Source organism: Homo sapiens, chromosome X (assembly GCF_000001405.40).
Source record: "Homo sapiens chromosome X, GRCh38.p14 Primary Assembly".
In the NCBI taxonomy this organism is placed as follows: Eukaryota; Metazoa; Chordata; class Mammalia; order Primates; family Hominidae; genus Homo; species Homo sapiens.
In genome coordinates, this window is record NC_000023.11 from 133,518,285 (window position 1) to 134,095,000 (window position 576,716).

At 40.0% G+C, this 576,716-nt stretch overlaps 1 protein-coding gene, 1 long non-coding RNA gene, 1 other non-coding gene and 3 pseudogenes across 7 annotated transcripts, besides 15 other annotated features; 3 read left to right on the forward strand and 3 right to left on the reverse strand.

Annotated features, from left to right (window-relative positions):
• Positions 13,439 to 13,542, reverse strand: RNU6-203P (RNA, U6 small nuclear 203, pseudogene; annotated as a pseudogene).
• GPC3 (glypican 3) lies at positions 17,461 to 467,310 on the reverse strand. 5 transcript variants are annotated; one of them, NM_001164617.2, is made up of 9 exons: positions 466,991 to 467,310; positions 434,766 to 434,927; positions 235,198 to 235,892; positions 185,921 to 185,989; positions 181,611 to 181,744; positions 174,085 to 174,210; positions 143,446 to 143,566; positions 78,156 to 78,315; positions 17,461 to 18,009 (listed from the first exon to the last, which is right to left on the reverse strand). In NM_001164617.2, the coding sequence occupies exons 1-9, from the start codon at positions 467,163 to 467,165 to the stop codon at positions 17,840 to 17,842; spliced, it is 1,812 nt and encodes a 603-aa protein (NP_001158089.1). In that variant the 5' UTR covers positions 467,166 to 467,310; the 3' UTR covers positions 17,461 to 17,839. The 5 variants fall into 5 exon arrangements, with proteins under 5 accessions (NP_001158089.1, NP_001158090.1, NP_004475.1 ...); NM_001164618.2 differs by lacking the exon at positions 185,921 to 185,989 and having other exon boundaries at positions 434,814 to 434,927; NM_004484.4 differs by lacking the exon at positions 185,921 to 185,989.
• Positions 36,770 to 37,566: an enhancer, noted in NCBI's record as "H3K27ac hESC enhancer chrX:132689082-132689878 (GRCh37/hg19 assembly coordinates)". NCBI's record gives its function as "activates a minimal SCP1, AML or CMV promoter by ChIP-STARR-seq in primed H9 embryonic stem cells {active_cell/tissue: H9 hESC(primed)}" and the evidence as "EXISTENCE:reporter gene assay evidence [ECO:0000049][PMID:30033119]".
• Positions 60,650 to 61,151: an enhancer, noted in NCBI's record as "NANOG hESC enhancer chrX:132712962-132713463 (GRCh37/hg19 assembly coordinates)". NCBI's record gives its function as "activates a minimal SCP1, AML or CMV promoter by ChIP-STARR-seq in primed H9 embryonic stem cells {active_cell/tissue: H9 hESC(primed)}" and the evidence as "EXISTENCE:reporter gene assay evidence [ECO:0000049][PMID:30033119]".
• Positions 131,142 to 131,833: an enhancer, noted in NCBI's record as "OCT4-NANOG hESC enhancer chrX:132783454-132784145 (GRCh37/hg19 assembly coordinates)". NCBI's record gives its function as "activates a minimal SCP1, AML or CMV promoter by ChIP-STARR-seq in naive and primed H9 embryonic stem cells {active_cell/tissue: H9 hESC(naive and primed)}" and the evidence as "EXISTENCE:reporter gene assay evidence [ECO:0000049][PMID:30033119]".
• RPS24P19 (ribosomal protein S24 pseudogene 19) lies at positions 152,648 to 153,169 on the forward strand (annotated as a pseudogene).
• Positions 156,577 to 157,190: an enhancer, noted in NCBI's record as "OCT4-NANOG-H3K27ac hESC enhancer chrX:132808889-132809502 (GRCh37/hg19 assembly coordinates)". NCBI's record gives its function as "activates a minimal SCP1, AML or CMV promoter by ChIP-STARR-seq in naive H9 embryonic stem cells {active_cell/tissue: H9 hESC(naive)}" and the evidence as "EXISTENCE:reporter gene assay evidence [ECO:0000049][PMID:30033119]".
• Positions 167,491 to 168,148: an enhancer, noted in NCBI's record as "OCT4-NANOG hESC enhancer chrX:132819803-132820460 (GRCh37/hg19 assembly coordinates)". NCBI's record gives its function as "activates a minimal SCP1, AML or CMV promoter by ChIP-STARR-seq in primed H9 embryonic stem cells {active_cell/tissue: H9 hESC(primed)}" and the evidence as "EXISTENCE:reporter gene assay evidence [ECO:0000049][PMID:30033119]".
• Positions 244,436 to 245,469, forward strand: RPSAP63 (ribosomal protein SA pseudogene 63; annotated as a pseudogene).
• Positions 265,188 to 265,237: an enhancer, noted in NCBI's record as "active region_29973". NCBI's record gives its function as "activates an Ori minimal core promoter by ATAC-STARR-seq in GM12878 lymphoblastoid cells {active_cell/tissue: GM12878}" and the evidence as "EXISTENCE:reporter gene assay evidence [ECO:0000049][PMID:35858748]".
• Positions 265,248 to 265,307: an enhancer, noted in NCBI's record as "active region_29974". NCBI's record gives its function as "activates an Ori minimal core promoter by ATAC-STARR-seq in GM12878 lymphoblastoid cells {active_cell/tissue: GM12878}" and the evidence as "EXISTENCE:reporter gene assay evidence [ECO:0000049][PMID:35858748]".
• Positions 347,340 to 348,182: an enhancer, noted in NCBI's record as "NANOG hESC enhancer chrX:132999651-133000493 (GRCh37/hg19 assembly coordinates)". NCBI's record gives its function as "activates a minimal SCP1, AML or CMV promoter by ChIP-STARR-seq in naive and primed H9 embryonic stem cells {active_cell/tissue: H9 hESC(naive and primed)}" and the evidence as "EXISTENCE:reporter gene assay evidence [ECO:0000049][PMID:30033119]".
• GPC3-AS1 (GPC3 antisense RNA 1) lies at positions 379,159 to 379,637 on the forward strand. Its single transcript, NR_148713.1, has one exon.
• Positions 404,929 to 404,978: an enhancer, noted in NCBI's record as "active region_29975". NCBI's record gives its function as "activates an Ori minimal core promoter by ATAC-STARR-seq in GM12878 lymphoblastoid cells {active_cell/tissue: GM12878}" and the evidence as "EXISTENCE:reporter gene assay evidence [ECO:0000049][PMID:35858748]".
• Positions 405,039 to 405,088: an enhancer, noted in NCBI's record as "active region_29976". NCBI's record gives its function as "activates an Ori minimal core promoter by ATAC-STARR-seq in GM12878 lymphoblastoid cells {active_cell/tissue: GM12878}" and the evidence as "EXISTENCE:reporter gene assay evidence [ECO:0000049][PMID:35858748]".
• Positions 443,858 to 458,428, reverse strand: LOC124905220 (uncharacterized). The gene is made up of 2 exons (XR_007068339.1): positions 451,792 to 458,428; positions 443,858 to 450,003 (listed from the first exon to the last, which is right to left on the reverse strand). It is a non-coding gene; the product is annotated as an uncharacterized LOC124905220 (long non-coding RNA).
• Positions 462,833 to 463,345: an enhancer, noted in NCBI's record as "OCT4-NANOG hESC enhancer chrX:133115144-133115656 (GRCh37/hg19 assembly coordinates)". NCBI's record gives its function as "activates a minimal SCP1, AML or CMV promoter by ChIP-STARR-seq in naive H9 embryonic stem cells {active_cell/tissue: H9 hESC(naive)}" and the evidence as "EXISTENCE:reporter gene assay evidence [ECO:0000049][PMID:30033119]".
• Positions 466,461 to 467,015: an enhancer, noted in NCBI's record as "H3K27ac-H3K4me1 hESC enhancer chrX:133118772-133119326 (GRCh37/hg19 assembly coordinates)". NCBI's record gives its function as "activates a minimal SCP1, AML or CMV promoter by ChIP-STARR-seq in naive H9 embryonic stem cells {active_cell/tissue: H9 hESC(naive)}" and the evidence as "EXISTENCE:reporter gene assay evidence [ECO:0000049][PMID:30033119]".
• Positions 467,016 to 467,570: an enhancer, noted in NCBI's record as "H3K27ac-H3K4me1 hESC enhancer chrX:133119327-133119881 (GRCh37/hg19 assembly coordinates)". NCBI's record gives its function as "activates a minimal SCP1, AML or CMV promoter by ChIP-STARR-seq in naive H9 embryonic stem cells {active_cell/tissue: H9 hESC(naive)}" and the evidence as "EXISTENCE:reporter gene assay evidence [ECO:0000049][PMID:30033119]".
• Positions 494,824 to 495,024: a silencer, noted in NCBI's record as "peak7430 fragment used in MPRA reporter construct". NCBI's record gives its function as "represses an SCP1 promoter by STARR-seq MPRAs in K562 erythroleukemia cells {active_cell/tissue: K562}" and the evidence as "EXISTENCE:reporter gene assay evidence [ECO:0000049][PMID:32103011]".
• Positions 508,462 to 508,675: a silencer, noted in NCBI's record as "fragment chrX:133160773-133160986 (GRCh37/hg19 assembly coordinates)". NCBI's record gives its function as "represses an EF-1alpha promoter that drives an FKBP-Casp9 reporter gene in an ReSE screen in HepG2 liver carcinoma cells {active_cell/tissue: HepG2}" and the evidence as "EXISTENCE:reporter gene assay evidence [ECO:0000049][PMID:32094911]".

A 576,716-nucleotide genomic window follows, 5' to 3' on the forward strand; every position in this document is an offset into this window, starting at 1 on the left:
TCTTGTACAAAAAAATCAACTGACTCAAGGAGCAGGGGTTCATTTCTGGACTCAGTTCTGTTTGATTGATCTATATGTCAATGCAATGCCAATACCATGCTATCTTGATCTTGATTACTCTTGCTTTGTAGTTAAGTTTTAAAATGGGAAGATGCGATTCCTCCAACTTTGTTCTTCTTTCAATATTGTTTGAGCTATTATATGTCCTTTGCATTACCATATGAATTTTAGGATCGGCTTGTCAATTTCTGCAAAGGAAACCAGCTGGGATTTTGATAGAAATTGTGTTGAATCTGCAGATAAATTTGGAGAGCATTACCATCTTTACCCCTTCAGGCTTTTTGAAAAGCAGCAGGCTCTGCTAACTTCCCCATCAGTGCCAGGTATCTAAGGTGGCAGGTGCTATAATATCCAGATAAGCCAATTACTTGTCCATTACTTTAATTTCACATTACTCCTAGATTGCACTGTTCAGTACAGAGGCCACTGGCCATGTGTGACTGCTGAGCACTTGAAATCTGGCTAGTCCAAACTGAGATTATGCATTGAAAGACACACTGATTTCAGGCCGGGCGCAGTGGCTCACACCTGTAATCCCAGCACTTTGGGAGGCCAAGGTGGGCAGATCACCTGAGGTTGGGAGTTCGAGACCAGCCTGACCAACATGGAGAAATCCCGTGTCTATTAAAAATATAAAATTAGCCGGGCGTGGTAGCACATGTCTGTAATTCCAGCTACTCAGGAGGCTGAGGCAGGAGAATCATTTGAACCTGGGAGGCAGAGGTTGCAGTGAGCAAAGATCATGCCATTGCACTCCAGCCTGGGCAACAAGAGCAAAACTCCATCTCAAAAAGATAAAAAAAATAAAAAAAAATAAAGACACACCGGATTTCAAAGATTTGACACAAAAATATAAATGGAAAATATCTCAATAATTTAACCATATGTTGAAATGATAATATTTTAGATATGCTGGTTTAAGTAAAATATATTTACAAATTATTTTACCTATTTCTTTTTACTTTTACTTTTTTTTTTGAGACAAGGTCTTCCTCTGTTGCCCAGACTGGATGGAGTACAGTGGCATGATCATAGCTCACTGCAGCCTCAACCTTCTGGGCTCAAGTGATCCTCCCACCTCAGCCTCCTGAGTAGCTGAGACTCACAGGCATGTGCCATAATGCCTGGCTAATTTTTTTTTCTTTTTTTTTATAGAAAGAGGGTTTCATTATGTTGCCCAAACTGGTCTTGAACTCCTGGACTCAAGTGATCCTCTTGCTTTGGTCTCCCAAATGTTGGAATTACAGGAGTGAACCTGGCACTTTTTTTTTTAAGTGGCTACTAGAACATTCAAAATATCTATGTGGTTTATATTATATTTCTGTTGGTCATCACTGGTCTAGGGATTCTTAACATGGAGTCAACCTAGAAGGCAATGGTATAAGATTTAGGATGTCCTGGAATCCACTGAACATTTGGCAAAATATTTGTGTGTGTGTGTGTGTATGTGTGTAAGTTATCTATTACTGTGTAACAAATTACACCAAAATGTAGCAGCTTAAAAATATTTATTATCACATGGATCTGTGGGTCAGGAATGTGGGTGTCACTTAACAGGTGCCTCAGGTCAGGGTGTCTCACTGGTTGCAATCAAGTGTTGGCTAGGGCTGCATTTATCTCAGGGCTTGATTGAAGGTAGTTCTGCCTTTACACTCACTCACATGGCTATTGATAAGTTTCAGTTTCTTGCTAGCTAATAGACAGAGACATACTTTTTTTGCTATGTGAGCTTCTCCACAGTGCAGCACACAACATGGCAGCTAACTACACTCAACAGTGAGTGAGCAAGAGAGCAGGGAGAGTGAGCAAGATGGAAGCCAGTCTTTTATTTTATTTTTATTTATTTATTTATTTTTTTATTTGAGATGGAGTCTCCCTCTGTTGCCCAGGCTGGAGTGCAGTGGCACGGTCTCGGCTCACCGCAACCTCTGTCTCCTGGGTTCAAGGCATTCTCCTGCTTCAGCCTCCCAAGTAGCTGGGACTACAGATGCATGCCACCATGCCCAGCTAATTTTTTTTAATTTTTTGTAGAGATGGGGTTTCACCATGTTGCCCAGGCTGGTCTCAAACTCCTGGGCTCAATAAATCCACCCCACCCACCTTGGCCTTCCAAAGTTCTGGACTTACAGGTGTGAGCCATTGTGCCCAGCCAGTCTTTTTTTTTTTTAAATTGTGGGACACACATAAGGAAGCCAGAGTCTTTTTGTAAACCAATCTCATTACTTTTGCTGCATCCCATTCATTAGAAACAAGTCACTAGGTCCAGTTTACATTTAAGGGGAAGGGATTACACGAGGATGTGAATGCCAAAGGACCATTGCAAGCCATCATAGAGGCTGCTGACCACAGTGTATGTGTGCATTTTTTTCTAGAGAGACCTAAGCTTTCATCTGATTCTCAGAGAAGTCTATCTCTCAACCAAAAAAAAAAACCAAAAAAACCAAAAAAAAAACCAAAAACTTTTAGAACTGGTTTGGGGGGAATTAAAATGGAGGTTTTGACTAAGGGAGAGATTTCCTTGCCAAATTTCAGTGCTATATACAATATCTAATCACTTGGTATCAACTTAAAAAAAACATGGGAAGGGGTCCATAAAGATAAAAACTCCATGTATACATTTTTTTTTTTTTTGAGACAGAGTCTCGCTCTGTTGCCCAAGCTGGTATGGAGTGACACAGCCTCAGCTCACTGCAACCTCCGCCTCCTGGGTTCAAGTGATCTTCTGCCTCAGTCTCCCAAGTAGCTGGGATTACAGGCATGCACCAGCATGCTCAGCTAATTTTTTTTTTTTTTTTTTTTAATTTTTAGTGGAGACAGGGTTTTACCATGTTGGCCAGACTGGTCTCGGACTCCTGACCTCAGGTGATCCGCCCACCTTGTCAATATATACTTGAGTGAAATAATCACAAGATTTCTCCCTGTAATCTCTCAGGCATGGTTCTCTATACTTGAGGAGCCACCAGGGCCTTGGGAGAAGGTGTACTGAGGCCCAGGTTAGACCAAGTCTTTGTGATCCCACCCCTTGGTATTGCTGGAGTTACAGTTTGCATTCCTACTGTAGGGAGTGTGTGAGTTTCTCCTCATTCATACTTCCCTGCCATTGTCAACCTTTCTCACCAGTTCTAAGAACTAAGTGTGTGAACTTCTCCTAGAGCTGAGACTTCCAGAGAAGGGGCTTGGCCAGGCCTAAGTAATAGGTATGGATAAAAGGCAATGCCCAGCCTCCTTATGTTACCAGCAAGTAACATAAGTAGGAAAAGTGAAAAGAATAATATATTAGGCCAGATATGCTGTTATTCTTGGAAAACGGTTTCTGGAATCGGTGGCTGAATTCTGCCTCCCTATAATGAAGGGCTGAGCAGATTTGTGAGAGGCAGATCTCTGGATAATTGCATTGCTCAGCTCCCGGGGGAGAGGCCTGTGTGTAAGTTACTGCAGAAGGAAATGACCATGGCCCTTGTGCAAATGTGTTTTTTCTTCTACATCGCCCTTGAAGTAACTCTCCATGTGTTTCTGTAAGGAAAATTCATGTCTTGTAGGACTCATAGGAAATGCCTATTCTAACAGGCTCACCAGCAACTGCTCTAGCACCTGGTGCCCAGGCAATTTAGATTCTACCTGGTATTATTGGTCTGATTCTTGTTGCAAACACTCGTGACAGAAGTTAGCGATAAGAACCCGGGGACTCTGAGATGGAGAAAGTTCTAGATTCTGGCCTGGCAGATGCTGTCTTATTTCTCATCCCACTCAGGAGCTGGAAACTAAGAGAGCCTTGGGTTGGAAGCAGGAGGCACCAGGCTCTAGAACCATCCCAATGTCCCTCATTTACCTTGGGGCCTTACTTGCATCATCTGCTGGCTGAGGGGCTAGGCTAGTTGACCTCAAGGGTCTGCCTGCCTGCTCTGTCCCTGGGTGATTTCTGTCTCTTCCTGGTTGCAGCACGGAGAGTAGGACATGTGGAGAACGTGGAAACCCACCTCTGGGCCTTGTGCTGGCTGTAGCAGGGAGCTCTGCAGTGCCCTTGTTTGAAAGGCATAAGCTTAGCTGCTGCCAGGCCCTTCCCAGTCTCCTGCTGGAACACAGCACTGGAACTGGACCTCAGGCACCATCCTACCCTGCCCCTGGCAACCCCAAATCCTACACCTCCATCATCCAAATCAGCCACCCTGATTAACAATAGAAACGCAGCCAGGTGTGGTGGCTCACACCTGTAATATCAGCACTTAGGGAGTCCAAGGCGGGTGGATCACTCGAGTCCACCCTGGGCAACATGGCGAGACCCCTGTGTCTACAAAAAAAAATACAAAAAATTAGCTGGGCATGGTGGCACACACCTATAGTTCCAGCTACTCGGGAGGCTAAGGTGGGGGATCACATGAGCCTGGGTAGTCAGGGCTGCAGTGAGCCATGATTGTGCTGCTGCACTGCAGCCTGGGCGACAGAGTGAGACTCTGTCTCAAAAAAAAAAAAAAAAAAAAAAAAAAAAAAAGAAAAGAAAAAAAGAAAGAAAGAAAAACTGTGGAGGTTTTAGGCAAGAAATCAACACTCCCTGAGAGCTCAAACAAGGGCCATCAAATTCACATCCCCTTGAAAATCAGCACCTAGGAGTGAGTATGCCCTTATTCGTGTAACCAATCCTTTCCCCCCACTCTCTCTCCCCAATCTCAGTTGTTATAATAATGTTGAGTGGGTTTGGAATTATTACAAATAAAAAATGCCAGAAGATTTTTGGATAAGAAAAACTAAGCTCTGCAGCTTCCGGAGAACTCTTCAAGAGGAAGAATGTGGAAGGCACTTGAAACCAGTCCTGGCTGGCTGCCTTCTCTGAAGTCTACGGTTTCATGTGGACTCACAGGAACATTACGGATGGCACCTCTGAGACACTCAGCAACTGAGGAAGTTGGATTCAGCTGCTGTGACTTGCAATTCAGGACTTAAGGCCAAAAGCCAAATGAGAATCTCAGAAAACTGAGCCCCATGTGCTTGCTGGCTTCCATCTCACCTGGGAATACGAACTTCTGGAAGCATCCAGGCCAGATCGTATGAGAAGGCCTGTGACTCACTGTGCTTCAGAGCACACACCAGCCTGGAAGGTATTTTCTCAAGCAACAGGAGCAAGGCCTGTGGCTCACAGACTAGGTGGGGGAGTCGTGGATCAACACAGCCAAGCCCAGGTGCAAGGAGAAAGGAATCACTGCAAAGCTTCTCTATATAAGCAGCAGGCTCCTACTGGGAGCGGGTGTTGGATGTGGGTACGTGAGCGGGCAGGCTTCCTGCCTCACTGCTGGAGAAAGTCATTCTGTAACTGAAGCTCTTGTCAGGATGAATTGAGTGGACGGGCCTGGCAAGCTCTTGGAGAACATGAAGACCTTTTTCCTTAGGTCTGTGGCCGGCTCATAGCACAGGCTTCAGCTGTTCTAGTCAACTCTTGGGAGGCCTAAGCCTTCCTCATAGTGTGGCTATATAGAACCTGATCTCCTGTTAGACACTCGTTCTGCTCCCAGTGTCCCACTGAGCTGTAACCGATACTCATCTCTAAATCATTGATGGCTTTGCTATGAGCACACTCTTGCAAACCTAGATTCTGCCTAGCAGTTGAGTGGCGACTTCAGTGGGATTTCAGTATCTCCTGGGGATGACCTGTAATGGATGGCCATCCCATGGGGCCTTACCTCCTGCCCTAGCTAAGGGATGAAGCAACAATGACCAATAAGAGAGATGTTGGAAGATATCTGAGATAGACCCTTAAGCCCCAAAATACAAAAGATAGGGGGCTGGAGTCCCATTGCATTGTTAGGCAAAATCAGACCACTGGTGAGGCTTTAAAAATGCCATTTCAAGAGAAATTATTAATAATCAGTAGATGAGGCAAGACAGATTAATAGCAAGTTTCTGGCCTGGGCAAGGTACCTCATACCTGTAATCCCAGCATTCTGGGAGGCCAAAGAGGGTGGATTGCTTGAGGCCAGGAGTTCGAGACCAGCACAGGTAACATAGGGAGATCCCATCTCTACAAAAAAAAAAAAAAAAAAAAAAAATCTGGGTGTGGTAGTGCACGCCTGTAGCCCCAGCTACTCAAGAAGCTGAGGTGGGAGGATTGCTTGAGCCCAGGAGGTTGAGGCTGAGATTGCACCACTGCACTCCAGCTGCGTGACAGAGTGAGACCCTGTCTAAAGAAAAAGGCCAGGCGCGGTGGCTCACACCTGTAATCCCAGCACTTTAGGGGCCAAGGCAGGTGGATCGCTTGGAGGTCAGGAGTTCGAGACCAGCCTGGCCAACATGGGAAACCCTGTCTCTACTAAAAATACAAAAATTAGCCAGTCACAGTGGCTCATGCCTGTAATCCCAGCACTTTGGGAGGCCGAGGTGGGTGGATAATTTGATGCCAGGAGTTTAGACCAGCCTGGCCGACATGGCAAAACCATGTCTCTACTAAAAATACAAAAAAAATTAGCTGGGCATGGTGGCGTGTGCCTGTAATCCCACTACTTGGGAGGCTGAGGCATGAGAATCGCTTGAACCCAGGAGGCAGAGGTTGCTGTGAGCCGAGATCATGCCACTGCACTCCAGCCTGGGCGACAGAGTGAGACCCTGTCTCAAAAAAACAAACAAACAAATACACAAAAACCAAAACAAAACAAAAAAACCCTCCTATTCATTTCTCCATGTGAGCCTCAGAACCAGCCTGGAGCAGGCAGTACAGGACTTAATGTAATTGATAGTGTTCTTAGTGATACCGGGGCTGACCCGATGCTGGAGAGAATGTTGACAAAAACTTCCCCACTTTTCTAGAGTTTTACCAAAACTCACATAGGGCAGCCATGCTGGGGAACCATAGATTTCATATTATCAACTGCTATAGGACTAAATGAGAGTCTGAAATCACAGGAAATGAGACCATCAACATTAGAACTAACCCTTTGATGCAACAGAAAATCCCAAAGTTTAAAAGCGACTTAAAGAACTAAGGAGACGGTAAACTTACCCCTGAGAAGGAGAATTTGTGGCAATCAGTTTGGGATAGATTCTAATTTGTTGGGAGCCCTAAGCTGTGTTTGAAATATTCATGATATTAGGAAGACGACCACTAACTACAGGCTTCTCTGGACTAAAATAATGGTAACGTAGTAAACTTTTTATAATCCAACAGATTTGGCAAACTAAATATACTGTTTTCTTTTTTTTTTTTTTTTCCTTTTGAGACAAGATCTCGCTTTGTTACCCAGGCTAGAGTGCAGTGGCATGAACATAGCTCACTGCAGCCTTGACCTTTGGGGCTCAAGTGATCCTCCCACCTTGGTCTCCCAAAATGCTGGGATTACAGGCATGAGCCACTGTGCCTGGCCTATGCTGTTTTCCTTTTTATATATACATACATTGCTTATTGATTTTCATAGAATTCAAGTATGGTAAAATATGCAGAACAAAAACATACTGGAGGTGGGTGTAGTGGCATGTGCCTGTAGTCCCAGCTACTTAGGAGGCTGAGGTGGGAGATTCACTTAAGCATGGGAGGTTGAGGCTGCAGTGAGCCATGCGCTCCAGCCTGGGTGACAGAGTGAGACCCTGTCTCAAACAAACAAACAAACAAACAAGAACAAAAACAAAACACACACACTGGGAAAGCATCTAATCTTTCTTGGATGATTTAGGACTTTGATTGCTCTAAATAGAAAGTTAAGGAGGAAATTGATTCGGAAGTTTAGACAGCATGTGGCCACTTGAAAACAACTCAGTTTTTGCCGCAGTTCCTAGACAACATTTTTGCCCTGTTGGGTTTTTGCAACTGTAGCCATAAACAAGTTCTAGAAAATTGGGAGAGAATAAGGCTTTCTCGTTGGTAACATGGCAGAAAACAATATGATATCATTCTAAGTGAAATGAGCCCTAGGTTACTAATGAATGCTCCATCAGTAGCAATTGAAGCAGGTCACAGTTGAGGGATACGATTACATTTCACATTTGGCCAGTGCTTAGTGGCCTCATTGCTGTATAAGTGTGAAGGTCTGTGGTCCTGGTTGTCTGAGAGAAAGTGAGTAGTTTCTACTCCATCTGCCAGGGCTTTGGACACTCAAATTGATGTTCCTTCCATAAACATCTTCTGTGGTGTGACCAAGTGTAAGAGGTGGAGCTGAGCACTGTGGGGGATGCCAGGCTAAATGGTCCCATTGACTGCAAGCCTAAGGCAGACACTCTTATTTGGAATTCCCTATCCTCTAGAAGTTTCTCCTGTCACAGTTATGGATGGTGTCTGGAAAGCTCTGAGGACAGGATACACCTCTTCAGATTTTCCAGAAGGGCAAAACATTGTTACTACTGGCAATGTATTGTAATGGTAAAAATAAATGTAATTAGCCATGGTAATTGTGAAACACAAGTCATGCTTCTATTTATTCTGTGATAGTAAACAAATTCAAAACCGGCTGGGCATGGCGGCTCAGGCCTGTAATTTCAGCACTTTGGGAGGCCAAGGCAGGAGGATTGCTTGAGGCCAGGAGTTTGAGACCAGCCTGGGCAACATAATGAGACCCCACCTCTACAAAAAATAAAAAATTAGCCAGGTGTGGTGGCATGTGCCTATAGTTCCAGCTGCTTGGGAGGCTGAGGTGGGAGGATCCCTGAGCCTGGGAAGTCAAAGCTGCAGTGAGTCGTGATCGCACCACTGCACTCCAGCCAGGGCAACACAGTGAGATCCTGTCTCTAAAAAAACAAAAAATTTGCATCAAGATAGCACAGAAAGTGCACTGCAATTAAATCCAAGAAATCCATGCCCTGCTCTCTCCTCATACTTTTTCTTTTGCTATGCCTTTGCTCATTCAGGGTAAAGGAAAATCTACAGGTTCTTGATTGTGGAAACCTGTAAGCAACCAGTCTCTAGGATCCATGCAAAAAGCTCCTTTTCATTTCAAAATAGGCTGCATTTAGTGCCCTGGCTAACACAAAAATGTGGGCAACAAATTCATCCCAAGTACCAAAGATTATTGTGGGACGGGGAGTATTTTCAGAGACAGAACATTTCCTACCTCCTCAATTAGTGAATTCAGTCTATTCTGTGGTCGTGTTCATGAACATTTAGGTGTGGGGGCTGGGTGGGGAGGAGTGGCCTCTCAGCCTTCCCTGAGAGAACAGCACAGAAGGGGTTACCTAATTCCACTGTGGGAGTTTTATCTGCCTCCTGGATGGTTCAGTGTAGGTCTACGTCTAGACTGATTACAAAAGCACCAACAAAACAAAATAAATACCTAACATCTTACAGAAAAGGCATGAAACAAAACAGTATGAGTGGGGAGAACAATGCCTCTGTTGTGACAGGAAGTCTTCGTGAGGATGATGGAATTCCTGCACCCCAGGTTTTAATTTGTAAAAGCAACATTAAACGTCTCAAAGCAGGCCCTGGCTTGAACACATTAATTTTGAAGGCAATGTGTTTGGTTAGATAAGGGATTTTTTTTTTTCACTGCCACTAGGTCAAAATGAAGATCAGTATAACTAACTCCGTCTGCATGGGCACAGATTTCAGAAAACAGCCTTTACTCTCATTCACCAATATAACCATTTGTTAATTCTGCTCCTTCCAAGTGACAAGGTGTGTGCAATGTGATTGAAAAGGCTCTGGTTGGCTCAGTCCTGACTTGCACTCACTGTGCTGTGTGACCTTAAACAAATCTCTTAACCTTTCTGAGCCTCAATTTCTACATATGTAAAATGAGGGGGTTGGGGTTGCTAATGTATCTTTGTGAGGTGAAGACTCTAACAAAGCAAAATAAATGTAACAATCCCATTGCCTAATGGTGCTGACGACCGGACCGGGGACTTTCACCCAAAAAGAAAGCTGTAACATCATATCCAAAGTAGTTTTTAAATATGTCATTCTAAACTGAAGCTGCAGTTGAGTGATGGCTTGCTCTAGAATTCTAAGTCGAATCACCTCTCAAACTCTAAGGTCAGTGTATAACTAGGTGGCAACTATGTCACATAATTGAAGGTACATTTGTTAAGCCAGTAGTTTCAAATGGCCTGAGGCAGAACATTTTGAATGCTTGTTCATTCCCTCAATGTTCATCCCCTCAAATATCTATTGAACACCTACTATGTACCAGGCTCTGCAGACAAGATGTTTCTCCTGGAATCCTATGCCCTCTCCTCCCTTCCCACCCCTGACTTTCCCCTTTCCCTTTCTTTGCTTTTGGTTTTGTTTGTGACCCGTGGTGCAAAGGATTGAGTGAAAGCTACTGCTCAGTTCATGGTAGGCACCATAGTTGGTCCAGATAAGGCCCTTCTCTTGGTTTGTTTCATTCATTCATTTATTCTATTTTATTCCCAAAGCTCACTGCCATTTCCCTCCCTGCAAAGGTACCCATTCTAATGCTGTAAATGTATACCTTTTAGTATGTCTGTATTTTTGTAAAATATGTATTGTCTCCTGTATATATATATATACACACATATATACACATATATATGCATATATACGCATATATATGCGTATATATACATATATACGCATATACACGCGTATATATACATATATACACATATACACATGTATATATATACACATATACACGTGTATATATACATATATACGTGTATATATATACATATATACATATATACGTGTATATATATACATATATATACATATATACATATATACACGTATATACGTATATATATACATATATACATATATACGTGTATATATATACATATATACATATATACACGTATATACGTATATATATACATATATACATATATACGTGTATATATATACATATATACACGTATATACGTGTATATATATACATATATACATATATACACGTATATACGTGTATATATATACGTATATACGTGTATATATACACGTATACATATATACATGTGTATATATATATACATATACTTATATGTATATATATATATACTTGTTTTTTTTTTGAGACAGTCTCAATCTGTTGCCTAGGCTGGAGTGCAGTGGTATGATCCCAGCTCACTACAACCTCCCCCTTCTGGGTTCAAGTGACTCTCCTGCCTCAGCTTCCCAAGTAGCTGGGACTCCAAGTAGCTGGGACTACACCATGCCTGGCTAATTTTTGTAGTTTTAGTAGAGACAGGGTTTCACTATGTTGGCCAGGCTGGTCTCGAATTCCTGACCTCAGGTGATCTACCTGCTTCAGCCTCCCAAAGTGCTGGGATTACAGGTGTGAGCCGCAGTGCCCAGCCTGTGCATATATTTTAATTAATTCAAATGGTGAGATGCTATATAGCCCATGGAGTTTCTTGCCTTTTTTCTTTTTTACCCATACTAGGGTTTTAAGATCCATCCATGCTGCTGGGGGTACATATGGTCTGTTGCTTTTCACTGCTGCATGATACTCCATGGTGTGCATCCTCACGTTGTACCTCTCCTCTCTCCCAGGGAGGTACCTGGTATCCTGCAGTGCTTCACCATGGCAAGTATTCCAACAGTAACCTGCCTTGTGCATGGCCCACTATGGACCTGTGTCATATTGTTCTGCCTAAAGCACTCTTCTCCCTTAGTCTTTGTTTGTTATTTGTTTGTATTTTTGAGATGGAGTCTCGCTCTGTTGCCCAGGCTGGAGTCCAGTGGCGTGATCTTGGCTCACTGCAACCTCCACTTTCTGGGTTCAAGCGATTCTCCTGCCTCAGCCTCCTGAGTAGCTGGGATTACAGGTGTGCACCTCCATGCCCAGCTAATTTTTGTAGTTTTAGTAGAGATGGGGTTTTCACCATGTTTCCCAGGCTGGTCTAGAACTCCTGGCCTCAAGTGATCTTCCTGCCTCAGCCTCCCAAAATGCTGGAATTACAGTCGCGTGCTACTACGCCCGGCTAATGTTTGTATTTTTAGTAGAGACGGGTTTTGCCATGTTGGCCAGGCTGGTCTCAAACTCCTGACCTCAAGTGATCTGCTTGCCTTGTCTTCCCAAAGTGCTGGGATTACAGGCATGAGCCACCATGCCCAGCCCTATGCTTTATTTTTCTATGTTTTTAATGTGAATCTTTCAAACTCAATACATTAATTTCTAAATATATAAAAGTGAATAAAAAGCTATGACCTTATTTGGTTGTTTCCTTGGCAAACCTAGAAGACCTTCTACATCCAAACTAGTACTGTGACTTTCCAAGAGGCCCCCTTAGAAGGGAATCATTGCACCAGGGACAGTGTCCTCAAATTTTCTGGAACTTTTCTTTGGAAAAAAAGAGAAACTTCCATAGTCCATAGCACATTTTTTGGAATCTTCTTGGGGTGAGGGAGGGAAGGGGCTTTGTTTCTTGAAGGCAGATTTGATTTTTGGAAACAGCTAAAAGCTACTTGGCAGCAAGTGTAGTGAATGAGGTGGGTGATCAAACTGAAAAATATTCTTTTTGCTTCCAAACAAGGTGTGACTATAAAGAAATGAGGCTGATTTTCTTGTATGGCACATAAACTAGCTCAACAGCAATTCCAAAAGAGGACTTCCAAAAATGCTGTGGCCTTGGCAAGAAAAAATATTTCTCCACCCCAGTATACACACACACACACACACACACACACACACACACACACACACACACACAGTGTATGGCATCTGGCTCAATCCATAGACAAGGGAAACCAAAAGCCTTTGGAACGTATTTAGAAAACCAATTGTGCAAGTATGGGATGGAAGACACCTGGCTGGGCAGCCATTCTTGAAAAAACCTATCACAGTTGCAGTTAGCCAGAACATGGAATTATCATGCACTAAAGAGTGTGATGTGGCTGCTCAGCAAGTGTCTGAATCCTAGGACTGCTCTGGCAGAGGTCCTGGACTTCTGCGGGAACAGAGACACCCATCGGCCACACTGTTGTTCAGGCTCTCCCTGCCATGGGCTCAGCTATGGGCCTGACAGGACAAGAGGACCACTGGCCCACTGGAGCCCGGCTCACGAAGGAGCTTGTCAGCGCTGTCCAATGTGTTTGGAAAAGCAGACAACCCAGAGGAGGCAAGTGTCAGTGACTGAAAATTATTGCGAAAAGGGAGCTATGTGAAAACTAGTGCCATCTTAGTCTCTTTTTTTTTGTTTGTATAAATTTAAGGGACACAAGTGCAGTTTTGATTCATGGATGTATTGCATAGTGGTGAAGTCTGGGCTTTCAGTGTAACCATCACCCAAATAGTGTACATTGTACCCATTAAGTAATTTCTTACCCCTTACTCCCTCCCATCCTCTCACCTTTCCCAGTCTCCAGTGTTTATTATTCCACTCTCAATGTTCATGTGTACACGTTATTTAGCTCCCACTTATAAGTGAGGACATGCAGTATTTAACTTTCTATCTCTGAGTTGTTTTACTTAAGAGAATAGCCTCTAGTTCCATCAATGTTGCTAAAAATATGGAATGCTTCACAAATTTGCATGTCATTCATGCACAGGGCCCATGCTAATCTCTGTATCATTCCGATTTTAGTATGTGTGCTGCCCAAGTGAGCACGGCTATCTGAATCTCAGGATGCTCTTTATGGCAGAGCCAGAACCATAGGAGGAAATAATAGGAAGGCAGATTTAGGCTCACCCTAATAAAGACTGATTCATATTATAGAATTGTATGCTCATGCACATTCTGCACATGTATCCCAGGACTTAAAGTATAATAAAAAATAAATTAAAAATATATATATTTCTCAATAAAGCATTGGTTGTAAATACTGCAACAGTATGCAACTGCAAAAAAAAAGAATTGTATGTTCAATACAATCTCATGTGTGCGAATATACATATACAGAGAGGGGGTGAAAGACTGGAAAAATATAAATTTTTTTTTTTTTGAGACAGAGTCTCGCTCTGTCGCCCAGGCTGGAGTGCAGTGGCACAATCTTGGCTCACTGCAAGCTCCGCCTCCCAGGTTCACACTATTCTCCTGCCTCAGCCTCCCGAGTAGCTTGGACTACAGGTGCCCGCCACCACACCCGGCTAATTTTTTTTGTATGGAAAAATATAAATATTTAATAGTGGATTTCTATGTGGTATGGAATTATGGGGCAAACATCATTTTCTAAACTTTACATAATTATGTGTTGTTAGATTTTTTATTACCTGTATTTCATTTGTAATAACTCTTTTCCTTTAAGAAATGGATTTGCTAAAAATTCGAGGTATCCAACAACCAAACAGGCTACTTTGTGACCTAGTGAGAGCCCTGCCTTAGGAGGTAATCAAACAAACATTGTGGGATGAACTATCAGGTCCCTTCCAGTCTAGGGACTCAGTATCTGTTATTTTAGGAATTAACCTTACTCAAGTACCAGAGTTGAGTTGGTGGAAGTTCACTCATGCATCCAATGAGGAAGAGGCCTTCCAACACAATGGGGCAACTTCCCAGCTCCCAGGTCTCTTCTAAGAAAAAATAGTCAACATAATTCAAGTGTAGGAAGTTTAAATCAAAGGGTAGAATCAGGCCAGGTGCGGTGGCTCACACCTGTAATCCCAGCTTAAATCCAATAGGATATGGTGGAGTTTCCATGTTTTATACATGTGTATGATTATCCCAGCACCTTGGGAAGCCAAGGCAGGTGGATCACTTGAGGTCAGGAGTTTGAGACCAGCCTGGGTAACATGGTGAAATCCCATCTTTACAAAAAGATAGAAAAATCAGCCAAGCCTAGTGATGTGTGCCTATAGTCCCAGCTACTCGGGAGTCTGAGGCAGGAGAATTGCTGGAACCAAGGAGGTGGAGGCTGCAGTGAGCTGAGATTGTGCCATCATACTCCAGCCTGGGTGACGGAGACTCTGTTTAAAAAAAAAAATAAAATGGTAGAATCAACACGTCAAAGATGAAAAGCCACTAACTAGCCATGAAACTTGATTCTGAACTAGAGCAATAATAAAAAAATACATAGAGAGATAGGAAAAGACAGAGGCAAAAAGCTAAAAGAGGCCATTGATGATACATAGTTGATGCCAGTAGGATATGGTGGATTTTCCATGTTTTAAACATGTGTATGGTTACCCAGTTGTTTAATCCCATCTACATAGCTGAAGCCAGCAGGTCTTGGACGTGACAGGGGAGTTATCTTCTGGTCCTCCTCGCTCAGGCTGGATGGCCCATAGCTGCAGACAGAGTACCAGGACAGCAGAAACACAGGGTGCCTGGGGTCATGTTCTGGAAACTGAAGCAAGTCAAATATGACCTTAGGCTGGAAAAGTTCTGAGAGGCATTGGAGGGACAGCACATTCATGCCACCAGCTGGGCAGAGGGACCGGCATTTACTGCCTTTTGGGTTGAATGGTGCCACAAAATCTGAGTAACAAAGAGGTTAGAAACCTTGTCCTCATTCTCCATTTGACAATAGGGAAACTGAGGTCTAGAGAGAGGAAGTGGATGAGAAGGGTGTGCGAAAACTGACAATCTCTTTTGCCTCCCAGAGAGGAGAAATGGACTTTAAGACAGTCCTCTCCTGCTTGCAGGAGCAAAGCTTGGTCTCTGAGCCACAAATTATTTTTTGCCACATCAAATAACATTTCCATGGAATGTCAGAGACAGTTATTAGATGATAACTGGGCTTTAAATCCTTCTTCTGGGTTGGTGTTACTATATTAGACTCTGAGTCCAAGCAGCAAATCTTTGCAATGTGTAGGTTTCATAAACCAAAGCCCAAAGTTTCTTACAAACCCCATTCAAATGCACAAAGAATGATGGTTTAAAAACAAAGACAACTGGCTTCTTTCTCTTTCAGGTCTTACCCACCATTACAAATCATTGAGATCACATTAACACATACAACTGATTGATTGTAGTCTTAACTTCGATAAAACTAACCAAAGGAAACGCTAAACCAAATATTTCCAATTTGTGTTTGTGAGCATTTCTGCAAAGGATGAAGATGGATATTGGAAAATTGTGCTCTGCAGGGGACAGAAGTATGTTGGTGACAGCAGGAGAAGGAGTGCAATAACTTGTGAGAAATTACACATTCTGCTTCCCACATGGTGACCCCCTGCCATGGGACCGAAATCGGAGATCCTGACTAGGACCACCTCGTAGAATCAAAGGGGACTTCCCCGTCCATTCCTTGACCTTTGCTCACACCCCTTCAGTGCATCTCACCCTCTCTTTCTTATATTTATCAGGTGGAAGTTGAGTCCTCCCCCTTTAGAAAGAATCAATGTCTCTATTGACCTGACCTGGCAACAGGGCAATGTGCTAAGCATTATACACATTACAAAAATGGCAGGGTGGTTATTCCTGGGATCCCTCGGCAGCAGAATGTCTGAGTATCACCTAACATAAGTGCCATTATTATTGCAATGTCGTATGTGTAAAAACAGATTTTTTTTTTTTTTGAGACAGCGTCTCACTCTGTCATCCAGGCTGGAGTGCAATGGCATGATCTCAGCTCACTGCAACCTCTGCCTCCCAGGTTCAAGCGATTCTCCTGCTTCAGCCTCCTGAGTAGCTGGGATTACAGGCACCCGCCACCACACCTGGCTAAATTTTTTGTATTTTTAGTACAGACGGGGTTTTGCCATGTTGGCCAGGCTGGTCTCAAACTCCTGACCTCAAATGATCCACCCGCCTCAGCCTCCCAAAGTGTTGGGCTTACAGGTGTGAGCCACCACACCCTGCAAAAAACAGATTTTGAGTAATAATACTGGGCCTATGGTTGATGATGAAAAGCCAGTGTTGTAATTACTACTGGTGTCAGACCTTCAGTTCCATGAGAGCAGGGCTCAGTTCTGTTTTGTTTTCCACTGTCTCCAGCATCTGGTACAGTACCTGAAACCCAACAGGTATGCAAAATCTACTCGTTGAATAAATGAATGTTGAAGAAGCTCACCTGAGGCCAAGAGTGAGAGTTGCTCCCTATAAATCATGGGTTTGCTGATGACACCTTCTGCAACCTGACCCAAAGCAACGGCTGCCCATGCCATGTGGCAGCCCCTGTGGAGAGAGGCAACAGCAAGCCTGAGACAGCAGCAAAGAAGCTGGGGAGTGATTTCTTTGCACTGTTTGGGCTCACCTGTCTTGATTTGGGAGAAGGGAGAAGATGAATGGTGTAACTGTACCTGATTTACATAGAGGATTCCTATTTGGGCAAAGCATTTTTGGCAAAGTAAAAGTTGTAAAGAGAGACCAGACCAGGTAACTCTTTTGAGATACTTCGGTTTCATAGACAAGATACTCCAACCCAAGGTTTCGAAATGAAGATTGTGGATTGCGAGGGAGTGGCTCTTTCTTATTGGTTCTTGGAGTCAGGATTGATTTCCACCCAGAAGGAAGGCAGGGAGGTGGGTTTCAAGGAACCTGTTGGGGCCTGATAAGAATATGTTGGATAGAAAGTTTAGTGAGAAGGAAAAAAAAAGCATTGCGCAGTCACCATAGACGACGGTTTGCAAAAAAAGGGCCAATACATTTTTATTTGAGCAATTTATTTTTTTTCAAAGAAATCCATGCAAAGAGAGAACGATAGAAAGGGAGGGAGTGAGAGAGAAAGACATGGTAACCATGTTCTAGCAGCCAAACATAGGAGAATAATTTGGCACAACTTGATGGTTTTTTTTCTTTCTTTGCAAAAGGACAATCTATATGCTACCACTAAAATGTATCTTCCTCCAAAAGATACCATTTGATTTTCGAAAACATAACACATGGTTAGTCCTCTACTTCATGGCTGGAGGAGGTATACAGGATAACAAAAAAAAAAAAATAGAAAAAAATAAGAAAGTGGTTCCCTTTATCGAGGAAGACCACAGGGTGCTGTAGGGCAGCACATGTGCTGGGCACCAGGCAGTCAGTGCACCAGGAAGAAGAAGCACACCACCGAGATGGCCATGCTGGTGAGAAGCTTCAGCGGGGAATGAACGTTCCCGAGGTTGTGAAAGGTGCTTATCTCGTTGTCCTTCGGAGTTGCCTGCTGACTGTTTCCAGGCGCATCATCCACATCCAGATCATAGGCCAGTTCTGTCAATCAAAAGAGAAGGATTTGAAATGCAAGTCTACCCATAGCCTCAGTATAACACTATGCACAGCTCGAGCATGTGTCTGGACCACTGGAAAGCCTCAGCTTTGATTCCCTTTTTTATGGGGGAGAAAAAGGCCACTGTGAGATGGGAAAAAGAAGGATATGTGGGGGTGGGGGTGGGGAGAGGGGAGGCAGTGGAAGGAGCCAGCCAGAAGTGCTCCTTCCAGAGATCACAGCAAGCAGGAGTGGGGAGCGAACAGGCTGCACCCCACTCCCCTTTGGCTGCATCCACATTGTAGGGTGCATGCTAGCCCTTTGCAACATCTCCTCCCAGGCAAGGTTTTGCTTGAAGGGCATTTTCACCAGATCTTATGGGTATCAAAACGTAAGATGCCATATAGGTGACTATACCATGTGGTTGTGTTCTTGTGTGTATGTGTGCTGGTGGGGAGGGGGTGCTGTGGGTTCCCAGTGTACGTTTCTTAGGCCCTGCACCTTATATACATTTCCTTGTCCTGGGAGCTTTTCCTTAATTAGGGTTGAGGATAGGTAGTTTGCTGTTGAAAGTTGTTTTATTTTCCCAAATAATTCTCCTTTTATCTATAAGGTCTTTTCATTTCCCCCTAAAAAGAATCCTCGCAAAAAAGCAAAATTGATCAAAGCATAGATTTAAACTGATACCAAGTGAATGGGTGTAAGGAGAGGCTAATGGGCAAGAGCCTTTCATTCTTTGACTGCCTAGCATTTATGATATATGTTCATGATTCTGAAAAGAAATCAGGGTGTTATTTAGCTTGTCCTAAAGCAAAGGTGGCCCCAGAAGGCAAATCTAAGGAAGACAGTGGTTTATCAGGAAATTCAAGATGGCTGACCCTGGCCAAGGGCTCATTATCTTTCAGATTTGCTTTTCCAGATTTAGAGATCAAATCTACTCTCTTGGCTCTTCTAGACTCCGTTGCCAATGTTGCTATTTCAATATCTTGTGAAGGTGATATGATGTGAGCAACTTCACCAGCCAACTGTCTGGTAGCCAAGGGAGCTAGAAAGATCCTTTGGGACACTGAGATGCCCGGCAACAGGCACAGAGGAAATGACTGGGATTCTACAGAGGGAAGGAAGGAAGAGGAAGGAAGAGCTTCTCTTACAGGGGATGAAACACTCAATAAGTCACAGGAAGAAAGCGTGGGGACTCAGCTGGTCCAGTACAGAGCAGGGCCCAGGACCAAGGCTCTGCTAAGGCTAGCACTGGTTAGGGCAGGCAGCAAGGTCAAAGTGATCAAAGCCAGGGAGTCTAATTTCACAGACTAAGATACCAATTTCCAAAAGGTCTATTGCAATCTATATTGCCACCAGCAATGATGAGAGAAACAATTTTACGGCACCTCCATTGAAAAAAGATATTTTTTGCTAATATAAGGCGACATCTCAACGTTTCTTTAATTTGCAGGGATTTGATTACTAGTGCAGACAAACTTTTCCTATGTTTTAGTTTACTAATTATATTTCTCAATGTGTAGTAGTTTATACCTTTTGCCTTTTTATCTAGTGGGTATTGATATTTTTCCTATTCATTTTAATAATATATATTTTGTTGAACTTTTGCCTATATTTTATACAAATATTTTCTCCATTTTGTTATTAACTATAACTATTTTCATGGCTGTAGAAAGAAATAATGTCCTAAGGTTTAAGATATATGAATCTGGTTACATTTTACTCATTTAAAAGCAGAGAGTTTTTCTTCCTGAGTACTCGTAATAATTCAAATCAAATTTTCCAGGAAACTCTCTTACCCAGGGAGAAGCAATTGAGCAGACTACAATCTAGATTCCCTGCCTTCCAAAATAAATACCTACAAACAAAATAAAAAGAGAAAAAGAACAAAGAGCAATGCTCTACTTGGAAATTAGACCTCTTTCTTTGAAAGGTGAACTATGCAGGGTGCACAGAGAAGGCCGAGGTCAGCTGTCAGTCGGCAAGGATAGCACAGGCTTAGGTCATGATCGGGTTTCACCAAAGTGGAGAGCACATATGGCTAGATCTGTTGAAAGCCCAGCCTTGGTTCTCACAGCAACTTCTCAACTTAAATAAAGAGGAGTATTTTTAGGGTTGACCTGAATGCGAGCACTCTCAGCATTGCTTTCAGATTCCTTTTCTGGATAGTGCCCCTTGCCCAACATCAAGATGAAACAATATCTATTAATGTCACTACTCAGCTCCTACACTGTTTCTTTCTTCAAATCATCTGCTAACTTTCAACAGTTTTGTTTACTGTAGTAGTTACGGCAAACCCAGAAGTTTTGTTAAATCCAGTTGTGTCTAATTTTTTTTTTTTTTTGCCAGTAAAGACCTCTTCTGATTTTGTTTGTTTTTTGTTTTGTTTTGTTTTTTTGAGACAGGGTCTTTCTGTGTCGCCCAGGCTGCAGTATAGTGGTGCGATCATGGCTCAATGCAGCCTCGATTTCCAGGGCTCAAGCAATCCTCCCACATTGGCCTCCCAAGTAGCTGGGGCCATGGCAAAACCCCGTCTCCAGAAAAAAAAAATACAAATAATAGTCAGGCATGTGCCACCCTGCCTGGCTATTATTTGTATTTTTTTTTTTTTTTCTAGAGACGGGGTTTTGCCATGTTGCCCAGGCTGGTCTCAAACTCCTGAGCTCAAGCGATCTGACCACCTCGGCCTCCCAAAATTCTGGAATTACAAGTGTGAGCCACTGTGCCTGGCCCTCTTTTGCTATTTCTATCTCTTGGGCCCTGTATTTTTTAATTATAGTAATGACCCCCAACTACTGAGTCCTCACTGTAGGCCAGGCACTGTGTTAAACTATTTCCGTACATTATTTCATTGAATTTAACCATCTCCACGATGTTATAAGGTAGGTATTATAATTCCCATTTTACTGGAGAGGAAGCTCAAGCTCAGGTTAATTATTTTGCCCATATTTACACAGCTGGTATGGGGTAGAAGAGCTATTTGAGTCCAGGTCTGACTCTAAACCTCAAATGAAGCTACACTGCCTCTTGAAAAATTCTATATACCAAATAAACTACAGTAATTAAGTAGTAATGGATTCTTCTTGAAAACAAACTCCATTAGTGAAATACACAGTGCCAAAGAGAACTTCCAAACAGCATGAGAGCAAAGTCACTGTTTGCACATAAAATTGACCACATACTTGATTAAGTAGCCTTGTTAAACTTTTTGAAATCCTGAAAAGAGCTCTGGGTTGGAAATGGGAATTATCATATCAGTTCTATTTCCCTGAAGAAATCAACAATGATGGCCAAAGCCATTAGATACCCCAACCACAAAGGTGGCCAAGTCTTCTACCTCCAAAAGGCCCCCAGGAATATTCAGAACGCTATCTCCCTGTGTTCCATAAGCTATGGCTGCAGGTTTCCTGAGGCTCTTCATTCAGCAGTAGCAAAAGTTTATCAACCAATTCCATAGCCAGGCACCTGTGGCTTATAATTGGTGGGAATCCCAGCAAAGCCACTGTACGCTTGGGCCACCATCATGAAGATTAGAGATAAAGGGAATAGCTTAGCACAATAATGAAGCATTATGGAGACAGAGGAAATAGGATTTTTGGTGAAAGATAAATACAGACATTTCTGGACAGGGGAAATGTAATCCAATTTAATTCAACAAACAAAACTAGCCTATGATGTCTCAAGCATCACAGTTGAGGGTTAGAGAAAGACTTACTGTCTGCCTTCATGAGCCCCCTCACTGGCAAGGGAAATTGATCAAGAGACAATTCAACTAGCTACGTGGCAGAAAGTAGAAAGGGCTCAGTTAAAGGCACAAGCAAAACACCTCGGGGATAGAAGAGAAAGAGATAAAAATTCCAAATAGAAAGATCTGGGAAGACTTCTTAAAACAATTGGGATATCCCACTACTGGGTATCTACCCAAAGGAAAAGAAGTCATTCTATGAAAAAGACACATGAACACGCATGGTTATAGCAGCTCAATTTGCAATTGCAAAAATATGGATCCAGCCTAAGTGCCCATCAACCAACAAGTGGATAAAGAAAATGTGGTATACATACACCATGTAACACTACTCAGCCATAAAAATGAATGAAATAATGTCTTTTGCAGCAACTTGGATGGAGCCGGAGGCCATTATTCTAAGGGAAGTAACTCAGGAATGGAAAACCAAATATCGTATGTTTTCACTTATAAGTGGGAACTAAGCTATGAGGACACAAAGGCATAAGAATGACATAATAGACACTGGGGACTCAGGGGACAGAGTGGGAGTGAGGTGAGGGATAAAAGACTACATATTGGGTACAGTGTATACTGCTTGGACGATAGGTGCACTAAAATCTGAAAATTCACCACTAAAGAACTCATCCATGTAACTAAATAACATCTGTACCCAAAAACTATTGAAATAAAAATAAAAAATAATAAAATTAAGAATAATTGGGACATAATCTACACCATGAAGGATGGACAGAATTATGGCAGGGGCTGAATGAATGGTTATTCCAGGCAGAGGGTACAGCCTGACCAAAATCACCAAGCTCAGAGAATGTCTATGAGGCATATTCAGAAGCAGCAAGTAGCCTCCATGGTAGGAGGAGCCACAGAATGGACATTGTTGTGGTGTGTGTGTGTGTGTGTGTGTGTGTGTGTGTGTGTGTGTGCGCGCACTGTGGGGGAAGAGGTGGTGGGAGATGAAAGGTAAGGCGGAGGGACAAGTAAGAGCCAAATCATGGTGGATTAGGAAAGTAAAACTATTCTGTGAGCAACAGGGAGCCACTGAAGGTTTTGAAGTAAACAAACAACACAATCTGATTTGTGTTTTTTAGAAAGATGATTGTTAACACTGTGGAAGACAGCTCTAAGAGGGAGAGACTTGTCAGACATCTTGTGTTGAAATAAACAAGAAGCCTGTGGGAATAGTATCTGGGGAATCAGCCAGTAGCAAAGTTAAAAAAACAAAAACAAAAAAAAAACCCTACAAAGTGGCTAAATCTACATCAAACCAGAAACTTCTCAGTTTGCTACAAACCAGATGTATTATGAGAATCACCACAAACCATTCTCTTTTCAATCATTCATATCTTTATGTTTATCAGTGATTTTCCAGAATGTATTTTTGCTGTATTAGGTACATATTATAAAATGCACATAAATTGTTTCTATCTTGATCATCAGTGAGAACCTTTTGGGCCAGCAAGGAGATTTTCATGCTAAATCCAAAAATCTGTTTCTATTTGTAATCAGTTTAACTATGCCCAAAGGGTAGACTCAACATCTGTACTAATTACACATTCAGCCCCTGACTCTCATTTCGCCTTCATGTCCTTTGTGTTGTAGACTAGATAATTCTTTTTTAAAATAATTGTCAGTCATTAAGGTCTGCATTTTTTTGTGTGTTGAAAAGTTTTTCTGTATTGAGAAAAGCAATAAATAGAGAGCCCTCCATCTTTGGTTATTCAGCGTCTCCTAGCAGAGTCCCTAGGAGGCTGGTCTTAAATTCCTGGCCTCAAGTGATCCTGTGCATCCTGGCAGTCTGGAGCCCTGGGTTCCAAGCCTAGTTTAGCTACTGACTTATTATCTCACCTTAGACAAGTCATTTCCTTCTTTTCTGGGCCTCAGTTGCCCCATCTGGTAAATCAAAGTGTTGAACTGGATGACCTCTAAGTTTCCTTCTAGTTTTATTTCTCTCTGATTCCAAGGCTCTTGCAGCCCACTGAGGGACATAGCCTGCTGCAGGCTGTAATCAGTCTTCCACTTACAGCAGCCAAGGTGGCTGTCCCTGACAGGGCCTCCATAAGCAAGTCAGGTCAATCAGTTGCTTCCCTTGGGATGTTTCTCTGGTGATATTCATCAGCTACCAAATTCTGAATTCTCTTTTTTTCTTGAGCTGTTTTTTAATCTTGGATGAGAGATCCTGGCTATAAACACATCCATGCTGGATTGTTTCTGTTTTGCTTTTAAACTCTGGCATAACAACTTCCATTGGAGGCAGTACACACAGAGCTTTGGGGGAGAAGTTGCTGGACCTGGGGTGCATCAAGCAGGCATGGATAGGCATGCACAGGGGGATCTGGGAGCCAGGAAGACAAGCCTTTGGGCCCTTACAAAGCTAATGGAGTCTTGAGCACATAATAGGAAGCAAATGCTCACCCTCTGAGGGTGTGGGCTTCAAGGAGGATGATGCATTGCTATGAGGGCTTCACCCATACCAACAGGAAGACTTCACAGGGCAGACTGAAAGAAGTGCTGCTATCAAAATGCCAGGAGAGAAAACGCTACTGCTGAGCCAAGCATGGGGGTTTCTTACTTGCCAAGCTTGCATCAGCAGATGGCTTCAATCTGGCCCTAATATAGCAACAGAGCAATACTGCTATCTCTGTGTTTTGCATTTGCTGTGTACAGTTGGCCTCCAAGACATGCATACGTGAAACCTCAGGACATTGCTTGGCAACCCCCAGAGGCTGAAGCTGGGGGAAATCTCTGGAGAAATCACATTCATTGCAATACTGCTCACTCTGCTGGCTGTTCCCACAGGAGCCACTGGGCTCTGCCATTCGCTCTTGAATCCAAAACAGACCCTGGTTTCCTTGTTCTCCCTTCAGCACAACCCTCTTTCCTGCCACCTCAATACCTCCTCTTTTGTCAACTTTTAGATGTGAAATGACTAGACTTTAAAGCAGAAGAAAATGACTTTTCAAATGACCCTTGGGTCTCTGGGAGTCTAGATTTTCTTCTTCATAGATCAGATGAGGAGGACAAGAAATACTTGAGACCTCTGGTTTTTAACTGGTCTAATGGGACTTCTTTTGGGAATGGGCTCATTTAACAATCTGCCTTTTTTTTTAGACAGTCTCGCCGTGTCACCCAGGCTGGAGTGCAGTGGCGTGATCTTGGCTCACTGCAACCTCCACCTCCAGAGTTCAAGTGATTCTTGTGCCTCAGCCTCCTGAGTAGCTGGGATTACAAATACATACCACCACTCCTGGATTATTTTTGTATATTTCATAGAGACAGGGTTTCACCATGCTGTCCAGGCTGGTCTCGAACTCCTGAGCTCAAGCGATCTGCCCGCCTTGGCCTCCCAAAGTGCGTGGATTACAGGTGTGAGCCACCACACCTGGCCCACAATCTGCCTTTCTGACAAACAAATGAATTGCTAATTTTGCCCACTAAATGACAGTAACACCTGGGAATAATCCAATGGCCTCTCCTAGAAGAGGGTTTGGGCAATGAGATGTCCTCTTCATTTCTTATGGCTCATTCCAGCTTGCAAACATCTTTAGTTACAACAATAGGATGTTGAAAGAATATAATGAATTTTTCCCATTAGCTGAGGCATGGCCTCTCTTATTGTAGGCCTCTGTTTCTCAATCTGGAGTATGTGTATCTTCAGATTACACTGCAGTGGGTTGTAGGTACATGAAGCCATCACATGCTTCTTCCTAGGGAATTGGGGGAAAGCACACTTTTTTATACTAAAATATGCAAGGCTAATGATGGAGCAGAAATGTATTAGTTGCAAGCTCACTGAAGTCATCAGACATTTCCTGTTTAGCAGGTTATGTCTCAAATCCTCAGGAGTAGGGATTCACTCACCCTTCTCTGACGTAGTGGGGGGATTTAGGTAGAAAAATCTTAAAAACACTGTTAGAGGTTGGGTACGGTGGCTTACACCTTGTAATCCCAGGATTCTGGTAGGCCAAGGGGGATGGGTCACTTCAGCCCAGGAGTTTGAAACCAGCCTTGGCAACATGGTGAAACCTTGTTTCTACAAAAAACAGAAAAGTTAGCTGGGCATGGTGGCGTGTGCTTGTAGTTCCAGCTACTTGGGAGGCTGACGTGGGATGATTGCTTGAGTTCAGGAGGTTGAGGCTGCAGTGAGCTGTGATTGTGCCACTGCACTACACCCTGGGTGATAGAGTAAGACCCTGTTACAAACAAACAAACAAAAAACAATCCCAGCACTGTTAGGCAACTTGGGTCACCTGGGCTTTGTCAACTACCACGCTGGACCTTCTGACTCACAAATTCCTGATGAGTGACTTAATGTAGTCTTTTCTATGGCAACTTCCTTGTTACGAGGGAAACATCACAGTGATTGTCCTTAACTAGGGCTCAGACTGCTTCCTTTTTCTAACACAAATGTTTCCAGGGGTTTTCAACCACCAGCTATGCTTCACTATTATGTGTAGCCATTAAGAAAGAAATAAAAAAGTCATATGGGCCACCACTTACTTACATACTTACTATTTATAGAGATGGGGTCTCACTCTGTTTCCCAGTGCAGTGGCATAGTCATGGCTCACAGCAGCCTTGAATACCTGGACTCAAGCAATCCTGCCACCTCAGCCTCCCAAGTAGCTGGGACCACAGGTGTGTGCCACCACGTCTGGCTAATTTTTTTATTTTTATTTTTTGTAGAGACAGGGTCTTGCTCTGTTGCCCAGGCTGGTCTTAAACTCCTGGCCTCAAATTATCCTCCTTCCTCAGCCTCCAAAGTGCTAGGATTACAGGCGTGAGCCACTGTGCCCGGCCTACCATAGTTATTTAGGCACATCATGAGTCAAACCATATTCCCAGGAACAGAACAACCCCATCCTGGAAGCACTGACAGTATGTGTGGGTAATGTGGGTGGTGGCTCTCCTCCACCAGCCCCAGCATTCTCACCACCTTCCCCAGCAGTGTCATGACCACTCCTCTGATGTCTACAGGTCCTTCTTGCCTGAGGCTGCCTAACAGCTCCACAGAGATCGAAGCTCATCAGAGCCTTTACTTCCCACAGGAAAGGTTATCTCATTCCCATGGGAAATGATGGGCCTAACAGTCAGTAGAAGAAGAGGAGCTGAGGACAGAGACACTGTACAGCAAGGGCCAGGGAAGAAGATCAAGATAACTGATCTAGAGAAGACAAGGGATGGGAAACACTTTAAAGAGGGGTGGGTTAACACGGTCAAATGTTGTGTAGGGGTCAAGAAAAGTAAAGACTGAAAAGAAGCCACTGTAGATGTTAAATAGAAGGTTATGGGTGATTTTTGGAAGATGTTTCAGTAGGATTGTTGGGTAAGAAACCAGATGTGGCCATGGTGCCTGCCTGTAGTCCCAGCTACTTGGGTTGCTGAGGTGGGAGGCCAGGAGTTCAAGACTGTAGTGCACTATGATTACACCTATGAATAGCCACTGTATTCCAGTCTGGGCAACACAGCAAGACCCATCTGTTAAAAAAAGACAGTGATTAGTGAGTTAAGGAGAGAGGGGGAGCTAATGTGGATTCTCTGAGAAGTCTGAGAGTGAGTGAAATGAGGCATTTGCCACCCTGACTGTGCCTGGGGTGCATGGCAGTGCTGTTAGTGCCACAACACCTCACCAGTCTGTACAACCAAGTTTTGTTAGACGGTGCCTCTAGAATTCCAAAGCAAAATGGCCTTTTAAAATACTATATTCTTGCTGTCATTGATGCATAAACAACCTGTAACCAGATACTCAAACAGATACTTGTATGCCAATGTTCATTGCATTGTATTCCTAATAGCTGAAAGGTGGAAAGAACCTAAGTGTCCATCAACAGATGAATGGAGACACAAAATGTGGTACGTCCATTCAATGGACTATTAGCCAAAAAAAAAAAGGAATGATGTACTGATAAATGGCACCACATGAATGAACCTTGAGCGAGACTCTGTCTCATAAATAAACAAACAAGCAAACAAACGGGGATGTCAATTTCTAAAGGTTGACAAACACTGATAGGACTTTAACTACTTCTAATATGTTGGTGGCCCTAAATTCTCCACAAGGTAGTCATTTCTCTAACTTATCTCCTCTTGCTGTTAGTTTTTAGTTGCACCACACACATATTGAAATTAGCCTGCATTCTAGAATAACACAGAAACTTATGCTGGAATTCTTCAGCTTGTCCAATTTTCAGCCCTTACAAGTTCTGAGACATTAAGGTTATTATTACTTAAATGTTCCTCACTTTCTTTTGTGTCATTCCAGGTCAGCCAAAAGAATTATTTTCCATAATGATATGTATACACCTCTTCTACCTAGCTAAAGAACAACTTAATATACACATTAAGAAGGATGTGGAATAGCCAAGATTAAAAAAAAAAAACTTAAAAAAAAACCATTATAGTAAGTGAAAGAAGCCAGTCACAAAATGCCATATAGTATATAATTCCATTTATATGAAATGTCCAGCATAAACAAATAGAGAGAGAGAGAAAGTAGATTAGTGATTGCCAGTGGCTGGGGGTAGGGGAAGGGTGAGTTACAGCTTAAAAGTTACAGAGTTTCTTTTTGGGATGATGAAATATTTTGGAAATAGTGGTGATGGTTGCACAACATTGTAAATGAAATTAACACCACTGAATTGTATACTTTAAAATGGTTCAAATGTGAAGAAAGGGGAACCCTTGTACACTGTTGGTAGAGATGTAAACAACCACTATGGAGAACAGTTTGGAGGTTCCTCAAAAAACAAAAAATAAAACAACCATATGATCCAGCAATCCTACTGCTAGGTATATACTCAAAAGAAAGGGAATCAGTATATCGAAGAGATATCTGTACTTCCAGGTTTGTTGTAGTACTATTCACAATAGCCCAGCTTTGGAATTAACCTAAGTGTGCATCAATAGATGAATGGATAAAGAAAATGTGGTATGTATACACAGTGGAGTACTATTCAGCTATAAAAAAGAATGAGATCCTATCATTTGCAACAACGTGGATGGAATTGGAGGCCATTATGTTGAGTGAAATAAGCCAGGCACAGAAAGACAAAAATTGCATGTTCTCACTCATATGTGGGAGCTAAAAAATAGATCTCATGAAGGTAGATTGGTGGTTACCAGAGGCTGGGAAGGGGAGAAGCAGGAGGGATGAAGGAGAAAAAAAGAATACAAATGTATTTATTACCACTGAACTGCACACTCAAAATTAATAAAGATAGCAAAGTATATATGTATATTTTACCTCAATAAAAAATAAAAATTGGTTAAAATAGCAAAGTTTACATTCTATATATTTTGCCATAATTTAAAGAAAAAAAAACTTACACTAGAAACCAAGAGATAACAGCATCTGGGGATGCTCCCTAGTTCCTAAGGGGAGTGCACCACTACTCTGGTATCTTACCTTGTAGAGGGGTCTGTGTGTGAATATACCTGATACCAAAGCATCCATGCCAAATGGTACTCGTCTGTGCTTTGAAAGTCAAGTTAAGTTGTGCAAAAGAATGAAGATGAATGGATATTTGAGTGCTACCCTGGAATAGCAGATATAGATAGCTCTTCAACTGGGAATGGGGAAGAGGGTAATTTTCACCAAGAATTTTAATCTGAGGCTGCATTATTATTATTATTATTATCATCATCATCATCATTATTTTGAGACAGGGTCTGGCTCTGTTGCCCAGGCTGGAATGCAGTGGTGTGATCGTAGCTCACTGCAACCTCTGTCTCCCAGGCTCAAGCCATCCTCCTTCCTCAGCCTATAGGACTAAGATGCACATCACCACACCAGGCTAATTTTTGTATTTTTAGTACAGACATGGTTTCACCATGTTGTCCGGGCTGGTCTTGAACTCCTGAGCTCAAGCCATATGCTTGCCTCAGCCTCCCAAAGTGCTGCGATTACAGGTGTGAGCCACCACTCCCAGGCATGAGGCTGCATTTTTTTAAGAGACACTTTTATACATTCTCAGGAAACTTACATTTGCTTTTGTAACTCATACAAAGGCTGCTACGCTGAAACTGTTAAAAAAAAAGTAAATGAAAGCATACACTCTGTCCTTATAACATTTTCAAAAGTTATTTAATCATTTAGATTCACAGAGCTCTGTTTGCAATATACATTTCAGGCATGATGCAGCTACAGAGGTATGCATCATTGGGCTTTGAGCACATAGAAGAAAAACACAAAATGTCACTTATTGTAGCCAAATCCAATTGCTGGTGAGGGGTTATGGGAGTGAGGGAGTGGCCTTGCAGTCCCTTGGAGCCCAAGTATATCAGGGCTTCATCAGTGTATCAGGGTTTTAGATATACTTGGATGGGAAAACCCCAAATCAGGTAACCTTACATTTTTAATCAGCCACAATGGATCTTACAAAATAAATAAATAAATCAATAAATAAATGGACCTGAGAACTAAAATGCATGCAATGTCCTGGCAATGCCCAACAGCCAAGAAAGGTACTCATACAATAGCCAAGGGGTCAAAATGGCTCAAGGCCCTGAAAACACCCTATCCAGTAATCAACAGCAGGCAGGTATCCTTATACATGAAAGATGAATAGCCTCCCTAAGTTATTCCATTTGGATTTGTTCTTTAAATACTTTCTGAGTATGAAATCTCTCCCTCATTGATATAGTTTGGCTGTGTCCCTACCCAAATCTCATCTTGAATTCCCAAGGGTTGTGGGAAGGACCCGGTGGGAGGTAATTGAATCACGGGGGCAGGTCTTTCCTGTGCTCTTCTTGTGATAATGAATAAGTCTCATGAGATCTGATGGTTTTAAAAATGGGAGTCTCCCTGCACAAGCTCTCTTTTTGCCTGCCGCCATCCACATAAGATGTGACTTGCTCCTCCTTGCCTTCCATCATTATTGTGAGGCCTCCCCAGTCATGTGGAACTGTAAGTCCATTAAGTCTCTTTTCTTTTTGTAAATTGCCCAGGCTCAGGCATGTCTTTATCAGCAGCATAAAAATGGACTAATACACTCATCATCAATGGGATTTGGAGAATTGAGACTCATTTTCCCTCAATTTACTCGGAAGCACACACTGTCATCCTGGCTCCATCCTCCTCTCTTCCCACCTTTGGACCTGCATGTCAGCGAGTGCCCATTCTCACATTCACACAGGTGCCATCTCTTTTGATGCTGTCCATTTCTCCTCTTTCCTTCAGCTTCCCCACCACCGCCACCCACAGTCCTCAATGCCTTAGCCACATAAGAGCCATTCCTCTCCAGGGGCCCATTGCCATCCAGGAAGAAAGAATGTTCCATTCTGTGATAGCTGGAACCAGAGAAAACTCTTTTCCTGAAACATATGTTGGAACACATTTCTCTCTTCCTCAAAATCCTTTGATGGCTCCCTACTGCATGTGGGATAGAGTCCTAATTCCTGAGCATGGCATTCATGAGCCTCCCCAGCTCATCTTTTCTTGCTTTCCAGTTTCAACTGCCCATATATTTCTCCAAGTGCCATATGCTGCAGTCATACCATCCCATTCACCATTTGCTGAAAATGCCAAGCACTCTGGAGTTCCCATGTCTTTCTTCATGCTATTCCCTTAGCCTGGAATGGCCTCTCTCTCTCTCTCCCTCCCTCCCCCCTCTTTATCTCTCTCTCTCTTCTTCTCCCCTTCTCCCTCTCTTCTTTCTCTCCCTCCATCCTTCCCCCCTCTCCTGTCTCTCCTTCCCTCTCTCTCTCTTTACCATCCTCCCTCTCTCTCTCTTTACCTTCCTCCCTCTCTCTCCCTCCCTCCCTGTCCTTCTTTTTCTCCTTCCCTCCCTCTCTCTCCCTCCCTCCCTGTCCTTCTTTTTCTCCTTCCCTCCCTCTCTCTCTTCCTGTCTTCCCTCCCTCCTTCTCTCTTTCTATCCTTTTCTCTCTCTCTCCCTTTCTCTTTCTCTTTCTCTCCTTCCTCCCCCCTCTGTCTTTCTGTCTCCCACCTACCCTCTCTTTTCTATCCACAATTGTATCTTTCTGTTTGTTTGTTTTGTTTTTTTTTAGACAGAGTTTCACTCTTGTTGCCCAGGCTGGAGTGCAATGGTGTGATCTCGGCTCATTGCAACCTCTGCCTCCCGGGTTCAAGAGATTCTCCTGCCTCAGCCTCCCAAGTAGCTGGGATTACAGGCATGCACCACCATGCCAGGCTAATTTTGTATTTTGAGTAGAGATGGGGTTTCACCATGTTGGCCAGGCTGGTCTCGAACTCTTGACCTCAGGTGATCTGCCTGTCTCGGCCTCCTAAAGTGCTGGGATTACAGGAGTGAGCCACTGTGACCGGCCCCACAATTGTATCTTTCAAGCCTCAACTTACATGATAGCCTCTTCCAGGAAGCCTTCCCTTCTCACTTCAAGCCAAATAAATCACTTCTCTCTCTGAGTATTAATTGAATTGAACCTCTATTACAGTACTAATTTCCATCTGCCTCACAGTAGAGTTAGTCATTTCTATGTTCCTCTCCTCAACTAGACTGTGCTTCATTGAAGAAAGAAATTCACCTTATTCCCCTCTGTCACTCCCACACAGTGCTTGGCTAACACAAACACCTAAAAACATCAGTCATTCAGTTGAATGACTGAGTGAATGCAGGAAACAATGGCTGCATGAATGAACACACATCTCCACCCTACTGAGAATGTGCAGGTGAAGGGCTGCCTCCTTACAAGACACCCTTCCCAAGGAGTTGATCTCTACTAACTGATGATTTCCTTAGGAGAAGGAGCCACCACTGATCCATGAAGTCAAGAAAAAGGCAGGGCCAATGGTGGGTGGCTCAGGAAGCAAATGGCAGGGCTCAAGCCCTGACCTCTAGATTCCAAGGTACTTCTGAGCAATACTCAGTCCTCATTACCCACAGCATCAGTTTACCACACTCAGTGTGGATGGAATCCACAAAGATTATGTTCTTATTCCCTTTTGCTGCCTGGAACTTGATGCTTTGCTATGTGAGCAGCTGACACATGCTGGCAATCTGTGTGCCATGCTGGGCAGGAAACAGGGTTTTTGATGAGTAGGTTCTATTCATTTCTTACTTGGAACCTTCATGATTGTGTTCCCATACCTTTGACCCCTGTCCCAGCCTCACAATCTGCCCCCCCCCACCCCACCCTTCGCCCTTGGCCACACCCTGCCCTTTCCATCACCACTGATTCTCAAGTGCAGGGACTGCTGGTGATTGAAGTTTCAGTGCCTGTCTCTGTGACATCAAAACACAGGCTCGTTAATGAAGTCCCTCGCTTGGCTGTAATAGTACAAAGCAGTAAGACTTCAATCCCTGCAGTCACACATGCCGGCACCCCTTTTCCCTTGCAGAGGGCTGCAGGATGCTTGCCAGGAAAATACAATTATGTGCTGGCACAGGAATAAATGTAATTCTTTAACCTAAAAGTTCTGTGTTTTCATTCCCCCTCCTTTCCATTTCTCTATTCACTTCTTTTTCTCTTTCCATTGCTCTTTAAACTAATTTCCTGTGTCCAATTATTCCCTTCTCTTCTGTCTAGTCCTTGTTCTAGTAAACATTTTCTCCTGTCTCCATAATGCTCTTTTCCACAGCTGTAGGCAAAGGGCAACGTTGGAATCCTCTGATAGGTTTTGAATCTTAAAAATGATTTTCTGTTCCTCCCCACTTTGATTTAAACCTCTAGTCTGGGTTCCATTCCTTTTAGAAGAGATTCCAGTATCTCCTTCTTTAATTTTCCACCAGTTTCCATTCCCTTACTGTTCTCCTCTCAGCACTTCTGCCTGTCACCTCAGTTTCCCTCCTGTGCCCCTCTAGCTCCACAGACCTATTTATCTGATAATGCCTGCCTGTTTCCTGACCCCAGCACCTGCCTGCACCCTCTTTGTCATTCCTCTTCTCTCTTTCTTCATCTTAGATTCTTCTTGCCCCATAGCCATGCCATTTTAGTTAATGCTGATTCATGGCTTTGTCTTTCCCCTAAGGGGAAAATGATTTGGATTTAAAAGAAATTAAGAACTTTCTAATAACACAATCTGAAAACTGGACTTGAAAGATAAAGAACTTTCTAATAATAAGTGCAATCTGGAAATTGCATAGGCTGGCCCTAGGCAGTGAGATCTATCTCTGGGAGGCAGTCTATGAGAGTTTGGACAGCCATTAGGTAGAGATGTCGGTGAAGGGATGCAAACATGGAATGAGGGGGTGAAGGTAAATAGCTTCTGATGACCCTTGCTAGCCCTAAGAGTCTAAGATTTCATTCAGGTCTTGAGAGGTCTCATGGCAGGGAAGAAGGGTGAAAGCATAAGGGTTAAAGTGACCTTTGCTTTGACACAGACACTGGAGAGAAATCTAAAGAGACTGCTTTGCATCCTTTTCAAAGAAAGGGACCAGCGTCTTTTGGAGACCATGACTCACTTAGGGAGGAGGGCTTTAAATCAGTCAAGGAGTTATTGACCAAGACATAATTGTAGGGAAATAACCACGGACCTGCCTGGAGTGGGGAGAAAAAACCACATAATCTATCCAGCTTATTAAACTAGAGGTTAATCTCAGGGATAGTGTGAATACATATCAAGCAATACGAAATGCGCCTATACGGTAAAGATGGTCATATGAGGATACTGCCTATGGAGAAGATGGAGCAACCAACTCAGCAATTGTTTACATTGAATTTTTCTCCCTCCCAATAGGAAACTAATTCGCAGTTAGTAGATATTTTGCTCAATGCAATCACACAATGGCATCACTCAGGATCCAGAGGAAGAAAAGAAGAGGCATCAGGTGAAGAAAATTCAATTTGGGAACATGATTAGGACATAAGTTGGAAGGAACCAACAGGAAGGCAACTGAGGAGAAAAAGCTGGATGATCCTCATACAAATAGCTCTGTGGGCATTAGAACAAAGCAAGCAAGTGCAAAAGGAGGCCAGGAAAAGTAAAAAGATGCTAAGTGGCTCAAACTCACGGCTATAAAGATGTGAAAGGGAAAAAGGAAAATTCTACTACAAAGAGTGGCAGCCAGATCACTAAGCAGGACTATAATAAGCAGCAGGAAGATATTGAACCAAAATAAAAAGAAGATGCAATTGGCAAGAAACGAACACTTTAATTAAGTAGGGCCATTGACAGCCCTGGTTCCTTACAACTAAGAAGGGGCAGAAGTTTTCCATTTTGTTTTTACCTAACTATAGAATACATCACATGTGCCCATTAACCAAGACAAATACATCGTGTGATTGGCCAAGTCGAATTAAGAAGGAAAATGGCTGAGAAGGACAGGCATCATAGAAGTGTCAGAAAATGAATGATGAGATTTCAGTATGAAATCTCACTTTCTGTAGGGCCAATAAGGAATCCATGTTTAAACACATTAAAATGCAATCAACAACAACAACTAAAACAGGTATAAATTGAGGCTTTATAGCCTGGCATCCTACTTTTTTTCTAGAAATATGTGCTAAAAATACGAAATGATAAAAATAAGTAAAACAACTAATCTGCAATTATCCAGAGGAGGACAGGACATAGGTTGATAGTATCAGCTTGGTGAAAAGCAAATCAGACAATAAGCTAAATATTGATATTGCAATATAGGAGTGTTGAGGTGTAGCATCAGTAATCTCATAGACTCCCTGTCATTTTATTTCACAGGGCTTTTCCCAAACCATTTAGGAAGAGATCAGACTAGAAGTGCCCCTTGGAATAATATTTTGCCCTAAACTAAATTTCAATGGATTCTTTTTTTCCATTTATATTTTTGACAACTTTATTAAGGCATAATTTAAAACAAAATTCATAAAATTCACCCATTTCAAGTACATTTCAAGCACAGAATTCAATAATTTTTAAATTTACTGAGGTGTGCAACTATCACTATAATCCAATTTTAGATCATTTTCATTAGCCCAATAAGATCCCTCATGCTAGTTTACAGTTAATTCCTCAATGGATTCTTTTCAGGGTTTCCATCCTGAGCTCTCTACAGCATTCAATACTACAGACTATCCTCTTTCTCTCTCTCTCTCTCTCTTTTTTTTTTTTGAGATGGAGTCTTACTGTGTCGCCAGGCTGGAGTGCAGTGGCACAATCTCGGCTCACTGCAACCTCCACCTCCCAGGTTTAAGTGATTCTCCTGCCTCAGCCCCCTGAGTAGCTGGGACTACAGGTGCGCACCACCATGCCCAGCTAATTTTTGTATTTTTAGTAGAGACGGGGTTTCACCATGTTGGCCAGGATGGTCTCAATCTCTTGACCTCGGGATCCACTCACCTTGGCCTCCCAAAGTGCTAGGATTACAGGTGTGAGCCACTGTATCTGGCAATTTTTTTTTTTTTTTTTTAGAGATGGGGTCTCACTCTGTTGCCCAGGCTGGAGTGCAGTGATGCAATCATGGCTCATTGCAGCTGTTAGATACAGTGAGTTCTAGATTTCTCGTCAAAGAATTAGTATGTCAGTATGTTCAGTTCTTTGTCCTGCATTTTAAAGTTTAACTTCCTTGTAGTTTCAGTAAACAACCTTTTCCACCAGTTTTAATCAGTAGTTCACATCTGTTCCCCTGGTCACCTGCTCCATCCTGACTCACCCTGGTCACCTGCTTTGACCTGAGTCACCCCTGGTCACCTGCTTTGACCTAAGTCACCTTTAGTTACCTGTTTCTAACCGTCCTCCCCACCAAACTACTCACCCTGCTGCTCTGGCTCATACCCCTGCTCTCTTTAAAATAGCCAATTGGAATTAGCTTAGACTGTGTGGTCCAACCCTAGCCAGTAGGGGAACGACACAGCAGTAGGGGCTACCAGCGTCAGGAATAAGAACCCCTTCCCTTCCCTTGTTCAGGTGTGCTCTTGCCATTACTCCATTCATGAGTTGCACCCTTCTATAGAAGTAAAAATTGCCTTGCTGAGAAAATTAAATTTATGTTTGAGTGCTATTTCTTTGTGGCACTGAGGAACAAGCATTTTGTTTCTAACACAGCCTTGACCTCCTGGGCTCATATGATCCTCCTGCCTCAGCCTCTGGAGTAGCTGTATCTACAGGGACATGCCACTACACCCAGGTATTTTTTCTTTCTTTTTTTGAGAAAGAGTCTTACTCTATCACCCAGGTGGAGTGCAGTGATGCAAACATAGCTCACTGCAGCCTTGAACACCTGTGCTCAAGCAATCCTCCCACCTCAGCTTCCAAGTAGCTGGAACTATGGGCGCATGCCACCTGGCCAGGCTGGCCACTCTCTGTCTTGAAACTTGGTTCCCCCTTACACCACTTCCTTCTGGATGCTCCTCCTACTTCTCTGATCATTCTCAGATTCCTTTGCAGGCTCTTTTGCCTCTGCTCATTTCTTAAAGATGGATATTCTCTCATCTCTTCCTTGGCCTTCCACTCTTCTCATCTTACAAATCTTCCTAAATGCTCTCATCCATGTCCCTGATTCTGTTTATCGCTGAGGATTCTCAAATCTATCTCTAGCTCAGACATCTTTCTGAAGATCTAACTGCCCACTGGCCATTTCTACTTGGATGTCTCTCAGGCATTTCAGACTCAACATGCCACTGAAGGCTGGGTGTGGTGGCTCAAGCCTGTAATCCCAGCACTTTGGGAGGCCAAGGTGGGTGGATCCCTTGAGGCCAGAAGTTCAAGACCAGCCAGGCCAACATGGTGAAACCCTGTCTCTAATAAAAATACAAAAATTAGCCAGGTGTGGTGGCATGCACCTGTAGTCCTAGCTACTTGGGAGGCTGAGGCAGGAGAATCGCTTGAACCTGAGAGGCAGAGACTGCAGTGAGCCGAGATTGTGCCACTGCACTCCAGCCTGGGTGACAAGGCGAGACTCCATCTCAAAAAAAAAAATAAAAAAAAAAAGCCACTGAAATGATGAATGCAGCAATGCAGCATTTCTATTTCTATTCCCTTAACTGCCCCTCCTCCCAGGTTCCCCTTTTTCAGTAAATGCTTCTACTGTTGCCCAATCCAGAAACCTGCCAGCCACCCCCAGATTCCTCCTCCTTTTTCATCCTCCAGCTGTAATTAATTACCCCATCCTGTAAATTCTGTTTCCTTGATATTTTGTGAACTCTTCTTTCAATTACCATTGTTTGCTACGGCTTAGATTATGTTCTTATAATTTCTCACCTGGACTATTGTGACAGCTCCCCTGTTTTGTCCCCTCTCAAATCATCCTCCCTGAACTCTTGATAGAGTTCTTTTATTTTGTTAATTTTAAAACTACTCAACATGTGAATACATTCTTGAAGCTAAAGATTCAAACAATGCCTAAGTATATAGAGTAACAAAAGAGAGCCCCCTTTCACCTCCCCCTCCTAGCACTATCCAAGAGTAATTACTGGATTTTCCATGAATATGCATACATAGGCTCAGACTGTAATGTAATGTCTTAGAAATCTCTGCCTGTTCATACATGTGGAACTACCTCTTTCTTTCTCATTACTGCAAGGAATTTCATAGTATTAATATAACACAATTAACCATTTTCCCACTGATGGGCATTTAGGTTGTTTCTCATTTCTCCCTGTATAAACAATGCTGTAGTGAATATCCTAGAACATACCACCTTTGGGTACATGGTGATTCCTACATGCCAAGGTCCTGGCATGTAGGAATGGAGGCTGTATGGGGGACAAGTTACAAGACAGAAGGTGGTACAGATTGGTTGGAGAAAAATATTTTGAGAGAAGGGAGAGTAATGTTTTTTTTTCTTAAAAATGATGTCAAAAAGATTATGTAGAGGAGGTTATCAGGGAAATATGACATTAAAGTTTTTGGGGGGGTGGGGGGAGGGGGGAGGGATAACATTAGGAGATATACCTAATGTAAATGACGAGTTAATGGGTGCAGCACACCAACATGGCTCATGTATACATATGTAACAAACCTGCACGTTGTACACATGTACCCTAGAACTTAAAGTATAATTTAAAAAAAAAATAAAGATTTTTTTTTGAAATATCATCTTATAATGCTATCACCCTAATGCAACTGCTATTAAAAAGTATTCATTTAAGGGGCCGGGCATGGTGGCTCATGCCTGTAATCCCAGCACTTTGGGAGGCCGAGGCAGGCGGATCATGAGGTCAGGAGATCGAGACCATCCTGGCTAACACAGTGAAACCCCGTCTCTACTAAAAATACAAAAAAATTAGCCGGGCATGGTGGCGGGCGCCTGTAGTCCCAGCTACTGGGGAGGCTGAGGCAGGAGAATGGCGTGAACCTGGGAGGTGGAGCTTGCAGTGAGCCGAGATCACGCCACTGCACTCCAGCCTGGGTGACAGAGCAAGACTCCGTCTCAAAAACATAAAAAATAAAAATAAATAAATAAATAAAAAATATTTATTTGAAACAAACAGCATTTTCAACATCTGATGAATCTGGCTGGGCACAACTGCTACAGAAGATGACCTGGGAGTCACAGTGACTCACCACAGAATATGACTTGGCAATAGAGTGCTTTCATTAAAAAACAAAAACAAAAACAAACACAACACAAAACAAAACAAACCCCAGCATGACACGAGGCTATATCAGTTGGATTATGGAGCAAATCCTAGTATGTGAGCTACCACTATGGTGCTTGGTTGAACCCATTTACAATATTTCATTTTTATTTTCACAGTTTTAAGATGTTGAGAATACTTCTTTGAGAAAATAACCCAAATGATTTAAGAGGGTGGAGAATACATCTTTTGAGGAAGTGCTAAAGGAAATATAATTGTCTGGTGACCTTGGATTCACTTCCCAAAGTGGTGACATTTTGGACCTGAGACCCACTTGACCGAGAGTTTTTAATGCCAGCAGTAAATTCATTGCTCAGCCTGCAGATCCACAACTGCATAAGAAGCAGGCAACAATATAAAGAGAAAATCAAAATGAGCAAACTGTAATTAGGTATGCAATGTCACCAGAGAATGCAATTTACTAAAGGGATTACCATGATTAAAGATGCATTCCCCTTAAATAAAGATTTTTTTTTTCTCGATTGATTTCTCCCAAGTGGTTCTCCCTATGCCATGCAGAAATCCGGTCGGACAGCAATTTCTGGTTGTCTTTTTAATTTCTTTGCCAAGAGATTAGAGAAAGTAAGTTGAGCCTCTGAAGTCACTATAATTTCCTCACAAATGGAAGAAATATTTACAGAGGGCTATGGAGACAGATTATAGCTTAGGTCACCCAGGGGAGAAATGTGAAGCCCCCTTTTGACTAACAACAAGGTAAGTAACCTGCAAATCTTTCTTTTTTTCCTCAGTATGAAGCCTAAGACCAAGTTTAGGAGGCTCCCTTTTCAATTTGGGCTTTTTTTTTTTTTCTTTGTCTCATTTTTCTCATGCTTTGGCCAGGCAGCATTTAGAGGGTGCAGGGCCCTGAGAACAGACTCAGACAGCATCCTTCGCCTTCCAGGCTCTCTCACCTACCTTCTTTATCTCACTACTTTTTCTTTTCCTTTCTCTATAGCTTCTTTCTCTAAAATCTCTTCTAACCCTTACGATTTGCTTTTTGGAGTATCTTTTTGGGGAAAGATAGGGTTGAAAACGTATCAAATTCTGGATGCTGATCTTTGTCGCCATTACCTGAGGCCTGATGAAAACAGTTTGGTTTAAATGTGTCATCGGCCAGGTGCGGTGGCTCACGCCTGTAATCCCAGCACTTTGGGAGGCCTAGGTGGATGGATCACGAGGTCAGGAGTTCAAGACCAGCCTGGCCAAGATGGTGAAACCCTGTCTCTACTAAAAATACAAAAATTAGCCCGGCATGGTAGCAGGGCCTGCAATCCCAGCTACTCAGGAGGCTGAGGCAGGAGAATCGCTTGAATCCGGGAGGTGGAGGTTGCAGTGAGCCAAAGATCACACCACTGCACTCCAGCCTGGGCAACAGAGCAAGACTCTGTCTCAAAAATAAGTAAGTAAATAAATAAATAAATAAATAAATAAATAAATAAATAAAAATAAATGTGTCCTCATGAATAAGCCCTTAAAGTGGACGAGTGGTGGGTGTGGCAGCCACAGGTGAAAGGAAGGGTTTATATTGAGTATGTTTAGTATAATGTAATTAATTCATTAATTTATGTAACATTTCTTTCTTTCTTTCTTTCTTTTTTTTTCTTTTGAGACAAAATCTCGCTCTGTCATCCAGGCTGGAGTGCAGTAGTATGATCTCAGCTCACTGCAACCTCCGCCTCACAGGCGTGAGCCACCATGTCCAGCCAATTTATGTAACATTTCTTGAGTGCTGAGAACATTTATGGATGTCTGAGGAACCAGCGGGCCAGGCATTGGGGACAGGAGAACCCATGGAGCCTGCCCTCAAGGGGCTCTCCATCTAGCAGGAGATTGACACATGGCATAGGTGTTAGGAGGGCAGCGATGAACATAAATTGGGTACCTGTTGTTTGCTAGACACTGTGCCAGGTGCCATAGTGGGTACGGAGTTGAGGAAAACTCAGGAAATCTCAAGGAACTCTCTATCTTGTGGGGAAGATGGGGCAAGTACCAAAACCCCCCGTAGGCCAAGGTAGAATGTGATGAGTGCCACAAGAGAGGCATGAACAGAGTGCCATGGGGATTCTGAGCAGGGGCAGAGCCTGTGGAGTGTTCTGAGAAGAGAAACCTGGGAAAGACTGATCCACAGACCTTTCCTGCTGTGTCTATAAGCAGAGAAGACTTGATTATTTAGTATCAAACTTGTATAATACTAAATACTTGTACTCACTTCTCAAATGAGATAAGATATGTAAATAATACTTGTAAACTTTAACGTGCTCCTCAAGCGTAAGATGTTATTTTTTATTTGAGAAAGCCATTAACATTTCTGGAGAAACACTGCTCTGGAACCTAAGAAAATCTCTCATGCATTTCACATCATCTACCCGCCCACCCTTTGATGTCCTTCCTTTCTCTCTGTCTCTCTATGTCTCTGCTCCTGTCTCTTTCTCTCTCTCATCTCTCTTTTTCTCTCTCTAATCTTTATTGTTTGATGAGCCAAAGTATTCAGGGAAGAATCTGTGCTTTGGTCTTAGTCACTGACGGACAGGAATCCCAGGTCAATAACCCAGGGCCGGATGTTCGGAAGGTGTGGATTGCCGTCAGTGTCCTGTCACCCAAGGTTCACTGTGAATTCACTCAGGGTGATTTCCAATGGACCGCCTCACCCATATTCTGTGTATCAGAGCATAGGCACGGTGGGGTGTAGCTGCTCTTCAAATGAAACCCTAAACCCTTTCAAACACTCGGCAATCTTTCTACTTTCTCAGCTTGTGAGGCTCTGAAGATTTCCCTGTGTACATTTTTCCAGCATGATGTGAGATGCCAGTTATTCAAGAGAGACTTAGGACAATGTCTTTAAAAAAAGGAGTTCCCTTTCCCCCTGGAGTTTTTGCCATTAACTGTTTGTAAGTTTATTTGCACATTTTACGAACTGAAGAGCAAATGTATTCCTACTATTAAAAAGTGCCTATTTTGGCCGGGCATGGTGGCTCACGCCTGTAATCCCAACACTTTGGGAGGCCGAGGTGGGTGGATCACCTGAGGTCAGGAGATCGAGACAAACTTGGTCAACATGGCAAAACCCCGTCTGTACTAAAAATACAAAAATTAGCTGGGCGTGATGGCCCATGCCTGTAGTCCCATCTACTTGGGAGGCTGAGGCAGGAGAATTGCTTGAACTGGGGAGGTGGAGATTGCAGTGAGCTGAGATCATGCCACTGCACTCCAAACTGGGCGACACAGTGAGACTCTGTCTCAAAAAAAAAAAAAGTCCCTATTTCTTCATATATTGAAACATCACATTGTACTCCACAAATACATGCAATTATTATTTACCAATTAAAAATAAAAATTAAAAAATCTTGGATGGGTTTCTTTGCCTGTCCCAATTATTGAAATGAACACAATTAAAAGCCAGACAGAGATCATCAAAGAGGTCAGATGCAATGAGGTAAGGGAGTGACATATCCTCTGTCTCATATTCTCTCTCATTCCTGCTTAAAGAAAGAAAAGCAAAAGGCCTGTCTTACTGAGGAAGTAAAGACATATACCTCTTTTCAAAGCGTTTCTGACAGAGAAAGAGGTGCTACCATGCTGCCCATCATCAACCTCCAACTTGCTTCACTACCTTCCCCCTCCATCACTTATTTTAAAATACCAACTCACCTTAGCTGAGAAGCACATTGGTACTGTAGTGATGGGAAGGTTTTATCCAAAAGATTGGTAAACAGAAGCTATCAGCTTGAATTACTGAAATTAGCAAGGCTAATGCAATGTCACTATTCAAAACAGTGCCAATTTGGAATTTCTTAATGGCCTCAGGAGAGGGAGTCTTTATACATCCTACAATCTCTCTTCATTCTTACCTAAATTCCTTCTCATAGATGTTGTGAATGGCCTGTTTTGTAGCCAACACAAACTTTGTCCACTAAAATAATGTAAGGAACTCAGAATGAAAAGAGATTAGCTGTTCCTGGCTCCTGTTATTTTAAAGCAGAAATAACTTTGGCTTTTACTGATTCATAGACAAAGCTTGAAATGCAAAGCATGCCCAACTCCAGATTCAGCATGAAAAGGACCTTAAAATATGCCCAAGTGCAAGTAATGGACTTATTAAAGGGAAGAAAAGAGGCACTTTTCACACACTCTGAAGCTCTTTAGTCCTGTCATATCAGTAATCTTGCTTAAGAATTTCATCCTATTTACATTTCTTCTCCTTTTAAATATCCTCAGGATTCATATGGCATCAAATATTGAAGCTTGTAAGACATTAATTTCTTTATGTTAATTATGAAGAAGGCATGTGAAGTGCACAAGTGATAGAATTTGGAGCACTTGCAATGATGTCAATAGGAATTAAAAAATCAGTTCTGTAGTTTTAGTTGAACACCTGATAATTTACCCACACAGATATTTTATGACACAAACTTCAAGTATCTTCTTTGGACAATTTCTGGCATTGTTCCAGAATGAATGCATTTTCCATTAGGAAATTTAGTTTATATTCGATGACAAAAGCATGAACTGCACCATTTGGGTGATTATGAAAACATTTATAAAATCAAAATAACATAGAAGGCTTTCAAGCCACAGTACATAAAGCACACAGTTCTAAAATATGTACATGCACAGACATACAGGCATTCTGTTTTAACTTTGAGAGAATTTTAAAAAGCGAAAATAGTGCCTGAAAAATGTTTGGGTACCTTGGAATATTTATGTGAAATCAAAAAGGCGAAGGAGTCACGAGCAGTTTTCCAAGCAGCATTAAAGTAAGGAGGCAGCCTGGTCCAGTTCCCCTTAGAGGTATCAGGTTCTCATCCTGATTTTCCTGCTGATTTTTCCCAAGATTAAGAATAAATGACCTGGCTGGGCACAGTGGCACACAACTGTAATCCCAGCACTTTGGGAGGCTGAGACAGGTGGATTGCTTGAGCTCAGGAGTTTGAGACCAGCCTGACCAACATAGTGAGACCCTGTCTCTACCAAAAGTACAAAAATTAGCCAGGCACAGTGGTGGGCGCCTGTAATCCCAGCTACTCGGGTGGCTGAGGTACGAGAATTGCTTGACCCCAGGAGATGGAGGTTGCAGTGAGCTGAGATCGTGCTACTGCACTTCAGCCTGGGCGAAAGAGTGAGAATCGGTGTCAAAAGAAAAAAAAAAGAATAAATGACTTAATGTCTGCACCTCAGTCTCCATCTGCGATGTAGTTAATATAGTAAAGTAGGACTTAGATGAAATTTGCTATGGGCAGGTCCATTCTGAGTAGATACTAGTCTGTTTCCACAGGAGTCATTAGAAAGGGGGATCACCACCATAGAACCATTATGGGAGTGTTAGGATCTGGAGGGACCGCATGAGAGATTGAGTAGCTCCGGTCAACTACTAGCCATGTGACCACAGTCCTTCAAATCTGAGCCTTTTGTTGCTAATCTGCAAAATAGGGACAATATCACTGCCTTCACAGGATGGTAGAAGAAATTATATTAGATATTATAAATGTCCCAGTTTGTGGATCAAAGAGAGGGAAATGGTCAGGAACAGGGAGAGATAAAAAGGACAACTAAACTATGTTGTTGTCCCTGAAGAGGGGTAGGGGAGTATTCTGCAAGGCTGGGTTTGGAGGTATTTAAAATAATTCTTTTAAGGAACCAATAAATGAAGCTGGGCTACATGATACCAAAACACTTGAGGGGAAAAAAAAGGCAAGCTGACTATCCAATGCTATGAATTGAATACAAAAGAGCTGGATTTTGTTTGTTTTAGAGAAGGGATCTCTCTCTGCCACCCAGGCTGGAGTGTAGTGGCGTTGATCATGGCTCACTGACACCTCAAACCCCTGGGCTCAGGCGATCTTCCTGAGTAGCTGGGACTAGGCCTTAGAGCTGTTTTGTTGAATTCAACTTTCTATTTTAGAAAGGCAGTTCAACTGACTTGTGTCAAGATAGTTATACTGAGCTTTTAATATACATACTTGTACTTAGTGATAAAAACATTAGAAACAATCAGATTTATACATTTTGCTCAAAAGAGAAAATAAAAGATTATAGATAATAGCTAAATCTAAAGATATTAACTATTTTCTTGCATTAAGTTCCAGCAACTATTTTGCAATGCCAGATCCTAGATTTTCAGATATAAATCAACTTGTTGCTCCTCATAGCTTTATTACTGATGAAAAACAAGCCAGCACATGGAGCATTTCTGAGATAACAAAATTCCAATACTTGCTTTTTCAGACTACTTGGCTCTTCATTTTCTGAAAAGGTTTTCCCAAATTTTAATCCTCCATAACCAGGACCCCAGTCCCAGGTATTAATGAATGTTTTATTTAACCAAGCTAAGCCCTATTTCCCATTTCCAGTTGTGAGAAGGGGTGGGGCCCTAGCCAACTATTTCATAAGGCTGTATTTCCCACTCCCAGCCTTCGCCTAGAAGTATTTTGGAAAGAGTGTGCTGGAGAGCTTAGGCCAACTCCAAATTATGAAATCATAACCAAGCAGAGGAGTTAGGGAACTGAAAGGGGTCCTAGGATCAAGTCTGGGATTCAGGCACAAACTAGAGTGATACGCCACTGTTAGTTTGGTCTGGGCCTATTTACCAGTCTTTAACTCTGCCACCAGCCCATTGGTCTTTTAAGAGAGAGGAGAGATGGATGCACAGAAGTGATATGGATCTGTACCCACCAAGAAGCATTGTTATGCTTCTATCTGGGACAAAAATTGAGAATCAGGACTAGTGTGTTTTTGTTCCCCTCTTGATGTCATTTTCATTATAGTCCTTCCATATCCTCAGAAGAGATTTGTTGACTTCATGCTGTCTTATAGCTGATCAGGGCAACCTTCTTGGGCTGGCAGCGTTGTGTCAGTACCCAGTCCTCCCAACATGTTCCTTTCCCTCATCAAAATTTGAGGCTTGAACCCCATTTCTGCATGGCCCTGTGCTTTGTTTAAACGACAATGGGTGGTCATGAGCAAGTCAGAGACTCTCATCCCTTTCTAGTGATGCACCCTGTGTACACACACTCTAGGAGTATGATATAGATCAGTGAGAGAGGTGGGTGGTGTGGTGGTAAAAGTTCTAGACTTGGAACCAGTAAACACAGCCATCAACTTTGGCTCTACTGCATACCAATTTTGATTTGGGGTAAGTTATATAACTTCCCTGGGCCCTAGTTTCCTCACCTATAAAACAAAATTGCTGTAAGGATATGTGAAAGCATTGGCATGGTGTCTGGCACACAGTAGGTGCTGATTAAGTGTAAGCATTCCATGAAAAGGTGAACAGGGATGGAAAATTCCTGACCTCCATCGGCCCTCATGATATAAAATGACTTCCAAAATCTTATGCACTTTAACTGTGCATGCCAATGGACCAAACCTACAGAAACTTTAACTCTTACATAGATTTTAATCTCTCTAAAGTAACAATTTACAAATTCTTCTTTCTCTCAAGGATCTTTCTGGCACAATCAATAGAAATATGCTAGTAATAAAAATCACAAGAAGAATGGAAGATGAACAATCAATAGATCCACTATGAAAATATCAGGCAGCTGCTCTTCTTTCAACTGGTTCAAAGTTGCTAAGTCTTCATGCTGGTGTCTCCTTTTTAAACAAATATGTTTCTGCAGATGGTTTATATCCTTTCCATTAAACTGTGGGATTTCACATGTATGGGAGGTGCTAGGCAAAGATGCAGAAACTGTTGCATCTTTAATACCCCAGCATAGTAGAGTCTGGCTTTTTCAACGCCCACTGCCCCATCCCTCCTCAACAGCTGCTCTCTCCTGACCCCCGCAATAGCCCAGAAGGAATGAATAAAAGCATACCTTGGGAGCAGTTGTCACTTCTCTGCTCAAAAGTCACCAATGCCTCACAACTGTTCACAGAATTCAGCCCAAACTCTTTGGTTCTTCTGTGTCTTCCTTTCTCCTACAGAGCAGGTGCTGTATATATAGCCTCTTTATTCTCACTGTGCCTAACACTGTGCTAGGCATGAAGGAGATGCTCAGTAAATATCTGTGAGTTGAACTGAAATAACTGGCTGCATTGAATTCTTGCTCTCTCTCTCTCTCATCACCTTCTTTTCATTCCTCGTGCCTTCCCAAGTTAATGGTGATGAAAGTAGGTTCCTGTGCCATCAACAAGACCACTTTTATTATATGCATGCAACTGACTAAGGAGGAACTTGGGAAACTTCAAAGGTCCTCATGAACAATGGTTAAAGGGCTCATCCCCAAAGGACTTTTGTAACTGTGGAACCCTTAATAGAGTTATGCTTTTTGGTAGAACTGGGCTATGAAATAATTGGAAGTAAGAAGGAAAAAGAATTCCTGGGATGCCACAGGGCAGAATAGGGAGAGTTTGAGGAAGAGACAGACCTCAATTCAAATCCAAGCTCTACCACTTGCCAGCAGTAAGACTTCACTTCTTTAAGCCCTAATTTTATCATCTCCAAAGTTGTAAAAATTACCTCCCCAACAAAGTTGCCAAGAGAATTAAATGACAGTGTTTATGTAAAGTTTTTCATATAAGGCTTGGTATTTAATGGGACCCCAATAAGTATTTGTTGATCAAATTGGAAGAGTGACTTTAATTTTTCTAAATAAAGCAGTCAGGTCCATGAACAGATTGGCCATGGAACTTCCTTTTAAGCACAATTGAGCTTTACACATAGAACTTGTCAGGTTCCAACATGATATCACCATAATGTGCACTGCTGGCCCATTAGATACCTCCAAAGACTGCCATATGTTTGGATGATATTGCCGATTCCAGCAAGATGGCTAGACCATTTGTCTGGAGAACAGGAGCCAGGGGAGGGAGTGATGGATTCAGACATGCAGCTCAGGAAATATCATCTACCTCCAGACTCCAGTAGGGTGGTCCTACTCTGGAGAGGACATGTAAGGCTTGACCTATATTGCAGGCACTTCTGTTCATAGCATGAGACATTAGGGCTTGTTTGGCTTTTCTTTTCTTTTTTTAAATAAAAGTTCTATTCACATGGTGGTGATAGAGAAGTCAAATGAACTGGCATTAATACTTGCCTCTCCACCCTTCCAAAATCTTTAGCTGTACTGTTACCAAGCCTGAAAAACCTACAAAGATCACATAGAGTATCACATTGAACATAACATACATGTATACCTGCAGGTGTTCTATGCAAATAAAATATTCACCAATTGGTTTGAATTGGGGAAGGTGAGCAGAATCCAGGATAAAGTATGGCCCCAGGTATCTTCCTCCTACAGACAGGACCTCATCCCCTCAGCTTTATCCTACTTTTCATCACCAGATACACAGAGCCCAAGGAGACTAATACTAATGGGCCCTGTCATTTAGCTCAAGCCTGGCTTCTAGGCTAGAGAAAGAGATTTGTTCAAAGTGATGAGCAATTAACAAAAACAAAAGCCTTAACATCTGTCCAGACATCAACAGATCTCAAGTAGATAGGGAAGATTAAATAAAAATTTAAAAGGAATCTTTCCCTTTCCCTCTACCAGCTTCCAAACTTCATTGACCCTCAAGCAGGAATTGCCGTAAGAGTCAGAAGGCAGAGGAAAGGCTGATGAGTATTTCTCCAATGTTCCTCCCACACTGATGCCAGGAGGAAGCTCTAAAAAAGGCATTCTTGTAGACAAGTACTTTCCATTCATTCAAATACTTATAGGGTGCCTCCTGAGTAACAGACCATGGGTTGAATGCTGAGTTTCCCAGGTGAGCCCTGTCTTGCTCCCATCCTAGGGTGTTCAAGGTTAAGGAAGATGTATATCTATGACATAGTGTTGCATATCCAATCTGTCTCACCCACTAGGCCCTTACCATGGCTCTAAGAAAACAGCAACAACAACACAGAGTAATGTCCCACACGTTTTAAAATTATGGCTAAATTTCTGAATGTGGTCAAATCACACCCCATGAACAGCATCCTCTGGTTCTGATAGAATATTAAAGAGCTGCATATTTTCCTATGAAGGACAAAACTCATATCCCCCTTGGCAGTGAAACCAATGGCCTGTGGCAGAGCCCTTTTAGTAGGCTGCTTTTCTTCCATTTGAGTTCTCTGATCCAGGTTTGAATTTATCCTTGCCTTAGCTCCTGAAAATGTGGTCAAAATCTATCGACCAGTCCCTCTTGGCACTCAAGACATTTTTCCTTTACCCTAGGAGTATTTTTCTTAAGGAAATATAGAAATGCCGTTTGATTGAAAGTCAACTTGGAATTCAATATACTCCAGGTATCTGCCAAAAAGAGAATGGAGAGAGGCCCAAATCCAACAAATAAAAACTAAGGCCCACTTATAACACATGCTTTCCTCTTGACTTTACCAGAGGGGCAGTTTAGGAGAAAACAAAGAATTTCTCATTATATACACATAAAATATTTAATGATCTTTTGAATGTACCAAAACCTTTATGATACCTTTCAAAGACACTTTGAAAAAAGAGGAAGTCATATTTTGGCCAAGGATAAACAAACAAACTACCAAACTAGCTGAACTTGGCTGAAAACTTAACAATGCAAAATCTGAATGGATTCAAGTCCTCAGCAAAGGATGAGCTCCAGACTCTACAAAGGAGAGCGAAATCCTCAGGGAATAATCAGAGAGCTGGAATGAAGCACCAAGCACAAAATTTGCATTGCTTGACCTGACTTTTAATTTAGAAACAGAGAAGGACAGCTCCATTTTGTAGGCTGACAAGGGAGCCATTGGAAGGCAAGTGACAGACACAAAAGATCACCTCCTAAATAGCTGGAAAACACTTTGCACATCTCCACCACATTCCCATTACTAAAGGGGTACCTATTTACTCCACAAACATTCACATAGTACCACCCTGGGCCAAGTGCAATGCTAAGTGCTGAGAGTACAAAGTTGAACAAGATGTCGTCTCTGTCCTCAAGGACAGCTACAATTGAGAGCTGTGTAGGTTCTTAGCATACCTAATCTCATTTAATTCTTACAAGAATACTATGAGACAGGTATCATTGTCTCCATTGTACAAATTTAAGGTCTCAGATTCGGAGAAGAATTTTGCCCAAAGCCACACAATTCATAAGTGGCTATGCTGTTATCTATTGTGTTACAGTGTCTCAACAAGGTACAGAGAAAGAGAGGAAGTTTAGAGGAGACAGTAATCACCTCTGGATTAGGTAGGAGTGTTTTAGGATCAGAAAAGACATTATGGAGGAAGGAGCATTTAAACTGAGGCTGGAAAGCATGGGTAGCATTTGGATATATAGAGACTGAGAGGAGGAGTAAGTGGAAGGAGAGGCAAAAGTATTCTAGATAGAAAAAAATGGTATATAGAGAGGCACAGAGGCATGGAAAAATGGAAAATGCTCAGGAAATAGTTCAGCTGGACTATGTGAGAAGAAGCAAGAGATTAGACTAAAGGCCGGGCAAGGTGACTTACACCTGTAATCCTAGCACTTTGAGAGGTGGAGGCAGGTGGATTGCTTGAGCCCAGGAGTTCGAGACCAGCCTGGGCAACATGGCGAAACCCTGTATCTACAAAAAATAAAAACCTTAGCATGGGCGTGGTGGCGATGCCTGTAGTCCCAGCTACTTGGTGGGGCTGGAGCAAGAGGATCACTTGAACCCAGGAGGTTGAGGCTGCAGCGAACCATGATCACGCCACTGCACGCCAGCCTGGGGGACAAAGTGAGACCTTGTCTCACAAAATAAAAAGATTAAACTGAAAAGGCAGACGAAGATGAACTTGCAGAGGGCCATGAATATGTGAATCAAAAATGAAAAAATGAATGAACAAGCCTGAAGCAGTTGCACACTGCAGATGAGCTTTCCACTTTGGAGCCATAATCCTTTAGAAGCTGCTATGTCCCTGCCCTCTTTTTGTCTCCAGCCAAATGCCAGGAAGATTTCAAGACCAACTATGGGACACTGAGGGCAGGGGGTGGGTCTGTGTGTGACTGATTTGGAAACCATGGTCCCAGTTCCTGGAAGCTGGGGACAAGAGCTGCTTTTCCTTAGAGGAAGTCCACTGCTATGAACCCTGTTTATCATTACTGTCCCTGAGAGCTTTAACTGAAGTAAAGACACAACTTCAATTAAAACAGCCCTGAAGCATCATTCCATAAATTCTTCTCTAACCAGACAGGCTTTATATTTTTCTGAGCAAAACTAACATTTGGAAATTAAATGTTATATTTCAAATCACTCTATGCTGGATGGACGTTGGTATCTATTTTACAGTTAAATGTGAGACACATGTGGCCACAGGCATCTATCCATGTAGTGTCCCTATAAATACAAACCGTAAGCTCTTAAGAGCAATTTCCATCTTGCATAATGAGTATTAGCAAATGGAAGTTATTTCTAGATTATACAAATTTTGGTTATGCTAGAAACATCAGCCTTAATACATCTATATAGAAAAAGAATGGGTTTTTTTTTTTTTGAGATGGAGTCTTGCTCTGTCACCCAGGCTGGAGTGCAGTGGCGTGATCTTGGCTCACTGCAACCTCCACCTCCTGGGTTCATGCCATTCTCCTGACTCAGCCTCCCGAGTAGCTGGGACTACAGGCACCGACCACCATGCCTGGCTAATTTTAAATATTTTTAGTAGAGACGGGGTTTCACCGTGTTAGTCAGGATGGTCTCGATCTCCTGACCTCGTGATCCATCCGCCTTGGCCTCCCAAAGTGCTGGGATTACAGGCTTGAGCCACCGCGCCCGGCCTGTTTGTTTGCTTTTGTTTTTGTGTTTTGAAACAGAGTTTCATTCTTGTTGCCCAGGCTGGAGTGCAATGGCGTGATCTCGGGTCACCGCAACCTCCGCCTCTTAGGTTCAAGCGAGTCTCCTGCCTTGGCCTCCCGAGTAGCTGAGATTACAGGCATGTGCCACCATGCCCGCCTAATTTTGTATTTTTAGCAGAGACGGGGTTTCTCCATGTTGGTCAGGCTGGTCTCAAACTCCCGACCTCAGGTGATCCGCCTGCCTCGGCCTCCCAAAGTGCTGGGATTACAGGCATGAGCCACTGTGCCCAGCAGAAAAAGAATGTTTTAAAGCAGAGGTATAAACAAATATGAGATGAAATGGGCACATCTGTGGACGACTCATTCTAAGTTGAACAAAATAATTCCATGAAAGGCATCCATTCTTTAACCTCCCAGCAGAATTAGACCCCTTTGAGTCTGGGCTTCCTTCTTTTCTCAGCATGAGACCCACTGCCTTCACTAGCTTGATTTACTGAAGTAGAATTAGATACACAGTCTAGGTCCAAGAGCCTGGTCTTTGGCCCCATGACCAAATGCTTAAAGTGATTCACCATTCCATGTTGGTTCTTGGCCATCTTTATATTGTTATAGCCAGTGTACCCAATTTTATTACTCAGAGACAGGATATTCTGTGGTTGGATTTTAAGAGTGCTCATATAAGCACTCAAAAAAAAATCTCACAGGAGAAATGGTTCTCCTGTGTTTCAATCTTAAACCTACCTACTGTGAAAGTCTGTGATTTTATTATCGCACAGCTTTATAAACTTATACATATGTGTATGGCATAAGTATCATGAGAATTTAGAAGCATAAAAAGAGATCAAAATTTTTCTTTTTGTCTTTAAACTCACATCTTGGTTGATCATAATATTTTTATTTCTTTGATGTTTATTTGTATTACCTTATAAATCTACAAGTGAGAACGGTTTCTCTGACAAAAGGCAATATTGAACACCATTTAAAATAGGAAATTAGTTCCAGAATGTATTTTTTGAGGCATGGCCAGCTTTCAAAAATGGCATAAATGATACCAACATACAGTTAAGCATCACATTTACTTCAGCCAACCACTCACACTCAGCCATTGTGCTCTGCGCATTTAGGTTGGCTACTTTTTTTGGGGTGTCCTGATAGCCATTTTCTTTTTTTTTTGAGATGGATTCTCGCTCTGTCGCCCAGGCTGGAGTGCAGTGGCGCGATCTCGGCTCACTGCAAGCTCCGCCTCTGGGGTTCACGCCATTCTCCTGCCTCAGCCTCCTGAGTAGCTGGGACTACAGGCACCCACCACCACGCCCAGCCTGATAGCCATTTTCTAATAGCTAATCTGATTAGGTTACCAAAGAGGCTTAGAACACTAGTCAGATGGGCTTTTTGTATTTAACATATCCGGTCCCTATGGCTTCAGTGACAGTCTAACAAACCACCCTGTTCTGATATTTAAATGCCCCTCATCCGTGCTGGCTTACATCAGTGGCCTGAGCTTGGGAGGGGTGGCAGAAAGATTGAAAACTATAGGTCACTTCAGATAAGCCACAAAATAAAAAATCTCCTTGTGGATAATTAAGTGCTGCCTCTATGGTTCTAAAGGACAGTGGAATTGGAATGTCAAGAGGAGGACTTTCTGTAGTTCTGTTCTTAATCCTGAGATCTGAATGGTGATTATGAATCACATGTTCTTTTCTGAAGGACATGGGGGAAGGGATTATTGACTGAATCTTGTTTTAAAATATGAAATATAAGCTGAAAAAGTACTTTATTATAGCTTCATATTAATCCTGTAGATAAAATTAACCGGTTTATAGCAGAATACACATTCTTCTCAAGTGCACATGGAACATTCCCCAATATAGACCTTAAACTAAGCCATAAAACAAGCCTCAATAAATTAAAAATGATGGAAATCATGTCGAGTCTATTCTTCAGTCACAATGGAGGGAAATTAGACATCAATAAAGAAAACTATTTGAGAAGTTCACTAATATGTGGAAATTACAGAATACAATCCTACATAAATATCAGTCAAAGAAGAAATCACAAGGAAAATTAGAAAATACTTTGATATAAGTGAAAATGAACATACAACATACCAAGGCTTTTGGAATGCAGGGAAGTAGTCCTCAGAGGAAAATTTATGGCTATGATCACCTACATTAAACAAGAAGGAAGATTTCAAATCAATAACTCAAGCAAACTAAACCCAAAACAACCAGAAGGAAGAAAATAATAAGGATTAGAGGTAAAGATAATAAAATAGAGAACAGAAAAACAGCAGGGAAAATCAACAAAACTAAAAGTTTGTTATTTGAAAAGATCTACAAAATTGACCAACCTATAGCAAGACTGCATAAGAAAAAAATGAAATTACAAGAAGACCTAAATTACTAAAAACAGAGATAAAAAAGGGACATTACAACTAACTGTAAAGAAATAAAGAAGGATTATAAGGGAATATTATAAATAACTGTAAACCAAAAATTAGATAACCTGGATGAAATAGACAAATTTCCTAGAATTACATGAACTACCAAAACTGACTTAAGAAGAAATAGGAAATCTGAATATACAAAGCCCAGGCCCAGATGGCTTCAGTCCATCAAATGCTGAAAGAAGAATCAACAACAATCATTCACAACTCTTCCTGAAATAGAAGAGGAAGAAATACTTTTTACTTACTTGATGGGGCCAGCATTACTGTGATACCAAAGCTAGGCAGAGATATCACAAGAAAAGAAAACTACAGACCAATATATATTATAAATATAAACACAAACGTTCTCAACAAAATATGAACAAAGCAAATCCAGCAACAGGTTGAAAAGGTTATGTATCATGACCAAGCGGGATTTATCCCAGGAATGCAAGGTTGGTTTAACATACAAAATGTGAACAATGTATATACCATATTAATAGAATAAAGAAAAAAAAATCCTACATGATTATCTTGATAGAAATAGAAAAAGCATTTGACAAAATTCAGCATCCTTTCATGATGAAAACACTTAAACTAGAAATAGAAGGAAACTCCCTCAGCCCAATACAGGGCATCTATAAAAACCTCAGAGCTATTAATAATTTACTTAAGAGTGAGTGAATGAAAGCATTCCCTTTAAGATCATGAGCAAGACAAAGATATCAGTTCTTGCCTATTCTGTTCAACATGGTACTGAAGGTTCTAGCCAGTGTAAGCAGGCCAGCAAAACAAATCAAAGGCATCCAGATTGGAAAGGAAGAAGTAGAACTGTCTTTATTTGAAGACAACATGATCCTGCATGTAGAAAAACCTAAAGAAATCACAAAGTCTATTAGAACTAATAAATGAATCCATTGAGGTAGTAGGATAGAAGATCAGTATACAAAAATCAATTGTATACAAAAATCAAATATATATAGACTTGCAATAAACTCTGAAAATTAAATTAGAAAAGTGATTCCACTTACAACAGTATCAAAAAGAATAAAATACATAGGAATAAGTTTAACAAAAAAGTAGAAAACCTATACTCTGAATAATACAAAACATTGTTAAAGGAAATTAAACAAGAATTAAATAAATGTGGATGGAAATGTGTTTTGTTCCCACCTTTTAGCTATGATAAATAAGGCTGCTTGTTTTGTTCCTACTCTTTGTTCCCACTTTTTGGCTATAAACAAGTAGCCTTATCTATAATAGCCAAAAAGTGGGAAGAAAACACATTTCCATCAACTGATGAATAGTTAAGTAAAATAATACAGCCATACAATGGAATGTTATTAAGCAAAACCCCACAATGAACTACTGATACATATTTCAACATGGGTCCATCTTGAAAATGTTATGCTAAGTGAAAGAAGTCACAAAGGACTACATATAGTATGATTCCATTTATATGAAATTTCAAGAATAGGCAAACCCAAAGAGACAGAAAGTAGATTAGTGCTTATCTAGAGTTGAGGGGGTTAGGAGGGTTGGAGAGTGGTGGCTGAGGGGTAAAAGGTTTTTCTGGGGGTGGTGAACATGTTCTAAAATTGATTGTGGTAATCACTGCACAATTCTGTGAATGTACTAAAAACCACTGAATTCTACATTTAAAAATGGTTGAATTGTATGGTTATGTGAATTATATCCCAATGAAGCTATTGAGAAAAAAAGAGAGAGAGAGAGAGACCAGTTCACCAACCCACATTTAAAATGATATTTTATAGAAAGCCATATTAATATAAGCAACATTCTATATAAAGGGGAGATTATAAATTCTCATTGGCCACATGATATTGACCAAAGATAACGACTGGTTCAAAGTTATTTCAGTCTTTCTGGTTATTTCCTACTAGACATCTTTATGAACAAAATTATATTTTTCAGCTAAGGTTGTAGGTTTTTCAAACTGATATCTTCTTTATGGAACATCTCCAATCTTTGTCTTGCCAGCAAAGCTGACTGTGAATTATGTGATTATGTCTGGGCCTAAGGAGAAGAGGAGTATTTAACTAGATCAGATCTGTTTATATTTTTACAAAAGTTCCAGAAGACCAAATGAATTTAGTCATATCGCATCCCACACACTCCATCTGCATTCTTATCTTTACTGTCTTTGCTGGGAGAATGAAATGTAATGAGGCTTAAGGGTTGGCCAGCGGAGCACAATGGCATGGTTAGAATGAACAGTTTGGGTCCCTTTCTGCTGCATGCTGGTCACTACTCTTTAGCTGACCTCAACATTGGCTGAAGCACTTCCTGTGGGTCTCAGCTGGGTGCTGACTGAAGGCTTACAAGGCATAGACAGGAGTACCAAGAAGCAGCAGAAAGGGAAGTGGTAGAGCAGAGGCTACTATTAATATTTCATGGCCTTTGGAGCCAAAAAGGCATGGGTTTGAATTTTGGCTGGACCATTTATTAGTTGTGTGACCTTAAACCATTTACTTAATCTTTTTACTTAATCTCTCTGAGCTTTATATCCCTTATCTATAAAATGGGAGTTATATTACCAATGTTCCATAGGGCCTTGTAGAGATTAACTGTGGTAACACTCACTTAGACCAACGTCAGCATAGAGAAAACAATTAGCAGTAAGTGCTATTATGTTTCTGACTATTATTATTATCATTATTTTAATCAGCAATAATCATGTGTGGATAAACCTCATTGGCTACAATACTGCTACTATGTGAAGATTATTATTACAGCCAGAATGAGATTCACTCCAACATTCATTTTGACTTCCCATAACATGCAATTCTCTAACATACCAAAGACCTACTAAAAGCCAGGCTTCCTCATGAGTATGCATTTTCAAATTTAGGGATGAGCGGAAGGGATACTGAATAATTCTAAATGTGTTATTTTAGCTGGGGCACTGGACCGAAGAACAGCACATGGGGCCTCTAGCCTGGCTGCTTGCTCAGTCTCTCAGTACCAAGATTATGCAAGTTTCCAAAGCTACCTTCAGAATAAGCTGTCCAAACCAACTGCTGCCCCAGCAAATGATAGTCTAGGATATACTGAGGCCGGATGGTCATGGGGCACAAGAATGTACTGTGGATCAATAATTATAGCTCTCAAGTACAGCACAGAGGAGTAGACCTAGATCTCCTAAGCACATATAGTGACTTACTTGAATACCACATGCTCTTCAATCCCTCCTTTTCGGGTCCAGGCTCAGGCACCCAGAAGAACTATGATTCATGGGAGAGATATGGGGAAATGTATATAAAGAGAGGGAGAAAAATCTTCTGGGAATCCAGACTAGTCCCACCCAACTGAGTGGAGCAATGTACTTTCAGCTCCTCTCTATAGCACTTAACCCTAAAAGGCTACAGAGGCGCAGAACTCTTCTTGCTCAGGCTATTCTGATTCTGAGCATCAACTCCATGGAAAAAGTCAGAGGCTATTTACTAACACAAGAGGATTGTTGTCATCATCATCAACAAATACTTTTCAGCTATGTGTGCTGGGTCATACAGCATGGTGGAGAGGGAAATGAATTTGACATCAGAAAGATCTGGGCTCCAATCCTAGCTCTGTTTTTTTGTTTGTTTGTTTGTTTGTTTTTTCCTGAGATGGAGTCTCACTGTGTCACCTAGGCTGGAGTGCAGTGCTGCGATATTGGCTCACTGCAACCTCCTCCTCCTGGGTTCAAGTGATTCTCGTGCCTCATCCTCCTGAGTAGCTGGGATTACAGGCGTGTGTCACCACACTTAATTTTTGTATTTTTAGCAGAGACGGGGTTTCACCATGTTGGCCAGGCTGGTCTCGAGCTCCTGACCTCAAGTGATCCACCCGCCTCAGCCTCCCAAAGTTCTGAAATTACAGGCATGAGCTGCTGTGCCCAGCCCAATCCTAGCTCTTAATATCAATTGACTTTGGGCAAGTTATTTAATTTAACTCTCTGAAACTCAGTTTTCTCCTCTCTAAGAGCTAATATTAAAGTCTACCTTACAGGGTTGTAATGAAGATTTAATCAGATGATGAATTTCAAAGTTATTAGTAAATAACAATCTGCTAGTTGGTTATTGTTATTGTTATGTATAGAATGGTGGAGATAAGGGCTTCAGAAGAGAACGAGATGTCATGGATAGCTGAAGCCATCAAGAATATGTTTTGTGGAGGAGGAGGGTCTTGAAGTATTGGCAGGCTTCAGGACAGAAGAATTGAAGACATCACAAGCAGATGTAATGGCCTGAGTTGGGGTAAAGACATGTTTATGGGAATGGCATGTTCAGGCAAAAATTGCACATTTGTAGTTTATTTATAGCTGTTCCAGAGGACACTATGGGATAATTAGCAAATCCATGGTCTCATGATCTGAGTTCAGGGTTAACAGCAAATATGGCGGACAGGTCTGAAAACCTCAGCTGTTCAGTCCTCAGCTCACCTTGACTCTAACGTTGAGCTACATGTTCAGGCCATGGGGCATGGACATTCATCCCCTCCTGGCTAAAGTACCTGACTCTTGGTAGTGCTCACACTGCAATACTGACACAGCCCAGATAGCAAGAGAGTCAGACATGAAGCTAAGATGAAAATGGCAACACGTCTATTAGTCATTGAAATAGCCTGTTCCTTAAAGTAATTAAGCTCCTATAATACTCAAATAAACACGGCATGAGAAAGCGCTTTGCAAAGCATGAAGTTATTAAACAAATTGCATAAATATATACATTTACATACACATACATACCCATAGATGTATATAGTCTAATTATTAAAACAAGAAAGGGTTAATCGTTAGAAAAAACAGCACAATCTAATGTGATGTATTCTCTTAAAATTCAATACCCTTCCTAACCTTGCCCTTTTAATATTCAGGGTGGAGTGGGTGGAAGTGTTTTTATTACAGCATTCATCAAATGAGGTGCTCTGGGGGAGTCTGGGAAACTAGCCACCCCTCAAACTATCTCCCTTTTAATTTTAAGAATGCTGGATGTATTTTATATTTGAAGATGCATTTGGAAATCATTTAGGTCATCATTTGGACAGGCTTGTTTTAATTCCTATTCCTACTGATGTTTGCCCCTGTGAGTAGAACAGATGTGGTAAGGGCAGGAAGGATTTATACACATCGGGCTTCTTCCAAGAACGATAAATCCTTTGGTTTCCAAAACATTAAAGATGAACTGATAAACCCTAGCATGGGTGCCTAGTGACCTGGCTGGCTCTATCCATAGTCCTCCAAATGACTCAGGTGTGGGTTTTCAGCTTTTATCATTCTAACACTCTCCCTTAGTGCCCTTGATTGTGTTAGCTCTTCAGTATTCTATACCCCTCTGTGTATCTTCTTCTTCTTCTACAAAACAAATAATAATGGTACCCACACCACAGCGTTGCTGGGAGGATATAATGAGTTTATCCACACAAAATGCTTAAAACTGTGCCGGGCACATAGTAAGCACTCAAAAAATATGAGCTATTATTATTGTGCCAACCCTATCATTACCTCCTCCATGCTTTCTCTCTGAATGGCACTGGCATCTGCCCATTTGCCCAAGGTGGAAACAGTGACCTCATCCTCAACAACTCTTTCTCCCTCACTCTGCCACATCTAAATAGACAGGTCTTGCTGATTCTTCTTCTTAAATCTGCATCTTCATCCACTCCCCCAGAGAGTTTTCCAAAATGCAATTCTGACCATGTCAGCCTTCTCCCTTCACTTGCACTCACTTGCCGCCCTCAAACTCCCAACATGCTTACAACCTTTCTCTGGCTGGGCATGGTGGCTCATGCCTGTAATCCCAGCACTTTGGGAGACTGAGGTGGGTGGATCGTTTGAGCCCAGGAGTTTAAGACCAGCCTGGGCAACATGGCAAAATCTCATCTCTACAAATAAAAAAAATTAACCAGGCACATGCCTGTAGTCCCAGCTACTCAGGAGGCTGAGGTGAGAGAATTGCTTGAGCACCAGAGTTTGAGGCTGAAGTGAGCCGTGATTGTGCCACTGCACTCCAGCCTAGGTGACAGAGGGAGACCCTGTCTCAAAACAAAAAACAAAACAAAACAAAACAGAACAAAACACCAAACCAAACCAAAGGTTTGAAGGCAGCAAACCAGAATGCTGCCTTCAAGCCTTCAATCTTTTGGTGGTGTTTCCCTGTAGTGCTATGTTCAGAAGGATTAGGATGTCACATCTGGGCTCAGTGGAGTGGGGTGCTGTGATTATGAATGTCTGCTATGGAGAGGGATGGGGGTTGGGGAGGCTAATGGCCCATATGTTGTGAATTTATAGACCCTGCTACAGGATCAAGACCAAGCTCCTTAACAAGGCAGAGAAGGCCCTCATGATGTGACCCCTAACAAATCTTCCAGCCTCACCTCTTGCTTCTCTGTACTCTAGTCACACCAAAGTGCATGTCATTTTCAGAACCACCGTGCTCTTTCTCATCTCCAAGTCATTGCTCATACTATCCTGCCAGCCTACAATTTTCTTCCCTTTCCACCTGACCCCTACACATTGTTTCAGACTCAGCTCAGTTTCTGACGACCCAAGGCTGGGTGTGAAGCTTTACCTTTGTGTTTCCACAACTCCCTGTACATACTGCAATCAGTGCTTTAACCGCTTTACATTACAATGATCCAGTTAGGTGTCTGTGCCCTTCCCATTGCCCACCACCCCCCAAGACCCCCAACTACACTAGGAACTTCTATGGGCAGGTACTTTGCTTATTCATTTTTGTATGGCCAGGGCCATGCAACAAACACTTACTGAGCACCAATTAGGTCCCAGGCACTGGGAATTACCTGACCATCATGTTGGTAAATGCTTGAAGCATATTGACGGAGCACTCTGCCTAGGGCTAGGTGTCACTGAGGAAGGAGATGCATCTGAACTGAATTTTTCATTTTTATTTTTATTTTTTTGAGACATTCTCACCCTGTTGTCCAGGCTGGCTGGAGTGCAGTGGCACAATCATAGCTCACTGCACCCTTAACCTCCTGGGCTCAAGCGATCCTCTCACCTTGACCTCTGGAGTAGCTGGGACTACAGGCTCACACTACCACACCCAGCTAATTTTTTGTAGAGACAGGGTTTCACCATGTTGCCCAGGCTGGTCTCAAACTCCTGGGCTCAAGTGATCCTCCCACCTCGCCCTCCCACAGTGCCAGGATTACAGAAGCAAGCCACGACGCCCAGCCTGAACTGAGTTTTAAAGGTACAAAAGGGGAAACAAGTACGGGTTAACAGGTCAGCATGTGCAGAATATTAACAGCCACTATTTATGGGAACCTACCAAGGCATGGGCACTGGGCTAAGTGCTTTATGTATATTACAGATACAAGACTTTACAAAGGCCCAGGCACGCCTGAAGGAACAGAATAGCAAGTTTGGCAACAGTGAAAACTTTAAGGTAGTTGGAGCATAGGATGGAGTAGGGGTTAGTGAGAGAAAAGATTGGAGATGTAGGTTGGGGCCAGATTAGGAAAGGCTGAGCTAAGGGATTTGGTTTCACTACTCCTCATTTATGCCTAGAATTTAGGGACAGCAAGGAGAATGCCCTTATGACTCCAAGCTGGCTATTGGTGAGAAGACTACAACCTCTCCTCGAAGGAAGGCAGACTAACTTTCATTCCTTAAGTTGAACATGTTTCTAAACCCCTTGGAGGCACTGACCTTTAGCTGCTTTAGGCTAAATACAACTTGTGTATTTAGGTTTAGAAAGCCCCAGAGCTGAAAGAAATGTGCATGATTTCCTCAGATACTGCCCAAATCATTATTGTTGTTCTCCCAAAATATCCATCTTCTTTGTTCCAACTATCATTCCATATGAAGTGGTGTGTGGGGAGAAGGAAAGCTAGAACAAGAAAAACTAAATGGAGAGACATTCATGGCTCCATGCTCTAAAAATGCCTGAATCAAAAAGATATCAGTTCAGAAAGGTGCTATCTCTGCATGTGGACTAAAAATGATAAAGAATTTATGAACCCACAGGCATGAAATCCCTGGGTTCCTTTTCATTATCAATTTAGTCTTCTAGTGCTATGTGTCACAGACAGGTTCTGACATCTGCAGAAGCAGAGCACAGATGTTCTTACTGAACTGCTGCATATTTGTATAGAAAATCTCCAGTGATCCGACCACATTTTGGGAGAATCTCACTTCTTAGTCCTCTAGCAGTTGGTACTGTATGTGAGTATGAGTAATAATGTTGCCTCCCTGCACAAACAAGAAAGAAATGTTGAACAGGAGAGTGGGAGTGTGTTCCAAATTTAGCTTTCCTCCCAACCTCTGCCCATATGGTCGGTGGTTCAAAAAATGATTACTGAGCCAACAAAATGTAACCTGATATTAGGAGTTCCACTCGAACTCTATGAAGCCAAGGCTAATACCGGCACACGGTATACATTTGTCTTAATGCCATCTTCTACAGCGAGGCTGAACTCTAAAAGTGGTCCTCACCTGGGTGCTCCAGTGAATTGACCTGCAGGAATACCATTGAGGTTTGGGATGGGACTGATGAGATTTCCATCGGTTAGCAGAGGGATTTCAGAGGGAGCCCCCGAACCTCAACAGGGAATAAGAAGTTTTGAGGAAAAAAGTTTATGGATCTTACAGATCCAAGTTAAGAAAGTTTCCAAGTTTGGGATTCCTAGAAGTCAGTATCACTGAAAATGAGGGGCTCTTTAATTTGCCAGCATAACTTTGGAAGACAGAAATTTTCTCTCACTCATGGTAGCAAGAGCTATTGATTTAAACTTAGAAACTTTAAGGATAAACAAAGGAAAATAAATCCTCTAAATATATTGTCTTACCCAGTGGTGAGCTGGTAAATATTTAACAACTGGCTCTCAAAAAAAGGAAGTATGCATGTCAGCTTATTTTTAATTTTATTGGAATAAAGGATGTGCAGCACCTTACAATTTACAGATAAAAATATAAAATACTCTTCATTATAAATTTTATTTAGCCAATTAGTTCTCACAGAATGCTTTCATTGACTTTTGTTCAAGCTCTTGCAACTGGAGCCAAACTAGAGTTATGATCGATGAGCAAGTGTAGTTCCTACATGAATACTGGTTGATATATTGGAATACACTAAGAGGTGACACAAAAGTGAAATAACACTATTATTATTAGTGTTCCACTCCAATGGAGTCAGAACTTCACTCCATCAGTGATAGGAGCAACTTCTTTACTGAATTGGATAATAGTTTTCAAATACTGGAAGAATATTTCTTCAATTTTTTTGTGCTATTCACAATGTAATGGCTACAGAGACAACATGATTTTAAGTTTATTCTGTGCTATTAACATTTTCTCCTATCACTTTCTTAAGTCTAGAGTCTAGACAATCAACAAAACAATAAATCAAGCCCTGATTTGTAGTTTCTTCCTGATTTCTGTGGTGTAAGTATTTCTATCCTGGCCAGCTTTAAGCTACCAATGTGACCACACTGAACACAGAATTGCAAGAGTATATATTATTTCCACCACACATACACACACAATAGACATATGACCCTAAGAGTAGAGATAATTATAAAATGCAATAAAATAATTAGGATGTGATGAGTCTTCAGTGTTATTTTTGTTTGGTAGAATTTATTTCATTGTAAATTTATATAATTTAATTTTTTGTAATGGCCATGTTTAACAACTGACTCACAGGAATTCTGAAAATTTAACAATTGGCTCTCGTGAGCCAGTGCAAGCCAGCTCTAGTACACCACTGCCCTCACTCTATTTAGACTGCTTTTGAGTGTTTCCCACCATGAGATCCAAGGTGAGGAGGAATACAAGGCAGAGACACACAGAGCAGGCTACACCTCCCTACTCAATGTGTGGGCTACTGCTCTGCTATTTATTGCTAATCTGCAAGAAGATAAGTACAGACATTGAAAATAAGCACTTTGAAACTTTTATAGCAATCTGACAGAGATTTTTAGGTCTGTTGAATCTCATAATTAAAACGTGTGGCTTGTATTTTATAGGGTTTTTTTTGGTCATTTTCTTTTTCTGGTAATTTAGTTTTATTGTCTACAAAGATATTGGTCCATGACAGATTTGGGAGGAATGAAACAAACAAACAAACAAACTCTGGGTCCTTCATCATAGATAACTTGAGATGCACTGGTCTATTCTGTGTGGGCAGAATCAGAAGGGAGAGAGTGGTGCAGGGGATGAGTGTGAACTGGACAACCTTAATATTGACAATACAGCAATCAGCACTAACTGCTTGTAGCCGGGGGGAGGGCTCTGTCCTGGGTTTGCTTTTCTAACATGGGGCAGGACGGCCACAAGCCTGGAGATAATTGGGGAGAAATGAGAACTGGATTCTTGTAGTGGCAAAACAAATCTGGAGGCTGTGAATGACAGAAGATGTTGAAAAGAATTGCTCCCTGGAAAAGTCTCTGCCATTCGTAAGGATCCGTTTTCTTAGGAAAATAGTTGCAGAAAATCATAATTGGTGACATGTGCTCATAGACAAACAACCACAGAGATTCTCTTCTCCACTCCTCTTTCTTTCCCCCAGCCTGAAAAATGGCCTCATTGGTTTGCTCCACCATATTGATTCTCTTTTGTTCTATTTACATGTTTACATCATAAAAATTTAGCCCCTCAGAGCTATTCAGGACCCTGGAAGTCAAAAGTCCATCATGATGTAGGTATCTATCCACTCTCTGACACCTAAGCCCCATCCAGCCAATATTTCTTACTCTCTTTTTTTATTATTTTTATTTTTTTGAGATGCAGTCTCACTTGGTTGCCCAGGCTGGAATGAAGTGGTGCGATCTCAGCTCACTACAACCTCCACCTCCTGGGTTCAAGCAATTCTCCCACCTCAGCCTCCTGAGTAGCTGGGTTTACAGGTGTGTGCCACCATGCCTGGCTAATTTTTGTATTTTTAGTAGAGACGGGATGTTGCCATGTTAGCCAGGCTGGTCTCAAACTCCTGGCCTCAAGTGATCTGCCTGCCTCGGCCTCCCAAAGTGGTGGGACTACACATGTGAGCCACTGCACTTGGCCTGATATGCTTATTTATTCTCTAGTCAAATACCTTCAAAGTCAGGAAGCTGATTGTTTCTCAGGGCAATCCATTCAATTGAGGAATAGCTCAAAGAGATAGTTCATCTTTCTGTTAGCCAAAATATGTCTCCTTGTAAATGTCATGCATTGGCTCCAGATCTACTCTCCTCTTCCATATGCAAGACTTCTTACTATTAGAAGACAACATTCATATCTTCCTAATCCTTCTCTCATGTAGACTGAACACTGTTACTTCTTTTCACCATCCTCCCACTGTCCCTGTGTGCAGAATCTTCCCCATCTGTCTGTCTCTTCTCAAGATGCACAGGAGGCTACAAACACCCTATGTTTCACATGCCGTGCCTTCCCCCACTCAGCTGAGTCCTTACTCCTGTGTTGACTGGAACAGGAATCTCAGATCTCTTTGCTCACAAATACGGCTGCTAAAAGTTGAGGATACTTTGAGGAAGCTAGTTTAAGATGCAATGAAGGTGAAGCACACTGTTGCCCTATTGAATATGGGACCAAAGGAAGCAAATGTGAAAAGTAAATATTACAAATCCATAACTGAATATTTACTAAATACGTACTGAGAGTCACTGAGCAGCATGGAGGGAAGGAGAATAGGTGATTGAGAACTGTGAAGTGTATACACAGGATGAAAAATACTTGCTTTCGACCCTCCAAGGAGTTCACTGTTATTTGGAGAACGACTCTTCTCTGAAGCTCATCCTGAATGTGCTCATGAGATTTCCTCCTGCTCTAACCTAGACTGTCCTCGGAAACCTGAATTTGTAGAATAGCCTCTACTCCATTTTTGTTTTTTCTTTTTAAAACAGATTCTCACTCTGTCACCCAGGCCGAAGTGCAGTGGCACGATCTCAGCTCACTGCAACCTCCACCTTCCAGGTTCAAGCGATTCTCATGCCTCACCCTCCCGAGTAGCTGGGATGACAGGTGCGCACCACCATGCCCGTATAATTTTTGGATTTTTGGCAGAGACGGGGTTTCACCATGTTGCTCAGGCTAGTCTTGAACTCCTATGCTCAAGTAATCCATCCACCTTGGCCTCCCAAGCTGCTGGGATTATAGGTGTGAGCCACTGTGCCTGGCCTTCTACTCCATTTTTATTTACTTGGTAATTATATTACTGCTTCAGTCCACCAATGAGCTACAAATTAAAAGATTCTGTCTGTGCTGGTGCTCGTGTTCTCACCTTAAAAGCTTATTTACCATCAGACATTCACATTAGGATTATAAAAAGCCAAAAAAAAAAAAAAAACAAAAAAACAAAAAACAGACTAAAAGGCACTTTTTAAAAAACTCAGCAAGTATATTTGGAAATGATAAGAATCATTAAACATCTTTTAGGCAGGTGTGTACACAGGCAAGATCTATAACAAGGTTTCCCTTCAGAAAAATTAACCACACAAAAACTTGCCAGTAACTTCGTTCCTACCAGTGCGAATGGGAAATGTCCTTGTACCCGACAGACAAATAAAGAGGGGAGGTGATGGCTGCATCTTTGTTCTTTTTGCCGTGCTAGAAAAACCTAAAGGACTGCACTGTCTGAATTGGAGAGATTTGACAGCACATGCGTGCACATGTGCACAGTTTAAGGGGCCTTATGGAAAGTCAACAATTGGAGGGCATTGGATGGCTCCACATCCCTCCCCTTCTCCGAGCAGGACCTCAGCCCTCACTTTATTCCCGATCTCTACCTGCAGCCACTAGGACTATCCACACTAGATCTTTTCAGCTTCTGTCTCACTCTGCACGCTCACGATTCCTTGTTTCTGATTTGAACCCCCTAGGAGATCATTGTTTATCATGGAAACTTTGGACAACAGCACAGGTTTAATCAGACATCTCCACATTTCTCTCTTTCTGCTATGCTATTTCTTCTTGCAGGGGAGCACTTTCCTTTTGCTGGCATGTAAGTCTGCACTCCCAGATCCCTCGGGGATGTTATCCTACAGGGACTGCTTCACTTCTGTTTGGCAACCCAGCGAGAGGCTTCAGGCTTGCCACTTTCCTGCTAGATCCTTCTCTACTTTCCCACCAGCTGAATGCTGAACCTCTCCATCCCTTTCCTTTCTACCAATACTTGGCTAAATTACCACATTTTAGTTGAGGCTGTCATAAAACTGGCCAACATGGCTTCTGTCCAGAGAAAATCAATTGCACCACTTAGTCAAATTCATCTGTTCAACAGTTTCCTCTTAATTTGAAGATTGATTAGAAAATATAATACAATGGCACTAAATTGCTCACAATATCCCTAATACTTACTCAATTCTTAGAGTTATGTGTAAGGCCTACCAGCAAGTACAACTTTTACAGCATTACTCCTGATAAAAGCCTTATAGCCTAATGGCTCAGATGGGAAAGTATCACAGCGCAGCACACCTAGAAAAGCAAATCTCAGAATATCTCCTTCCAAATAATAAGAAACAAACTCCCTAAGGTATCCTGAGTTATGATAACTTTACGGGAAGTTTTAACCTTTGCTCATTCTCATCTATCACCAGATTACCTATAGTAATTCCCTAGCCAACATTAAAGCATGGGGAAGGCCTCTTTCTTGGTATACCTACTCAATTGGCAGGTAATACCACTGCTAAAGCTCACATCTAAGTCCCCTTTGTGAGCCCTGGGAGCTTCGCAAAGCTCTAGGGTGAGCTGGGATTGGCTGTCTTGTCAATTGATTAGCGAGAACCACCTGGTCTATATCTGTGTGAAAAGTGTTATTATGGTGAGCTTTGCTTCCTTCAGCTTTCCTATGACATTTGATCTCTAAAAGAAAAGACCAAAACATGAAAGCAGATTGCTTGTAGCTCAGAGCGAGATAGAATGGAAAAAATCAGGGGCCCTTTCTTGACCCTTCCCAACTCGTTGTCCACCCATGCCCTTACCGCCCCACTAGCACCAAAGAAAACAAAACATAACTAGCTGTGATTCTTTCAAGATGTAAGTGACTACTATTGTTGTGACTATGTGGTTATTTGTACAACTCAGCCGACATATTTGTCATTGTTCAAATACCTTCTCACTTCAAACCACCCTGGGCTAAAAACAAGTTAATGAGTAATTAAAAATGCCACCTTTGGGAATGGGGATGATGGAGAACATCTTTTTTTTCAGAGATTCCTTCTTTTTTTATTTTTAACTGACATGTAATAATTGTATATATTTACGGGGTACATAGTGATGTTTTGATTCATATAATATATACTGATCAGATCAGGGTCATTAGCACATCCATCATCTCAAACACTTATCATTTCTTTGTGCTGGGAACATTCAATATCCTCCTTCTGGCTATTTGAAACTATATATTATTGTTAACTATAGTCATCCTACAGTGGTTCTAGAACACCAGAACTTATTCCTCTTATCTAGCTGCAATTTTGTATCCTTTGACATGTCTCTCCCTACCCCACCTCTGTTCTACTTTTTACTTCTATGAGATCAACTTTTTTTAGTTTTCATATACGAATGAGAACATGTGGTGTTTAACTTTTTGTTACCAGCTTATTTCAATTAACACAATGTCCTCCAGTTCCATTCACGTTACCTGGAATGACAGGATTGGCAACAGTTAAACTGGAATGACAGGATTTCCTTTTTTTTTACTCCACGGCGTACATATACACCATATTTTCTTTATGCATTCATCTGTTGTTGGAAACCAAGGTTGAGTCCATATTTTGGCCATTGTGAATAGTGTTGCACTAAACATGGGGGTGCAGATGTCTCTTCAATATATTGGTTTCCTTTCCTTTGAGTAAATGCCCAGTAGTGAGATTGCTGGATCATATGGTAGTTCTATTTGTAGTTTTTTGAGGAATCTCCACACTGTTCTTTATAGTAGCTGTACTAGTGTATATTGCCACCAACAGTGTATAAGAGTAGCACATTTATAATGAAAATTATTGGCTTGGACATTTGAAAATTATTGGCTTGGACATTTGGAACTTAGTTTAGTTTTATTCACCAAAAGCCTTTAGCTAAAATTATAATTTAAGTTATAACACTAAACAATATTAATAATATTATCCTAAATGGATATGATGCTTTAAAGTTTATAAAGTATGTTACATCCATTATCTCATGTGTTTCATTCAGCAACTTATGAGGTGGGTAGGTCAGGAAATATTTTATCACCATTTTTGCAAGTGAGGAAACTGTGGCTCAGAGGAACTGACTGACTTTGTCCAAGGTCACAACATTGGGAAGTGGCAGACACAGAACTGGGACCCAGTTTGTTTGACTCTGTAGAAGTGACGCCCTTCCCTTTAGATCTCAAACTTCAACAGTCTAAGGGTAAGAAGGTGTCTCATTTGCCCAACAGATGGGATCTCCCTCCCAGTGGATGACGTGGGGTCGCTTGCACTGAGGTCACATGTTGGAGGGGCTGATATCCCAAGAAATGAGTTTGGAGGCAGTCACTACAAGATCTTGCCTGAGAGTTCCAGGGGTGGCTTACTTAGCAGGAAGCAATCTACAACTTACGTGACAAAGATCTGAATGGTGCATTTCCAAAGAGCACAAAGGAAGGGGAATTGGGATACTCACACTATAAAATACATTTTGGTAAAACTGCCATAATTTATTCCTGGACTTGTTACCAACAGGGTAGTATAAATAGATATATTACTGTATCTAATGTATTCCGAGTTCTGCATAGGACCTAACAACTTTCCCATTTAAAAAAACAAAAAACAAACAAACAAACAAAAAAACCCAGGACATTTCATTTCCCTACAAGCTTTCTACTCACTTTTCAGCAGGCAACATGATTTGTTCTAAATCATTAATATTTTGCAGTTGTCACTCATGATAAAAGGCCTATCATAAATTTCCAATGACCCTTTTCACCAGACCACTCTATTAATGAATTTATTAATGCAAAATGACTACCAGCCTACGTTTATGAAGGTTTGACTTGACACTTTAGAAGAACACTTAAGCCATTGAGGTGTCCTTCACCTTTCCTATGTGTGCAGGCTTATTAGGAGTAGAAGTGTAAGATTACACTTGATCCAGTAAAAATAAATAAATAAATAAATAAAAATAAAGATCATTGGCTTATGAAAATATTTCCTAATTGCTGTTTTACTTGAGATCGTCGTTATTTTGTGTTCAGATTATAAAGTAACTATAAAAAGGGAATATATGCTACAGACAGCTAAAATAATAAGTTATAATCCAATGATACTAAATAATACTAATAATATTACCCTAAATGGGGCTCACAGCTGTGAAATCTTAAAGGCTTCCTCCACAGTACTGCTGGGACGAAGTGACTAGCCAGGGGCAGACCACTGCTTTCCCCCATAGCACTTGGAGATGACAACAGAAGAATGGCAAAAGGGACCAGTCACCCCATGTCAAGCAACAAGTGGCAGGTTTTCTCTTTGCAGTCCCCACACTGACATCTGAGAGACTGAAAGTTTCCTGAAGGCAAGCATTTCTATGAGAAATATCTGTGTACCAAGGGCAATAAACAGCCATTTGCTTTTAGTATTGATGATATTGTTTGGCTGTATCCCCACCCAAATCTCATCTAGAATTGTAGCTCCCATAACTGCCACGTGTTGTGAGAGGGACCCTGCGGGAGGTAATTGAATCATGGTGGCAGTTTCCCCCATACCGTTCTTGTGGTAGTGAATAAGTCTCATGAGATCTGATGGTTTTATTTATGTATTTACTTATTTTATTTTTTTGAGATGGAGTCTCACTCTTGTTGTCCAGGCTGGAGTGCAATGGTGCAATCTCGGCTCACTGCAACCTCCGCCTCCCAGGTTCAAGCCATTCTCCTCCCTCAGCCTCCCGAGGAGCTGGGATTACAGGCATGCACCACCACACCTGGCTAATTTTGTATTTTTAGTAGAGGCGGGGTTTCTCCATGTTGGTCAGGCTGGTCTTGAACTCCCGACTTCAGGTTATCTGCCCACCTTGGCTTCCCAAAGTGCTGGTGTGCCTTTGCTCTCCCTTCATCTTCTGCCATGGTTGTGAGTCCTCCCCAGCCATGTGGAACCGTGAGTCCATTAAACCTGTTTCCTTTATAAATTACCCCATCTCTCATATGTCTTTATCAGCAGCACGAGAACAGACTAATACAATCGGTTTAAGCCCTAAGCCCAAGATGTTTTCTGCTCCTGTGCTAGTTTGCTGTATCTCCACTTTTTAGAAACAGAAGCAGGCTGAGAGAGATGAAGTATCCCACTGCTATGGTTTGATGAATGTTTGTGCCCCATCCAAAATTCATGTTGAAACTTAATGCCCCCGGCAATGCAACAGTATGAAGAGGTGGGGCTTTTAGGAGGTGATTAGGCCATGAGAGCTCTGCCCTCATGGAGGGAATTAGTCCCTTATAAAAGGGCTGGAGAGAACTAGATAGGCTCCTTTCTGCCTTTCCATCTCTTCTGCCATGTGAGGACACAGCATCTGTCCCTTTTTTGCCCTTTTGCCTTCCCCCAGGTGAGGACACAGCATTTGTTCCGTCTGCAACATGAGGATGCAGGAAGAAGGCATTCACCAGACACCAAATGCTGGCACCTTCATCTCGGACTTCCCAGCCACCAGAACTGTAAGTATAACTTACTAGAATGTATAAATTGTTCAGTCTAAGGTATTTTGTTATAGCAGTGCAAATGGACTAGGACACGCACCAAAAGGGAAATACATTACCCTTGGTTCTGAGAAGTGCGAGGAACAGGCGAAGATGTAACCATGGGTAAGACATCATGTAATGGTCATCCCACCAACAATTAAATTCAACAATCAGAAAGAAGAAGACTCTAAGGATTCTATGTAAAATTTATAAATAAGAAATAAGGAAAAAGAGAATACTTAGGGAACTTTGAGGTGAATAATTTTATAAATGAATATACCCCAGAAAGCCTGGAAACTACTAAAACCTTCTTATTATTAGGTTGGCGCAAAATTAATTGTGGTTTTTGCCATTACTTTTAATAGCATCCTAATGCAAAAATGTGTTGAAGACCACATGTGGGGAGCCCTTGGTAAGAAGCCCAGCTTGCCAGATTGGTGGAAAAGTCAAAGGGGTTAGAATGGGGAAAATGAGATCTTTTCTATATAGAACTATAGCTCAAGAGAAGAGAACAGAGAACCTGCAAGGTCAGATGAAAACTTACAAGAAGATGTCCTCAAAAGACTCTGATAAGCACCTTGCCAGGGATCAAAGCCAAAGAAATGAACATAATCACAGACTGCTGGCACTGGAATGCCCTGCAAGACTTGTGTGTACACTCCCTCTATTTCACAAATGGAGAAACTGACTTTTCAAAAGTGGAAGGGGCTCGCTTTAGGACATACGGGAGAAGCAAAGCCAGGAACAGAACCTGCGTGTCCTGCACTTCATTCAGTGCCTCAAAAGAAGGGAAGAAGTAAGCCAGGGAAGCCAGCCGATAGAGCTACTTGCTGGTCATGTCGCAAAAGGTCTGTTCAGGGACAAAAGGGAGATACAAGAGAGTCTTAACATATTCCGAGCCATGCTCTTTATTCCCAAGTTGTATTTTGGAGGAGGCAATTTGGAGGGCTAAATGAAATGGTGGTGAACGTGCATGGTGTTCCAAGTCTAGCTGACTAAATAAATGGATGCTGATGAATCATCAGGACCAGATGGCATCTATCCAAATTTTAGGTAAAATTGTATAACAGCTGACCAAAGCATATAGCCTGTCATTCCAAATAGCTATTATGCCAAATAGCTATTGTACCATGAGCCTGGCAGATTGGCAATGAGTCTCCTCTCCATGAGAAGCATTTTTAAAGGGGGGCCCAAGGAACTTCAGGCTGGTAGGATCACTGAATATGTTAGGCAAGTGTAATGTATTGGGGGCTAGGCATCATTTTTCCTCTCAATTAAATTAACCACCATTTATCTAATGTTTTACAGTTTATAAAGAACTTAGTGTTAATCATGCCTAACAAATTGACTAGAATTCTTTTACACGATAAATGTGTATGTGGACAAAGGGAAACCATGGATGTAATCTATTTAGATTTTGAAAAGGCCCTTGACAAGATCCCATGCCAAACACTGTTTTAACAAGTTAAGTCACCATGGAATTGTGGAGCAGTGCCTTGAAATGGATAAGGAAGTGGCTTATAGTCAGGAAAGCACAAGTAGGAATAAGCATAGACTTTTCTGGAGAAGTATGAACAGCGGTATGTCTCAGGGATCAGTGCTGGGACCAGGCAACATTTTGGTAAGTTGTCTGGGCAACTTTAGATGACCACAACTTTTCCAGGTAGCAAAATGCAAAGCTGACTTTGATCTTTTTATAGTTGTGTTGATGATCAGAGAAAAAAGAGTCAGAGTAGGCTTGTTCAAGGAGTGGCCTCTGAAACCAGACTTCTTGGCTCTGAATCCTGACTCTGCCCTTTGTGAATGTGACTTTAAGCAAGCCACTCCACCTCCTCCTGCATAATTTTCTTTTTTATTATACTTTAAGTTCTAGGGTACATGTGCACAACGTGCAGGTTTGTTACATATGTATACATGTGCCATGTTGGTGTGCTGCACCCGTTAACTGGTCATTTACATTAGGTATATCTCCTAATGCTATCCCTCCCCCCTCCCCCCTCCCCCCACCCCAGGACAGGCCCCTGTGTGTGATATTCCCCGCCCTGTGTCCAAGTGTTCTCGTTGTTCAATTCCCACTATGAGTGAGAACACCTCCAGTATAAATTTTCTCATCTGTAAAGTGAGAATAGTAATGACCCCTACCTCATAGTGGTATTGTGAAAATGATATGAGACAATGCATGCCAAGCTCTGGCACAGTGTTTAGAGCATAATAAGTGTCCAATGAACATTAGCTTCTCTTATTTTTACTTTTCATGTTTATTCAACATTCTTCTAATAGGTTGCCAGGCTCTGAGTGGTCACTTTATGTCCTATGGAACCTGGGAGCCATTGTAGACTGTTTCATGAAAGCACTGGCAGAATTCATTTTAGTAATGAATTCAGAGGACAGAGGTAACTATGGACTGAGATGGCTATGAAAGATTTCATGGAGAGAAAGTAACAATTATGGAACACCTAGCATATGCTAGATACTTGCCTAGATGTTTTATAAATGTTCCCCCTCGATTTAATAGTCCTATAAAGTTGGGGTTATGATCCCCATTTAATGGATGACAGAATGGAGACATAGAGGGGAGGCTAAGAAACTTGTCCCAGATCATGCTTGCTCATAAGTAGAGCAAGAATTTAAATAAACATTTGTCCTACCCCAAGACCTATTTTCTTTTCACTGCATCACACTTGAATTGCACCTTGAAGGATGGGTAAAATTTAAGATGAAAGAAAAAAAGGTCAATCTCTATAGAAATAAAATGGGCAGGCCGGGCACTGGGGGCTCATGCCTGTAATCCCAGCACTTTGGGAGGCCGAGGCAGGCGGGGATCACACGAGGTCAGGAGTTCGAGACCAGCCTGGCCAACATGGCAAAACCCTGTCTCTACTAAAAATACAAAAATTAGCTGGGCGTGGTTGTGTGCACCTGTAATCCCAGCTACTCAGGAGGCTGAGGCAGGGAGAATCACTTGAACCCGGGAGACAGAGGTTTCAGTGAGCCAAGATTGTGTCACTGCACTCACTCCAGCCTGGGCAACACAGTGAGACTGTCTCAAAAAAAAAAAAAAAAAAAAAAGTAAAAAAAAAAAAAAAAAGAAATAAACATAGGCAGTGGTGGGAAAACAGAAACAAGAACAGTATGTTTATGGGGTTCATGGAGCATGAATATGGCTGTTCTCACCAAAGTGGAGGGTGCTTACGGGGGCTAGTGGTGGGAAATGAAGCCAGAAGGGTAGTTGAGGCTAGACCAGAAGACCCTCAGAACTCTACTAAGGAGTCTTAGCTTTATCCTCAAGGCATGAAGACAGCTGAGCTGCGGAGAAAGTATGAAATGCCTTCAAAAGATTAACCAGGTAGCTATGCAAGATGAATTTGATGGAATCTTCTGCCTGGGTCTCAAATTCTTTGTCCTCTAATCTACTAGCCTAAGGCTCTCAATACTCCTGCCTGAGCCTAGAAGCCTGGAGACCACCTACGATGTGTCTGCAATAGTATGTGCAGGAGGGTGTGAAGGGGGGAATAGAAAGGAAGGATTGGGCTGGGCGTAGTGACTCACGCCTGTAATCCCAGCACTGTGGGAGGCTGAGGTGGGTGGATCACCTGAGGTCAGGGGTTTGAGACCAGCCTGGCCAACATGGATAAACCCCGTCTCTACCAAAAATACAAAAAACTAGTTGGGCATAGTGGTGCACACCTGTAGTCCCAGCTACTTGGGAGGTTGAGGCAGGAAAATTGCTTGAACCTGGGAGGTGGAGGTTGCAGTGAGCTGAGACTGCGCCACTGCACTCCAGCCTGGGCAACAAGAGCCAAACTCCATCTCAAAAAAAACAAAAACAAAAAACAAAAAAGTATTAACAGAAGCAGAATAAATTACAAAGAAAGAATCGACAGGGATTGGGGGCCTAATTGCATTTAAGGGCAAGAGAGAAGAAGCAAAGATGGCTTTAGGTTTAAGCCTCAGTGATCAGGAGAATGATGGTCAGTTGATAAATCTGACTTGTGACACATCACGCTGGGGGTGGTGGTGGTGAAGTCAGAAATGATTAATAAGCAGCTGGAGATGTGGGATGGTAGGAGAGCAGTTGAGACTCGTGGTAATGACTTTATGTAAGTTATTTCCCACAGTGTTATAATAGTTAAAGAATGTTCATTGTAGGATTATCCACAACAGCCAAGAGGTGGAAGCAATCTACATGTCCACTGATGGATGAATGGATAAAAAAGTGTGGTACATACATACAATGGAATATTACTCAGTCTTAAAAAGAAGGAAATCTTGTCACATGCTACAACATGGATGAACCTTGAGAAAATTATGCTAAGTGAAATAAACCAGTCACAGAAGGACAAATAGTGCATGATTCCATCATATATGAGGTGTCTAAAGTAGTCACAGAAGCAGAAAGTAAAATGGTGGTTGCTAAGGGCTGGGGGAGGGAAAAATAAGGAGTTGCTGTTCAATGGACATAGAGTTTTAGGCACACAAGATGAAAATGTTCTAGAGATCTGTTGCACAACAATGTGCATATAATTAACAGTATTGTACTGTACACTTAAAAGTTTAAGAGGGCAGATTCCATGTTAGTTTTTTTTTTTACCCTAATAAAAAATAAATAAATCATAAAAAAAAGTTGAGGCCAGCCATGGTGGCTCACACCTATAATCCCAGCACTTTGGGAAGTTGAGGTGAGAGGATCACTTGAGCCCAAGAGTTTGAGGCTGCAGTGAGGTGTGAAAGCGCCATTGCACTCCAGCCTAGGGGACAGAGAGAGACCCTATCTCAAAAAGGAAGAAAAAGTCAAAAGAGGGAGAGTAGATAAGATCTGCATTCTTTCTGGAGAAGAGAGAAAAGACAGAGGCTTAAGAAGGGACATCCGGATAATAGCCAGTTTCAGGTAGGATTAGGAAGAAGAACTAAGAAGGAAAGAGGCTGCCAGAGAAATAGGAACATTTAGCATCTCAGAGGCCATGGGTGATAGGGTTTTAAGGAGAAGGCTGTGCACCACAGAGGAAAGAGAATGGCAGTGGAAGTCTCAAGACCCGAGGTAGATTTCTAGTTCTTCCATATAGAGCAATCTCATTTCTTCTCTGAGCCCTGGTTTTAATTACCTGTAAAATCAAAGAACACCTATCCACATGAAAGTACTCTAAACTGTGATATGGAATACAAATTTAAGGAATTTTTGTTGTTGTTTTGCCTCCTTGACCCCAGCAGTACTATATTACTTTTTTCTATTGCTCTTGTTGTTTAGTTATTATTATTTTTTTTACTGAGACAGACTCTGGCTCTGTCTCCCAGGCTGGAGCACAGTGGCAGAATCTCAGCTCACTACAACCACTGCCTCCTGGACTGAAGCAATCCTCCCAAGTAGCTGGGACAATAGGCGTACCACCACACCCTGCTAATTTTTGTATTTTTGTAGAGACAGGATTTCATCATGTTGCCCAGGCTGGTCTGGAACTCCTGGGCTCAGGTGATTCTCCCACCTCAGCCTCCTAAATTGCTGCGATTACAAGCATGAACAACCGTGCCCTACCACTCTTGTCTTTATGTAGGTCTTCAGTCATATGCCATAGCCTATCTATGTTAGACTGCTTGTGAGAAAACAAAATAGACATAACGTCCTAAGAAAAGAAGGTCAGCTAATGGCTCTTCCTTTGAAAGTTATCTCACCAGTGGTTTTCAGAAGACTTCCAAGGTTGCATTTCTTTTTTTTGTTTGTTTGTTTTTAACTTTTGTTTTAAGTTCAGGGGTACATGTCTAGGTTTGTTATATAGGTAAACTTGTGTCATGGGGGTTTATGGTACAGGTTATTTCATCCCAAATTTGCATTTCTTATTATGCATTTCTTTTTATAAATGAGAAGAACCAAGGAAAACTCCAATGAGAAACAGAGCCAACTGATTAGGTCAGTTCATTTTAGATAATGAAAAACAGGAAGTTACCCTTTTAATCTACCAAAGGTTGGAAATGGTGGGAGGAAAAGAAGGAGGCTACCTGAGAACTTCACTTTCTAGAGCTTGTATAGTCTTTCCTTGAAGAGTTGATGAGATTGTGTGTTGCAGGGAATGTAAGGGAATTGCAGACAGCGGGTTCAATTTATTTTTAATTCCTGAGCATCACCATTTTTAGATTACATTTGGGTCAGCACTAATCAGTTACCTGCAAGGAAGCGGAGCTGATTCTTCACTTTTATCATTCCATCACCAGAGCCTCCAATGCACTCATCTTCATCATCACCGCAGTCTCCACTTTCAAACCCTTCCTCATCCAGGTTTTTATCCAGAACTCTACCTTTGGGCATAGACATGGTTCTCAGGAGCTGAAAGAAAACAACCAGGAATGCATCAGCTCTTCATATTTCTCAGGTGGGTCTGCACAGTGTGTTATTAACAGGAGGCATTAAAAATGTTCAATGAATTACACAGAAGCTGTAAAAAATCACTTTCAAATTTACGTAGGTGTAAACTGCTTATACTCTTTAGAGTTTCAGACTTCTGAACCTTTCCATAGCATTTGATGTGATGGTCTACTCCTTGACTCTACTTACATCATGCAGTAGCCAGAGTGTATATTGCATTAGATCTTCTCATACCATGGTATTTAAGCTCCTGAAAGTCTCCATGATACAATTCACTGATGAGGAACTTAAGACATGATAAGGCAAAGCTAAGAGGACACCAAGACCAGAAAAGATCCCTATGGAAGCCCCCAATAATCAAATTTACAGTCACTAAATTAAAACCACAAAATGCTTCCTACCAAATGAGGAGAATAGCAGTGCCATTTTATACACATGTACAATGACTACTTACAATCAATCATCATTATATATGCCTTGATCACTAGAAAAATTGTTCATTATTCTCCTCTCCCGCAATTCCAATAAGATGCTTTTAAATTTATTTTGCTTTATTGTAGATAATATGCACACTAAGAGACATGTTTGTTTCACTCTGCGGTGTCTGGCTTTTCAGTCACATGGCCAATGCATTACGAATTTCACGGGACTCCCGCCTTTCAAAAGCCTCTCCACTGACCCAGAGACCCAGCACACCGCACGAAGGGTCCCTGAGGGCCGTTGTCAGATTCCATCTTATTTTTCCTTGCCATCTCTCTCCAAGGCTTCATTCTCATATTCTGTTTTTGTCCTGGCTTCTTCCCCATCACCCATTTCTCATCCTAAATCTTAGATCCAACCCCTACTTTTAAAAGACAGCCAACAAAAGATTCTGGATATACAGAAACTGAGATCTTTGTGATTGTGGAAGAGGTATCCAGAAAGAAAAATTGCTGCAAACACAAGCTGGGGTTTCTGCGGTTTCCATCGTCCCTATGTTTATGTCATGGCTAAGTATACTTTTATGTTCTCCACCTGTGATTTAGCTGCCACCCTGAGATCTACTTGGAAAGAGCTACATACTACAGAGAAATGTGATTCTGCAGGTGGTTTTTACGTTTTTATTTTTATTTTTTAGCAAAGAAAGGAAAGTCCCAAAGAGATTTTTGTTTTTGTTTTTGTTTTTTTTCCTGGCCAACAACCTCTAATGGTATTGGAGAAGCCAATCTACCAACTGTCTCCCACTCCAGCACCACGTTCACCCTGCCACTTCCGCTGCTGCTCATCATACACAACTACATTTATATTATATATAAATACAGGCTAAGATGAGCTAGATTAGTGGTTCTCAAACTTCTTGGTCTCAGGACTCCTTTATACTTGCTGAGAACCATAGAGTTTATATAAGTTATTTTTGTTTATACAAGTTATATCTATCAACATTTGCCATCTTAGAAATTATAACTGAGAAATTTTAAAAATATTTATTTGATAGCTTCTATAAACATAACAAGAATGAACCCATGATGTGACATAAACATTTCTTTTTTTTTGACACAGGGTCTGGATCCATCACCCAGGTGGGGGTGCAGTGGCATGATCATGGCTCACTGCAGCCTCAACCTCGCAGGCTCAAGCAATCCTCCCACCTCAGCTTCCTAAGTAGCTGGGACTACAGGTGTGTGACACCATCCCCAGCTAATTTTTTTTTTTTTTTTTACTTTTTGTAGAGGCAAGGTCTCACTATGTTGCCCAGGCTAAAACACAAACATTTTTGAATGACAAACATATTTTCCCAGACATAAGATAATTCATAGGAAGAGTGGCACTATTTAACAGTTTTATAAATCTCTTTGATGTCCAGCTTAATATAAGACAGCTGGATTATCAAATCTGCTTCTCCACTCAATCTGCTGTGATATATGGTTTTGGTTGAAACATTTGCAGTTAATCCAACCTCCCACAGATATGTCATGGGAAAAGAGAGAAGTATTTTAGCAGACTTTTCAGATAATTGTGGAGATTTTTCTTTGATACTACATTAAAAACTCAACAAGTAGTTAGTTGCAGTGTGGAATATGAAACTATATAAATAAATATATCATATCCTGTTACATTTACATCCATTGGTATGTTTTGAACTTTGAACACGCATTTTACTCATTTTGTATCATCATCCATGGGTCATCTGGAAAATACTGGCTCACTGAGCAATGCAGGTCTTCCCAATGTCAACACCTTTCATTATGTGATATAAAAAATCACATTTGTTAATATTATCTCCAATCTCATCTGAAAAGTCTTTAAGTTTTGGGAAGCTCTCAAGCTCACAGTGGCAGATAAAAGTTTAAAACAATTTTTGGTTTTCTATTGAAAGCCTGAATTTTATTATTGGCAATAAATACTGCCAGTTGTTTTCCCTGAACTGACAGGCTCTCTTTGTTCCTTTCCAAGAAAATGTCTAGCAAGTATTTAAGTCTGCATAACTATAGTTTGTCAGTCATTCTCTCAAGTAAAAATGAAACAGGAAGCTCACAGCTCAAATTTCTCACAAGTGCTTTTTCTTGAGATGCACATTGACATGGTTTACTGTGTAAATACTTTCAGTGTACTTCCCATTTTATAACACGGAATCTTTTAAAAGTGCAAGAGATGAGGTTTAATAAAATTAGTAACTTTTTACAGACTCAGCAATGATATCCTTAAGTAAAACTGCCCTTTATTTTTCTGCAAGTACACACCAGTGATGAATACAATGACTACTAGTACATTTTGGTGCTATTGGCTTAATTCATCCTGTGGTGTCTTGATTCATACTGTGGCATCGAAGAGTTGTACTTGCCACTGCTTTTGAACCATTGTGCAAATATCAACACAGGGGAAAAGACAAATAACATCTTAGTACTGTTGTGCAAGTAGTTTTAACCTTGTGGATCCCTGGATTTCTTGGATTCCCAGGATCCATAAACCATTCTTTGAGAACTGCTAATCTAGCCTATAACATCACTTCAGTTTCACCAAAACCCCCAATGCCCTCCTTTATCATTATGTCTTATGAGAAATTTGCTTTCGATATAAGCATTTTTATGTTAATTTTCAAGAATGCATCTTTTGTGTACATCATGGAATACCTGAATGATAATTTTTCACATAAGTAGAATTATGTTTAGATATAGATTAGTGAACTTGCTATTTCTCAAGCACACCTTGCATCTGTCCCTTTCATTAACACCTTCAGTACACATTCATTGAGAATGTACTATGAGCTGTTCTTCATTTGTGTCTGTTCAAAGTCCTCCATACTTTCAAGCCAAGTTCTAACGCCATGTCATTAATAAAGCTTTCCTGGTAGACAGTCATTATAGCTCTCCCTCTCCCTCTTCTACCACTGTTCCCTTTATCTGTACCTCCTAAATGCCACTTTCTGTATGCAATCCGGTATTTGAACATATGACTTCTCTCCACCACCATCCTGTGAGCTGCCCAGGGGTTTAATCTTATATATCTTTGAACCCCAGAGCATTTAAGGCAGTGTCTAGCACATAGTAGGCACTCAATATATGTGCTATTGAACTGAAGCAAAATGAAGTGTTATGGTATCTTTAATTCTTTAAAAGCTATTTCCACAACCTTATGAAAAAGGAGAAAGTCAAGGCCCAGATTAATTATAGAAGAAGAATTTGTGAATGAGTAGCTAAACATTTTTGGAGGACCTTGGCTAAGACACATAGCTAATCTTTGAGAGACTGTTTCCAACCTGTGTGCAATGTCCCCACTATTCTTGAGTAGCTCAGTTTAAAACAAAGTGCAATTAAACAAAAACCCTTTAAAACTTTGCCAGTGAAGTTACTTCTTTAGGTATTAAATCACTCCCATTCTGGTGACAAATTCAGCATGGAAGAAGGATTATAGTAGACTTTTAAGCCATTTTACACAGACAGCCACTGATAAACCTAACCCTCACACATTAACAAAACAAACCCAAACCTAGAAATCTATTGTTAATGCGAAAATCTTAAAGAAGAGACTGAAGCTCCAGAGTGTTGAAAGAAGGGTAATGGGTCAGAGAGGAGGAATTGCCAGCAAGGAGTGGATTTAGGCAGCCTGGAATTTGGCCCAGAAATCCAATTGCTTAATTACAATTCACAATATTGACCTTTCTGTTCCCTCTCTCAGTCTTTCAGACTGAACACTAACTTTATGAAAAGAAAATTATGAGGGACTTACACACAAAAGCAGGTAACTTTAGGGGCCTAATGCTTTTGATTAACTGTTTGCCATTTTCAAAGGACACTGTCCTGTTAGCTTTTTAAAAGCCAAGGCACACAATAATGATTATCAATGTAAACGATCATATTAAAACCTACGTCTGAGTATTTCATTCCACTATCCCCATAGACATTCTGTTAACCTGACACTTCTGCTGTGCATTACTTTGAATACAGAGGATACCTTAGTGGAAGTGCACAAGGCCCTTCACATTCCAGCTTTTTCTACAGCCACTACTGTCTGTGCAACTCTGTTTTAGCCACTGAGACTATCACAGTTGCCTAAGCATACAATCAACTTTCTTTTAGAATCTAATATTTTAAATATGCAAGTATCAAATATAGAAACGTGAAAGGAAAAGAAACAAGGAAGAAAACCCCTAATTCCCAAACTTTAATAAACAATGTTTGTGTTTTCAAAGGTCAGCACTTTTTAATGCTTGTTTTTAAATTGAACTTGCATTTGGGAAGCAGATTGACTTGAGTTCGAACGCTACTTTTTCCACTTATTAAAACTGTATTTTCAGACAAGCTGCTTAATCTCCCTAAACCTCAGTGTCCTCATCTATAAAATGAGAGAAATAACGCCTGCCTCACAGAATTGTTGTAATAAGTAAATATGATAAATGTCATACTTTAAATGGGATGATGCATCTATCCATTAAGGGATCTATCAACATTTACTTAACCATTTTTCTAATATTGAATATTTGCATTGTTTCCTGTTATTTTGCTTTTATAAACAAAAATGTAATCATCAGGAACATTCACATAACTCTTTCCATATTTTGGATTATTTCCTTAGTAAAGATACTGGGTCAAAGGGTATGTACATACTTACACACTGTGGGAGTGATTCTCTAAATTCCATAAAAATCACCAGGATGCTTATTAAAAAATTAGCCTCGCTAAACTCTTATACATGTTGATAGGAATGTAAATTAGCACAAGCACTATGGAAAATAATATGGAGGTTTCTCAAAAAACTAGAAATAGAACTACCCTATGGTCCAGTAATCCCACTACTGGGTAGTTATTCAAAGGAAAAGAAATGAGTATATTGAAGAGATATCAGCACCCCCATGTTTATTGCAGCACTATTCACAATAGCCAAGATTTGGAATCAACCTATAATGTCTATCAACAGATGAATGGATGAAGAAAATGTGGTATATATACACAATGGAATAATATTTGGCCACAATAAATAATGAAATCCTGTTATTTGAGGCCATATGGATGAGCCTGGAGGACATTATGTTAAGTGAAATAAGTCAGGCATAGAAAGATAAATACCCCACATTCTCGCTCATATGTAGGAGCTAAAAAAAAGTTGAGCCCATAGAAGTAGAGAATAGTGGTTACTAGAGTCTGGGAAGGGGAGGATAGGGAGATATTAGCCAATAGATACAAAATTACAGCTAGATAGGAGGAATTAGTTCTAGTGTTCTATACCAGGGTCCCCATACTGCAGGAGGTGAGTAGCAGGTGAGCACCTGGGATCCTCCTTCTATCAGATCAGTGGCAGCATTAGATTCTCATAGGAATGGGAGCCCTATTATGAACTACACATGCAAAGGATCTAGGTGGCCCTCCTTATGAGAATCTAATGCCTGATGATCCGAGGTGGAACAGTTTCATTCTGAAACCATCACATCCCTGGTCCGTGGCAAAATTGTCTTCTACAAAACTGGTCCCTGGTGCCAAAAAGGTTGGGGACCACTGTTCTATACTACTGTAGGATGAATATGGTTAATAATAATTTATTGTATATTTTCTAAAAGCTAGAAGAGAGGATCTGAATGTCCACAACACAAATAATAAATGTTTGAGGTGATGGATATGCTAATTACCCTGATTTAATCACTACACATTGTATACACGTATTGAACTATCACTCTGTGTCCCATAAATATGTACAATTATGTGTCAACCAAAAATAAAAGGAAAAATAAAGAATTAAACATTTTTTAAGTTGAAAGGTATTTTATAGGAAAAACAAAAATATCTAAGATAATGCATGTTGTAGAAGTAATATTTAAATAACAAGTAATTCAATGTGTAGCCATAATTCCCCCAAACACCTAACAGAAACATAAGTTTTTTCGTGTACAAACAGTCTTGATGGCTTACATTTTTGTGTTGATATTGAGCTCTTGGCAATCATTCAATCATTCCTTTCCCAATTATATCCAGGTCAGCAATTTTGACAAAATAAATACAAATTGTGATTTCGAAAAAAATAAAAAGGCAAAAGTTAAAAAAAAAAAAAAAAGACACGCTCCCTGGCCCAATTCACTCACTGAGTTTCTGATTTGGTGAATCTGGGATGGGGCACACAGATCTGCATCTATTTTTTTTGAGCCGGGGTCTCACTATGTTGCCTAGGCTGGTCTCGAACTCCTGGGCTCAAGCAATCCTCTTGCCTCAGCTTCCTGAGTAGCTGGTACTACAGACACACGCCTAACTAGATCTGTCCCCCTCATCTTACTGTGAGTGAACCGCAGACCACTCCTTACTCTTTCAGAAAGGCTGCTCCAATGTTACTCTGCTTCCCAGAATCCCACTGAAACCATCTTTTGACAAGAGCCACCAGAGCACCATGCATGTTGGAATCCTTAGTAAACGCTCTTCAAACCATGTGTTTAAAAGTAAATATAATATGATGATTTCCTTTTCAGTTAGGTATGGATATCTTGACCTTTTGTCTTTGTAGTTACGGAAAATACCCTTGTATAAAGGTGATTGACTTCATTTGATTAGACAGGGAAACATTTAAAGTTAGCCTTGGAACAGGTACTCAGGGTTGTGTGATAAAAGGAAACAAAAAGCCTGGAATAATTACTTAAGAAAATTGGAAACACAATGAAAGGGAAAAAAGGGCTTTCTGAAGTACAGCAATTTCATATTTTTAAAGCCATAACCAATATAACAAAAGGGTATGGCAGCATGGGACAATGAGATTTGGCTGAAGCTCTTTTTGTGCTTGGTCCATGGGAGATCAAAGGACATATTTATTGTTCGGAGAGGGATCAAATATGTTGAAATTAGACCAGTGAGAGCAGCAAGTCTTGATCTGTCTATATGGTATAAATAATATGCCTCTTGGAATTGTCTTGATTGCAAAGATATGAAGCTTATCAGCCACACACTGTGCTGGGGTTTAACATATGTTCTCTCACATAATCCTCAATACTCTCCACCAGTTTGTATAACAGGGAAGACTGCCATCCCCATTTCTCACGTTAAGGGAAGACATTGAAGCTCAGTAACCTTACCAAGTTACTGAGTAAGTAATAGAGATCTCATTAACAGTAACATATTTGCCCCCCAGGTCCAGAACTCTTCAAAAGAAACATGTGTCTTAGGTAAAGACATCAACGAATGGGGCCTTCATTGTACATTTTTGCCATCTTTACTGCCTTTAGCTCAGATAATTTCCATTTCAATTCCATTTTCTCAGATGCTGGGCATTAACTATAACTTGATGGGAAAGCTTTTCACTATTGGGTGGGAGGACCAGAAGGGGGAGATAAGCACTGGGCATTGAACAACATTGGATGCTTTCTGCTTGCTTTCCCCAGGCTTGTCATCTACTGTGTTTTAAATAACCAAACTATCTCATCATGAACAGGTTTGTTTTGAAAAGCTTCAGACAGCTGGTTAGTACAGAATGAAAAATTCCATTACTGCTGCTACATGGCTAAGAGTTTGCTTGACTTTAAGCTCTTTAGCATTTAAAAAAAATAAAGGGATAAGTAACAAAATAGATACTGCAAATACGGGACTTGGTACATATTTTAAGGATTTAGCTGGTTTTATCTCTTTTGGCTACTCACATACTTTCTGTAGGCATTTTTTAATATCTGGAATCCAGGTTACATTTTAAAGCTATTAAGCTGGGCTTATAAAACTGATTTTGAACTATTTGGATGCTCAGCTTTATACAACCTGCAAAATGTGCTTTGGGGTCCTGGCTTTCCGTATCCACAGCAATGTAAACACATGCTTTACCGTTTGTATTTGAGTAGCATAAGCTAATGGAAAACAAATGTGGTGACTCCAATGAAGCCCAGCTTTTTTGGAATGCCATTATTATTTATACGTTGTGCACATCCACAAGGCCTAGCACGTGACCTGTGTTTTGCGTGCACACTCTCTTTGAACGAATGCACCAAACCACAGCCACAACTAATTGGAAACAATTGCAACTCCACACATTTGAGATAAAGCCAGAACCCAAATGTATAGGCCTAGAATTAATGGCTATATATGCACTTCACACGTGGGGGGGGGGCAATAAAGTATAGCAGTTAAGGGCATGAGCTTTGGAATCTGACCAGCATGGATGTGAATCCCTACTCAGCCTACTTACTAGCTGTGTGACTTTGGGCAAGTCACTTAAACTCTCTGAGTTTCACTTGCCTCACCTGTAAAATGGGGGATAATACTATTTATTATCTTCACAGGGCTGTTGAAATATTAAATAAAATAGCACCATTCACCTTTCATATAGTTCCATGTATTCTTCTTTTCTAGAACTTTCCACTGTTTGTAATTCTATATTCCCTGTTGCATCCCCACTAGACTAACAGAAGGGATAAAAGTGTGTTCGGTTCCCAGTGCCTAGCACAGTGTTTGGTACAAAGTAATGAACAGTAAATATTAAATGGATGAATGAACAAATAAATAGAATAATGCATGTAAAGTGCTTAGCACATTGCCTGGAAAGGTAATAAGTTATTGGACATGTTAACTCTTCTGCTCAGAATAACAATGATGATCTTGAAGAGGAAAAGAGGAGGAAGAGGGGTAGTAGTAGCAGCCATAGCAGCAGACATAAGAGCTTGTTACAAATACCTCCTAAGGCAAAAAAAAGTAATACTCCATGGCCACACACTGAAGCACTAGAAAGAAGCCTGGGTGGAATTTTTGTGGGTCTGGGAAAACCCTTCTGGATGCTCCCAGTAAGATAAGAGTCTGTGTACCAAGGATACACACAGAGATGTTTAATGACAAAGAAGAGAGACCTGCTAGAGGCTGTGCTTCCATATGGTATCAGCAAAGCTACCCACACCCACATATGTTCTTGCCTGGGCCTTGCTTCCACATCTGCCTCTGATCCACAGAACACACTTTCTCTACCACTTCCAGCTTTCCCAATTCTTACTTTATGGTTTGTGAATGCAGCAGTGAAACTTATGAAAATATGTCCCCCTGTTAAATGGACAGGAAACAAACAAACAATCAAAACACCAGGATGTGAAGAAGCCGACCCAGGATGGAATTAAATCCATTTCAGTGGGGCTCCTTCCCCAGTAGTAGAAATGGTTCTCTGTAGTTCTAAGAAACTGTCCGCTACCTCAAAGTGGAAAATTTCCAATAATATTACCAATAGCTTAGAAGTGTATAGGGTTTGATTCTTTTCCAAGAGGAGGCATAGCATGGTGGTTAAAGGTTCATACTCTGGAGTCAGAAAACTTGGATTCAAATTGACTCTATCCTTTACTAGCCTTGTTACTATAAATAAGCTATTATTTTATTTATTTTTTTTGAAACAGGGTCTTGCTCTGTTGCCCAGGCTGGAGTGTGGTGGAGTGATCACAGCTTACTGCAGCCTTGACCTCTTGGGCTAAAGCAATCCTCCTGCCTCAGCCTTCTGAGTAGCTAGGACTACAGGTGCATGCCACCATGCCTGAATACTTTTGAATTTTTTTTTGTAGAGACAGGGTCTCCCTATATTGCCCAGGCTGGTTTTGAACTCCTGGGCTCAAGTGATCCTCTCACCTTGGCCTCACAAAGTGCTTGGATTACAGGTGTGAGTCACTGTGCCCAGCCAACAAGTTATTCTTTAACCTCACTGAGTTCCATGTTTCTTCTCTATGAGTATAATAATACTTGTATCCATCTCCCACATTGTGTAATTATGGGGATTAAATGAGGTAATTTGTGTAAAGCACTGAGCTTAGTATCTGGTACACAGCATTCACAAAATATTAATATTATACATGAAAAACTATATATTTATAAAATCTGAATTTCCAAACAGGATAAATTCAGAATTTTTGGTATAGGTTAACATTCAGTTATGACCTGGGTAAGGCTAAATCTGGAGAACATGGTAAGCCCTCAATAAATCTTCATTATTGAGTCACAACTATTAGCATTTTATGATTTTTATAATTAAAAGCTGCTGTATCTGTTCTCTTAGTTGATCTATATGGGACCCCTGTGAGGCAGCAGGGCAGGTATTATTAGCCTCATTTTACAAATGAGGAAATGAGAGTCGAGAGAGATGTGGGGCAACATGTCCATTTTCAGCCTGAAAACTTTCCTCAGGGTAGCTAGTATAAAGTTGTTAGGATTTGGAATGGGGCCAGGAAGGAGGGGTTTTGAACTCCAGTATTAATCTGGAAAGGGCATAGCTCTGGGACTAGCACAATGCCTGACACATAGTGGGTGCTCAGGACATGTTTGGTAACTGAAAGAATGAATGAACCAATGGGTTAAGAAATTAGTAAGTAGCTTATTCACTGATTTTTTTTTTCTTTCTTTCTTTTTAATAGAGATGGGGGTCTCGCTATGTTGCCCAGGCTGGTCTGGGACTCCTGGGCTCAAGCAATCCTCCTGCCTTGACCTTACAAAGTTCTGGAATTACAGGCATGAGCCACTGTGCCAGCCCTATTCATTGACTTGATTTTTTTCCAACCTCTGTCCCTTTGACCAGTCTGATATGCCATTGCTGTTTTCCTGGTATGGTAATAGCTGATTCCTGCCAGGGAGCCCTGATTCCACAGCTAGATAGCAAGACAGCTGAACAGACGGACTGAGTGATTGACTACCAGCATTTACTTTATTGGGCTACCCTGAAAGACAGGTACCATCTTTCCCCACAGATGAGGGAGACTCTTCCCATGAGGGAGGAGGGCAAAGTCAAAGAGGAAGGCAGTCATTCGATCTTTTTAAGCAAAGGAAGCAGCTAACCCAAAGGGATGTGGCCAAGCAAAGCACCAAGTGGCTAAACAAGGTTACTGGACCCACCCAGGGAGCCTCTGCCAATTCCCAGATAAGTACTCTCTTTGCTAGATTAGCCTGCCTGTGTGTGTTAATTCTGGGCTCTGTAATGCCCTCCTTGAGGGTCTCCAGCCTTACTAGAGTAAAGCTCAGTTTAAGGGGCCAAAAGCCCCACACAGTCCAGTCACAGTTATAAAGGCTGGACCTGAGATTGGCCTAGGCCCAAAAAGCTTAGCCAGATCAGGCTGATTTGCCAGCTGTGGCAGCAAAGTGCAAACACAGCAAGGCACCCTTGCGGGCCACCAAGTTCAAATTCTCCCTGAAGGTCTCTGAGCCTTGCTACCCGCTTTGTGGAAGATTGGTGACATTTTTGTCCCTAAACCAGTTTTTGTGGAAAGCCACAAGGACAAAATATAACTTTTTTTCCTGGAAGAAAAACCTGCTTCAAAGACATCTATGGAACCCCACAGCCCTGCTCCATTTCCAAAGAAATCACCTCAGTTAGATGAGGGCCACTGACAGAGGGCAAGGGTCCTGGGGTGAGAGTGTACCAGGATATTACATATTTCTTCAGGGAACTGAGGTTGCACAGACATGATCTGAACATTTACTATTGTCCAAATGCATAAATGTGATTCATTCCAAATAGACATCTTGTGGTTATACTTTTGGGAAATGAGAATTCTTGCCTCTAAAAATAACATCTGTGTATGAACCACAGCAGCCATGTCATCAAGCATTGGGCTTGAAGAGTCAACCTCAATGACTGGGGGACATCGGTTCACTATTCTTCCAGAAGGCCTCTAGTCCACTGAGGATTAATGAGATGCCTCTAGTTTCTGACAAAACTTCCTTCCTTTAAAGACTAGGTCTAGATCAGGGTTTATAAATAGGTTTTCGGTGAGAGCAGTTTTCCTGTTCTGGTATACTATTTGAAGAATATGAATTTTTAAATATGTTTCAGATAATTGAGACTGGGACTTGAAAAACTCTATTTTGAGCTTCTAGTTTCCTTGGAGGTCAGAGATTTTCAAGCCTTTCTCTTCCCAAATTTTAGGTCACTGAATCCTAAGGGGGAAATGGGCTGTCTCTCAGGAAACAAGAATAAAATCATTGCAATATTCCTATCTAATCATACACCTTTACAGGCTGAAGCAACAGCAGCAAAGGAATGGTGCCCTTGTATAATTTTTAGCTTCACTCCTTAAGTAAACATTAACTTAAGAAATGCTCAGGTCATTCTTTTAAATATAAAAAACTGGGACATATCCTAAAACAGTGCTTTGTTTGGCAAATACAGCATTAAAGATGCTAAAATGATTGGGTCTCTCTGAATTCAGCATGTATAGCTTTTGTAACATGTTGGTCACAGAAGACCACTAGACTCTTATGCGGGCCATTGGCAAGCCAAGTTATATTCTGCAGCTACCAAATGATTAAGTACTTCCTTGTTGTAGTGTAGTTCTCTTTTCTGTACCTCAAGTGGTTTGACTGGCATGGCCAAACAGTAGATGAAGGAATGTGAAATTGAACAGAACTGCTGGTATTTTCGAATAGGAAAGGAATTTGAGCCCTGCTTTTGGTAATTATTTAGGACATTGGTTGAAAGGATACCACTGAACACCGTAGTTCAACTTAAGCTTAGCCATTCGCAATTTGAATATATTTACTACCTTGTTGGCATCCCATATTAGGTTAGACGGTCTTTTAACAAAATTCATAGTCATTTAACATCTACATATTATTGATATTGGTGAAGATTCTCTCAATTTTAGCTTAGTTAATTCTACTATATCCTTACATGTTTTTTCCACAGTTGTAAAATTTTCTGTTGGGTTGACTGTACAGGCTTACAAAATAATTTCTACTTAATATTGGCCTAAACTAACCTTCACAGAATAATTGCTACTTGGCATTTGCCTAAACTAACATTCACATCGACCTTTCATCCCCTAAAACACTAGCTGATTTAGTGTATCTATATACTTGCCTTGGGGTAGCATAGCTTGGGTTAATTTCACTTCTCTGAAATAAGTATACAGTTGGAACTTAGTTCAGATACAATCATTTCCATGCTCATCTGGGTGTCTCTCATCATTGCCTCTTATTCTTGAATTCCAAACCTCATCAAGCATTCCCAAGACAGCCCTCTTGTTTTTCCTAAGAAGGTTATTAGAATTTAACCACAAGGTCTGGGAAGAGCATCATGTAACCAAGTCCAGCTAATTTGTACTCAGTGTTGGGCGGTGCTTGAACTCTTCCTATTTTGGCTAGGTATAGTTTGGTAGAGATTCTGGTGAATTATTTTCTCTGTTGGCCCTCTTTGGTGGATAGGGTGTGCACATTTTGCTTGCTCCTGGGACTGAAGTGTTTGGCTGGGTTTCTTACTTGGAATCCTTCCCTATCCCACAAAATTGTTTGGTGATGATGGTGGTGATAGAGTGGTAGGAACAGCAGAAGGTAAGTGTGGGAAGGGAAAAGGACAGCTTATAACAGGCTATAGTCAACACACTTACTGTTCCACCTTTCTCTTCACTGAGCTCAGTAGGTAACAATGTCCTGATTAGTTCTAACGTGGGCTTCTCCATCATCCTCTGAGATTCCTTGTAGTCATATTCAATTAACATTTTGTTAAATAAATAGCTGTTACCCTCCCCCATAACATTTAACCCCCTTTTGATATACCAGGTAATATACACACAGTCTTAATATCATGTTCGTTCAACATAATTCTTCTGGATACAGCTATGGTAATTTCCGTCTTTGAAGAAATCAACTTGAATGCCCTAGCTAGATGCAACAGGAGAGGGGATGGCTGGGAAATGGGGCACTTGCCTCTCAGAGGATGGCATCTAGTATGAGAAATGGAGATATTAGATGTATTGAGCACCCAGAAGTGCTCAGCATTATATTCAACACCTTACAAGGGAATTAGAAAAGAGTTGGGAAGAAAGTTACAGACTGGAATGGTAAGTGAGTTAGAAAGGACCTGAGAGAGCACATGGTAAAATCCCCCTCTCACCTCCCCCCAACCCCGACTTTACAGGGGAAGACAGAAAGTCTACGAAGACAATAGATAGTAAAGCCTTTCAACCACACCAGTGCTATAAATAATGCTAGATTGCTGCCTAATCTTGGGGATAACACAGGAGAATCAGTTGAGGGCAGGTAAAGTGAAAAAGAAGCAAAAGAATGTGAGAGCTGTAAAATGAGTTTAAGTTCCAGTAGGGGAAAATGAGGTTCTTCTTCCTGAATCCTTAGCCAAACCTTGCCAAATAACAGGCTAGGGGGAGAGCAACACAGCCCCTGGGTGTGGGTGGGGTGTGGGTGGGGGTGTGGTGGGGGGTGGAGCATGAAGCAGCCAATTTCCAGGTTGGTGTGAGTAAGTGGTAGTTACAGAACATAGAGCCTACCCTCATATAGTCCACAAGGAGTTCCTTTCTGCAAGGTGTGGAAATGTAGTGGAATAAAACCAGCTCAGTGCAAGAAGAGGAAAAGGCTTGGTTCCTACACTCAAATCATCAATTCCTACAACCTTTCAAAGTTCTCATTCTGATCCACTCCTGATTAAGTGGATAAATCAAATGCCTTTTATTATTTTCTCCTATTCATTTCTTTCTATCTATTCCCAAATAATTCCAGTTGAAAGCATCTTAGGCTTAATCATACTAAAATCATTGCATTTGCATTCAATTACACAGAATTCCATTTTGTTTCCCAGTCTCTTATACACATTTAAGCATTTGATCAAGTTTGTTAATATAAATGGTAAACTCCTAAATTATCATGCCTTTCAACTAAATCAAAACTTCAAATATGTTGCTGCCCCAGAGATGAAATCTGGTGGGATGATTATAATTTATACATCTTTAAATAGCAACTATATTTAAGGACTACCATGACATTTCAGATGGTCGACATCTTGTGTTTTCATGTTTCTGGAGAGAGGCAGGAACATATACAGTGCAATCATCACTGAAGTTGTATGTAGTGATACCACAAGTTTGAACTAAATTCTAGCATTACCATCTGTGAGCTGGCAATGAAGAGACCTTTTGCCATAAATGCACCACTCACAACATCAGAGACAGAGTGCACAACAAATTCACATGCTTAGGCACTCACACTTAAGCTGATACCTTAATTAATGCAAAGGAAATACATAACTTCCCTAACAAGTAATATAAAACATGGAGGGCCATGGGAATTTGGAGGAGGTTGCTGCTGCTGCTAATCAAGTACTTCTTCTTCCCAAAACATGGCCTTGCCCCACCCCATCCCAGCTTGACTTCTGTTTCTAGGTATGCCCGCCAGGAATAAGATTTATTTTCCATCAACTCAACTGGGAAAACAGTTCCTTTATTTTTGGCATTAAAACATTCGCTCCTTTATGTAGGTCAAAACTTTACCCTTAGAAATATTATCTTGCTTTTAGAGAAGCACACTCATTCACTGTATTGCTTTGTAAAATTTCACTTTCTAGCCCTATGGTAAATAATTATCAAAGTCTGCTATTTCTCGCACCCCTCTCTCCCTCTCTCTCCGTCCTTGTAATTTACAGCACTTCTCACCACTCAGTCTAGCTGACAGGGAAACAAAGAAACAGTACCTTCAATTGGACAAGGTTGGTCTTCTCTATTTGCTTCTCCTCAGATGACCCAGTCTTTTAAAATGGCCCTTGAATGCTCAATGTCTGCCTATTCACTCATCTAACTGGGGAACCTCTTCCATGCTTCAGGTCCTCCACTCTGGCAAAATCTGTGTCAATCACTTAGGATCTTGTTCTTGGTGGTTTAAGTTTTCCATATTTGTCAAATCAAGATAATATCACCTACCTTATATGAACTGTATGAGGAAATAATTTAGCACAGTGCCTGGGCACACAATAGACTGAGAATAAATGTCAGATTCCTTTGTCTGTTAATAGAAAATAATAATGATTTCAGATATGACTTCCCCTTTGGTAAACTGTGCATTTAAACATGGCCTTCTGGGAAGAATGGCTCATCCCAAAGGAATGATTGGCAGTGGAAATTATAGAGACTGGGGAACACCGGTGAAACAGATATTTTGGTGTAGGTGGGATGTTTCTGGATATCCTTGCATTCACTCCACACTGACAGTTGTCTAGTTCTCCTATCTTCAAACTTTAACTCAAATTCCCTGTATTATAAGAAAAAGGCTTTGGTACCTTAAAAATCAAAATATCATGAGAAAAAAAAGCAACTGAAATAAGAGAACATGTAAAATAAACCTGAATACAAATGAACTTCTCCCAAATGAAGAATACTCTTAGGAGCCAGAAGTAAATCTAAGTATTTATGGCTTTTGGTGAATGTGGTTGCTCTTCTATGTAATTTGCTTCACAAAAAGAATTTAATAAGAATGTTCCAAGAGCTTTTACAACAATTTTAAACCTATTTTTGTAACAATCTGGAATAATATCAAGCCCAAAGAATGAAAGAAACCAAACTGAGCTTGTACATAAAACAACATAGTGGAATTATGAATGGCAGCAGGCTAAATGTAAAAGACAGAGGGATACATAAAATATACAGTATTATGGAAAGAGGCTTGTCATAGGAGTTTCAGTTTTCTCATCTGTAGAACAGTAATAAAAATAATCTCTGCCCTGGAAAAAGCATAGGGCTGCTTTTAGGATCAAATGTAATAAACTTAAATAAGTATTTTGGAAACTATAAAATGTAAGAGAGTGGTTTTTGTAAATACAATAGACCCACAAGTATAAAATAATTTCCAAGCATCCATGTTACTTCCTCATGAACAAATGGAGATTTAAAAAATTGAACCAAAAGAAAATATGGCTCATACACAGGGGAAAAAAGCAGCCAATAGAAACTGCCCCTGAGGAAGCACAGACATTGGACTTATTAGACAAAAACTTTAAATCAGCTATTTAAAACACATTCAAAGGACTAAAAGAAATCATGTCTAAAGAATTAAAGAAGTGTTTTATAATGATGTCCCATGACATACACAATACTAACAGAGATAAAAATTATATAAAACACCAAAATAGAAATTCTGGAGTTGAAAAGTAAAATAACAAATGAAAGTTCACTAGAAGGACTCAACAGCAAATTTGAGCAGGCAGAATAAAAAATCAGGGAATATGAAGCTTCATCAATTGAGACAATTCGGTATGAGGAAAAGAAAAAAAGAAGGAACAAAAATGAACAAATCTGCAGAGTCATGTGGGATACCATCAAGCATATCAACATATACATAATGGATATCCCAGAAGCAGGAGAGAGAAATAGGAAGAAAGAATATTTAAAGACATAATGGCTGAAAACTTCCTAAGTTTCATGAAAAACATAAATTTATGTGTCTAAGAAATTTAACAAACATCAACTAGGATAAACTCAAAGAGATCCACACCTATGTATGTCAATCAAACTGTTGAAGTCAGACAATGAAAAAATCATGAAAGCAGTGAAAGAAGAGATTCATCATGTACAAGTAATCTTCAATAAGATTAACAACTAATTTCTCATCAGAAAGCATGAAAGCCAGAAGGCAGTGAGATGACATTCAAAACACTGAAAGAAAAAAAAAAAACTGTCATCTAATAATTCTATAACCAGCAAACGTGTCCTTCAAAACTAAAGGGGAAATTAAAAGAAACAGAAACAGAAGCTGAGAGAGTTTGCTATTAGTAGACATACCCTAGGAGAAATGTTAAAAAGAGTCTTTCAGGCAGATGTAAAAGGACACTAGACAGTAACCCACACTGTAGGAAGAAATAAAGTATATTAGGAAAGGTAACTACATAGGTAAATAATAAGTACTAGAGTATAAATTAATGAAATTTAAAAATAGAGACAATTCATAAAACCCAAAGTTGCTTTTTGAAAAGATTAAAAATATTGATATGCCATTAGTTAGACTACCCAGAAACAGAGAGAAGACTCAAATTACTACAATCAAGAATGAAAGAGGGAACACTACCACTGATCTTACAGAGCTATAGAGGGTTATACTGGAATACTATAGACATCACATGCCAGCAAATTAGATAGCTTAGACGAAATAGACAAATTCCTACAAAGACACAAACTACTAAAACTGACTCAAGAAAAAACAGAAAATCTGAATAGATCTATAACAAGTAAAATAATGAATTAGTAATCAAAAACTTCCTGCAAAGAAATGCCCAGGAACAGATGGCTTCACTGGTAAATACTACCAAATGGTAAACTATAATTAACACCAATCCTCCACAAAATTTTCAAAAAATGGAAGAGAAAGGAAGAATTTCCAACTCATTCTATGAAGTCAGTGCTACCCTAACACTAAAACCAGGCAAAGACATTACAAGTAAAGAAAACTACAGATCAAAGTGTTGTGTAAATATAGACACAAAGATCCTTTAAAAATACTAGCAATCTGAATCCAGCAACATATACAAAGGATTATACACCATAACCAAGTAGCATTTAATACAGGAATTCAAGGTTGGTTGAGTATATGAAAATCAATCAATGTATACAATATATTCATAGAAATATATTATATAAATCATTATATTAATATAACTTAAGAATAGCTGGAAACCATCATTCTCAGCAAACTAACACAGGAAAGAAAACCAAACACCACATGTTCTCACTCATAAGTGGGAGCTGAACAATGAGAGCACATGGACGCAGGGAGGGGAACATCACACACTGGGGCCTGTCGGTGGGTGAGGGGCTAGGAGAGGGATAGCATTAGGAGAAATACCTAATGTAGATGACAGTTTGATGGGTGCAGCAAACCACCATGGCAGGTGTATACCTATGTAACAAACCCGCACGTTGTGAACATGTATCCTAGAACTTCAGGTATAATACAAAAAAAAAGAAAGAAAATGCAATCCAAAAAAAAAAGAAAGGTGAAAAACCACATGATTATCACAATAGATGCAGAAAAAGCATTTGACAAAATCCAACAGCCTTTTGTGATTTAAAAAAACTCAACAAACTAGTAATAAAAGGGAACTTTCTCAACCTGAGAAGCAATATCTATCTAAAACTCACAACTATCAGTATACTTAAAGGAGAAAAACTGAAAGTTTTCTCTTTAAGATGAGAAAAAAGAAAACTATGTCTGTTCTTACCACTTTTATTTGACATTGTACTGGAGGTTATAGCCAGGCAATTAGGCAATAAAAGTCCCCAGATTAGAAAGGAAAAAGTAAAATCATATTGACAAGTAACACGACTTTGTACATAGATAATTTTAAGTTATTCAGAAAAAACTATCAGCTAATCAGTTCAGCGAGATTGTAGAATACACGATTGATATAATAAATTAATTGTATAGACTAACAATGAACACTCTAAAAATGAAATTAATCAAGTAATTCTATGTACAATTACATCCAAAAAAATTAACACTTAGAGCCTAACAAAAGAAGTGTGAGACTTATACACTGAAAACTACAAAACATCACAACAAGAAATTTAAAAAGAACTAAGTAAATAAAAAGACGCCCTATATCCATGGATTAGAAGCCTCAGTAGTATGATGGAAACACTCTTCAAATTGATCTACAGATTCAATACAATTTCTATCAAAATTCCAGCTGCCTTATTTTTTTAAATGGACAAGATAATCCTAAAATTCATATGAAAGTACTGAGAATAGCCAAAACAATTTTGAAAAAACAGAACAATGTCAGAGGCCTCACAATTCCATATTTTAAAACTTACTGTAAATGTACTGTACTTAGTTCAGGGAGGTCTTGGAATAATGACAGATCAGTGGAATATAATTGAGAGTACAGAAATTGATTTTTTTTTTTTTTTTTTGAGATGGAGTCTCACTCTGTCGCCCAGGCTGGAGTGCAGTGGCGCAATCTCGGCTCACTGCAAGCTCTGTCTCCCAGGTTCACGCCATTCTCCTGCCTCAGCCTCCCGAGTAGCTGGGACTACAGGTGCCCGCCACCTCGCCCAGCTAATTTTTTGTATTTTTTAGTAGAGATGGGGTTTCACCGGGTTAGCCAGGATGGTCTCGATCTCCTGACCTCGTGATCCACCCACCTCAGCCTCCCAAAGTACTGGGATTACAGGCGTGAGCCACCGCGCCTAGCCTAGAAATTGATTTTTGACAGAGTGCCAAGAATTCAATGGGGGAAAGAATGCTCTTTTTTAAAAAATAAAAATATTTGATTTATTAATAACGAACTTAAAGTATCTCTCTTAAATGGGCCAAGAAGCAATTCTATGACAAAAGTGAACCCTACAATATAGATATTCCCAGAAGACAATTTTCCAGGACATCCAGCCAAACAATTTTCACCCAGTCACAAAGGTCATTTTCATTGAAGCCTACAGCCATTTCTTTTTCTAATTCTATTGTCTCATTTCCTTCTAAACATGATTTTAATTAAGCATATACCTGTCAAAGACTTATCTTTGCAAAAGACATGGGAATAGCAGTCAGGAAGAGGACTTTGAAGCCCAGTCACTCTACAGATCCAAAGTTTAATGGCTGTGTGCCCTTGTAACTTAGCCTCTTTGCATCTGTTTCCTTGTCTGCAATGGTATTAGGTTGGTACAAAAGTAATTGTGGGATATTTACCTTATAAGGGTGTTGATGATTAAATACATGAGTGAATAACTTAAAATGTATAGAACAGTGCCAAGCATGTACTAAATGCTCAAAAGAGTTTGAGCTATTATCATTCCGGCTTTTTCATCAAACCAAATAGTATCTTCCTAAGCAACCTAGGGATTACAATGACAAACCTAGTCAAAGGTAAATCAAAGGATTAAATATGTTCAGGAATATAGAGATCAATTTGTGAATACAGAGTAAAGATACTATAATCAATCCCTAGTTATTATTTTTCACAATGGTTTCTGAAATATGGTACCTAGTTATCATTATTATTTTTATAGCTACAGGGGTCTCGCTATGTTGCCCAGGCTGGTCTCCAACTCCTGTGCTCAAGCAATCCTCCTACCTCAGCCTCCCAAAGTGCTAAGATTACAGGTGTGAGCCACTGTGCCCAGCCCCTAGTTTTTAAAATGATTTCATTTATGTGTGTGAACCGAAACATTTTGAAAATACTAAAAATTACTATCAATATTTGTCTTACTCATTCTTCAGATTATCCTTTAGATTTTCAGTAGTGCCACATAATTTTATAACTAAATTTTATTATAGCTGAACACTTCAAAGAGTTGTAGTTTTGAAATAAATAAATTTTGCTATGATTAGAAAAAATCTATTCAGAAAGTACAATACACATGAATTTATGGCACTTGTCCAAATATTACCAGCAAACAAATTATTGTGTAAAGTTGTTTCTTACATATAGGGTCTAATATGCAAAGAAAAATGGAATTTGTATTCAAAACAAATAGAAGCAACACTGGCTCCTATATACTAAAAATATAAGACAGATTTTTTTCTTAAACCGTCTGGATACAAATGAATGAATAAATGAATGCTCTTTTCATTCATAATGAAAGAAATTCAAAATGAAATTCAAAATTCATAATGAAATAAATTCAAAATGAAAGAATGCTCTTGTCAACAAATGGTGGTGGGAGACCTGGATATCACATGCAAAAGAGTACATTTGGATCCCTATCTAATACCATATACAAAAATAAATTCAAAATAGACCAAGGGTTAAATTAGCCAGGTGTGGTAGCGGTCACCTGTAATCCCAGCTACTCGGGAGGCTGAGGCAGGAGAATCACTTGAACCCAGGAGGTGGAGGTTGCAGTGAGCCAAAATCATGCCACTGCATTCCAGCCTGGGTCACAGAGAAAGACACTGTATCAAAAAAAAAAAAAAAAAAATAGACCAAAGGTTAAAATGTAAGAGCAAAAATGACAGAACTTTGAGAAGAAAACATAGGGTTTTGTGAACTTGGGTTAAGCAAAAGCATATTTAATGGCCAAAGAAAAAATAGATAAATTGGATTTCATCAAAATTTAAAACTTTTATGAATCAAAAGATACCATCAAAAAGTGGAATGATGACCCACAGAATGGGAGAAAGTTTTTGCAAACCATATATCTGAAGAGTCTTGTATCCAGAATATCTAAAGAACTCTTACAAGTCAAAAATAAAAAGGCAAATACCCAATTTAAAAAAAAATGGACAAAGGATCTGAATAAACATTTCTCCAAAGAAGATATAGAAATTGCCAATGAAAAGATGCTTAACATCATAAGCCATAAATGAAATGAAATCAAAACCACAATGAGATACTATTTCACAACCACTTAGATGGCTGTAATAATAATTTTAAAAATGGAAAATAACAGGTGTTAGGATATGGAGAAAACAGAATCCTCATACAATGCTGGTGGGAATGTAAAATGGTGGATTCATTGCAGAAAACAGTTTGGTGGTTCTTCAATCAGATAAACATAAAATTACATATAATCCAGCAATTCTGCTCCTAGGTATATGCCCCAAATAACTGAAAGCAGGAACTCAAACAGATACTCGTACACCAATGTTTGTGGTATCATTATTCACAATAGCCAAAAGGTGGAAACAGCCAAAATGTCCAACAACAGATGCATGGATAAACATAATATATTGTTTCTATACAATGAAATACTATTCAGCCATAAAAAGGAATGAGTACTGATACATGCTACATTGTGGATGAACCTTGAAAACATTATGCTAAGAAAGCCAGACATAAAAAAAACTATATATGATATGATGCCATTTATATGAACTATCAGAATAGGTTAATCCATAGAAATATGAAGTAGATTAGGGGTTGCCAGGGGTCAGGGGTAAGGGGCATAATGGAGTTTCTTTTTGAGATGATTCAAATATTCTGGAGTTAGAGGTGATGGTTGCAGAACTTGGTCAATATACTAATAACCACTGAATTGTACATTTTAAAAGGGTGAATTTTATAGTATGTGTATTTTACTCAATAAAAAAAAGACAACAAAAAGGGCACTAACCAATTAGGAAGAATTTGCAACCCCAAATTCAGAACCAAACTTCCTATTGTCTGGTGTTAAGAAGGTGATTGAAAAATTCTACTCTTGCCGGGCATGGTAGCTCATGCCTGTAATCCCAGCACTTTGGGAGGCTGAGGTGGGCGGATCATGATGTCAGGAGATCAAGACCATCCTGGCTAACACGGTGAAACCCCATCTCTACTAAAAATATGAAAAATTAGTTGGGTGAGGTGGCGGGAACCTGTAATCCCAGCTACTTGGGAGGCTGAGGCAGGAGAATCACTTGAACCCAGGAGGTGGAGGTTGCAGTGACCCAAGATCACACCACTGCACTTCAGCCTGGGAGACAGAGCAAGACTCTGTCTCAAAAAAAAAAAAAAAAAAAAATTCTACTCTTTATAGGTATGACTTGGTATCCCCTCCTGTGAAAAGATATTTCCTTGGGATAATTCTAAGAAGGAACCTTTATTTTATTTTTCTACTTCAACTTGCCTGAGAACTATGATGCCAGCACATCAATTATCTTATTACACCAAAAATCTCAGGGGTCTCAATCTTGCAAAAGGATTTTTCACAGATTTGCTTTCAGTATTCATTTAGCCCATGGAAAGTGAGATATACAAGGAGAAGAGCCATCAAGAATGTAAACCAAAAATAAAATTCTAAGGCCCCTCAACCATCTGAATGGACCACTCCTTGCTCAGCCCAGGGTGTCCCAAAGTTAACCTGGAAAAACTAGTTCAGGCCATGATGGGAAAGGGAGCCAGATATGCCTCATTATACCCTCCTCCCACCCTTTTGGAATTACTGATAGAGCAGACTCTATAATCTGACAGGAAACACTTGCAATCTATTCTCTCCGAAGCCTGCTACCTGGAGGCTTCATCTGCACAATAAAACCTTGGTCTCCACAATTCCTTATTGTAACCCAGGTATTCCTTTCTATTGATTATAAGTGCTTCAACCAATTGCCAATCAAAAAATCTTTGAAACCATCTATGACCTGGAAGCCTACATTTCCGGTTTTCCTACCTTTCCGGACCAAACCAATGTACATCTTACATGTATTAATTGATACATATCTCCCTAAAATACATAAAACCAAGTTGTGGCCCAACCACCTTGGGTACACATTCTCAGGATCCCCTGAGGGCTGTGTCATGGGCCATTGGTCACTCATATTTGGCTCAGAATACATCTCTTCAAATATTTTACAGGGTTTGACTCTTTTCCTCAACAAGAAGCAGCAGTATAACTAGTTCTGTATGATAAGGGCCTATAGAGTTTTAGCACAAGAAGAAGCACTGGGAAAAAAAAAGAGTTCAGGGGAGAGGTTCCAAGATGGCCGAATAGGAACAGCTCCAGTCTACAGCTCCCAGCATGAGTGATGCTGAAGACAGGTGATTTCTGCATTTCCAACTGAGGTACCGGGTTCATCTCACTGGGGCTTTTCGGACAGTGGTTGCAGTCCACGGAGCGTGAGCCGAAGCAGGGCAGGGCATCACCTCACCCGGGAAGTGCAAGGGGTTGGGGAATTCCCTTTCCTAGCCAAAGGAAGCTGTGACAGACGGTATCTGGAAAATCGGGACACTCCCACCCTAATAGTGTGCTTTTCCAATGGTCTTAGCAAATGGCACACCAGGAGATTATATCCCGCGCCTGGCTTGGAGGGTCCCACGCCCACGGAGCCTTGCTCACTGCTAGCACAGCAGTCTGAGATCGAACTGCAAGGTGGCAATGAGGCTGGGGGAGGGGCGTCTGCCATTGCTGAGGCTTGACTAGGTAAACAAAGCGGCCAGGAAGCTCAAACTGGGTGGAGTCCACTGCAGCTCAAGAAGGCCTGCCTGCCTCTGCAGACTCCACCTCTGGGGGCAGGGCATAGCTGAACAAAAGGCAGCAGAAAGTTCTGCAGAGTTAAACGTTCCTGTCTGACAGCTTTGAAGAGAGTAGTGGTCCTCCCAGCATGGAGTTTGAGATCTGAGAACAGACAGACTGCCTCCTCTACTGGGTGCCTGATCCCCAAGTAGCCTAACTGGGAGGCACCTCCCAGAAGGGGCCAACTGACACCACGTACGGCCAGGTGCCCCTCTGAGATGAAGCTTCCAGAGGAACTATCAGGCAGCAACATTTGCCATTCTGCAACATTTGCTGTTCTGCAGCCTCTGCTGGTGATACCCAGGCAAACAGGGTCTGGAGTGGACCTCCAGCAAACTCCAACAGACCTGCAGCTGAGGTTTCTGACTGTTAGAAGGAAAACTCACAAACAGAAAGGACATCCACACCAAAACCCCATCTGTATGTCACCATCATCAAACACCAAAGGTAGATAAAACCACAAAGATGGGGAGAAACCAGAGCAGAAAAGCTGAAAATTCTAAAAATCGGAGCACCTCCTCTCCTCCAAAGGAATGCAGCTCCTCACCAGCAACAGAACAAAGCTGGAAGGAGAATGACTTTGACGATTTGAGAGAAGAAGGCTTCAGATGATCGGTAATAACAAACTTCTCTGAGCTAAAGGAGGATATTCAAGCCCATCGCAAAGAAGCTGAAAACCTTGAAAAAAGATTAGATGAATGGCTAAGTAGAATAAACAGTGTAGAGAAGCACTTAAATGGAGTGAGTGCTTCTCTGATGGAGAAGAAAACCATGGCACAAGAACTACGTGATGCATGCACAAGCTTTAGTAGCCGATTCGATCAACTGGAAGAAAGGGTATCAGTGACTGAAGATCAAATGAATGAAATGAAGCGAGAAGTTTAGAGAAAAAAGAGTAAAAAGAAATGAACAAAGCCTCCAAGAAATATGGGACTATGTGAAAAGACCAAATCTACGTCTGACTGGTGTACCTGAAAGTGACAGGGAGAATGGAACCAAGTTGGAAAACACTCTGCAGGATATTATTCAGGAGAACTTCCCCAACCTAGCAAGGCAGGCCAACATTCAAATTCAGGAAATACAGAGAACGCCACAAAGACACTCCTCGAGAAGAGCAACTCCAAGAAACATAATTCACCAAAGTTGAAATGAAGGAAAAAATGTTAAGGGCAGCCAGAGAGAAAGGTCGGGTTACCCACAAAGGGAAGCCCATCAGACTAACAGCTGATCTCTCGGCAAAAACTCTACAAGCCAGAAGAGAGTGGGGGCCAATATTCAACATTCTTAAAGAAAAGAATTTTTAACCCAGAATTTCATATCCAGCCAAACTAAGCTTCATCAGTGAATGAGAAATAAAATCCTTTACAGGAAAGCAAATGCTGAGAGATTTTTGTCACCACCAGGCCTGCCTTACAAGAGCTCCTGAAGGAAGCACTAAACATGGAAAGGAACAACTGGTACCAGACACTGCAAAAACATGCCAAATTATAAAGACAATCAAGGCTAGGAAGCAACTGCATCAACTAACGAGCAAAATAACCAGATAACATCATATGACAGGATTAAATTCACACATAACAATATTAACCTTAAAGGTAAATGAGCTAAATGCTCCAATTAAAAGACGCAGACTGGCAAATTGGATAAAGAGTCAAGACCCATCAGTGTGCTGTATTCAGGAGACCCATCTCACGTGCAGAGACACACATAGGCTCAAAATAAAGGGATGGAGGAAGATCTACCAAGCAAATGGAAAACAAAAAAAGGCAGGGGTTGCAATCCTAATCTCTGATAAAACAGACTTTAAACCAACAAAGATCAAAAGAGACAAAGAAGGCCATTACATAATGCCAAGGGATCAATTCAACAAGAAGAGCTAACTATCCTAAATATATATGCACTCAATACAGGAGCACCTAGATTCATAAAGCAAGTCCTTAGAGACCTACAAAGAGACTTAGACTTCCACACAATAATAATGGGAGACTTTAACACCCCACTGCCAACATTAGATGGATCAACAAGACAAAAAGTTAACAAGGATATCCAGGAATTGAACTCAGCTCTGCACCAAGCGGACCTAATAGACATCTACAGAACTCTCCACCCTAAATCAACAGAATATACATTCTTCTCAGCACCACACCACACCTATTCCAAAATTGACCACATAGTTGGAAGTAAAGCACTCCTCAGCAAATATAAAAGAACAGAAATTTTAACAAACTGTCTCTCAGACCACAGGGAATCAAACTAGAACTGAGGATTAAGAGACTCACTCAAAACTGCTCAACTACATGGAAACTGAACAACCTGCTCCTGAATGACTACTGGGTACATAACGAAATGAAGGCAGAAATAAAGATGTTCTTTGAAACCAATGAGAACAAAGACACAACATACCAGAATCTCTGGGACATATTTAAAGCAGTGTGTAGAGGGAAATTTATAGCACTAAATGCCCACAAGAGAAAGCAGGAAAGATCTAAAATTGACACCCTAACATCACAATTAAAAGAACTAGAGAAGCAAGGGCAAACACATTCAAAAGCTAGCAGAAGGCAAGAAATAACTAAGATCAGAGCAGAACTGAAGGAGATCGAGACACAAAAAACCCTTCAAAAAATCAATGAATCCAAGGTGCTGGTTTTTTGAAAAGATCAACAGAATTGACAGACCACTAGCAAGACTAATAAAGAAGAAAAGAGAGAAGAATCAAATAGACACAATAAAGAATGATAAAGGGGATAACATCACCAATCCCACAGAAATACAAACTACCATCAGAGGATACTATAAACACCTCTATGCAAATAAACTAGAAAATCTAGAAGAAATGGAAAAATTCCTGGACACATACACCCTCCCAAGACTAAACCAGGAAGAAGTTGAATCCCTGAATAGACCAATAACAGTCTCTGAAATTGAGGCAATAATTAATAGCCTACCAACCAAAAAAAAGTCCAGGACCAGAGGGATTCACAGCTGAATTCTACCAGAGGTACAAAGAGGAGCTGGTACCATTCCTTCTGAAACTATTCCAATCAACAGAAAAAGAGGGAATCCTCCCTAACTCATTTTATGAGGCCAGTAGTCTCCTGATACCAAAGCCTGGCAGTGACACAACAAAAAAAAAAAGAGAATTTTAGACCAATATCCCTGATGAACATTGATGCAAAAATCCTCACTAAAATACTGGCAAACCAAATCCAGCAGCACATCAAAAAACTTATCCACCACGATCAAGTTGGCTTCATCCTTGGGATGCAAGGCTGGTTCAACATATGCAAATCAATAAATGTAATCCATCATATAAACAGAAACAAAGACAAAAACCACATGATTATCTCAATAGACGCAGAAAAGGCCTTTGATAAAATTCAACAACGCTTCATGCTAAAAACTCTCAATAAACTAGGTACTGATGGGACGTATCTCAAAATAATAAGAGCTATTGATGGCAAACCCACAGCCAATATCATACTGAATGGGGAAAAACTGGAAGCATTTCCTTTGAAAACTGGCACAAGACAGAGATGCCCTCTCTCACCACTCCTATTCAACATAGTGTTAGAAGTTCTGGCCAGGGCAATCAGGCAGGAGAAAGAAGTAAAGGATATTCAATTAGGAAAAGAGGAAGTCAAATTGCCCCTGTTTGCAGATGACATGATTGTATATTTACAAAACCCCATCGTCTCAGCCCAAAATCTCCTTAAGCTGATAAGCAACTTCAGCGAAGTCTCAGGATACAAACTCAATGTGCAAAAATCACAAGCATTCTTATACACCAATAACAGACAAACAGAGAGCCAAATCATGAGTGAACTCCCATTCACAATTGCTACAAAGAGAATAAAATACCTAGGAATCCAACTTCCAAGGGATGTGAAGGACCTCTTCAAGGAGAACTACAAATCACTGCTCAATGAAATAAGAGGACACAAACAAATGGAAGAACATTCCATGCTCATGGATAAGAAGAATCAATATTGTGAAAATGGCCATACTGCCCAAGGTAATTTATAGATTCAATGCCATCCCCATCAAGCTACCAATGACTTTCTTCACAGAATTGGAAAAAACTACTTTAAAGTTCATATGGAACCAAAAAAGAGCCTGCATTGCCAAGACAATCCTAAGCCAAAAGAACAAAGCTGGAGGCATCACGCTACCTGACTTCAAACTATACTACAAGGCTACAGTAACCAAAACAGCATGGTACTGGTACCAAAACAGAGATATAGACCAATGGAATAGAACAGAGCCCTTAGAAATAATATCACACATCTACAACCATCTGATCTTTGACATACCTGACAAAAACAAGAAATGGGGAAAGGATTCCCTATTTAATAAGTGGTGCTGGGAAAACTTGCTAGACATATGTAGAAAGCTGAAACTGGATCCCTTCCTTACACCTTATACAAAAATTAATTCAAGATGGATTAAAGACTTAAATGTTAGACCTAAAATCATAAAAACCCTAGAAGAAAACCTAGGCAATACCATTCAGGACATAGGCATGGGCAAGGACTTTATGACTAAAACACCAAAAGCAATGGCAACAAAAGCCAAAATTGACAAATGGGATGTAATTAAACTAAAGAGCTTCTGCATAACAAAAGAAACTATCATCAGAGTGAACAGAAACCTACAGAATGGGAGAAAATTTTTACAATCTACCCATCTCTCAAGGGGTAATATCCAGAATCTACAAGGAACTTAAACAAATTTACAAGAAAAAAATCAAACAACCCCATCAAAAAGTGGGCAAAGGATATGAACAGACACTTCTCAAAAGAAGACAGTTATGCAGCCAACACACACATGAAAAAATGCTCATCATCACTGGCCATCAGAGAAATACAAATCAAAACCACAATGCGATACCATCTCACACCAGTTAGAATGGCGATCATTAAAATGTTAGGAAACAACAGGTGCTGGAGAGGATGTGGACAAATAGGAACACTTTTACACTGTTGGTGGGACTGTATACTAGATCAACCATTGTGGAAGACAGTGTGGCGATTCCTCAAGGATCTAGAAGTAGAATTATCATTTGACCCAGCCATCCCATTACTGGGTATATACCCAAAGGATTATAAATCATGCTGCTATAAAGACACATGCACACGTATGTTTATTGTGGCACTATTCACAATAGCAAAGACTTGGAACCAACCCAAATGTCCAACAATGATAGACTGGATTAAGAAAATGTGGCACATATACACCATGTAATACTATGCAGCTGTAAAAAAGGATGAGTTCATGTCCTTTGTAGGGACATGGATGAAGCTGAAACCATCATTCTGAGCAAACTATCACAAGGAGAGAAAACCAAACACCACATGTTCTCACTCAAAGGTGGGAATTTAACAATGAAAACAACTGGACACAGGGTGGGGAACATCACACACTGAGGCCTGTCGCAGGGTGGGGGGAGGGGGGAGGGATAGCATTAGGAGATATACCTAATGTAAATGACGAGTCAATGGGTGCAGCACACCAACATGGCACATGTATACATATGTAACAAACCTGCACGCTGTGCACATGTACCCTAAAACTTAAAAGTATAAAAAAAAAGAGTTCAGTAAATAGTTCTTATTTGGCTAAAATCTTAGGTTCAAAAGTCAAAAGTATTCTTAAACCATGAATAAAATATTGAAAGTTTATAGTTTCCTGGGGGAGTAAAATTCATTCCTACCGTTAATATTAACAGGGACTGTGTGAATGACTGGATACCAAGCCAGAAACATGGCATAGGAGGTTGTTATATTTCTGAAATTTCCATCATATTCCCAGCTTCATCAAATATAACCATCAAATGCTTTCAGAACATAGCTACACTCTTTCCTCTAAACTAATGTTGCTGGCTTTCTATCTGATAAGTACAAATTCAACAAAGGCCAACTTCTAAAACTGGCTAAGTGAATTTAAAGGCTTATATGTTTTGATCCGCAGGTATCTTAGGACAGCATATGCAATGTTTTGAGGCTTATTGTTACAAAAAGAGAAAAAGTACAAATTCCAAATCCATTCCAAATCCACAAAGGAAACAAATGATTCTGTGGGCAGTCTCTATGGGGAAATCTGCCTCCCTAGGCTCTGAGTAAACGCAGAGCCCTATGGGCTAAGGCTATAGGAATATAATGTTTACTGCCAAGTACTGCATTTACCAAGTCATTAATTCTCTTTACAAAGAGCCGCTTACAAGACTCCCTGTTTGCACTATTGTTTGACATCAGTAGATGAGGATCCTGGAGTCTAGAACAGAGGGAAAATATGTCTTAAGAAGTATGACTTTTTGTGTCGATGGTTTAAGCATTTTAACAATCTTTAAATCCACTCTTCTATTTGTTGTTGTTCTTTATAACCCCTCCATTCAGAGGTCGTTGTTTAGCTATCCTAAAAAAACTAGACTCCAGCTATCTCAATATTTGCATTCACAAACCAATGAGGTTGTTTACTTAGTTGTGGCTTCTCCCAAGCAACATCAAAAACAGTGTGTCCTGACATTAATTATTCTAATGTGGTAAGAATCCCTGTAGAGAACCATGAAATAAACTACTAGTTGACATCAGAATTGTTATCCTAATTGGTTGATGGATTTGAAGCTGCTTAATGACATGTGGCCTTGGCCGGGAGTGGTGGCTCACACCTGTAATCCCAGCACTTTGGGAGGCTGAGGCGGGCAGATCACCTGAGGTCAGGGGTTCAAGACCAGCCTGGCCAACATGAGGAAACCCTGTCTCTACTAAACATACAAAAATTAGCCAGGCATGGTGGCACACGCCTGTAACCCCAGCTACTCAGGAGGCTGAGTTGGGAGAATCACTTGAACCCGGGAGGTGGAGGTTGCAGTGAGCTGAGATTGCACCACTGCACTCCAGCCTGGGCAACAGAGCAAGACTCTGTCTCAAAAAAAAAAAAAAAGATATGTGGCCTCAAATACATAACACACCAATATGTTAATTAGCAAGTGATTATAAACATTACTAAAGAGCCCTCTTTTTAAAAAATTTTACGCAACCAACATTTTATCTCCATTATACTCTAGCTGACCTTTGCTATCAACTATTTCCTGCTTGCAACTTACAAATAGGGTATGGCATACAGAGTACCTATGAAGCCATATAATTCACAGTAAAAATTCTCTTCAGAATCTGCTATGGATGTCCACGCGAATCAAGGCCACCAAGTAATTCTGGTGGATGTATTTGACCTAACTGCTATATATTTACACATAAAACAAAATGTTACATTACACTTGTAATATACATTCTTACATGCTGTGAACACTGATTCATTTCAGGTTTTAAATTTCATGCTCAGCTTACAAATTGTATTACCTATGAGAAATCACATTCTGGCATTCAAATAAAACCGTTATTATTTGCTTGTCCAATACATTATAAACCAATTTGACCTGTAGTCATAGATATATTGGGCCTCCATGGATCATCTTCTAATGAAGTAACTATATTAGAAAGAGCACTAGACAAGCAGTCAGGTTTTCTCAGCTCTGTCACTCTTTGAGTATTGGGGGAAATCGCTCCACCTCTCTGCTCCTTGGTTTCCCCATATGTCCAAAAAAGGAGTTGGACTACATGAGCTCTAAGTCTTTCCCAGCTCTGACAGTCTATGATTCTTTTTTGTTTGTTTGTTTGTTTGTTTTTGAGACAAAGTCTCGCTTTGTTGCCCAGGCTGGAGTGCAGTGGCACGATCTCAGCTCACCACAACCTCCACCCCCCAGGTTCAAGCGATTCTCCTGCCTCGGCCTCCCAAGTAGCTGGGACTACGGGCACGCATCACCATGCCCGGCTAATTTTTGTATTTTTAGTAGAGACAGGGTTTCACTACGTTGGCCAGGGTGGTCTAGAACTCCTGACCTCGTGATCTGCCTGCCTCGGCCTCCCAAAGTGCTGGGATTACAGGTGTGAGCCACCACACCTGGCCTCAGTCTATGATTCTTTGAGATTGCTAAGGAAAGGGAAAGGGGAAATTATTTTGGAATGAACCTTTGTGAAAAAGAGTTGGCCGGGCGCAGTGGCTCATGCTTGTATTCCCAGCACTTTGGGAGGCCAAGGCGGGCAGATCACCTGTGGTCAGGAGTTCGAGACCAGCATGACCAACATGGATAAACCCTGCCTCTACTAAAAATACAAAATTAGTCAGGCATGGTGGTGCATGCCTGTAATCCCAGCTACTTGGGAGGCTGAGGCAGGAGAATCGCTTGAACTCAGGAGGTGGAGGTTGTGGTGAGCCGAGATCGTGCCATTGCACTCCAGCCTGGGCAACAAGAGTGAAACTCCATCTCAAAAATAAAAAAGAAAAAAGAAAAAAAGGAAAAGGAAAAGAAAAAGAATAAAGAAAGAGTTGAGTTACTTGGGGTTTGTGTTTTGTGTGTGTGTGTTTGTGGTAATGTAAGGAAACCTGATCCTAATTTCAGGTTCAACACAGTAAGGAATAATTGCTAATCAAATGTTAATAAAATGCTTACAGGCTTCAGGTCTGGAAAAGTCATTTTAAACACTTAGAAAAACAATCAGGAATGTCAGCTGTTTTTTCACCTGCTCCTAGAGGAAATGCTTGGCTTTTAACCATGACATCCTCCTTTAACTCAACTACAGTACATTTAAATCTACTAGCAAACTCTCGTTTTGAATTACACATGAAGATATTCAACCTAGAGAATTATCTTTCCCTTGACCTGAATTCTGTCCATCCAGAGTTTCCAGTACAGCATTAAAGTTCTTGCTTGGAAATGGCTGCTGTCTGTACTGGAATGACTGGATGCCTTAATGAAATTACGAAACTCTATAATCAGACACTGAAGATTGTTGCCTCCTAAGAGTAGTTTCTAAATTTGAAGGCTTCCTCTCAATTGCCAAAATGCTGGGCTGACCTTCCAGGCAGGCCGAATATTTGGCTGTCGACAAGCAGAGATCTGAGAGGTGCTGGGTGGCCTTGTGCCCCAGACCTTTTCCTTCTTAGGTATTTACAAGACTTGACATTCTATCTCTAGAGACACATTCCTTTGGAATAAACATTAATCACCCCAGGTGTCTCCTTGAAATCAAATGTCTCTTAGAGAGGTAAGACCTTAAATCACCAACATTTTGTAGTAATATTTCCTAAAGTGTGTTCCTTAATATATTTTGCTAGTCCCATAATATATTGGAAAAAGAGACCCATGGTCAGATAAGTTGGGAAAACACATTACACTGTATCTCCTCATGCAGAGTCACAATACACATTAGTATATTAAAGGTTCTGAGAAGTCTTGCTATAAACAAACTACATTAATTTTGTTTGGTCCACTGTTTCCTTACTTGAGCACATGGAACACATTTTTTAAAACATTACTTGTAGTAAAACACACAAAAATATACCATATTAACCATTTTTCAGTGTACAGTTCAGTAGTGTTAAATATATTTGCATTACTGTACAACCAATCTCCAGAACATTTTCATCTTGCAAAATTAAAACTCTGTACCTGTTAAACAACTGCCTATTTCCTTCTCCCCATAGTCCCTGGCAACCACCAACTCTGCTTCCTATTTCTATGAGTTTGACTACTCTAGATATCTTATATAAGTGAAGTCAAACAATATTTGTCCTTTTGTGGTGCTTATTTAACTTAGCATGATGTCTTTAAGGTTCATCCATGTTGTAGAATGTGACAGGATTCCCTTCTTTTTAAGGCTGAATAATATTCCATTGTATGTATATACCAAATTTTTTCTTATCCATTCATCTGTTGATAAACACTTGGGCTGCTATTATGCCAATAACTTTTGGCTATTATGAATAATGCTGCTATGAACATGAGTGTTCAAATATCTCTTGCAGACCTTGCTCTCAATTGTTTTGAATATTAAATACACCCAGAAGTGGGATTGCTGGATCATATGATAATTCTATTTTTAATTTTTTGAGGAACCACCATACTGTTTTTCATAGCAGCTACACCATTTTACTTTCCCACCAACAGTGCACAAGGGTTCTAATTTCTCCACATCCTCCCCAACACTTGTTATTTTCTGTTGTTGTTTTTTTTTATAGTAGCCATTCTAATTGGGTATGACGTGATAACTCATTGTGGTTTTAACTTACATTTACCAATTGTTCAATGATGATGAGCATTTTTCATGTGCTTGCTGAAGGAGCACGTATTAAAAAAAAAACAAACTCAAACCAACAAAAGTTCTGTGGAACACAGTTTAGGACATACTGCCAGAATGAATGAATGTGTGTGTGTGCATGCATGCTGTATTTGAGTATGTGATAATGATTTTTTTCAGGATACAGGAATTTTGGGTTATTTTTAAAACAGTTAACATTTACCACTTTAAAAATTTTTTAAAAAATTTTTTTGAGACAGTGTCTCCCTCTGTTGCCCAGGCTGGAATGCAGTGGTGCAATCTCAGCTCACTGCAACCTCTGACTCCTGGGTTCAACTGATTCTCATGTCTCAGCCTCCCAAGTAGCTAGGATTATAGATGTGTACTACCATGTCTGGCTAGTTTTTGTATTTTTAGTAAAAACGGGGTTTCGCCATGTTGGCCAGGTTGGTCTCAAACTCCTGACCTAATGTGATCCTTCTGCCTCGGTCTCCCAATGTGCTGGGATTACAGGTGTGAGCCAGCATACCCCACCAACACTTGTTACTTTAAAAGCAACACAACATATGTGCTCAAAGAGTGGTTATCTCTGTGTAGTAGGATTAGGGGTAGATTAACTTATTTTTACTTATATATAATTTCTAAATTTCTCCAATGAACATATGTAATTTTAAAAGTTTAAGATAGATGATGATGGATGAATGGATAGCTAAATAGATAGATAGTCCAACACTATGCTAGTTGCTTTGGCCACAGCACGTAGCTTCCAGTGATCTCTTCCTTTTCGTAATTCTTACTGTTTTTGTGCCCAAATTAGCAGTTGCTTAGGTTCTGCCTTATACTATTTTCTAATTGTTCTTTCTGTGTGAACATGCAGTGCTCCATAACTTGTAAGCTTTACAGGGGAAGGGACTGTGCTTTACATTTCTCTTATATGCCCCAGTAATAATAACCATATTTTCAACTCAACCAAAGCATACCATCTAACAAAGGATGTGTATATGTCTCTGTGTGTGTGTGTCTGTGTGTGTGCACGCATGCTGTATTTGAGTATGTGAGGCAGTATGTGAATTTTCATATGCATATTAAATACTGAAATTATCATGCATGTTCAATGATTTATGAGGCCAAACAGATAAAAAGCTTTAAAATGTGCCCCTGAGTGATACAGAACTGTTACTCACACACTCCCCACACCAATAAAACTTTCTTAAAACCTTAGGGAGCACTGAATATAATATATTTTAATGTCATTTCTCCAGTAATAAATATATTAGTATTCTCATTTCTATGTTTAATAATTTTAAAACAATATTTTGACCTATGCCTTAGCATTTTGTCAATTAAACATTATTTAGTTGGTTTTATGTAAACTGATTTGTACCTAAAATAATCTCCAATCAGAATATGCCATCTCATCTATTAGATTTCCTTCTCTCAACAGATGTTCTGAGTCCTCATTGTTTCCAGATTACAATCAGTTTGCTCATAACACAGAGATCCAGACATCTGGGCCAAGGGAAAATGGGCAAAGCCATTTACTCAGGTATGGGAGGAAACACTTCCTCAAAGTTTACCCAGCAGCCATTCCCACATGTGATATCCTGAAGGTGCTGGTCTGGGCTTTGCCAGAGTTCTGATACATGAAAATAAAGTGGACCTTAAGTGTGATTGCCTGCTATAGTGGAAAGAGTAGAGGATTTGGAGACCTGGGGTCAAGAGTCGGCTCTACCAATTTACCAACTGATGATCCTGGTATAAGTCACTTATCCAATCAGTCTCATCTGTAAAGAGCAGATCATAAAAGCATGTACCTCATGAAACAACTACAGAGAGTCAATGAGATAATACATATGAAAGCACTTTGTAATATCTCACCCAAAGCAGTTTAAGGTAACTTTACCTCTGCTCTAGAGGAGAGAAACTCTATTCCTACTCCATACAGAAATTCTGTTTAGTTCAATGAATTGCTATGGACCATGTCAGCCCTTTACTTGCTCAAAACAGTACAAACAAAACTCCCAAAGCCAACTACAAAAATAAACAAAGACTGATGAATACTTAGGAGGGGAGAATGCAAAAAATCTCCTGGCATAGTCATATTCTTTCCACTTTTTTCTCTCCATTGAAACTATAAAATATCCATTAAAAACTATTTGAATAGATATTTCATGAAAGAATATGTACCAGTGGATAATAGGCTTATGAAAAGATACTTAATATCATCACTTGCTAGGGAAATGCAAATTAAAACCACAATGAGATACCACTACACACCCACCAGAAAGTCTATAATCAACGAATGACAATACCATATGTAGAATAGGATATGGATAAAAAGAACCCTCATGCATTGTTAATGGGAATGTAAAATGGTACAGCCATTTTGCAAAAATAGTTTAGCAGTTTCTGAAAAAGTTAAACATATATTTATTATATGACCAAGCCATTACACTCTTAGGTATCTACCTCAAAGAAGTGCAAATATTACATCTACACAAAGATTTGTATGTGTATGTTCACAGCGGCATTATTCATACATTCCAAATCAGAAAACAATCCAAATGTCCATCAACTGGTGAATGAATATTCTTAACAAAATGTATACCTGTACAATGGAATGCTACTCAGCAACAAAAAAGAACAAAGTACAGACACATGCTACAGCACAGATTAACCTGAAAAACAATATGCTAAATGAAAGAAGCCTGACACAAAAGATTACATCTTGTAGAATTCCATTTACATGAAATATTCAGAAAAGGCAAATCTATAAGGACAGAAAGTAGATTAGTGGTTGCCTGGGGCTGGGGTGGGAATGAGAAGTGACGGAAAACAGGCCTATGGGGCAACTTGTTGGGGTGATGGAAATGTTCCAAATTGGGTTGGGGTGATGGTTGCACAATTGTATAAATTCAGGAAAACATTTTGCATTGTACATTTACAATAGGTAAATTTTATGAGATGTAAATTATACCTCAATAAAGTAACCAAAAATGTCTTTGCAAGATGGAGAGATTATGCTAGTCTGTGTGCCAAGTGAGGAACTCAAGCTTGGATTAAAATACCTGCCCTTGGAGTAAAAACCCAGTAGAAAGCTAGCTATCTTTCAGCCAGCAGTACCTTACCAGACTCCTCCCCTGTCCTAGCATTCAACCACCTATAATCATGCCGTCGGCCAGGAAACACATTAACTCCATGAAGTTCAAGTTGACACTTTTTAAAATGAAATTCCTGCTCTTCTGAAATCTCTCTTTTTCATCCCACAGCCAATATTTAATAATAATAAATCTCTATGAGAGGATCCTATCCAATGAGTAAACTCCTTGCTCTGTAGAAATTAGTCATTTCTAAGGTATACTAACTCTTTTACCTATGCAAAATACTTTTATCCAACAACACGAAAATGACAAGAAAGTGAAAATGGACCAGAAGGAGAGCACTTATTTGAGTTATGCTGTGAGGCCTGGAGGTCTCTGGGACACAGCCAAGGCCAGTAGCAGTTTAAAAGAGTGACAACTTAAAGCACCTCCATCTACAGTAGAAAGCAATCATGTGACAAAGTAGGGAAGTCTATTTTAGAAATGTTAAACTGTATTTTAAAAAACAGTTTAACATTTTGAAATTTTGGTCCTAACCTTCAGGTGTCAAAAAACAACTGAGCTTTCCAGAATCTCCAGGAATTCTAGTCATTCAGTGTTTAAAATATACCTAAGAAAGTATGCCAGACTCACACTCCATTCATCAAACCACAACCAACACACTCATCTAGTTATGGTGTGCTGAACAGACAAAGGATTTAAGGTCAGAAAACCTGGATTCCCATCTATTTTGTTTCTTCTACTTGCCAGAAGTGAGACCTTATGCAGATCCCTGAACCTCACAAATCCTTAGTTTCCTATGCTGTGAAATCAGGATAAGAGTTATACCTATCTCACATGGTTATGGGAATTCAGTGTGTGTACATAAAAAAAAAAAAAACACTTCATAAATTGCAAAGGCCCATTCAAATAGAGGCTGTCTACTTTCCAGAAAACTCCAAAATTCTTTATATGTTATTCTGAACTATAAGCCCACTCACTTAAATTACTTTTAAAAAACATTCTGTTTTCATTTCCCTATCTCTAATGGGCCCTGTTGAGCCCTGGAATACCTGGGCTTGCATATATGGTCATTGCTTACTCTGCCGTACACACTAACAATTATTCCGAACAGTGTTTAGATCTGTTTCTTACACTTACACTTCCTGGTTCACAAAAGAAAAAAAACATTGTCAATCCAACATTTCTACAGCACACTTCTCCCAAAGGATTTCCACATGCATTCTCCACTCGGTGAAATGCGATTGCTATTTAATAGCACATAGCAACACTATAGAACAGTCTAAGACAGGATGCGAGAGAGCCAATATTGTACATAGCTGAAAGGACAAGGGAAGCCAGTGTCAACAGATGCGATTACCAGATGTGAACTTTGGCCAAGGAGATCAGGGCAAACTCTCCTTTAAGAAGTGCCACAGGGGCTAGGCACAATGGCTCACACCTGTAATCCCAACGCTTTGGGAGGCCAAGGCAGGTGGATCACCTGAGGTCAGGAGTTCGAGACCAGCCTGGCCAACATGGCGAAACCCTGTCTCTACTAAAAATACAAAAATTAGCTGGACATGGTGGCATGCACATGTAGTCCCAGGTATTCGGGAGACTGAGGCAGGAGAATCGCTTGAACCCAGGAGGCAGAGGTTGCAGTGAGCCAAGATCACGCCACTGCACTCCAGCCTGGGCAACAGAGCGAGACTCTGTCTCAAAGTAAATAAATAAATAAATAGCCACAGTATCTTTCACACCTAAAAGTCATTGCAACCTTGGCATCACATCTTATTCAAAATGGAATCATTTGGAGCCCCAAACCTCTGCTGTTGCACTGATCTTGTTTTGTGGTAGGGGAGGGTGATTTGCATGGCTTCTCACTAGCAGATCTCCCCTCACTATTCAGATGGCAGGCTCTCTGAAAAACTTACTTCTAAATAAGAACTTAGCATTATTTGGGGGTGATTTAAAGGGATGATAGCTGCAATGGATATGAACACAAGCCACAATTTAACACTTCTTCCCCATGCAGCTGCCTTCCCACCACCCCTGCCCAACACGCTGGGAAAAGCAATTGTTCTCCAGTCCCACGCAAACTTGGAATGAGCCAATTGTCCTTATTTTGTTCTCACTTTGACATTTATTTCCTTTCCAATACAAGACAGGTGCACTGGTCCTTGTAGTATAGGGTGATGAAAATCAAGTGGGAAGAATGATGCTTTAAAAGGCAGCAGATGTGCGGCGTGGTGGCTCACGCCTGTAATCCTAGAACTTTGGGAGGCTGAGGCAGGCGGATCACTTCAGGTCAGGAGTTTGGTACCAGCCTGGCCAACATGGTGAAACCCTGTCTCTACTAAAAATACAAAAATTAGCCGGAAATCGCTTGAACCCGGAAGGTGGAGGTTGCAGTGAGCCAAGATCGTGCCACTGCACTCCAGCCTGGGCAACAGAGTGAGACTCCATCTCAAAAAAAAAAATAAAAAATAAAAAATAATTTTAAAAAAGGCAGCAGATGCCTTAGCCAACCAGATTCAAAGGGAGAGCTAGGAAGTTCACTTGTGGGAAATTAGACTCTTTTCCAGGACTTCTCCTATAAAGTCATTCATGGGGACTTGCATAATGTTGTCCAGAAGAAAATTCTATTGGGGACAACATTAATTCACCAAAGATTCTCTTTTGTATTATTTATTTGTTAAAATAAAATTTTTTTAGAGATAGGTTTCTCTCTGTCACCCAGGCTAGAGTGCAGTGGCTTGATCACGGCTCACTGCAGCCTTGACCTCCTTGGCTGAAGCGATCTTCCCACTTCAGCCTCTCGAGTAGCTGGGAACACAGATGCATGCCACCAAGCCTGGCTAAGTTTCTTATTTTTGGTAGAGACAGGGTTTCGGTATGTTGCCCAGGCTGGTCCCAAACTCCTGGGCTCAACTGATCCTCCCGCCTCAGCCTCCCAGACTGCTGGGATTACAGGTGTGAGCCACCGTGCCTGGTCACATTATCTTTTAAATCTATGAAATTCTTAGAGGCAAAATCATGATGTGTAAATACCTGGCCCTCAAAATGAGTCATTACTAAATATTTTAATTAAATCTATTTTCAATGCAGCACAAAGTGTCAGGTACCTATGTGTTCATAATGAGAAGGGTTTTCGTCCTTTAGGGAATCTATGTATGGGTCAGAAAAACTTCCCTTTCTCACACTTTACAAAAGCAAAGAATGAATTTGGCTTGCCTGCTTATTCCATTCTGTACTATGAGGTGTTACTTTCAAAATGTGAACACGTCCTTTATTCATGATAAAACAAGAGAAAAACCGATTACCTGGAATTTATGACCAGTTAATTTTCTTATTCTCAAGCCTAAAAATGAATTGCTTGTTCCCTCGCCTGCCAGTCTTTTCTCCTCTGTCCCCTTCCTTCCCAAACACTAGTGCTGATGAATGAAGTCTGTTTGTGGTTTGTGTCAGTATTTGTCTAGGAAGGGAGTGACACATGAGTTGGAGCGGGGGCCAAGCAACTTGGACCAACTCCAGGTTGGCCTCAAAAATGACAAGTTACCAATAATGTATTGTGCTCTCCTGCATCCACTCTTGGCTGGTGCCCATGTACACTGCATCATACAATACGTAGGTCGTTCTGTTTTCCAATGTAGATGTATATGAATGCCTTGCCTCAAATTTAGTTGTGGATCCCCAAAGAACAGATGCTGAGTTCTAATATTGTTCCTCAAGGCATGTGGTTCACAGGGAATGATACTTTTTAGACTTTTAAATCAGGGGTGTACAATCTTTTGGCTTCCCTGGGCCACACTGGAAGAAGAATTGTCTTGGGCCACACATAAAATACACTAACACTAACAATAGCTGATGAGCTAAAAAAAAAAAAAAAGAAAAAAATCGCAAAGAAATCTCATAATGTTTTAAGAAAGTTTACAAATTTATGTTGGGCCGCATTCAAAGCTGTCCTGGGACACATGAGTCCCGTGGGCCGTGGGTTGGACAAGCTTGTTTTAAGTAAAAATTCTGTTGTCTAGACTTTTCCCTCAGGCTCCTAATTCAAATTTATAACTGCCCACTGTATACTTCCACTTCATTATCCCAACCTCATCTCCCAGAATTCACCGCACACATCTCGCTAATCAACATTCTCTAAATATGCCACACAGTTTCACACCTCTGTGCTTTGTCCACGCTGTTCTCTTAGCCTTGAGTGATCCCCCCTCTGTTGAAATTCTGATTATCTTCCAGGAACCATCTCATATGTAATTTCTTCCATAAATTCTTCCCCAATTCCTGCAGGTGAATCTAATCATTTCATCTGTGCTCACAAAACATTTTGTTTGGACTTGTCTTAAAATCTCAATCACATTCTGCCTTGTATTGTAATTATTTGTGTCTGTATCTGTCTCTTCTATGAGGCCAAAGGCTTTTTGAGGGTGGTACTGTGTCTGATTCATCTTTGTGTCTCTCCCAGAGCCTACCCAAGTACCTGACACTCAGTGACTGAATAAACAATAAACATTTAGAGTAAGAACTCAAATACTATGTGTTGATCTATTGAACTGTGGGTATGTCCTCTACCTGTTAATCAAGGAGCCTGGCATAGTCCATAAACCAAATACAGAACACAGAATGTCTGTGTCAGAACAGCTCCAAACATTTTTAAATGTCAAATTTTGGGAAATTTGTTTAAATTATTTTGCTTGCATGAAAACTTTGTAGGCCTGGCAGTTAATAGGAAAAAAAAAAATCAAATCACTGACTTACCTCCAAAAGTTTTAGCCACGGAACATTTTGCAGACCATTAAGAATGAGGGCTTCTGTTTAGGCAGTACTGGTTAATTTCTAACATAGAAAGTTACTGCTGGTCACAGTGTTAGTGGATAGATTATTTTTTGCTGTTCTCAATACTGTCATGCCCTGAACAAACACTCCTTTTTGGAGAGTGTGCCTTTCTGAGGGTTCCAGTAACTTCTACTGGGAGTGCAAATGGAATCTGACACCGGCCCCCAACTCCTGCCAGTCTATCATGAGCCAGATTTCAGTTTCCCAGCAGGGTGCACTTGCCCCTGCCACTAGAAGCTGGAAATAAATTGCCTAAAGTTCTTCTGTAAAAAATATTTGGGGAAGGCACCTTGGAACATACTCCATTGATTCTAACTAAACATGTTTGCCAATATTTCCTGTCTTAGGCACAGTAAATCAGTGAGATGCTAGGTGTTGATATGTGGTGGTTTCTTTGTTCCTTTCTAAATCCTAGACATCTTGGAATCTACACTATTGATATTCCAACATGCAAGTTATTATCATGACTAACACAGACAGAATTACCTGCTGCTACATTCCAGGTATGTTTATGTATTTCCCTGTCTAACCTGCTTCCTCCCTCCAGCTGTCTCAGTGTGGAGGAAAGGGAGGCTTTTCCCCCTCCCCTGCATTTTCTCTAACAACTGTGATGTCAAATGCAATTATTTGTGGAGGAATCTGCTGTATGCGTGGATGAAAGAGACACATGCAAATCCTCAACAAGAAAGGGAAATACCAGCTATAGGGAACTATGTCCCAAAAGCACGCCGCTCTGGCAGCCTCTGCCGAAGGCCCCCTGTGCAGATATTAACAAGCTGAACACAATATGACTTTAGGAATGCAAAAGAAAAAACTGTTTAACATTTGAAAAATCTCCTCCTCAATCTGAGGTCAACCCAGCTAATAAAAAAGCTTCAAAAACTTCTGAAAAACCATGAATAAGCCCCAGATGCTCCTGTTCTCAGCTGAACTTTCCAAGTTATTTCATACCCTCTATTTTTCACACGTAGAACTATTTCAACCTCTTGTGCCGTCCTATCGCTTTCCAAAGAAAATTGCCTCCAGCCAAATTCCTTCTCCCACCCACAGTAACTAATTGTCCATACTGTTATTCATCCCCTTTTCTGAAGAAGAATTAAATTGGCAAGACCCCTTAGTGCAAGGGTGGGGACCTTTTTTTCTATCAAGGGCCACTGACCCACAGAGGAAAAAAAATCAGTTGGGGCCACACACAAGTAAGAAGCTGCTTGATTTAGTTTAGCTTTTTTTTTTTGCTTGTGTTTGTGGAAGAAATAGAAAACATTCACCTTGTTTTCTTTAAGAAAAATAAGGACAGGGAAAGGAAAACTCCATTGAATAGGTGTAGTAAATTTTAAAAAAATTCCAGGTGTATGCTATACCAAGTTTGGGGAATGAGGAGGTTAAAAAAAAAGATGTCCAGGCCAGGTGTGGTGGCTCACGCCTGTAATCTCAGCACTTTGGGAGGCCGAGGCAGGCGCATCACTTGAGTTCAGGAGTTTGAGACCAGCCTGGCCAACATGGCGAAACCCCGTGTCTACTAAAAATACAGAAATTAGCCAGGTGTGGTGACGCGCGCCTGTAATCCCAGCTACTCGAGAGGCTGAGGTGGGAGAATTGCTTGAACCCGGGAGGCAGAGTTTGCAGTGAGCCGAGATGGTGCCACTGCACTCCAGCCTGGGTGACAGAGCAAGACTGTCTCAAAGAAAAAAAAAACGTCAGGAAAGAGGAGACAGAGAGATTAGAAAAAGAAAACAAAAGGTAGAGAATAGAAAGAGAGAGGCCAGGGGATGGTGAGAGAGAAAAGGAGAAAAACTAGATACTGGGACACAGGAAAAGATGGACAAACACAGAGGAAGGTCTGGCACACTCCCTAGTTCATGTGTTAGTTGCAGTAAACAGCTTGTCCCACGCCTGGTGCTTCCTGGACCGTGGGCATTAGAGTAAGTGATCACTGCCCTTTGAAATCCTTATTAGCTTTCTAGCAGTTTAGGAAAAATTCTTTCTGTGCTGAGAAACAGCTGGCCTGCTTTGATTTTCAAACTTCAAAGCTATTTTTTGAAATAAAGGTTATTTTCTCAAGAACGTCTAAAGGTTTTACATGTGTGTAAAGAAATGACTGAAAGTCTCTGACGTTGCAAAGCTGTCAGATGGCCTTATCTTTGGTCTTTGAGAGATTAGAGCTGTCTTATTCTATAGAGCCTGCATGCTACATTTGGAATCAGCGTTTGTTTCACTGATTTGAGGGATTTCCCACTGCACCCCCACCCACCCTGCCCCACAATCAAACCTAGTTTGGGGTTCCATTAGATCCTAGTACAATGTAAAACGGAGGCCACATATACATCTCTAAGGTAAGGAAAAACAGACCAGCATTCACAGCTCTTTAATGATCACTCTTCTCCCATTGAAAGCTGAACTTGTGAATGTCTGCACCTAGCAACCCACTAAGAAAGAAGTTGCTTTCAAGCTGCGGTAACTGTTTTTAGCACTACCATATATGTGCTACTGTACCTTATTCCCAGAATATTTGGGGTTATGTTCTGCTGGTGGCACATTAAAGAAGACAAAATAGAACAGGAAAATGTCCAGAGAAGGTGAAATAAAACAATGAAGAATGGAGAACAAAGCAAAGCTATATAGGGACAAACTAAAATCACTAGCTTCTCGAGTCTGAAAATATGACGACTGAAGGGGAAAAGAAAATAAATGCATACAGGCCAGGCGCAGTGGCTCATGCCTGTAATCCCAGCACTTTGGGAGGCTGAGGTGGGCGGATCACCTGAGGTCGGGAGTTCAAGACCAACCTGACCAACATGGAGAAACCCCGTCTCTACTAAAAATACAAAAATCAGCTGGGCGTGGTGGCGCATGCCTGTAATCCCAGCTACTCGGGAGGCTGAGGCAGGAGAATCGCTTGAACCTAGGAGGCAGAGGTTGCGGTGAGCTGAGATCGCACCATTGCACTCCAGCCTGGGCAACAAGAGTGAAACTACGTCTCAAAAAAAAAAAAAAAAAAAAAGAAAGAAAGAAAGGAAAAGAAAAAGAAAAAGAAAGAAAAGAAGTGCATACAATGTGATAGGTAGAGTAACCACAATTTAAGTTCTAGAATACTGGAGTTTGAGGGGTATCCCCTTGAACTTGAAAGAGATGGTTTGGGGTTAGATAAAGGGAGGCCCTACTTTGCATATCAAATACTAAGGAATTTATTTCCCTAAGGAGTTGGACTGGCCAAAAATAGAAATAGATTCTAAAATGTTTGGGCCCATTTGTGAATGACAGAATCATACTGGGTTATTCTGAGAAGTTCAGATGCATGGGGGCTACCTCTCACTGTGCACACATCTCTGAGTGTGCCTGTCAGCTAGAATCCTGGATGGTGTAGATCATGGGGGCTGTCCCTGGGACCATGTCTCTAAAAGGTCCTTGGTGCTGCCCTCAGAATTAAGGGGATGACTTCTAGGCTATAAGGCTTGGAACACTGGGTCAGTATGCACTGGTCAGGAGGTCACCAGGCCACCAGACCAAGTGATACTGCTGTTGCCTCCTCACAGAAGCTAGGCTGCTTCTGAGACAGCCAGTAGAGATGAATACAGCTCAGTTGGGGACCAAGGAGGAAGAGCTTTGCTTTGGTCCAGCGTGGTTTCAGTCTTACATCTGTCTTTATCTATTTCAAAAAGTTTATTTAAGTGAAAATTGATTTATTTTTTCTGATTTAAAAAAATAATTTTTAAAAAGTATTTGGGCAGAGTACAGAGAGGTATAAAAAAAGAAATGAAAATTACTGTAATACTACTAATGTTTTGATATAATTCTTACAGACTTTATTCCACATACATATATACACATTAATTTTTTAAAAAATTGGATTGTACTTTACTACTGTCTCATAGTCTGCGTTGTTTTTTACTTAGCAATATATGATAGGTATCTTTCTATGCACAACTGTGTTTTAAAAAATATTTTTAAATGTCTACAGATTACTCCATTGTATGGAAACAGCATAGTTCCCATAATAAATCTGCTGTTGATGGACATTTGGATTGCTTTTGTTTTTATGTTTTTTTTTTTTTTGAGACGGGGTTTTGCTCTTTCGCCCAGGCTGGAGTGCAGTGGCGCGATCTTGGCTCAGTGCAACCTCTGCCTTCCGGTTTCAAGCGATTCTTGTGCCTCAACCTCCCGAGTAGCTGGGATTACAGGTGCCCACCACCATGCCCAGCTAATTTTTGTATTTTTAGTAGAGACGGGGTTTCGCTATGTTGGCCAGGCTGGTCTCGAACTCCTGACCTCGTGATCTGCCCGCCTCAGCCTCCCAAAGTGCTGGGATTACAGACGTGAGCCACCGAGCCCGGCCTTATTTTTTTGTTATTCATAAACAATGCTACTGAAATATCCTTATACATACATCTTTGTAGATTGTCATGTTCTTTCCTTGGGAGAAATTGTTAGAGGTGGAGCTGCTAGTTTCTGGCTACTTCAAGTGACCTCCTTGACAATGAGACTGTGCTAATGGCTCTCATTTCTTCAACAGAATAAAAAAGAAATCATAAATTTTAGAGTAATAGGACGTGGGTTCAAGTCCAAGTTTAACCTTTTAGTTACTCACAATCTGACTGCCATTTTCCTCATCTGTAAAAGAGAATATTAATGGTAGCTAACTATAATTAACAGTGGATATTATTAATCAGAGGATAGTGGTGAAAAATGTGATAATGTAAATAAAACATTTACATGTATGAGCCTATAGATTTATTGTTTTTTCTGATTTAAAAAATAATTTTAAAAAGCATTTGGGCAGAGTGCAGAGAGATATAAAAAGGAAATGAAAATTACTGTAATACTGCTAATGTTTTGATATAATTCTTACAGACTTTATTCCACATACATATATATGCATTAATTTTTAAAATATATATGTGAAATAAATGTGATAATGTAAATAAAACATTTATATTTATGGGTCTCAAAAGTGTTAAAACACTTAAATGCTGCAGGGATTCTTTCTTCTCTCTTTTTTTTTGTTTTTTGAGACAGAGTCTCAATTTGTCACCCAGGCTGGAGTGCAGTGGCACGATCTTGGCTCACTGCAACCTCCGCCTCCCAGGTTCAAGTGATTCTCGTGCCTCAGCCTCCCAGGTAGCTGGGATTATAGGCGCCTGCCACCATGCCCAGCAAATTTCTGTATTTTTAGTAGAGATGAGGTTTTGCCATGTTGCCCAAGCTGGTCTCGAACTTCTGACCTCAAGTGATCCACCCGCCTTGGCCTCCTAAAATGCTGGGATTACAGGTGTGAGCCACCACACCTAGCTGGATTCTTATTTTCTTATTAACATTTTTATGTTGTTAAGAATTAGGCAGCTTTAGAGTGGGTCTCATCTCCTAGATGTCCCCCACACAGACAGGGCCCCCAAAACTCTCTGAGATCTTGCCATCATCCAGAATAATATTTCTAACTTCTCGGACCGGATTCAACTGCTTTGAGGGGCAGGCGGGCCTCTCAGTCTAGCAGATGTCTGCTGTCACATACCTAAATGGCATTTGGCTCCCCATAGCATTCACCTGGCGATTGTTTGCCGTTGTCTACCATACTGGGGAGGAAAGCTTATCATGTTCTCTTCCTTGTTGGACCCTCTATAAATACACCCAGATTGCGTGGGCCTGAATTGAACACTCTGGCGAGAAACCAACTTTCTCAGGAAGAAGGAGATCAGTTGCATTACAACATAACTTGCAATTCCTTTCCAAACTTCTGGTGCTTTCGCTTTGAAAAAAAATAAAAGCTGCTGCTGTTCATCATTGCTAGCCAAAAGCATTTATAGATTATGGACTGTTTTTTTTTCATCTAGAAGGGAGCACATAGCAAACATGGTGTTCTTTATTAGAGGTTGTGAGACATCCAGACAAGGACTAACACTCAGCGAGTCCCAGATAAATGCTACTTGGTCTTGATCACTGTCTTTCTCCAGGTCATTTCTTCTATTACTTTCCCTTTAAGACAGAGTCACTAAGACCATAGAAAATAAATCAACCTATAAGAGGAATTCTTAAATTATGTGGAAGATGAGAGTGGGTGGATAGGAAGAAAAAAAAGTGAGGAATTGTGGGGAGAGAAGTACCTCTCCCTCAGAGAAGGTGGCATGGCATAAGTGGGAGTCAGGGAAATATGGGACTTATAAAAGGAAGGCAACATGTCTTTTTGTGGCAGAGAAAAAAGTTACACAAAAAAAATTGTTTCTGGATCAACAAAAGAAAATATATAAAGCAAAATATAAATAGAAGTTGAAGACTATAGTACTATAAGAAAACAAAGACAAAAAAAAAAAAAAAAAGATTGTGAGTCCCTAGAAGCCAAGGGCAGTGACTATCTCATTGATTTTTCTAGTTCCTGTGCCCAGCACAGGACTGATGGTGAAGCAAAGCAGGTCTGGACTAGGGCAACGACATGGGGACAGAAAAGGATCTTAGACAGAATTGTACAAAGAATGACCTGAAAGCACTGGTAATCGGCTACATAGAAGAGAGTTCAGGCCTAGTGATGTCAGCAGAGAAGTGAGTAGGACATAGTAGGTCCAGGGAATATACTGAAAGTAGAGAGGATCACAGACCCATCTGTCCTTCCTTACAGAAATGATTCTCTTAGGGAAAGCACGAGAAAGCTATGCAATAGGGGGAGGTATGCCAAAGATTTTGATCACTTCATTCACTTTTATATCCTGCAAATAAGGAAGTTTCCCAATATCTAGCTATCTATACTCGAGGCATGAATCACCACAGGACTACACTACCCAGGGAGACTGGAGTCTAAATAGAAATACGCACATGAATTGCTGTTTTGGCTCAGCTCTTCAGGCCTCAACAAGCTGAGCTTGGAGTTGAAAGGAGGCAGCCAAGAAAATGAAAGTTGCTATTACTCAGGCTTTGACAGACAAAGTAGGTTTCCCATCTTTGCTCAATACTATATTTTATAGCAACTGAATAGGCAGAGTAGGTGGGGAGTAGGCCAGAGCCTGGGGGCTCTGTCTAAAATAATTCCACTGTATGATAGCCACAGCATAGCCCCCAAGTGAAGGTCAGAAAAGGGCGACTGAACAGGAAGAGAGTTCATGGATTTTCCAGGTTCTTCGCAAGTTGAGGACCTTCTGAACTGATGTAATGAAGACTTATGGGGAAGCTGTGGTATTATTCCACTGCATTTCTCAATAAAATAGAGGAAGGGCTATTCCAGATGACTTCTTGAAGAAATAAAATATTCTGTACATACTTGAAAAGCAAAACCCCAAGGTAACATTTTGTAACTTTTTTGATGGCGAAAAGAATCCCCCTACTTTCTTGCCTTCTCTCTGTACCTGCCACTACATTTTCTCCCTGAAATTCATATCTTTTCCATGTGCAAAATATATTCACCCTGTCCACACAGCTCTAAACTGAGGATAAAGAGGAACAGAGTTTTTTACTTATTTATGCAATAAATAGTTATCAGCCACTTATTCTATACCAGGCATTGTTCAAAGAGCTGAAGATACGGTGGTGAGTGGGACAGGCAAGGTTAGCCTAACCGAGACATCCGCTCTGTCTTCTCAGCATCTGCTCTGACCAGCAAGGGCACAGGGGTGCTAAGGTGGAGAGAAGAGGCACTGTCGAGTACAAGGCAGAGCGTCTTGGTGAAATGTCAGGTCAGCTCCTTGTCAGCACATGCTTGAGTAAAATGAACAAGCGAGGTCTTATATATAACATGTGTAAAGTTCTTGGAGACTGTTCTAGTGAAACAGCACCAGCTATAAGGAGCTGCCATAATTAGAAAGACATAGGAGTTGATAACAAACAGGAAAATGTGTTCTGAGAAGGTATGGAGAAGGCGAACAGTCACTGCTTCCCTCTGGGGCCCCCACTCTTCTTTGTGAGGCTGTCACGAAACACAGTAGTCTCTCCAACACATCTAAGCACCCACAGTGGCAGCTGAAGAAAAACACTATAATCTCTCTCGATCTTTCTCACAGTTTTGGTAATTTTTGAGACTTCAGTGAATGGATGGCACTCAACATTCAACAGCCAAGGAGCTACATTTAATTGGAATTCTGACTAAAAAAAAGTGTGTAACAAATTGATTAAAAGTAATAGTTAACACATTCATCAGGGAATCTAAATACCTCATTGTGAGAACTTCTACTAAAGGTTCAATAAGGGACAAATCTCTGCAGGTACTAGAAATTTCTTTTCATTTTCTACTGTGGGACCTGGAGAAGCTACTGGTCTACTGTGGGAGGGCCGCACCCTACTACCTTCTGCGGAGACCCAAACCACTGCCTGCTCCAGCCTCTCCTATGTCCTGGCTAATGGCCAAAAGATGATTAAGTCAACTTTAGGGACAAAGCGGTTCTCATCTCCTAAACCAAGCTTGTCCAACCCGCAGCCCACGGGCTGCATACGGCTCAGGACAGCAGTGAATGAAGCCCAATGCAAATTTGTGAACTTTCTTAAAATACTATGAGGTTTTTTTTTTTTTTTTGGCAATTTTTATTTGTAGCTCATCAGTTATCGTTAGTGTTAGTGTATTTTATGTGTGGCCCAAGACAATTCTTCCTCTTCCAATATAGCCCAGGGAAGCCAAAAGATTGGATACCCCTTCCATTTTCCCATCAGGCAGTGGAAAGGAAGGGTAATGAATTTGAATAACAAACTTTCCTTCTTTGCCTTGTAAATGCTATCACTTAACTGGACTCCTTGCCTCCAATTTCTGATCTTTAAAACATCCTTCACGCTGCTGGCAGAGTTAACATTACTGATGTTAACTGATCTGACCATGTCACTCTCATGCTTCAAGCCCTTCATGGGCTCTGCACTGCCACAGAGTAAAGCTCAGATTCCTTAGTATGCTATTCATGGCCCTCCCAAATTTTTTACCACCTTTTCCATCTCATCTTTCACTGTCCACGTCCTCTTCCAATCTGGCTTGTGGCCTCAGCTCCCCAGCCACATAATGCTATCGATGTACTTTCATGTCTTTGAGCCACTGCTCATGCCATATTCCTCTGCCAGGAAGATCCTTCCTTCCAATCTCGATCTGTCAAAATTCTCCTCATCTTTCAAAGGCTGGCTTAAAGGCTACCTCCTATTTTTAAAGTCTTGTCTAATTCCCTCGGTAAGAATTAATCCTTCTCTTCTCCAGGCTAGCATAGTACTTGGTTTATATTTCTTTTATGACACACTGTGCCTTGGAGTATAGTAAGGTAGGCATGTTTTCATCACCCTCATTGAAAGTGCTTAAGTTATCTCTGTACCTTTGTCTGCAGCCCCTATGCTCAGTGCTTGGCACAGAGAGCTGCTTGCTCAATATTGAATAAATGAATGCAAATGGTGATGATATATGCATATGTGATGAGTGTGTAGGTGGGGGGGATTCTCTATGTCCTTATCAACAGACCCCATCAAATCCAGCACTACATAAAAAATGGGCATTCAATAAATAACTCCTAATAAATGACGAGGATATATATATATGTGTGTGTGTGTGTGTGTGTGTGTGTATTTTACTTTTTATTTTGCCTTGTGAATTTCATTTTGAAAAGGAGCCATAGAAGTAATCATGCTTTAAGTGACTTCCAAGAACAACAAACAAGAACAAAGACCATTAGACCAAGTAAAAGCTCAGATCTGAGTTCCATCTCAGTATATTATAATGAAACCTGCAGTTTTAACAATAATTTGGACCATGGGTTATCAGATTGCAATTACTGATCAATCAATTTGTCACACAACAGCTCGGGGAATGACATAACTGAAAAAAGAAATTGGCAATACGAAAATTGCTCCCCATGGGGATACCCTTATCCTATATTTGTGTCTGGCAAACAAAGGCGGCAGCACCACTGGGTTCTGGTCTGGAGATCTTTCAGCTCTGACTGCCTTCGAGCATCCATATGCAGCTATAACAAACTGCCTCTAGCTTGGCTTAATCTTTTGTATTAGCTCATTAATGAGTCTGGATTCCTTCCCCATTTTCCATGGTATCCCAGGCAGGCACAAAGGCTCAGGCAGCAGGGGGCAGCTTTCCTTTTGCCTGACAACAAGTGGTCACTGGTCCCAGTCTGTGGCTAACAAATTCCATAGTTCTTTGAAGGTAGAGCCCATGGTGTAGGTCTGCCCTAGGCTCTGCAATGCAAAAAAGAGCTTTGGGAATTTGGGCCTAGGCAGTGTCACTTGTAACTGTGACATCACCCCAACAGCTGAGAGTGATGGTGTCTCAAGAAAGCTCAGTAGCCACAAGCCCTGTGAATTCTTTCTGCTCTGTTGGCATGTGAAATACACACACACTCACAAACATATTATATGCTGCTCAAAATCATTCTAAATACCTCCTGTGAGACATCGGCCAATAAGGATATCATGTCAACCGGGTTTTAAATATAGGAACCTCTCACCATCTTCAACCAGAGAGCAAAATGCAAAAGGAATGCAGATTAACTTGCCCTGATCTTTATAGCTCTGAAGTCTCTCCACTTGATACCATCCTTCCATGAAAGGTCCTGGTGGGGCTGAAGATTAAAATGGGACTTCTGGATCATGTGGTAAAATCTCTAAGCTGTACTCCAAGGGCAGCCTGCCTATTTATAGAGCCTCTACTTCAGGGCAGAGTTCAAACTTGGGAAAATCTGAAGAACTTGATTTAAACACACCCACACACCCACCCACACACACACACACACACACACACACACACATATAAAAAATCGTCTTCATTTTCCATTCAGTCACTTTGAGCCAAACTAATCTTTAAATAGTTCAAAAATCTGTTGAAGGTTGGCTAGATATATTTTTCCAAGAATCTTTAGAATTTAGATTATTATATTTAGAATTTTTAAATCATTTAAACAACACTCCAAACTGGAAACGTTGTAGTCTCTCCATTTCAGAAATTGATAAACTGAGGCACAGAGACTCAAGTCACTTAAAAGGTCACTCTTGACTTGCCCTTATGCTAACTCTTCATATTGTAATAATATGAAGAAAAACAGTATCTAGAATGTATTGAGTGCCTACCACATATATTATCCCTAATATTTGTCTTAACTTTTCAAGATAGATGATAGTATACCCATTTCACAGATTAGGAAGCATGAGTATAGGAAAGTTAAGTAATTTGCCCTAAAGCCAAGTTACTACAAAATGACAAATCTGAGAATTAAAAATAGATCTATTTGGCTCTAAAGCCTTTGTTCTTTCCCCCAAACTAAATAATCCAGTGTTTTGGCTCTCAGATGTCTCACTGAGACTCTCAGTCACATACCAGTGATGCTTTACAACTAAAACAGGTAGTATTGGTGTAACAAAAACTCATGTGGAGCAGTGAACATCACAATCCCAAAACAGTCCTTTTTAACCTTTAAACAGGGTGGAGAGTATTTTTCTTTTTTCTTTTTTTCTTTTTTTTTTGAGACAGAGTCTCGCTCTGTCGCCCAGGCTGGAGTGCAGTGGCGCGATCTCGGCTCACTGCAAGCGGTGGAGAGTACTTTTCTAGTCACTTCCATGTCTCTCCCTCTCCCACCTCAACATACATGTAAATACGTATCCCTCTCTTCCCACCAAAAATGGCAACAACATCAAGAGAGTTGCCAAATTATCACAATATTTGGGGGATATTGTTTTGGGTCAGTGAAGGTTTCATAGCTGTTTCCATCATAACTAAAAACTAACATGTGTGCTAAGTTGGATTTCCCCTATCATGCTTAGGCACTCATGTTTGTGAATCTACATGTAATACTTCACATTTATCCCCATGGGGATATTACTCTGCTAGTTTTCTCCTGTCATTGCAGCCTACTGAGATATTTTTGCATCCCAATTGTGTTATCTATGTATTCACTAACCCCCACCTAGCATCATGCAGTCACTAAATATTAGAAGTATGCCTTCTCTATCTTCAGTTAAGTCACTAGCAAAAACTTTAGGCAATAAGGGGCTAAGCACAAAGTTAATAACCAAAGGCCTCACTCTGGGCTGATATTGATACATTTCATATATGATAATTAATTAGCTACACATTTATCCAAGTAGATGATCAGTTAGCCAATGTTTCTCCTTACTTATTTTAAAACAAATCATAGGAATCTCTGTCAAACACCTTGCTGAAATCTAGACCCAGCATGTCTATGCCATTCCTCTGATCAATAAGGCATGTGCATGTACGCACATATAAGGGGAAATGGCCTGATTAGTTCTGAGTAAGTCCACAGTGGCTACTTGTAACCACCATGGTTGCTTCCAAGAGCTCATGCTCTCCAAGAATCTAATCTAGAATTTCATTAAGATGTGACACCAGACTTTCTGGTTTGTGGCTTCCAGAATCCAATTTCCATCCCTTATTGAAGGTGATGGTAAACAATTGTGCCAGTCTTCAGTCTTTTGGCTCTTCACCAATTCTTTGTGATGCTTCAAAGTTTAATAACAGTGATACCATGATAATAACCATAAGAATCCTCAGTGGCCTTGAATGTAACTAACCTGAACTTGGACCTCATTTTTGTGACATACCAGAAGAGTAATTCTCTTAGCTTTTATTTGGTTTCGTCAGCTGCTTGCCCATAATACAGAACAGATATTACTCTCAGAAGTGATGACTTAGCAAAATAGGGACTATGAAAAAAATATCTAGATCAACTTATTAAACAAGGAAAAGAAGACCATACTTAAGAAATTATCCAATAAGATCCAGTGCATATAAATAATAATGTCATCTTTATTTTGGATATTAATTAGAACTCTGTTGGAGACACTCCACTTAACAGTTGCTACATAAAATCACTGTGCTCACTATCTAAGGAAAGCACATAGTTAGGAGTAAAGAATTAATCTCATTATTACCATTTTACCTTAACTATATACCAACACTGAGCCCATACAGAATTTGGAAACATTTTTTGCTATGTGTCAAATAAATCTACAGTTGAACACTAGATCTCAAATAGCCATGGGATTAAAGGACTAAGACCAAACATTTGTTTGGGCCAATTAACACAAGACTGCACCATATAGACAAGCTAGTTCAAGACAAAAGAGCTCAGCTCAGCACTTTGTTTTCATCGGATTTTGTTAGAATCCTAATGACATGGGCAAAGAAAACTCATATATGTTGGTCATCAGCTTCAAAGAAGCCACTTCTGGTTCACTAGTACTAGAGCATGGGCCTTTAGCTATCACTTCAATAATGTTACCACCAAGCCATTCACATTCTCCCATTTGGTCTCCATTCTGACCCACAGTTCATTTTAGAAAGTGGCTGATGGGGACTGGAGGGCATGCTGTGACTTCCTTGTGTATTATAGATATTTAGTACCTTCATTGACCACTCAAATTACGAAATGGCTCACGTGGGATTAAGCCTTTAATGTTAGCTTTAAGGGCATCTAAGATTTCTGTTATTTTTGCAGTTGGACCCCTTTAAGTGAAATCTTACTTAGAAGACCAATATGTGAAGAAGATTTTTAAAAACGGAGCTGCTCTGGTTAAAATAGGAATGGGGGACTTAGAACAACCTCCACAGCACCTCTCCCACATTCCCTATGGAACACAATCTGAATACACTGCCCTAAACAACTGAGCTATCTGGCACATAAGCCCACTGACTAATATGATGCTAATTTTGTCATTCTGGAAGGAGGAAGGAGGCACGAGATAAATTATTATAAGATGTCCAGGAAGGTGGAGGAGTTGAGATCCAGGGGATGAGACTGAAAGGATGACTGACCCTGAATGAGAACAGGAGCCTGAGTCAGACTCTGTGAGTGGGTAAAAGGCCATGAGCAACAGGTCTTGCTGATTCTGCCTTCCTTTGGTTCAGTGATCCCAGCAGAGACCTCCCCACCCGGTGCAACAACTGCCCAATGAGTTGAATGAGGCAGTTGGGCACTAAGGTATACTTGTTAGGCCCAAACTTAGTTAATATCCAAAATAAGTGATAAATAATTAGCAAGTTCATGATTCCTACTGTGCAGCCATTTGTTCCAAAGATGAACTTCATAACTATGGGCTTCTGCCATGATTTGGAGTACTTACTGTATAAGAAAATGTGTCTGTGTATTTGCAAGCATGTTTGCATCAAGAGCCTTTGGAAGCAGAGCAAATGGCACTATAGAATATTAACCTGTTCATTTCCCAGTCCCAGTGTTGTCATTTACTGGTAGTATGACTTTGGACAAGTCATTTCCCTCTCCTGGCTTTAACATCCTCTGTAAAATCAAAGGGTTAGACCCTATGATCCTGCACTTATATAATTCTGCCCTTTAGCACAGACACTGGTTAATATTGAATGCGAAAAGTACCTTAAATGAAATCTAAATTCAGAAATAAGGGCAGCAAAGGTTAAGTCCTTTGAATTGACTGATCAGTCAATTAATTATATATATATTGAGGGTCTACTTTGTATATGCTATTGTGTTAGGTGCCATGGGATACAAAGAATTAAATGTGTGATTCCACACTTAGGGAGTTTACAGTCTAGAAGCATGATACATATTCATAAATATATCTGGGTTAATTTCTGAAATAGTATTTGAATACACACACACATACATACACACAGACTGATATACCTCATATAGCAAATATTTGTAACTGCAAACGTTTTAGGGAATGAGCATTTGTAACTGTTTATTAAAAAATATCAGCCAGGCACGGTGGCTCACACCTGTAATCCCAGCACTTTGGGAGGCCGAGGCAGGCGGATCACCTGAGGTTAGGAGTTCGAGACCAGCCTGGCCAACATGGTGAAACCCTGTCTCTACTAAAAATACAAAAATTAGCTGGGCGCAGTGGTGGGTACCTGTAATCCCAGCTACTCGGGAGGCTGAGGCAGGAGAATTGCTTGAACCCGGGAGGTGGAGGTTGCAGTGAGCCAAGATCACGCCACTGCACTCCAGCCTGAGCGACTGAGTGAGACTCCGTCTCAAAAAACAAAAAACAAAAAACAAAAAACGATGCTGCATTTGGCCAGTGGGTAAATGTAAATACAATAGGAGACCCTATGAATTTCATAGAAAATTTAGAAATGTATTTCTAAACTTCATAAACCTGGTAGTCTATATTGTTTGACAGAATTCTCTTTTCATATGTAGAACTTGTCTTTCCATTGCTAACATGTCCAGTTAAAAATATCCTATGAAAGAATACAATAATGTAATCAGAAAAGTTCATGTATTTCCCTCCATTGCTCAATCAAGATGACCACAACACTAATACCAACAACATTTTGGCTCACCATTTCTGACTCATCTTCCATTTTTGAGTAATTTAATTTAATATGCAAGGACTAAAATACATGACCTAATTTAAGTACCTTTAATCCTGTGTATTCTAAATATAGCAAATAGTTCATTTTCAAGAAATTTAGTATGAAATACTTGGGAATTCTTCTTGGTGCAGTGTTATTAAACTGTATATAGTAATTAAGATATTAAAAACACATGCTCCCCAAAGCCACCAGACATTGTGATTATTTTTCAGGCTATTAGGCAAAGTGACAGAAGATTTTTTAATGATAAATCCGTTTTGGAATATATCAGAGAATTCCCTTTTACTTCATGAAATAATGTTTAACTCCACAGAGTCTAAGTCTGGTATTTAAGGACTAACTCACATTGTCCTTTTGTGACTCAGAAGTCATTCATTGGCTTTTGCTAACATGTCTTGTAGGTACTCTGTCCTTCACACACCCACACACACACACACACACACACACACACCCACACACACACACACACACACATTCTGGCTCCGTATGGAAATAAATGGCAATTACTAGAGTTCTGCCATGTCACTTGTGAACAAGTAAGACAGACACTGGGACATAATTCCATTTGGGAAGGTCTTTTATTTAAAGTTGACTTTCAAAAGGTTTCTCCTTTTATTTAGAAATTTTAGCTCAATATTGGCTTTTCTAGCAACCACTGCACTAGGCCAGTGTTTTACAACTCTCACTGGTGTTATTGTGAGAAGACTATGAAAACAAGTTACTTGGAGTGTTTTCCATCATGTCTGAGATTCATTTCAAACATTTTATTAAAATCACATGCTAAGGAATGTCCTGAGTGCTCCTTTGGCACTTAACAGCTTTACTAATTAACTTATTAAAAAATTTTAACTTTCTATTTCAAAAGTTAGTTTCTTCATTGCACTAGAGTCTGCCAGGCATCTTAAAAATAATTTTCTGGTGTTTACAGAGGGGGATGGAAGTGGAGACATTTCAGCATCTGTTCTAGATTTTTTAATTATCTTTGACCATTTAACATCATTCTATGAAGTAGGGCTCACTAACAGAAAGTTCTTCTGCTATTTATAACTCAAACTCATGCCACAAAGTTCCTCTGTTTCCATACAATGTGGTGGTTAGTTTTCCAAGAATCTCACCAACTGAGATTTTGTAAACAATGTGCTTAATCTTTCATTGCTGCTGATTTTAGAGCTTTGGCCATAGAAATTACCATATTTGGCACTTGAAAATTATCAGACCACAAATTAAGGAGTTTTTGTTATTTGTATTCTGCACATCTTTTCTATATAGATCTTCCTAATAGGTGTGCCATGTCTTGGTACAAGTAAAGGAAAGTGCACAGAGAATGAAATCAGTAGCTCTGGATTCTAGGTCTAGCTCTACCACTTACTGTATGGAACTCAGTAGACTTCTAATGCCCACAGTTTCTTCATCTGGGAAATGTAAGTAATAATGCCTGCCTTGCTTTCCTCTCTGAGTGGTTATAAAGATCACGTTATCTAATGGATAGGAAAGAGCTTTGCAAACTGAATTGTGCTATGTAAACATATGGCAGAATTATCATTCATATGGAATCACATGGTTAACATGATTCGAAAACAGGTCACCTATCTGGCCCTGGAGGAGGGAAACTTAGGGGTGATAAATGCAAAACTGTTTCTATAGTTTAATGTTTTCATAGCCTAATGAGAACAAGGCAGAACAGAAGAATTGGGTGGGGGGAAGGGCAAGTTTAAGTTCCATCTGCCCAGGCTGGAAGACTGGTGGGAAGGGAACAACCTTTGAAAAGATGAGAGGTTACAAAGTGGAAAGGGGTGACCTGGGAACAGGGTGTTTTAAAAAGAGTGGCAGAGCAGAGAATAAAGTCACAAGACTTGTTCACAAGAGGGTGCTGGGTTAAAGCCTGACCTTGAGCCACAAATCATGGAATCACACGGCTGGAAGGAATCTTAAGAGGCCATCTCGTCCACTCCCCCACCATTCAGCAGGACATTTCAACGATCCCAAACAGATGAGACTTTATCTAACTTTGAATGAAAAGCTCTGACACCAAGTGGGCAGGTATTGACTACTCTGGCTTCAACTGTTTACAACGGGCAGGAAAACAATTTCTGGTATTTCGTTTGAACCTGAACTGAAATGGGGAAACAATAAATGGATAGATTTTTCCTTGGGAACAATAAGTCCTGTAGCAGTTTAGGGACTACTAAATTAGCACTAACTACATAACTACTCTTAAAGAGAGAGAAAAAGTTAACAACAAAACTAGGTTAGGGGATAAATGGCCCATAGTATTATATGAGTAACGATGTGTTGTGATCGTTTTTGGTAATTGTGGAGTCTTCTCTCCATGCAGGAGCCTGGAGCAGAATGATACTAACAAAAACAAAACTTAGTTGTTGTTGTTTTAAAGCAACATGGCCTAGCAAATTCCAGGACTGACACTGAGGACATAAAAGAGTTCAATTCTTTTCCTAACACAAGAAAATAAGTCCTCACACAAATTAGAAACTGAAAAGGAAATAAAAAGGTCCTCATTTCTGATCGTGGGAATGTTACACATGAACTCTGCCTTGGAAGGAGGAGGGGAGAACATTCCACACCTGTAGGCCTTCCCAGGAAAGGGGCCTGAGCCTGGCTCTGAACCCATCCCCTCAAGGTTATACCATGGGACTATCAATATGAAAATAATGTTACTTTATTCCCTTAGTGGGTATATTCTTTCCAGCGCTATCAACAGTAACCATAACCTGCAAGGAGGCAGCTGAGAATTCCCAGGAAACAAAGTGAAAAGCTATTTTGGGATGTGCTCATAAATGGCCTAGCTATAGTTCATCTGGATGGACGCACATGGGGCATACATGCAGAGAGAGAGAGAGAGAGAGAGAGAGAGAGAGAGAGAGGAGAAGTATTTCTGTATTTATAAATATGTATGTTGGAGCATGCTATTGTAGTTTTAATAGATGCAGCACCGAGCAAGGGGCTTAGGAAAATAACATCACATTCTCAGATTCACCACTCAATTACATGTGAACTTAGAAAGTTAACTTGATTCTTCCTCCCTATCACCAAATCTTTAGGCCGATTTAGTCAGGCATTCAGTGAATCCAGATGTTTGGCAGTGTATAGGAAACATCTGGATGATTGATTGAGTTTTAAACTGAACTCACTGGATCTTTTGGCAGTATGTCTATACAGCCATTAATGGCTTTCTGCCTCAGTTTCTCTAACTATAAAAAGGACAAACATTATTTATCCCTTACCTTCTGAAAAACAGTGAAAATGAGATAAGGTTTAAGAGTAATAATGAGTTCTTGAAAAGATTCTGTCACAGTTTTATACCTTATATAATTCCAAGTTGGATTTTTTTCCTAAGCAGTTAGACTTTAGAACATGACATCACTTTGAAATATGGGTAAATGCTATACAAAGAGAACACATTATCATTATCATCATCATCGACATCATCATCATCATCATGACTTTCTTCTTTATGACTTCCCTGAAGTGTCTCACTTTCAGATCGAATCATGGCCAAAATATAAATTTTATTTAAGGACTGAAAAAATGTGTTTTGGCTATATAAAGCAACACAGATGAGAAAAAAAATCAATGTGGGTGTTTGGAGTCCAACCAATTTTAACAGCTCAACTGAAACAGGTAAAACTGGTTTATCAATGAGAATTAATTGGCTGCTCAATGGTATTTGTATAGAAACTGAAAATGTTCATGCACATATTCATGGCCAGAGGTAGGAAAAAGGAATTGTAATAGCGACTTTTCTCACTCTATGTACATCTCCCTACCTGTCAGCTGGTTTCAGCTTTTGTGGCTGAAAGTTAGAGGAGAGGAAAAGAAGGAGACAATATGGGAGAGAAAGAAGAGATGCATCAAAGGGATCTACAAACATACAAAACTGGGGGAGAAGAATTAGACTCGCAGAAAGTACTGGAACTCCCTTTCAAACTCAAGTCCTGCCTATAGAGAAAATCCTAAACACAGTCCTCACAACTAACTGCCATATATTAAGTGCCTGTCATGCACATGCAATTACATATATCTATGTGTACATATTATATATATGTATATGATAGATATACACTGGAGTTTTTGATATCTTTACCATAATACAGATGAGAGAACTAAAGCTCAGAGAGGTTAACTGATTTACCCAAAGTTATGCGCCTAGCAAAATCTATAACTGAATTCAGATCCATTTGGATACAAAGCCCAAATTCTTTCTACTGTGCCCAAAGCCTTTGCTGAAAGGACTTGCTATAAATATTTTTTAGTGACTGCCTGATCATATAGAAGCCCATGTCTGATGCAGCTTTCCCATTTTCTAGGGTGGGGTCCGCCCACAGGTCTTCACTCGATCTTTCTTATGACTGCCCCTCCCTTGCTTGTCTTTACCTACTCAAACCCTACTCATTGCTTATGGCAGATCTTAACACTTGCCCCTCTCTGCAATCTTCCCACTAGCCTAATCATACCACCCAAAACCGATGAGCAGCACTCCTCTTCAGACTCTGCATCACAGGCTGCCCTTTATCTTTATTTAACCACTTCTTATGCTTATGCTTCCTCCCTCAAGGAGGCTGTGAGGACAGAGGACTAGACTTCCTTTGAATCCCCAAAGTCCCTGGCACCTGGCTGAGTACATAGTAGGTAATCCTTAAGGTCTGTTGACACAAGGGACCTGTTGACAATATTCCTCATTTAGAATTAGGGACACAGTGATGGAAACTGAGATTTTGGCCTCACCAGTGTTGGGGTCTAACCAGTTGAACATAGCCACCTAGACACATTTTGGTTTGAGATAATTTGTACCACTGTCCCCAAGTGAAGCATATCATGCCCTCAACTCAGCAGTAAGTGTTTTACATCGTTTGTGCTCTGATCCCCTCAGAGATGCATTTTGAAATCATCACACTATATCTAGCAAGGCTTGATAGAACTTAGTGAAGTTGTACTTTCACACACAAAAATGGCTCAGTTAGGTAGACACTGCCATTACCATGTGCTCAGCAGCACTAACAGCTATTTATTAAGTGCTCACTGAGTACAGAGCACCTTATCAGGCACCAGAGGAGTTTATACCCAAGCATGTTGTCAATACTTTCACAATGCCAATTGCAGTGAAAAATATACTACTCTTAGAAAGCCCTTCTAAGTATTTTCTAGGACCCACAAAAATTTCACTGCTAAAATCCATATTTTAAAAACTCATACCAATGTCTTTGTATTAAAACCTCTGTTCTTGCATAAGGATTTCAGTTTCATTAAGTTCTTCCTAAACTACAAATAGAAGTCAGTGATGCCACAGTCCTCCCACCCATGGATCATGGGGCAGGAACACTGTCACTCTGGTATATGCCTTTTTGGTGGCATTTTTATTGTGGCCACAAAGCAATCATAAGCAGATGGTACAACTAACTTCTATTTGTGTCTTGTTACTAAACTTCTTATGAGAGGAAAAACTATGTGTACAGGTCAAGGGAATCTGTGGGTGTCTCTGTGCATGGCAGTGAGTCAGAAGCTGGCAAGGATGCAGTGAAATTGGACCTCTCCTGTCTTGCTGGTGGCAGTGAAAACTGATACATTCTCATTGAAAAGCAAATTTGGACACATGCATTTTAATTGCTCATATCCTTTGACCCAATAACTTTAGCATGTTAAGAAAATAAGCTAAGATCAGGATAAAGCACTATGTATGAGGAGGTACCTTTATTTATGATGGCAAAAAATTTGAAGCAACCTGTATATCCAGCAAAAGCATGCTGATTAATTATGATGAATACTCAACAGAATATTATGCAGCCATGACAAATAATTAATATAAAGATTTGTGGGGACCAGGCATGGTGGCTCACACCTGTAGTCCTAGCACTTTGCGGGGCTGATGCAGGAGGATTGCTTGAGCCCAGGAGTTTGAGACCAGCCTGGGCAACATAGTGAGACCTCATCTCTACAAAAAAATTAAACATTAGCCAGGTATGGTGGTGCATGCCTATAGTACCAGCTACTCGGGAGGCTGAGACACGAGAATATCTTGAGCCCAGGAGGTCAAGACTGCAGTAAGCCATGACTGTGCCACTGACCTCCAGCCTGGGCAACAGAGCAAGACCATGTCTCAAAACAATACAAAACAAAACAACAATAACAAAAAGATTTGTGACAACATGGAAAAGAAAAGTGTTTCCAAGATAGTGTTAATTTTCAGAACTACAAATCACTTGTGGATTTCTAATTATGGAAAAAGTCTGTGTGAGTGTGCCTTTCTGGACAAATATTAGAAGAGAACATGTAAAAATGAAAACAGTTGGGATAAAATAGTGGGATTGTGAGAAATATTTTTCCCTCTATTTTCCAAGCTACCCCTCAAATTGCAATATTGTCTTTATAATTTAAAAGTGGGGTGAAAAATAAGGCCAGAAGTCCTTTCTAGCAGACAGACTATTTGAAGAAATAATAGCGTCTTTCCTAAAAGCCCAAGAATATAGTTTGAACAGTGGAAGCTGGCTATATCTCTCTTTCTCTCTCTCTCTCTCTCTCTCTCTCTCTCTCTCTCTCTCTCTCTCTCTCTCTCTCTCTCTCTCTCCCCCCCCCCTCTCTCTCCCCCTCTCTCTCTCCCCCTCCTCCTCTCTCTCGGTTATTTCTACTTTTTATTATTATTATTTTTTATATTCCACATACCTGGTTAATGTGCTTCAGTTTGTCAATAATTTGACTGACCACTGGCTCAGGGCCCTTCATTTTCAGCTCATGGAGATTGAACTGGTTTTTCATTCCATTCCTTGCTGCCTTTTGGCTGTATCTGTAAAGGTGAAGGTAAAGAAAAGGTTTGTCAAAGAAAGTCCCAAACAAAGGAAAAGCTGACTGTATTTGGCATCAACAGTCAGACTGACCACAAGCTCATGAGACGACCTCATGGTGCAAAAGTAGACCACTCCACATAGTGTCTATTTACAGTAAAAAAAAATTCGTTCAACAATCAACAAATATATACAACATGCTTTTTTTCCCCTAGATGTTGGGAATACAACAATGAACAAGACAGACAAGGTCTGTGTGCCCTTATTGTGCTCTCAGTCCAGTGGGGAGTCTAGAAGAGTAAGGGCCAATGACCAGGCAGAGTGATTAGAGCTGTGCTAGGGGAGGTTCAAGGTCATGACAGTGAAGCACACAGAATGAACCTTCACTGTGTGTGAGCCTTCTACTCATTTGAAGGAGAAAGATTCTTCCATGTTCTTTACCTCTTCCTTCTCCTCTTCTTCCTCCTCCCACCATTTCCTGTAGGCTCTGGAGCTGGGTATCTATTCAGGAGACTTTCTCAAATCACTTTCACCATAAATTATACCTGTCAGCTTCCCTCTGCGTTCTCCATGAGAGGAGAGAACACCAGCCCAAGGGAAGATTTTAATGTGCTCCTGTAGGATAAACCATAGGCTTTACTCCAGAATTGAAGTTTCAAGGTAGCAATGGACATCCTCACCATCATGAGAAGGGTAACTATTTAAAGTACTAGGCAATTCTGCCTTCCAGTGTGGGGTTTTGCCAACTTCAACTGGGACAGTGATTCACAAATGAGGTGGTTTCCTTGTTGGTTCCAGACCTCTACATAGAAGTATTCCTCATTTTGCGAAACAAAGCAAACAAGAAACAGATTTCATTTATTCCTTTTGCTTTCATCATGTGGAAATACCAGAACACCATTGCCAAAGAGAGAAAAAGGTTTTGAGCTCTTTTTTACTTGCTCCTGATCCTGATAATGGAATGCTTTCTTAAAGAAATGAAAAGATTCCCAGGGCTTTTGCTCTCTCATTATATACTTTTTTTTTTCAATTACAATAGGGTAGCCAGGGTTATAAGGGCAAAATTGATATCTGTAACTCATATTTTTAATTACAAAATAATAATGTTCATTGTAAACAATTTAAGAAGTACAAAAATAAACAAGGCATAAAGTAAAAGTTGCCCCATCAATCTGTCTTTCCAAGAGTGGACCATGGTCAACAGTTTGATATACATGTAGAGGTTTTCACCTACATATACTAATAGGTAATTTTAACCAAAATTGGAATGATACTACTCATACTGATTTGCAACTTTGTATCACTTAATATACATACTTTGGACTGGACTTGTAATCCCAGCACTTTGGTAGGCCAAGGCAGGAGGATTACTTGAGCCCAGGAGTTTGAGAACAGCCTGGGCAACATGGTGAAACCCCATCTCTACAAAAAATACAAAAAATTAGCTGGGCGTTTTAGTAGAGACGGGGTTTCGCCATGTTGGCCAGGCTGGTCTTGAACTCCTGACCTCAGGTGATCCGTCCACCTCGGCCTCCCAAAGTGCTGGGATTACAGGTGTGAGCCACCGAGCCTGGCCAATTTTCCGTAGAGGCAGGGTCTCCCTGTGTTGCCCAGACTGGTCTCAAACACCTGGGCTCAAGTGATCCTCCTGCCTCAGCATCCCAAAGTGCTGAGATTACGGGCATGAGCCACGGTGCCCAGCACTTTTTTCTTTTGAACTATGACTCTCACATGATTTTCACTTCCACAGGTGGGGGTCCTCTGAGATAGTTTGTGTGTTATCTCCACAGGGTGATAGGCTGTGCTCTGGAAGTATGTTTAGGACTTGAATTTCAATTTTCAGTCACTCTCACTGGGTTCCCAAACCAGCCTAGTTTGGGACAAGAGATTATGAAACACTCCTTAGAAACACTAACTCATCTCAACTAAAATAGGGAGTGAATGAACCTGGCATACTAAAGTGTTAATAACGACAAACTGAAAAATATAAAATAACCACAAAATAATGAGGCAATCTCGATGGAATGGGCACATGTACTTGTGTGCCTCATTTTATGCAATGTAGGTATTTCAAAGAAGTTGTGTGTGAAATGAATTTCTGTGATCTGAATACTCTAAACAGGCCAAAGAAGCCTTGTTATTTAAAGAAATTCTGTAAGCAAATCTTTTTAACTGAAAAAATAAGGAAACTCCTGTTTCAGAAATCATTTAGTATATTTTGCTTAAAGTGAGGCACACTTGTATTAAACTAAGGAAAAAAAATCAGTGAATCGGGTTCTACTGTTTACATTATGTATAATTTCCAATGAGATAAGATAATGAAAAGTGAAGATGCCTAAACTGATTTGTGTTTAATTCGGCACATAGCTCAATCTACCAACAAAGAGTTTTCATTTGGCATTTGCAAACAGATTATCATTTAGATAGTACCACCAAAGCAGCTTCAATGTTGCAACTTGAACATCTTTAAAGAGACCAAAATTTTATTTTAGGAATCAATTAGCTATCCACTTAAGGTAGGCATTAAGCATTTCTAATTCTAATTAATTGATTCTAAATGATCATTTTTTAAAGCACAATCAAACTGTTTTGGTCCTATAAAAAATATGGTGGTTAATTGCGGCTTTAAAAAGCTGGACTACATTTTAATGTTCAAAAGTAGATTCAATATTTTGTAAAATGATAGTAATGACCAAAAAAATGAAACTACATTTATGGTTTAGTGCTTCTGTAATCTTGTTTATATCACCAGATACAAGTCACAACTGTCAAAAACAGCTACCAGCTGCCAAATTGTTGGATGTTATGCTTGAGAAATGAGGGAAAGGAACACTTTTTGTATTTTTCTGGCTTTTGTCTCTGATAAGAAAGTGGAAACTTTGACAAAAATATTGAGTTGCAGTATTTTAATACAAAAAAACAGAACTGCTTAAAATAAAACAATTAAGAAACCGAACCACTCAAAAAAAAAAAAAAAAATAGCCGGGCGTGGTGGTGCACACCTTTGGATGCTGCAGTGTTGAGCCCGGGAGGTCAAGGCTGCAGTGAGCTGTGCTCTAGCCTGGGTGACAGAGTGAGACCCTGTCTCAAAACAAAAATTAAAACTAAATAAATACTTTGGACATATTTTCATGTTAGAACACATGGAAATGCCTTGTTCTTATTCCTCTGTATGGCTCAGTAGCAACTTCTTTATCCAATGCCTTACTGATTAACAGTAATTTGTAATATTTTGTTAATATAAACAATGCTGCAGAGAACATCCTTGTATACTGATTTTCACACACTGGCATTTATATCTATAAAGGATAAATTTATAGATTTTGAGTCAATTTATATTTCTAATCCCAAGTTATGAAGTACAAAGAATAATTAACATTACCATATTTTTGTACAGCACTTTACAAAGCAGTTTCATATCACTCAGCTCATTTGAGCTTCTCAACCACACTGTGAAGTTGAGAGGTAGATAGGGCATTAGCTCTTTATTACTGAAAATTAGATAGGGCATTATTTCTTTATTACTAAAAATTTCACAACTTCAGAACATACTAATCTCATTCTATTAGATGTCCCCGTCCATGATACAATATATCTGCCAATATTAAGGACATACTTAGAAAAACATGCATGCTAACAGAGGAGGTCAGGAAATCTAGTTCTGACATTCATAATTAAAAGTCATCCTCTGAGAAGGAAAATATTTTGTAGCAAAGATGCTGAAGAGCACATTTGATTGCATTTCTTCTAAAATGATAGCTTAACACATTCAGATTATTTAACTTTAAAAGTTAACTCATGAATACACAGATCACCAATCATCAAATACCAATTGCCTTTGGGGGCTGTGTTAAAGAGACATAAAGGAACATTCTTTATCTGGTGGGTATCAGCTCACTACTAGCCTCCTCTTTTATGTTCATATAATGCGGTCTGTTTAAATATCATTCATCTTCTGATGATACTACCAACTCCATCTTCTCTTCTTTAACTCCTACTGATGCCTGAAGCAGAGACCCTATTTGCAGATAAAGAGGTAAGGCTCATTATAAATCTTCTGAAATGAACTTCAGGAATGTGTCCCTAGAGACATATCCTTGGTCTTTTTCATATCAAAGCTTGCCAACCACTTTTATGTCCACTTCTATAAAACAAGCGTCTTCCCAAAGCTTCTTATCCTCATTGGAATAGTGTAAAGACATCTGCCAACTTAGCGATTTTGCCCCGTACTCCAGCTTCCAAAACCATTATAAATATTAAATCAAATTAATCCCACAGCTGATCCTTTGTGGTCCTACTGTATTATTTTCTGTCATTCAGAAAAGTGCCCCTTTAGCTATGTATTTTTTTAAATTTCTTATCTCGCAGCCATGGATAAAGTGCCAGGACTAAACACTGCTCCCTGATCCCACAGTGACTCCATTTTTAAAAGACAGTTTTGGGTTTAGAAGCTTGCCAAACTTTTTGAAAGTTGAAATAGCATCTACTGTTCTGCTCTATCCATGTGCTATTTAAATCCTCAAAGGACTCTAGCAAATTAAGCATGGTTTCTGGTTACAGAAGTGTTGGGAATAGCTGCCCTGTGGCTTAGGCCTAAAGCTTGCCATTTTTGCATCTACTTCACAAGGCAGTAACCAAAAGTCCTGGTCCAACTGATGCCTATAGTTGCTTAAGTTTAGTGGCACTATTTAAAAACTCTGTGTTCTTGCACTATCCTTTAGGTATCTTGATACCTCTCCCACAGCTCTCAATACTTTTTTCTGTTTCTCATGTCTCTATCCTTTGCTCCTTAGCCAGACAAAATATTGAACCAAATTTTAAAAGTAATCAGTGTTAGAATGAAATACTATGAGCACATTAATAGGGCAAAGTAGATCTGTATGTGTTGATATGGAATCAAGTACGAGATACATTATAACAGATACAAATAGCAGCATCTGCAGTGAAAATGGGTCTACATTTGCATTACTCTTATATACTCTATACATGTTCAAATATGCCCAGAAAAATTTTAGATGGATATATAAGAAAAGGATAAGAGCAGTCACTTTCAGTGAGTGAGAATAGGGAGATGCTAGTGAAATCTTATTTTTTTATATCCTTCTATATTTTAAAATATTTTTTACCATGACCATTTTTAATCTTTATAATAGTTTAATATATAACGAATGAGATTTTATATAGCAGTTAATTAAAATGTTTTTCCAGCTTTCTTGAGGTAGAATCGATAAAAGTTAAATACATGTACACTTCCGATGTGATGTTTTGATATATGTACTCATTGTTAAACGATTATGCCAAACCAGCTAATTAACCTATTCATCACCTCACATAATTATCTTTATTTTTGTGGTGAGAACATTTAAGAACTACTCTTTTAGTGAATCTGAAATATACAATATAGTATTCTTTAATATAGTCACCATATTATACATTATATTCCTAGGCATTAGTTGTTTTAAAGGCAAAAGAGAACAAAACAAAAGAAAAACAAAAAGTGGGCCTGACTCAGATGCACATCTCAGGGCCTCTGGGAAATCCTTCCTGTTAATAAGAGTTATGTTGGCAATCACCAATGTCCTTCCTTAAAGGTGCTTTCTTATGACAGAACACATATTTGGGGCAATGTTCACAATGTCACCCTTGAGTTCCTTCAAACCTTAGGTGGTTGACATCAGGTCACCAAGTCAACTTTGTTAGGTTAAATATAGCCCATATTGGCTGGGTGTGGTGGCTCATGCCTATAATCCCAGTACTTTTGGGAGGTCAAGGTGGGCAGATCGTCTGAGTCCAGGAGTTTGAGACCCGCCTGGGCAACATGGTGAAGCCTCATCTCCACAAAAGACACAAAAATGAGCCAGGCATGTTGCCGTGTGCATGTAGTCCCAGTCCCAGCTACCCAGGAGGCTCAGGTGGGAAGATCACTTAAGCCTGGGAGGTGGGGGTTGCAGTGAGCCGAGATCACACCACTGCACTCCAGCCTGGATGACAGAGTGAAACCTTCTCTCTCTTGCTCTCTCTCTCTATATATGTATATGTATATATATTTTCTTTTCTTTTTTTTTCTTTTTGAGATGGAGTCTCGCTCTGTTGCCCAGGCTGGAGTGCAATGGTGCGATCTCGGCTCACTGCAACCTCCGCCTCCTGGGTTCACGTCATTCTCCTGCCTCAGCCTCCCGAGTAGCTGGGAGTACAGGCGCCCTGCCACCACACCTGGCTAATTTTTCGTATTTTTAGTAGAGACGGGGTTTTCACCCTGTTAGCCAGAATGGTCTTGATCTCCTGACTTCATGATCCGCCCGCCCACCTCGGCCTCCCAAAATGCTGGGATTATAGGCATGAGCCACCATGCCCGGCCCTATTTTCTACTCTTCAATGAGGTAACTCCGACCTGCCTATTTCAAAAAGATAGTATATTAGTGAGGATGTGAACATGAATGTAAATTATCAGTTGTACCCTCCCTCAAAACAGAGGCAAAGAACATATTCAAGTTCTCACTACCTTTTCCTGTAGATGCCTGAAGTCCTCACCTGATGAGAATTGAGGGCCTCCCTGAACCACCCTGAGTCATGCTGACCTCACTGCTCTCGCATTGAAATGTACTGTGGGCACTGCCCTGAGTTGCTAGTGCTCCTTTTATGTATATTCCATTTGCCACCCCATGTACTCTGTGAGGTCTTTGAAGGCAGAGGCTTGGTTAGTTTTTTTTTTTTTTAAATCACCCAAAGCACCTCATGGTACTTATACTAGCTGTCAGTTACTGAGTGCTTTCTCTGTGCCAGATACTGTTCGAAGCACTGAAGAAAAAGAAAACATGAACTTAATCCTCCTGACTACCCTATTGGCAGCCTGTTTTTGCTGCTGCTGAGGCACAGAGAAGGTAGGTCACTTGCCTAAAGTCACACAGCTTGTCTGCAGCAGAGCTGGAGTGTGAACTTTGAGAATCCATCTCCAGCTGTGTGGGTTCCATCTCCAGCTGTGTGGGTTCTTAACCACTATGCTGGTCTTGCTTTCTTAGAGAGAAATGATGTTGACTAAATATTTGACATTTCCTCACCACCCTGCTACATTGCTTCCTTGTAGGAAACAATGGATGAGCTGCTTATATTGGTCTACAAGGCTCCCAGCAGCATCGCCACAAAGCTCTCTTGGCCTACTCAGCAAGATTCTTGGACTTGCCCTTTAAGAGCCCCTGGAGAGAGCCCTGTGTATAGGGTTTCTTCTCTTACACAGAGATACGACAGTATGGCTATTTAATAGCCATACTTTGGGAGGCCAGGGTGGGCAGGTCAAAGCCATTCAGTGACATACTTGTGTTCTTGGGAGACAAGGTGTTGAAGTTAGAGAAATAAATAATCCACCACCACCACCATCCATGCCACTAGACACATACGAAAGACTATTTGAAGATTTCAACTGTCTAAGGACAATAGGAAAACAAATGCAGCATAACAATGTCTTAGTGCATCCCCTGCCTTTGTCATCTTGGCTACAGCAAGGCAACATGTGTGATGTGCCCCTGGGGAATTTCATGTAACATGTGTGCTCTGAGCTTCAAGCCCAGAGGGAAGTCAATCGATGAAGGGTGCCTCTGCAGCTTTGCATTAATTCATTAATTCAGCATTTCATTTCCTCAGGCTAGCTCTGTGCCACTGGAGCACGTGGTTCACGACAGGCCTTGAATGAGGATGAGCCAGCGTGGCCCCAATTCTTCTTATCCACAGACTGCCCAGAGGATGTCAGGAATGGGGACACTGTTGGCCATGGGGGATTGTAACAATGGGTTAGCTACTTAGTAATACTCATCTGTAATTAAATTGTCCTCCTCTGCAAAATGCTGCTTCTCTACTGAGGCTTTGACATGGTTCTGGCAATGAATACTAGCAAGTGGAGGAGGAAAAATAAACTGAGAGATGTTCCTACCTCCCAAATCTAATGTTTTCTTAACTGGACATGCTATGTTGGATGTTAGAAGTGTTACCTTACATGCGGCGTCTTCTTCTTTATCCAGTTTGGTAACTGTTTAGCACAAAGATGACTGTCATAATACTAAGAAAATCCTATTTGTGAAGTGAAAAGGGGGACATGCTTCTGTTCAGGCAGATTGGTTAGGGATTGCGGAGGGGGTTGGGGAGAGCAGGGAAAAACCTGCGCAAAAGCCATAAACAGAAAAGGAACCTCATTAAAACAGGACATCTGGGCATGCTTGTCTTGGGACAGTTGAAGCAAAGAGAGCACTTGTAGAAGAGGAATAGAGTCAAACAAGCGTAAAATAGGCGATCTTTTCTTCTCATTTCTGTTCTGGCTGAGGCAGCAATGTTGTAGTGGAGGGAAATCAACAAATTCAAATGTAGATCATTTGAAATGGAAGCACTCTCAGCGATCATCTGGTCCAATCCACTCACTGTGTAGAGGAAGAATCTGATACCCAGACAGGGACATTTGTAACAACACATAGGGTTAGTATCACAAGTCCCACATTTAGAAGAAATGCCTTTCTTTAAAAGGTCTCTCAAACAGATCTTGCTGATTTTTGACACTTGCTAGTACTGATTTAGGACAAGGGAACTGCTAGAAAATTCACTTTCCTTCTTCCCTTAAGTATCAGAATGGTTCCAAGTGCTTGAGAGCCAATCAGAAGGACTAGGTCCCCACCAAAAAAAATTTGATTTCACAAAAGTTTAATATGCTGCCCAGCTATGTATGGCTAAAAATGTTAGAGATCTCACATTCTCAGAGCGCCATCTTATGGACACGATTCAGTATTGCATGTAATCCCTAACTCAGTGATTTATCTGTTTCCTTGGAACGCATTCTGGCCACAACAATCACTGTGGGAAAAACTGGATAATTTAAAGAGCATAAATAGCTTTAAAGACAAACCAGAAAACAGGGTAGAAAAACCATCCTATTAAGAGGCCTAAGAAAACGTCCTTTTCTTTATCCATGATACAGTGTTAATTTACATAAATGCACAGTAAAATAAAGCAAAGGTGAAAAGAGCTGAGATTTGTAAATGTGCTTAATAAAGACAGAAACAATTAGCTTCTTCTTTATTTATGCACATATCTAAATAAAAATGTCTTTCTCCTCCCTGGCTGTCTGAGGATAGACAGCCATCATGAACGACACGGTAACTATCCAAACTACAAAGTTCATGACCAACCGACTACTTCAGGGGAAACAAATGGTCATTGATGTCCTTGACCCCAGGAAGGCAACAGTGCCTAAGACAGAAATTTAGAGTGCCTAAGACAGGAAAAACTAGCCAAAATGTACAAGACCACACCAGATGTCATCTTTGTATTTGGATTCAGAACTCATTTTGGTGGTGGCAAGACAACTGGCTTTGGCATGATTTATGATTCCCTGGATTATGCAAAGAAAAATGAACCCAAACATAGACTTGCAAGACATGGCCTGTATGAGAAGAAAAAGACCTCAAGAAAGCAACGAAAGGAATGCAAGAACCCAATAAAGAAAGTCAGGGGGACCGCAAAGGCCAATGTTGGTGCTGGCAAAAAGTCGAAGAAGTAAAGGGCTGCAATATGTTATCTGCGGCCATTGTGGATTTTTCATGAGAGGATTTATAAACTAAAAACTTTCATGTGAAAAAAATGTCTTTCATAATTGTTTGCATAGCAGTACTACTTCAGAGCCAATGTTAAGCTACGAGGGTGCTAGAAACAGATATATCCACTTTACTCCAAGAAGTACCTGTGTTCTCCAACAACAGCCTTTCAGAAATTACAAGTAGATTTCAGTAGAGAGGAAGCAAAATCTAGGAAAGAAACCCAGGGCATGTAAATCTGTTTCTCTTTCTTTTTCTTTTCTTTTTTTATTATACTTTAAGTGTGCAGGTTTGTTACATATGTATACATGTGCCATATTGGTTTGCTGCACCCATTAACTTGTCATTTACATTAGGTATTTCTCCTAATGCTATCCTTCCCCCATTCCCCCATCCCACGCCAGGCCCCGGTGTGTGATGTTCCCTGCCCTGTGTCCAAGTGTTCTCATTGTTCAATTCCCACCTATGAGTGAGAACATGCGGTGTTTGGTGATATAAACCTATTTCTATATTTCCGTTAGTAGCCATTAGCTATATGAGGGAATAACTGCATTAGAATCTGTTTACAGTGCAGTCTCCAACCTTACTTTGAGGAGGGACTAAAAGATTTGTCTTGGTACATAATCAGGAAGCCACTGAAACCCAGAGAAGCAAAGAATATTTTTCAGATGGTGAGGAAAGAGTGAGAGGTTAGTATTACCCACTACAAGGAGAAGAGTCTGTGGCTGTAGGGAACAGTCCCCCAGCAGAAAGGGGAAGGTAATGAGAAAATGCTTGAGATGAGGTCACCTGAATGTTAGTCTGAAGAAACCAACTTTGCAGAAGAGGCTAGAGATAAAGAGAGAGAAAAGTAAATAAGCACAGCAAAAGTGATTCTTGTGAGAATCGCAAGCTAGGCAGAGCCCAAAGTGTAAGCAAGCTGGTGAGAACTAAACATGGCGGTCAGGACACTAGGCCAGAGCAGTGTCTCTCTGATGGCTGTCCTTGAGGGGAACACACAAATGAGGAGAGGACTCCAACTGTGTTTAAAAACAGAGAAAGAAAAAGGTGTAATTCAAAGCTCAGTAATCGGGGGTGGGGAATAACAGAACAAGGAGTGTGGTAGAGACTTCTTATTCAATCACCCCAAACTCGTTTACCAAGTCCTTCTAGTCCAGAGAACTAGGACCAGACATTTTCTTGTCCTACTCAAGCTAAACCAAAAGGACACGATCTTTACCTGGTGTGTTTGTTTGTTTGTTTGTTTTTGAGACGGAGTCTTGCTCTGTCGCCCAGGCTGGAGTGCAGTGGCGCGATCTCCGCTCACTGCAAGCTCTGCCTCCTGGGTTCACGCCATTCTCCTGCCTCAGCCTCCCGAGTAGCTGGGACTACAGGCGCCCGCCACCATGCCTGGCTAATTTTTTGTATTTTTAGTAGAGACGGGGTTTCACCGGGTTAGCCAGGATGGTCTCGATCTCCTGACCTCGTGATCCGCCTGCCTCGGCCTCCCAAAGTGCTAGGATTATAGGCGTGAGCCACTGCACCCGACTGTTTGTTTTTAAGATGGAGTCTTGCTCTGTTGCCCAGGCTGGAGTGCAATGGCGCAATCTCGGCTCCCTGCAACCTCTGCCTCCTGGGTTCAAGCAATTCTCTGCCTCAGCCTCCCAAGTAGCTGGGATTACAGGCGCACACCACCATGCCTGGCTAATTTTTGTATTTTTAGTAGAGACGGGGTTTCACCATCTTGGCTAGGCTGGTCTTGAACTCCGACCTCGTGATCCACCTGCCTCGGCCTCCCAAAGTGCTGGGATTACAGGCGTGAGCCACTGCACCCAGCCTCTTTACCTATTTTTAAGTTAGATTTTAATTGATGAAAATATCAGGGTTAGAAAGGACCTTCAAAGTCATTCAGCCCAATGTTCTCCTCTTACAGAGGGGCAAACTGAGGCCCAGAGGCCAAATAACAGCAACTAAAGTTATTATTGGCATCACTGCTAGTGAGACAGGAATGAAGCTGTTACCTCCCCCAAATAGAATAGCAAAGAACAAGGGGGCAAGGAACTAGTCACATACCTCAACAACATGAGGGCATTGTGTGAAGGTAACTGACGTTCAAAATAATGATCAATAATTGTTGTAAGAGATTAAGTTCGGTTTGGCAGTCATAGTTTACTGAGGCAGCAAGTACATAATACATTTTAGGGAGGAAGAGTCACGTGGTGGAAAGAGCACTGGCCTTGGAGTCAGAGACATGGGTTCAAAGCTGGTGCCCCCACCTGCTGTGTGACTTTTGATAAATAGTGAAACCTTGCCGAACTTGAGTTTCCTCATCTATAAAATAGGAATAATGCCACCTGCACTGTTTTGAGAATTATTTGATATAATGAATGTTAGCAAATTGAGATAACGTGCTTAAGACAATGCCAGGCACATAGAAAGTTCTATATGAGGGCTGCTGTTATTATTTTTATCACGTGAAAGCACCAAACACAGCATCTCAAATGCAGTAGATGTTCAATAAAGGTTATTTGAAAAGAATCCCCTGCTAGGCATGGTGGCTCACACCTGTAATTCCAGCACTTTGGGAGGCAGAGGTGGGCGGATTGCTTGAGCCCAGGAGTTCGAGACCAGCCTGGGCAACATAGGGAGACCTCATCTCTACAAAACTTAAAAACAAATTAGCCAGGCATGGTGGTGCATGCCTGTGGTCCCAGCTACTTGGGAGGTTGAGGCAAGAGGAGCACTTGAGCCCAGGAGGTTGAGACTGCAGTTAGTTATGATGGTGTCACTGTACTCCAGCCTGGGTGGAGTACAGGAGAACCAGTCTCTAAAAAAAATAAAAAAGAGCTTCCTGAGAGAGAAGAAATAAACCTTGCAATGAATAGCCAAGGGAAGCTTCAAATCCCTTCATCCCCACATTGAGAACTTAAGAAGTGGAAGAGTCTCAGTTCTCTTATTTTGGTCCTCGGTAAAGTATGGGTCAAGGCATGAGTAGGAATGGCTTATCATCAGGGAAAATGGGCAAGGGAAAAAGCACTGGAACTTTCTTTGCCATCGCGATTGAGCAATGATGTGTGAATGGCTGGCTCTGAGCATTTAAGCCTAGCTGAGAGGAACTTTTTAGCAGAGGTGCCCTCCCAAACCTTCCAGGAGACAGGGCATCATCTGAGGGGGAAATGACCAGAAAGGGCTTCAAACGGCTCAAAATTAATTTTAGTTCACAGAAGAACTAATCATTCACCTGTGGCCCAGGGCAACCCTCCAAAGTTTCCTGAGTGACCAGCTTTGGGTGTCAGAAGCCTGTTCCCCTCCCTCCTTCTCCCACAGTTCATATTCCTCCTCTCAGTGATAGAAAATATTCTGCTTCCACTTTGGATACTGTCACAAGTAATGAATTAGATGACTCTTGAAAATGCCCACACGCTTTTTCAAATCTCTCTGCTCAGAACACTGCTTTGTTTGTCTCCAGTCGCTGCAGGGCCCACAACAAACATCCATTCTTTAATGTGGTGATCTTCAAAATGAAGAACAGGACTCTCAAAGTCCACCTAAACAATCACTCTTAACTGACTCCAGACACGTTTGGGAGAGAGGCAAGTCTGAAACAGGAAAAAGTGTGCCTGGTGGATTTTTCTCTTGTGTGGCATCTCTAGAATATGTAGTAAACAGAGGGAGGAAAGGCTCCTCAGTGTTCTTTTGGATGTCTGGCTGAACTGTGGTTAATAAATTGCCAAAGATCAGCCTCAAAGAACAAACTGTTTTCATGCAAATAGGTGCTACTGATACACTTGAAAAGAAAGCTAAACATTCCTGCCACTGTTTTCCGTCAGCTCCTCTGGCCTTAGTCACAGTCACTTCCAGGCCTCAAACCTTCAACCTGCAGAATTAGCCCTACCCAGATCCTGAGCCAGTAGTGACAAGGGCAGGAAGGTGTTAGTTTAACTGACTCACTTGTCAGGCCCCAGGCTCTGGAATTCGTTTTGTTCCTCCAAGCCAGTATTTCATGTTTTTTTGAGTGAGCCCCGGGTGTTCAGGTATGACTTCCTCTTGCCAGCTGTGTTTTCCTGAGCAAAACTCTGTCCTGGGGCTCTTGTCTGTATTCATTTCTAGGCCCACTCCCTTACCCAGTACCTGGCACCCAGTACCCACTCAATAAATGTCTACTGAACTGACCTGAGATAAAAGGCCCCATCCAATGCTCAGTTTGTGTGATGGAGACTCTAAGCTACTCTGCCTAACCCTTGTCAACCTGTTGCCCCTGGGGCCTTTCCCCCAAATCTGCAGCCACTGACTGAGGACCTATGTTACACTGGGCCCTTCGAGGTAAACCTGTCAATGTGTCCCACCTGCCAGATCACACCATTTTAGAAACCAGTGGCAACCTAGAGAACAGCAGAGTTCCTTTTCTATGCTCCACTGAGTGTCATCATCTATTCTACACTTACCTATTAAGCATCTACATAGCCCTGTTCTCAGCCACAGAACTTTAGTTGTTGGAGGTCCTGAATTTTCCAATGTTCTGGCCTACTAATTCCGGTCTGGACTTCACGAACCAGCATTTAGTTTCTGCCTTGGCAAATCTGGTCTTCAGAAAAGGAAACATCCAACTGATGACTGTGTTGGATTCCCACTGCAAACCGGTGATTGAGAGTGTGTAGCCATATTGCTTCATGAGCCATCTATACAGCCACACCATCCTACATCACAAAATCCAGAGTGCTGGTGCAGGGGGGCTGCCGTGGTTGCTGGAAGGGAGAAGGGACTACCAAGAATAAGGTAGCTAAGTGTTAGATTTGTCCAAGAACACTGGCTGGTCTTGTCTGCAGAGAGTAGAACTGCTCTTTCTATAGTCTTCCTAAACTCATGTCCAGAGATCTAGGACCAAGGCTGCAGCAAGAACCCTGAAGCAGCAGAAAGAAACACACTCAGCAAGTCTTTGCCTGGTGGAAGTGCATGGCCATGGTGGGCATGGGCAGAGACACTGGCACAGGGGAAAGAGCCTACCTTTGCCAGTGTCCATATGCAGGACAGCTCTGCACTCGACAGGCCCAAGCCTTACCCTGCCACTCTCAAGTTGCCAGCAATAACATAACATGAAAGAATAACAAAGGGGGAGAAAAGGTGAGCTGAAGTGTAAACTACACCCACTCCAACTGCCCTGGTAGCTGCAGGTGCCCTCCACTGCTCAACTCTTTGCACCTGCTCTCCTGCTGGAACAAGTGGCCTATTGTGTGAGGCTGTACACATGGAGGTGCTAAGCAAACAAGAAATGACTCTTCTGATCATAAAGTAGATGGGATTCCAGGAAAACTTTACTAAGCCAAATAAAAGTGATTGTAAAGCACTTGGTAAAATATAAACTGCTGCATAAATACTTAATAAAAGCTCACAGCCATGCACACAAGGACAACTAGGTCAAAATTTACCCAAGCCCTCTAGCCTGGAGGGTCTTGGAAAGGGTGGAAATTGTCTCTCTCCCTCTGGTTTTCTTAGCCACTTTGTATTCCTTTGCTCTTAACCTGCCCTTCAGCCCTTGGCACTCCCCCAATGTCTCTCTCCTGTCACTTATATATCTCTGTGGTTAGAGGGCTTCTAATTTTCATTCTGGACAGTTGTGTCAAATATTATTGGGAGCAACAGACATTGAATTCCATTTTCTTTTTCCTGCTCAGAAGCCCCATTGGAGTTATGCAGTGCTATGGGGGAAACATTTTCTTTAAGGTTTAATTATGTGAGTTGTACCCCAAACTCTCCAACATTAGAAATCGAGAACAACTCTGACATCTCAAACAGCCAACCTACCTGCTCCCCTGTAGCTCCAATAATACCTGGAGGAGTAAAATGAAGAGCTCACTGCTGTCGTCAGGAGAATGATTATACCCTGGGGTTCCTTTCGAATCACTTTCACTTTGGTCTACTTGGGAAGGCATCAAATTCAAAGTCATTAAGGTAGCTTTATGGTGTTCCCTTTCCTTTCATATTCCCTCCCCCATCAAATATCTTTGTTATAGGATCTCATAGCCTGTTATAGGTGGAAAGTGCTTTAGAGGTGATTTTGTCAAATTCCTTTATTTTATAAGTAAAAGAAAAAACAGAAGTGCAGTGACTTGTCCAAGGTCATGCAACAAGTTCACAGTAGAGCTAGGACTCAGGCTGGAGTCTCAGCCTAGGGCAAAGGTTTTTTGTTTGTTTGTTTGCATGGACTCCAAAGCGCCACAGGGGATGCACAGGCAATGGCTTTATTATCAGAGGCATGTGAGTAGAGGAGATTAAATGGAGAGCTAGCCTCAGAGGCAGGTGAGTGCCATTTTCTAGCAAGGGGCTGAAATATCTCTAAGAACTCCTTCTTCCAGGGGATGGCGCCTTATAGACTTGAGAGGACATGAGAGCAGAGAAGCATGGTATGAGAGGCAGGAAATGTACTTCTACTCTCAAGGAGCAAGACTGGGCAGGGAACAAGGAAAGGACAGGGTATAGCAGTACAGACCAGAGAAAAGCTGCACAGAACACTCATTCCAGGTCTGCTGGATGACAGATTAAAGCAAGCTGACGTCAGGATTTCCACCAAGAATAGGAAGAAGGTGAGAAGGCTTTAAACCTTGCAGGAGAGAAGTCAGGCATTTGACAGGCAGGACAGTACTGTGGGTAAGGGATGGATTGGATGGGTTTGAAGCCCATCTTGCTGTGGCCTTTGGTAATTTACTCAATGTCATCAGTAGAATCAGTAAAATGTAGGTAATAATACTGTCTGCTTCAAAAGGCTGTTGTTGAGAATTAGTCAATGCATACAAACTGCCTAGCATATTGTGTGGCACTTGGGAAGCTCCATAGAATGGTTAGTTATTACTATTATTAGCCACTTTACTGTCTCAGTCCTGCTTTCTGAAGTCCCACTGTACCCTTAGAATTTGAGAGAGCAAAGGGAAGAGGGCAATGATCAAAATGCATCAGGGAGGAAAAGGTAAGAGGAGTTAAAAAGTGAAGGCAGAGAAACCAACAGAATGGGTGAGCTGCAGCTCTCCCAGCTCTCCTCCACCCCTTCAATGTAAACCCCCACGACTGCATCTTTTCCCTATATTTAGTAGCTGTAAGAGTCATAGGTACCAATAGGTAACCAACCACTCCAGTTTGCTGGGACTGAGGGGTTTCCTAGGACTTGGGACCTTCTGTGCTAAACCTGGAAAGTCCTAGGCAACCTGGAAAAAGTTGATCACTGTAGGGGCCAGAGGGTATTTGCTGTTCGAGATTACTATTTGTTATAACCAGAGAGCAGGGCACTGCTGCTAGATGCTATCCACTGGGGTTTGAAAAAGCTGGGTTATCCAGAAGCCATGTATAGGAATTTGTAATGGTACTTTCTTCATGCCTATAAATGAAAAAAATAGGGGTTTCTTAAATAGATAAGCTTCTCCAGGGGAACATTAGCCAATTTGAGGAGGATGGTCTTTAGCAGGATAGCCACACAGCAATAGCCTCATTATCAATGATTCTTATTTGTATGCTTCGATTCTCTGACACAGGCTGTCTTTCTCCAAATTCAATTCCCAGCATTGTTATTATATGTGTTTGAAAGTAATAAAACTGCATTTACTTTAAAATGATCTGTCACTCAGACTTTTCATTAATTTAAACTGATGCTACCAATCTCTCAAAGTATTTCCTTATCGAGGGCCAACTGGTTTAATTCAGCACCACGGGCTGACTTGTTTAAAAATAAAATTCATGGGGATAGGTGGATTTGCTTAAAATTTTTTTTAAGTGACATTCCTCAAGTCCTTGAGAGATGTACAGAGAGAGATACTCAGGAAGCTACTAAAGGATCCATGTTTGTAAAGAGAGCCCAGTAATGCTGTGTTGATTACCCAATGTTCCATTTATTCAGGGTAAAACTTCCCCTTACATCTGATCTACTCTTCTACACTAACATCTAGTAAATGGAGGGTAATTTATAATTTTCAAAAACATCTCATATGCGTTTTCTTATTGGAGGCTCACAGCAACCCTTTGAGGTAGGCAGGGGAGGTATTAATTTCACAAAAGGAGAAAACAAAATAGAGTTTAAGTAATCTGCTTAATGGTACAGTGATACCATGGGAAGCTAGGCCTAGTACTAAGGTCTGTTACCCACAACTATGTTTGTTGGTTCATCCTACGAATTCAATAAACATGTATAGAGAGTTTACTCTATGGCAGGCACAGCTAAGCAATGAGGTTCTATAGATGGAAGACACAGTACTACTATTTATTTTTTATTTTATTTTATTTTATTTTTTGAGACAGGGGATCACTATGTCACCCAGGTTAGAGTGCAGTGGTGCGATCATAGCTCACTGCAGCCTCGACCTCTCGGGTTCAAGCAATCTTCCCGCCTCACCCTCTCGGATAATTGAAACTAGAGGCACATGCCACCACGCCCGGCTAATTTTTTGTATTTTTGGTAGAGACGGGGTTTCGACATGTTGCCCAGACTGGTCTCCAATTCCTGAGCTCAGGCAATCCACCCACCTTGGCCTCCCAAAGTGCTGGGATTACAGGCATGAGCCACTGTGCCCGGCCCACAGTACCAGTCACGAAGGAGCTACTAGAAGATTACAGACAGACATGTAAAAGCTCTCAATATAGTGTCGCTGGGGACATGCTAGAGAGAAGATAAGGTGCCAGCAAGCCTTAACCCAGACAAAGGTGTGGACAGGAGGATCCAGGGTCCTCAGAAGAGATAATGTTAAGGATAAGTAGGGGTAAGCTAGCCAATGGCTCTTTTTCTAGCCCATTCTAAGATGGTCCTTGTCTTAGTGCTCCCTAATAGTATTTGGAAATTAGCTTTTCAGCATGAGTTCTTACATAGTGCAATCCTCTATGCATCCCTCCAACCCCAACTGCTGTATCCCTACCCCAGGTGGGAACACCTTACTCTGGCTCCTGCTGAACAAGTACTCATCCCAGCTCTAGGCCCGAAGCTGTGATTAGAAGCAAAGAGAACAATGACAAAATGGGCCAACAAGTGGCTCAAACCAAGAAAAAGTTCATTTGGGTAGTTTTTAAGATCCATCTGACCATGTGGATCACTAAGATCTCAGCGGGCAAAAAATAGGAAGCTCCTGTGACACTGGAGTTACAAATTAAAACAAATTTCTTTTCCAGGGAAATGAAACTACATTCTAAATGAGACAAACCCATGGATCAAAGCCATACTCACGTAAAAGAATAAAATTCATTGGCTTGAGAAATTGGGAAATCATGACTGATTTTAATGATCTTTCTCCTTTTCTACAAAGGCTAACTCAAGGGTGACAGAAAGGACTTTAGAGCACTGAACAACTATTTTTGACCTGCAACTAGACTCATCATGGTTTTTAATGTAATTTAGGAAGATTGCCCGAGTTAATCTCTATAAAGCAGTCATAGGAGAAATGGTTTAAGATGTCTTTGCTGTGAAACAAGATGCTGAAGGTAAGAAGGCCAGCCTAGCGCACACCCTTAGATGCAAATAACTCTCACTTGATCCCCAGTGGACTCAAATGCCCACCATTTGAACCAACCATGACCAAGGATTGGGATTTTGATGTTTTTGCAGAAAAAAGAGGAAATAACATAAAAATGAGAGGGGGGTAGGTGTTCCTGAAAAGTTAAGAATGGGTTATTGAAGGGAGCCAATATCAGGCCTAACTCCATCTATCTCCCAGTAAAGATCTTCAAGGGCTTTTTTATAGGTTTTTTTGAAGAACAGCAATAATAGCTACCATTTTTGAGAGACTAACTGTGTTCCAGGCACTATACTCTGCACTTCGCAATCTCCTGGAATCTTTTCAACAATCTGTTAAGGGAGAAACTATTAACTCCATTTTACGTGTGGGGAAGCTGAGGATCAGAGAAGAAAAGGAGCTAATAGGTAATGGAAAAGGCATTCAAACCCAGGCTTTGCTGACTCTAAGGTTGTAAGTTTAAACACTCTACTACACTGCCTTAGGTTGCCACATAACTCTGTGTGCTTTTTGTTAATCCCTCAACTGTTTGGCTACATTTCTATCAGTAAAAAATCATCGGAGAAACTCAAACAAGATTTTGTACTTGCTGAAGTATAGGAAGAAAGAGCAAAAAAATAGGAGAGCTAAATTTCTTTCAAAGAAGTCACCAAGAGCTTGTACCCTAGGGAAAGAACTGTGCCAGTAGCAGCAAAGAAAGTGGCACCTGCCAGCCATTTCCTGTGGCCTGTGGAACAGAAAAACCACCACCACAATCCAACGATCACAGCCACAACAATGACAACTGCCAGAGGTGTTCTAAGAGCAGGGCCGCTAGCAGGAAGCTCCCAAGAAAGAGGCTTCCCTAACATACCTTTCCCTGTGCTTCACACTCCAAGTCCCAAGAGTCCACTTTCACTGATGCTCAGTGATTGACTATCAGAAAGAAACTTCCTGAGTCAGAGAAATTGGACAAAAATGTTTCAGGCGGGTGTTACTGTTTGTAGAGGTCAGAGGTGTTCTGATGAAGTGACACTGATAACACTAAAAGAAATTTACCAGGGAAACGTCAGGACACCTATCACACTCAGCAGCCTTGTTTCAATCAGTATTCAACTTACATGCTCTCTGAGGGGTGAATATAAAGTCATGACAGATTTCAAACTTGTATAAATCTACCAGAATGTATGCAGCCCAAACGTTGTTGCAACAATTATGCTGACATCACTCAAAACACTTCTTGCTGGGCGTGGTGGTACATGCCCATAATCTCGGCTACCTAGGAGCCTGAGGCAGGAGGATCGCTTAAACCCAGGAGTTCCAGACCAGCCTGAGCAACACAGCGAGACCCAGTCTCTACAGAAAAATTCCTGGAACTCCTCTTTGGAAACCCCATTTAAAGCCAATATAAATGTTAGAAGAAGGAAACAGCCCTATTATTTTATCCTCTCACTCCAAATGAACCCCAAATGGTATGAGCCTGCTTGATCAGCCACCTCATTTAGCAGTTTCGTTCCCAAAGACTCACATTATTTCCCAAAAAAAATCCAGTTTACCTTTATGGGAAGAAACATGGCCCACACCTCTTCACCTTTACTCTGGACATTTACATGGGCTGCTCAACCATGGTATAATAGTAATGACAACATCAACACCAGCTATCAATTATTTAAGTGCCTATGTGCCAGAACTTATCTTCACAACAGCCCTGCAGAGTAGGTATCATTACTCCCATCTTATAAATAAGGTAACAGAATGTCATATTAAATGTCCTGCCCAAAGCACACAGCTGGTGTCTGAACTAGGATTAAAATATCCATCTGGGGCCGGGCGCGGTGGCTCACGCCTGTAATCCCAGCACTTTAGGAAGCCAAGGAGGGCAGATCACTTGAGGTCAGGAGTTCGAGACCAGCCTGACCAACATGGTGAAACCCTGTCTCTACTAAAAATACAAAAATTGGCCAGGCATGGTGGCACGTGCCTATAATCCCAGCTACTTGGGAGGCTGAGGCAGGAGAATCGCTTGAATCCGGGAGGCTGAGGTTGTGGTGAGTCAAAATTGTGCCACTGCACTCCAGCCTGGGTGACAGAGCTAGACTCTGACTCAAAAAAAAAAAAAAAAAAATCCATCTGGATCATTCTAAAGACTGCACTCTTCCCAGTATGTATTAATCACCTAGTGTATGTTTCCTAACGTTTCAGGGTCTTCTCACTGAAGACCTCAGCCTGCACCACCGATAATCAACTGGTTGAGAATCAACAACTTGTAGACGGCAGGGATCAGCCATAAACCCACAAGGCTTTTTCCAAAAAGGAGGTAGAAAAATTATTTGGAAGACTGGCAGCATCAGTGGAGTCCATCTGTCACTTACCAAGGCACTACCTTTGAAGGAGGCAATAATAGTTAAGGGGCAGAGAAGCTCTAGTATGTTAATTTACCCATTTCTTAAAAGCAGATATGTTTCTTCCTGGTTCCATCTCCTAAGCCTTCCAGGCTAAAATAGAAGATTTCTGATTCATGGAGCAGTGATAGTAAAAGGAGACAGGCCTTATCCAACCATCAGAATCACATTTCCAAGAGGAAATTAGGAGGTGATGTTTATTTGTTGAGGGTGTGGATATGCTGGGACCTGCTTTGGAGGCCCCCAAATGCTCTTTGTATCACAAAATGATCCAACTGAGCTCAACAGAGGCTAGAATTGTATACTAATAGGACACAATCTGCTTAAAGTAATAAGCTATCCAGTATTCAACAGGTTGTCTATAGACATATCAATGTTGAGCCATGAAAATGTCTCTTCCTGCTACTTAAGACATGACAGTCAACCAAGTCTAACACATCCTGAATGGAGCACACTGTATTAAGCCATCCGTCAGCAGCATAAGCTGTGTTTTTCTCACTCAATTCTGAAGGTAAAGCTACTGTATATGACACCATAATCTTAAGGGATAAATGTTACTGTATTGCCACGAGAGTATGTCCTGATAAATATCTGTCATTAAAGACTACATCTAAGATAAATCGCTGCTGAAAAATATGCCAATCTAAGTCCATAGAGAGATTATTACATGGGGGTACTCTCCAAACTGATCTGTTCTGCCTTACCAGGATTTAAAAAAATTCTTAGCTGCCATAAATATTTCATGCTATACCAAATTAAGTCACTTTCTGCATAATCCATTTCTCCTTCAAAGGCTTTCCAAGAGCAATCTTGACTTATCTAAGGCAAGGTAGAATATGTAAACTGCCATACTAGCAAAGCATCATTATACTTCAGTATGTTCATTCTTGGGCACACACTCAGGCTAACATAGCAGTTCCCCAAATCGGAAAAAATGAAGTGTCATGTTTCTGCTCCTGGGAAAACTAAAGTAGAAATGAAATCCAAAAATGTCTTAGGGGGACCAGGAACTGTGGAGATAGATAGTGATAAATCAAATACCAAAGCCCTATTTGTCCCTCTGTCCCTCCCACCAGCCTTTCATAAGCAGAGCCTCCTCCAATATAGGGGCAAAGGAAGAACTAGCTATGAGAAGAGAGAGCTGGGAAGTTGAAGACTATACCTCAGTTTCTAACCCTCAAATCACCACAACAGTGGCTGAGAAGAGCTACTGAGTCTCACCTTCAGCATGACTTTAGTCTGACTTATGCCTGAATCAATGGACTTTCGGACCTGACTCAATGCTACTGAATATTATTTCCATTGTCCATTGTTTATGTTTTTCTGTACCCTCTTCCTCTTGGCTCTGTATTTTATTTATTTATTTCCCCATTGATGTTTGCATTGGCTATTCTATATTTAAAATTGTATGCATACTGCCTTGGGCACTTTGGAGAAAAGCCACCCTATAAATTAAAAAACAACAACAACAACAACAAATAATAACTTATTTTAGCACGAGAGCATGGAAGCGATGTATAGCAACTGCTGCGTACCACTGGCCTGTTCTGACATGACTAGAATGAGATGTGCATGTTTTATATGTATGTGTGAGTATATATGCACTTTGGCATATAGGTCTTTTTTTTTTTTTACTTAATCTCTTTACTACTAGATTGAAGATTCTGAAGGTCTTTCCTTGTTTCCATGTAAACCAGTGAAAGACTTTTTCGTGTTAGAAATTTTTAGGTACAACATACACTACTTGGGTGATAGATGCACTAAAATCTCAGAATTCACCACTATATAATTGATCCATGTAACAAAAACCCACTTGTACTCCAAAAGCTATAGAAATAAAAACTAAAGAAAAGAAAGAACTGTGCCCCCAACCAAATTTCTCAAAATATACCGTGTTCTTAAAATAATTGCATTATAAAAGCAGAATCAACTATTCTCCCTTGCCTTTCCTAGATCATAGGGGAAAAAAGAAGCTATTTCGGTCATTTAATTGTTTGTATGATTTTACACATCTCATGAATTGGGTGTTCATGGTTCTCTCATATTCACTTCAACTTGCTGACATGCCACAGTCTATCCTTCCAACCCAGCAGAAGAGAGAGAAAAATGTTTCCTTACTGTACTTTTCTGAAACATCCAGAAGGTTTTGAGACAACGGACAAAACTCTGAGAATTAACATAATTGCTTTGCATATTCCCACTTCTGCCTTCTCAATTAAGCAGAGAAATCCTGAAGAGGCATTAGAAACATTGGAAGACTTGTCTGGTTAATGGAAATAAGAGAATTCAAAGTGTGTGTGTGTGTGTATATATATATATATAAAATTTCTCAGGTGAAATGAGAGGTAAGATTGCATAAGATAAAGAGGAGGCAGATTCACCACAATTTTCCCCTGCAGATCTTAGGGAGTTTATTTAGTAAGGCCAGCTGCCCCATGTGACAGTCTCAGAGTCATCATGAGAGAATTAAAGATGAACATGCATTCATAACATAGTTTTTTTTTTTTTTTTTTAAGAGATGGGGTCTTGCTGTGTGCCCAGGCAGGACTGAAACTCCTGGGCTCAAATAGTCCTCCTGCCTTAGCCTTCTGAGTAGCTGGGACAACAAGCACGTGTCACCACGCCCAGCTCCAATTCATAATGAACAGAAGTGGCTATGTAGAAACTGTCAGCCAGAAAACAGCAATATCCTGGAGCTGACATCTGGAGCTAGGCCCATCTGGCCCAGCAACATGATAAAGGGGTAGCATTAGCAGCTCCAGCTGAATCACAAAGGGAACTAAGGCATCGTGCCACAAAGTAAAGCAGTTGTCTATGCAGAGTTGATAAGCCTCAAAGTCACTAGGGAAATATAAACCCCTATGGGAGGTGTGCTAATTGTAGGAGAGGCCAGCTGACTACAAACAGAAGGCTGAGACAAAGACTCAGGGGAGAATCATTGCAAAGGATTACAGAGATGAGGTCTGGTGATAGGCTAGCATTTAGATGGTGCTCAAGGATGATGGGGATGGGAGGCCTATAGGTTTGGCTGACCTGTCTTCAAGGATAAGGGTGAGCTAAGCTGAATGCAGAGGTAGTGAGAGAGATCTGACAGAGAAGTAGTTGCTCAGAGTTTATATAAAAATGAATAAAAACTGATGAATGGATAAACAAAATATGTTATATACCTACAATGAAATATTATTTGGCCATAAAATGATAAAGTACTGATATGTGCTACAACTTGGATAAACCTTAAGAACATAATGCTAAGTGAATGATTCCATTTATATGAAACCCTTAGAATAAGTAAATCTGTTGTGACAGAAAGCAGATTGTTGCTTGCCAGGGGCTGGAGGAAAGGGGAAATGGGGAGTGCCCATTAATGTACAACAAGGTTTCCTTTTGGAGTGATGAAATGTCTTGGAACTAGAGAGAGATGGTGGTTGTACAACATTGTGAATGGACTAAATGCCACTGAATCGTATACCCTAAAATGGTAATTTTGTCATGCAAATTTTACCTCAACACACACACACACACACACACACACACACACACACTTGCGCCTGCACACACACACACAATACACATGGATGGGGCCTCTGTTGTGATACCTCTAAGAGGAGCTCTCCCTGGACTGCTGGGGAAGAGATGGGGTTGATTTTCTTTTTTTGTTTGTTTGTTTGTTTGTTTTGGAGACGGATGGACTCTCGCTTTGTCACCCAGGCTGGAGTGCAGTGGTGCGATCTCGGCTCACTGCAAGCTCTGCCTCCTGGGTTCACGCCATTCTCCTACCTCAGCCTCCCAAGTAGCTGGGATTACGGGCACCTGCCACCATGGCCGGCTAATTTTTTTTTTTTTTTTTTTTTTTGTATTTTTAGTAGAGACGAGGTTTCACCGTGTTAGCCAGGATGGTCTCGATCTCCTGACCTCGTGATCCGCCTGCCTCGGCCTCCCAAAGTGCTGGGATTACAGGCGTGAGCCACCGTGCCCGGCAGAGATGGCTTGATTTTCTTTCCTCATCCTTCTCTAGGTTGTGAACTCCTTAGCAGGCGCAGGAGCTGGATTCTACTTATCAAGGTATGCCCTATTATATATTAAGTGCTCAATCTGTGTGGAATGAGCCTGAATTATCAGAGTTTTTTTTTTTTTTTTTTTTTTTTTTGAGATGGAATCTTACTCTGTCGCCCAGGCTGGAGTGCAGTGGCATGATCTCAGCTCACTGCAACCTCTGCCTCCTGGGTTCTCAGCTCACTGCAACCTCCACCTCCTGGAAAGTGATTCTCCTACCTCAGCCTCCCAAGTAGCTGGGACTACGGGTACCTGCCACGACACCCGGATAATTTTTTTAAAAAATATTTTTAGTAGAGATGGGGTTTCACTATATTGGCCAGGCTGGTCTCGAACTCCTGAACTTGTGATCTGCCTGCCTCGGCCTCCCAGAGTGCTGGGATTACAGGCGTGAGCCACCACGCCTGGCCTATCAGATATTAAATGTAAAGACAAAATACGTTTATTTTTTTTCTCACAAACTAGGGGTTTTTGAACATATATAGTTTAAACAGTTCCTGTGTTATACTAATTTAAACAAGTGTCAAACTCTGTTTACTAATTTATAGATTCTAAACTAATTTATAGAAACTAAAACTAATTTATAGTTGCTCTGTTATACTAATTTATAAAGTATCAAACTATCCAGAAAATGAATGAAAATTCAGTCAATTATCCAGATATTTGGCCTAGCAAAAAGGGTGTTTGAGAATGATTTACAAAAATGTTCACTGTTCATTTGGGTGTTATCAGGGCAAAGACATTTACTTATTGTGAAGCCCAGTGTTAACTCAGCAATCTGGGTTCCTTTATCTTTCTCTTGGTCTCAAGGACTCTCTAATTGAAATTCTCTGTAGTTTGACAAAGGCAGAAGCTGGAGGATCTTTCTGCCTTTGGCAATTTTAGGAAATCTTTGCCTGTAGGATATGCTAGTGGCTCACATAAAAGAGGATATCTCACATGGGCCCAGTTTGCTAATTTGAAGGTTTCTCAGCTAAGTCCTGGTAGACAAACCAATGTTTATCTCAAGCCCAGATAGGGTGGTGGTGGGAAGCTGAGAAGGAAGAATGATAGGCTTATGTGGTACTCTCTAAGACTGGATCGGTGAAAACATTCTCTTCATTCATATTTCAATTGATTGCATTCATAAGAGATAAAAAAGGAAAGGATGGAAAATATGACCTTATTCAGAGAGATAAGGAATTAACTCTTTAAAAGTTGAGTGATCGATACATCCATAGTAGGCTACAAACAGCTCTAATAACCCAACTGACATGAATATTGCTCAGTATTTCCCTCAACATCAATATTTTCCTTTTGATCAAGTGTCTCCACTGACAAGTCTCATTCCCTATCAGGATCCTTGATTTTCATAATTTTTCTTGACTAAAAGTAAAATTTTTCACAGGCACACAAACTTGACCTAGAAAGATAACAAAGTTACAACCCACTGGACAATAGGAAGTGGTAACTGTTACTTAAGACTAAATTAAATGAGAAATTTATTGAAAAGCTCTAGAAAGAGGTTTTCACTATAGATGAGACACGAGTGCAAAGCTAATCTTTATAAATGGTACAAATAGAAGCCATACATGTCTTCAGGCTAAAGAACTTCATATTATTAAAGGTATATTCCTGAGTAATTTTTAAAAAAATTTAGTTTGACATTATTCCCTAGTTTGATCATTGCATTAGGTCAGTAATACAAGTACAAGTTAATTATAACCTGAGGTTACTAACCAAGAAGGAGTCACTTCCTGGATTACACTACCCTTATTCTCTCTGAAAATATGTTTATTTTCTTCCTCCCTTCCTTGCCTTCATCCTTCCTTCCTTCTTACCTCCCTTCTTTCCTTTCTTTCTTTCCTGGATAGTATATATTAACAATAAAAGTCGTTTTGAAAATAAAGATTTTTCAGAAATCAGAAATATAAATAGGAGTTTGGAATATTAGCTTTTCTCCATACTACAATATTTATTTTATTATTTTGTTCAATACCCTAAGGCTTAAAGCTAGCAAATGAAACAAAAATATTTCAGTTACCATAGTTCTTTTAATGATATAAAAGTACATTTGGCTAACTTTTGGACTCATTCAAATTTAGCAGGCTTCGGAATCCACCATTTGATAGAAGAGAAATTTCTTGGTTCCAGGGCATCATTCTTCACCAAAGTGTACCAAACATGAAGTAGTCAGTATGAGCAAAATTCAATAAAAATTCCACTAATTCAAAATACATAGGCCTAGGAATAAATTATTTTACAATTAACTAAAACTGGATCGATCTGATTTTTCACCATAAACAATAGAAGATAAATCCAGCAGGGTTATAATATTTGCTTCAAACAATCACAATGAAGAAACAAATATTAGTGCTTGATATTGGATAAGTGCTCAAATATTTGTTAGAATGAATACGTGAATGAATGAACACATCAGTAAATAAATATATTTGTAAAGTAAAATTTCCTTTTTAATAAGAAACCATGGTTAGAAGATAAGCTGCTTAAAACAAATATTCAGGAGTTGTTCATTTTTCGCTAAAGTAACATAACACTGGACAAGGCACTGGAATGGTTTGTCATCAAGTTTATGTAAGAAGCACATATTTGACCTGTGGATATATTCTTTTTCAAATAGTTATTGTTTGTATCAGTTTTAAAGCATCAGCTTTTTATAAAGCCAAATACCAACTGTTTTTTTCTGAAAATTAAAAAAAAATGTTCATGATTCTTCTTAGTACCTGATGAGCTTTTAGGATGACAAATATACATTATTTCTCCAGTGCATGGAGCCATTAATCCTTCCAGGCTGATTTACATTTGCCAGAGAGAAGTGTATCTCCATACAATTTCAGTGCCTCATTCAGGGTGGCACGCAACCTTATTCTCATTGTCCCATGTCAGTAAAATAGCATAGATGAGGAACAAGCTATTTTCTGACATGTCTTTTGTTTTGTGTTGGAAAGAGGAGGAGTGAAGGGGAAAGGGGGAAAAATAGAGAAGTAATATAAATTGAGCTTCCAGCATGTGCCAGTTTGCTAGGGGCTTTTCATTTATGACCTCTCCTAACAGTTACAACAATCCTGTGAGATGCCCTTCCCTTACAGAGGAGGAGGACCTTAAGACTTTTTAGGTTAAGTGACTCACCCAAGGCCACAGTTAGTAGCAGAACTGAGAGGCAAATCCAAATTCATCTGGCTCCAAAGCCTTCCTCTTTGCACTCCATTATACTGTTAATAAATTCCATTCAGCATTCCATGTCCTGGTATTGGGTCCCACTAGAATGTAAGCTCTTCAAAGCAGCTAACTTGCCTTTTTCGCCCTTGCACCCCTACCTAGCACCTAGCTTGGTGCCTAACACATAATATCTCAAAACATAAATGTTGAAGGTATGAATGAGTGAATAAATTAATAAGAAAAAAATACAGATTGTCAGACCTGGAGGGGCTCTAATCCAACCACCTCCTTTTTTAGATGGGGGAAACCAAGGCCTAGAGAGATTAAGTCACTTGCCTTTGGTTAAACAACTAATTAGTGAAAGATTCAGACTCGATTTTGGGTCTCTTCTGTATTCTCCTCTATAACATGCTACTTGTACAAACATTTTCTAAAGCATGTTCATCAACTCTTTGTGGTTTCCTAAGCATTCTGTCCTCTTGATTTAATTTTTTAATCGCAAGCTATTCCTCCCACATGGAAAGCAATGGAGATTAGGAATACCACTAGCGCACCAGAATGAAAGCTCTGCGAGGACAGGAAATTATGTCTGTTTTGTTCATTTCAACAGGCTTGGCACTTAGAAGGTGCTCAGTAAATACCTGCTGAATAAATGAATATAATGAATATATATGATTTCCTTTTCAGTGATGAGCAAATTCTTCACACATAATGATAGCATAGATTATATTAACAAATACTCGGCTGGGTGGAGTGGCTCACACCTGTAATTTCAGCACTTTGGGAGGCCGAGGCAGGTGGATCACCCAAGATCAGGAGTTTGAGACCAGCCTGGCCAACATGGTGAAACCCCATCTATACTAAAAATACAAAAGTTAGCCAGGCATGATGGCAGGTGCCTGTAATCACAGCTACTCGGGAGGCTGAGGTGGGAGAATCACTTGATCCTGGGAGGCGGAGGTTGCAGTGAGCCAAGATCGCACCATTGTACTCCAGCCTGGGCGACAAAGTGAGACTCTGTCTCAAAAAAAAAAACAAACAAAAAAACAAAACAAGCAAACAAACAAAACCCACAAATGCTCCATAAAATATTTCAGTAAAATTGCTCAGTGAAATGGTATTCCTCTTTCCCTCCCTTTTCTTCCTTTCTCTATCTTCATCTGTATAATGGGGGAAAATAACAGTATTCATTTCATAGGATTTTTATAAAGATAAATAATACATACAAAGCACTTAGCATGGTACTTAATATACAATTAACTCTCAATAAATGATAGCTTTCAAGATGAATGTGATTTCTTCAAATCAAATAAATAAGGACCCACATAATGAGGAGATGGAAGAATCGAAGACAAAAGAAAGTTGTTTTATGCTTTAAACTCTGTAAAATTGCCTTCAGACACAGTTCTCTATGTGTTTCAAACTTTGCAACTTCTAGGAGGGCTATAAATTATAGACATCATCTGGAATGTCATAGATGTTTTCTCTTTTTCTTGGAGAGTCTTGCTCTGTCACCCAGGCTGGAGTGCAGTGATGCGATCTCAGCTCATTGCAACCTCCACCTCCCAGGTTCAAATGATCCTTCTGCCTCAGCCTCCCCAGTAGCTGGGACTACAGGCTTGCGCCATCATGCCTGGCTAACTTTTGTATTTTTAGTAGAGTTGGGGTTTCACTGTGTTAGGCTGGTCTCGAACTCCTGACCTCAGGTGATCTGCCCACCTCAGCCTCCCAAACTGCTGGGATTACAGGCATGAGCCACCGCATCCAGCCTCATAGATTTCTCTAGAATTTTTCTGGTGCAATTAATGGAGATAGAAGACATAATTAACTTTTATATAAACATATGACAATTATTCCTCAAATATTGCTATATGTAACTTTCAAAAAAGATCACCTCTCCACGAGTTCTTGTCCATTCCAGCAAAGGGTGTCGTTTTCCGCCACAGGGCTATGGCTGCAGATGTAGCCAGGCAAAGCACTATAGAAGCTGATGAAAGACTTCAACTTCTGAATTAGTTCCCTAAAAGAAAAACAAAACATCTGTGCATAAGAGGCAAGTAAACTCAGTATGAGAAAAGTTTAATTTCCTTATCAGCATGACAGAAAGGCTCTGCCAGGCTGATTAGAGCAATAAATGACTTTTAAAGACATTCTTGGCTACAAGGCCACAGTTTAGTTTTTTTTTAAAAATCAATAAAATGATATTAGAAAAAAAGTTGACTGCCATATAAGGTGCTGTTTCTATCAGAAGGATGATTTAATTCCAACATTCATTTTCTAAGACGTTCCACTTCCATTTTTCTTATTCAGAATGCTGTTACCTACATTTTCAAAGGTGCTGATTACAAGGTACACTGGAGCACTACATATCTTTTGGTTTCTGAGTGTAATTGGGTGCATTGATTGTAATTTACAATGCTATTACCCTAGAGATGGTCCGTTTCCATATAGGCTCTGGCTAATGGTTGCAGATCAGAATTGCAGGGTGCTCAGAACAGTATAAGCTCTATGAAATTCTCCTGGCAATACAGTCAGAGCAACTCACATCTGCCAGAAGAGGAAGGTTTCTTTGTTATTTGTATATTGTGGCTCCTGTGAGGGAGAGGGAGCAGGGTGGGGGACAATTCTAGTATATTTTATTATTTATTTGCTTTTGTTTTTGTGCTACATATAATAAGACAAGTGTGTGTGTGTGTGTGTGTGTGTGTGTGTGTGTGTGTGTGTGTGAGACAGAGAGAGAGAGAAAGAGAGAGTGACACAGAGAGAGAATATATTATGTCTGCAATTGTATGTAAACACACACACATATACCAGAAAAATTTCAGGTCTGTTATCTCATTTCAGATGTACATGGATACACAAAGTAATATGCCTTAGACTGGAGAGAAGTGGATATGTTTAAAAAGAAATATTAAAATATCTATGTAATAGATGTACAGTGGTAAATAAACAAAAATAAAACACACTTTATTTTCTAAAGCAATGTTACTGGTAGAAAATTAAAGCATCCTTCACATCCAAATGTACCTTATGTCTATACTAAGTTTTTGGAGACTCTATTCAGGGAATTTTCTGGCAGTGGAGTAATTATTCAATATTGTCTCCAGGCTAAGAATGGACTGGCCTGATGTACAGGCCTCTATAGGAACCAGAGGCCTGAATATCATTTGGACACTGGTGGAAGTCCTTAGCCCAGAAATGCCTTCTGGGAGTTGTTCTCAGATCTGGCCAAATGAGGAAGACTGGTGAAAATATCCTCTTGGACTTAATCCGATTCTTCATTTTATTACTCTATGGTTTAAGATGGCTTGTCCTTACCAAAACTCATGTGGAGGTGTGGTCCCCAAGGTGGCAGTGTTGGGAGGTGGTGCCTTTTAGAGGTGAAAATGGACTTATGTCTGCCTTGCAAGCCTGGGTTGGTTCTCCAGGGATTGGATTAGTTACCAGGAGAGCGGTTGTTATAAAGTGAGACTGCCTTTCATATTTGTCCTTTTCACTTGTGCTCAGTTCCCTTTCCTTTTCTCCACCATGTTTTCACACAGTATGAGGCCTTCTAAATGAAGGCCTCACAAGATGAGGCCGCCTAATCTTGAACTTCCCAGCCTAATAAATAAACCTCTTTTCTTGATAAATCATCCAGTCTTAGGAATTCTGTTACAGCAACATAAAACAAACTAGGACAATTACCATAAAACTCTTCATTTCAACTAATGATTTAAGAGGCGGGGGAGGGAGAGAAAGGGCTCTCAGCATAGATTCACAAAGGCTTGGGTCACTGCAAAGCCAAGGTGATGGACAGAACAACTCAAGAAAGGTTGTTGGGACATATTTAACTTCTGATACCCACAAGTCACTTCCTGTTATGCCTGTACCCCCTACCCCACAGCCTACCCCTGGTGTCTGAGCACCATCAATCTCCAAAAAGAAGAGGCTCAATACAGAGCTCTGAAAATAAAAGTCAACATTATAGTTCCTCACAGAGGAAAAAGATGGGTTCAATTAACAGCTAATAGGAGAGATGTTCTGTTTTACAAGGTAATAATACAGTTCCCAAGAGTGGAAGCTGAAAGAGTAAAGGCTGAGTCTAAGTAATTCCCCCCACTCCATAAGGAAATGGAATATGGCCATTAGTCTACGGGAAACAATGGCCCTCTCTTAAAGGAAAGAGTTTCCCTTAGGCCTCTCCCTACCTCCAAACCCCCTCTCACTAACACCACACATGGCAAGAAAAATTGAACCCATGCAAGGCCTTCCATTTTGATTTCCATAGAAGTTAAAAAAAAAACCAAAAAACAAACAAAAAAAAAACCACCCTGAACTTCTCCCAACCCTTGCAGTTTTCTTGGTGGATCATAAAGATTATTGACAATTTGAAGAAGATCAAGATGAGGTTCGATCTAAATGTCAAGAGCATGAGGGGCTGCAATAAACATAAGACCTCCCACTTTAGTATAGAAAGATATTACCTGGAAGGGTCAAGATAAAAGTCTAAGAAAACCACAAAGAATGTGAATATATTAGTCTGTTCTCACATCACTATGAAGAAATACCCGACTGGGTAATTTATAAAGAAAAGCCAGCTCTGCATGGCTGGGGAGGCCTCAGGAAACTCACAATTATGGCAGAAGTGGAAGCAAACGTGTCCTTCTTCACATGGTGGCAGGAAGGAGAAAAATGAGTGCCAAGCAAAGGGGGAAGCCCCTTATGAATCCATCGGATCTTGTGAGAACTAATTTACTATCATGAGAACAGGATGGGGGAACCACCTCCATGATTCAATTATCTCCACCTGGTTGGGGAATGATAGCTAAAGGGTACAGAGTTTCTTCCTGAAGTGATGAAAATGTTCCAAAATCTACTGTGATGATGGTTGCATAACTCTGTGGATATACTAAGAACAATTGAATTATACACTTTAAATGGATAGATTGTATGGTATGTGGATTAAATCTCAATAAAGCTGTTACCCCTGCCCCTAAAAAGAAAGGGTAGAGAAGAGGTGAGAAATATGTCTTAGAGAAAGAGAGGGTTCTCTAGTATGGGGAGGGACGCCCCTTGGAAGAATGAAAACAGACAGGGAGGAGAGTTGGGAACAGCCAGGCTGGATGCAAATAAAATAAACACATAGGTGGTGAGGGAAGAAAAGAGAAATTTGTAAAAGCTGCAGCTTCAGTGCCGCACCAGCTGTAAACAGTTCAAATATATTTCTTCCTCCATCTTCTAAAATAAAGTATTTTGTTTTCTTTCTCATTGTAAAAGAAATATATGTTCACTATGGAGAATTTAGAAAATAAAGAAAGATAGAAAGGGAAAAAAATTCATGGTCCCACCAGACACAGATAATCACTGTTAATATTTCAATGTAGTTTGTTCTAGATTTTTCTCTTGAGTAAAGTTTTACATTTATTTCTTTAAAACCTATTCTTCTTGATAGGCTTGTTCTCTGAGTTCTTTTTGGTTCTTAGTGTGTATTATCTCCATTAGAATCCACTTAGAATCCAAGGTAGATTTGACTACAAGAACCTCAGAATTAAATAAATCCTGGTTCTCAACTAATTCCCAGGCCCTGTGGGATGAGACAGGGAGAACAAAGAGTAGATCTCCAGCACAGTTCTCAAACTGGTCAATATCTTAGAGTCCCAAAGGACAGTGTTACGGTGAAGACCATTCCTTTATGGAAAACCTTCTGAATTACTGTGAGAAAATACATCTTGGTCTCTAAAAGAAACTGATTATTGAAAATAAGTGCAGACATACTGTTTTCGAGGGTAGGGAAGAAGACTTCAGAAACTGTTGGAGAGTTAATGAGTTTTTCAAAGGACAGCAACAACAGGTGATAATGTCCTCTGACACTACAGCAGCAGAGTTACAAGAGTAGTTTACCTCCTACCAAGTTTACTGGGCCTCTCTCATCTCTCCTCTTCTTTGTCTCTTCCTGTCATTCCTTTCTAAACTTGTTCCAGCACAGGAATTAAGCGTATTTTAATCTTTTCTTAAATAAAGGTTTATATTCCTCTGCTTATAGTTGTAAAAGAGGAGTTGAATATTTCTATTTTTCTCTTTAAAGAAAGACACATGAAACTAAGTGACATGTTAATTACCCATGTATGACACAGTCCAGATTTTTTTCCTTTGTGCTAGTAGCCCATGACAGACAACAAAAGAATCTCCACCTATGAACTAAGACAGTCTGCTCAACTGAATTGTTCCTAGGGGAAAAAAAAGAGGATAGAAAGTTTGGACAATTCGTTGCCTGGGATGGGAAAAACAATGTGATTGAAGGGAATGTTCTTTGATTGTAATTCCACTTTATTCTAATACATAAATGTCAAACATAGCATTGACATACAAAAATTCTGATGCCTACAGCTCTCAGTTAGACAAATCCAACATTTGCTTACGACAGCCTGCTCAGGAAAAAGTCTCTTCATAGAGGTTTCCATTCAATGTGTTAAATGTGGAACTAAAGGATAGGGCCCCTTTGCACGCATGAGCCATTTTCAAATATGGCAGCTGGGTGCACGTGATCATCCCTGGAGGGCTTCCATCATCCTGAAGAGGATCATCCCTTCCCTTCTTTGGTTGCAGGGGAGGAGATTGCCTTTGCTTTCTTGCAATGATTTGCTTGGGCAGGCATCAAAGCAGCACTAATTGGAAATCACTGCAAGTAAAAACAGCCTTTCATCCCTGACTGCAGACCTGGAACTTTTTCCTTTATTATTAAGGTTCGTTTTTTTCTCTTCATGTAAAGTAATATGAGCTTATTATTTTTAAAAGTTGGCAATGCAAAAAAGTACCTAAACTAAAATAACGAAAATTGGAATGATGTAAGATCATGCCTAATTCTGCTGGAGAGAGCCTTTCACAGTTTAATCCCAAACTAGAGCTTTCTACCATTCTAAAGACTTGCCCATACTTTTTCTCATAGTGTTCCCTTTGCCCAGAACGCCCTCCTTTCCTTCCTCAATCTGCTGAGCTTGTTTGAACTTATCCTTCAGGCTGAGCTCAAAAGTTACCTTTTCCAAGAAGTCTTTCTTAATGCTCCAAGGAGAGGGGCTATCTTCCCCATCTGTGACACTGCCACTCTTTTGCACCTAGCTCTGATTTGGCACTCACCCCCCAATGTATGGAAATTATTCATTTGCATGTCTCCCTCCCTAACTAAGCTAGGTGCTCCTCCATTCCTCAGAGCCTAACCCTTACACAATGTGAAGCATAGAGATGGTGTTGACAAATGTTGAAAGAAGTAGAGGCCTATTTAGGGCAGAATGACTTGTACCAGATCCAGAACTCGTTGATTCACTCAGGACATACTTTGTTGTTTTGTTCAGAGTGGGTGGGAGTAGGCATTGATTTTGGACTAGGGGAGCTGAGGTCAGCTTTTGTTCTTTTCTTTCTAGATCATTTACTAGTGTCACCTGATCCGTTGCCGCTTTAGACCAAGTCAGAGGGGAAGGAGAGGAGGGGGAGCACAGGAAGGAGAAGGCTGGAATATGTAGATATAATTTCACAAGGGTGGAGGGAACTGTGTGACTTTCTCACAAGTTAGCAGTTGGGCCAGAAGCTTGGTATCTGTAGATGCAAGATGGACTATTCAACCATAGATTCGGCATTTGAACAATGGAAAAATATTGTTCATGTACTCAACCAAACAGTATATTGTGGCAAGGTAAACAGTATCATAAGGGAAGCAGTGAAGTAGACATTCGGAAGGGCAAAGAAGGGAGAAGCTGGCAACTGAGATGTGCCAAAAATATGAAAGCTAGAAGGGGCAGTGAAGATCTGATTTCTTCTATTCTGATTGTACTAGTTGTGCATCTTGTTCTCCACTCACTGTTTTAAATCTATGACAGATATTTTCAATACTTATCCCTTAAAGGAACACTGAGTCCCACACATAGACCACCAGTTGAGTATCAAATCGCCTTGAAATTGAACTAAGCTATTTCTAAGATTAGCTGTGTGTTGCAAACTACCCAGTTGGGGGCAGACAAAACAAACAGATGACTTCTGAATACTACCAAAGGAATTCATTGTGTGTTGTTATTTTAATAAGGCAAAGGGCTTTTCAACTCATGATCAGATTCAGACAGCTTGCTCACAACCTCCACAGACTGAATACTACAATAGGGTTCCTTTGCAATTATCATATTTTTAACCACAGAGGACGGAGCTTGGGCATGGGCATGAGGAGTGCTAGAGGCACATATATTTTTCTGGACAGTGTGAAATGCTGTGCAGAACATACTGAGAGATTTATAGAGGTACTAACACTGCAAAAACAAACCCTCTTAATAACATCAGATTGCAGGGGGCAGTGCATTTAGCAAGAGATTATCTTAATTCCCACTTCTCCTCTCTCCCTAAAAGGGGTTACAATGCCTATTTGAGGGAGTTAAATAAAATCAGATACTCTCCTGTTGTTTCGTTTTCTTCTTCTGCCAGAGAATTCACAAAGAAAGGCTCCATCTCAGATTCTAATGCTTCAGTTTCAAAAAAAGTGAGTAACATCATTGGGCAGTCTCGATCTCCTAACACCAAAGAAGCTCTGCCTGACCATCATTTACTCAACTCTACAGGCTTTGTCAGTTTTTCTTACTATCCTTTCTTTTCCTTGGAGGATGAATCTAGGCCACGTGTGGTGGCTCACGAGAATGGCTTTAACCTGGGAGGCATAGGTCACAGTGAGCTGAGATCGCGCCACTGCACTCCCCCCTCAAGGTCAATAGGAACAACTCATGTCTAGCTATTCTTGAGCCAGTGGCAGGGCTGGCTACATGTGCAGTCTTTTCAGGTAGGGCACTTCTTCTAGAATTGTATTGGGCTTTTGATCCAATTTCTACCCCTTTATTGTAATCAAAAAAATAGAATGGGGATAGAGGGAACCTGGATCAGGGGAGAATGGATGAAGAGAATAAGAAACAAACGTGGATTTTGTCCCCTGACTGTTGTTTTAAGAACCAGGAACCAGATCCTTCATTTTATCATTTTTAAAAGGTGTGTAAAGTGTGCAGTGTCTGTGTATACACATGAATGTGTCTCACCAGCTTCTCTCTGGTGAATTTAACTCTGACTCACTGTTAATAATGGGAAAAGCTACAAAGCAAGCCAAGGAATCGCGAGACCAGATTGTAAGCAGAAACAATTTTGCTTAATCAATAAAAGATCTTGAATAGGGAAGTCCTTTCCACACATGTTGCTGTACTAGATATTTATGAACAGTAAATTTACATTTAAATATGCCTTGGATATAATACCATCTTTTTTTAAACATTGACAGATGATAAAATTTAATTAATCAAGCACTCTACTCAGAAGAACTAAATAACATGTATTTAAGAAGTTTCACTCTAGTGGTTTTTGACCTTAAAATACAATTGTTAATTGTATTGTGGAATAAAGAAAAAAGAAACCTCTCACCTTCTTCGGCTGGATAAGGTTTCTTCATGTTCTACATGAGCAACTTTTAATACTTTCTTGTCAATAAAGAGATCTTCAGGATAATAAGCAGATCTATATTGGCGTTGTTGAGAATGGGCACATAACTTGCCAATCTGAAAAAAGAAATGCAATATAATTATATGATACTTGTGCAGATATGATAGTAGAAACAAATTCTGAAAGGCACTTCAATTTCTTCCCCCAATTTTAAATAGCAGAACAAAGCTATGACTAGAGTCAAAAAAGGTGATAAGCTTGTAAGACAAAGAACCACTGGTGGAAAGAAGGCTGGAGACGGGGAATGGGGGCCCCATTCTAAGTACAGCCTATTCAGAGATTTCCTAAGATAAAAAATGGCTTTTTTTCTACAGTGAAGTATACATTTGAGAGGACTGTCAACGCAGGCCTCACGCTATTGATACCTTTCAATGGCACTTAGTATTAATATGTATGAAGAAGTTCACAAAAGGGAATTGCAAAATTTAGGAAGAACTGGTGCAGAAGATGGGGGTTGTGTAGTCAGTTAATAGAAGACCAGCCTCCCAAGCACAGAGTGCTCCCAATTTCTATGAGTATTTTTTTATAAGACCCAAGATAAGGTACTCTGATAAAAAGTATGATTGCTCATCTGGATTTCCTAAAAATACCCAAGGGAAGAAGGCAAGTCAACCAATCAGTAGCCAGTGACAGGCAGCTCACACCTGTAATTCCAGCACTTCGGGAGGCTGAGGCAAGAGGATCACTTGTGGCCAGGAGTTCAAAGCCAGCCTGGGCAACACAGCAAGACCCAGTCTCTGCAAAAAATAAAAAATTAGCCAGGCATGGTGGCGTACACCTGTAGTCCCAGCTACTCAGGAGGCTGAGGTGGGAGGATCGTTTGAGCCTGGGAGGTCACGGCTGCAGTGAGCCATGATTGTGCCACTGCACTCCAGCCTGAGTGATAGAGGGAGATCCTGTTTCTAATAAATAAATAAATAAATAAGCAAGCCAGTGTCATCACCTATGAATCATATATCATTAAATAAGCCCAGGATTAAAAGTATTTTAAAAACATAGGTGCTCAACAGTCTCCCTTTCTTCCTTCCTCCCTGTCTCCTTCTTTCCTCCCTTTCTTCCTTCCATCTTTTCTCATTCATTCATTCAAAAATATTTATTGGATATCTCTCGCTAAAGCTGACCTCTTTTACACTCATATAGCAATACTTTTTTTAAAATGGCATAATCTTTCTTACTTAGCTCCATTCTACTTGATTTTTTTGGTTTAATTCTTAGTAGATTTGCTACTTTTTTCACTTTCAAGCAAAAGCCTAAATGAACCTCCATATAAAGAAATATGAATATTAACATTCTTATATATCTCCCTTGTGCCAGACACTATGCCAACTATTATCATCCCCATTTTAGAGATGAGGAAATTGAGGCTTAGGGAGTTAAGTGACTTGCATGAGGCAGAAAAACAGTGGACTCACTTGTCTGACTTAGAACCCATTTATCTGACTTCAAAGATTATGCAACATTGCCTCCCTAGCAGATAATGCTTGACCTTCCAGTGGCTTACATTCTCCATTGTAGAAAAATATAAAGAACTACCAGTCCTCAAAAACATAGCCATCCAACGTAGCCAAGGTGAATATATGGACTGTAAACTTCAGGAAAAATATTAGAAATATCTGGCAAGGAGAAGGGTTGTATGTTTGTCACTTTTGTATTTCCACGCTATTCAGAATGGATTTTGTGCGTCTAAGTTAGGTGAATTAATTGAAGTGAATTGAAAGAATCTTCTATTATCAGCCTCAGTTCAGCACTCTACTTATAAGCCATGGGCTCTGTGTGGTAATCCCAGCTTCTGGATTTCTCAAGATGGCCCTGACAGCATTTACTAAGTTATCTATTTATACAGCTTTGGAAGGCTTTTCATATAAATAAATTCTCGAATTAGAAAAAAAAATCTAGAATCAGAGTAGCATCACCTTCATTTATAAAAGATAGCATCTATAGTTTGATATTCAGATGAGCTATACTCAATAGTTTATCTTAATGGGAATAAAACAAAAGCCGAAGACACTTAAAGACATTCAATTTGGCTTTGGAATGCATGATACTGAATTTTTCAGATGTGCTTATGTAATGCTATGTGACTTGAGCTAATATTAACTTCAAACGAAGCGTGTGCATTCCATGAATATGCCTTAACTAGTAGCAGTCTGGTAGGGTGCTTTAGGTCAGGGGCTGCCTAGCTGGACTGGGGAGTTAAGTTCCAATCATTTTCAAAGCATATAATGCAGATGCCAAATAAATGAGGGCAGACTGTGTATTACCACTTTCTGTCTGAAGACATATACATGTTTACTTTGTGAAAATGCAGGTAAAATTTCATGGAACAAAACCTTGATGTTTGTTCCATAAATATCTATTATTCTGTGAATAAACATTCATGTGAGAACTTATTTCAGTAGGATCAAAGTATTCTTAGCACATTCAAGAGCATAGTACACATTCTCTTGACCTACACCTGTTCCCAGTCCAGCACCAAAATCAAATCTTTCACACATCTTTCACAGTAACTTGTCTACTTGCAACCCACAGCTGTGAAATCTCCCTCCCCATTGAAAGTCAGCCCTTTGTATCAATGAATACTAATTGGTCCACAGAAAGACTTTAAAGTTTTTAACCCCCTCCCCCCTCACCAACCCCAACCTACTGGAAAGGGGTGCAGCTGAGGCAAAAGTAGGAAGGTTAAGAACAAATGATAATGTCGCCACTCTGCAGTCTGATCTTTCTTCCCAAGCCACCCAATATAGTATTATCAAGCCAACTTTCCAAGGCTCTGTGTGGGGTAAGGCGCAAACAATGGTGTCCTGCCAATAACCCTACTCCTCCATCTGAAATGTGCCACATCTTATCAGACAGGCTGCATTTTCCTCCACAAATCTACCATGAAGCAAATTCTTCTCATATACAAAGCATTTGTCAAATATATTCCCTCCTTTGGGCCCTTCTCCCTACATCTTTCACCTCCACACTATGTGAGCTATAGGTGAATATTATGAGCTTATTTTGAGAAGTGGACACTAAAAGAAAACATAACTTACAAAGAGATGCAGCATTCACATTAAAGAAGTCCTTTCAGCTTCACACTTGGGAAACATCAGGCTATGCTGGGAGACTTGAGTCTTATTCTTCAGCAGCCCTTACTGAAGAAGCCAGCCTCCCAAGTGGCATTTTAGAAATCAGTATCCTGCCCAGGAGTTTTAGGCTCTTAAATAAGAAGTGGAATCCAATTTCCTTTCGCTGACTAATGTATCTAGTCAAGGATGCTGCTACCTTTAAATTTGGTTAGTTGGAGGGAATTTATTGGATAGGTGAGTGTCTCTACCAAAAGACTGGAATATAAAACCTTTTTGTTTTCCATAGACCATGATTCCTAAAGGTGTTTTTATTTATGTGCTAGACTTTTGACAAGGAAAGCAATAGTGCTCTGCAGGGTTACAAGTCCTGAAACATAAGAAGAAGGCAGGGCCTCTGACCATATCCAGGCCAGGAAGTTTTTTTTTTTTTTTTTTAAGACAGAGTCTCACTCAGTCACCCAGGCTGGAGTGCAGTGGTGCAATCTCGGCTCACTGCAAGCTCTGCCTCCTGGGTTCACGCCATTCTCCTGCTTCAGCCTCCCGAGTAGCTGGGACTACAGGTGCCCACTACCACGCCCAGCTAATTTTTTGTATTTTTAGTAGAGACAGTGTTTCACCGTGTTAGCTAGGATGGTCTTGATCTCCTGACCTCGTGATCCACCCACCTTGGCCTCCCAAAGTGCTGGGATTACAGGCGTGAGCCACCGCGCCCAGCCAGGAAGACATTTTAGTAACCTTAGCATCATTCTTTTCTGCCAGGATCCAGAAGCACCGTCCTTGTACCTACATAAGGAAAATACACTGCTGGGACCCAGCAAGGTATAGATCAGGGGTGTCCAATCTTTTGGCTTCCCTGGGCCACATTGGAAGAAGAAGAATTGTCTTGGGCCACACATAAAATACTAATGATAGCTGATGAGATAGAAGAAAAATCACCAAAAAATATCATAATGTTTTAAGAAAGTTTATGAATTTGTGTTGGGCCACATTCAAAGCCATCTTGGGCTGCATGCAGCCTGCAAGCTGCAGGTTGGACAAGCTTGGTCTAGATCATGCAGAGCCCAGTAGGCTGGGCATCAGGAAACCTGGCCTACCACCCCACTTCCACCTCTCACCCACAGCAGGACTTCACTGTGACCTGGTCCCATAGCTTCACTCTACCTGTAAGTCTAGCCCTATACACAGGAAGAAGATAGGATATTTGAAGTGCCATATTTTCTTCTCAGTTTCCTTGAAAAAAAAAAAAAGGTGAAAATTACTTTCTGAATGGAGTATGTTATTGTAGGGCAGGGAAAATTTTATTTTCTTGACCTATGCCTGAGGAACCTGTAATAAAAGACAGATTAAAAAGAGAAATCCATACAAATATGTTTAATATAAGTTTTACGTCACACGAGATCCTTTAGAAAGGAAGACCCAAAGAAATGAGGAAAGCTGTGGATTTTTATGCTAAGTTTGTTAAGGAAATGGAGAGTGGTGAAGTGTGATTGGACAAAGAGGTTATAACTGAATGGAAATAAACTGGGGGAAACTTAGCCAGGGCAGTTTCTTCAGATTTTTCTCTGTGTCCCTGTAACTTTGGAGGTAAAGATGTTTCTTTCTTCTTGGTATAGGGTGGGCACCTCCACATGACGGTCTTACGACATACTTTAGAAGAGGGTCAGTTAGGTTTTATGACCTGCTTCATGGGAGAAGGGGTGAGGGGAAGGTGAGAGTGACTTTCTTGTTTTTGAAGTTTTCTTAAATGCAAAGGTGCCATATTTTGGGGTGGTGTGTCCTGAATCCCATTATTACCAAACATTCTGAAATCATGCAAAAATTTGATCTGATACAATTCACTCCTATACTCTATAATGAACATGTCAAGAAATGCGGCTACTCTATTGGTTAAAATCTAACTGTCATTCTCAGGCCCCTATTCACTGTTGGTTCTGGGAACTCTCAAGTGACAAAAAAATTCAGATTTGATCTTTCACTCCAGAACAGAGAAAGAGAGCCTGTATCAAAAGCTTCTCAACAATACCAACACTTCACGTTTCTTACACAATACCCTATTCCAACCTAGTGCTTCACAGATAACTTCTACATCCATTCTCCATTCTCTTCACTCAGTCCTACCAACAACCCTCTGAGGTATACAGAGCAGGTATTACTTATTTATTTATTTATTTATTGAGACAGGGTCTTGCTCTGTTGCCCAGGCTGGAGTGCCATGGTGTGGTCACGGCTCAATGCAGCCTTGATCTCCCCAGGCTCAGGTAATCCTCCCACTTAAGCCTCCTGAGCAGCTGGGACTACAGGCACACAACACCATGCCTAGCTAATGTAGCTAGACACGGGATCTCAGCATGTTGCCCAGACTGGTCTTGAACTCCTGGACTCAAGTGATCTGCCCACCTTGGTCTCCCAAAGCACTGGGATTACACAGAATGGGTATTATTAGCCCCATTTTTAGATATAAGGAAACTGAAGCTCACAAAAGTTGGGGAACTTAAAAGCAAGGTCACAATGTTAGTAAATGGTAGAGCTGAGGCTTGAATGCTGGTCTGTCTGATTCTAAAACCTATGTTTTTGTTTTCGATTTTCCCGTGTCATGGAGTTCTGTCACAGGCATAGGCTCTGGGGCTTCCCAGTATTGGGTGTGACCCAGGTCTGTGGTTATGTGGACACCTTACCTATAATTGGAGGACAGTAATAATGATGAAAAATTCTCTAAACATATTCCAAGAAATGGCTAAAGTTGTTCAACAGAAAACTGACATTCAATTTTAACCTAAGTTTCAGGTAGTATTTCAAGTGGCAGTAAGCCAATAGTGGGATGATTTAAATTCTTTGGTCTGCCAAGTAAGAGTGAATTAGTAACCATACGAAAGCACTGCATGTCAAATTCTATGGAAAAGGAGGCTCCCAAGTAGGTCTAGCTTGCCACTTGCTGCCTGCAGGATGTCCCTTGACCCTGGCTCCAGAATTCAGATTATTGGGTTGGCTACAAAATCTTCGGTAATTCCTACATTTAAAAAAATTCTGATGTCTAACCATCTGATCTTTGGCAAAGTTGACTCCCTATTCAATAAATGGTGCTAGGATAAATGGCTAGCCATATGCAAAAGATTGAAACTGGACTCCTATCTTTTACCATATACAAAAATTAACTCAAGATGGATAGATTAAAGACTTAAATATTAGACTTCGAACTATAAAAATCCTACAAGAAAACTAAGGAAATACACTTCTTGATATCACCCTTGGCAAAGCATTTATGGCTAAATCCTCAAAAGCAATTGCAACAAAAACAAAAATTGACAAGTGGAACCTAATTAAACTAAAGAGCTTCTGCACAGCAAGAGAAACTATTAAGGGAGTAAACAGACAACCTACAGAATGGGAGACAATATTTGCAAACTATGCATCTGACAAAAGCCTAATACCCAGAAGCTATAAGGAACTTAAATAAATCAACAAGCAAAAAACAAATAGCCCCATTAAAAAGTGGGCAAAGGACATGAACAGACACTTCTTAAAAGAAGACATACAAGTGGCCAATAAAGATATGAAAAAATGCTTATCATCACTAATCATCAGAGAAATGCAAATCAAAATCACAATGAGATATCATCTCACAGAATTTAGAATGGCTTTTGTTAAATAGTCTAAAAACAACAGATGCTGGTGAGGATGCAGAGAGAGGGGAACATTTACACACTGCTGGTGGGAGTGTAAATTAGTCCAGCCACTGCAGAGGGGAGTTTGGAGATTCCTCAAAGAACTAAGAGGTGAACTACCATTTGATTCAACAATACCATTACTGGGTATATAGCTAAAGGAAAACAAATCATTCTACCAAAAAGACACCTGCACCCATATGTTCATCACAGCACTATACACAATAGCAAAGACATGCTATCAACTCAGGTGCTCATCAATGGTGGACTGGATAAAGAAAATGTTGTACATATACACCATGGAATACTACTCAGCCATAAACAAGCATGAAATATTGCCCCTTGCAGCAACATGGATGCAGCTGGAGGCTATTTTCCTAAGCAAAGTAATGCCGGGACAGAAAATCAAATACTGCATGTTCTCACTTATTAGTGGGAGCTAAATGTTGAATACACTAATGAACATAAAGATGGGAATCACAGACACTGGGAACTACAAGAGGGCAGAAGGAGGAAAAGGGGCATGGGCTAAAAAACTATCTATTGGGTACTATGCTCACTACCTGGGTGATGGGACCATCCATACCCCAAACCTCAGCATCACACAATATACCCATATGACAAACCTGCACATGTACTCCCTGAATCCCAAAAAAAGTTATTTGAAACTGTGATGTTTTTATGTTTCTGAAACATATATTTAATATTTTGTAGGAGAATCCTGTCCTTATGTAACACCAGTGTAATTAAAACATCCAAAGGGAGAAAACCCAGATCAATATTCTGGGTTTAACAACGATGAGAGATTCAACAAGATGAGGACCTAGTATGTACTGTGTTTAGTAAATTTAGATGATTGATAATGATGACATGAGTCACTTCAGCAGAGAAGTTCTGAAAATAAGAATCATAAGATGTAGAATATATGGAGAGTAAGCAAATAGATGGAAAGCATAGGCAGTTATTTTACATAAAGGTTATGTCATGTATCTTATTAAGTATAATTAATATAATTAATAGTGTGTTAATTATCCGAGATAATTTTTTAATGGGGGGGCAGAGTTTATGCTGCAGTACATTACCTCTTTTGGTTGCTGTACTCTTTTTTTAATTAAATGTTTTGAGACCCAATATACATAAAATGCATCCCTAAATTGTAGTTTGATGAGATTTGTAAATGTATACACATGTGTAAACACTACCTCATAATGTAGAAAATATTGTCATAATTTTATAGTGACTGACATTTTAATCACTACAGATGAGATCTGTCTTTTTTAGGATTAGATTGATAACAGAAAGAAAGAATAGAAATATAGAAAATAAATATGGATAGATTCGGTATTTATGTCTTTGTTTCTGCTTTTTTGCTCAGGATAATTTTTTCTTTGAGGAACTCTATGTTGGTGGTTTACCAGTACTTTTTTCTTTTAATTGCTGAATAAATATACCAAATATGTTTACACATTTGGGTAGTTTCCACATTTTTGCTTTTGTGAATAAAGCTGCACTGTTTACTCAAATCTTGCCATTTCATTTTCAAATATATGTTTTGTAAATACTCCTTCCCATTATCTGGTTTTTCACTTTTCTTAGTGATGCCTTTTGCACAGAACACTTTTTAAAATTTTTTGATGCACCTGATTTTATATATTTTTGCAGCTTTATGATTGATGCTGTTTTCCATCCAAAGAAGCCTTTCCATATGGCAATGTCACAGACATATTTTCTTCAGAACCTTTATCATTTGTACATTTATGATGAGGTATTTAACCCATTTTGTGTTAATTTTTGTATATTGTGTGATGTAAAGATTGCTGTTTTCATGGCCTAGGCGATGGGATCACTGGGACCCGAAGCCTCAGCGTCGTACAATATACCCATGTAACAAATCTGCAAGTGTACCCTCTAATCTGTAATAAAAGCTGAAACTATTTAAAAAAGAAATAAAAGAAATCTATCTTAAATAAAATTTGTACATGGCTAGATATTACTTGTTGATTTCCCTTTCACTGACATTTCTACTTCATTTCACAGTGCTTAAATCATATGACCTGTTGGATTTCTACTTTCACAAAGTTAATGACATTTTTAGGCCTAATGCTTTTCCTTTAAATATTTTTCTCTGGTATTTAAAAATAATGTGTATGCTCTGTTTATCTGTCATGAATGCTATCCATTTGTTTATCTGATTAACTTGTCAAACTTTCCAAGTTATTTAACACTCAAGAAATAATGATTATGTTTTTCCAAATATTTATCAGATTGTTTCAGTACAATTTGTTAAGATCATTTCTCATTTAGTTACTTCAATTTTTTATTTCTTTAAACTTAATTGGCCATGTTTGTGGATCTATTTCTGAACTCTATTCTGTTTATTTAAATGTTTGTGCTTATGCAAATATATCATTCTCTTAATTGAAGTGTTATTATAATGTCTCGAATTCAGCTAATAAAAGTTCATCCAACTTAGAAAAAAAAGTGCTTTTCTGAGAAATGTTGCCAAATACCATTTAAATTTAGTCTTGGATCATTGATGGATTCATCAGGACCCTAAAGAATTAAAACTAAAACTTCCTTTGGGAGTTATGCAATTTAATTATCAACTCTGATCTAGTTGTCTACTTTGGATGAGTATTACCTGTGGCATTCGCTTTGTGGTACCTTGGGGCTGAAGGTGGAGTTGGGTGGGAATTTCAGTTTTTCAGTTAAAATAAAATGATGAATTTCAGTTCATTCTCTTGAATCATCTATCATACCACTATACAATTTCATTTAATTAAATCTTAAAAGTTTAAAAACAATATATACATTGAAATTATGTGATATACAACATAAACTTTTTAATAGTAGCAACCGTGCCCATTTAACAATTCTACAGGTATAATAAAAATGCTAATATATGTTAATGTTTAGACTGTGGTTAATGTTTTGTCTTGTTAATTTCCCCAGGGCTTTTATTACTGATTTAAATCTGCCACACTACTCAACTGATTGCACTGCTTCCACAAACTGCATGGAGGTAGCTCAAATGAATACTGATTAACAGAAATGAACAAACATTTGGCTAAGCAAACCATTCTTATTATATGCTTGTAATCATTACATACATTTTCTTACAATGAGATGGGCATGGCAGGCATTTTCCTCTCACTTTTCCTACAGAAAATATGCATATGAGCATTAAATTAATTTATAACCTTGTACTTCAGGAAGAACATCATTATTAATTAACTATTGATTGATCTGATATACAGCACAGAGGATAATGAACAGACCTGGTGACAATGTAAGCATTTTTTTCTTTCCTCACCTTTCAGACATTTTGCTGTGACTCATTGTTAATTGCTTGACCATTAAGATAAAAGCTCACTAATAATCTGTAATGTATTATAAATCAAGCAATTTTAAGAAATCAAGTGCTATTATTTGAACATTTCATACATGTTAGTTCTTGAAGTAAATTGGAATCCAAAAAAGGAACAAATGTCCTACAGATCAGCCTGCTGCTAAATTGAACTACAGCATGGTATTATCGTGAAAGGAACACACAATTTGGAGTCAGGATACCTGGGGCCCAGTGTCAGTTCATCCTCTTACCATTTCAATAACTCTAGACAAGTCATTTACTTTCCTTGAAACTCAGCCTCCTCATCTGCAAAATGAAGATAATTAAAATGCCTGCTGGACCTGGCTGTAATGTGAAGATCAAGCGAAACAATGGTTGAAAGTGTAATGTCTCCCCCAACCAGATAGAAATTTGATTCATTCTTAAGTGGGGACTACTTCCTTCTGCAGCCTGCTTTGTGTGTCATAATCCTGGTTCAGCTGGTCAGGAACATGGGTAGCTATATGTCCCTGAAAGGGAACCACATGGAATTTGCCCAAGTCTGGCAGTCACACAATTGGGTCCGGTCTGCTCTGGAATATCTGGAATATCCTCTTCTGTTCTTCTAATCTCGAATTACCAATAGGTGGTACGTGACTTTGGCTGTTTACCCTGTGTCTCATACCCACATGCTTTTGTCTGAGGGGCTGAATGCTGTAGGGATGGGAGACAGGTTTTAAATGCTCCTTATGTAGAAGAGACTTATATTTTGCTAATTTATATCTGCCACAAACAGAGTCTGAGCTGAAAGCAGAATCCTGCATGTGTGCCTAACACTTCTTATGCATTACCAATCCCTTTGCAGCACCAGGAGTTCATGACATTATTATTTAACCATGTGAAACCATTAATGTGCAGATTAAAAGAGAACTTTGTGTAGTAAATCAACTCAATACTGAATTCAAATACCACTCCCCCAAATATACTCATCTCCTTGTGTCCTTTGTCCCAGTGAAAAGGAATTACCTCCTACTCAATTGCTCAAGCCAGAAGAAACCAAATAATTTCTGGTGATTTCTCCCTCCCTCTAACTTCTCTACATCCAGACACGAAGTCTTGTTTATTGTCTCTTATAAATAACCATTCAATTTGTGAACTTTTCTCTACCTTTAGGTCTAGGATTCCATCAACTGTCTCTTAGAGCAGTGCTTCTCAAACTTTAATGTGTATACAAATCACCTGAAAATCTTATTCACAGAGTTTCATCTTCAATAGATCTGGGGTGAAGTCTGAGATGATTAGCAAGGCCCTAGCATAGTGGTTCTCAAAGCATGGTCCTAAAATAAGCAGCATCAATACCATCTGGGCACTTGTTGGAAATGCATTTTGGGGCCAGACTTAGACCTACTGAATCAGAAATCCTGGGAGTGGAGCCCAGCTTTTAACAAGCCCTTCAGGGGGTTCTGATGCATACAAGTTGGAGAACCACTGCCACACAGACCATCCCAACGGCCTCTTAATTGGTCTCCAAAGCTCCAGTTTTGACCTCCTCCAATCCATTCCTTCCAGTTCTCTGAGACCTCTCGGGAGGTCCTAAAGGGCAAACCTATTTTCATAATAATACTAAGACTTTATTTGTCCTTTTTACTCTTATTCTCTCACAAGTATACAGGGGAAATTTCAAGAGGCAACATGATGTAAAGTGATATCACTGTTCTGAAATATGTATTTGTGCATTCTAGAATGTTCTAAGGGAGCAAGTAAAAATACATGCATTTTCAGAGTTTACCTTATACCCAGAACTGAGTGCTCTTACTGGCTATCTAGGTTATGCAAACCATAATCTTTGTAACCTTCTTATCATTTAATAAATTGTTATTTGGAAATCTAGAAGTTTTGTATCTATGTGAAAATATATGAAGTGAAAAAATTTTGTAGTCTTGTTTTGCAATAACACTTTAAAATATTTTTTGAAGAATATAAATTTTAAATTTTTTCTGTAACTTATTGGACGTATTATACAATAAGATAAAATTTATTTGCAACATGTTTTTCTGATATTTAAGAATGGATGATTGGCTTTGAAAAAGGAGATTAGAAGACTTACTTCACCAACCCACAGCAGCAATGTCTATGTCTAAAACTGATAAAAACATGTCAAAACAACTTATCACAGAGTTCTGGCTCATGGAAGAGAGGGATCTACTCTGTAGATTACAACTGTAATTAAGAAACAAATATACAACAAAAGCTGTCTTTTCCTTGACCTTATAGACATGCATAATTTATCTTGTTTTTCTGATGCAAAAGAACATTTTGGAATAGGATATTAGAGTGTAAGTTAAATTGTAGAGTCATCTTGAAATTAATTACTTGGAGTTTAAAGAAAATGAAATTAAACATTTAAAGTAAATGTTATGAGCTCTTTAAAAGTCAAAAGTGTTTGTTATGGCTTTTCCAAATAGAAACGAAAAACGCACTGAAACATACTGTAGGGTAAGTTACTGCATTATATTAGCTGTAGAAGTACACACAATAGTGGAAAAACTAATAAACCCCTGTAGAGGCCTGCATGATGGCTCACACTTGTAATTCTAGCACTTTGGGAGGCTGAGGCGGGCGGATCACTTGAGGTCAGGAGTTTGAAACCAGCTTGGCCAACATGGTGAAACCCTGTCTCTACTAAAAATACAAAAAAAAAATTAGCCAGGCTTGGTGGCAGGCACCTGTAATCCCAGCTACTTGGGAGGCTGAGGCAGGAGAATTGCTTGAACCCAGGAGGTGGAGGTTGCGGTGAGCCGAGATCACACCACTGCACTCCAGCCTGGGGAAAAGAGCGAGACTCCCTCTCAAAAAAAATAAAAAATAAAAAATAAACCCCTGTAGATTTGACATTGCTGAATGCCTGCTGGGTGAAAAGTCATAGAAGAAATCATGCCACTCTCCAATGATGGAGAAACAAACTCATCAAATAAAAGGTTTACTTGCAAACATAAAGCCCTCTTTAGTTAATGTCTCTTCTGCAGAATGTGTTTTTGCCTTATAAATGGACAAATCTACAGATTTGGGGTGGAATTGCTGTTTTGCTTATATTCATCCAGTATTAAGCACTAACTAATCATTAAAGAAGATCTATTATGTGAAAGCTTTGGGAAAAAAAACCATGAGTGGTGCTGAAATATTCAAAATGTTAAATAGCAGTGTTAAAATTCATGGTTTTCCCTCAAACAAATGTGATGAAATTTGCACTGATGCAAAAGCTATGGTGGGTAAAACTGCTTGCACTTTATCATAAGTCAGGGTAGTGACACCAAACTGCAATAGTAGTCATTGTAGTTTTCACTGCCAAGCACACACATTTTAAAAAAAGCTAGTTTCACTTAAGAATATACTTGAAGAGGCAGTAAAAGTTAATTTCATCAAATCTTCACCCTTGACTACATGTCTTTTTTGATATTATGTGTGATGAAATGGGAAGTATGCATAAAGTACTTCTGGTACATACTAAAGTATGATGGTCATCTAGAGGAAAAGCACAAGTGTGATTGACTTGTGAGATGAACTGAACACTTTTTAAATGTAACACTATTTTTACTTGAAAGAAAAACTGACAGACAAACTCTTATTCAAACTCAAGTATTTTGTAGGCATTTTCTTGGAAATGAACAAAGCAAGCCTGTTACTTCAAGGAAAACAACTGACAGTGTTCATAGCCAATGATAGAATTTGCACTTTCAGGTGAAAATTAGAATTTGGGAAAACTTGTTATCTTCTACTATGAAACTTGACAGCTTCCCAATACCTGAAGGCTTTTCTGATGAGAACAGAGGTGACACTAATGAATATGAGTTTTGACGTTATATAATGAAGTGTGTTAATATTTGGAAAATCGGCATAACTCAGTGAGCCAAAATTTTTCAAATGACCAAGGCATCATAATGGAAAAATCACACAATGACTAATAATTCACCCAAAGTGTAAGATAGATTTTAACATAACAGAAAATGAAAAGTCAATTGATACGTTTGCAGCTTCCATATTGTAACTAACCTTTAAGAAAGTATCACTTGCCAACTTCTTGTACAGTATCAGAGAAAATATCCCTAATTGTCAAAAAAGGGTATTAGGACACAGTTCTTCTTCCAACTGTATATATTTGTGAGACCAAATTTTCCTCAGTCAAACCAGATTGAGTGCAGAAGAAGATACGAGAATCCAGCTGTCTACCATTAAGGAAAAAATTAAAGAGATTTGCAAAAATGTAAAACAATGGTATTCTTTCCACTAAAGTATTTTATTTTGGAAAGCATATCTTGAAAAAACACATATGAGTGTCTGATTCCTTTATTATTAACTTTAAATGAATTAGTAAGTAAATACTTTTAATATTCCTAGTTTTAATGTCTAATACAGCAAATAACAATAGATATAACTCCATCGACATCTCTTTGGGGTCCTGTATAGCTTTTAAGAATGTAAAGGGTCCTGATACCATAATCTCTGCTCTACACTAACATCCAAAATAATCTGAAAATAATAATTTATAAGTACATTATAAATTAAATTATTTATAAATAAATAAAATGGCATTAATGAATAACATATTAATTCATCACCTACTATGTGCTGGACAGTGTTTTAAGTGCTCCTCCATAAAAGCAATGAGAAAATTGGCAAAAACATTCAGAACCAACTTCTTTGGAGCTCTGGAATTTAATAAAAGTATTTGCAGCAATCCGAGAAGCATTTATTCAAGAAAATGGCTGAATGTCAGTAGGAACAGTGAGCGTTGTGGCATTTTAACTTCCCTATTCTCATTCCTCCTCTCCAGTTCTGAAGTACTTTTGAAAACTAACAGCCCACATTCATGGTGAAATCTAGCATCCTGGCAGCCACTGGAGGGAGCAGAATGGGGTTTGTAATGGTTAATACTGAATGTCAACTTGATTAGATTGAAGGGTGCAAAGTATTGTTCCTGGGTGTGTCTGTGAGGGTGTTGCCAAAGGAGATTAACGTTTCAGTCAGTGGACTGGGAGAGGCAGACACAACCTCAATCTCTGTGGGCACCATTTAATCAGCTGTCAGTGTGACTAGAATAAAGCAGGCAGAAGAATGTGGAAGGCACCAGACTAGCTGAGTCTTCTGGTCTTCATCTTTCTCCTGTGCTGGATGCTTCCTGCCCTTGAACATCAGACTCCAAGTTCTTCAGCTTTTGGACTCTTGGACTTAACACCAGTGGTTTGCCAGGGGCACTTGGGCCTTTGGCCACAGACTGAAGGCTGCACTGTCAGCTTCTCTACTTTTGAGGTTTTGGGACTTGGACTGGCTTCCTTGCTCCTCAGCTTGCAGATGGCCTATTGTGGGACTTCATCTTGTGACTGTGTGAGTCAATACTCCTTAATAAACTCCCTTTCATATATGCATCTATCCTATTAGTTCTGTCTCTCTAGAGAACTCTGACAGGTTGGAGTTCTTTCAAAGCTACACTCAGTAAACTGTAATTATTTGACCTGTCTGATGGTTACCTAAAATACCCCATTTGCAAGGCTGTTTTTATTTGAACTGATATTGAGCTCACCTGTGCAAAAGCCTTTTCCCTGGAGACATCTGCTGAACTCAATTAGAGGTAATTATTTTACTTTGTAGCTGCCTGAAGCAAGGGGACAATAGTTAGAGCAAATAATAGGCTAACCAAAAAATTTTCAGGAAAATCCAGGTAATGAGATGTCCATAAGTGCTATAAAAGCTACATATTCCTGGGGATCTAGTGGGTTACACTCAAGCATAAGGCTGTGTGCATGCCAGATCAAGAAAGATCTGAGAAAGCCCTATTCCCTCACCTTTGACTGACCTTGAGGTTCTGTGCAAGGAAGTGAAGGCTAAGGCAGGGTCTTCAACTGCTAGGCTGAATGTTAAAGGTGTGCCCAGCATACACAAAGAGCACTTCAGCAAAGACTGAGAGACTTACTGGTTCCAGAAAGTTAAGGAAAACACTGTTCAATCATTAACTTACTACCACTAAGCTAACTGAACAAAGACTTCAACGGCTACACATGACAAAGAATACAGACTTTACAGAATTGGTTGAGAAAAGTGACAAAGAAATAAGAACTACCACCACAATAACAAACACCAACAACAATGCCTGAGGATAGGGGAGAATCTGATTTCCAGAGATACTACATTATATTCTTTAAATATCTAGTTTTTGACAAAAAAAAATTACAAGAGATGTAAAGAAATAAGAAAGCATGGCCCATCCACAGGAAAAAAATCAATCAACAGACACTGTCTCTCAGGAAGCCCAGATATGGGCTTTATTAGACAAAAAACTTTAAACTAGCCATTTTAAATATGTTCAGACACTTAAAGGAAACAATGCCTAAAGAACTAAAAGATGGTAGGAGAATGATGCCTTGATAGGCAAAAAGATAGAAATTACTTTTTTTTAAGAAGAACCAAATAGAAATTCTGGAATTGAAAATTGTAATAACTAAAATTAAAAGTTCATTAATGGGGCTTAGCAGGAAATTTTAGCATGCAAAAGAAACAATAATCACATTTGAAGATAGATCAATTTAAATTTTCCTATCTGAGGAAGATGAAGAAAAAAGAATTAAGGAAAATGAGTAGCACCTCAGAATCCTGTGGAACACCAGTAAGTGTGCCAACATACATATAATGGAAGTTTCAGAGAGAGAAGAGAGAAAGAAAAAGGCAGAAAGAGTACTTGAAGAAATAATGGCTAAAAGCTTCCCAAATTTGATGCAAAATATTAATCCACACATCCAAGAAACTCAGTGAATTCCAAGTAGACACATAATAATCAAAATGTCAAAAGACAAAGATAATCTTGAAAGCAGCAAGAGAGAAGTAATTCATTGCATTCAAAGGGCCCTCAATAAGATTAACAGTTGCTTTTTTTTTCTTGTTTTTTAATTTTTTGAGACAATATCTTGCTCTGTCGCCCAGGCTGGAGGGCAGTGGCGTGATCTCAACTCATTGCAACCTCTTCCTCCAGGGTTCAAGCAATTCTTGTGCCTCAGCCTCACGAGTAGCTGGAATTACAAGGCACATGCCACCAAGATCGGCTAATTTTTGTATTTTTGGTAGAGATGGGGTTTCACCATGTTGGCCAGGCTGGTCTCAAACTCGTGGCATCAAGTGATCTGCCCACCTCAGCCTCCCAAAATGCTGAGATTATAGGTATGAGCCACCGCACCTGGCTATAGTTGCTTTCTCTTCAGAAAGTATAAACACAAGAAGGCAATGGGATTAAGGGAGGAGACCACCCCTCATATTGTCTTATGCCCAATTTCTGCCTCCAAAGAAAGAAGAAGTAAAAGCTAAAAGGCAGAAATGAAATCCACAAGCAGACAGCCCGGTACCACACCCTGGTCCTGGTAGTTAAAGATCGACCTCTGACCTAATTGGTTATGTTATCTATAGATTACAGACATTATATAGAAAAGCACTGTGAAAATCCCTGTCCTGTTCTGTTCCGTTCTAATTACCAGTGCATGAAGCCCCCAGTCATGCACCCCCTGCTTGCTCAATCAATCACAACCCTCTCACGAGGACCCCCTTAGAGTTGTGAGCCCTTAAAAGGGACTGGAATTGCTCACTCGGGAAGCTTGGTTGTTGGAGACGTGAGTCTTGCCAAAGCTCCTGGCTGAATAAAGCCCTTCCTTCTTTAACTCGGTGTCTGAGGGGTTTTGTCTGTGGCTTGTCCTGCTACAGGATGATATATTCAAAGCACTGAAAGGAAAAAAACATCACCCAAGAACTCTATGATCATCAGAAGTATACATGAAAAATGAAAGTGAAATTAAGGCATTCCCAGATAAAGAAAAATTGAGAGAGCTTATCACTAGCAAATATATACCACAAGGAACACTAGAAGGAGTCCTTCAGTATGCATCCTGTAATGTAATTCACACAAAGAAATAAGGCTGAGGTGGAAGGATTGCTTGATACCAGGAGGTGGAAGCTGCAGTGAGCCATGATTGTGCCACTGCCCTCCAGCCTGGGCAACAGAGTGAGACCCTGTCTCTAGAAAAAAAGAGAAAGAAAGAAGAAACATCCACAAAGTTTACTATATAGGTTAATATGGAAAACAGTATAAATATATTTTTGGTTATAACTCTTTTTTCCACCTATCTGATTTAAAACACAATGCATAAGCAATAATTATAAATCTGTGTTGATCGGAATACAATGTTTGAAAATGTAATTTGTATGACAGTAACAGCACAAGAAGGGGGAAGGGAATTAAGCTTTACAGAAAAAAAGGGATTTACATGCTATTAAAATCAAGTTGGTATTAATCCAAATTAGATTGTTATAAAATGTTAGTTGCAATTTCCAGGGCAACCCCTAAGAAAATAACTTTAAAAATATGGTTAAAAATGATAGGAGAATAAAACCATTACCCTAGAAAATAACTATTTAACACAAAAGAAGGCAATACTGGACAAACTGAGAAGCAAGACATAAAGCATTTAGAAATCAAGTAGAAAATGACAGATATAAATCTTACCTTATTTCATTACTTATTCATTATTACTCGTTTTATTACATTAAATACAAATGGATTGAACACTACAATCAGAAGGCAGGGATGGGCAAAATAGATTTAAACCAACATGATGCAAGTCTATGCTGTCTACAAGAGACACACTTTAGATTCAAAGACACAAATACGTTGAAAGTAAAGGATAGAAAAAGATATACCAACTAGAATCAATAGACATCAAGAGTGGCTGTACTAATGTTGGGGAAAATACCAGACTTTGAGACAAAACTTGTTACTAGGGACAAAGAAAGACATTTTATAAAGATAAATGTGTCAATCTATCAGGAAGATAGAATAATTATCAACATATATGTACATGAGCCCAAAATATATGAAGTAAAACTACCAGAATTGAAGGGAGAAATAGATCATACAAAAACAATATTTGGAGTCTCCAATTCCCCACTTTCAATAATGGATAGTTCAAACAACTAGGCAGAATATAAAGCAAATGGAAGATTTTAACAACACTATAAGCCAACTAGATCAAACAGACATCTATAGAACACTCCATACAACAGTGGTAAAACACAATTCTCTACTACACGTGGAACGTTCTTCAGTACAGGGTACATGTTGGGCCACAAAACGAGTCTCAAATTTAAAAAGTTTGAAATCATACATTTTCTGACCACAATGGAATAAAATTAGAAAACAATAACAGAAGAAAATTTGGGAAATTCACAAATATGTGGAAATTAAACATACATACTCCTAAATAACCAATGGGCCAAAGATGAAATGATAAGGGAAATTAGAAAACCCTATGAGGTAAATGAAAATGAAAACACAACTTAACAAAAATTATCATATGTAGAGAAGGCAGTGCTTAGAAATTTATGGCTGTATTTTTTCATGTGTTTTTTGGCTGCATAAATGTCTTCTTTTGAGAAGTGTCTGTTCATGTCCTTCACCCACTAGATGACGAGTTAGTGGGTGCAGTGCACCAGCATGGCACATGTATACATATGTAACTAACCTGCACAATGTGCACATGTACCCTAAAACTTAAAGTATAATAAAAAAAAATAAAAAATAAAAAAAAGGAAATTTATGGCTGTAAATGCCTATATTAAAGAGAAGGACTTTAAACAAAATAAATAAATGGGACCTAATTAAACTGAAAAGCTTCTGTATAGCAAAATAAATAATCAGCAGAATAAATAGACAACCCACAGAGTGGGAGAAAATATTTGCAAACTCTGCATTCAACAAAGGACTAACATCCAGAATCTACAAGGAACTCGAATCAGAAAGAAAAAACAAATAGTCCCATCAAAAGGTGGGCAAAGAACATGAATAGACAATTCTCAAAAGAAGACAAACAAATAGCCAACAAACATATGAAAAAATGCTCAACATTATATCAGAGAAATGCAAATTCAAACCACGATGAGATACCACCTTACTCCTGCAAGAATGGCCATAATTTAAAAATAAAAAAATAATAGATGTTGGTGTAGATGTGGTGAAAAGGGAACACTTCTACACTGCTGGTGGGAATGTAAACTAGTACAGCCACTATGGAAAACAGTATGGAGAGTCCTTACAGAACTACCATTTGATCCAGCAATCCCACTACTGGGTATCTATCCAATATATGAAAAAGACACTTGTACACACGTTTATAGCAGCATAATTTGCAATTGCAAAAATATGGAACCAACCTAAATGCCTGATATGGTTTCACTGTGTCCCCACCGAAATCTTATCTTGAATTCCCACATGTTGTGGGAGGGCCCTGGTGGGAGGTAATTGAATCATGGGGGCAAGTCTTTCCCATGCTGTTCTCCTGATAGTGAATAAGTCTCATGAGATCCGATGGTTTTATAAAGAGGAGTTCCTCTGTACAAGCTGTCTCTTTTTGCCTGCCGCCATCCATGTAAGATGTGACTTGCTCCTCCTTTCCTTCTGCTATGATTGTGAGGCTTCTCCAGCCACATGGAACTGTAAATCCATTAAACCTCTTTCTTTTGTAAATTGCCCAGTCTTGGGTATGTCTTTATCAGCAGCATGAAAACAAACTAATACAATGCTCATCAACTAACAAGTGGATAAAGAAAATATGATATATATACACCATGGAATACTATTCAGCCATATAAAGAAACAAAATAATGACATTTGCAGCAAGCTGGATGGAAATAAAGACCATTATTCTAAGTGAAGTAACTCAGGAATGGAAAACCAAATAGCGTATGTTCTCACTTATAAGTGGGAGCTAAGCTATGAGGACGCAAAGGCATAAGAATGATATAATGGACTTTGGGGACTCAGGGGGAAGGGTGAGGGGGGTAAGGAATAAAATACTACACATTGGGTACAGTGTACACTGCTCAGGTGATGGATGCACCAAAATCTCACAAATCATCATTAAAGAACTTCTCCATGTAACCAAAAACCACCTGTTCCCCAAAAACTATTGAAATAAAAATTTTTAAAAAATAATGAGAAGGGAGATCCCAACTCAGTAACTTAAGCTTCTACCTTAAGAAACTAGAAAAAAAAAAATAGCAAAGTAAACACCCAAACCAAGCAGACAGAAATATAGACTAAAATGGAAATAACTGAAATAGATAATAGAAAAACATTAGAGAAAATGAATAAAAGTAAAAGCTGGTTCTTTGAAAAGATCAACAAAACTGATAAACCTTTAGGTAGATTGATAAAGAAAAAAGAGAAAAGACCCAAATCACTAAAATCAGGAATGAGAGCGAGGACACTACTAGTAACTTCACAGAAATAAAAAAAAAAAATGATCATAAGAGAATACTATGAACAACTTTATGCCAAAAAGTAGATAACTTTGATGAAATGGACATATTCCTAGAAAGACTCAAGAAGAAATAGAAAATGAATAGATTCATAAATAAAGAGGCTGAATTATTAATTTAAAAAGCCCAGGTCCAGAGGCTTCACTGGTGAGTTTTAGCAAACATTCAAAGAATTAACACCAATCCTTCATAAACTCTTCCCAAAAATAGAAAAGGTAGAACACTTCCCAACCCATTCTCTGAGGCCAGTATTACCCTGATACCAAAATTAGACAAAGACATCCTAAGAAAAGAAAACTACAGACCAACATCATTTATGAAGATAGGCTTAAAAATCCCCAACAGAATCCTAGCAAGGCTATTCCAGTAACATACCCCTGAATTTGGACCCCTACTTCACACCATATACCAAAATTAAATAAAAATTAAGTGCTAAATCTGTAAAACTCTTAAATAAAAATTTTGTACATTTTTGTAATCCTGGATTTGACAATGTCCTCTTAGATATGACAATGAAAGCACAAATAACCAAAGCAAAAAATAGATGAAATGGACTTCATAAAAATTAAAGCACTTTGGGGCTTCAAAGGAAACTATTAAGAAAATGAAAAGACAACCTACAGAATGAGAGATAACGTTCTCAAATCATATATCTAATAAGGATCTAGTACTCTAAATACAAAAGGAACACTTACACCTCAACAATAAAATCATAATATTATTATGCATACGGATACAGTCTGATGAGCCCCTTTATAGTCTGTAACTTATCTGATATTGACTAATATGTACCTGTATTTCATTTTTCAAAGTTTGTTACTATTCACCTGTCTGTTCCTATTTATCATATACAATTAAGACTTGAGTCTGATTTAAGATGTTTTTTTCTGGGAATGCATGGGAATGGCATATAAAACCAGGATTGACTATCATGGAACATTACATACCACCCTATCACAGAACCCCAAATCACATAAAACAATGTCACTGCCTTTCCAATTTACAAGGTTCAGAGTACAGGATACCACCACATAGCACGGTATGTTAGAAGAGGCCAAATTTTGATCTTATTTTCTCACTGTCATTCAATTATTAAAGGCTAAAGGAGTATTACAGGCTATAAAGGAAAATATTAAAGTGCAACATATGTCGTTTTCATAATTCATTTGTCATGCAAATAGTATAAAACACTATATTTAACCGGGCATCATTCCTAAAATTGTACAGGAAGCTTTGTACCTGGTAGGCAGCAGTGCTGTTGCAAAATTGCTCTGATTGTAACTTCAGCCAATCCGATTAGCCACAGTCCATCTAAATGAAGATATCATCTCTGACCAATACCTTGGGTCTCTGTTGATTGCCTTGCACTGTAAGCAGACCTCTGCTGATTGGTTTTAGCAAAAGTTGTAATCAGAATGGCTGAGAAACACTTCTGAGATGAATTTTGAAAAGGATATGATTGAAAGGAGAGGAAAAAAAAATCAGGTGAATTGAGAAGAGTCTGACCCCTGAACAAAAACAGCACAAAGAGACTCATCTTGCACATTTCCCTCTGTGACAGCAGCATTACACATTGCTATCGTCCCGGGCCTTCCTGTCTACAGATGTTATTTTCACTTTCCTCCGATCGCTTCTTTTGATCAGTTCCTAAAATGTCAGTCATGGTTTCTTCCACTTAGAATTGACTTCTCTCTTTGTCCATTCTATCAATGAGGTGACACTATTTTGGCAGCTTGTGATTTCCCCCCTAGTATTTGCACAACTTCAGCTGCCCAATAAAACTTTGTGCATCATCTAAAACTGGCTTTCCCCTGTTGCCTTCCATATGTCTAGACTCACAGACACATGGACATCGGAGCTGGCAGAGACTGTGTGACTAGTTAGGGCAATTCTCCCTTCTACAGGTAGGGAACTGAGGCCCAGAAAAGGGCAGGGACTTGCACATGGCCTGCTTCTGGAATTCTTCCTCAGTTGAATTTCACTTTCAGCAAACAGAGTTCAGAGGCTTCCCCAAACTAAATGTATTTTAAACACAAACACAAATGGTAGAATGTTTCTGTTTTGTATTATCTGTGCTCCTCGCCTGATATGGTTTGGATGTTTGTCCCCTCCAAATCTCATGTTGAAATGTGATCTCCCATGTTGAAAGTGAAGCCAGATAGGAGGTGTTTGGGTCATGAGGGCAGATCTTTCATATATGTCTTGGTGCCCTCCTCGAGGTAATGAGTGAGTTCTTGTTCTGAGTTCATGCAAGATCTCGTTGTTTAAAAGAATGTGTCACCTTCTCCCTCTCTCCCTTGCTCCCTCCCTTGCTATGTGAAATCTCCTGCTCTCTCTTTGCCTTCTGCCATGAGTGGAAGCTTCCTGAGGCCCTCATCAGAAGCAGATGCAGGTGCCATGCTTCTTGTACAGTCTGCAGAACCGTGAGCCAATTAAACCTCTTTTCTTTATAAATTACTCAGACTCAGGTATTCCCTTATAGCAATGCAAATGGCCTAACAGATTTCCTTATCATTAGTGTGAATAATCAAGAGATAGCTGTTTTATTGCTGTGCAGAAGGAACTGAGGGCATCCCAGACTACTTTCGTGAAATACATATAGTAGATATTCTCATAACTAACACTTAGGTTGGGCAAAGTCCTTTATTCTTTACAAAGCACTTGTCCACATTACGTTATCACATGGAGCTTTGTAACCAGCCCTGTGAGGTAAGATATCATGCCTATTTTTATCAGCTTAGGTTCCAAGAGGTTAAGTGATTGCCCAAGGCCACACAACTAGTAATGGACAAAACAGGGCCCTGAAACCAGGATCTACAACTTCAAAGCCTAATGCGTTTGCTCGCAGTCTTTACTTGAGGAAACCCTTTGGGAATAACTGAGGATCAAAGATTCAACTAGCTGAAGGTAATTACTTAGAAGCTATGGTCTTCAGGAAGATGGAAATAATAATTAACAGAAAGAGAAACAGACCTGACCAAGTGTTTTCTCTATTCCTACCTTAAGAATGAATCGTCTCAAGTGATACCTACATTATAAGAATCTCCAGTTGGACATGGGGGCTAAGGAGGAGGCTCTATTTTTCTTTATGCTGAAGAATAATGAAGACTTTGCTTGAAATGTATCTTAGGAGCCCCAGTTTGAAATTTAAAAGCCACTAATCATTCTTTCTGGGACACCGAATTTGGGATGTGAATAACAAAGTCTACAGTGCTAGCCTGCTACTGAGATTGCATGCCATTGGTAAGGTCCCTTCTCTTCTCTGGGTCTCAGTTCCCCCAATTATAGAATGAAAGGGATTGAATTAAATATCACTCTCAACTCTGGAATCTTATAATTCTATTGATCTAAGAGCAGGACTAGTGAAAGGAATGGGAAGTAATTTCCCTTTGAAAATAGAGGATGCCTCCTTTTCCTATCACCCTGCCATTTTGTTCCTGAAGAATTTGCAGTAGCCATAATAAAGGTAATACTTGGACAAGAGCTTTGCTCTTTGTGCCACAATCTTTTAACAGTCTTCATAATTGAGCATAGTAATAAGATAAACGAAAAATAAAGAAATAGCTGTTTGGAGGTCATGCATGGGGCTCCTGATAGGTATTATCAGGTCAGAAAGGCTGCAGTCTGTTAGGACAACACATTACCTCAGGCAGTTGGGGTCCAGAACAGATTTGAGGGTCAGTAAAGCAACAGAGAGTCTTCCATTGATTTCAGATGCCCTTTTATGATGCCCAGAATATTGTTAATATAAATAATCTCAGTTCTGCTACTGATTCAATGTGGACAAATCACATAACACAAGAGAATTCTCAAAGCAAGTTGATTCTAAGAAGGAAAGGTGCTTTTGGCAAAAATTCTGGCCAGGCACAGTGGCTCATGCCTATAATCCCAGCACTTTGGGGAGGCCAAGATAGGAGGATCGCTTGAGCCCACGAGTTCGAGACCCGTCTGGGCAACACAGGGAGACCCTGTCTCTATTATTATAAAAAAAGAAAAAAATCCTGTTGTAACATCAGATTCTTCCCATGTGGGTATTGCCTGAACAATATCAGTGATTCCTATTACAAAATATTAGTAGACACAATTATGCTGTTTCCACAGTTTGCATGGCAGCTGCACAATTCCATTTGGACTAGGGACACCTGAAACACATTGTTCCACCTGAAGAAAATCAAATTACTTCATCTTGGAGTTGACTTACAGGGAGTGAGAGAAGAGCCTCAAAGACATAGGTCTAGAGGAGGGCAAGTGTGATAAAAAATGAGTTATTGTGAATATGACCAAACAAGGGAGGAAAAGCAACACTTGGCTACACATAACTTGTGTTAATAATTCTTCCAGCTCTTCCAAGGAATCGGCCCCCAGCCTATTATCAAGAGGAAGAGAGACAAAATGAGATTCTCACCCTTTACAACTAGGGCGCAGGTACTACTGTTGGTAACACTGCCATGGAGAACAGGCAGCTCAGACACTAGAAGTCCAATAGAGTCACTGGGAAAAGACAAGATGATGATTAGCTTCTTTTGTGTTGGCTTTCCTTTAGCAACTTTTGATGAACTGACAAATCAGCAGGCCTCTTGCTAGCATCATGAAATCACATATATCTAGATTCAAAGAAGGGGAGTGAGACTAGATACATAAACGCTCTATCTCCTAGGTTTTATTAAAAACTCATTGCTTGGTGCTAAGAAATATCGCAAAAGATTGCTTTTCTAATAAAGGCAATCTCTTCATTCTCTGTTTGCTTATCTAGGTTTCTGTAATATACAAAACAGTATCTGCCTCACGTCCTGCCATCCTGCCAGAGCTAATAACATACATGAATCAGAAATGGATTGTTTTGATCCAAACATTGGCAGCTGGGTAACAAAAAAACCTAGCATTCAGGTTACAACTCCTCTGCAAAAGGCTGCTGGGTAGGGCTCCCTTAGGACATTGTCTCAAATATCAACTGTAAGACAGGGAATCCAGATTAATGAGTCATCATAAACACTGAAAAAGCAAATAATGATAATAAAGACACAGGAAGTAGCAATGACTACATGAAGTTAGCATTCAGTTGTCTCGATCACTCTAAAAATACTGCTTGTACAAATGTCTAAGGAGCAAACCAGCCTGTTAGGAATTCCCTGGAGTCTTTTTGCTGTCCCCTAATTATTCACTTCCGTAATCACTCATCTGCCAACTCTCTCAACCTCTTCTTATGGAGTCCCTCTCAGCAGGCAGTCACTCTCTTATTACCTCACCTTCCTACTCTTGATCCCATGTGCTCAAATATTCCTTCTCCCCTTCTTCCCACCTGCTTCCAGGTTCACAAATCTTTCTGTTGGCTCTCATTTCTCCAAAAAACAAAACAAAACAAAACAAAAACAAACAAACAAAAAACAAACCGAGTGGCCACACTGGCCACTGTAAAAGCTGGAGCACCCATGTGCTCTTCCTATCAGGAAACTCCCTCCGCACCTGGATTTCCTACTTTCTGATTTGCTCCTCTCTGCATATTGACATCATGACTGACACCTGTATGTTCCTTGTATTTGCTCCTAGGTTACAGACTCAGCAACATGGGCCAGGAAGCAAGATGCTTGACTTGAGTTTCTGTTTCCAGGTCTCCTGCTTCTTCTCAAAGGGAAAGGCAATAAGGGAAAGGCAATATTTTACTCCTCTAAGCCTCAGTTTCCTCATCTGTAAAATGAGGGAAATAAGAAGTTCCACTTTATGTGTTTGTGGTGAGGGTTAAATGAATGAATATATATGAAGTGTCTAGCACAAAGTTTGGTACATGAAAGGCACTTAATAAGCTGCAGTTCCCTTCTCCCCCATCTTTATGACATGCCAACCTTCTCACACCATCTTCTAAAATTTTAAAAAGTGATATGTGGGCTGTGTGCGGTGGCTCACGCCTGTAATCCTAGCACTTCGGGAGGCTGAGGTGGGTGGATCACTTGAGGTCAGGAGTTCGAAACCAGCCTGGCAAACATGGTGAAACCCCGTCTCTACTAAAAATATATAAAAAAATTAGCCGGGCATGGTGGCAGGTGCCTGTAATCCCACCTACTCATGAGGCTGAGGCAGGAGAATCACTTGAACCCGGGAAGTAGAGGTTGCAGTGGGCCGAGATTGCGCCATTGCACTCCAGCCTGGGCAAAAAGAACGAAACACTGTCTCAAAAAAAAAAAAGTGATATGTGGCAACTTTTAACATACTTCATATTCTTCCTTTTGACTCCTTTGCCATGGTTATTTCCAGATCCCTGTTCTCCTCTACATGCATCTCCCCATCTGGTTATCTGTTTCTTCACTGGTAAAAGAATGAGATTGGACTAAATAATCTCTAAGGATCTTGCAAGTAGCACCACTGTGGCCACAGCCTGGGTTCCAATGTTTCTTAGGCAATCAAATGTTATAACTACTTCCTCATAAATAGGTTAGATAATGATAGCACATCATAAAGGAAATTATACAAAATTCTGAAAGGCATTTTTTTGTTCTGAATTTGTCTCTGATCACCGGAAACAGCATGAGAAATAGTTAAAGGAAAGGCATTTGTCATTTCAATGAAAATCTCTGGAAAGCAAATACTTATTACTACAATCTAGATGAAGCCTTGGCCTTTTGATTAAAAACGTGAAGCTGACATATGGTGCCTCCCCATGCCCAAGGAAACAAGCCTTCTAGGTTCCATTTATTTGCTTCTGAAAGTTTTACTGAGTTTCCACTTTGAGTCCTGCAACCTATCTTAAAGGCAAGGGAAAGGTGCAAGGCTGGCTTCAGTTCTCCCCACATGCAAACAGCTACACACCCATGCCAGTGGCCTACGTGTCAATGAAGACCCTTTTGGCTTCACTTCTCAGATCAGCTAAAGATTGGCCTCTGGAGACAAAACACCCTGTAGCAGGTTTTCCCTTAAAAGGACATTGCAATCTGCTCTTACCAGTGCATTTTTCTTGAAGAAGAATGAGAAGGAGAAGGAGAAAGGAGGAGGGAAGGAAAGAAGGAGTGAAGGAAAGAAGGAGAAGATGAAGGAGGAGAATTTAGATAGGAAACACAGTTACCTTCTAGGATATGTAATTCTCAAATATGAACCAGAAGTCATCATATGAATCTCTGCTGTCACAAAGTGTTGATTTAGAACACCCCCTACTCAATATGTTTATCCAACTCTATTCCTGCTAACTTAAAGTCCACCAGTCCGGCCTAGTGGCCTCTCAGCACTGTATCTATGCAGGTCATTTGGCTTAGTATCTCCTTTAGCAATGTCCTCTACAAAGACTGGCTATGGCTTGACTTTTGTGGCTATGAATCCAATTTGAGACAACAAATACATTTTACTGCAGAAGCTAGCAATTAGCTATTTGTATGCAATTTATGATTAAATATAACCTGAGTCTTGAAGGGCAATATGCTGAAAAGCTGTGCATTAGCTTTTCCACCAGTGACTTCACAGAGGCTTTTATAAAATTAACTACTCATAAAAGTTAAGTAGAAAAATATTGATGATGTTCAGGTCTCTTAATTAGTTCTATATCCCCCTAATAGTCTAAAAGCAAAGGTACACTTTTATAGAAAACAGTTTCTTTAGAAAAAGGACCAGTTTTTTCACTCCCAAACCTTTTGTTTTCTTTTCTGGAACTAGTCCAGGGCCTCCCAGACTTATAAGCTCCTGTGTCCAAACCTCCCATATATGCAGGTGGCTGGTCCAGTGTGGGAGGCCTGACTTCTCTAGCCACCATGTTACCCTCTTGCTGCCAGAGCCATCTTTAGTGGGGCTTCAGGGAAGGCAGTATAACAGCATCCTTGCTCCCAGGATCAATGTTAGGTCTCAGGATTTGAGTGGTTTGGTACTGCTCAGAACATGTATCTGGGCCATCAAATGAGTTCCGGACTGGAGTAAAAAGGACCCTATTCCCTCCATTATTCCTCAGTCTCCACCCAAGCCCTAAGTTTCCTTTGTTCCTTCCCAGCAGTCATCTATTTCTCACAGACCCTTCCCTCACCCCTTCAGTGGTTAGAAGAGTTTTCATTCAGGGGGAATTCCTCTAGGACAAGTTCCCTGTCCTACCCAGGCTGGGTTAAATAATACTCCCTTAATCTGTGCGATCATAATGCCTGGGCATAGGCTGATCTCTGTTTCTGTGACTCTCACTAGACTATGAACTCTCTTGAGGGCAGGTGCTGGCTTTTTCATCTCTCTATCTGTATTACATATCTAGTGAAGAACATATCAAAAGTACTCAACAAATATGTATTGAGTATATAGACGAAGCTGTGACCTTGGCAGTATTGGCTACTGCTACTTAGCTAAGCATTTGCTACTGGGGAGAAACCTTATCAAATGAAGTCAGTTCTCTAAAATTAACCAGGTAACAAAAGAATCTTCATACACATTGTCAAACATTTAAATGTAACATTCAAAGGTTCTTTTCTACGCATATTTTTAAGCATTAGTTTAATTAACGCTGATACTTTGAAAGTCCTAGAAATAATCAGAATCATTAATGTCAGCCTGACAAAGGTATAAAGAAAGTTTCTGTAATATAGACCAAAGTGCTTTCACAAGATTGTCTGGAAATAAATAGCTCACTGTGAAATTTATGAATTGCTTTATATATTAATCAACGATACAGTGATGCTCTAACAAGGTTAAAAGTGTTCTCTGATTTCCATTATAAAGACAATTTCAATCAAGCAGTCTAACAGTCTAATAGTGTAGGTCATTCTATAATTCAATTGTACTAATGACTGTGGCATGCATGCAAACAACAAAATAAAACAGGCTGAGAGACCAAACCTAGAAAAAATGCTTTATTAAAAAAACAATGATTTGCATCTCACATTTTCAATGACCTTTATAGTACTCATCTGCAAATGAAATAGAATCATTCCTCATGGCCCAACAGATACCTTTTGTTCCTGCCCATCCATTTCATGTAAATTATATATGTTGACCTTTAATTGGCTATAACTGAAGCACATTTTGAGAAACACTTTTATATTGATTTGCTTAGACTTATGCAACAGTCAAAGCTGAGAGAAACAAGACTGAAAGTTTTTATTCACTATTTCTATAGTGAGCCGTATTTCAGAGGTTCTCCTAGTCTCAACTGCGTATTTATATTTGATTCCTTCATCATAAACAATTTCTCAGGTAACCTGTAAAAACACAGATCCGAAAATATCTTGGCAAGAAATGTCATCTTCTGCCTATTTTATTTCTCTTTTTCACATAAAAATGCTCATAATAGTCTGTGCATTGAAATACATACTAATGTTGCATCTATTGTGATTTCTAGGAATCCTACAATCAAAAAGCAGAGAAAATCAAGAAGCATCTTAGATGCTAATTTGAATATTTTTAGGTAGCAGAAGATACAATAAGTCTAAAAATAAGCCTTAGAAGCATACAATGTCATATATAAAAAAAAAGGAAGGTATGGCAGAAAGAATACTGGTGTTATTGCCAGAAGCCATGTTTTAGTTCTGGTTTGACATTAACTGGTTGATCTTTGGCAATTCCTTTGCCTTAAATCATATGCCTCAGTTTTCTAGTCTTCAAAATGAAGAAACAAAACTAGATATTTGAGGGCCATTCCAGATGTCGTTCTCTACTTCTAAATGGAAAGTAAAGAAGAAATGATTTTTTAAAAACCACAAACTTTAGGTAAGAGGAAGGAGAGACAAGGATAAGTGAGGATACTTTACAGGATCAGAGATGAGGAGAAAATTTTGATAACAGAAACAAAGGTCCTAATCCAAGAACAGTATTTCTCTAGGATGTTTTGAAGAACAGACCATTAAGGGAAGCTTGTAATTTCAGAGGATACCTCCCATGGCACCTCTAACAGAGAAGAACCCTGGTTTATATAAATGCCATGGGGCTAATCCAAAAAAAATTTCCAGGTCATATGGCCTTTCTTGGACATGTGTGCATGGGTGACTTTGGACTATTTATCTATATTTCTAGACTTAAGCATTTCACTTTCCCCTGTAAGTTGATTTTTAAATTAGCCATATAGTACAAAAGCAAACTTCTTGAAGTATTTACAGATTTTTTTCTTTGATCATAGAACTTGTAGATGCTACAAAAATACCCATTTAGTATTTGTTTTTCCTTTCTTCACAAAAGGCAGCCATATCTCACTTGCTTACTTTGCCATATTTCTAACCCTCACTTTTCTATTTTGCTGGTTTGTCTACTACATTTTTTCTTTGATCATAGAACTTGTAGATGCTACAAAAGTACCCACTTAGTATTTGTTTTTCTTGTCTTCACAAAAGGCAGCCATATCTCACTTGATTACTTTGCCATATTTCTAACCCTCACTTTTCTACTTTGCTGGTTTGTCTACTACACCCAACCAACTAAATCTCCCTATTCTGCCTTGAAAAGACAAAACAAGGAAATGTCTGCCCTGTCTACGTTAAGCCTTCCTAGTTGCTGGGCTGATAGGTTTGTTTCCTTTTTCATCCAATAGCCTCTTTCATTCTGCAGAGTAGAGCTCCCCCAATAGATGTCTTCACTTGCTGCTTCTTGAAAACTATGCATTGCCTTACAAATTGCATTCAATGAGTATTTTGTTCTTCCTCTTTTGCTGTCACTTTCAAATCCAAGGCCAGGATCCAGGATAGTTGGCTGTGGTGGACGTGAGATAGGGTTTCTGGCTAATACTTAAGCTGGGAAGTCTAAATGCTGTATTAAGAGAAGTGTGTGAAGGAAATAAAGGAGAAACAGGTAGGTAATTTAGATCCTGGGAAGACTGATGTCCTGTACAATCAGGATGCAAGGTTCAGAGACCCAGATAAGGATCTATGAAACATGAGATCAGGGACCCAATCACAAAATCTGGGAAAAAAGAAAGCAGCATCCACACAGAGTCTGACTGGCGGGCTCATGAAAGGAGCAAAAAGGGAACTTGAATCTTAAGCCACTTACTGACAAAGCCAGAGTAATAGGTGGAAATCAAAGTTGGGAGAATGGATGAGGGAACACAGAGCATTTATAACCTGAGAAAAATCAGAGGTCTAGGTTAGTTCGTCTGGGCTGCCCCAAACCTTAAACAAACAGGATAGGCATGGAATTAATTGACTAAGGAAACTGAAGAATTGGATGGGAAAGTAAATGATAACTAACTCTTCTTTAAAAGGCAAAGGTGAGGTAAAAAAATAAGCAATTCTCAAGTGCTGAGAAACCTTTAATCATCCTTATGATAAGTCTAGTCAAGCAAAATGATGGAGAGATTAGGGCAGATATACAGATGGCTTCACTCATCCTACCACCTCCTAATTTCTGGCCAAAAAGAAAAAGAAAAACAAATACACAGTTCAGGAGAAAGAGATCTGTAGAGGATCTAAATCACCCAAATTGGCATCTAAAGTGAATGGATTCCTCCATTCCCTGTGCAGCTTTCCCCTTGCTTGGGCCTCTAATTCAGTTCTTTGGAGGCAATCCACTACAGAACCTTGGTATCAAGAGTTCACATTTCTTTCTTCCTTTTGTTTTTTTGAGACAGGATCTCACTCTGTCACCCAGGCTGCAGTGCAGTGGCACAATCGGCTCACTGCAGCCTCGACCCCCCAGCCTCAAGTGATACTCCCACCTCAGCCTCGTAAAGCTGGGACCACAGGTGCACACCACCACACCTGGCTAATTTTTGTATTTTTGTAGAGACAGAGTTTGACCATGTTGCCCAGGTTGGTCTCAACCTGAGTATACTACTCAGCCATTGAAAGGAACGAAATAAGATCTTTTGCAGCAACTTGGATGGAGCTGGAGGCCATTATTCTAAGTGAAGTAACAAAGGAGTAGAAAACCAAAAACTGTATGTTCTCACTTATAAGTGGGAGCTAAGCTATGAGTATATACAAAGGCATGCAAAGTGATATAATGGACTTTAGGGACTCAGAAGGGGGAGGGTGAAAGGAAAGCCAGAGACAAAAAAGAAAACTACACATTAGGTACAATATACACTACTCTGGTGATTCATGGACTAAAATCTCAGAATTCACCACTATATATTTCATCCATGTAACAAAAAACTACTTGTACCCCAAAAGCTATTGAAATAAAAATTTTAAAAAATCTAAATTGTTGCCTGAAGACACTAGAAAGAAGAGCACATTAAACATAAATCAAGCAGTAGGAAGGAAATAACAAATTAGAGTGAAAATCAGTGAAATCTAGAATAGAAAAACAATAGAGAAACACTGACAAAATCAAAAGTTGGTTCTATGAATAGATCAACAGGTTTGATAAACCTTTAGCTAGACTGACCAACAAAAAAAGAGAAAATACTCAAATTACTATAATCAGGAATGAAAGAGGGGGGACATTACTACTGGCCTTATATACATAAAAAGAATTATAAGAGAATATTAAAAAAAACTGTATGCCAACAAATTAGATAGCAGATGTGAAATGTACAAATTCCAAAATGATTTCTAAAAACTATCAAAACTGACTCAGGAAGAAATAAAAAATTAGAATAATCCTATAACAAAGAGTTTGAGTTAATACTTTTAAAACTTTCCACAAAAAAAAGCATAGGATCAGATGGCCTTACTGGCAAATTCTACAAAACATTTAAAGAACAGTTAATACCAATCCTTCTGAAACTCTTCCAAATAGAAGATCTTTAGAAGAGGAAGGAATACATCCCAAGTCATTCTATGAAGCCAGTATTACCCTGATACCAAAAGCAGACAAAAATCACAAGCAAACTATAGACCAATATTTCTCATAAGGACAGATATAAAAATCTTCAACAAAATCCTAGCAAATTGAATCCAGCAAAATATAAACAGCATCATATACCATGACCAGGCGAGATTTATCCCAGAAATGCAAGGTTGGTTTAACATCTGGTAATCAATGTAATATATCATATCAATAGAATAAAGGATACATTCCCATGATTATCTCATCAGTTTCTAAAGAGGGATTTAATAAAATCCAACATGCTTTGATGATAATAAAAACAATCAAAAAACTGGGAATACAAAGGAACTTCCTCAACTTGAAAAAGAGTATTTATAAAAAAGTCACAGCTAATACTATACTTAATGGGAAAAGACTGAGGCTTTTCACCTAAAATCAGGAAAAAGACAGGGATATCCATTGTTGCTAGTTCTATTTGACATTGTACTGGAGGTTCAAGCCAGAGCAATGAGGAAAGGAAAAGGAAAGAAGAAAAAAAAAGAGAGAAGGAAGGAAGGAAGAAGGGAAGGAAAGAAAAAGAAAGAAAATGCATACAGGTCAGAAAGGTAGAAATGAAACTGTATATGCATCTGTATTTGCAGATAATGTTATCTTGTGTATAGAAAACACCAAAGACTGACAATCTCTCTCTCTCTCTCTCTCACTCACTTACACACACACACAATTAAAACTAATAAACAAGTTCAGTAATGCTAGTGGGTACAAGATCAGTATGCAAAAATCAATTTATGTACTCTAGCAATAAATAACCCAAAATGAAATTAAGAAAACAATTCCATTTACAATAACTTGAAGATGATAATATTTAGGAATAAATTTAGCAAAAGAAGTGCAAGGCTTTTATACTGAAAACTACAAAACATCATTGAAAGAAATTAAAGATATAAATAAGTGAAAAGACATTAATATATTAGAAGACTTAATGTCAAGATGGCAATACCTCCTAAATTATCTACAGATTTAACACAATCGCTATCAAAATCTCAGCTGACTTCTTTGCATAAATTGACAAGTTGCTCATAAAATTCATATGGAATTGCAGGGGGCCCCAAATAGCCAAAACAATCTTGAAAAGAAGAGCAAAGTTGGAGAACTCACACTTCCCATTTTCAAAACTTGCTACAAAGTATTCAAAGCAGCATGGCACTGGCATAATGATAGACATAGAGATCAATAAAATAGAATTGAGAGTCAAAAAAAACCCTACATACATTTATGGTCAATTGAATTTTGATGATAGTGCCAAGACAATTCATGGGGGAAAGAACAGTCTTTTCAACAAATGGAACTTGGGACAAAAGGATATCCACATATAGAAGAATGAAGTTGTGCCACTACCTCATACCATATACAAAAATTAGCTCAAATGAATCATAGACCTATATTTAAGGGCTGATTCTATAAAATTCTTAGAAGAAATCATAGGTATAAATCTTTATGCCCTTGGATTAGGCAGTGATTTCTTAGATATGACACATAAAGAAATATATAAATTGAACTTCATCAAAATCATAATTTTTGAGTTAAAAAGACATTATCAGGAAAGTGAAAAGACATCCCAGAATATAGGAGAAAATAATTATAGGCTGGGGGCAGTGGCTCACACCTGTAATCCCAACACTTTGGGAGGCTGAGGGGGGTGGATTGCTTGAGCCCATGAGTTCAAGACCAGCCTGGGCAACATGGTAAAACCTCATCTCTACAAAAAATACAAAAATTAGCCTGGTGTGGTGGTGTGTGCCTGTAGTCCCAGCTACTTGGGAGACTGAGGTGGGAGGATTGCTTGAGCCCAGGAGTTTGAGGCTGCAGTGAGATGTGATCACACCACTGCATTCTAGCCTGCATGACATAGTGAGACCCTGTTTAAAAAAAAAAAAAAAGTAAATCATGTATGTGATAAGGGTCTAGTATCCAGAATATGTAAATAATCCTTACAATTGAACAATGAAATGACAAATAGCCCAGTTTAAAATTTAAGATTTCAATAGACGTTTTACCAAAAAAGATCTGGCCAATAAGCACATGAAAATCACCCAACATCATTAATCATAAGGGAAATTCAAATTAAAACTACAATGAGATACCACTTAAAATCCACTACAATGGCTGTAATAGAAAAAGGTAGATAATAACAATTGTTGGTGTGGATGTGGAGAAATTGGAACCCTCACATTGTTGGTGGGAAAGTTAAATTGCTCAGCTTCACTGGAAAACAGTTTGGCAGTTCTTCAAAAAGGTAAATATAGAGTTACCATATGACCCATGATTCTACTGCTAGGTATATTCCCAAGAGAGATGAAACATACATCCACACAAAGATCTGTGCACAAATGTTCATAGCAACACTATTCATAATAACCAAGAAGTGGAAGAAACCCAAATGTCCATCAACTGATAATAGACAAACAAAATGTGGTATATACATACAATGGAATATTATTCATCCATAAAAAGTAATGTGGTGATCCATGCTACAATGTGACTGAACCTTGAAAACATGCTAACTGAAAGAGGCAGATGCAAAAGGCCATATATTTTATGATTCCATTTATGTAAAATGTTCAGAACAGACTAATCTATAGAGACAGATAGCCAGATTAGTTTTTGCCAGGTATGGGGGACAGGGGAGATGGAGAGTAATAGGGGAGTAATAGCTAACTGGTACTAAGTTCCTTTTGGGGTGATGCAAATCTTCTAATATTGATTATGGTAATGGTTGCACAGCTCCATGAATATACTAAAAACCAATGAATTGCACATTTGAAATAGTTGAATTGATGAATTGTATTCTATATGAATTACATCTCAATAAAGCTGTTTTTAAAAAGAAGTAATGAGGTATAATTTACCACTAATGCAATGGGAATAATGATTAGGACTTGAAATTCAATTAATATAAAAGTAAAAGATGCTCCAAACAAATATTATTCAACACTAAAAAGAGATGAACTATCTAGCCACGAAAAGACATGGAGTAAACTTAAAAGCATATTACTAAGTGAAAGAAGCTAATGTGAAAATAGTATAATTCCAACTATGTGACATTCTGGAAAAGGCAAAAGCATGGAGACAGTAAAAAGGTCGGTGGTTATCAGAGGTTAGTGGAGAGGGAGGGATGAACAGGTGAAGCACAGAACATTTTTATAACAGTGAACCAATTTTGCATGATACTAGAATGGTGGATACATGCCATTATACATTTGTCAAAACCCAAAGAATGTGCCACACCAAGAGTGAAACCTAATGTAAATGACAGGCTTTGGGTGATAATGATGTGTCAATGTAGGTCCATCCATTGTAACAAATGTACCACTCTGGTGAGGGATATTGCTAGTGAGGGAGGGTGTGTGTGTGGAGGAGGTAAGAGGTATAAACAAACGCTCTGTAATTTCTGCTCAATTTTGCTACAAATCTGAAAGCACTGTAAAAAAGAAAGTCTATTAGCAAACAAACAAAAAAAGAAGGGCAAAAACATAAATAAAAGAGCACTCTTTCTTATACTTCTGATTTTGTAGGTGGAGATCCACATTCCATATGGTCTCAATGGCTCCTCACTCTCCCAAGGATGAACTCCACACCCCTTTAGCTTGATTTCTTGATTTAAGAGAAAAATTAAATACCTATTACGTGTAAGATGAGGTATACTAGGGGATGAAGAGAGAATAGTAGTCTCACATACTAAAACTGCTGTTTGATTTAAGAAAATGGCAAATATATCATAGTTGAGACATAATGTTTTTCTATATTTTTAAAATCTAGAATTTGTGACATTTGTGTTGTGGCAGCATGAGTGGGGCAATGATAACATTAAGTAAATACTGCAGAAGACATATGTCTGGAAAAAAAATCATTTTCAAAATGATCTGATTCACTTTTTGTTCTTTTCAGACAGGGTCTCACTCTGTTGCCCAGGCTGGAGTACAGTGGTGTGATCACAATTCACTGCAGTCTCAACCTCCCAGGCTCAAGCAATCCTCCCCGCTCAGGCTCCCGAGTAGCTGAGACCACAGGCATGCACCAGAACACCAGCTACTTTTTGTTGTTGTTATTTGTAGAGACAAGGTCTCGCTATGTTGCCACTGGTCTCGAACTCCTGGGCTCAAGGGATCCTCCCGCCTCAGCCTCCCAAAGTGCTGGGATTACAGGCGTGAGCCATTGCACCAGGCCTGTGATTCACCTTTCATCTTCCTTGTACTCCTGTTAAACTCCCTTCACTCCCACTGTCATTGCTTTCTCCCTTTCCTTCCATCAAAGAAACAGTGATAACCCGTAATCCCAAGAGTCAGAAAGGTAGTTGTGATTCATTATAAAAGAGGAAAGACTCTTAGTAGGCAGGATAGATAAGAACAGACAAGTAAATTTAAGGACCCAATAAAAGGAAAATATCTAAAACAAGGAGATATCATTAAATTATCCCAAAGATTTGTAATAGACATCTATTCATTTTTATACCCAACCTAAATTTAATCATCATTTAACAGTGGTACCCAGCAAAAGCAATTTAGCATTATACTGCACAATTCACACTCCAAAACAAAGGAGCCATAAACACAGCTTGAGTCTTCCCTCTATTCCCAGGGATTTCAGCACTAAATCCGAGCAAAAGAAGATGAATGCTAAAAATCCCCATAGGGAATCCAGATATATCACACTGCCCTTTATTCATGAGTCTTCTGTGAAGACCACTGTGAGTAGTTACAAAACCTGTGTGTTCAACTTGGTCTGCTTGGCTGTGAATCAATTTATCCGAACATCTGGGGGATATGATTGATTCTCCTGGTTATTAGTGGCAAAGGCTGGGCAAATAGAAGCAGAGGACTACAGCCATACATGCTGAATAAACTTGTTCAGAGACACAGCAATTTCTGAATGCAAAGACTAGCAGGAACTTCAGTAGGAAAGGGTGGAGTTGTTCTATTTATCATCATTAGTTATTGTCATTACTGTCTTAGTGTGCCTAATTTATAATAAGCTTTATCACAGGTAGGTATGTATAGGGAAAAAAAACCCACAGTATATATAGGGTTTGGAACTATCTGTGGTTTCAGGCATCCACTGGGAGTCAGGCATCCACTGGGTGTCTTGGAACATATCTCTCTGTGGACATGGGGATATTAGTGTATTTGTGTTGGCAGCTCCTGACATAGGGCCTTTGTCACAGAAGTCGGGTAAATATTTATCAATGATGGTGCTACTAATGAGAGTACCCCAAAGATGAGTGCCTCCATGTGAGAGAAGGCCTAGGAAGAAAAGGCTATTTTGCCTCACAGCAGATTAAATAGATCATGTTACATGTCAGATTTTATAGTGCTGCCACGTGGTAGGCATTGTTGCAAAATTTTCATAGTAGTTCTGCGAGGTTGGTATTTTTATCCCCATTCTATAGTTGAAGCAACCAAGGCTCAGAGATTATACTACATGTTCAGGTCACTAAGAAAAAGAACAGCTGAATAGAAATTCACAGTCTGGCCAGATGTAGTGGCTCATGCCTGTAATCCCAGCACTTTGGGAGGCTGAGGTGGGAGGATCACTTGAGCCCAGGAGTTTGAGACCAGCCTGGGCAACATAGCAAGACCCTGTCTCTACTAAAAAAAAAACAAAAACAAAAACAAAACAAAACAAAACAAAAATTAGCCAGGCATGGTGGTGCACACCTGTAGTCCCACTTATGGCATGGGGCAAGGGGTGAGGTGGGAGGATCACTTGAGCCCAGGTGGAAGAGGTTGCAGTGAGCCGAGACGGCGCCACTGCACTCCAGCCTGGGCAGCACAGTGAGACTTTGTCTCAATAAATTAAAAAACAGAGAGAGAGAAAGTCACATTTTAACTCCTGAAGCCCATGTTCTTTTCACTGCATCACACAACCTTTTCTTCCTCTGCTCCTTGCAATGCCAAGCCGATCCATTCCTGTGCAGGGTATTGACTCAGCTTTCCATCTAGAAAGGTTTGCTCTTAAAAATCTCTATGGTGCCATTAAAAATGAATGTTTGTTGTAATTTATTATTCCTGGTATCTCATAGAGTTTTCGGTCAATGCTAACCAGAACCGAGACAATTCTGAATGGGGCCTTTCAGAGCAGAGCAGTTTGAGTCATGCATTAATTGTTTTTAAATCAATGTATTACAGATTCAGGAGAAATGGTAGGGGAGGAAACAGACTTTAAAACTTGATAAACACAGATGTGTGAGGAAAACGTTTCCACCACTGTGTATTCTTTCACTCTCTGTGATCTGGGAATTGTTAACATCCTTTTCAGACTGATAGAAATCTAACATGAATTCTATAGCTTCTATCTGTCAAGTCTGATTATACCAATTTGTCACAATTATTGCTTTATTTTTAACCAGAGTAAGGACATTAGTTTAGTTCCCTGCTTTTTTGTCTAGAACTTGTGAAGAAACTGCTCAAAGATTATTTAAAGGGTTCACAATTTTTTAAAAAAATATGCTAGCAGGTTGCTACAGTCAAGAAACTCATTCATTTTGCATTAATAATTTGTTAAGAGGAATAAGCAGTTGAGTAAATCAGAAACTTAGTTAATAGGGAACTCCTTCCATGTATGGAAAGAGATCATTACAGGGTTTAAAACAGAATAAGAAAGACACAGAGCTTGGTATTTCACAATTCTTAGGATTTCTGATCTGAAAGAGAGAAAATGTAGAAGCCCTATATCTTTTAAAGTATTTTTTAAATACTTTTAAATACTTTTTAAAATACTTTTTTAAAGTATTTTTTCAAAAAGCTCATCAAGAATGAATGTGTGGGTTTTTTGTTTGTTTGTTTGTTTGTTTGTTTTAAAAAAACGTAAATGAAATAGGCCCTGATTCTGGGGGAGGCCTGAACTCCAAGCAAATTTAGAAAAATTTAGTTAGCTCATTTAATCTTAATCACTTCATTAGAGGCCTCATCTCTGAATAAGTGTGGGGCCCTGATCTAATAGGATTAGTGTCTTCATAAGAAGTGATACCAGAGAGGTTATGCTCTCTCTCTCTGTCTCTCTCTATGTCCTCCTCTTTCCCCACAGGGTTCACATGCACCAAGGGAAAGCCATGTTAAGACAGAATGAGATGGCAGCCATCTGCAAGCCAAGAAGAAAGCCCTTGCCAGAGACTGAATCTGCCAGAACCTTGATCTTGGACTTTCAACCCCTGGATTTGTGGGAAAATAAACTTCTGTTGTTTAAGCCAAAAAAAAAAAAAAAAGAAAGAAAACTTTAATTAGGATTAATTAATACAAATATGAAGAAAAGCAGAGAAGAAAAGCTAAGCCCATTGGAAGTTTCCATGCAATTCTCAAGGCCACACGTAGAAAACAGGATGAATAGTAACTGAAAGAGTAGGCAAGAATGAAAGACCCTTAATAACTTCTGGCTCCCCATCCTGCCTCATTCCAGACAACTGAGTCAGCTTATATCCATCTGCAGACAAGGCCAAGCCATGCCCATATATTCTAAGACTGGGTCTGGTTCTGGGCAAGAGATGTACCTCAAAAGTTGCTGCAGTAGAGAGCAATTAGCTGAAGCTGCCTTGTTGCTGGCACCTGCTTCCAAGTCTCTCTGTCTCAGTTCTTTAACTAGGAAAAAGGTAATGATAATCCCCGTCTCATTAGTATTGTAAACTTTAAATGAGCTGATCCATGTAAAGAGCTTAGAATTGTGTGAGGCACATAGCAAGTGCTTATTAAATAATCACTCTTGTCATCATCTTCCTCGTTGTATAGATTAAGGAACAGACACTAAGAAGTTGCTTTTCGCAGGCCACTTGCCTGTGGCAGCACAAGGCAAAGATCCTGTATCAAAATTCTGAATGAATGTTCTTTATAACTTACAATGTATAGTAGGTAATTTCATAAGGTCCCACATACACTTAAATATTTCTCCCTACAACTGCATCACAGTGACTGAGATCTACCTTTTTCAATAATCCTTTTTAAGAGTTTTCTAGCGATAACTTTGCTAATGAAGTTTGCTTCTCAAGAGAAGGAATGCATTAGAGAACTAGTAGAAGCAGAAATGGGCTTCCTGTGATGACTAAACCATAATCACACATCACCACTCTAAATAAAGTACAGGGTTTGAATGAACAGAACAGAGCAAGGTACAAATCTGAAGCAGAAGGAAAAGGGATGGGCTTAGTGTAGGCATTGGCCAGAGGTTGGGGACAGGCAGCTGGGATAGAAGGGCAAAAGCTTTCCAAAAGAGTTCAGAGGAACTCATTCACAAACACCATGCTCTTAGTGTGGGGTTTCATCCATGAAACTGAGCCTGTAACTTAGATCTGATCATTCATTATTTTCTGGAAGCATAAGAGAAACCCACACCCAGAACTCAGTAATGTGTATATGTTGCTGAGATGATTTCTAAGCCAAATCAGTCTCCTTCAGCTCCACTACATGAGATTTAATGATAAAAAATAATTCACAGCATAGGTTTGAGTTTGAAAAAGAGGGGCCCATCTATTAACTATATGAAAATACCAAGAATGACTTTTAAAAATCATATAACGTGTATAAAATTTTTTCTTTGGAAAAAAAGATAGAACATTAACTTTGAGCAGTACTTGGGCTGCATATTTTATGAGGTTTATTTGTACTGCATATCTTTGATGGGCTCTATTTGTGGCTGAAAGTACAAACACACTGATTACAATCACTCTTCCCTACATTTAGGAACAAAATTAATTATCTGCAAAAAGCAGAAAGGCTTAGATAGATTCTCAGTAAATGATAATAGACAGCACCCAAATATAATGACTCTGCTTCCTACTTTATCTGTTTTAGGCATTCTGAGTGGAACGAAAAAGGGAAAAATTAATTCACTTTCTGAATATTCTTCAGAATGAATTTGAATTGGGTAATAAGGAGGCAGCAACAACCCTCCCCTCACCCCCCGTATGAAATAAGAAAGCAGCCTTGCTGGATTATGTACTTCCCAAAGGGGCATTTTAAAAGGACATTAAGAAATCTGTAATTTCACCAAAACAAAGGCTATTTGTTTTACCCCATTAACAGTCCCCCGGACAAGGAAGGGAAAGGTAAACTGTAAGACCTAGAACAGTGCTCAGCACTCAGCACTCAGAAAATTGTGGTTGCTGGTAATGATGAAATTTGTATTTTATCTTCCAAAGGCTGCAACATGCTGGAAGACATCTGCTCAGAATTCCCTTATCTTTGACTTTTGTAAAATTCTTTATTACAGCAAGTATTAAAATTGCCACCTCCCTTGAGGAAATTACTATAGGACAGTGCAACTTCATTAAAAAATGCTTCTGTGATATTCGAATATGTTTTCCATTTTTAAGGTAGGGGCAGGACGAATGGTCCTTTTAAGAAACAGTCAAGTTAGAAAACATTTTTCTGCCAGATACCTGAGCAAGATAGCAAAATGCATGGGCATAAGAGGTCAGTGAGCCAAGGTTACTTGTGGTGCCATTGTGAGTGGATAATGCAGAACTACACTCGCCAAGAGGAACCTTGCTCCAAGTGGGGGAAATTTAATCACAGGGAAATCACAGTGTATATGACTCTGTTTTGTGTGGCATTTCAGCTTTTCTAATGAAGGGAGCAAGTATCCAGGGGCTTTTCTGCCCCCACAAGGTAGGAGGCTACTTTCACTGTACTCTGATTCCCTAGCCACTCGACATCTTTTTAAAAAGGCATTGTGGTTACTGTAGCCTTGTAGTATATAGTTTGAAGTCAGGCAGTGTGATGCCAAAACAGATATACAGACCAATGGAACAGAACAGAGGCCTCAGAAATAACGCCACACATCTACAACCATCTGATCTTTGACAAACCTGACAACAACAAGCAATGGGGAAATGATTCCCTATTTAATAAATGGTGTTCGGAAAACTGGCTAGCCATATGTAGAAAACTGAAACTGGACCCCTTCCTTACACCTTATATAAAAATTAACTCAAGGTAGATTAAAGACTTAAACGTAAAACCTAAAACCATAAAAACCCTAGAAGAAAACCTAGGCAATACCATTCAGGACATAGGCACGGGCAAAGACTTAATGACTAAAACACCAAAAGCAATGACAACAAAAGCCAAAATTGACATATGGGATCTAATTAAACTAAAGAGCTTCTGCACAGCAAAAGAAACTATCATCAGAGTGAACAGGCAACCTACAGAATGGGAGAAATTTTTGCAATCTGTCCACCTGACAAAGTGCTAATATCCGGAATCTACAAGGAACTTAAACAAATTTACAAGAAAAAAACAAATAACCCATCAAAAAGTGGGCAAAGCATATGAACAGATATTTCTCAAAAGAAGACATTTATGTGGCCAACAAACATATGAGAAAAAGCTCATCATCAGTAGTCATTAGAGAAATGCAAATCAAAACCACAATGAGATACCATCTCACGTCAGTTAGAATGGCAATCATTTAAAAGTCAGGAAACAACAGATGCTGGAGAGGATGTGGAGAAATAGGAACACTTTTACACTGTTGGTGGGAGTGTAAATTAGTTCAACCATCGTGGAAGACAGTGTGGCGATTCCTCAAGGATCTAGAACCAGAAATACCATTTGATCTAGCAATCCCATTACTGGGTATATACCCAAAGAATTATAAATCATTATACTATAAAGACACATGCACATGTATGCTTATTGCTGCACTGTTCACAATAGCAAAGACTTGGAACCAACCCAAATGCCCATCAATGTTAGACTGGATAAAGAAAATGTGGTACATATACACCATGTAATACTATGCAGCCATAAAAAAGGAGGAGTTCATGTCCTTTGCAGGGACATGGACGAAGCTGGAAACCATCATTCTCAGCAAACTAACACAGGAACAGAAAACCAAACACCATATGTTCTCATTCATAAGTAGGAGTTGAACAATGAGAACACATGGACACAGGGAGGGGAACATCACACACCGGGGCCTGTCGGTGGGTGGGGGGTTGGGGAGGGATAGCATTAGGAGAAATACCTAATGTAGATAACAGGTTGATGGGTGCAGCAAACCACCATGGCACACGTATACCTATGTAACAAACCTGCATGTTCTGCACGTGTATCCCAGAATTTAAAGTTTATTTAAAAAAAGGCATTGTTGGCTCCCTCACTGTTGTCTCAGGACCACAGGGGTACTCAGAATATCAGGCCATGGTGAGATCTTCTTGGACTTCTGCCTACTTGGGCAAATATCCCTGGCTTTCTGACCTTTCTGAATACACTCTGAGTGTCACTGCCAGCAGGCATGGATAAGCATGTGCCTACCACTCTGTGGTCATCACAATGCTTCACCCTAGAAGTTCAATAAAAGAGAAAACTTAATTCAGCCAAGTCACTTAGCAACACAAAACTCCCAACCCTATAGCCTGAACAGAGCAAGAAAGGAAATGACAGCTTAGAGACTGAAAGAGAGCAGTGGAGTAGCTGGAGGCCCACAGTAGCAGAATTTACTGCTAATGAGAAGCAACAAACAGGTGCCTCTTTGATACTTTCTCTTTAAAGTATTCTCTGAAGAGCTGAGAAAACTGCCACTGTTCTCAGTATTTAGATATGCCTTCTGCTACCCTCCAACAGGTGGCACATGGGCCTGCTTTTTGGCCAATCAGTCAGGGTTGAGCTAACTGTCTTTTACTAACTTCTAATTTCCTTGCCAGATCCTCCAAAAGCATTGAGAACTTGAAAAGTTCTTGGAGCCATCCAAGGGTGGGGGACCATGTGTTGGAAGACAATTCTCCATGGATCTCTTGTGCTTTGGCATGTCTTAGGAACAGACGAACTGACTACCCTTTGTTTCAGACTATCCTTTTCAAGTATCTTTGTATAGCCAACAGCCTTGGAAGATAGAGATGATGTTTCCCTTTAGAGTAAACAGCAGGTGGGCTTACCATCTATTATAAAATATTTGAGTTCCCTAAGTTCAAAGTTTCTCTCCTATAATACAACTCACTATGTGTACAGGAGTCATTCAGCTCTCTTTGCCTTACCCTGTGGGAATTGGGACTCAGGGATCTGGCACAAATGCTAATACTCTGGCTGCTGCTATTGCTGTAAGCAATAAACTGTCCTTCATCTCTGACTCAGGAGTCTTATGCCATTAACTAACATCGATGAAACTGCAGTAGGCTAGCTTGTTTGCTTGCAATCAGGGTAAAAATCTCAGATCTTTCACAGCTCTTGAGGATGTGTTCCTGCCACATCAGTCCACTGACCACAGAAAGGATGTAAAATTTCTCTCTAAAAATTCAGAACATATAAGCAACTGGCGATTATGCCAAGGCAAGGGCAAGCAATTCTAGATTTATGAAGAACCCATCTAATTTCTTAATATGACCTGTAATATACGTATAATTTCAGGATGAAACATTTTTAAAAAGCTCCCCTTATGTAACCACTTTTTGAAACCTACCATAAAGTTAACATTTATTGCCTAAAACATGGTGCCAATTTTTTCATTTGTATTCTTGCAATAAATAGGTAATGTGTGTTTTAAAACTACGTATTTTCTCCATGGAAATCACTGAAGCTATTTTGATTGTGAATGAAAAAATGATGGCAACCTGTAAACAGTTTTTGTCTTTCCAGAAATAAACCTTGTGTAAGTAAAGTTGCTTACCATTGTTCTAGAGGCTGACCTGCAGACACTAATTAGGTAGTGAGCCATTTACTTCTTTTTATCACTTTCAAATCACTTGGTACTGAAAACAGCTTGTATGAATTCAGACAAGGTATCTCTATCTGAGACTGAAAAATGAAAGTCCAAAGTGATAGCATGAGGAGAAAAACACTGACATTCTGACACCTGAGAAATAACCTCAGCCTTCAACAGTGGAGAGGAAGGTAAGGCTAATCTTGGAAATTCTGACGAGTTACAGTCACTCACACTGACAGCAAAATATAAGAGTTTGATGGAGTTAATTATTATTGAGGATCAACAGAGAATCTTCCCCAGAGCTTCCTGGCACACAAAAATAAATACTGACCTCAGAAATCCTAGCAAAGGAAATGGATGTATTTGGATACGTTAGGTTCTCAGTAGGCAATGTTACTATTATTAAATACCAAGGACACTCCGTACTGGAGATCTGATGTTCTTCTACTGTCCGGAATCAAAGGCAGATGCATTAAAAACTATGTGTTGGTCCAATCGGCAGATTTCCAACTTTGCAAGTGGAAGAGAACCTCTTTCTCACCACCGGCACTGCTCACATAGATTCTAGGCCAAGTCATCTGACTGTGTGACTGGACCTTCCATCACCTGCACAAACATTCCTTCTTTTCCATGAAACTACACTGTTCCTTTAAGTGTTAGGAAGATGTAAATCTCATGCCTTTTAGTACTTCATTGGGAAATACTAGAGCAAAAGTCTCCAAGGAGGGAGAATGAATTCAGAAACTGATTGTGCAGCTGGAAAAACAGTAGGGAGTAATACAGGATATTAAATAATATAATAAAAACCTACTTAGTCTGTGTTTGGGGAAAAAAGATTCTGCTGAAGAGAATGGAACTGCTTGAGAGAGCAATATAGAGTAATGGTTAAGAGCATGAGCTTTTGAGTCAGACAGGTTCAGCTTTAAATACTAGTTCTGCCACCTACTAGCCAAGTGACCGCTGAGGGCAACACAACAGAGTCATGTGCATCTTTCCAGCTACTCCCTCTGATCCCCAGTGGCTATCATAGTGCTTCCATTATTAGATGCTCAATAAATGCTTCCTGCAACGAATCGTATTTCAGATAGTGCTAAAATGAATATCACAACGAAAAAAGAAAGGGAGAAGTAATGGTGGTAGAAAAGGTTGCAATTCTACACAATATTCAAGGAAGCATAGAACAAGCCAAGGTAATGAAATTGTGGGAGAGGAAGCACTAACTCTGAGAAATGCTGAGATGAATCAATAAAGTATGTATGTGTGTACAAGTAGAAAAATAAAAGTGCAAACCACCATGTGAAGACATGTGAGTAGTTATTTTGGGGATTAAAGGAAGTAAACAAAATTACAGAAAGTTTTGGGAAAGTTTCCAGGAGAGGGATAAACATCCAACATGCTAATTATTAATCATTTAGTAAATGGATGAATTATACATGAAATGGGCAATGGCTATGCATATAGTCCACACATAGGTATATGGTAACAGCAATCAAAATGGTTTTCAGGATAAAAACAGTCATATTTTAAAAAGAAGCTGTGGCACTCAGCAGTTTGGGTGTAACAACACTGAAAATATATGTATTGCAAAATGGTACATATTTGCAGTTGCTTTAAGGTATAAGATGTGGAATTCAATAATGCACTGATAAATTTAACAGTGATACTTTCACCCAAATACTGTTAAAGATCTATTCAATTCTCACTTGGGGCCAAGATATTTATCCTAGTTTGTATAGATATTTATCTCAGTTTGCAAAACGGATCTATTTATAGTCTCATCATTAATACTTTCTTGGACTTTTCAGCACAAATCTTCTCTTTCCCCCTCCCTCCATCTCTCTTCCCCCCAACACATGTATTCACACACATACATTCTCACACATACTATTTTTATTTACTTCGTTTAGACTAAAATAACATTAAGATATCTTGGCACCTAAAAATATGTTTAAGAAAAACTCATTTTTCATTTGGCACTTAGATCACTGTAGTAAGAAAGAGTACTGGACTGGGACTTAGTGAATACTTGCCATGTTCCTGAACCTAACACTGCATTTAATCGCCATATCTTGACCCCATTTTATAGATGAAGAATTCAAGGTCCTAGCTTTGCCACTAATTGCCTGTGGAACTTAGGCCATTCACTTCCAACCTCTGGGGCTTATTTTCTTTATCTTCGAAACGAGGTGGCTGGATTTGCTCCCAAGGGAGCATCAGAATCAACTGGGACATTTCTTAAATAAAAAATAATTTGGGCACGGTGGCTCACACCTGTAATCCTAGCACTTTGGGAGGCTGAGGCAGGTGGATTGCTTGAGGCCAGGAGTTCGAGACCAGCCTGGCCAACATAGTGAAACCCCGTCTCTACAAAAAAAATACAAAAAATTAGCCAGGTATTATGGCACGCGCCTGTAATCCTAGCTACTCGGGAGGCCGAGGCATGAGAATCGCATGGGCCCAGGAGGCGGAGGTTGCAGTGAGCCAAGATCGAGCCACTGCACTCCAGCCTGGGTGACAGAGTGAGACCCTGTCTCAAAAAACAAAAGAGAACAAAACGAAACAAAATCATCTGATCTCTTCACACACCTTTGGTATTAGAATCTCTGCAGGGGTGGACTCCAGGAATGTGTCTAACAAGTAACCCAGGTGATTGTGATGATGAGCCGAGTTTGAGAACAGGATCCTTTACCACCTCCAGTGGTGCTGCCAGCGACAACACCCCAGTATTTGTCTGCCTGCCTTCACTTGGTAGTCTGAAGTATTGAGAACTATGCTAGAGAAAACTAAAGCACCAACAAGCCACACTTAAAAAAACGAACAGTACCACACTCACTTAGAAGACCAAAACAATCTTCATAATCTGGGTAGATGACAGCCACAAAAACAACTAGGCAAAGTCTCTGTGTGGCAGACCTCATGTCATGGCTTAAAGCCAGCTCGAAAGGATATCCCAGCAGAGCTCAGGAAGAGGATATTTTTAAAGAAGTCTCTCACCACAACTGAACCTCAAGCAGGACTGAATGGCAGGGTTTTACATTTTATCGCAACAGGAAGGTTAGGGTGCTACTGGAGAATCTCATTAAAGCTTTAGTTTTAAACCAGCTTTTGCTTTGGGGCATTCTGTGGGTTTGTTAATGTGAATAGAGTTCTGCAGCTCCGACTCCCCCTCGCCCTCATAAATGCCCAGTCCCTTTTTGACCCGTACTGAGTATGGGTTGGATCACATCTGGCCAGTGATTCCCCTACCCCCACCATTTGGTACGTATTACTTAGAGTTGGTGATCATAAAACATGAACAAGGCAGAGTTTACATATGTTTTCTGGTTTAGTTCAGGCATTCCCCGGGGATGGCAGAATTCACACTCTCATAACCAGCTGGGAGCTGGGAGCAATCAGGCCCTTAAAGGCCAAAACAGAAAGGGCCTGCATCACTGAGCACCTCTTGACAGCCAAAGCCTTTCTTCCTGAATGATAATGACATGAAATGCACTCCCCCTGCACGCATGTGCATGCACCTAAAATGTAGCAGGATTGGCAGCCAGAAATTGCTATCCAATTTAGGTTCACTACGTGTTTGCAAAATCCTAATGGAGCTCTTAGAGTAAAAGTCTAGGGGGGTCTAAGCGGGGACAGACTGGTATTATGGAGAAAGTATTACATTGTAGCAGCAGAAGACCTTGGATTCTACTTCTGGTTCCTCCATTAATTATATAACTTTGGGTAAGCCTCCCTGAACTTTATTTCTTCCTTTGTAAATCAATGGGATTGGACTAGCTAATCTCTCACAGCCCTTTCAACATTCACATTATGGTGAAGTGTTCACTATGGTGAAATGTATTCAGTTACACGTCTGTCTACCAACTAAACTGTGACCTTTTCAAGACTTAAGAACTATTTCTTGGGTAGTTTTGAATATCCAGCACCTAGCAAAGTGCCATACACAAAGCAGATGTTTAATAAATGTTTCCTAAATGAACCTTCATGTCTAGTGCCTGATCAAAACAGTGCGCTTAATTCTTTACAAGTTCCTCACCTCCTTTTTTCATGTGTTTAAAAGCACCACATGGCCAGGCGTGGTGGCTCATGCCTGTAGTCTCAGCACTTTGGGCGGCCTAGGTGGGTGGATCACCTGAGGTCAGGAGTTTGAGACTAGCCTGGCCAATGTGGTGAAATCCCATCTCTACTAAAAATACAGAATTAGCCAGGCATGGTGGCATGCGCCTGCAATCCCAGCTTCTCGGGAGGCTGAGGCAGGAGAATTGATTAGAAGTAGGAGGTGGAGGTTGCAGTGAGCCGAGATTACACCACTGCACTCCAGCCTGGGCGACAGAGCGAGACTCTGTCTCAAAAATAAATAAATAAATAAATAAATAAATAAATAAATAAATAAATAAATAAAAGCACCACAGGAGGATACTTGTTTTCCAGATCAATTGTGTTGCTATGAAATGACCAATATCAGAGGCAACCTTTGAACACTCCTACACCCTGTCTTTAATGTTGTCTCTTTATTTTCCTCTTACTGAAAGCATTTCCAAGCCCCTGGCATGCTTTCTTTGTGTCTTACACACAGTGGGCTCTCAATCAGTATTAGGTGAATGAACATATGAATGCATTTACTTTTTCTAGTTTTGTAAAATTTACTTTTGCAGAAGGCCCCAGAACCTGGCCTTGAATTGTGAAGCAGTCAAGGGAATAATTAGCCACTGAAGAACACCGTAATTAGATAGGACATTTTTGTTCATTTTACTATAAAATATTTTCACAGGAAATGTGTTTTAAATGACTAACATTGTGAATGGGGCAATTACAGCAACTCCGTAAGTAGCCATGCTGAGGGTTGCATCATTTTTGTCCTCTTTCCTAGTTTAATTCACCAAAGAAACTAATTACTCCTAGAGTTTAAAGACAAGCTGAAATAGCCTAATCCACCCTCCACATTTTGGATAAGCAATAGTTCAGAGTGCACAGCAGTTGCACTGTATAGATGCTAAGGGTGTCTATCAACCAAGCCAACAAAGTCTGGGTTTGAATCCCAGCTCCTCTGACTTAACTAGCTTTGAGGAAGAAATAAGACTCAGTGTTTGATAGATCAGTAGAGTGTCTACAGTGTATAGTAATCTATCATATATTTCTTTCTCTCTCTTGTTTTTTTTGTTTTTGTTTTTGTTTTTGTTTTTGAGGCAGGGTCTCACTCTTTCGCCCAGGCTGGGGTGCAGTCACGTGATCATGGCTCACTGCAGCGTTGATCCTCCCACTTCAGTCCCCCCAGTAGCATGCCACCATGCCTGGCTAATTTTTTGTATTTATTTATTTATTTATTGGTAGAGATGGGGTCTGTACGTTGCCCAGACTGGTCTTGAACTCCCAGCCTCAAACAACCCTCCCGCCTAGGCATCCCAAAGTGTTGGGATTACAGGCTTAAGCCACAGCACCTGGCCACATATATTTCAAAGTAGCTAGAAAAGAAGAATTTGAATGTTTCTAGCATAAAGACAAATATTTAGGTGATAGATACCCCAATTATATTGATTTGACCTTTACAAATTGTATGAATGTATTAAACTATCACATGTCCCCTGAAAATACGTACACATATTGTATATCAATGAAAAATAATTAGCAGAAAGCAGAAATAGAATATTTCTAAAACAGAAAAATAAAACAAAACCCAGCTTTTAGGTTTATTAAGACTGATTTCATGGGTTACTATGAAATGATATTATGTAAACTAGCCAGCATAGCACTTGAGATGTAGTGGAAGCTCAACAATGGTAGTGTAATATACTATTCTGCCACCTCCTTCTACAAAGCTGGCAGCATTCAGGAATCAGATACTACCTTAGGGAAACTGACTGGTAACTCTTGGCTACATGTTCTGCTATATATTGGAAGTTGGTATCTCCCGAGATTCCGTTACTAACAATATCTGACTGAAACCAAGGAAACTGCTGCCTCACTCACAGAACTTCCCTTCCTCCATCACGAATTTCATCAGACTTAGACTGATATAATCAAGGCTATAAACAAAACCATTGGAGAACATGGATTGTTTGCCTTGCTTATGTGCTTGTGAGGTTTAATTAGTGAACTCTAGCTGGGTCTTTTGTGTTTGAAGTCACTACTCAAAATGCTAATGTGATATACATGATTGAAAACACCAAGAGGAAATTAGAATCAGAAAAATTGGTGATAACCAAATTAAAGGGAGACCTGGTCAATTTCTGAAGCATGGCTCTTCCACTAACTTTACGTGGGTGCTCTTAGGCAAGTTGCAATTTCACTTAAGCTTCAGTTTCCTCATTTATAAAATGAAGATAATAGCTCCCACTTCACAGGCTTGTCATCTATTGTGTATCAATAATGAGGATTATGATAACTGACAATAATGCTAATAATAGCCAACATTTATCGAAGACTTACCACATACCAGACACGTGCTAAGTGCTTTAACAAATGTCATTCCCTATGAAGACGATATTCTTTTTATTTCTATTTCATGAATCAGAAAAATGAACTCATAAAGATAAAATGACTTCCCAACATCGCACAGTAAGGAAGTAGGTGGAGCCAGGCTTTACGATTGCATAGCCTGTGGTCTTAATATGCTGCCTAACTCTGTGAGGTCATTCAGTCCATCATCACCCCTTCCCCACCTTCCAATTTTGTTCTCATTTCTCTCCATCAGTACCTGCTACTGGCCACCTCACCCCAATAAGGCCCAAATCCTCTGACAACTGTAGACTGGTACTCACAGTGGTGGTCAGCTTTCCTGCATTCTTCTGGACATACTGGATAGAATCATGGATTGTTGAAAAGAGACCAAGCAGTACGTTCTCCATGTCATAGATTCTGTACATGCCATTCACAAGTTCTTCAAGGGACAGAATGTATTCTCTCCAGTACTTGTCAATCTCCACCACACCTGCCATACAGCCTTGCATGACCACATTGCAGTAACCGCCACAGGGTTTAACCATCATCAGTCCCTGGCAGTAAGAGCAGTACCACATTCTGGTGAGCATTCGGCCACAGTCCTTACTGAACTTCAGGTGATCAGTTGTGTTGATCACTTCAATTCCAAGATTCAGAGCCTGAAGGAAGATCCTAGTGACTTGCAGTGACTTGGAAACCTGGGTCATAATAAGCTTGGGGAAATTCCCAAATACTTTCAGGTCACGTCTTGCTCCTCGGAGGCACTCATTGATGTCCAAGGCTGAATCAGGCAGGCCTGGGTTCATTAGCTGGGTATAGATGACTGGAAACAGGCTGTCAAACAATTCATTGACCATGTCATCTACATTGATGTCAGAACCCAAGATGTAGAGAGACACATCTGTGAAAAATTCACCCACAAACTCAAAAGCTTGTGGAGTCAGGCTTGGGTAGTTGTTCTTGAACATGGCATTGGTGTAGTTCTTGGCATGGCGAACAACAATTTCAAAGGCCTCTGTAAAAAAAAAAAAAAAAGAGACACAAAAATGTGTACAAATTAAAGCATGAAAATCCAGTGTGAAAATGAATTTGAGACTTCTCTATTGCTGTGGTGATTAAGGTCCCATTTGCGTTAAATAATTGACTCTCATTCATTTCTGGCATTGCCTCTACTCTTGCAGTTGTTTGCTCCTATAAATCAATTTTCCTTTCTGAACATGAAGTCCAGATTCTGATGTGCACATAAATTCTTAAACACACAAATTATATTTCAAATGACAAAAGCCAAGATTCAGTTAACATTTCGGCCTTTCATGAAAATATTGATTAAAAATTGGCTAAATGAGAAGTTATTTCTCTTTCTCACACTGATTTATTCAGTTAAAAAGAAATTGTATTTCAGGACATTTCATTTTTAGACAGAGATAAATATTTGACAACAAACCATACATTGTATAAACTCACACAACAATTTAAGCCTGTTTAGCCCTGGAGGGGAGGCAAGTTCCTAGCCAAGAATAAAAGCTATCACGAATTTAATCATTTTGGTAGATTTTCTCCTGATAACTTTAAAGAGAGCTTTCTGACAGATTGCCAGACCTGGAAATGGAATCTATCCAATGCATTTGTATCTGGGTGGAAAAATAATCCATGTGCTTATCTATCATTTGGTATTGAAAACAACACCTCTGGTATTTGCAAGCTGAACATCCGGAGGGATAACTACTAAGCTTCCTTGCTAAGTTCAGCTTCCACATGGCTTGGAAGCCTTATCTGCTCTACAGAGACCACAAATTCATGATTACATCTGCTGCCCCAACCCCTTTGCATAAAGCCCAATCAGTGTCATTGGTTTGAAAGAGAAAGTAGTAATGTCACCATCTCATTTTCTCCAAACTGAAACATCCCAGACCCAAATTATTTCAAATAATCAGAGTCTACATTTACATGAGGGAAGGAAAAACAACCACAATAGGCTTTTGAAGAAATAAGACAGAGTTTAAAAACAAAAATAGCCAAGTTTCCTGAGACACTTAAAATTAACTTAGTCCTTCCTTCCATTTCCTTCCAAAGTGCAAAGGTCCATGACAGATGTACTCCAAATGATGCCAGTTCATGAGCCTTGAAAAATCGAATTATTACCACTTTTAGACTACTAGAGAGACCATACTCCAACAGTTCCTTGGGATCACTTAGTCCAACATTTCAGTCATCTGTGGCAGAAGTGAGCTCTAGGTTGTGCTACCACCATCTGCCCCAGATCCCTCCCAGAGTAGAACATGCTCCCTAGATTCTTCCCTTGGGCTTATGACATGCCCAGCAATGTTGAACAATTGCCAGTGTAGTTCTATTGGGTTTCCAAGCTCACTTGAGAAAATAATGAGTTTAAAACAAAACTTAACTTCCTACAAAAGGTTTTTGAGTATATGTGTACTGAGGGCAGTGAGAGTGTAACAGTCTCTGAGGGACACTAGCTTGCACTGATTACTTTGCAGCTGTGTGTCCCTGGGGAAAAAAAATCTGCCTTTCTGTAAGTTGTTGAATGTTCACTTGGTTTTTTTGTTTGTTTGTTTGTTTGTTTGTTTAGAACATTAAGCAATTCCTAGAAAGTTGCTCTATCTTATAACAACTCTCCAAACTCCACATGCTACTTTAGTCTCAATCCTTGTTTTCTAAAAGCTGGATGAGGCCAAGAGATTATCTAGCCCAATACAGAGGACCAGTCAACAAATTCGTTAAAATCATCAGAAATTTGGAGATTTGAAACTATTCATTCATTTTAATTTCAGCTAGCAATCACTTGTTATATATCAGACTCTGTACTAGGTGCTAGAGGCACATAAATGCTGGGTAGATGGAGATAAATGATAAACCATCCTTGTTTCAGAAGTATTCACAAGCTATATGGTTTAGAGTTTACAAAATATTCTCAAGTATATTATGGCATCTACTTTTTACAACAATCTTTTAAGTTTGGTATTACAACTCCCATTTTATATGCGACAAAATTGAGGCTCAGTAGAGTTAAAGCATTTTCCCGTGGTCACACAGGAAAGTAGAAGCAATCAGCACAAACTAGTGTCTTCCATAACAGTTACACGCTTGCTGCCTTCGACCTACAGCCAATACATATAGTCTCAAAAACCTTTGCAGAAAGTACAGTTCTATTTTAAACTCATTATTTTCCCATTGGCTTCCCATCTTCAAATGGAAACATACTAGAAGAAATTGCAACCCAAAGACCAACAAAGCAGAGTCACACCTTTCACCTTTGCCTTTGTGCAGAATGAAGAGAAGGGAAAAGACTGCTGTGGATATGCCACTCCTGTAGATCTCAATCATCCAAGCATCCCTAAAATGAATTCTATACAAGGCAAGCTTTATCTCAAGTACAGTGCATTCATTCTCCAATGTGCAAGATGTACAACAGCAAGATTCCATTGACTGTACTGTCATAACATTTTTAAAAGTTTCTGTTACTAGCACTCCTAAATCAATAGAAAAAGAAAATTATAAAAGATCATGAACTCTTCTGCAGAAAGAATAATCACAATGCATGTTGCAGGGGAAAAGGGCTAGGGGTTTACTTTGAACCTCAAGCTCATATGTGCTCCCTGCTCCAACTTCCGCAGCTCAGAATCCACTTAGCACATCTCTGGGCTTTGCCCAACCCACTTACTTCTGTATCACAGGACAACAAACCAAGCCATAACTGGTCAACTAAAGGCTCCTGGGAGACTTATAGAAACCAACACTAGGCGAAAAGCAATGCTCAGCTTTTCTTGGCAACTTAAGGTTTCATGAAATGAAATCAAGGGCTAGAATTACTGCAAAGAAGTTCAGCTCACTGATTTTTTTGGTCAGATAATAAGGTACACTTCAACTAGGGGAGGTTTCCCTCTGCCTCTTTCCTGGGAAGAAATCAAGGGTTATATCCAGGAAAAATTTGAACAAACAATGTAAAATCAGAGCTATCATGAACATTTTGGCATTGGATAGAAAATATTCTAATTTTTTACAACATAAAGAAAAATAAGTGGTGCAGGCAAATAGACTTAATAAATTCGGGTTAATACATGTCCTAATATAGCAAGGTTTCTAGATATCTAGATGCCCCATTATCATTCTGGTCACCACCCTTTGGACATGCTCCAGTGTTGTCAATGTCCTCCTTAAATTATGGTGTTCAAAAAGGGATACAATTCTCCAGATGTGGCTTGATGGTGAAGTGTACAATCAGGGTATTACCTCTCTTTAAATGGTTCAATAACTTCTACTACCCCCCAGGACATATAACCTATCACTGTAGCAAAATGACTGTCTTTAGTATTTGATACTGATGTTCCTGTATTCAGACTCAGACAGGAAGAAATGTGTTTTTATGGGCCTTTTCAGTAGTAGCTGGGTATTTAAAAAAAGGAGAATATACTTGTGTTTGGAAGAAGAGAGGAATAAATGAACCATGGAATCTCTTTCAAGCCCTTTAGGGTAAGGCAGTCCTTATAGAAGCAGGTTATTTTTTTTCAAGGCAATTTTTCCAGCACTGTAAGAATGGCAAATACTTAAGAACTTTTTATGTTCCTGGTATAAATGCCTCACAATGGGTTAGAATAAAAAATGGTCCTTGTTTTCAAGCTTAGGTACCTTAACGGAAGGAAGAAAAGTAATATTTATGAAGTAACTGCAAGGTACATGCCAGGATCTGTGGTAAAATTGGTCATATCACATGAAGTTTCTGTTTATGTCCTTTGCACACTTTTATGCAGCCAAAACACATATGAAAAAATAGCTCAAGATTACTGATCATTAGAGAAATGCAAATCAAAACCACAATGAGATACCATCTCACACCAGTCAGAATGGCAATTATTAAAAAGTCAAGAAACAACAGTTGCTGGTGAGGCTGTGGAGAAACAGGAAGGCATTTACACTGTTGGTGAGAATGTAAATAAGTTCAACCATTGTGGACGACAGTGTGGTGATTCCTCAAAGACCTAGGGGCAGAAATACTATTTGACCCAGCAATCCTAATACTTGGTATACACCCAAAGGAATATAAATCATTCTATTATAAAGATACATGCACATGTATGTTCACTGCAGCACTATTCACAAGAGCAAAGACATGGAATCAACCCAAATGGCCATCAGTGATAGAATGCATAAAGAAAATGTGGTACATACACATCTTGGAATACTATGCAGCCATAAAAATAAACAAGATCATGTCCTTTCCAGGAACATGAATGGAGCTGGAAGCTGTTATCCTCAGTAAATTAATGCAGGAACAGAAAACCTAACACCGCATGTTCTCATTTGTAAGTGGGAATTGAACAATGAGAACACATGGACACATGGGGGTAAACAACACACACTGGGGCTTGTTGAGGCAGGGAGGGAGGGAGAACATTAGGAAAAATAGCTAATGCATGCTGAGCTTAATACCTAGGTGATAGGTTGCTAAGCACAGTAAATCACCATGGCACACGTTTACCTATATAACAAACCTACACATCCTTCACATGTACCCTGAAACTTAAAATAAAATTAAAAAATAAAGAAAACTAGGGAAAAAATCAGTTAATGTAATCCATCACATCAACAGCCTAAATAAGAAAAATCATATGATCATATGAGTAAATGCAGGAAAAACATTTGCTGTTTTTCCTGCCAATATCCTACATCATTCATGATAAAATCTCTCAGCAAACTAGAAACAGAGGATAACTTTCTTCACTTGATAAAGAACGTCCACAAAAAATTTTACAGCTAGCATCATGCTTAACGGTGAGCAACTGCATGCTTTCCCCTTAACATCAGGAACTAGGCAAGAATGTCCCTATTTCAGCACTCCTATTCAACATTATACTTAAAGTACTAGCTACTGCAATGAGACAATAAAAGGAAATAAAAGGTGTACAGATTGGGAAAACTACAAAACTCTGGTAAAAGAAATAAAAAATATCTTAATAAATGAAGAGATACTCCATGTTTATGGATAGAAAGACTCAATATTATTAAGTTTTCAATTCTTTCCAACATGATCTATAAATTCAATGAATCCCAATCAAAATCCCTGCAACTTATTTTGTGGACATCAATAGTAAAGTTTATATGGAAACATAAAAGACTCAAAATAGCTGTAACAGCACTGCAAAAGAACAAAGTTGGAGGACTGGCATGACCTGAATTCAAGAATTCCCATCAAGGTACAGTAATAAAGACAGCTTGGTATTGGTGAAAGAATTGAAAAACAGATCCATGGAACAAAATACAGAGCCCAGAAATAGACCCACACAAATACAATAATCAACTGATCTTTGACAAAAGAGCAGAGACAATTCAATGGAGAAAGAATAATCTTTGCAACAAATAGTGCTGAAACAATTGGACATCCACATGCAAAAAATGAATCTAGATATAGACTTTTCACCTTTCATAAAATTAAGTCAAATATATCATAGACATAAACATAAAATGCAAAACTATAAAACTTATAGAATGTAAAGTGGGAGTTCTTGGTGACTGACCTTAAGTTTAGCAGTAAGTTTTTAGATATAACAGTAAAAGCACAATCTATGAAGTTGAAAATTGATTAGTCAGACTTATCAGGCACTAAGCAGAAAAACATCCATTCTGCAATGTTAAGAGAATGAAGAGTAAAGCATATGTCAAGAAAATGAAAAGACAAGCCACAGACTAAGAGAAAATATTTGCAAAACACATGTCTGATAAAGGCCTTGTATCCAAAACACTCAAAGAACACTTGCAATTCAACAGTAAGAAAACAACCCAATTAAAAAATGGGCAGAAGATCTGAACAGACATCTCACCAAAGAAGATATACAGATGGGGAAAAAAAACTAGAAAAAGATATTCAATATCATATGTTATTAGGGAACTGCAAATTAAAATAACAATGAGATACCATCACAAAGCCATTAGAATGGTTAAAATTCATAACACTAACAACAAATGATGGCAAAGAGGCAGAGCAACAGGCACTCTCATGCATTGCTGGAGGGAATGTTAATACAAATGGTACAGCCACTTTATAAAGCAGCTTGGCAGTTTCTTACAAAAGTAAACATACTCTTACCATGTGATCCAGCAGCTGTGTCCCTTGGTGGTTACCCAATTTATTTGAAAACTCATGTCTACAGCAAAACCTAGTGCTTATAGCAGTTTTATTTATAATCACCAAAACTGGAAGCAAACAAGATGTCCTTCAATAGGATAAATAAGCTGTGGTACATCTATACACTGGAATACTATTCAGTAATAAAAAGAAATGAGAGATTAAGACACAAACAGACATGAAGGAACTCTAAATGTCTATTGCTAAGTGAAAGAAGCTAGTCTGAAAGGCTACATACTATATGATTCCAACCATATGACATTCTGGAAAAGGCAAAACTATAGAGACACTAAAAAGATCAATGGTTGTCAGGGATTTGAGAGGGGAGAGAACATGGGAAAGTAAGTGAAGCATGGGATTTTAGGGTGGTGAAACTATACTGTATGATACTGTAATGAAAGATACAAGACATTATGCATTTGTAAAAAATTATAGAACCATGCAATACAAAGAATGAACCTTAATGTAAACATATGGGCTTTGGTTAATAATAATGTATCAATATTGGTTCATTAATCATAACAAATGTACCAAACTAATGCTAATAATGTTAATAATAGAATAAGTCCTGTGCAGGGAAGAGGGAGTACACAGAAACTCTGTACTAACTGCTCTATTTTTCTTTAAATCCAAAACTGTTCTAAACAAATAAGGTCTATTAATCTTTTAAATTTTTTTTTTTAAAAACTAGATCTTGGAAATTAGCCCTTGATGGAATTAGTGACTAGAACCACTGAAGAGTGTTAAATCACTCCCTCTTTTTCCCCCTCGATCTGCTTTGACATTTCTTTCATGATTTAGGGAGTTTTCACATACAATAGATGCCATATGGCATCAATGTAATTTTAATTGAAAAAAACCACTGGAAAAGGTTAATGGACCCAAACAGCCAAATAGGTAACACATTTCAATGTTATTTTTAAATACTAAATGATTTTTTAGAAATCAGCCACATAGAAACTGCAAGCTAAGAAAAGCCTCACATTTTAAAAACTAAATAATAGAGAAGACACTAAAAGTGTTGCTCCAATTTCTGTCAGATTTTTCTGGCATTTTATGTTTCACATTAATTTAACTAGAATGGACAAAGCTTAGAAATAAGTTGCTATTAAATATAAGCAATTTATTTGTGCAGATCCATGACCAGCCTGTAAATATATACAGTCTTGCTTTTTAAATTTCACACACTAGGCTTCTAAATACAATGTACATCAATGAGGAACAGAAGAATGAGTGAAAGAAAGAAGAAATATATGCTTTTCACAGGCTATTATATATATCATTTGATAGATAGATGGAGAGATAGATAGATACAGATATTTCCCTAAAGGCTATTATAGATCAGAGAGAACAATTAAAATAATTCAGTCAAAGGGTCCTCAGAAATGAGAAGTGAATAGCTCTAACTACTAGAAAATGTATGAGTCTGCAACAATTGACCAACTCATTAGCCCAACTAGCTCTTCTCGTTTACCCACCATTAGCTTTCCTGAACAACTAGTTTATTTTAACCTTCTGGACACCATAATTTGGGTAACTCATCATTTTTCCCTCTTCACATTTATTACTAGAACGCTTAGGGCCAAATTTATGGTCTGCTTCTATCAAGCATAATAAACTTCATTATGTACTTTGTGTCATAATCTTACACCTGGCTCCATCTTACATTCCCCTTTGCCTGATAGTTCCTATGTATTTCAGTTGCATTGCATCTTACATTTATTATGCACATATTTGTAGAGCACTTTAAATTCCTCTGGGGACAAAGTAGGATAAAAACAAATAGGTAGGTAAATAAATAAGGAGAAGGAGGGAGAGGAGCTATGCCTACCACTTAAAGAAAAAATACCATTTCAACAATGTTTTCTCACAAGTATGAGTAGCAACTATAGAAATGTTTATGTTTATAAATGGCAAACACCTTGTCAGGGACTCATTAGCAGTTCAACACTGTCTTCCCTAGCAGTGGTCAAAGCTCTTGGTTGACATTCTGGACACTGGCCTTGGGAAAGAATTTATGAGTAAGTCCTCAAAAGCCATTGCAGCAAAAACAAAAATTGACAAGTGGGACCTAATTAAACTAAAGAGCTTCTGCAAAGCAAAAGAAACTGTCAGCAGAGTGAACAGACAACCTACAGAGTAGGAGAAAATATTCGCAAACTATGCATCGACAAAGGTCTAATATCCAGAATCTATTAGGACCTTAAACATTTGAACAAGCAAAAGACAACCCCGTTAAAACATGGGCAAAATACATGAACACACACTTCTCAAAAGAAGACATAAAAGTAGCCAACAAACATACGAAAAAAAATGCTCCACATCACTAATCATCAGATAAATGCAAATCAAAACTTCGATGAGATACCATCTCACACCAGTCAGAATGACTATTATTAAAAAGTCAAAAAACAACAGCCTTTCCGCCCTGCCCACAGAGGGGTCCATACAGCGTTTTTCGGGATTCCTGTCCTAACTCAGAGGAAAACTTTCACAACGTCCGGAGCCCTTGATGTCCTGCAAATGAAATAGAAGGGTGTCCTTAAGTTCCTTGCAGCAGGAACCCACTTAGGTGGCACCAGCCCTGACTTCCAAATGAAACAGTACATCTATAAAAGGAAAAGTGATGGCATCTACATCCTAAATCTGAAGAGGACCTGGGAGAATCTTCTGCTGGCAGCTCGTACCATTGTTGCCATTGAAAACCCTGCTGATGTCAGTGTCATATCCTCCAGGAATACTGGCCAGAGGGCCGTGCTAAAGTTTGCTGCTGCCATGGGAGCCACTCCAATTGCTGGCCGCTTCACTCCTGGAATCTTCACTAACCAGATCCAGGCAGCCTTTCAGGAGCCGCAGCTTCTTGTGGTTACTGACCCCAGGGCTGACCACCAGCCTCTCACAGAGGCATCTTATGTTAATCTTCCCACCATTGCTCTGTGTCACACAGATTCTCCTCTGTGCTATGTGAACATTACCATCCCATGCAACAACAAGGGAGCTCACTCAGTGGGTTTGATGTGGTGGATGCTGGCTCAGGAAGTTCTGCACACGCGTGGTACCATTTCCTGCAAACGCCTGTGGGAGGTCATGCCTGATCTCTACTTCTACAGAGATCCTGAAGAGACTGAAAAAGAATAGCAGACTGCTGCTGAAAAGGCTGTGATGAAGGAGGAATTTCAAAGTGAATGGACTGCTCCAGCTCCTGAGTTCACTGCTACTCAGCCTGAGGTGACAGACTGGTCTGAAGGCGTGCAGGTGCCCTCTGTGCCTATTCAGCAGTTCCCTACTGAAGACTGGAGTGCTCAGCCTGCCACGGAAGACTGGTCTGCCGCTTCCACTGCTCAGGCCACTGAATGGGTAGGAGCAACCACTGGTTAGTCTTAAGCTGTTCTTATATCAGCTCTTAAGCAACATGGAAATAAGGCTGACAAAAAATAAACATCAGTTTCAAAAAAAAAAGTCAAAAAACAACAGATGTTGGTGAGGATGCAGAGAAAAGGGAATGCCTATGCACTGTTGGTGGGAATGTAAATTAGTTCAGACACTGTGGAAAGCAGTTTGGAGATTTCTCAAAGAACTAAGAGTTGAACTACCATTCAACCTAGTAATCTCATTACTGGGAATATACCCAAAGGAAAATAAATCATTCTACCAAAAAGACACATACACTCACATGTTCATCACAGCGCTATTCACAATAGCAAAGACATGGAACCAACCTAGGTGCCCATCAATGGTGGACTGGATAAAGAAAATGTGGTAGATATATACCATGGAATACTACACAGCCATAGAAAAGAATGAAATCATTTCCTTTGCAGCAACATGGATGCAACTGAAGGTCATTATCCTAAGCAAACTAATGCAGGAACAGAAAACCAAATACCACATGTTCTCAATTATAAGTGGGAGCTAAACATGGGGTACTCATGGAAATAAAGATGGTAAGAATAGAAACTGGGAACTACAGGGGTGGGGGTTTAAAAATTAACTACTGGATACCATGCTTCATACGTAGGTGATGAGATCAATCATACCCCAAACCTCAGCATCACACAATATATCTATATAACAAGCCTGCACATGTATCTCCTGAATCTAAAATAAAAGCTGAAATTAGAAAAAATGCCCTTGGTTGAATCTATGTATATGACCCTTCCAAAATCTTCCAACTTTTTACTTTTTCCACATCTTAAAAATGTGAGTCAAATGTAACAATGTTAAAATTAGGGAGTTGCTAATAAGGCTACCTTCATCATCGCTCAGAATGTGTCTGGTTTCACACTGGGTTCAGGAAAAAGACACCCTTGAAAAAGCAGGAAAGTAGCTAAACAGAACAGCGTAGGAGAATCCCACATGAAAACTTGTTTCTTAAATAGATAAAACTTTAAGAACAGTTTGTCTTGTAAAAGCCACTGGGGTTTAGAAACCCGTTTTACTGTGGACACACCAAGAATAACTCTGGATCTTGTAACAGAATCTTGGGGATCAGTATTTTTTGTGCTGTCATCTCGATGAGTTATTTCTGTTATAAGTCATGATCCTTAGCCTTTTTTCATTCTTCTCTGTCTCCCAGGATTTCATTTGGATCAGCTAATTCTTGGTTGATTGGAAAATAGTCTTACTTATTCAACATTCTCACGGCTAAGAAATGACACCTACGAAGAAGTATCAGGATCACACTCTTAGATTTTTTAGTTCATTCTTTACAAAAGAAAGCCTGATGGTACCCAAAGAAGTAAAGTTCTACTACAGTTCTTCCAATAATCCACATACTGAGTAGTTAAAAGGCTCCCAGGACTCACCAAATCATTCTATTTAATTAAAAACTTTTCTTTTTTAAAAAAGGTCATTCTCCAAAGAGTTTATGAGGAGAGGACATGGATTACTCCAAACAGCCATGCGAAGACTGGATTATATCTTAGCTAGACCAAAAAAAATCACTAACATATATTCTACATCTGGCTATTGTTTTCTCAACTTGTGAATTTTTTAATAGCGTATCACCATAATTCCACAAATCAAGGCTAAGGAGTTTCTTCTCTCAAGCACTTACTGTTACTAACCATAGCTTAGGAAAATAAAAATAGGCTTTTGAGTAAGTATTGAATGAAAGATTCTGCACCTTAAAAAAGGAATAGCTGCATTTAAAGGTTTAAATGCAAACATTCTGGTAGTGCCTTTATCTAATAAAAAACCTGTATTTCTTTTCAATATCCTGTAGTCATTGAAAAGAAAGAGCCAAACATCTAGGGGACGTTTTGTGTTATTATTAGGACAATTAATGTGTGCATTTTACATAGCCTTGCTCTTATATGCTCTTCTTTCCCTCTTAAACCACTCAGACACTAAATTAATATCCTAAGAAAGGTCAATTGCCAGTAGTGTATGCAACCATTGTTGTTGAGAGCACTGTGTCTGTAACTGTTATTAAAGATTTCCATAGCACTTTTTATTTCTGCAAGTGCTTTACAGCCAAATCTTCAGTGATTACAAAAGCAACAGACTCCTCTTACCCGTTGTTATTGGAAGGTGCATTCCAGCCCTCCTTTCCATCATTAATGAGAAGTATCATATCTGAATTGGCTTAACATTTATACACATACCCCCTCCCAAAGCCTTAGTCATTCATATACTTAACAAGTACTAACTGAGCACTCATTGTAACAATTTTCTTTTGACTCTTTACAGATAGAGAGCCATAAGACTCACTGCCTACTCTCTTGTTAATGATAAGGTAGATCTGAGATAAGCAATCCCAAGCCCCAAAGGCTTGGGCTATTGCTTCCCTTGGTGACTCATACCACAGTCTCTAAAGATGTGTCCAATACAAATTTCAACTTGTTTGGGACCTAAATTATCATAGGCCCCTGACATTAGGTAAAGTCAGCAACATTAACCACTTGCTGAAAAACTACTTAAAGACCATTTTTGAGGCATCTTTGCTGTCTCATTAGATTGACTGCACTTGTGTAAATACATTTTTTCCATTTAATATTTACTGAGTGTACACTCTCTGCTAGACTGTGAATAAAATATGCAAACAACTTATCCCTGGGTCCTAAAGGCTTGCAATAGCCAGCTATAGCCAGCTGTGATAAATACAAGATGGCCTATCTCATTTGAAAACCATAAAATACCATATAGTTATAAAAGTATTAATCTATTTTGTTCTGGGACTCTTTTATAGCTTAAGTATACATAGTATACATGGCAACAGATCACCATATCTGCAAAATGCCTCATGTAATTTCAGATTTTAAAAATCTGTGTTCTAACTTAATTTTCTCTTTCTCTATCATTGAATGTGAGCATGTGTGTATGTGTACTCGTGCATGCATGTGTTTGAACAGTCGCTAAGGGAAACATTATTATCCCAATTTCACAGACGAGGTAACCGAAACTAAGACTGGCTCCAAATCATATAGCTATGTAGTAGATGGTGGCAGCAATGAAACACAGAACTCCTATTTGTCCAATATTTTTTCCATTATGTCCATCTTCTTCAAGGGCAAATATTGCAGAGCACTTCAAGATTAGCTTTAGGTATAATAAGAACTAGCATCCTTGGAGCATTTACCATCTGCCAGGCAGTGTTTCAAGCGTTTTATGTGAATTAATTTATGTAATTATCAGAACCACCCTGTGAGGTGAGTATAGTATTGTTTTCATTTTACAGATAAGAAAACTGAGGCACAGAGAAGTAACTTAGAAAACTTATACAGACAGTAAGTAGAACAGCCAAGATTTGAATATAAGCAGTTTGAATCCAGAGCTTACCTACTAAATTACTATGTCACAATGCTTCCAGATATAGGTAGTTTGTCTATTTTTCTTTTTTCTTTTCCTTTTGGTTTGACTCTAAGTAAACTTAATACCTCAGCTGTTTGGCTACACTGGGTCTACTAAATATTTCAGGAAAATAACTCTACAACTTGGGTAAGATGTGATGAACTATGCAAAAATATGAATGATTCCAACTACTTACCAACAACAATAATTCCCCAGAAATGCATTACCTGTGTTGCCTTAGAGTCATGATGAAATGGAAATTATAAGAAAATAAGTGAAAAAGGTCAATATTGTGCATTTCCTAGGGATTACTGATACAGGTATGAAATCTCAGAGCTCTCAACTCTAACCATAAAACTCTGCTATTTAATTGGAAAGCTAGCCTTTGCAAAAAGGCCAGGCTCTCCCTTGAGTCGCAGTTCGTTCAAAGGGCTACTGGCAGAAACAAGGCTCAAGGGCCAAGATCTTGACAGTTTCTTAGGACTCAGTTTCCTGCAGGGTATTCCAACACATGAAACACAGGGAGGATGAAGGCCAGGGGACTGTTGAAGGCTGGCATAGTTAACTCAGGGGAAGAGAGCTGCTCAGGTGTACTCAATGGGCTCCGGAAGCAGGCGAAGACTTAACAGGAAGGTAACCACCACCACAGGGACTCCAGCCAAATTCAATGGCAGGTGGGCAGGGGTGGCACACAAGCAAAGTTCAACCATGCAGCTTTCCCCTGAGCCTGCCCAAAAGAAGGAATGTTTCACCTTCAGCCAACTGCTCTTATATTCTATAAACATTATAAAATGATTTTTGCATCCACATTAGAACTGAGTTGTATGTACGTGTGTGTTAGGGAGTCTGTGTGAGAGAATAGGGTGGCGGGGTGGGGGGGTAAATCTCCAGGATTAAGGTTATAACCTGACAAAATAAGTCAGCTGGTAGGAAAATAGCCGTGTTGCTCTAATGAAGTTCTTAGTCTAGCTGGGCACGTTAGTCTCTGTTTCCCCCAGTTGTCTTACAAGGCCATCGAGGCACTAAAGCAACCATGTAATTTATCATTATTTGATTGCTGAGGAGTTTGATAAATTCTGGATGCATCTCCAAAAGTCTCTAATGCCTATACGCAGAGGGGGAAGAGTTTCACAATTTACTGAGCATCGAGCGCCTAAAGTAAAGAATTCACTCTCCAGGAAGAGCTCGAGAGTAAGTAAAGATTGACTCCATGGACCTTTTCATGAAGCAAAACTTTTCTCCTTTTTCCAGCAGGTCTTTGCAACCTCTTTTTGACATTGCCTTTGCTTAAAAAGAAAATTATTGTCATGTATCCAAAACTAGAGTATATACATACCTGAACACTACCTATGATGACTCTCCTCCTTCATACCCCACTGTACCCCCTTCTCCCCTCCTTAATTTTTGGATAAAGAGCCAGTACTACTGACATCTAAAATGGAGGGAGGCAGTAGAAAAAGAGATACCCACACTCCCATGTTCATTGCAGCATTATTCATAATAGCCAAGACATAGATAACAACCCAAGTGTCCCTTGACAGATGAATGGACAAAGAAAATGTTACAGCTGGGCGCAGTGGCTCACACCTGTAATCCCAACACTTTTGGAGGCCAAGGTGGGTGGATCACCTGAGGTCAGGAGTTCGAGACCAGCCTGACCAACATGGTGAAACCCTGTCTCTACTAAAAATACAAAAAACTAGCCAGGTGTGGTGGCATGCACCTGTAATCCCAGCTACCCAGGAGGTTGAGGCAGGAGAATCACTGGAACCCGGGAGGCAGAGGCTGCAGTGAGCCGAGATTGAGCCACTGCACTCCAGCCTGGGTGACAGAGCAAGACACTGTCTCAAAAAAAAACAAAAGAAAGAAGAAAGAAAGAAAAGAAAATGTTACACGCACATATGCACACACACATGCACATGCACACTCACATGTACACACAATGGAATATTACTCAGCCTTTTAAAAGAAGAACATCCTGCTGATTGCAAAAACATGGATAAACCTGGAGAACATTATGCTAAATGAAATAAGCTAGACACAGAAGGACAAATACTACATGATACTACTTATCTGAAGAATCTTAAATAGTCAAACTCATCAAAGCAGAGAGAGGAATGGTGGTTTTCAGAGCCTGGGTGAGGGCAAAACAGAGAGGTATCATCATTCAATTGGTACAAAGTTTCAGTTACACAAGATGAAGTCCTAGAGATTTACCATACAGAATAGTGTCTATAGTCAACGATACTGTATATATTTAAAATTTCGCCAAGAGCATAGATCTTATGTCAAGTGTTCTTATCACAAAGAAAATAATAAATTAAGAGGATGGGAGGAAACTCTTGGAGAAGATGGATATGTTTATGGCACTGATTATGATGAAGGCTTCAAGGGTATATACTTATCTCCAAATTCATCAAATTGCACACATTAAATATGTACAGCTTTTTGTATGTCAACTACACCTCAATAAACTGGAAAATATACTATAATACCAGTGTGATCTAGAAGGCAGGTCATCTAATCTATGTAGGCCTAAATAAAATATTACTTGGTACCTATTTGCACCAAACCAGCTAAATTCTGAGGCTTAGCTACCACCTTAGTTCTGGTCTACAGCAGTTGTTAGGGACTTCAGCAACTATCTGAAGAGCCTAAAAGCCTAGTGCAAAGTCGAAGAAATGAATTAGAGAAACATCTTTTTTATTCAAAGCTTAACTGGATTTGTTTTTAAAAGGGACATTATATATAAAGGACATACAAATAACAGTTCTGTATACGAAATGCCAGATACCCTGCATGTAAGAGCATACATGCAGGGTGCCTGGCTTAAGAAATCTTTCTGCATAAAGCAGTGACTCAGCCACAAGAGCTGCCTGTATTGTACTATAAAACAATCACAGTTGGGTGCAGTGCCGCAGGCCAGTAATCCCAGCACTTTGGGAGGCCAAGGCAGGAGGATCACTTGAGCCCAGGAGTTTGAGACCAGTCTCTGGACAACATAGTGAGACTCTGTCTCTACAAAACATCAAAAAATTAGCCAGGGTTGGTGGCGCATGCCTGGGGTCCCAGCTACACAGGAGGCTGAGGCAGGGGGACTGCTTGAGCCCAGGAGGTCGAGGCTGCAGTGAGCCATGTTCCCACCATTGCACTCAGCCTAGGTGACAGAGGAAGACCCTGTCAAAAAAAAAAATCGCATGTGAGGTTCATGATTAAGGACCAGATGACCTAATGAAATTGGACCTTCTGAACATTCTTGAACACTTGATTATTTTAACAGAATGTGGAAACCAGTTTAATAAGAAGTTATAAAAATGGAGAGCCAGCAATGAAAGTAATCCTAGAATTAACCTGGAAGAAGAGAGGGTATGGTCAGAAAGACAAGCAACCACTCCCACAAGTATAAATGCTTGATTCAGCTTCTCTATTTTGTGTTGTCCGAGCACCTCTGGCAAGGTTCATATGCAATATTAGAATCTCCTAGAAAGTCCCAAGTTCTGAGCTAGAAACAGAAAGCAAGCCACCCACTGCTACCTCAGTGACTTGCAGGATCAGAGATGGGGCCATTTGTCCATTTGCTACCATTTGTCCCCAAGCTCCTAACAAACTACAGGTCTTTATTTGCACAAGACCAAAACCTATTATTTCAGAACTCTCTTTAGCAAACCTCTGGCAGCCCTTGTCACTACCTCCCAATTGCTATTCCAGATAAAAAGGGAAGAGCAAGCACAGAATCCACCTCGTAGCAGGATTGTTCTTCTATTTTCTTCTAGGAGTTTCACCCTCAATATCTCACAATAAGTTTCTTTCCTCGTAACTCCCCCATCTCTCACCCCCATTTAAATCTGGGAGGGGATGGGGGGAAGGAGTGAATCAGAGGAAGATAACTCCATTCGGACAGATGGACAAGGGACAGTATACACTATGAGGGCTCAATCCATCTGTGGAAAAGGAAATCCAGCTGTTGGCCAGGCCTGCCCCATTTATGTCTGCTCTCGGTACACTGACATTTTCTGTGTTCAAAGGAAACAGCACCTGAATTACTTAAAGGCCCGGGCACTATTTTAAAATAATGCTTGGAGTAATCTGATGTCTAAAGTGGCTTTCTGCCAAAAGGATCTTTTGTCACACTGCTACATTCAAGACCGCTTATTTTAAATGGGCATTTGAAAAATGGTCCATTGCTGTAATTTGGCAATGTGCCTGGAAAAGGCTGAATTTGAGATTGGGCATTTTAAACAAAATCTCTAAAATACAAGTTACAGTCACTTTCCCTAATGAGGTCGTCTGATCCTGTTGCTTAGCGCTTTCCTTAAACATGCCTGAGGGCCCCTCTGTGTGGGCCTGGAGACATCCCCAATTCCAGTGCAAAGGAAGACATGGCACAATTGCACTGTGTCTCCTCAGCTGACCTCACTAGCCTGACCCAAACGCTAAATTCCATCTCATGGGGTCTAGAATAGTGAAGTTGACATCACTGAAAATTCTATTTGTTTAAGGAAAGAAAGATGAGGCCAAACCCCTCAAAATGGTATTGTTTAGGTTTGAAACACACCACAATTAGATGAATTAAAATTCAAGTTTGTCACTTTCCCAAATCTGCATGTGGAAGTCACTACAGTCTATGCCTCTGGCCCGGAATGACCAAAACCAAACTAGAGAAGTAAATTGTTTTCTATTATATTCTCCTTAGGCTATAAATTCTCTGGGCAGAGAGGGAAGAAGGAAATATTAGTGCTGTGTGGTCTTGGCATGCCATCATGTCAATGTGTCATTGGAATACTAATGTAAATGATGTTCAAATCGCCCCTGTAATAGACCCATAATTAGCTTGCTCCATTCCTATGCTGTGTTTAAGCTCTTCAGAATTGCTCAGATCTGAGGTTTTACTATAGAACAAGACACCAGTATTCAGAGACGCTGACAAATTCCAATATCCCTCTTTTCCCTGTGTCCCTTTCCTTCTCCTGTATTTAGTTTTCAGTCTCCTTTCCACATGCCTCTCAAAGAACGCCAGGTAGAAGTCAGTCGATGTAGCCATAAAAAGAAAAAAACTAAACTAAAGAAAAGTTTGCCTGCCATCGCTCAATGCTTGTTAGAGTAAAACTACAATGGTATACAGTACATTTTTTTTTAAGCTAAGGGGTTATATGGGTCAGCTTACACACTGGCTTGCAAATCAGTTTTCTCAAAATGAGTTGGGCCAGACAAGAATGTTAATTTATTTGAGCAGACCTATGTCACTATTGATCATAAACAAAGGTGCTGGTGTGGTGCATCATGCCAGCACACACCAACACGGAGAAAGGTCTGCTCCCGACAAACAACCAGGTGAATACATTCACCATGATAGGTCCCAACCTCCCTGGAATCACGTCTCTTTCATCAGCACATTTGGGTTGATGGTATCGTCATACCCCACCCCCTAAAAATGTTATATGCTCCTTATTCATTAAATTAAAACAAAAGTTTATTTTGTCCTAAGAATGCCATGGCATTACTGGAGACAGTGCTGATATTGACAATCTGGGTTGAGTATCATGGTTAACGTGATGTCAGAAGACCAGTTTTATAATGATGACTAAATAACAGTAACAAGAACAATGATGACAATAGTAACAAGAACTAATATCAGCATAGCACATTCGTTTGGACCAGGCACTATTTCAAGTGCCCCTCACATTTTATTAATTAATTACATTATTATTTAATTATTATGATTATTTCCACTTCATAGGTGAGAAAACTGAGGCTCAGGGAGCAGAAACAACTTCCTCAAAGCCACACAACAAGTAAGTGGTGCAGAGCTGGAATTCAAAATGAGCTCTGAAGCATTCCTCTCTAATGCCTGATATGGGAGACTAGACCTTGTCCTTGGAGAAGGAAAGAGGAAGGCAGTTTCAAGTGGCATATTCACTGTTACTGAAATTTCACATAACAAAAAGGGGGTAGAAAATTTTTATTTTTATTATTATTATTATTTTGAGATGGAGTTTCGCTCTTCTTGCCCAGGCTGGAGTGCAATGGTGCAATCTCGGCTCACTGCAACCTCCACCTCCTGAGTTTGAGATTCTCCTGCCTCAGCCTCCCACTGGGATTACAGGCGCCTGCCACCACGCCCAGCTAATTATTGCATTTTTAGTAGAGATGGGGTTTCACCATGAAAATTTTTATTTTTATTAAAAGAGTGCATGAGTTAGTCATGAAGGCAGAGCCCAGGCGGCCTGCATACCAAATGTGAAGAACAGTACCAATTGACAAAGAAGCACAAAACTAGACAAAGAAAAGGACTCAATAAATAAGTAATTGAACTAACTGAAAATTGAGAGGGAAATGCAAATAAAATGGGAGCACTATGTAGAAGGCAGTCCCCTTTTAAGGAAAAAGAAGAAAGAAAAGCATTTTAGGATGAACAAAATGTCTTGGAAAAGGAGCAGAACCATGTTTTAATTTGACCTAGTTCATGAAGAGTCAGCTCTTGAACACTAGTGACAGTTATTTCTCCAGGAAAAATATCAGAATGAAGGAAAAAGCCAATAAAGTGAACATAAAAGAGCAGAGTGAAGGACTTCAGCCATGGAATATTTTCCATGTGGCAGAATAATAATGAGGTGGACCCTTCATCTTTGGGTTCTGTTTTGGGTTTCTGATACATTCTTTCAGTCCTTTATCTCTGCTTTGATGAGTAATTCAGAAAAATTTTTATGCTTTTATATGAGTATAGTGTTGTCTCAAATAAACCACCTGTCATCCTGGATAGGTCATTTTTCCTCTCTGGCCTTCAGGGAGACAGGACTACCTGAGTGTTAAGTTCCCTTCAAGCATTGTAATTCCATAATTCTGTGCTATTTCTCCATAGTTACTAGTTGGCTGATATTACACATCAACTCCAGTAACAATATAATGTAGTATCTTACTAAGGCACTGTATAAACTCATATAGGACATGTACAAAGCACAGGACTCAAGCAAATGTACACAGAAAATATGAAATGAGTTTCTGGTTTTATCCCGTACAATTTTGTGTAGAAACAGAGGGAGTTAATTGGCGGGAGAATGCTGGCAGACTGGCTGCTAGGAAACCTCATTAGGTCTGGATTCTGGCCCTCAGAGGTGGATTCACTTCAACCAAGCTCACAGAGGGCCATGTTTAAAATTTTAAAATGCCCAGGATTTGGAGGCTCAAAACTCAATTTGATAATGTTCCAGATTGATTGAACCCACACTATCAAACCCTCCAAAGACTGCTAGAATAAAGCTGAACACTAGTGTACCCATTTACAATGACATATATAATATATGTAACCCATTTATAATGATACATATAATTCATGAGGTGACAGATCCTCATATAATCTCCCTACTGATAAATAACATAGGAAGACAAAATATAATCCAAAGCTCGCTTAGTGACCGTGGAAGCAATGTCAACCCAAGGTATAAGCTTTGAATATCTAATTATGGCATCATGTTAAAATATATCTCTATAAATAGGGTATTATAAATAAAATATTATAATAATAGCTAACATTTATTGAGAGATTACTGTGTGTCAGGCACCATACTGAATACATAAATTATCTCCTTTTATTCTCACAATGGCTCTATATGGTAAGTACCATTATTAAAATTCCCATGTTATAGACAGAAACTGAGGCTCAGAAAGGTATAACCACTTGCCCAGGGTCATGAAGCTGGGGAGTGGTGGGCATGAGATATGAACTCTAATCAGTCTGGATCTGGGATCTCACTTATAACCACTTTGCTGTGTTGCCTCTGTGCCTAGCCCAGAGCCCAAGAAGGCAGTTTCTTTCTTGGTAGAAGGGCACTGATCAGTGTTACTATCTTTCTCTGTGACTTTCTCCTTTTCATCTGCTTTCATGACTGACAGCCCATGGCTCCCACTCCCTGATTGACACATTCTTTCTTCTACTGTGTTAACACTGTCAGTCAGGCTACTGTCTGGCCTTTTTTCATAGCAGCCGTTAAGTCTGTCTGTCTCTGTCTCAGTCTTGTTTTTTCTCTTTTTTTTTGAAATTAAAAAAATAAAGTTCAAAGAAGTAAAGTAATAATCACCCATATTCCCACCAACTGTTATCAACATGAGTTAACTTTTGGCAATTTGCTGCCAGCGTGTTTTTTTTTTTTTACTACATTTATACTTCACAAAATTAGACAACAAATATGCGACTCCACTGTTCTTTTGTAATTCAGTCTCTTCAAAGTGAATTTGCATAGTTCTGTTCTCATCCATAGCTTGTTGATTTTCTAGCTTAACTTTTAGGTAGTGATTTCATTTTCCTTATTTTCAGGGTCTTGGGGAGGCCCCTGTAAGTTGCTTCCATGTCTCAGCGATACATTCAAAGATATGTTGAGATTGATATGAACAGACAGGCAGATAGCCTGGCCATCTTACTAACATTAGGGCCCAAGATCATGCACTCTGTCTAGGCTGTCTAACTGCTCTAATTGTCACAAAAATCTATTTCAGTATAAGATTGTAAAAATTGGTATCGTGCCGGGGTCAGTAATTACATGGTCTTTCCCCAACACAGCAAAAGGATGTGTATATTGACAAGGAAATTACAGGATTGGACATAAACAATTCACTACACGAGGGGCTTTGGCAGAATTGAGAGCATCACTTTGAAAAAGAGATACCTTGGGAACAAAAATGTAACCCATGAAGAAGACACCTCTGGCCATCTCTGAGAATCATAAGCATAATTCATGATATCTAATAATTACAACATTAAGTCTATATTTATTTCAAAATAAAAAATTAAAAGGGGCATGGGTTTAAAGAAAGGTGCATACCCAAAACTATTTTAAAAAGTTATCAGTGGAAAAGGTAAGACTGCAAAGTTAATGGAAAATAAAAAGCCTCCCAGAAAGGAAAAACTGTGGTGTGCATAGCAAATATCAACACGTGAGCACAGTGAACAATGGTCAAACACACCCTTTCTATCAAATCAAAGAAGCCTTTTCCAGTCTGTGACATATTAAACTTCTAGGGTTGTAATTATGGAGTTATTTTTATAGTTTATCTATTCTAAATATATCTTTCTAATAATATATATAGCAGAAAACTGAGGAGATATTGTTAACCAAATTCATTGCTATTTCTGATCAAAACACATTCTCAAAGAATCTCGTTACACAGATTATAGGGTATCAATCAAATGACTGGCGCCCCCTCCTGGCCTTCCCAAGAATGACAAAACAATCCCCATGTCTCAGCCCTTCGCAGACCCCTTTTCCAGCACTACTTGGTCTGTCTCGTCTACGCATAGATCCACAGTGAGGCCTGCTGCTAGTATTCGAGATCGCTAAACTGTGATGCCCATATTTTTACTCACTTTCAACTGGAGTGGCAAAATGTACCTACCTATACAGGTCATGACTGTATGTGGAAAATCAAGTGAAGAGCCTCTCCATTAAATGCAGCCACTGATGCCAAGATCCTTCACTATTGTTTATTATTCATTGTTATCAATTTTCTGAGTCATTTGAGCTGGACATCTCAGGCTCCTTGAGATCCACCTCCATCTTCCTGTCTTTGTTCACACTGGCTATTATTCCTTTCCAGTCACAGCCATTTCCCATAGCCCTGACAGTGATAATCCAGAGGTCAGAAGAATACTAGGTCAGGTGCATCCCCAATACCTTATGACCTAAGAGACACTTCTGTTCCAATCACAGTCCACGAACTTTGCTCTCATTCTCTTACAGCAATGAGTATACTCAAAAATTAGTACAGCAAGGAAGTAGTCACGTCCTTTCTTTTCTTTTTTTTTTTTTTTTTTTGAGATGGAGTCTTACACTGTCGCCCGCGCTGGAGTGCAGTGGCGCGATCTCAGCTCACTGCAACCTCCACCTCCCAGGTTCAAGTGATTCTCCTGCCTCAGCCTCCCAAGTAGCTGGGATTACAGGTGCCCACCACCACGCCCAGCTAATTTTTTGTATTTTTAGTAGAGATGGGGTTTCACTATGTTGGCCAGGCTGGTCTCAAAATCCTGACCTCATGATCTGTCCGCTTCGACCTCCCAAAGACGTCGTTTCTTTCTTAATGCATGGACCACAGGTATTCCAAGAACAGAGATCTTATTCTTATTCTCCTGGTTTCAACCCCTCTTTCTCCACTCCTCTCTTGGTCTCCACCCTCTCTTTATTCTCTTTTTACTTTAATTCTAAGTCTCAAGCAATTCCTGTATGGTAGGCTTCTGTTCCTATTTATGCCTGCTTATCTTCCCTGGACCTCTGGAGCCCAAATTCTTGATGTGAAATTATGACTTCATGGTGCCCACCTCCTTTTCTCAAGTTAGAAGTCTGACCTCTGACTCCAGCACACTTGCTGGACCCACAACCTTGCCAACATCTTCTAGTAGTGCCTGATACCCCAAATTCTGGTTTCAGAATACAAAAGCCCATCATGAAACTATTAATATACATTTCCTCTTATCTCAGTTCTGTTTATTTTCATCTATTGTTTAGATTAGGAATCTTTGATACTAGAATTACATATGTTGAAATCTGAAAGGCCTTAGAAGTAATCTAAGTCAATGACTTCTAACTATTGTTGGTCTGCAAACCTGTTATGTCAGAATCTCCTGGGGTGCTTGTTAAATATACAGATTCTTAGGCCCTACCATAGAACTGTCAATTCAGAGTTTCTAGGCATTGGTCACAAGAATCTTTATTTTAACAAGCTCCCCAGGCAAATCTGATGCAGAGCCAAGTCTGGGCACTCTGATGATCAAAGCTCGTCAATTCACAGATGAGGAAACTGACGAGGCAGGAACTAAAACCCAAGCCTCATGAGCCCCGGTCTTTTGTTCTTTCCATCATCCAACTTTCTCTCCTCCTGGAAGAAATATGTTAGAACTGCCTTGAATAAGAACAAGTTATAAAGTCAATTAGCAATAAAACCTTGTTTTGTAAAGAACACAATGACCTATCTGTTGAACTTGCTCAAACCCCTGCTTTAAAAAGGGTTGCACACTACTAAAGACAGTCATCTTGTGGTGACACACATTAGCTACTGAAGATTTATTATTTCCCCCCCAAAAATTACATGGGTCAAAAGCAGGAGAGACTTGAACATTTCAGCAATGCATTGGAGCTTGAGAGAATTATATTGGGATGGTTACTCGAGCTATCTGAACTGCTTGTTACCCTTTCTTTATGAAGACTGTAGAAGGCAAACCAAAAACTCAAAAGCAGAATGGAAAAGAAGCAATAAAAGAGAAAGAACCTGGCCCCTCAGACAGCCCCCTTCTTTGGTTGTTTATAGTTGAGTTGTTACTTACATGTAACCATCAGAATAGATTCTTACAAAGAATTTTTTCCATTATAGATAAATATTTTGGAAACAAAATTAGTAATGGACCCACTGAGCAACTGATACGAATTGAAACAGCAATGTGATTATTAGACATTATAAACAACTGAGAATTTGAGATAGTTTTCAAGTACTGTTATGTCTGGCCAAGATGAACATAAAGTCTATTATAGCATTATCATGATCTCCCTCTTGGCAAAAATGTAAAAGGTCACTTCAGATTTAGTTAAACATGATAGCCAAAGACATGCAAGAGACACTCAACTGGGAATATCAGGTTGTCTTCTTGACCTGGGACTGCCTGGATGACTCTGAGAGCTTGGTTTGAATATAATAACAGTACAGGGCCCGTGGCTGATTCTTCCCTTCAAATACCAAGACATTTGGGGTTATGTTGCTACCCCAACCAGAGTTGAAGGACATGAAACACTTTAGATTATCGCACAACACTTGAAAAATTTACATATTTTCTGCCTTTAGTGTTTTTTTACCCTCTAAAAATATGGTCTGCAATTTTGAGAAAGTATTATCAAAGGAAATCACAAGGACTTTATTAACATCATCTCATTAATCTTCAAAAGGTAGCTGTAAAGCAATAGAAAATTTTACTGATGAGGAAACAATTACTAAGGAGGCTAAGTGACTTGCTTGAAGTTATTAAGTTAATTCCTGGCTCAGTTAACATTTGACACCATTGACACTTTCCTTCCTAAATTGCTTTCCCTTGACCCCCATGACGCTAAACTATTCTCACTCTTTTCCTCTTCTTATGAATTTAAGCTTCTTTACAGAAGAATGAATCTAACATTAAATCCAATCATTTGCATCACTGCAAATTGTCTTTAACAAGGTATTTATATGTGGGTAGCTATGCTTATGTACTTTTTATGTTCTTTTTCCTGTACAGAGACAGTTATAATACAGTAGTTAAGAACATGAACTCTGGAACCAGAACACAACCTTTCCAATCCTGGTTCCTCCACATGCTAGTTGTGTGACCTTGGGCCAGTCACTTAACCTTCCTGTACTTTGGGTTCTCTACCTGTAAAATCGGGATAATAATTGTACCTGCCCTAAGAGGGCTGTTGTCAGGGTTACATGATAAAATATATACAAAATGATTAGAACACTGTCTGGCATATAATAAGCTCATTCAGTGTTCATTGTTATTAATAGCATTATTTCATACCCACATTTTCATGTAGCTATGAGATGTTCATTCCATTGTGTTAATATATAACACCTTGCTTAGCCAATTTTATCTTGCATGGGTTTAGATGATTCATAGGAGTTTGGAAAATCACTGAAATTAAAAAAAAAACAGAAGGTGGGTCATATCCATCATTTTTGTTATTTAAAGTTTTTCTCCCCTCTCCTACCACATCCTGGTCCTGACTATCCCCACCCCCAAGCCATTGCTACAATCCTTGCCCAGGCACTCACCACCTCATAATTTTTTTAAATGGGGCCCAAATAGGAGCATGGTGAACTAATAAAGTCCCCACCAAGGTGGAGTAATGTGGCGTTAGATCACAAAACACCTAGAAGTATCTTGCACATGGCACCTTTCTATAAATGCCATATGGATGGATGAAATGAAATGGTTATGGGGTCCATATGGAAGCAGAGGCTGAAAGTAGGCTGGGGCGAGGCTGGGAAATGACCTAGACGCCATGCTAGGAGGTTTAGGTTTGATCTTGTAAGCTATGAAGAGTCACAAAATTTTTTTGTTCTTATAAACGTGGGATTAGAGAGAAAGCTATTTGGAAGCTAGAAAAAATGGTTATAGCTTCCTAATCATTCAATATTACAGCTCGTTTCTCTTTAATCTTAAGGAATATTTTTAAGTTATATTAAATTTTGAAATTTTCCCTGCCAAAACTATTTCAGAGTATCCCTTTTCTTCCTTGTGCCTCTCACAAACAGGCTTCTTTAAAGGTATAATATTTTCTTTTATACTTTGTTTTAATAACAGATTTTAGTTTTCTAGAGGGCCTAGCCATTCCTCATTTTAAATGTTTTCCTGTCTTATAACATTTAAAAGAAACGATTTGTGTCCCAGATTACCCTGACTCGAAGGTAATGACTGGTGGCCTGGGAAGCCTGGACCTGAGCTAATTGTGAGTTCCAGCTGGTCAGTTTCATGATAATTACCCAGCTCTGAAAGTAATTCATGGGAACATATAATTACCTATCAACCTGCTTTCACAGAGCCGGACCTGCAGTCTCAGTGACAGCCACCCTTCAGAAATGTGGTGCCTAGCTTAGGAATGAAGCAGGCTCTATTGCTAGTAGTGTAAAAGGAGATCAATGGGCAACATCACCTCCTCCATCAAACCCTGTACAGTCTGCTTGGGATGCTGTTATCCCAAAGGGAAAGAGAACGATGATCTTGAGTGCCTCAATAAAAACTTGCAAATAGGAGGCGCCAAAGGATTTCTGTTTAGTATCATTATAGTCTAGTCAGAGTGAATAGCAACTCATCAGAGACCTTTCTCCATGATGGCTTATTCCAAATATTTACTTTATTTTTCTCATATCCCAAGCCCTGTGGAACTGCACTGCTTTCACTAACTTATTGAAAATTATTTCAGAAATGATGTTCTCAGTATGTAGGATATTGTATTTCCTCCCCCATTACACCCTTGCATCTTGTTTCTTTTTAATTCTGTATTTCTTTCATTATTTTTCTCTCTGAATCGATCCTCTGTATCTACAAAGGTAGCTCTATATTTTCTTTCCCAACTGCCTCACTGATGAAGAGTTCTCTGGCAACACAGGCTAGAAGGAAATCTCAGTCTCATTTCCTTCACTTCAAAAGTAAATCCACTTGTCTGCCTCATCCACAAAAATGTAATGGGAGTGTTTTTCTGCCACATTAGTCAATGCTGAGGCAGGAAGAGTGAGAGACCAGGCCATATGGTGACTGTCACAGCTGGCAGGCTACACAGCCAGGATAACAGAGGCTAGAGCTGAGCCAGGTGTCGGGGCTCAAAATGCAGCAACTGGGGACTCTATGGAATGACTTTAAGGCCAGTCTGTCAGGAGACCAATAAAGCACTTTTTCTACAAACTGAGAAAACAACTTGCAACACTATCTTCATGGATTGACTTCCCTTTGCAAAGGTGAACTCCAGATAGTTTGGCAGAAGGGGTACATTAGAGCAGACTTCTTTTTCTGAAAGCCTTGAACAAGGCTGATGAAGCAGAAACTAGGTGTAAGCATGCCTAGTGGGAAGGTGGGGAAGAGGCAAATTGGAAGTCAGGGAACTGCACAAAGCCTGCAGTTGCAATGGCCAAAGCTACCCTTTAGTCTCCACTCCTACCCTTCCTTGTTTAGCCTCAACTCCTGTGTTCAGTGAGTGCCCGCTCTGTGCCAGACATGGTACTAAGGGTGCCAGGAACCTGAAAGAGAATTGGGCATGATTCCTTTCCTGAAGAAATTTACTGTCTGGTGTGAAATCCAATCTCTCTTATGCCCTCAACAGCTTATTTTGGGTTCCTGGGGCTTTAATCTTCCCAGCACTTCTGAGGACAGAAATTCATAACTTCTTTTGGATTGGAAGCACTGCCATTTGCAAAGACCTCTACAAATCATGCAGACCACAGTGACTCATCAGAGAGCCCATTCCCAAACTAGCAATTGCTCTGAGAAGTAACAGCTCTGAATGCTACCAGAGGGAATCTACTTATTGAAGATCCCAGGCATTCCCTTCCATCTCCTCTGTGGGAGACAGAGTGCTAACCCTAAACCCCTGGCCCAGCACCAAAGCAACATCATTTGTGACTACCCTGCAAACTCACATTCTCTGCTGAGGACTGAGACCTTCACCGTAATTATTACCAGTTGCTAAATTTCATCTCTACAGAAAGCGTAATAGAAAGGTGACTATCTGAGAAGCACTTCTTAGAGTAATCAAGCCTGAAACTCTGTGATAGAAATGTAAATCTGAGGTTAGCATTTACGGAACACAAGGAAAAGACAAGGCCAACAGAGCAAGTCAGTTACCTCTGGAAGCACTCAGCACTCCACCTGTTTTAACTCAAAGAAGCACTCACCTCTCAGTGTGTCTCTTCACATTTCCTATTCTATATTTCCATCCCCTTTCTGTCCTTTTTCCCTTCCTCTTGTTCTTTTCATTTTTCCCATGTCCCTTTCCTTCTCTGTTCCTAGCACCTTACTATAAAACAGAAGTCAGAACCAGACTCAGAGCAGTCTCTTTATATATGGCTGCCTGATGAAGTGTGTATGTCCATTTCAACTTCAAATACAAATGAATTTTGGATCACCCATTCTATCAGATTACCTATGTCTCTACTCCTCTCCACTAGCATTGACAAACAAGAGATGACCATAGAGAGACTGGATGCTTATCATATAAATGTCTGTGCCTAGTTCCCATGGTTACAGATAGAGATCTGCCACAAGAATAGGTATTACATCTATGCAAACAGACTGCCAAAGCTTTTGACTCAGGCAGCAAGAAGACAGGTTAGCAGGGGCCAATTCTGAGAGCTCATTAGGCCAGCAGAGTTGGGTAGATGTCAAGGGGTCAGTAGGCAGGGGGTGGACAGAGAGGGATGTGTGATCACAACAGATATCAGGCCAAAAAAGATGTCCAAGGTTCAGGTGTCCTAGGACTCAGCTTGGTCAGGAGAGCCCAAGCAGATCAGGCCAAACAGAGAGCTAGGGATCCAAGGTCTGGAGGTGCTGGAACCACAGCAACCCAAAGTACTACCTCCCCATCCCTGATCTGAACTTCCGGGCAGAATTTCTAGGAGTTATTTAACAGCCGCTACCAGTCACAACATAGGTTGCATTTCAGGAGGTGTCAAGCAATTCTAGACCACTGTGTAGTTTGCAAAGCTTTTTGAGGTTCTTTAAGATGAGATGGAAAGTGTGTTTTACAGGGCCTAGAAAGATGGGCCTGTATATCTCAGGTATCCTCGGGCAAATGACCTTGCTTTCATGTTCCTATTAGCCAAGTTAAACAAAGTAGGTGACAGGACACTTGATGTTGACGCACATGATTGCCTTGCTTCTCCTTTCACTTCTCCATGTTGGCCTGCAGCTGAGCAAGAAGGCTTTTGAACAGGAAGACACTTTTTGCTTTCCCCCTAGCTAGCAAAAGCCCCTTTGGGCTGAGAGGTGATGTTATCATTCTCCAGCATGCCCTAGAGTGGGACAAATGTCTGAAGAGGGCTTCCAGGAGGAGGTGCTGACCAGTGGGACTTCTTTATTTTCCTTTCTTTCATTCTGACACATTCTTCAGAGTCAAATGCAAAGAGATACTATTTTCAGAGGAGCCATACCATTGCTCTCCCTCATTACCATGAAAAAATCAAGAGCTGAATGCAAGCTATTGCATTTGAATCCTTGGAAAACAAAACTAAGTTTTATAAATACCTTCTGGCCATTGTTTTAAAAGGAGAAAACCTGATGTTGATTTGTATGACACTTATCCATATTCGAGTTTTGGGGACACATTAAGCAGTATCTCAAGTCAGACCAGATTGGATTCATTAATGAAACTGGACCGCCTCTCTAAACATCAGAGCAACTCTTTAGTAACGAGAAACCTTACTTCCTCCACTTAGTTGAGCTGGAAAATTAATGTAGTGTGCTTCTAAAGAAACACATAATGAACATGATGAATTTTCATCATCTTGCTGGAAAGTGATTCTTTATGTTCTTATTCCAAATTTACAGCAAGTAAATTTAACGTTCCAAAGCTGCTGCGCCTTTTTAAGACCTCACTATCAATTTGTGGGGCGCTTTAAATGATTCTGACCTGGAATTTATTAGTGCTTTCTGAAAAACGCACGTGTAGCAAATTGCTGCACTTCAAGATAAATCAAGTTATTTGCAGAAGTTACACTTTAACTATTCACATTTCTCCTAAAGGGGAAAAACCCCAGCCTTTACCTGAGTATCATGCAGAGAGGCAGAAACCCAAACTGGGTCTCCTACTTTCCTAGGAAATTTGTAATCAGGGAATTGAAAATCCCCTCTGGAATCTAGGAGCCCATACTGACCAGCTCCTCGGCAGAGCTGATTTCAAAGTTACCACTGTTCTTAAGTCAAAGGTCACAGGCCACTAATGGCATCCCCCTAAATGGCACTGTGAACCCCCAAGGACATGGACGCTTTAAACAGACATTCCATTTCTAGGACCGCTCCCCTTTAACAGCAGACTGTTTGTAACACAGAGAATGTAAGGAAATTGTTATTGTTAGAAAAGAAGAGGGGCATGATCCCTCATTTCTTTAAAAACTGACATATAATTGGCATATCATAAAATTCACTCCTTCAAAGTGTACAATTCATTGGTTTTGACATATTCACAAAGATGTGCAACCATCACCACCATCTGATTCCAGAACATTTTCATCACTTCCAAAAGAAGGCCTGTGTACAGTAACAGTCACTCTCCATTTCCTCTCTTTCCTCCCCGCCGGCCCTAGGCAACCACTACTCTACTTTCTTTCTCTATGGATTTGCCTATTCTGGACAGTCACTTCTTTTTGCATAGGGTTTTGTTTTTTATTTATTTGTGTGTGTGTTTTTTACCCCCTGCAGGAAACAGATCAGTGGAAATGCTGAGGTGGTCCCACTTAAAATTCAGGTCTTTGAATAAACCAGGATGGGAACTTTCTTGGAAGAAACTTCCTTAGGGGGCTTTACTTGTGGATGTATATAGCTGCTGACAGATAGCACTGCTTGAGCACAGACTTTTACCCCAGGTCTGATTCTCTCTTTCTCTTTTGGTTGGGGAAGTGGGGGGTCTTCTTTGCTGTTTGTCAGAAGCAGGGCAGATCTGAGTATCTCAAAGCCAGTTCCAGCCTGTTTGTGAAAAGCAGTATACCTGAGTAGACTAGAGTGTCAGGTAAACTAGGTTCCAAGCCATAGCTCTACTACTTTTTGCAGGTTATGGTGTGTGTGACTATGGGGAAGTTATATGACCTCTCAGCCTCAGTTTCTCGCCTGTAAAAGGGAAATGATAGTACCTATCTCACAGGATTTATTTTGAGGACTAAATGAGAGATCGATAAGTAGGTAGATAGCTAGACAGACAGGTACCAATATAAATATAGATACAGATAAATAGCTTCGTACTATGCCAGGCATTAGTAAGATCTCAACAAATTATATCTAAACTTAAATGCCTATTGTGTGCCAGGTACTGGTTTTTGCACTTACTCATTGTTTACTTATTGGAGCTAAGTGTACCTCATCAAAAGGAAAGATGGGATTCTGAATACAAGTATTGGCAATGCCTCTGAAAGATATCGATGTAATAAAATGACATGATGTCTAATCAAGTAGGTGAGACTGCTATATCAGTAAGCTCTAGCCACAGATTAATTTCTTGACGGGCAAGGCAAGTTGACATTCTCAGGAAATTAAAGTTCAACGTATTGTTTCTGCAAAGAATACTATAGTCCGTGAAAATCAATGTTTTACCCTGACTATATGGCAGTCTCTTCAGTAATATAGCAATAGCTATTCATGCACAGTATAATATAAAACCTATAGATCAATAAGACCTTTCTTTGATTTATAAAAATTTACAACTAATCACCGGGGACAAAAGATCTAGAAAAGATAAACGTCTCTCATCAAAAGCTACCTTAAACATAATCCTGTCAAAATAAAGAATATATATTTTATAAAGTGAGGCTGGGTGCAGTGGCTCACGCCTGTAATCCCAACACTTTGGGAGGCCGAGGTGGGTGGATCACCTGAGGTCAGGAGTTCGAGACCAGCCTGGCCAACATGGCGAAACCTATCTCTACTAAAAATACGAAAAAAATTAGCTGGGCGTGGTGGCAGGCACCTGTAATCCCAGCTACTCGGGAGGCCGAGGCAGGAGAAGTGCTTGAATCTGGGAGGCGGAGGTTGCAGTGAGCCGAGATAGCACCATTGCACTCCAGCCTGGGTGACAAGAGCGAAACTCTGCCGAAAGAAAAGAAAAGAAAGGAAGAAAGAAAGAACCCCGATAGGGTTTTTAAACACAACTGAGACAGCCAAATGCCTAGGCAGATAAAAAGGGGTCCCCGGAGAATCTCCGACCTGCCCCACAAGTGTGTATTAGACGCTTTTGTGCAGATGAGGGAACTTGCCCAGGGCTTGTCTGGGCATGCCCACAGCAGACTGGAGCCTGACATATGCACTGGGAGAAGTGAGTGGAGCCATGGGGAATGGTAGCTTATGCAGGGGAAGAGCCTGGCTTCTTCAGTTCCTGTGTGGTGGCCTGGGATTTGATCTGTGAGGTCGGGGGCCTGTTAGCAGGACTCCATCTCATTTTGCTGAGTTTTTTTTTCTTTTTTTCCTTTTCGCCCAATAAAATTCTGATCTACTCACCCTTCAATGTGTCTGCGTGCCTAAATTTTCCTGGTCATGTGACAAGAACCCAGATTTTTAACTGAACTAAGGAGCAAAATTCTGTAACACAATCAAACATCTATCTTTCCTAATAAAAAGTTCAAAGTCAAGTATTTTATAACTGCACACATAGTTGGTCTGGTAGGTGAACAAAAACAAGGAAATTATCACAGGTCTCTGTGGGTATTTCACTCCTTTCTCAGGTTTGATGGATAATAACATGACATTTAATACTATTTATAGTAATAGAAAATAATCACAAAGCAGTAGGTTCTCAACACAATTCTATTTCTGTAGGATTTCCTAAATCTTGAAAAACTTGGGCCATTCTAATCCCCAGTCCATGATACTATTCAAGCCTCAAGAAATCATATCCAGAAAGAGAAGATTAGAGCCTCTAACATTTATCAATGGCAAAGGAATGAGGAGTCTGACACAATTGTTTATCATTCACCTGATATTGGAAGGTATATTTTTTTCCCTCTCGCTCATTAGCAACAGCCATCTAAAGGAAACAGTCCTGGATACTAGTTAGGTTCTGGTGGGCCTATGCCAAGGCCCATGATTATATGAAGCAATGATTAACTTTCAGGATTTTTTTCCCCATTGTTGTAGAAGGTCTTTACTTCTTCTAGCAATCAGGTGTTGGTTCTAGAAAGGAGGAACACTGAACAAGTAATGAAGAACCCCTAGGAATTCAACTAGTCCTTTCCCTCCAACAGAAAGAAGTTTTGAATAGAATGGACTAAACAGAGAGTGGCAGGTCCCCCAGGGGCCCCAGGCTGTTACCAAGTAGAGGTGAAGTCAGTTATCTGCTCACTTCCTTCTATTCTGTTCTGTTCTGCTCTGTTCTGTTCTATTCTAATTATTCATCAACTGATCTAGCTTCTGGCCCCACCTCTGCCATTAACTGTACAACCTTGAGATGTGGCTTTAATCCCCTGGTCTTCCACGTCCACACCTGTAAAATGTGAAAGTAGACCTACATGATCTGCTTTTCTGAGCATCCCATAGTTCAATTACAATACACTTGGCTACTCTCTCTCTTCTACTCTCATCATCAACAGAACTTGGAATGAAGAAGATGGGACACAACCACTCTCAAAGAAAACTTCATTCAATAATAGGTCAGTGATTAAGGCTTTCCTTAACATTATTGCCAGGCACTGTGTTAGCCCCTGGGGATTAAAGATGAATATGCGTGTACCCTCAAAGATGTTTTATGATATATACATATACGTAATATATAATATAAAGATATCATATTATTTTATATATATATATATATATATATATATATATATATGTATGTATATATATGATACAGAAATATCTGTAGTGGTCCAAAGCAAATGTCATTAGCTTCATAATAAACTCCCCTTATCCAGCTTCCTAGGTAAAGAGACCTAGCCACCAGACAGAGGATATAACAAAAATTTCAGGTGAAAACTCTGCTCCTGGGCTCTAGGAAAAGACCTAGAAGGTGGAGAGATATAAAAACTTGAGCTTAAAGAGCTATTTGTGGGATCCCTTAAGACAGCACCAAAAGATCCAGTTGTGGGATTAGATGCTTTCTCACTATTATGAATTCTCCAATGATCTATGATCAACCCTTTCTTCCCAGGTAGAGTTCAGCCTCACTGTTTCACCTCTGACATGACAGTCACACACCCCTTACCTATTCAAGAGGTTGCCCCTTTCTTGCCTTTCTATCCCCATCTCACAAGATCACCACTTCTCAGCCCTCCATATCTCCACTGGTAGAAAAGAATACAGTGATGGTTGCCACGCTACTTTTGGCTACCATCAGCTATATATATGGTGTTGGGCAAATTGCTTTTGATGCCAAAACTCTCCTTCTCATCTCCCCCTCCTCCTCCCTCTCCTCCTCCTCCTCTTCCTCCCCCCTCCTCCTCCTATGCCCTCCTCCTCCTCCCCCCCTTCCTTTTCCTCCTCTTCTTTGTTTCTTCTTCCTTTTCTTCAGAATATTACCACCTTAGTTTTGGATAGTTTCCAAAGCACTCTAAGCATGCAGACACTGAGGCTCAGAGAGGAGAACTGAGTTGCCCAAGGTTACACAGCCTATGAAAGCAGGAATCCTTGGAGGTTCAAAAGGACATATATGTGATGATAATGAAGGATATCACCAAGGAAGGCTGACAGACCAGGCAGCCACTATGAGGCTTCACAGGGGAGGCTTCCCTTTGATAAATTTTCTATAGTCTGTAATTTGGTCCTCAGTTTTGCCCACCAGGAAATTTGATTTTGACAGTGTCCCAGTATTCATCTGACTCATGCTAAGTAAGTTCTCAAGAGACGGTCATATGCAACCAGACTACCAAAGTATTCATTTGAGGTATTAAATATTACTACTAAGAGGACTAGATTCACACATTCTCTGGCCACACTCTCCCTCCAATAGACAAGTTACATGAAAAGATGAATTATAATCAGAAGGTTGGCTGGCAAACCTGGAAGCATTACCCAGTGAGTTAGTTAAATCATCTATATGTGCAATGGCATCAAGTCTTTGTAATGTAATGAACTATTAGACACCCATGCCTTCAGACAGAACTGGACAGGCCCTTCAATGTGAGCTCTATTACTCTCTCCAGTCTCCATTCTCATTGACACATCACTGCTTTAACTTATATTAATACCTTCCAGAGACAGCTCTCTGCGTTGATCTATTGCTTCTTGCTTAAGTTTAATTGTCATGGAACAACCTACTTCCAGGATCTCCAGGGGACACCTGTCACCTCTATGGACGACTAAAAGAGGCCAGGTTTTCTGATTCTGAGTCTGCAATGCTTTCAACTACATTTTGCTGCCCCACCATCAAACAGGGATGATCCCATATCCCTCCCAGGGTTGTTACAGGAGAAAAAGGAGACACATACAAAAATGCTTTTAAAGTACTGTGCAAATATAAGCTATTATCTATTATCAATTTAAACTCCTCACAAATGGATCATTTTGCTATCTTTCAACTTTGCCAAATAAAGTGGTAAACGAGAGCAGAGAGCACTTAGTGGAAGGATTTCCAAAAGGGCAAAATTCTCAGTCAGCTGAAAACTTGGGGAACTCCTACTTAACTACTGTTTTTTTCTTTCCTTTAGCTCCCCAAGGCTATCACTTATTTCTAAAACAGTGCTGATGCCAGATATGCAATGAAATGAGGTCAGTGAATTGCAGGTTCCTCCCCAGCCAAAGCTGGGAGAAGGCTAGGGTAATCAGTGCACAATTAGTTGTTAACTGATAAATGAGGAGTCAATTGGCTGGATGACATAGAAGAAATGGATATCAGCCAAACAAGAAAAAAAAAAGACAGGCTGGCTGATTTACGAGTGAGAAAGAGAAAGAGTGAGAGGACGAAGGAGAGAGAGAATGAGAAACAATTTGAAGGCCCAGAGAAAGACGAATATGTAGCAAAGAAATTCTGGCAATTGGCAAGGACCAGAGGTAAAGGAAGAATTTCTTCCCCTCCCACCCACCCCTTGGAACATTTCTCTCTCTGGGAAGAGGAGGTGATCATTTCCTCTGGAGATTGATGACATTCACACAGACCATCCTAAAAGTTGACCTCAGATTATATTCATCACATTTCATTTCAAACTCTCATTTTTTGATTGTCACATGCATCATTTGCTGTGTTGGGGGGAGACCGAAAAGGGTATTTTATTGTAGCAGATGAAATATACATATCTTTCAAAAGAATACATTTTTTGCTGCAAAGTTCCTTACTCCAAAAATGCTGACTTAAAAAATTATCTTCAGTTGTAGAAAAATCAGAGGTAAATAAATGCTAAACCAGTTACCCACTCTACCCCTGTGCAGCCTACTGGTGTGTTTGTTAAAAGGCCTGTCCACAATTAGGCTGTCAGATATAACACCATATCTACATATGATAATAGATTTTAGAAAGAAGAAAATCAGGCTGTAAAGGTCAACTAGAGAAATTCTCCCATCCAATCTCTGAACCATTATGTTAAAAAAAAAATGAGGACAGGCAGTTATTTCTTCTGAAGAAAGATCCTGAGCACAGTATAAATCACTCCATGAAAGGAATGGGAATTGGCTACTCAAAGCTGGGGGAGCCAAGGGCATGAAAGATGGTGTGGGTGTGGCAGGGTTCAACAAAGGCAGCATCTCCTCAGTCTGTCCTAAGTGACTGGTCTACCATGTGGATGAGGGTTCCAGTTCATTAGTGCTTTGACCCTGTCTCTGAACCTGATTACCTTTGAGCATCACCACCACCACTTTGTGAATAAAAGAGACCTTCTCACCACAGAGTTCTCCTGACTTGACTTCTTTCAAAGCAAGCCAAGATAGCCTCTCCCCATGGCCAGTACAGAGTCCAGGAGATTATAAGGAGCAGCGACTCTGCTGGGGCAGTGGTTGAGGGGATAGCAAGTGACCTAATGCTGCAGCTTCCCCGGAAACTCATCCCTTAGCACACAGGGTACCTAACACTCAACTGGCTAGTCCCAGACACCACAGGTCTGCAATGTCATATTTGAGCAATAGAGTGCCATTAGTGCAGGTAGATGCCGACTTTCTGCGCAAAAGATACCTGCCAGGCACATGCATTTAGACATTAAGCTCCTTTAAAACAGGGAACTCACCATCATTCATGTTTGTGTGGCCCCTGCTGATCCAGGGTCTAGCTGTTTCCTGATACATAGAAGCAGCTCAATAATTATCTTTTTCTGTTATCTTACTTAGATGCAACTCAGAAGTAAGAACATTGGCTTTGGAATCAGGGAGTGTGCATTCTAGTCCTACTTCTACTATCAAAGAGCTATGAGACTTGAGGTATGTCTCTCCCCTTTTCCTGACCTCAGTTTTCCTGACCTAAACACATTCTAAATGGCTGTTCCCTCACCTCACTCAGAAGCTTATCCTCACCACCCTATCTAAAATGTCACCCCACCTGCATCTCTCTCTAACTCCACCCTGCTTTCCTTTTTCCTTTTTCTTTTCCTTCCTTCCTTCCTTCCTTCCTTCCTTCCTTCCTTCCTTCCTTCCTTCCTCCCTCCCTCCCTCTCTCTCTTTCTTTTCTTTCTTTCTTTTTTTTTTTTTTGACATAGCCTGGCTCTGTTACCTAGGCTGGAATGCAGTGGCACAATCTCGGGCCACTGCAACCTCTGCCTGCCACATTCAAGTGATTCTCCCAACTCAGCCTCCTGAGTAGCTGGGACTACAGACATGTGCCACCATGTCTGGTTAATTTTTGTATTTTTAGTAGACAGGGTTTTGTCATGTTGGCCAGGCTGGTCTCAAACTCCTGGCCTCAAGGGATTCACTCACCCCAGCCTCCCAAAGTGCTGTTACTTTTTCTTCATAGTACTTACCATAAATTTAAATTTGCCTTATTTATTTATTTTCTTGTTAGCCTGGCCTTTCACCAACCCCACCCCAAAATGAATGGAAGTTCCACTAAGACAAGGATTTTTGTACATCTTTTTCACTGTTATATTATTTGCTTCAGGACACAGTGCCTAGCACATAGTAGGTGTGAATAAATATCTGTTGAATTAAAAATTACAAACATAGTAGATGCTCAATAAATGGGTATAGAATGAGACAAGGAAGGTGGTGAAATGGATAAGCCCCAAGATCCTTCCCTGAGTTGAAAGACTATGGACCATGGCATTCACACCTTGGGTCCTTTTCTGATAAGGATTTGGCATTCAAACAGGCACCTCCCAAGTACCAGAGAGAAGGCTCAGGCATTTGTTTCCCCCTAAGCTCCTGGAGTTCAGAACTCCAGCTTTCGGCACCTCTCCGAGCTGGACACCAGAGGGCGGTATACCCACACTTACTGCTTCCATCCAGTAGAGGGCCAGAAGAAAGGGGAATCCAAGTTCTGGATAAATGGTGTCAAATTGGCATGTCAGGACCGGCGCCTAACTGCCCCCTGATGTGAGGAGCTGCAGACTGCAGGACAAAGGGTTCAGTAAAGACTTCATTCAAAATTTGTAACATGGAAATCAAATGTGAACAACAGACCCCAAAACCATCTGTTCTTGCCAGAGCCAAGACGGACTCCATGGCCAGCTGCCAGAATTGTCCTGGGTTGTTCTATACACACTAGGGGAGGGAGCCACGTTTCCTTCTAACAAAAGGCCATTATGCAAAGGGCTGCCTAATGAAATCGTCCTTTTGATGTATTCTCTTTAACTAGAGTAATGTAATAAAATGATAATGATAATCTTCTGGTTTATGATTATTCTGAATTAACACCAAAAAATAGAAATAAAAAAAAAAAGCCAACTCCTGGCATCAAAGTAGGCTGACATTACAAGTTGCTTATTTGCTGCTCCAAGAAATTTATCATTGTGACTTGGTGGAAATGCATTTTAATTAAAACGCTATACACATTATAAGTTGGGGAGTTTTTCAAAAGAGTATAATTAAATCCAAAAATTGAACACCTTGCTATAGTATTAAAGGTGTGCAAGAAAATATATAAAGAAAAACCCATTACAGTTAATGTGTATGGGCATATGCATATAATTTGTATTAAGAAATATAAGGGCTTAATGAATATCCAAAAACATTTAATATGAATTTTTATTGTGATGGCATAGGTTTTGGCTACTGTGATGTATGCATTTAAGTTTGACAATACCCCCTTGTGAAATAAATGCTCTGATGCTCTTAGTAAGTGTACTCCAACCCTTAAAGCGAAACAGATTTTCCTCATATTTTTTCCTAAGTCACCAAACCCAGAAATATCCTAACTCTGCACCCTGGGTGACATCCTTTTATGAACTCCAATCTTGCACACAACCCCTCAGGCCACAACTGCACGGCTGCTCACAATTCTAATAGCCTATATATTTGTGTGTAAAACCAACAATCTCTAGCTTCAGAACCAGATCACTGCCTTGGACCTCTGAGAGCCTTTTGTATGGTATTTCTTCTATAAACCTGCATAGCCTCACTGTAAGCTTTTGATGAATTAAAGTGTTCATTTGGAATGAGATAAGCTTAGCAGGCTTGTCCCTGCAAGTTCCTGTTAATAAAAAAGTTGAGAGTGTTTAAACCCTCAGGAGGTGAAAAGAAAGAGCTGGTCCATCTTGTGCTGTCAGAGGTGATCATTTTCAGTTGGGCCCCCTGATAGTGCCGGCAAATGTATCCCTTTTAGCATCACTTAAACTAAGCTAATATAGGAGGCTTCTCTTCCATCTGCACAAGAGACAACAGAATGAAAGAAAAAATAAACAGCTCCAAACTTATCAAAATAATTCCACAGAGAATTTGAAAAAGCAAGACCTTTAAAGCACTTCTTTTTCCTTTGAACAAGACGTGCAAAAGGCTGATCCCATATAGTGTTTTTATCCCAATTGCCCTGGATTCAGTTCACCTGGTCCAGGGTGTGGACACCAGTAAGCAATGCTTGGTGTCTGTTCCATTTTTAACTTATCATGTCTACAGAGGCTTTAGTTTTTAATCAAGAGAAAAGGAAATAAGCTGAGAGCAATAAAACACAGAACAGAGCAGGGCCTGTGAATTCCAAGGAAAGAACGTAAGTGCTTGAGAATGTCCCTGAGCACAAAGGAGGCCTCGTTTGTGTTTAAGTTGCTAAGAAGAAATTCAAGGAGTAGACAGCTGAATATAGCTTATTGAAAATATACAACGTTAACACCAGGGTCAGTCACCTTTTTAGCCTCAAAGGCACACATTTGGCTTTGGGTGGGGGGGCACTATTTGTGCCTTTTAGGTTCTCTATTCCTTTTTTGCGGTGCTTCTTTTTCCTCCTCTGGTCTCTACTCATTGTCTGTTTCTTCCCCATGGGGAGGAAGAGAAAGACCAAAAGTAACTACCATCAATTGGGGTTGTAAACGTGCCTTCACAACCGCCTCACATGATCTCAACAGAATCCCCACTGTAAATGCACTTCCTTATGGTAACAGGTTGGCTACTAAGTGGCTGAAGATGTCAGTGGCTTCCTATGCTAGTTGAAGGGAGAATTTTTAAAAAATCTATTTAGTGAGTAGCAAGGGGAAAAATAGATTCTATTAGTCACAGACCATGTTTTTGTATTGGCTCCAATGGCACATTTTGTATGTTTCTATCTGAGTCTATCAAAATATGTTGAAAATATCTGTCCATTTGTCTTGCCCACTGGACTATGAACCGCTAGAGGGTCAGGACTGTGTCTTTCTCATCTTTGTGTCTCTGTATTTACCTTAGAGCCTGACACAGAAGGGGCTCTTTAGAAGCATTTGTTTCACTGAACCGCTATGTATCAACAATCAACAAAAATGGTGGTCTCAGCCTAAGATATGCCAACTGAAAAGTATCTGATGTGTGGATCATGTAATGTTTTTGAAAACTAAATTGCTAAGACACATATGGCTATTCTAACCAGAAACAACTGATATAATCGAAAGAAACAAGGAACATTTAAAAAGCCATTCTATTTTTCAGGAACAATGTCCTTTGGAAAGACTATCCTTTATCTGCCTGTCAGGGACCATGTCTTCCCCTTGTGGTAATTCACATAAAGTGGTCATAGCCATGAAAAACTACAAAGGCAGAGAGTCTGCTTACGCTTTGCTAGGATTAGATATTAAATAAATGGATAAGGGTCACACATGGTCCCAATTCCAAATTCATGTTGCAGTGCCTGGTCAAGGTGGGGCGAGACAAGAGAAAATTTCCAGCTTCTATTCTCAAAAACCTGGCTTAGGTCCGATAAGATAGATTGTCATGAAAACCACCCAGTGAAGTGTAATTTTTCATTCAAATCTTCAAAAGAAAAAAAAACAGTAAAACAACTTTACTATCTTGTGTATGTATCTAAATACCTATGGACTCAAAATCTGTTTTTTAAAGGTTATGTTACAAGTAATATAAATTATCTTGAGGCTTTTGAAAAGCATATTATGTACTAGAATCCTACTCTATTTCCCTGAACTGCTACAATAGGAAAAATGGTGGACTGGCCCTCTCATAAGAGTCTCCAAGTAAACAATCATCATCAATATAGTATATTCCATGGAGCAAAAGTCTTCATGGGCAGTGACTACAGTCATTTTTCACAGTTTAATATTTTACTAATTTAGATGTATCTCTTTTAAATTTAAAAGGCTATAAGAGCCATTTTCTTTTTCCTTTTTTTTTTTTTTTTTTTTGAGATGGAGTCTCGCTTTGTCCCCCAGGCTGGAGTGCAGTGGCGCAATCTTGGCTCACTGCAAGCTCCGCCTCCCGGGTTCACGCCATTCTCCTGCCTCAGCCTGCCGAGTAGCTGGGACTACAGGCCCCGCCACCACGCCCGGCTAATTTTTTTGTATTTTTAGTAGAGACGGAGTTTCACCGTGTTAGCCAGGATGGTCTCAATCTCCTCACCTCGTGATCTGCCCGCCTTGGCCTCCCAAAGTGCTGGGATTACAGGCGTGAGCCACCGCGCCTGGCATAAGAGCCATTTTCAACACACATCAACGAAATTTCATTTCTGTATGCTGAAGTATAAGTACAAAATCAACCCTATGCTGATAGAGTTAAAAGTACCACAGTTGAAAAATATGACTTTCTACCATGTATGACAAATCCCTAAATGTGCCTGAAGAGAAATGTACTGACAAGTTAGACCCTGGCTACAGTAACACTAAGAAAGGAGGAACTGGGAGAAGACAAATGGCTTTCAGTTAAAGCACAGTAATTAGAAATTGGGTATACCTTATCTGAGACTCAAAACAGAAACTACTTAAAAGGCAGCCTTCTCTAAGTCTGGAACATTCTCTGCTCCCATAGATTAGCTCTGTGCTTATTTAGATGAGGTTTCTCTAGCACCCTCTGCCTCAATTACTTGGGGACTCACCACTCAAATAAGGATTTTAGAGGACACATTGGTCCAAACTAACCAACAGCTTAAGTGGTGCAATTTATAAAGTGTCAGAAATAACCTTTTCTTTTTTTAGTCTCCTAGAAATCATAGAACTTTTTAGCTTTGCCTTTACAGTTAAACTAACTCAACTTCACTGCCACTATTTTCTTGAATGACTACAGATGAGGCCTACTTATTACTCCCCATAGTACCCCAGCCCTACCTAGGCTCATGGTAATCTCCTAACCTAAGGAAGCTCCTAGGATACACAGTGCTCAGCATCAAGTCACCCCTCAACATCAAGTCTTCTAGTCCTGCTCTGACATTTTACCCAGTTGCAATAACTGGGCCTTTGGAATTCCTTGTGATTTACATACTTTAGTCAATTCCAGCAGTTCTGCCTCTGTCTTGATACTGTATCTCGCCTGAGTCCCTGTCTTGGTTTCTTGGCCAGAACCCTGGCTCCTGTGGACTGCCTTGCTGCTGCTGTTACAGTCCTACCCCCAAACCTTGGATTAGGAATCCAGGCTCTTAACCACAGTCCGGTGGTCTCAGCCGCAATCAGATTGTACTGACTGGGGACATGTCTATCTCCCCACCTAGACTTTGAACTCAAGAGCAAAGACCTTATTTTATTCATCTTTTTTCTATAGAACAGAACACAATGTCCAGTATATAGAAAGACTAGAGGTGATTGGATGACTAGACTTCTGCCATATTTATTACATGCTGCCATGCTTGCTTGAACCTGGTGTTGTGCCCACAAAACTACAACTTCTTCCTATTATCCATCTCTGGAATTCTCCCTGATCACCAGCTCTACCCCCCTGAGATTCCTTAAAGACTAGGGGACAAGTGTATTATTAGGTTTTGTTTCTAAAGTGCATAAATGGGCCAAGTGCGGTGGCTCCACTGGTAATACCAGCAATTTTGGAGGCCAAGGCAGGCGGATCACTTGAAACCAGGAGTTTGAGACCAGCCTGGCCAACATGTCGAAACCCTGTCTCTACTAAAAATACAAAAAATTAGCTGAGTGTGGTGGTATGTGCCTGTAGTCCCAGCTGCTTGGGAGGCTGAGGCAGAAGAATCGCTTGAACCCAGGAGGCGAAAGTTGCAGTGAGCCAAGATCATGCCACTGTACTCCAGACTGAATGACAGGGTGAGACTCTGCCTCAAAAAAAAAATTAGAAAATAAAAAATAAAGTGCATAAATGATTGTTAAATCTAATTTCTTCTCTTTCTCTTCAGCCTTCTTTCAATACCCCCTCCAAAGCTGTTAAGAAAAAAAAATGCTCTCTTTCTGAAGAAAAATTATAATAAGTTTCCTAAAGTCTCAAGTTGATAACTCTTTTCTCAACAGTGCAAGTTTGTCAAAAACTTCAAGACATCGCTTCTTACAATGCTTCTTTAACACAAGTGAAAAAAGGTCAATTTTAAATTCAACTAGGGCTCAGTAACACATTAAGATTTTATATTTCATTTTAAGCTTATCTATCTAAAATAAGAGAGCAAACCAGTTTTCCTTCCCCCAAAAGATCAGAGTGTAAATAATTAAAAGAGGACCTGGTCAGGCAGATGGTGTGATGATGGTGTTCATGAGAGACAGGTCCATGTCAGCTGTCTTAGATGGGTCCATGTAGTAAATTCCCACATGATGAATGGGACCCCTCAGCCTGATACAATCTCCCCTTCTTTTTATGCTTTAGTACTCAAAATGTTCCCCTTAATTGATGCTAGCAAGGAAAGATGGAATGGGGTACAGCCACCACCAACACTGCTAGATACCGACACTGCTAGATACTAAGTACAAGCACTTGTCTCCCGTGGGTCACAGGATAAACATGCTTGTTTTAGGGAGGTTACCCCATCCATCTAACTTGTTGATTTACCTTTTATGAATACAACACAGAAACCATCAGACTGCTTGTGCTTTGACAGTGGAATAATATGTGAGAAGCAGCTTTGTAAGCACTCAGTTCAAATGTTGTTGCTGCTGTTGCTGCTATAATTGTGATAAACACTTTATGTTTTTCAACATCCACCCTTAAATGCATTCCTTTGAGCACTGCACCCTTTGCCTGCTATCTTCTTTTAGAAGGCAAATAGTCCTTGGAAGGGAAAGCTATTAAGCCCCATCAACTTGGGTAAGAATAAGTCTATCTGAAGTTTCCCTCACTGGGACACAGCTGGGGTGGTATGTAGAAGACAAAAGGGTACTAGAAAGGGTAGTGGACATTTGTGTTTTGCCTCACGTCAGCACATTAAAGTAGCATGGACACCAGCAGGACCACCTTCATTACTTGTAGGGTCCCGTGCAAAATAAAAATGTGGTCCCCTTATTCAAAAAATATTTAGAATTTTAAAAGATGGCAATGGCAGAACATTAAACCAAGCACTGGGCGCTTCTGAGTGCAGGGCTTTGTGTGACTGCACAGTTGCACGATCCTGAAGTTGGACTGGGCACGGTGGCTCACGCCTGTAATCTCAGCACTTTGGGAGGCCAAGGCAGCAGGATCACTTGAGGCCACGTGTTTGAAACCAGCCTGGGCAACATGGTAAAACATTGTCTCTATAAAAAATACAAAAATTAGCTGGAAGTGGTAATGCATGCCTGTAGTCCCAGTTACTTGGGAGGCTGAGATGGGAGAATCCTCTGAGCCCAGGAGGCAGAGGTTGCAGTGAGCCATTATTGCACCACAGCACTCCAGCCTGGGTGACAGAGCCAGACCCTGTCTCAAAAAAAAGTCCTGAAGCTACCTCTGGGCCAAAGGCTTGAAGTTAAATCCACCATCAGGACAAAGCCATCTTAATTACTGGGAAAGGAAGTCAGAATAGGTAGCCTATTGACTGTGAGGTCTACAAGGGCAGGGCTTGGATCATATTCATCTTTCTAAATCTAGTATACAGTGCTACATAGCTTTTGTACGTGCTGTTTATTCTCTGTGCCTGAAATTCCCTTTTTTGTACTCCCTGCCTGTTTTTTACATGATAAATTTTTATTGACCCTTAAAGCTACAGTTTAGGCATTCCTTGTCCCAGAAGCTCTCCTTGATACTTCTTTCTTCACTCACATGCAAGCCCAGCATAGTTCTCTCTGATAGGATTGTGACTCTCATTCTTCTTGCTTGAGAACATATGGTAACTTAAGAGGGGCTTCAGATAGCTATAACCTCTGGAGTCTAAAAGGTCAAAGTCTGAGACTACAGATGGAAAGAATCCTCTTCTAGACCTTCATTTAGCCACCTGTCTAGAAGGATAAGCTCTACAGCTTTCCAGGTGTCCTGATGAGTCAATATGTCAACAAAAAGGAACATGAATGACTTTGGAAGGAAGCCCCTGCTTTCTGACTGACATAAAAAGTTACCTAGAATTGCAGCACCCTTTTGAACAGAGATGACCGATTAACCTTGCACTTTATTTGATCTGTGGTATCTTCAATCCATTCTTTCTTTGGCTTCCCAAAGATTGGTTCCTTTGGGGAAACTGACACAGTGCAAAAACCAATAACTAAAACATGCCCAAATAGCCAAATTCAGCGTTTGCGTCCGATAAAAATAATTATGTTGTCATGTGATTGGAAGACTATTTTGGCTTTACCTGACCTCCACCATCCACTTATTCCCCAGAGCCAAAGGGCTTTACTAAATGTATCACAGAAATGTCCATTTCTTCAACACAGAGAACAAGCAATATTTTGTGAATTCCAGACTAGACCAGATATTAGAGATTACAAACTAGGGCTTTCAGATTTCTGTGGACTTGAGCAGAGAATTCCAAGCCCCACTCTAAATCTGATTTCATCTACTCTGTTGTAACGATCAAGCATGCACAACTCTGAAATATGGTTATTATGGTGTCAGGAGACGGGTAGTAACTTGATGAGTACCGTCAATCTAGTCTGTTTGGGCTCATTTTTTTCTGAAATCGCTTTTTGTTGTCATTTTTAAAAGAGCGAAAGAAACAAAGCACATGTGAATGGCTTTGCAAGTAATACGGCGGGCTACAAATTCAAAAAGCAAAAATAGAAAAGTTCTTAAGTACATTCTGGAAAGACTGTTTAGAGAGAGCCATTAGAGCTGCATACATTAGGAAAGTCCAATTTGAGAAAAAAACAGTGCCAGTAGTCTGTTTGGAGTTCAACTAGATTGAAATGCATCATGGAAGAAGACCACCAATGTGTGTGAGGAAGACTACCAAATCAAATTGAGGTCCACCTCTTTCACCAGGGAAAGTATTAAACAGCCATTTAATGAGATAGGCAAGTCTTTTGTTCAAGCACATCTAGTCCATTTCAAATACTCTAAGCTGCAATGATACTATCTCTGCTGCTTTGATTTGAAGTCTACTCATGTAAGACATCTTCTTTTACAAGCAACTAACAGAATAAACAAAAATCCCACCCCCAGTAAATGAATTAGGATATCCAAGCACTAGTAATCAAAGTTAGTAGGAAACACAGGATTGATCAATGAATTCTGAAACTTTCTGGTAAGGAACACCTTATAAGAAAATTAATTGTGGTAACAGAGTTCACAAAGGGGGTTTCTTTTTATTCAACGAGAAATTTCTACCACCAAGAACTTTCCATCTGAAACAGCCATAGAAATTAGATAGACAGGTGGTCCCAGCCAGAGATGCTCTTTGAAATACATTTTCTACTTTTGGTCAGGTTCAGTGGAAAGTATTTTAAGCAATGGCGCTGTTGCTTACTTCCTTCCCTATCTTGGTAAATGGAGGTTCACAGTCCTATTTTTCATTAGGATATGCTTGCTAACATGTGTTTATACATGCACCTTCCTGCTTATGAATTCAATAAGGCCTTATGTAGTCGAACGCATTTTATAAAATCATGCAGGAAAAAAATCACCTCTTCCCCTTCCTCTATGGAAAGAAATAGCAAGTGTGTTTTTAAAAAACTGTTAACCAAACTGCCATTATTCTTAACAAATGCCAATCTTTGGTAAATTCAATGCAATCTATGTCATCTCTTGAAGGTTTCATTTCAAGGGATTTTAATTAAAAGGTCAAGAACACTAAAATACAACAAGACATGTATCAGCATATCTCAGTTAAACAAAGAACACTTAGAGATACATTTTGTCAAGGCTGTAAAGATTATTTATACCTCAGGCACTCAAATGAACTTCACTAATAGGTCTCTTAAGCTTTTGTTTTTTATGTGTTGTCTCCATGAAGTCTGCATTCTAAGTTTAATTGCACATGAATGAACTAACCATCTAGTGGTGTGTGTGTGTGCACATGCACATGTGTATGTGTTTAAAGATAGTGAGAAAATGCAACTGAGAAACAGAAATGGGCCTGGGGAAGAAAAAAACAAAACCTTACTGCCCTCTTCATTTCTGTTCGCCATTCCCAAGACACTTAATTATAAACTCTAACAGTCTTAATCATAAATTCCAAGCCTTATAACTCCTTCCCCAACATCAGAGTCAATACAAACAGAACATGCAGATGAATAATTAACTTTTTTGAAGGTCTGGATACAAGCATCATTTCATGGGATCATGTACTCTAATCTTAAACATGGTACATAAAATGAGCACAGTATTAAATGCAAAAGCCCTCTATCATGAGAGAAAAGTCAAGGCACTGTAGTTTGTATGCACATTCACATATACTCCCCCATCAGTTCATAAAAAATAATAGCATTTTAGGAGGAGACATTATATTAACAACAACAACAACAACAACAACAACAACATATTAAGAGCCAACTCTGTGACTCAGTCCAGCCTGCAAACTGTTTTGTATAAACTGTGTGGTTCTCAAGACTGTGCTTAATATTTTTGCCCCATGGGAAAACTCATAATGATGATCACCTGCCTGCAGATTTGCAAAACTGTTTCATAGCCATATACATATATTCTCTTGTCCATCACTCCTCCTCTTCCTGATTCCACAGGAAGGCTGAATGTCAACGACCCTTGTCCTACCCTCCGTATCTCACAGGGCTAGTTAGAAGTGAATAACACATATAAAACTGTTCTGAGAACTTCCCCCTAAATGATGCTAGAATAACATTTTATCAATATAAACAATCTATACATCACACACTAGTGACTGATCATTCCAAAGTCTTCCCAGTATTCCCATCTAATGAGAATTCCTGCCCAGAAAATAGGGACTGTGTCCAGCTCCAGATATAAAAATATCTGTCTACATCAGCAGAGAGAATGAGAGAATGAGTAAAAGACTTGGAGATGTGTAAAAAAATGCAAGGTTACAGTGGAAGGTATTCTTTTTTTTTTTTTTTTTTTTTTTGAGACAGAGTTTCACTCTTGTTGCCCATGCTGGAGAACAATGGTGTGATCTCGGCTCACTGCAACCTCCTCCTCCCAGGTCCTGGTTCAAGCAGTTCTCCTGCCTCAGCCTCCTGAGTAGCTGGGATTACAGGCATGCGCCACCACACCCAGCTAATTTTTGTATTTTTAGTAGAGACGGGGTTTCACCATGTTGGTCAGGGTGGTCTTGAACTCCTGACCTCGTGATCCGCCCACCCTGGCCTCCCAAAGTGCTGGGATTACAGGCGTGAGCCAGTGCGCCCGGTAACAGTGGAAGATATTCTAAAAGTAAAATGTGACACTAATAGGATTAAGCCAAAACAAAAATACTGGATTAAGTTAATAACTAAAGTAGATACAACTTGTTTTAATTCCATAACCAGGAATTTAGACCAACTAACATTTCCAAGTTCCCTACCATGGTCCAAAACTGTCCTATTCCAGGCTTATAGATCATCTGAAAAGGCAAGACTGGTTCATGGCCATTGCAAAGGATTCGGACTCTTTGAGGCCTGTAATAGCCATTGCTCTCTGCATTCTTCAGTTTGACTACTTGGATTGGGTTTAAATGCACCTGAAAGGAATGGCACCCTGTTCTTCCAAGACATAGTCAAAGGGGAAAAATTCTTGATGGTTCCATCTGTCTCAAATGAAAAATAGGTCTGATTCAGGAAGACCGGAGTGATCTGAGTTTACACTTAGATCTGGAGATAACCCTTACAACAAAATCCAAAAGTCAACCTCAAATAGTGTCCAGCATTTATTGAACTTCATTTAGGCTATTTCTACCAGAGTTATCATTTACCCTATATTACTGTGCAAAAACAACTTTTCTCAAATTTCAGGTATGATTTTCATAACTGCAGGGTTCTATTTCAGTGTAGAAGCCACTAATAGCTGCTAAGTATATTCTACTTATGTAGTAAAATTAGCCCAGCACTCTGAATTTTTAAAATTATTATTATTTATGTGACTTTGGAAAATATGAAAAAAATGACCCATTCAATGTCTGAGATAAATCCACACACACACACACACACACACACACACACACAGACACACAAATAATTACCCCCCCCTTTTTTAATGGACAAACAAATCAAATCCAGAAGATTGAAATGGAAGTGGCTCCACTATTTCTGGTGTTTTCACAAATATTTCCTCAAAATATATCTCTCAAACTTGCTTTGTTTTGGAAACTACCCTCTTTTGAAAGAACAGGAGAAGAATCTTTCACATTTTATGATCCCCTTTAGAGGCAACAAAGCAACAGCCAAGACCTGAGTTGATAGATGAGCCAATGCGCTAACCTGGCTGCAAATCGGAATGGCCTGGGGAGCTTGTTAAGGAAGAGGCGGGGATCGAGCCCCATTCCAGATGTGCTGAATCAGAATCTCCAAAGGCAGGACCCAAGGAATCTGTATCTTTAACCGTTTCAAGACATCTATACTAACTCATCCCATCCTAGGGTATCATCTCTGCTCTCTTCGGAAGATTCCTCAATCTCTCCCCAGCCCTGACCTTTTTTTTTTGAGCTCCAGACAAGCCCATAGGGTGTCTCAGAAGCATCTCAAATATACCAAGGCCAAAACACTAAATTCATCTCTTTTACTCTCCAACCTGTTCCTTCTTTAAGTCTAAATTTCAAGTTGTTTTTCTTAACATAATATTTCAAAAAGAGGCACGTCAAGATCCCTTGCATTTCCACAAACTAGAATTCTAACATCCCTACCTTATGCCTCTTCTTTTAAAAATAATTTCTAAAAATTGACCCAAAAATATGTTATAAAACTTTACCACTCTGCATTTGCCATTTTTCTTCACACTACATATTTTTTTTATAAGTAATGAATCCTAGGTGGTGGTGGTGGTGATGGAGGTTAAAAAAAATAGTAAAAATAAATAAAAGTAATGAGCCCTAGCAAATATCTGCTCTATTCACAAAAATCTAATAGGTATACTATATTATATCTGTGCAGAGATGGAATATTACCATTAGATACTATATGGTATCCATTTAAAATAGGTCCTGATTAAAGTATCACTGGTGCCATCAGAGGAAAATTCCACCAACAGTTTTTCAGAGAAACTTCTTATTCACCAGGTTACACAGACGCAGGCATATCTGGGTCAAAATTCGTCCTTGAGTTGTGTTGAGTATATGAGAACAGAAGTGAAGTAGTAGACTTTGTTTAATTATCTGATTATTTTGTCTTGCAAATAAAAAAGAAATATATAAAGTGGGCAAAAATCAAACAGAAAGTTATGGCAATGCCACAAACTGGACTATCTACAGGGATTTACACCAGCCCACTCCCCACCCCTCTAATTATCCTCCTCTCCATCTCACACTAGGTAGAAAACAAAGGTTGTGTCCTGGAACTCCCTCTTCCAGAATGTCTCAGAAAAGGAATTGAACCAGTAAAAGGGAGCAGGGGCAGCCTAGGACTGGGGGACAGTGGAATATGAGGTCAAGTTCTATGCCAAAGTTAGAGCTGAATGGAAGGGAGCTTACCTTTGAATGTGGTCATCAGTGAATGCTGCCTCCTATGCCTTACCATACACAATTCCCTATACTGAATTACAACATGACAATGGTGATACAGTTGAAAAAAGCCCAAGTTTGGAATCAGCTAGACTTAGGTTAGAATCTCAGCTTTGCTAATTAACGTGTATGACTTTGACCAAGTTCCTTAACCTTTCTAAGATTCAGTGTTTTCCTTTATAAAGAGGATATGAATAGTATTAACAGTACCTACCTCCTAAGGTTGTTGAGATGAGTTAATGAGGAATCACATATAAAGTATATGGCACATAGCAGGCCCTGTATAAATGCTAGCTATTATCCTTATCATCCTTATCATCATCATCGTCAAGTACCTTAAAGAATCACTTTATATTTCCATTTAAAAACTGTATTGTTTAAAAGTATTTGATCGAACCATAACAAATAGCCATTTTCACTGATGAAAAAAGGAAAATTAACAATTTTATGTGGTGCAACCTAACATTTTAAGAAGTATATCCCAGGGAAAGAGTACACTATATTTAGTAGCCAGTTATATGTGGAAAATACAAAACCTGATCCTCTGGAATTAAGGAAAGTAAATTACTTCATGCCATTGAAGAGCAATTATCTGGCACTTAGTACAACTTAGCAAAATACCTGTGGTGCTCTATGCTATATGAAACAAGAGCAGAATGTACAAGGTTTTCTACCTTGTTTTCATTGTTACTGTTGTGGTTAAACCAAGACCCATAATAATGTTATTTCCCTCTCTGCTTTTGCAATAAGACACAGACAGAAAAGAGACACAGAGACTATTGTCAGATGTAACTGGAAGTGATAAGATCACAAAAAACTTAAAATTTTATCTCTAAATTAGAATTCTTTGGGCCTATCTTGGGAGTGAAGATAAAGTCAAGGTAACAGAACAGTGACCAAAGCAGAACACTCTTCATTTGATGTGTTACTCTAAGTAAGTCTTCAAATTAAGTTAGAAAGTTGTATGCTGTACAAGCCTGAAGAAAAAACTGGTCTTGATTTAGCATCCTGATCTATGCTTTTGTTTATACCTCAGTAAATTATGCAGATTTCAAAAAACAAGATAATAGGCAATTTGTTGAAATTGAGATCACCTATTTTAATTTATTTATTTATTTATTTATTTGTTTTATTTTATTTATTTATTTATTTTTTTGAGACAGAGTCTTTCTGTCTTTCTCTGTCGCCCAGGCTGGAGTGCAGTGGTGCAATCTTGGCTCACTGCAAGTTCCGCCTCCCGGGTTCATGTCATTCTCCTGCCTCAGCCTCCCGAGTAGCTGGGACTACAGGCGCCCACCACCACGCCCGGCTAATTTTTTGTATTTTTAGTAGAGACGGGGTTTCACCGCGTTAGCCAGGATGATCTCGATCTCCTGACCTCATGATCCATCCACCTCGGCCTCCCAAAGTGCTGGGATTACAGGCGTGAGCCACCGCACCCGGCCAAGATCGCCTATTTTAAAGGAATTCTGAGGGTTCACTTACAGCAAAGAAAGGATAAACGAGTGAAAAAAAGCATCCTACTGCATGTTCTCAGATCATCAAGACCAGGTGATAGAGTTTGGATATTTATCCCCTCCACATCTCATGTTGAAATTGGATCCCCAGTGTTAGAGGTGGGGCCTGGTGGGAGGTGTTTGAGTCATGGGGGGTAGATCTCTCATGAATGGCTTGATCCCATCCTCACAGTAATGAGTGAGTTCTCACTCTATTAGTTTTTGAGAGAGCTGATTGTTGAAAAGAGTCTGGCACCACCCTCTCTCTTCTCTTCCTTCCCCTCTGACCATATGATGCCTGTTCTCCTTCACCTTCCACCAGTGGAAGCTTCCTGAGGTCCTCACCAGAAGCAGATGCTGGCACCATGTTTCTTGTATAACCTGCAGAACTATAAGCCAAACAAATGTCTTTTCTTTATAAATTACTCAGTCTCAGGTATTCCTTTATAGTAACACAAATGGACTAAGACACCAGGGGGAACAAAATGGTATGAACCTGACACAGCTGCCTGAATCACAGGCATAAGACAAAGAAAGAAATATGAGTCTCTAGAGGGTGAGTTTGCCAAACCAGGCAAATGCTGTTAAGTGCTCTTGTACAGGTAACTCTTTCTAGACTAGAAAAGGCTGGCAAAGGGAAAAGTACAGTGAATAAGTATCACTGTATACACACCAAAATAAGCAGCACTGACATGCATTGAGCACTTATTATGTGGCCAGGCACTGTGCTCAAGAGATGTACAAATCTGCAAAAAAATAATATCAAGTGGTAAAGCTAATTTCCCTTCATTCTCTACTGCCGTGATCCCCAAAGAGTAGTCTCTGGGTCAGCAGCATCAGCATCACCTGGGAGCCTGTTAGAAATGTACATTGCTTGGCCTCAGCCTAGACCTACCAAATCAGAAAATATGGGGTAAGGCCTAGAAATCTGTGTTTTACCAAGCCCTCCAGAGGATTTGGAAGGAAGATCAAGTTGAAGAACCACTGTTCCAGTGCAGTGTCATCTCCAGCTTCCCTGCCTCCCATGCATTTCTGCTGGACCAAAGCAACATCAGAATAAACATAAGACAACGCTGTTAACAATACTGGCCAAATGCCAAAGGCTAAGGCACTACAGTGACATCACCATGACTTGGGTACACTATTACGAAGCAATCATGACAGGACCCTGAGAATAGGAAGAAGACCAGGTCCACATAAAAGCAAACATTAAACATACACCCAGGCCCACAGGGTTGTTCCCTACAAAAAAGGCAAAGAACTTAATGAAAACCATGCCCTTGAGACAAAGGGAAATTTAACACACTCTGACTTTCCTTTCCTTCTTAGTCTCAAATGACAGTTTGATTTTTTCAAAGAACTCCATATGTCTTGGGGAAATAAAATGGGGGGTTATCCCATCCCAAAATACAACTCAAAGCTTAGAATGCTTTCTAAATAGAAAAACTATTCAACAGACTTTGAGATATAAAGAAATTCAATATAAGAACACTGAGCTCAGTGGGGAAATATGCCTGGTCCTTATATGCTATAATATCAGGAAGTAGAAGACCCAGAATTATTCACATTTTGAAGCAGTATGGTGTCATGGAAAAAGTCTGGAGCTTTGGAGCCAGACAAATCTGCATTCCAATTCCACTTCTACCACTTACTAGCTGTGAGACTATGAGCAAGATACCACATCTTCATGAGATTTTTGTGAGAATTAAATGAGATAATGTATTTAAAGTGCCCAGGACATGAGTATTTAAAAAAAAAAACAGAAAACAAACAAATACCTGTTCTAACTTTGAAAATGTATAATCCCACCACCTACAGTTTCTTGTACATCTTCCCCCACAAACAATGCATAATGCACAAAATGAAATTTCACACATAATAAAAAGACAGTTTTGGCTTTAGGTATTCTCAAATACAAGGACAAGACACATATATAGACATAGGCATGTTCCAAATGCATTAGAAAAGTTGTTTTTAACCCATCTTTCAAGTTATTCTCTTTTTCCTATTCATATCCTTGTTATAAGATCAACGGTGTGGAAAAGAGACAGACAATGGAGAAAAACTGTTAAGCATATGTGAATAAGGAGAAGAAGTGAACCAAAATAAGGGCCAAATGGTAAAACATCAACTATACGAAGTGTGCAAGAGGAATATGAGGAGTGCAGAAAGAAATGACTCAGGGAAAAAAATAATTGACCAATCCACAGCTATATTTATGCAATTTTGTATGCCTCCTTTCTAGGAAGTTCACTTACAATGAAGTTAGTTATGTTGGTATTCCTTTTAAATCATTTGTTAAAATTCATAACTTGTTAAGCCAAATGTCTAGTTTGCCTAGACATCCAGGTTTATTTGGAGAGGAGGGGAAAAGTATCAGGGTGATCAATTCACTATAAGGACCCACTAGGAAGAAGAAAAGCAGGGAGGACAGTGAGAAAGAGCTAGAGATACTTCCACCTCTCATCCTTCCCAGCCTCCTAGTTGATCCTTGTTGCAGCTTCCCAGACTCCTAGTTGATCCTTGTAATCCAATTTCCAGTCTCTGGTAAAACAACCACCAACAGTGTTACTGTTGGCCACAGAACATCCTCCTACTCAGAGTCATTAGACAAATGAAAGGAAGAACTCACATTGGCCTGCAGAATCAATGGCGGCATCCAGCAATGCTATTCAGTCAACAAATGATTATTGAGCTATACATAAAAGGGGAGTGAGATATTGACCTCAACATTAAGGGCCCTGTATCAGTCACATCCATATTTCCATTAGGATCTGACAGTATTTTTATTCTGCGAGTCCTTGTTTCCCTGTGTCCTAAAACTCATCTGTATGTTTTCTCTGTCATCTCTACTACTGGTAATAAAGTTTCTAACAACAAAGTGTGTTTTCAGAACCCATCCTTTTCATTAATGAGGGAATCATCATGCTGCCTGTCTATCACCAGGGCAAGCAAACCTAGTGTGTGAACAGAGATGAAAGAAGACACACAGGATAATAAAAATATGAGACAGTGAGCATTATATTTATAAACTTAATACCAGTTTCCGGCCCATTTTATTTCAGGTACATTCTGTTCAGTTTCAAAACAAAAGTCAGTCACAGCTGAGAGTTTTACTCATTCTCATCTCTCACCCAGAAGTACAAGCTCAAGTTCATTATCGAAGGAGAAACTGTACTCCATTGTCTAACCTTGTTGGTTAGCAGATGACCACTTAAGTATGGCTAGTCTGAAAAGTCTGCCTTGAAATCAATTAAGGATTCACTGGTTTTGAATTTTAAAAGGAAAAATATTTTTGAATCCAGATTATCTGAATCTTTCTATAATATCTAATTGGCTTGGGTTTTGTGAATTCGTCATCCTTCCTAAATTACAGAAAAGTGGGGGAAAGACCAAAAATGAGTTAACAGTGGGAGTTCTGCAAGTATCAGTGTAGCTGCTTAATTGTGAAGCACTGATTTGGAGGGAAGAGGAGCCTGGGATTCTGACATCTGAAATGTTTCATGTCTAAAAGTTATTCATTGGACAGTGAGGAAAAACTACAAAAACGAAGTGAGTCCACGCTATATGTACTTCCATCTTGGTAGAGAAGTGAGGCACGGGAAGTAGTTGAAAGAGGCCTGGCGCCTGGGTGCAGTGGCTCACGCTTGTAATCCCAGCACTTTGGGAGGCCGAGGCGGGTGGATCACGAGGTCAGGAGATTGAGACCATCCTGGCTAACAGAGCGAAACCCCGTCTCTACTAAAAATACAAAAAATTAGCCGGGCATATTGGCGGGCGCCTGTAGTCCCAGCTACTCGGGTGGCTGAGGCAGGAGAATGGCATGAACCCGGGAGGCGGGTGATAGAGCAAGACTCCGTCTCAAAAAAAAAAAAAAAAAAAGAAAGAGGCCTGGCCTAGAAGATAGAAGACCTAAATCAGAACCAGGCATTACTGGTTCAGTCTCCGTTTCCTCTTTCAAAGGAGGGAACACTAGATGCTTTCTGAAGCCTCTTCCACCTTAGCATCCTAATCGTCTGTGTGAATAGGGTGACCATACATCCTGATTAGCCTGCTACAGGCTTGGTTTATACCTTGCAGAGCAACTAACCTGTTAGTTATTTTTAGCACTTCCTTTCACTCTCAAAAGTATCCTTGTTTGGACAATAATTTATATTGTCACTCTATCTGTGAGTCACTTCTAAATGTAAGTTTTGTACTTTGGTATACAGCTCTAGTTAATTACATCTCTCTAGCTAACGTACTTAAAATTACAGAGCTTCATTCCTTAAGGAAGGAAGAAAAGGAGGAGGGAAGGTGGGAGGAAGGAGCTATACAAACAGTGAAATAAGAAACAAGGTTGAGTAGGGGAGCACATAGTTGAGATTCAACTGTTTGACTAAAGAGATATAAGGACTGTCCCAACTGAAATTGGTGGGGGCTGTTTTTTGTTTTTTTGTTTTGTTTTGTTTTTTGTTTTTCGGTTTTTGGTTTTTGGGTTTTTTGCTTGTTTTCTGTTTGTTTCAGAATAATTGCACAGGAAACTCTCCTATGTAATTCAGCTTCCATGGGACCATTTTAAATCTCTATTGCATATCTAGAGACAGTTATTTATATTCTGCTTAATGGGCACTGATGTTGCTGCCTAAGTGTGACTCACTCTCTTTTGTCATCAAACATCATTTGCACACAGTAGGTCAACTTGCATAAATTAAACTGAGAGAAAAATGTCTAATTCTGAAAACTAGCCATTTTAAAGCCACATAATCAACAAAGCTGCTCATGTAGGTCAAAATCTGCCCTCAGGTCTCCACAGACAATTCCCACCAGACTAATTACAGAGTTAGACTGCTAGTTTAAACTTGTCTTGAAAATCTCAGGTTTAAATAACTTCTTTAACTTGGGGGCTACTTAAAAGAAATTCTTAGACAAGTATCTAGACCTAGTTAAAATATAGAAGTCCTACAAAAAGTATTAGTTAAAAACCAAATAAGGAAAGGAGATTTTGTTGCAAACAGTGGTGCAAAATTGATATCCTCTTTTTCTGGGACTGAAAAGGGCTACAGCAAACTATTGTGAAGACCCAAAGACATATTTAAACTAATAAAGTAGTCCCAAACTTCAACAAACATTCATGTTATTTGGACAAAATTTTATTGAACCTTTATCTAAACCTAAGTATTTTAATTATTTTTCAAGCTGGAGACTGATATAAATGGGTCTAAAGGACTTCATCATATAAAAATATTTAAATACTCTGGTGAAGAGGTGCCTGACAGACAGATCTAGTCTCAAAAACATTTACCATTCTAGTCAGAAGGATCTACTTTTAAAATTTCAAAGCCACATGAGAAACAAATTGCTGTTAATATTTAAACTCGAATGTGTGTGGATGTCACTGCAGTTGATTCAGGCTATGTATACAGATATACAGATGTGTTCTGAAAGCAGTAGCCATGATTTCCATAAGCCCTATAGAAAACTGGGAGGGGGAACAGGTGAGGAGGAATAAGGAGACCTCAGTCCAGATCTTCCTGGCTTCACTGTGAATTGATCTTGCTGCCTAGGGCCTTACTCAGATTTCTCTTGTAACTGGACTCTTGCTTCCTTGGCTGTATGCCTGCCTGACAGTTTAATCTCCAACCCCTCCACCCACCCTATTCCGGCCAGGCAAAGAACTAAATCTACGACGTTTGAATATGTGTGCCTGTTTTCTTAAAAGGAGCTCTCTTTGGGAACCCAAATAGAAAAGAGCTCAGGGTGGCTACTAAATGTGATAAACACAAGGTGTCCTGGCTCCCTGTGAGCCTCTCTCTGGCTCAGCAAAGCTCAAATCCTTTGACTGTAGGAATTATACACCAGACAATCCAGAAAACAATCCTTCCCAGTGCCCAGACTCTCTGGGTCTAGGTAGATGTTGATCTAGGTTCCAGTACAATTGTCAGTGCTACCTGTTTAAGGCTTCTCTCCAGCTGCAAGCTAAGCTATTACTTGCCCCACTCTATGCCTTGGTGAAGTGAAAGAAAAGCCTCCTGAGAAGGGTTCTATGCTGAACATTTTACCTGAGAAACTCTCTTTCTGAGAATTCACTTGGCAATTTAGATGGCAGGGGTGGGAGCTCCTGACAGAGTTTTTGACTTTACAAATCTTGCCCCATGGGCCAAATCTATTTAAGTTTAAGGTTTTCCCCTTCTTGGCACAGCAAGTGCCTACCTATTCTGGCCCCTAACACTAGGCCTACAAAAGAGGGCTTCCAGCTCTTCAGGATGTCCTGATAGCTGCTTAGCCATGCTTCTGTTAGGGCAAAGAATGTCCAAGAAACAAGAGTTGTCGTAGCCCCTTAGCTAAAATGAATATCCACGTCTTATTTATAAAGTTGATCACCATTCCGATAACACTGGCTGTAGCAAAGATCAATAGACCTAATTACCCTGTCCTATGTACTCCGAAGACTAACCTCTGGGGGAAGTATTATTGGTGGAAACACTATATGCAGCATTAAGTATCAATGACATTCTCAGGTTTTCTGAAAGGATAGGTAAAGTTAGGAAATAAAAAAACTTTGATTCTCTGGCAAGCATTAGAAAACCAGCTTGCCCTTGAATGTCAATATCATGTCAATAATTCTGATGCAGAATGAATGAAGTGTGGTGCACAACCACTCATTAAATGGAAGAACATCAGGTGACATTCCTGATGAGTTTGCATAATTAGTAAAGGTTTGGAGCTAGTGGTGCACGGAGCACCCATCAGCAGACAGCCCTCTGGTTAGTTAAAATTCTGGAGGACATGCCAATGTTTCTTCTTTCCACTCTGCTCACTAGAATATCCTGAGAAAGCAAATTGCAACTTAATGTAGACCCAGATTTGGGCAGTTGGTGGAAATGGTGGGTGAATGGCATTAAGATGCTGCTCTGCAAGGCCCCAGCTTCTCAAGCATGGATGGCCTGCATCATATAAAAGCAACCCCGGATTTCCAGGAGGGGATTTCAATCGTACAAACGTCAGAAATGTAAAGGAGCCTAATATGCCCTTGTGTTAAGAAATGTCGAAGAAACATCTGCAGAATGGCATCTTGCAGGCTATTAGGGAAAATAGTGAGGCTTGAAGCATGGAGAACAGACAGCTGTGCTTTCAGGGGACACTTTCGGATGTCGAGGTCACTGGAGAAATATGTCAGTTGGCATGGTGAGTTACCCCATGCTAAGAGAAACCAGATCAAATTTTTGGCTAGTTACTCAGGACACTCCAGGATACCTCCTCTATAATATGATTTTCAACCCACATCCCCCTTCAGCAAAGGGAGTATTTGTTTACTCAGTTTTCCCTTTTCTCTGAAGCACACATACTTTGCGGGGCTCCTTGTCAGAAATAGTTCCCCACCCTGGAATGAAATCTGCTGATGTGGTTTCCGAAAACTGAGGCTTGTCTGCTCACTAGGAGAGACAAACAGTTTCAATTAAGGACAGCATGTAACCCTTGTAAGCCTTGTTTGAGATGCTACATTCTGTCAAAATCAGAGATCAAAATCCTAGGATGTCAGTGTTGGAAGGGACTTAGAGAGTTCACTATTTTTGAATTTTTATTGTTATTATTATTATTATTATTGAGATGGAGTCTCACTCTATTGCCCAGGCTGGAGTGCAATGGCGTGATCTCGGCTCACTGCAACCTCCGCCTCCCAGGACCAAGTGATTCTCCTGCCTCAGCCTCCCAAGTAGCTGGGTTTACAGGCATACACCACCACGCCCAGCTAATTTTTGTATTTTTAGTAGAGACGGGGTTTCACCATGTTGGTCAGGCTGGTCTTGAACTCCTGACCTCAGGTGATCCACCTGCCTCGGCCTCCCAAAGCGCTGGGATTACAGGCATGAGCCACTGTGCGTGACCCACTCTTGTGGCATTATATATTGTAAATCCAATGATAGCTGATCAAATCAGTGCCTCTCCTGTTCCAAACTTGACATGATTGAATTGTCAATAGAAAAGATTTTACAGTAAGAGAAGGAAAGCTGACAGTGTAAATGTCTGAAAACCCAATGAAGCTCAATATAAAATAGAACAATGAGTTAGGATATCATTTTATAATTTCCAATGGGGAAAAAAAGTGTTTAGTGAATCACAGCTGAAATTGGGGGTGATCACAGGGAGGGGGAAGCAGGAATGAAAAGCCAGCTAACTTGCATTATAATTTTTGAGAAATCTGAAATGCAAATTTGCAGATGCAAATTTTAGGAATTATGCATCATAGTCACTGAGTTGTTTATTTACAGAAATGGTTCAAATACTCTCCATCTCTTTCCTCCTCCATACACATAGTTTTTAGTGATAATACCCAGTTGCTGGGGAGAAATAAGCCTATCTTTCCCCAGGAGTCCTGCTGACTTCTAGTAAGTGGCTTGGGAACAGATCTTGTAGAACTTATCCTTGCATTCTTAAAGTCAATCAGTAGAGCACTAGTTTCATTTAAAAGATCCCTAGAAGGAGTCAGGTTTGTTTTTGTTTTTGTTTTTGTTTGAAGCTGCAGAACTTTCTCAGATATATACATCTTGCTTCACATGTGGCCAACCACACTTCCCTTAGGAAAACTAAAAAAACTAAAAAAACTTAAAAAGTTGTACTCCTTAAAACTTGAACTCCTGCCAATTTTTCAAGAGACCTGATTTGTCTGTTTGCAAATATAAGAGCATGGTACTTATTTGTATGTTGAGAAGCATATGACATCCCATAGGGAGAGACCAGGCTGTGAACTGATAAGAGAATGCTGTTTCATTTAAAAGCAGACAGAGCCTTGTTTGCATGACGTTCTTGCCTCAGTAGTTGTTCTAAATGCATGGGACCTGATTAAGGGAGAATTAGCTTCTGAGAGATGCTTGGTTTCTGAGTTTTCATCTTGAAAACTATATTCTGAGGTTGTTGGAGCATATTTTTGGAGACATCTTTAAATATAAATGAAATTCAGCATTATTCTCCTCCCTGTGGAGGTGGCACATTACACCACTGACCATCCTCTCTCTCTCCTTCTGTGATGTGCTCTTCTCCCAGGAAGCTTCTCCAATATTGCACTTTTTATTGTATTTATTTATTTTTTGAGATGGGATCTCCTTCTGTCACCCAGGCTGCAGGGCATTGGTACAATCATAGCTCACTGCAGCCCTTACCTCTTAGGCTCAAGCAGTCCTCCCACCTCAGCCTTCCAAGTAGCTGGGACTACAGCTGAACGTGCCACCATGCCTGGCTAGTAAAAAAAACATTTTTATAAAGACCAGGTCTCACTTTGTCACCCAGGCTGGTCTCAAACTCCTGGTCTCAAGGGATCCTCCTGCCTTGGTCTCCCAAAGTGCTAGGGTGACAGGTGTGAGCAACTGCACCTGACCTAATATTGCTCTTTTTTTGAAGCTTATCAAAACTTGTTCTTGATGGCTTGTTCTTCGTCTCATTCAACCAACTTCATTAATCTCTTGTTCTGACAGTGGAGTTCTTATAAAGCTCAATCAATTGCTCTCAATTTATTATCATGGCTACCCTTTACTAAGTGCTTTTTACAAGCCAAAGATTGTGCTGTTCAAATTACATGTATTATTTCATTTAATGCTCACAGAATCTCTATAAAAATCAGAGAGAAGAAAAACAGGGCCAAGAATACTCTAGATTATTGGTTAACACCCAATTTTGCTGGACAGGGAAAAGAGTAGGAGCCAACAAAAAAAATGGAAAAGTAGTGATCAGAAAGGAAGGAGGGGAACAAGGAAGAGCAAGATCCTGGAAGTCAAAGAAGTTGATGTGACACCCACCATGAACTACACTCTCCAATCTATATATCTCCACCCTCAGCTTATTGCACATGCACTGTACTAAAGGTGCTGTAGGTGGGTTTGGGGCATCATTGACCCTCTGAAATGTGATGCAAAATTTCATGCATCTACATGCATACATTTTCTGGGGCATGAGTTCACAGGTTTAATTAGGGACCCATAAACAAAACAAAGGTGTATCTTCAGGCTCTTGCCTTCAGTTTTCCATTGCACAGTTTCCATTGTACCCCGAAAGTTGACATGTCTAAAACTTCATTTAACATCTATTTTTGTATCACCTCGCTGCAAACTGGTTACTGATCTCACCTCTGTCCACTTTTTGCTAGTATAATACCATTATTCTCCTCCAAGCCATCCTCTGTTTTCCCCCATATATCTAGTACATGACCATTGCCTCTAGGATTTATCCCTCCTCTCTTCTTCCCTTCTTACTTTTTTTACCACCTTCTCTTGGGACCTTTTCTTCTAGCGTGTAGACTTTTGAGGTTGTTCTTAGCCAGCATCCTTGCTTGCTAACCCTCTTTGTATTACAGTGATGCCAGACAAATCAGGTATCCTGAAAAATTGGCAGGAGTTCTTCAAGTTTTAAGGGGTACAGCTTTTTTAGTTTTTTAGTTTTCCTAAGGGAAGTGTGGTTGGCCACATGTGAAGCAAGATGTATATATCTGAGAAAGTTCTGCAGCTTCAAACAAAAACAAAAACAAAAACAAACCTGACTCCTTCTAGGGATCTTTTAAATGAAACTAGTGCTCTACTGATTGACTTTAAGAATGCAAGGATAAGTTCTACAAGATTTGTTCCCAAGCCACTTACTAGAAGTCAGCAGGACTCCTGGGGAAAGATAGGCTTATTTCTCCCCAGCAACTGGGTATTATCACTAAAAACTATGTGTATGGAGGAGGAAAGAGATGGAGAGTATTTGAACCATTTCTGTAAATAAACAACTCAGTGACTATGATGCATAATTCCTAAAATTTGCATCTGCAAATTTGCATTTCAGATTTCTCAAAAATTATAATGCAAGTTAGCTGGCTTTTCATTCCTGCTTCCCCCTCCCTGTGATCACCCCCAATTTCAGCTGTGATTCACTAAACACTTTTTTTCCCCATTGGAAATTATAAAATGATATCCTAGCTCATTGTTTTATTTTATATTGAGCTTCATTGGGTTTTCAGACATTTACACTGTCAGCTTTCCTTCTCTTACTGTAAAATCTTTTCTATTGACAATTCAATCATGTCAAGTTTGGAACAGGAGAGGCACTGATTTGATCAGCTATCATTGGATTTACAATATATAAATGACGGCACCATATCTGGCCTTCGTGTAAAGCAGCTGCCTTTTATCGATTTATATTCCACTAGCAAGGAAGAAAAATTGCAGCACAATGTAGTGGTATGGTCCAAGATCAATACCAATTTTTTTCTTAATGACACAAAGGCCAAGATAAGGACAGCATAAGTCAAAGCTAGACAGATCAAATTTGCCCGATATCCCTTTCAATTACTGAAGAACATGCACAGGGATGTATAACATTAAAGCAAAGGAGAATATTATTCCAAGTGGTTTAAAATTACGACATCCAAAAAGACTGCATGGCCCTCTCCCTGAGATAAGGAATTGAAATGAGCTGAGAATGGAGAGCCACCCACCCTTGCACATTGGTCTAAAAGCAGCTAGGTGTTTCCAGAGTTAGTCTAACTATTAGAAGTCAGAGCACTGATCAGCTGTGTAATCCAAATGATAAGGATTTAAAGCAGGACTCCAGCACCAAACACCCTGAATTCCTTAGGTGTTGTTATTGAACAACAGGTAATGAAAAGTGCAATAGATTGGTTGTCCCCCAGAATAGAATATGTGTTATAATAAGCTAAAAAGCAAATTACCCAGTTTAACAAGCCCAATAGAGTGGTAGGCCATATAAACTCTGAGCAAGTTGTAAAGTTATAGCTGTCTGCACTATGGCAATGAACGGCTACCCAGTCCCTGTGGGAATCTGAGAAGATTCCCTATTTCAGTAAAAATAAAAGTGGGTGCAGGTCAAAGCAGTTATTTCTGAAACTGCTGTGCCATGACCCCAAACCATGTTATGTTTCCATGTTATGTTTATCATAACATGGAAAGTTAGGATGAAATCAGTTCAGGAGAATCCTAGACTGGAGACCCTTTTGGTGATTTTTCTCTACTGATGGATTTTTTTTAATTTTATTATTATTATACTTTAAGTTTTAGGGTACATGTGCGCAATGTGCAGGTTAGTTACATATGTATACATGTGCCATGCTGGTGTGCTGCACCCATTAACTCATCATTTAGCATTAGGTATATATCCTAATGCTATCCCTCCCCCCTCCCCCCACCCCACAACAGTCCCCAGAGTGTGATGTTCCCCTTCCTGTGTCCATGTGTTCTCATTGTTCAATTCCCACCTGTGAGTGAGAACAAGCGGATTTTTTTTTAACCTGCTACCAACACTTACGGCGTCAGGGGCTTCTCATTAAACTAGACTCCCATTCTACTTGCATACTTCCTGACAGTCCCTTCCCTTCTACTGGTGTCCTGTCCAACATAATATAAACATGGTTAGACACTTTAAATGACAGCAATCTTTGACATAGAGTACAATATCAGCAAAAATTATGCAAAGTATAGACAAACTAAGGTGCTCAAGAATAGCTTGAATCTTGGCAGGGCTTTGTGAGATATGCTGTGAAGGAAACTTGAATATCTGATCAGTGGTATAATAGATGACATTTGAGTTCCTTCCAGTACTAAGCATCTATATTTCTAAGTAATAACAGATCAAATGCCTTATAAATGGGAAAACAAAACAAAACACAGTAGAATAAACATGGGTCTTTGAAATCAAGCAGACTTGGATTCCAGACTGAACTCTGCCACTTACCAGCAATATAACCTTGGGCAAGTTACTTAGCCTCTCTGTAAATCAATAGCAGGCTAAGTGACAAGTGTGCTATAAACAATATCACATTTGATCTTCACAACAATCCTGTGAGTTTGTTATCTCCATTTTAAAGATAATGAAACTGAGGTTCAGTGAGTTTAAGTAAACTTGCTCAAGGTTATACATGGTTAATGGTAGAATCTAGATTCAAACCATAATCTATATGGTTCCAAAATCTATTCTTACCATTACTTCAATCACACTACAGTCCTTTCAGTCTAACCTAAACCTGAACTATTATCTTCATTGTCTCTCCGGTCACTAAGAAATAAAGTTTGGGCCACATAGCTAACCATAACAGAACTGTATAATCCCACTGACAATGAGGAAGCCAATAATAACTTAGATGCCTGGTCAGGAAATGCTTAGAAACCAAACATGGAAACCTCATTTTTTTCACACCACATTTGTTAACACTGTCACCATGATAATATATGTAACTGAAGAGAAATAAATGTTCCAACCCTAAGGACAAGAATGAAAGTTGTAACAAGAATGCAAAGGGCAGCATGAGATACATATCTTATACAGTCAATTTTGATTTGATTTTTCTACTAGTGCTGCTAATGCATTTTTTCTTGCAAATTAGTGCAATATTAGTGATCATAACATTAGATGATGCAGTTTAGCTGTGGGCAACAGAAGCAGGCAGTTCAGCCTGGTGTGGAGCAATCAGAAATGGGATGCTTTGTTTTCAAGAAAATGTCATGCTGGGACTTTGAGTGGCAGTAAAATTTGAGTTACCAGATGATTTTGGAACTAGGAGGTTTGGTAAGACCATCCTAGTAGTTAGAGTTAGCACAATTAGAAGCTCAGGAAGCCGAAGAGGTAAGACTGAGATAAAGAAATATACAAACACCACAAATCAGAGCAGCCAGTTGGGCCATAAGTTTGGGTAGAGAAAATGGGAGGAAGTCCATACAAAAATTATGAATCAGGGCACCTAGCTTGAACCTGATACTCTCACGTACTTTCTTTCACAGAAAGAATACACTAACTATCCTAAGCTAGCAGCAAAAGAGTAATCATGTCTGGCTAGCAAGGGCTCTCAAAGGTGCTGGGCAGCCTGAAAAGTGATAAGCAAAAAAGACAGAGGAGCAAATAGCTGGTAGATGGGAGATAGTACAAGAGTGTGATTTGGCCATCTAGCACTAGGATCTCAAACTGACTGTGTTCAAAGGTATGACTGAGGAAACATATGCCAGAAACTTAGTCCAATGGCCAGCACATAGCAAGAGCTCCATGCATTTCTTAAAGTTCCACAAAAGGGGTTGTGCCGAAAAGCCAAAGGATGAAAGTCTTCAAGTGTATACAAAGTGATCTTTCTAGCCACACACCTGTATAGCAACATTTTCAACAGAATCATTTTTTTCAACACCTGGTGAATGAACAATGAAGGTAAGTTAATGATCAAAGGTAACCTCAAAATAGCTTGTTTTGGAAGCATAAATGTACACTAATTATTACAAAAGTCACCAGCCAATGACATATGCACTCCATTGACTAATTAGCTTTTTGATGCCATCAGAAGGAAAAAGAACTTTGGTAAATACTATAGCCAATTATTAATACTTTCAATTTCTGTATAATCCTGGCACATTCTTAAGTGGTCCATAAAAGTAAGGAGCAACAGTGTCACAATCTTTACACAGTCAATTTTATCTATAATTTGGGAATACTGGCACATGAATAGTTCTGTTCAAACTCTTCAAACTGTTGAAATATTTATTTCCTTTTGTCTCAGATTATGTACTTGATAGAGGTAAGCTGGGGCTATAGAGATACATATATATTCGGAACACTTGAAATGGAGGCCTGGTTCTACCACTTACTAGGTGAGTAACGTCTGACTGGGCCTCAGCTCCCTCATCCACATAACAAAAGGTAATAATACCTAGTGTAGGCATTATTCATCTTTATATCCATCATGGGCCTGAAAATTATGGTAGACAAATAGCGAGCAGAAGCCAAAGAAACATTTGTTGCTTGGTGATAAAACTTTCAGGAAAATATAGAATTTTTGACCCTGGAATTTTGCATTGCTAGGAAAACATATTACAAATAAAGTATTAATAATCCTATAATTGTCACTCACAGTCAAAATCATTGTGTTGAAATAGATTGCTTTGGTTTGATTGAAGAGTCATCGTTGAATTGGCATCACTTGACCCAGAAAACAGATAACGGTATACTGCAGAGTCTATGCATTTTTACCTTTCTAAAGGGCATGCATAAATACAGTAGTCCCCCTCACCCTTATGTGCAGTTTTGCTATCTGTGGTCTGTTTCCTGCAGTCAACCACAATCTGAAAATATTAAACAAAAAATTCCAGAAATAAACAATTCATAAGTTTTAAATTGCAATACTGTTCTGAGTAGCGTGATGAAATCTCACACTGTCTTGCTGCATCCCACCTGGGATACGAATCATTCCTTTGCCCAGCATATCCACACTGTATATACTACTCACCCGTTAATCACTTAGTCTCTCAGTTATCAGATCCACTGTCACAGTATCACAGTGCCTTGTATTCATGTAACCTTTATTTTACTTACCAATGGCTCTAAAGTGCAAGAATAGTGGTGCTGGCAATTCACATATGCCAAAGAGGAGTCAGAAAGTGCTTCCTTTAAGTGAAAAGGTGAAAGTTCTTAATAAGGAAAGAGAAAAAAATCATATGCTGAGGTTGCTAAGATCTATGGTAAGGACAAATCTATCTGTGAAACTGAACAGTATATCATTGTATTCTATTTTATTATTAGGCTATTGTTGATAATCTCTCACTGTGCCCTGCGTATAAATTAAAACTGATCATAGATGTGCATGTATAGGAAAAATATAGCATATACAGGGTTCAGTACTATTTGACTGAACTAAGACTTGAGATTTCAGGCATCCACTAGGGGTCTTGAATGCATGTCCATGGATAAGGAGGGACTACTATATCATATGCCAAACATTTATATGTGTTTAAAAGATGAAATTAAACTAATTACCACAGACTAGAAACAAGACCCAGAGCCTCATAACATAATGTACAAAATGTCCAGAACACATATAAAATTACTTGGCATAAAAGGAACTAAACAGCCTGGCATGGTGGCTCATGCTTGTAATCCCAGCACTTTGGGAGGCTGAGGCAGGCGGATCACCTGAGGCCAGGAGTTCAAGACCAGCCTGGCCGATATGGCGAAACCCGGTCTCTACTAAAAATACAAAAATTAGCCAGGTGTGGTGGCGGGTGCCTGTAATCCCAGCTACTCAGGAGGCTGAGGCAGGAGATTCGCTTGAACTCAGGAGGCAGAGGTTGCAGTAAGCCAAGATCACGCCATTGCCCTCCAGCCTGGGTGACAGAGCAAGACTCCGTCTCAAAAAAAAAAAAAAAAAAAAAAAAAAAAAAAAAAAAAACTGGCTGGAAAAATGTCATATTACTTACAGGAGAATAACAATTTGAATGACTGTGGATTCTTCATAAGAAACCACAGAAGCAAGAAAGAAGTGGCACATTATTAAAGTGATGACAAAAAAAACTACTAACCCAGAATTCTGTATCCAGTGAAATATCTTTCAGAAATGAAGATGAAATTAAAAAGAAAAACATTTCCATATAATTGAAAACTAAGAGAATTCATAGCCACTGAAATGCTCTAAAGGAAGTTCTTCATATAGTAGGAAAATGATATCAGAAGGAAAATCTGAAAATAAGAACTAAAGAAAGAGCAACAGAAAAGACAAATATCCAAATAAATAAAATAGTCTATAACGGCCTTGAGGTCTTTAAAATGTTTTACCATTAAATACAAACATAATAATTTCTGATGGGATTTTGCAATATATTCATATAAAACAACTATTATACAATATAAAAGGGGGATGGAAAGGGGACTTACATAATAGAAGATTTCTGCATTCAGGTTAAATACAAATTGTAAGAAGACTGTCCAGGCACAGTGGCTGACACCTGTAACCTCAGTGCTTTGGGAGGATGAGGCGGGCAGATCACTTGAGGTCAGGAGCTCAAGAGCAGCCTAGCCAACATGGTGACACCCCATATGTACTAAAAAACTACAAAAAAAATTAGCCAGGCATGGTGGCACATGCCTGTAATCACAGCTACTCGGGAGGCTGACAGGAGAACCTGGGAGGCAGAGGTTGTAGTGAGCCAAGATCGTGCCACTGCACTCTAGCCTGGGTGACAGAGCGAGACTCCATCTCAAAAAAAAAAAAAAAATTGTAAGAAGACTGTGAAAAGTAAAGTGTGTATATGGCAATCCCCTAGAGCACTAAAAACTAAAAACACTAAAAAAAAAATACAAAGAGATATAGCCAAAAAAATAAAAAGGAATAATAAAAAATGTTCAAATAACCCAAAGGAAAACAGGAAAAGAGAAAAAGAGGAATGAGAAACAGAAAGGAAAAAACAGAAAACAGATCATAAAATGATAGATATAGATCCAAACATATCAATAATGACATTAAATGTAAATGGTCTAACAATCCAATTAAAAGATAGATATTACAAACTACAGGGTGTCTATAAGAGATCTATCTCCCATGTACTGATATAGGTACGTTTAAAATACAAAGATATAGAAGGACATCAGTGGAAATGACAGAGTAAAGAATTGACATCATAGAAGCAGAGAGTAGAGTAGTTGTTACCAGACACTGGGGAGGAGAAAAGGGAGGAGACGAAGGGGGAGAGGTTAATCAACAGGTATAAAGTTATAATTACATAGGAGGAATAAATTCTGATGTTCTATTGCATAGTAGGATGATGATGGTTAACAGTAAGATATGGTATATTACAAAACAGCTAAAAGAGAAGCTTTTGAATGTTCTTACCACAAAGAAATGGTAAATACATGAGGTGATGGCTATGCTAAATACCCTGATTTGATCATTACATAACATATATCTCTAGCGAAATATTAAATTGTACCCCATAAATATGTACAATTACAATGCATCAATTTAAAAAGTGCTCTATATACCTGTGTCCACAAAAATTTAAAATTAAAAAAAAAGTTAATACCAAAAAAATTGCTCTCCATAAAAGCAATGAAATACTGGCAAAAAAATTGCGAGAATTACTTTTTCTTTTTTTTGAGACGGAGTCTCGCTCTGTCGCCCGGGCTGGAGTGCAGTGGCGCGATCTCAGCTCACTGCAACCTGCAACCTCTGCCTCCCAGGTTAAAGCAATTCTCCTGCGTCAGCCTCCCAAGTAGCTGGGACTTCAGGCGTGTGCCACCATGCCAAGCTACTTTTTTATATTTTTAGTAGAGACGGGGTTTCACCGTGTTAGCCAGGCTGCTCTCGATCTCCTGACCTCATGATCTGCCCACCTCAGCCTCCCAAAGTGTTAGGATTACAGGCATGAGCCACTGTGCCTGGCGAAAATTACATTTCTATGAATTCTGGAAATTAATGGAAGGCTTGGAGCAACTCAGGGAGCAGTTATTCAAGTAAAATCGCTGAATCTTTGTAAGAATAGTGAATTTTGTGAAATTTTAACTTGCTCTAGGTCCATCTCCTGCTCTCCAGTTCTGCAGTAGCCTTGAAAAATAACAGTCTGCATTCCTGGTGCAGCCTGACAGCCACCTTAAGGAGCAGAATGGAAGTGGAGCTCTCACAAAGTGTCATTCTCAAATAATTGTCATTATGTGACCCATTGGGAGGTTATCTGGAAGATGCAATTTACAAGGCTGTTTGCATTTGACCTGATTTGGAAAGTACCCACTACAAAAAGCATTTTCTTGGGGAGGAGGGAGGGTTGGGAATTAGTCAAAGAGTATTACTGACAAGGCTCTGTGACTGCCTGAGGTGGTGGATACAGCTGGGACAAAGAATAAACAAAAGCTTAACAGGAAAAACTGGAAAAGAAGATATCCACAGGGGCTTTGGAAATCTTAGACATATTCATGGAAATACAGAAGGTCATGTACACATGTAGGGCTGTGCTCATCCTCGGGAAAGACCTGAGAAGGCACAAAGGTCTTACTTATGGTTGACCTTGAGACCCTGCACAAGTAAGAAATGATGGCTAAGGCAGAGTTGTCAACTGCCTAACTGTTGAAAAGATGCCCCAATATACACACAGAGCCCCTCAGCAAACATTGGAAAATTTGTTCATTCCAAGCATTTAAGGAAAATCTCTGTCCAATCATTCACTGACCACTAAGCTAACCAGACTTCAGTGGCCACACACAGACATTACAGAGTTCACTCAGAAAACTCACTAAATAAATACAATTAAAACAAATAGTAACAGCAGCAACAAACACTGGGGAAGGGAAAGAATCTGATTTCCAGAGTTACCACATTATATTATTTAAAACGCCCAATTTTTAACCAAAAAACCCACAAAAGACACGCAAAGAAACAAGAAATTATAGCCCATACACAGAAGGGAAAAGTAATCAATAGAAACTGTTCCTGAGTATGCACAGACATTAGACATACTGGACAAAGACTCTGAATCAGCTATTTTAAATATATTCAAAGAGCTAAAGAAAAGCACATCTAAAGAACTAAAGGTAAGTATCAGAATAATGTTTCACCATGTCAAAAATATAAAGCAATATAATTTTTTTAAAGAAAAACTAAATAGAAATTCTGGAGCTTAAAAGTGAAATAACTAGAATTTTAAAATTCTCTAGAGGGGCTCAAGAGCATATTTGAGCAGGCAGAATAAAGAATCAGCGAATTTGAAGATACATCAATTGAGATCATTTGGTTGGGGAAAGGAAAGAAAAAAGCATGAAGAAAAACAGCTTCAGAGACCTGTAGAATATCATCAAGCATACCAACAAAAACATAATTGTTGTCCCAGAAGAAGAGAGAGAAAAGCATGCAGAAAGAATATCTGAAGAAATAATGGCCAAAAACTTCCCAAATTTGATTTTTTGAAAAAATCAATCTACACATCCAAGAAACTCAACAGATTCTTGGGAAAAACTCAAAGATATCCACACCTAGACACATCATAATGAAACCTTTGAAAAACAAAGACAAACAGAAAACCTTGAAAGCAGCAAGAAAGAACTGATCCATGCACCAGGAATCCTCAATAAAATTAACAGCTGATTTCTTATCAGAAACCATGAAGGCCAGAAGATGGTGGATTAATATGTTCAAATTGCTGAGAATACCTGTCAAACAAAGAGTCTATATCTATCAAAACTATGCCTCTAATGAAGGGGAAATGTAGAGTAACTGCTTTATGGATACAAGATTCCATTTTGGGGTGATGAAAATGTTTTGGGAGTAGATAGAGGTGGTGGTTGAACAACATTGTGAATGAACTAAATGTCACTGAATTGTTCACTTTAAAATGGGTTCTATTGTATATGAATTTCACCTAGGTAAAAAGATGAAGGGGAAATCAAGACATTCCCAGATAAACAAAAACTGAGAGAATTTGTTACTAGCTGACTTGTGCTACAAGAAAAATTAAAGGAAGTCCTTCAGGCTGAAATATAAGGATATTAGATAGTGACTCTAATTCACATGAAGAAATAAAGAACACAGGTAACAGTCATTATATAGGTAAATATAAAAGACAATATAAATGTAGTTTTTGCGTGTAACCCCTTTTTTCTTTCTCCTGATTTAAAAACAATTACATACAGCAAAACTTATAAATCTGTGTTTATGGACACACGATATATACAGATGTAATTTGTGACAACAACAGCATAAAGGAGAGGGAGTAACCGTGCTATATAGAACCAAAGATTTTAGGCCGGGCATGGTGGCTCACACCTGTATTCCCAGCACTTTGGGAGGCCAAGGCAGGTGGATTACTTGAGGTCAGGAGCTCGAGAACAGCCTGGCCAACCTGGTGAAACCTTGTCTCTACCAAAAATACAAAAATTAGCTGGGCGTGGTGACACACACCTGTTGTCCCAGCTACTCAGGAGGCTGAGGCAGGAGAATTGCTTGAACCTGGGAGTCAGTGGTTGCAGTGAGCCGAGATCACGCCACTGCACTCCAGCCTAGGCAACAGAGTGAGACTCCATCTCAAAGAAAAAAAAATTAGCTGGGCATGGTGGTGCATACCTGTAACCCCAGCTACTCGGGAGGTTGAAGAGGGAGGATCCCTTGAACCCGGGAGGCGGAGGTTGCAGTGACCGAGATCATGCCATTGCACTCCAGCCTGGGCAACAAGAGCAAAACTCCATCCCAAAAAAAAAAAAAAAAAAAAAAAAGAACAACCAAAGTTTTTATATTTATTTAAATTTACTTGGTATTAACCTGAACTAAATTGTCATAAGCTGAGAACTTAATTGTAGTGCTGACAGCAAGCATTAAAAAATAACACAAAAATATATAGTTAAAAATGATGACAAGAAAATTAAAATGGCACAGTAGAAACTATTTTTAATTTTTATTTATTTATTTTTAATTTTTTTTCAAGCTGGAGTCTTGCTCTGTTGCTCAGTCTGGAGTACAGTGGCACAATCTAGGCTCACTGCAACCTCCACCTCCTGGCTTCAAGCCATTCTCCTGCCTCAGCCTCCAGAGTAGCTGGGACTACAGGTGAGCGCCACCACACCCAGCTAATTTTTGTATTTTTAGTAGAGATGGGGTTTCACCCATGTTGACCAGGCTGATCTTGAACTCCTGATCTCAGGTGATCCACCTGCCTCAGCCTCCCAAAGTGCTGGGATTATAGGTGTGAGCCACTGTGCCTGGCCTGAAACGATCTTTTTAAAATGGACAATGCAGGAATAGTGGAACAAGAAAAAACATAAAACATATAGAAAACAAATTAAAAATGGCAGATGGAAACCCTACTTTATCAGTAATTACATTAAATGGGAATTTATTAAAGTCTCCAATTAATCTCACTTACATGTGGAATCTGAAAAGGTTGAACTCACAGATGCAAAATCAAATGACAGTTATGAGAGCCTGGGGTGGGGGAGTGGGGAAAAGGGAGATGTCTGTCAAAGTGTATAAAGATTCAGTTAGATAGGAGAAAGAACTTTTTGAGATCTATCGCACAGCATGGTGTCTACAGTTAATAATTAAGTATTGTATTTTTCAAAATTGCTTTAAGAATAGATTTTAAATGTTCTTACCAGAAAAAAAAAAGTACATAAGTAGATGAGGTGATAGATATGTTAACTGGCTTCATTTAGTCATTCCACAATGTATACATATATTGAAACATTATGTTGTATTCCATAAATATATACAACATTTGTCAATTAAAAATATAAATAAAGTAACTGAATTAAATTGGATAGGGAAACAACAACAATAAAAACCCATGTCCAACTAAAATGCCAAAATGATCCAGCTATCTGCTGTCAACAAGAGACACATTTTAGATTCAAAGACACAAATAGATTGAAAATAAAAGGTTGGAAGAAAACATACAGATATACCATGAAAACAGTAACCAAAAGGAGAGCTAAAGTGGCTATACTAATATCAGACCAAAACGTTATTAGAGACAAAAAAATTTTATAACGGTAAAGGGTTATTCCATCAAAAAGATATAACAATTATAAGCATATATGAATTTGATAACAGAGCCCCAAAATACATGAAGAAAAGTTGGCAGAATTGAAGAAAGAAATAGACAATTCAACAGTAATAGTTGGAGACTTCAACACTTCACTTTCAATAATGCATAGTATAACTAGACAAAGGTCAGCAAGGAAACAGAAGACTTGCACAACACTATAAACCAAATAGTCCTAGCAAACATCTATAGAACATTTCTTCCAACAAGAGCAGAACACACATTCTCAAGTGAACATCAAGCATTCTCCATGGCAGACCAAAAGTCAGGACACAAAACAATTTTAAATAAATTTTAAAGAATTAAAATGACACATGAGATGTTTTCTAACCATGGTAGAATGAAATTAGAAATCAATAACAGAAGGGAATTTAATAAATTCACAAACATGGAAATTAAAAGCAAAAAGAAAAAAATAATATACTATGCAAATACTAATCAAAAGAAAGCTGGGCTAGCTATATTAAAATCAGACAAAGTAGACTACAGAGCAAAAAGAATTATCAGGGATAGAGAAGGACATTACATAATGATAAAAGAGTCAATCCACAAAGAAAGTAAAACAATCCTAAATGTGTATGCACCTAATGACAGAGCTTCAAAATTCATACAGACTTTACATAGTAAAGATGTAATCTTCCCAAATTTATCTACATTAACACAACTGATCTAATTAACACAATTCCTATCAAAATCCCTGCAAGATAATTTGCATATACAGACAAACTGATCCTAAAATTCCTGTGGAAATCCAAAATACCCAGAATAACCAAAACAATTTTGAAAAAGAAGAATAAAATTGGGGGAATCCTATTGCACAATTTTAAGTCCTATTGGAAAGCTCCAGTACTGTAAAGATTAGACAGCATGGTGTTGCTAAAGGGATAGATATATACATTCCCGGAATACAACCGAGAGTCCAGAAATATACCCACACAAATAGGGGAAAATGAGTTTAATAAAGGCTTGAAGGCAATTCAGTGGAGCAAAGATTCAACAACAGTGTTGAAAAATTACTTGTGAAAAAATAATAAATCTCTCCCTAAAATCAAACCTTTTCCAGAAATTAATTCAAACATAAAATGTAAAACTACAATTTTGGGGGCTGGGCATGGTGGCTCACGCCTGTAATCCCAGCACTTTGGGAGGCTGAGGCGGGCAGACCACCTGAGGTCAGGAGTTCGAGACCAGCCTGGCCAACATGCAAAACTCCATCTCTACCAAAAGTACAAAAATTAGTCGGGCATGGTGGCACATGCCTGTAATCCCAGCTACTCAGGAGGCTGAGGCAGGAGAATCGCTTGAACCTGGGAGACGGAGGTTACAGTTAGCTAAGACCATGCCACTGCACTCCAGCCTGGGCAACAAAAGCGAGACTCCATCTCAAAAAAAAAAAAAAAAAAAAAAAAAAAACATACAATTTTTGAAAGAAAACATAGGAGATGTTTTTTGACCTGGGGTTAGGCAAAGAGTGATTTTACATGACACCAAGAACACAATCCATAACAACACTTATAATTTGGAAGACTTCATCACAATTAAAAACTTTTGCTCTGAGAAAGACATTTATAGGACAATGAAAAGATAAGCTACAGACTGGAAGAAAATATTTGCAAATCATACATTCCACAAAGGACTTATACCCATAATATATAAAGAACTATCATGTGATGGATCTCCAAAGGCATACTGAGTGAAAAAAAAAGCCAATCTCAAAAGATTACTGTATAATTCCATTTATACAATGTTCTCAAAGTTAAAAAAGATTATAGTGATACAGAATAGACCAGTGGTTACTAGGGATTAGGTTTGAGGGAAGAGTGTGACTGTTAAGGGGTAACATGAGGGAGTTTATTTGTGGTGATGAAACAGTTCTATATCCTGATTATCATGATGTGTACTTGAATCTACACATTTAGTAAGATTTAACAAAATACATTTTTAAAGTGTATGTAAAATCTAGGTCTGTACCTGACTTAGTAGTATTGTGCCAATGTCAATTTCCTGGTTTTAACAATATATATGGTTTTGTGAGATATTATCACTGGGGGAAGCTAGGCAAAGGACACTTGAGAATTCTCGGCACTATTTTTGCATTTCTTGTGAGTCACAGACTATTTCAAAATAAAAACTTATATTTAAAAACTCAACTGTAGGCTGGGTGTGGTGGCTCACACCTGTAATCCCAGCACTTTGGGAGGCCAAGGCAGGCGGATCACCTGAGGTTTGCAGTTCAAGAACAGCCTGACCAACATGGAGAAACCCCGTCTCTACTAAAAATACAAAATTAACTGGGTATGTTGATGCATGTCTCTAATCCCAGCTACTCGGGAGGCTGAGGCAGGAGAATTGCTTAAACCCAGGAGGCGGAGGTTGCGATGAGCTGAGATCGTGCCATTGCACTCTGTCTCAAAACAAAACAAAACAAAACAAAACAAAAAAACCTCAACTGTAAAAAAATAAACAATCCAATTTAAAAATGGGCAAAAGATTTGAACAGACACTTTGCCAAAGAGGGTATGTAGATGGCCAACACCCTTGAGAAGATGTTCAACATCACTAGCCATTAGGGGAGTACAAATTAAAACATCTATTAACTCATTTAATTTTCAGAATAATCTTATGAAGTAAATACCACCATTTCCCCCCCTTTTACACACAAGTGATATACACTGAGGTTAAGCGATTTATCTAAAATGACAGAGCTGGCTGGGCAGGGAGGCTCACACCTGTAATCCCAGCATTTTGGGAGGCCAAGGTGGGTGGATCACCTGAGGTCAGTTCAAGACCAGCCTGGCCAACATGGCAAAACCCCATATCTACTAAAAATACAAAAATTAGCCAGGCGTAGTGGTACGTGCCTATAGTCCCAGCTACTCAGGAGGCTGAGGCAGGAGAATTGCTTGAACCTGGGAGGCAGACATTGCAGTGAGTGGAGATCGCACCACTGCACTCCAGCCTGGGTGATGGAGTGAGCCTCCGTCTCAAAAATAAAAAATAAATAAATAAAATAAAATGACAGAGCTTACTACCGGTGAGGCTGGGGTTAAAGTCAGCTTCAGTCTAACACCAATCTCTGCTGTTAACCATGAAACTACACTGTGCTCTATTCTATGGCTACTAGATCTTTAGGAGACACTCTACCCATGAATGAACCTACCTGAGGTACTTATTAACTGATATTTTATGGAGAAATCCCTTACAATTCAGGAAGATAAATTCACACACCCAGTTAGTCAGAAAGAGACAAAAAGAGAAAGGGAAAGATCTACCTGTCATAATTTATAACACACTTTCCTGTACTCTACTGATTAACACAGGTGGCTGGTCTCTCTCCACTCATTTCTTTGTTCCCCTTGCATAAATCCGTATGATACTTGCCATAAAAATATAGGCAAAAGTGAGCTTTTATCATTCATAAAATTGCCAAAGGAAGTTTGAGTTTCTTACAGTAGCTAAAGAAGGAGGAATTTTTGAACTTGTTTGCTGGTATTAAAATTAATTTCTAAAGGCATACAGGACAATGGTTCTAAAAAGATTATTAATTTATGCGGCCTTGATTTGTGTTTGTTCCTACCACATTGCCTTTGCCTGCATTCAGAATAGTTAATGAAAACTCACACACTCCAAAGTGCTGAGCAAAGACAAAAGGAAAATAATACAAAATCTCTCCTTGGGGAAAAGAAAGAATAGATGTTACAGAAGACCATGTTTAATTATTGTTTCAAAAATAAAATTGGCCAGAAAAATTAATTGGGTGGTGCCGTTTAAATTGTACCATCTCTGCAAGGTCTAATTTTACTTTTAGAAGAAACAGAGCCAGATATGTTTTTTCAGGAGGGAAATGGATACTGCAGGTTTTTATAGTTAGGATGTCTTACGATCATCTCTTTTTATGTGTTCAAAATAAGTCCTAAAATGAAGGTGTGCTTTCATGAAATAGATAGGGAATGAGCTTGATTAGAGGCTAAAGAATGTATAAGGGCATGAACATATATATAAGGTTCATGGTTAAACAACTCTGGACATGTTCACTGACTATCTCCAAACCCATGTTAACATATGATATAAGGTCCATAATTTGATAATTGAACAGCAGAAGTGCATCAGTGACAAGGAAGGAGGAGGGAGGGTCTGATTAAAATCGAGAGAAGAGTATATGATACATTGCCTATTCATTCAACAAACAGACGCTGAGCACTTGTTAAGCGCCAGGCACTGCACTAAGTGGAAAAGATACAGACAGGGCCACAACCCAGCCACCAACTGCTACTAGGAGTCTGCAGTCTAGTATGGGAGGGAGATCCCAGAGCATCTGGGGGAAATTCAAGTGGCCCCATGTGACTGGAGTTTGTAACGCATATAACAAAGGATGAGGGAATATTAAAACAGAAGCTAGAGGAATATGCACTGACCGCCTATTAAAAGGCTTTGTATGCCATGCCAAGGAGTTTTATATTTTTTGTTTAAACACAAATAATCCATGTTTACTATAGAAAAATTTTAAAGTACAGAGAAGCAAAATGCAAAGAAATGCAATCACCTTTAATTTTACCACCTAAAGCTGTACACTCTCTGTGTGTGTCTATGTCTGTCTGTGTGTCTGTCTCTGGGTGTGTGTGTCTTTGTGTCTCTATGTCTCACTCTCTCAATAAATGATAGGTGGATAGAAAAAAATAGATATCAAAAGAAATTCATGTATACTCACACACAGTTTTTTCCACTTAAATATATATCATGGATATTTATTCATGTCATTAAATCTTCTCAACATCTTTTCAACAGCTGCATAGTATTCCATCATATTGCTGTTTCATAATTTAACCAGTCTTTTCTTGATTGTTGTTTTCTATTTTTTGCAATATGGTAGGAGTAATTTTTGAAATGTAATTGTATTTGCATTCAAATTGTATTTGTGGCAGCTGTTGTCCAAAACATGGCAGATGCAGACTGCACAAGGGTGGAAATGGTAAAAAAGAGAAGGAAGAAGAGGAGATCACTGAGAAATGAATAAGAGAGTAGTCAGATAGTACATGGAGAAAAAAGCAGATTCACGTAAGGTGCTCCCTAGTAGAGAGAGAGTACTAAGAGGGAGGAAAGTGTCTGTCCAGGCTGTGGACCCTGGTAAGTTATTCATTTAACAAAATTTTATCGAACACCTACTCAAAGTGTATGGATAAACCTAGACCCTGGGTCCTAGAGTTACCTGACCAAGATTTCCAACATGATTCCTATGCAAGCTATAGTCAGGCAATGGTCCCCTTGAGGCATCTGACCCTTGAGAAAGAAAGAATAAAGTGGGCATGATAGCTAGATGATCAACCACATTCTCCAAGTTCTATTTCCATATTTTAAATAATCAGAAAGCCACATATCAGGACTGTATTATTTCAGCCTCCAAAGAAATGTCTAAACTGAATTATGATTTAATATTACACACTCAACCCTTATGTAGAAGGTCAATACAGGAATTTTCCATTTTAACAGGGTTATTGTTCCTTTGCAAAACTATAGTTGAAGGTGTCTACTACTACCTATTATCTTTCACATGAGAGACCATATAATAAATATCAGGATAAAATTTGTCTGGGGGAAAAGAATACATATTTTTCTGCTGCAACAATAAAAACATGCAAGCCAATATATTTTCCTGTTTACTTTTGCTGCTAGGAAACAGACTTGGATTGACTTATCTAGATACTTCATGGCATCCACGCTTTTTGGTTCCTTAGTTGGTATCCTTGATTTTTAAAATGTAAAGGCCCTATATTTTACAGTGTTTAATTTTGTACAGTACCTCTGATCCTTTTGAATGTGTAAGGAATGAAAGAATCTTAAATAAATTTGGTCACTTAAATAAAGAGCTTAAATAAATAAAAGCTGTTTTGTAACAATTGGCCCACATGCTACTAAAAATTGGCTTGATGGTTGTCAGTATCTGCGTTGGGAGCTGTGAGATTTGATATTCATAGCTGATAGTTTTGATTTTGGTATAATTAAATAGTCTCCATATGAGTAGTGCCTTGAAATGTGCCATTCTAATTTGTTTTCACAGCAGACAAATGTACACAGACAGTGCCAATAATATAGCATCTCATGATGTCTGAACTTCTAAAATAATCTATAACCCCCATATTCAATGAAGAGAACCATGAGCCATCCTTTTTCTGCACAGAAAGCAATAAACAATGGAATGAACTAATCCCAAAATTGCATAAAAACTATCTTCTCTCTTGTCTACCACTGACCTGGAGAGGGATGACTTACAGGGAAAATTACTTAAAACCCTTCACTGGCTCTCTACTTCCTTCAGGATACAGTACAATTGCTATAGTAAGATGCGCATGCTATTTTGATAAGTAAAAGGGGCAAATTACAGAACAATATGACTCCAATTTTATTACACACACAAAATAGTCTAAAATATGCACTGAAATTGGTAATAAGATTAGAAATTACTTTTAAAATCTGTAATTTCTTATTTTTCTAAAATAAACGTGTTACTTCTATTATCAGGAAAAAAAATCATCCTTTCAAAATGTTCAAATATTCACACATTCCAGAATTTAGAGACCACCAGAGGCATGTCAGAGCTAGCAGAACACTAAAAGATCATCTGGCTTCTCTCTTCTTTAGGTCTGAGTACACCTAGGCTAGAGAAGTAGTGATATCCACAAAGTCTCACAGCCCATCAGTGGCGGAGCCTAGTACAGATCCAGAGCTTTGCCCAGTCCAGCTACCTCTCTGAGAGGAACAATGATCCTCTGACAAGAAGTTACAGCAAGGACTTAGCCCTGGGGGCCAGGCTGGCCTGCAGAGCTCTAAGGTTCCTTGCAACTTTAAGAGTCCATGAAATACAATCTGACAATACAGCCTTTTCTCATGTTGAACTTCCTAGAATCCGGCAAGAAAACAAAAGGATTTTTAAGGCAAAACTTTGAAGACAGTAATTTTTGGATTTTCATGACAGCACAGCTCTATAATTCAATATTTTTTGTTAATTTCAGATTGTACAGCTTGCTGATTTAAAGATAATATTTCTACCTATGTGAAGAAAATGTGGCAGATAAACAGAGATCTTTTGGCTGGCTTCATGGCCCCTTTGCCCAGAAGCTTATTGAAGGCTATGTCAGGAGACCCATTTTTCTTCAGGGACTGGGAGTTGGCCTGAGCTTCCAAATTCCACATCTTTCCTTCCAACAGAATGGTCTTTCCCTTCAAAGCTTTGAACCGCTGAACTGGAGCTACATAAAGCTTCAATCAAGTTAGTTATTTTTTTTAAGTGAGAGATAGGAGTAAACCAAATTAGCATGTTAACTTTGTAACCATTGGCCCCCAATCTCAAGTCACAAGCCAAATTATGGTGACCAAGTTACATCCTCCCAAATCTCCTGGCTAAACCAGAGTCAGGTGCAGAGTACGGACTTTCTGTTTCGGGAAGATGAGGACAAAATTCTTCCAGGCAAGAGTAATAGTAATGATGGTGATGACTATGGTGCTTTGTCCTGTCAGCAGCAACTCCCAAGGATGGACTAGGCCAACAGTTCTTCAGAGGCCATCTTGGCCCTAGTCTGTGTTGGGAGACAATTCCCAGTGGATCTCTTGTGTTTTTGTACAGCTTGTGAGCAGATGCACTGAGTGACTTCGTTCTGGAATAATCTTTTCAAGACTGTTTAGACAGAGACAGTGTCTTACTCTGCGGGGAAAAAAAGCAGGTTTGCTTACAGCCCTTGAAGATACAGATAACTACATTGCAGTATAATAAATATAATGTCACTCTCTGGAGCAAAGGGCTGGCATGCTTACTGCCTTTTATAAAAGATTTGAGCCCCCTGAGCTTGGGGTTCTCTTCTGTAATGCAACCCAGTGAGTGAGCAGACATCATGTGGCCCTCTTCACACCATCTTGTGGGTACCGGGGCTCAGAGAAAATGCTGAGACTTTGGCTACTGCTACTGCTGTGAGTAATAAACTGTTCTTCATCTCTGATACGAGTCTTGTGTCTCCTGCCAGCAACAAGAAACTGTCTTAGCTAACTTGCTGGCTTGCAAGTAAGGTAAAAAATCCCAGATGCTTCACAGTTTTTAACAGTCTATAGTTTCTGACTGGACTCATATGAAATACATGGGAGGAATTAGAAAGAAAGTAAGGAACCTATAGCCTAAAGGTTAAAGGATTGCTAGTAGCTCAAGATAATCATTCTTGTATAATAACTGTATATGTTTTTGACAATTATTATTAAGTACTTTAATTGCAACTGGGGCCTCAGGGTCGCACAACCTCCTCATTGCCTGATTTGGAGTAATAGTGATAAAAGAACAGATTTAGACCTAACCCAACATGTCTTCAAAGGCAGGTTTAGACAGAAGCTAAACTGCCCTGTGAAGGAACTCCTTAGAAGAACCAAGAAATCTAGTCACTGATCAGTTCTGTACCTTGCTTTCGTTTAACTCTCAGACCAAATACCAAGAAGCATTTTTGACATTTTGTTCAATTTACATAGCATCACTGTTAGAAAAATAAAATATTCAGAATAACTAATTCATTGTTGAGGGTTTGTGGTACCTTTTTCATTTTTATTTCCAGCTCATTATAAACCATACAATATGCCAACGTATTCTCTTAGTGCAATTATACAAAAGGAATATAATGCACGACTGGAATTCTTTATTCAGCAGTGGCCATGTTCCAAAAACTAACTGCAAAAGATGTTACTTCCACTCCAAAAAACAAACAGTAATTCTTAAATGTCTACAGAAAACTGAATGGATTTTTAGAATTACTAGATTATTGCTTTACTCTTTTAAAAAATCAGCAATTACATCTTGCTGGGAAGTTATATTATTCAAAATATGCCATTTTAATAGCCTACTTCTCTCTATCCTAAAAAGTAACCCCATTTTTCATTTATGAATATTGTTATTTCTGCAATTAAAATCACTTGTAATTTATTTTTTCCTGAAATACTAGACTATGCCAACCAATCCTCATCTCCCTTTTTAAAGATGAAAGGAGATGAAAGGGATGTTCCCATCTTCACTTCCATGTCTTACAAATAAGTCAAGGTCCCCCACTGTCTTTGCCTCAAAGGGTCCCAAAAGTACTTGCGGAAACAGATGTGATGTGAACCTCATACTGGGTACTTGAGTCTTTTTGTTCCCTGAACACATTAACTTGACATTTGGAAATATCGTGTTTGAAAGTTATTATCACATGTAAATTTCTTAAATATTTCTGACAGAAAAAAAGATCTGCAGGGTATCAATGGAAACAATAGTTTAATTAATTTTTACATTCTGAATAAGCCTGAATTTCTCCATCCTTTATACATACTCCTGGTTTGGGGCCAAATTTCTTCTTCAAATGTGGATTCAGTAATTTGCTTTATCTGTCAAAGCCACAGCAACCCTTCTTGCTCCTGGCTTAACTGAAATATTGGTACTACCAAAGTTAAAGCAGTGCTAAAGGCCATAATCACATGGGATTTTCTCCCCCAACATCTACCCACTTTCTGCAAAGAAGGCAGTAGAAGTCTTTTTACCAGGTCCTCTTTAACACCCTTAGCGGGAGGTGGCAGAAGCAGCTCCAATGGGCTGATGGGGCAAGATTATCGACCCAGTGTTAAGGGAGCAGACTTCAACAGGCAGCTGATCCAATTCCCCCACACGGTGGCAAAAGAATGCAGCTTTGCAGGACAAAGTTCCAGCAGGAGAAGGAAATAGGTGATGAGAATACAGTGCTGACTGGTTGCTCAGAAGGACTTTATCTCTCAGGATCAAGTTTCTTCAGATAAAAGCCCCCTACCCCCATCCCATGTCCATATACAAAAACACTACCATCAGCAGCAACACCATCTACTTTTCCTTTCTGGAGACTGCTGGAAGGGCCTTACTGGCAAAAGAAACCAGAAAGGAAGCAGGATTTTCAGAACCTCTTAGTGTTTTTCATCTCCTAGCCCCCAAAGCATTTTTGGCTCCCCCTTGTGGGAAGAAGCTGTATTAAAGCATGCCTTGCAGGAAGACCCAGGACTTTTATCAGGGGGGTCTGGGAATCCTGGGATAATAGACTTATTTTAAACAAGTTGGATGTGTTCATTAGCTTGATTGTGGTAATCATTTCACAGTGTATACATATATCAAATCACCATGCTGTATACCTTAAATATACACAATTTTTTTGGTCAATTATACCTCAATAAAGTTGAAGGGAAAAAAGTTTAAAGGACTCAAGAGGGCGTTTGGGTGAAAGCAAATGAGTCATCAACACTGATATGGTAGTTCTCAAGCACATGACTGGTATTGGTCCTTTGTTCTCCCCAGTTATAAAAATCTATATCATTTAAGATATCTCAGAACAGGCCTGGCGTGGTGGCTTACACCTGTAATCCCAGCACTTTGGGAGGCTGAGGCGGGCAGATCACGAGGTCAGGAGATTGAGACCATCCCTGCTAACACGGTGAAACCCTGTCTCTACTAAAAATACAAGAAAAATTAGGCGTGGTGGTGGGCGCCTGTAGTCCCAGCTACTCGGGAGGCTGAGGCAGGAGAATGGCGTGAACCCAGGAGGCGGAGCTTGCAGTGAGCCGAGATCACGCCACTGCACTCCAGCCTGGGCAACAGAGCGAGACTCCGTTTCAAAAAAAAAAAAAAAAAAAGACATCTCAGAACAGTCATGTGTATCTTCTGGCTAATGATAATTAGAAATGTGGTTCCATACTCATAACTTTGAACACTAAAATAGAAGGAAAAAAAGGAACTAGGTATTAGGAGGCCTAGATTCTAGTTCGAGCTCTATCACAAGCTTACTGGGTGATTTTCGGCAAGTCACATATCCCCTAAGTGGTGATAATATCCTTTATAGATACTTCACTGAGCTGTTGAGAGTTTCAACTTAGAGAGGACACTAAAGTAACAGCAGAAGCTATAGTGTCTTATATCTCACATATGTAGGTTTATAGGCTATATATATGACCTTTGGAGTTTCCTCTAACTCAGTGACTTTAGGCAGTATTATATCCTTTAAGAAGGTATACAGCACTTATTAAGGTGATTGAGGCTAGGGGAGGGGGTTTGGAAGGGATTACAAAGAGATTTTGAGTAAGACAGGTGTCAATCTCAACCTGAATGCATATCTTATTCACTGTGTGATCTTGGGAGCCTCAGTGGCTTCATCCCTAAAATGGGGTTAAAGATAGTAGTACCTATCTCGCGAGGTTGTTGTGATGGTTAAATGAGATAATGCATACAGACCACTTAGCACATCATTTGGTACATAGAAGAAAATTACTATATGTTAACTATCATCATCATCATCATCATCATCATCTTCATCACCATCATCATCACCATCATCACCATCATCACCATGCTCTTTTCCTATCCTTTGACAAAAGTTTTAGTCTAAGCTTCTCAGAACCAGGGCATTATATAGACAGAGTAGGTCAAAGGAGAAAGCTGAAGTTATGCTGAGGTTGGGACAAGAGGTGATTGTAAAAGGCCACATTTGAAGAATACCCAATAAAATAATTTTTGAAAAGGTAGAGCTTTGTTTCCATCCTGATAATACCTAGGATTACGAATCCCTTATGGCAGTATTGGGCATTGAGACTTCAAGTAATAGTTGACAGTGACTCTCAGGCATCTTTTCTGGTTCATAAATAAGTGTTTGAAATGAACCATAAGTATTATATCTATGTGTATGTTTACTTTTACCCATTTATTCCTAATGTATTGCCTATATTTTTAAAAAATTCTTCTATCAAAGTTTTATTTTTTCTTTTTTGAGAAAGTTCTTGTTCTGTCACCTAGCCTGGAGTGCAGTGGCTCACTGCATGCTCAACCTCCCAGGCCCAAGCAATCCTCCCACATCAGCCTCTTGAGTAGCTGGGACCTAATAGCACCACCATGCCTGGCTAATCTTTTAATTTTTTTTTTTTTTTTTTTTTTTGGTAGAGATGGGGTCTCCCTATGTTGCCTAGGCTTGGTCTCGAACTCCTTGGCTCAAGCAATTCTCCTGCCTCAGCCTCCCAAAGTGCTAGGATTACAGGTGTGAGCCACCGTGCCCAGCCCTAAAGTTGTCTAATAATTTATTTTTGCCAGTGTGACATTTGCCCACACTGAAAAGCATAAAGATGCCTACAATTAGAGATGTCACGATGCATAAATAGATTCATTCAGTAAACACTCCAATGTCAACTTCATGTCAGATATCAGAAAGAGGGTACAGGAAGAGTAGGCTTAGAGAGAAAAGTGATCAGTTAGAATTTGAAAATGGTCAATTTGCAATATATTTTAGAGATAGATGCTGGAAATAAAAGAAGTTTAGGCAGAAAATACGGATTTGAGACCTCAGCAGTGGGCACCTGTGATGGTTAATACTGAGTGTCAACTTGATTGGATTGAGGGATACAAAGTATTAATCTTAGGTGTGTCTGTGTGGGTGTTGCCAAAAGAGATTAATATTTGAATCAGTGGGCTGGGGAAGGCAGATCCGTCTTTAATCTGGTAGGCACAATCTAATCAGCTTCCAGCAAATATAAAGCAGGCAGAGAAATGTGAAAAGAGAGATGGGCCTGGCCTCCCAGTCTACATCTTTCTCCCCTGCTGAATGCTTCCTGCCCTCATACATCAGACCCCAAGTTCTTCAGTTTTGAGACTCGGACTGGCTCTCCTTGCTCCGCAAGCTTGCAGACAGCCTATTGTGGGACCTTGTGACCATGTAAGTTATTACTTAATAAACTCCCTGCCGGGCATGGTGGCTCACGCCTGTAATCCCAGTACTTTGGGAGACAGAGGCGGGCAGATCACCCGAGGTCAGGAGCTCAGGAACAGCCTGGACAACATGGTGAAAACCCATTTCTACTAAAAATACAAAAATTAGCTGGGTGTGGTGATGGGCACCTGTAGTCCCAGCTACTTGGGAGGCTGAGGCAAGGAGAATCGCTTGAACCCGGGAAGCAGAGGTTGCAGTGAGCCGAGATTGTGCCATTGCACTCCAGCCTGGGCCACGGAGTGAGACTGTCTCAAAAAAAAAATAATAATAATAATTAAATTTTTAAAAACTCCCCTATATATATTACATTATATTATATTATATACATAATGTATTACATTATATATAATACATTATATATGTATACAGTAATATATATATTACATACCCGTTAGTTCTGTCCCTCTAAGAGAACCCTGACTAATACAGCACCCTTAATGTCACCCAGGTAAAGCATGTACAGTGAGAATAAAGAACTAAAGATAAGCCACTAAGGAAACATGTTGAAAGTGCAGACTGAAGAAAGAGTTCCATGAAAGTGATAGACAAAATAAAGGCAAGGAGGAAAGAAGAGAACCAGGAGTGCGTGCCAGCCCAGAAATTACACTAGGAGTTTCTATATAGAAATTATTAAGACAGAAAAGTAGGAGCTTCTGTTATTGTTGTTGTTATTATTATTATTATCAGATACTCAGAAGGTTTATTTCTCATTCATATGGATGGTGTGATAGCCAGCTTCCAAGATGGTCCCCAATGATGCACACCTTCTGGTATTCTTGACTTTGGATAGTCTCCTCCCACAATGAATCAGGCTTGGCCCTGCATGACCAATAGAACACAGCAGTAGTGATGATGTGTGACTTCCAAGTATAGGCCAAAAAAGACATTGTAGCTTCCATCTTGGTCTCCTGGATTGCTTGTTTTGGGAAAAATCAGTTGCCAGGCTATAAGGATATTACAGAAGACCTATGTAGAAGCCCACAAGGAGAGGAACTGAGTCTCATCACCTACAGTCAGTTCCAACTTGCAGCCATGTTATTGAGTCACTAGGAAACAGGTCTTCCAGCCCCAAACAAGCCTTCAGATGACTGCAGCCCCAGCCAACATTAGATTGCAACCTGATATGGTTTGGAAGTGTGTCCTCTCCCAAATCTCATGTTGAAATTCTATTCCCAATGTTGGAGGTGGGGCCTGGTGGGAGGTGACTGGATCATGGGGACAGATCCCTCATGAATGGTTTAGCACCATCTCCTTGGTTACAAGTGAGTTCCCACTCAGTTCAGGTGAGATATGGTTGTTTAAAAGAGCCTGACACCTCTACCTCTCTTTTGTTCCCACTTTTGCCATGTGATGCAATTGTTCTCCCTTTACCTTCTGCCATTATTGGAAGCATCCTGAGGCCCTCACCAGAAGCAAATCCCAGAACCACGCTTCCTGTACAGCCAGTAGAATCATGAGCCAATCAAACCTCTTTTCTTTATAAATTGCCCAGTCTTAGATAATTCTTCATAGCAATGCAAGAATGGCCTAATGCATGACCCCATTAGAGACCTCCAGCAGGAATCATCCAACCTAGCCATTCCCAAATTCATAACCCACAGAGACCATGAGAGATAATAAATTATTATTGTTGTTTTAAGCAATGAGTTTTGGGGTGATGCGTTATGCAGCAATAGATAACTATACAAATGGTTACCTCTCATGAATATAGACAATAATTTAAAAATCTGGAAAGTTTCTGTGGCAACTATGTAACTATGCATTTCGTGATACAAAAAAATTTCTTCCACAAAGTCATTTTTAATACATTTCATTGTACTTTTTCCCTGTTCTTTATTACATAGCTATTGCCAGGAATCTTTCCTTAGCTTATACATCCTTTTAGCAAGAGATAAAGTCTTACATAATAGATCTCACAGAAGACAATCATCACCAGAAAGTGAAAAGAGTAATCAACATGTCTTCTGAAAGAGAGAATATGGCTAGCAAAATAAACCTGTGAGGAAGGACAAGTTAACCATGGCCAGTAGAGCCTTCACAAAATGACTCGGTGAAAGGAGAAAGGGAGGTGTGAGACAGGAGGAATGAGGAATAGCTGGTCAAAGGGTACAAACTTTTAGTTATAAGATGAATAAGTTCTGTGAATCTAATGTACAGAATGGAAACTAAGTTAATAAAACTGTATACTTGAAATTTGCTAAGAGAGTAGATCTTAAGTGTTCCCACCACACACACACAAACGGTAACTAGGTGAGGTGATTGTTGTGTTAATTAGCTTGATTGTGATCATCATTTCACAATGTATATCAAATGATCACACTGTACACTTTAAACATACACATTCAGTCACACTTTAACAAAACTGGAAACACATGACTGGACACTCCCTAGTGAGGTAGGTTGTACTTATTCTTCGTAAGAAAAAGCATGAGGAGGTCACCAGCCATACAACTCCAGGGCTGTTTGTATAGGGGCCCTAGATCAATGGGAGACCGAGTACAGTTATTTGTGAAACCTTATTTGGTAAATCCATTTTGCTTTCCAGAAAAAAAGAAGAAGGGTAAAGAAAATAAAATAAAAGAATAAACCAGAACTTATTCTTCACATTCTAAGGGAGGCAAGACTTGTTTCACAAAACACTCTCACTCCCAACACATCCCCTCACCCTCCGCTGCTACCTACAGTGGAGATTATAGAAAGTGGAGTAAAGATATAGTTGAGTTACAAGAATAACAGCATATAAGGAAAAATTCTGATTTTTAATATTTGGTCCCATTTTTAGACCACATGCCCCTACCATGTTTAGTTCAAAAATATCTTCACTGTAGATAAAGAGTAAATAACTCAGTGGTCCTCAGCTGGTGGGAGCTATAGAAAAAATACCTAATCCAGGGCCAAAGCCTGAGGGTCCCAGTTCAGAAGACGGGGAGGTTGTAGGTAACAGCAGAAGGAACAGAAATACAAACTTCCCTTTTTGCACTCCCCTCACAGTCCTCCTTGGTGGGAGTAGGAAGCTACCTTCCAAGTTTAGACAAACAACTTTCTTATATATGCTAATTTGGAATAGATAAGGTGTTGGTCAGGAGAAGCACAAATGACACTTAAAATAGATCAGATGAAATGAAAGGGGAAGTCTGGCCTGAAAGGAGCTGAAAACTGCGAGGAATCAGACAAAAGTGTAAAATAAAGTATGGAGAATGCATAGCTGCAAACTAGTTGAGTCCTGCTGACTCAAAATAATGAGAATTAGGCTTGAGGTAACAATGTGGCTGGCTGAGGACAGAAAATGGGGGTTTGAGTGAAAGCTTTTCTTTCATCAAAGATGAGGGGAGTTTAGGAAAAGTTTAGCCTTCGAGCAAGAATAATAGAATACAACTAGAAAGAGAAAGTCTACTTCTCAGACACTCAGAAAAAGGTCCCAGTGTTCTGGGATCAAAGTGAGTCCCAGTAGCTAAACATAAGTACCTAAGGCCTTGGGCTCCCTCAGAATTTTCTCTTGAGCTGAACAATGCCACATTCCCTAGAATTTAGGAGACTGTGGTTACAAGTGACCCTAAGAGAACTCTTAGAAATATTTGTTAATGCTCATCAAAATAAAGCAACAGAAACAGCACATTAAGTAAAAAGAATATCAATTGTGTTTGGTAAATGAGCACTAAAGGATGCTGTACAATTAACTTTCACTTAATCCGCTGATTACAAACTTTCCAGGGTCTTCCTCTCTCACAGTTTTAATGAGATCCTTGTAAATTCACTGTTCCATGTTACAAATAAAATATTAAGAGACACTTTTTCATTGACCAATCCTCCATCCAGGTGTTAGATTTGGGGTACCTTGATAATGCTCCCAAATTCAAAACTTGGAGTGAATGGAGATTTGTATAAATCTCTATCCAAAATTCTTGAGATGATGGTGGGAAAGAAGTACATAGATGCAAGTCTGCCTAGGCTATAATTTTGATTAAGGGAATTCAGACTTAGGAAAGGATTACTGTGCATACCATAGCTAGAGTGAAATGAACAAAATGTTGCCCAGCAAGGATGTTTGCCTCACATGCAAATAACTGTTTGAAATTAGTATACCAGGCACTACCTCTAAAGTGTTTGAAAAGTTTGCTCTTTTAAGCAGTTTAAAAGCTCCCTCAGGCAATCTTGTTTACAAATTAACAGAATACTGAATTAATGAGGTTCAACTTCTTTCTTTTTAAATAACCTCAAATACAAACTAACCCTGACACATATGGAAATAATCCTCTTCCCACTCCAATGATACACTGGACCTCGAAAACATAACTTTTCTTTTGGGAGCTGCTGAAGACTTCTTGCCAGTTTCATTTTCTAATGGCATCCTTCTGAAGTGAATGACAAATACTCTAATATTTACCTCCTTTATACATGACATAGCTAATGAAAGTACATATTAGTATTCCCCACTACTCTTTCCATATTTCTCTCCAAAGACCTGAAGAAATAGTTTGGTTTCACAGTCATCATAAATTTATTATACTGAACTTTTGAACTAGTCTGGATGAGAACCAGAACGATATCCAACATGAAAAGGCAGAACTCACTCAGTTCTGTAAAACTGCCTTCCTTCTGAAATCCTAAAAAAAAGTAGTTCCTTTTATTTTCTTTACATTGTGCTTTCTAACTGCCACCAGAATAGCTTATATTTGTAGTTTAATCAGTACTAATAAATGCATACTATATTGTCTTTGTGCCTGTTAGTTATAGATGAAGAATTCTAAGATTTGCTACCACAAGCTTTGATATAGTTGTATCAATTGAAACTTCATCACCTAAACCAGCTTTGCTCATAGAATTCACTCTGAATCTTCCATTACCTGAACTTCTCCTTATAAGAACAGATAACAGATTTTTTTCCTAAGTTTTTTCCACTGATACCTTAAATGTTCTTTATTTTGAAATCTCAAATATGTGACCCCTCCAGCCACATGGCAAAGAAAAAGCCAAGAGTAGTTAATTTAGGTGGATTTATCCAATCAAATTATATGTATACATACATATAACTGAGTATATGCATATGAGACAAGATAAAGACAACAGACATCCAGCAAGGCAAACTCATAAAATGTTTCAAGACAAAATGATATAATTACATGTGATACCACATACAGGGCATTTGTCTACAGTTTGCCATCTGTAGTAAGGAGTATTTTTGTTTCTCTCGCCAAAAGGTACATTTTACGCTCTCTTACTTCATAATGGGCACAGATATCTTTTTAAAAAAAAATGCTTAAAAAGCTGATTCCTGCTTGAAGGTTTGTTTCCCTACTGCAATTTTCATTATTCAGGAAGAATATCTTATCATACGAATTGCGGATTTCACATGCTCTCAATTTCAGGTCCCACTGCGCATGCACTTGCTGAAAGCAGACATCCGACTGCCTATATAACAGTTTTATAAATGGAGCAAGTTGACTTAAATTGGAACAATTTTAGGAGACTTTTCCATTGCCTTTTTTCCATGACAGCTCTCCAGCTCAGGGCTTTCAGATTTGAAAGAAAGATCTTTTACAACAGTGAGCACACACACGTATCTACAAACAGGAAATTTTTCATAAGTCATGCTCAAACATATGAATTAACTGTTTTCCAAACTAGAACTAGTTAATCCTCAGGGTTTTGCCCACTTACAGAAAATAAGTGCAATGCAGAGTGCCTGACTTGTTGGGTGGGAGTCAGAATCATGACTAATATTTTGAGTTATTTCTCTGGTTCCTGTTTCTATTAACGTACAAGAGAACTGGTGCCTGCTTCTATTAATGTACAAGAGAAGCTGACCATAGGAAAATAAATTTGTATTAAAAATACTATTTAGAAGAGACAAAAGAACAGCTATTTGCAGGGATGTGTGTCTGATTGTTGTTTCTGAAAACAGAAGCAGAGATTAACAAAAGAAAATCAATGCTGCCACTTCAATGAAGGAAGAGAGAAGGGATGTCATTTCAAATACATGAAGTGATAGAGGAAAGGGAAATATTTTTCATATTTCTTACACAAGATCAGTCAGTATTAATAAAAACTAAGGTGGAAAGAGGTGCTGCCAATAATTATTATGAAAGCATCCATTACAGCCAAGAATTCAAAATTAGTTCAGACTCAAACCTAAATCAGAGACAAATGACACTTTATGGTTACTGACTCTATGCTTGTTTTGGGGGGTAAAGAAATATAGAGTGAGACTGAGAAAAGAGATTGGAGTTGGGGGAGTGGTTCAAGGAAAAAACAGAGAAATAATTTTTTACCTTAAAATAAATCCATCATAGCCCTGCTTCCTAAAACGTTCTGTGGAATTCATCCCATAGAGCACACAGATAGAGAAGGGTAATGGACTGGAAGATGAACTAGGAGATACACAATCTTCACATAAACCAACTGAAGTGGCCATACCAAACAAAAGCAGCATTGAAGCATGCATGCTGATAGACTGCAAGAATATCAATGCTGGTCACATTCCCATAGGAAACTGAAATCAATTGGAAATAGACAACAAATCTAGCATTTCTAGTGACACTGATTAATTTTTTTTTCATGAAAGTCATTAAAAGCATAAAGTTCAAAGGCACAACCTTCCTTTATGGTATATAGTCTCTATAAGGGCCATGCAGTCACATAAGCACAGTACCAGCAAGGTACAAATCAGTGTTGTGGGAGAAGGAGGGCTGATATGTTGCAGCACTTAGCACAGTGGCTGACCCACTCTCTAAATATGTCTGGGAGGAAGGGAATAAAGGAAAGATGCATAGAATATAGAGGTTTAGAGAAAAAGAAAGATCATCAAAGCAATGGAGAGTAAGGGGGTTGTGAGTACAGGCAATGACAGTGGGACTATGTAAGCCTAGATAAAATGGGGGAAACATTTAATAAGTCTTGCAGGATATTATAAACATGGCTGATCTCCATCTGTACTGATGACAGAACAAGATAAAATACCGTTTACAAGAGTTTGGTTAAATAGCAAATGCTTGAACAGATTACTAAGGAAAACTAAAGTTTCTTTTTTTTTTTTTTTTTTTTTTTTTTTTGAGACAGAGTCTCGCTCTGTCCCCCAGGCTGGAGTGCAGTGGCGCTACCTCGGCTTACTGCAAGCTCCGCCTCCCGGGTTCACGCCATTCTCCTGCCTCAGCCTCCCCAGTAGCTGGGACTACAGGCGCCCGCCAACACGCCCGGCTAATGAACTAAAGATGTTTTAAAAATAAAACGTATTCTCACCTAATTATAACAAACTAGGCTGGACAACAGATTAAATGAGTTCACTGAAGTTCCATAATGCTATAATAACTTCCTGATCGATTCTAGTAAGAACTCTGAAATTCAAATACAAATTTTATAGACTATGGAGGTACACCCATACTGACCTGTCAAGGTGTAACAATAATGTGTCCATAATTCACCATAATATCAGTATTCAGCTGAAGAGGTAACCATTTCTATTTCATCAGCCTCCTTTTATTTATTTATTTATGTTTTTTTGGTAAGCTTCCCTTCGACCACTTTCAAATCTTTTCCACCTGGTAATAAAGTAACAGAAAAATCTCATTTCCTGTGCCCAGCCTGCCTGATCCTTGCTGCAGACAGGACCCACTTAACTGTCACCTGATCCTTTGGTCCAGTCCTCACCTGATCTCCCTGCCCCAACTCAACTGTAATCTCTACCAAGCCTAAATTCCAGAGGGCTGTCTTTACCTCTCTTAACCACATTCAACATATTCAACTTTAGATTATTATTGGGCTTCTCCTTCCTATCAGACAAGAAGTCCTTTGAGGGCAGAGATCATGGCTGACTCATCTCTGGATCCCTCTGACTCCAAGGAAACTGCCTGAGTGCTAATGTTTAATGAGTTGAACTACAGCCATCTTCTGGGTTTAAAGAAACTGTTACCTTATCAGTAGTTCACTGATCAGAACTTACCTAATTCTCTATTTCTTTCATTTAAAGTCTGGATTATTATGCAAAATATTATGATGGATGAAATCAATAACCTTCACTTTAAGCCATGAGATTATAACTTTAAGGCCCAAGATACTAAAATTCTGTTCATTAGATATGTTCATCTTTACGATATGACTTTGTGGGGTATTTTTTTTGTTTGTTTTTTGGGTTTTGTTTTTTTTTTTTTTTTTTTGGTAAATAAAGCTAGCTGAGCTCTTCCTTACAGTTTAAGATGAAAAAGAAAAATTCAAACTTTACTGTTCAAACCCAGCAAATTCACAGGTTTCTCATTAGCTTCTCTACAGTCACTGGTAAAATGTTTTGAAGAGTAGTTTCAGAACTTCACACAATTATCAGAATCTCCAAAGCCTGGGAAGTATCATGATGAATGAGAAGAGATCATTACTGCCAAATTTCTGAGGGAGGTGAAGATCAATAGCTAATATCACTACCAAACACAGAAATAGTATTTACGTGGTAATCCTTGCTACCAAGGCTGCCAGCCTTGGTCAGAAACTTCCAACACCAGTACAAAGGAATGCTAGCTGAGGCAGTGGGCTCAGAATCATGCAAGCTCCATTTCATAACTATCAGAATGATCATGCAATTTTAAGTATGTACAAGGCATATCTATTTGGTGAGCTCATCCTTCCTCATTAATGGCAACTTCTCCGCTTAGGGTCCCAAGAATGTACTCTGGGTGACAATAGTCTTTACCTACTCTAACTTCTTTCCTTAGGCAGAATCTCCAATTAGAAGTGAAACAGTGATCATATTCAGGATTAAACACAAACTTTCTGGTGGCTCATGCCTGTAATCCCAGCAATTTGGGAGGCCAAGGCGGGTGGATCACAAGGTCAGGAGATCAAGATCATCCTGGTTACCACGGGGTAGAGAAACCCCATCTCTACTAAAAATACAAAAAAAAAAAAAATTAGCTAGGCGTGGTGGCGGGCGCCTATTGTCCCAGCTACTCGGGAGGCTGAGGCAGAAGAATTGCTTGAACCTGGGAGTTGGAGGTGCAGTGAGCTGAGATCGTGCCACTGCACTTCAGCCTGGGTGACAGAGCAAGACTCCGTCTCCAAAACAAACAAACAAATAATAATAATAAACATGAACTTTCATTTGTCTAAATGAACTATTCCAAAATCTACTCCTCAAAGATTTACTTATTTATATTCAGCTGTTCTCTAGGAAAATCTTTATCCTGGCCTACATGAATACCCACTCAAAATGGATACTTCTCAAATGTAACTTCTCATTGTGCCAAGGCCTTATAAAGGCACATCATTCCAATTACACTTTCACCAGAGTTGTTCTTTACTTGTGCTTCAAAATCAGTGGATTACTTAGCTCTCTAGGTACTATACCACCATCTTACCCTCCTGATAAACCAGTCAGTATTTTCCTGTATCTATTTCCCTTCCCTACTTCCCAATATACTTGTTATAGTGCAGATTGCATGGGTTATACAATCAATCTTGTTCTTTCTATTTAAAAATCTATCCCCTCAAATCTCTCTGAAGTGGGCCCTATCTCTTCCAATTATTTCCCATTATTGCCCTAAAAATTTTCTCCTCTACTGATTCATTTCCAATGGCATTAGTATAAGTTCTACTTTCTCTACCTGTTGTTTTCCCCCTCCCATAGACTGCTTCATCCTTATTTGCATGCAAATCCATGATGAAATCAGCTATACATTTTCATATTCTGCTTATATCTCTGCAGGCTGGCGCGATTCTTCATTGTTTCTACTGTAATCCAACTCTGAGTACTTTTCAGGAAATTTCAATGTCATGCATCTCCCTAGGATTTCTAAATTGCTCATATCAATTGGGCATAAAAGCACAGCTAGAAAAGAATTCAAACATTAGGGAGAACTTCTTGACCATGCCAGAGACTTAAACACCAGAACATACTACTGACTAAGAAGACACAAAATACCTGCATTTAGAAATATTTTCAAATGGATAAAAACCATCGCTCATTTATGATTTAGGTATTGATGTACCTAAGCAGAGGGACGAATTAAACGGCTTATATATATCCCTTCCAGGTCTTAGATCTTACATGGTCAACCTAACTGTATTTTGCAAACTTTTCTAAGAAAGCTTTAGATTCTTGTAGAATAATGATAAAATGCATTAAGGCAAAACCAAGTCAAGATATTCTACCAAATGACCTAATATTTTATTCAGTCTGAGTTCCTCTCCAGAACAGGTGGAATTTGTAACTTCATAAGGCCTTTGAGGGGTAGAGGGGTGAGACAGACCCATCTTCCTGCCTCCTCTCAAAGCTGGTACCAGGCTGCCTCCAGAAAGGAGGATGGGAATAATTAGAAAATCTTTATTGGATCTGGAACATTGTTTAGACAACTAGGTACAATAAACTGCTATGGATATTAACTTTACTTTTGAAAACACGCAGCTAAAATGGGATTCTTTGAAGATCCAGTCAAGATTTCCTCATTCTTGGGGAACTAAATACATTCTAAACGTTTAAAATCCTGGAAAGCAACTAATCACTTCTAATGAGCTGCCAATTGCTTGTGGGAAACTAAAAAATAGGAATTTTGCCAATCACAAGATAAGCAGCATGCTGAAGTGGGAATCATGGAGCTTGTGGGAAGTTCAGTAAAGCCAAGAGAGTGGCAAAAGTGCAGGAGGTGAACTGAAGGTGGCCAGGCTTCCAACAGCAGCACACACGCTGGCATTTTATCCCCTCAATGATGAGGCAAGATAATGTATGTATAACTTTGGTGCTTTCAAATACTGCTGTTCTCTTTCATTAGTACCATTACCACCTATAACTTCTACTTGACCCTATCTGGTAGAGTACTTCACAGGTAATGTTACATAAATAAAGTAGGCTAAAGAACTATCAGGGAAATTTAGGAGAAAGTTTCAAAAGAAGACATGGTATATCATTAATATTTGGTTAATTTGACGTGCAATTTTTAAATTCCAAAAAAAAAAAAAAAAAAAAAAAAGCTTTCTTCTGTTTTATTCCTTTCAATGCCAGTGAGAGGCAGCATGGAGTATTAGAAAGACACAAGGAAAAATACAGGTTTTGAAATTAGACAGACATGAATTTAGATTTCATCTCTGCCACTTCCTAACTGTGTGACTCTGGGCAAATCAGTTAACATGTCTCAGTTGTCCCATCTGTAAAGTGGGTGTGATACTACACAAAGAATTACTGTGAGATATGTATGTATATGAGAACACGTACCACAAAAGCATATGGTTAACACTAATGGCTAATTTCCCATAACATCTTCTTCTTCTATCCAGTATCTCCCTCCTCTAGTCTCCTCAGTTTTCCCTAATCTGCTCTGTTTCCCTCATATTCCTCTTCCCTAGCCTGTTGTCATTTCTCTACAGTAGTCATTTCTCTCCTCTCCAAGTACAGCCTTACTTATGGCAAAACCCTAACAATTAGCAGAAATTATTGGGAGTTACTATATACTTGGCAAATTTATTCAACTAGAAAGATTTCCAGATGCTCAGGTTTGAATGCCAAAACATAACAACACAGCTTTGGTAATTAACATGATATCTTTCATGAACTAACATTAAGCATCTAGATGAATCAAGCGTTATGCTAGATATTGAAGTTATAGAGATCAGGACTCAGTTCCTGCCCTTGAAGAACAGAATCTATTGAGGGAGGCAAAAATGAAAACAAATAATTGTAGTAGAGCATAAGAAGTGCAAGAAGAGAGTGTAAGAAGTGCAAGAAGAGATAGATATTTAAAGTATAGAGCTGGCAAGGAGAATGGAGAAATCCAAACTGCTTTGATGCACTGCTGTGAGGTGTAGGGGATAGGAGTAGGATCTCATTGAAAAAGACACTCCTCTCAGTCCTAGCTATGCTCTTATAGAAGCTACATAACCTTAGACAAGTCAGTTCACCTCTTTAAGCCTCAGTTTCCTTATCCAAAAATTTTTCCACTAGTCTTTGCAGCTTTCTTGCTCTATTTACCAAGTAGAAAAGTGAAGGAAAAATAGCTCTAGATGGCATATTTTTTTCTTTTTTCCCCCATATTTCTTCTCATCCATTCATTTTCCTTTGTAGCCATTTGCTCATTTCTAGTAGCTTTACTTTTGACTCTCCCCTATCATAATGGTGCTGTGTTTGTGGATTTGATACCATGGCTAGAAAAAGGATCCTTTGGCAAAAAGAAGTTCCCTTTTATGGAAAGATCTGTTTCTTCATTGTTCCTGGTCATATGAGATGATAGGTTGAAGCCTGAGCAATGGTTTTAAATTTTGACTCCAGGGATTCTTTTTTCACATGAAGAGATTTCAAAAGCTATTTCAGCAACTTAACATTGACCCTCACAAAAGCTCCACCTCCATATCCATTTAACAAATATTTATTAAAGCTTACACTGTGTTAGGCAATAGGCTGGGGGTTATGGGGGATGCAGAAATGATTAAGATATGGGCCTGGTTGTCAAGGAGCTTATGATTTATTTAGCGGCTGTGGCACTGAGCCCAGTGCTATATAAAATATATTAGCAAGGCAATCATTGTTCTGTCACAACTGGAGCCATGAGTCCTATACATGTATATGTGGTTTTGACTAGAAGTTGTGCATTCAGTATGCGTTGAAAGCCACATGTCAAAAACTGAGTTGTTCCAAAAAAAAGTTCAATCTCATTAGCAAAGAAATGAAAGTTCAAACAATGAGATTCCATCATTCTTCTAGCAAATTGGCAGAGACAGAAGAAGTTAAAATGCAATGACAATGAGAATGTAGTGACACAGGTCCTCTTATACACTGCTAGTGAAAATAAGAAATAAACTATGGTGCGTCCATAAGAAATTATGGTATATCCACACAAGTGAATTCTATGCAACCATTCAAGATAATGTTTTTAACTATATATAATGATATGGTGAAATACTCATGATGCCATATTAAGTGAAAATAGCAAGTATAGAACTATATATATACAGCATAATCACATTTTAATAAAACATTTTTCTTTGTGAATGCATAGGAAAAAATACTAAAAGGAAATATATCAGAATGTTAACAGTAATTATTACTTGATGGAGTAGCTACAGGTAGTTTTACTTTTCCTTTTAATTTTGGTGGATATTCCAGATGTTCTTTTTCTCTTCTCTTCTCTTCTCTTGTCTTTTCTTTGTTGAGACAGGGTCCTGTTTTGTCACCCAGGCTGGAGAGCAGAGGCACGATCATGGCTCACTGCAGCCTCAACTTTCCAGGCTGAAGTGATCCTCTTGTTTCAGCTTCCTGAATAGCTGGGACTACAAGCATGAGTTCCTACACCCGACTAATTTTTTAAATTATTTTTTGTAGAGATGAGGTCTTACATGTTGTCCAGGCTGCTCTTGCACTCCTGAGCTCAAGCGATCCGCCCACCTCAGCCTCCCAAAGTGCTGAGACTACAGGCATGAGCTACTGTACCCAGCCAGATTTTCCTTTTTTAAAATAAATTTTATCGTGTACATGTAAGTTATACAATATGCTGTTACAAGATATATATATATATATATAGTAAAATGGTCCCTATAGTGGAACAAATTAACATCTCTATCGTCTCACATAGTTACCTTCTTTCTCTGAGGCAAGAATAGATATAATCTACTCATTCAGCACAAGTCCTAAGTACAATACACTATTATTAACTATAGTCCTTATGTTTTACACTGGATCTTTTGACTTTTTCATCTTACAGGTTTGCTACTTTGTATCCTCTGACCTACATCTCCCCATTTTCTCCCCACTACTCCAATTCTGGTAACGACTGTTTTATTCTCTACCTCTACATATTTGACCTTTAGATTTTAGATTCCACATATAAATACGATCATAAAATATTTGGCTTTCTGTGCCTGGCTTATTGCACTCCGTGTAATGTCCTCCAGGTCCATCCATACTGTGGCAAATGGCAGGATCCCTTCCTTTCTTAAGGCTAAATATTAACAGTATTCCATCATACACACACAAGCAGCACATTTTCTTTATCCATTTGTCTGTCAATATTTCCATATCTTGGCTATTGTGATAATATTTCAATGAACATGAGAGTGCAGATATCTCTTCAACCTTCTGATTTCATTTCCTTTGGGCATATACACAGAAGAGCGACTGCTGAGTCATATGGTAATTCTATCTTCAGTTTTTTGTGGAATCTCCATACTGTTTTCCATAATGGATGTACTAATTTATATTCCCACCAACAGTATACAAGAGTTTCTCTTCCTCTATACCCTTGTCAACACTTGTTATCTCTTGTCTTTTTTATCATAGTTACCCTAACCAGGTATGAGGTGGTATCTCAGTGACTTTTATTTGCATTTCCCTAATGATTAGTGATGTTGAGTACCTTTCATATACCTGTTGACCAAAATTTAAAAAAAAATAAAAACATTTAAAAGAACAGTAAAATCACAGGTGAATGAACTAACATTAAGCATCTAGATGTAATCAAAATCACCTGTAATCAAAATTACAGGTGATTTTACTGCTCTTTTTAATATATTTTTGAATTTTCCACATTCTCTGCTACAATAGTGTGTATCTTTGTAATTATAAAAAGGTATTAAAATGCATAGAAAAAGGAATCTACACTAAAATGTTAATAGCAATTTTCCTCAAATAGTAGGATTATGGTATGAGTTTTATGTTATGGTTTCCATATTTTTACAATTTTGTAGAGTGACATGTACTAACTTTATAGCTACAAACTAAAACTTGATTAAGCAAAACTGGACTATCACATGAAGTAGCAAAGACTAAGGTGAACAAGCATATATTATTTAAATGAGTCTGTTGTACTGCCACAGAGCTTTGCAATACTTTTAGGCCCTATCTCCACTCCTTATGGTTTGGGTCAGGTCACTTAACTCGTGTGTGCTTTAGGGAATCAATAATTACTGCGTGCTTCTAATGGATACTGTGATGGTAAATGTGATAGCATTGGTGAAAGGCTTTGAACTCAGGAAAGAAAGATATACAGCAAGTGGTAATGGGTATTTTAATTATCTACCATGTAATGTTTCTGTTAGATTATCCCCAGCAATCTCACCCATTCTCATTTCTTTTCTTATCATCTCTCTACAGACGACTCCCAAATTTCTATCTACCCCTCTCCACCACACAAGTAACACTTCTCTCTAAATCCCCCTTCTTCTGACCTATTCTTCCTGTTCTCTGGATCCTTTTTCCTCCATCTTTTGCTCATACCACAAATATTTTCATATCAACTTAAATTGATTATTAATGAATCATGAACTTGATTAACCAGTTTCTCTTAAATCAATAAAAGTTTGTTTAATTAACTTGGATATGAAGTTTATAGAACTATTTTAAAATTATTGTTCTTTGGCTCCTGCTAGGTATAACTACCTATATAAATTTCATGTGTTAGAAAACATTCAAATAGAAATATAATCTTCCCTTTCACCCCATGAGGTCAGTGCCCAAAGCTATGAGTTCAGGAGTCCCTGCCAGAGGCCTGGGGAGCTGGATTTCATCTTGGTCCCATCACCAACACATAGTATGATTTGGGGTAAATCACATTCCCTTTCTGGGCCCATTTCCTCACCTTTAAGATGAAGGAAGCAGGTTGGATTGTCTCAAAGGTCTGAATGATAAAAGCATCTCAACAAATGGAGAACTGGGAAGCACCAACATACAAATGAGCTGCCTCTACTATATCCTTGCCTACAATGACATCAGGCACAAATCTCACCATATGACAATATAATTGGAATGACACAGGACAGCTGAGGAGCACACACCCCAAGCCAGCAAATAACCTTTTACTGGCAAGTACAGTCCACTAAGCCTTTTGACAATTATTCCTGAACAATAAAGCTGTCAGCCCTTGTTTTAAAAAGTACTTATAGATAAAGGGATAAAAGGGGGAAGGAGGAGCTAGTCATGTTATAAGAGTGGGTTAGCAGAGCTGGGGAGATATTTTAATCTGCCAGACAATGTTCTGAGATGGTGTGGTAAGTGGGAGATCAGGTTGTGATCAGGATGAATGGATATCCAGGTACACAGGGCATGACATATGTCAGAGTTTAATAAGTGGAACAATGGGAAACTCAGGAAAGGGGGGCTGCTAAAGGAGTGTCTTGCCATTATCTGGAGAAATTTCCGAACTATCACTAATATTCCCTACACTTACATCAAATAGACACTCTTGTCTTTCCACCTTCTCCTATAACCACCCTTAAGGTCACTACTAAAACATAGGGCACTATTGTGCAAATTAGGAAAAGGCGTCCCCGCTGGTGCTAAAAGGTCCCCACTCTGGGCCATCCAGCTAGAAAAGAGATGGAGGGATTGTCAAAGGTACTTTCTGTGGCTGGAGTAATAAGAAAAACAGCTTGTCTAGCAGTATCCTGGCTGGATTTCAGCTCCCACCTGGATGCCTTCACCCTGCCCTGGCATCTACCATATCTACCATATTCTGGCACTCTCATATATCTCTCTCTCCTGCCCCAGCATTAGTCTGGGGTCAGATTAATTTCTGACTGCAGATTAATTTCTGCCACTCTTGCATTTACCTGCCCCACCTCCATCACTGCTCCAATTATACTAGACACTACTGTCAGTCATCATTGCACTTTGGATTGGGACCAGATTCATCTTAATGAAAAGGATATCATTTTAGAAGACAGAAACCAGAATGAGTCTCATTTGGTTTGGGTTGGGGGGTGGGGAATCATATTTTCAAAAGAAAGTTCCATGTAACATTTTGTCCTATGAATACTTCTTAGAAAAATAACTGTCTGGCCAGGCGCGGTGGCTCACGCCTGTAATCCCAGCACTTTGGGAGGCCGAGGCGGGTGGATCACGAGGTCAGGAGATCGAGACCATCCTGGCTAACATGGTGAAACCCCGTCTCTACTAAAAATACAAAAAATTAGCCGGGCATGGTGGCAGCCGCCTGTAGTCCCAGCTATTCGGGAGGCTGAGGCAGGAGAATGGCGTGAACCCGGGAAGCGGAGCTTGCAGTGAGCCGAGATCATGCCACTGCACTCCAGCCTGGGCGACAGAGTGAGACTCTGTCTCAAAAAAAAAAAAAAAAGAAAAGAAAACTAACTGTCCTTTGATCTAATAAGTTTAGCAAACCCTATATATTATCTGTCTCAGAGATTAAAATCACACAGTAGTGAATTAAGGCTCTGTCTGACCCACCAGTTCCCAAATGTGTTAACCATGGAATCCTACCCAGAAGCCCTCATCCTCTATTCAAGGCTCCATTTCTAGGAACTTTCCCAACCATACAGGGGTGCTGAGCCAGTCTTCCTGGAGAGGACTTCCTAAGGCAGAGCTATTAGGACCTGAGGGAAGGATTCCTGGAGTGAAGCAATTCCAGACTAAAATTCCCAGGCTTGGGGTCTCCCTGGGAATTCCCTCAGAAGGCCCATATTTGCACCTGGGAAGAAAAAACAACTGTTGCCTAGGAAATCTGCTCTTCAGGGACCCCAGGGCCCACTTTAGCTGTGTGTGGGTAGGGAGAGATGAAGGCGAAAGTTCCAGCTGCTATAGATGGTGGTGAATGACTTACACAAACAAGGACGAGTCTGGGCAGGTTTCAGGTTTCTGACAAAGAGAAAATTTTGAGAGACATTTACAGATACTCTCCGCATTCATCACACAAATCTATGTCAGGATTTTGAGTTTGCAAAGCATCATCAGTATCATCTCATTGGAGCCTTGGCAATTCTGTGAGTTAAGAAGGGGAAGTAAATACTTATGTGTGTTAGTCTGTTTGTACTATTATAAAGGCTGAGTAATTTGTGAAGAAAAGAGGTTTATTTGGATAGTGGTTCTGCAGGCTGTACAAGAAGCATGGTATCAGCATCGGCTTCTGCAAGGGGACTTGGGCTGCTTCCACCCACAGTGGAAGGTGAAGGGGAGGAGAGATCACATGGCAAGAGCAGAATCGAGAGAGGAGGAGGGTGGTGCCACGCTCTTTTTAGCAATCAGTTCTGGAAACTAACAGAATGAAACTCACTCATTATCTTGAGGACAGCACCAAGCCTGTTCATGAGGGATCCTTCCCCATGGCCCAAACACCTCTCACCAGGCCCAACTCTAACACGGGATCAGATTTCAACATGAGACTTGGCAGGGACCAAACAAATCATATCCAAACCGCTGCATCGTAGGATATGTGAATCACTGAGGCTTTCGTTCATGTGTTATCATAGCAAATACTTTAAATCCTCATAACAACCCTGTTAAGTGCCATTATTAGTACCGTTTTTTTCCCCCAGATTTTGAAACTGAGGCTCAGTATTCCCACTTCGAAACACTCACTGGGCTAAGGTAAGAATACAAAGGGGAATCAGGCAGAAAAAAAAATCCTTTCCTCAAAGTATTCACAGCCCTCTTGAGGGAGAACAAAACTGAACAGCACTCGGGGAACACCGAGTGAAAAACTATGACCACTAAAAACTTGTTAACAGTTAGCATTTAATGAGTGCTTACGTCCAGGCTCTGTGCTAAGTGCTTTGAATGCATTATATTATTTAATCCTAATAACATTTCTATGAGGAAGACTCTATCATTATTCTCATTCTAAAAATGAATAAACTAAGCCTGAGACAGATGAACTGATTACTCTAGAGCTGATCAGCTAGGAGAGAGTGGAGCTATGATTCTAACTCAAATCTCTTTGACAGTAGATCTGTTGTTAATTACAAAGTTCACTGTAGAAGGTCCTATGGAATCAATGGTGAGGAGTATCTCAACCATCATCATATTCTAGCACATATGGTAAGTCATCTTTTAAAAAATTGATTGGCCAGGCACGGTGGCTCATGCCTGTAATCCTAGCACTTTCAGAGGCTGAGGCAGGTGGATCGCCTGAGCTCAGGAGTTCGAGACCAGCCTGGACAACATGGCAAAACTCTGTCTCTACAAAAAATAGAAAAATTAGCCAGGCATGGTGATATGTGCCTGTAGTTCCAGCTACTTGGGAGGCTGAGGTGAAAGGATTGCTTGAGCCTGGGAGGTTGAATCTGCAGTGGTCATGCCACTGAACTCCAGCCTGGGTGACAAAGTGAGATCCTGTCTCAAAAAAAATTGATTGAATTGAATATCCATTTTAACCCAATTGGGAAGGTGCATTATCAGCATACGTATAAAACTGCATAGACTTAAAATTTTACTTATAGATAATCACATCCTAGTAAGTGATCTAGCTGCATCTAGTTTGGTTACCCTTAATTTATGGTAACTTGGGGCCACTGGGCTCTCAAAAGAAGAGGTGCTATGGCAGGGACCACTTAATTTAAGTCACAAGAATGAAACTGACTCAGGAGTATCTGGAATTTAGATTCTAGGAGCTAGAATCTGGCCAGATTTTATGTAAAGTTTCAACTTTGGGTATGGTTTCCCCAAGATTAACAATCCTAAAGTTTGATCAACTGAAATTTGGTTACGTCTTCTGTGTTAATTTAAATGGGGACTCCAAATATACTAAATATATTTGGAGATGCTTCAAGAAACTGAAGGGTTTGGAAAGCCCAATTTCATACAGGAAGTTTTTAGCTCTGATATAGTTTGGATATTTGTGCCTACCCAAATCCCATGTTGAAATGTAATCCCTAGTGTTGGAGGCCCTGGTGGGAGGCGTTTGGGTTTTGAGGACACATCCCTCAATGGCTTGGTGCTGTCCTAGTTGATACTGAGTTCTCACGAGATCTGGCTGTTTAAAAGTGTGTGGCACCTCCTCTCCCTCTCTCTTGCTCCTGCTCTGGCCATGTGATGTGCCTGCTCCCTCTTCACCTTCCACCATGACTGTAAACTTCCTGAGGCCTCCCCAGAAGCAGATGCTAGCACAATGCTTCCTGTACAGCCTGTAGAAATACGAGCCAAACAAACCTCTTTTCTTAAATAAATTACACAGTCTTGAGTACTTCTTTATAGCAATGCAAGAACAGCCTAATATAAGCTCCTTAAACCAAAATCATAAATTAGTTTTGCATGTGATTATGGTGCTTGCATTTCCATTTCCTCTTTATTGAGTACAATCTTGGTATTTTAGAAAAAGGGGATTTTTTTTTTTTGCCACTCAATAATTGAGGAATGTTACTGTCTACTCTACTCTTGAAGAATGGAACACTTATTTACTAAGTCATACCTGTCTTTCTGTCTAATCTGCATATGCCAAAAAAATCATTTACCAGGCTCCTCCCACTACAGAAATGCAATCATTCCTACATGCCAACAGAAAGATGCGTAAATATGTGGTTAATGTTCAGCCAATAGACCACATAACAAAGGTAAAACAGGCCACCTTTACCTTTATAAGGTGCCAAGTCATAAATGATAGCCATCTCATGGCTGTATTGCTTCCTTTAAAAAAAAAAAAATAGTGGCCGGGTGTGGTGGCTCACGCCTGTAATCCCAGCACTTTGGGAGGCCAAGGCGGGCAGATCACACGGTCAGGAGTTTGAGACCAGCCTGGCCAATATGGTGAAACCCCGTCTCTACTAAAAATACAAAAAAAAAAAAAAAATCAGCTGGGCGTGGTGATGGGCACCTGTAGTCCCAGCTATTCGGCAGGCTGAGGTGGGAGAATCGCTTGAACCTAGGAGGCAGAGGTTGCAGTGAGCCGAGATCGCACCACTGCACTCCAGCCTGGGCAACAGAGCAAGACTCCATCTCAAAATAATAATAATAATAATAATAATAATACTGACTACACTTATCACAGAAGACACAGAAGTTATTCTACTGCCTCCCAGGCTTCCACATATGGTCGTGCCTTGCACAACTCTAGAGAATGCCTTTCACATGAACCACAATGTGAATGTGCAGAGCACAACCTGTACAACTGCACATAGCAGGCTGCTACCTCTCCATATCCTCCATTCTCCCAAACATCACGTAGGGTAGTTTTGAGTTTGCATACTGTAGAAGCCGTTGCTCACACAACATCCTGGCATCGAGCTTTGGCTCTGCTTAGCAGCACTGGGAAGGCCAAGAGATACATACTCACTTCTTAGCACTGCTTTTCTCTTGTCAGTTCTAAGAACATTCAACAACATTTTCATTCTTTGTTAGACATTAATGAAAACAATAAGCAAAGCTGGGTCAATAGTAATTGGTCTCATGTAGAAAATGACAGCTAGTCAATTATTTTTGATAAGCCCCTAGAAACAGCAAATAAAACATCTTTGCAATAACCCCTTGTCAATAGAATAGCCATAAATCTGAGTCTCAATACTCCAACTAATGCTCTAAGGAAAAAAATATTTTCTTTAAGCATAGTAACAGAAACATTTTGAAGAACGATGCCATCTTTCTCTCTCTAACTAGGAATGAACATTTTGATAATCTTGAAAGTTTCTTCTTGGCTTCACTGGGCAACAGGAACATTTTTAAATTGTGGTTTTGGTAGGCAGTAAATAAATGGATGTAAACATCACCTATTCAGAGATAGCCTTAGCAGGCAGAGAAAGGGGCACTCAAGTGATAGAATTTGAAGAGTGCTGAGAAGGCCACAGAACTAATAAATGCTATCATTTATGTTTCATTCCTTTGTATTAAGGGCACTGTGCAACCACCACCAACATCAACACACACACACACACACACACCCCTAGTTAACATAAAAATATTCCTTTTTTTTTTTTTTTTTTGAGACGGAGTCTCGCTCTGTCGCCCAGGTCGGACTGCGGACTGCAGTGGCGCAATCTCGGCTCACTGCAAGCTCCGCTTCCCGGGTTCACGCCATTCTCCTGCCTCAGCCTCCCGAGTAGCTGGGACTACAGGCGCCCGCCACCGCGCCCGGCTAATTTTTTGTATTTTTAGTAGAGACGGGGTTTCACCTTGTTAGCCAGGATGGTCTCGATCTCCTGACCTCATGATCCACCCGCCTCGGCCTCCCAAAGTGCTGGGATTACAGGCGTGAGCCACCGCGCCCGGCCAAAAATATTCCTAAGAGAGATAACACACTACGCCTTTTTGATTACTGGCAAATTTCCCTTCCCACAGATGGTGTCTGGAAAAATAAGAATACTTGGTTATCTTTACGTGGAGGAAGAATAGGGTCAAGTAACAGATTCAAAACCTTGCTCACAGAGTATTTTCTGGAAAGGGTGCAGTAAGGTGGTGGCATGGGGGAAGAGAGGGGACAGGAAGCAATAAGAACAGTTGAGATAATATTTTAAAGGCATAGGATACTGAGCACCTTGGGAGGAGGAAGAAGGGATGACAGATGAAGGGAAGGTTAAAGGGCAGGAAACCCAAACTGTGCGCACTTCACGGTTTTGACTAAAACTGTTCCTGATCCCATTTCACAGGGATTGACTCTGAAGAAATTTCCCATCATAGAATTAGGAAAGTAAGCTATTATTTGGTATGTGTTCCTGGAAGGCTCACATTAACTGACAGTAAGGTCCTGGGAATTTATACCAAATTGGTTCTCCAGCTGTTGGCATATCATGATGGTGGGTAGAAACAAACAGCTGCAACTCCCATCACCTCTCCTTTCCACCTGGCCCCATCACTGCTCAGCCCCATGCCTAATCTCTATGAATACCCAATGCTCACATGTCCCAGCAGCCTTGTCTGTCCTGAACTCAAGTGTAACTGACAGATTGGCTGTATTTCCCAATTTAACAGTATTTTTTCTTGGGAGTACAATTCTAAAGTTGTGGTGAAAATTTATGGAAAAATGTGTTACAATTTACCAACATGTGACTTTTTTGTTGTTGAAAACATTTCATTCATGATGCAAGGAGGTTTCTTATTCAAATATGAGTGTGAAACACAACTCTCAAAGTGTGAATAAAATGAAACTCATATGACAAGTGTTCATCCTGGATCTTCTTTCTGAATGTCACTTGCATTTAAATAGCTTATGGAAACATACCTAGTGTTTTACACAGATTACAAACTTGCCAGTGAGAAAAAGGATGTCCCTGTTCTTTCTTGCTGAATTTAAAATGTGAGGCATGCACTATAAACTTCCTCTTAGACACTCGTACTTTAAATGTGATATTGTTCTCTTTTTTTTTAATTTAGCATGTCCAGCTGTTGCCCTATTTACAAGTTCTGTTCCTTCAATAAAATGCAATTACAGTTATCTGTGGGATGTTCTTTTATTTGTATCCCACACAAAAATAAAGATATTTTAATATTTATGTTTTCTCCCTCTGTCATCAAAAATTCAAGCCTATCACTGCAACCATAGTTTCTAAAAGGGAATAACTAATTACATTGTGTGATTTTGGTACTGGGAAGCAACAAGAGTCCTTTTTTTACATATAAGCAACAAAACAATTTAACTAAGGTTATACTATTGCAGGTGGTATTTTGCCAAATAAATTACTTTTGCAATTTTTATAAAATAGATGCAAACAAAATATTGTGATTTCATATTGGAAAGTCACAGGCAATCCTCTCCATAGGGTACCTACTTCATAATGAGCTACGTATGTTCTTATTAAATGAAACGGGAGGAAAATAATGACAAGAGACATTTCACACAGGAAAATACACTGTTAGAAGGGGAAATCCATCTGGATTTTGGTTGCTGCAACAAAAATCTATACAAAGTTTGCTTACTTTAAAATGTATGGGTATATGTAAATCGGTTGATTTTGTTATCTCAGTAAAATAGAATATTTTCTAATCTTTTCCTACATGTGGTAATTGGTCAGCAACGAAGCTGATAGTTAACAAAAACCTGAAGCCCACATCCAATTAATGCACCATTTTGGCATTAAGTCTGAAGCACAATTAGGAGGGTCAGGCAATTCACTGTATTGTATACCAACAAGTTCAACCAAGCCACTTCATGTCGACCAAGAATGCTGGGCCTCACTGGTTTTAGTAGACAAAGCTACAGCGATGTCTGGAGGCATTTTCAAACAGCTTAAGTAGCTCTTTAAAGTAACTATTACTTGTCATGTAAATTTCTAGTTTTAAGCAGTAGCCAGCTACTGACATTACTATGGTATACAGACAATTTAAATATGAAAAATTGAAATAAAAATAGACCACAATATCTGGTATTTCCAGACACAATCATCTGAAGCTATTTTTCTGCCTTCCTCTATGTGAGCAATAAGGAGAGAAAGAAAATGATACTTAAATTGAGGGAAACTAAAGAGAAATGACCTCATGTTCCATTAGCCAAAATCAATACCTTATATATGCAAATGCAAGTTTCAACAGGGTATCCATATGCAAATTGTAAATGTGAAGCAGCATCCCTTTTAGTGCACAACTGAGCATTAGGTTGCTATTTATTTAGGGGATTTTCAGTAAATTGCGTGCTTTAATCTCTGTGTTATGGGAAATGGTCCCCTTCACCTCCTTCAGCAGTTACCTATGGCAGCTATTAATGCCTATAAGCAATGCAGTGACCCTGGCAGTACATAATTCCACAGTGAATATTTAATTTTGAAGGTGAAAAATGAGGTATACTCCCCTCATAACACTTCTTTTTATGACTCTCTTAATTCTTTGAAATTTATTATTTTTGCTAAAAGCACCCAGAAGGTAATTGAAATAGATTTTCCAGATACATTTCTAGATTATCTTAACCTACAGTAACATGTTAACTCATTCATAATATTCTTAGCAAATACAGGAAATACAGCTTCCCTGCTTAAAAACTATCCCAACTAACCTGATATTTTATGCTTCTTTAAGAAAAAACTAAAGTCATTTTCAAAGAACTTCTGGCTTTTTTCTTTTTTTTTGGAAGAGATCAAGCAATGCCCCCCAAACTTCTCTAGTCAATCATCAAGACTAGAAAAAAGGCATAGGTAAATAAGAGATGGAAGTGGCCCTATGGGACCAACCGTACAGAGAAAAGAACCAATTATTCTCTCTCAGGCTCCTAGCCCACCATTTAGCACCTGAATAAGATCATTTACAGCCAAGTGCAGTGGCTCACACCTGTAATCCCAGCACTTTGGGAGGCTGAGGCAGGTGGGTCATTTGAGGTCAGGAGTTCGAGACCAGCCTGGCCAACATGGTGAAACCCTGTCTCTATTAAAAATACAAAAATTAGCTGGGCATGGTGGTGCACGCCTGTAATCCCAGCTACTTGGGAGGCTGAGGCAGGAGAATCACTTGAACCCAGGTGGCGAAGGTTGCAGTGAGCCGAGATCATGCCACTGCACTCCAGCCTGGGTGACAGAGCCAGACTCTGTCTCAAAAAAAAAAAAATTGTTTATTCTAAGATTCCCTTGTGTCTTGAAATGGCTGAGTGGCTCCCAGGAAGAAGTTTGTTACCATCACTATCAGGTCTAGCAATGACTCTTCACTGAACTAGACATTGAATTATTGGGTTACTAGTCCCAGAAAATAAATGGCTGAAGAAGAATTGATAACAATTTTCAGAGCAAAGAGAGTATTTCCTAAAATTGCAACTGGGGAAATGAGAAAGACACATGAACAAGTCATCCGCTAGCAGAATCCAATGGGGCCTATGGAATCACAAGCAGAGCAGTCTTTGGCATCTATTCATCCCACCTAGATATGCAGCTGCTGGAGGGCAGGCTTCTATCTCAAAAATCCTCTCTATCCCCATAATATTGACACAAAAAGGAGACAGGGAAATACTGGGTCGGAGAGGCCGGTTCCCTGGCAAAGGCCCCATCTTCAAGCCTGAAGACCTGTGGCCCTGAATGGGGACAGGCATTCCTGTTTTTGTGCCCAAAAAGTTGCCTTTTGGCCCAGCATACCCCCGTCTTGTACCCATATAAACCCTGAACCCCAGGCTCCAGGAGCAGACAAGCAGACGAGGAGATGAGCTGAGGAGACAAGCAGATGAATGGCAGAATGGTGCGCAGAGAAAGAGAGAAGGGAAGGAACATCTAAACGCCAAGAGGAGTTCAGCTAGGGGCAGTGGGAGGGTAGTTTGGCCACTGGACAGCCAAACTCCAGGGAAGATCATCTTCCCACTCCATCCCCTTTCCAGCTCCCCGTCCATCCCACTGAGAGGCACCTCTACCACTCAATAAAACCCCATATTCACCCTTCAAGCCCATGTGTGACCCAATTCTTCTGGGATGCTAGGCAAAAGCTTGGGATACAAAAAGCTGTCACACTGGCCCTCTGTCTTTGCAAAAACGCGGAAGGTCCACTGAGCTGGTTAACACTTAAACCATCTGTGGATGGCAAGGTTAAAAGAACACTGTAACACTGAGGCTGCAGGCACCCACCCCTAGATACTACTATGGGGCCAGAGCCCAAAGCACTCACCCTAGCTCCTGCTCCTGCCTGTCTGCATGCTCCCCCTCCTGTCAGGGGTTTGAGCAGTGGTGAGCCAAACCACTGTCACAGGTCCTGTGAGGGGGATCAGGGAACTCTTCCATTTCATCAGCAGAGCTCAAATAATACTTGTGGAATCAATGCAGAAAATGGTAGACAATAGGCTACATTCACTTGTTCATTCAGTTAAAATAAGTTGTTACTATGGGCAAGGCACTGGAACAAAAGCTGCAGGAAAGAGGATATCTCCCCTCAAGGAGCTCACAGTCTACTTGGGGAGATAAGGCATGCTTGCAATTAGCTGCTAAAATACAAGATAACAACAACAAATACAAGATAATACTAAGTAATAGGCTCATTTAAAGGGGTACAGGTAAAGTCTAGAGCAAGGGAGGATGACTTCCATCCAGAAGAAAAGGATAAGACCTCATGATAATGTGCCATTTGAAAAGGGTATCCTCCCCTGGGCCCTTTCCAGAGTCCCTCAAGTCAACCCTCACTTTCTCCTCAATGGGCGGGCCTCCTCCCTCCCTTCCTCTGCTGATAACACTTATTCTTTGACTCTGCTTTCTCTTGGGCCACTGCCAAGTGGAACACAGCTATATAGTTTCCCCTCCTCCCCATCTGTATCTACTTAAGCCCAGAAACCCTTTTGAGGTTTTGTAAGGGGTTTTAGGGCTAATAACTAAAAGGGAACAGACAAGGTTTAATAACACACAGAGAGAAGTGGTAAGAAACTGAAAAAGTCTCTAGAAACAGCTCTCACAGATTTTCAGTGGAATGAAGATGAAATTAGGCCTGATATTCCTTTTTCTTTCCCTGAGCTCAAGTCTTCCTCCAGTATTCAGCAGTACCTACTTTTCTTTCTTTCCTTGTTCCCATCCTTTTCTTTCATGCACTTAAAACTTGTAGAGGAAAAGTTACCATAGGAAACTGGGTGTCTCTAGAGGTAAACATGACAGCACTCTACACTTCAGAAAATATAGACTACATTTAATATCTTCTTATGTTGCTCACAAAAAGAGTCATCTTAGATCAGATACATGGCGCCTAGGAAGAACACAGGGGTTTTGGACATAATACTTGCAAAATCAACCCTAGTAAGTAATAGCAAATATCACAAGTACAACTTCACCGAAAGCGCACCCAGAATCTAGTGCTAACAGATACTTTCCTGTATCTTTCTTTAGCATCTACATTAAGTCACACACCTGTTGGGGTTCAGTGAGCACAAGCAACTATAAGCATGATGAGGAAGGACTACTGACACAAACCATGGCAACACGAACATATTTCAAGCTTGAGTGGCATAGCCTGCTTTAACAATGAGCACAGAATAGTAACATGAAATTTCCAAGGATGGGAAAGGAGGGTAACTTTTTTTATTTTGCTTCTAAGAGTACTGGGTGGCCGGGCATGGTGGCTTACACCTGTAATCCCAGCACTTTGGGAGGCCGAGGCCGGCACATCACGAGGTCAGGAGATCAAGACAGAGACCATCCTGGCTAACACGGTGAAACCCCGTCTCTACTAAAAATACAAAAAAAATTAGCCGGGCGCGGTGGTGGGCGCCTGTAGTCCCAGCTACTTGGGAGGCTGAGGCAGGAGAATGGCATGAACCCAGGAGGCAGAGCTTGCAGTGAGCCGAGATCACGCCTCTGCACTCCAGCCTAGGCGATAGAGCGAGAGTCCGTCTCAAAAAAATAAATAAATAAATAAAAGAGTACCGGGCAACTACAGAAATCACCACTTTATGTTTCATATGGCTTCAATGAATTCTCACACACAAGAATTCAACTCTGATTTTTTAGTGATGATGTACCAACCATCACTCTAACAGCAATAAGATAGGGGGTGGAGTGAATCTTTTGTTGCTGTTGTTAATCAAGACATATTTGGAAGGAAATTGAGCTTATTTGCTGCAAAGGGAATGAATGGTCAAAAAATTGATGATTTAAATTATCACTTTTCTTATTCCAAATATTCAATGCTCTCATTAGTCTCCTAAAGTTCTTCACTGTGTGTCTTTATTCTCAAGCTGACAAATACCAAATCATGTACTTTCTCTGCTCCCATTCCCAATTTCATGACTTTTTTCTTTAGTAAGTGCCAACTGTTACTGGAGAAAGTAACGTAATTTTGCCATTTTGATGGTATAAACTTACAGTATAGCTTAACTTTAGCTGAGCCCTGGTTATTGTTTAACAAGCCTTTTTATTTATACTTTGCTGACTACTTGTCATTTCCCAGGGCAGCCAATCTAAACCTTTCCTACTTTCCATTTGTCCCACATTTCCTAAGTCCTAAACCCAATCCTGTCCTTTTCACTCTTAGCGAATGATATTTCTCTGATAAAATGAGGATCTTAAACATGATTTCCTATGATGTCCTGCCTCTTTCTCTTCACTTGATCTCTCCTTCCTTCCTGTCTCAAATTACCACACTCTTCTCCACTCTACCCCCAAATATATTAAAAGAGGAATCAACATCCTCTTCCTCAACTCCAATCAATGTGACTTTCATACCCATCTCTCTAATGAAATTTGGTACTCAAATGTCACCAATGACTTTTAGAGTTGCTAAATGGGATGGTCACGTCTAACCTCCATCCTTTTCCACCCCTATGGAGTATTTTACACTGCTTCTTCTTCAATCTCTCTGCCTTCCACATGAACATACCCTCAAGGCTTTCATTCTCATGCTCTATTTCTTTGCTGGGTCTTTTTTCTAAAATATCTTCTTTGGTAAATTTTCCTGCTTTCATGATTTCCATTATGATGAGTTATGTGGATAATTCCTGGATTTCTCTATAAGTCTCAATCTCTCTCCAGAGCTGTAGGCCTGTATTTCTGACTCCCTCTTGGACAGCTCCCCGTAAGCAGGTCACCTGTATTACAAACTCAACATGACCAAAATCCAATTCATTTTGCCTCTTGTAGTGATCATCCCACAATCCTTATTGCTTCAACCAACTTCCTTATTTCTACTCCTGACATCACTCTGCTCCTTCCCAGTTACTAACAGCTCTGAAAGTAAAAAATATTTCCTTCCTTCCTCTTGCTCATCCCCATCCATATAGTCACAAATTCTATCAGTTCTCTTTTCCTCAATGTTTCTTACATCGACCTCTAGCTTTTCCCTATCTCCACTGCTACAGCCCTAGTTAAGATCTTCATGCCTTACCTTCTATGTGAGAGACATCATGCTCAGTGCTTTACATAATGTATCTCACATAGCAGGTACACAATAAATATTTGTTCATTATACTATCCTTTTCCTACAAATGATGCTAGACAGATATTTTCAACCATCACCACAAACTGGTACCCCCAAAAGAATTTCCCTTTAAAAATGTAAAAGCCATTATTTAAAAATACCAGGCAAGAGATGATACACTTTAAACCACATACAAAGTAGGATGGAAGAAGTGATTAGGTGATATATAGTGGAAGTTCATCATCCTCAAGTAGTGCAACTGTACAGTACATGATAAGTAGAATCCTACCGCCTCACATTCAGAAAGAAAACTATATGATAGTGAAAATGGTGCCAACACATTTAGTTCCTTCCAAAGGGATCCACAAGGATGAAAAGTAAGACATAAGACATAAGGATAGCTATTAAACTGGCTTCCAGCTTGCTTAATGCCCAAGAAACTTAAAGATGATGGCAGGTAACCACAGCCACCCTCCCCACCTTTTTAAGAGATAGGGTGTCCCTCTGTCACTCAAGCTGGAGTAGAGTGGCACAATCATAGCTCACTGCAGCCTTGAACTCCTGGGCTCAAGCGATCCTCCCACCTCAGCCTCCCAAGTAGCTAGGACTATAGGCATGCACCACCACATCCAGCACCAGTTACCTTTTATGTTAAATGTCTTTGGGCACATCATAACAACATTTTTCCTCAAAGGATTTTAAGGAACATGACAGGAAGAAAAAGTTCAATTTTTTATTTCAAGTACTCATAAACCCCATGTATTTTTTTTTTCTCTGAGGTTCGGGCTTTCTACCTTGGTATATAAATGTCAAGGGGATGTTAAAAGATGCAAATAAAACTTCTTGTAGAAGAAAGCTGGTTATATGCTTACCTGCCTGACTAGCCCTGTAAGCATCTTGATGTCACTAAAACATTTAATATTATTTAAAGACACATTCCTGTTTTTGTAAGTGTAACTTACGGTCCTGTGGAGCTCAAACTGTTCATGCAACAAACAGTGCTGGAGCTTGGGTAAGGGAGAAAGCAACTCAAATAATAAAATGATTTTTCCTTCCACCCAACCATCTTTTTCTCACCCCCATATTGCTTTGGGCCTTTGGTGGAACCTTGAGAGGGATGGGGATGGAGGGAAAACAGAGATGACAGGAAAGGAGGAAGGAAGGAACATACAGATATTGTTTCTAAAAGTTTTCACAATTACTTAGACTGAACATTTGTCTACTGGCTTCAAAGTCTACCTCTTTTTTTCCCTTTAGTTGTATTTTTCTATATGGGCTGAAGAAGCTCCTGATGCCACTGATTCCTGCAGTCTCAGGCAGGACCAGCACCAATGCTAGAAGAAACATGTCTGACCTAAATGACCTGGGGTTAGGACATTTATTACTATGCTGTCTCATTTTGTGTCCCCAAACCACAGATGTTAAAACCATCTCTTCTGAATGATGGCTGCCTCCCTCACTTAGTGGCAAGTGCCAAGATGGCTAACATGTTTAAAAGGCACCTACAAAGAAAGCTTAAAAGTCTTTCCTTTCCCTTATATTTCCTGGTACAGACCGTTTTCCTGAAATAGGGGCTATGCAGTGCCTAATAAAAGGCCGAATTTACTAAGAAGTTTTTATACCCTCATAAAGTAGCCCTAGTGAAAGTCATCTAACTGGCAGGAACTGTACAGGTAACAGACGGCTAAGACCTCTACCACACAGTCTTCTAAACTCTGGTTAATGGGCCCTAGAAGGCTGCCATCCCAGAAGTTTACTACAAAAGTTAAACTCAAGGCAAATGAATTAAAAATGGTGCCAGGCATAAACATTATCCTTCGGCATTCTTTTGCCAATGAACGATTATCACAGACAACTCTGCAGGTTTCCAGGCAGGCCAGCCAATGAAAAATGCAGAGTACTATGCCAGTCCCAATATATATATTCCACATCCCCCAAGCCCCAAGAATGTTGCTGAGATGTAAATAATCCACAAATTATTGAAATAAACAAAGTGGTGTCCAGGAGTTTAAGCAAGGTACTTTTCCTCCTGGGTTACAACATACTATTCTAGGCCCCATGGGTGATGAGACAGAACAAAGCTTGAGAAAGTTAGCTGTTATCTTCTTGGGGGTGGAAATACTATCTATATAAGGGCATATTACAGAGCTCAGACACTCCAGGTTAAACAGAGGAAGTTTGAAAAGGGATGCAATCAGTTTGCCGAATAAGAATGGATATTGGCAGGGTGAACTGAATTTATTCACCAAATCCTAATACAGTAAAGATAAGGACTTCTTAAAACTAAACAAAGATAAGCTTAAAACAGATTAAAATGGGTAGTGGTATGGGAAACAGCTGGTTTAAATATATGGAACTCTATATTACTCAAAACAAGAGGTGCTAATAGTTGAAAATACACAGTTTCACCAAAACAGGGTTCAATGTGATGATAAGATTTAAATCTATGATGGCTTATTGAATGGGAACAATTTCAAACCATATTCTGCTCTTCAGGAGTAGATTACTGGAAATCACAGAAACAATACAGTTCTAATTATGGTACCCACGAAGAGTTCCCAAGAGCTCCCAAGGTTTATCTGGGATCCAACTTGCACCAAAAAAAATCACCAAATCCTATCTTCCTTCTTGTAAGTCTAAGTCAGTTAAGGGAAAAGATTATTCTCACCTGCTTTAACTTTACAATTCTCCCATTCCGTGTTCTTTAGCCACCTGGTCTCCCAAACATTTTGCAGTTCCATTTTGGAAATGCATAAACCATCTCATTTCTTTATCTCAGATAAAGTATTTTTCTCATTTTGTGTGAACTTTTCTGTTTGGTTTGACCAATAATTTCTTTAGCATTAACTGTGATGTTATCTTGGTTTTACTTCACCTCCTTTATTTCATGTAATCTTTAAAGATTTGTCTATGTCACTGATCCCCAATCCTTCCATTTTATGCACATATATATATTTTTGCTATAGTTTCCTGTACACAACCATCCTACTTTTCCTTTTTAAGTCCTTTGACCATGATGATCCCTTCCATATTTATTGAGGACAAGCTAAGAAGAAACAGCTGTAAGCCACAGAATAAAATATTTCAGTTACACATGTCAGTAGCACTTAGGATGATGCTATGTCAGTAATAGGTTGGACAACAGACGATGTTTTTACTCTCCCCAGCATGCAGCAGGTTGCAGGAAATTGGGCCAGCCTCTCAGCAGCTCAAGTCAGACCTTTATGTATGACTTCATTATTTAGTTTGAAAGTGAATTTCTAAAAAACAGACTCACCCATAGTCAAATGTAAATATAAACAGGCTTTCCAACTCACATATAAATGAGTTATTCATCATCTTCCATTTGCAATTGCCTATACTTCTGGTTCTCTGCCATTAATTCAAAGCATCACAAAATTCACCTTAGAATATTGATTTAGAAGGTAAAGTTTTAGGGTCTTGCTTTTAAAAGAACATGACAGATGAAGGTGGTGGCCAAGACAGAAAAAGAGAAAACAAGATAATGTGTCAAGGACAGATTCTGGGCTATCACTGGCTAGTGGAGTGTCTCATATGAAGGGCTCATACATGAGATCATTTGATCAATGACTTTTACTTCCAAACATCTAGAAATGCACACTACATCATTTAACTAGAGAGTAGTGAGTTTGAAATCACAAAGCTGGTTAGCTTGATCCAACAAGATCTGAATCACTCTGGCAAAATTTTCTAATCTTAGTGTCTCATTTCCAACTGGCATCACTGGGTGGCCCACATGATATACACAGAGACGAAAGAGGAGGCAGTTTAAATTGGACACCCTGAAGGGTTATTTTACAATGCCACATGTTGTACAAATTAATTTGAGATTTTGTTTCTTGGGTGTTGCTTTAAATTGGACACATTTTTAAATTTATTCATATTTATTTAGTTCTAGGCAGACAGCCCTAGAACACAGCTGGCAAATGGAAATGAGAGTATTGTATCCCCCGCCTGCCTTTTCAACTTTCTCTTCCACTATACTATTTCCTTTAAGGAATCTTTTTATTCCAGCTCAAATAGTTTTTTGGCATTCACCAAGCTCATTTTTCCTGTCTTTAAGATTTTGCTTAGACTATTATATCTACTTACAATGGATATCCCAGTCTCTCATATTCTTTTATCAATAGCCTCCCCACCATCCAGGCTCAGCTCAAAAAGGGATAGTATGTTCATGGTTTCTTTGTCACTCAGCCTATACACTCCCTTGTGAGTAGAAATTGGATCTTATATATTAGCCCCACAGTACCTAACATAGTGCATGGTACTCTGTAGATGCTCAATAAATACCTGTGGATTGATGGAACCCATCAATCATCTGTTTCAAGATGCCTACCATAACATGAACATTCTTGAGAATCTAATTTCAGCAGATGCACTCATTCAAAATATAGTCCCTGCTGTCTGAAAACAGTTAAGCAATAAGAACTTACACTATTATCACTATTTGATTTCAGTATAAGTGCCTTGATTAAAAAAAATTGTCATTTCCTGAAACACTGAAAAACTGATTCATTTAGAAATATTATTAGACTATTTAGATCTTTATTACTAAAGCCATTGAGATTTACCATCTAACCCAAAGGTTGTTCAATCAACAAAAAACAACTGAAGTGAGGAACTTTAACACCACATTTTAGGCAATTACTGTAACATGATCATAATTCTTATGCAACTTTAATTTTTGTCAAACACAACAAAATTCATATTACATAGACTCCTATTTCATTAAGATAATATGATTTGAAATAACAATGGCATTGGCCTAAAACAGAATACGGACGCTGTTAACACTTGAAGGGCTTTCTTTTTCCCAAAGGCATATCAGGATACAATAAGAAGGCTTCCAGCAATGCACTCCTAACCCCAGAAGTAATGGTACCTATTAAACACTTAGGAGGGTTCCCAGGGTAAGGTGATACTAAAGAAAGCACAGCCTCAAATAAGATAAAGTGTTATCTTGGCTTTCAGAATCTGAATGTTTTAATTCCAATTTATGTCCTATCTACCTGGGAATCAAGGGCAAAACAATGTTATCACATTTATTCTCTAAGGCAAAGAGCAAGAGGCCTTTAGCAGAGTCCAGACAGGGCTCCCTGGTGACCTGGAAGTTGTGAATGGGCTATCCTCAGACAAAAAAGGCCAAGATGCCCAGTTATTCTAAGAATTAAGTAAGTGCTATGTGAAAGAAATGAAAACTACTAATGTGGTTAGTCCTTTTGACAGTATTGTTTTGTTTTTGTTTGGGGACATGGGGTAGATGTTTGTTTTACTTCCCACACTTGGTTTGATTATGTTTCATTGGAGGAAATCACCCTTAATTGTTATATCCCATCTCATTCTGGAGTCTTGACATTAAAACTATATTTTTACCTTCATCTTCTTCCAAAAAATGAGAGTCAACAAAAGTTTCAGTCCATTTTGTAGACATTAAGGGTTACTTATGATGGTTTGAGAGCAATTTAATCCTGACAGAACTAATCTTTTCAATGTCTTGATGCTGAACTGGAAAGACTATTACTTAATAAGGAATAATACTGTAAACCAGATTTGGTGACCAAAAAGCTACAACAAAATCACTTTAGGCTATTATTTCTCAGTTAAACATAACCTCTATAGTGGATATTTTAGATGTGAGTCAGAAAACATATTGAAGATATAAAAGAATGCCTTTGGGAAGTGAGTCCTCACTATATATCAAATTCTACACATTAGAGTTTGTAATAATAATAATAGAGGTAAATTTATTTTAAGGCCATGGTTGCATTAAGTTTTCCCTCACAGTTAAATCACTATAGATCTGTCACCAAGTTTTACTACAACAGTGGTAAAGTGGAAAGAATATAGAACTGGCTCAGAAAACCAAAGGATAAGTAATATCATCATGTGACCTTAGACAAGTCTTGAATCTCTCTACACCTAAACCCTTGCATCTATAAAACAAGGATAATGCCAACCATTCTCTTCTCACACCCTGCTATTGGGACTAAACAGAAACACTTCTCAAAGTGCAATTTGGAAATGCATCAAAGAATTTTTACAACTTTATACATGTTTCTGTGGCCTAGTAGTGCTGAAATTCTAAGAATTTATTCTAATAAAAGAATCAGAAATGCACCCAAATATTTATGCACCAGAATGTTAATTATAGCATGAGCTCTAATTGCAAAAGTCAGAAACAATCTAAGATGATTAACTCAAAACAAATTACTCTATATTCATGTAACGAAGGCTATACAGCCATAAAAAAATAGGTTTTATAAAAAATTTACTGAACTAGAATGTTCACAATAAATAGTGTTGACAGTAAATAGTGGGAAAAGCGAGTTTCAAAGCAGTACATATTACATAATGCAGACTATAATACATACACAAACACACACAGAAAAAAAGACTGGAGAGAAATACACCAACATATTAACCATTGAACCACTGTTATCTTTGGGGAGAATTATGAGTGACTTTTATGTTTTTTTTTAATATTCTGCATTTTCAAATTTTCTTTTAAAGCATATATTGAATTTAAAATCAGAAAAAAAGAATTTTAACTTACTTTTTTTCTCTATTTTGAAAATTATATGAGATATTTGGAAATGTATATTTGTAAACGCTGAGATAATATTACAAGAGTTAAGATCATACTATCTTTGAGGCCGGGCGCGGTGGCTCACGCCTGTAATCCCAGCACTTTGGGAGGCTGAGGCGGGTGGATTACCTGAGGTCAGGAGGTCAAGACCAGCCTGGCCAACGTGGTGAAACTCTGTCTCTACAAAAATACAAAAATTAGCCAGGCATGGTGGCAGATGCCTGTAATCCCAACTACTTGGGAGGCCGAGGCAGGAGAATTGCTTGAACCTGGGAAACGGAGGTTGTAGTGAGCTGAGATCACGCCATTGCACTCCAGCCTGGGCGACAAGAGTGAGACTCTGTCTCAAAAAAAAAAAATCATATTATCTTTGTTAGAGAGGTCCAAATTCTCACTGTCACTAGACAAAAATTAAATAATCCAAGTGTGGAGCAAAGACCAAAAAATGTGTTTCTGAAAAGAACTGTGCTGAATTAGTTTGATTCTTTTGGCCTTAATTGACTTTTCCACACCCAAAACGTGCTTCTGCTGTTTTTGTCTTTTTTGTTTTTTTACATACACTTCAGTAACTGATAGTAGGGGTCAGAGCCTGCTGCAAACTTCTTAGCTGTTTCAGCTGCACCACATCTTGGTTTTAAAAGGTGAGAAAGGATGTGCCACTATTCTGCCCAGTTAGATACACAGCTAAAATGTCCAGTTGTCTTGGGAGTCAAATAAGGGCTAAAAGAAAAGCCAGGAAGACATGGTCAAGTCAAAAAGCATCTGTTTAGTAAGTATAATAAATGAGGACGCAGCACATGTATCTATCTCTCTCATCCTTGGCAAGGCTTCCAGTTCATCAAACAAGCTTGGAATTTATAAACTGCTAAAGAAGAGAGTAATGCTGGAAAACTGTACAAGTCGAATGTCTGCTTGGGAAAATACAGGAACATGGTGGCATATAAGACAAATATAGGGAATCGAGATATAAAACACAGAATGTTAAAATGTGTTTGCTGGATTACTGTGGCTTTGTTGGACTACATCAGCCTCAGAGAGAAAGTGTCATAGTACATCCAGGGAGAGATTTTTAAAACTGAGGAAACCAGGGTATACCAGTAAATTATTTACATAGGGTTAAGTCCCTTGCCTCCCCACCACCTCCGTAACCTGGGAGATAACAAAATTTACCCAAATTTCCATCCTAAGCTTTTAAGGTTTCATTCCATGTATAGAGTCCAGGTTTCCACAGAGCGCAGTTAGGGTGCTTGATGTTACCTAACATACTCCATGTGCAAAACTCAAACAACCCAGTGACTAACTCTGTAACATCTAAATGCAAATTCTAAAATTAGTGATATTGAGAGGTGTGTCTGTCAAATGCTCAACTAAGAAAGTTGATGAATGGAAATGATAGGGACAATCCAATCAGTATATACCAAAAAAACAAGAATGCAATCCTTGGCTGGGTGTGGTGGCTCACACCTGTAATCCCAGCACTTAAGAAGGCTGAGGCAAGCAGATCACTTGAGGTAAGGAGTTCAAGACCAGCCTTGGCCAACATGGTGAAACCCCATCTCTACTAAAAATACAAAAATTAGCCAGGCATGGTGGTGGGTGCCTGTAATCCCAGCTACTCAGGAGGCTGAGGCAGGAGAATCATTTGAACCCAGGAGGTGGAGGCTGCAGTGAGCTGAGATTGTGCCACTGCACTACAGCCTGGGCAACAGAGTGAGACTCCATCTCAAAAAAAAAAAAAAGATGCAATTCTTATTAAAACCCTTATTAGTTTTTGAATCAGCTATTGCTACCTTGCTTCACTGAAAGGCTTTTTCTTTTTACATAGTTTAAACTGTTTAAAAGACATCATCAACCATTTCCTTTTAAGAGGATTTTTCTATACAACCCCCTAAAACTGAATATAATGGGAAGGCAGAAAACAGAAGTCCACTAGGAGACAGCACTGTAAAAGGAAGACAAAAATCCAGTGATTCTTGTATCCCAATGTTTATGGCTACCTATCTGAGAGAGAAAAAATAAACACAACTTTTATGAGCACAGTAGCTGACTTTGAGGTAAATGGTAATCCAACCCTCATGTGATAAAAAATCAGGTCAAGTCCTCGTGGAGAAATTAGATATCCTGAAGGAAGCCAGCAGTGAATGATCTCTTATACTTAACAGATGCTATTAAATAATTTTTCACTCACTCAACCTCAACAACATTCACTTGAACTTTCATCAACCTATTAATATGAGTTGAAAGCGAAACACTGATGTTGCTATATGACCGCAGCTACTGCCTCAGAAATGTGAACCTACCCTGGCAAGTTACCAAACACAATGGGCCACATATTCTCTCCTACCGTTTCATAGTAAAGATCAAAGATCTAGAGGCAGCATCTTATTGTTTTCAGCTACATACACTGAAGAGATTACAACCACCACTTTGCCTATTTGAATACTGATTTTTAAAAAGACCATTCCACATTGATGTTTGTCTTGCCCACCTATTTAGCTTTGCTCATTCAATCTTCTATTTGATAACAAGGAAAAAAATCATATAATGTGATCCACCACGGTAAAAGACTGGTTGTTTCTCCAGGAAATTGTGAATGAGATTTATCCAAAGATCAGGAAAAAAGTCAGAAAGACAATAAAAATAACACAAATTGTAACAACAGGAATGTGTTTCAGCTTTTAAAATCACTGACCATAATGCTGAAATGAAGTTATTTAAAATAAGATGAGGCAGTAGTCTTCAAAACATCATCCTAAACTACAAAGCCTATTCTAAGATTTACCAAATAATAATAATAATAATATCAGCTTTCCAGCTCTGTATATCTTTAATTGGTCTATATTGCTATCTTCTAAACATAGCCAGTTGTTTAGAAAAACCCAGCAAAGTTACTTGTTTACAGCAAGTAACATGCTTTTTAAAGTAATTAACCAATTTGCAATCATTTGAGAACCTCTCTGCCCTGAGATATTTCCAGAAAGCCAAGTTTGTTAATCATTTGGTCATGCTGCAATTCAATATCAGCAGTGGAATGAAGCCTTAAACCCCTCCAAATTCTAAAATACCTTCCTGAATCCCTCATGGTATTGCAAAGGGCTTTTCCTGCTCTCACTGCGTACCCACAATCCTCATCAGTATTATGTGCACATGCACCATTTGTCGCTGACACTCATCTAGAGACACAGACAGACATGGTCCACTGGAAGACCGATTTCCAGAGAGGAGAGATACTTTAAATGAGAAAAAAATCCACCCTGCGTGCTCTAATTGACTGAGTACTGTACACAATTTGAAGGGGTGTGGGGGGAGGCAGCAAATGGATTTCAATTTACAAAGTAAAAATTAATACATGTGGCGTTTTATGTTCAAATTTAAATCATTTTCATTAAATTTAATTTACCTAATTGTTAATGAATTAGCAAACGCATTTATCAACCAAATCACCTACTAATTGGATACTAATGAAAACTACTTAGCAGTTTGTCTTCATGTTGATCATCATGTATGTTTCACCTTGGTGAACTACACCCCACACTTTTGGTTGGTGAAAACATGCTTTTTATTTGTCACTCTGTTACCTGAATTCTTAAAGGGTGAAGTGAAGAACTAAGTCCTTTTTTTCCCTCCCTCTAGGGTCAGGGACAATATGCTGTAAACTCTAAAGCAGCACAAAACATTTTTGTCAAAGAGCAAGGAGATCACTGAGCTCCAACAAACCAGAACTGCACAAACTTCACATGCCACTGTTTACTGACATACTAGTAAAAAACTCTTCCCCAAGTTGCTAGCTGAGGCTTCTAAAGATCTGCTGGTTTTCAATATAAAGGATGAAACAGGCTAGAAAATCTGGAGATGCTTTAGAAAGGTCTTCACAGAAGGCCAGAAGGGCCCTTCGCGCCGTGCCTCCTGCTCCCACCCTTATCCCTCCTTTTCCGTTGCTTCAAGGCAGAGGGATGTAGCCAGAGGCAGGACTTCTTCCTGTGGAATGTATGGCTAATTATGTGTGAGTCCTTAAAGCACTCTGGGCTCCTTTAGTCGGAGGACCAAGGCTTCAAATGAGGGTCTTCCCCTCCCCCACAATGATTCCAGCGATAACAATCTTGCAATCCATTCTCTTTCCTCTATAAACACAACCTAGTGACCTGCTTCCTTTTGTAACCAGTGCCAGACCCTGAGTCGATTTTCATCTGCCACCTTTCCTAATCTCTAGCTTGACCTGAGTAGAAACTCTTTAAATCTGGACCCTGACTAAAATTGTTTCTAGGTGCTGCTGAGCAAATGGCCCTTAGGTCCTGCTTGAATTTGCCTATTTTTGCTCCTGAAAGACACTGGACCATGGATATGCTCTTTAGAAATAACCGTTTAGATGTATCATTGTTCTTTCCCCCTAAAATGAAAAACACACAATTTTGGCTTGATTTCTATTTAAATGGCCACCAGATATTTTCTACAGTTTGTGTGTGTGTGTGTGTGTGTGTGGCTTAACCTTGAGTTGAATTAACAAGGAATTGCCCTTGTGGTACCAGTCACAGAGAGTTTACTGGAAACTTGAAGCATGCCCTTGCAACTGTGCCCCAAATCGAGAGAAAAGTTACTCACCAACTCTATGCCTACAGGGAATTTAAAATCTGGCTCTGCCATTAACTTGTGCTGTGACTTTGAACAACTTCTGCAAAGAGGAAGGGAACGATGCAGAGAAAATGGAAAGATATCCTGGTCAGAGGCAGGAGGCACGGTGGAGGAAGATCTATCCAATCCCTTGAGAATCTTATTTCCAATCTGACTCTCAGTAGGTCAGAGAATTCCAAATAAATTGGCCCACAGCTGCTCCCACTTTCCCTTCCCCAGATGGCCTAAGGTCATATCCATCTTGTGCTCAAATAGGCCCTGCAGCCCCGGCAAAATACTTCAAACTGAGCATCATTTACTTAAAGATAGATTCTGAACTTTGCCCCAAATGCCTTCACAGTCCTCCACTCTATATTTAGAAATATATTTGTGTGTGTGTGTGTGTGAATGCTTATATGTGTATATAGAGCTTTTCCCTAACCACCTTTTTAACAAATTAAAAAACCTGCAAAAGGTTAAAAATACCTTTATTCTTACTATGCCTTTATTCTGGGCCTTTCAATACTTATAGATTCTGCTTCTATTGCTTTCCAATACAAGTACAGCAGAAGGTTAGAGGTATTTACTCAGAAACACCACTGCTCTGGAATCAGCAAAATAGCCCCCTTTGTACAATTTTTTCTATACCTTTTCTGTGAGCATTTACAGTTCCCAGCTTAGCATGGCCAAACCAAAATTCTGTAGGCTTTGTAGTAGACATTTAAATAAGATTCTTAATACAACATAGTCATTTTTGCCATCCTGCCATTAAATAGAATTTTATTTGCAATATATACTGAATGCATATGGACTAAAGGACACAGAATAAAGTAGGGGAATTTAAAGTCAAGTTTTATAGAATATGGGAACTTAAGTTGAAGGATAACAGCAAGAAAGAAGGCAATTAAGCTGAAGAAATCCTTTAAGCAACTCTATTGGGGTAGAAATTAAAAGCAGACCAGGATATGTTCTAGAATCTAGACACTCAAATTCTGAATACTATCAAGTCTACTTTAAAGTACTCATTACTGATATTCTTTCCCCAGTACTCTACCCTTCTTTTATTTGTGTTCAGTTTTAGCTTTCATTACTTAATTCCATTTGTCCAGAAGAAATGTTATTCTTCAACACTGCAACCGTAATATACTAACTGCTTTAGATATGTGTTGCATGAATTGTTAAATCCCTTTAAACTATTAAAGTAAAGCTGTCTTCTTTTTTCTGGCTCGTTGTCAAAGATATGTTGAATGGTCTTTGAAATTTCTTTAATTATTTAGTTCCTGAAATTATATTATATAATCCTTATGCAATTATTAACATGTGGCTTTCAACAGTAATTAGTGAGCTTTTATAATGGTTATGATGGCTCATTCATAGATGAAGTTTATTAAGTCTATAGTCCAGAGCTCATTGAGATCCCAGAGTCAAGAAAAGTTTCTAAGGGTGATCATCTAAAGGATGAGAGAGAGACAAAGAGAACCAAATTTCAAAGTTTCATGAGCAAAAGATGTGCAGCCACTTAACTGCGTTTACCAATTGCCCTAAGAAATTTTCATTTTGGTGAGTCAAGAATTCTCCGTTATGATTATCTATCAGTTTTCTGTGAACAAGTCGTCTCTACTTCCAGAGTCTCATTCCTCCAGACTGCAACAAGCCCCTGGGCCTTCAAGAGATTTATCAAATTGCAAGAAAAAGATAGCTAGCTCAAATATTGGATGTCTCCTTACCCAGTCATCAAAGCCAAGTCTAGCTTTAGGTGGTAATATTAACTTGTCATTGAATTAATATGATGTACAAGCAGTATACTAGAAGCTTTGCACATACTAATCTTATGTAATACTCATAGCAACCGTTTGAGATAGTTATTACTCCTTCTACTATACATACTAGGAAATTAGGACACTGAGATTAAGTAACTTGCCCCAAATCACAAGCTGTAGAGCCCTAGTTTCAATGTTGTAATTGTGTATCTGTAGAGAGAACTTCAGGAATATTAACAGACCAGAATTTTCCTGAATGAAAATGATGTTATTTGTATTTAAACATACAAACGTCAAAGCTAGCATCTGGCATTCACTTGACAGTCCAATCAATGTTCAACATAAAACATACTACCAGAAAATTCACCAGAAAGTCTACCAGATATGAACTATTGATTGATTATGTTAAATTAGGAAAGTCACACGACTAATCACAAAGTCAAAACCTTGTTCAAACCTACATTGACTAATCTCTGGTATTTTTTGTTTACTCTCAAAACATTAGTCCACCACTCTTGACTATTGCACATTGGTCCTATTGTCAAACATTAACTAGACATTTTGGATACAAATATTTCTCCTTTGTCTATCAAGATGACATTATGACCATGGCACTAAATATTTTGCTCTTGCAAACACATGTCATTTAACCTAATTTCAAAAGATCCCCCTCTCCAAGACATTTGGCTCCATATCACCTATCTATCACTATTGGTCAGCTACTTTCTGGTAATTTTCGTAATGCTTAACCCAATGTAACAATTCACTGCAGCACTGGGTTACTTGTCATAGGATTACTACATGTAGTTTACTGGTTAGTTCCTTTTAATGAGTAAAAGAACATTCTTTTCATATGCTATCAGGGTCACACATTTAATCTTTAAAATATTATTTGGATTTCCCTTATATATGATCCTCAAGTGTCCAGAATGTAGATAACAATCAGAATATAATAAAGGAAAAGGTATCTCGGCAGCAAAAATGGGGACCTCTCTCTCCCCAACTCAAGGCCTCATTCATAACTGAATACTTTTGTATTACCAATAGAATCCAAATAAGTTTTGTAAACTAGTTTTCAAGCCCCCAACAGATTAAAAGCAGCAAGTTAGAGGGAGAGTGGAGTGTTATTAATAGACTTACAGTATTCTGATGAGAATTACAGAAAAAGCCACAAAGGCCTTATATTTGAAGAGGCCAAATCTATTAAGATCTAGATATGTGTTTATCATTACAAAAGTCCAAACAAAGACTGGGAAGAAAAAATAGAAAGATCAGATGACCATAAGTAGGTATGGGTTCATGATTGCTACAGGATTTGCTGGGTTTAAATGTTGTATTTGTGCATTTTGTTTTGTAACACACCAGTAGCTCCTATGTCAGTATTTCATTATTGTAATATAAAATATTCTTAAAGTCTAGACTTAAAATTTCGAGTTTTAGCAATTTTAACAATCCATTTTAGACAAAAAATCAAGGCAAGGAAATGTGAAATGTACTGAAGAGAAGAAAAAAGAACAGGAATTGTCTCCATTTTCCCCTTTAAATTCCCTTGCATTCCCATTAAAAGCACCAAATTTTATTGAGCTCTTACAATATACCATGAAATATGCTACACATATGGAAAGGATTACTTTATTCAATCTTCATTCAATTATCTAATTGAAGTATTACTTCATTCAATCAACTCTGTGAGATAGATATTATCATCCCCATTTTATTGATAGAAAATTGAGGCTCAGACAGTCTCAATCTAATCAGAGATTAGAACTCAGATTCGGGGCTGGGTGTAGTGGCTCACACTTGTAATCCCAGCACTTTGGGAGGCCAAGGTGGGAAGGCTGCTTGAGCCCAGGAGTTCAAGACCAGCCTGAGCAACATAGTGAGACTCCTGTCCCTATTTTAAAAAAAAAAAAAAAGGTAGGGGAGTAGAAAAGAACTCAGGTTGGTCTGACACGAGGTAGAATTCTTTTTAAAAAAATTCATTAGATATTGACAAATTATAATTGCATATATTTATGGGGTACAAAGTGATGTTATATGTATATACTGTAGAATGATTGAGTCAAGCTAATTAATATATCCATCACCTCAAATACTTATCATTTATTCCTCCTGTCTAACTGAAACATTGTACCCTTTGATTATCATCTCCCCATTCCAAGTCCCACCCCGCAGGGTCTGGTAACCAGCATTCTGCTCTCTCCTTCTATGAGTTCTGATTCCATATATAAGTGAGATCATGTGGTATTTTTGTCTTTCTGTATCAGGCTCATTTCACTTAGCGTAATGACCTTCGGTTTCATCCATGTTGTTGCAAATGATATAATTTCCCTCTTCTGTGTGGCAGCATATTATTTCATTTTCTATATGTACCACATTTTCTTAATCTATTAAATCTGCTGATGGATATTTAGGTCGATTCCATATCCTGGCTTTTGTGAATAATGCTGCAGTGAACATGCGGGTACAGCTATCTCTTCAACATACTAATATCAAATGTTTTGAATATATACTCGGAAGTAGGATTGGTGGATCATATGGTAATTCTATCTTCAGTTTTGTTTTGTTTCTTTTTGAAACAGGGTCTCAGCTCTGTTGCCCAGGCTGGAGTGCAGTGGCACGATCATGGCTCACTGTAGCCTCGACCTCCCAGGCTCAGATGATCCTCCCACCTCAGCCTCCCGAGCAGATGGGACTACAGGTGCCTGCCACCAGTCCTGGCTAATTTGTGTATATTTTGTAGGAACAGGGTTTTACCATGTTGCCCAGGCTTATCTTCAGTTTTTTGAGGAACCTCCATAGTGTTTTCCATAATGGCTGTACTAATTTACATTCCCACCAACAGTATATAGAAGTTTTATTTTCTCTACATCCTCAATAACACTAATCTTTCATCTTTTTGATAACAGCCATTCTGACAGATGTGAGGTGCTATCTCATTGTGATTCTACTAAGTGTTTCCCTAATGATTAGTGATGTTGAGCATTTTTTTCATATACCTGTTGGCCATTTGTATGTCTTCTTTGGAGAAATATCTATTCAGGTTATTTGCCCATTTATGAATTAATTGGGTGATCTGCTTTCTTGTTATTGAGTTGTTTGAGTTCCTCATATACTCTGGATATTAAAACCCATTTATGCCTAGTGTTCCATTATTGGAATGCTAAGCTTGTGGGAGTTATTTATATCCTACTGTTCAAAGTCATTGCCAGGGCCTGATTTTTCACAGAAAAAAATTGCAACCTCCAGCAAATATATAGGTTAACCCCTTACCAGAGGTATGACTTGCAAATATTTTCTCCCAATCTGTAGGTTGCTTCTTCACTTTGTTGATTGGTTCCTCTTTCTGCAGAAGCTTTTCAGTTTGATTTAATTTTATTTGTCTCTTTTCGTTTTTGTTGCCTGAGTTTTTGAGGTCAAATCCAAACACTCACTGACCAGACCAATGTCATATACTTTTTCTCCAGACAGAATTCTTTTTTTTTTTTTTAATACTTTAAGTTCTGGGTTACATGTGCAGAACATGCAGTTTTGTTACACAGGTATACACGTGCCCTGGTGGTTTGCTGCACCCATCAACCCGTCATCTACATTAGGTATTTCTCCTAATGTTGTCCCTCCCCTAGCCCCACACCCCACGACAGGCCCCAGTGTGTGATGTTCCCCTCCCTGTGTCCATGTGTTCTCATTGTTCAACTCCCACTTATTAGTGAGAACATGTGGTGTTTGGTTTTCTGATCTTGTGATAGTTTGCTGAGAATGATGGTTTCCAGCTTCATCCATGTCCCTGCAAAGGACATGAACTCATCCTTTATTATGGCTGCATAGTATTCCATGGTGTATATGTGCCACATTTTCTTTATCCAGTCTATCATTGATGGGTATTTGGGTTGGTTCTAAGTCTTTGCTATTGTGAATAGTGCCACAATAAACATACGTGTACATGTGTCTTTATAGTAGAATGATTTATAATCCTTTGGGTATATGCCCAGTAACGGGATTGCTTGGTCAAATGGTATTTCCAGTTCAAAATCCTTGAGGAATTGCCACACTGTCTTCCACAGTGGTTGAACTAATTTACACTCCCACCAACAGTGTAAAAGCATTCCTATTTTTCCACAACCTCTCCAGCATCTGTTGTTTCCTGACTTTTTAATGATTGCCATTCTAATTGGTGTGAGATGGTATCTCATTGTGGTTTTGATTTGCATTTCTCTAATGACCAGTGATGATGAGCATTTTTTATACATCTGTTGGCTGCATAAATGTCTCCAGACAGAATTCTTAGCTTCAATCCAACACTATATCCTGCCCACAAAAGTAACTCATGTATGTTCATAAGGAACTATACATGTTCATGTTGGGCCAAGCTGACTTGATCTCCAAACAGGCAGTCAGAATGGCTGTATGTCAACACACAAACTAATTTGACTCTTTGTGACTGACTTCTGGTGACTGTCTGGATGGCTTGATATGACAAGCCAGTGAAAGCAATGAACTGAATTTGTGTGTACTGATGTAGCTGAAGGCAAGACTAGCCTATTATTAGAATACACAAATCTCACTTATGATGTAAATGGAACACAGATTTAAATTTACCCCACACAATAATGGCATGGAATGTAGTAACACTTTCTGAAAGAGTCTACACCATGCTGATAATCAATGCTTAATGAGGTCCTTTTCTCCGGACTCAAGACCTTTATGTTACTGTCATCCTGTTAAGCATCTCATTTTTCCCCACTTGAATAGCTTTGTCCTCTTACAAAGGCCTGTCACTATGTGAAAGTGGCAGTATAATTAATTTTTCAGTAAAAGCCAAGTTGTTTGCTCTCAAACATCCTGCAGTTTAGGAAATGTCAAAGTGTCAGACCATGTAAGTGGAAATAAACTCTGCATTCCACTTCCAATCACTTCCTGCAGGGAAAGAATAGCTAGACATTCCATTGAGAAGGGAGAAATGCACAGAATCACTCCCAAAAAGTTATTCAATGTCTTTCTTATCCGATAAATATGTCATCTGTAAATCTTAATCTATTTCGAGTTAAAACATAACACTCCAGTGCTGCTTGCAAGATCCTGTTACATCCTCAGAAGTTGGTGCATGTGTATGTGTGTATACAATACATAATCCCATACATTCCCTTTTTGGATTGTTTTAACAATAACATTATTTTTTCTATTTTTTTTTTTACTACACAATACATATATACTAAACAATGTCTGTCACATACTATGTGCTCAGTAAGTAATTATGCAATACTTTCTAGAGAAATTAGAAAACACAGATAAAAAAGAAGAAAATAACCACCCCCACCCCCCGACCATAATCTCACCATCTAGAGAAGACCACGGTTTCCTATTACCTACGATTCTAGCCTTCTTTTTTTTTTTTTTTTTTTTTTGAGACAGAGTCTCACTCTGTTGCCCAGGCTGGAGTACAATGGCACAATCTCAACTCGCTACAAACTCCACTGCCTCGCTAATTTTTTTTGTATTTTTAGTAGAGACGGGGTTTCACCGTGTTAGCCAGGATGGTCTCGATCTCCTGACCTTGTGATCCACCTGCCTTGGCCTCCCAAAGTGCTGGGATTACAGGCGTGAGCCACTGCACCTGGCCTCTAGCCTTCTTTTGATGTATATAAATACATTTTTATAAAAATGGAATCACACTTTATGTACTGTTTTATCACTTAATAATAAGTTGTCAGCATTTTTCAATGTCATTATGAATTATTTCATAATACTATTTTAAGAGCTGTACAGTATTCTATCATATAGGTGTCCCATAATGAAACTAATCTCTTAATGCTGGAGACTGTGGTTATTTCTAGTTTTTCATTTTCTTGATAGCACAATAAAGATCCTTATAATCCATTCTTTATATATCATCTTGATTATTTCCTTAGGATAAATTCCTGGGTGTGCAAAAATATGCAAACAACCCAAATGTCCATCAATTGATGAATAAATAGATAAAATATATAGGCCAGGCATGGTGGTTCATACCTGTAATCCCAGCACTTTGGGAGGCCAAGGCAGGAGGATCCCTTGAGCCTAGGAACTCAAGACCAGCCTGGGCAACATAGAAAGACTCTGTCTCTGTCAAAAATAAAAATAAAAAAAAGGTCGGGTGCGGTGGCTCATGCCTGTAATCCTAGCACTTTGAGAGGCCGACGCGGGTGGATCATCTGAGATCAGGAGTTCGAGACCAGACTGCCCAAAATGGTGACACCCTGTCACTACTAAAAATACAAAAAAATTAACTGGGTGGAGTGGCACACACCTATAGTCCTAGCTACTCAGGAGGCTGAGGTAGGAGAACTGCTTGAACCCAGGAGGCAGAGGTGGCAGTGAGCCGAGATCATCCCACTGCACTCCAGCCTGGACAACAAGAGCGAAACTCCATCTCAAAAAAAAAAAAAAAAAAATTAGTTGGGTATGGTTACTGGTACGTGTAATTCCAGCCACTTGGGAGGCTGAGATGGGAGGATCACTTGAACCCAAGAGCTCAAGGTTACAGTGAGCCATGATGGCACCACTGCAGTCCAGGCTGGGTGACATAGAGGGACACTGTCTCTTAAAAAAAAATAAAGAAAAATAAATAAAATGTATATACAGGTATCCATACAATGGAATATTATATAGCCATAAAAAGGAATGAAGTTCTGATACATGCTAAAACATGGAGGCAGCTTGAAAACATTATGCTAAGTAAAAGAAGCTAGACACAAAAGGCCCCCATATTGTATGATTCCATTTAGATGAGATGTCTAGAATACAGAAATATATAGAGACCGCAAGTTGATAAATGGTTGCTCAGGGCTAGGGGTGAAGGAGATGGGGAGATATGAGGGTGATTAGCTAAAGTGTATAGTTTCTTTTTGAGGTGATAAAAATATCCCAAAACTGACTGTGGTGATAGCTACAAAATTTTGTGACTATCCTAACAACACTGAATAGTATGTACATTTTAAAAGGGTGAATTTTATAGTATGTGAATTATATCTCAATAAAGTTGTCATTTTAAAAATTCTGGGCCAGGCATGGGAGCTTACATCTATAATCCCAACACTTTGGAAGGCCAAGGCAGAAGGACTGCCTGAGCCAGGAGTTCAAGACCAGCCGGGGCAACTTAGAGAGACCCTGTTTCTACAAAAAGTAAAAATAAATAAATAAATAAATAAATAATTATTATAATAATAATAGGCACAGTCGTGCATGCCTGCAGTTCTAGCTGCTTGGGAGGCTAAGGGGGAAAGATTGCTTAAGTTCAGGAGGTGGAGGCTGCAGTGAGCTGTGATCATGCCACGACACTCCAGCCTGGGCGACAGAGCTAAGACCTTGTCTCAAAAAAAAAAAAAAAAAAATTCTGAGGCATGCTAAAAATTTTAAGCTTTTGAAGTAAAAAAATTATTTTTAAAGTAACTAAAATTAATTTTTAAATTAATTTTAAAGATCTTCCTCTAAGTAGCGAATCTGTGTGAGAACTTTGAAGATTAGGTACTTTAGATTCTTCATCTGGAAAATGGGCCCCCACCTCACCAGGTTGTTATGAGAATTAAATGAGATTGTATAATTACAAGTGCCTGAAACATAGAAACTCCGTGTTAGATAAACAAATGCATGCAGAGTATTTCCTAGCCCAGTGTCTCTGTGCCCAAAGCCCTTCTTAAGAGCTGCATCAGATGTAGTCCTTGCCTCTGAGGGTCTTCTCATCTAAGACATGTTACATTTTTTTCCAACTTCCTTCTGCTGTCTTTGAATAAAACACCATGAAAACCATTTTACTTCTGGAGCAGAGCTTTCAAAAAACCAAAACTATCGACAAACCCTTCATTGTACATTCTACTTTCCTCTTGGTGACCTCTTCGTTTCAAATGCTGTAATGAGCTCAGTTTTGCTCCTTCACTACTCCTTTCTGGTATGCTGCTCCCGTGGGCACCTCCTAAGTGGTTCAAGGAAAAGACCCATCATTGCTCAGCAGTCAGGGCAAGTTACAGCCACAAGTCAAATACCTTCCTGAGACCTTTAACCTTGCTGAATGGGGTGGGAGAGTGATGAAAGCCATTCTGCATACCAGGAAGGTCTAATGTCACAGCTTACAACCTGTCCAAACAGGATGCTTGGACTTTTTTGTTTTTTGTTTTTTTTTAACTAAATAGTGATCAGGGTGGCTCTAAAACAGTATTCCTATGGTGACACCCTCAAGTCACTCCACACCAAAAGGGAAAGAAGGTCAAGCTGGAAGGGGGGTAGATATACTTCGGAAGTTCCTGTGAGGAACTTTACATACCTTGGAGAGGACTAAAGGAAGGTGAACAGGCAGTGTCCACACAACCGGCTAGTCAGGAAAACCTTTGCAATCAGGGTGCAGGTTAGGTTAAGTAAAAGCCACAATCATAAGACACTAATTAGAAGAAACCAGAGATTTATATGCATCTTGAATTACTTTATTAGATATCCAAATATCTCTGAGTCTCAGTCTTTCGGAGAGTCATCGCACCTTTTTAAGCTCTCAGTCGGGCTGGGCACAGTGGCTCATGTCTGTAATCCCAGAACTTTGGGAGGCCAAGGCGGGCGGATCATCTGAGGTCAGGAGTTCAAGACCAGCCTGGCCAACATGGTGAAACCCTGTCTCTACTAAAAATACCAAATATTAGCCAGACGTAGTGGCGGGCACCTGTAATCCTGGCTACTTAGGAGGCTGAGACAGGAGAATCACTTGAACCCAGGAGGCAGAGGTTGCAGTGAGCCGAGGTCGCACCATTGCACTCCAGCCTGGGCAACAAGAGCAAAACTCCGTTTCAAAAAAGAGAAAGCTCTCAGTAAGGTTATATTGTTGAAGTGTCTGTCATTTCTCAATGGTTTCTAAAGCCATTGCGCTGTGAGGTATTTGGGGAAAGAGATTCAATTTTCCCATTAGATTTAGCCTATTTCATCCTTTGACAGCATCTTCACTCTATTTTTATTTTTTATTTTTTAATTTTTGTCTTTTATTTATTCTTTATTATCGTTAGAATTTAACTTACATAATTATATTTATGATTTACTAATATTTAATTCTGTTTTTAATAAGGCCACATTCAAAGTGTTTCATTTAAAAAAATAATAATGGTAGAGTCAACCAATAAAGTGATGATATGCAGGTTTCCAGCTCCTAGGTAGTAGCATTCTTACAGGGAAGATGTTTCACTGCACAAACGAACTAACCCTCAGGAAGCTTGAGGATCCTGTGAAGGACACACACCGTCTAATCATGTCAGACGATGTAAGTGTGCAATGATGAAATTTTTGATGGGGAGGGAAGTCCCTGCCTACTCACCCTCCCTTCTTTAGGATGTCTCCATAACATAATATGCCTGATCAAAAGTGGGTTTTTTGTTTGTTTTTTGTTTTGTTTTGCTTTGTTTTGTTTTTTGAGACAGGATCTCACTCTGTCACCCAGACTGGAGTGCAGTGGTACGATCTCGGCTCACTGAGACCTCTGCCTCCCGGGTTCAAGTGCTTCAGCCTCCCAAGTAGCTGGGATTACAGGCGCCCGCCATCAAGCCTGGCTTATTTTTGTATTTTTAGTAGAGACAGGGTTTCACCATGTTGGCCAGGCTGGTCTCGAACTCCTGAACTCAAGTGGTGTGCCCACCTCGGCCTACCAAAGTCCTGGGATTACAGGAGTGAGCCACTGTGCCCAGCCTGATTAAAAGTCTTGACCTTTTGATTTTACAATGCAAGTTCATGTGCCTCTGACCCTTGGAAATGCAAATACTTCTAGAATTTGCTCAGGGATCTCTCCTAAGGTATAAGTGAGACAGGCACAATGTGCATCCTCTTGTATCTCAAGAAAATGAGAAGTTTTAAATTGTTCTCTCTTCTACTTTTTTTGTATGAATGTGTGTGAAATTATTTCCAGATTTTGTAGTTGTTTTTGTACTACTTCACATGCATATAACTCTGATAATGCTTATCCAATATTAAAATCATGTTTTATCTCTATATATTAATATGGAAGGGTCTTTTGGTAACAGAATGGTTTAAGTTCTCTAACAATGACAAGGTCGCTGTTAATGAGCAGTTTGGTGTGACTGAAAATGCACAGAAACACCTGAAGAGGCCGGGCACGGTGGCTCACGCCTGTGGTCCTAGTACTTTGGGAGGCCAAGGCAGGCAGATCACTTGAGGTCAGGAGTTCGAGACCAGCCTGGCCAACATGGTGAAACCCCGTCTCTACTAAAAATACAAAAATTAGCCGGGCATCGCGGTGCGTGCCTGTAATCCCAGCTACTCGGGAGGCTGAGGCAGGAGAATTGCTTGAACCCAGGAGGCGGAGGTTGCAGTGAACTGAGATCGTGCCACAGCACTCCAGCCTGGGCCACAGAGCAAGACTCTGCCTCAAAATAAGAAAAAAGAAACACATGAAGAAAAAGTGAGACACTGTAGTTACATGGAAGCCAATTTAATACAATTGATCCTGGGACCAAAAGCATCTATTTGTTTACTTTCAAGTGCATTTTTAGCTAATTGGTCCATCAACAAACATTTTCTGAGATCCTACTATGATCAAGCTGTATGCTAAGTGTTAAGGATACAAATAAGATACAGTTTGCTAGAAGTGTTCATAGTATAGTGAAGGAATCACCAGACCACTGAATCCCTATAGGTCTATTCCAGGAAAGTGAGTCCAGATTCTACTCAAATAGACTAATTTTTCACTCCAGCTACAACTGTGAATGGGGACTGATGATGAGAATTTCACTACTTCCTTGGAGTAGCCTATTCTCTCTTTGGGCAGCTTACGTTGTTGGAAAGTTATTGCCTGGATTGAGAAAGAGATGTCTTCCTTTATCTCTCCTCTACTGATCCAAGTCTGCCTCCTCCCACCCTAAAGCCACCAAAATTAGTTTATTGTTACTTTGACTTGAGAGTCCTTCATGTTTTTGATAACAGCCACCAAGGTACCCTGAATCTCCACCCCCCGTCCCAAGTTAAAGAGATTCGGTTCCATCAACGTTTCCTCATAGAATGCGATTCTGAGTATCCCTGCCATTCCTTATTAAAGAAATCATAGGTAGCAGCAGATAGAGGAGTTATTTAGTGGGCTGGTAGCAGGGCCCTGATGACAATTTACAAACCTATTTTGATGAAGAAAAAGGAATGCATTAGGCCCTCAGATAACAGGGTCCCAGTTTGTGGCCTTCATTATCAAGTATAAGCAGAATTAATAATTCATATCCTGCTAATGCACAGCGAATCACATAAGAGCTTCAGCTTTAGAAAAGTCTTTAAACAGCGCACACACACACATAGACACAGGCACACACACATCTCAAAAGCATGAATAAAAGCAATCTATATATCCACCCCAATCAATCATGATTACTGAAGGCCTTCTGATTACCGAAGAGAGTTCCCTCGCAGGCAAGAAAAATTTCTGTCCTTGCTAAGCTTCTCCACCCTTGGACTCAGCGGCCTCTCCCCAAACTTTTCACTCTATATAAAAACTTTCATTCCCAATTAATACATACTCAAAATCCAACTGTCCCCATGAATTTAGGGTGTTGGCAAAGAATCACAGTGCTTCTCCAGTCCAACTTTTATTGGATAGAGGAAACAGCCCTAGAAAGAAAATGTCAAGGCTGGGTGTGGTGGCTCACTCCTGTAATCCCAGCATTTTGGGAGGCCAAGGCAGGTACATCACCTGAGATCAGGAGTTCGAGACCAGGCTGGCCAACATGGTGAAACCCCGTCTACTAAAAATAGAAAAAATTAGCCAGGCATGGCGGCACACGCCTGTAATCCCAGCTACTTGGGAGGCTGAAGCAGGAGAATTGCTTGAACCTGGGAGGTGGAGGTTGCAGGGAGCCAAGATCGTGCCATTGCACTCCAGCCTAGGCAACAGAGTGAGAGATTGTCTCAGAAAAAAAAAAAAAAAGAAAGAAAAAGAAAGGAAACATCCATTGTAGGTGGCAGACCCAACTAAAACTCAAGTTCCATCTCTTTTCTTTGTTCTCCATCAAAATGTCTCTAAGTTCTTTTTCAAAAGTTGGCAAAAGCATCAAGAGAAATATAATTCATTAGTAATGGTATCTTCGGAAAGTAGGTTCCTGGTAGTCAAATTTGTACTCAGTGAATTTGGGCCTCCCTTGCCCACCATCACCACTTTTTCCTCCTTTGAGCTCTCTTTACATGAATGCTTTCTGTATCTATCTAAGGCAACAAAGGATATTAAGTCCGTAAATTAAATCAGACTCAATATTTACTTAATATCTACTAAATGTCAGGCATTTCCACACAAATGATCTCATTTGTTCTTGACAACAACTCCCTGAGGTAGGTGCTATTACAGCTGTTTTCCAGATGAGCTGCTGGAGCTCTGTTCATAGAGAACACCTAGTACCTACAGGATTCAAACCCAGAACTTTTCACTCCAACTCCAATACTCTCTCTACTACTCTGTGACCTTTTTTTTTTTTTTTTTTGAGATGGAGTCTCGCTCTGTCGCCCAGGCTGGAGTGCAGTGGCGTGATCTCAGCTCACTGCAAGCTCCACCTCCCGGGTTCACGCCATTCTCCTGCCTCAGCCTCCCAAGTAGCTGGGACTACAGGCGCCCACAACCACGCCCAGCTAATTTTTTGTATTTTTAGTAGAGACAGGGTTTCACCGTGTTAGCCAGGATGGTCTCGATCTCCGGACCTCATGATCCGCCCACCTTGGCCTCCTAAAGTGCTGGGATTACAGGCGTGAGCTACCGTGCCCGGCCTTTTTTTTTTTTTTTTTTTTTTTAAATAGAGACAGGGTCTCACTATGTTGCCCAGGCTGGTCTTGAACTCCTGGACACAAGCCATCCACCCACTTTGGCCTCACAAAGTGCTGGAATTATAGGCATGAGCCACCAAGCCCAGCCTCTTTGTGCACCTTTTAATGATTTTAACAATGAGGATGATACTGATGGTGTATTCTATCCACGTTTTTGCTTGCATCACAAACTGATTTTTTTTTTTTTAGTTTAATCAAGTTGAAATTTCTTGTTAAAAGGAATAAAAGATCCAACTTCAAGCAACCCCCTTGTATATAAGGATACCGTGCTATTCTGCCTATAGCAGCAGTCAGGGCAGCAAGGTGTTTTCTTTTCTATCAGATTTCAGCAGACTAATAAAACTCAAAGCCTGAAAAAGGGAGAGATGAGGTAGTCTCTCCAAACATGCTCACGTGGATGGTGCCAGGAAGCCCCTAGGCAAGTAAAATAACTTCTTTGGAAGCCTCAAATCACTTTAGCCTCAAATAAACCTTGACACCCAAGTAGGGGTATCAGGCAACCCACCAAGGCCATATATATCTCCGGGTTGCTGTGGAAAAAGAAGGACAGAGTTTCCTAATCCAGACATTGAAACACTAAGTGGTACCCTCCCATTTGTAACCGATGAGTATTCACAAGGACAGGTGGGTAATGGAGGATGAACATTCCCTCCCAGCATTTTTAATTAACTGGTTGTTGGATTTATTGGTCAGCTCAGTGGGAAATCAGAACCTACTACTTGGGGGCTATTTTTATAGCCTTCTGGAGTTGGGTTGCCTTAGTACAGACATCTGGCACCATTCCTAGAAGTGGTTAGATTTGTATTTTTCCCTTTTAAACAGCAACCAGTGAGTAGATTTGAGCATTCTAGGCATCTGGCAGTAATCCGATATAATAAAGGTGCCTCTCTCCCTTCCCACTTTGGTAATATAGCATATGCACCACCAGTTTATCCCTTCACATCCAGCAGTAGGTCAGAGGCAAAGGGAGTGTGGTTAAAACACAAAATAAACTCTGTAAAATCTTGGAATCAAGGGGTTGTATCTATCATCAATACGTTTATAAGCTATAAAACCAGAGTAAGTCATCTCTGAATAAGCAATATTAGATCTTATCAACCCCAAATTCCTCAAATCAGAGTTTCAGCTCATTCCCTCTGTCTTCCTTCAGATGAAGTACTGTTTAGGAAAAACGGGAGCCTTTTGCCATCAAAGATCTTTTTACAGCATACAGTAACAATTTCTGTGCAGATATTTGGGTGGCAAATTGTAAACCGATACCTATTTTGCAATAAAATTACCACAGCATTAAATTGACATAATAGAGACAGAAATTCTATTCTGTTGAGTTTTGGTCATGCAGGCACTCACTTTAATGTGGGAGATGAATTAAACTCATCCTTGGGAAATCCAAGGGTAATGACCGAAACACAATGTGATTGAGCTAATTATCAACCAGGTGTGCTTTAAGGAGTTGATGGTTCAATCTATTACTGCTAAGTGCATAAGCCTGTTTTGGGGAGGAGTTTATGAGAGCAGGTCACACACTGCAACTTCCCAAAGGGCAAAAGACAATGTTTCTGCAGATCTGGCATTATGTTGAGCCCACCTAAATCCTGCTTAGGCCAGCTCAAGAACCTGAAAAGATTTCCGGACTACCTAAGATCCTAGGAAGCTGGCCATCCCTGAAGTCCACAGCAGTTACTGTCTATAAGCAGTTGGCCTGTACTGCCTGGTACTGAGAGTCAACTTCCCATTTGTATATGTTTGGTCTCAACTTAGTAAACGGCTCAAAGGCACACACATGTTTTTTAAATATCTCCCATGATGCCTGACCTTGTTAAGTATTTGCAGATTGAGATCTTCTGGATAAAAAGTAACTTTTAAAATACTTACACATTGCCGTATGGATATTTCTTACATTTGTTTGTCTCTGTAAATGAAGTACCGTATATGAAACATAAACCATTTAATGGCTCTGGTTCATTATAAGGAACATCAGTCTCATATGGTGTAGGACACAGAGCTGGGTGTATATTTACATCATGATATCCCTGATCAACATTGGCACATACTACAGAACAGAGCCCTGCTTCTCTGAGGCCACATCTACCTTCCTCCGGACATCTCCTTTCATTTATTGCTACATCATTTGTTGTTACTCCCTCCACTCACACATCTACCTTGTTCCAGCACCACAGGATCCTGACATTCACAGCTATTACCAACCAATTCCAGTACATATTTCTTCTGGTGGTCAAAGCGTCTCTTCCTCAAACTGCGTATCATCAGTCTTCTTCAATGAATCCCATTCTACTAGACTGTAAGATCCCAGAGAACAGGGACTAAGTCTGAATCATTATTGTATGTAAACTCTGCCTCCCACACTCCACCACTACCCAACCCAGAAGTCTACAGCTCAAGGAATGCTCAATAAACAGTTTAACTGAATTCCAGGATTCCAAGTTTCCCACCAGCTATTGGAAAATTCTGAATCTCTAGGTGGTTGTAAGTGATTTGACCAATGGTCTAATGGTTTTTATTTTCATTTAATTAATTAATTAATTTGTTTGTTTTTTGAGACAAGAGTCTCACTCTGTCACCCAGGCTAGAGTGCAGTGGCATGATCTCGGCTCACTGCAACCTCCACCTCCTGGGTTCAAGCAATTCTCTTGCGTCAGCCTCCTGAGTAGCTAGGATTACAGGCGCCCGCCACCACGCCTGGCTAATTTTTGTCTTTTTAGTAGAGACAGGGTTTCACCATGTTGGTCAGGTTGGTCTCAAACTTCTGAGCTCAGGTGATCCACCCGCCTCAGCCTCCCAAAGTGCTGGGATTACAGGCATGAGCCACCGCGCCCGGCCGGTCTAATGGTTTTTAAATTCAACTTAAACTAAAGCGCAGAAGGAGAACACAACACAGGCCAACTGGCCTATAGGAGCAGGCCCAAAGTATTCAAGTAGGCAACCCCCTAGCAGAGATCCCTTTGTTTTTTGGCACAGGGAAACTTCAATATTTGAATGTTAAATGTTGAATTTGCATTTAGAAGATAACAATCAATCAAATATTTATTGATTGCCTGGCACATAGAGGGCCTTGTGCAAAAAGTCCATGAGAAAACAGATGGGTTTTCAATAAAGAAGTACCATCAAGTGGTGGTAGCAAGAACATAGCAGCAACTCTACACACTTTTTCTTAAGAGTCAGAGCTCATCCAGACTGAATAGCTATGGTCCCTGAGGAAATACCAGGTACTTATTTCTTACTCCATGTGGAAGATCTGAGGATTAAACAACACAGCAATACAAGGGTTCATCTTCTTTAACTTTTTTTTTTTATCAATTTACATTTTCCTAGTCAACTGAAAATCCATTTCTTTCTCAAATGTTCCTCCAACAAAATGATAAGGAGGAAGGGGAATCTGATTCCAGGATAAGAGATCTTACCTAGGACCATTTCAAAGATTTTCTAAGGTCTGCTTATTACTTCTCTCATGGTTATCCTTCTCCTCAGTTACAGCCCATGTTCTCTGGCTTCTTGGTGGTGGCAGAGCAACCACCACTGAGTGAAATGGCTTCCCACACAAGCTCCAATTGTGCTAGAGCTGACAAACTACTGATACCAAAGGGTTTACTGAGCACCACTCAGGGGGAACTTTTTCACAGAGTAGAATTTATTTTTAAAAGTGGATTATGTTTTATATTGTCCATCTCTCTCTTTGGAAGAACGTGTCCTTAAATTGCTCATAAAGAAAACCACATGGGTTTTCCAGGAATTTCTGTTTGAATCAAACTAACCACTTCTGTTTCTGAAGCAGATATAATAAAAATAATGTTGTATTTCTGGTTAATACGACAGCATGCCACTATAAAAATTCATCAAAAGAACCATTTCTATAATAGATGTATTTAATGGCATATGAAATGTTAACATTTGATTCAGAAGTTAATTGTAAATCAAATAATACTATTTCTTTGCAAGAGGGTAGACCAAAAAAGCTTAAAAGACATTAACCTAGGTGAATTTTTATACCAAATATTTACTTAATATTAAACTTTTTCTTTAATTTGAAAACATTCTCAAACACAAGTACCTTTTTTCATGGAAGTGAAAACTTTGCTCATTTCATATCACATACATATACACATACACATATTTCTTTTTAACTTGTCTCTGGATTTTATTATTATTATTATTTCATTTTTTATTTTATTTTATTTTTGAGACAGAATCTCGCTCTGACACCAGGCTGCAGTGCAGTGGCACGGTCTCGGCTCACTGCAACCTCCACCTCCCGGGTTCAAGCGATTCTCCTGCCTTAGCCTCCCGAGTAGCTGGGACTACAGGCCCGCACCACCACACCCAGTAAATTTTTGTATTTTTAGTAGAGATGGGGTTTCACCATGTTGGCCAGGATGGTCTCAATCTCTTGACCTCGCGATCTGCCCGCCTCGGCCTCCCAAGTTGCTGGGATTACAGGCATGAGCCACTGCGCCTGGCAATCTCTGGATATTTTTGAGTTAAAGTTATACACCTGAAGAGGGGGGAAAAGGTAATTTCTTATTTCAGAAAAGAGGTTTGAGGTATGTGTTTTTAAGAATGCTACCATCTGCAGAATGTCAAAAACGTTTTTCCCCGTTGGAATTACAACTGATGGAGCAAAGTACTATCTCCCAATTTCTAGAGCTGGCTGTGTGACCTGAAGCAGGTCACTTAGACTCGCTGAGTCTCAGGGACGTTAGAACTGTGCCTGACATAGAATACTGTCAAAACCTACTCTTGAACTTTACCCAGGGGTTGGGCCAGATGATATACAATGTCCTTTCCATTTCTAAAAATCATGGATGAAGATGCCATCTAAATAAAAGAATCTGCTTTAAAATATTTTGAATTAACCAAATATTTGAGCCTTTGCTATTTTATTAGGTAACAGAAAGTACAGTGATACTTCAAATAAGCTTTTCTGAAAAAGAAATCAGTTTTATTTAAAGAAGGACACTTTAAGACAATTCACTGCTATTTTTCCTTCATATTTTTGTATGTTTTTAAAAAGTTTTAATAATTCAAATATATTACTTTTGTTCTCAGAAAAAATAATTATCTACATCTAGGCATGTGAGATGTCTTGGGTTGGAGGTTGAAGATTATGGCAAAGAACATTTTCTTCTCATTTTTCTGATTATAAAAATCATAAGTCTGCATTACAGAAATTTTAGGAGGTGCACCTATAATTCCAGAACTTTGGGAGGCCAAGGCGAGGGAATCACTTGAGGCCAGGATTTTGACACTAGCCTGGCCAACACGGTGAAACCTCGTCTCTACTAAAAATACAAAAACTAGCCAGGCGTGGTGGTGCACACCTGTAATCCCAGCTACTTGGGAGGCTAAGGCACGAGAATCACTTGAACCCAGGAGGCAGAGGTTACAGTGAGCCAAGATTGCACCACTGCAACCCAACCTGGGTGACAGAGCAAGATCCTGTCTCAAAAAGAAAAAGAAAAAAAGAAATTTTAGGATATGTAAAACAAAAAAGAAACTATCCATGATTCTACCACACAAAAACAATCTCCATTAATATTCTAGTATATTTCCTTATAGCATTTTCTATCTGTATACTATAGTCAGTTCTGAGATTAGTTATATTGCCTGATGTTTTGCTTCTTCCCATGTATTATTTTGTGAATATTTTCCACTGTCATTAAAAGTCTTTAAAAACACCATTTTAGGCCGGGTGCGGTAGCCCATGCCTGCAATCCCAGCACTTTGGGAGGCCGAGGCGGGCAGATCACTTGAGGTCAGGAGTTCAAGACCAGCCTGGCAGGAGAATCGCTTGAACCTGGGAGACAGAGATTGCAGTGAGCTGAGATTGTGCCACTGCACTCCAGCCTGGGCAATAGAGTGAGACTCTGTCTCAAAAAAAAAAAAAATCACCCATTTTAATGGCTTTATCATAGTGTCCTCTACATAACCATTCCCCTATGTTCAGACATTTAGACTGTTTTCCAATTGTTTGCTCTTACTGCATAAACAATGCTGCAGTTAACCCCCTTATAAATATGTTTTTATGGCCGGGCATGGTGGCTCATGCCTGTAATCCCAGCAATTTGGGAGGCCAAGGTGCCTGGATCACCTGAGGCTAGGAGTTCGAGATCAGTCTGGCCAACATGGTGAGACCCCGTCTCTACTAAAAAAAATGCAAAAATTAGCCAGGCGCAGTGGCGTGCACCTGTAGTCCCAGCTACTTGGGAGGCTGAGGTAGGAGAATTGCTTGAACCCGGGAGGCGGAAGTGGCAGTCAGCCAAGACCGTGCCACTGCACTCCAGCCTGGGCGACAAGAGCGAAACTCTGTCTGAAAACAAACAAACAAACAAACAAACAAATAAAATATAAATAAATAAATACATTTTTATGTACATCTCTTTGACTGAACAGAGACTTGTATTTCCTTTGCAGCAAGCCACTGGCAGAGAAGGAAAGGGGAATACTGTTAGGAGCCAAGTGGGAGCTGACTTGTATCATTCCCACTCCTCCCCTTTCTTGCTTGCCTTTATGGCACTCAGTCTTCCTCTCCCTTACTGACCTAAATCTGGGTCTGGTTTCTGATCGACCCTGACCGAGATGTACTGAGCAGAAATAGCTGAGGAGACAGGCAAAGGCACACAAGACTGTGATTGGAGGAGCAGGAAAGTCGCCAAATACCTGGCCCACAGGTACCCTGGCTCAGGGTAGCAATGGGGCCACAAGAGCTTCATCCAGGTAGTTGCTGAGCCCTGAGCAACAGCCGTGCCAGTACCGAGGTACAGATCCTCAATACAATCTAGAGGACAGTGTAGAAGGATAGCTGAAGTGTTTCAAATAACTCAGTGTACATTAACATTCTCATCAATATCCAGTTGATGTTTTCTGATATATCTGACATGATTTTAGTTCATACGTAATGAGAGAGCTTAGTGCCAACCCGTTCACTCTCTCATCATTTTTTTTCTTTGAAATCTGGGAGCCCTGTGTTTCTTACATCATTTCTTCCTCTGGTCACAAACTGTGTGACAACAAAGTGGGTCACTGGACCATATACCTCATGTTAATAAAGGAATAATTCTGTGAAACAAGGTCTCTCCCTCAGAGCCCCGCAAACAAATTGGGAAGTAAAAAGGAAAACACCAGAAAGAACCAAGGAATAATGAAATGGAGTGCTAAAACTATTATCAGGCTGGCAGTTAGTGCTCTGAGAGGTCAGAAATGGGACTGAGGCCAGTTTGAAATGGAGAGGAGGAGGTAGGACTTAGCTGTGAAGATGGGTAGTCTTTAGCTACCCAGAGAGAGAGGAAAGATTCCCAAAACCAACAAAGCCACTTAGGAGAAAATACATCCCCGTCAATAGTAATTCTAGCATGTGTCCTCTCACAGATTAAAATGTTGATGAGAAGGCAGGAGGCATTTAGGAAAAATATGCTGACTAGGTTACTGGTTCAAGTCTAGTTTATCACTGGAGTCCTTAAGAAACTGAACTATAGAGGTGGTACTCAGCCACTTCAAAGAGAAACCTAAGTCATTGATGAGGCAGCACTAAATAAGTAGCAATAAAAAAGAGAAACCAACAAACAACATTGAGGCCTAGATCTATATAAAAGCAAAAATAAAGAAAAATAGTCTTTCCTGAAAGAAAGTTGACATCTAAGTGCAAACGGCTTCAAGGGTACCTTCATTTGCTTTCTGGCCATTTGTACATGACCTTATGGACACAGCAAAGAAAGCAAATTTACCACATCGTCTCCACCCCACGGGGTACCATCTGCTCTTTTCAAAGTAAGTCTCCCCTCACCAAGCACCAACAGTTTACATGTTTAACTGTCAGTACTTATTCTTAAAACCATTGTATTAAAGAAAAAAGAGCGGTTGGAAAACCATATAATCAAGAACCCCATTTCATAAGAGAAGTTGAAACCATGGAAAGAGTACATCTTGTACTGATATTTGCCAAGATATTTTGGACATACTGGAGGGAAACATTCATAAAATTGTGCTGCCTCTGCCATAAATCACTCCAAAAGAATTCTTTCTGAATTATTCTATCTCTATCTATATGGAGATCAAAGACCTACTGGCTATTCCCCACTGAAATACTCTACAGTTTCCAATGGAGTTATCTGCAGGCAAATGATCAAGCTATTAACATTTGCCAGAGCAGTGACACTATAAAGTTAACTGTGGTGGAGGTGTAAGGAGCTTTGAAGTTCACAGCTTTCTTTCAAGTTGTCCAGATCCCCCGTTTAAGAATACCCATCCCCGGGAGATCACACCTTCAGGTTATCATGTGGAAAAATCTCTCAGTCAACTGAATCTGCAGAACACTAGTCTAAGACATCTTAAAAGAAAATGGATGTCAAATCTGTTCCCAGAGATTCTCCTTTCTTTGGCTTTGTAGAAATGTCAATCTAATACCGTATGAAACTTTTCATTTAGTGGGGATTTGGGGTTAAAAAAAAAAGGATTTGACCAGTTCTGAAGAATGGTTTGCTTCCTGTTGAGACAGAAACAAGGTGATACAAGAAAAGATGAATGAATATATTTAAAACAAAATGGAGGGTGGACAAGGAGAGAAAAAAGGCAAAAAGTAGGTAAGAAACAGAAATCGTTCTTATTAAATTCATCCTCTTAATAGTACTGTCTGCAATAACCTTAATATGTCATAAACATGAAAACAGAGGAGAAAATTAATTTCATAGAGATAGATCTACATGCTAAGCAGAACTGCAACTCACAAAGACCAGGGACATGCAACGTGAACATGTATAAAAACTCTACTTTCTTCAAACCTAGATTGTCTCCACACATTCTTAATGAAACCAGATCTATTCTGGCTGTACCCCTACTAGAATGCTGATACCCACAACATCACGGACAAAACTCAAAACCATTCTATTTCCTAAAGTCTGCAGTGTTCTTTTTCTAAGTGGTAAAGAAGAAAAAAAATGCAAGTGACAAGAATCAAGATATCTCTGCCATTATTAGGGAAAGAAGGGAGGATAGGCTGCATTAATATGCAGCCCAAAATTGACTTCAAAACATAAGAAATTAAGTTTGCATCAAATGTGCCTGTGAACATGCCTTCTACATGTAGGAGGTAAACTGTGTATTAAATTAAAATATAGATATTAAAAAGGCAACTTGTAATTTTGATAAAAGAGGTAAATTGAACTCGATTAAATGTCCAGAGTCACAGGTTAGTGCAAATTACTTGTAATAGATGCATTTTCACAGTCAACAGAGGTCTGACAGCTAGAACTTTGATATATCTGAGCAATATATAAATATCCATTAAAACAGATTTGATGTAATAAGGTAACACCTGATTTCCAGATTCTTCCAGTATACATACAGCCACTCAGTTGTATCCATTTACAGTCAAGCTCTCATTCTTCCCTACTCACCTCTAGGAGCTAGCCATTCAAAACTGTATTAAGTGCCTGCTACCTGCAAGGCACGTTTTCATTTCCGTCTGCAAAAGGTGCCTGGCTCTCTAGAATCTGGTATGATTACTTTTTTATTTTTAAAAGTTGGCCGGGCACGGTGGCTCACGCCTGTAATCCCAGCACTTTGGGAGGCCGAGGCGGGCAGATCACCAGGTCAGGAGATCGAGACCATCCTGGCTAACACGAGACCATCCTGGCTAACAAACGGTGAAACCCCATCTCTACTAAAAATACAAAAAAATTAGCTGGGCGTGGTGGCGGGCGCCTGTAGTCCCAGCTACTCGGGAGGCCGAGGAAGGAGAATCGCTTGAACCCGGGAGGCGGAGCTTGCAGTGAGCCGAGATCGCACCACTGCACTCCAGCCTGGGCGACAGAGTGAGACTCCATCTCAAAAAAAAAAAAAAAGTTGTAGTCTTTTATTCGTGAGATTCCTTAACATACCCCTGACCTAAAAGTGTTCATGACATACGTTTACATATATGTTTTAAATTAAAGTGAATTAAAATTAATTTCAATTAACTTTAGAATTAAAATCAATTTTGCCCTGAAGATGTTTGGGTTTGTTTTTTCCTCACAATTTCATAAGTCCCTTCATATAAACTGGAAATATACAGGAATGTTGAAGACCTGAACTAGAAATTCAAAACCATACAAGGTTTATTTCTAGACACAATAGGGCACACTACAAAATTTGTCTTCAATATAAAATCTTTTAAATGAAAAATTTAGAAAATAGGAAAAAAAAAGCAAAAATAATTGATCATCTCACCACTGAAAAATAGCTACTGTTCACATTGTGGTATAAGACTTCATAGAATTTTATCTATGTACAGATTTCAGTTTGTTTGTTTTCACACAGTTATATCATACTATATACACAGCTTTATATGCTTCTGAAACTACAAACTACAAAGCTTTATAACATTCTATCAAATGGACATATCATAGTTTATATAACCATTCACTCCTCTACTATGGAACATTTTGATTGTTTCCAATTTTTTGTTTTCCTAAAACACCTCCGTTCATAAAGCTTTTCTCCCCCCTGTATTCAGGATGACTTTTCTTAGGAGAAGTTCCCAGAAGTAAAATTCTTGGATCAAACAATGAATATTTTTAGGCCCTTGATAATACAGATTGCCAAATTGCTGTTCCAAAAGGGTTGTACCAGAAATGTACAAATGTGTCCATTTGACTAAATCCTTACTGATAGCAGATATTTATATATTTATATATGTTACATATATATATATATTCCTTTGCTAATTTTCGAGTAAAAAATGGTATCCCATTGTTTTTGCATCTCCTTGATACTAGTGCCAGAACTTTCTCCTATTTTAAAAAAATGCTCCTTTCGGAGAGATGACTTTTTAAGATTCCTGTTAAACCAGACATGCAAGTCTAGTATCAAGTACTATCAAAGGTCAAAAGAAAGTCAGAGAGGCCAAAAAACAAAAAGCACCATTCAAAAACTTTTAGGACCTCTTCTAAGTTCCTTGTTCGTTTTTTAATTTAATGACTATAGATGCCAGGCACTACAGTTCTTTATCATTTTTACGTAAGGCCCTCACAATTGGAAATTTCACTCACTCATTCTCTGACCATTGCTGAGGACACATCCTGTCCCATGCTAGGTCTTGTGGATATCATAGTGAACACAGAGCCCCTACCCTGCCCTAACAAAGTCCTCACAGAGCCCCTACCCTGCCCTAACAAAGTCCTTGGTCTAGTGGGGAAGGCATGAGGCTTGTTCAGAGGACTGTGGAGCACATAGCAAGGGAACCTAACCAAGACTTGAAGGGTCTAAACCGAGGCTTAAAGTAAAAGCTAATTATCCCCAGTTCTTTCTTTCAACCATTTCTCATATGACATGATTTTCAGACCCATCCTGGTCACTATCTTCTGGATACATTCAACTTTGTCAATGTTCATAAAATGTGGTGACTATACTTGAACATAATACTCCAGATGTGGTCTGAGCAGCACACATGCTTCTAATACAGCCTAAAATTGTTTTTGCTTAAAAAAAAAAATAAGCTACACCACATTGTTGGCTCATATTAAACTTGTGATCAACTAAATCCCCAAGAACTTTTTACATAAACTGCTGCCAAGTCACATCTCTCATATCCTGTACATATGCAATTTTCTTAACCTAAATTCAAGACTTTACATCTATCACTGTTAACTTTCGTCTTGTAAGTTTTGACCTAGAGTTCCTACAAGTTGAGATCATTTTAAATCTGGAGTCTGTCATCCTATATATTGAACTACGCCACCCAGCTTTGCGATATCTGCAATGCAAAAAGCCTGTCTTTGTGATCAATTATGATCAACAATCTGCTTCTTTAGGGCAGGGGCCCTGATCTGGACAGCTGTGTATTCCTCACAGTGCTTAGTAGGGTGCCCTCTATATAGTAAGTGTCTGTTATTTGTTAAATAAACGAATATTTGGGCAGAGCCAAAAAACAGTTCCTGTGGCCCTTCACTAAAAACATTTTCTTCCAGGTTGACATTGAATCCGCTGATCAACCAGCTGTGAATCTGCCTAATTACTAGTTATGCAGTCAAATTTCACAATCTATGCACAAGGATATTACAGAAGACTCTCAAATGTTCTGCTAAAATCAAGACATATTTATATTTGACATTCTGGCATGGTTGTTCTGATTCAGCCATCATGATGCAGCCATGATAAAAACAGACTACTAGGAGCTGTTTATCATTTACCTGTCTGATACTTTTTCCTCAACCCTTATCCAAATTACAGGGAACTCTCACTTTCTACTTTCTTCAATATGAATGTTTTAGATTACGCATTCCTTTTTGCCTTTAGATTCTCCATATTTCAGAAGTAAATTTTAAAGAATAATTTCATATGAAAAACTGCCTTGAGGAAGTGAAAAATTCATATATGTATAATCAGGAAACAGATGTATTTTTAAGTTTGTTTGGTATTAAAAAAAAGATAAACCTCTAAAGAGCCTAATAAACCTATTCCCTCAAACCATCAGAATATCGAAGTTTTACGATTTTAAAAATAACAGATGCATATTATTTTTTCATGGGGTTTTACAGGGAATATTAATGACAGAACTGACAGACATTGACTCAAGGACTCCCAGTGAAGCCTGGATCTGAGTATATGAGACCATACTATGACGCAAACATACTCCTCTACTCTAGAATCTTGTCTCTTGAAGGTTTGGAATCAGAAATTTTAAGACACAGACTATTCAAGAAATAAGAGAATTCTCAGAGAATGAGCAGATACTATGCCCAAAATGATTAATGGCCTTTCAAAGATGAGCAAGTGTGGGAAACATATGGCTCCTGGAGATGTGTGCTTTGCTTGCCAGATGGTGCCTGACCCCCTACTCCATCCTTCATCTCTTCTCTGAGATTCACCCCATCCATGACACCCATTCCATTTTTGACCCCTACTCCCACCTTATCCCTGATCTCCATCCTCATGGCTGGGGGATGAGGTGAAACTGAGGGCTGGGGCATGTCTGTCTGTTTTGCACATTACTTGGTAATAAAAAATTAAAAAAAAGTAGTGGAATGTTTTATTGGTTTGTTTTGCAGCTGTTGTAGAAGCACCCCCATATCAAAACAGTCTCATCAGAAAGTTCCCAGCATCAAAATGGCAGATCAATATAAGCATGTCAAAACATCATATAACCATGTATATAACAGAATGGAAAAAAAAAGGCAGACTTGAGTGCTAGTTCCAGCTTTTACCAATTGTCTTCCAGACCCTGGGAAATTCTACTTCCTAATCTGAGCTTAACTTTTTTGAAAATGGAAATTTTGGACTAAATGATCTTCATAGTTCCTTCTCAAACTATGATTCTCAAACTACCTTGTACTGTTATTTAACTATTTCATTTGTGAGTATCTTGCCTTTAAGCATCTCTGCGACAAGGACCACATCTCAAACTTTCACAGAAGGCATCACACAATCTAAGCACAAAGAAGGCACTTACAACCATCTGTCAATTGCATTGACTACCAATTTATGGGGAAAGCTAGTTGTTAGTAGGCTTCTATTCAATTACTTTTCTCTGAGGAGCATAGAACATCACATGTAACCCTAGTTGCTGATCAGATTCTAACTAGCATCAGGCCTAACTCTTTGTTTGAAGGACAAGAATTTCAGGAACAGCCCAAGAGAATATTGAGTCCCCAAATGAATCTGATGCAAGGTCCTCCATGATCTGTGTCCAGATGGAGTGATGCTTCCAAGCGACCCTGTGTTCAACCTCACCTCCTCCCCACTGTCTTTCATCCAATTGGTATGTGCTAAATGTGAAAACACTCTCTGTACTATGTTCAGGAAGAAAAAAAGTGCCCTGTAAGATACTGTTAATATTTTACATTTTAGCATAAAGCTTTCCTTAAAACATAAGCATTTCTGTGACCTTCTTTGCAAATTAGATTTTGCTCTGATCAAACTTTTATTTATGCTAACTACTATGGGAGACATTTCTTAATAATTCAGTACTTTTTAATCTTTGTTTTGCTAAAGTAACAAATTAACATTCTACAAATTTTCATTGAGCCTCAAATACATGCTAGGTACTGTGCTAGTTGTGAACAGATCACGTCTATATGCAGTACATATAGGACTAATTTACACATTTGTTCAACTCGATACAGGTTAACATCCTGGAAAACACATCAGCCTTTTATCTTCCTTTCATGACAGTGATTAAATATCCAGGCGCTCAGATTTTTTTTAAAAGGTATGTTCTAATTTCCTTATTAAGAAGACAAGTCACCAAAGGCTAATCTGAGTTTCTCTTTCAACTCTATGCTGCCATCCTAGTCAAGTCTGATTAAATAGTAGTGTCACTACAATTTGGGGCACAGATACCTTACTAATAGAAGAAACTGACATACCAAATAGATAACCGAAATTTCCCAATGGGGCTATACTTCCTTGTAGCTTGACTTCACAAGAACAGTATATAACTGAACTTTTGACCTTCTGTACTCCTCCCATTGAAAATGATGGCAGCTATGGTAGATTTCCGCTTTAAAAAATGAAGGAGTCACAGAGATGCTAGTGGAGTAAAAACAGCCCAAGTAAAGCATTTGGTTTGGCATGTGCAACATCTCAATGAGATGTTGTCACCTGGTGATCCTGTCACAGCCTTCAAAAAATGCTCAGTTTCTCAATTCTCTGATTCTTGAGTAGTATCAAGTTTAAAATTTTGTAGCATTAGGCAAATATGCCACACAGAAATGAAAGCTGACCCTCACTGATGGGCATTTGGGCCTTCCCTAATAATCTGTGGAAGTGGTTTTCAAAATCATTGTCTCAACACATTGGTATGTCCAGATCAGCTGTGAATAAGTGTTCTGCATCAGCTGTTATGAATACTAACTACCATCATTTGTAAGTAATTTTCTTTACAAAAAAAAGTGAATTGAAAGTCACACCTTTATATAGAAATACCATTGCTAAATCACTCACATTTCAATAGGCTTTCTAGCTTCTACACAGGAGGGGTGGGATTACTGCCTGTGCAAGGCGAACTACACAGAACCTAGGGCAGCCCCGCCTATGGGAAGGTCCCGTTTGGGAAGAGCAAGTCCTAAGGATTGAAGAAAGCACAGCTAAATCCTGAGAATTATGCTTAACCCTAGGCAGCCCAGAGCACGCAGTATGTGAAAGCTATCAGATTTAGCTCTCATAATGGTTGAGGATTGCTCACTGTATGATAGCTTAAACTTTAATTTTCAAGATTTGGGGTTGCAATGAATTGGGCTTGGGAGATTTTGAAGGAATTGGGTTTTTTTTTTTTTTTGGTGGGGGAAGGGGGGTGCGTGTTATTCCAAAGCAATTGCCTGACTGATTTTCAATCCTCTCAGCCTGTGAGTGATATAACAGAAGGTGGGAGAATGACACTGCCTTAAAGTGAGAAGGACAGCTAGTTAGGACCCAGAGAGGGAGGAATTCTCTTTTGGACTTGCTGAGTTTCAATTAATGTTAAGAGATTGAAATGGAAAAATAAAAACTTTTATAACTTATTTGAACTGGCTGCCTTGTCTATAACATGGGCTTAAGACTATCTGCTTTGAAGAGTGTTGTGAGGATTACAGATGATGTATATAAAGCACATATCACAATGTCTGGCTCATAAAAGATAGTTTTAATTACTATTAGGCAGTAAGAAATATAGGACTAGGCCGGGCGTGGTGGTGCACGCCTGTAGTCCCAGCTACTCGGGAGTCTGAGGCAGGAGAATTGCTTGAACCCGGGAGGTAGAGGTTGCAGTGAGCCGAGATCGTGCCACTGCACTCCAGCCTGGGCAACAGAGGGAGACTCCGTCTCAAAAAAAAAAAAAAAAAAAATAGGACTAGGCATGGGTAAGAAGTCAGAACTGGAGAAGTTAACTGCATTGAGGAAGCAGTTGAAGCTCTGAGAATGAATGAAGAGTAGAGAGACAAGGGAGCACTGCACCCCTTTGGGGAACAATCACATTTGCATAGGAGAGGCAGAGGAAGAAGACTTTCCATCACAAAGGAGAGAAGGAATACTCAGAAAGGTAGGAGGAGAGTTAAATTCATGTAGTGTCTGGAACCAAGGGAAGAGAAACATCCATGGAGAAGAAAGGGATGAGGAAAAATAAGTGCCAATGAATTTAGCAAAAAGTCAGTTGCTGGTAACCTGCAAGGGCAAAATTTTAGCAGAGAGGCAGTGGCAGAAGTCAGATTACAAGGTGTTTCAGAATTAGTGGTAAAGAAATGGAGCCAACAGATGTAAACCACTCACTTGAGAAGAAAAAGTCAATAATATCTCAGTCTGACAGCTGGACCTGGTCCAGACATGCAAGAACAGACTTTAGCTGTAAAGACTTAAACGTGGGATTTTAATATGGAATTTCTGATGGCTGCAGGTATAGAGGGGCCTCCCAAGGGAAAAACACATTCCTCCTCAATCTAAATATGGCTTTCATAAGCTCAACAAAGGGAGGCCAACCTTGGTTGTTTCGTAAATCTCCATGGCTTCAAGATAAAGCCACTCTATTCTAGGGACTGAAGAGAGGAAAGAAATAGAATGAAAAATTTAAGAACATACAAAGATTGGTGGAGAGCCTGCTCTCTTTGGTGGCCTCCCTGCAGAGCTTTTGTTCTCAAAATTCCCAGACTCTCCAAGAGTCTTTAGGGAGCATAACCCAATCAAGCCTCCTCAAGTTAAAGAGAAAAAAAAAAAAAGCTTGCCTATTAACTCCAAACCAATCACCTCCTGCTTCCCTTGTATTACACAAAGTCCCTATTTTCAGTGAGTAAATAAATACCGCCCCACCCCAAAAGCAGAGAGGTTTTCTAAAAAAGCTGGTAGGGCCCACAAAGCTGATTAAGGCTTGTTTATTTGAAAGGTTCAAATAAAAGGCATTTCAATGGTGAGGAATGTTTGAGGACTATTAAGATGTGACAGGATTCACTAGGGTAAACATGTCTTGCCTCAGGCTTCTGGGAGTCTCTAATCCCTATAACAAGCAAGGTCCTAAATAAGAGAAATAATAATACTAGCTACTATTTATTGAGCAAGCCTGTATCATGTGCCCTTTACATGAATTGTCTCATTTAATCCTCACAATAGAGCTATGAGGCTAGATATTATCAGCCCCAGGGATTCAGAGCCCCTGGGCTAACCTCTGGCACCCAAGGACCTCCCAGGTTTCACCAGCATAAATGCCCTATACCTATACCCTGGCTCTCAATTTGTACTTTCTCGTCCCAGTACTGCTTAGACTGCTCGGTTTGCAACTGGTTAAGAAAAAATAAGCCTCCTGTCTCTTGACCCCATTATATTTTATCTCACACAGTCTTTGGAAATAAACAGACCCAAGTTGAAATCCTGACTCTGCCCCATCCAATCTGTGTGGTCTTGAGCAAATGACTTCCTCAAATGGACAATAATGGTACCTTCCTCGAGGTGCTGTAAAGACTAATATGCTAGTACAGTATAGTTAGCACTTAGTTAACAATCAAAAATGTTACTTTTTAAAAGTTTTAGCATTAAGTAATGGTTTCATATTTCCCTCACTCAAATATGATTATTTCTTTTTTGTAGCAAAAGATATATATCACTATAATTTTTTGAAAAATTCAGAAAATAAAAAGAGAAACAAAAATTAACTCTTAGCCCACCATGCCAAAAAAAAAAACAACCAGATAATGCAGCATAGATGCTTATGTATTTTTTCATCAAACTGGAAATATATATATATATATATATATATATATATATATATAAAGTTTTATATTCTTTTCTTTATAAAATTTTAACAAGTATCATCATCTGGCTCATAAAAGATCATTTTTTCTTACCATAAAATATTCTTTGAAAGCATAATTGTTAACAGCATCATAATATTCCATTGTATGGATGTACCATGATTGATTAACAGTCACAACACCAATTTAACAAAAATAATTGTCTTTTTATTTATTTATTTATTTTTGAGATGGAGGTTCGCTCTTGTTGCCCAGGCTGGAGAGCAATGGCGCAATCTCAGCTCACTGCAACCTCCGCCTCCTGGGTTCAAGCAATTCTCCTGCCTCACCCTCCCAAGCAGCTAGGATTACAGGCACCCACCACCACGCCTGGCTAATTTTTTGTATTCTTAGTAGAGACAGGGTTTCACTATGTTGGCCAGGCTGTTCTTGAACTCCTGACCTCAGGTGATCCACCTGCCTCAGCCTCCCAAAGTGCTGGGATTACAGGCGTGAGCCACGGTGCCTGGTCATAATTGTCTTTTAACCTGAATCTTTAGTACTTCAACCCAGAGGACACTTCCAATGAAAATTCAAGAGAAAAAAGTGTTTCTGTTTCCCCTAATACATACATTATGTTTGGTCATCATGCATTTAACTCCCCATCAGGGGTTTCTGGCTTAGTGTTACCTGTGGATGTCTAAGCAAAAGTTTCAAAAGTTAGGCTTTTGGGCCATGTCCTAGGAAACCAGCATCTTGAAAAAGAAGTCTGCAACATTATGTACATTCAATCATAGCTACCTAATAATGAAATGCATATTCTGAACATTTTAAGAAGCCACTACTTTACCAGACATTGTGACATCAGACAGATACTCTCAAACCAGCAGACTGATTCTCATTAAGATAGTTACAATGGATTGGTTGACCAGGCATTGTGGCTCAAGCCTGTAATCCCAGCACCTTGGGAGGTGGGTGGATCACTTGAGGCCAGGAGTTCAAGACCAGCCTAGCCAACATGGTAAAACCCCGTCTCTACTAAAAATACAAAAAAATTGCCAGCGTGGTAGCACACACCTGTAATCCCAGCTACTTGGGAGGCTGAGGCAGGAGAATCGATTGAACCTGGGAGGCGAAGGTTGCAGTAAGCCGAGATCACACCACTGCACCCCAGCCTGGGTGGCAAAGTGAGACTCTGTCTCAAAAAAAAAAAAAAAAAAAAGGATTGTTTAAATATATGACAGTACACTCAAACAATATTGCATAGCCATTAAAATGGCATTGGCATCCACATAATAATACGGAAAAAATGTTCACAATATATTGTTAGGTTGTTTACAAAGCAGGGTATAAAATGGTATGTATACTACAAGACTTTTTAAAAAGTATATATACACTTTTTTCTATTAAAAAGTCTGTTAACTAAGCTGTTATGAGTAGTTATCTCTAGGTCTTAGTATTATGGGTGAATAATTTTCTTATCTGTGTTTTTCAATTTTCTAAAGTTAACAGGTATTATACCAATACATTATTAATTTTTTAAAAACAGCCAAAATTGTTAATTTTCCCACTGTCTAACCCCCCCATAGGGTATATTACCATTCCCTAAGTAGTCTGGCTTATCAAGACTTCATTGTATCAACAATAATAAATAGACTGGGCATGGTGGCTCACATCCGTAATCCGAGGACTTTGGGAGGCAAAAGCAGGGAGATCACTGGAGCCCAGAAGTTCAAGACCAGCCTGGGTAACACAGGAAGACCCAATTTCTACAAATAATAAAATATTTAGCCAAGTGTGATGGCACATGCCTGTAGTCCCAGCTACTCAGGAGGCTGAGGTAGGAGGATCACTTGAGCCCAGGAAATCAAAGCTGCAATAAGCCATGGTCACACCACTGCACTCCAACCTGGGTGACAAAGTGAGATCCTGTCTCAATGATGATGATGATAATAATAATAATAAATAACCCCAATGGAGCCAAAAGAACACTGAAATTAGAGTGAAAGTCCTGAATTGGAAACTAAACTCTACCATTTCCTAGCATTATGTCCATGGCAAATTCCTTAATCTCCCTGAGCCTCAGTCCTCATCTCTAAAGTAGAGAATAATATTACCTACGCTAAAGAGTTGTTGTGAGTTTAAATGAGACAGTGCAGGTGCAAATGCCTATCTCCATACTTAACACACAGAAAGTCGTTCTAATACCTTTCTCAGCAAGAAAGAAAGTGTGAAATGAGTCTCATTTCAATTAGTCAATTCCTGCTCTGTGTTTCTCTTTTTGTTCAATGTGTTCCATGTGTTCAGACTGGAGTCTGAGAAAGAATATACAAATAGGAGATACACCAATGACAGTGGAATTACCTGAAACAATGGAGGCAGGCAAATGCCTGAGTGGCCCACAGTCCTTGTATCATATGTAAATTAGACATACTTGATCCCAACTGAATCTAAATTAATATAGTAGATACCCCTGCCAACTCTGTAACCATGACTTAAACTGAAAAAGATGAAAACCTCAAGTTTAAATGGTCCAGTGTTAATGCAGTTAAAGAAAATCCTCACTGAGCTCATAGCAGAAGTAAAGGGCTATACAGTCAATGTTAATTATGTTCTTGTTTGCTATATGAGAGTATAAGAACAGATCTGTCCCCTACTGTACTAATGAGCACCTAAAACTAAGGATCTGTCATGTGTGTTTTATGACTGTCATTGGTTTTTCAAAAAGCAGTGTTACATTTGTCCTAGAGAGAAAAAGGGAAGATATTTTTTTAAAAAATTACAGTAATAACAATAAAAGTCTCCAACTCTTCCTTTTTCTGTTTCCCCACCACCTCTCAAATACTGCTGGTTCATCATTCTATAACTCAGAATTTCCAAACACCAAAATTGAAAAATGTGATGGTATTAAATATGAATAACCAGCTGCTCTATCCCTTTGAGGAGAGCTGGAGCTCAAAACCTCAAATATAGGACACTAAAAAAGCCCACCCTCTGGCATACTTAAGCAAAGTTTTCTTTCTGTCCACACACTACAAAATTGAAAAACGTAGGTGAAAAAGTGAGCTCTTTAATCAAAATTTTTACTTTTTAATGTCCACAATTTTATCCAACATTCAAAATTGTATCCAGGGTTAGAAACTGTATACTTCGTATATCTTTTTAAAAAAATCATATAAATAAAAAACTACCTAGAATTCTCAAAACATCAGATAACATGATTGGTTTTATTCTTTTATGACTACTTAAGCAGGAGAGGAGTGAATGGGCTTCAGAAATATCTCATTTTTCCAGCAGCTTTCTTGTAGAATAATATACTTTCATAATGAAATGTAAGATTATAAATTGCCAAATTGATTTTGCATCAGTGGTAAAAAGTCATACGTGACTAAGTATTCTAAGGTGACCTAGTATGTTATAGAAACTGAAACCATAGTATACTGACAGTTTAATTGGTTTAGCAAGAGTTCATATCACTTGGCTGAAATGCATCATTGGCCTTTTTATCGTTACATCTTATTGCAGCTTTAAAAATAAAGTGGATGACAATCTAGTGAAATGTTTCCTTTACTAAATCAGGTTCCTGTCCTTGACTTTATTGCTACGCCTAGCTTTCCAAAGCAATGTTTACAAACTGCCTCTGCCTTTTAATATATTTTGAATAGTGAGATTTATCTCCCAACTTGATCCTTTCGTGCCAGGAGATAGGAAAACACTAGTGTATGGTCCATGTGAAGAGCACCAAAACAGATGGCAGCAAGGAGTTAAATACCAGAGTGGATGGCACCTTGACATTTATTGCTATCTAGTACAAACCAGAATATATAATTTGACTCTTTTATAGCATTAGGAGGGCAATTTAAATGCGTTAGGACTTGAACTATCAAAAGATGCTGTCTCCTGTCTCCAGATGTAATTACAAGACAAGACTATTAAAGCAGTCTTATAAATACGAGAGGAGCTGAGACTGTGAAGGGCGACAGAAGCGGAAAGAACCACCTCCACTGCAGTGGCAGCTCATTTTCTGACAGAGCAGTCCCTGCTGCAGAAGAGGCCAGCAACCCAGCTAGGATACTCTCCTCCAGAAGCACAGGTGCTAAGCAAGGTCCCTGAATTCAAATGAGACCCAACACAGTGAACTAGGAGCAGAAATGGCATTCCCACCACCAAGAACATTCTAGACCCTTTTGCCTCCATTGCACCACTGCAGATTTCAGCTGTTCGTCCTGTTTATTGAGAAGGTACTTACTACCTGTGAGGAGTACAGTGCTAGGCAATGGTACATTTAGTAAATCCAAGTCATGCCAAGTTGGTGCTCTCCAACTCCAGTAGGTAGTGATTCCCTAAACTTCAACTTTCACTTGTTTTCACAACCCCTTCCCTTCGGTGACATTAAAGTGTGTATATGTAAATATAAAAACATTGTCTGTGAATTTCATAATATTACCAGAAATAATGTAAAAGACAAAGAGAATCTCCTGTTACATGTCAGTAAGATATATTCTTTAAAAAGATAATATCCCACATAGCTACCACGTTAAGGAATTACATATAAAAATGGTAAAAGGGTAAAGGAAGAGAGGGCTAAGTCTGGGTTGGCCAGACATGGTGGTTCACACCTGTAATCCCAGCACTTTGGGAGGTTAAGGTGGGAGGATTGCCTGAGCCAAGGAGTTCGAGATCAGCCTGGGTAACACAGGGAGATCCCATCTCTGTGAAAATTTAAAAAAAATATTAGCCAAGCATAGGTGGCTTGCCCCTGTGGTCCCACCTACTCAGGAGGCTGATGCAGGAGGACTGCTTGAGCTCAAGAGGTCAAGGCTGCAGTGAGCCTCGACCTCGATGTGTGTGTTCATGCCACTGCACTCCAGCCTATGTGACAGAGCAAGATCCTGTCTCAAAAAAAAAAAAAAATCTGAGTTGAAACTGAGATTCTGCCGGGTACAGTGGCTCACACCTGTAATCTCAGCACTTTTGGAAGCTGAGGTAGGAGGACTGCTTGAGCTCGGGAGTTCAAGACCAGCCTGAGCAACACAGCAAGACCTCATCTCTACTAAAAATTAAAAAAAAAAATTAGCCAGGCATGGTGGCACATGCCTGTAGTCCCAGCTACTTAGGAAACTGAAGCAGGAGAATCACTTGAGCTCAGGAGATCGAGGCTGCAGTGAGCTTGATCACACCACTACACCCCAGTCTGGGCAACAGAGTAAGATCCTGTCAAAAAAAAAAAAGAAAAAGAAAGAAACTGAAATTCCTAGAAAGGAGCTAAGTTAAAAGCAAGTACATGAAGCAGAAAGATGCTTTTTCCTAATAGACTCAATTAGGAAAAAGGAGGTAGTGGCACAGACACCACACACTGCTCATAGGTATATAAATTGATCAAATTCTTCTGGAGGATGATTTAACATTAAGCATCAAGATCTTTTTAAAAGTTCATATTCCTCAATTATTTTACTTTTAGGTCTTTACCCTCAAGGAAACATTAGAAATGAGCATAAAAATATGTGTACACAGGTGATAACTGTGGCATTATTTACACTAGCATAAAATTGGGGACAACCTACATGTATATCAATAAGGGGCTGGTTAAATACATTATACATATTAACAATCACATTTAGGTGAGCTTTTATTGGAATATGAAAATACACATGTATATTGTTAAGAGGAAAAAGGGCAGAGTTCAAAACTGAGTATATAGTAGAAATATGCTAATCCCTATCCCAATCCTATGTATTTTCAAAACGTCTTCAGACACAGTGCAATTAAATAAAAACCAAAACAGAGCTAATCACTGTTGATGGTAAGAGATTCGGCTACTTAATTTTTAAAACTTTTTATTTTAAAATAATTTTAAATTTACATAAGAGTTGCAAAATTAGTTTCATCCAGCTCCCCCTAATATTAACACCTTACATAACCATGGATTATTTGTCAAAATTTAAAAATAAACATGGGTATAACATGATTAACTGAACTACCACCTTTATTTGGATTTCCCCAGATTTCCCACTAATGTCCTTTATCTGTCCCAGGCTCTAATTCACAATACCACATTGCATTTACTTGCTCACTTAAGTTTAACAAGATAATCCAAATTTTTGCCTCACTCAAGACTCATAAAATGCCATTTCATTTAATCAGATTTTCTTTTAGCTTAGCTATTTCTATTACAAGGTTATGAAAATATAGAGAAAATACCATTTTAGAATAAGTCAGAATATTCTGTCTTCCTGATTTGCACATGAATTAACTGATCTCAGAATTCTTCCCAGAAACTTTGGTATTGTTTCTCTCCTCTGGTCTCCGGGCCCCTCTTAGCTCTATTCATGCCCCACTACCAATCAGGTCCTTGCTGGCTGGGAACCAAGGCAGCACCGGTAGCCACTCCACTCATCTTAAACAAGGGACAAAAACAAGTACTAAACCAAATGGAATAGAACTTTGAGGTGGGGAGCTACAATCAGTAACCCCAATCCTTCTAGAAACACCTCTGGATAAAAGTGATTTGCTCAGCAAACATTTCTTTAGCATCTGTACATATGATTTCAAAGTGGTGCAGACAGGCTGAGTAACTTGACAAAAAGTCATTTAGCTAATAGATGGCAGAGCAGTGATTCAAACCCCAGTTCCTATGTGATTCCAAAGTCTATGATCTTAACTATTCCATTATTGTGCCTTTCTTGAAAGATACTCAATAAATAACTGAGCTGAATCAGTCCAATTCTAGCTTTTGAGCCTTGATTTTTTCAACCTTGACTTGAACTTTGACCGTAGCACTGGTTCTGACTTGATCTTTATGGCAAATATGCTTTCTTTCTTCTTTTACTAAAACGTTGGCCCTGCCTACCCTGATATGTTGCACTGTATACCAACCCAGTTGCCTGCTCTGTGATGTGTCTCCGCCATGTTATGTTAACATTTCCTGGATGTGCCTGTCTCTCCTGGTTAGGGACCATCCTACTTCTTTCTCCCCGCAACAATGAGGGACCTCTGACGTCTTTTGCTCTGGCAGTAGTCTGGTTGCCATCTGGCCATTAAGCAGTTCTAGACCTGCTCCTGGCCCTCTGCTGCCCTCTAGCAGTCGCCGGCTACTCTGCCCCATCTGGAACAGGAACTTTACCTTTGGGCCTTGTATACTTCCACTTGGCTTGGTAACCTTAAAGCCAGGAAAAGGGAAGTCTGGCTGAAACAGCCTGGATTCCCTGGGAGAATGACACTTGGCAGCAAGTAGCTCAAGAAGAATGACTTTCTCTTCTTCCTTTTTAAGAGAAGGCTAGAGGGAAAGGAGGAAGAAAGACTGGTCCTACGCCTTTCCCACTGAGAATCTCTCAAGGGATACTGTTCCCAAAATGGCACTGTGGAAGACCTTGTGTGTCCAACTTACAAAGTGTGTTTGTACTAGTTGTGGTCCCACCTTACAAAGGAGCTTTCCAGCTCTGAGAATGGAGGATGGAGGGGGCAGCAAGTCCTTGGGCCTTTGGGAAATGGATATATCAGTGTCTTGACCCAGTGGATACTTTCTAAACTCCTCTAGCCACTATAAGGGTGACCTCAGGAACTACCAGCTGTGCACAGGTGGCAGAAGCCTTTGATGACTGGTTTCCTCTTCCCTAGAGTAATTTAGCAGCAGGAGTGGGTGCAGGGTGGAAGGAGCAGCTGTTTATTCTCATGACACTTCCCACTCCTGAAGACAGCTCTTTGATTGATTCACCACCAACCGCCCCCTTGCCCCCCGCCCCCAGAAGATCTAGCTTGGTCTCCAGGGACAGAAACAGTTTGGGCTTAGATAGGTTGTGCAACTTCCTCTGGATCAAATACTGGATCCTCAGGAAAAACAAAAACAAAAACAAAAACAACTTCCCTCAGTTCTGTCTGCTGGTAAGGATGACAGGGGTGACAATAAAGGTACCACTGCCACCACCTCCATCCCACCTTTTCCCAGCTTATTTACTTGATCCTGACTACAGCTATGTGAGGTAGAGTCTTCTATTAGCCCCATTTTAAAGACGGGGAACATGAAGGTCTAAGAGGATAAGGCTCTTGCCCAAGGTCACATAGAGGCAGAGCCAGGATTTGAACCCAAACAGTTTTAGGATGAAAAGAGCCATTAGGATTGAAAACAGACTTCCAACAAGAAGCCTTACATTCCCCATCTGAGCACCCTTTACCAACACATACACGCGTGTACACACACACACACACACACAGCATCCCAAGCGACTGTTTGTTTCTCTTTTCCAGCAAAGAGCAATTTAATCTCCTTTTAGGAAACAAAATCGGACCCATTTAGTCAGGGAGAGGAGACAGGCTGAGAAGAGAAAAGCAAGTGAAAGTAAAAATCAAACTTGCTAAACACAGGAAGTGGAGGAGGCAGGCTGGAAGCTCTGATCAGAGAGATAGGACATGGTAGGTCTCAGACACTGCTCCCTCCTTTATGAGAAGCCCTAAAGCAAGAATTCAAGAGAGAATAATCTAAAACATGTCCTCCCTAAATCCCCACCCCACCCCCATCCTGAAATAGACGGTAGGTCTTCCTGATCACTGGGAAGACAGAGGAGAGAAATTATTGCCTTTCCCTTCTAGCCTTCCATAAATTCCAGCCATTAGTCAAGGCTGAGAATCTAACACAGAAAGAGGGAAAACTGGAAGAACCTCTAAGATGAGGGCTGTACAACCCAGCCAGCAGGTCAAAGGATTGGAGGACCACCCTGAACAGCATGGGAACAACTGGATTACAACAGCTGGTTGGGCCAAGGCTTCTCAGCCCTAGGCTCGGCAGTGGCCCAGGCCTACTGTTTATTTGCATTGCAAAAGCAAGTCACCCTCAAGCTGGATCTTCCAAAGATGATAACATCAGCTCCCATTTAATTATGAAAAAGGAACAGTCAAAATAAGCAGATGACTCTCGGCTTTGCTTTACTGCCACAGGTTGAATTTCAGTACTGATTGACACTGACAAATGCCAGGTACGTGAGGAAATGGCAGTCCTGAGATGTTCTGCTTGGTTGTTCTCCGTCCTATAAATCGCCCAGGAACATTGTTTTTAAAAGGGAGAAATCACCTTGACATTCTGATGATTCTAAATTTGGGAATCACTGTCAGATACCAGTGGCTTTTACATGACATTTACATATGAAGAAATTTTTAAATGAAAAATGTATTATATATTCTTTAACATTAACACTTGGCTGAAAAATATTCCACTATGTGTGCTGGTACAGGGCTGCAATTGAAATTCCAGTCGCTTTTAGAAAATGCTCAACACTTTTGAAGCTATTTCCTACCAATGAGTTTATCGCACAATATATAGAACCCAACTGGCCACTTTAAATGGCTCTAGAAGGCAATTGTATATCAAACTCCTCCATAATGGATTTTTTTAATTGTTAAAGAAACTCATCAATCCTCAGTAATCATTTTAAAGTAAAAATGATTCACTCATAACTAGAAGCGAGTGCAGCCCCTGCTCCCACTCCAAAAGCCATGACCATGAATAACTCCAATTCACCCCCAATTCTGGAAGTGCTAATTACCTCCACGGATGCTATACAAGCAGCTAAAAAGCCAGATGACCACAAGCAATTAGCCAATCAATCTGACTTGAAATCGCCCCCAACACAATTGGCAGAAAGCCATATATGAAGTCGAAATGGGCAGCCACCTATTTGAGAGAAAGGTTTTCACCATCCACACTACATTAATAACCTGCCATGGTGTCCCAAATTACCACCATTCTAATCACACATTGGGACTTAGGCCCTGCTCAAAAAGTGAATAGGAAAAAGAAACTCATTGTCAAAAACATGTTAGCCCATTAGGACCTATTACCACACGAAGTAGCTCTCACCTAGGAAAACTGAGGGCAGTGTTCTGAATGAATGGGAAGGAGAGAGTCAGTCCATTTCTGGGAAAGGTGACAAAGAGAAAAGTATTCGTGGAAACAGAGGTGTAGAAGAGGTGGGTAAGGTGAGTGAAAACAAAGCCCATCTAGTTTCCATATTCCTTAAAGAGGAAAAGAATGTGCCTGTCATCATTTGAGCCTAGGAGGCAGAGGTTGCAATGAGCCAAGATCACACCACTGCACTCCAGCCTGGCGACAGAGTGAGACCCTGTCTCAAAGGAAAAGAAGGTGGCTGTCACAAATAATAATCACACCAGTCTAACATCAATCCCCAACAGGATTTTAGAACATGTCATCAAGCAGAAGATGTGTGAGCATTTCAAAAAGGAAGAGGCATTCAAAAGAAACTGGCACAGTTTTATAAGAACAAGTCATGGCAGAGTAACCTCATTCCCTTTTATGATAGGGGTACTGGGCTGAAAACCAGAGAAATCCAGTGGATATACTGATTCTGGATTTCAAGAGGGCCTTGGACAAAGTGAAGAGTAATGTCCAAGAGAGACTGCTCTGGACTGCAAAGAACACCACTGGCTGGTTCCCTCACTGATTTAATGGCAGTACTAAAGGTGCTAGTTAATAGATTAATGTCAACTGAAAAGGAAGTCTCTAATCAGGATTTTAAGGTATCTTCTCTGCTCAATATTTTTAATCAATGACTGGTGTGATGGCATAAATGATGCACTGATCATATTTACAAATTACTAAAGCTGGAAGAACCGTTAACTAATTTTGAAACCCTAAAATCTGGGCTCAAATTTAGTAAGATGTCATATCAATACAGGACCAAATCCCCAAAGGTGAAATGAAGGCCAGTGATAAAAGTTTGGAGAATTTTGCTTGATTATAAATACAACACTTGCTAACTCAACCATGAGTGGCTGTTAAATTGGTTGCCTCAATAAAAGTAATACTATGTAGATAATAGGAGGTAATTGCTACCCTGTGCATCACACTGGGCAATTCCGAGTACCACAATTTAGAAGGATAACAACCAAGTAGAAACCTACTTGAGTAGAAGCCACATGAAAGCAACTGGTATGGTAAAAGAGTTACATGGAGATGGATTGTGGGCCAACAAACATAAGAACTAGCAACTAAAGCTAACCAAAAATTAAACGGCTGCCTCTTAGGGGAGGGAGTTCTTGATCAGAAGAGGTTTTCACTCCAAAACCAAATGACCACTCACCCAAAATATGTTGTACAGAGGAGTCACACAGAGGTATGAGGGTTGCATTTGATGGTGTTTCTAAAGCTCCCTGACAACTCTGATATGCTGTGATTCTATGGAACCACCTCCCTAATTTACAAAACTGAAAAAGGACACACAACTAAAGCCAAGCCTCTGGGTAGTAAATTAACTCATGAAAAGAAATGTTCTGAACCCAGTAGAGAGAATAAGGAAGTGGCAGACAATCCTAGTCCTTTCTTCCTCCAAACTCCGTAGCTGTAGGGGTCTTATTTGCATGGATGGCTTGGGAGTTTAAATAAACTTCATTGGGTGGCTGAGATGTTTGTAATGAGGACAGGGGTGAAGGGAGTCAAATGGTGATGTGTAAACAACTTATTTCCCTGACTTCTGTGAAAACAGAATCTGATGTTTTTCTATAGAGTGATTTATATGGATAGGGACAAAAACAAAACAATGAACTAAACCACACTCCAAATGTGGATTATTTGTGAAATATAATTGAAACACAATCTAAAGCAAAGCATTTCTTCCATGAGCCCTTAATTGAGAAATAAAAATAACACGGAGATCATGTCCATAGACAGACTGACGTCAATGTTTGAGGAATTTAGCTGAATAGACTACCATGTGCATGTCTGAAACTACCCAGCAGTGCCTGACACACAGTAAGTGCTCACTAAATAGCTGGCTGACAGTAACAGAAAAATTAAAGTGTTTGAGGCATCTAACCAAAAATACCGTCCCCCCTCCGCCCCCCTGCCACCGCCCCGGCAAATCGGCAAATTCAAGCCTGCAATATGACAGCAGGATTCAGGTCTTTTGTTTGAGGTAGCTTAACCAGACTGGGCCTGGAGCTTGGTGTTCCTTGACCTCTGGAACGCTGAAAGGGAGAACACAATTTCCTAGGCAGACTGCTCAGGGTCACTCCTCTGGAACCACCAATTACACTCACTTCCCTAGTGAACTACGGAAAGGACTGGCTCTTTCTGCACATTGGGAGGCAGCAGAGAGTGCAATTCTGGCCTGTTGTCCCTGGAAACCCTAAGGGGTTCCGCTCCAGTACATGAAACACAGGAATTAAAATATTCCCTTTGGCACTGTAAGAGAAAAGAAAAAATAAAGAACATACCTAAATGTTTGCCAATAGGGAAGCAGATGGGTGGGAATATTATGCAGCTGTTTTTTTTTTAAAGTACAAAGTATTTAAGTACTTGTTTTGAACGATGCCAGAGATGTATAAAGTGAAAAGGTATGTTACCAAATAGTATATATGGTATGACCCCATTTATGTAGGAAAAAAAACTGTATGAGTAGTGAGTGTGTGCATATTTATACAGAAATACATGGGGAAAAGTTCAGAAGGATACACACATCAAACTCTTTACAGTGTATGCAGCTGACAATATAAATAAGATAGAGTGAGGGATAAAGGGGGGACTTTCACTTTTTTTTTTTCTTTTCTAGACAGTCTCCCTCTGTCACCCAGGCTGGAGTGCCTTGATGCAATCATGGTTCACTGCAGCCTCATCCTCCCTGGGCTCAGGTAATCCTCCTGCTTCAGCCTCCCAAGTAGCTGGGACTACAGGTGTGCACCACCAAACATGGCTAATTTTTGTATTTTTTGTAGAGACAGGGTCTCGCCATGTTGCCCAGGCTGGTCTCGAACTTCTGACCTCAAGCAATCCATCTGCCACAGCCTCCCAAAGTGTCAGAATTACAGGTGTGAGCCACCATGCCTGGCTACTTTCACTTTTTACTCTCTATATTTCTTTTATAAAATAAATTTTACAGTGTATATTTAAGGTATACAATGTGATGTAATAAATATACATATATATATATTATATATATATATTTACTATAGTGGAACAAATTAACAACTCCATCATCTCACATACACATTCCCCACTTTCCTTGTGGCAAGAACAGCTGTAATCTACTCATTTAGTAAAAATCCTGCATACAATATGCTATTATCAACTATAGTCCTCATGTATTATATATTAGATCTTTCGACTTGTTCATCCTAAATATCTGCTACTTTGTATCATCTGACCTACATCTCCCCATTTCCTTTCCCCTGCCCCAATCTTGGTAGCCACTGTTTTATTCTCTATCTCTGTATATCTCTGTATATTTGACCTTTTTCCCCTTTAATGTCCTCCAGGTCCATCCATGTTGTGGCAAAAGGAAGGTCTCCTTTTCTTAAAGGCTGAATAATGTTGCATGAAACATTTTCTATTCATGTTTCTATTCATGAAACAGTTTCTTTATCAATTCATCCATTTGGACAACCAGGTTGTTTCCATATCTTGGCTATTGTGAATAATGCAGCAATGAACATTGGGAGTGCAGATATCTCTTAGACAGACTGATTTCATTTTGAGGGGTATATACGTGCTAAAAATTGCTGGGATTGCTGGGTCATATGGGTCACATGGTAGTCCTAATTTTAATTTCCTTAGGAACCTCCATACTGTTTTCCATAATGGTTGCACCAATCTACATTTCCATCAGCAGTGTGCAAGGGTTCCCTTTTCCCTACACCCTTGTCAACACTTGTTATCTCTTGTCTTTTTGATAACAGCTATCTTAACAGGTGTGAGGTGGTACCTCATGGTGGCTTTCATTTGCAATTCCTGATGATTAGTGATGTTTAGCATTTTTTCAGGTACCTGTTGGCTATTTTTATGTCATCTTTGGAGAAATATCTATTCAAGTCCTTTGCCCATTTTTAAATCAAGTTATATGTTTTCTTCCTATTGAGTTGTATGAGTTCTTTATAAATCTTGGATATTAACCCCTTATCAGATATAAGGTTTGTAAATATTTGCAACCATTTTCCCAATCTGTAGGTTGCCTTTTCATTTTGCTGATTGTTTCCTTTGCTGTGCAGAAGCTTTTTAGTTTGATGTAGTCCCATTTACTTATTTTTGCTTTTGTAGCCTGAGCTTTTGGTGTGATATCCATAAAATCATTGCCAAGGTCAATGCCAAGGAGCTTTTCCCCTATGTTTTCTTCTAAAAGGTTTATGGTTTCAGGTCTTACTTTTAGGTCTTCATCCATTTTAAGTTGATTTTTATGTACAGTATAAGATAAGGGTCCAATTTAATTCTTTTGCATGTGGAAATCCTGTTCTCTCAGCACCATTTATTGAAAAGACTATTCTTTCTCCATTGTGTCCTTTTTGGTGCCCTTGTGGAAAATTAGTTGACCACATATGTTTGGGTTCATTTTTGGGTTCTTGATTCTGTTCCACTGGTTTTCCATATAGTTCTGTATTGTTTCTTTCTTTTTGTTTTTTCATTAAGCATGTCTAAATACTGTATGCATTTCTCCATCTTAGAAAATTACCTTTGTAATTTGAAAAAAATATCAAAAATGGAAAAGGAAGAAACCCCTACCCTTTCACCCAGCCTCCTGGGAATCCACAGAGTGACTAGGTGAAGTAGTCCAGCCAGGCCTGCTTAGCTTCCCTGCTTTCCTTGCTCCATACAAGACATTTTTACTCTTTCTTTTTGGTGGCAGGTGGTCACAGGTTGCAAGGAGACTAGTTCTTAGGGTAGTACATTGCCCTAAATGGAGAGATAATTTATTAACAAGCAATTCTCTCAGAAGTTCAAAACCCTGGGAGAAGCAACAATCTTTTCAAAGCCTTCTCATAAGAAACAGCAGCAGTGCCCACTAGTAAAACTATACAATCTATGTGCCAAATACTTCTGATGGAGAAAACATGGCATTTGAGGCAAACAGAAACTTAGTAAAGTAAAAGTGCTGATTCACATAAGCCTAAAGACAATAAAAACCTTGGCACACATGTTCTTTTCTATCAAATCCATTCAGATACCATGCACACACAAAAGTTGTTTAGGAAAACAAAATCGGGCAACATTGAATAACTAGATTCAATCAACAAAATACTCCTGTAAACCACTTGTGAACTCCTCTTTGGTTAGTCACCAAATAATTCCCACACTATACAAAGAGCATTCCATGAAAAAAAGGTTCATGTACAAACATGCCTCATGGACCAGTTTTCCCCATCAGAATGAGAATGTGAGCCAACTCAGAAAAATTAAAGAGAACTAGATTTAGAGCTAGAAGGCCAGTTTTCAAACTGTGACTTGCCAACACAAGACTTCATGCCAGTGGTTCTCAATGGAAGATGAATTTGAGCTCCCCCCAACTGCCCCAGGCCCAGGGACATTTGACAACATTTTTGGTTGTCACAACTGGAGAGAGGTACTCCTGCGTCTAGTGGGTAGAGGCCAGGGATGCTGCTAAACATTCTACAATGCACAGGACAACCTCCATGACAAAGAATTACCTTGTCCCAAATGTTCAAATGTTCATAATGCCAATATTGAAAAACCCTGCTTTAGACAAATCACTTCTCATCTCTCTATCCTTGGTTTTCCTACTTGGAAAATAGGGACTATGTGTCTCATGGAAGCAGAAATGTTTTAAAGTATTTAGTTTAATGTAAGTGTGGGATTATCTGATCTTACCATTATTTTTTAGTACTTCAAGTCTATAAGAAATGCCTGAGAACTGATCATTTTCAGCTTCAAACTTTAATGTGGAGTTTTACAAATACAATTTTATTTTTTTTCTTTTTTGAGACGGAGTCTCACTCTGTCACCAGGCTGGAGTGCAGTGGTGCGATCTTGGCTCACTGCAACCTCTGCCTCATGGGTTCAAGCGATTCTCCTGCCTCAGCCTCCTGAGTAGCTGGGACTACAGGCGCGTGTCACCACGCCTGGCTAATTTTTGTGTATTTTTAGTAGAGACGGGGTTTCACTATGTTGGCCAGGATGGTCTCAATCTCCTGACCTCATGATCCACCCGCCTCAGCCTCCCAAAGTGCTGGGATTACAGGCATGAGCCACCGTGCCCGGCCACAAATTATTTTTTAAAGTAATTTAGAAATGAGCCATAGACATCTTCCTGGTGAAAATAGTACTTGAGGCAACAGATAGTATCGAGCAGAGACTGAGAGACCAGGCACTCAAATAAGAGTGTCTGGAGTTCAAGTCATGGCAAGGTACTGAACATCTGTAAAACATGGTACTAACAGTATCTACTTTATAGGGTTGCTGTGAGGATTCAATGTGTTAATGTATATAATGAGCTTCTAACGATACTCGGTACATAGTACATACTCATTAAATATTTGCTATTGTTATTTTTAATGAAGCACACTAGAGATATACAAGGTATTATGAGACACAAAGGAGGGTAACCTAATCCAGTGGAGGGGGTAGTCAGGGAAGGTGTCCTGGAGAACGTGGTACTTCAGTTACATCTTAAAACCTGACAGATGTTAAAGGAAAGGTATAAAACTTGAGGCAGGGAGGCTGGTTAGAAAGCGATTAAATCCTCAGGATAGAGCTGAGGGCTGAAACCAGGGCAGTGATAACCAACAGGACTTGGTGACCACTGGCTATGGGGAAAGAAGGACCCAGGAAGGAGGGGGCAGAAGATAGGACATGAACAAGTTGCTTACCCTCTCTGAGCTTCCATTTCCCTCATACATCAAATGAAGACAATGCTACCTATTTAACAGGATTACTGCAGGGATTAAATAAATGTATTAAAACCCTCTAGCATAGTGGCACATAGTAGACAATAAATGGAAACTCTCACTATTATTCCTGATTATTATTAACAACAATTACAATAGCCCTGGAAGGACTAAGGACTAAGCCCTAAATGACAGCTAGCCCACAAGGCTCAGCATCAGGAAAAGACATGCCTGGTGTTACACTATTGGCTTCATAGCAGAGCCATGAATATAAACTCTATATTCCACCTCCTACTCTGTGGTATGTTTTTTTTGTTTTGTTTTGTTTTCCTCCCACTGTACTGTTCTAAATGGTTGGAGGAGGCTCCCCTCCAAAAGATCAAGGTGAGCTTACCCATATTGTCAGCAGTCTTCTCCCAGTGTCAGCAATGAATAGGATTCTAAAACACACTGGAGGACTGCTTCCTTCTGCTCAAGGTAAAAATTGCCCATACTCCTTAATCTGATCATTGTACCCCACCTCTCTTTATTAAAACAGAAAGCTCAGTGTATATAACTGAGTGGATAAACTTGCTATTTCTACAGATGCTGGGATTTTAACTGTATCACCTCCCAAGAGAACTAAATGGTAGACAGTAGCCTGATTATAATCAGAACAAACACAGCTGGATTTCTAAATGGTGCAACTCCCTTAATGCCTCCACTGGGCTATAGCTTTGCTATTGTTGTTTGGTTTCTTTAAAAGATGTTTATTATACTCAGTTGAAAACCATAAGGGTAAAGCTTCTAATTCTGCAGGCCCCAAACTAGTCCCTCTTAAAAGCAACATAGGTGAGATCAAAATAACTATGTTTGAGAAAGGACATGGGAGGCAACATGTAAAATAATAGTTCTTCCCTCAAGCCAGGTAGAAATCTGAATGGTAGCAGAATATGCCAGCAATCAGTACCCAAATGGATATTATTAAATCTAAGAATCCTGAGTTTACTGCTGTTAAAATAACTGAGACTGCTTATTTGAGTCCATTAAATAATAATAATTTGAATCTATTTGTTCAGACTGGGATTTTTCATAAAACCAAATTAGAGTGGAATGGAGTTTTAGAGATTAGCTAGCCCTGTGGTCCTTAACTGTTTGGGAGGCATAGACCCCTTTACGTATCTGACTTAAACTCTGTGCTTTCTCTTCAGAAAAAAAGTCACATATACAAAAAAATTTTACATAAAATTTCAGGGGCTTCAAGGAACCACTGTAACCTATTAATGGACCCCAGTTAAGAACCAATGTGCCAGTCTCTTCATCTCTTTGGACAGACAAAGAAAATTAATTTGCCTGATTTCCTGTTGGAAAACAGCCTTATATTTAAAATGTGAATTACACATAATAACCCTAATTAATAAGAGCCCCTTATATAAGTGTGCATATAGCGCTATTTGGTTTAATATGCAATTTTACATATACATCTTCTTATTCTTATAACTAATATAAGAATATGGACTAGACATGTAATAGCTCCATTTTATAGGTTAGAAATCCAAGGTTTTGGGAAATTAAAGCTCAACAAACATTTAGAAAATCTACCATATATATCTACCTACCAACACTGAGTAAGGGGGCAGAGATACAGAGATGAACTCAAAACGGACCCTTGAGTTGCTTTCAGTCCTGTCAAGGGGACAGACATTCTCCACCCTATCCAGAGCACATCATTTCTAGGTTACTAGAAACCTAGAGATGCCAACAATGAGCAAGGGAACATGGTGTGGGGCAGGTGGGATGGGGACTAGGGAGGATTGCAAGGAGACCTAGCCTCACCTGCAGGTTTAGAAAAGGATCCCTAAGGTGTTCAGACAGCTTGTTGCAGGATCCAGAGCCTGAAAATGACCAACTAGGAACTGCAATCTAAGTATTCTAAGACTTCCCTATGGGCTGAGCTTCCCAAAGGCCTTTGCTATAGTTTGGATATTTGTACCGGACCAAATCTCATGTTGAATTGTAATCCCCAATGCTGGAGGTGGGGCCTGGTGGGAGGCATTTGGATTGTGAGGGCAGATCCCTCATGGCTTGGTGCTGTCTTCACAATAGCGAGTTCTTTGGAGATCTGATCATTTAAAAGTGTGTGGCCCTTCTCCCCCTCACTCTCTCTCTCCTGCTCCTGCTTTCGGCACGTGATGTTGCAAGCTCCTGCTTCACCTTCCACCATGAGTAAAAGCTTCCTGAGGCCTCCCCAGAAACTGATGTCAGTACTATGCTTCCTGTACAGTCTGCATAACTGTGGGCCAATTAAACCTCTTTTCTTTTTTTTTTTGTTTTTTTTTTTTTTGAGATGGAATCTCACTCTGTTGCCCCGGCTGGAGTGCAGTGACACGATCTCAGCTCACTGCAACCTCAGCCTCCTGGGTTCAAGCAGTTCTCCTGCCTCAGCCTCCCGAGTAGCTGGGATTACAGGCGTGTGCCACCATGCCCGGCTAAATTTTTTGTATTTTTTTTTTTCAGTAGAGATGGGGTTTCACCACCTTGGCCAGGCTGGTCTTGAACTCCTGATCCACCCACCTCAGCCTCCCAAAGTGCTGAGATTACAGGTGTGAGCCACTGAGCCCAGCCTAAACCTCCTTTATAAATTTTATTTTTATTTATTATTCTTATTCCTTTTTCAGATGGAGTTTCGCTCTTGTTGCCAAGGCTGGAGTGCATGGTGCAATCTTGGCTCACTGCAACCTCCACCTCCTGGGTTCAAGCGATTCTCCTGCCTCAGCCTCCCAAGTAGCTGGGATTACAGGCACGCACCACCACGCCTGGCTAATTTTGTATTTTTAGTAGAGATGGGGTTTCATCATGCTGGTCAGGCTGGTCTCAAACTCCTGGCCTCAGATGATCCACCCGTCTTGGCCTCCCAAAGTGCTGGGATTACAGGTGTGAGCCACCAAGACCAGCCAAACTTTATTTATATATATATACATATATATTTTTTAAGACAGGATCTCACTTTGTTGCCCAGGCTAGAGTGCAGTGGGGTGATCACAGCTCACTGCAGTCTTGACCTCCCAGGCTCAGGGGATCCCCTACCTCAGCCTCTCCAGTAGCTGGGACTATAGGCATGTGCCACCACACTCAGCTAATTTTTTTTTTTGTATTTTTTTTTTTATAGAGACGGGGTTTCGCCTCATTGCTCAGGCTGGTCTTCGAACTCCTGGGTTCAAGTGGTCCTCCTCCTCAGCCTCCCAAAGTGCTGGGATTACAGGCGTGAGCCATCATGCCTGGACTTCTTTATAAATTATCCAGTCTCAGGTATTTCTTTATAGTAATGCAAGAATGACCTAATACAGCCTCGCAACTAGACGGGGCTGAAAAATCACTCCTGGAGACACAGCTTCAATCACATCAGGAATATTATAGAAAATGTCTAGCTCTTCCATTTTCAATAAAAGTCACTCTCAGAACATGCTCAGTACATACAAATTTGCTTTAGCACATGAAAGTTAATTAGCCATGACTCAACTTAAACATGAGATAATTCAGTAGGTAAATCCGAAACACTTCCTTCCTACTAGTGACCATGTTACTATACTCAAATGTTCCCCCTCCACACTTAATTTTCTAATCTTGCTTCCTTTGTGTTTTGCTTTGGAGCTAGGTATTTATCTCTTTTCTTTCCTGCTATGCTGGTAATCAGGGCCTCTGAATGGCTCGGCAGAATAAAGAAAACAAAAGTGATTCTTAGAGGGGCCATACAACTTTCTTGTAAGTACAAAGGCACATTTCTACTACAGTTTCACCGTCTGTATTAAAGATGTCTGGGAAAGGAATAATAAGTGTGTGGCGGGGGTTGGAAACAGCTACTTGGACTGACACAGAAAGAATTGTGCAGGACAGCTATATTTTAAATGTCTTTTTCTTCTGTCTTCTTCTCTCTCTGACCTCCCACTGCCAGCCGCCCACTCCCCCATCCATTCTACCCCCAAAAGGCCCTGAGCATTTTGGAAGCAAGATGAATTATTTCCCTTTTCAGAGTCTCTAGAGCTATTTTCTTAAGCATTGTATTTAATGATTTGCAGTGCTCACGTTATATTTGAAAATCATTCGTTTTTCAGTTGAATATGATTTTTTAAAGTTTGTTGAATGCTTTAATTTTTCATGACGTCTAGAGGATATAATTTTCTGTGATAATATATGAGAGTATCATGTAAGGCACAGAAGAGTTTTGATTTACAAAACTGACTTCCAACTAACTTTTCAGGACTATATATGTTATACTATGTCAGACCTACCTACATAAGGCCTAAATAACAGTGCTAATGATAATAATAAAACCTCATGCTTATATGACAACTAAGGCATTATCTTATTTGAGTTTCATAACAATCTTTTCTTGAGACGGGGTCTCGCTCTGTCACCCAGGCTGGAGTGCAGGGGCGTGATCTCGACTCACTGCAACCTCTACCTCCCAGGCTGAAGCGATCCTCCCACCTCAGTCTCCCAAGTAGCTGGGACTACAGGAATATGCCACTGTGCTCAGCTTATTATTATTATTATTATCATTATTTTGATAGAGATGGTGTTTCGCCATATTGCCCAGGCTGTTCTCGAACTTCTGAGCTCAAGCAATCCACCTACCTCAGCCTCAGAAAATGCTGGGATTAAACTTAAAGTATAATAATAATAATAATAATAATAATAAAGTGAAAAAAAAAAGAAAGAAAATGCTGGGATTACAGGAGTGAGCCACCTTGCCCGGCCTGAGTCTCATAACAATTTGAGATTTAGGTAAGATTAGAATTATCCCCATTATATAGATGAAGAAAATGAGGCTCAGACAGGTTAAGTGGTTAGCTCAAGGTCACACACCTTCCACATGACATAAACAGGACAAGAAATCAAAGGTAAAAGTTTTCCACACGTGCCTAAACCCCTAGGATAAAACATATCACAGCTCTCTCACCTTGACTTAGAAGTGCTAACAACGGCTTGTGAAAAATGAAAAGCCTTGAAGGAAGGCAGAATAAAAATCTGAGAGACAATCACTGATCTTTTATCTTCTAGACTTCAAGCTGAATCAAGTTCTTCAAAGAAAACCCAATAAAGCCCAGACATTTTCATCATAACAAAATAAATAATTCAGTCAGGCTTTAGAGGGCTCCTGCATTTTGATTGGCTATTTGATATATTTGTGACTTAGCCACCACTAAACTGATTAAAGCTAACCTGATTGACGCAGTTATGTTGACAGAGCCTCTGACACTGACAGTTATGAATGGAAAGTGTAAATAACAATAAATAACCTGGAGCTTCCACATTTATTCCTAATGGAGAATTTAGCACTTGCAAAAGTCAAACGCCTGATAGGCTAAAAATTACAGCCTTTGGTCTATCTGGCGCCAAAGAAACTGTTTAAATTCATCACCCCTCCTCTCCTTAGGAAGATATCCACAGAGCCTCGGGTTCTTCCAGGCAGACAGACAGACAGACAGGTTTGATTTTTTTTTTTTAACACTCAGACTCTTTGAGCTGCAAGGGGCAGTAGAAATTATCTGGTCTAACCCTACATCTTATATATGGGAAAACTAAAGCTCAGAGAAATGAAATTGATTGCCCAAGGTCATCCAGTGAGTCATGATGGCATCGGGGCCACAATCCATGTCCTGTTACTCCTAGTCTAATGTTCTTGTCACCAGACTCCACAACAGGGAAAAGTCTCCACCTGACACACGCAGCACATGTGCACACACAAAGACACACACATACGCATCCATTCTTAATTATAATAAACCTACAAAGATAATTGAAGCTATATTCTCTGGGCTAAATTTCTATTGGTGTCAATAGAAATAGATTTGAGGCAGACTCTGAGATATAAAATTGTATGCAGCTTTTCAACTTCAAGTCCATCTTGTGATTACAAATTAATACCCCTATTTTAAACCACATCTGAACATAACTGTAGAGAGCATGCACACTCTTTGGTTTATCACCAGCATTGCTTTGAATGTGTACAGTACAATTTTATTTTTGTAAAAAAAAAAACCTACACGTGTGAAATATGCAGGAAAAAAATGAGAAAGCCTATGCTCACCACAGTGATCTCTGGATGTTAGGATTCTGGGTGATTTTTATGTTCTATTTTATATTTATCAGAACTTAGTAACTTCTCTTCTAAAACGAACACCTATTATTTATGTAGTAAAGTGTCCTTATCAGCAGGACAGCAGAAGAGGAACAATATTAGAAATGTTGTAATAAAATATTCAGACATATAAACTCTTGATATTTTTCAGGCTCCATAATAACTTCACAATATCAACTCATGGTCAACTAAGCTTATAACATAAAACATGTTCAATTCGAATTTCCCTCCTGGGAAACTGAAAAGACTTATAGATCCAATGATCATCTCTTTCCATGTGCATATTTGGCCCATAGAACAGGTAGGCCATTTTATGAAGTTACTGTCCCCAGATGGCTGCTCATTCAAATTCAGGAACAACTAGCTCAACAAATAGGATGTTTTCCTGGATCTTCACTAAGCCAAATTGATGAAGGGGAAGGATGGTGAAGTGTGATTTATAACTACTTTCCAAAATTAACAAACACAAGCTAACATTCATTGAGCACTCACTATATACTAGGCACCACCCTAAATTAAGTTTTATATGCATCATATCATTTATTCCTCACAAAAACCATGTAAGGTTAGGTCCTATTATTGTTTTAGAGATGAAGAAATTGGGAGTTAGAGAGGTTTGGTAGACTCCCCCAGGTAACAAGATTCAAACCCAAGTCAATTTATTCCAGAATCCGTTCTCTTAAACACTACACTGCCTTTTATTATTTTTCCATACCTAGAGTAACTTAAACTCACTGCTAATAAAGTGTTTCCAAGTAGAGGTTCTATCAGGTTTGCTTTAATAGGCAAAGCTCATTGTAATTAGCAGCCTCAATTAATGGGCTTGCTCAAGTCCTTCAAGCAAGTTAAACATGACTTCCTGCAATCTTATATACACTATTAATTTGTTAGCAGATTCTTTCTTCATAAATGGGATGAAAGTAAACTTCAGCCCAAGTCAAACTATCACAATATTCAAATTAACAGAGCCCAAGTTAATGAGAGTTCACTCTAGATCATTAATTTTTACAAAATATTTACCTTCTGCCTTGAGTTCACTTCTGCCATTTCAGCATTTATTGCCTGTATAGTTAATGTACAAACATATGTTTGCACTGTTACAGTTTTCACATAAAAGACTTCTGACCGCCTTCAAAATAAGAAGAAAAAGTCCAACTATGGTCCTGCTTAATTGTGAGACATTTCTAACATAGTCTCTAAAGATCTGGGCTTTCACAATTTGTTGAAAACCTCATCTGGCACCAAGTAAATGTACAATAGAAGAAAATACTCAAGTTGGCACATGTAGCAAAAACTTCCATTCAATTTTCTTAAATAATTCTCCTTCTTTCTTAAGCAAAGTTTAATGTTACAGGATTTGGGTGCCTGAATTAGTAGCTACCCCACCTCACTCCCCAAAACAAATAAGCATAATTACATTGCTTTCTACTAGATTGCCTCTCTCATGTACATCCTACTAGCTCAAGTTCCAGACCAGCTACTGGCTCCTTATGTTGATGAAGTCAAGACACTGTCTAAATTCTTCCATGTCTACATTCAGACAGTAGAGAAAATAACAATCGTGCCACCAACTTTCAACTGGAGATGATTGAAAATACAATTACTGCATGCAAGTCACATTGAAATCCTTTAAGGAAAACTGCAGTGTATATAAATCATAGTTGATTATACCTTGAAAATATTTCTATTACTGTCTTCTTTACATGTCTAGTATAGTGTATATAAGCAAAAATTAGAGCTTCAGGAGTCTAGTTCAGTGTTTACTCTAAGAAGACTTCATGAGCAAGGAAATGACAGACCCACATGTTCCTCTAACACTACAGTGGCTACATTTTAACTAGGCCAAGAAAGAGAGGCCCTGTGTGGTATGGCTAACTACTTATGGGAGTAATTTCACCATACAACTATAGCAAATTTATTTCAGTTCCAGATATCACTTTCCCCATTAACTCAGGAGACCAAAGGAGCTTAACTGCTTTCCTTTCATCCCTGTCGAATGCAGCAAGTTTCTCAGGAAGCAAATACTATTTAAATCATTTTCATAATTCTAAAATGCCTGTAAGACAAGTCCAGGGTCTAATTATACCACTTAAATTTGTTGAAGATGTTTGGGTTTTTCTTTTTTTAATTTCAATAATGAAAGAGCCCAAGGGTTTAAAGCCCTAATAATCTAATAAACTTTGCTAAGTGAACATTGTAACAGATATGCCTGGATGGGATTTTGTAAATACCAGACAATTTCCCCTGATCTTTATCAGGGAAAAGAAGCCTAAATCTTTGGCAGGAAGAAATTAAATGTAGTGCAAAATAATAACATCTGGCCAGATTGTGTTTGTCAGGGTAGCAGCCCCTTTAGATGTCAGGCTGAAAAGTACTAAAATGAACTCTGAAGAGTGTGTGTGCGATTCTTTATGAGGCAATAGGAAAGGCTGCCACCCTGCCATAGAATACTCAGGGTACAATTAACTCACCCTAGTATGTCCCTACAGAGAATTGTTTCATATCAATGGAATTTGAAGCCTTCTGCCAAATAAAAGTTTGGGGTCATTCTTGGGGTGTTTTGTTTATTTCTCCATTACTGTACAGATTCCTAACAGCACTTTCTATTTTTCAAAACCATCTATGATCATTTCAATAAGTTTTAAAGCTTATTTTTATCTTCTAGCTCCAAGGGAGACCGTGTGGCTCAATGAAAAGGGCAATGACTTTGAAGTTAGCAACTTAATGCTGCCACTTGCTGGTTACATGGCCTTGGACAAATTGGTTAATAGCTCTTAATCCCAGTTTCCACATCTGTAAAATGGGGATAATAATACCTAATGGTGTTATTACCATTATGAAGATTACTCAAGTCTAGCACATAGTACACTTTTAGTAAGATTAGTTAACTTTATTTCTCCTTCACTTAAGTAATCCCGGTAAGTTCAAATGTCTAACCTCACCAACCTTCCAGAGGTCTCTGACCTTCAAGAAGGCTTAATTTTTTGCAAGTTTACACTATCTTCCCCTCCCATCAAAACAAAAACAAAAAACCTCAAGGTTATATTTGAAATAATATGTGCATCATTTAAGCCTCTTCTTCCACTGTAAGCCATCTCAACCATCTGGCAGAGATTGCCAGAAAGAACATACTTTGTTTTCCACTAATGATTACTTTGATGCATGAGATACTTTGTTTTTCCTGTCTCTCTGTTTTTTCTTTTTTAATCTGGCATTTAGAGAGGGAGAACTATGGTCATCTCACAATTTTTTAAGAAGGTTTTCCTAATAAACAACTCTTTCCAGAATTTGTACCACAAAACAATGCTAAGCCACTGATTTATCTGACAGGCCAGTATATCTGTTTCAAATGTTAATTGCTAGAAAGAGTACTGTTTTTCCAGGCACCAAAGAAGAGGAGTGTGGATAGCAATCTTTGGGGTTTTCCCCCACCTACTACTCTGTTGGTAGAACAAGCACTTTGGCCTCACTGGCTGGGTTTCTTAAGCTACCCTTCAAGGACTGGGGCATGTAGGAGTAAACACACATACTACATCAAAGAATAGTTCCAGGGCCCATTTCCCCAACTGGGAAGGATGTCCAGAATCCACACTCCAGGCAGAGCCTGGTGGCAGGCTACATTTCACCACTCTCTAGAGCACCTTTCCAGCTACCAGGGCACAGGCTCCAGTGCATTTCTAGACCAAAATTACTTCCTATTAAAAGGCCAGAAAGGTTTCAGATCCAGAGGAAGAAAGGCAATTCTGATATAGTACAGACTGATAAGTGCCAAGGGACAAGTGAATAACAACTACACTAGTCACTTAAACTTTCAAAACATTTTCATATATATTACCTCTTTTGATCCTCAAGAGCTCCAGCAGGTTGGCAGGTCAGGTGTTACCATCTTGCATATAAGAAAACAAACTTAGAGACTTTGAATTACCTACCTATTTCCACACAGCTGGTGTCAGAACAGGAAATAGAACACATCTTTGATTCATGCTAAGGCCAATATCAATTAGTAAAGAATCAAAGAATATATTGGAAACCAAATTAAGATATTGACACATTTGACTGAAAGTATGTTTAAACCCCCACAAAAAAAGAAAACTTGAATTAACAAATCAGTTAAAGCAACTTATACAAAATGGGCTAGCATTCTGAATATACAAAGAGCTGCTTGTTACAAATCAATAAGAAAAGGACAACTAGTAAGGGACAAGTTATACTTAAATTTTTCCAAATGATGAAAGAATATTAGTGAGAAAAATCACAAAATAAAAGGTACAAATGATCAACAAATCTCACTGGCAACCAAAGAGTACTATTTTTTTCACCCACGCTGGGATTATGATAAAATGGCAAGGGGCAGACAGGAAAATGGACATTCTTACATTGCTAATCTCCATGGTGTGCTTATTTCACATTGTATGCCTGTATCAAAACATCTAATATACCCCATAAATATATACACCTACTATGTACCCACAAAAATTAAAAGTTAAAGTATTTAAAAAGAAGTAAAGTGAAAGCACATACAAACTTTATGGAAATCAAATAGGCAATAAATGTGAGAAATCTTAAAAACTGCATAGTCTCTGACCCAGCAATTCCACTTCCAGGAATTTATCCTGAGGAAATCATTAAGGATGTGCATAAATATTTAATTACACGGACATTATTTAGTTCACTGTGGCTTACTGAAAGCAACCTTCATTTCCAACAATAGAGAGGGTTGGATTAATAACATGTGAAATATCCACAGTAGTAAGTAAAGGGTAGCCCCTAGATACTATATTTATATTGTGTTACAGAAGTACATTATTGACATGGAAAGATGGCTATATGAAAAAGCAGTATAGTCAATTTTTGAAAAACTATACATACACCTATGTATGAATAAAAAGTATGCAAGACGATATGTCAAAATGTTAACAGTAGCTATCCTCTAGTGGGTAGAATCAGGGTCGTTTTATTTTCCACTTTTTTATTTCTTTGTGGTTTTTTCATTTTCTCTAATTAAAAAAGAAATACTTATTTGTGTAGCAAAAACTTGTTTTAAAAAAAGATTATCCTGAAATAAATACTGCTGTATTACTTTCAAGGTCTCACATAATCAGGAATAAATAAATAATCCATTGGTCTCTAGAAACCTGCCTTAACAAATAGATAACAATTCTTTCTAATGAACCTATGATTATTGATTTTTTAATGCACACTAAAATTTTTATTTTAAAAATTATTCTTTTAAATCAGTTAATGATTCCTCTCTACAATTCGTTTAAACTATTCATTTATTTGACAAGTCCTTTTTTAAACTTGAGTCAACCTTAGTCCCACCTGTGTCTGATCAAATTCCTACACCCACGTCAAATCCCAATTTATTAGAGTTGATAAAGGAAGAACAACTATAAACAGATATAAGAAAGAATGAGAACCTTAATCTTTAACTTTGAAGAGTATCAATAGTTGCCATTTATTAAGCACCTATTCTATACCAAGCAATATGGTATACATGTTTTACATAATTTATGGCTCACTTTCACAGCAGTGCTGTAAGGTTGTAATTATTACCCTCATTTTGTAAAAGGGGGTTACGTAACTAGTGAGTAACAAGAGTATTTGAATACAGGACTATTTGACTTAAAAGACTATCTATTCTGACATTGTGCCTTCCACTAAAATATCAAATATAAAACTCTAAGGAAAGGTAAGGTTATGTGAATAGTCTCCAAATTTGATGCACTAGCAACAATATTGAGAGAGAACACATAGCATTATAAGAGAATAGCACAATTTAAATTCAGCAGTCTTGGGTCTAGCAACTCAATTATTTAGCATTGGGTTAACTTGCCTACATTACCAAACTCTCCTAGTTTTAGTCTCCTTATGGGATTAATACCACCTTTTTGAAGGGAAGCTGGCAAGGTCCAAATAAATACAAGTATGTCTGCCTGCTACAAGGCTTTCAAGAAAAGGGAGCTTCTCTTCCCTTCAGGTCCTTGTGAAAGGGTGGTAGGACACACAAGAATGTATTTGGACAAGCTGACAGGTGTCACCATTCTCATGGTTCTTGTTCACAAGGTGCAAATCTGTGGCACTGAATCTTGTTCACAGTGTTCTGGGAAGAGCCTAGGTCATGCTGGAAGAAAAGACAACCAGCCAGCCTCAGAGTTATGGGGCCAGAAGCTGAGGCAGAGGCTTAGAGAAACAGATGTTCCATCTCAATGGGCGAGCAAAACCCCATTATCCAGACTTTTAAGATCTTATATCTAAGCAGCTTTTAAAACCTAGAAGTAAATGCTGCAGGCAACAGGATCTATCTTTTCTTTTCTGTTTGGTCATACTGTTGCAGGGGAAGGGGAACAGTTAGAAATCTATTTCTATCAATACTACTTATTCTAATTTTGTGTGAGAGTGTATGTATATATATATATATGTGTGTGTGTTCATTCAAACATTTACTGAAAGTTTACTGTCTCACCTGGGGACAGAGGGATATGGTAGAATAGACACAAGCCCTATCCACAGAAAGCTCATTCTTTAGTAAAGGATACCCATGTTAATCAAATAACCATACATACTCCTGTAACCACTGCAACCTGATGAGTGCTAGAAAGGAAAAGCACAGGTTCCCAGGAGAGGGAAGAAATGCAATCCAATAATGACATTTCAGTTAATTGGGTTCAGAACTATATGCTAAAGAACTCTGACCAAAGGAGAGGAGTGTCATAAGCATTCCAATTTCCTTTCAACATTTTTGTTCTCCTTCTTTTCTTAATGTAATCCAGTGGAATCAGTCTCCCTTTGCTGAGTAGATCTAGAGGCTACTTTAACTCATTCAGACCACTACGGGACCATTTAGAAACTGTATATTGTACGGTTTTAAATATACACATACACACAGAAAGGGAAAGGAAGAAAACACACAAAAATGTTACAAGTGGTTATCTCTGAATGAGAGGATTATGAGTGGGTATTTAGTGCATTTTGACATTAATTATATTAAAACATAAAAAATTATTTAAAAATGTATATGTGCCAGATATGTGACATTCATTACTGCAAAGCAAAGATATTATATTTCATACATATATATGCTTATAAATGCACAAGAGGGAATAATAAAAACAATGGCTACCATGCATTTTATTCCTATGGGCCAGCATAGAGCTGAGTTCTTCACAGCACTCATCTGATTTAATTTTGTTTAATGAATGGCTCAGAGAGAAGTGGCCTGCCCTTGGTCACAAAGAGAGGAAAGGGCAAAATTGGGACTTAGACACCAGTCTGCCTGAAGCCAGACCACATAGCCATCACACTATGCCCTTTGCTGCCTCCTAGGTGTTTGCCCCTTCCAAGAGGGAAGTCTAAGTGAGAGACTACAGGTATAGACAAGGAGTCCAGAAAGGCTAGTATCTAATAGGCAATTAATAATTTGAATTTGGCCAGGCATGGTGGCTCACACCTGTAATTTTAACACTTTGGGAGGCCGAGGCGGGCAGATAGCTTGAGCCCAGGAGTTTGAGACCAGCCAGGGCAACATGGCGAAACTCCATCTCTACAAAAAATGCAAAAATTAGCCCTGTGTGGTGGCACATTCCTGTAGTCCCAGCTATTCAGGAGGCTGAGGTGGGAGGATCCCTTGAGCCCGGGAGGCGGAGGTTGCAGCGAGCTGAGATAGTGCCACTGCACTCCAGCCTGGGCAACAGAGCGAGAATCTGTCTCAAATAATAATAATAATAATTTGAGTTTGAGTTTAATTGAGAAAAAGATGTGCACTGATTTACCCAACTCCCTCATGTGTTCTTCTCTTTGATCAACAGCATGTCTATCTGGAGATTTCATACAGCCAGTCTCCTCCAGGAACCTCTACCCTCTGGTTGGAGTTAATCTCTTCCAACCCCACACTACCATAAAGAAGTGAATTTTAATACAAAAATTAGCCAGGCATGATGGCAGGCGCCTGTAATCCAAGCTACTCAGGAGTCTGAAGCAGGAGAATCGCTTGAACCCAGGAGGCGGATGTTGCAGTGAGCCAAGATCAGGCCATTGTACTCCAGCCTGGGTGACAGAGAGAGACTCCGTCTCAAAAAAAAAAAAAGAAAAGAAAAGAAAAGAAAAGTTATTTTTCTGTTAAACAATGAAACTTAAGCTACAGGGACCCTGCACTTGCACACCCTCTCACAGAAGAGCCATAGGCATTTTGTATTTTTTATTTTGTCTTCTTTTTCTTAAAGAAGGTCCCCCAATTATATAAGTTTTGAGCACTACAAAACCTGGATCCACCTCTACTCCCCTTGGAAAACTGCAAAGGTTTTTTCTTACATTTTTCTTAGGATGCCTTGCACCCAAGTTATTTGTATACAAATGTCCTGGTTTCTGAATTTTGATCTACTTGAAGGTAGCCATGAGGTAGTTTTTCTCTTTGAATCCCCCACAGTACCTGCCTTTAGACATGCTATCCAGTTGCTCAGCCAATGCTTTTTTAATTAAATACAATAGAGTTCCCTTGCAAGGAGGAAAGTTAGAATTGAGGAGACTGCTTATGACCATGAGATGAAATACACAGAGGCTGTATCACACATATAGCACTGTTTTAAGGGCACAGGCTATGGAGCTGTACTTCCTGCGTTCAATTCTTGTCTCTGCCATCTATTGGGTGCTACTTTAAACAAGTCACCTAATCTCTTTAAGCCTCCATTTTGTCAGTGATAAAATGAGGCTAATGAAAGTACCCACCTCCTAGGGTTGTTATGAGGTTTAAATGAGATAAGTAAAACACTTGAGAAGAGGAAATTTTTTATTCATCTCTCTCCAATACAGTACACTTTCAGAAAGGAGGTCTCTAATCCTCACCCAAGCCCTCAACTTTCTTCTCTCCATACCAGCCTGCCTACCCCACCCAGACTCATTCACACCCTGTCAGAATGCCCCCTAGAGCCTGCACTCTTAATCATTACACTCCATTGCTGAACTGGGAAGCAAGGGAGGCTAAAGGCATGAAACCCAGGGGTGCATTTGCTGGTAGTCTAGATGTTAGCTGATGGAGCCTGGAACTGAAATCAGAGAGGAACTAAAATCAAAAGCCATCTGCATATGATAAATGAGACAACTGAGACCGATGGGGTCTCAGTTGGAATGTAGGAAAATGATGTGAAGAAGGATGCAGGAAGAAATGAGACCTGGTGACTGAAAAGTGCAATGAAGGAAAAGGAGCAATACAGGTGCCTCAGTCCCTGGAAGTATCTCACAGTCAATAGAAGGGAAGGGGCTTTTAATTTCTATGTTACCATTTCCAGCTTAGAGGGAAATTGTTTCTACCTCCACTCTACTGACAAGAGAATTCAAATCTCTCAAACATATGCTTCATTACTCCAATATCAGGTACTGCAACTCAGTGAGACAGAAAGAAGAGGAGGAACATATGTTTTCAGAAAGTAAACAAATTCCAGTTTGGGGGCTGGTGGGGAGGTGGAGAGTAAGCACTCTAGGCAAAAGTGGTGTTTTTCCTGGAAGCTTCTAGAGGGCAGGGACAATGTCCTTTAATGTGCTTTGTTGAGCCCACTAGTGAGAAAGGTGGGCAGTGATGATGACAGCAAGAGGAGGTGAGTTCAGAGCCCTGTTAAATCAAGGGCATGAGTTCAGGACCTTGTTCAATCAAGGGCGATGGCCTGGGGTAAAAGAGTTCATCTGCATAATCTCCTCACCTCATGGTTGGCCCCAGAATGGTCTCTGGCTGCATATTGAGTCGTTTTTCTAAGCTCTTTTCATTAAACAGTTTTCAGCCTAATGACTGACTTCTAAATCAATAAAGGGCCCAGGAAAGGTTTATAACTCCCCCAGCCTCTGGCTCTACTAAAGCCACAGAATTTTGAGACCCGATTGAATCCAAAAGTTTTACTTTAAAACTGAAATGGCTTTAAACACTCAGTTTCCAGTTGGTTTTCCAATTGCCCTAATAATTAAAGAATTGCATTTTTAAAAACTTTGTAACCAAAATATGCCTTTGAGTTGGTGCCATGAAAGTCCACTAATTAATGCCAGCATCTTCTGGGCTCTAATGAGAAATTCACCCTTTTATAATGGGATTACTAGAGCTTTGCTGTACAGATGAGCGGTTTGATTAATAATTTACATTTTTGAGGATATATAACTTCACTCATGGCCATGGTTTGAGTTCCTAAAATTATCCTATTCAGTTTAATGCTATTGTATTTAGCCTCGGCAAATGAATTAAGTTTTGATTAGACATCAGTGTAATTATTCTCTCCCATACATTATTTTTAACCAAGAAAGGGGTTGTGACAGACTGGCGGACAGTTAGAGTTGGGGATGCAATGGGGCTCAGCCTGCACAGAGCTGGAGTGCGGGCAGAACTGTCAGGCTAGTCAGGGGGAAAGAATTGTGAAATGGAGAAAAATGGCTCAGTACTCACTTAAAACCCCCACTACATAATAAAAACTAAATTAGCAAATGATTGAATCTCAAAAACATGTTTATCAACATTCAAGCAATTATTGAGTCACATATTAACTGTGAAGGAAAAAAGCTTTGCTTGAATAATGTCCCTAAACAGTTATTTCAAGCAGAAATGACTGGAGAAATTGCTGTGAGCTGACAGAAAAGGGTATTCTAACCAAGGTCAATTTTATTTAGGGGGAGTGGGAGAGACAGGAATCTGACAGAAGAGAGTCTAAAAACTGCCAAGAGCTGATGAAAACAGAAAATAAGGGAGAGAAACAACAGAAGAAGCACAGAAACGCTGCCCTCCCCCCCATTCAGAGATGTCTTTTTCATCTCCACAGAAAGCAGGTAGAAGAAAGCAAGCTTGCCAATACTGAGTGAGGATCAACTGAAGATCTCTAGACTTATACCAACCTTTTTCTCCTCTCTGCCATAATAGTGTGGACCAAAAAATGCAATTAAAATATGGCCTGAACCGACAAACCTCTCCTGATCTAGCTGCTTATTCATATATGAAATACACCAGATACTAGCCAGAAGAGAAGCTTCAGGAAGCTGAAAAAAGGATTGCTCCTGGCAGTATTGACACTTCAAACAGTACAGCCTCACATCCAAGAGTGCATAAAATAAACCCCTTTCCCAAAGAGTCTTTTGCCTAAGTACTCTTTTGTCTGTACACTGGAGCTGTTTGCATATATATCATCAATAAGTGGCAAAAGTTGTTGAAATACATCATGAACTCCAGCCTTGTCGAGGTTAATGTCTGTAATGATAATGCATCATTTATTTGGCACCACCTGGGGTAAAGTGGTCCACATAAATGAGCTGTCTAGATAATGCATGCATATGGTGTTTTACAGTTTTCAAGATACTTTCACATTCATTATTTCTACTTTACAAAAGTAAGCAGGACTGCAATTTTTATGCCCATTTTGCAGATAAGAAAACTGAGGCTACTGGAGTCTAAATAACTGCCCCAAAATATAAAGCTCATAAATGCAGATCTAGAATTTGAACTTGGATTTTCTGACTCCAAGTCCAGTGTTTCTTTCGCTGATCTTAAGCACTGAGGAAATTCATTTTAGCCATTTAAAATGGAAATATTAAGAAAAGGACAGTGAATGTAAGTTGGACTTTCCTTATTTACTTGTAACCACATTGTGAACATCACTTGGACCTAACGTAATACAGGAGCCACTGTGGCCTGTAGGAGTATAGTCCTCTATTAAATGTCCCCAAGTGCCACATTTAGTGAGTTCTTGGATCCCCCCCTAGAAAGCCAGAAAATCAAGTGTGCCAAGACTACGCATAAACATGGAACAGTAGTAGGCTCTAAGCAAGGACTCAAAAACCTTTCAGATGAGATGATTTCCTGCTCGACCACTATTTTTCCTTTCTGATGAAGAGAGTTCAAGTTGTGGAATAGGCAACTTCCAGAAAAAACAAGGTATTGCTGCATATAAAAGAGTCTATTATCACTCAAAGTCAGTGGTATCTTGGGGAAATCTAGAATTATCCAACATCTAGAAAAGACCTGGATGTACCCCAAATATTTCTTGATAGTACAAGGCTGAAAATCATAATAAAATTCTACAAAGAAAATAGAACTCAAGGTTTAAAGGTATAGAGGTGGTAGTGAGATGACGAAAAATTCAGAATTCTATTCCATTTTTCTTCACAAGAACCACAAATCCAACTTCTCAATTTTGTTTTACCTCAAGGACATTAAGAACAAGGAAAGCCATGTCACGTGATGGCTCAGAAGAAGCTGTGGCATCAATGAGTTTCCTCATCTGTAAAATGGAGATAATTACAGTACAGACCTCATAGGGCTGTTGGGAAAATTAAATGAGATAATTATGTAAAAGTCAGCATCATATAGTAGGCACTTAATAAATCTTCACTATTGTTATCATCATAACTATTATAAGGTAGGGGAGAAGAAAAAGAAAAAGAGAAAGGAAAGTCTACTTTTAGTGGAGTTTTTCAGAAAGAATTAATTAAGCAGAAACAAAAAGCAATTGTGCTGCCCCATTTTACTAAGCACATCTAAGTAAATTAAATTTAGGAAACGAGGCAATGCAAAGACTGAGAATAAAGAACAACTTTTTTAAATGCTTCAATCATTATCAAAACAACATTAGCAATAGAGCACTCCAACCACTGTAGCAAAGGGCCCCAGGCTCATTTATGAGGGCAAAGGCTTCCTGCAAATGAAGACATAAAATCCAAATCGAGGCAGTAAGGATTGCTCGTGGAACTGTGCACATATTTGCAGAAAGCACTCACTGCTTAAATACCCCCAATGTGGACTAGTGAAGGAATACCAAAGAGATTGTGGATCTAGGCCAAGATCAAGATGAGCTTTCTTCAACTTCATGTGATGGAGAAAATAGCTAGCAAAAGCCGTCACATCAAATTTCACATGAGTGAAGTACTGGGATGGTTTTCTCACTAATTTGGTCTACCAGAATATTGGGGAGGGGATGTATTTTAGGGGAAAAACAATTGTGTCTCCTAATTTCAATTCAATGGAATAATAAACGGTCATAAGAAAGAAAAAAAGTGGATGCTCTCTTTTTCTTAGCAATTAATAATACATTATCTTGTAGTGGTCCCCAGTTTGAAGTCTTGTCTCTCCAAATGTTTGTTACAAAAGGATTTAGGGGCAATGTCTTCTGAAACATTGTACAAGTGCCTTGAGGTCTGGGATCATGGTTTATTTTTCCTTGTTGGGTTTATTTTTTCTAAAAGTGAGGCAGGAAAAGAATGAGAAGAGGGAGTGAAACAAGATAAAGAATGAGTACCGATGGTGACAAGGTAAAGGGCACTAGCAATAATTAGCTCAGACATAATTTCATTGTCTCCATGTTCCTTTGCTAGGGTTGTCCTTCTGTCTATCCCCACAATTCAAGAAAGTGTGTGTGTGTGTGTGTGTGTGTGTGTGTGTGTGTGTGTGTGTGTGAAGTGAAAGAGAGACAGAGAGAAAGGGAGAGAGAGATACAATTAGTAGATGCTGCCCCCATTTTCTACCCTCTGTTCACATGACTAGTATTCAGCCTCCAAGCTATAGCAGGCTTATCTGGAAGCTAATCCAACCAAAATCTTGTCAGAACTTTTTTTCTCTCCTAGTCTCACATTTTTGCAGATCTAGAAAACACAGTGGGCAAAGTGCAGAACTGGACAGAGGTGTAAATGCTGACGACCCGGGCCCTCAGATACATAGCCATGTCAGCTACTGTAAATGTTAAAATGCCAGTATGATCACTCTACCACTCCCCTCCAACCAGACAAGGATTGTAAGGTAACATCTGTGAGCTTGGATATTCTGGGAATTAAACAAATCACTAATACTCTGTTCTAAAAAGGGACCTTGATGCCCCAAAGAGTAAGATTCAGCTCTCTGCTTCAACCCAATTCTCATGTCACATCATTTCTTCTCACCCCACTTTCATCCAACAGATCAACTCCAAAACCAATCTAAGAAGTTCATGAATGCTACATGTATTTTTAAAATCTGTCTAAATTATTCATTCTATCACCAAATTGTTAGTCTCAACAAACTCTTCACAAGAGTCTGACTGCATAAATAGTTTAACAAATACTTCAAGCTTATATATTATACTTCATATAATCAACCTAATACCCCCTGAGGCTTTGACCCAAGAAACTGTTGTGAATGTAGGCTTTATTAACTAATCTGAACAATTTTCTTAGCTAATTCTAAAGATTTCATTATAATACACAAAATAAGCTATAATCAACACACCTTACAATTCAGAGGTTAATTCTTGTAACAGTGCCATAAATCTCAAGCTTTGCAATGTCAAGCAGTCAGAAGTGTTATTTTTCTATCTGACCTCGATCCTCTCTTGGTGAGGCAAGAAAAAGGTGGCTGATTCCCTCTGCTTGAGGAAGGATAGAAGAAAGACTGATAATTAATTAATTACTAATTAATTGTGAATACCCATAATTAATTTTCCCAGTTACAGGAGGCAGCCTATGGGGATAGTTAAAAGAATAGACTCTAAGAGCCATGCCATCTGGGTTCAAATCCTGCCTTCACCATTTATTTATTAATTTTGTGGCCTTGAGCAAGTTACTTAATCATTCTGTGCCTTAGATTTCCATCGACAAAATAAGGATACTAACATCTACTCATAATTATATTGTGAGGATTAAATGAATTAATACATGTAAACCACTTAAAAGAGCACCTAGCACATGGTGCCATATAAGTGTCTGCTATCATCACCACCACCACCACCTCCATCATCATCATCATCTTCCTAGCTGGGTGTTAGAATTGAAGGAGGTACTCCCCATCCTGCTATGATAGTCCTACTAAGTTAGCAAGGAGAAGTGTCATTTCCTACCCGTTCTGGCAATGCCACAACAGCTTCTCTTGCAATCATTCACAGGCATGGTAAGAAGTGAGAGTCACAAAGAGAGGAGAGGTCACCACTCACACCAATGGGAAAATCCTGGGCCAACAAGCCAGTGTCTGCCTCTTAAATGGAAATGGTCCTAGTGGTCAGAAGGAGTCCACATGTATCCCACAAGCATCTAACTCATTCCTGGAGAAAACTGGGCTCAGTATTTAAGGGAACTTTTTTGTTTTTGAATCAAGCTGAGAGAAAATATTATTTATTCTTTCTGTAGAGATTTATAACCTTTATATACAGGTAAATAGAATGTCCTTGGACAATGATTTTTTGACAATACTCACCTTTCCAAAGATTGAAATGAAGCTTCTCTGAAAATGTGTTTTTTTAAACCAGAATTTCTCACTGGGAGGTTTTTAATAGCAAGCATTAATGCTGGAATGGTAATTTATAAATTATACTTAGTATTTGAAAGCCCAGTGCCCAAATAATGATGCCACTAAGCAGCACATCTAAAATAATCCCCAGAACTCACCTTGGAAAACCGCAGCATTCTGAATAATTAAGAACTTGAGCTCCATACTTGCAGACTGAAGCAGCTGTTCCATGTTCAATCGTGCTGTTAGTTGGTATTTTTCTTCCATCTTTCTTGAGCAGCATGTTGGGCCCTTAGGGAGACATACTTGCAAATCTGATCCTGAAACAAACAAGGTTTTCATGTTTCAGTAAGCAGGATCTCTCTCTCACACACCCACACCCACACCACCCCCACCCCCTACACACACACTCACACATGGCAAACAGGGCAAACAATGCATTTCTTTTGAGATACAGTAAAATTTTGATTATTCAAAATTACGTTTCATCTTAACTAATCCCTGCTTTCTCCCAATTGTCCTTATGGCTGACTCTTTTTGAATAACCATCAGAATTAATTGCCTAGGTTTGACTCATAAATTCTGCATAAACTAATTTATAGCACCAAAAACACATCACTGAACACCGATATTTAGTTTGTCTTTTAAAAGATCAATCTTCACTCCTATAATTTATTTTTCCTGATTATAATGTATGAATGAGAAGACAACCAAGAAACAATTTTCAAAATTCCAGTTATGATTTCCAAATGAAATGTATGTCTGGCCAACCCAATACTGCTTTTCAGGATAAATGATCAAAACATCAATATCATATCAAAGCTGTGTTGTTGTTTTAACTAAAGGTCTGAAGCAAGATACAAGTCATTCAACAAATATTTATTAGGTGCCTACTATATGCCAAGCACTGTGGTTGTAACAGTATACAAAGCAAAGTCCCCGCCCTCATGGAGCTTACATTCTGGGAGATAACAAACAAACAAAAATATAAACATAATGTCAAAAGGTGATAAATACTATAGAGAAAGTAAAACAAAGTAAGGAAAGGAAAACAAACTGTGGTATATCTATAAAATGGAATTCTATTTAGCCATAAAAAGGAATGAACCATTAATGCATACTACTGGAGGGACAAAACTCAAAAACATTATGCTATGTGAAAGAAGCCAGATCAAAAAGAAGCACATACTCTATGGTTCCGTTTATACAAAAGTCTAAAAAACAGAAACTAATCTAGAGTGACAGAAAGCAGTTCAGTCGTTGTTAAGGGAGATGGTGGGCAGGAGGGGTAGGAGGAAGGGTTTATAAAGAGTAGTGGAGAAACTCTGGGGAGTGATGGATATGTTCATTATTTTTATTGTGGTAATGGTTTCACGGGTGTATATGCATGTCAAAATTATCAACTTGCACCCTTAAAATATGTAGTTTATTATATATCAATTATGCCTCAATAAAGGTGTCAATTGTTTTATTTATTTATTTTTATTTTTTATTTTTCTTGAGACGGAGTCTCACTCTCATTGCCCAGGCTGGAGTGCAGTGGCGCGATCTCAGCTCACTGCAACCTCCACCTCCTGGGTTCAAGCGATTCTCCCAGCTTGTTTTTAATTTTTAAAAAGTAAAGTAAGGGAGATACAGAATGTGATGATTGTGGAGACTATTCTGTTTTGCATATGGTAGTCAGAGAAGGCATCTTCCATAAGGTAACGTTTGAGGAGAGATGAGGAAGGTGAGTGTGAATCTGATGATTTTATATCCTCCACCAATACTAACAAATATTAGGGCTCAGTGAATATTAAGACCAATCTCCTTCCTCTCTTCAACTTCTGTCTTACTCAAACTTTCTCTTTTTTTTTTTTTTTTTTTTTTTTTTGAGATGGAGTTTCGCTCTTGTCGCCCAGGCTGGAGTGCAGTGGTGCTATCTCTGCTCACAGCAACCTCCACCTCCCGGGTTCAAGGGATTCTCCTGCCTCAGCCTCCCAAGTAGCTGGGATTACAGGCATCTGCCACCACGCCTGGCTAATTTTTTGTATTGTTAGTAGAGATGGGGTTTCGCCATGTTGGGCAGGCTGGTCTCGAACTCCTGCCCTCAGGTGATCCATCCACCTCGGCCTCCCAAAGTGCTGGGATTACAGGCATGAGCCACTGCCAGACTCTTTCTCCAATTAGCATTTGTTGATCTCCTTCTGTGGTGGCTGTGAATATGGGCATCTCAGATCTTCTACTGTGGGGAATGTAATTGACTAATGGTCCCAGCTGCTGCCCTTTGAATTCACCACCACATTGTTCCTAAGCCACATTCCCTGGGGGCTGCTCCCAGCCAATGACTGAGCATGGCAAAGATACTAAGTCCTGTAACCCAGGACTTTGCTCACAGGGGACTTTGGCTTGAGGACTCCCCATTGACCTTGCCAAACTTTCTTAAAACGGCACTGCAGTCTAAGATTCCTCCTACTCAACCTTCCTTCCTTTCCTCTCTCTTCCACAAGGGTCAGACCTGCACCATGGTCTGATGGCTTTTCCGGCCTCCTTCAGCTCCCTCCTCATTTTCCTTCATAAGTGTTTTCCCCCAATAAATCCCTTGCACATCTATTCCATATTGGATTAGATATGAATCCAACTGGCATCTGCTTCTCAGAGAACCCAGTCTAACATACCTTCTATATGCCAGGCACTGTGCTACATGCTGGAGGTACGACTTTGAACAAGAGAAATTTAATCCCTTCTCCAAAGAAGTTCACCGTCTAAAGGGACTAGCAGAGATAAATAGCTACTGCATAGTAAATGAGTGCAATAAAGCAAACTAAGAAGGTAGAATGAAAAAAAAATGTGTATATGGGATATAAGGATGACTCCCCTAAAGTTTTACAAGGTCCTCAGAAAAGCAAGTTTCAAGAAATCTTACTGAAGTCATACTAGAAAGCATATTCAGACATTTTAGACAGTTTTTCAATAATTGGATGTTTTATTTTTTTAAAAAATGAGGGGAGACTAGTTAGCCCTAAGTCACCAGAAAATTTATTTTTATTACAACATCTTATTTCCCTAGGAATTTCAGTTGATCATGTCCTTAACTTATGTGTCCAGATTTTCTTAATTTAGGAATGAAATTCATCAAGTTTTGCCTCACATGACATCACTGCTGGGGTCCAGGGTATTGACTCCAAGCTCTCCACTTCACCCTTCTCAAGGGAGCTGCTGACAAAAGCAGTAAAGGAGAACACAGATAATACATATCACCAAACTGAACCCAGCACTGTAATTTATAGTACTAGATGGAAAGGTGATATTTAATGTCAAAATACCATTTGGGGTCTGCAGACATAGAGTTCAGATTTATCTCCTATAAATTTCAATCTCATATACAAGCCTTAGACTGATTTTCAATATGGTCTAAGCTTAAAGCTTTATGATTATCTTCAGAAAAAGTAAAGAAACAGCTAGTTCTAGCTCACTGTGTTCTTACTACATGAAGTTACAAAATGTAATGCTATTCTAGGAATAGGAACTGATGCAGTTTACTGGACCAAGAAGGGAAAGAGTCTCCTTGGGTAAGAGTAGCTAATCTAAATTTAAACAATGCTGGTTGGGACACATATGTAGACATGAAAAATCCTATGTGGCAGGTACTTTCACATACAAAGTTCCTGTTCATCTAGCAAGGCTTTATTTACTTTCTTGATAAACTGATGCCTAAGTAGTACATGTTCAAAATATCATATTTAAATAAGTTCATAAAATTAATCATTATAGATAAAATCCTTTGTGTTTCTAAATTTGCATTGACAATCACTTCCAGTTTTCAGGAATGGTTGAGTTTATTTGGCAGGGTGACTGTTAGTACTGGTCCTATTCCCACCAGCTCTAGGTAGTGGGAGTTATCAAATAAAAGGGCTCAGATCTTTTCTCAGTGAAGTGCTATGAGTGGTTCAGATCTTAGATGGTAACAAATTGTTGCTTGATGTACCTACATGGGTCCGGGAATGACTCTTTGAACTACCATGACACCAGTTTGATTTGCCTTTGATATGATAATTCATATAGTAATTTAGAGCTTGCATACAGTATGTCCCTTCCCTGAGTTGGCCAAGTCTCATCATTTTATAAACTCCCACCACCTGAAGAATCAGGTAAGCCAAAAATCTTTAAAAGAATAAAATTTCAAATGAGAACTTTTGGGAAAACATGTCAGATGTCCTGAAGAAAGGTATATATGATATCCAAATATAAGTGGATATGTTGCAATATTTACCCTCCCTCCCAGTTATTACTGCTTGGTTAATGAGTGAACTGGTATAATTGATCTATGGGCTAAAAGTTAGCTATAGATTTAAGGAAATAAAACACCCATAAACTGATTAAGAATTCAGAATTTCCAAACCAGGAAGGAGAGAAATACATGCCAAAGGAAAAGATATTTTGTATTAAGTAAATTTCATATAAATTTCAGTAAATTTCACAGACCAGCTTTTAAGAAAAGCCCCATCACAAGACAGCATGAGGAAGAAGCCTAGGTGAGCTAGGCATGCCTAAATGAAATGACAATAATGAAATATAACTATTTCAATGTATGGACATGTGCATGAAATAAATAAAACAGAAAGAACACAGAAAACAGAAAGAAACAGAAAAAGAATTTAGAGGGAATTCTCATCAAGTAAACAAAGAATTAACCTGGGAACTGAATCCCAAATGGAATGAAGAAAAACTAAAACCAAAAGCAGATGACTAAGGAGATAAGCCAAGAACTGGTACGTACTTGCATGAATAAAAGCAGAAATGTAAATTCAAGAAATAAGATGCCACCTACAAAAGACATACTAAATACAAAAGCACTCTTTAAATATATGAGGGACAAAGGAAAATTAAAAGAAAATAACCCCTTTATTAGATATAAGGGACAAGTAATCGTGAAGCCCAGCTATCAAAGAGGAGTTCTCACTTTATTATTATTATTTTTTTTTTGTAAAAATGGAATTCAGCTGGGAAAAAGGAATGGAGACAAGCAATATAGCCTGGGATGGAGATAAGGAGAAGACTTAGCAATTGACTATTCAAATGAGCCAGAAAGGTTCAGCTCTTTAGGGCTTAATAACTTGCATTCCCAGACGCTAAAAAAATTAACTGAAGTCATTACAGGGCTGCTAGTTCCCATTTATATTGAAGGATTAAAAAGTACCTTCATACTATAATCTCCTCTCCTAAACTGTAAGTTCCTGAAGAGCAGAGAATGACTCCCATCTCCTTTGGGATACTCCTTCACTCCCATTCAGCCCTGTACACGTAGTGTTGAATTAATGAGGGCTGCAGATTGAGAATACTAACAAAGAACTTTGTGTCTGTCTATATCTAAGAAGAGCAAGTGGAGTCTGGGCATGGTGGCTCACACCTGTAATCCCAGCACTTTGGGAGGCTGAGGTGGGAGCATCCCTTGAGCCCAGGAGTTTGAGACCAGCCTGGGCAACATAGTGAGACCCCGTCTCTATAAAAAAATTTTTTTTTAATGTAACTAGGCATGGTAGTGCATGCCTGTGGTTGCAGCTATTTGGGAGGCTGAGGAGGGAGGATCACTTGGGCTCAGAGGTCGAGGCTATAGTGAGCCATGATGGCACCACTGCACTCCAGCCTGGACAACAGAGTGAGACCCAGTCTCAAAAAAAAAAAAAAAAGATAAAAAAGAAAAAAGATCAAGGGGAGGCAGATGACCCTGAAAACGTTACATCTGTACACTTAACTTGGATCTTGGAAAAATATTTTAAAATACCAAAAAAGTAAACTACCAACGCCTGGCCAACATGGCGAAACCCCATCTCTACTGAAAAAAAAAAAAAACAAAAAAAAAAAACAGCCAGGCAATGATGGCACACACCTGTAATCCCAGCTACTCCGGAGGTTGAGGCACGAGAATCGCTTGAACCCAGGAGGCGGAGGTTGCAGTGAGCTGAGATCGTGCCACTGCACTCCAGCCTGGGAGACAGAGTGAGACTTCGTCTCGAAAAAAAAAAAAAAAAAATTCCAAACATCTTGAAGATACAATAAATAGATGTTTCAGTTGAATGAACTATGAAGTAATTTATTACTAATTATTTTAAGACAACTTCTCGCACATTGGGTCCAGTCATACAAGTAAAAGGGGATATTTGAGCTATGGAAGCTTTTCTTCTGGGGGATTACTCCACTCCTAGAGGCTAACCACAGATGGTCCACAGAAGGCTTTCTTCTGAGGCATACTCTTGTGACAGGAGATCTTTTCAGGCCTGGCTACCTGTGGCTTGGCCTTCTTGACCTCCATCACAGACTCTTTCCTTTGGGCCCACTTCTCGCTCTTTGTTAGCTCCATTTAAATATCTGACCTTTTAGACTGCTCCTGGTTTTCTTTAGTCACCTCCCCCAGGAGTGGGACTTCAGCTTCTCTTTGCTATGAAGTCCTATGCTTACCACATTCACTTGGAGACCCCATTCCAGGCCTAATCCCTGTCCATACTTGGAAGAGGAAAGCCAACAGTGTGTATAGGGCTGTTTCAATGTGTCAGTTCTATTGGATTTTTATTCCAAATCAGCATTAATGGCTTCGAGGTCAGTATCATCACAGGCACTAGTGGGCAGCAAATAACAAAACACTTATGATTCCTCAGGTCAAGTTGTTTACAATTTAATCCTAGCCCTATCACTTGCTAGCTGCACAAGCAAGGGTAGGTTATTCAACCTCTACCTAACTTTTTGCCCTTATCTATAACATGGGATCATCAATAGTACTTAGTTATTACAAAAATTAAGTGAGATTATGCATGTGAAGCTCTTAGTCTTTTTGATACAAAGTAAATATTCAATATGCATTAATTAAAAGTAAACCAAAGATAAATTCATGCTGAGAGACTAGACTTTCACACAAAATAATAGCTAGAGAACAGTGAAAGTTGGTATACGGTTACGTGACAAAATATGCAGTGTATTTTCTGAGGTGGAAGAAATAGTCTACATTCTAATTAGGTTACTGGTTACATGGGTGTACACATTTGTCAAAACTCATCAAACTCTTCACTTAAAATGAGTGCATCTTATTGTTTGTAAATTATATCTCAATAAAGTTGACTTTTAAAATATGTGATATAGACAACATTTGCTGGATAAGGGAATGCTCACCAGAGGCTCTAGGAGTCAAAGAAGACTTCCAGGAGAAGGTGAGGCTTGAGGTAGACCATACAGAATGGAAAAGATGTGGAGAGGCCAATGGGTGAAATGTGTTTGGAAACAGTGGAATAACGGGGCAAAGCTAACATAACTGCAGACTGGCTAGACCCTGGGGCGTAATAGCTTATCAGGTAAGACAGACCCAAATTTGAAGGGCCTTGAATGCAGGCAGAGACCTGTGGGCTTGACTCCTAGGCAGTAATGGACCACTGGAGCTTCTCAAGCAGAGACATAATATGATGAAGAGTGCTGTTTAGGAAGATTAGCCATACACCTTGAAATTGGGAAATGGACTAAATAATCCCTCAAGGTCACTTCCAGGTCTCTGATTCTCTAATTACCTTTATCATGTTCTATATGTTGGTTATTTTACTAGACTGCAATTTTAGTTAATAACTACAAATTGTCAAAAATCACATTAAAGAACAGAAAAAATATTAATGTAGACCTTGATCCTTACACTTTTCTAAGAGCAGATAAAGCATATTCAAACAGCAACAGAAGAGAATGAATCATCAGGGCTCAGTAACAATGAAAATTGAAATCTTTTCTATATATATATATGATGATTTGACACATTTCATTGCCAAGGTCTGCTTTATGAATGGCAGATTATTTTTTTTTTTGCTAACAAAAGTACTTTGTGCTGAAAATAATAATGCATTATCATTAAATTAATATTAAACAAAAGAATTAATGATATCCCAAACTGGTTGCTTCATGACTTGTAGGGAAAATAATAGATGCCTATTAAAATCATCCAAAGGATTAAGTGCAGGTTGCTCTACTAATGAACCAAAAAAAGCCATAACAGGCATTTTTTAAAAGGTATCTTTTTAAATGCAGGACAAGTCAATTTGCCATCCAAAAATATGAACTAATTTCCTTAGCATATAATAGTGACTTGCTATTGGAATGACGCCTTTTCCCCTAATTAATCATTATCTAAACCACATCTTACATGCTCATTTAATTTCTCACAAATCAAGATAGGAATACAGATGAAAGAAATGGCTGCATTAAAAACCGGTGGGGAAAGTGATGATTGCTGGCGAAAGAAATCATCTTAGGGAACCCAGCTGAAGGTTACCCTTCTGTTATTTAGCCTGAAAGAACATGACTTTGCAGAGGGCGCACCTGGGTATCAGGAGCTCAGACTTTAAATCAAAGACCGTGCCTGGGGCCACCATGGACTCTGCCTCTGTAAAAGGCAGGCCAAAATGTCACTACCACACTGGAGTACTGGGAGTTTAAAGCAACCGTGGAGATAAGCCATTCTCTAAGCCCGAAAATTAAAGAAAGAATTACCTTTATCTCTACTGCCAACTGTCAATTAACTGCCTATCATTTCATGCCCAGTAAAGGTTGAATCCCCAGATCACTACACTCTCCCATAAAGAGGTTCTTCCTGGACCACTTTACCAACCAGTGGTCAACATGTGCTCTGAGAATACAAATTCACGGATTATATCCACCTTGCCAAAGTGGTGAACAATTCATTCATCCAACATTTACTGAATGCCTACTTTATGCCAAGGACTATGCCCAGCCCAAGGAATATAATAATGAACAGGACATGGTCCCTGCACCAGAGTTCATGAATTGGTATAGAAAATGGACTCTCAAATTAACTAGAAACCTTTCACTCATTCTGGATACTTCACTCACACCCTCATCTGCTATAGCCAAATGTCACCAAATGCTACTGATTTTGCTTTCTAAATGTAATCATTCCCCTCCTTTCCATTGCTCCCTCATCACCTCACCTTCTTTCACTTGGACAACTAACAACAGCCTCCAAACTGGCCTTCCTGCCTCTATACCCTTCTCCACCCAAGTCCCAGAGAAATATTTCTAAAGTACATATCTGATTATGTCATTCTACTTCTTTAAAAACCTCCAAGAAAATGGAGTAAGGGCACAGGGGTGTGAAAGTGGGTGGCATCTTCAGGCACTGCCAAGGAACCTGGCAAGGCTAAAGGGAAAATTGAAGTGGTGGAGAGTGGCAGAAGCCAGATGACAAGGAGCTATGTGAACCCTGCTATAAGATGACTACTCGTTATCTTTGGACTGGATTCCCATGGGAAAGAATGTTTATGGGAGCAGAAGGAGATGAACTCCAAAAGCTTTCTATCCATTGAATTCCCACGGAACTCTCCAGTCTTTATAAAGACACTTCTCACACTCTCCATATTGCAACAAAGTTATATATGCATGCCTTATTTCCACTAGATTTAAGTTCCTTGAGGGAAGGACCCTTGAGTGATTCATCTTTGTGTCTCAAGGGGCCCATTGTAGTTTGGGCTTGATGTTCTCCCCTTTCACTTGGAGGTAATGTCAGAATTTCAAGAGAGTTCAGTTTTAAAGGAACTGGGTCAGATTAATTGATGCTACTAGAGCAACTTTTAGAAAAGCGAAAGTATTCACACACATACACGCACATCATTGATTATTTAGATGAGGGGAAACACCCTAATAAAAAGAAAACTGGGTTGGAGAACAATGCCAGCTATGCTGGAGTTGGGATGCAGAATCTTCTAGTTTAGAATTCTGCCAGAGGGACTAAACTGAGGTAATTTTCCTGCCTCCCCTAGTCACTTCTTCACTAATTGTTATTCTACTCAGATAAGTAGCTGAGACCCTGTCTTTCAGAAGATGTTTAATTTTTATTTTTCAGATACAATCTTTAAATACGCAGACCTGAGGCAGAGCTGAGAATTTCAACACCCTAGGCCCAATCTAAGTGCTAGGTCCCTCCCCAACATGTATGAAATCACATCAGAGGGAAAAGAGCTCTTCCCTATCAAAGCTAAAATGTTATTATCTGCTCTGCTACCAAATCAGCTGTGTGACTTTATCAAGTGTGTTCCCAAATCTGGGCCTGTTTTCCTCAAAGGGATTGGACTAGCAAATCTAAGTTTCCCAATTGTAGGGTAATCAATATTCACTGAGCCCATTCTCAACCGGGCATTGGGAGGACACAAAAGAAGCAAAGGACTTGCTTTCGCCCTTTTAGGAACGCTTTGTCAATATCACTTGAAGATACATGAATACGGATATGGGGCTAAGGCAAAGACCAACAAGTTGGCCTTTATAGCATTGTATCCCAAGTAATAACCACATGTCCTTTTACATATATGCCCCTGTATCTCCAGAAGCCAACTAATGGCAGATATCCTCCTGATGGATGGCATGCAGTGGCAAAGGGAAAAACTCTGAAATCAGACAGACCAGAATGTGAACCTCAACTTGGCCATCCACTTAGCTGTGTGATCTTAGGCAAGTTACTTAATCTCTGAGCCTCAGTTTCCTTACCTATAAAATGGAGACAATAACACCTACTCTCAAGGTCGTTGTGAGAATTAAATTAAACTCTTATTTAATGTTTTCCAAACACATGCCTCCATTTCCTGCTTCCCTGTTTCGCTCATGCTTTTCCTGTCTCTGAAGCACTCTTTCCCTAGCTTCAGCTATTAAAATATTCTCATCCATAAGGTCTCTCTCAGGTGTCTTTCATGTTTCTCCCCTCCTCTCCAAATGAACTCTTTGAGCTGTTATCTCTCAGAATTTTCTGTTCATTTTGTACTTCTCTAACAATGTGTTTTGCAATCTAGGTTTTGTAGTCATTGGTATACCTTTCTTATCCCTACTATTAAGTTATAGGTTTCTGTGGGCAAGAGCTATATTTTGGCCATCTCTGTATTCCCTGACATGGCCTAGTGTCCAGTACATAGTACACACTCAATAAATGGTTGCTGAATTAATGAACAAATATTAGTCAACAATGACAGCCTACTTCCTATACATAGTAATCTCCCTGTCTCTTGAGGCATTCAGGCATAATTTGGGTAGCAATGTCATATACCACAGAATGGACTCCTACACTAGGTAGGAGGGAGGCTGAATCTGGTGACCCCCAGGGTTCCTTTCTCTCTGTTTCCATGAAGGCCACACTCTAACTCACTAATCTCTTGACACACCACAGTTGTCACTGGTATGCTCTGATAATGCATCAGAGGAGAGATGCCCCACAGCCATAAATGTTAGAACTGGTCTTTTTGTCATAAACAAGTGTGACAGCATTTCTTCAGAGAATATCTCATCTGTGAAAACCATATATTTACCACTTTGCACGCAAGTTGTACCTAAAACTCAGTATGCCTGAATCTAAAAAGGAAGGCTTTTGCTTCACAGATGTTCTGGCTTCTAAAATTCCCTGTAGCTGATCTTTCAGCAAACCACAAAGACCAGGTGGAAAGCTGCAGTAGATTGCAAGTGCACCACTGCCTTGATCCTACAGATCCTGCAAAAAGGTTTTTCAGGTGCATAATAAGCAACAATTGCCTTCCCGTGGCAAAAATGCTTAGAAAAAATATTATATTTTTTCAGGAAAAAAGTTCAACAAGAATGATGAGGTAAGACCTAAAGCCCATGGTGAAATGGCTTAACCAAAGTAGTAACTCACCAATGATGACACATGTAGACATTATTGGGCAGAAACATTTAGGTCAGGTAAAGGGGGAAAGAGTGTATTAGTTTCCTAGGGCTTCCATATCAAATTACCTCAAATTGGGTGGCTTAAAACAACTGAAATTTATTCTCTCACAGCTCTGGTGGCCAGAAGTAGATCTGTCTTGTTTCAGGCCTCTTCTTCTGATCCAGTGACTTGGGTAAGACTCATTGTTTCAGACCTCTTTTTCTGATCTTGTTCAGAACTCTTCTTCTGATCCAGTGACTTGGGTAAGTCATTTTATTTCCCAGGTCCTTAATTTAACCATTTGAAAAATGAGTTAACAGTAGTTGCCACCCACATCCCCCTCAGGAAGCACACTGACATTTTTGACACTTTACAACTAACTTTAAGTCATTTTATTTCCCAGGTCCTCAATTTAACCATTTAAAAAATGAGTTAACAGTAGTTGCCACCCACATCCCTCTCAGGAAGCGCACTGACATTTCTGACACTTTACAACTAACTTTAAGATTTCTTCAAACAAGTTCCTCCTTACAGTAGAGAGTTCTGGTAAACTGGTATGATTCAGAAGGCCCCAGAAAGCTCTCCTCTATATGGTGGGTTGAATGGTGTCACCCCCCCCCACCCCCAATATATGTCCATGTCCTAAACCCTGGAACCTGTAAATGTGACCTTATTTGGAAAAACGGGTCTTTGCAGATGTAATTAAGGATCAGGCTAGAGATCTTCCTCCAGCACAGGACAGAAGGAGTAGTGGGGAGGGAGGCAACCCAGAACACCTGGATAGGACTGGACTGGAGAGGTGTCAATCCTCCTGGATTATCTAGGTGGATCCTAAATCCAAAGACAAGTGCCCTTATAAGAGACACACAGAGGAGAGACACAAGAAGAGTAAAAGGCCATGTGAGGATGGAGGCAGAGATTGGAATGATACAACCACAAACCGAAAAATGCCTGGAGCCACCAGAAGCCGGAAGAGGCGAGGAATGATTCTCTCTGAGAATCTATGAAGAGAGCACAGCCCTGCTGACCCATTGATTTTGGACTTCTGACCATGAGGGCTGTGAGAGAATAAATTTCAGTTGTTTTAAGCCACCCAATTTGAGGTAATTTGATATGGCAGCCCTAGGAAACTAATACACTCTCTTTCCTCCTCTACCCAACCTAAATGTTTCTGCCTAATAATATCTAAATGTTTCATCATTGGTGAGTTACTACTTTGGTTAAGCCATTTCATCACGTGTTGTCTTCATGTATAGCACTCTGTGAGTAATGCCCTCATACCTCAGGGCTAAAGACTTTACTAGGAATCTTCCTCTAGCACAGGATAGAAGGAGTAGGGGGGAGAGAGGCAACCCAGAACACCTGGATAGTACTGGAGAAGTGTTAAAAAGGGGGGAAAGATCAAGAAAAAGATAAACAGGGACTAAAACCAAATTTTCTGTAAGGTCAGCTTTGAAGAAGTAATATTAATAGAGGCCGAATACTACTTTAACAGCAATAGTCCCATATAATAAGAAGGAAAAAGTCTTGCAGAAGCAAAAAATACTAATAATATTGTCTCCGTTGTTGGCCCATATTCCAGAAAGTCTGTTAGAAGAATGCTCAGACCAGTCTAAAAGCCTCATTCTCACTGCTCAAAGGCATTTCTTTTGTTATGCTTACCAAATTAGGCATATTTTGAATACATGAAAAAAATTGTTTCAAGCTATTAGCAATTGAATAATCATAAAGGGAGCTAGGCAATAATGAAAGATGCAGATCAGTCTGGGCCTCCAGCACAACTCTGAATTTGATATGAGCTTTTCTTCACATTCCCCCATCCTGGTCTTCAGCATTCCTGGAGATGTTGTTTAACAAGCTCCCAGGCAAATCTTTCCAATGCCCAACTGCCCTTACTGTTAAGATGCTTCTCCCAGCTCTAATAGCTAACTTAAATTTCAGTTTCAAGCCATTGCGCCTTGTAATTACATTCTCGGCCACTGTAAATAATCCGTGCCCTCTATTATATCTTTCCCCTTTCCCTATGATAGGAACCTGTGGAAAAAGGAATCAGTTGCCTTGTTAGTACAACATACACACTGCACCTGAGCAAAATGCAACCAAAAGAAAATCAAACACTCACTCTTGATCCCCGAGTGAGAAGCGCTGTTATTGATCTTTTCCTTTTTCCCATTCTTCAGCTTATCCGAGTGTCTATACTAACGTGCTCTAGTGCTGTGGCATTTATGCCATCTTGGGGAATAGCTGTGTAAATGCTCCAGTAATTTTATACATCTTCAACATAGTGTTGTGTTAGAACTTGAGTATCTGAAGGACTGGGAAGGATAGATTTTCCTCCTTCTCCTACCCTCATGTAATGCAAATCAGAATCCTCACTAATTCACCCTCCTTCTGCATGTTACTAAAGTCTAGACTTGGTGGCAACCCTTTGCTGTGGAAGAGATTTAATGGAGGAGAAAGTGCACAGGAGTAGAGTTGGCAAGCAAAGCACTGCAGAGCAACTATAAGAAACTTGGAGACACAAGAGTTCTTGGTAAGCTGACACTGGAAGCTAGAGGACATTGTTTCCAAAACACCCACACGTACATTAGTGAATTCACTTTTCTCTGAACCAAATGTTTCCTAAAATTGAGGGAAATATTAGGTTATGAATGCAACACATAAAAGATTTTTCAATGATGCTCAGTAATAACTTTTTTACTCCTTGCTTTCTTCAGGAGCTATGAAAAACACAAATAAATTATCCAAACAGGTGATTTGGAGATTTCCCTTCCATTCCTATGATTTTAGTGAAAAACTCAAAAACAGTTAAGAGTAACTTCATTCTCCCATCAAATCGTGGGTGATTCAGACACAGAGATCTCCAGATCCCAGTGTGGGCTCCAAGAGGTAGCACCAGGAGGGCTCTAGATCAAGCGGAATGAACCAAGCCTGGATCCAGAGTCTCCCTGTGGCTTGCCAGTCTTATATAACTTGTCTTCAGAAAACCACCAGCTCTTGAGAGGACAGCAGTTTGGTTCAGGAATATCTGCCTCATTTATTTTTTAGTTTTTTTGTTTGTTTGTTTTGTTTTGTTTTGTTTTTTTGAGACAAGATTTTACTCCCGTTGCCCAGGCTGGAGTGCAATGGTGCAATCTTGGCTCACTGCAACCTCCACCTCTCAAGCTCAAGCGATCCTCCCACCTCAGCTTCCCAAGTAACTGGGATTACAGGTGCACAGCACCCTGCCCAGCTAATTTATTTTTTATTTTTGTAGAGATGGGGGGTTTTGCCATGTTGCCCAGGCTGGTCTTGAAATCCTGAGCTCAAGTCATCTGCCCACCTCAGCCTCCCAAAGTGCTGGGTGGCATGAGCCACCGTGTCCAGCCTGCTTTTTACTTTTTAAGGGAAAACTGAAAGGGAAATGGTGACACTATGAGGCCAGTTGGCCCAAACTGTGCTGACCATGCATGTCTTAGGAGTGCTGGGTTCAAGGTAGCTGATGCTACACTGGGTTGAGGCAATGATGGAAACAGGTTGATACAATCATTGAGGCAGTTCAACTCAAAGGATGACCTTCACCAAACAGGAAAAGAAATACCTATAACCCCAGGCTGCTGGGCTGCCTTCGTGACGTAGCATTCCCACAGGTTCAAGCCACTGGTCTTCCCATTTCTTCCTCTTTCCCCCTCAATCAACGTGGGGACCACTCCATACATGGCCGTCGTCTGTCTACATGTCTGCTTCTCCTACCAAGAGCAGGGAGAGGGGAGTATTTGAATTTGAATCCCTAGCATCTCACACATACTGGGTTCTCAAAACTGAATTGAGGAGTAATTCCTACAAATGCTGAACCCATCACAAGAGTAATCATTAGGAACATGGCTCTGGAACCAGACTAACTGGGTTTGATTAATTTCATAGCTATTTGATCTTGAACAAGTCATTAAACCTCTCTAAGCCTCAGTTTCCTCATCTGTAAAATGGGGGAAACAATGCTATCCACCTGGTAGTGCTGTTGTGAGGATTAAGTAGGATGTTGCCCATAAAGAGCTTAGCACAGTGCCTGGCTCAATAAATGTTAACGATTATTAGCACCGCCCCCATCACAGGTGCTCAATAAAAACTTGCTGAATTGAAGTCACACTAGTGGGAATGACTAGCAGATGTGAAGGCAACCTAGGCTTTTTTTTTTTTTTTCCTTTTTAGTTTTTCCCACCTCACTGCACCAGATGACCTCTGTGAATGTTTTTTCTGTTTGTTTTTGTTTTTTAAGAAGAGAAAAAGGATAGAATAGGGGATACTTAGGCTGCACTTTTGCACTGATACCCATTTTTCATTCAGGGCAGAAAACCAAGTCTGGCAAAGTCAGGCACATGATTTTCCAAGAAATATAACAAGGCTATTAAAAACCCTAAATTAAATTTGTATAATGAGCATGAATCTGAATACATTTAAATGTCCTCTAGATCCAGTAATTCCAGCAACATCCTAATATATTTTTAAGTGTGTTTTTGCAACTGTGAGGAGACCAAGGCTCTAAAACAGCAGAATTTCTTCAGGGGTGGGGGTGGAGCGGCAACACACAATTGTCATGAAAATTAACCCCTGAAAATGCACAGGACTTTATTACCAAATGGATGCCTGAGGAGATTACTAGATTTTTAGGGTCTTTACTATAAAGAGAGCAACCTGCATGCCTGAAATAATTAAGAAGAAGAGACTCAATTATCCAGTAAACTGAAATTTCAAACCACCCTGCTTACCTAAATGAGAAAAGCTGCTTAGACTAAAGCGTCATTACTTCTATTTAGACGAGCCTTAGCAAAGATATACAAGGAGCTAAAGAATGGGACCCCACATTCTTCCCTAAGCCACAACAATGCCTGTTTATGTAAATAGGATTTTCAATAACACAACAGAATCTGAAAAAAAGTTTTCATTATTGTCTCTGAAAACATGCAAATGCAGAAGATGAAAGTCAAGGGGCTTTCACTATGATGGGCACTGAATACCCTAAAATATTTATTCTACGTGAATCTGAGCCTGGATTCCAAGTGCATCTAAGAAACAGGCAATGAGGATTTCTCCTTTAAAAAAAAACATCTGAGTGCAATATGAGGAGGCACAAAGGTTTCTCTGACTCCATGGCAAGTTGAATGCATATGCAAAAAAACCCCAGTTTAAAAAGAAATAAAAATAGTAGTAGATATCTATTTACCTTTATTTGGCAGCCCCTTCCAAAATCTGGGCCAAAATATAAATATCCTCGCCTCCATCATCATCACTAGATGACAATCAAACACTCCTACACGACCATAACAACCTCCAGGCACAAACTAAAAGCTCATTAAAGAGTATATGAAGGCTATTTCTAAAAGAACTAAACAAAGAAGGAAAGAACTATTAGCAAAATTAATTAGACGATTCATACTTTTGACAACTATTACTATTTGTTTGAACTCAAGTGTCTAACTCCTTTACTGACAGGTATTGATGACTATAGCGGTACCACATATCTAGAGTTTTAAACTGACCTTGTAGCTTTTTGGTTCAAGAACTCAGGTTTTGACCTGTACTCCGTATATCAGCCTTCCTGTTGCTGTTTAGGCAGCTGATAAGAGACAGAAATCCTTCTTGCTCATTAGGCCACTAGCTGCTGTTAAGCAAAGGGCTGGGGAGGGGCGTGCTCAGTGGCCCAGAGGAATGTGCCGGGCTCCACATATAAAGCCAGCTCCGATCTGGGGTTAAGAATTTAACCTTAAAAGGCTGACAAGTCATAAATTTGCTTGAGGTTCATATATATGTGTGACTTTCACAGTTTATATTTCCTAGCCAGGACCCAGAGTCAAAACATGCCTCCTGATTAATGAATGGTACTAATTGTTATTCCTGACTTGAGAACATTAGTCTTTATCCGTAATATTTTCTTAAAAAACACACAATCTCATACCTAAAACTCTCTGGCTTAAGGGAGTTTGGATAACCAGTTAGAAAAAAAAAAAAATAGGAAGAAGAACCTAATGTTATCTGTTACTTGGTGCTACTATTTTGGTAGTCAAGATTGACTAAAAGGCTTCCATTTAATTGTGTCCATCAAGCAAAGTGCAAAGGAATGTCCTCCAAATCTAAACATCTGAGATAAAGCAACTATCTGCGACTCTATGCAAAAAAATGAGCTGGGGGGTGGGGTGGTGGGAAGGTGGGGAACAGGGCTTAAATGTCTTCAAGCACATTTTGTCTAACTTATCTTGTTAAATATTTATACATAAGTGCATAACCTAACAACCTTGGCCAAGCTTGGAAGAGATAATAGATACAGGACAAACAACAGAGCCCCATAAGTATAAAGACAAAGAGAAAAAATACCAAGGAATAGTCCAATTGGAATACAATCTCTAACCTGCAGTCAAAATTGAAACTGGGACAATAAAACCCCACAAGCAAAACAATGTCCCTGAAGTGTGATAACTTCATCAGGGAAAAGCAGGTTATAATTTGGTTAGCTTACAAGGTAGGTGTCAGTTTTAACCCACACTAGCGCTGTTTCAAAGGGGCTCCCTTATCTTCAGAAAAAAGGAAAGCATTCAATGTAAGAAAAGAGATTTCTAAGAACAAAGATGCAATTTTCATTTATTGAGAGTTATGACAAGGTGAGACAGAATGTAAACTACATAGCAATGATCTGAGGTACACAAGTCAGGTCATCTAGCCTTGTTCTATCTGTATAGAAAGCTTTTTAAATACTCAGTTCTTAGAAAATGGAATGTAAATTCATTGGTGTATATTTTAGGGCTCTTCATTTTCAAACTAAAGAATAGTATTTTACAATATCTCAAGATAAGTAAACCAGGTACCCAAATAAAATATGTGGGCAGAAATTGAAAGCCTGTTTTCTCTCCATTGAGGACAGACAGAAGTGGAGAAGGCAGAGGAAAATGGAGGAAGAGAGAGGAGAGATGGAAATCAGAAGCTACGGGGAAAGGAAACACAGCTTAAAACTAAAATGCAGAGGAAAATATAAAACATTCCACTCATCTTTTTTTTAAGAGAGAACAAGAAACAAAACCATTTAATAAATATAAAAAACCATAAAGCACCTTCTGTTCTAAATTATAATCAGTTGAGAGAGGGTGTGAGGGTAGGAGGAAGGGGAGAAAGGAAGATGCGGAGAACAGTCCAACAGACAGAAGGAGGGCCCTCAGTAGCTTCAGAGGTATATTGAGCCCCAGGAGGGCTGTGATGAGAGTGCACAGAACATCCGTTGTTCCCCTTAACTGTGGGTGTTAGAGTAACCTAGGCTACTTCTTATCACTACTCTATGAAATGTTGAGGAGCTTTTCAAGAATCTTACCCATTTTACCCCGAATTATTAGTTGGTAGTAAATTTCATTACCACTAGGATCTAATTTGAAGCTAAAACTGGATATTGTTGGGAAAAGACTCTGAATGATTGAATAAATGCTGGTTCCAACATCTCCTTCAAGCTTCATAAATGAGGCAACCTTACACTCTCAAAGAACAAAGAAAAAGCAATCTGACAGCTTTTGAAGGCCAAAAAACCCTTCAGGCAACGTTATTAAATTGACCCACAGCACTGAAGTTTTAAAGCCAAGAAATGACTTAGGTTTTAGAAATTAACACTTGTATAAAACCTTCAGAATACCATGGGGAAAATAATCCTTTATTTCAGAAATAAACTTTGAAGTTTGAAAACAAAGCAGAAAACCTGTTTCTGAAAACAGAAAGGACTATTTGAAACACTGAGCACAGTTCTTCCACAGCTCTTTGAAACTCTTCAATAGTTCCACTCTGACTTCTGGAGATGGCCAAGTAAGATATACCCCAGAATGCCAGCAAAAGAAAAAGTGGGAAACCATTAGTTCCCTATGGGAAGAGCCAAATGATCTCAGGAGATAGCTGCCTCTGGTCACATTAAATTAAGCCAAGGCCAAGACTAGAGGTTCTACCCATCTAAGGCAGCAAAGGCAGTACTTTCCAACTAGTTACAAATTATTAGCCACTGAGCAGAGATCCTACTGGCTCTCCCTAGCCCATTCAATATCACATTCTCATTCATTGGCTCAGTCTGTTATACTTAAATAGAGGGCATGCACGCCAAGGCCATAAGAGTGAGAGACATAATAGACAGAGGTAGACTTGCAAGATTTAGTCACTTAATTTGGGTGTGGGATGGGTAAAAGGAGAAATCAAAGACAATTTCAAGGTTTCGAGTTGGTGCCAGACAGAGATACCATCACCAGAAATATAGAACGTTAAGGAGAGGCAGGTTTGTGTGGATGGGAAAAGAAAATAATGGACTAATTTTTGGCTCTGTTGAAAATGAAGCACTGGCAGGACTTCCAGATGGACATGTCCAGCAGACAACTGGGAAATACTGAGCTGAAGAGCAAGGAAGAGGTCAGGTTGAATCATTCAAAGAGCAAAGATAATGAAGTCATGGGAATGGATGTGGGAATAAGCAAAGAGAGAACGGAAAGGGCAAAAGACAAACACTACTGGGACACTTACATCCAAAGTGTAGGAGGAAGAGGGCAAACAAGCAAAGACTGAAGCGAGTAGGAAGGGAACCCAGAGTACACAGTGTCACAGAAGTTGACAGAGTATGGGAATTTAAGTCAAATACTTTATATCCAGACTATATCCCTTCCTCTCATACTCCAGTAGGTATTCTGGAAACAGCATGAGCTATGGAGTAAGACAAACCTGGGTGAAAATTCCGGCTCCGCCACTTACACAACCTTTGGGTAAGTAAACCTTTCTGAGCCTCAGTTTCTTCATCTGTAAAATGGAGCTGACACCACCTACCTTTCAGGTTTCCTGTGTTGATTAAATGAGAGGTTAAATATAAAGTAATTGACATATAGTAGGCACTCAGTAAAGATTAATTTCCATAATCTTCCCTCGTGGTCCTTCTAAACTATTCCACCAACCTGAAAGTGGTGTCAAAAAATCAACTGGAATACAAGGAGTTTCAAGCTTATGTTGAAAGAAACACTGATGAAGGCAATCTCTTAAACAACAGAGAAATGAAAGAAACCATTTATGCCAGAGAAACAGAAAATTATACAACCCTCCCCAACCCCTAAACCAAAAAATAATACATCTCCATAGACACTTATGAAAGATCAGCCCAATTACACAAGTATTCCTAGCGTTTACTTGGAACCACATGTTTCAGAGACCAGCCATCAGGGCCAAGTCTGAAGCAGAATACAGACCAGAGCTCCAAAAGCTACATATTGTTACAGTTTTCATTCTTTACATTGGGAAAGTACTGCCCTGGGGGAGGGACAGAGGAGCCACCATGTTGGAACCACTAAAGTTGCTGGAACTCAGAAGCTACAGACACTTTACGAGTGGTTGCACTGTGTGTACGTGAGCTATATGAGGGCAAGGCTTTCACAAGACAAATGTAATGTGTGATTGTGAAAGATCACCTACTGCTAAGAGTAACAGCTAATAACTTTCAGCGTTTTTTTTGTTTTGTTTTGTTTTGTTTTGTTTTTGAGACAAAGTCTCACTCTGTCACCCAGGCTGGAGTGCAGTGCCGTGATCTCAGCTCACTGCAACCTCTGCCTCTGGGCTCAGGCAATCCTCCAACCTCAGCCTCCTGAGTCACAGAAACTGCAGGTACATGCCACTATGCCCAGCTAATTTTTCTATTTTTTGAAGAGGCAGGGTTTCACTATGTTGCCCAGGCTGGTCTTGAACTCTTGGGCTCAATCAGTCCTCCCACCTTAGCCTTCAAAAGTGCTGGGATTACAGGTGTGAGCCACCATGTCCAGCCTTTCCATTTAAATAACATGCATAATTATTCATTATTACTATCAAGAATAATAGAAGTCTGATTCTTTGATTCTAATATATTCCTCTACATAGAGATGTGTGTGTATGCACGTGTGCACATGCACGTGTGTGTGTTTGGTAGTACATTATCTTATTTGCAGAGTCTTGGATCATGACAACATATACTCATACTTTCTCTTAATCAAGAGGGTTCTTGAAGTCTTTGGCAGGTTTTTTTTTTAAATCATCAGATGTTGGCAAAATACATTTTAATACATGCCACATGCAAAAGCCTGGAAAATATCATCCACACTCACGACTTCCAACTTAAGCCTATATGCTGATGAGTCCCAACTATGTGCTTCTCCTTAACTCCAGAAGAATATATACACTCTTTCCCAGTGAACTCATCTGTTCCCAGGGCTTCAATTACCATCTATATGCTGATAATTTCCAAGTATATATCTCCATCCCTGATTTCTCCCTCTTTTGTAATCCAAAACGCAACTTGAACTACCTAGCAGACATTTTCTACCTCCATCATCAAAGGACCTTTCAAACTCAATCTGTTTGAAACCAAACTGATTATTTCAGCCCTTAAAAACATGTTCCTCCTATATTTCAAGCACACTCATTTGTTCAACAAATATTTACCAAGCACCTATTATGTGCCACAGCACCACCACCCAGAAAAACCAAAAGTTCTAGATTCTCCCTTCTGTCCTCATATCCAGTCACTAAGTCATGTCTATTCTACTCCCTCTATTCTCTCAAGTTTAGCTTTTATTCTCCTATTTATGGTCCCCTGCCCTATCACCTGTGTTACTAAAACTCCCTGCCACCGCTCACTCTCCAGTCATCCTCCAACTGAATAATGTTTCCCTTCTTAAAATGTTTTCAAGGCTCCTCATCATCCTTGGGTATAACCCAAACTCCTCAGCATTTCCTATTTTTCTAATTCATCTTCACTCCACTTCCACATCTGTGCTCCAAGAAATCCCAACTATTCCAGTCCAACAAATGTGTCATGTGTCATTTTGCCTCTTAATTCTGTACCTTTGTACATGCTTTACATGAAAGCCCCCTCTTTTTTTTTTGAGACAGGGTCTCTCTCTGTCACCCAGGCTGGAGTGTGGTGGTATGATGGTAGCTCACTGCAGCCTTGAACTCAGCCCTCTTAAGACAACTAGGCAAATTCCTCCATAGCTCAAGAGCCCTCAGGCCTCCACATGGTGCCCAGCTCTATAGCAGGCCACAGTCATGCTGCCTTGGCATCTATGTTTTTCCTTGCCTGGATCCCTCTCTAGGCAGGGAGCTCCTTGCTGGCAGTGATTTTATCTTGTTCATCAGCTCCTAGCTCAGTACCTGGCATAGTATCAGTGCTCAATAAATGTTGGTTGAAGTAAGAATAAATTTTAAAAACTTTTAAATATTTATGCAGAAATGGCATATAAAGTTCATTATTAGTGAGTTCCTTTTCTGCAAATTTCCATCTGTTTTCCAAAACAGATAACTGTGGTCCTCAGTGCAATCACTCCATGAAACCTAACCTGGAAACTGCTTCTTGGGTCACATTCTCATTTCTATGGCACTCAACATGCAAAGCTGCCAGTGCTAGAAGTAGTTCTCCAAAGTGGGCCAAATTAGCATTATTGGTGACTGTCACTACTTAACAAGGATAACATCTGTGTACTTGGGGAAATGATGGAACTTGATTTTAAGAGTGGTAGCTCTATGATATCAGTGACGATTAGCTCTGCTACAATTTCAGGCCAATCCAACTGAAAATGGTTTACTCAATCTCTGAAAGCTGTACCCACTAGCTCTCCCCCAGAAAAATTAGGCTTAGTCTCTAGATTATTAAAGGCATAAAGATGTAGGGATATTATATATGTGTATATGAGTGTACAAATATGTGTGTGTATGTGTGCTGGAACCAGGCAGGTTGCTGGAAGTCAGAAGTGACAGACACTTTATGAGTGGTTGCCTTGTGTGTACATGAGATATATGAAAGCAAGGCTTTCATGAGACAAATGTAAGGTATGACTGTGAAATACCACCTACTGCTTAGAGTAACAATTAACTTTCAAACAGTTTAAATAACAGAAATATTTATTAATTATTGCTGTCTAAATAATAGAAATCGTTCTATACATACATAAAATCTATGAATATAAATACATAAAACATATCCAAACACCACACTTAGGTAAAGCTATAGTTAAAAAATATTTCTTTACTTGTCATCTCCTCTTCAATCGTAAGTTTTAAAGAGGGGCAACTCGCCAGGGAGCAAAATTGACTCACACCTGAAATCCCAGCACTTTGGGAGGCTGAGGCAGGCGGATCACCTGAGGTCAGGAGTTCGAGACCAGCCTGGCCAACGTGGTGAAACGCCATCTCTACTAAAAATACAAAAATTAGCCAAGTGTGGTGGTGGGCACCTGTAATCCCAGCTACTCGGGTAGCTGAGGCAGTAGAATCTCTTGAACCTGGGAAGCAGAGGTTGCACTGAGCCGAGATTGTGCCACCACACTCCAGCTCAGGCAACAGTGCAAGACTCTGTCTCAAAAAATGATAATAAATAAATAAATAAATAAATAAATAAATAAATAAATGAGGGGCAACAAGGCTCCCAGGGCCAATGAGAATAAATAAATATGCTTCAAATTCACCACCCCTTCTGTCTCTGCTGCAAATTAGTTTAGACAATGATACATTCAGAGAATCAATGTTCTATAGTTATATGCCACCCCAGGATCTCACTGGACAGTGGTCAAGCTCTCTAGACTATGTCTTTAGGTGTTTATTCTTACATTCATTCCAACTAATTAATCAATCCATTAAAAACTCTGTACAAGGCACTCTACTCACCACTCTAGAGGATATCATGATGAATCAAACATGGTCCCTGCATTCAATAAGCATAGGGTCTGGAAGAGGCCATGAATAAGCTACATATTTCAAAAAACATGGATAATAAGTGAGAAGTACAGATAAAGTATTTCTCTGAACCAAATGCAATTGGGACATCCTTCTGTATTCTCTCTGCACACATGCAAATTTCCATACTCAAATATTTTCCAATCCTTTCCATCTGTCGTATGCCAGCTAACTTTCTAATATATACCAAGTGAAGGCTTTTAAACTCCTCCCTATATCTGTCACTCTAACTCTTTCTCCCTTCACCATGTTTCCATCAGCTTCAATCATTCAAACCAAAGTTTGACAAAGAGCAATGAAGAATCCCAGGGTGACATGATACACACTGTAAGTACTGATATGCAGGGTTTGGGAGAGAGGGAGCAGAGCCATAATTAAGGAGAAGAGTATGCAAATAGAATTCTGATTTTTGTTTTCAAATGAACATCATCCCTTCGTTTTTTATCCTTTTTCCTACTTGGGCCTCTATTTGAATATTTGAAAGAACTTCCCATCAACTTTCAATTAGTTTACCTAGGCAACTAATTGAAAGTTTGGCCTAATGCAGACAGAAATTAAGAGAACTCTCATGAGGCCCTTTATCCTACCCAAATGAAATTTCCATGGCGGAAAATTCACTTTGGATTATGTCCTTTTTTAAATTTTATTTATTTATTTTTGAGACAGAGTCTTCCTCTGTCGCCCAGGCTGGAGTGCAGTGGTATGATCTCAGCTCACTGCAACCTCTGCCTCCCAGGTTCAAGCGATTCTCCTGCCTCAGCCTCCTGAGTAGCTGGGATTACAGGTATGTACCACTATGTCCAGCTAATTTTTGTATTTTTAGTAGAGATGGGGTTTCCCCATGTTGGCCAGGCTGATCTGGAACTCTTGGCCTCAAGCAATCCCCCTGCCTCGGCCTACCAAAGTGTTGGGATTACAGGTGTGAGACACCATGCCCAGCCTGGATTATGTCCTTTTAAATGTACATTTATGAAGCTTGATGCCTTAGGTAAGAAATGCCGAACACTGAGGAAAAACTTACATACATTCAGTGTATGTTTCCGTAACTGGCACCAAGTTGCATTATTTTCACAAACCTAAATACCACAGATCTGTAAGGTGAAGATAAGCATATGCATTTATACATACATGTATAATATATCTTCAATTTGTCTTGAAATTACTTATAATATCCTTATAAACAAGCACAAAATACTTACCTCTTATAAGATTTAACTAGTCTACTTCTTCCAGAGAGTTATAGTATAGCCAAATGAATTAAACTAATATCCTTTATCACTTACCTATAGAAAACAAATGGATTTTTGACCTAAAAAAAAACTGGTTACTTTTTTAAAAACCTTAGTATATTGGTAAAAATAAATCAACTACTTAAATATTGACTTTATGGAAATTTTATGTTTGTAATACATTTCTAACTCCGTTCATTCATTCAGTCTATAAATACATATTGAGTACCTATTATTTGTACCCTGTACTGTGCTAGACACTGGGATACAAAGATGAATAAAATATAGCCGCTAACCTCAAGATGATCACAGTCTAGTAGGGAAGATATCATTAGAAACATGAACTTCAAAGTTGCCATAATGGGGACTTCTAATTTTCCAGTAATAAACTTAGTTGCAAAAGGCAGACAAAAAGGCCATGTAAAATTTTACTCTAAAATTGTACCTTCTCCTGGATTTATAAGGAATAAATATATGCTTCACTGTGGAAATTTTGAAAAATACAGAATATTTTCAAAAACATCACTTCTACTGAGACATGTACATTTTTCAGCTTTCAGATGGCTGGACGGTGGAAGTTTCTTTTATAACAGCTTTTGACTTCCCTTCTTATTGCCACTTCCACTTGTATTTTATCTCCTTCCTATCAATTATTTATCAACATAAGCCTATTAAGTACGCTTCAAAGAGCTTAGTAGATTTACTAATCTAGCATATAAATACAATTTCAGCTACTAGAAGTAATTAACTGTTCGGAACACTAGCAATGCACTTTGGTCATAACATTGACTTCCTTTTATTCATGAGGAAAAATACAAACTCTCAAATTAGGCTTTGTCCAGCTACACACAAAAAGAGGGAAAAGTGAAAAATGAATCTCTTAGTAATCAATCTTGATTCATTTTTTTAAATTGCAAACAAGTATTTCTAATAATTAACACTTGTCTAATTGATCTTGAATTGCCCTAATTAGAAGTACAGAACTAAATCTTCTTTACTTTGTATATTCAACAAGATATTCAAGTAAGGCTACAATGTTCCAATGAGCATTCTCACCACCACCCCCTGATACACGTAGCATTTCAAAACACGCATTTTCTCTGCTGATATACCCACCTTCACCTTGATTTTTGAACAGCATTCTCCCTGTCATTATGTCTCAGAAGGTAAATTCCCATTACTTTATGCTGTCTCTAAAGCCAGTCTGGGGCCTGTAACTTGGATTCTATTTTCTGATGCTCATTTCCTAATGGAGTGCCAGGGATCCTGTTTCAAGCCAGACAATTTGCTAAATATGGGCAGATGAGTGGGAGATTTTTCTGCCCACACTGTCCCTTAGATCGCAGATTACCAAAAACATCTAACCCATTTACAAGATTGGCTAGGACTGAATAGACATTGGCTCCTGGAATAGGCTCTTGAATTGAGTCTGTACACGAGTTCTGATCCCAGGTTACAAAAACCTGTGAGGTACTTCAACAGGTCCATGCATGTGTTATATAGCTCAACTCCCAAATATGGTAATATCAACCTTAGCAAGAAAGGTCTAGCTGACAATAAATCAAAGAGGGCTTGATTTAAGAGATGTCCTACAATTTATGTGCTGTAATAATTGTTGATCGTTAATGATACTAAGCCAGTCATAACAATGCTGCTAATTTCAATTTGTTATTTGGGTACTCAAAATTTAATAAGCCCTACTGATGGTAAGAGTTGCCAGCTAACTGAGGTAAGCCTGCATCTGTCTCCAGCCAAAATATATGTAGGCTGAAAAGTTTGTCTACATGCCCCAATAATGTATCGTAACAATTTGGACTTAGGCTTTTAAAATATGTAAGATGACATATGGCTTAAGAAAGTATGTGAGAGTTCATAGGGAACACATAATGATCTAGAAATTCTGTTTTTGTAAATTATTTACTAAATGCTGTATGGCCTTGTGCTCAACACTGCTCAAATGCAGTGTTTTCCCTTTAAGAGGCTTATAATCTAAAACATACAAATAACCATATGCAGAAAAAAAGCTAGAGATCAGAGTAAAAGGAAGCATTCACAAAAAAATGTACAAATTCAGCATGCCAGAACTTTTCAGTTGAGCAACATGATCCCCAGTGAAATTCTTTCCAAATGATGTATCGTGTGCACAAGTTATAAGTGATTATCTTCAATTTTCTTAGAAATGAGTAATAAGATAACTCTTAAGACCCATGCTTTTGTATATGCATCAAACACTGAAGTTGGCGTGGTCATTGATAGCTGTCATTTAGGGAGAAAACATATTTTCTGTCTTGTCTCATACCAGACAAATCCAGGACTCTTTTCCCCCAGATCAGTAATAAGCCGCCTTTTTCTAGGCTACAGTGAACAGCAAACATTGCAACTCTAAAGATGGAAGTAGCAGAATGCTCAAAAATATTGCATCAAAATATTGGATACAACCTACCAGCCCATAAGAAAAAAACACATTGCAAAACTGACGCCATCTGCGTCATTTAGCAACCATTAAAATTCTTCTTATGTCTGTATTTCCTAATGCTTCCAAAATGGAATTTGCTCCAAGAATTAAGAAACTCTTTTTAAGATGGCGGCCCTATTAAGAGACTTCTCCCTATCTCCCACTTCATCTCTTCAGTTCTTTTCCCTTGCCCAGGCTGGCTATTGTGACCATTTCAGCCAATTTCCTGGAGGTATTTTCTAGCCCTTTTCACCCTTTTTAATCCTACAAGTTTCCTGGGAAGCCTGTTTACTTGTATGCTTCCCCACTAGACTGTGAGCTCCTTGACAAAAGGGATTGTGTCTCACTCCTCTCTGCAACCCCAGCACCTATTACAGAGGCTGCCAAGGAGTTGGCAGTGTTAGACTCCTTTCAGCCCAAGGTGCCCCACCAATCATCAGCCATGTCCTCCATCAGATTGATGGCTCCCTCTAAGCACAGCTTGGTATCAGTATCAGGATTCGTGTACTATTCAGACCACATTTGAAAGAATTCTCTAACTGTTCCAAGTAGCACACAATACAGAGTTTTTTGTATTGTTCAAAGTTTCAAAGTTTTAACAAATCACCTGGTCACCCAAATGTCTCGTGCAATCTCAGAAGAGAAAAAACCCTTCCACACCTCACTTATTATTCTCTCTCTGGACATTAGGACCGCTAACTGCTTCAAACTAATTGGGGAACCGCAGCTGGCAACCCAGATACGGAGGCTAGTTCTCACAGTAAAAACAACAAAAACAAATACCAAACTATCTCTTTGTTTCAAGCACATTGCTTTTTATTTTTATGTTGTTTCATCTATTTCAAGAAACTCCAAGTCAATTTTGGCTGTTCAAGACTGCCTTTTACCCATACAGGCATTTGGCCTTCTGGATTGGTTCTCGCACTTTCCAAGGCCTTCCAAGGCAAGATCCCTCAATCTTTTGGGAGTTGCAACACTACCACGGTTTGTTTGATTTTCTCATTTCCATCCATCCCTTACACTACCCCCCTCCCCCGACAAAAGTGGTGTATGGCATTCATAAAGTGAATTACACTTGATTTTTGTTTAGAGGAATTTTTTTCCAGACTTCTGTAACATTCCCTTGAGACAATTGGAAACATCATTGTCTGATTACTAGCTCACTTTCCTTGCCTAAAATTGTATCCATTCTTGATTGCGCCTGTGGGTAGGTTAAGCAAAACAAAATAAACATCTAGACTTATGAGCTCATTGGCTTTTTTCTGAATTTTTCTAAATTAAATAAGGGCAAAAGAGCTGTACTGAAAGTCAGTTATATGGATTTTTCTGCCAAATGCTAACTCTGTGCGCCTGGTTTCCATCTGTGGTGCTTTCCAAGTTACAAATCCTTAAAAAAATAAGTGGGGTATGAAGAGATCTATGGATTTTGGGGACATGCTATTTAGAACTGCTATCCTGTGACTTGAACACTCCAAAAGAAATGGGAACATGAGATTGTAAGGCTTTAGATCAGCTTTGTGGAAGTCTAGTGTAGTCCTTCAGCACCAGTGATTTATTTTTTAGGCTGGCTGATCTCAAATGCCATTTAGTCTCATCCATATTAGCATAAGAAATGTACCTTATTCAGGCTAACCCAATTCTGCTAATGGCTGAAGTTAGCAGTCAATCCCAAATGCTCCCCCTAAGTGAAACAGGACATTCTTGAGGATTTCTCCTTACTGTGACTGAATCTCATTTGATCTGGGACAAAGAAAGCTTTAATGCAGTTAATATAGTGCAGCAGGCAAACTGAACATGGCTTAAAATATGGATGCAGAGGGGGGAAAGTCAAGCGGTCATCATGATGGTTCATAACTACCAAATAATTTTCAGCTCTCTTTCAATTTCCAACCACTGAACGACAGCAGCAAATTATACATTTATTCACTTTGAAATTATACACTTACCATTGTATTTAGTCTGCCATTATTGTCTCTTCCCTAAAATACTGATGAGCTCTTTCCACACACGAACATTAGGATTTTCATGTTTTCCATATCTACAGTGACCATATTTGTCCCACTAAAATTCAGGACACGCAGTTTCATGCCAGGACAGAGTATTAGAAACCTGCACTGCCCCCGGAAAATCCAGGATATATAATGGTAGCTGTATGGGGATCACCATATTTGAAGTTTGGCTTGGCTCCAGTGCAAGTCAGGACAGTGCCTGCCATGTAGAAGATGCTCAACAGTGTTTGTGTTTGTTAAATAGAACTAAAGCAGGGAACGTTGGGTTTATATGATGAAAACCCTTGAAAAGTGATTTCTCCTATAGAGTTTGTGAAATAGTAGAGGAAAATGAAAAATCTTTATTACAAGTCCCTCTTCTCTATAAGTGTATGGCCATCCCTAGGCCTCAAGGGAGGGAAGGAGCCCAGGCCAAATCTCATACACACAGCGTGTGGGCCCTCCCAATACTTTTATACAGATGCTGCAAAGAGGCAGGCAGCCAGAGAGCTGGGGGAGAGCAAGGGAGGGCGAGTGCCTGCAGGAGTGTGTGTGTAGAGGGGGGTTGCTAAATGACTATCTGTGCTTTCTTCTGGCCTTTTTCTTCTTTTGGGCACCACCTTTACCTCCTGGCTTCGAATCAGCCAAATGTGGCCCCAACCCCAACCCTGGACCCATTCATCTTGTGGGTGCTCAGCCTGTGAGGACCAATTTTTACATTACCAACAAAAGCATGTTCTCTAGCCTTAACAATCTAATTACCATGGCACTTCCAGGGGAGAGAGATTGGCCAGTTGTTTCAGTTCTGTGGAACTGATTCATAGGTTGCCCCTTACAGCTCCTGCACATGCCCACGTGGTACATTATTAACACTTAACAGGGGATGAGGTAGTTCGACCCTCCCTTAGAGCGAAATCCTGCAAAGCAATATTTAACATATGCGCAAATGCATTTCAGTCACCAAAAAGGGTGACCAATTACCTTTGCAACTAAACAGCAGGCTCACTCGGCTCTTTTCATCAACCTAAAGAAAAGGCTGAGGGCGCGCTGGCTGCCTAGGTAACCTCCTACCAGTGAACCCTGGCTGGCAGCGCCCACGGGGTGCGCATCCGCATTCACAACTTGGTCCAACCATCGGGCCCGCCTCCATGACTTGTTGAGAGCCACCAGCCAAGTTTTGGCTAGGGCTGCTCCCCGATCCCTCGGAAGCGCGGGACGCGCGCCTCACTGGATGCCTGAGTTGAGAAGAGACCCTGGAGGCCACAAACGTCTCACGGTTACGGAATACAACTGGCCGTTTCTTCTCAGTGCACCCCTGACAAATTAACCTGTTTGAAACCGACTCTTCTTGTCCGCATTGTCAGTGTAGCAATTTGGTCTAATTGGATTCTAAGGCGGGCGTTAGGAGCCCAACCGCTGGACAGTCAATCACGCAGGGCCATTAATATTCATCTGTTGACAGCGGCAGCCCTCGGCTGATGTTAAAATACGTCGTTACGGCACGATCTGATTGTGCAGAACAAAAGGCAGGCGTTCAGAAACTTTCCTCCACCTGAAATCATCTCCCCTTTAGGATCCAGCCTGTCAAGAAGGCAGATGAATTTGGGAGGGGGAGGAGTTAAATATCTTTGGACTCCTGCTCCCTGGGCCAGCAGCACCGGTTTTAAAGCGATTTCGCTAACCTATATAAGGGATGCTGTTTTGAAGGAAAAGGTTCAGTCTCCTCATTTTGGGGACCCTCTTACTCAAAAGTTTGCCTCAGTGTGTCTTCACCCGCCACTGCAGACTCAGAAATCTGTCCTCAACTTTGCTTGCACTTGGGCCCGTGAGCTTAGGAAACCCAGGCTGGGTAAAGGCGGCGGGGGGTGGGGGTACGTTGGGGAAGGGATGGCTGGAGCTGTGGTCCAGCTAAGGCTGAAATTCTGACACGTATGTGCGAGCAAGGATGGCAAATTCATGAGGCACCAGCTCGGCTGTGGGGCGCCAGTTCGCAGAGACCCGGGAAAATAGCTCCCACCTTCTCGCCCTTCCAAAAAACGGGCGCTCACGAGAAGGCGATCCCCACGGTTCCTCCCGCTCACACCTTCCCTGACAGCAGCGTGAGACTGGGGGATGTGGGCTCCGTCCACACACACCCTCTCTCCCTCCCTCAGTAGACCCAGCCAGGCCCCAGGCACACCGACCACTCCCAAGTGCCCAGCTGCAGGGCGCACGACTACAGCCCGGCGGGGCTAGCGCGCTCAGGGTACAGCCACCACGCGCGCCTTGCTCCCCGCTGGGCGCTAGGCACGCTCAAGGGACCCCTCCTCACCTGGCACGGGAGTTTCTGGCACCCACTTGAGTCCGGGCTGCAGTCTCTGGAAGAAGGAGCGGACTTGGTGACAGGTGGCGTCCGGCGGCGGCGGCGGGGGCTGCGCCTGTCCCGGGAAGTCCAAGCTGAGCAGCATCGCCACCACCAAGCACGCGGTGCGCACGGTCCCGGCCATCCTGCTTCGCAGGGAGCTAGGAGAGCGCGGGAGAGTGGCAGCCGGAGCGAGAGCAGTCCCAGGACTCGGCAAGCCTGGCAGTGGCCCTGAGGAGCAAGAGACGTGCTGCTACCCAGCCGCTGCAAAAGTTTCCTCGCAGCTACCTGGGCGCTGGGCGAGGGCGGGAACCGCTTGGCGGCGCGGGGCAGGGCGGGGCTGACTGGGGTGGGGCGGGGCGAGGAGGGACGGGGCGGGGCGAGGCGAGCCGCGCGGCCAGGGGGCGGTGGCGGTTGTGCGGCCGGTAGCCGGCGGGGTGCGGGGGCGCGGCGTGGAGCGCGGCGGGGGCCACTGGGGCACCGCGGCGCGGGGACCGGGCGAAGGCAGTGCGAGAGGAGGGTGCGGAGCCCGCGCGGTGGCTCCCGGCAGCCGAGCCCAGCTGCCCGCTCGCAGCCGCTCTACACAGGGCGCTCTGGCATAACTACTGCAGAGGGGCTGCAGGCTCGAGCGCGCTGATTGGCTTCCCAGCAGCCGTCCGCTCTGACTGGCTCTGGGAGAAGTTCCCCAGCCTCACTCCTCCTTCCCGCCGCTCATTGGCCTACAGCCTGGAGGGCTTTTCCCTTTAGGATTTTTGTCTCCTTTTCATCCTTCCTGGGGGCAGGTGGGGGTCCCTGACTTAGGTCCCCCTCCGCTTCGCCACAGGCCTTCTTTCAGCTTGTGCCAGCTCTTTCCTGGCCACCAGAGCCACACAAGGTGTTCCTTCACACAAAATCCACCTCCTCATTCTACTCTCTGAGGAGCTTCCCGGGAACCGTTTTCCTAACGCAGCTCTGACCGGGTTCTCAAAGCCAACCTGCAAATAGTCGCGTTCAGGGACAGCCAGGGACCGCTGGGCTTTTCACAGCCTGCCTCACCTTTGAATATTGTATCTTAAAAGTCTGAAAGCCTCTGTGGCTTGCTAGATTTGATTCAGTAGAGCCACACAAAGTCAGAGAAAGCACCTGATTCTGGGGCGTTAAAAGAAAATCTACTGCACGACAGTCCCAGGTGGCCCTTCAAGAGGCAAAGCCTAACTGGTTACAACGAAATAACCAGGGGCTTAAAGCCAGCCTAACTCATTAGAAAATCATTACACAGCAAATTTACTGAGCCAAAGCTAGCCTATTTCATAGATGGAGTAGAAGGCTATTTGAAAGGTATCCTACACCCAAATCCCACCTCTCCTGCTTAGATTTCACCATTAGAAATCCAGTTCTTTAGGCCAGGCACGGTGGCTCACGCCTGTAATCCCAGCACTTTGGGAAGCCGAGGCGGGTGGATCATGAGGTCAGGAGTTCAAGACCAGCCTGGCCAAGATGGTGAAACCCCGTCTCTACCAAAAATACAAAAAATTAGCTGGGCGCGGTGGCAGGCGCCTGTAATCCCAGCTACTCGGGAGGCTGAGGCAGGAGAATCACTTGAACTCAGAGGGCAGAGGTTGCAGTGAGCTGAGATCGCACTACTGCACTCCAGCTTGGGCGACAGAGTGAGACTCCGTCTCAAAAAAAAAAAAAAAAAGAAAAAAGAAAAAAAGAAATCCAGTTCTTTGAGAATGAAATATCTCTCCAAGGAAAAATGCATTTAGTCATTACCTATATGCTGCTAAGTAGGGATCTTTAGCGTGGATTATTTTCATGATCCTCCACACCCTAGTCCAGTAGAGAACTCAATAAGTATTTGTATGATGAAATTACTTAACACCTCAGCATGAATTAGTTTGTCATCTGATGGTTTTGTTTCCGACCTAGGTGAAAGTAGGTTTTGAGGGAGAACCTCAGCACCAGGAAATTGTCTGGGGTGTGCAAGGTCCGGAGAGAGGAGGTTGTGTTCCAGGACCCATGGGCTGAGAAGGGAGACAAAGAGAGAGGAAGGTCACGGGGGAAGTTCATTCATCCATTTATTCATTCGGTAACAAATATTTGAACTCCTACTGTGTTCCAGGCACTGTAGATTACAAACAGACAATGAGGATACAAAGATTAACCAACCCGTGGTACCTGACCTCAAAGAACTGCAAACTAATGGGGAAAACAACCAAGTTAACCCACTGTGTGAATGCTAAGATGAAGTTCTAAGGGGTGAAGGGGGGGGGGGATCGGAGAAAGCATGCCAGAGGAGATGATGTCCTAAACTCAGACCAGTAGGAGTTTAGGTGAGACAAGCAGATGGGGAGAAGGGTGCTGAGGCAAAGAAAGCAGTGTAAACAAAGACACTGAGGGGAGAGGGCTTGGCATGGCCCAGTTGGAAGGTGGGAGGTGCAAGTAATGATTTCAGGTTGCGGAGTTGGAAGAGCTAAGGTGACAGAGGTAAGCAAGGGCCAGATTATGCAGTCTTGAAGCCATATGGAGGAGCCTGGGGAACCACTTAAGGAAGTTTTCAGCACAGGGGGGTGCCATGATCATATTTGCCTGATTAAAAGATCTCTCCAGCAGCACTGTGGAGAATGGCTTGAAGAAGGAAAAAGACTGGAAGCAAGGAGACCAGTTAAGAGGCTGTGAAAATAATCCAGACAAGAAATGTTAAAGTCCTGTAGCAGAGAAGATTTGGAAATGGAAATAATTACTGGAGATATTTAGCATATAGAGTTAAAAGGGCATAGTGACCTAGTCGATATGGGGGATGGGAGAGAAGGAGTCAAGGACGGAGGGCTCATTCACTCTTTTTTCAACAAACATTTGAGTGCCGCCGATGTATCTGGCATTCTTCTCCTACTTCATAATTTTGCCTGGGGCTAGGCCTGCGCCTGCATTGAACATTTGACAAATGACATATCCACTTTAAAAGAAACACCAATTAAGAGTCATAATTTGGCTGGTGAGTTTGATATGTTCCACCTGTGGAGCCCTGTGACCAAAGGGCAGATTGGAAGGCAAGCATTGATTGAATTTCATGACCTTGCAGAGGAAGACATGACCTCCCATAAATTCATGATCTTCCAGAGCTCATGCAACTAACTACAAAGGCAACAGTTGTTTTCAACTACTGGGTATTGAGTACCTGGAAAAGGGGAAATGTGACTTATTTTTAATATATGCTTTTATATTTAATATACTTTGTATGAGCTAGGTCAGTGCTTCCCAAAGGGAAGCGTGTGAATCCCTGGGTTCACTGAAGTGGACCAATGAAGTTTTTGCTTTTCATTTTAATAAATATTTATTTTAATGGTGGATTAGAAAAAATATATGTAACTAGTACATCCAACCCATGATTTTGTTAGGACAAAACTAAGTAGCTGGTGCCATGATACATTTATTTCAATAAAAATGTGAACTGGTTTGAAGAAAAATATTTAATAGTAATGGGAATATGAAGATATAACAAAATGTGTAGGGCGATATGTGAATAACTAGGATTTGGGCTGTCATAGGCAAGCTGGCCCTGAGGTTTTGGAAAATATTTCTTTGGCCTAAAAGCTTCTGCTGTCCCTCCAAGCAGCTACTTCAGAGCTTTTAGCCAACCTAAGGTAGGAGTTAATAAAACTTGCTAGGTTTAAGGAGTGGTTCCATTTTTATAAGTGCCTCTCAAAGACTTTCTAACCTTCCAGTCCCTAAGCAATGACTCTAATAGCGGAATTTCAGGCACTGAAACTGACATTGAGGAAAGCTTGCAGGAAAGCTATGAGCAGCTGTCCGCCCTGCCTACCCAGTAACTTGGAATTTTACTGATGAAAATCCAGTTCCTTAACCAAAGCATACAATCTGTTACATTACATACTGTATACTGCCCAAATGGGCGACTGTGGATTAAGACTGGGTTTTCTTTTCCTCTTTTACATAAACAACTGTCTTAACTTTCAAGGCTCCCTTCCTTGTGTTAGAAGTAAGGCCAGTGATTCATCCTTACTCTTCATAGTAGAGACAAAGAGAAACAATCAGTCTAGAAACACAAAAGGATGTGCTGATTGAGCTAGTGTTCACTTTTGACAATTCATGATTCTGTGCTTTCAGGCCCGGTTGGAAGCATTTAGATAACACCGTTGGGCCCCATCTTTCTCTTTGGACCCCAGAGGAAGGCTACCTAGCACAGCAGGCCCAGAAGAACTTTTCTTCACCTTTCACTCCTAGTCTCCAGTTTGAAAGAATTCGAGAATTCCCAGCTGTAGCCAGCAGCTATTATCTTGCTGTAGCTGGGAGGAGAGTCTGGTTCCATGGCTCCAAAAGCAGCATAAATCAAGTTTTCTGGGAGAGGGTTAAGAAAGGGTGTTCAACAGCTGCCGCCATGGGAGGAGCTCATACACAGCCGTGCACATGGCCACACACGCACACATTGTTTGTCTTGGGCCCAGTTTCCTTTGCCCTCCAGGTGATGTTCTCCTCTCCCCATATCCCTCAGGTACACAGTATCTTCTGCCCTGAACTCCACTCTCAAAACCTGCTTTCAGAAAAGAAACTTTAAAACTCGTCCGTTTACAGTGTATATGGTTGATAGGTTATAATGGGGCTGCCCACCCAGGGGTACGAGTATTTTAACAGGATCAAAGCTTTAAACCAAAGGAACAGAGCTCTAAAAACTGTGGAATTCCAGGCATCTGCCAGTGGGAAGGGAGTGTTTAAACTGAGGGGCAATGAGGCCTTTTTTGGTGCACCTGAAATCACATCATGTAGACAGTTGCTTATATGTTAGACTGGTGCTGCTCACAGTCAACACCTCCCTGGCCACACCTCTGCACTCTATGGCACACAGCCACTTTGTCTCCCCTTCTCTTGCAGTGTATGACTCCTTTGTGGGGCAGAGGGGAGGGGAGGCGCCAGGCACACTGATCCCAATGCTCCCAAATGTATAAGCTATGATCAGAGAATGAATTATGGTCCTTTGGGAAAGAGTGTTCATTCATTCATCCCAGCCAGCAGGCCAGTGCAATGTAAATGGTAACTTTGTAAGTTGAAAGACTTAGAGCCATTTTGAAAATTGCATAATAATCCCAGGCAGAATTTGGCTCCGTGTGTATGGAAAATTAATAGACCCGGCTGAGATGCTTGCATTGTGAGTTGTGGATGGATAGCCTGTCCTCAGACCAGGGACTATGCTTTGCCCTCACTAAATCCACAAAATATACTGAGCTTCTTGTAAGTCAGAGTCCAAGGCTTGAAAAAAACTATTGAAAATTTTATTTGTAGCATCATGTTGATTACCACAAATAAAAAATTATTCTATTCTGTGTTTGCTTGTATAAGGGATATTGACCTAGATTTCTAACATATTTCTTCATACACCAGTCCATTGATTTTCTTTTTCATTGGGCAGATGCACTGTATGTAAATCTAACATTTTGTGTCTCTTGCATAGGATATTTGGTTTTCTTTCAAAATTTAACGGGTTTGTAGTTTGGTGATTGAGAGCACAGTAGCTTTAAATCCAAATGCTGGTGATGCCTGAGGCATGGCTTTATGTGCCACATGGCAATTCACACATATTTTGTTTTGCTTTGAATCATTTTGGACCAAAGAACACAGTGCTTCAGGTAATGTAATATATCTGTTTTGATGTATGATGTGTAGAACCTCTAATAATTTCACTAAGTTTTTTTCTGGGTCTTTATGCTCTGGAGCGTGGGTCCCCAGTAAGCCAACACGCATTCAACAGTTGACATCTCATGTGTTTGCTTCCATTAAGGTCCTTTCCTATCACCAGAGCTCCCTGAATTTTTAGCAACTTATGATGGGAAATCAACAGCCACCATCAAAGATAACAACTCATATTTTTGATAACTTCTCTCTTTCCCTTCCCAAACCCTATCCACACTCCTAAGTCTTGTGGAATTTCAAACCTAACATCTCATAAGAAAATGCCATCCCCAGCACCACCTGTTACTCTATAGTCACCATAAAGATTATCCCTTAGGAACTGTGTTTTGTTTTGGTTTGGTTTGGTTTGTTTTGAGACAGAGTCTCTCTTTGTTGCCCAGGCTGGAGTGCAGTGGCACAATCTCGGCTCACTGCTACCTCCACCTCCCGGGTTCAAGCGATTCTCCTGCCTCAGCCTCTTGAGTAACTGGGATTACAGGTGTGCACCACCATGCCCGGCAAATGTTTGTATTTTTAGTAGAGACGGGGTTTCACCATGTTGGTCAGGCTGGTCTTTAACTCCTGACCTTATGATCTGCCCACTTCGGCCTCCCAAAGTGCTGGAATTACAGGCGTGAGCCACCGCGCCTGGCAAGAACTGTGTTCTTGAGAGGCAGTATGGTTGGGACCTGCAGTTAAAGGAGAGGGAGACAGCAGGTTCAAGCCATTCCATACCCTACCAGCCAGGCCCAGGGGCTGCCTGACTTGCAGTACCAACACTGGGGTGACCACTACACTTGCCACATTGTGCAGCAAATGTATGTTTTCCTATGTATCTCCACTGTAACTTGAGAGCTTTAAATGAGTAGGGATTCATATGCTTCTTTTATGTACTCCCTGTAGTACAGTGCTACTCAGAGTGCAGTCCGTGTACCTGTGCTGGTCGGTGCCCTGTTTCCTACTAGTCTGTGAATCTGTGACTGCTACCAAGTAAACAATTAGAAACTTTTTTTTTCTTTGAGCCAGGGTCTTGCCCAGGCTATACTGGAGTGGTGTGATCCTGGCTTGGTTAAGCCTTGACCTCCTGAACTCAAGCTATCCTCCCACCTCAGCACTCTTCCCAAAGTAGCTGGGACGACAGACACGCACCACCATGCCTGGCAAATTTTTTTTTTTATTTTGTGCAGAGATGAGGGTCTCACAATGTTGCCCAGGCTGATCTCGAACTCCTGAACTCAAGGGATCCTTCCACCTCAGCCTCCCAATGTTCTGAGATTACAGGCATGAACTACTGCACTTGGCCCCTAGAAACTTTTATAGCATTTTGATATTGCTGCCACTTGTGAGCACATGAAGAGTTGGTCACACTGTTGAGTCAAATAATTGTTTTAAAATGGCCTTGTATTTTGTATTTCTTTTACAGTTTTTCCAGTAAATCATTTTTATGATGTTTTCCCAAAGTATTTGTCCATGTCAGATAGAAAATTAAAAATAATATAAAATAAGCTGATTTTACTACAGATAGTTTGAGAAGTATCGCCCTAGTATATGCACAGTACTTTGGTCTGTAGTAGTCTCTTAGTAAAGGTTTTTCAACGAAGCCCTGTGATGCTTTTCTTTACAAAAATAAATCCACACATCCTGATTTATGGAGAGTTCCTATTAAGATCATAACATATAAAAGCTTTCCAATAATAAGTGGCTTATTTAAAGATAAATTTCTAGCTAAAATATTCCTGCTATAAAAATTATCACATAAGAATGCTTTTCTTCTTCAGCTCACTTTTATTCAAGAAACAGAAGAGAGTAAATGTGGCTTACATGAGGTTGTGCATCTCAGAAGATCTTGGTATAAATTACAAACAGAGTTTGAACTCCATAGCCTTTGTATTTTATTTTATCAATTATTTCCCTCCTAATTTATATCATGTTTTCTGTTGTAAATGAAAGAGATACTAGCCTGAGTACCAAAACATATCTTTTTAAGAGCAAGATAAGATCCAGAGGGAAGTACTGCTTCCTTGGAATGCCTTCATCTCATTCATCCTTACAACATGTCAGAAGCATAGCAAGTCTCCCCAGCCGTAAATAAATTGCATGTCATTACTCAGAAGATTTACGCTCTGTTGGATGTCTCCAGTTCTTCCCTAACTCCTGTTAAACTTATGGTTAATACCATATGTTTTGTTAGCAGTTTTTTGTCTGGTATTGTTTTGAAGTTAGCAGTTGTTTCATGTGGGAGTATCCCGTCTTCCCAAGTAGATTGGAATAATGAAAAGAACGGCAGACCAGCAGTCAAAGAGCTCATTTCTAGTTCTTGTTTTGCCACTCGGAGCATTGCGACTCTGGATCAGTAACTTAATGTTTCTGAACTACAGCCTCCTTAACTGTAAATTGATAATGGTGGACTATATGCTTTCTAAAATTCCTTCTACCTCTGACTGTCTGTGATTCTATGTCAGTGAACTCCTTGAGGGAAGGAATCTTACATTTCTGTATGTAGCCTCCAGAACCTTGCCTAGAATGCAGTATGCCCCCAATACACATCGTTGATGACATGACAAAACGTCTTCCTCATGACACAGATCCCAGTAATGGCTCCATAGGAGATGCTCAAGAAATATTAGTCGTTGATCAGTGCTCATCTTAAAGTACCGTATAATAACATTAAAAATTTAAATTTTCTCCTGGTTGGGTGTGGTAGCTCATGCCTGTAATCCCAGCACTTTGGGAGGCTGAGGCGGGTGGATTACTTGAGGTCAGGAGTTCGAGACCAACCTGGCCAACATGGTGAAGCCCCATTTCTACAAAAATACAAAAATTATCTGGGCATGGTGGCGTGTGCCTGTAATCCCAGCTACTTGGGAGGCTTAGGTCCAAGAATCGCTTGAACCCAAGAGGAGGAGGTTGCAGTGAGCCAAGATCGTGCCACTGCACTCCAGCCTGGGCGACAGAGCAAGACATCTCAAAAATAAATAAATAAATAAATAAATTTTCTCCTAATAAGCAAGATAGTAATTTTGTTGTAAGCAATTTTGCAAGAGTGGAGATATAAACAGACATACCTCTATCATATTTTCTTTATCTCCAGAAATCTAAGTCAGAGATTTAAAAAATTAATTCATTAACATTTTTAAATAACCAAGGCTTTGTTATTGATTCTTTAAGATTATAAAATACTAAAGGTGAGAGATTATATTTATCTAAATCTCACTGTATGGGAATCTAATGGATTATTTTATTGTTTGGAAATGATTATAGTAATGTTTTAGGAAGATTTATTATTAATTTTTTCCTATTAGGAAAACCTGTGTCAATCCCTTCTATGGAAATCCTTCCAAAATGTATTGCCCATTTCTCTGCCTTAGTAAATAAAGCATATGAAATCTAATATAACCTATCCTTGATGCTCTGGTTTATCATATTCAATTTTTGTGCAATGTTGTAAATATACAAAAATGGTGAGACAATGAGCTGAGTCTGTATTGGGCTTACTACACATCATGAAATTTGATTTTTAAAAATAACAAATCCTCTGAAATGAATTTTCTCTTCCTCTTTAATGTATGATTCAGCATATACAGATGCATGCTGTCCTGCATTAGTCTGCTTTTTAAAAAAATGTAATCGGAATCAAAGGCCAAAGTAGCCCTTCCTAGGTCATTCCCTTGGTTTAACCTCAGTTAAACAGCAATCATTTTCAATAACAGCTATTTCAACTCACTCTCCAGTTGACTTGCTTTAGCTTATGTTGCAACAGAGTGATCACAAGAGCCAGCACAGTGTTGTGGAATGGACATAAGTTCCACAGTCAGATAGTCCTGGGTCCAAATTCCAACTCTATTACTTACTAGCTAGATAACCTTGGGCAAGCAGCCTTATCAGTCTAAGCCTTCACTTACAAAATGAGGATTAAAAACTTAACCTTCAAAAAGACCGAAAGTATTAGTGAGGATGTGGAAATTGGAAACCTTGCATACTGTTGATGGTAATATAAAATGGTACAGCTGCTATGGAAAACAGTATGGAGGCTCTTCAAAAAATTAAAAATGGAACTATCATATGATCCAGCAATCCCACTTCTGGGTATTCATTAAAAGAATTGAAATCAGGATCCTAAACAGATATTAGCACCCCCCTGTTCATTGCTGCAGTTATTCGCAATAGCCAACATGTGAAAACAACCTAAATGACAATGGACAGATGAATAGATAAAGGCAATGTGACAGAAAACCAAATACCTCATGTTCTCACTTATAAGTGGGAGCTAAATGATGAGAACACACGGACACACAGAGGGGAACAACACACACTGGGGCCTATTGGAGGGTGGAAAATGCGAGGAGGGAGAGGATCAGGAAAAATAACTAATGGATACCAGGCTTCATACCTGCAGGATGAAATAATCTGTACAACAACCACCCATGGCACATGTTTACCTATGTAACAAACCTGCACATCCTGCACATGTAACCCTGAAGTTATGATAAAAGTTGTTAAAAAAGACAATGAGGCATACACATGCAATGGAATACTATTTGGCCTTCAAAAGGAAAGAAATCTTGCCATTTGTGACAACATGGATGAACCTGGAGGACATTATGCTAAGTGAAAAAAGCCAGGCACAGAAGGACAAATACTGCACAATTCCACTTATATAAAGTATCTAAAATGGTCAAATACATAGATACAAAGAGTAGAATAGTGTTTACCAAGGACTGGAGGTAAGGAAGAATAGGACATAAGGTATCAGTCAAGCAAGATGAATAGGCTCTAGAAATGTGCTGTACAACATTGTACCCATAGTCAACAATAGTGTATAATATGCTTAAAATTTTGTTAAGAGGGGAGATCTCATGTTAAGTGTTCTTACCACATTTTTTTAAACTTAATCTTGGTCAGTGAATGGATGGATATATAGATCCATATGATAATACACATATATTACAATGCATTGTACAGCTTCTCCACATGCTAAGAAAAATGCAACCTTGCAAAATCTTTGAGGGGACTAGAGATTATGTAGGTAAAGTGTCTGGCACATTGCAGGTATTCACATTATTGTGTGAACCTTAAGGCTACTTCTTTTAAAGGCCATCAAAGCCAAGTTTGGTTTTTGTTTGTTTTAACAAACATTACTTTATTTACTTGTTTCTTTCTTTGTCATGTATTACTAACATTTATTCAGCAGTCACTGTGTTCTAAGCACTGGTGATATAGTGATGAGGGCAAAATTCTCATCCTCATGGTCCTTAGCCAGGTTTGTTTTTAACCTCCAGAGTGATCAGACATGACTGAGATCTTGAGGTTGTAGTTATGAGTTCATTGCCAGGTTTGCCACAATGCCAGCTTTTGGGAGTGCCAGATTACCAAAGGTTTGCAGATTTGTAAGTTTGAAGGCAGGCATATGCCCCTCAAAGGGTCTCCTTTAACTTCACAGTCTTGGCTCCTGCTTAGTCTTCCTCCAGCTTCTCCTTAAAACAGGTCCGTGTGGAGATGACAGGAGCTAAGCAGTGTTCAGTGATGGCCTGGGTCCAGCAAGAGACCTGCCACAGGCCCAGGAATTCTCAGACACCGATTTGCCTTTCCATTTCCCAGGGCTTAACCTCTGTCATTTGGCCTCCCCAATTACAATTACATTTCCAGATCTTTTTTTTTTCTTTTGGCCTTACCCTCAATTCCCAGATCTTAGTAATGGCTCATATTTCCTGGACGTAACTACAGGAGCTCAAATTCACCTCTGAAAAAAAGTTTTCAAACTTGAGCTTACAGCCAGATCTACCCCAGTTTTCAACTTCACCATCAAACTTGTATATTCATACATTCATACCATTGCTAATTTATCACCTTACAGAAATATCATGCCATATTTACTTTATTTTCTTCTGCTTGGTACTAGATAACGAAGTGACTCTTCTTCAGAGGCAAAAGGCCAATGATTTCCCAGTAAATAGAAACAATGTCAGTCTCCCAGCTAATACTCTTTGGTGTGGAGGGAAAACAGTTATCTCACATATGGAAGGGAAAGTTCATCTTCCTTGGTGTAACTGCTCCTATGGCAAAGAGGTCATTTAGTCACATGCAAGCAGCTAGACAAGATGATAATATAAAGCAGATATATTACCTGTGTGCTTCTAAACCATCTGGGGCTTATCAAATGCCCTATACCACTCAAGGATGAGCCAGTTAAAGAGAAACATCAAAGAATGAAGGATGGAATCACCTACTGTTCTTCTGTGTATTTTCATAAAAAAAATGGTTTAGTTCTCATTAAGATAAAAAGATCGGAGTATCGTTCTATGAGCAGTTCAGTTTCTTTGTGTGTGTTTGTATGTTTGTTTGTTTGTTTGTTTTTTGAGATGGAGTTTTGCTCTTGTTGCCCAGGTCAGAGTGCAATGGCATGATCTCAGCTCACTGCAACCTCTGCTTCCCAGGTTCAAGCGATTCTCCTGCCTCAGCCTCTTGAGTAGCTGGGATTGCTGGGATTACAAGTGCCCGCGACCATGCCCAGTAATTTTTTTTTTTTTTTAGCAGAGACTAGGTTTCACCGTGTTGTCCAGGCTGGTTTCGAACTCTGACCTCAAGTGATCCGACCACCTCAGACTCTGAAAGTTCTAGGATTACAGGTGTGAGTCACCTTGCCCAGCCTATGAGCAGTATTCTATTCACACCTGAAGCAGTCATAACTCTGAAATCCAGAGATCTCTATTTCTCACCCTAGTTTTGCTGCAAACGGAACTCTTAATACTGATGCACTTTAACATATTCATAGTATCCCTAACTCTAAAAAAAATCAAGCCTGCCAAATGTCCTTATCCCTGTACTAATATTATTGATTCTCAAATCTTAGACAGTATATCCACTCACACAATTTTTTCCTTAGAATTTGATCTTTTGGGGTGTTTCAATTCAACAAACAGGGATTACAGTAATGGTAACACATAGTAAAATTTGGGGACCTGATAACAAACCTCTTAATCTGAGAAGGAAGAGCCAAATTTCCAGGACTACCTAATAATCCCAGTTAAATTGTCTCCTTTCAGAGCCTCTTGTATTTGTTTAAAACTTCCTATTTCTCACAGAGGACTTCCTCATACCTTATCAGATTGTTCTTTCCAACAGCCCTATCAGATAGACCAGGCAAGCAAGTATTATTACCCCCATAATATTGATGGGAAAGCCTCTGAGATTGAGAGAGATAAAGTGATGATCCCAAGGTCGCATAGCAGGTCAGCAATGAAGACAGGACCATACCCCAAGTCTAAAAGAAAAGAAAAAATCCCAACAAGCCATGTGGCAGTGCTTTAAAACGTAAATGTCATAGTCAAAAACTTTGAATGTTATCCAGATGTCTATGGAAGGCTCATGGGAATCAATACTCACCTTAAAGAGCCAGGCAGGAAAAATGACACATTATGAAAAACATGCCAATTTGGGATTTACTGGATGAGAGAGAAAAGTTGAGAACAATATAAACGGGCCAAACTTCAGAATATTTCTTGTGCTCTTCTCTTCACTGCAAACAGTGACCTTTGCACAGATAGAAAAGGTACAATGTGGGCAGTAGAAAAATGAGTTTGTGTCATACAGTTCATTCAGAATTTGTGAAAATAAAAGTGGAAGACATTTTCAAGATCACCCTTACAGTTCAATTTTAAATGTTTAGAGAATCTTTTCTTGCTCAGAAGTGAAAAACCTAAGGATAAGTCATTCAAGGAAAGTCTGTCTCTGTTCTGCTTTCATCATGTTATCAGTAAGGTGAATGAAGAAATCGAAATGATAAGTCTGAAAGAAGTAGCCTTTGAAAGCATCTGAATTGCACTTCCTCAGGCCAGTGGAATTTGACAGCTAATTATGAGAACTATAGATGGTACAAAACTCTGAATTTCTCAAAATGTACCAGTAATTGTCTGCGTAGAGAGAACTGGTTACACACATAACAGGAAACTCCCAGCTTCTCTCAGGAAAAGTGGTTACATGGGTCAGTGTCAGGCCTTATGCTTGGAATTACGGGGTATAGGTCTGACCGAAGCCCTCTCATTCCTGCCTTGCCTTTAGCAGACTGAGAGGAACACTGAGCCCCTCAAAGGAGAGCTCCCCACAGGAAGGAAAAGTCAGCCTAAGTGGGAGCGAAACCCGTGAAGCTGAGTTGCCAGAATCCCTCCACAGGCCACCCAAGCAGTGAAGAAATTCATGGAGAGAAAGAAAGAAAGAAAAGACCCACAGCCGTGAGCAGAGCCAGCTGGGAGGGATGTTATTACTTTATTTCTGTTTTCTTAACTATGTGTGTGTGTGCGTGTGTGTGTGTGTGTGTGCGCGCGCGCGTGCGTGTGTTTTGAGGGGGAGGGAGGATTGATTGCAGAAAATGTCTTGATCCACAGCACTCAAGATGGAAACTTTTGTTGATATAATTTCTCCTAACTTTCCTACACCTTCCTTCCCTTCTACTCTATTTCCCCAGTGGCTATCAAGAGCTGTATATATCTGACCACAAAACATCCAGTCAGTCAGTTCAAGTCAAAAATGCAGCCAGCCATCTGGATTGACTCAAACTCTGTCTACACACACCAATTGGCTTGGGGGTAAAAAAATGTAATTCAGTGGAACAACTGGTTATTTTTAAAACAACGAGTTGAATTCAGACAACCATCCAATTAGTTGATTTCAAAATGCCTGTTTGGCGACATGAAAAGGGTTATTTTCAAAGGGCCTTGTGTGTGCATAAACAACCTGAATGCTATTAAATTGACGAGCTATTTTAGAATCAAGGAGATAAGGCCAAGGCGGCTGGACTCTGTTTATAAAGGGGAAACCTGGTCGGATAGCAGTCCATCAAGCCCTCCAGAGGGTGACGCCTTCTGTGGCAAGGATGAAGTCTTTCACTTGACAGCGACATAACCATGGCCCTCTTTGCAGAGGCAGGCACCTCAGTTCTTTATTTTTTTTCATTTTTATTTTTTTTAGACAGGGTCTCGCTCTGTTACCTAGGATGGAGTGCAGTGGCAGGATCTCGGCTCACTTCAACCTCTGCCTCCCAGGTTCAAGTGATTCTCCTGCCTCAGCCTCCTGAGTGGCTGGGATTACAGGCACCCTCCACCATGCCTGACTGATTTTTGTATTTTTAGTAGAGATGGGGTTTCACCATGTTGGCCACGTTGGTCTCGAACTCCTGTCCTCAGGTGATCCACCCACCTCATCCTCCCAAAGTGCTGGGATTACAGGCGTTAGCCACCACACCCAGCCAGTTCTTTTTTAGAGAAGCCACCTGTGTGCCTTCTTCCTGGATGTCCTATGCTAGCCAGAAGGCCAAAGATCCCAACAGACTCTATAAAGGACCAATGTGCTTGTATTACCTATTGCCACACCACATTTCCTAATGCACACAATGATGTTAACTTGATTCTCACCTTTTATGGGTTGCAGTCTGACGACATTCAGCAAGGGAGCTTCCTCTGAGCCGTTTGACCCAATTCGTAATGAGTTCAGTCAGTTTCAACTGCACAGTTATACCTCCCTGGGCTTCCTCCCCCCACCCTAAAATGTGAACGTTCTTTTCTTGTGCTACATTACTAAGAAATGATTTAAGAAAAAAAAAAAAAGAGGGGGAGAAGGTCTCCTCCTGAAGAGAATTTTATTTGCACTCCTCATGCTTTGTCATAAAGGGCATTCAGCCGTGTTAATCATATAAGAAGTTTTAGCGAAGCTCTCTTTTTCACATTAGGCTTAAAACATCACCCCTGAGGTGGTGCTGATGGCGCCCTTAGAAAAGATTTCTTTGACATCTAAGACACAAAGGACTTCAGCAAACGCGTTCAGAGTTAAATGAGTGGTGCCTAAGTGCTGATTCTCCATCCCCAGTGACAAGCATTTACTAAGTAAAACTTTTGTTTCTGCAAATGTCTTACTTGGGTGTGTCTTAATCCCAAGTGTTGAGGAGGTTTTGTTTTATTGTCTGTGTGTGTGTGTTTTAAACATTTATTTTATCAGAAAGGATTTCCACAATGGAAGCATTCATTGCCATCGCTGTGGCTGAGTCTTTAGGTTTAAGACTAGTTAAGCTGCCCCAGGTAGAAGTGTTTGCACAGCTACAGAAGTATAGAATCGCAGCCCCGGAGTTGGAAGGGGCCCCCTTAAGCCCGTCCTTGCCTTCAGGCATTTGAGCCAGAGGAATAGTCACTCTTTTCTTTAAGATCTCCAAGGACAAAAATTCCACATGCAGTTATTTTATTATAAACGTGTGAACTGTAAAACATATTTACAAGGTAATAATATTATCATCCATATTTAAATGATTTCCTTTTTAAAACATTTGCTTGCCCAATTTAAAAAAAATTAATGAACAGTAAAGTTCTTTGAAAAAAAAATCCTTTCAAATCCTTTCAATAGAATTATTTCTCCTCTTTTTGAAGTACTTACTACAAGGGTCATTTCTCCCAGAAAATTCTACCAGAAATTGCTATGTTTCTTCTAAAAAGCGGGTTTGCTTTTATCTTGCGGATACCCTGAATCAAGATACGCTTCCTTTTTTGCTGTGGTTGTTGGAAAGCCCACAGCCAAATTTGTGTCCCCTCCCTTCTAATCAATGCACAGGACCTCACCCCAGCTTCACCTGTTTGTCTTCCTTTATTTTTCCTTCATCTACATTTCTTCACTTAGTTGTGCTTTTTGGCTTTCCTGTTGTTTCTGGGCTTTCTGGTTTTCTGGTTTGTTTTGATGTTTGGAAGCAATATAGTGAGGCAAGAGCAGAGACTCTGGGGACTAATATACTTAACGCTTGGCTCCCAGCTCTACCCTTTCCTATGTTAACCTTTCTTTTCCTCATCTGTAAAATGGAGAAAACAATAGTAGTCATGGGGTTGTTATGAGTGTTAAATGAGAAAATACAAGTGTAGTGCTAAGCCAACAGTAAGCACTCAAGATATGTTCATTATCAATATTATAACATTGCTGCCCTAAATCATTTCAGGAGCAAGAGGTGCAAAAGAGAATATAATTATTTATTCTCCTATTTCAAATGTTCAATCTTATCTCCCCTCTTATTCTTCCTGTTGCATGAATTGTCTTTCAAGCAAATTATTTGCTGCTGTTTCTGCACTTTAATGAAACTCCTTCTACTATGTTACAGGCTAGTGCTTCCTAAACTTACTCGAACTTAAGAATCAGCAGAAGCACTTACTAAAAATACAAATTTCTGTTGGGTGCAGTGACTCACGCCTGTAATCCCGGCACTGTGGGAGGCTGAGGTGGGAAGATTGCTTAAGGCCAGGAGTTGAGACCAGTCTGGACAACATGAGACCCTGTCTCTATTTTTTTAAAAATACAGATTTCTGGCCAGGCACAGTGGCTCACGCCTGTAATCCCAGCACTTTGGGAGGCCAAGGCGGGCGGATCACGAGGTCAAGAGATCAAGACCATCCTGGCTAACATGGTGAAACCCTGTCTCAAATAAAAATACAAAAAATTAGCCGGGCGTCGTGGCGGATGCCTGTAGTCCCAGCTACATTGGGAGGCTGAGGCAGGAGAATGGCGTGAACTCGGGAGGCAGAGCTTGCAGTGAGTGGAGATCGCGCCACTCCAGGCTGGGCGACAGAGCAAGACTCTGTCTCAAAAAAAAAAAAAAAATACAGATTTCTAGTCTTTTTTGTTGTTGTTGAGACAGAGTCTCGCCCTTTCACCCAGGCTGGAGTGCAATGGCACAGTCTCGGCTCACTGCAACCTCCACCTCCTGGGTTCAAGTGATTCTCCTGCCTCAGCCTCCCAAGTAGCTGGGATTACAGGCACCTGCCACCACGCCAGGCTAATTTTTGTTTTTTTAGTAGAGATGGGGTTTCACCATGTTGGCCAGACTGGTCTCGAACTCCTAATCTCGTGATTCACCCACCTCGGGCTCCCAACAGTGCTGGGATTACAGGTGTGAGCCACCATACCTGGCCCAGATTTCTAGTCTTAAACACCTAAAATTATTTTATAAATGAATAGCTCTAGAATAGGTGTTTCTGGGACTAAAGTATTTTATACCACATTGTCTATGCTTTTCTCCAAGAATGTCATCACAGACAAATTTCCACACTTGATTTCTATGTAGTTAGTGTTTCTTTATCATTTCAATTTTTGTTTCCTTGTTTTCCCTTCAGTAACTTTTTATGCTTTTTTTTTTTTTTGGTTGTTCTGTTACCTGTTGTCCTGCCACTTGTGTGAGTCTGTCTTTTTCCAACTCCTGAGGCAATAGCAGGTCTTTTCCCACCCGTCACCCCAGCATTCCTTTGGGTAAAGTATTTAAGAGCTAAATTTGTTGGCCTGTTTGGGTCTATTGGGGACTGAAGGTATATCCACATTAAGAGAAACAGTTATTCTGTAACTGTTTCAACCACTTCTTCACAGAGAAAAACATCTGTGCCTTTTTAAATTTTTATTGGCCTGCTTGATGGCTCCACAACACAGTGAAGAAAGAGCCCCACCCACCACAAGGTTCTTCGTCCTGCTGGGGAAGCCACACAGAATTGAGACCAAAAAGTACGGAAGGAAGGAAGGAAGGTAGAAAGGAAAGAAGGAAGGTTTTATCTGCCTTCCTTTGTTTTCTATGGATAAATGCCAAATCCCTCATACTTAAACTTTTTCCCCGTCCTTTACTTTGCCTCCCAGTTTTCTTTTGAATGAATGAGTAAATTGTTCAAATTTTCTCAGTAATCTCCCTCTGTAGCTCATTCCAGTGTTTAATTACTTTGACAGAAGGAAGGGAGGAAGGGAGGGAAGAAGGAAGGAAAGGAAGGAAAGGAGGGAGGGAAGGAGAGTGGATGGAAAAGAAGGAAAGAAAGAAAAAGAAAAAGAGGAAAGAAAGAAAAAAGAGAGGGAGAAAAAGAAAGGAAGAAAGAAGAAAGAAAGAAAGAGACAGAGAGAGAAAGAAAAGAAAGGGGGGGAGGGGGGAGGGATAGCATTAGGAGATATAGCTAATGTTAAATGACGAGTTAATGGGTGCAGCACACCAATATGGCACATGTATACATATGTAACAAACCTGCACATTGTGCACATGTACCCTAAAACTTAAAGTGTAATAATAATAATAAAATTTAAAAAAAGAAAAGAAAAGAGAGAGAATCCTGCCTATTAAAATCCTACAATCTGCCCTGCTTTTATCTTAGGACTGTTCTGGCAGTTTCCCCTTGTTACACGTGTGTTGCTAGGATAGTACAAGTATTTTCAAGATGAATTTTCTGCCAAAAGTTCTTGCCACTGAGTCATCACCATCTTCATATTTTTAAAAAACATGAGCAAGTCTCAGCAGCACTTCATTCACATTAGTAAACATTACCTAGGGAAAGAAAGAACAGGCCTCAAGAACATGACATCATCATTAAAAAATAAATGTTTACTGAGTCCCTATTCAGTGTGTGGCCCTGTGTTAGCCCTAGAAATATAAAAATGTGCCTGCTTTTAGGCTCACATGCACACACATATACTCCCATGTGTTAAATCTAGAGAAGTGGTGCAGACTAGAAGGATTATCGGAATTCCAAGGAGGGAGCAATTCTGCTCCAAGGGCTGGGGTGGTCACAAAAGGTAGGGCTCCAGGCCCCAAAGAAAGGGTAGAGAGCTTGAGGGAATTAATGTGAACAAAGACCAGGAAATAGTAATGAAAATAGTTTGGGGGAAAATAATTAGTAGACCATTTGATGGGAGCAGACAGATTGTGTGGACTGGAAGATGACTAGGAGATAATAATGGAATGGTAGACCATAGTCTGCTTGTAGAGGGCCTTGAATTCTAGGCTAATTAGTGTAGTCTTAGCCTATAAGCAATAAGGAGCACCACTCTCACAGATAAAAGAGAGCAGACCACTCCAGCTTCAGAGTACCTTCAATCAAAAGAAGCACGGACATTGATTACAAGAAGTTTTGTGAAATGTCTCAAGTGTGTATAACTATTTCCCATATTTGTAACTTTGTTATCTCCATGGTATCAGTGTTATTTGGGAGGACAGCAAGAAGAAGATAGCTGGCAAGATTACGTCCTACTGGAGATGAAAAGGACCCTAAGAAATGGTAAGTGGCAGTGGTTTTAAAGTAGAAAGATAGATATGAACAATCTCTGGGGCTCACAGAAGGGAGAGAAAAACAATCTCTGGGGCTCACAGAAGGGCTTGTCATATGTTCACAGCATGCAGCTCCACACTGGCATATTGGGGGCCAGCGTAGGACTGCAAAATGCCTTTGAGGGCTTAACTGAAAGGAGTCTAGATAGTTCCTGCCAGCCCCTTAACCTGCTGAATTTCTCCAATAGCATATCTCATGCCAGTTTAAAGGAAGAGACTTAAATGGACATTGTTAACTGAATGCACCATTTTGTGAACTCCAGAGAGCCCTGAGAATATTCTGTAAATACCACCTTATTGAACTAAGTGGGATTGACTGGGTACCAGGTAACATTTAGTTGAGTTTGTTCAGTCTTCTAATTTGAAGTTGCTGCTTAGACGATAGTGGTTCCCCACCTCTGCACCCAAATTTGAGGCAAAAGTGAAAAAGCAAAAAAAAAAAAATTTTCAGGCAAGAGTTGATTGTGATTGTGGCCTGTTAAAATAAACAGTTGATGTGGATAATCAGGAGCTACTTTCTGCTCTCCTCCAAATTAAAAAATGGCTTCAGTATTGGTGAATAAACAGTTGTCCATCCAGGATCAGTTGGAAAGGGCTTCTGCCTCCATTGATCTTCTCTTCTAGCTGAGTTGTTCTCTTCCAGTCCTAAATTTACCCCTATCCTCCTTTGCAAGTAAAGGGGTTGTTAACATTTAGCTGATGGGGCACAAAGTCATCAGAAAAGACCTTGTTGCCTCCTTTCATCAACTCTGCCCATTAGCCAAGCAAAAAAGAAACATTGGTTTCTTAATTGACTTTCATAATCCCTTTCATAATCATTTTGTACGTGGTACATACTAGGTACTCAATAATTATTTGCTGAACAAAAGAATGAATGAATGCTGGGCACTATCCTAGGTCCTGGACGTGCAGCAGTAAAGAAGAAATAAATAGACAAAATCCCTACCCCCATGGAGGTCAGATTCTAGTGACAGAAAAGAAGGAACCATAGGGTCCCAAGTCCTACTAGAAATAGCACTAAGCACATGATAGGTACTCAATAGATACGTAGGGAAATGGGAGACACTGTAATATAATAATGCATATAGTTTATGTTTCTCCTCAGTCTCACTGAAAAACATCATTATCCTCAAATAATTAAAAAATAGAATTATGAACCCAGGAGTTCAAGACCAGCCTGGGCAACATAGCAAGACCTCATCTCTACCAAAAATAAAAATAGAATTAACATATAATCTAGCCATTTCACTCATAGGTATATTCCCAAAAGAATTGAAAGCAGAAACTCGAACAGATAGATATGTCAGTATTCATAGCAGCATTATCCACAGTAGCCAGGAGGTGGAAGCAACCCAAGTGTCCATCAACAGATGAATGGAGAAACAAAATATGGTATATACATACAATGAAATATTATCCAGCCTTAAAAAGGAAGGAAATTCTGATACATGATACAACATGGATGAACGTGGAGAACATTATGCTAAGTGAAATAAGCCAGTCACAAAAAGACAAATTCTATATGACTCTACTTATATGAGTTATCTAGAGTAGTCAAATTCATAGAGACAGAAAGTAGAATGGGGGTTGCCAGGGACTGTGGGGAGGGAGGAATGGGGAGTTACTGTGTAATGAGTATAGAGTTTCAGTTTTGCAAAATGAAACAGTTTTGGAGATTGGTTGCACAATAATATGAATATACTTATTACTAAACCGTACACTTAGAAATGGTTGTGATGATAAATTTTATGTTATGTGTATTTTGCCACAATTAGAAAATTTTTAAAGCCACTTATTAAACATTCTTTTTTTCTGAGAATTGTACAAAGATTAACAAACACAAACCCTTTGCTGGAGTTTACATTGTAATACAGACCCTTCATGATGTGGCCAGGCATGTCAAGGCCATACAGACAAGAGAAGACAAACATTCAGCCTAGATATGGAGAGGCAGCTGAATATTTACATTACCCAACAGAGCAAAGGTGAGTGCATTTTGGGATGGAGGGAGGGCAGGCTGTCCACACAGTGTGATTTGACTAAATACTATTGGTGATCCATTTCTCAAAAATATATCAACTCCATTGCTTGTCATATGTTCTGATATTTTAGCTCTTTCTTTTGACTCTTTAAGGATTAGGAACTTCCGCAATTCCTTATGAGTAGACAAAGAACCCAGAAAGGGACAAGATTGTTTTCTAGCTAACAGTTAGCCTCCCTTTTTTTTTATATTATGGGGGTCCAAGATGAGAGAGGAAGCAATGGGAGAAGAAAGAAGATGGATGGGCAACCAAGATCAACTTCCCCCTTTCACGCCCAAGTAGACGAGGCTGGGGAGACAACACATATTGATGTAGCAAGTCCACACTCACAGACTTAGAGGAGCTGTCTGCCCATCAAGTAATGGAGAGTCAAGGAAAACCATTTCCAAATATTAGTACTGACCAGCCTCCACAGGTAATGGTCTCCATTCCTGCTGCCAGAATTACGCTGCAGAGGCTGGGGTAGGGATAGGATGTTTCTCCCAACTTTACATTCTATGCATCTCTTAATAGAGACAGCAGGGTGAACCCCCTTTACCTTACCCCATCAGTACAGTCATACCTCAGTCCCTCAGGTGCCACCAACTGTGTGTGTGAGATTGTAGAGAGAAAGATCTTTGCATTCTCCATGAGGGTAAAGTTTGCTGGGCAGGATTCTTTAAATCACATCACAAATGCCTTTTCATCTTAAAGGAACAAACTGTTTCTAAGGACTTTAGCACATTGTTTACGAGTCAGTGAATACTGCTAATAACAAATGGGTCTTATCTATTCATGAAAGCAAGTCTCTGAGGATCTCTCTTGGGAACCACTGTGAGCAGTTAGTTTGAGTTATGGTACACATAGACTTCAACTAATAAAAGGGCATGTTTTAAAACATTCCAGAATTCCAACCTGTCACTAATTCAGATTGCTCTGCCTGCCCCCACCCCCATTAGTCCAAATAGATGAGATTTTGCTGAGGCAGATTTTCAAGTAGTTTGCAAATGGTAAACACAAAGAGGGGATCTCTTTCTCTCTCTGCCTCTCTTTCTCTCTCTCTCTCTCTGAGACACATCACTTGACATCTTACTATTAGGATCAATAGGTGACAATTTCTCTCGATTTATTATTTACCTTGGTTCTCACTACAAAGTTAGATTACAACAAGAATGGACGCTGACTTTCTTGCTTGGTGCTCAACGGCTTTGTTTTCCTTACACTGACTCTCTTTTGTCATCACGAAAGTCATTATTAGGCTAATGTAAAATTAAATTAGCTTACATTCAACAAGTACAGGAAGCACAAATACTCATCAGTGGGATGGCTTAGAAGGATCCTAGAAACGAAATCAGTATCTCAAAGAGATATTAGCACACCCATGTTCATGCAGCATTATACACAACAGTGAAAACGTGAAAACAACCTAAACATGCATTGAAGGATAAATGGATAAAGAAAATTTCACACACACACACACACACACACACACACACACACACACACATATATATATATACACACAATGAAATATTATTCAGCCTTAAAAAAGGAGATCCTGCCATTTGCCATGGCATGGATGAACCTGGAGGACATTATGTCAAGTGAAATAAGCCAGACACAGGAAGAAAAATACTGTATGATGGCATTTGTATGTGGAATCTAAAACAGTTGAACTCATGGAAGCAGAGAGTAGAACAATGATTGCCAGAGGTTGGGGGGTTGGGGAAATGGGGAGATGTTGTTCAAAGGGTACAAACCTTCAGTTATAAAATGAATAAGTTCTGGGGATCTAATGTACAGCGTGGTAACTATAGTTAATAATACACTGGATTGTTTACTTGAAATTTGGTAAAAGGGCAGATTTTAAGTGTCCTCACCCCACCTCTCCACACAGAATGGCAATTACAGGTGGTGATGGATGTGTTAATTTAACTTCAGTAATCAGTACACAATGTAAATATATATCAAATCCTCATGTTGTACACCTTGAATACATACATTTTTTATTTGTCAATTAAGTTTTTTTCCAAAACTTTTTTTAAAAAGGAAGTATCCTAGAAGATGCTCTGGCCAGTCACTGTCTTGGAAACATCCCTTGGTTGCAATACCTGTTATGTGCTACTTTTGAATACTTTCCAAGATCATCAAGCTATAAGCCACATGGTAAAGAAAATATAGCTATGATCTATTTGAGGGACATGTGGAAAGAGAATATTTAAATGATAATCTAGTTTTTCAAATCAGACAAAGAGCCCTTCAGCTGTAAAGGCCTGTAGAAGCCCATCACACCGAGGGTTCCAGTTTGTGTGGAATGGTTAGTTTCTAAGGAAGATATCAAGCTAGGTTCAGAAACTATAAAAGGTCTTTGGCTTCATAGATAGATAGATAGATTGATAGTTGCATTTGCTTTCTTCATCACAGGAATTGTGACTTGCTGTTGAGAAAACATTTTGAGAGACCCAGGAATAAAAATAGAAACAGAGATGCTGCTCTGGTTTTCATTCTCATCAATAGAAAGGGAATGTCAAGGCTGTGGTAATATGAACTTCCCTGGCTCGCAGTAGGTAAGAAATGCGACTGAGGGTCTGAGGCAGTTTGGTGCTAGGAGGAAGTTATTCTGAACTGGGCTTTGCAGCCCAAATACTTTCTCATCCCTCACCTCCCAGCATGCACCTCTTGAAATAAGCTTTCAAAGCTTATCAGGCAGTTTATAAAAACAAAGGGATTCCTCTTCCAAGAAGTTTCTGGTCTGAGATGACACAGGTAGTACAGAAATGTTCCGTTGTCAAGCAACCAAATATATGCATTAACTGAGGAATAGAAGAGCATCAGCATTTTAGCTTCAAAGGCAAATTCAATGAATTTGAGATGTACAATCTTACAACTAAGACTTCAAAACTAATTTTCAAAGTACAAGTAGATCTAAGTCAGTAGAAGAGGGCTCAAATAAATGCAGAATCAAAGATGCTGTGGCCAAAACAAGTGTGAGTGAATCTTAGGGAGGCACTTTTCTTATTGAAATGGTTCTTTTTATTTGTATAGTTGAAATGGGCCACCTCCTTTATGAAGCCTTTCCTTTTCCTCACACTTTACCTGGCTACAGTGGGCTACTCCTATCTTTAGGTCTCACTATGCCCCGAACATACTCCATCATGTCACCTGTAACAATTGATTGTATCTTTTTGTTTTCATGTCTGTGTGCCCCACTAGACTTTAAGTACCTTGAGGACAGGGTTTTATTTATTTGTGTGTATGCACTCTAGCTCAATACCTGGTACATAGTAGGTGTTCAATAAACTTTCTGGAATGGATGATATCCCATGATTCCTTATGATAAAAAGAGCAACAGCTAAACAAATGTTTCTATTAGAGTTATGTCAAGCCAATTTAGGGCTCTGCAGACAAAAGAGAACTGTAAATTCCCAGCTCCTAAGTCAAAGGTTAAAGACTTGCCCCACCCTAGCCATAGCTCCTTGATATGGCTCCTGATTAATAATCTGTTACATCCTCAAAAGGGGTCATTTTAAGGTAACCCAGTAGAGCTCCCATGACCTATTGACCTTATTATATCGCCAAAAAGGAGCTAACTTTTGGTCAAAGGATGGCAGAGTACTTTCCTGTGATTTGCATATTACCCAGAAACCTTTGGTTTCCTGGAATTCATAATAAAAATTCCAAATCCCCAGCAATAACTTCCCAACCCACAATTCTTGCTAACACAGCAGAGTAACACTTGGATTCTATACCAGGCCTACTGACCTTTTGCTAATTGCAAAATAAACAGGTCTCCAGTTTAGAGGGGCCTTCTCCTTTTATGGGCCCCCTGCAGTGTAGGCACTGCTTGAATGGTATTTATTTCTGCCATATTTGCTTTCCAGCACTTGTCAGAGCAGGGGGCAGGTGTCTGGGAATAGAAGAAATAGGGATTGGAATAAGAGGAGAAAAGCAAGTGCCCCAACATCCTGAATGAAGTGCCCAGCTTATTCTTCAGAAGAAGCTGACGTCCTAGGAAGATGTGTGCAAATGAAATTTTATTTTAAAAAATTTTCAAGCATTTCTGAGACTTTACTCTTATGCCTAGCCCTGCCTCCACATAATTCACTGTCCAGTAGGGAAAACAGACACGTAAAAAGTGATAAGCACTGTTACAGACACAAAGGCTGGGGGAAGCCTAGGGGATAGATAACTGTTCTCCATTGGCCAGTGCTAGTGATTGGCCCAGAAATATGGCAGGGAAAGACTGCAGTAGCACCATGAAGATGCTGCCACAGATCGTGGGGCTCCTTCTCAGTTTTGCACGTTTAGAAACTTAATTTTATGTGTTGCTGTAGGGCTAATTAGACTCCAAGGGGTTGACCCATGATAAATCAAAAAGATACACATTAATATAAATGATAAACCAGGGGCTGGGCACGGTGGGTCATGCCTGTAATCCCAGCACTTTGGGAGGCGGAGGCAAGCAGATCACTTGAGCCCAAAGTTTGATTGAGACCAGCCAAAGCAACATGGTGAAACCCCATCTCTACCAAAAATACAAAAATTAGCGAGGCCTGGTGGCACACACCTGTAATTCAGCTACCTGAAAGGCTGAGGTGGGAAGATCGCTTGAGCACGGGAGGTCGAGGCTGCAGTGAGCTGTGATCGCACCACTGCACTCTAGCCTGGGCGACAGAACAAGACCTTGTCTCAAATAAATAAATAAATAAATAAATAAACTAAAATTGATTTACTATATATTTACTATATGCCAAGAGACATTCTAAGTGCTTTACACGAATTATCTCACACTCATGGCAACACTTTCATCACCTTCATTTTTTAAATAAACAGAGGCTCTGAAAGGTTATGACTTGCCCAAGCTGGTCAAGTTGGGATTCTTATATAAAATCTGTCTGATTCTAACGCCGATGCCCTTAGCACCTACACTCACAGACCCTCATTGTTTTATACTGAAAAACAGAGCTATTGGCTACTTTGTGCATTCTTTCCCCAAGAAGGAAGATGATGGAAACTGAGTGAGATCCTGAAGATTGTTTGATGAGTGCCAAAATCAGAGCAAAGAGCTCAATAAATATCGTACATGAATGAATATTTTAGAGTCCTCAAACTATGCTAGCCTAGTGAATTAGACTCCTTCATCCCTTCACCATAGATCCCAGACATTAAGTTGACCAGTCAGGGTACTCTTTCCCCCTCAAAACCCCAATGGTTAAGTTGAACTCTGCGTTGCTGCTTTTTCTGGCCTTAAATACACATAATTGGGCCCTGCTTGAACCCTAGTCTGTGACTAGGATCTTAAATACTATCCTTACTCAGTTTTTGCCAGCTTTCTTCTGAAAGCTGGATCCTGTTCTCCCAAAATCCTACCCCATTGCCCTAGGGTGTTCCATCTACCAGACTGGTCCTCCTAGAACTGATGATACTCAGACTTATACCTGAGTTACCTAAGTCCTTTGGACCACTCCACTATCCTAATTAAAGTTCATTAATATATTGATCTAACTAATCTTTACTGGGTACCTACGATGTTCCAAGCACTGTGCTAGGGGCTTGGGATATAGTTTAAAAACACTGAGGTTTATCCATCAAGGTCTGGACAGGAAACAGATGGCACACTCAAAGTGAGTAATCTGGGGAGCATTTCATAAAGAGGCTATTTAGAAAAGTATGGGTAGAGTATAGGAACAAGAGATGGGGTCGCACCCTAGAGATAGTAACAGCAGGGAGCCATTACCCCTCTAGGCCTGAAGGGCCAAGAAGAGGGAACAGTATGAAAAGAGTGGCTTTATAAGAGCTGTGGTCTTCAGTAGAGGGACACAGCCACTGCCAATACTTGGCCCATCAAGAAAGAGCCTGGGGAATAAACAGTCCAACTTCATTCTCTTCCTACCTACCAATCTCCATTTGGTGCCAAACATAATCAGGGGTCAGAAAGCAACGGAGCCCATTATTGTAATCCATATAGGTCAGCCTGCAGTGGCACAGGGCAGGCTGAAGAGTGATTCTGAATATCCAGTAACACTATGCAATGGGATGATTTACTTCCTAGCCCCAATCTGCCCCACTCATGATTCTTTCTACTTCCTCCCTCCTCCTTAACTCATACTGCCAAAGACTCAGCTTGTTATCATGCCACATGAGTCATCCCAGTCTTAAAATTAAGTGAGCTCCCCACAGATTCCGTGACTAATTACTCACAAAACCAGATTACAGACCTGAACTTCTAAATCTCAATCCAAAGTGTTTTCTTCTATAGTGCCTTATTATCTGTAAGATGGTGGAATGCTAGTATGAGGATGATGATGATGATGATAGCTGTCATCTGTTGAATTCTTATGATTTGCCAGAAACTGTAGTAAGTGTTTTGCATATAATGCCTCACTCTGAGAATAGTGTGGCTTCCTTAAGTGTCTAATACTCAGGCAGGAAAAAACCTGATTTCCAGGGGACAAGTGAGAATAAAGACCAACTTCTTAACTTTACAGATAGCAGAACATTTTTATGGGTCCCATTTCCATTCTGCCTCTGTCACCCTTGAATTGCCGTGTACCAGATGCAAAGAGGATGTAGTTAACACATTCTAATAATGGGCTCTAGGAAGAGAGCTGCTTTTATGGAACGCTCTCCCGCTGCCACTTTGGCTTCTGTTGCAGAGGCTGCTGAGTGTGCTAAATGCTCTCCAAATGCCCAAGGGGCACTCTCAAGATTTGAACATGCAACCAGAGGAGCTTAATTATGGTTCCTGAGAACCAGAATGATTCCATTTATAGCCGTTAAGTCCTGAAAGGCAAGGTAGGTGTTTGGGGGAAAACTCAAACTTCTCCTAAGGGTCAAAGCAGTTTCATCAGTGATTTGATATATCCATCTAGCACAGCTCCCCACAAAAGTTACAGAATCTGGAAGGAACCCAGCATCTCTACTTGCCAGACCTTCCTTGGGGAGCTGAACATAAGCAGAATACGCACTCCCACACATATGCAGAGCAGTTTACCTTTGTTCACCAAATGCGTACCCAACAGTATGTAATCTCCATTAGATTGGAGATTTTTGTCTGCTCCTCTCATCCCCAGTGCTGCATTTCTGGTACCCAGGTGCTTGGTGTATAGTTGGTGCTCAATAAATACTTGTTAAATGAATAGATCAATGAAATGGGAGGTTTCCTCTGCTGCCCAGAGACTCTGTAAAAACTCCTGATGTTATCTTTTTTTTTTTGATATGGAATCTCACTCTGTTGCCCAAGCTGGAGTGCAGTGGTGCAATCTTGGCTCACTGCAACCTCCACCTCCCAGGTTCAAGCGATTCTTCTGCCTCAGCCTCCTGAGTAGCTGGGATTACAGGCACATGCCACCACGCCTGGCTAATTTTTGTATTTTTAGTAGAGCTAAGGTTTCACCATGTTGGCCAGGCTGGTTTCGAACTCCTGACCTCAGATAATCCACCCGCTCGGCCTCCCAAATTGCTGGGATTACAGGCGTGAGCCACTGCGCCTGGCCTCCTGATGTTATCTCAATTGGATATTTCTCTGGGCCTCCAGAGGATACTGTCTTCCCATTGTCTCTCATACTGGAGTTTAAAAGTTTATCTTTCTCATGGCATTTTTTACAATCGTAGTTGAAATGAATCTCTTCCTAGCATGGGTTCAGACTAAAGCTATGCAGTTAAGTAGAATAAATATCATTAGAACACTTTTGGCCAGGCGCAGTGACTCACGCCTATAATCCCAGCACTTTGGGAGGCCGAGGCAGGTGGATCACCTGAGGACTGGAGTTCGAGAGCAGCCTGGTCAATATGGTGAAACCCCATCTCTACTAAAAGTACAAAAATTAGCTGGGCATGGTGGTGGGTGCCTGTAATCCCAGCTACTTGAGAGGCTGAGGCAGGAGAATCTCTTGAACCTGGGGGGCAGAGATTGCAGTGAGCTGAGATCATGCCATTGCACTCTAGCCTAGGCAATGAGAGCGAAACTCCAAAAAAAAAAAAAAAAGAACACTTTTAAAATATAGAGATTTACCTCTTTTCATTTGGATACCTTAGTGTTACAGTTGAGTTTGAGAGACTCTTGGGAAGGAGATAACAGGCCTAGGCCTCCCTTGACACACAGTGCCAAAGTTAATGTTAACCGTTTCTGTGAACATTGACTTTTTCTGCACTAGTGAGCTTTTCATTATTCCACTGTTGCCCCAGCTCCTGACCTTAAGCGATCTGCCTGCCTCAGCCTCCCAAAGTGCTGGTGGCATGAGCCACCGCACCTGGCAACACAGTAAATATTTTAGGCACCATCTTATTTTTTTTTGTATACTTTAAGTTCTAGGGTACATGTGCACAACGTGCAGGTTTGAAACATAGGTATACATGTGCCATGTTGGTTTGCTGCACCCATCAACTCATCATTTACATTAGGTATTTCTCCTAATGCTATCCCTCCCCCAGCCCCCCACCCCCCGACAGGCCCCGGTGTGTGATGTTCCCTGCCCTGTGTCCAAGTGATCTCATTGTTCAATTCCCACCTATGAGTGAGAACATGCGGTGTTTGGTTTTCTGTCCTTGTGATAGCTTGCTGAGAATGATGGTTTCCAGCTTCATCCATGTCCCTGCAAAGGACATGAACTCATCCTTTATTATGGCTGCATAGTATTCCATGGTGTATATCTGCCACATTTTCTTAATCCAGTCTATCACTGATGGACATTTGGGTTGATTCCAAGTCTTTGCTATTGAGGCACCATCTTAAAGAAAGACCAGTGGTGAAGGTGATGACAAGCAACAAATTCTACTCTTTGGGATCTAAACAGTCATTTGTATGGGTTCTGTGGCCATTCACTTAAAAAACATTTATTGAAACACGTACCATGTGCCACATACAGGGGATACAATGGTGAATAAACTGATATCTGCTTTCAAGGAATTCAGTCTCTCCAGGGAACAGACAATAAAATAATTACAATGCTATCTAATAATTGTTATGAGAGGGCAGGCACTGAGGACCATGAGAGACAAAGGAGGGACATCTAATTTACACTGGGAGGTCAGGGAAGGCTTCCCAAAAGAGGTGAGAATTTAATGCTGTTTTGAAGGGCAAGTGGGAGTGAGCCTGATGAAAAAGGGGGAGAAAGGCATTCCAAGCACATTTTGGATGCACACAAGTAAAACCAGCATGATGCTTCTAAAGTAGTTAATACAGTTATTACTGATATTTGGGGCTGGATAATTCTTTGTTGTGGGGGGCTGTGTATTGTAGAATGTTTACCAGCAGTATCCCTGAATTCTACTCACTAAATGTCAGTAGCACCTTACTTCTCTGAGTTGTGACAACCAAAAATATCACCAGCATTGCGAGATGTTCTCTAGGGGACAAAATTGCCCCCAGTTGAGAAATAGAGCCAAAGGTATGTGTGAGAAAGTGATGAAAAACAAGGTTGGAAAGCCAGTCAGGGTCCAGGTCATGGGAGTCATGTGTGCTGTGATAAGAAGTTTGGACTTTATCCTAAAGACCACAAGGACCCCTTGAAGGATTTCAAGCAAGAGGATAATATACTCAGATGTGTGTTAGGAATATCACTCTAGCAGCAGTGTAGAGTATAAGTTTGAAGGGGCTGTGTGGCAAGACTAGAAACAGGGTGATGAGTTAGGAGACTCTTGAAATCATCTATAAAAGAAGCAATGAGAGGCAGTGTTAAGGCAATGGCAGTGGGAATGGAGCAAAGGAAGAAGGTTTAAGAGATATTAGGAAAAGCCAAATGCTTAGGAGTTAGTGATTTAAGGATGTTAGAGAATAAGGAAAAAAGTAAGTGTGACTCTCAGATTTGTAATTTCTTTTCTTTTCTTTTCTTTTTTTTTTTTTTTTTGTTTGAGATGGAGTTTCACTCTTGTTGCCCAGGCTGGAGTGCAGTGGCGTGATCTTGGCTCACTGCAACCTCTACCTCCTGGGTTCAAGCAATTCTCCTGCCTCAGCCTCCCAAGCAGCTGGGACTACAGGCATGCACCACCATGCCCAGCTAATTTTTTTTTTTTTTTTTTGTATTTTTAGTAGAGACAGGGTTTCACCATGTTGGCCAGGCTGGTTTCGAACTCCTGACCTTAGGTGATCCACTCGCCTTGGCCTCCCAAACTGCTGGGATTACAGGCATGAGCCACCATGCCCAGCCTCTTTTTCTTTTCTCTCTCTCTCTTTTTTTTTTGAGACAGGGTGTCACTCTGTCACCCTGGCTGGAGTGCAGAAGTGTAATCATGGCTCCCTGCAGCCTTGAACTCCTAGGCTCAAGCGATCCTCCTACCTCAGCCTCCTGAGTAGCTAGGACCACAAATGTGCACTACTACCCCAGCTAATTTAAGTTTTTTTTAAAAAAAAACCGGGGGTCTCACTATGTTGGCCAGGCTGGTCTTGAATGCCTGAGCTTGAGTGACCCTCCCACCTCAGCCTCCCAAAGTGCTGTGATTACAGACATGAGCCACTGTGCCTGGCCTCTAGTATCAATAATAGCATAAATTATGGGACCATTCACAGATAAAGAGAACATGGCAAGTCTCCACAGATTCGAGGAGAACCACACATTTTGTAAGGAACATGCTGAGTTTGAGCTACTATGAGACTTTCAAGTGAAAATGTCAGTAGGGAATTTTCTCTACTGATGGGCATTAAGCAGAGGGTCATTGGAGCCACTAGGGTAGAAAGGTATTAAACTGCTTCAGAGCCTTCTCTCGCTTTCATTCATTTAATAAGCATTTACTAGGTGCCAGCGCCTAGGCTGGGTGCAAGGGATACAAAGAAAAGTAAGACAAAGCTCCTGCCTTCAAGGTTCTCACAATCCATAGAGGGAGACAGACAAGTCAATATGCAATAATGCAGTTTGATAAGTGTTATGGTGGATGTATGTAGAGAGTGCTATGAAAGCAAGAGAGGAAGGACATCAAATGGAATGAGTGTAAAGTAGAAAGGCAGGGAAAGCTTACTGGTAGGGGCAATATGACAGAGAGGTGGAGAACTACAGTGGCCCTGAGAACACACCATGCAAGCCTCCAACTATGGCAGGGTTTCTCAACCTTGTCACTATTGACATTTTGGACCAGATTATTCTTGATTATTCTTTGATGAGGGGAGCTGGCCTGTGCATCATAGGATACTGAGCAGTATCCCTGGCCTCTACTCATTGGATGCCAGGAGCCATCCTCCCCCTACTTGTGACAAGCAAAAATGTCTCTAGCTGTTGCCAACTGTCCCCTGGGGGGACAAAATCAGCTGGTTGAGAACCACTAAATTACAGGTTCATCATTGATCAAGAGCCTCAACTGCTGTGCTCTAAAATTCATTACTGTTTTTGCACAATGCCACACTTTCCATGGGCTGTTTCTAGCCAAGGGACTGAGAACAGCAGGGACACTAAGGCAATGCTATTGTGGGGAGATGCAGAGTTTGGCTCAAGGACTTAACCTTACCAAACCTTTCTTTGACTGCATGACAGGCTAGGATGCCACCACCCACCATTTCTTTCTTCCTCCTTCACCAGGGGTCAGACTTACATCAGTCTGATGGTTGTCTCTGCCTTCTCTGGCTCCCCCCACCATTTGCTCTCATACTGATATTTCCCTTACTGAAATCCTTGAACATTTAATTCCTTTTTGCTTTCTGCTTCTCAGAGGACCCAGACTAACATTAGAGGTTAGACTCTGAAATCAGAAATACCAGAATTTAAATCCTGGTTCCCCTTATTAGCTGTGCAGCCTTAAACAAGTTACCATACTTCTCTAAGCCTCAGTTCACTCATATGTAAAATGAGGGTAACGGCATCCACCTTAGAAGGTTGCTATGAGCATTAAATGAACTACTGGATTTAAGATATTTAGCATGGTGCTGGATAGCAAGTAAGAGCCCAGGAAGTCCTGATTCTTAGTAAAGGATGGATATGTGGAGAAAGAGGTGCTATGAATAGAGTGATACTGTGATACATAGGCATGATGGTGAGAAATACCATAGAAAGATTGGAAGGGATGTAAAATGTTATAAGCATTTTGGTATTGCTGGAACAAAGTGCAAAGCAGGAAGTGATGAGAGATCATATGAGAGGTAGGCAGGTCCCAAACCAAACAATTCCAACCACTTGAGACAGGGTCTAACTCTCTCTGTCACCCAGGCTGGAGTGCACTGGCGTAATCTCGGCTCATTGCAACCTCTGCCTCCCGGGTTCAAGCGATTCTCCTGCCTCAGCCTCCCAAGTAGCTGGGATTATAGGTGCCTGCCACTACACCTGGCTAATTTTTGTATTTTTGGTAGAGACAGGGTTTCACCATGTTGGCCAGGCTGGTCTTGAACTTGTGACCTCAGATGATCCACCTACCTCGCCTCAGCCTCCCAAAGTGCTGGGATTACAGGTGTGAGCCACTGCGCCTGGCCCCCTTCTACCTTTTTAATGCAAGTTATATTATTCTATCCTTTCATCATCTCCTTTGAGCCTTCTTCAACTTCACTACATCTGCCTTTAAGCTGAAAACCCAAACCTTCACACAAACGCCATCCAAATTCTCTAATTCGAATGGGGCTGACTAGTTTGGAGAGAGACTAAAGGGCTTGTTGCTTCACAGTTCCTCCCCTCAGGATTCCAATTTATGCAGCCTTGAATGGGGATTACTTGGAGGGAAAAAGATCTAATCGCTACTTGGCCCTTGCCCTGAAAACTCTTTCATTCAATCCAAAAACATTAACAGGGACCACTTTTTCCCTAACGAGAGTTAATCATTACTCCAACCTCCTACTCTGTGCTCTCTCCTCCCACCAGCACACACATGCAAGAATCATCCAGACATGCCCATGAGCATGAGAATTGAAAATCAAGCAATAATGTGACCAATGTGTGGATGTTGTGCCAGCTAAAGACTTGAATTCAAATCTCAGCTCCACCATTGAAGGACTATGCAATCTTAGGCAAGTCAGCCTCTAGACCTCAATTTTCTGTTCTATATAATGGGGGCAAGAAATCATGCCCTGGGTGGAAAGCATTTTGAAAACTACAAAACATTTGACCAGTTATTATTATTCAACTTGTGTCATTTAAGGAGTCTAAAACTACCTCTCTGATGCCTTTCAGAGTGTTCTATGCACTCCCTGATACCCTTGCCCAGGCAATAGATGTGAAGAAATTCAACTGGTCTCATACATAGGCAGAGAAACAGCCGCCCAAAGCTTCTCTGAGTAAAACAAAACAAAACAAAAGGATAAGCAGGCCGGGTGCATTGGCTCATGTCTGTAATCCCAGCACTTTGGGAGGCTGAGGTGGGCAGATCACCTGAGGTCAGGAGTTCGAGACCAGCCTGGCCAACATGGTGAAACCCTGTTTCTACTAACAATACAAAAATTAGCTGGATGTGGTGGTGGGCGCCTGCAATCCCAGCTACTTGGGAGGCTGAGGCAGGAGAATCGCTTGAACCCAGGAGGTGAAGTTTGCAGTGAGCTGAGATCACGCCATTGCACTCCAGCCTAGGCAACAGATGAAGATCAAAAAAAAAAAAAAAAGATAAGCAAAGAAGAGCTGGTGATGCCAAGCTCTGGACTGGGTTTCTCATTCAGCTTTGCAAAACTTTAAATTTCTCTTTCTATTTCCTAAACCCACTTCTGAGGTTTAGCTACTCTATTCTTATTTCCCCTACTTTACTTGGCTTAGGAGTTCACCCCTTTAGGGCTAAAATCAGTCTCTATATTTTTGTCTGCTTGTTTATTGTCTGTCACCCATATTAAAAATGTAAGCTCCATGAGAACAGATTTTTTTTGGTTTTGGTTTTTTATTTTTTTTTGGCTGTTAAATTCATTAATATATTTCCAGTACTTTTCATCATGTCTGACACATAGTAGGCATTCAATAAATCTCTTAATGAATGGATGGATGAATAAATGAATGCATCGGTGAACATCTATAGCGGCTTCCTTGCTTAGATTCCATTCCCCAGTCTCTCCAGTCCTGTATGCACCCTCCTACCAAGCTTTACCTGGGTAGTAGTAAGAGTAAGGGGATATAGACTTTGAAAAGGTGATGAAGGAGCATGAGCTCCACCCACAGGAGTGGAAGAGTAATAGTGAGAGGCCTTAAAATGTCTAGAACCATCTTTAAAAGTATATTAGAAGTGATAAAACATGAGTAGACTTTCCCAGTGTTTTCTGTGGAAAGCTAATCCTACAAATGCTTTTCAACAAAAGGGTTCTGTGGTCAAGTAAGTTTGAGAAACACTGCATGATTAACTCCACACTCAGTGCACACAAAGATTTGCAGTGTGTATTAGCATATTAAAGGCCCTGGGATGTCAGATAGTAAAGAAACTAGTTTAATTATGGAACCCTTTTATCATATAATACCTGCCGTAAATATTTTAGAAAATACTAGTCTAGGACATAACCATGATGAGAAAGTTATCAGATTTCTAAAAGCTTGAAATCACTTCCCCAGATTTGTTTTTTTTTAGAAATTACTTTCCTTTTGCCTACTTCCATTTAGTCATTGCCAGCAAAATCTTTAAAACAAAATAGAGCTTTAAGGGCAAAGAGCTTGAGTGCCCTGAAGGAGGTACTAAAATTGGGGTTGGGTAAAAGGCTTGAGAGATGGGCTCAGGCAGAGAGAAACTCAAGGAGAAAAATCAGGTAGTGGGATCTATGAGAAAAGGAAAAAATCAAGCTTCTTATGAATCTTCCTCTCAATGACTATAATCAGTCTTTTTCTTCCCACACTCCACTGAAATTGCACTCACCAATGGACTCCTTATTGCAAAACCCAATGGGCATTTTTTCAGTCCTTAGCTCTCAGATGTATCTGACGCACTCTTCCCTTCCTCTTTTTTTTTTTTTTTATGAGACGGAGATTCGCTCTTGTTGCCCAGGCTGGTGTGCAATGGTGCGATCTCGGCTCACTGCAACCTCTGCCTCCCGGGTTCAAGCGATTCTCCTGCCTCAGCCTCCAGAGTAGCTGGGATTACAGGCGCCCACCACCACACCCCGCTAATTTTTGTATTTTCAGAGACGGGGTTTCGCCATGTTGGCCAGGCTGGTTTTTAACTCCTGACCTCAGGCGATCCACCCGGCTCGGCCTCCCAAAGTTCTGAAATTACAGGTGTGAGCCACTGCATTCAGCCCCCTTCCTCATTCTTGAAACACTCTCTTCATTGGGCTTCTATAAGACCGTACCTCCTGTTTTTTGTCTTACTTCTCTGGCTCCTCTAGCTCTGTCTCCTCATATCTGCCAATCCTTAAGGTGTTCACTGGGGTGTTCACTGGGTCTGTGTCCTAGTCCCCATTCTCTTCTCACCTGACACATCCTCCTGAACACTGTCACCTACTTCCACAGCTTCTAATGCCATCTATAGACTGATAACTCCCCAAATCTGTATTTATGGCATGGTCTTTTCTCTTTTTCAGATCCCTATACCCAACTTCCTAACTCAACATCTAGACTTGAATGTCTCATGGGTACAAACATGCCTGAAGCTGAACTCATCCTCCTTCTTTGATCTCAGAAGATAGCACCGCCATCAACCCAGCTGCCCAAGGGAAAATTCTGGGAGTCAACCTCTATTCCTTCTTTCTCCCACTTCACATTCAGTCAGTCATCAAGTCCTGCCAATTAAATCTCCTAAAAATTTTTGAAATCCATTCACTTCTCTCCATCCTCATTGCAACTGCCATTCTTACTTCAGGCCCCCAAGTTCAGACCAACTTACTGAACTCACTGCCTCTGATCTTGCCACCCTGTCTCATCTCCAGTTCAGTTGGTCACATTGCAAAAGAATGCCATTGATTTTTTTCCATACAGATCTGATCTTATCACCTTTGTTTAAAACACTTCAAAGACCTTCAAGAAAAAAATTAAACTCTTTAACATGATTTTCAAGGCCCTTCATAATCAGATCTTGCTTTGACAGTGCTGTGTAATGATTAGACTTGAGCAAGACTGGCTGGGTTCAAATCTCAGCTTTAACACTTTTAGTAGCTGTGTAACTTTGAGCAAGTTAACCTCCCTGTACTTGAGTTTTCTCAGCTATAAAACGGAGTAATTACAATGCCTACCTTCCAGGGTTATTGTTTTTTTTTTGTTTGTTTTTTTCTTTACAGCGTCTCACTCTGTCACCCAGGCTGGAGTGCAGCGACTCACTCTCGGCTCACTGCAACCTCTGCCTACCAGGTTCAAGCGATTCTCCTGCCTTAGCCTCCCACGTAGCTGGGATTACAAGCACCCACCACTATGCCTGGCTAATTTTTGTATTTTCAGTAGAGTCAGGTTTCACCATGTTGGCCAGGCTGGTCTCGAACTCCTGACCTCAAGTGGTCCACCCACCTTGGCCTGCCAAAGTGCTGGGATTACAGGTCTGAGCCACCGCGTCCTGCCAATATTACCTTTTAGTAGTAGTATTCTCTCTTTAACTTTATCTCTTGCCTCTCTCTCTCTCCGTCCCCCCGTTTTTTAGCCACATCATTTTTTTTATTTCTACAGCATGCCATATTCTCTTATTTAACTGTAAAATTCAATGTCTTTTAGTATATTTACAGAATTGTACATTCATCACCACAATCAATTTTAGAACATTTTCATTACCCCAAAAAGAAGCCTCACACCCCTTAGCCTTAGGCAACCACTAATCTACTTTCTGTCTCCAAGGATTTGCCTATTCTGGACTTTTCATATACATGGAATCATACAATATGTGGTCTTTTGTGTCTGACTTCCTTCACTTGGCATAATATTTTCAAGGTTTATCCATGTTGTAGCATGGATCAGTGCTTCATCCTTTTTATGGCCGCACTATGTTCTCTTTCATTGCCCAGCCTTTGTACAGGGAATCCTTCTGTCAGTAATCCATTCCTTTTCTCCACCCCCCACTCACATGATTAAGTCTCATTCAAACTTGAGCCCTGTAGTTTAGATAGAATCAAAAGACTTCCTCCTGGAAGCCTTTGATGATCACCCTCTCCCATCCCCACCCCGCTTAGAACGGCTTAAGTAAGCTTCCTAGGTGCTCCCCCCAATATCCTGTACTTCCCCTATTGCTTGTTTATTTATCTGTCTTTCTCTTCGACTGCTGGCTGAACAACAACTGCAGCCATGTTTGTATACTGCTCATATCCAGTACTTAGCAGAGGATGTGGCAACCACTAGGCACTCAATTACTTTGCTGAATTATGAAACAGGAACAGGAGGAGCAGGGCCAGAACAGAAAAGAGGAGGCTCAATTGGTAGCAGGCCAATGGAGGTTTTCTGCTGCGCTACCAGACTAAACTTTCTAAAACACTGCTTTCTTCAAGACATGTCTTCAAGCTAGATACTGGGCCTGTTTCTCCTCTAAAAAATGTAGGGTCCACCTGAATAATCCCTATAATCCCTTTTCAGCCCCAACACTGATTGCTTACAAGTATATGTTTAATTAGTCCCATAATTATGAAGGAGAGCCAAGAGGATGCCAAGTGCATTAAAATACATTTCTCTCAAATTAATGCATAATAACACTGTACAAAATAGGACTTTTTTTCCCCTTAAAGTATTAGCAATATGGACTAACTGGGGTCAAATAAAAAAATATGATGTCTTACATGATAATAGTTAAGGAATACAGCTTCCATCCACTAGAAGCTTTTGAATCCTCTTTTAATCAGTTCTATCTTGACACTTGATTGAAATATTAGCAGTAGGTGCCTCTGCATTTATCAGCTTTTAAAGGCCTGAATTAATTTCCCTACACTGGCCTGGCTTTGTAAGATGGAATGGAAAGTAGAAGGCACCACTCCCTCTCAGAAAAGCACTTTCCAGCTCCATCAGCCAGGCCCAAGCTATTCTGAGCAAGCTTGCTGTTAATGAACATCACTGCAGTTCCTTCTAGATCTGGACTGCTCTCCATTAGAGCAGCCAGAACCAAAGATAGGCAGAAGCAAAAAAAAAGAAATAATTGCAACATACTCTATATATACCACTCTAGAGATTCAGTAATAATAACTCCCATTTATCAAACACTGTACTGACCCTTTATATCATCTCATATAATGTTCTTAACAATTCCATGGGGTATTATGATTATTATTTTCATTTTATAAATAAGGAAAGTGAGCCACAGAGAGGTTGAGCAATCACCCACAGTCATGTGACTAGTAAATGTTAGAGCCAGGATTTAAAAGTCTGTTCTGAATACAGAGGTGAAGCCTATATTGGTACAGTATACATGCCTCCCATTATTTAACAATTATTCACTTATATTTATTTCTCTCCCACTGTTCTATGAACTCCCTTTGGGTTTGTGCCACCAGCACCTAGCATAATGCTTGGCACATTGATTCATTCATCCCTTCAAAACAGATTTATCGAATGTATACCATGTGCTAACCACTGGTTATGAGCACCTGGGCATACAGGAGTGAACAAGGCAGTAAGATTCCCTGGCCTAGTAAAGCTTACAACCAGGTGAAAGAGACAGACAAGGCTGGGTGCAGTGGCTCGTGCCTGTAATCCTAACACTTCGGGAGGCGGAGATGGGGTGATTGCTTGCAGTCAGGAGTTCCAGATCAGCCTTGGGAACATGGTGAAACCCTGTCTCTACAAAAAGTACAAAAATTAGCCAGGTGTGGTGGCTCACACCTGTGGTCTCAACTACTTGGGAGGCTGAGGTAGGAGGATTGCTTGAGTCTGGGAGTTAAAGACTGTGGTGAGCCATGATTGTGGCACTGCACTCCAGCCTGGGTAACAGAGCAAGACCTGGTCGCTAAAAAAAGAGAGAGAAGAAAACAAATAAGAATTTCTATGAAGAAAATAAAGCAAAAAAAAATGGGATTAAGAGTAGCTTGGGGTTGGGGGCAGTGCTTTGTTAGGCTAAGGTGCTCAGGGGAAGGCTTCTGCAAGTAGGTGACAATTCATTTGAGCTGAGACCTAAACGATGAGAAACAGCCAACCATGAGAAAGCCAGAGGAAGCATGTTTCAGGCAGAGGTACTAGAAAGTACAAAAGTGGGAAAGGGTTTGGCAGGCTTAAGGATCAAAAAGAAGGCGAATGTGGGTGGGGCATAGGAAGTGAAGGGGCCTATTAGAGGTGTCAGATCTTATAGGGCCTTGTAGGCCATAGGCACCACCTATTATACTTACACCTAAAACTGGGACTGCTGCCCCCTACTGATTCGTAACAAGAGCCAGGGTGGGAGAAATACGTTTTTGAAGGGGGAGACTCAGAAGCAGGATGCCTGAGCTTTGGGAAGAAAAGCATGGGCCTTCCTTGCACCTGCTTCCTCTTCCCCCTGGGAATCCCTTCCTTTGTAGGTTACTCCCATTTTTTTTTTTTACCCTTCTTCTTCCTCCTCCTCCTCCTTCTCGTCCTCTTCTTTCTTTTCTTCCTCCCCGACCCCCACATCTCTAAAACAATTTAAGCTCACAAGCCATTTCCCATCAACTCCTCCTGGGACCATGAGACAGCCAATCTATGCCTTAAGCCTCTAATGCCAAAACTTTTGAGTCAGATAAGAGGAGGGAGCCGTGGTGATAGTGGCAGCAGCCATGTCGTCGCAGCTTGAGCTCAAGCTCAAAGTCTTCTTCTGTCCGACCCCTGAAGGGAGTCAGGCGATTTTGGCTTAGCTAATACAGCAGTCTGAAGAGCTGAGCTACCTAACTACTGTGACGAACAGAAAGGAAAACAAGCCTCAGAAAAAGCCAACACCAGAGAACAAGAATTACAAGCACGCATCGGCACCCACAGCAGACAGGCTGGGTGGAGGACTCCCAACTTAACATACGCACAGGTTTCGGAGCACAGCAGAATACCTTTGACTCTCCGGAAAGCTAGTTGCAACACTTCTTACTCCCTACTGCCCCACTGTGGAGAAATGCTTTGGGAAAACGCGACTTATTGTGGAGGAGCATTCACTGCCATACTCTTTTGACTTTGGACTCCTGGCAGTCTTCATTCCCTTATTCCTCCAGCATCTATCAAGCTCAGAGAAAGAGGCTTTTGACACACATACAACGACGTGGTCTTTACCTCTCCTTATTAAAATTTGAGGCCAATAAAATAAAAACATTGAGCTTAACCTTTTCCAAAAATGGTAAAAAGTTGCGCAGGAAAATAGGAGGAAGGAAATAATAAAGATAAAAGCAAAAATAAATAAATTAGAGGTTGTAAAAACAGTTGAATTAATAAATAAATTCAAGAGCTTGCTGCTTGAAAGGGCTAATAAAGTAGATAAAACTCTGGCAAATCTATGTAAGAAAAACACATACATAAAATTAGAAATGAGAAAGGGGATATAACAACCAGTATAAACAATATTTTTTAATTGTAAGAAAATGCTATGCACAATTGTATGCTAATACATTTTAAAAATATAGTGCAATAGATCCTTTTTGTCTACAAAAATATAAAATACTAAAATTCATACCACAACAAGTAGAAAAGCTGAATAAATTAATAACTGAAGAATAAATTCAGAAACTGTCACACAAAGTTCCTAAACCTAATGGTAAGTAATTTTAAACCTTCAAAGGAGAAAGCAGAAAAAGCATGTGCCTTTCACCCCACGAAACAAATATGGTCCTGATCCCAAAACGTGATAAACATAAAATAAAACATGAACACCGGAGACCAAATGTAAACTATATTATAGTTGATAGGTCCAAAAACTTTAGCCCCAATACAAGCAAACAGTTCAGCAAAGCTTGAAGGGAGCAAAACATCACAATCATAAAGAATTAATCCTCGGAAAGCAACAGTGGTTCAGCCTAAAGCAGTCTACTAGTATAATGTTAACCATAGGTTAAATCAGTTCTTCTCAACATTTTTGTGGCATACATAGAAAATGAGACTGGGTGCGGTGGCACACGCCTGCAATCCCCAGCAATTTGGGAGGCCGAGACGGGCAGATGGCTTGAGTCCAGGTGTTTGATACCTGCCTGGGCGACATGGTGAAACCCTGTCTATGCAAAAAATACGCAAATTAGCCGGGAGTAGCGGCTTGTGCCCATAGTCCTAGCTACTCAGGGGGACTAAGGTGGGAGGATCACTTAAGCCCAGGACGTCGAGGCTGCAGTGAGCCTCGACTCTGCCATTGCACTCCAGCCTGGGAGACAGACTGAGATCCTGCCTCAAGAGAAAAAAAAAAAAGAAAGAAAATAAAAATATTTGTAAGGGCCACTGAGGTATGCAAACGAGGCTGTTCTTAGCTGGAGGTGGAGAGAAGGGTTTCTGGCTGTCCCAAGCCCACTGGCCACCCTAATAGTTGAGGGGATGGATATATTGGCAGATCTATAACCAGGTATGCTATTCACAGTGTTTACCAAGTGGCAAAGCACAGGGATGGACCAATTAGAAAAGACGCTGGGCAGCAGCATTACATCAGGGTCCTGATGGTCTCTTGCTGTGCCAGGTGTTATCGCTTTAGTTGGTGGATTCTGGGAGTGTGTCCCAGGGAATAGCTGGGTCAGTGAGAGGGTACTCAGTGTGCTCAGGGCAATAGTGATTTACTATGGAAGTGTTTCAATATTTTAAGGGTCTAGCTGTCCTGGTGTGTACCTGCTGAATATCAGCATTGCCTGCAACTCCGACTCAATCTGTCATTGGCATCAGTTAGGAAGCTCTGAGTTAAACTGCATTCTGTCTGTTTTAGCATCTGCCATGCTGTATTGTCATGGTTGCCATCTTGTCCTTATTTTGACTAGCCTGTGACACTATTCATCCTCTTCTCTCCAGCACTCTCACACAGTATCTGACGCATTGTAGAAGCTTAATAAGTGTTTGCCCGATGTATCAAGAATCATTTCCAAGAGATATCCAAAAGAGCATATGATAACATTGAAAACACATTCTGTAAAATTAGGAATGGAAGGATAAGCATGATAAGGATATCCATGAAAATAATAAGGATAACATGATTAAGAACATTGATTTAAAACACAAGGCAAAATTATATGTAACTAAAGAAATATTAATGACCAGTCTTGGTGGCTCACACCTAGCATTTTGGGATGCCAAGGTAGGAGGATCACTTGAACTCAGGAGTTCAAGACCAGCATGGGCAACATTGTGAAACCTCATCTCTCAAAAAAAAAAAATAGCTGGGCATGGCGGTGCATGCTTGAAGTCCCAGCTACTCAGGAGGCTGAGGTGGGAGGATCGCCTGAGCCCAGGTCAAGGCTGCAGTGAGCCATGTTCCCACCATTGCACTCCAGCTTGGGCAACAGAGTGAGACCCTGTATCAAAAAAGGAAGGAAAGAAAGAAAGAGAAAGAGAGAGAAAGAGAAAGAAAGAAAGAAAGGCCGGGTGTGGTGGCTCATGCCTGTAATCCCAGCACTTTGGGAGGCCGAGGCAGGCAGATCACGAGGTCAGGAGTTCAAGACCAGCCTGACCAACATAGTGAAACCCCGTCTTTACTAAAAATACAAAAATTAGCCGGGCCTGGTGGTGTGCATCTGTAACCCCAGCTACTCAGGAGACTGAGGCAGGAGAATCGCTTGAACCCGGGAAGTAGAGGTTGCAGTGAGCCGAGATTGCACCACTGCACTCCAGAGTGAGACTCCATCTCAAACAAAAAAAAAAAGAAAGAAAGAAAGAAAGAAAAACATCTCTTTCTTTAAAAAAGGAAGCAAAATAGACATCTTCTATCATTTTTAATATCATTTTGAACTTCTGGTCAATTCAATAAGATATGAAAAAGAAATAAGATATAAGTATTAAATAAATTGCCATAGAAAATATAAAAAAATTTAAGAATGAATGTTTCAAGAGAGGTATATTATCCATATAAAGAAAACTACAAAACTGTTGGAAGATGTTAACAAAAAGCCTCCACTCTCACCCATATATGTGTGTTTTGATAACTATTGATATAGTGTGTGATTTTCTGAAATCCTTGTCAAATTATAACTGTAGGGAAAGGCCACACTCATGTGGATGAAGCATGGATGGAGTCTCCCTGGAAAACAGTAATTATTCCAGATTATCAATCATTTGAGCAAAAAAGACAGGTTCTTAAGTTGGCAAGAAATGAATTGCTTGTCTTTCTCTAAGTCTAGCTATCTTGGATTCAGACATTGGGGGATTCGTAAATTCTCACCTTATGCTCCTGGGTGGTGGTGGGTTGCTAAGATGATATCCACCTGATGGAAATAGGTAGAGACCTAGATGAGATGGGGTTCTGAAAAGCAAGCCTTATGTTATAAAGGACAGTTACCTGGTTTCATATTTTTCTCTGTGTTTATTTATTTACTGTTATTCCCTAGTCTCTAGAACAATATTGTCCAATGTTTCAGCCTTACCTCAACTATACTAAAAGGTACTCAGGAAAGGTTACTGTGTCTACATTTAGGCCAAAGTGCTGAATGGAAGGTGGGACCTCTTTCTTCACTGGTAGGCATAAGTGGGGTTGTCAGTAACTATTGATAATTGAGTGCCTGAGCCAGGTACAGCACTGCTTTACACACATTATCTCATTCAACCCTCTCAACAACCTGGTGAGGTAGGCAATTTTATTTCTCACCCCCACTTATAAGTGAGAAACTTGAAGCTAAAAGAGGTGTACTGGTTTATCCCACATTACACAGCAAGGAAAATGGCAGAAGTTGAATAGAAATGCAGCTCTGTCCAACTCCAAACCCCATGCTCTTAACCACTAGCTATTCCAAGAGACCCCAGGGGGAGAAAATTCTAGGGTACAGGAGTTAAGGGTTCTAGATTTAATTTACTTACCAAAGGTAGAAGTTTTATTTTCAGGAGATATAAAAGATACATTCAATAAATAAAATTCATGCCATGTTCATAGATGGAATGCTAAATATTAAAGATATCCATTTTCCTTGAGTCAACTTATCATTTTTTCAGCACCATCTCCCAGGGTAAAAATAACTCCAGAGATGCAGAAAATCTAGGTTTCTTATGAAAAGAAAATTCTTAGGTAATTATTATTATTATTATACTTTAAGTTCTGGGGTACATGTGCAGAACATGCAGTTTTGTTACATAGGTATACATGTGCCATGGTGGTTTGCTGCACCCACCAACCCATCATCTACATTACATATTTCTTCTAATGCTATCCCTCCCCTAGCCCCCAACCCCTTGACAGATCCCAGTGTGTGATGTTCCCCTCCCTATGTCCATGTGTTCTCATTGTTTAACTCCCACTTATGAGTATGAACATGTAGTGTTTGGTTTCCTGTTCTTGTGATAGTTTGCTGAGAGTGATGGTTTCCAGCTTCATCCATGTCCTTGCAAAGGATATGAAGTCATCCTTTTTTATGGCTGCATAGTATTCCATGGTGTATATGTGCCACATTTTCTTTATCCAGTCTATTATTATTAATATTATTATTTTACTTGGCACTCTTAAAAGGGACACTTCAAAGTACAGTGGGGATGCTGTCTTCTCTAAACTCTGCCCAAAACATAGACAGTTGCAAAGCTCTAGTTTCTCCCCTGATAACTTCCTGCCAGAGCTCATCAGAATATAGCAAGATCCCTGTACTTGGCTCAGTTAGGCCCTGTCACTCATATCTCAGCTCTCTTCTCCTTAAGAGACAAGAATGTAGTCCAAAGGCCTTGGTAAGTTTTGATTCTGCTTTCTCCATCTTTTCTCAAGGCTTTCTCTTCTCAGGATGAATTTTCTCCTTTTTCTAATCACTTTTAATATTCCTACCTTTTTTATTTGCTTTATAAGCCTGTCATTTTTTGCTGATGGAGGTCACTGAAACTGACTAAATCACCCCAAGACAGTCATTACCCCCGTACACACTGGGCTTCTGCGAGATTGGAGGGGGTTCACAAATAAAATACAGAGCATTAAAAGCATGGGCTAGCCGAGTGATCATGGATTTAGTCCTGGAATTGGCTCAGGAATATATAGATTCAACCATTCTCCACTGGATAACTTGAAAAAAAAGCAAAATTAGCCCTCACTCATGGAGGAACCCCAAACAGTTTAAAGCACCTCATATTACAAAATAAATCCACATACACTAAACAGGGAATAATAAGAACTACAACAAAAGAAAAATTTTAGCCTTGGGATGATGTCAAAATCCTGCTTTAGCTCTTTTTACATGGCTTCTAAAAGACTGTGTAATGTAATGGTTAAGAGCATGGACTTGAGTCCGGGCTCTGCCACTTAACTAACTGGGTAACTGGAAAAATTACTTCACTATACCTTGGCTTTCTTATTTGTAAAATCGGGTAATAATAGTAACTATATCATAGAGTTGCTGTGAAGATTAAATAAGATAATATGTATAAGATGGTGGATACACTGTTAACAATGATTGCTTGTCAAACCCAGCCTCCCCTATCAGAAACCCTATGGTTGCTTCTTCTTTCATGCTTTCCTGCACTGATTCAATTGCTTGTCCTTTTGTCATAGGCAGCTTCACTGCTGATTCCCTCCCTCCTTTCCTTCTTTTTTGACTCTTCTTATAGCCTCTTTAAACTTCCCCTCCCTGCAAAATGCCCTTTCACAAGCTGCTGTTAAAGCACCAGTGTTGTCTCAGTGCTTTTCCCCATCCCAAGATCCAAGATTGCTTTCTCTTCCAGGAGCTCCAGCCTTATTAATGAAAAATAGCCAAATCCAGGGCACAGGGAGTGTGCTGCAGAGATTTTCAGATGTAAAATAACAGCTGTTCTACCACAACTGTTGTTTTTGAGAAATTCAAACTGTTCAGACTAGACTCATGCCAAAAGGAATTCTTTCAGACCACTGAATATGCCCTAATTAATTTCTAGACTAGGTCTAACTTCATCAGTGATCTGGGGGTTTAGGAAATCTTCATTTATCTTACTTTGTACTTCTTTGCTGTCTTCTCCCAACCTTCCTATGTCCTCATACCAGCTATCACTACATAAGGATGCCATCTGTTCTTCAAATCCCTTCCATAAAGACTTCTAATATTTACCTTCAGATTTTGTCCTTTGTTTTCAACTACTCCCAAGTCTCTAAGCAGTTAAAAATAGCCAATAAAGACTTTCAGACTAAAGGACTAAATCAATATCAAAAACAGTTAGGGAAAATATATATCAAGCAGTTCAGGTTAAACAAGTTCCATAAACTTAATACAACCTTCACAATATTGCCTAGGTCAATGAGCATGAGATCACAAACTCTTCTAAGGCCAAACAAGAAACCCATTCCTCTCAAAATAGATTCATGGGTACAGCTACAATACAGGTACAGGGGCTGCATATTTCAATGACACTTCTATGTTCACATTACATTCTGAATACTACCCAATATCATTACAAGTCATTCCCAGCCATCACTGGCAAAACTTCAGAATCAGATCCAAATAAAACAAGCAGAAAGCACACTAAATTATGGACAAGCAATCCTCTAGCATTTTCCAGTAAAATCTGCTGCATCCTGTGAAGATGATTAGACTATGAGTTTCAAGATAGCAAGGATTTTTGTCTGTTTTGTTCACTGTTGTGCTCCTAGGACCTAGCACCCATAGGAGGCATTCAACAAATATTTGTTGAGTGAAAGAATGACAGCCTCCTCAATTTTACACTCTGGGGTGCTGTATCTTCCCCTGCCACTAACTACCACAGAAATTAAAATAAAATATTCTTTCTGGCCGGGCGCGGTGGCTCACACCTGTAATCCCAGCACTTTGGGAGGCCGAAGTGGGCAGATCACCTGAGGTCAGGAGTCCAAGACCATCCTGGTCAACGTGTTGAAACCTTGTCTTTACTAAAAATACAAAAAAATTAGCCAGGTGTGGTGACAGGCGCCAGTAATCCCAGCTACTTGGGAGGCTGAGGCAAGAGAATTGCTTAAACCCGGGAGACGGAGGTTTCAGTGAGCCGAGATCGCACCATTGCATTCTAGCCTGGGCAACAAGAGTGAAACTCCATCTCAAAAAAAATGAAAAATAAAAATAAAAATTGAGAATTGGTCTGGGCACAGTGGCTTATGCCTGTAATCCCAGCACTTTGGGAGGCAGAGGTGGGCTGACCACCTGAGGTCATGAGTTTGAGACCAGCCTGGCCAACATGGTGAAAGCCTGTCTCTACTAAAAATACAAAAATTAGCCAGGCACGGTGGCACATACCGATAGTCCCAGCTACTTAGGAGGCTGAGGCAGGAGAATCCCTTGAACCCAGGAGGTGGAGATTGCAGTGAGCCAAGATTGTGCCATTGCACTCCAGCCTGATCAACAAGAGTGAAACTTTGTTTCAAGAAAAAAATTGAGAATTAAAAGACAGAAACAAAGAGAATCCATACGCATTATGTCTTTGAAAAGGTGATGTATTTCAGGAAAATTTATTTACTTATTTATTTATTTATTTGAGACAGGGTCATGCTCTGTCCCCCAGGCTGGAGTGCAGTGGCACCATCATAGTTCACTGCAGCCTCAACCTCCTAGGCTCAGGCTATCCTCCCACCTCAGCCTCCTGAGTAGATAAGACCACAGGTGCATGCCACCATGTCCAGCTAGTTTTTGTGACTTTTTTTTTTTTGGTAGAGATTGAGTGTCACTATGTTGCCCAGGTTAGTCTCAAAATCCTAGGCTCAAGCAATCCTCCCATCTTGGCCTCCCAAAGTGCTGGAATTATAGGTATGATCCACTGCACCCAGCCCAGGAAAAGAAATTTCAAAGGACATGATTAACTGTTATCCTTTTGTTTTGTTTTGTTCTGTTTTTTAAGATACGGGGTCTCACTCTGTTCCCCAGGCTTGTCTTTAACTCCTGGGCTCAAGCAATCTTCCTGCCTTAGCCTCCCCAAGTAGCTGGGATCACAGGCATGAGCCACCACACCTAGGCTGATTAGCTATTTTAATTACACTATTGACATAAGCAAACCTCTGTATAATAAAATCTAAAATCCTTGTAATGGCCTACAAAGATCTGTATAATTTGGTTTCCTGGTTCCTCTGAGCTTGTCTCCTTCTCTACTCACTCTGCTGCAACCATGCTGACCTCCTTGCTGTTCCATGAATATCTCATGCAAGCTCCTTCTTCTGGGCCTTTGCACTTGCTATTTTCCTCTGCCCCAAATGCTCTTCATCCAGGTAGCTACATGCTCAAATGTTCCTTACCAGCCTGTTTGCAATAGCAACACCTCCACCCAGTACTCCCTGACCTCATTTTGACAACTATTTTTCTTGAACTATAGCATCTATCGTCATCTAACCTACCATAAATTTACTTGTTTATTTATTTTTTATATGTTGACCTTACTAGAATTTAAGCACAATAAAGGCAGGAAATTTTTTTTTAATTGCCATATGCCTGGGACCTGAAACTGAACCTGGCATGAGCTCAATAGATATTTGCTGAGTTAATGAATGAACAAAAAGGCTGAAATAAGTGGGAAACTCTACCTTAGGAAAAAATTGCATCAACTATGATAGGCAAAGGTTTAATGGCTATTCTGTATAAAGAGTTTATTTGAATTTATTTTTAAAATGTCATCAAGACTAGGCTCATAGTAGACATTCAAGACAAATTTGTTCAATGAATGAATGAACAAATAAATGAGCATATAAATGGATAAAGGACATGAACAGTCAATTCATATGAGAAAATAAAAATAGGAAGCAAACATATGGGCAGGTATTCAACTAAAACAAGATTAAGGCAATAATAAGGTATTTATTAAATTAGCAATTTAAAATACTTAATGAAGAAGTTTCAATTCAACTAATAGCAATATAAATTCATAGAACTCTTTAAAAAATATATGTCAGTATGCTTCTGCTTAGAAGTAACAGGATGCCCAATTTAAATTGACTCAAACAAAGGGGATTTATTGAATCATACAACTAAGGGCTTAGGGTAAGGAGGATTCAAGGCACAATTTAATCCTGGTTCTAGCTCTGTTTCTTTGTAACTCCTTCAGCTCTGCCTGCCTCTTTGTGTTTGCTTCATCCTCACATTGCCACCCTCATTGTTGCAAAAGGGCTGCTAAAGCAACTTTTCTCTTCCTTTTGAACATCCTGGGGAGAAGATTATGCTGCCTTCTAAAACCAGGAAAGAAGCTCTGGGCTCCACACTGACAGGGCCACCACTGAACCAATTTCTTTGGCCAGGGGAATACTATATGCTGAACAGCTTAAGCCTGGGTTACCTCAACAAAATACTATGGCAAAGGAATGGATTGCCCAGATTTGCTAAGACTAATGAGGGCTCATGATTGGAGGTGGTGGTGGTGGAGGAATCAATTCCACCCGTCAAATGGCTGTGATATGGTTTGGCTGTGTCCCCACCTAAATCTCATCTTGAATTGTAGCTCCCATAATTCCCACAAGTTTTGGGAGGGACCGGATGGGAGAAGATAATTAAATCATGGGGGCAGTTTCTCCCATAATATTCTCGTGGTAGTGAGTAAGTCTCACAAGATCTGATAGTTTTATAAAGGGTTTCCCCCTTTCACTTGGCTTTCATTCTCTCTTGCCTGCCACCATGTAAGATGTGACTTTGCTTCTCATTTGCCTTCTGCCATGATTGCGAGGCCTCCCCAGCCATGTGGAACTGTGAGTCCATTAAACTTCTTTCCTTTATAAATTACCCAGTCTCGGGTATATCTTTATTAACAATGTGAGAATGGACTAATACAGGCTGCTTGGGAGATATGTCCACTGCAGCAATTTGGATGTACCTATCAAGAGCCTTTAACCTAGTAATTACACTCTGAGAATTTATCCTAAGGAACAGATTCAAATGAAGTAAAGCTACATGCGTCAATATTTACTTTATCTCTGCATTATATGAATAATTTTATTACCTGTAACAATAAATACTGTAAAAACTTAAATGCACAAATACTGAGAAATATTTTTAAAGTATGTTATGTAAATCAATATTCCATGGATTATGATGTAACTATTAAGAATAATAATTATAGAAATATATAATGACATGAGGATACATATTACATTTTATATTATGATATAAAATAATCATAATATAATCTGTAATCACATAAAATTCTGGTATACTAATCCTGGAATGGAACTTGAAGAGATGAAAACTGTCATATTTAGGTAGGGGAATTAAGGGTCATTTTTTACAGTATTTACAATAAATTTTAAAATCAAAGGGTTACAATCCAAAGACAACTGAGAAATTTCTGAGAAGTATGTGTGCTCTAAGAATAAAATCAAATTCTCAGGGCCAGGTGCAGTGGCTCACGCCTGTAATCCCAGCACTTTGGGAGGCCGATGTGGGAAGATCACTTGAGGTCCAGGAGTTCGAGATAAGCCTGGCCAAAATGTTAAAACCTTGTCTCTATTAAAAAAAAAAATTAGATTCTAGGCTAAGCCAATAGTTCCATAAAGCCCTGGGCAAAGCTGGCCTTCAACATGCCTGCCTCTCATCATCACCAAAGCTTCCATTTCCTTTTTGGTTTCCTCTTCCCACTTTAGCATCTCCTCCACTGATATCCATGTATATTAGAACCTCCAGTCGTTATGAGAAAGATCTTAGAAATTCACTTACACTGAACTTCCTTAGTAACAGGACTTAGAGAGAGAAGTCATGCAGGGGTGGCAAATTTTAACCCAAATAAATAAATAGATCTGAATGGATACTTTGAGCCAGTTCAACCTCAGGGCTGGAAAAGGAGAGGCCATTTTGGAAACGGAAGAGAAGAGACAGTATCTGTCATCTGTCTACTAATATCTAAAAATGTATTTAATTACTAAATTCAAAGCATTGTGAGAGATATAAATATGAGTAGAAATTACAGACTAAAAAAAGGTAAGCCATGTACACAAACAACTATAATAAAATGATGAAAATATGTACCATGAATGGGATTAAATGATATAGAAAATCAAAAACAGAATATTAATTTTAGCTGGTGATATTAGGAGAGGCTTCATGAAGAAGGTGATAGTACTTCTAGAGCGTGAAAGATAGGAAAGGTTTTAGTATGCATAGAAAGGGAAACAGGATTCCAGGCAGGGGCAACTGCATGGAAAATTCACTGAGGTGTATATAAGAATAGCAAGTACTAAATTTCAGAAAATCTAAGACATCCATGATTATAAGACACATTGCTACTTTATGTAACACTAAGAAAAGATATAGACTGCCAATTAAACAATAACTCAATGCTTTCTATTCACTCAAAATTTTTATTCTATATTTGTTGAAAGAGTTATTTTAGACTTTAGACATAGACAAAGCAAAATAAAATTATTATGATATTTCTAAAACTTCTTTTCATTAAGTCCAGCTTTCTTGAGTCTTTTTGACTCATAGCCATTGAGTTCTGTGATTTTCCACATGGTATCATCCTCTGTGCCGTCAAGAGCATTGAGGGTGCTAAAGGAATGCTTCACTATTTTCTCTAGGATTATCTTCCAAGCTGTTCGGACTTATTCTGCAAATCTGGATGTTAGTGCTTTCTTGATCTTACCAGAATGTCCCAGAGGATATTTGGATTAAGTTTACTCATGTGCACATGACGACTACATCATGAATGCAGCAAGGCTGACAGTGATTGTAAGACTCATCCCAATTTCAAAGATGTAAGGAAAATATGCATTTTGAGAATCAATGAAATATGGAAGTTTAAGTAGTTTAAAATTCTTTATATATGATGTATGAAAGAAAGCAGTTACTCCTCTCCAGATTATCTTACCCAGAGTAAGTACCCTGAAAACATTGCTCTGGTTATATGACTCTTCAGCTCAACAACTGTCAATAGCTCCTCTTTGCTCCTAGAGTAAAGGCCAACCTCTTGAAGCCTGCATTTAAAGCCCTCCATAATCTAACCACAACCTATCTTACCTGTCTTATTTTCCACTAGTCATTCCTTGAACATATAAATAGGAGACTGGTTAAAAAGCTGTCATAATAAATGTCAGGGGCCTGGGGAAAGAAAGGAAAAGGGGGACAGTTGAAAATGTTTTATTTATTTTTAAAAAAAGAAGTTTGAAAGGAAATAAACAGATTTGAAAAAGAAGCACATAGAGCATATAGAAATGAAAAACACAATAGAATCAAAACTAAAACATAATTGGTAGATTAGCCAATAGATTATTCAAAGGAACTGGGAACTTGGGCCTGAGTGATGGACATCCAGGATTTATGGCATTTCCGGTAGAGAAGATAGCTACAGCAGCACTGTGATCAGGATACTAAGCCTTGGCCAGTGCAAGTAGAAAAGTTTGAGCCTGGAATTCTTTAACTGAGCTGAGATCCAATGGGCTGAATTGTTCTGGGAGAATAGTGCCCAATGACCACATGCAGAAGGATAATCATATCTACTCCAAACTTTCCCAAATTTAGAACCATGGGACCCCCACAGTTTAATATCAATCAATGAGCTCACAATTAAAATTACACAAGAAGGTAAGACATTATAAGAGAGGGTCAACTAGGAACAAGGAAATACAAAAGAGTTCTAGCTACCTAAGAAAAAAGATACTGAAATTGTTAGATACAGATTATAGAACAAAGGATAATAAAAAGCTGAACAAGCAATAAGGTACTATTAGGAATAAACAGGTAGATTTTGGAAAAATAGAATTTCTTAAAATCAAAACTAAATTAAAAAAAAAAAAAACTCAGGAGTTCGACACCAGCCTGGGCAACATAGAGAGAGCCTGTCTCTACAAAAATAAATAACTAAATAAAAACTTATTAGAATAGGTGCTTTGATGGTCTTTCTGAGGTGCAAGAAGTGGTGAGTATATGAAATGGCAATCACATGTAAACCTAAATAAATACTAGTTGTATAAAATAAAAATAATAATGATGTCTAATTTGTGGGGTTATAAAAAGGACAGAAATAAAATATGGGGCAAAAATAGCATGCAAGTCAGAAAAAAGAAGGTGATTGGATTTAAAGCACTCTAAAGCCCTTGTATTGTTTAGAAAAAAATTATACGTATTCACATAAGACTAATATGCATAGTAAAATTTCAAGGGTAATCTGTATAAATTCTAAACCCACAGAGAGAAAAACAGGAAATAGGAAAAAAACCAAAGAACAATAACCCAAAAGTTTACAATAAAAAAGACACAAAGAGAAAGTGAGATGAGGCTGGGCGTGGTGGTTCACACCCGTAATCCCAGCACTTTGGGAGGCCGAGGCGGGCAGATCACGAGGTCAGGAGATCGAGACCGTCTTGGCTAACACGGTGAGACCCCGTCTCTACTAAAAATACAAAAATTAGCTGGGCATGGTTGCAAGCGCCTGTAGTCCCAGCTACTCAGGAGACTGAGGCAGGAGAATGGCCTGAACCCAGAAGGCGGAGCTTGCAATGAGCCGAGATCTCACCACTGTACTCCAGCCTGGGCAACAGAGCAAGACTCCGTCTCAAAAAAAAAAAAAAAAGAAAAGAAAGTGAGATGAGCAGAAAGTAAAAGGTAAGATAGAAGAGACAAATCTAAAGATATTATCACAGTAAATATAAACTAAACTATCTAAAAGACAGATTGTCAGGGAGGATTTATAAACAAAAGCTAGCTATATGCTATTTACAAGAGACCAAAGAGTTGAAAGTAAAAGGATAGAAAAGTATATACCAGCTAAGAAGCAGTGAATTCATATTAAAATACACTTTAAGACAAAAAGCATCCTCGGAGTCTTTATATAACGAGAAAATGTTTAATTCACCAGGAAGATATAACTTTCCTAACTTGCATGCATGTAAAACAGTGACCTCAAGCTATATAAAGCAAAAATTATAGAACCAAAAGGAGGAGTTTACAAATTCAACAAAAATTATAAAACGATGGCAAGGAATTTATACATTCAACAAAATAATGGAATATTTTAACATACTTGTTTCAATTGATAAGACAAGCAGAAAGAAAATCAGTAAAGGTACATGCAATGATCCAAAATCCAGTTGTTGGAACTTAAACCCCAACATGATGGTATTAAGAACTGGGGTCTTTGGGAAGTGATTAGGCCTTGAGGGCTCCACTCTCATGAATGGGATTAATGTCCTTATCAAAAGAAGTTTTAGAGAGCTGCCTGGACCTTCCATTTCTTCTGCCATGACAGGACTCAGCATTCATCCCTTTTGCCCTTCTGCATGTGAGGATGCAGCAAGAAGGTACCATCTTGTAAGCAGAGAACAGCTTTCACTAGACACCAGTTCTGCCCATACCTTGATCCTGGACTTCTCAGCTTCCAGGACTGTGAGCAAGAAATTTCTGCTTATAAATTACCCAGTTTAAGGTATTTTGTTATAGCAGCAGAAATGGACTACGACAGTGTAGAAGAATATGCTATGACTAAATGTGTTTATCCCAGAAATGCAAGTTTAGTTCAATATTAGAAAAATCTATAAATGTCATTCACCACATTAACAGATTAGATGAGAAAAACATGATTATGTCAATAATGGAACTTCCTTAATGTAATAAAGGGTAACTACAAAACACCTGCAACAAATATTCCTAATGGGAAAGTTTTAGAAGCATTCCCTTTAAAATCATCAGGGGGAAAAAAACTGTTATCACTTTTTCTCAGCATGTACTGAAGGTCCTAGCTAGCACAGTAATTTCAGAAATTTAAGTTATAAAGATTAGAAGTAAATAAATAAAATTGTCATTATTCAAAGATATGATTATCGGCCAGGCACAGTGGCTTACGCCTGTAAACATAACACTTTGGGAGGCCGAGGTGGGTGGATCACTCGAGCCTAGGAATTGGAGACCAGACTGGGCAATGTGGCAAAACCCTATCTCTACAAAAGTACAAAAAATATTAGCCGGGCATGTGGTGCATGCTTGTAGTCCCAGCTACTCAGGAGGCTGGGGTGGGAGGATCACCTGAGCCCAGGGAGGTTTAGGCTGCAATGAATCATGATTGTGCCATTGCACTCCAGCCTGGGTGACAGAGCGAGACCCTGTCTCAAAATTTTTTTAAATTTTTACGATTATCTACATAGAACATGCAAAATGGTGGGTACACAATTATTCCTTTTATTAGTTTAAAAATTAAATATACACATGTTAATATATAGTACATTACTGTTTTTTGTGTTTATACAACATGTATTGTTGTATTATGTATAAATACAACATAAATTGAATATATGCATGCTACATACTCTTGTATCTTATATGTATATAAAACAATTAAAAATCATATAACAGGGTTAAAATTTTATTAAAAATTGCTTGGGGAGGGAAGCAAGTGGGACCAGAAAGTGCTGACCGTCAAAATAGGAAGAGTTGAGAGACTAAAAGTAAAGTGAACATACGTCCTGATATTCCTAATACAGTCCCAGTTTATTTTTATTTTCTTAGTGTAATTGTTAGTATAACCTGCCTCTCGCCTTCAAAAGTATTCCAGTTTAAGGGAAAAAATTATATTTCCTCCTAAGTATAATAGAAGTCATGGTAAGGAAGAAGAACAGAAGTAAGGGAATGAGAGAGGTTAAAGGGTAAGGGGTTCTGGTAAAAATGTGAGATCTTAAAGATAGAAAAGCTCTTTTTTTTTGAGGCAGGGTCTTGCTTTGTTGCCCAGGCTGGAGTGTGGTGGTGCAGTCTCGGCTCACTGCACCCTTCACGTCCCAGGCTCAAGCAATCCTCTCGCCTCAGCCTCCTGAGTAGCTGGGGCCACAGGTGCACATCACCACGCCTGGCTAATTTAAAAATTTTTTAAAATAGAGACAGGGGTCTCACTTTGTTGCCCAGGCTGGTCTCAAACTCCTGGGTTCAAGTGATCCTCTTGCTTTGGCCTCCCAAAGTGCCAGAATTACAGGCGTGAGCCACTGTGCCTGGCCAAGGTGGAAAAACTCTAGAGAGATGGCCAGAACTGGGCATGAAGTATAGTGTATGAGTAAATATAACGAGTAGGAAATAAAGATCATCAAGAGGAGAACAAGTAACAGTGAGCCCATCCTGTTGTAAGAGTTAGCTGTGTTAAATGTTAAAATCCCCAAAGACAAGGTACGCAGTGAAAAAGAAAATTGGGATTCTGTGCTAATATCATTAATCAATGTATCCCAGGGGATTATAGATAACAGCTACAAAATGGGAAGAGTATGGTATAAGTGGATGGTGTGGACTTCAAAAGAGGAAGGGCTCATGAGAGACAGTGGAAAGCATGCCAAATAAGAGCAAAAAGGAAGTCAACCCCAAATCCTTGCTCTGAGTTTAGAGGCGAGAGAAAAAGTGGTTTCTATTTTGAGAGTTGCAAGAGAAGGCCAGATTTTAATTATGACAGTGAAGACTCCAGGAAAACATTCATTATTAAGGGAAGTTTGTTCACAAAAGAATAGAGGTTCCAGGAAGGCAGATATCTTTTCAACATACCAATTTCCTTTTCTTTGGATAGATAGCCACAAGTGGGATTGTTAGATCCTACGTTAATTCTATTTTTTAGTTTTTTGAGAAACCTCCATACTGTTTTTCATAATGGCTGCACTAATTTACATTTCCACTGACAGTGTATGAGAGTTCCTTTTTCTCTGCATCCTCACCAGCATTTGTTATTTTTTGTCTTTTTGATAATAGCTATTCTAACTGGGGTGAGAGGATATCTAATTGTGATTTTGATTCGCATTTCCCTGATTATTAGTGGTGTTGAACATTTTTTTATATACATCTTGGCCATTTGTATGTCTTCTTTTGAGAAATGTCTATTCGGATCCTTTGCCCATCTTTTAATTGAATTATTTGTGTTTTGTTTTGTTTTTGTTTTTGTGTTTTTTGTTTGTTTGTTTGCTGTTGAGTTGTGTTCCATGTATATTCTGAATATATTAGTCTCTTGTCAGACGAGTTTGCAAATATTTTCTCCCATTCTGCAGGTTATCGCTTCACTATGTTAATTCTTTTGCTGTGCAGAGCTTTTAAGTTTGATATAGTCCCACTTGTCTCTTTTTGTTTTTGTTGCCTGTGTTTTTGAAGTCCTAACCATAAAATTTTTTTCTTGACCAGTGTTCTGGACTGTTTTCCCCTATGTTTTTTCCTAGCAGTTTTATAGTTTTAGGTTTTACACGTAGGTCTTTAATCCAATTTGAGTTAATTATTTTTAAATTTGAATACTTTTATTATGTTGTTGACAGAATAAATATCTGTATAACAAGTTCTGTCGTAGAAAATTATATTAAAGGAATTGTGATTAGGCTTGTCATTTCCCCAGTGTATGTACAAATGAGTTTATTTATAGCTAGATTTTACCATATTCTTTTTTTTAAAATTATACTGTAAGTTTTAGGGTACATGTGCACAACATGCAGGTTTGTTACATACGTATACATGTGCATTGTTGGTGTGCTGCACCCATTAACTCGTCATTTAACATTAGGTATAACTCCTAATGCTATCCCTCCCCCCTCCCCCCACCCCACAACAGGCCCCAGTGTGTGATATTCCCCTTCCTGTGTCCATGTGTTCTCATTGTTCAATTCCCATCTATGAGTGAGAACATGTGGTGTTTAGTTTTTTGTCCTTGTGATAGTTTGCTGAGAATGATGGTTTCCAGCTTCATCCATGTCCCTACAAAGGACATGAACTGATCATTTTTTATGGCTGCATACTATTCCACGGTGTATATGTGCCACATTTTCTTAATCCAGTCTATCATTGGTGGACATTTGGGTTGGTTCCAAGTCTTTCCTATTGTGAATAGTCCCGCAATAAACATCCGTGTGCATGTGTCTTTATACCAGTATATTTTATAATCCTTTGGGTATATACCCAGTAATGGGATGGCTGGGTCAAATGGTATTTCTAGTTCTAGATCCCTGAGGAATAGCCACACTGACTTCCACAATGGTTGAACTAGTTTACAGTCCCACCAACAGTGTAAAAGTGTTCCTATTTCTCCACACCCAGTCCAGCACCTGTTTTTTCCTGACTTTTTAATGATTGCCATTCTAACTGGTGTGAGATGGTATCTCATTGTGGTTTTGATTTGCATTTCTCTGATGGCGAGTGATGATGAGCATTTTTTCATGTGCCTTTTGGCTGCATAAATGTCTTCTTTTGAGAAGTGTCTGTTCATATCCTTTGCCCACTTTTTGATGGGGTTGTTTTTTTTTTCTTGTAAATTTGTTTGAGTTCATTGTAGATTCTGGATATAAGCCCTTTGTCAGATGGGTAGATTGCAAAAATTTTCTCCCATTCTGTAGGTTGCCTGTTCACTCTGATGGTAGTTTTTTTTTGCTGTGCAGAAGCGCTTTACTTTAATTAGATCCCATTTGTCAATTTTGGCTTTTGTTGCCATTGCTTTTGGTGCTTTAGACATGAAGTCCTTGCCCGTGCCTATGTCCTGAATGGTATTGCCTAGGTTTTCTTCTAGGGTTTTTATGGTTTTAGGTCTAACATTTAAGTCTTTAATCCATCTTGAATTAATTTTTGTATAAGGTGTAAGGAAGGGATTCAGTTTCAGCTTTCTACATATGGCTAGCCAGTTTTCCCAGCACCATTTATTAAATAGGGAATCCTTTCCCCCCATTGCTTGTTTTTGTCAGGTTTGTCAAAGATCAGATAGTTGTAAATATGCGGCATTATTTCTGAGGGCTCTGTTCTGTTCCATTGGTCTATATCTCTGTTTTAGTACCAGTACCATGCTGTTTTGGTTACTGTAGCTTTGTAGTATAGTTTGAAGTCAGGTATCATGATGCCTCCAGCTTTGTTTTTTTTGGCTTAGGATTGACTTGGCAATGCGGGCTCTTTTTTGGTTCCATATGAACTTTAAAGTAGTTTTTTCCAATTCTGTGAAGAAAGTCATTGGTAGCTTGACGGGGATGGCATTGAATCTATAAATTACCTTGGGCAGTATGGCCATTTTCACCATATTGATTCTTCCTATCCATGAGCATGGAATGTTCTTCCATTTGTTTGTATCCTCTTTTATTTCATTGAGCAGTGGTTTGTAGTTCTCCTTGAAGAGGTCCTTCCCATCCCTTGTAAGTTGGATTCCTAGGTATTTTATTCTCTTTGAAGCAATTGTGAATGGGTGTTCACTCATGATTTGGCTCTCTGTTTGCCTTTATTGCTGTAAAAGAATGCTTGTGATTTTTGCACATTGATTTTGTATCCTGAGACTTTGCTGAAGTTGCTTATCAGCTTAAGCAGATTTTGGGCTGAGACGATGGGGTTTTCTTGATATACAATCATGTCATCTGCAAACAGGGGCAATTTGACTTCCTCTTTTCCTAATTGAATACCCTTTATTTCCTTCTCCTGCCTGATTGCCCTGGCCAGAACTTCCAACACTATGTTGAATAGGAGTGGTGAGAGAGGGCATCCCTGTCTTGTACCAGTTTTCAAAGGGAATGCTTCCAGTTTTTGCCCATTCAGTATGATATTGGCTGTGGGTTTGTCATAGATAGCTCTTATTATTTTGAGATACGTCCCATCAATACCTAATTTGTTGAGAATTTTTAGCATGAAGGATTGTTGAATTTTGTCAAAGGCCTTTTCCACATCTATTGAGATAATCATGTGGTTTTTGTCGTTGATTCTGTTTATATGCTGGATTATGTTTACTGATTTGCGTATGTTGAACCAGCCTTGCATCCCAGGGATGAAGCCCACTTGATCATGGTGGATAAGCTTTTTGATGTGTTGCTGGATTTGGTTTGCCAGTATTTTATTGAGGATTTTTGCATCGATGTTCATCAGGGATATTGTTCTGAAATTCTCTTTTTATGTTGTGTCTCTGCCAGGCTTTGGTATCAGGATGATACTGGCCTCATAAAATGAGTTAGGGAGGATTCCCTCTTCTTCCATTGATTGGAATAGTTTCAGAAGGAATGGTATCAGCTCCTCCTTGTACCTCTGGTAGAATTTGGCTGTGAATCCATCTGCTCCTGGACTTTTTTTTGGTTGGTAAGCTATTAATTATTGTCTCAATTTCAGAGCCTGTTACTGGTCTACTCAGAGATTCAACTTCCTGGTTTAGTCTAGGGAGGGTGTATGTGTCGAGGAATTTATCCATTTCTTCTAGATTTTCTAGTTTATTTGCGTAGAGGCGTTTATAGTATTATCTGATGGTAGTTTGTATTTCTGTGGGATCTGTGGTGATATCCCTTTTATCATTTTTTATTTTATCTATTTGATTCTTCTCTCTTTTCTTCTTTATTAGTCTTGCTAGCAGTCTATCAATTTTGTTGATTTTTTCAAAACACCAGCTCCTGGATTCATTGATTTTTTGAAGGGTTTTTTGTGTCTCTATTTCCTTCAGTTCTGCTCTGATCTTAGTTATTTCTTGCCTTCTGCTAGCTTTTGAATGTGTTTGCTCTTGCTTCTCTAGTTCTTTAAATTGTGATGTTAGGATGTCAATTTTAGATCTTTCCTGCTTTCTCTTGTGGGCATTTAATGCTATAAATTTCCCTCTACATACTGCTTTGAATGCGTCCCAGAGATTCTGGTATGTTGTGTCTTTGTTCTCGTCGGTTTCAAAGAACATCTTTATTTCTGCCTTCATTTTGTTATGTACCCAGTAGTCATTCAGGAGCAGGTTGTTCAGTTTCCAGGTATTTGAGTGGTTTTGAGTGAGTTTCTTAATCCTGAGTTCTAGTTTGATTGCACTGTGGTCTGAGAGACAGTTTGTTATAATTTCTGTTCTTTTACACTTGCTGAGCAGTGCTTTACTTCCAACTATGTGGTCAATTTTGGAATAGGTGTGGTGTGGTGCTGAAAAGAATGTATATTCTGTTGATTTGGGGTGAAGAGTTCTGTAGATGTCTTTTAGGTCTGCGTGGTGCAGAGCTGAGTTCAGTTCCTGGATATCTTTGTTAACTTTCTGTCTCGTTGATCTGTCTAATGTTGACAGTGGGGTGTTAAAGTCTCCCATTATTATTGTGTGGGAGTCTAAGTCTCTTTGTAGGTCTCTAAGGACTTGCTTTATGAATCTGGGTGCTCCTGTATTGGGTGCATATATATTTAGGATAGTTAGCTCTTCTTGTTGAATTGATCCCTTTACCATTATTTAATGGCCTTCTTTGTCTCTTTTGATCTTTGTTGGTTTAAAGTCTGTTGTATCAGAGACTATGATTGCAATCCCTGCCTATTTTTGTTTTCCATTTGCTTGGTAGATCTTCCTCCATCCCTTTATTTTGAGCCTATGTGTGTCTCTGCATGTGAGTTGGGTTTCCTGAATACAGCACACTCATGGGTCTTGACTCTTTATCCAATTTGCCAGTCTGTGTCTTTTAATTGGAGCATTTAGCCCATTTACATTTAAGGTTAATATTGTTATGTGTGAATTTGATCCTGTCATTATGATGTTATCTGGTTATTTTGCTCGTTAGTTGATGCAGTTTCTTCCTAGCATTGATGGTCTTTACAATTTGGCATGTTTTTGCAGTGGCTGGTACCGGTTGTTCCTTTCCGTGTTTAGTGCTTCCTTCAGGAGCTCTTTTAGGGCAGGCCTGGTGGTGACAAAATCTCTCAGCATTTGCTTGTCTGTAAAGGATTTTATTTCTCCTTCACTTATGAAACTTAGTTTGGCTGGATCTGAAATTCTGGGTTGAAAATTCTTTTCTTTAAGAATGTTGAATATTGACCCCCACTCTCTTCTGGCTTGTAGAGTTTCTGCTGAGAGATCAGCTGTTAGTCTGATGGGCTTCCCTTTGTGGGTAACCCGACCTTTCTCTCTGGCTGCCCTTAACATTTTTTCCTTCATTTCAACTTTGGTGAATCTGACAATTATGTGTCTTGGAGTTGCTCTTCTCGAGGAGTATCTTTGTGGCGTTCTCTGTATTTCCTGAATTTGAATGTTGGCCTAGCTTGCTAGACTGGGGAAGTTCTCCTGGATAATATCCTGAAGAGTGTTTTCCAACTTGGTTCCATTCTCCCCGTCACTTTCTGGTACACCAATTGGACGTAGATTTGGTCTTTTCACATAGTCCCATATTTCTTGGAGGCTTTGTTCGTTTCTTTTTATTCTTTTTTCTCTAAACCTCTTCTCGCTTCATTTCATTCATTTGATCTTCCATCACTGATACCCTTTTTTCCAGTTGATCAAATCGGCTACTGAGGCTTGTGCATTCATCACATAGTTCTTGTGCTGTCGTTTTCAGCTCCATCAGGTCCTTTAAGGACTTCTCTGCATTGGTTATTCTAGTTATCCTTCGTCTAATTTTTTTTCAAGGTTTTTAACTTGTTTGCCATGGGTTCGAACTTCCTCCTTTAGCTCGGAGTAGTTTGATCGTCTGAAGCCTTCTTCTCTCAACTCGTCAAAGTCATTCTCTGTCCAGCTTTGTTCCATTGCTGGTGAGGAGCTGTTTTCCTTTGGAGGAGGAGAGCCGCTCTGATTTTTAGTTTCCAGTTTTTCTGTTCTGTTTTTCCCCATCTTTCTGGTTTTATCTACCTTTGGTCTTTGATGATGGTGACGTACAGATGGGGTTTTGGTGTGGATGTCCTTTCTGTTTGTTAGTTTTCCTTCTAACAGTCAGGACCCTCAGCTGCAGGTCTGTTGGAGTTTGCTGGAGGTCCACTCCAGACCCTGTTTGCCTGGGTATCACCAGCGGAGGCTGCAGAACAGCGGATATTGGTGAACAGCAATTGTTGCTGTCTGATCATTCCTCTGGAAGTTTTGTCTCAGAGAAGTACCCGGCCGTGTGAGGTGTCAGTCTGCCCCCACTGGGGGGTGCCTCCCAGTTAGGCTACTCGGGGGTCAGGGACCCACTTGAGGAGGCAGTCTGTCTGTTCTCAGATCTCCAGCTGTGTGCTTGGAGAACCACTACTGTCTTCAAAGCTGTCAGACAGGGACATTTAAGTCTGCAGAGGTTTCTGCTGCCTTTTGTTTGGCTATGCCCTGCCCCCAGAGGTGCAGTCTACAGAGGCAGGCAGGCCTCCTTGAGCTGCGGTGGGCTCCACCCAGTTTGAGCTTCCCAGCTGCTTTGTTTACCTACTCAAGCCTGGGCAATGGTGGGCGCCCCTCACCCAGCCTCGCTGCCACCTTCCAGTTTGATCTCAGACTGCTGTGCTAGCAATGAGCAAGGCTCTGTGGGTGTAGGACCCTCCTAGCCATGCGCGGTATATAATCTCCTGGTGTGCCGTTTGCTAAGACCGTTGGAAAAGCACAGTATTAGGGTGGGAGTGACCCGATTTTCCAGGTGCCGTCTGTCACCCCTTTCTTTGACTAGGAAAGGGAATTCCCTGACCCCTTGCACTTCCCAGGTGAGGCAATTCCTCGCCCTGCTTCGGCTCACGCTTGGTGTGCTGCACCCACTGTCCTGCACCCACTGTCGGACACTCCCCAGTGAGATGAACCCGGTACCTCAGTTGGAAATGCAGAAATCACCTGTCTTCTGCGTCACTCACACTGGGAGCTGTAGACTGGAGCTGTTCATATTCGGCCATCTTGGCTCCTCTCTCCTCAATTTTACCATATTCTTAAAATATCACAAACACAAATAACACTCCATGTTAACAATAGGAAATCAATGAATAGTTGCAAGAAAGAGTGACTTTATAATGATTTTTGACCTCCCAAGTCACCATAAGATTTCAATATTGGTTTGGTTTAATTCTTACCAGAGAGAGCCCCTTCCTCCCACCGCCCCCCAGGACCCCCTGTTTCTCTCCCTCTCTTTTTCTCTCTAAACTAGCTTTAGCTTCATGGCTCCCATTTATTGTAATAGAAGATACTTAATTAAGCCTATGCATATCACTTAAAAACTCAGTGATTAAATTATTCTGTTTTGTGCTTTCTGATCTACAGGTATTTTTTGGCTTCAAACCTTCACCAATATATTTCACAACTGCTATATGTGTTTCTAGCCAGATAATTCATGAGTTTATTTTAAAATATAATTATGTTTATGCAGTCTCCACAAGACATGATAATTGACAACAGTGGCATAAGTTCCATCAAAATGTAGAATCAGGTATAAACATTGTTATATTTGTGTATGCTGTGCATATAAGCACGCAAAATACTTCTTTTTTTTCTGAGTGACTAAGCAGTCATCATAGAGGTTCATTCTGAAAATGGACTAAGAGCTGCTGGAATTGTCTTTTTCAGTTCAAAAGCGATCGTTAAAAACTAAACTAATTTGTATCAGTTCTTACCAGAAAAGAGTTTACCCTCTTGTACACAATACTTTTAATTCTAAATATGTGTGTGTGTGCTGTAAAATTGCTTGAAATATTGGTTTGAAAATGTAATTGGTCTTTATTTAAACTGAGACAACCCAATATATGCTACAAATAGTTTATTTTAGAAAGTATAGTCTTTGATAATTTCAACTAATCTTCTTTAAACTCAGTTTACCTCCTACTTGAAAATTTCTAATGGTTGGCCAGGCACAGTGGCTCATGCCTGTAATTCCAGCAGTTTGGGAGGCTGAGGCAGGTGGATCATGAGGTCAGGAGTTCAAGACCAGCCTGGCCAACATGGTAAAACCCCGTCTCCACTAAAAATACAAAAATTATCCAGGCATGGTGGTGGGCGCCTGTAATCCCAGCTACTCAGGAGGCTGAGGCAGAGAATTGCTCGAACCCAGGAGGCAGAGGTTGCAGTGAGCTGAGATCACACCACTGCACTCCAGCCTGGGTGACAGAGCGAGACTCCATCTCAAAAAACAAAAAATTCCAATGGTTTTCTATGCACTTCCTTCTCATAAACCTCTGAAGATTTTTATGCATGATGAATAAATTTTATATTCTAAACCTAGAATTCAGGCCCTTGCACAGAAATCTCATCCTATTTATCCAAAGTCTTCTCCTCTACTCTCCAAGATAGAACTTCTCTTATGGCTAGAAAGCCTTCATATGCATCCCGACACACTTGCTCTTTCTACCCTCAATCTTATATCAAAAAATACCTCCCCTTTCTTTATACTTTGCCTACAAATTTTACTCATAGATGAAGACAAGGTTAAGTTCTGCCTTTTCCATGAAAGTTTAATTGATCTTATTAAGGCCCAAACTGAGCAGTTCTTTTATTATTATTATTATTATTAATTTTACTTTAGGTTCTGGCATATATGTGCAGAACGTGCAGGTTTTTTACATAGGTATACATGTGCCATGGTGGTTTGCTGCACCTATCAACCTGTCATCTAAGTTTTAAGCCCCACATGCATTAGGTATTTGTCCTTAATGCGCTCCCTTCCCTTGTCCCCAACCCCCGACAGGCCCTGGTGTGATGTTCCCCTCCCTGTGTCCATGTGTTCTCATTGTTCAATTCCCACTTATGAATGAGAACATGTGGTGTTTGGTTTTCTGTTCCTGTGTTAGTTTGCTGAGAATTATGGCTTCCAGCTTCATCCATGTCCCTGCAAAGGACATGAACTCATCCTTTTTATGGCTGCATAGTATTCCACGCCGTATATGTGCCACACTTTCTTTATCCAGTCTATCATTGATGGGCATTTGGGTTGGTTCCAAGTCTTTGCTATTGTAAATAGTGCTACAATAAACATACATGTGCATGTGCCTTTATAGTAGAATGATTAAATTCCTTTAGGTATATACCCAGTAATGGGACTGCTGGGTCAAATGATATTTCTGATTCTAGATCCTTGAGGAATTGCTATACTGTCTTTCACAATGGTGTAACTGATTTACACTCTCACCAACAGTGTAAAAGCATTCCTATTTCTCCACAGCCTCGCCAGCATCTGTTGTTTCCTGACTTTTTAATGATTGCTATTCTAACTGGCATGAGATGATATCTCATTGTGGTTTTGATTTGCATTTCTCTAATGACCAGTGATGATCAGCTTTTTTTTCATATTTTTGTTCGCCACATAAATATCTTCTTTGGAGAAGTGTTTGTTCATATCCTTCACCCACTTTTTGATGGTTTTTTTTTCTTGTAAATTTGTTTAAGTTCCTTGTAGATTCTGGATATTAGCCCTTTGTCAGATGGGTAGATTGCAAAAATTTTCTCCCATTCTGTAGGTTGCTTGTTCACTCTGATGATAGTTTCTTTTGCTGTGCAGAAGCTCTTTAGTTTGATTAGATCCCATTTGTTAATTTTGGCTTTTGTTGCAGTTGGTTTTGGTGTTTTAGTCATGAAGTCTTTGCCTATGCCTATGTCCTGAATGGTATTGCCTAGGTTTTCTTCCAGGGTTTTTATGGTTTTGGGTTTTACATTTTAGTCTTTAATCCATCTTGAGTTAATTTTTGTATAAGGTGTAAGGAAGGGGTCCAGTTTCTGTTTTCTGCATATGGCTAGCCAGTTTTCCCAGCACCATTTATTATATAGGGAATCCTTTCCCCATTGCTTGTTTTTGTCAGGTTTGTCGAAGATCAGATGGTTGTAGATGTATGATGTTATTTCTGAGGTCTCTGTTCTGTTCCATTGGTCTATATATCTGTTTTGGTACCAGTACCATGCTGTTTTGATTACTGTAGCCTTGTAGTATAGTTTGAAATCAGGTAGCATGATGTCTCCAGCTTTGTTCTTTTTGCTTAGGATTGTTTTGGCTATGCAGGCTCTTTTTTGGTTCCACATGAAATTTAAAGTAGTTTTTTTTTTTTAATTCTGCAAAGAAAGTCAATGGTAGCTTGATGGGAATAGCATTGAATCTATAAATCACTTTGGGCAGTATGGCCATTTTCATGATATTGATTCTTCCTATCCATGAGCATGAAACTTTTTCCCATTTGTTTGTGTCCTCTCTTATTTCCTTGAGCAGTAGTTTGTAGTTCTTTTTGAAGAGGTTCTTCACGTCCCTTGTAAGTTGTATTCCTAGGTATTTTATTCTCTTTGTAGCAATTGTGAATGGGAGTTAACTTATGATTTGGCTGCTTGTCTATTATTGGTGTATAGGAATGCTTGTGATTTTTGCACATTGATTTTGAATCCTGAGACTTTGCTGAAGTTGCTTATCAGCTTAAGGACTTTTTGGACTGAGACGATGGGGTTTTCTGAATATATAATAACGTTATCTGCATGAGTTAATTTTTGTATGCAGTGAGAGATAGGGAATCTACCTTCATTTTTCTGCATATGGATATTCACTTTTCCCAGCACCATTCACTGAGGATACTGTTCTTTCTCCAATGTATGTTCTTGGTGCTTTTATTGAAAACTTGTTGTCTGTAAATACATGGACTTATTTCTGGGTTCTTTATTCTGTCCCACTGGTCTACATGTCTGTTTTTATGCCAATAACATGCTATTTCAGTTACCATATAGCTTTGTAGTATATTTTGAAGCCAGGTAGTGTGATATCTCCAACTTTGTTCTTTTTGCTCAGTATTGCTTTGATTCTTCACGGTCCCTTTTTGGTTCCATACAAATTTTTTTTTTCTATTTTTGTGAAGAGTGTCATTGGTATTTTGATAGGGATTATATTGAATCTGTAGATCAGTTTGGTTATTATGGTCATTTTAGCAATATTAAATCTTCTGATCCATGAGAATGGAATGTCTTTCCATTTTTTAATGTTCTCTTCAATTTCCTTCATCTGCATTTTATAATTTTCACTGTAGAGATCTTTCACCTCCTTGATTAAATTTATTCCTAGGTATTTTGTGGTTTTGGTAGCTATAGTAAATGAGATTGCTTTCTCTATTCCTGAGTATGAGTAATTTATAAAAATTTATAAAGAGTAAGTTGTCCATTTTTTTTATTATTTCATTTGAAAAGTGATAGGCCAGAAGAGAACAAAGGCAGGAAGAAGAAATGGAACCATATATACTATCAAGTCATGTCAATGAAGGATGCCTAAATAAACCACAAATAAACTACATTTTACTTCTGCCATAATGACTTAGGAAGAAAATGAACACAAGTTCTGACTAACTTGGTGATTATTAATGGCCAGAAGCCCATACTTGAGAGAGTCTGAAATTGAACTGCAAAATAAAATCCCTAGCTATATAGGAAGATCAAGAAAACCATTTTATCATCAAAATGGATATTCAAAGGACATAATATTGCTTTAGCAAGGCAAGAATAGAGTTATTTGGGTTTTACTAAATTTATATATGTAATTATTTCCACAAAATGCTTTCAAAGTTTATCATATGGTAATCCCAAAATACATGCAATATACAGTTACTAAATATTGCTGAAATTAATGTACATAACAGTTTTGTTTTATGAAATTGGTGCGTTGTGTTATCTTAATTTTTACATAAATGAAAGAGCAGTTCCAGAAAATTAAAAATGTAATTTAGCATTCTAACAAGGACATAACAATCCTTTGAAAACAAACAGCTTTTAACTAAGTAGCATAACTTACCTACTTGGCACGTTAATCAAATAATACACTAAATAGTTTTCCTTACTACTGAATTTAACTTAAAAATTACAAGTTATCTTTGTACCCATACTTTTAATTAAAATTTCAATACTTTTAAAAAAGTACACTAAGCCGGTTTGTCTCCTTGAAATATATAAAACTGTTCATAATAATGGCAAATTAACATTAAAATATCTCTGAAAAAACATGTATCATAGGATTTTACAAAGAGCTGTGGAAAGTAATAGATTATAAGTAAGGGAAGAAATTATATTAAAATGGACTGACTTTTACTTCTTAGGATTATGATTACATCTATGATGAGTCTATATAGAGAACATTCAACATAATACAATATTAAATATGCTGCCACCACCTTACTCTCACACTGATTAAAGGGCAAATTAAAGTGTCATGAAGTCATCCTGCTAACCTTCAGGCTAGTGCTTCTCAGACTGCAATGTGCATGCCAAACACCTATGAATCTTATTAAAATGCCCATTCTGATTCAATAAGTCTCAATGAGAACCGTGATTCTGCATTTGCAACAAGATGCCAAGTGGTGCTAATGCTACTGGACCACAATTTGAGTAGCAAGGCTTTAAACTATAAGAAACTTTATTCTGCAAGAAATTTTTATAACAAATATGTTTTTGACTCTAGTTTTTCATTCATAATTCCAACAATTTCAACAAAAATTAAAAATATTCCTTCTAGGTGGAAATATTCTTCATTCACATTGCTGCATATTAGATACTGACTTTGGGAACACTAACCCCATATCAAACACAGAGAGGATAATAAATACTTGTTGGCTGATTCCTTAAAATAACAGATATATTAAAATATAATTAATATACCATAAAACTCACCCTTTTAAAGTATACAATCCAGTGGTTTTTAGTATATTCAAATTTGTGCAACCATCACCATTCTCTAATTTTAGAACATATTCATCATTCCAAAAAGAAATCTAATACTTGTTACTAGTCACTTCCCATTTCCCCCTAAGCCCTCCAGCTCTCAGCAACCACCAATCAGTTTTCTGTCCCTAAGGATATAACTGTTTAACATGTAGTCTTTTGTGACTGGCTTCTTTCACATCACATAATGCTTTCAAGGTTCACCTATATTGCAGCATGTATCAGTACTTCCTTCCTTTTTATGGCCAATTATATTTCATTGTATAGATGTATACAATTTGTTTATCCATTCATTAGGTGATGGACATTGAGTTGTTTCTACATTTGGCCATTAGGAATAATCCTATTATGAACATTTCTGTATACGTTCTTGGATAGATGTATATTTTTTAGTTCTTTAAAGTATATAGCTAGGAGTGGAATTGCTGGATCATATGTTAACTCTATGTTTAACTTTTTGAGGAACCACTTGTTTTCTACAGTGCCTGCACCATTTTATATTCCCACCAGCAATGGACAAAGGTTCCAATTTGTCAACATCCTGGTCAACACTTGTTACTATTTGTTGTTTTTCTTTCTTTTTTTAAATTATTATTATACTTTAAGTTCTAAGGTACATGTGCACAATGTGGAGGTTTGTTACATATGTATACATGTGCCATGTTTGTGTGCTGCACCCATTAACTCATCATTTACATTAGGTATATCTCCTAATGCTATCCCTCCCCCCTCTCCCCACCCCACAACAGGCCCCGGTGTGTGATGTTCCCCTTCCTGTGTACATGTGTTCTCATTGTTCAATTCCCACCTATGAGTGAGAACATGTGGTGTTTGGTTTTTTGTCCTTGCAATAGTTTGCTCAGAATGATGGTTTCCAGCTTCATCCACGTCCCTACAAAGGACATGAACTCATCCTTTTTTATGGCTGCATAGTATTCCATGGTGTATATGTGCCACATTTTCTTAATCCAGTCTATCATTGAGGGACACCTGGGTTGGTTCTAAGTCTTTGCTATTGTGAATAGTGCCGCAATAAACATACATGTGCATGTGACTTTATAGCAGCATGTTTTATAATCCTTGGGTATATACCCAGTAATGGGATGGCTGGGTCAAATGGTATTTCTAGTTCTAGATCCTCGAGGAATCGCCACACTGTCTTCCACGATGGTTGAACTAGTTTACAGTCCCAACAACAGTGAAAAAGCATTCCTATTTCTCCACATCCTCTCCAGCACCTATTGTTTCCTGACTTTTTAATGATTGCCATTCTAACTGGTGTGAGATGGTATCTCATTGTGGTTTTGATTTGCATTCCTCTGATGGCCAGTGATGATGAGCATGTTTTCATGTGTCTGTTGGTTGCATAAATGTCTTCTTTTGAGAAGTGTCTGTTCATATCCTTTCCCCACTTTTTGATGGGGTTGTTTGATTTTTTCTTGTAAATTTGTTTAAGTTCTTTGTAGATTCTGGATATTAGTCCTTTGTCCGATGGGTAGATTGCAAAAATTTTCTCCCATTCTGTAGGTTGCCTATTCACGCTGATGGTAGTTTCTTTTGCTGTGCAGAAGCTCTTTAGTTTAATTAGTTCTCATTTGTCAATTTTGGCTTTTGTTGCCATTGCTTTTGGTGCTTTAGACATGAAGTCCTTCTCTGTGCCTATGGCCTGAATGGTATTGCCTAGGTGTTCTTCTAGGGTTTTTATGGTTTTAGGTCTAACATTTAAGTCTTTAATCCATCTTGAATTAATTTTTGTATAAGGTGTAAGGAAGGGATTCAGTTTCAGCTTTCTACATATGGCTAGCAAGTTTTCCCAGCACCACTTATTAAATAGGGAATCTTTTCCCCCCATTGCTTGTTTCTGTCAGGTTTGTCAAAGATCAGATGGTTGTAGATGTGTGGTATTATTTCCGAGAGCTCTGTTCTGTTCCATTGATCTATATCTCTGTTTTGGTACCAGTACCATGCTGTTTTGGTTACTGTAGCCTTGTAGTATAGTTTGAAGTCAGGTAGTGTGATGCCTCCAGCTTTATTCTTTTGGCTTAGGATTGTCTTGGCAATGCGGGCTCTTTTTTGGTTCCATATAAACTTCAAAGTAGTTTTTTCCAATTCTGTGAAGAAAGTCATCGGTAGCTTGATGGGGATGGCATCGAATCTATAAATTACCTTGGGCAGTATGGCCATTTTCACAATATTGATTCTTCCTATCCATGAGCATGGAATGTTCTTCCATTTGTTTGTGTCCTCTTTTATTTCGTTGAGCAGTGGTTTGTAGTTCTCCTTGAAGAAGTCCTTCACATCCCTTGTAAGTTGGATTCCTAGGTATTTTATTCTCTTTAAAGCAATTGTGAATGGGAGTTCACTCATGATTTGGCTCTCTGTTTGTCTGTTATTGGTGTATAAGAATGCTTGTCATTTTTGCACATTGATTTTGTATCCTGAGACTTTGCTGAAGTTGCTTATCAGCTTAAGCAGATTTTGGGCTGAGATGATGGTGTTTTCTAAATATACAATCATGTCATCTGCAAACAGGGACAGTTTGACTTCCTCTTTTCCTAATTGAATACCCTTTATTTCTTTCTCCTGCCTGATTGCCCTGGCCAGAACTTCCTATGTTGAATGGGAGTGGTGAGGGAGGGCATCCCTGTCTTGTGCCAGTTTTCAAAGGGAATGCTTCCAGTTTTTGCCCATTCAGTATGATATTGGCTGTGGGTTTGTCATAGATAGCTCTTATTATTTTGAGATACGTCCCATCAATACGTAATTTATTGAGAGTTTTTAGCATGAAGGATTGTTGAATTTTGTCAAAGGCCTTTTCTGCATCTATTGAGATAATCATGTGGTTTTTGTCTTTGGTTCTGTTTATATGATGGATTACGTTTAATGATTTGCGTATGTTGAACCAGCCTTGCATCCCAGGGATGAAGCCAACTTGGTCATGGTGGATAAGCTTTTTGATGCGCTGCTGGATTCGGTTTGCCAGTATTTTAGTGAGGATTTTTGCATGGGTGTTCATCAGGGATATTGGTCTAAAATTCTCTTTTTTTCTTGTGTCTCTGCCAGGCTTTGGTATCAGGATGATGCTGGCCTCATAAAATGAATTAGGGAGGATTCCCTCTTTTTCTACTAACTGCAATAGTTTCAGAAGGAATGGTACCAGCTCCTCTTTGTACCTCTGGTAGAATTCAGCTGTGTATCCATCTGGTCCTGGATGTTTTTTTGTTGCTAGGCTATTAATTATTGCCTCAATTTCAGAACCCGTTATTGGCCTATTCAGGGATTCAACTTCTTCCTGGTTAAGGCTTGGGAGGGTGTATGTGTCCAGGAATTTATCCATTTCTTCTAGATTTTCTAGTTTATTTGCATAGAGGTGTTTATAGTATTCTCTGATGGTAGTTTGTATTTCTGTGGGATCAGTGGTGATATCCCCTTTATCATTTTTTATTGTGTCTCTTTGATTCTTGTCTATTTTCTTCTTTATTGGTCTTACTAGCAGTCTATCAATTTGTTGATCTTTTCAAAAAGCCAGCTCCTGGATACATTGATTTTTTGAAGGGTTTTTTTGTGTCTCTATCTCATACTGTTCTGATCTTAGTTATTTCTTGCCTTCTGTTAGCTTTTGAATTTGTTTGATCTTCCTTCTCTAGTTCTTTTAATTGTGATGTCAGGGTGCCAATTTTAGATCTTTCCTGCTTTCTCTTGTGGGCATTTAGTGCTATAAATTTCCCTGTACACACTGCTTTAAATGTGTTGCAGATTCTGGTATGTTGCATCTTTGTTCTCATTGGTTTCAAAGAACTCCTTTATTTCTGCCTTCATTTCGTTATGTACCCAGTAGTCATTCAGGAGCAGGTTGTTCAGTTTCCATGTAGCTGAGCGGTTTTGAGTGAGTTTCTTAATCCTGAGTTCTAGTTTGATTGCACTGTGGTCTGAGAGACAGTTTGTTATAATTTCTGTGCTTTTACATTTGCTGAGGAGTGCTTTACTTCCAACTATGTGGTCAGTTTTGGAATAAGTGTGATGTGGTGCTGAGAAGAATGTATATTCTGTTGATTTGGCGTGGAGAGTTCTGTAAATGTCTATTAGGTCGGCTTGGTGCAGAGCTGAGTTGAGTTCCTGGATATCCTTGTTAACTTTGTCTCACTGATCTGTCTAATGTTGACAGTGGGGTGTTAAAGTCTCCCCTTATTATTGTGTGGGAGTCTAAGTCTCTTTGTAGGTCTCTAAGGACTCTTTATGAATTTGGGTGCTCCTGTATTGGGTGCATATATATTTAGGATAGTTAGCTCTTCTTGTTGAATTGACCCCTTTACCATTATGTAATGGCCTTCTTTGTCTCTTCTGATCTTTGTTGGTTTAAAGTCTGTTGTATCAGAGACTAGGATTGCAACCCCTGCTTTTTTTTTTGTTTTTCATTTGCTTGGTAGATCTTCCTCCATCCCTTTATTTTGAGCCTGTGTGTGTCTCTGCATATGAGATGGGTCTCCTGAATACAGCACACTGATGGGTCTTGACTCTATCCAATTTGCCAGTCTGGGTCTTTTAATTGGAGCATTTAGCCCATTTACATTTAAGGTTAATATTGTTATGTGTGAATTTGATCCTGTCATTATGATGTTAACTGGTTATGTTGCTCATTAGTTGATGCAGTTTCTTCCTAGCATTGATGGTCTTTACAATTTGGCATGTTTTTGCAGTGGCTGGTACTGGATGTTCCTTTCCATGTTTAGTGCTTCCTTCAGGAGCTCTTTTAGCGCAGGCCTGGTGGTGACAAAATCTCTCAGCATTTGCTTGTCTGTAAAGATTTTATTTCTCCTTCACTAATGGAACTTAGTTTGGCTGGATATGAAATTCTGGGATGAAAATTCTTTTCTTTAAGAATGTTGAATATTGGCCCCCACTCTCTTCTGGCTTTAGAGTTTCTGCCAAAGAGATCCACTGTTAGCCTGATGGGCTTCCCTTTGTGGGTAACCCGACCTTTCTCTCTGGCTGCCCTTAACATTTTTTCCTTCATTTCAACTTTGGTGAATCTGACAATTATGTGTCTTGGAGTTGCTCTTCTCGAGGAGTATCTTTGTGGCGTTCTCTGTATTTCCTGAATTTGAATGTTGGCCTGCCTCACTAGGTTGGGGAAGTTCTCCTGGATAATATCCTGAAGAGTGTTTTCCAACTTGGTTCCATTCTCCCCGTCACTTTCTGGTACACCAATCGGACGTAGATTTGGTCTTTTCACATAGTCCCATATTTCTTGGAGGCCTTCTTTGTTTTTTTTTTTTTTTTTTTTTTTTTTACTCTTTTTTCTCTAAACTTCTCTTCTCGCTTCATTTCATTCAATTGATCTTCCATCACTGATACCCTTTCTTCCACTTGATCAAATCGGCTACTGAAGCTTCTGCTTGCATCACGTAGTTCTCGTGCCATGGTTTTCAGCTCTATCAGGTCATTTAAGGTCTTCTCTACACTGTTTATTCTAGCTAGCCATTCATCTGATCTTTTTTCAAGGTTTTTAGCTTCTTTGCAATGGGTTCGAACATCCTCCTTTAGCTTGGAGAAGTTTGTTATTACTGATCGTCTGAAGCCTTCTTCTCTCAACTCATCAAAGTTATTCTCCGTCCAGCTTTGTTCTGTTGCTGGTGAGGAGCTGCATTCCTTTGGAGGAGAAGAGTCACTCTGATTTTTAGAATTTTCAGCTTTTCTGCTCTGGTTTCTCCCCATCTTTGTGGTTTTATCTACCTTTGGTCTTTGATGATGGTGACGTACAGATGGGGTTTTGTTGTGGATGTCCTTTCTGTTTGTTAGTTTTCCCTCTAACAGTCAGGACCCTCAGCTGCAGGTCTGTTGGAGTTTGCTGGAGGTCCACTCCAGACCCTGTTTGCCTGGGTATCACCAGCAGAGGCTGAAGAACAGCAAATGTTGCAGAACAGCAAATGTTGCTGTCTGATTTTTCCTCTGGAAGCTTCATCTCAGAGGGGCACCTGGACGTATGAGGTGTCAGTTGGCCCCTACTGGAAGTTGCCTCACCGTTAGGCTACTTGGGGCTCAGAGATGCACTTGAGGGGGCAGTCTGTCCGTTCTCAGATCTCAAACTCCATGCTGGAAGAACCACTACTCTCTTCAAAGCTGTCAGACAGGGACGTTTAAGTCTGCAGAAGTTTCTGCTGCCTTTTGTTCTGCTATGCCCTGCCCCCAGAGATTGAGTCTACAGAGGCAGGCCGGCCTCCTTGAGCTGTGGTGGGCTCCACCCAGTTTGAGCTTCCCGGCTGCTTTGTTTACCTACTCAAGCCTCAGCAATGGTGGGTGCCCCTCCCCCAGCCTCGCTGCCACCTTGCAGTTCAATCTCAGACTGCTGTGCTAGCAGTGAGTGAGGGTCCGTGGGCTTGGGGCCCTCTGAGCGTGGCGTGGGATATGATCTCCTGGTGTGCTGTTTGCTAAGACCATTGGAAAAGCACAGCATTAGGGTGGGAGTGACCCAATTTTCCAGGTGCTGTCTGTCACTGCTTCCCGTGGCTAGGAAAGGGAATTCCCTGACCCCTTGCACTTCCCAGGTGAGGCAGTGCTCTGCCCTGCTTCGTCTCACACTCCATGGGCTGCACCCACTGTCCACCAAGCCCCAGTGAGATGAACCTGGTACCTCAGTTGGAAATGCAGAAATCACCTGTCTTCTGCATCGCTTACACTGGGAACTGTAGACTGGAGCTGTTCGTATTCTGCCATCTTGGAACTGCCTGTTGTTTTTCATTATAACCATCCTAGTGGGTGTGAAGTGATATCTCATTTGTGATTTTGATTAGCATTCTCTGATAGCTAATAATGTTGAGCATCTTTTCATGTGCTTTGGCCATTTGCCTATCTAATTAGTTTTCCTTACAATCTATATTGCTGTACTTTAATCTCTCCAATCTATAAGGCAGATGGAGTTGAGAAAAATATTGTAAACATTATTTTTGTTAGTACATACCCCTCTTGAAACAAAGTGAGAAGATACTATGAATCTCCTAGTTGGGCAAGGTGTCAACTTACCATACAATATGGGGCCCACATGGTTCTCTATTTGGCATGCATACATCAGGATCCTGTTTGAATTTCACAATGAATAGATTAATAAGTAGGCTTGTTGCAGAAAGGAGACATGTAAGTCAAAAGATAGCAAGAGAAAGAAGGCATGAGTGCTCCCAATCTGCCCATTCTACCACAGAAAGCATTGAACTAGACCTACTTTTAAGATGGCCTCTGAGATGCCTGCCTCTTCTTTTACAACCTCCATTTGTGTATGGGTGAAGGGCTGTAATTACAATGCAGTGTTGCTTCAGTGATTAGGTTATGTTATAGGGAAAAGGTGAGGGGATTTTCAGATGTAATTAATGTCCCAAATCAGTTGATTTTTCAGTTAATCAAAAAGGGAATTTGAGAGTGGGCCTGACTTAATCAGATGGCATGGACTCTACCTGAGGTGAAAAGCACTTAATGGCTGGGTATGGTGGCTCATATCTGTAATCCCAGCCCTTTAGGAGGCCGAGGTGAGAGGATCACTTGAGCCCAGAAGTTTGAGACCAGCCTGGGCAAAATAGAAAGACACTGTCTCACAAAAAAAATTAAAATAGAAAAGGAAGAAAAGCACTTAATTACCTATCTCAAAGAAGCAAATAGCATATTGTAGCATATTGTGAATTACCTATGGAAAGGGTAGTCCCTAGTAGTGGAAGCACAAAGAAATGAATGTTTGCAACAATTCCAGGAAGCTTAGAAGTGATCTTTCTCTTTCTCAAGCCTCCAAATGAGAATGCAGTCTAGTCAGCACCTTGGCATCAGCTTTGTAAGACCTCGAGCAGAGAATACAGGTAAGCTGTGCTGTCTTTTGACAAATGTAAATGATGAAATAATAAACAGGTATTGTTTTAAGCCATTAAGTTTGTGAATCTGTGCAACATAGAAAACAAATACAAGAATGATGGATTCAGGTTTTCATTGGGTCAATGTAGGGCTGAATTCCTGTAGTGAAACCCTGCTATGGTTTGAATGTTTGCCATCCAAAACTCATGTTGAAATTTAATTACCGTTGTAACAGTATTAAAAGTTGGGACTTTTAAGACGTGATTATACTATGGAAACTCGGCTTTCATGGGTGTGGATAGTGCCTTTTAAAAGGGGCTTTCAGGAGTGAGTTCTCTCTCTTGGTTCTTCCACTCTTCTGCCATGTGAGTAACAATGTTTCCTCACCTCTGGAGAATACAGCAACAAGGCTCTGTCTTGGAAGCAGAAAGCAGCCCTCATCAGACACCAAACCCACTGGTACCTTGATCTTGGACTTTATTTATTTATTTATTTATTTATTTATTTATTTTTGAGACAGAGTCTCACTCTGTCACCCAGGCTGGAGTACAGTGGCGCGATCTTGGCTCACTGCAAGCTCCGCCTCCTGGGTTCACGCCATTCTCCTGCCTCAGCCTCGCAAGTAGCTGGGGACTACAGGCTCCCACCATCACGGCTGGTTAATTTTTTTGTATTTTTAGTAGAGACGGGGTTTCATCGTGTTAGGATGGTCTCGATCTCTTGATCTTGTGATCCGCCCGCCTCGGCCTCCCAAAGTGCAGGGATTACAGGCGTGAGCCACTATGCCCGGCCGATCTTGGACTTTAAAGCCTCCAGAACTGTGAGAAATCAATTTCTGTTCTTTATAAAGTACCTAGTCTCAGGTATTCTGTAATAGCAGCACAAAATGGACTAAGACAGACCCCCTCCTATTTATGTCTCCTTCTTTTTTAGGATAGGCCTTGTCTGTGGGGAACATAAAGGGCTGCTTGGCACTAGGTTGCCTAGAATTGGTGTGGCACCAGTTTAGGCCAGTGGTCTGAAAAAGCCAGCTAACATGAGCCTGCGACCTTGAGAACCATGAGTAGGTGCAGTTTTCCCTGATGGGGGAAGAACTTCATCAATCTGGTGGGTAACTGAGCTTAGGTGAAGTTCTCCCTCTGGGAAATGGGAAAAGCAAATGCCAGATAAATCATTATTCAGAAAAACCTGGATGAGTGCCTGAATGATTTTCAGATAACTTTACTCCGTGCATCTCTTCCCTGCCAATTGTTTTTTTAAGTTACAACTTATTAAGCACTTACCATATAACAGAGCATTTTTCATTCATCGTTTCAAAAAGCTCTTACCAGCCATTTGAAAAAAATACTATTTTCAAACAACATTTGAAAGATATAATTGACATATAATAAACCAGACATATTTAAAGTGTAAATTTGATGATCTTTGACATATGTATGCACGTTTTCACCACATTCAAGATAATTAACATATCCACCATCCCTAAAAGTTTCCTTGCCCCTCTTTGCAATCCCTCCTTCCTGACCCTTCCCATCCTACCCCTCCCCACACTGCCTCTCCAAGCAACCACATATTCTTTTTTGTCTGGCTTCTTTCACTCGCATAATTATTTTGGGATTCATCCGAGTGGTTGCATGTATCAACAGTCCATTTTTAAAATACTTTCATTAAGAGATAACTCACATACCATGCCATTCACCCATTTAAAATGTACAATTCAAAGGTTTTTGATATATTACATTTTTTTGAATTGCAGTAAAATGTATATAACATAAAATTTGCTATTCTAGTCCCTTCCTCTTTATTGATGTATAGTATTCCATTGATATCACAATTTGTTTATCCATTCAGACAGGTAATATTATAGTCACAATCATTTTACAAATAAAAAAAAGTGAAGCATGGGGAAAAGTTAACTTACTTGTTTGAAATCACGGGCAAATAAGTGATAGCACTGGTTCAAATTCAGGTCTGTGCAATGCTAGAATCAATATTCTTAACTATTATGCTAAACTATCTTTCCAAACTGAAAAGACCTAGCTGTACTCTAAACCAAATATGTTTTGCCTTCATGGCCAACAACATATTAGTTCTTGTCATAGTCTAGCCTTGGAGGCTGATCATGGTCCTTCTCCTCTAATAACCTAAAAGATCCTTTCACAGAAAAATGAAAGACAAAGCAAAAGCCATTGGCAGTATAAGCCACAGACATCGAGGTGACCATACTGTAGACAGCAGACAGGGTTTCAGAATTAGGGATCAGACATGGGTCCAGAGAACTGGACATTAAGCAGGAACAGACAGATTAGTGTCAGAACAATGTGCTTTAACCAGTCATCAGAGAAATAAATTAGCTGTCCTCCTCAGTTTTGTGCAAAAGTGTTAATTGAATGTGAACAAAGGGAAGAAAAAAGTCATTTGTGTGATAACAGTTCAGTTGGGAGAAGTACCCAGAAGAGTCATTTCAGCCCTCAAGTGAGTTGATTCACTCATCCTTAGTGGTGCCTCAGATTAGGAGCATGACAAGATATATTATCTACCCTTCCTAGAAAGAAGTTTGAGAGATAATACACTAAACTACCTTCATAGGACATAAGGGCTACCATGGGAAAAGGCAGTGGCAGCCTCGCCTCTATTTTCACTAATTCAGAGAAAGAGGGAATGAGTTGTCGTAGAAATGGAAAGGCATTTCTTGAAAATATCATAAAGCACTGTAATATAAACTGTCAAAGGAGGCTGTGGAATATCTTTTCATGGAACTCATTAAGAACAAGAGAGATACCCACTCAGAATAAATCCAGGAATAGAGTCAGAGGAATGCTACCCAGACATACAGATGAACTAAATAAACATGGTCTGCAGCAAGGGCTGGCTGTAGCCAAACAACTGGATCCCAGCCAGTTGCATAGGCCAGCCATCCAAATCATCTATAGAGATCACTCAACTCCAGTGTGGCCAGACGGTACCAAGAAGTGATTCCTAGAGAACTGGGCTGTCTAATTCAGCTTAGTTTTATGTGCTTTTTTCTTCTGTAAGAATATGGCCACAATAGGGCCACTAATATGAAATCTGGAAATCAGAATATGACTTATTTTAAGCCCCAAGGACCTTGGGTTAAAAAAAAATGTATGACACTTTTACACTGTTGGTGGGACTGTAAACTAGTTCAACTATTGTGGAAGTCAGTGTGGCGATTCCTCAGGGATCTAGAACTAGAAATACCATTTGACCCAGCCATCCCATTACTGGGTATATACCCAAAAGATTATAAATCATGCTGCTATAAAGACACACGCACATGTATGCTTATTACAGCACTATTCACAATAGCAAAGACTTGGAACCAACCCAAATGTCCACCAATGATAGACTGGATTAAGAAAATGTGGCACATATACACCATGGAATACTATGCAGCCATAAAAAAGGATGAGTTCATGTCCTTTGTAGGGACATGGATGAAGCTGGAAACCATCATTCTCACCAAAGTATCGCAAGTACAAAAAACCAAACACCGCATGTTCTCACTCATAGATGGGAATTGAACAATGAGAACACATGGACACAGGAAGGGGAACATCACACTCTGGGGACTGTTGTGGGGTGGGGGGAAGAGGGAGGGATAGCATTAGGAGATATACCTAATGCTAAATGACGAGTTAATGGGTGCAGCACACCAACATGGCACATGTATACATATATAACAAACCTGCACTTTGTGCACATGTACCCTAAAACTTAAAGTATAATAAAAAAAAGTATGACACAGAAACAGTAATAGTATTTTGTTTTGTTTTGTTTTTAAAAACTGAAACACATGGACTCCAGTCACTACAGGCAGTATCCATAAAAATTAGGAGAGGGCTGATAGAATAGGTACAGCCTGAGACAAATGAAGCCCAATTTTTAACTTGGCTCTAAAATAATTTACAAGGGCCTGATTCCAGTCTCTGTAGGTCTCCTCTCTACCCACAGCTGAGACAACAATTTGATCTCAATCGCAAGCTCAGTGCTAGTCTCAGACACAACTTTGTCAACAGAATTTTAAGAAGCTCCACTCCAACACTCTAAGACTCAACGTCAGCTTGCTACAAGTCCTATCCTTTTGGCCCATTTTTTAAAAAGGAACTCCTCCCTCTCTTTCTCCCTGCTTTTCTTCCTCCCCATCACCCAGCAATTTAACTCCCAGGTTTTTACCCAAGAGAAATATCTTCACAAAAAGACTTGTATATCAATGTTCATAGCCGATTTATTTGTAATAGCTAAAAACTAGAAACAGTCCAAGTGTCAATCAACAGAAGATTGGATAAACAACCTGTGGTACATCATACAATGGAATACTTGTCAGCAATTAACAGGAAATAATCACAACCAGTTACGATCTCTTTGTTCCTTTTCCACTCCAACTGCTTCACTTGACTAGCCTTAAAGAATTTAAAAAAGGAAATAAGAATGGATACATGCAACAACATAAATGAATCTCAAAACATACTAAGTGAGAGAAGCTAGACACGAAACAGTATAGACTCTATGATAGGCCAGTTGCAGTGGCTCATGCTTGTAATCCCAGCACATTTGAAGGTCAAGGCAGGAGGATCACTGGAGGCTAGGAGTTCAAGACCAGCCTGGGAAACACAGCAAGACTCTGTCTCTACAAAAATAAAAATCAAATTAGCCAGGTGTGGTGGTGCATGCCTGGAGTCTTAGCTACTAGGGAGGCTTAGGCAGGAGGATCACTTGAGCCCAGGAGTTTGAGGCTGCAGTGAGCCATGATTGCACCACTGCACTCCAGCCTGGGCAACACAGTAAGATCCTGCCTTAAAAATAAATAAATAAGTAAAAGTAAACGACATTATTTTATTTATATAAAATTCTAGGACATGCAAACATAAGTGGTGTAAAAATCAGAACAGCAGCTGCATCTAGGGGTGTGTTATGGGTTAAATTATGTCCCCCCAAAGGAAATGTTGAAACCCTAACCCTCAGTATCTGTGAATGTGACCCTATTTGCAAATAGGATCTTTGTACATGACCCTATTTGCAAATAGGATCTTTGAGGATGTCATTAGGGTGGGCCCTAATTCAATATGACTGAAGAACACATGGACACAGGAAGGGGAACATCACACTCTGGGGACTGTTGTGGGGTGGGGGGAGGTGGGAGGGATAGCTTTAGGAGATATACCTAATGCTAAATGACAAGTTAATGGGTGCAGCACACCAGCATGGCACATGTATACATATGTAACAAACCTGCACATTGTGCACACGTACCCTAAAACTTAAAGTATAATAATAATAATAATAATAAAAAGAAGGGAAGAGACACAGAGAAAGGCACATATGAGAAGAATGCCATTGATGACAGAGACAGCTTGGAATGGTGTGTCTACAACCCAAGGAGCACCAGAGATTGCCAGCAACACCAGAAGCTAAGAGAAAGGCATGGAACATATTCTTCCCTGGAGCCTTCAGAGAGAGCATGGCCATGATGACACCTTGATTTGGGGCTTCTAGCCTTCAGAACTATGAGAGAATAAATTTCTGTTAAGACCCCAGTTTGTGGTAATTTGTTACTGTAGCCCTAGGAAACTAACACAGGATGGGTGGGTTAGGGATGGCTGGGAAGGAGCATTACAGAACTTTCTGGGGTAAAGGAAATATTCTATATCTTGATAGGGGTTTGAGTTATATGAATGTATGCATTTTTCTCAACTTATCTAATAGAACACAAGTTTGTGCATGTCACTGTATGTATGTTTTATCTCAAAAACAGAAAGCACCATAAATAAATATTGAGTTCTATTTAACACTATGCAGGCTGAAGTGTTTAGGGGTGACGTGACTGATGTCTGCAACTTACTTTGATTGATGGATGGAGGGACGAATAGATATGTCACAAAGCAAATACAGAAAGATATTAACCACTGTAGAATCTAGATGATGGGTGTATGGTGTTTGCCATACACGTCTTTCAACTTTTTTATGTATTTGAAAGTTTTTCTAATAAAATGTTACAGAAAAACACAAACTATTTGCTATGTGAAAGCATCTTCAAGACAAGTTCCTTATGCCACCACACTTCTCCTTCCAACCAGGCAAGAAATTCAGAAGCTGCCACTGCCTCAAAACATTTCACAGTTAAGGCCTGAGTTCAGGCTGATGCAGCTGTAGCTGCTGCCTGGGCAAGGAGGGATAGGGAGACTAGGCCATCCTATGAGTATCCTATGCTGTAGCTTGGGATTCCTCTCACTGGCAGGAGTATGGGTCCTTCAGGGACTCCAGAATTGTTCTGAAACAACTTTGGTGTTTCATCTTAATATGCTGCACACATTTGTCAGTACTGGCCATATTCACCAAATTAAAAAATTAATTTTACATCCTGTGAATATCTTATGCTACAGCTTATCCTATGGATATCTAGAACAATACCCATAGCTCTGCAACAGGCTGCTGTGAGACTGAGATGTGGGTGAACCACACTCCCAACAGCTCTTTGCCCATGCTGCTTGCCTGGGCAATACCCTGCCCTCCTTGGTCATAGGCCTAAGGTGTCATTTTGAGAATTTAATGCTGAGCTGTATCCTACCCTCAGCCTGAGTTTGGGCTGACACAACTGCAGCCACTGCCTAGCCAAGGAGGGACAGGGAATCCAGACTCTCCTATGTATACCCAGGACAATACCCAATGCTCTGCTGTGGGCTACTGTGAGACTGAGACTCAAGTGGCCCACTCTCCCCACATCTTCTCTTGCAAGTGAACAAGAGACGGTGTATATCCTGCTGATGCAGGGCTGAAGTTTCAAGTGGCTCCCCACCCCCCACCTCTGGAAATCACATCTTATCTCCTATATTCTTGGGGCCTTCAGTGACAGTAAACTAGCCTGAGATGATGGGTAAAAGTCAAGAGTGACCCCTTTCTTTCCTTATCAATGGCATGCCTTTTAATAGAGTCCTTCTGGAGAGAAAGCTGTTCCCAAAACCTAGCATCCCCTTCCTGTAGTCTTCTATCTACACCTTTAGGTCTCATTGGTGCTTCAAATGGAAGTAAATGCAGTCTCTCCTTCCATAAACTGTCCCTAAGAGGGGCACCCCAGTCCCTGGACTTCAGATCAGTACTCCCCTTGGGCCCCATATGTAATCATCATCCCTAGATAATCTCACCTCAAGCCTGCCTCTGTGTTCCTTTTCCTCATTCTCACTGCCGCCACCCAGGGTCAGGCCCTCCTTTTCCTGAGTTGGTGGATGGGAAATAGGCTATTTGATGGAATGCATGTTTCTGGCGATGACATTCTGCTCAAAACCTTCCAAGGACCCTGTAAAACCAGCTTATGTCATCTCCTTATGAAGCCTTCCTTGCCCCCTGCTTCTCAGAGCAGAATTGACCCTCTCCCCCTTGTGTCTCTCCTGTGCTTCATGTAGACTCGTCTCATACCATCTTTTCCTCTTTACTGCAGTGAATTGTTAGCCAGCTGCTTCACCTCTAGACTAGCAGGCCTTGAGGGTTGGATCATGTCATTTTTTATGTCCAGTACCTTAAAAAGTACCTGACTTTCATCAACGTATCAATACCTATAGTTGGTTCTTATTACTTATCCAAAACAATCCAAGACTCTTGTTCTGTCATTAACAGTCACCAGCATGTCCCTTCATCAGTCCACCATATGTCCCATCCACTCCCAGCCAGGCTGAGTGCCCCTGGGTGCCCCTGTTAGCACATGTCTGGGACCACCTAAAGGGTCCTGGAGAAAGGCCTCTAAATGGTAATGTTTAGTACATGATGGCAGATTGTACTTAAAATGTTAGATGTTAGAATATAATTAACTGGCGGGTCTAGAGCCAGACCACCTAGCTCAATCTCCCTTCTACCACTTACTAACTGTGACTTGGGAAATAATATCACCTTAACCTCTTCATGCCTTAGTTTCTTCCCTGGCAAAAAAAGGTACCAATAATAGTACCTATCTCATAAAGGTTTTTTGAGGGTTAGATTGATATAGATAAAGCTCTGAAAAAACCTTGTCACATAGTAAGCATTTAGTTAATTCTGATTATTATTGAGTGTCTGCTATATGTCAGCCACAATGCTAGAAACTTGACATATATTACTGAAATGGCAAAAGTTCCCTTGTCCCCCTCATAGGGCGGGCAGTGGAGGAGTGGCTCGCTTCTTCAGTGCCCCGTTGCTTCAGTGCCCTGCTGCTCAAACCTCTAGGGGGAGCATGCAGATGGGCAGGCTGTGGGGCTCCGACCCCACAGCAGTGTCTAGGGTTGAATGTTTACAGCTGAAGCTCCAGTGGGCATGTGTTACAGGGTGTTCTTTTAGTTTAGCCGTCTGTAGGCGGCTTGTGTTAACTCAATTAGACCCCTGCCTTATCACAAGGACAGAGGGCTTTCTGTATCCCAGAGTTCTTGCCTTAGTGTACTGGAAGAATCGGATAACATGTGGGCTTGGAGAATGAGTGCAAGGTTTTATTGAGTGGAAGTAGCTCTCAGCAGATGGGGGAGCCAGAAGATAGATGGTTTTCCCCTGGAGTTGGGCTGCTTGGCGGCCTAGGCTCTCCTCCAATTGCTGCCTTGTTCCACCTGTCGATGGCCTGCTGTCCTGCCAGCATCTGTCGTGTGCTCTTCCCCCGGTATGCTCCCCTCGATGTCCTCTCGACGTCCAGCCATTCATGTCTTCTTCCACCGATGTATTTCTCTCAACTTCCAGCCGCTTGTGTGCCTGCCTGCTAGGGCCTCGGGGTTTTTATAGGCACAGGATGGGGGCGTGGCAGGCCAGGGTGGTCTTGGGAAATGCAACATTTGGGCGAGAATGCAGGAGTGTCTGTCCTCACCTAGGTCAGTGGGCACAGGCCGAGGGTGGAGCCCTCACCAGGGACCACGACCTTCCCTTCCCAGCACTTCCCTTCCCCCTTTCCATATCATTACTTCTAATCCTTACAACACTGGAAGTGGGCAGTACTTTCTTCCTTCAACCAGTGAAAGGGCTGAAGTGCATAGAGATTAAGTACCTGTCTCAAATTCACATGGTCAGGACATTTTGAAGCAAGGATTTGAATCTACTTACGTGGTTTTTGCCATACCTGTACTATTATTTACTAAATAGCCTTTAATTTGGCTCCTTTTCCTTTAAATAAATATATTAATAAATCTAAACTTCATTTCATTTTCACAAACAAGTTTGATGTGTTCACTAATTCTCCATATTCACATTAAAATAAGTTTACAACTGTTAAATGTTTGTCCGTATTTCACCTAAAAATATCAGATATTCCACAGTAATTAGTAAAAATATTACATATTCCACAGTACATAGTACTGAGCCACGATGCCTAGCTTGTTTTTATTTATATGCATTTCACAAGAATAAAGTAATCACTTAACTTATAAATTAAAAGGACTTTAAAAGCAATCTATGCCAGGAATCAGTAGGCTTCAATTTTTATGCCAATTTTGAGGAATTGACAATGGCTGCCCAGAATAAATACTGTGTTGGACACAATAAGAAATAACACCATGCTCTCTGTGCACTGTAGGCCCAGGAGGCTGGAGTAAGGGGATCGGCCACATATTTGCCATTCTTTGTCTAGTCCAATCCACTCAACTTTTCAGAGATGATGCCCCATTAACTCTTCTTCCTCCCACCGCCATTCCTTTACTGGATAACCAGGAGAGTCATATTTTACCAAGAGACACTAGTAAATAAGCAAGGAAGGAGATGGGCAACTCCCTTGATTCTGCAATGATGGCAGCTTAGGAGACACACAGGGAACCTAGGGCCATCAAGAAGACAATTAAAAGGGCTGACAGATGATGTGCTGGATAGTACATCCAGGCAAGGAGAGTAGAAAAACATCAAGGAGCTGTAACAGCCAGACACAATAGGATTCTGGCAAGTAAATATTGTTTAATGTGATGACTGTGTACTAAACCTGAAGTCAGCATTTAGCCCCTGTTGATAAGCCAGCAGGATGCCTCTAAGTGCTTACTGGGAATCTTGCATATATATATTTTCCTGCTCCAACACATACTTAAGGCAGACACTGGGTTGTGGTAAGGGATCTCTTTTATGGCTATTTACTTGGGCCAAGTAGTTATGCCCATGCAGACAAGCCTCTACTTATTTGGTCTCATTTGAAGTATTAAAAAAAAAATTCTCCTACTGATTCTCCCTCTATAATTCTTCCTATCCTTTCTGTTGTTAAAAGGAAGGGAAGTTTGTTCAGTGGTTAGGATCTCTCCAAAATCTACAAGAGAAGAGTCAGAGGCCCTTCTTCTTCTGGCAAGACTAGATCCCTTTTTCAGAAAACATCTAAAAGATCACAGTTCAGAAAAGCGTTAACATAGCCGACTTGAAAACTGCTATCCTTAGAAAACCCTGCTTAGAAGGTTGGCCTTTGGGCTGACATCTGGAAACTTAGATTTCATAAGACTCTCACCATTCACTGGCAAGAATGACTCACTGTACCTGAACTGTGCAAATATGGTTTATGCTGAACACTCACTTTCCTTCTGGGAGTCTGGAATTTGGGTACATGCCAGGCAGAGGCAGGTAGAGAGGGCATACCCCAGGCCCCAGTAAAAAACCTGGGCACTGAGTCCCTAACGGGCTTTCCTGATGGCAACATTTCACACATGTTGTCACAACTCATTGCTGGGAAATTTAAGAGTGTCCTTTGCGACAACATTAGGAAAGGACCCCTGGAAATTTGCACCTAACTTACCCTGGACATGCACCTGTTCCCTTTGCTGATTTTTATCTGAATCCTTTCACTGTAATAAATAATCGCTGTGAGTGGGACTATACATTGAGTCCTATGAGTCCCTCCAGGGGATCGTGGAACCAGGAGCAGACCAGGGGAATCCACTGACACAAACACTTTTGCTTTTCTGTGTTCTGGGAATATAAATAGATGGGTCATGGCCAGAAAACAAACAAAAATTGAGCTAAAAATATTAAATTTAACTCTAAAGTGTGAACTCCATAATCATCAACTAGAGAGCTGATCTATGTCTTGGACAAGTGGGGAAACATCGTGAATTTCTTGTAGCAATTGGAGAAGGGGTATTTTGTCCTTGAAAAACATCATTCAATTTATGATCTGATCTTGTACAGAAGGAGAGAAGGTTGCTATATAAATAAATGCTAGTTAACACAAATAACCTCTCTTGAAGTAGAACCACCTCCAAACTAGAAAACTAAGATTCCTCCCTGCTTTTTTATAAAGGCTCTGCCTTCCATAAAGGCATTTAGAAAACCTTAGACCCGAAAGGGAGCTCAGAGCTCATCATTCCCTCTCCTCTCAGTATAGAAATCCTCTTTAGAACATTCCTATCAGGTTATCTCTTGAGCACTTCCCGTTCACCCAATGCTTCTCAAAAATTTTCTCCAAACTACCCTAAGAAAATGACTCTTATTGGCAGAGTAGTTACAGGTATAGTTCAAATCAAATTTGAAAAGATAAATATCTCTGAACATACCTTGCTTTTCCTTAAAATTTATCTGATTTTTGCTATTTCCTCACATGTCTGTGTTTTGTGGAGATATTCATCACTATTTTAAAAAGCATGCTTCAGGCCAGGCACCGTGGCTCACGCCTGTCATCCCAGCATTTTGGGAGGCCAAAGCAGGAGAATCAATTGAGCCCAGGAGTTGGGGACCAGCCAGGGCAAAATAGCAAGACCTTGTTTCTACTAAAAGTAATTTTTAAAAAACTTAGCCAGGTGTGGTAGCACATGCCTGTACTCCCACCTACTAGGGAGGCTGAGGTGGGAGGATAGATTTAGCCTGGGAGATTGAGGCTGCAGTGAGGTTTGAGCTCCATTGCACTCTAGCCTGAGAGACAGAAAAAGAGCTTGTCAAAAAAAGCCATGTCACACACATGTGAGACACGTGTCACACAGGTGTCAGTCACGAGTCACACACATCAGTCACATGTCAGTGTAACAAACATGTCAGTCATGAGTCAGACACATCACACGTGTCATCATGTGTCACTTAAGTGTCACAGACATGTCACACACGTGTCAGTCATGTCACTCATGTGCCACACATGTCAGACACATGTCAGTCATGTATCATGCACATGTCCTCCACGTGTCACACCCGTATCACACATGCCTCAAACGTGTCACTTGTCAGTCACGTGTCACACGTGCCAGTCACATGTCAGACACGTGTCACACACGCGTCACTCGTGTGACAGGTGAATGACAGGTGACTGACACGTGTTTGGCTGTGACTGACAGGTGTCTGACGTGATTGACAGGTATCTGACACGTGTGACACATGACTGACACATGTGTGGTGTGTGTGGCACGTGTGTGGCGTGTGAATGGCATGTATGTGGTGTGTGACTGACAGGTGACTGGCACGTGACTGACACATGTGACATGTATCTGCCACGTGTGTGATACATGTGACATGTGACTGACACGTGTGTGTGGCACATTACTGCCAGGTGACTGATGTGTTTGGCTGTGACTGACATGTGACTGACACGTGTGACATGTGTGTGACATGTGACTGGCCCATGTGTGACACGGGTGTGGAGCTTGTGTGGCAGGTGTGTGGCATGTGAGTGACACCTATGTGATGTGACTGACACGTGTTTTACACGTGACTGATGTGCATGACAGGTGACTGACATATGATTGACGTGTGTGACACGTGGCTGACAAGTGACTGACACACGACTGACACATGGGTGACACTTGGCTGGCAAGTGTGTGGCACATGACTGATGTGTGTGACACGTGACTGATGTGTGTGAGCTGTGTGTGACCCATGACTGACCCATGACTGACCCCTGTGTGACCCATGTGTGACCTGTGTCCAGCTAATTTTTGTATTTTTATTAGAGACAGGGTTTCACCATGTTGGCCAGGATAGTCTCAATCTCTTGACCTCGTTATCTGCCCATCTCGGCCTCCCAAATTGGTCGGTTTACAGGCGTGAGCCACCACAGCTGGCCTCAAATAATATTCTCTTGGAAAGGAGAATGGATGTATAGGTGGATATTCCTCCAAGAAGTGGTAGATACACAAAGTCATAATAGTTTCTCTTGGAGATTTCTCCCTACACGGCTTTGGCTCACAGCATGCATTGTTAAGAGGATTCTGGAAACTTGACATTGACCTTCTTGTGTTTTAGAGACATTAAAACAAAGAAGGCTTCCTTTTTCTACTTTTTACTCAGGAAACTTAGAGTATTTGGTAACATAAAATATTGGGTTCTAGGGACATAACTGTCCCTGGGATAACTGCTCTAGAGCCTGAGAATTGATTTTTTTTTTAAATTTGATGAAATGGCATAGGATAAGAATATAGACAGCTTCTTGTCTATGTTGCTTACCTGAGAGGGGCCCCACCCTCTCTGGTCACAAAATGGTCCATAGCTAGGACCATTTTGAGAGTTTAGAGACATTGTTTGGTGACCTGGCAGTGGCAACCACAACAGCCATTTTAGTCTTGCGCCAGAGATTGGAGAGCTTGCTGTGGAGCCAGGGAAGGGCTCTCATAGCCAGAATTGAGTGATGAGTGTGGACAGCGCCTCAGCAGTAGGCACTGGTATTAGTCTCTCTCCCATCATAGGACTGGAGTGGGAGGAGAGTTGCTGAAGCTGAGGTTTCTCCCAGATGGTAAGACTTGCAGCCTGGGACATCTTTGCGACCTGGAACCAATCTATATGTGTCATTACTAGGCGGCCCAGCCTGCTCCCTTGGTCAGTTGGAAGATGGTCCCCCACCAGTTCTGAGGAGCATGAGGGAGATGGACCCCACTCCCCTGGAGATCTAATCCATGGCATGTTCTGACCCAAGGGAGGGTGGGCACAGCCAGCCAAACCCCTCCTTGGGTCAAAGTAAACACAAGTGCAGCACCAGCTGCTGAAGGCAGCACCACCAAAGCCCGGGAACAAACATGGAAAGGGGGTCATCTCCTGTCCCCTCATTCCCCTCCTCAGTGCACTGTTGCAGACTCAGCAGTGGCTCTTCGCATCAGGGCCTGGGGAGCATGGGCTAAAAGAAACCCCTTCTTGGGTTTCTCCAGCAGCTCCACCCCCGTGAAGGCAAACACACACTGGAGGAGGGTGCTTGTCACACCTCTCCATTGCCTCCATTCCGGCCCCTACTTGCCAGCTCTTACTCTTAAATATCACTTACTGAGTTGCAGCCTAAATTATACTACCAAACAAAATTACATCACTACAACAAGCAACATCTGAGAAAGCCACAACTGCATGAACCTATCTGTAACTAAGGAACTAGTACAGAGCCTTGGTACCCTGAAAGCACCCAGAAAAGAAGGCAATAGATCATACACAATATACACCACAGTCATACCTCCAAGGGAGAAAGAATAAAAAATCAAGAAGCCCTATCCAAACAACAGCAAATTAAAAAAAAAAAAAAGTGCCAGCTCTCTCAGATGAGAAGAAACTAGCATGAGTTTCTCCAGTAATAAAACATGCCAGAGTGTGTTGTCACCTCCAAAGGATCCCACTAGCTCCCAAGCAATGTATCCTGACCAGAATGGAATGTCTGAAATGGCAGATATAGGATTCAGAATATGAATCACAAATAAACTCAATGAGATCCAAGAGAAAGTTGAAATCCAACCCTAAGAAGCCAGAAAAATGATCCAAGGTTGGAAGGACAACATAGACATATTAAGAAACAACCAAACAGAACTTGTGGAATTGAAAAACTCACTACTAAAACTTCAAAATACAGGTAGAAGCCTTAACAACACACTAGACCAAGTAGAAGAAAGAATTTCAGAGCTCAAAGATTGGTCCTTCAAATCAACCCAGTCAGACAAAAATAAAGAAAAAAGAATTTTAAAGAAAATGAACAAAGCCTTTGAGAAACATGGGTTATGTAAAGCAAACAAATCTATGACTTTTTGGCACTTGTAAGAGAGAAGAGAAAGTAAGCAACTTGGAAAACATATTTGAGATATAGTCCAGCAAAATTTCCCAAATCTTGCTAGATAGGTCAACATGTAGATACAAGAAATCTAGAGAACTCCTGCAAGATACTATAGAAGATGACCATCTCCAAGACACTTATTCATCAGAAGATCCAAGGTCAATGTAAAAGAAAAAAACCCAAAAATCAGTTAGAGAAAAGGGTCATTTTACCTATAAAGGGAAACTCATAAGACTAACAGCAAACTTCTCAGCAGAAACCTTACAAGCCAGAAGAGATCGGGGGCCCATTTTTAGCATTCTTAAGGAACAGAAATGCCAGCCAAGAATTCCATATCCTGCCAAACTAAGCTGCATAAATGAAGGAGAGATAAAGTCTTTCCCAAACAAGCAGTCACTAAGGGAATTTTTCATCACCAGACTGGCCCTATGAGAGATGCTTAAGGAAACGCTAAACATGGAAATGAAAGAATGATACTTGCTATCACAAAAGCACATGCAAGCACGTAGCCCACAGACCCTATAAAGCAACTACATATTAGAGACTACAAAGCAACTTAACTAACAACACTCCAACAAGAACAAAACCTCACATATCAGTATTAATCTTGAATGTAAATGGCCTCCAGTTAAAAGACACAGAGTGGCAAATTGGATTTAAAAAACAGACCAGAGGTTCCAAGATGGCCGAATAGGAACAGCTCCAGTCTGCAGCTCACAGCATGAGTGACACAGAAGACAGGTGATTTCTGCATTTCCAACTGATGTACTGGGTTCATCTCACTGGGGCTTGTCAGATGGTGAGTGCAACCCATAGAGCAGAGTGGGGCATCGCCTCACCTGGGAAGCACAACGGGTCGGGGAATTCCCTTTTCCAGCAAAGGAAAGCCGTAACAGACGGCACCTGGAAAATCGGGACACTGCCACCCTAATACTGCGCTTTTCCAATGGCCTTAGCAAATGGCACACCAGGAGATTATATCCCACGCCTGGCTCAGAGGGTCCCACGCCCACAGACCCTCACTCACTGCTAGCACAGCAGTCTGAGACTGAACTGCAAGGCAGCAGCAAGGCTGGAGGAGGGGCACTCACCATTGCTGAGGCTTGAGTAGGTAAACAAAGTGGCCTGGAAGCTCAAACTGGGTGGAGCCCACCACAGCTCAAGGAGGCCTGCCTGCCTCTGTAGACTCCACCTCTGGTGGCAGGGCATAGCTGAACAAAAGGCAGCAGAAACTTCTGCAGACTTAAACGTCCCTGTCTGACAGCTTTGAAGAGAGTAGTGGTTCTCCCAGCATGGAGTTTGAGATCTGAGAACGGACAGACTGCCTCCTCAAGTGGGTCCCTGACCCCCAAGTAGCCAAACTGGAAGACACCTCCCAGTAGGGGCCAACTGACACCTCATACAGCTGGGTGCCCCTCTGAGACAAAGCTTCCAGAGGAAGGATCAGGCAGCAACATGTGCCTTTCTGCAATATTTGCTGTTCTGCAGCCTCTGCTGCTGATACCCAGGCAAACAGGGTCTGGAGTGGACCTCCAGCAAACTCCAACAGACCTGCAGCTGAGGGTCCTGACTGTTAGAAGGAAAACTAACAAACAGATAGGACATCCACACCAAAACCCCATCTGTACATCACCATTATCAAAGACCAAAGGTAGATAAAACCACAAAGATGAGGAGAAACCAGAGCAGAAAAGCTGAAAATACTACAAATCAGAGTGCCCCTTCTCCTCCAAAGGAATGCAGCTCTTCGCCAGCAATGGAACAAAGCTGGACGGAGAATGACTTTGAAGAGTTGAGAGAAGAAGGCTTCAGACGATTGGCAATAACAAGCTTCTCCAAGCCAAAGGAGGATGTTCAAACCCATCGCAAAGAAGCTAAAAACCTTGAAAAAAGATTAGACGAATGGCTAACTAGAATAAACAGTGTAGAGAAGTCCGTAAATGACCTGATGGAGCTGAAAACCATGGCACGAGAACTATGTGATGCATGCAGAAGCTTCAGTAGCCGATTTGATCAAGTGGAAGAAAGGGTATCAGTGATGGAAGATCAATGGAATGAAATGAAGGGAGAAGACAAGTTTAGAGAAAAAAGAGTAAAAAGAAACAAAGAAAGCCTCCAAGAAATATGGGACTATGTGAAAAGACCAAATATGCATCTGATTGGTGTACCTGAAAGTGATGGGGAGAATGGAACCAAGTTGGAAAACACTCTTCAGGATATTATCCAGGAGAACTTCCCCAACCTAGCGAGGCAGGCCAACATTCAAATTCAGGAAACACAGAGAACACCACAAAGATACTCCTCAAGAACAGCAACTCCAAGACACATAACTGTCAGATTCACCAAAGTTGAAATGAAGGAAAAAATGTTAATGGTAGCCAGAGAGAAAGGTCTGGTTACCCACAAAGGGAAGCCCATCAGACTAACAGCGGATCTCTTGGCAGAAACTCTACAAGCCAGAAGAGAGTGGGGGCCAATATTCAACATTCTTAAAGAAAAGAATTTTCAACCCAGAATTTCATATCCAGCCAAACTAAGCTTCATAAGTGAAGGAGAAATAAAATCCTTTACAGACACGCAAATGCTGAGAGATTTTGTCACCAACAGGCCAGCCTTACAAGAGCTCCTGAAGGAAGCACTAAACATGGAAAGGAACAACCAGTATCAGCCACTGCAAAAACATGCCAAATTGTAAAGACCATCGAGGCTACGAAGAAACGGCATCAACTAACGAACAAAATAGCCAGCTAACATCATAATGACAGGACCAAATTCACACATAACAATATAACCTTAAATGTAAATGGGCTAAATGCTCCAATTAAAAGACCCAGACTGGCAAATTGGATAGTCAAGACCCATCAGTGTGCTGTATTCAGGAGACCCATCTCACGTGCAGAGACACACGTAGGCTCAAAATAAAGGGATGGAGGAAGATCTACCAAGCAAATGGAAAACAAAAAAAAAAAGCAGGGGTTGCAATCCTAGTCTCTGATAAAACAGACTTTAAACCAACAAAGATCAAAAGAGACAAAGAAGGCCATTACATAATGGTAAAGGGATCAATTCGACATGAAGAGCTAACTATCCTAAATATATATGCACCCAATACAGGAGCACCCAAATTCATAAAGCAAGCCCTTAGAGACCTATAAAGAGACTTAGACTCCCACACAATAATAATGGGAGACTTTAACACCCCACTGACAACATTAGACAGATTAACGACACAGAAAGTGAACAAGGATATCCAGGAATTGAACTCAGCTCTGCACCAAGTGGACCTAGAAGACATCTACAGAACTCTTCACCCCAAATCAACACAATATACATTCTTCTCAGCACCACATCGCACTTATTCCAAAATTGACCACATAGGTGGAAGTAAAGCATTCCTCAGCAAATGTAAAAGAACAGAAATCACAACAAACTGTCTCTCAGACCACAGTGCTATCAAACTAGAACTCAGGATTAAGAAACTCACTCAAAACTGCTCAACTACATGGAAACTGAACAACCTGCTCCCAAATGACTACTGGGTACATAACGAAATGAAGGCAGAAATAAAGAAGTTCTTTGAAACCAATGAGAACAAAGACACAACATACCAGAATCTCTGGGACACATTTAAAGCAGTGTGTACAGGGAAATTTATAGCACTAAATACCCACAAGAGAAAGCAGGAAAGATCTAAAATTGACATCCTAACATCACAACTAAAAGAACTAGACAAGCAAGAGCAAACAAATTTAAAAGCTAGCAGAAGGCAAGAAATAACTAAGATCAGAGCAGAACTATAGGAGATAGAGACACAAAATCCCTTCTAAAAAATCAATGAATCCAGGAGTGTGTTTTTTGAAAAGATCAACAAAATTGATAGACCGCTAGCAAGACTAATAAAGGAGAAAAGAGAGAAGAATCAAATAGACACAATAAAAAATGATAAAGGGGATATCACCACTGATCCCACAGAAATACAAACTACCATCAGAGAATACTATAAACACCTCTATGCAAATAAACTAGAAAATCTACAAGAAATGGATAAATTCCTGGACACACACACCCTCCCAAGACTAAACAGGAAGAAGTTGAATCCCTGAATAGGCCAATAACAGGTTCTGAAATCGAGGCAATAATTAATAGCCTACTAACCAAAAAGAGTCCAGGACCAGACTGATTCACAGCTGAATTCTACCAGAGGTACAAGGAGGAGCTGGTGCCATTCCTTCTGAAACTATTCCAATCAATAGAAAAAGAGGGAATCCTCCTTAACTCATTTTATGAGGCCAGCATCATCCTAATACCAAAGCCTGGCAGAGACACAAGAAAAAAAGAGAATTGTAGACCAATATCCCTGATGAACATCGATGCAAAAATCCTCAATAAAATACCGGCAAACTGAATCCAGCAGCATATCAAAAAGCTTATCCACCAATCAAGTTGGCTTCATCCCTGGGACGCAAGGCTGGTTCAACATATGCAAATCAACAAACATAATCCAGTATATAAACAGAAACAAAGACAAAAACCACATGATTATCTCAATAGATGCAGAAAAGGCCTTCAACAAAATTGAACAGCCCTTCATGCTAAAAACTCTTAATAATTAGGTATTGATGGGACGTATCTCAAAATATAAGAGCTATTTATGACAAACCCACAGCCAATATCATACTGAATGGGCAAAAACTGGAAGCATTCCCTTTGAAAACTGGCACAAGACAGGGATGCCCTCTCTCACCACTCCTATTCAACATACTGTTGGAAGTTGTGGCCAGGGCAATCAGGCAAGATAATGAAATAAAGGGTATTCAATTAGGAAAAGAGGAAGTTGAATTGTCCCTGTTTGCAGATGACATGATTGTATATTTAGAAAACACCATCGTCTCAGCCCAAAATCTGCTTAAGCTGATAAGCAACTTCAGCAAAGTGTCAGGAGACAAAATCAATGTGCAAAAATGACAAGCATTCTTATACACCAATAACAGAGAACCAAATAATGAGTGAACTCCCATTCACAACTGCTTCAAAGAGAATAAAATACCTAGGAATCCAACTTACAAGGGATGTGAAGGACGTCTTCAAGAACTACAAACCGCGGCTCAACGATATAAAAGAGGACACAAACAAATGGAAGAACATTCCATGCTCATGGATTGGAAGAATCAATATTGTGAAAATGGCCATACTGCCCAAGGTAATTTATAGATTCGATGCCATCCCCATCAAGCTACCGATGACTTTCTTCACAGAATTGGAAAAAACTACTCTAAAGTTTATATGGAACCAAAAAAGAGCCCGCATTGCCAAGACAATTCTAAGCCAAAAGAACAAAGCTGGAGGCATCACACTACCTGACTTCAAACTATACTACAAGGCTACAGTAACCAAAACATCATGGTACTGGTACTAAAACAGAGATATAGACCAATGGAACAGAACAGAGCCCTCGGAAATAATACCACACATCTACAACCATGTGATCTTTGACAAACTTGACAAAAACAAGAAATGGAGAAAGGATTCCCTATTTAATAAATGGTGCTGGGAAAACTGGCTAGCCATATGTAGAAAGCTGAAGCTGGATCCCTTCCTTACATCTTATACAAAAATTAATTCAAGATGGATTAAAGACTTAAATGTTAGACCTAAAACCGTAAAAACCCTAGAAGAAAACCTAGGCAATACCATTCAGGCCATAGGCATGGGCAAGGACTTCATGACTAAAACACCAAAAGCAATGGCAACAAAAGCCAAAATTGACAAATGGGATCTAATTAAACTAAAGAGCTTCTGCACAGCAAAAGAAACTACCATCAGAGTGAACAGGCGACCTACAGAATGGGAGAAAATTTTTGCAATCTTCCCATCTGACAAAGGGCTAATATCCAGAATCTACAAAGAACTTAAACAAATTTACAAGAAAAAATCAAACAACCCCATCAAAAAGTGGGCAAAGGATATGAACAGACACTTCTCAAAAGAAGACATTTATGCAACCAACAGACACATGAAAACATGCTCATCATCACTGGCCATCAGAGGAATGCAAATCAAAACCACAATGAGATACCATCTCACACCAGTTAGAATGGCAATCATTAAAAAGTCAGGAAACAGCAGGTGTTGGAGAGGATGTGGAGAAATAGGAATGCTTTTACACTGTTGTTGGGACAGTAAACTAATTCAACCATTGTGGAAGACAGTGTGGCAATTCCTCAAGAATCTAGAACTAGAAATACCATTTGACCCAGCCATCCCATTACTGGGCATATACCCAAAGGATTATAAATCATGCTGCTATAAAGTCACATGCACAGGTATGTTTATTGTGGCACTATTCACAATAGCAAAGACTTAGAACCAACCCAAATGTCCATCAGTGATAGACTAGATTAAGAAAATGTGGCACATATACACCATGGAATACTATGCAGCCATAAAAAAGGATGAGTTCATGTCCTTTGTAGGTACATGGATAAAGCTAGAAACCATCATTCTGAGCAAACTATCACAAGTACAGAAAACCAAACACCACATGTTCTCACTCATAGGTGGGAACTGAACAATGAGAATACTTGGACACAGAGTGGGGAACATCACACACCGGGGCCTGTCGTGGGGTGGGGGGAGGGAGGAGGGATAGCATTAGGAGATATATCTAATGTAAATCATGAGTTAACGGGTGCAGCACACCAGCATGGCACATGTATACATATGAAACAAACCTGCATGTTCTGCACATGTACCCTAGAACTTAAAGTATAATAATAAAATAAAATAAGGTAAAAACAGACCCATTCTCCTGCTGTCTTGAAGAGACCTATGTCACATGTAATGATGCCCATAAGCTCAAAGTAAAGGGATGGAGAAAGATCCATCATGCAAATGGAAAACAAAAAAGAGCAGGGGTCGCTACTCTAATATCAGATAAAATAGTCTTTAAACCAGCAACAGTAAAAAAGAACAAAGAAGGGCATTATATAATGATAAAGTGTTCAACAAGAAAATTTAGCTATCCTAAATATATATGCATCCAACATTGGAGCACCCAGATTCATAAAATGATTACTTCTTAGAGCTAAGAAAAACTTTGACAGCCACAGAATGATAGTAGAGGACTTCATTACCCCACTGATAGCATTAGACAGATCATCAAGGCAGAAAACTCACAAAGAAATTCTGGACTTAAATTCAACGCTTGACCAATTAGACCTAACAGACATCTACAGAATATTCCACCCAACAGCCATAGAATATACATTCTTCTCATCTGCACACAGAACATACTGTAAGATTGACCACATTCTTGAACACAAAGCTAGTCTCTAATACATTTTAAAAACTGAAGTCATACCAAGCATCTTCTCAGACTACAGTGGAATAAAAACAAATCAATACCAAGAGGAACTCTCAAAACCACAGAAATATATGGAAACCTAACAACTTGCTCCAGAATGACTTTTGGGTACACAACAAAATTAAGGCAGAAATTAAAAAAGTATTTGAAACAAATGGAAATTGAAACACAAAATACAAAACTTCTGGAATATAGCAAAAGCAGTGTTGAGAGGAAACTTTATAGTGCTAAATGCCTACATTGAGAAGATAGATCTCAAACTAACAACCTAACTTTGTACCTAATGGAACTAGAAAAACAAGAACAAACTAAACTCAAAGCTAGCAGAAGCTAGCAGAAGAAAAAAATAACAAAAATAAGAGCAGAACTAAATGAAATTGAGACACAAAAAACCATACATTTCATTTTTCAAAAAAAAAAGAAATTAAAAATTGATTATTTGAGAGGATAAACAAGATTGACAGTCCACTAAGTAGATTAACAAAGAAAAAGAGGGAAGATTCAAATAAGCACAATCAGAAATGACAAAGGTAACGTCACCACCAATCCCACAGAAGTACAAAAGATCTTTGGAAACTACTATGAACATCTCTAAGCACATAAACTAGAAAATCTAGAGGAAATGGATATATCCCTGGAAACACACAACCTCCCAAGATTGAACCAGGAAGAAAAAAAAAAAGAAACCCTGAACAGATCAATAACAAGTAGTAAAATTGAATCAACAGTTAAAAAAAAACCCTACCAGACAAAAAACAACAACAACAAAACCCTTGACCAGATGGATTCACAGCCTAATTCTACCAGATATACAAAGAAGAGCTAGTATCAATCCTACTAGCTATCTCCTAAAACTACTCAAAAAATTCAAGGAGGGACTCCTCTCTAACTCATTTTATAAAACCAGTATCATCCTAATGCCAAAATCTAGCAAAGACACAACAAGAAAAGAAAACTACAGGCCAATAGCTTGGATCCTCAGCAAAAATCCTCAACAAAATACTAGCAAGCCGAATCCAGCAGCACATCAAAAAGTTAATTCGCCACAATCAAGTGGGCTTTATTCCTGGGATGCAAGGATAGTTCAACATACACAAATCAATAAATATGATTCACCACATAAACAGAATTCAAAACAAAAACCATATGATCATCTCAATAGATGCAGAAAAAGCATCTGATAAAATCCAAAATCCCTTCATGAAAAAAACCCCTCAACAATGTAGGTGTTAAGGAACATACCTCAAAATAATAAGAGCCATCTATGACAAACCCACAGCCAACATCATACTGAATGAGCAAAAACTGGAAGCATTTCCACTAAGAACTGGAAGAGGACAAGGATGTCCACTTTCACCACTCTTATTCAACATAGTACTGGAAGTCCTAGCCAGAGCAATCAGGCAAGAGAGAAATAAAAGGCATGCACATAGGAAAAGAGGAAGTCAAATTACCTGTCTTTTGATGATGATATAATTCTACACCTAAAATAGAATAGAATTATTCTATTTTATTCTATACCTTAAAAAACCCTAAATATTCTGACAAAAGACTCCTAGACCTGATAAACAACTTCAGCAAAGTCTCAGGATACAAAATTGATGTACAAAAATCAGTAGTGTTTCTATACACCAGTAACGTTCAAACTAAGAACCAAATCGAGAATGAAATCCCATTTACAATAGCCACAAAAAATAAAATACCTAGGAATACATCTAACTAAGGAGGTCAAAGATCTCTACAAGGAGAACTAAAAAGCCCTGCTGAAAGAAATCATAGATGATGCAAACAAATAGAGAAACACTCCATGCTCGTGGATTGGAAGAAACAATATTAAAATGTCCATACTGCCCAAAGCAATCTACAGATTCAACACTATTCCTATCAAATTATCAATGCCATTTTTCACAGAATTAGAAAAATTATTCTAAAATTCACATGGAACCCAAAAAGAGCCCAAATACCCAAAGCAATCCTAAGCAATAAGAACAAAGCTGGAGGCATCACAATACCCAACTTCAGTGTATGCTACAAGGCTACAGTAACCAAAATAACACGCTATTGGTACAAAAATAGAAACATAGATCAATGGGACAGAATGGAGACTCCTGAAATAAAACCACACATTTACAACCAACTGATTTTTGACAAAGTTTACAAAAATAAATAATGGGGAAAGAATACCCTATTCAATAAATGGTATTGAGAAAACTGACTAACAATATACAGAAGAATGAAACTGGACCCCTACCTCTCACCATATACAAAATTTAACTCAACATGGATTAAAGACTTAAAGGTAAGAAATGAAATTATAAAAATCCTAGAAGAAAATCTAGGAAATACTCTTCTAGACATTGGCCTAGGCAAAGAATTTATGACTAAGTCTTCAGAGGCAAACGCGTAAAAACAAAAATTGACAATTCTTACCTAATTAAACTAGAAGCTCCTGCACAGCAAAAGACACTATCAACCTGGAAATCATACAACCTACAGAATGGGAGAAAATATTTCCAAACTGCATCCACCAAAGGACTAATATCCGGAATCTCAAAGGAACTGAAACAAATCAACAGCATAAAATAAATAGCCCTATTAAAAAGTGGGCAAATGACATGAACAGATACTTCTCAAAAGAAGACATACAAGCGGCCAACAAGCATGTGAAAAAATGCTTGATATCACTAACCATCAGAGAAATGCAAATGAAATCCCCAATAAGATGCCATCTCACACCAGTCAGAATGGCTATGATTAAAAAGTCAAAAAATAACAGATGTTGGTGAGGTTGTAGAGAAAAGGGAATGCTTATACACACTTGGTTGGAATGGGATTTAGTTCAGCCCCTGTGGAAAGCAGTTTGGAGATGTCTCAAAAAACTAAAAATAGAATTACCATCTGAACCATTACTGGATATATATCCAAAGGAAAATAAATCATTCTACCAAAAAGATACCTGTACTCATATGTTTATTGAAGCACTATTCACAATAGCAAATACATGCAATCAGCCTAGGTGCCCATGAATGGAAGATTGGATAAAGAAAATGTGGTACATATACACCATGAAATACTAAGCAGCCATAAAAATGAATGAAACCATATTCTTTGCAGCAACATGGATGCAGCTGGAGGCCATTATCCTAAGCAAGTCAATGTAGAAACCAAACGAAATACCACATGTTCTCACTTATAAGTAGAAGCTAAGCATTGAGTACACAATGACACAGAAATGGGAACAATAAACACTGGGGATTCCAAAAGGGAGGAAGGAAGGAGGGGGCAGGGGTTGAAAAACTACCTATTGAGTGCTCTGTCCACTTCTTGGGCGATGGGATCATTAGAAGCTCAAACTTTAGCATCACACTATAAACCCATGTAACAAACCTGCACATGTACCCCCAAATCAAAAATAAAATAAGAAATAAAAAATTTTACAGTTGAGAAAACGGAGTCACAGGGTGGTTGAGTGACTTGCCGAAGGTCACACAGCTAGCAATAGCGCTGCAGCCAATTTTATTCCCAAATTTTGCAAATGCTGGGATCATCTGGTGTTAAGTTTCATTGTGTATTAGTGTATTTTTGTATTGCTATAAAGAACTACCTGAGACTGGGTAATTCATAAAGAAAAGAGGTTTAATTGGCTCCTGGTTCTGCAGGCTGTATAGGAATCATGGTGTTGGCATCTGCTTGGCTTCTGATGAGGCCTCAGGGAGGTTTTACTCATTGTGGAAGGTGAAGCAGAAGCAGGCAGGTTACATAGTGAGAGAGGGAGCAAAAAGCAGGAGGAGGTGCCACATTCTTTTAAACAGCTAGATTTCATGTGAACTGAGAGCCAGAACCCACTCATTATTGTGAGGATAGCATCAAGCCATTCATGAAGGATTCACCCCACGGCCCAGACACCTCCCAGCAGGCCCCATCTTCAACACTGACAATTACATTTCAACATGAGATTTGGAGGGGAAAAACGTCTAAACTATATCACATTGTATATCCAGCACCTAGCCCAGTGCCTGCTGCAGGCACATTATGAAAGTTCAGGGTGAATGAAAGGTTGCAAAGCTGTGTTCTTTATCACTCTTCACACACTGTATCCCAAAGCCCAGGCCTTCCTCGTGCCTGATTCTGATCTCACAACACTAGCCTTGCTGGCTCCCCTCCTAGGAATTGAAATCTTATTCACATCCAGACTTTGATACCTGTTAACAGATTCCTACTGTCAGCCTTCCTTGATTTCTCACATATCTAACCAGATTCATCATTGCAACATTTACCCACCTATTTGGTGTTTCCTCCCATTTCTTTGGGTACACGTACTGAACTTCCCTTTCCCCACACTGACTGCCAATTATTATTACACTTGTGCTGCTGTTCTGGTCTTTGCATCAGATCTGAAGTAAAGAAAAGCAGACGTCTTCACATCAAACACTTGCAAGTATTACCTGCCGCCTAGTTGTCTCCAGCCCTATCTGATCCCAGTGTGATTTCTTCCTGGTGCTCCTCAGACCCTCATATCCCTGGAAAGGTGCCAGCCTACCTAAATTTGAGCTACAGCCTGTGGCTGAGACAATCTCACAAGTTTGAAAAGAAGGGAGGGATGACAGGGAGAGATGAGAGGGAAGGAACACAATTTTTTTCCCTTTCTCTTCAAAATGTAGGGCAGCATGTAAATACTGCAGGCTTAGGGTAGAAAGTGCATTTAATTTTAGGAGGAACAAATCTCCAAAATCACTAACCCAGTTTGTGTGTGTGTGTGTGTGTGTGTGTTGTTGTTGTTTGTTTGTTTTTCAAGACAGGGTCTTCCTTTGTAGCCCAGGCTGGAGTGCAGTGGTGCGATCACAGCTCCCTGCAGCCTGGACCTCCTTGGCTCAAGTGATCTTCCTACCTCAGCAAGCCGAGTAGCTGGGACTGCAGGTATGCACCACCATGCCCAGCTAATTTTTGTTTTTGTAGAGACAAAGTTTCACCATGTCGCCCAGGCCAGTCTTGAACTCCTGGGCTCAAGCAATCCGCCTGGCTTGGCCTCCCCAAGTGCTGGGATTACGGGCTTGAGCCACTGTGCCTGGCCTAACACAGCATTTTGAGGAGAGGGCACAGGAGAGTAAGGGGGAAAAAAACAACATAGAATGGGGAGAAATTAACAAACATTATAGGCACAAATCAACTAAGGTGTGTGAAGAAGCTGGTGTGAAAAATCTTGATTTCTATCTTTTCATCAACACATTTTGTCCTCCTAAGCTGTACTGTGACTCAGTGGGTACCTTACATAGATGCTGTTTCTGAAAAATCCCTCTTTAACCCCCAGGCTCCTTCAAGTGAATGCTTATGTTAACAGATGTGCTATAAACTTTGTATATAAATGGTAGACTCATAGTTTGCAGGTGTCTTGCGTGTGGCCAGCCTGACCAAGGTGGGAAGAAGGGCCAGGAAGGTGACTCCTTCAGCTGGAAGTGACTTGCCAATCAAAGATAATTCTACAAAAGAATTATCTTGTTACTTCAATTCACTTCTGATGAAGATAGCCTGTGACTAATACAGGATTGAGCATAATGAATTCCTTTACCTTAGATGTGCGTAAGAAAAATTAAACAACATCTCCCTCACTCCACACCCCCAGCCCTGTAAAGGCTCTAACTTAGCCGCACTGGAGGAAAACACAAGGAACTGAGTAAGGGAGAGAGCAAACCATGCCACAGGTGGACAGCGGGGTAAAGAGAACAACCCAGCATTGTTTGCTTGGCATAACGACATGAAGCTGTAGTCTTAGTGGTTGCCCCGGTGATTATAATTAGCGCCTTAATTTATAACAATCCAGTTTGAATTAATATCAACTTATTTCAATTGTATACAAAAATAGTTCCCATAAAACTCCATTTCTTCTCCCTTCCTTTATGCCTTACATCTGTATACATTGTATGCCCATGAACATGGACATAATTATTGCTTTATGCAGTTGTCTTTTAAATCAGATAAGAGAACAAACAAGTTACAAACAAAAAATACATCCATACTGTCCTTTATGTTTATCTATGTAGCTACCTTTACTGGTGCTCTTTATTTCTTCATGTGGATTCGAGTGTCCTGTCTAGTGTCTAGTGTCCTTTTGTTTTAGCCTGAAGGACACCCTTTAATATTTCTTGGAGGGCAATTCTGCTAGGGACGAAGTATTTGTTTTTATTCATCTAAGAATGTCGTGTTTTTTTTTGTTGTTTTTTTTTTAGACGGAGTTTTGCTCTTGTTGTCCAGGCCAGAGTGCAATAGCACGATCTCAGCTCACCACAACTTCTGCCTCCCGGGTTCAAGCGATTTTCCTGCCTCAGCCTCCTGAGTAGCTGGGATTAGAGGCATGTACCACCACACCCTGCTAATTTTGTATTTTTTAGTAGAGATGGGGTTTCTCCATGTTGGTCAGGCTGGTCTTGAACTCCTGACCTCAGGTGATCCGCCTGCCTCAGCCTCTCAAAGTGCTGGGATTACAGGCGTGAGCCACCGCGCCCGGCCAAGAATGTCTTAATGTCTTCTTATTTTATGAAGGATAATTGCATATATCACAGGCTGTGACACCTGTAGCCACCTACACATTTCTTCCACAGCATTTATACTTTTCCCCCAAGATATAAGCCCTGGGTCTGGAGGGTTGTGGTAGATCTGTCTATCTTGCAGCCACCGAAGACCATGCTCTGTCCATAAATTCCCCTAATACATCACCCTGTACTGACAAACTGGATTTGTCTGCCTCATCCTTTGGTTTCTTGGCTCCTTCCGGGTTTGAGGGTCACTTTGAATATATGGCCCTTTCATGGAACATATAGTTAAAATTAAAGATACTAATGACTCTATTTCCAGTAGTAAAGAGAGCACAGATAGTGCATAGCATAGCAGAGTATAACATAGCATGAACTGTTCATAGAGATATGCAAAATATCTGCATTGGATACTTCTAATCAACCATTTGTAAGAAGCAAGGAGCTGAGTGACTCTGTATATAATCCTTTTCAAAATTCTTTAAAACTAGGAAATATAAAGACAATGGTTGGTTGCTCCTAATGTTGCTCGACAAATTGATGAAAGAAGAGGATGAGCTCAGGGATTCAAATTCCAAGCTCAAGTGCTGCATAAATGACCTAAGAGCTTCTATTTGTGCCCTGAAGGAGTCCTTTATCTCCTCTAGTGGTAGGGCTAAAATTGCTGCAAATCAAACACAGAACCTCATCCTATGATTGGCTGGATTACAATACAAGTTAAACTCTCAACCTTGCAGGGTGTCTCCTATTAAAGGGAGGACATCAATTGGGAAAGAATAGGATCTTGTAAATTAGAATGGAGATGTGTAGGAAGACCCTGATGAAGCTGAGGACAGTGAGCTCCTAAATTCTGAGTCTTCTTTGCCTGTGGAAGAGAACACCCCATCCCAACCAAAAGTGGTCTCCCCAACTTTAGTGCAAGTGGCCTCCCCCAGCTAGTGGCAGCTGCATCCATGTCCTTGGGGCTGTCAGCCTCTCCACCCATAGTAGTCTTGGTCTTTCCACCTTCCTCTGAGAAGATTAACCCTGCATTGCCTTAATACACTGTAAAGGCCTCCACTGAGGCAGTTGCCATAAAAGACCATGCTGAGCCTGCCAGGACCCACCCCCACCACCCTTCTTTGCTTCTAGACCTATAACTAGACTCAAGTCTCAGCAGTTCCCTAAAAGTGAGTTACAATGTGTGACCCATGAGCAGGTCCACTACATTCCAAAAGAACTACTAGAGTTTTCTAATTTATACAGACAGAAATCCAAGAAGCATGTATGGGAATGGATTGTAAGGCATTGGGGTAATGGCAGAAGGAATATAACATTGGATCAGGCTGAATTTATTGATACAGGCTGACTAAGTAGAGATTCTGCATTTAATGTTACAGCTTGGGGAATCATAAAGGGCTCTAAAAGTTTGTTTTATTTGTTGGCTGATGCCTGGGCCAAAAGGTGGCCCACAGTGGGCAAATTGGAAATGCAGAATATGCCTTGGTTTAATGCAGAGGAACAGATTCAAAGGCTTAAGGAGATTGGAACATTAGAGCGGATTTGTCATTTAAGATCTACTCATCCACACTGGGAGGGTTCAGAAGACATACCTATTGCCAATACCATGAAAATATATGTATGAGGGCAACTCCAGGATCCTTGAAGTGCTCTGTATTCTCTCTTCTCTGTAGACCAAACCTCACACTGGGAATTGCAGTTACTGAACTGGTAAACCTAAATGCAACGGGAGTAATTGGATCATGGAGTGGAAAAGACCAAGTGGCAGCACTAACCACCAAAGGCAAGGTGAGCATATTTATCATAATGGGCAGCAGAGTCAAAGCAGCAATCAAGATAGTCTTGACTCATGCAGACCTATGGCACTGGCTAGTTAGTCATGATGCTTCATTTCCTAGTAGTAAAATAGATAGGAAATCTACTTGATCTGTTATAAGCAGAAAATGTCTGGGACAAGGGAACAAAAGCCTAACTCAAATCACCAAAATAGAAAGTCATAGCATCTCAATCAATTTCCAGACTTGAGCCAGTTTATAGACCCAGTACTTTTTTAATGAAAGGGATGTTGTATCACCTCAAGGAAGAACCCTGGTACACTACCAAAAATTTATACTATTAATCTTGCTCTCAGCCTTCCCTAAAGGGACCTGCAGCCTTTTACCTGGGTAACTGTACACTGGGGAAAAGGAAATAATCAGAATTTGGGGGCCTACTGGACACTGGTTCTGAACTGACACTACTTCCAGGAGACCCAAAACATAATGTGGCCTACCAGTCAGAGTAGGGGCTT

What these genes read in the sequence shown, in the direction of transcription:
- GPC3 (NM_001164617.2), bottom strand. Translation starts at nt 467,165, where the DNA reads ATGGCCGGGACCGTGCGCACCGCGTGCTTGGTGGTGGCGATGCTGCTC. An exon ending in GCCAGAAACTCCCGTGCCAG is followed by an intron (nt 434,928 to 466,990) that starts GTGAGGAGGGGT and finishes TGTTTGTTTCAG; the next exon opens with GATCAGATTTGCAAGTATGT. An exon ending in GAATGCTGCGGTTTTCCAAG is followed by an intron (nt 235,893 to 434,765) that starts GTGAGTTCTGGG and finishes TTTTTTTTACAG; the next exon opens with AGGCCTTTGAAATTGTTGTT.